The sequence below is a fragment of the Plodia interpunctella genome, chromosome 18 (assembly GCF_027563975.2).
Source record: "Plodia interpunctella isolate USDA-ARS_2022_Savannah chromosome 18, ilPloInte3.2, whole genome shotgun sequence".
NCBI lineage: Eukaryota > Metazoa > Arthropoda > Insecta > Lepidoptera > Pyralidae > Plodia > Plodia interpunctella.
This window is the reverse complement of record NC_071311.1, coordinates 5708923-6285638: the sequence shown is the minus strand read 5'-3', so window position 1 is coordinate 6285638 and position 576716 is coordinate 5708923. Positions and strand designations below refer to the sequence as shown.

The window sequence follows — 576716 nt, the reverse complement described above, 5'->3', positions numbered from 1 at the left end:
ATAAAAATATTTTTTATCTAAAAGGACTAGAAGTGTGTCATTGTTAAACATACATTACATTACATACATATGTATGTATATACATTAAGTATATATCATGTATCGTAATGTATCATGAACTTTGGTACCTGATACCTGGTATTTCATATATTTTTAGCAATTATGCTGCGTGGAGAAACGAATAAGTATGCTTTTCGAAATAAACAAAAACACTTAACCAATAAAATAAAACTATTTGAAATTTAAATTATATTTCTATTATTGATATAGAAATCATCGAATGGATAAGGAACCTAAAGTATTTTTATACTTTAGGTTCCTTATCCATTACAGTACATTTTGGCATTACTGATTGAGGAGAGGAGAATGTAAAAACTGATCAAGGAATCAGGTGTGGAATCGGAAATGGTAGGGGATCGATTCTAAATGTATGAATTAATCAGCCATTTGTTACTGTTACAGAACCCCCTTTATCAGTAAGACACATCCTGTAAGAAGTATTATGTTCAGAGCTACAATTCGAATAGTTCCGCCACTTTGAGCAACGTTAAAAATTTTTATTTTATTTTTCGTGTGAAAGGTGCTCCAAGTGGAATAGTTTGGTGCGGAATAGAAGCTTTGAAATAGGTGTTCTGAGTAGAACTCGAAACAATAGAGGAGTAGAATGTTCTATTTTGTATATATTCCATCTAGTCATATTCTATGTCTATGGTATATCTACCCTATTTCTTTCGCATGGAGTGAAAATTGTGAAAAAGTAAGACGTATTGTTTATTTACGTGTCCGTTTTTTCTTCATGGACTCCTTGTTATTATTTTTTAGGTCCGATTGTCTTTTATTTAGGTCGTAATGATAAAAAGTTCATGTTCCTCACATAAACAATGTTATCTTCATGCACTACTGACCAGTGCATGAAGTGCATAACAAGGACATTACGTGTTGCCCTTATTGTTGTGCTTATGGTATTTAATTAACAAATGCTGTTTTTTATTTGTTCCAATGATATTAATTACCTTTTTCATCTAGTTTTTAATTTGCTCTGTGGATTCGGAAATGTTTCAGTATTTCCATTAAATAGTTTTTCAGATACTTAGCATTTATTTGCTGATTTATTTTATTGGATATTTTGACTATCCTTCTGCTTTGTAAATGTATATCTCAAAATGGTTGGGACCTAATGGTAAGTGGTAAATTGGTTTACTACCAATATGTATAAATTAATGATTTTTCAAAAAGTTGGTATACATTCGGTTTCTAATAATCAAAAATTATTAACGTTACGTTCCCTTATGTTTCCAGGTACTAATTCCGCTTATCCAACGCAATCTGTTCCCGTGGCTACAATATGTTAGAATAGACTTCGATCACGCTGCCAAGTCACGTCTAAGGGAAAACAATTGCTAAGGCGTTCGGTTCGATTCCGTACTTTACGCGAGTCAGCGGATACATAGTTAATACTGCTTATTGTATCGCCATCTGAGTAATAAAGTTAATCCAGGTCTCGTGTAGTAATATCTGGCGGGGTGAAGCATGAGGGAAGAAACCGGCCGGCGTTGGCCACCTGTTATCCGAGCGGTGGTGGCGCGCGCGTGCCCCCCCTCGCCGCGCCGACCCTCCTCGCCCCCTCCCCCCCGCCCCGCAGTCGCCGGCACCCTCGGCTCCGTGCGCGCGCTGCACCCGTCCCACCACTCATTCGTTCCGCGACGCGTCATCTTACCGGCCGGCTTCACCCGGGCTCATTCTCACCGCGTCAGTTAACCGCATCGCACCCGACGATTTCAACATGACGGAAAGCACAGAAACCCCCGCGGCTGCAGCCCCAGAAAAGACTCCCACTGAAAATGGAACCACCGATACCCCCCCGGAGGAAGCTCCAGAGAAGGCTACCGAGGAGAAGGAAAAGGAAGCTGTTCCTCCGCCCAAAGAGATGCGCGCCGTGGTGCTCACCGGCTACGGAGGCTTGAAGACTGTCAAAATCCTTAAAAAGCCAGAACCCACTGTTGGAGAAGGCGAGGTGCTCATTCGTGTTAAAGCTTGGTGAGTCCTTTCTGTTTTTAATTTTAAAAATCTACCCTCATTTTAATGAAATTCATGAAATTGTGTGCAATTAGAACTGTTGAATATTTTTTTTATTTAAAATTCTCGATTATTCTTGTTATATTGTGTCAGTAATTATGAAATTTATAAATTAAGACACCAACAATGTCAATTGAGAAAGTGTTCACCGGTGAATCGTGATGGGTACGCTGCATATTTCGCGTGTAGGGTGTACCTAATTTAGCCGGTATCAGGGACTTATCCAGTTTCACTGGGTGGGTTTCGTTTGCCTCATTAACATCTCCGCCGCACCTCGCCCAGCATGCACCCGAGACCCGGCCGATTGAAAATTTCTGCACGCACACGCATCCACTGCGCGGCGACACGCCCTGCAACGGATTTACACTTCGACAGCCGCCGACACAACATTGCTGAGACTCCACCAGGTTCATTCGAACTCTCGCAAATGTCGTGTTCGATTGTCGATTTCGCCAGATTGTTGTTTATTCAAAGGAATATGGAAAACTTATTATCGGCGCTCGGTTAAGTTGCGTTCGCGCACGCATGTGAGCATCGAAGCGCGCAGTTACGCAGCGCTCGATGGCTATAACAAATTGATGTTATTTTGTCATATGAAACCGAGTCGAGTTCGTGCGAAAGGGAGTTCAGCACTGACATTGTTCTTTGTTCGTTTTATCGCTCCAATGCTTCAGATAATGCGGAGCCGAGTCAACACCGCGACACATGAGTTATCTGCCACTTTTCTTGTTAACTTAACTACAGCTCGTTGCAGCCTTAACTGTGAAAGATTTGTTTCGTTACCCTATTATGGTTACAATGAGGACGTTTACAAACTGTTCGACTAACTGCTTTATTGTTAAAGTGGCTGCCAGTGACTTGGACATGTTTGATTTTGTTTCATAGGTTTTCTTAAAGACGTTTCGCCAGAAATTTCTAATTGGCATTCATTTTCTTTCAATCCATTTAATGTTACATATATTTGGGCTTTATAATCCTATATCAAGATATAGGATTTTTTGTGCTTTATAATCTTGGTGCCTTTAAAATATAGATTTACTGATTAGCCCTGTCTAAATGGAAGTAATTTCGCATACAATCACATTTATATTACAATATAATATAATACGCACGCTCCTGGATTCAAATGTTTCCTTAACTAACACGCCAATACTTTGGACTTTCTGTTCTGTTTCTGAAAGAAGACGTAGGAGGAACCTGTAAACACTGCTTGCGAATTCTATTCGTGAAATAGACAATGGCCACTTCATCGTAACATGAAAATTAACTCTGATTTACGTTTAAATTTCTTTATACGTCAGGTGGATCTGAAATTTGTTGTAATTTTAATCGTACATCAATTGTGCAATATATACATTTAAAAAACTTAATTAGAGATAAACTTAAAGTAGATCATGTTCGGAGTTTGTGTGCGGCATCACAGGAAACTGTTAGTTTATATTTGCGTAAAGTTATCGAAACTTACAGAAAACAATCGGCATGGAAGCAAGCTAGTGCGGGAGGTGCGCAGGCGCATCCCGCTGCGCTAAATATAGCGTGCTTATCGCCAGCTTACTATGTAAATGACCGAGACATATCCCCAGCTGCTGCGAAATTATGAACCGGCTGTTCTGGTACAATCAACAGCACGTTAAGCTCAAATTCATCGCTATTACCTCCACATAGAGGTCCATGCAGGTGAACAAAATGCGGCCGGTACCATTACGGGTTTGAGGGGCTCTCGGCCGCGCAAAAACGTGTGAGTTCCGCCCACAGATGTTGGTCTATCTATTGCTATCAGGAATTCTTGAGGCAATATTATTCCTTCAAACATGTGTGCTTGGAATCGTTGCAGCAAATTAGAATGTCTATGAAAAATATCTGTGTTACATTTGGATTTCATCTATATTCATGATCATTAAAATTTAAGACCTAGGTTTTTGTGAGTTCCTTGCATTTTTCCCTACGTTGCTAATTGTTTTACTTTTTGATTTTTATCAAGAAGAAAGATATACTTAGTTATTGCTATTATGTTATTATAATAGTAGTAGTTTCATCTTTAACATTTCAGCCAGACGCCATTATGTTCTTTTTGTTTAACACCCAAAAGCAAATTGTCGTAATTTTTCTCACGATCTGAGTGTTATAAATTGTCGTAATTGTATCAAGTTCAAGGATAAACCGCCCAGTTTCAACCGTTGGATTGGGTAGATATCATAGAGCCAGGGTTCGTTGACCCACAATTAAATAATCATTATGTAAGGCCGCCCAATGTTTGAAATAATACGCGCCTAGCTAGCGCGTCAATCATAACACGTCACTACTCACTATGATTATGTATAGAACGACCATGGGTTTTTTCTTAAAATGGGACATACAAAAATAATAAAATCAATCATTCACAAAAAAAAACATAAATTGTCAAATATTTTCTAAATAAATTCAGAACAAGCGTGTGTATTTATATCGAAAAAATATAAACAAATAAGTCAACGACGCCTCTTATGTTATAGCGTGCACAACAGTTCTTTGTTTAATAGCGCTATTAATTTAATGATATGGAACAGTTACAGAACGAATCCTTCCCATTTCCGAAGCGTGGATCAGTTCATCCGAGGGTCATCTGCCCTATCATGTTTTTGTTTCGTCGAAGGGATCGGACCAGTGAATAACGCGCCATTATTTTCAATTAGGTCAAGTCAGTGTCGGCATGAGACTTCTTCCGAGAACAATCGGAGTACTCACGCCTTCTATAAGTGGCTTTCTTTTTTCCGAGAGTACTTAATTACATGTGGAGATGAACATTGGATACGAAATGGGATGGTGGGGAATTTTTCGTAAACTATTTATACTTAATGACGAACTTAAAATTTTAGTTTTAGATCTGAGATTACTAACTTTGATATATTAAAGGAAGCAAAACCGCAAGCTTGGTGGTAGATTGCGTGGTCTAAATTACCACTTCTTCAGGTTTCACAGAAACACATTCGTCTTCCGTGACATAATTCGCTCTCATTTCTCGTATCGAAATGTTAGCGTTAATTGCTTACATCCTTTCCTTTGTTGGCGTATCAATTTAAAACCTAAAAATAGCGACGCCCCTCGTGCACTGAGACCAGGCTCTCTATGGTATAAAGTGCAGTATTGTGCATTTTAATGGGCTTCGAAGCCACATAAGATGGGAGAGATGAATTTGTTTATTACCCTCTTCCTTATTGAGAGCGTCTGCATGAGATAGGTCTCTTCCTATGAGTCACTAGAAAGTTATGTTCTTGAGCTTACTCGATTCGAATACTCGCTCCGTTGGTGTACCTGACTACGACTGAGTGGGTGAACTCGCCTGCAATATTGTGCAGTCTACGAAGATATACGTCTATATCGCTGTCCAACGTGCGACTTTCCGTATATCTGTACCAATAACGCTAGATGTGGAAATCTGGTATCGTATAAGATAGAATGATTAATATAGTTATTAAAGAAACTTTCTTTTATATTATTCCCTACACGTTAAATGATATATTAAAGGTCAATTGACTTTCTATTGGATACCCCTATCTTTACACCAGCACAATGAGATGATAAATAAGTGGCATTAGTTTCGAATCGTTACGGGTGAATACTTCACAAAGTGATGCTTAGGTACAGTAGTTTTCGAAATATAACCAGCGTCGAGTCTATTGAGCTATAATTTGTATTTACTATTTAACGTGTCAGACAAGTAAAGTGTAACAACGGAGCATATTATGTTTTTATAATAATATGTTATCGTTAGCATGACCTGTGGGATGCAGTCCATCATCCATCAATCAACCATGATGGCGGCTCATGCGAGCATTCGAGTCTTCAACAATAAAAATATCGTATGTTTATTTGAATTAGGATGATTTGATTGTAATTTAAAAACAATTAATGTTGTAGAGTTATGCGTCACGATTTTGTCTTCATAAGTTTTTGGTAAACGAATCTTTGATGAGTAAGCCAAGTTATCTGTTAACCTCTCTGACTCACTATTGAACTGAAATACAATGGTATCAGTAGCCGGTAGCATGCAATTTGTGCACTCATTGTATCTGTAAAGTGGACCCCTGCAGAGTGGGGAGAGTTATTTTGATAATGATTGACCTTCGTTACGACTATTGACTCTATCTATATATATCGCTATATCTTACTACTGTTCATCATGTATTACTAAAAATGTTTAGCTCTCTTGAGTATAGATTGTGGTTTATTAATTAGCATTATCGAAACCAGCTACCATCAAAGCGTAGTGAAAGCGATAACATATGCAAATATTTGTTCTAGTGAGTGAGTCATGTCGAATCTCTTAATCTCCTTATTAATGGTTACACGACAGCCCGAGTGATGCATAAAGGAATGAATTTATAAAAATCTTGCTTATTGCGTTTTTGTACAATGACTGCTTCTTCATAGGAAGTTGGAACATTGTTATGGAGTCTATAAAATCCTTCATCAGACGGCAGATGCGGCAGGCGGGGTCTCGTCGCCCGATAGCCGCCCGCGGGCGCACATTGTTCGCAAAGTCAATGAACTTGCCAAAATGTTCCTTCGCTTATTGTGACCATAATCGAATCGGCTCGCTACTCTATATGGTAGTAAACATGTCGCATTCTTTTAACTTTTTTGACAAATAAAAGCAGCATGACAAACCACAAATCTCCAGAATGTTCACCGCCAACTTCTTGAAACATGAATATTGCATCCGGCCCTTTATTTAGCGCACACGTTTATCGTTCTGCTATTACATTTTATATCGGGTCTGGACAAGATTATCATTTCAGCGCGAGATCGGCAACCTACTGAGATCGTTTTATATTTCTGAGTTCATGTTATCGTTACTTTAGGTTCGCTATTGGTTCTGGATAGCTGAGTAAATTGAATTGGAAAATCCCGTGACTCGTTCCTCGCATGAAAAAGGGGTGTGGTTGCGTTAGTGCTGGGCGCCGGCTAGGTGGTGTGCGTCGGGGGTGAGGGTTGAGAGTGCTCCTGTAATGTCTGGCGGGGGAGGGGCGCGCGGGCGCGGCGGGTGGCAGATCAATACGCCGCGTCCCACCACCCGCGCGTCGCTCCGACCGCCTGTCCAATCTCCGCAGGCCCTACGTCTTTCGACGCCAATGCTTGTTTTTTTTACAGCTCCCATTAAACATGTTCTTCGATAAATGAATAAAAGCATGTGTTAGTGTTTTTATACCATGCTTGCAGAACAGTTATGTTTCCTAATATTTAATTTGAAGTCCTTTAAAAGAAGTATTGTAAAATGTGTGTATTCTATCATAATGTATTTTTCGCCCCCATTTTGGGCCGATATTTTTCAACAATACACATTCTTACGACAATTTTTTGTGCTGATGTTGGGATTTCACTAATCCAGCTATTTTGTGGAGACAAAATGATCTTACTACCATACCAGTTGAATGTTTAGTAATGTGATCTGTGTCAGTTGTTTGGGATCGGTTTTAAATACGAAAATCCGTTGGTGTCACGGTCGTGCGAGGGAATTTCAATGATTGCATTAAAATTAAACCATCTTAAGATTAAATCTACCTAGACGTCACAAATTTCTAGTGTCTTTTGCAGAAAATCGCTACTTATCGTGTAAATTATAATGATAAAGAAATCCAATAGAATGTTAATATAAAAATGATCATGAAATTCCTTCCGCCACGACGCGTCGTAACATTGTGTATTCCTATGATTTATCCAAAGGGGTTCACAGTTGCATACGCGAAATGTCCCGTAAATCATGAACGTGTGGAATTCCTACTTCGCATATAAATTGTGAAAGTTTTCAAAAGGTTTTCGATATTGAATATTTGCAATTTTTCTTAGTTAAATTTGGCACATTAAAAAAATTCGATCGAATGGTTTTATTAGATCCATGTATCGTACATTAAAATTGATTAGGTAGGACTACTGATGGTTTTATAATTAAAAGTAACAAGGCGGGCTGAGCCACTAATTGTTGGTTCAAAAATAGTTCGAAGATCTCGTCATAATTTACAATTACTTCCACACTTCAAATATAGCCACAGAGTACTTTGTTATAGGCTAATAAAGCCAAGGAATTTCATCATTTGATACAGTGTGTAACTAACAAATTCAAATCATTTATTCAGAAATTAGACCTTCACAGGCACTTTTTCTCGTCAATTTTTATATTTATAGTTATTTCTCACAAGCTACAAACTACATAAAAGTGTAGACATTGTTTTCTGTAGAAGTAGTATATCTATATGTTTTTATTTTCCTGACGAAAAAATTGGATTTTCAAAAATAAGTCGCAGAAATTAAAACAAAATTAATTCCTGCAAAATCATTCTGCAATCGAGTGTCACAAACGCAAAGACGTGTCACACAAAGCAAAATTAATATGAGCAGTAACGAAATAAAAGCACAAGTCTCAACTATAATTAATAACAACGTCAAGTCATTCCGATTTGATCACGCGGCCCAAGTGGGTGAAAAATTAACACATGGCTTAGTAACTGCTCTTTCAAAGTCGTGATCCGCGAATATTGCTGGCAGCCACGTACGTGCTTAGGGTTCATATTGCCGGGGAAACGTAAATCTATATTTAGTTAGGTAGGAAAGGCCACCCTTCATTCCGACGCCCTAATATGCCCAAAGTTCCGACACCTTTTTGCCTCAATGTCTCCGCATCGCTATGACGCAGTAACGTCTTTTGATATTAGGTTTTGTATCGATAAAATTATAATTATTAGAAATGGCAACTGCTAAAATAAGGCTCGTTTTCAGAAATTACAACGGCCAGCAGGTTCTTCTCGACAAATAGCAAAGGTTAACCGTTTTTGTCCCTATTGATCGGAAACACCCTAAATACTTTGGGGAATGAAAACAAGAAAACAGTTCTATCGCCTTCGAGTCAATATTTACGCTCTTCATTTTGAAAATAGGGTACAGGGTCAACATCGTGTTTTCCTTATAGGGGTTTTATTTCTTTAAACAATGTTATTCAGCGATATTTTTGTTTGACTAAATATAGTTAGTTCTGCTATTCCGTCCGTCTATACTTATTTTACATTTTTGCCTTAAAATCTAGATTAGGTTACACAAATAAATTCAGTCATCACAATCCCGAGCATTGAATGCCATTTACAGTTTCGCACATTTATCTTTAAACCATAATCGTCTATTGGTCTTACTTGTTCACGGACATATCATCGACAGTTCTATAATAATCCATGTTCTTTAGTATCGATAAGAACAGTAATCGGCCATCACTATGCATGTGATGTTCCGTTTATGAGAGAATGGGAGTGGGTCGGATTCGGAATGCTGCATGTTTTTTGTCGCCGGCATGTGTAGAGGGTCGACTACTGTTCTAATACCCTACACCGCTGTAACAGTACCCTTCGAAATCACACCTTTTAATATCCTCACATGTTTTGGTCTCAAGTGGTACAAAAATATATTTTTCATTAGCGGTAGATATCGTACCATATCTTTGTTATTTTTCTTTCTTTCGATACGTAGTACTGATTTTGAAAATGTGTATAATCTAATCGTTCTAAACAGTCTAAACTTCATTTCCTAAAATCTAAATAGCTACAGTGTAGAATTAGGTGATATATTTTCGTATAGTGTAAATACTACAATAGGTAATCTAAACTAGACTACTTATTTATGTTTAATTGAGTCATCAGAAGTTAGTTATGTATTTTAGTACACCTTCATCGGTGTCAACTATTTTATCCTTAGCAGAGCATGTATTGTCTTGTCCTGGGGGCTTAAACTGAACTGCATCTTCGTACTATCGACTTAATATTTAGCATGGATGGATGAGATTCATTTTAGGTTCCTAAATTGAACAGAGTTGCATTGGAATCGAAAAGATGGCAGGTTTGCAGAACTCGTATTCCCTATTAATAAAACCGTGTTCCTTAGTATCCTAGTATCTGTTCCTCGCTTCTTATGCAAATTATACAAACTTCGTTACAAGTTGGGAATTACAAAGTTGTCGAAATGGAATTTTCGTTGATCAAAAACATGATTATAAGGGCTCACCACTCAACGTAGCGATGGCTTAAAGGCGAGTAATTTACTGAATTATTAGATTAATTAATGATTTTTCTTTTCGAAAGAGGAGCATACCATGTCGCATCTGTTTTTTTGAGGCATCAATGATTGACTTTGAAGCGGTTTTCTTTATTTGCTTAGTTAAGTTACATGCGCTGGTCATGAGTAATTTATGCTAATTGAAAAGATAGATGAATTAAAGAAACCAGTGAATCTGTACTTGCATTGGGACCATACACTATTTTGTTCCTTAATAAAGTGTCCTGAAAAGAGAATCCATATTCTAGGGTCTGTCGAACCATTCACCTTGTTACAAAGATACCTTAACACATACTAATATTATAAATGCGAAAGTTTAACTATTCTGCTTTCACGGCTAAACATCTGGACCGATTTTGATGACATTTGATATGCATGTAGTTAAATAACCCCGATGACTATAAATTGAGGTGAAAGTTGTATGAAAATCGTTTCATACAAACTTTCGACCGTTTTGCAGAGAGATTCATGCGGGTGAAGTGGCAAGAAAAAGATAGTTTTAATATAATATTAGAAACTACAAGCATTTATAGTTATAAGCAAAGGGCGACGCGTTGATATCTTTTTGTTAAACATCTCGTGACGAATTTCTATATTGTCTATTATTGCTCTGCATGTTTAGACTACACGTATCATCCCCTATTTATTTTCTTTATCTATACTCCGATAGCAAGCGTTGAAAAAACGAGATAAAATGTGACGATAATAAAAGCTTTTTCGAACGGACGTCTTAACTTTCGACAGGTTATTTTCGTCGTATTTAAGACAAAACTTAATATTCGCCAGAAGTGGTCCCTGAGGCGAAATTTGGCAAATTGTGTTTTCGTATATATTAAGTTGAATTTCGAGCTTCAAAAACAGGGATTTATAATTCAGGATTCGTTATCGCAGACAACATCGATATTTTTAAATTTGTTCGAAGCAGTGTTAGCAATAGCACACTCTATAAAAAAAGAATTTGAACTTGAAGCTATATAATAGATTTTAGAATGGCCTTTTTTGTGACCGAAATAATTTCGACACTTCAATGTAAAAAATATAACTCATAATCAAATCATAAAAAATGAGATGTAAAAGCTTTCGCTTCAACTTACAAATGGGTTTGATGAGAGGTTTCTTTGAAATCTCTGAACCAGTGAGCTATCGGCAATCGGCCTTTCAGATACTGTTGCTCTCTCCGGTTATCAATCGATTTCTTATCTGTGAGTGTATTTGTATATTGCATATACCAAGTCTTTGTGTTCATAAATTTATAGCCAGATTTATTTATATCTTCGATTGCGAAGAAATTCTTGTCTGTTATTCAGAATTGAGACTGTACATTTTTATCAATTCTTCTTTGTAGATTCTTACTTCTATAATCAGATTTGAAATTTTTTATTGGTCATTACGTGAAATTGAATACACACTAATTTATGAAGTAATAATAATTAATTTAAATAATTTTTTTTGGCAATTTTAATAGAGAGTACTTTGCTATTTCCCAATTTTATATAATTCTCAGATAAATCATAAACTAGACGGGTCTAAAGTATTAAATGGAGTAAAAAAAAAATAGAAACTCTAGTTTTATCAACACATTTTGTGTCGCTGATGCCGGATAGTAAGTAACTAAGTTTATCATCACTGTTTCGCTTTATTAAAGCCGTGTCACCCCAAACTTAGCCATCTGCCTCTTCGGAGCGCAGTCTCATTTCCTGTACAATTAAACTGGATGACGCTGGTGACATGACGTGATGATTGTTATCAATAGGCGCCATCTACATTGACTAATTAAAACTTTATAGGTCCTGCTAATGTGTGATAGTTTTTCCGTTTTGATCGTTATGTAAAATGCGCGCGTTAACCTAGATAACTTGTCGCTGTAAACACTTCCAGTTCAATTAAATTTAAATAATATATAGTATACCTTCTAAAGTTATGCGGTTAAGTAAGTTATTATTAAGGTAAGTTATTATTAAAAAAACAAAAGTTGGTATGTCGTACACAAGAAAATTTTTCGAACATTTCCACTAAGTTTCATGGTGGAGCCTTATTCATCAATCAAACTCGAGCAGCGTTGTCAACACATCAAACGTCACGTCAGTTCTCGTCATTTATTACACTTAATTATACAGTAAAGCTACGGTCACACACGGCGATCCGCTATGGCTCAGCACTGGACGGTCAGATAGGAAGCAGATAGTCGACGTATTGTGTCCTGGTACCGCTAGCCGGAAATTAACGCGTTTTTAGAAAGCACCTGCATTGTTGCTCCCGAGTCAGTCTATCGGAAGTACCTAGTTCGTAGTAGATTCCCCATTTAGTTTGTAGTTTGGTTGAAGATTTATAGCGAAAGTAATATTAGCTCGGGAATGTAAACTCGGGGAGTTGTACAAGTTGTCATCACCTAGTATCCACATTGTTGCTTTATTGTCGACGTTTACGTCATTTTCTTTAAGTTCCTATGTTTTATCTGTAGTTAAAAGCATTTTGCCTTCACGTTTATTACTGCTTACTATTAGTGCTACTTTCTCGTTGGAGATTTTATCATCTTTCACTACTCCATCACCATTACATTCATTATCTATTTATATAAATAGGTATGTCTTGCTCTCAGTCCTTGATTTCTTCATTTTTTAATTCTCAGGGTTGATATTTACGTCATGTTTGGCCTATTTTATGAGCAGTAAATAATGTAGCTCATTGTGATGTGACTGTGGTCACGCCATTCGTTTAACATACTGGCACAATTCCTTTCTCCACGCGACATTTTTTTGTGAGTACCACGTTAATGGGTGTTGATGTTTGCAGACTATTAAACACAAATACTTTTTAATGTATGTTCTGAACACGATAAGCTAGAAGTCGCAATGAACATGGAATGTGCAACAAATGATTCACTAAATATCCTAATACAAAATGATGCATCAACGTTAATAAATTAATAAGTCATACTTCCTGCGTCCTGTGCCTACGTAATAGTTGCAAATCAAATAATATTGCTAGTACATGAATACGCGGCTCGTGTCAATAGTGAATACAAATGATTCATGTATTACGCGGACGAGGAAATTCCATTCGACGGGTGTACTCTGCGCATGGACTCAAATATAAATGATATCTACTGGAACTACCGTGTACTTGCGGTACTTAAGAGAAACATAGCTTCCACGGATGAGTCATGTGGAATGCTAGCATGCTAATTAAAATCTAACAAATTAATGTCTGTAATACAACTGGGCTTCAGTAACTAAGTGAAATCGACCAACTCGCAGACATAATAAATTTAAACCCACTAACGTTTGTTCTATTTTCTATTCGTGTTTCACTTTGCCGAAACTAGACATAATGTGACATTTTATAGTTTTGTTTAAATCATCCTGCACGCTTCCCGGTGAGACACCATTAGTTTCCAACTGGAATGGAAGGAATGCTAACTTGTTAAGTGCCGTAACGTATAACTTTTAATTGTAGAAACTTTATTTCTTAAAAACTAAAACTTTCTCAAGAAAGAACAATGGGAACCTTCCCCTCTTTAAGAATTGCTGCAGGACATGGGAACGTTTTGTCAAGCGACACAAAAATAACTGTCATTAATTTTTTCATGCACTGTTTATTTCGAACTCAAAATGAAGTCATACTTGACATATTTCCCAGTTCAGTTTTACTTTATCTTGAACAAGCGCGTCGCTGATTTCAACTGAGTTCCAAGGCCTTTTCATTAACTTTGACGCCTAATTGGACCCAATTAGTGAGGATTACGAATGTTTCAGAAATTCATTTCAGCATGGCCCTCTCCTTAAATTACATTGGCATCGTTATTACGGGCTTTCAATAAGCCGGAGCACTTATTGATATTTTAGGAGTGTTTACGCAAATCCGGAAGCGCTGTCCTAAACAGATAGCTGTAATAGACTGCGTTTGCTGAATATCAAGTGAGGCGGTTTAGTGACTTTTTATTATTGATGATAAGAACAGTTCATACAATTACTGTCACAGTTTTAGTATTGAAAGCGATGGCTCAGACAGATATTTAAACCAGACGACTCGAACATGAAACAGGACCCGAAGAAACGGAAGAAGAGCTTTAAAGTTATATTGTGGAACACTCGCTGCATTACAATCGACTTCGTACAGACGCAGTCCTGCACGAGAATAGATAAATTTCTCTAAGTTTCTACGACGTACTCTAAATTGTTTTTGTTAGTATAACATTATTCCTTTTATTTGCTACTTGACAGGGAGTGTTCACTTTCCACAAAGAAAGCAAAATCATTGATTACATTTCTCCCTTTTTTGTTTTCTACTTTTATGGAATAATTTCTCTAGGTTAAGCATTAATTAATAGTACAATATCAGCATTTAATTAGCTATTAACTTCAAATGTACGATATTATGGCAGATAGGTACGGTAAGTGTCCTACTACCTACATTAGGTATCTTGAACATGTAGTAAACATGTTCATGAAAACATCCTACCTTTCCATCATGAACTAAACACTAATAAACCTTAACCTTTCAAGACCTATATTTATGTTGATGAAAGCGTAATATCTACACAGTACATTTGAGTAATGTTTGTAAGAAAGGTGTCTTCGCGCAGTTGATGATTTCGTTGAAACGCACTGGAACGTGACGCCCGGCAACTTGTGCAAGTTCCTTGACAGAGCTCAACGCGGCACGAATTTTTGCGGCAAGTAAACAAAATGACAAACCATTGCGCCACTGTTTATGGCCAGTAATGTCTAGTTGCTATAAAAAAATGTCGTGTAGCTTCCGGCGATTTTTATCGACGATCGGTTGCCGCCTAGTCTGATGGCTCACCTCGGTGTTTGAACCATAACTAGGCGTTAACCCCGGGTGCACCCGCCTAGAGCCGCGTCACCGACGTCGCGACGCCGCGCCGCCATGACGCGCCGTTCGAACCCCGCGGCAATTTAAAATTACCCCGAACCGGGGTGTTCATAATTCAAATGCCATTTTAAATGTCCAACACAAATTGTCAATACGCACGTAAGGGTTACCATTGTGATATGCATTACCGAGAATAATTTATTCCAAATTTATTTTCTCCGCACATTCGTCTGCTGCCTGTTATACCGGAAAGTTATTTGGATAGCGTGAACAGAAATTGTACTTAATAGGTACATACCGTGTTAATCGAATCAGAGTACGTGAGGGTGCGTATTGTCAACCCTACCGAATTAAATTAAGATATAAATAAATTACGCGGCCCTTCTTTATGATATAGCAGCATTTTATCAGCGTAAAAAAGAAACTACTCTCTACGATTTGTAGCCATTTCATTTGATATCATAAAAATATGGAATGTTAGCGTTAAGTAGAAGTTAATTTTGTGGTGTGGTGTTGGTGATGCTCTTATCGGACGGTTCATGAAAATGGTGGGGTAATTAAGATAGTCGAAGGAGGGCAGGGTTGTCGACTTATTCGAGCTCAACTTGGTGGCCTTAACAACCAGTCGGCTTATCGATTGAAACAGGCTTTGTTTTCAATGCTCAACATTCAGATGCAACCACGCAACTTCCGCTACAATTTCTCCCCAAGGATTAAGTCATTCCAAATTTTTATAGTTTTAATCGGTTTATATGATTTATTCTTATACAGGTTATTACAACATAACAATGCGGCGATTTCACGGTTTAATAACAAAAATACGTTACCTGCTCAGGACGTGCGCGTAACGAACTATTGTTGAAGGAAGCCATTCAAGTCAGTTGAATAATCAGTCAGGTAGCGTGCGTAAAATTCGATACGAGGGGCCGGAGATTATCACGGATTAACATTCCTGCCGGCCATACTATACGGACCCAGCTCCTCGATAATGTAGGACAAAGCTTTTTTCATAATAAAACGATAGCGCCCGCGCCCAATTTATCCAATAAAACGTATGCGGGCGTCGGGGACAGTGGCGTGGCTGCTCCCGCTCCCATGTTGTAATTATTCAGAATTACAGCTCGGGTAGTATTAAATATCGACGTTGACATCGCCAGACCCCTCGCCACAGCTACTACCCCTCCTGTATTAGCACAATAATTTACAAATACGTAAACAATTCACATACAATATAACAGACGTGATTCACTCATTGTAACTTTATGTGCGGAAGTCAATGTATAAATTAGTCTGCAAATAAGCAGAGCATTCGGATCTGATTCACGCTTCTTACGAATACTTTGGTATTTCACAGGAATGTGTGTACGTCTATGAATAAAGGGCCCTAGTTGCGTAACGCACATGCAAATTGCCGCTAAATACACTGTGATTATTTTCGTCTGAAGTGTTTGAACTAAAGCATTGTTTGTATGGATTAAAACAGATTTCCCCATTAGTGTCGATTCGTGATTTAATCGTAAACATAAATTAATTTAGGTCGACTTCGCCTTTGCAGTGGGTAACGACATTTCCTGAAAATAAAAATAACAGACAGACCTATTTAGTTACTCGTTTGTTTTAATTCTCCTTCTGAATTTTAGTTTCCTTCGGAATTTGAATCAAAACCCTAACTTCAATTAGGAAATCTAATATCACAGATTTCCATACTGTCTAGAAGAAAATATACATTATATCCATAATAATTAAGAAATCTTGCATCACAAATTTTAATACTAATGAACCTTGAATTTTATCATTCCGGCATAGGTATAGGTACACGCAGCCGAAACAGCGGGTAAGACCTATTAGATGTTAACCACCACGTAGAGTTCAGACTTCCGTACTTATAGCTAGCAACATGAAACTCAATAGCTTGCAAAACTTGCAATATGTTTCGTTGTGTTTGTTGCATTAAGGTACGGGTATTTTCGGCGTTGTTGTAGCTAAGCTGATGGAGTTTCCGCATTGACTTGGCTATTGGCATGCTGGAATATCCGCCATGGCACCTGCACCATACACTCGCGGTTAGCCATGCTAGCTGCATAGGTAATGAATACGAAAACTTGCTTGCCTATATTTAGAGGGATAAGCAAATCGCAAATAGCTTGTATTTACGAAAATCAAACTGGCTATTTTCTAGCAAAAATATCTGTACATATTTCTTCATAGTAGTAGCCAGTATGAAGTACCTATTTAAATTTGTATACTTACCTATATTCTTCAAAAATATCCGTCTAGTGCGTAAACTGCACGGTGGACGATTTCCACAATCACAATCGGATGAAGATGAATTTCTTATTTTTATACTACTTACGTATTTATTCCGTCTTTTATAGAGTGTATTTTACTTTGACTAAGGGATATATCAGTTCATTTGGGGTAGTGTACAATAGAATAAGAGAATATTACCATTAATCACAGTCCGAAATGCTTACTATAATAAATCATGGGTGTCTGATAAAAGTTTTCTCCAATCCAATGCAATTATGCACCCTATATATTTTAATATGCGATATAACTTAGGTATATAGGGTGGTAAAATTATATTGTTTGGGTAACGGTAAACTGATGGATGAGATTGGCACAGAGCAGTAGGGAAATGTGCGAAGAAAAGATCATTACAAGTTGTCTTAACATATCTACTTAAATCATGACCCAAACATTAAGTTATGTATGGGTAAAGATTTTAGGCTATTTTTAATTCTATCCGTATTAAACTTAAGTCAAGAGGACAAATAAGTGTGGCCATTATTGTGATACGGCTAAGGGAGACAATCGCAAAATATCGATTACATGGGTGGACGGCCCCCGCGCGGGCGGTTGGTAACTTGTGCACGTACTAATTTACATCACTCGCACATACTATACCTACCTAATTACATGACTACCTGTTCTTCACGTCCCTATAGTAAGTCCCTTATGGTAAATATGACTAATATTTCATTTGTAGTCTTATCATTTGGTAAAAGAAACTATCTTCAGTCCTAGTCATTTTACTTGGTTATTTTACTGCGTCTATTCCCTGCGCACCATACCAAACGTCAGACCTTGCCGATCATAAAATAGAGAATTACAATGTTAGCACCTCTAGATTAGAAATACAACGTTTTAGATCCAACTAAACGAGAGGAAATGATGTTTTAAATAATGGGACCAAGTCTATCAAATTGTGAATCATCCGATCTCATGAAGGTGAATGAAAGGTGAGACCTACATCTTTAGGTCTACCTGTCTGTTTGGAAATAATTCATGGGTTTATAACAGTATGGAAAACTTAAATAATTCTTGGTTCTTCTTCCACCAACTACGTCTATGCCACTAGAATTTCAGTGAATGATGTCGTAAATGTTTGAGGTTGTAAGTACGGGATCTGTTCTTTCATGTTCCCATCGCTTCTATCTTTATGGCTCATTTCATTGAATATTCATATCGATTCGTCCAGATGGGCAGCGGAGACCTCGTAAAATTCAGCCTTTTAATGCCAAATAAAAACTGAATCGTCTTGGGAACATATGGCTCCAAATAAAGATTCACTTGTGCTTGTGTTGTTTCATGCCAATTTGTGTAGTTTTCTAGAACGACCTTTGGAAATAACATAGTTGTATTTTATAGGTCCAAATTATTCCCTTGTACTGCTTATATCACATGCACTTGCTAAAAATATGTTATTTTCTTGTTATTAAAGAAAGTAGTAGTGATTGTATATTATGTAACGTAATTATTATTTACGGATGGTGAACGACGGGGCCAAAAATGAATTGACTAATGTTTCCAATTAACCCACATTGCCAAACCCTTTTTCAGTATGCCCAGGGCATACACATACATTCAATACCACATCAACATACACGTATACGTAGTACAACACACGCAAATTCGCCTCTATTACTGCTGTATAGACGATACTGTGGGTAGTTTCACTGTACGAGTACGAGCATATCACGAACAAACTGACACCATACGTAATGTTGATTGGTACATGATTTGATGTAGGTACCTAGTTTAAATATTTAAATAGGAGGTTCTTTATGCTGTTCATGCGTCCATACAACGCGTCAAACAAATGACTGCCGCATTCCTAGCCCCACCATGATAATTACGCATCTAGTATAACACACTAATCGAATTGACTTGACTAATCGAGTTGAAGGATCGTAGCGATTAATAAAATATAGCAGGAGGAAGGCTAGTTTTTATAACGAAGATATATGACTTAGTAGCTTTCGTCGCGAACTATAATCGTACCGCTAAGTAAGATTCGATAGACCAATCGATTCGTCATGAGTAATTTGATGGAGCACTGATTGATATATTGTGGTCGGTCCTGGTTACCTAACGAACTTTTACATTTCAATAAAATCTAATCAACTTTAAACAATTTTGCTTTTGGTTTCTCATAGTGCATTGGTCTCTTAGGCACATGCATGAATAGTTTAATAACTAATTTCTATTGTTACAGCGGACTGAACTTCCAAGACTTGATCGTGCGACAGGGTGCCATCGACTCCCCTCCCAAGACCCCCTTCATCCTCGGCTTCGAATGCGCTGGCGAGATCGAACAAGTCGGCGAAGGTGTCACCAACTTCAAAGTAAGATATACATTTTCGCTATCTCTCAAACTGGTAAAAAAAGCTAATTTAGAATACATATCACGGTACCTAATACACCTGAGCAGCGCAGAAAGAGAAGCAAGAACGGCAGGAAACTCTGGAACCCCGGGAACATAGCATTGGCATTTGACAGATGTTTGATATTGACGTTCACAATAAAGAGAAACTTTATCAATATCTTTAAATCATTTGGTGCGAGGGCGTGCCATCTTCAATCGCAAGATTTAAATATTATTAGTCTTCATTTATAATAAGCCTATGAGATTTATTAATGTCTTTAATTATCACGAAACGCAATAGACGTTACGTGTGTTAACAAAGTTGAAAGTGTAGTAATGTACACTACTATCTGCAGAATGCAATACAGTTTAAAATTTATATTTATTTAGCTTTAATTTTGTGGCATGATTTTTATGTAATGTTATATGACTTAATTTGACCTCTTGATGGGTCTGAGTCTTGGGCCATCAGCCATTATGAAGCAAGACGGGAATTTTATCGTACGATTAAGTTAGCCTACCGCTAGTCACGACTTCAGTTTCAGTTCTGTTCTGGCGCACCTTAACTGGCTCACAATCATAATTGTATCTTAATAATTTTGTAAGAAAGAGACCGAGCAATTCTTTAACTTAAGATCGAAATCTTTATAATTATCTAATTATACAAAGTGGTAGTTAGACATGTTTATTTATAGAGGGTGTAGGTAGGTATGTAAATCTATTTGAGCTTCATGGTACTTTTAAGTATTGTACCTATATTGTATGTTATTAACGTGAACCTTTGTCAGGCTGTCGTCAGAGGTCTCTGAAACCAACACTCATCGTTTAACTCGGAACCCATTTTACAAAAAGTGAGTAGACTGGAGTGGAGTGAGTGAAATGGACTGGAAACCTATGTGTACTCAAAACTTCCGTACCTTCAATAAGATTCATGGACATCTGGTGTAGGTGTGGCAAACCAGAGACATACCATTGCCTTCATTGGATATTCATACATAAATTCCTTTATCATTTGTAATGTATGATATGTCTAAGTAAAGGTCCAAGATGGCAAAGTTTTTAATTAAAACGCCCTGTGACACTTCTGGGATCTTCGTTTAAAACTTTTGTCTAAAAATACTCCTTTTAGATGTTACACAAAATGGACTGGTTTTACAAGCTTTTTATACGATGGGTACGCATAAAATAGTATACAAAAAATTCTTAGGCACTCCAATTTCCTCTGTTTGTCGCAAGAACTCGTAAAAAGCTATGAAAAACATCGAAAGGGAGTTAACTGAATTGTTATTTACGGTCCACTCGTAGCGTGCTTTTTATTTTTAGGAAACATATTTATTTTAACTGTACTGTATGCGGATTTTTTGCCAAACATATTTATAGGGATGCAGGTGTACTATTGTAAAAACTGATTTAAAAAAATGTTAATATCAAAACTACAAATACGAAAGCAAATTCTTTCGTATTTGTGGTTTTGTTAACATTTTTTAAATCAGTTTTTTGTCACTTAAAAATGACATATTCTGCTTTACTAGATCATGAGAACCATGACTTCTTTCCTTATTATGATCAATCACCTGTATTCACTGGCTCAATCTATCATTGTTAAGTAATACAACAATAAGGCTAGTCTGTAGTGCCTACTTTTTAATTTTTAAAGCTAAGAAATACTACGGATTAACGACTGCTAAAGTAATAATTCAAAACATCAATTCGTTCGGGCAAAACCGTACAAAAATCAGTCCGGTTGTTTTTGAGGTTATTGCGTACAGACAGACAGATGCGATGGGGGGACTTCTTTTTATAATACCTAAGGAGCTAAGTCTATCAGCTCTCAAGGCTTTGATCCCTTAGTCGCCTCCTACGATATCCACAGGAAGATGTGGAGTGATCTTAAACGGTAACCACACGCCGCACAAAACCAGTTCGAGCATTGCGAATAGTTTTTGTTCCGGCAACGGTAATATTAACATTTCCTTCGTTAGAGATTTAATTGAAAATTTTACTTCCTTTGGAGATAATTATTGTTAGTGATGAATGGGCTTCGGAATTTGCAATCAGTGCAATTACTGCTTATTAGGTAGGTACTAATAAATATCTAGGATATCTAGGATTTGAACTATTGGAAGATCTGTTTTGAAGTTATATAACCATATTTCGATCCAGTTAATCTTTATTTAAAAATACATTTCTTTAATAATAGGAAATTATATTCATGAGAAAGATCCATAAGGAATCCTGCAATTCTAGGGAGTGAACCTGCGGGGAACAGCTCGAGGATATTAAGCTATTCTATGTTGGCATATTTGGTCAGAATATGTTGCAATAAACAATCTAACTTTCGCATTATAAAATATCAACATAATCTCACTTTAGCATATTGTTATGTGGTTTACGAATTCACGCCTGAGCAGAATTCTACAAATTGATAAATATGAGTAATACAACTGAGACGATTAATTCACGAATATTCGTTTTTGTACAAATACCATTACGTCTTTATACCTCACGGGGTAAACAGAGCCAAGAGTTGTGAAACTCGAAGGACGTTTAGCTATATGGTGAGCTTCTAGACTTGTAGTAGAATATCCAATTTGTAGCACTTTCCCTTGATTTTTACAATCCGCGCGGGAACACAAGTAACTGTCCCAATCAATGTCTTTATTGGCTCGAATACTTCATTTTATTTATAAAGATTATCTCTTCATAGGTTGGCGACCAAGTGGTGGCTCTCCCGGAATACAAAGCCTGGGCTGAGCTGGTCTCCGTGCCAGCGCAGTACGTGTACGCGCTACCCAACGGCATGTCTGCTCTGGACGCGGTCGCTGTCACCACTAACTACCTGGTGGCTTATCTGCTCCTCTTCGAAATGGCCAACCTGAGCCCTGGCAAGAGCTTGCTGGTCCACTCCGCTGGTGGCGGCGTGGTAAGTTTTTTTTTTCATTTTTCATTTTTCCGTCCAGTACTTATCGTGGGATTTTCAACAGCTGTGGACAGAATTATATTTAAATTTGAAATCAGACATTTTGCTATAATACGCTGTAGCCCAAATTCGATATTCATTTAGGTCTTGTACCTAACTCTTAACATATAGGGATTTTAGCCCTGATCAAAACTACGTAACATAATTTTACTGGTGTATTTTGAACAAAAAGGAATGATTAGTATCAAAATAACCAATTTCAACATTGCAGCTTAATGCGTGTCGTGCAAAAATAATCACTATGATTGGCTAAGCAAGTATCCAGTGTTTCTAAATCCAAATAAAATAATGAGCTGTAATGTAGGTATTCGTAAGTAATTACAAAACAAAAACATAATTTGAACTAAACCATGTTGTAGAGATGAGCTCATTCCAATTTCGTAAAATTAAAATAATACGGCGGATTACAAGCAAAAACAATATATACCAACAGGAAGACAATAATATAAGAATGACAAACATTTTTGCCTTTCCAAAGTATTTTAGGGCGCTTGTTAGTTTTCTGTAATCGAAAAAGTTTTAATGCATTGTTTATATATGGTTAACATAATATTTGGTAAAGTCTTCAACGAATTAGGTACCACATAAACACTATATTCACGATCGTATGGTACGAATAATCTGAATGAAAATCAGCTAATTGAAACATTTTCATAACCTTAGTCCTTTTTTGTCCACTATTGACTATAGGCCTCTCTTGTACTATACTTTTAATTTTAAAGCATAAATCTAAATATGTAATGCTAAAAATACAAGAAGCATTGACCCTACAAAGGGTTAGAGAGAGCGCGTCTTCAATTGTTTCTGTGTTGATAGTGTAATAGCGACGCAAACAACGTAATGAGCTGTCTAATTGTCCCGCTAAATTGGGCTACACGATAATGGACACCCTTCTTTCATTCCTACGAAAATACGGGAAAGGGTTTTTATAGGTCCTGTTTTGTCATATGTAGAATCCAGTGAACGTTTTAAAACTTCTGTTTTCGTCATGTGCCGTTATATTCTTATTTCAGTTCTTGCGTCAATTACGCCACTGAATAGTCGTTTCTGAATAAAAATGGGAATTAAAGAAACTGGCGTGGTCCATCCAATTACATCTAGAGGCTTGCAAACAAGCTGATCGATAATTAATTTGATGGTAGCCTATAGACATTCATTAGTCTGTCTCCGGCAGAACATTTTAATTTGATCCTTCCGATTAATTCTTTGATTAATAACTTCAACAATTTGTCCGAAAGTTTTAAGAGATATTAGATTTTATAGTTAACGTATGTCTTTTTCATTATCATCCATTTTTCAGTCAGTTAATTCCATGTCTTCTTTCAGCCCACTACCCACTACCACCTAACCATATGACTGATAGACCTTGGCATTTATTATATTTTACTGCTTTTAAATTTATCTATTAGTTTTATGCCCCATAACACTTGACCAAGTCCATTTAAATGACAATGAGCATCATAATTAATGAAGCTAATGAACAAGAATGTCAAGCAGGTGTACTCGCAGTGTCAGGGCTAATCATCAACATTAAGATGTCATCTCAACTCGACGTTCCCGGAATTAATCTGGCAGTTACTCATTAAGATTTCGATCGCGTTCGGAATGACACTTCTGTAATATTTAATCTATGTCCAGGGTCAGGCTGTGGCGCAGCTGGCGAAGACTGTGGAGAACGTGACCGTGTTCGGAGTCTGCTCAAAGAGTAAACACGAGGCTTTGAAGGCAAACAACAACAATATCGATCATCTGCTGGAGAGGGGCAGCGATTACACCAGTGAAGTCAGGAAGTAAGTTAAATATAAATATATATATATTAGAACAAATCATATAGATTGAGGTAGCCCCAAAGTAAGTTCCGAGACTTGTGTTATGGGATACTAACTCAACGATACTATTTTATAACAAATACATATAAACATCTAAGACCCGGGCCAATCAGAAAAAGATCATTTTCCATCATGACCCGACCGGGGATCGAACCCGGGACCTCTCGGTTCAGTGGCAAGAATTTTACCACTGCGTTTACATTGATACTGAATACTGATAGTTCAAGCGTTTTTCAAGGATATACACATTATATTTTGTTAATACGACCACATTTAACTCTGAATCTGGCTGAAGCTAAAAACCACTCCTGTTTCCATTTTACCGCTTTGCAGGTTTTAGTATGATGATGTAAATTCGTCCTCTTAATTTTTAATATATGTATAAGACCTATATTTGTTAATTGACGTCCTTGGAGAAAAGGCTGCGGTGAAGTTTGTTGCGCCGCTTCTTCTTCACCTGCACTTTGGAAGCCGGCAGTAGACTTAGTTTAAGTAATTTTTTGACGTCAATAAGTGATGTATAGCATCCTAAATTGAATAAAGTATTTTGAATTTGAATATGGTTAGCAGTTTCTTTGCAGTTGCACATGTCCTGATATTTTTTTAGCAGATTTTTTGCTTTGCGTAAAGGAATTTATAAAATTTTACAGCATTAAAGGTACAAATGTAAAAGAATAAATATCATCCTCAATGTGAATGCATCTTTGCAAAATACCTCTTGTTACTACAACACATTATTTTATTACACAAATAAGTTATAGTATACATAAGTACAAAATGTATGGCTTAAAATAAATTGCCCAAAAGATTACTTTTATCAACTTGTTCATTCAATCTTAAACGTTCGGTCAGTGTATAAACTGAACATAAATTATGCCTCTTTATCTTAATTCTTATCTTACTTCATTGCTACCTAATAATAGGTTCACATTGCCATTTTTTTCACAAGTGTAAAAAATATATAGGAAGCATCTTGCAGCTTTTAATTTTTTGTGAGTGGTAATAATACTTACCTTGTGGTTAAAAATGTTAATTCACGGCTCTGGCCGCAATAGAATTCCAAAAGAGGATTGAGGTCAGGAAGCAAGGCTCGTACGATATTCACGAGAGGTTATCGAATGGTCCTATCCTAAGGCGGGAACCACACACCGCACATTTAAGTACACACAGTTTATTAGGCGTAGATTAACAGCTGCACATACTTAGTTAAGTGTTTGTTATACAAATGATGTTGACCAAATATTGGTCTACTTTGTTGATCCAGAATTGGTGCTAAACGATCTATAAATATGATTTGAGCACTTGTATGTACACATAAATAATAGCGTTAATAGACGTTCAAAAGTACCTGCAACGATTACATATCGGGCAAGTATGTTAATATATGCTTTAACTGATGTGTTGTTAATACACTTTATTGTATTTTAATATACTTTATTAGGTACTAAAAAGAAAACAATATAAAATACATTACGAAAGTAAATAGATACAAAACGAGATGATTTCGATGGTAACGCCGACCCAGATTCTTAAAAGCGTTTTCCCCAAAAAAATCACATTACCGTGCCAAGTGGCTTTTGACATTATGTTTTATTTTAATATTTTTCCTTGATAAGCAAAATATCAAATCATCGAATGCTTACAATTGGGTAAATACTCTCGTTTCGATCATTTAAATTCCTATAAAAGAAGGGATGAAATCATAATGAGGAATGTGGCGCTAAAAATACACCGCCCACTCGTCCCTTTGCCGCTAATATATCTGTTTATGTTTCACACGCTTCATCAGAATTCCACAATTTTATATCGGCTGCTTTTTATAATTGGCTATCGGATATTTTGTTCACCTGTTCTGCCTGATCGGGCTCTCATCTAAAACCTACGCAAAATTGGAAAATTTTGTACATGATAAATTCCTTTTCTGATATTTTTTCTGAATCTTATTTGGCAAGGACAAATAGAACTCTGAAATAGGCAGGACTAGGTACTTAGTATTATCACTTTGAGAAACCTAGACGGTAATACAGATTTTGTTACCTGGCTGGTTCGCTGACTGGAGTTTATAAATAGACGAAGGATAAACCCGCAACCTGTTATTGAAATTTATCGTAGCTCGTAGTAAGGAAACGAATAGTCAAGCGATAAATTTGGTCGTAGAAGAGACTCGGGCGCAGCACGCGAATGCCGCTCCCTTACAAATTAATAAAACTATCTTGATGCACGCCGCACTCCCGTTTCTCAACGAATAAACCAAGTTATTCCCGATCCCAAGCTTTGTTAATTGCTAGTTATTACAGTTACATATTTCAGTGTCAGCTCGGTTCGCTTGATACTTATATGACCAGCGCAACGTGATCTTCCTCTTCCTACATCGCTTCCGTTACTCAAGCGCATAGACCCAACTTAAGGGCTCCCATTAAATGGGCGCGGAGCGCGTTAATTGTTCGCTTTATAACCCGCTCCCTGGGGCAGCTGGTTCGTAACAGCCATAGCATTTAATTCTTGTAAATAGACAAAGATATTTTTATATCTGGTGAGCTCTTCGGCGCGTAAACAGCGGAGCCACACAAGTTCAACGTAAATAAACACCGACAGATATGTACTATCGGTGGAAAGAATATAGAATTGCTTTGTTGTACGCGATGTTATGCTCGTATTATTTATTACAATGGATACTTTGTTACGAATGTAATGGAGCAGCCAGGGAATAAAATGGAATTTATTTTGGGATACAAAAATGCTTTGAAGTGATTCACGAAGGGTACGGTCCCTAGTATAATGGTTTCGCCTATAACTATAAAACTTGCGGTTATGCATAGGAATGTCTGTCGCGCCGTATCGTATGCTTTCCATGTGTCGGCGGCTGGGTCTGTTTTTATGGCCCGAGCAGATGAAATTGTTTCTCTATGAGCCGTAATGTGAGCTTAGGAGATGTTCAAGACATGTACCATAGAAAGTAGAACATTTAGGTATGTTGAGATTACTGTGTTACTACATGAAGTAGGTACTTTTTGATTTTATCCAATAACAAAATATAAAACTAGCGGCCCGTCCCGGCTGCGCTCGGGTAAAACCAACTTTAACAAATCGGAAAGTATCGTAGTCCACTTGGTTTCCTGATTGGCTGTTTATTGATGGATGTCCTTCTTCACCAGAGTGTCCCCCGACGGCCTGGACATCGTGCTGGACTGCCTCTGCGGCGAGGAATGCAACCGCGGGTACTCTCTCCTCAAGCCCATGGGCCGGTACATCCTTTATGGTAAGTATATAATTTACTAGCGGCCCGTCCCAGCTTCGCTCGGGTAAAACCATCATACATATATTTATTAACTTTTCTCTTTAATCGTTCTATCTATTTAAAAAAACTCTCGTCGAAATCGGTTGCGTAGTTTTAAAGATCTAAACATACATAGGGACAGACAGACCGGGAAATGACTTTAGCTGTATGGTGGGGTTATTGGTGGAAATTAGATTACTAAATTGTGAGAGGTTGATAGCAATGAAGACAAGAATCTCAAATGTATAGCCCTTTCCCTTGATAGACTTTTACAATCTGCGCGGGAGAAGCGGAAAGTGAGTAAGTATGAATAGAAAGGGAGTGTAATGGCAAGTAAAGAACATCAATGGTTGCAGTTGACTTGCTATGCTGACCCTACATAGTAGGGATCTGAGCCTGAGTGTAATTAATGAAAAGATCATAAGTATTTATTGTGTAAGAATAATGCTAATTTAAGAATCTAATCTTATTTAGCTAAGAATATTCCTCCTTGTTGGTTAGTGTAGGAAATTATTAACACCTTGCTGGAATTTATATTTCGACTGTAGGAGCCAGGAGAAAGAAATTATGTCAGTTTTTGTTAGTAAACTTTATTTCTATGGAATCGATAGAACGCCGCCAGGCGGCAAACAGACGGAGTTGCTTCAATCCCATAGAAAAATACCGGCTAAGGCGATTTTTCTTTGCGGTAAAAAGAGGTTACATACAAACAACGCCATTCGCATCGCAATTCGACAATGTATAGTCGACATTTGCCACAGTAACGGACGGGACCTCGCTCGTCGGTGGCGCCAACTAGTGGGCGAAACGACAACTCATTATAATTTCCCATTTCCCGCAGGATCGTCAAACATCGTGGCCGGTGAAACCAAGAGCTTTATAAGTGCTGCTCGCACAGTAAGTATAATAAACATAAAAATAATAAGCATCTATTTTATCCTTCAACTACCCGTGTCCCGGGGCTTCACTCACGTGGGAATTTCGGGACAAAAAGTATCCTATGTGTTATTCCAGGTTATATTCTACCCTTGGACCAAATTTCATAATAATCTGAATTATTTTTAAATATACAATGTTCCTACCCCATAAGAGTCTGAATTTCAATTTTTATAAAAATCTGTGCAGATTTAAAGATACATACAAACTTTCACCCCTTCAGGGTTAATAGGTGGGTGTTCGCATTATGAAAATAAATATCTATCCAAATTTCACATTTCTACTAAGACCAGCGGTAACGGCTGTGCGAAGCTGAACCTAGAACCTGGGACCTTTCGATCCACAGACGGGTAACTTAACCCTCATGTGATTTACACCATTACCGCTTCGTACATGTTTTACCAAGCGTTAATTACTGTAATAGCTCGTTCATTTTAAAATTTATCTTTAAACGGGCTTTTGAAATTTTTATGGCTCATTTGTGGCTTCTAGACCTACTTAAAACGCTGTGTTTATGTTTGCAAAATATTAATAATATGGTATATATATTATAGTTCGTAATATCTCCGAGAAAGTAAATTGCATTTCTACTTTTAAGTTTCAAATATATTTTTTTCTTCACTTTATGGAAGATTTTAAATTTCAATCAATTACATAATCTTCAAATTTTTTTTTACCAGTGGTGGCAAGTGGACAAGGTGTCGCCGATCAAGTTGTTCGACGAGAACAAGAGCCTGGCGGGTTTGAACTTGCGACACCTGCTATTCCAGCACGGACGCACCGACTACGTCCGCCGCGCCGTCGAGAATGTCTTCTCTCTATGGGGAGAGGGAAAGGTCAAGCCTCTGGTCGACTCCACGTGGGCGCTAGAAGACGTTAGTATATCTATCTTTGTCACTCATTTGTTAAAGACTAGTTATTACAGAATTCTAGCACGGATGGTCGAAATCGTGTATGCTGCCTTATCTTACGTTGCGTAAACGGCAAAGCCACACGTTTGGTACCTACGTAATTTAGCAGTCGTATTAATATGACAGCATTGTGTATGTACCTACTTGGAAAATGCAACACTGTCTCCAGTAAAGTTTTGTCTTTATTTCTGCCAATTCTTATAAAAAATCAACTCAATGATCTTTGAGAGTACGTTTAGGTATCTTCAGAACAAAGAACCTCTTTACAACCATTATCTGGATGCAAAAGGTATGCAACATTGTCATGTAGATTTGAAAATGAAAGCTTTATCATCTTGAATAGTTCCTTTATAAATAAGTATGATTGTACATTCTGATAGTACATGTTCTCACAGTTTTTATCAAGCGAGTGGCGTGGCGTACAGACTACTGCCTGGGCGATTCCAAAAATCTTATGTCCCTTATTTAAACAAACTTGTGTAATATGTTAATTTCCTGCAATTCGAATTACATCGTCCAACCATCTCATACAAGACCCATACATTGAGGTGTGGGTCTCGTTGTCTCACAATGCCGCTGTGATTGGGTGGCTGCATTCTGCGTTTTAGCCGGTGTGATTCGAATTGAAATATATCACGTACATATTTAATAAGTCTGAGCTCCACTTTCGCATTCTAAGGCCTCAGAGAATCTCAAACGAGTCCTGATTTATGACATAATTTATAATATTGTTTTCTATTAGGTTGGTGAAGCGATGCAGAAGATGCACGACCGCAAGAACATCGGCAAACTCGTGCTTGACCCGTCCCTAGAGCCGAAACCCAAGCCCGCCACCCCTGCCAAGGGCAAAGCCGGCAAGGAGAAGAAACCCGCCAAAGAGAGCTCGGAGGAGAAGAAAGATAAGGACGCCAAGGAGGAGGAGAAGAAAGAGAACGGTGAGAAGAATGGTGAAGAACCGCTCACTAACGGTAACAGCGACGAAGGTGAGATCCGAAATAGACCGAGCGTCGGCATGCGTAGACGCGTAGATGCTTCCGTTATGAGTACGTATACTGTAGGGTTGCCATTCATAAAGTAGGTGTATTTATTTTAGATAGAATATAATAAATGCATGTGCATTTTTCAGAGCGGTTGCCAAAATTTTTACATAATATTCTATAACAATCTTAAAAGTTTATTTTTAAGGGGTCATAACGATGGGACAACGGGTAAAACCTACTGAATCTTTAATCAAAGGTGCCTACTACCCTCGAATAATACCTACTCAATGATATCCATAGTTTCTAATTTATTTGTGTTAGTACCTATTTTAGATATTAGATTAGTTGAATTTGATAAGACGAGACGTATAAAAATATAAAAATGTTTATTTTTCGAAAGTGGCAACTCGGACAAATATTTTAACTTATATTTTGCTTTGATTTTTGATTTGATTAACTACGCACGCACACGCATAAGGCTAAACGCATAGTGAAGGCTTCAGTCGAACAGCGGCTTGTATTTTGAAATAAGTATTATGCTTTGTTTGAAGAGTTTTTGCTTTTTTTATTATTGCCTGGTATTTATATTTTTTATCATTACCTATGTATGACTAGGTACCTATTTAATTATAGGAGGAAATAAGCGAATGTAAAGGAAAATTGAATATAGCCAGACTTATATTAAGAGCTGCTAGAAAATTATATTCCTTTTTTAAAATTTTATCTGTATATTCTTAGAATTTTCTTACTTTTTATGAGTATTAAAATAGAGTACTCACATGAATCTGTTTTAAATAACCTTTACATTTTAGCCACTTCTACAACTTCTTCAATTTGTCAGTCTGTCATGATGCCATCACATATACGTTTAGCCAGTTTGGTCAATAAACTTCGGGTTTCAGTTTCTAGCAGCTGACCGTATTTTTAAATAACTATCTAATAGGATAGCTACTATTCTATTAGATAAATAGTTATGATATGAATGCGAATTACATATGAATGAATATGTAAATGTAAATGCCATATGCTTTTATAAAATTTTTTAGAACTGCAATGAACTAGAGTACCACACCACGAAATAAGTCCCGCAGATTCCCGCGGTTCCACATATTTATGTGGAGCCATCACTAACAGATCGACCACGTTGTTGTTGTCAGCGACTTCTTTCGTGGCGTGGAATTTAAATGAATCATATTCAATGATTTATCAATAATTGAACGGAATTCTTCTTTTTGAGCTAACTTATTTATCGTGGCATGATTTCTTATACTACAATGCAAGTATATTTATTTATACAGCATGATATTATTGACACATAATTGAATAATCATGCAATGTGACATCCATGAAAGCCACTTCTGATGTCGGTTATCTTCCAAAGTTAAGTATTATACAAGTTCGTCTCGTTTGCCTGAAACCTCTGGGAAAAGGGACGAAAGTTTATAACAGGAAGGTGCGCTCTATTGATTTGTGATTGAAACTTGTCACGTGTTTCATGCGCTGAAAGACATACTAGTTTTTTTTTTAAATCAAAATTCAAATATTTTTTTCTAAACTAAATACTTGAAAATGCATTGTATTTTTTATTATAATACATTCAATTATTTATTACAGAGTCCAAGGATAAGGAGAAAGAGTCAAGCTGAATTGTTTCCCGCGAGGACTGAACAAGACAAACCACCGCCAATTGTTTATTTTAGAGTTCGAAGCCGCTCGTCCTACGCCGCTGGCTGCGCATGCGCGCGGCAACTCATTACGTTGCACGATGTTCTTTACGTCTAATTCATAAGTCTGATCACAACATTGTTCGATCTCAACACTACCAACATCACAATTTATCTACTTATATGCATAATGCCCCTTATGAACCACAGATAAGGCAAAAAAACTGCCAAACAAACAACATGTTTTTCTCAGTCGCTCGCGATTTCGTAAACTACCAGTGTATGTAATCACATTGTTAAATAAAATTCAACTGTGGGAACGATACGGTAGTCATTGTTCATCTGCATTTTTCAATAGCGAGTGACAGATGAGTTAGTTTGTTTTTTTATTGGCTCTTAGGTTGGCAGTAGCATTACCAACTTAAGGATCGAACAGTGTTGACTAGTTTTATTTGTCTGACACATTATTTTATTCGTTAAACAACATGTGTTTAAAAGATGAAATTCGATAAGCGACAGCGAAATTACAATGAATTTATATTTTACTCATTTCTTCATTGCATTAATTTGGCCTAAGTTAGGAATTGTTTCTAAACTTACGAGTCTTATTATAGTTTAAGATTTTATTTTTAAGATGAGATATTTTAATCTGCAGTTATTTTGAATGGCTATTATATATCTAAGGTGCAGAGATGCTTAATCTTTATGTATGTTAAGCTTTAATATTTTATTAGTAAATGTTTAAAATTGGCCCCGCGGCCGAGCGCTCGCTCGTCTCCCTCACCGATACTCCGACTCAACTTGAACGAAGAAACCTTGCGTGTGATATTTTGTAGTAGGTATGCTAGATGTTTTGCGGTAGGTATTTTATGCAGCCTATACATGACATGTTATTTTTTTTAATTTTGAGCTTAAATATACAATTATTTTATATTTTTTATACTTAGAAGTTTTGTAAATTATTTTCTAGTTAGGAAGAGAGTTGTCGAAATTAATTTAGCCATCAGTTGCGTGACACGGCACGTCGCCTCGCTCTCGCCTCAACTGGACGAGCTTATGTGGAAATTGTGAAATATTTTTGTGGCTAAAATAGACTCGATGTCACCTACGATGTAATAAGTCATATTTTTGTAAAACAATCGACTGTAAACGGTCTCATATACTTATAGCTTTTTATGTATCTTTACACAAATATCACATATCTAATCAAACTTTCACACGATGTGTATTAGGAGTAATATTTTGATACCAATATTCACTGCATTTCTTTTATACCTAGCATATATTTGTCTACTATTATTTTCGTAAGGTTGTAAGTAACGTTTACCGCCATAATGTACATGGTTTAGGTATATGTACCCAGTACTCTAAATGTTTTATCTATATAACACATATCAAGCGGATATAGTAAAGTGATCCTGGAGCTGCTCAAGCGGGCGCGCGCGCAGGCCCGTTCCGCAGGCCTCACTTATTTGACTCTTTACAATTTTTATAAACTTTTTACCCTTTTGGAACGTTTTTGTTGAGCGCGTCCTGCGCACGGGCTCCACAACGACCCCACAGCCGTAGTTAGCTTTTGTACCAGTGTTGTAGCTAGGACCGGAAGATGGCGCCACACGCGCCCTTCTCGTACGGTGGCTTGCTGCTCTCTATCGCGTACGCGGAACAACTCGCTTCAGCGTCTCGGACCAATATCTTAAAGCTACTTTAGTCTTCTTATAACGATATCCTTCGCTTTGTGTGTCAAATATGTGCGAATTTCTTGTAATGTAAACATTATAATATAAAATCTTGTGTATATCGACCTGTATAATGGTTTAGAATATCTCTGACTTTTCTTCTATAAGGATATTTGAGAAATTCAATAGTAATTCGGAGGGCTGGCGTGACCGCGCTGACGCGTGTCCAAATTGTTGTAGGTTAGTATCCGAATGATGCCAATATTTTATATCGATGTCCAGAATCCGCGCCGTCACGCCGGCCGCCGCCAGACTGGGTCGTTATTGTATTACACATTTATTTTTATAAGGGCGGGCCAGTGTGATATCTATACTATGAAATGGATAAATAAATATGTATGATCTGTAAAAATGCTTATGATTGTGTATTATTCATTATCACTCATCGTTACCTTATACTGACTGACAGACGACGCACAGCCGATCCGACTGGGCGTAGAAAGCTGTAATTTGGTGTGTAGGTTCCTAGGACAGTTAGGGGAGCACTAAGGATTACCTGGAATTTTATTCACATACGAAATTGTGGGCAAAGTCGTGGGCTAGTCAACCATGAAACTATTTGTAAATTTTTTTATAATTTTGTACAATAAAGTTTTAATAATTTAGCTACTTGTCCATTTTGCCATCAATATTTATAACTAAATGTTGCCCGGGGCTTCGCTCCCGTGGGAATCTTGAGATAAAGTATTGCCTAGCAATCTTGGATAATGTACAGTCAACAGCACATCAACTGCATGAACCTCCATGGCGCGGTGATAGCGGCGAGTTTGCAATGCATTTGGGTAGGTTTATGTGCTGTTGACTGTACCTTTCTAATGGTAAAAGAAATCGGTTCGGTAGGTCAAACAGACAAAGCCACAAACTCACAAAGGCTTACCTCTTTATATTAATACTATATAGATAGAGCGACGAGAGCGGAACAGATACGCGCCTTGCTTACTTACTACACCGATACACGCTAGGAACGTTTTCTTATAGTGAACTTTTGTTAGTACACGTCGAATAATCATTATATAGATGCTGGGCAATGTCTAAAAATAAAGTAAATAACAATCAAGTCAATTTATTAAAACAAATCTAATCTAAATAGACACCATAAGCTGTTACGTTGGCGAAGATGTGTGGGTTTTCATAGTTGTAGAAGGCAAAACCGTCGCGCTCGTGGTCCCACAAGAACGAGTGGAATATCTGCACTGATTGCTGCCTTCTCTGGCCGATGGTCACCGTCACCAGTATCCTATACCTGCAAAGGAAAAAAGGTGGTTTTCATTTGCCGCAAATTCATGTCCCAACAACTGGGGCACTGGCCATATCAATGAATAAGGAGGATTAACAATGATCCATCACGCGGGCCCAATGTGGATTTAGCGGCTTAATGCACCACCACGCTAGGGCAGACTTTCCTTCTTACGATCAACTAACACGACGCGTGTCATTTGCACAACACCAATATGATTAAATAATGAATGTCTTTGCTGGTTTCAATTCTTAATGACGTTACTACACTACAATGATACGTTTCTGAACAATGAACTTTGGCGTTTTAACAATAAAGGGTTATCTCTTTAGCTCTTTGTGTTTATAAAAGCTGGATTTTATTACTATAAAGATGTAGATCTGTATACCTACCTATAGGCCTTGCGACATATAAGCGTAGGAGTACACAATTTATCGCTTAAAACAAAAGTAATACGTCGCCATTCCAGCCAAGAATGGCAGTAACGATATATATTCTATCATTTTTACATTTAGATTAGGTATTCTAAAAAAAATTTGAAACGGTTATTTCATTAACAACTTTTTTTGCAGCAACAGAAACATAAAATTGGCATAGTTATAAATCCAGCGATAAATGGAAGGATGTAAAACATCCTTGTGATATAATTGGCATTTTAATGAAACACGAAGTCAAACATTATTTTTAAATTAAATTAGAAATTGTGCTTGATAAAATCACAGTGAAGAAATAAATCAATGTCATTTAGACATATTTCTTTGAAACCTGAAACTGTTTCAGGGCAAAGAGTCCTGCAGAGGTTATAACAGCTACTCTTTGACGAATGTATGGTATACGACTGGCTGGTTGGTACACACATGTATTCATAGCATGGAACACGGAATAATAAACATAATTATAAAGATAGGTACATCTGTAACTGGATGTATGCGCCAGCCAATAACACCATCGCGTAGATCAATTGCATAAAAAATGCAGAACAAACTTCACTGAATCAACAATAAAAGCCTAAATATAAGGTTACAAAAACATCTAAGACATAGAACATCGTACCCTTACACGACAATTTAATCAAAGTAATCACCAATCACATACTCTTTTCGTACCTTCGTACGTAGTACCTACGTACCTACTTAGATTAGATAAAGTTCTTCCAGAATTAAAACTTATTTTTTTTGCCAAATTTAGTCAACAGCAGCGACGTCGTTTTTTGGGCCCTATATGATCTATGTATTATGTATTACCTGTTATAGTTTTCATCTTTGATGGCATTGCGAATGGTTTCAGCCAGGCCAAGGATCAGCTCAGGTAACTCCTTTTCACTGTACTCGACCTCCTCCAGTTCTGCGTCGACAATTCTTTTCAATATCTTCTTGACATCATCTTCTTGAAAACGCCTTTTTGAGTTCAGTTGGTAAGTCGGCTGGTAGGTTCGTACCTTTAACATGATAAATGAAATGACGATACTCCACGGTCTTCATTACATAGCTAAATTAGGATTGTTGTTGCATACAAACTCTGCAATAGCTGTGTATTTAGTACCTATACCTGGGTAGGTACGACGTGGTAAATAGGTTCTATAAAAGTGTAGATACATCGTGATCTCAATCAGATAGGTTTAACGTACTCTTGTAACTTTTAGTTTCAATGAGATATACCTATGATAAAGGTGATGTGTGTGTTAAAATAAAATAAAACCAATCAAGTGTGTGTCGGACTCGCGTAGACCATTGTCTATAAAACTGCAATAATGACGTTTGTTGTATGGGAGCCTCCATATTTATTTTATGTTTTTAGTTAATATTCGTTGTTAAAACGACAAGAGAAATATACATTATCTGTGAAAATATCAACTGGATACTTTACGTACATAGTCAGTATATTTCACCATCATATTTTACCTGCTTTACTGGACGAGGTGGTAGAAGTTTGATTTCTGTCATCATCATACTTGATAACGCTGAGCTATTCTTCGTTCAAATTTGTTTGATCAATATCAATCAAGTACCAGATTAGTAGTAAATACTAACATATATTGTAAAAAAACAATGTAGAAAAATCTTTTAAAAAATCTAGTAGTTAGTATTTTACATACCAGTTTTGGTTTAATAATGCTACTTTTTCTTCTTCCAATATCCAGACTCATTGAAGATTTATTGATATCTTTGGACATTTTATCATAAATTTTATTCGTTTACAATGGCCTAACGATTTGGCCGCCTAGATTACAGGCAGAACCAGATTATTATAACATTTGAGTGATATATATTTAGGTATATATATTTAGATAAATATTTAGGTCGCTCTTGCCAGTAAGTTTAAAAAAATGTGACGTTGTCTTATCTTTTTAAGAAGCTGTCACTGTCATTCATTTCATGTGTAGGTATTCGTTCTTTTCTTTACTTTATTTTGAAGATTTTTGTATTTTGAAAATTAGGTACCTAGGTACCTACATTGGTGAAATTTATTAATACGTTCGGGGTTTTTAAGAAATAAAGTCAGTTTAGTTTTATTACAATTAAGAATACTGCAATTATGAGCCGGCAAGCAACTCTAGATACGTATTTCAAAACAAAGCACAAGAAAAGCAATTGTTCGCAAAGTATGACTGATTCAAAGAAAAAACGAGGTAAAACTGCTTCTAATAAGAAGTTTAACTTAAGTTTGGCTAAATCCCCAACATCTACGAAGTCATCAAAGTTAATTAAGGAAAGTGGAAAAGAGGTTATACACTTGACCAGTGATGATGAAGATTTTTGTTCTCCAATGCCAACGAATGTTAGAGAACCTGATTTGGATTTATCCGAAAATGATGCTAACTCTGATTCATCGCAAGATACTATACCATATTCATTGATTCCTGAGAAGAGTGCACCTGCGTTCACAACTCCTGAGCAGAAAGCACCAACCATTTCAACGCCTATGAAGACACCAAACCCTTGTTTTACTCCTAAGTCTAGTCCAGGTTCGAAAACTACATTTTATTCTCCTATCAAGAAGAGAATTGTGATGAAAAGGACTCCTGTGAAAAGAAAATTAGATGCAGACTTTACAGAAACAAAGTTTCCACTAAATGAAACCAATGATTATGCTAAGGATGACAAAAGTAAGTGAACATTCGATTTTGTTCTTCTCACCATATTATTTTATTGGCTGATTAATATGAGTGGTCACTCACTTTGTTCTACAACTATAGTGGGACAATGCTACATGGTTAATATTCTCTTACTCTTACCTTGAATCATATAAAACTGCTACATTTCACAAATCACAACAAGCACATTTAAAATGTTTGTTTCTTCTTTAGCTATTATACCCAATACTGTTTTTAACTACTCTAGGCAAATAAAGATGTTAATTTAAAATAATTGTCCTAATCCTTACTAATTATATAAAAACAAAAGAATGTTAACTCTGGTGAAGGAAAATATTGTGAGGAAATCTACATTTAGTTGATGATCAGCTAGTGTGTGAAGTGGACATATAGGTAATGTTGCCAATAAAGTTGTGTGTGTTTCATCACATGATCACAACCTGCAACCATTAGGAATTTAACTATTAATAGATGTGATGTCAGCAAATAACACATCATCAACAATGTTCGTTGATTTTAGCTAAACTGTTAATAAATACAATAAGAAAATGTCTAGAAAATGAGTCTTTAAAGAACTTATTATCAGAAGACAGTCAAATGCTGTTAAGTAGATGCTTATCGGTGGTGACACCAGGCATAAGAGTGGTTTGCCGTCTATACTGGCGAAAAGTTGGGTGGTACAAGACTGACCAGGTGAAAGCTATGCTGACCGATGATACCCAGGTGGATGACTCAACCTTCCAAGTGATGCTGGATTCCTTGATCACTAATGGTTTGGTAGTGAGAGGGTCTGTGGAGGATGGTAAGCATTTTCATCTCACATAACTGCTATTGTTATAACTATGTACAACCATGTATATATACTGTTAGGAAATATTTGTTGTAATAATTGGATTTTTTTAAATGTAATTTATCTATTTATTTTATTGTCAAATTATTATCAATTTTATCTTGATCTAGTCTAGATTAATATGTATACATATGCCTGCACCTTGTTTGTTTAGGTACATTAAAATGTAATAGATATTGCTTTGTCTTTTTATGAGTATACATAAGTATAATAAAATCAATATTTTTTTCAAGTGTGCAAATATGTATGTTTTTAAAAACACAACTATTGGTTCTGCAAAAAGTAAATAAATAAAAATTGTTTGCCTTAATTAAAACACCTAAACAAAAAAAAACAGTTCTTAATTCTTACCTCAGAAAATATATTCAATATGTTCCAGGAAACCTGAGTTTTGATGACCTAGTCGCAATACTGAAGGCTGATGAACTAAAGCAGATATGCAAAGACTTGAAGCTGAAGATCCGATCAAAACAAGGTGCTATAGGAGCACTGCGGAGCTACTGTCGTATGTCTTCCATTGGAAACTATTTCATTGGCAGCTCACAGAGCAACACCGACAGAGTGCTAAGAATGTAAGTGGATGCAGAAGTAAGAAAGACTTAAAACACAGTTGTATCGCACTGCACCCACTCAGGGAATATGACTTCATTTAAAAATAAGCTTCACAACTTCCTCTTTGGATATACATATATATTGATAACAAATTGGTGGACTGCTCACTGTCAGCTCTCGTTTTATCAATTTAAAGAGCAGAGGATTTAAAGCTTACTTTTCACTGAAGTAATCTTGTGTGGTGTTACAAGTTACATATGTGCTATGACTTTGCCTGACCCTTGTCAGCGCGGACCGGGTAAATCCTCAAAAGAGACGCAATAGTACCTATTTGGATGTCGGGCGAGGCAGCTAAGGAATATAAAGCAGCTGATGAGTATTGAAAACATTCAATTTTGAAAGCACTTGAATGAAAAAAAATGTTCAAAGAAAAAAAGGTTAAAGTTATAGAAGATTCAGGATCTGGATCCTAGATATTGAGAATGGCTTCAACCAATGGGGAGGCTTAACCTAGTCTTGACAAAATCTGCTAAAAGTCATCTAAGATACTAAGACTGAATGCTTATATTGTGACATCATAAACATAGTCTGAACTTTAATACGAAAGTGTCTCTTTTCAGAATGACGCGACAGGCGGGCCCCTGTTTCAAACTATCAGTCGCTGCACGGAACACTCTTGAAAAGTTGTACTTGCTTATGTACTTAGGTATCAACTATGAAATCATTAGAGAGAAGAGACTGGAAGTGACTATTTTGTATGACAAAGTTGGATTAGAGGCCTACCCGATTGACAAAAACATGGAGTTAGATGATGCCAGTATTGTCTTTGATAATAGGGAACAATTTGACAGGTAATTTTATAGCAACTATATTCAAATTCTCTCGCTAGAATGGTACCACACCATACCCTACAGTGGATGTAAATACTGAAAATCTGACAGGCACCAACACAATCCCATATAGGGTTGATGGCAGGCGGCCGGTCGTAAAACCACAGTTGAATTTTAAAATTTCATCAGTATTTTTAATATGTTCTGAAACAGTATAGCTTTAAGTTGTATTCTGAAAGTGAAGAAAATACAAATATTTGTCATAGAGTGAATAATGGGATATCCTGTTATTATTACATTTATTGATATATAATTAAATTGAATATAATGAATAGCTGTGCCAAGTTGTTGCCTCAAGTGGTAATTTCGGAGTGAAATGTACCATGGTTGAAATCCAGGTTATATTCTACGCATTTACCAAATTTCATAAAAATACTAATACTTAATCTAGATTTTATTTATCTAACCTATTATTAAGATACTATTAACTTCATATTAAAAAAGAAACTTTTTTTCAGATACTTTTCCGCTCACCGTATTTATGAAGATTACTTAGAAAAAACAGACTTAAACGAAAAATGTAATATTGTCAAAAAAGTGTACTCTATGTACAAAGATATGTCTGAAGGGGAAATGTTATGGTGAGTTTAAATAAGTAGAGCAACCATAAAAGAAAATTTAAACGTTGTTGTAAGTAGTTAGTCCCTATGTATAGTAGTTATATGTGGAACACAAAATGTGACGTATTACGGGCGAAGGAACATTGTGGTCAGTAATCTGTAAAGGTACAGAGTACCTAATAATTCCATGGTAGAGATTAAAAAAACCGTTCATTCCTTAACCCATGGAATGTCACAAATGTACATTCTATAAACTTTTGTTTATGAAATGTTCATTTATCAAATCTTTTGTCGCTTACAAAATAAATGTGTGACGCCACTTTTACAGTAACTCGCACGGGAGCTTTCAGCAAGCATTAACATTATTTATTTTATGATAATAAAAATCGACGAAATGTAACATTATTAATTTTATTTGGGAAATGAACAGGTACATATAAATACAAGAATAATTAACTTAAATATTACACAATCCAATGAAGATTCCACTATATGTACCCCGCAGGCCAGCACGAGCTATATCAAACTCGAACATTCTAATAGACAGTGTCAATTTTTTATATATATTATATCATCGTCTCTCTCGCTCATTCGAGCGTTTTCCCAACATTCATACTTATTTTTAGCTACAAAGCCCTGCCTATATGGCTCCGTCGCTACACTCCCGCGCACATCTACGTTAAAATCCTAGAAGTCGGCGTTGTGGAACTGAAGAAGCACAAGACAAAAGAGCAGTACACACTGGCCGTAGATATCCTCACGTCGCTCATCAACCAGGTCTGGTTCCGGCAGCACAAGAAGTCGGATTGGTATTCTGAGAAAGCATTGATATTGTATAACCTGGAGTTGTATGATGAGGTGACTACAGTTTTTTTTAAATGTATTTTTGTAGCTATTTAAGTCTCGTCCCCTAATGTCTTCCACGCATTTCTGTCTTATAATATGTTTTTTTAGTTTAATAAAATTATAACAGAGTTTGGTGTGGATATTTTATGGATTGTTGATAACTGGAGATTATTGTCATATTCGCTTTTCACGACATAAAAATTCTGTGTTCTTCCTGTTTCCATGGGAATTTTAGAAAATCCTTTATTGTGCGCAAAGAACTTATAATATACCTAATTTTTATATTATGATTTATATTTTTTTATAAATAAATAGTCAACACTCAACGGTCAACTCTAAGCACTAAGTTCGTATCCCGGGTCCGATGGACACAAACACAGAGACAGACACAACAGACCTAGAACCATAGACAAATATTTGCACACACTGGGAATCGAACCCGGGGCCTCTAAATAGCGGATAGGTTCGCCAAGAAGGTCGTCATAATATAATGTCCAAGGCTCCAAAAGTCAAAAGCATCCACACTGCAGGCAGCGATGGTACTCCTGGAAGGCGTGCACTCGCTGCCCGACGCAGCCGCGCGCACACTGCGCATGCGCGCGCGCCGCGTGACGTCACGCGCCAGCGCCGTTCTGCGCGCGCGCCTGCTGCTGCTGCACCGAGAGGAGGACGCTCTGCCCGCCAAACATGTCTACAAACACCCTATGGAGTGAGACTCATTATTTTTTTTATGTCATAAGAATAATGATGAGAACCAAACTGAAAGTTATGATAGCAAACATTACAGGTGTTTAAGTAATTTTCTAAATTGTATATTAAGAGAATTTTTCACTAACTCAATCCCAACTAATATTATTAATGCGAAAGTAAATTTGTTTATCTACTGGACCGATTGTTATAAAATTTGGTGCACGGCTAGAAAATATCCTGGAATGTGAATGTGTTAAAATATTCCCACGGGAGCGAAACCCCGGGGCGCAGCTAGTTAATATATAAATCAATGCCCCGGACTGTGACTGCGCCACTGACTACAAATATGCCCGCAGCCGCAGCAACCCGCGCGGCAAACTGATGTTCGAGACGCGGCAGGGGGCGGAGCGCCAGATACAGGACGCGGAGCACTACTGTATCTCACACTACTTGCAGGAGGAGGACTTCACGCACGGTTAAGTCGACCATTTATTCAGTAACTATAGCTATTACCCGCGGCTTCGTCCGCGTGATTTTCCACGGGAACATTTATTTTTCCGGAATGCAAGGTAGACCTTTCATCCTGGAAATCCCTCCATATTTCAAATTATATCTATGCAAAATTTTAAAAAGATTAAGAGTATCAGTCTGTCTATAAAGAGTAGAAAATAATCGAGGGCGCTATATCCTCTTGTCTGGCAACACTGTGTGTTGCTGGGATGGGTCAACCAATTTTGACCGTGAATACGGTATTGCAATGACAAAAAATTATGTCGATAAAAATCCTCTTGTATGTCAGCTATATGTTGTCATTGTAAAGTATACCTATTGTCGACGCTTTAAAGTTCACTTTCCATATCAGTCATTTTTGGGGCGGTGTGTTATGCTATTTATAAATCTGTCTGTACGTTAATCTTTTACAATATATTTTTTTACCTTATATATTTTTCTAGTAATAATATAACAATGTAGTTGTCTAATATAAAATTCTGCCACTATTACACTATACTGCTGGATGTAAATATTTAACTAATAACAAAATGATGTATGTATTTTATATTTTTCTAGCGGCCCATCCCGGCTTCGCTTGGGTAAAACCTATAAATTATACACTCAGGAATCACATTGAAAACAAAACTACATGAAGATACGTGCAGTAGTAGTTATTAAACATTTCTCAATTCCAGGTTACCACTGGGAGGGCAGCATAATAACCACGATGTTCTTCCTATTATTCTGGGACGTGATCTACAAGAAGCCCCGTGGAGTTCGGGGTATCTTCCTCACCCCGTACCAGAGGTACCCGCTGGACATGTTCTGCGAGAGCTTCTACACGAACAGACAGACGGACATAGAGGAGAGACTGGCGTTTATAGAGATGTGTACGACGGAGGAGATGCTGGACATCATGAGCAGGCAGTGGAACAGCAGGTCGCCAGGTTACTTGTTTTATATTATTATTTACTCTCTCTCTCTCAACTCGGCATGTTCCCGGTTGCGTTCGGGGTTGTGATGTCGCGAAGCCCGGGGTCAGTGGGTCTTGAGCACTTTGACCGCTTTCATTACTTCAATTTTTAACAAAGACAAAATTCAGTTTACTATCATTAATACATATATTAATAAAGTAAAATTTAGTGTTTGTTTGGATGAAGTGCTCTTTGATTTCAAAATTTGTGACGTCACTTTGTGAGGACGACTCACTGTCATAAGTCTCATATATACTAGCTGCGTCCCAGGGCTTCGCCTCTGTGAGAATTTCGGGATAAAAGGTACCCTGTGTTATTTCATGTTATATTCTACCCGTGTACCAAATTTCATAACAATCAGTAGATTTTGCGTAAAAGAGTAACAAACATACATACACACATCCTCACAAAATTTGCGTTTATAAATGATTATTTCCTCGAGAAAATCGACGGATCAATCGATACCTCCCATATTTATTTTTGAAAAACTATCTAATGTTAACTCGATGGTAACGGCCGTAATCCAGGTGTGTTGTCGGGCGTGCGATGGCCGCAGCTGTCGGCGGCCGCGCGCTGCGTGTCGCCGCCGCGCGCGGCCGCGCTCAGCCGCCGCCTCGCGACCGACTACCGCTACTCGAGCTGCGGGTTCCCTGACCTCACTCTGTGGAATATTCACACAGGGAAGGTACTCTGTTTCAACGTTGTGTTTATTCATTGATTACTAGCTATCCGGATTCGCTCGGAGGTCAATTTCACGAGCGTTTAAACGCGGCGTGTAGCGTTTCATTAGTGTCGCACATTTTATTTGAATAAAAAATTGTTTTTTTTTTTTTAATTAAACATTTGTAAAATTAACATCGTACCAATATTTTATTTATTTATAAAATAGGATAATTAAATTGATCACTGTGTTTGGTACTATTTAATAAACACCAATGACAGCACGCGGCGGAGTTCAAAACGCTCGTGAAATTCACCCTCGGGTAGCCACCCTTATCGCTTCTTCTTAGTAGTCATCATATTTCCTCATGATCCAGGGTCGTGGTCATTACGTGGAGTGAAACACACACAACAATTTTCTTGACAATATTAATGGACTGGTATGCCCATTGCCATCACCGCATTTCACACGCAAATTATCCTCATCACTTAGTTATATAAAAATAGATATAAACCTAATATCAGAACTACTGAATATACATATAATTTTTTATCAAATTGTCACTATCGCACTTTATGATATTTTCTATCAACATTTCTGTTGATAGAAAATATCATAAAGTGTGTTGTCTCTTTCGAGACAAAGCATATTATTATATACTGTAATTTACAGTATGTTGAAACATACTGTATTTTACGAATTACAGGGTAATAATATATTGCTTATTTACTATTGACATTGACAGATAAAATTCGTGGAAGTGAAGACGGACTCGGATAAGCCGTCGATAAAGCAGATCCAGTGGCTGCAGTTCCTGCGGGAGATCGGGTTCGAGGCGGAGTTCTGCTGCGTGGGCGCGCGGCGCAAGGAGCCAGGGGGGGCTGCGGCGGAGCCGGGGGGGGCATCCGCCGTAGCTCCCCCTGGGATGGGTCTAACCACTTAAAATTAAGTACATGTTTGTAAAATATTTTAAGAAGTCTAGTGAAAACAACGCAAATTGTAAACTAACGCATATTTTTCTGCAAAATACAATGTTTAATGAGCTGAACTGTGATTGAATCAATGATTATGTTATGTGCAATCTGAAAACAAAATATCACTCTTTTATAAATAGATAGAATTATAATCTTTTAAGAAAAATTACTAAAACGAATTTTGACCAGTGCTCAAAAGTAGTTGCGTCATTGCTCTACGTTACTATATTATTTTATATGACTGTTAATTAATTACTTTTTTTACTTTAAGTTTACTTCTAAAATATGTAGGAAGTACAAATTTACTGGAACTTTATTTCTTTATTTAATTCGTTGGATATTCATATTAGATTTACGCTAAGAGGCTGTATGTTTGTATAATGAGGTTATGTTAATCTACATTGACTGTTGTATTAAATAAATCATATATTTTTATAATATGTTGTTTAATTTATAAACACCGTGTGCGGGTAGCGTATGAATGCTAACAATAACCCCGTTAGGTGGCACCGGGTTGGAGCTCTAACCCCAAAATTAATTTCCCAGAATATGGTCGCAAAATGTTGGTTATTTTCTCGTACAAATCTCTACTCTTACATATAGTATTAAACTACACTCTTACAATAATTATATTACTAAGAAACTTCTTAATTATATTCCTAGTAAGATAGTAATTAATCACTTTCTTATAACTATGTTAGGGCATATAATTATACTACCAATATTACAGCTTTATCTATGTATCTTACTGCGACATATCTACCTTTTCGTACATAGACACATTTCTCAGTACTGGCGTATCAATGTGTGTGTAAATTGATAAGACTCGGGCACACCGCACACACGAGCGTCACTATTACCTTGTTTATCTTTTATTTATCAGCGAAAACTAAAAAAGTGGTACATTAGGTAGGTACATTAGATAATAGATTTTAATATAAAAAGTTTTACATATTTTTCTATTGACTGTTACCAAAATATACCTTGGCCATCAAAACCCTTGGCGTAAATGGGCTAAGTACATTTTTTATAATAAAAAACTATGAGTCTAATAAAATCATTTAGGAGCAGCATAATCTGTGTTCTTTTATTTTTAGTGGCGCTAGTGAGCCGGGGGCGATGGGTGAAGCCTATTCTCAAGAATATGGAGTCGCTTTAATGTTGTACAAGTCGACTAAAGGAGCACATACCGTAGGAAGCAAATAGGCAACAAACAGGTTATTCACGGACGGATGGACTTGACGGCGTCATAGCCCCGAACGCAACCGGAAACTTGCTGAGATGAGAGCGATATTTTAAACTAAAAGTTAACGTGGTGGTGATATAACATAAAACAAACCATTATGATGCTAGCAACTTGGTCTTGTAAGGTCGCTTACTCCCGGTGAAGGAAGGAAAAGGTACTTCCATGGAAAATCATTTCCATAGGTTGTTTTTTTCAAATAAATATGACCTGTTTAATCGTATGCTTTTTGTATTATATTATCTGTGCAATTACCGCAAGGAAACTTTTAAGACGCAGTACACGATGTCATTTTTGATACATTTCATCTAGCAGGACAAGTCAATCTAGCAAAAAATCAGAGAAAATGTTTTCAATTTATATCCCTCTGCTGGCGATGTCCGCTGTGTCGGCCGTGTCCGTGGTGTACCTGTACTGCGCCAGCCGCATGAACAGAAGGAAAGGCTACATGGACGTCACTGAGAAACCTTCAGCCCCCGCTATACCAAAGTAGCAATGAATATGACCGAAGATACTGATAATTTTCTTGTGTTCCTCTCGCTGTGTCCTCTTCGGATAAAAGCTATGATTTGTGTAAGCAACTATATTTTAGTGTATTTTGACTAGGGCGTATGCAGTAGTTTCGTAAATAAAAGTACAACATTTGTGTAACAGATTATTTATTAAAATATATTCTACTAAAAAATCATAACATAGTATGTACATTCAACAATACACCAACCTACAAATTGTAGGGAAATAAGGCACCTATTTTATATATTTATAATTACAACACAGGTTTCAAGACTATGTTGGTAATCCCTACTTTCACCGCAAAAAATTCATCAAACAAGCAAAAGGGTTGAGCATTTTGTTAATTTAAACATCTCCATTATTAAAACTAAATAATCTACAAAATGCATATTTTTATGCACCACAAGACTTAGCTGTGCCAATAATAATATTTATTTAATAAAAAAAATGTATTTTGCTCCTGATACAAAAATTAATAAAAATACAAAAACAATTTTAACAATAGGATAACCGACCCCTATTTTTCTATTGGTAACTAACTCTTACAATGGATAGCCTATCTTTTCCTTTTAAAAATACCTCACCGTGTGTACAGCTTAGGGAACTATAAAATACCTTGATGGTATATATATATAAAACATTTATAAAAATATCTATATACTAATTCAGATAATTTAGTTTTAAAGGAAATCAAATACATTTTTACGTCGTCTAAATTGATATGTTATCTAAACATACTTTACACAGCCGAGGGAAGTGATTGCACTTATAAAAAATCCAATACCTACATCTAAGATTGTATAAATAACTCGGAAATTGGCAGAAATACACCTACACCTATATATTTAATGTAAATATTTCCTCACTAAATTACAGGCACCACAGTCGATATAATCTACAAATTATAATCAATCATGCAACCACATTATTCAAGGTCGCCTTATATTTGGCAAACACAAAAAATATAAACAAAGTCTTAATTTCTATGCGATATTTGAGTACATACAACACTCAAATATAAATAAAATACATTGAAAGCATAGATAAATGAAAGTCGTCGCCAGCTCATACTGATTAACTTCACAATTATTTCGCGTGATGAAGCATTTTGATGTATGGTGTACTCCAAAATCGAATAACTATTTTCTGTCTCATTTTCACATACGACGTTATCTGAAGCTTATGCAGTCCTTCAGAATACCTGCTACTAGTGAATAGGTCATGGGGGTAAGTATAAAAGGGCCAAATGTTCGACGTGCGAACACAATGGACCCCATAATAATAAGAACAGACGACGATCTTCATTGATCTATTGAAACATAATTACGATTACACTTGACATTGGTCGTCGCAAGGTCCACTATAACAACGTAATGTCCGCGCTCCTGACCGGCGACGCTTGCGCCGGACTCCTGGTCACAAACAACGCAATCGTTACTATTGGCTACAAACCCAGGACCAACACCACAATTACAAACCAATCAAATGTATACATAAATATTTATATACATATATAATAGGAAAAAAGTTTAATTTAGCTGTCATTTTAACACATGCAAAGATGTAGTCAAATTTGTGAGATTTGTCAATTCACAGGAAGAGTCTACATGAAATACATATAATATAAAAATTAGCTGAACATAACATTTTATAGAAAATAGTTAATATACCAATATTACCCAAAAATTTGACTACAAATTGATCTTATACCTGTATAACCGATATTGAGTATTTAGCATGATTGGTGTTAGTTTGTGTGCTTACAAAGCGTGATTTAATTAGAAAATTACATCCAGTATTAATTCAGTTATTACTACTAAACAATTATATTATGCATTGATTAAATATTTGATCTACGACAAATTGTTACAACGGAATATACAGAACAGTTATACCATAAATGAGATCTCTAAATGTGATATATGTTTGATTGTCATTTTAACTGAACATAACTTTTATAAAAATACTCTTAAGTAAAAGTATATATTTCTGGCTGGCATGGGCCGAGTAAGGCACTTTCAAATGAAGTAAGGCAACATGATTAAGAATAAATTTAATTGAAGATTGTACAAGCGGCCAGAAGAAACAAAAAAGCATAGTGCTAGATTTAGATAATTGTCATAAATGTAGCTAGCTATACGTTTTAAAGATACCGTGTATACCATAACCAAAAGTAAATATTTATTGGCAGATTGCTGTAAATTTTGCATTACAGAAATTTACCTCACATCTTTGACAGACAATTGTGAGTTTAGTTTCATTTAAATATTATTGTATCATTAGACAAAATCGAATATAATTAAAAAGAAATCTATCAAAATGGTTTTACAAATCGGCAGTGTTATCTTAAATATATCCAGACGATTATTTCTCAAAATGATTTGAATCTTTCCCTTTTCATTTTATATCATTTAATATTTCTGTTTCACTATGTCATAATCGCTGGGAACTCATAATGTGTGTATACAATAATACCTCAGAAGCAGTGCACAAGCGGGTATATGAAAATACTCATTAGAGACAGTTTCGAGTGACAATATTGCTTTTTTTTTTTACAAAAATGTGTTCTAATCGAAGACAGAGAAAACTAGAGACTTCGTCGTATCTTTCGCTTCGATTGAAAAACACGAGAAGAAAATGCGACAGAGTGAATATCATTTATTGCTCATCGTGTGTTCGGTTTTACAACGCCCAATCTGCCGCTTTGTATGAAATGGGCTTCTCTCTTCTCTGTCATTTGGGTACGCTCGTATAGTCTCAAATTTTCTTTATCTCCGGTTCTAATACCGGCTACACATTATCGCCGAACAGTCAGCCAAATTATGGCGTATTCTGCATACATTGCCGATTCATCATTGAGATAAATAAAATCGCTTAGACTGCGCAATGTTTATCAGCATCTGTTCGAGTTCGAGCGACAGTGCGTACCCGGCATGACAATGTGGCGTGTGCAAGGTGTCTCACATGTTGGGCTCCTGCTTGAAGCGGTCGTGGAGGAAGGGCTCGGGCGCGGACGCGGACGCGGGCGCGGACAGCTGCGGCACGAGCGCGGGCGCCGGCGCCGCGTCCGCCGCCGTCTCCGTCTCCGTCTCCATGCCGCTCTCTGTCGACGCTCCTATACAAAATATTCACTTTTACACATTGTTTCACGCACTAATAATATTTCTTTAATCTTTAGACCTTCAAAGATACTTTTCCAAGTCAATTTTTAAATTTTGTAGTATTCTTCAAAAAGCTACAAAGTACTGGCAAAATTAAAAACACAATAGAAAAATTATGATACCTAAAAAAATATTTTAAAAATCCTGAACATGGCCATACCAAAGGAAAGGCTTGAACAATGAATAGGGCAAAAACAGCAAATGGAGGATTAACGTCAGGGAGGCGAATCTTAAAATTTCAAAGTTATGAATGCAATCTCCAAAGCTCAGATGACAGAGAATGAAAGAGAGAAACTCACCCCCAAGCAACATCTCCTGCAACAAGCTGTCCACATGGGCGACTCCGAACAGCTTCGCGAACTGGATCTGCTCGATCATCTGCCACGTGATGGACTGCAGCGGCGGCAGACACAGCAACAGCTCGCCGAAGCGGCCGCGCCCGTCGTACTGCCTATCGCTGATGTAGTCTTCCAGGTTGATCTGGATCTGATAGCGGAGTTGCTTGATCTTCTGCGGCTGGGACAGCCCTTTGGCATCTAGAAAGGTTAAAAATCAGCTATTAGCAGGAAGATATTGGACGCGAGGTCCTTTCGATTGATCTTTGCGGAACTCTTTGAGGCCTATTGCAATGGTCCAGCAATGGACTTCTTGTGGCTGGGGTGATGATGGCGCGATGGCTATTAAGGCCATTATATACGAGCAAGTATAATGGATACGCAGCTGGCATGTGTATCGTTCTATGATTTTCACATTGACGTGACACTTGGATCAAGTAGCACGTGGATGTTCCGGTTTGAAGAGTGAGAGAAGCAGTGTAGCAATAGATTACTGTGGCAAAAGACCCAAGAGCAAAAAGTCACTAACGCGCCTGTGGCACTCCTGTTGTATGGCTAAATTATCTATCTATGTATGGCTATATTATAATATATATTATATATGGCTACTTTTAAAGCTTTGTCGTTAGCCTCTGAAGATCCGGGATAGTCTGGCGTGCCACGACTATTGTCAAGATGTCATGTCAAGATATGGTGCTGTCATGGACTGGACAGCACCACAGTCACAAAAATTGTGGCTAAAGAAGACTTCTCCCGGTTTTCTTCGCATCTCCCAACCCGGATATACTTACTCGGGTCGAAGAAGACGATGGCCTTGAGACACGCGAACTCAGTGTCATCGATGTCGATCTCCCTCAACGGCCGCACGATCTCGTCCATCACTCTGATGCCGATCATGCTGATATCTATATCCATGCGCCCATCTGCAAACATAACAATATTTTGCTTTTTCTACTATGACTGGCTGGATCTGACAGCGTTTCCATCGCCTTCATATATACTGTGGTAGATTGAAATTCACATTTCATAAGTCATGTCAGGAGACTTGATTATAATCTGACACCAGTGTTAGCAATAAATAACACAATTTGACAAAAAGAACGATTAACAAGAAAGAACCATCTCTTCAACTGTTCTCTCATTGATCTGTACCTTTTTACATACTATTCTATTTAATTTTTCTTTTTTATTTCATATCTTTTTCTTTTAAGTACAAAGATACTACTTCACATAGAAATTTCTTCCAGTAGGCCCGTGAAAAATAAACAGAAAAAAGAAAAAAAGAGGCATTGGCATATGATACGATAAAACTAAATATTAAACTGCATAACACTTGTTACTGACTACAAAATCTGTTCAATAAATTAAGTATTAGGACATACCAATATTGTGTTTGGCGATGATGCAGTTGTTGCCCAAGAGTAGCACGTCCTTGAGGTGCAGCGAGCGGCGCGCGCAGCCCAGCAGCAGGTGCTCGCCTGCGTGCGCGCGCAGCAGCGCCACCTGGCGGCAACGAACGGTGTCTACATTGATATGTGCATGTATATGGAGGTAATGGAAAGATTTGTATTTTACTCTCTTGGTAACACAAGTAAGCTTTCGGGCTTCGTGGATAGCCTCGACTGAAATTGGGTTAACGCGAGGATGAGACGGAGATTAATACGTGCTTTTTAAGGACGCAATCATACGCGCTCAATGGCGCCACCATCACATTTTTATTTTATTTCTTAGCGAACAATAAAAGATGATTAACAAAATTGTTATTGTATTGTAATCGTATTGTAATCTTGAAAACAAGGGGAAGAGAAAATATCCGTAACCGTAATTATACTCGTAAGCCGTCCTAACACGTATGCCTGATTTTTTCAGTCAAAACTGGTTGTATCCGGTTATGGTTTCAAATGTAACTTACACAATTTAGTAACATTATCTTAATAAAAACAAAAGATAGCGAAATGATAACGTTACACAGTTTCGTATATCGTATCCTGGTCGATAGGCTAAGCTTCACTTTATCTGTCACGATTATAGGATACAAAACTTATGCAGTAGTGATAAAATCCTTTTTGTTATATAGATATCCATATTTTTACAACACATTTGTCACGTAATCAACGAGATAAATTAATAAAAAGAAAACTATATCGTATTTGCGTTGATAGATTGGTTACAGTAATACGGGTAACTAAAAACAATACATTTATCTAATGATAAAATAATATGACTATAGATATATTTGCAGCAGATATATTTACTATATCATCCGACACGTGGTCAAAAAAATAAATAAAAATAGACAAAAAGGTAAATAAAGACAAATGAAAACAGAAAATGATAAACATTCGACTGTTCAAATTCCAAGGCGCGTACAATCAACACTAAGTTCTATGCGATGGAAATAGCGGAGAATCTGGATTGCAACACACCTCGATCCGGCGATCGAAGTTTTTTTTAAAACGCACTGTACGCGACTTCAGGCTACAAGGTGACTAAAATTGAGAACAATTTTGAAATCAAACGTAATTCGACAGTAGCGACTCCACGTGACAAGACTTGGCAATATGTTTATGTAAGTACACCTTTCTTAATCCAGAGCTGAACTCTGGCGTGATATCACCGTAATATATACCTTATTGGGGTAGGTTGATATGATGTTGAATATACCAAATGCCGCTATCAGAATCAAGTAACCTGCAGGTCAATGCAACGATGCGCGTGTCATACTTATTTATGCATACGACCATGTTTAAATTGGTGTAAGACCTATACTGTTTCGTCATTTTATTTCGTCTTTTAAACTGCGACGTGGAATATTCACATCAGACATCATACCAGACCTGTTCCATAATATAGGTAACACATATTAATAGGTACCTTCACAATTTCAACAATGAGTTCCACTTAAGCTACATTGTGAATATTTTGTATTTCGCGAAACAGGTCAAGGTTGAGCAAATTTTCGAAAATTTTTTTCAGATTTAATAATTTTAAACCTTTAAAAGTTGCGTCATTGGTACGTGTACACACGTGTAACTTATATAATGATGCCTATTTCTTGAAATAAAAATTGTTTGTATATTGTTTTTTAGATCATTAAAAAAACAAGATTTTGGAACCTTCTTCTGAATGATAAATTATCATACGTTCGTTGGCATTTCAATATCTGTTTTCATTTTCAAAATATTAGCTGGTCATAAGTAGTCAGTGAGAGAGCTGACAGCGAGAACTTTTTATGACTTTTATCTCGATAAGCGGGAGAGTTTTGATACTACACCAACTGTCAAAAGGCCAGTTATCTGAACGTCCTGGGTTCGAGTCCCAGCGCGGGCAAATATTTGTACCTATGACCGAAAATATAGTATGCCCTTCCGTGTTTGTGTCCTTCGGACCCGAGATAGATAGATGAACTCATTATTGCACCATTTACAAAGTAGACATAAGTTATAATAAGATATTTAACTGAGACTTATCACTAATGCAAACAAGCTTAGTGCTTCGTGTGGGCCGTTGAGTGTTGTTCATAAATTTATGTTACCTGGTCATCGAGGTGTAGCTCAGTGAAGGCGGGTATGTACTTGGCCCACTCGACCAGGATGAGGAGCTGCTGTTTGATGGAGTCGCACACGTCGTTGATCTTTGCCAGCTTCCGGTTGTTGATCTCCGCGTCGCTCACGTTGATTGTCTGCGAGATTTCATCGATTATGATGACATTTCATCGAAATAGGTGATGTTGGCTGATTCTGAATCAATACTAATATTATTATTACTATTTCACACTATCTATATAAACATTTTCATACTAATACTATAAATGCGAAAGTCTGTCTGTCATGCTTTCACGGCTAAACTGTTGGGCCGATGTTGATGATATTTGGAATAGATAATTAATGTCACGGGACTACCGCGGGCGAAGCTGCGTGCAACAGCCAACATGAAAATAATGCGAAAATTGTAATCGAAATGAAAGTCAGACAAAAAGCTGTTAAGTCTTAGAACCTACCGAGATATATATCGGTATATTATGTGAATTTTAGTAAGGAAGAAATAAAGTCACAGTCTGTGGTTCTATTGCATAAATCAATGTATGCGTCATTGCATAAATAAATTTATTTAAAACGCTGATGACTAATTTGCATTTTGTACATATATATATATACTTGTATTTCGAGGAATTAATATAATAAGTGGCTTTAGAGAGACAACAACGCTAGAATGACTCATCAGTCTGTAGGGACACTAGAGTTGAGTCTAGCATTAACAATGTAACTAAAATTCTTTTTCATATTTATTTTTCTCTATAGATGTTTGTCTTCACTTTGCCCCACGCCATGGCAATCTAGATTCTGAGATTTGTGTACATATTTAGTAATCACACTAGTGAGCTAAATTGCTTAACCAGGTGGAAGTCTATAAAAATGAGTCAGATTGAACCAGGGACCTTTAGGTAACAGGCCCACTACCACTACCAGGGTACCACTGGACTACCACCGCAAGTTAAACTATAACTTGTCGAATTTAATTACTGACAGACAGATCTTTCTCATACATTCCGCCATTCCATATCCTGCCGTGGATATCATACGTAGAAGGGACACATAGCTTATGTAACAGTAACATTCTCAAGGAGGGTAGATGTTAGGCGTTTTTCAAACTTGACGTATATTTTACGCTGACCACGGGTTTCGCAGCGTCACAGCTCCAAACGCAACAGGGAAATGCGAAGTTGAGATATGAGTAAGCAGAGAAATTAAAAGTACTACGCACGCATTTAAATGTTTTACACAATGTATAAACCAACTTTTTAAAAATATTAAAATTCTGAAGGTGACATACTATACAGCCGTCACACCCTAAATTTGTTTACTACTTACTACACACGCCCTGACCTGCACACACTAGCTCAACCACGGTTGGTCTACCTTTTAAATAGCAACATTTTATTTAATATGTTATTCACCTGACGATTAAATTATAATTCTGACGACCTAAATGGCGCAGTGGTAAAGTGCTTGCCTCTGAACCGAGAGGTCCCGGGTTCGATCCCCGGTCGGGTCATGATGGAAAATGATCTTTTTCTGATTGGCCCGGCTCTTGGATGTTTATGTATATATGTATTTGTTATAAAATATAGTATCGTTGTGTTAATATCCCATAACACAAGTTTCGAACTTACTTTGGGGCTCCTAGCTCAATCTGTGTGATTTGTCCTAATATATTTATATATATTCATAATTAATATCAATATTTTACCGAGGCACATGTAATATATGCAAGTGACATAACGCAACTTTGGTCTCGTTCATATACAATACTGATACTGAGTACCTACTGAGCGAGAAAGAGCTATTCGACACGATTATAGATTTCTTCCAAAACAGATATACTTTTTCTTTCATTCTCTATTCTTGAAAAATTAGTGTAATATTGCTAACATTGGTATCAAATTTATTCAAGCAGTCTAAAGGTTTCTGACAGAATTAAAAAAAGAGATATTCCGTAATGCAATGCTGTATTATATATACATACATCGATATATATGATAACTAACCTCATCAATGACCTTTCTGCTTAAAAGCTCAGCATTTAGTAAGGACACCACTGACAGCCCGTTGGCTTGTGTGGGTTCCTCGTACGAGGGTCGCCTGCAGTTTATCCTGTCTCTTTCGTTCTGTACAGCTGTGAACAAGACAATATTATATTGAACTGGTGTTTCAAAAACGGAACCTTCACATTTCCAATCATGACTATTTGTTTTTCATTACTATTTTTAGCCAGTATTTTTGCCAAAGCTCTCCATCTCAGAGAGAGAAGACTAATAATTAATGTGAACGCAGCTTGAACAGTCCATTGAATTTGTGACTGATTTTCAAAATAAAATTACTTTCTACTAAAAAAAACCAAATTCATGCTATGCTATATGAGAGAAACGTTATAATTTTTCATATTTATCAGAGAATAGAAGTGAAATATTTTTATATTCTTTTAGGTTAGTTTTTATGAAAAAATATATTACTTTTAATTTTTACATTAGCGCTATATGATATTTTTACAATGATGCAATTGCATGTTGTTGTTGCATTGTTGGGTCAAGATGCAGGTGATATGCACTGATAGCAGTGATATGTCATGGACCTGTTATGACTAATATATTTTAATTATGCCTACCGCCACACTGGGCAGGCTTCAGTACCTTTCGGCGTATCTTAAAATATGATAACATACATCTCAAATAAGATAAGTGTAAGGGACCGTTCAGACGAGTTCAAAATCGATCAGCTAATTTTATTTTCGACATTATTGTTTTCACAATTTAGAGCTCTATTCTATATGTATGAGTGTAAAGTTATTTTCTATCATTAGCTAATATGATAACTAAGTAGCCTAATCTAGAATGTTTGTAAGAATGAATGGTGGATACGCAAAACTAACAAACAAACAAAATTGTCGTTCTGAAAACGACAAACTAATTTGTTACAAATGCCAGTATCCTTGTATGGCTAAACATCACCGTTTAGTTACATTATATGAATTTTGCACAAAACATACGTATATATGATCGTTACGTATTAAATAACCAAAACAAATGCCTAATTCAATGTACCATTTTGCATGGTCAATTACATCACTTAACTATTAGGAACATTTATGTTTAATTTATGGAAATCAACGTTAAAAGATCGACGGGTATTTTTAACAATTTGCCGTTTGTTGTTGTTTATTAAATAGGTAGTATATAAAAATAGAATCAAAGGGTTTTTTTTGGATACATTACAAGTTCCACAAGATTTTTGTTTCAACGATTTACTTCATTTACTTTTCTCCAATTTAGTACACAAGGAAAGCAAGGTTCCAGCGCTTCTGCCGTGAAGAAACCGGGTAAACGCTCAGACGGGAGAGAGAGAGACAGTATTAAGTCGATTAGGATTTTCAAATATAATCACTAATTTTTTATTCCAGGCAAAACATTCTTTAAAAATTACTGCGCCATTTAGAATAAGCATCAAAACTTTCATATACAATATTACATAGAATGTATATAGCACGCGCAAAGGGCCATTGCTCCTGTGATAGCACAAAATTTGTACGATACGCTAATTGGGTGTTGACAGCAAATAAGGAATAGGTACTTCTCGCGATAAACATAATGCCTCGTTAACTTAAGGTCGTTACTGAGATAAAACGGAAAATGCCACGTCTGGAAGTTACTCATTCTAGGAAAGTGTAATTTTAATTACATTTACTTATTAATGTGTAATTTTGTTTTAGGAAAGCGTAATTTTATTTTTATTTGATTTTTGGGCTCTGGGTACATGTGCATTTGTAGGACGCAGGAGTTGATCAGGAAAGCTAATTTTATTTAACAAATATTACATACATTTTAAATACTTGCTATTTGCTTTCAATAGGTGGACAAGTTATTGAGTCTAACATTTTATTTTTATTTACTAAAATATAAAAATGTCTTTCTTTGAAAACATAAAATGTGGTGGTATTTTAAGCTCTTGTTGATTGCTGCCAACATTTACTTGGATACAAATTTTTAGCAATGTCATTGTGATTACACATCGTGGTAGCAGAGTATGTAATTTATGTACAATAGAATTTTAAAATTGAACCATCATAGTGATGTAATAGATACGTAAAGGCATGAATTAGTCTATTTTCGGACGATTTTTTGTGACTTGTACGACTTGTAGTGAATGTTGTTTTACCTACACGTGATCTAACTAAATTATGCCCCTGTGACTGTCTATCCTAACTAGTATTATAAGTGCGAAAGTAAGGTATTTTGTCACCTTTTTACGATCTTTCTACTAGACTAATCTTCTTAAAATTTTGTATTTATGTGGTTTGAAGTGTGGAGAAGGACATAGAGACATTCATTCCCGAAAAATAACTGGTTCCGTGAGAAATTTACGTGGGCGAAGCTGCGGGAAAAAGCTAGTAATAAATACTAATCTACTTTTAAGTAGATAGTTTTAAAATGATTCTTGGGTAATTTATAATTCCATAATGGTTGTGTAAGCAATAACCGTTTTTTTTACAGGCAGGCAAACATGCATGCGGCCCACCTGATGTTAAGTGGTCACCAAAGCCTATCAACGCCTGGAATACCAGGGATACCACATGAGCGTTACCTACTTTATGACCTGGGATCCTTTGCCACAGTATACTCGCCTCTGTCACCCTTCAAACCGGAACACAATTTTACAATTAAATCTATGTTTTGGGTAGACAGTACTATATGATTGATCGATCAATTTATTTATATGTAAAAGTTGTTATTGCAAATTTAAGTTTGTTTTATCGGTATTATAAAAGTATTATATTAGAATAATATATCTTACGAGCACTATGAATAAGATTCGGTGTCATATAAATAATAAAAGCTATAAATGAAAATAAGAGAATTCTTGACCTAACCGAAAAAATCCAGTCCTTGAAGATACAACCAATATTTCGCCTATTTAGTATTTTTTTAGCATATCTTGTTGCTATATTAATATATATATATTTAGACATGATATCATGTTTTATGAAAGTATTTCATACAAACAAAACAAGTGGGTTTTTAAGTAGTTCGTGGGGGAGATTAGATTGTATTATAATCTTCTGATGATAGTAGACATACAAAATTTTGAAATATTATCTACAATTATTTACACGTATTATAAATCATGTAACAAGTATACATTCTGCAGTAAGATAAGCATTATTTAAATATGTTACAGTCAAAACTACTTTTGACAAAAGTGGTGTGACGAAAGACGTTTAAAGTAAAGGCCATCAGTAAAAACAATGTAATTGCATGATTTTTCCAGACAAAAGCAGTATTGGCCAGTTATTAATTATGACTGAATTTTTATATACTTATATCGCGAAATAATGAGAAGTTAGTAACAGAGTCGTAAGAAACTAGTGTCAAGGATATACGGCGGGGTTATGTAAATGACGTCTACTATGTATTTAAGCACTTACGGCTGTATAGCATTAGGTATAATAAAATGTATTGACCTCTCTATCGACAGCGAATCGTTACGAGAGACAGTAGGTATTATACCTATGTGTACTTGTCAAATATTATTTTTGTGATTGGATACAACTTCAGTTTATACTATAATGTATTATTTTCCTGCGATTTTATTTATAAAGTTTGTAGATAATATTTTTTAGTTGTTGAAATTTTAACGCAGCTTGTTCCGGATTTTTTTGTTTCTCTCCATATATTGTACTTATTTGTGAGTTTTATATTTACACTGTCATTTTGTGTAGTACATAAATATATAAACTAGATAGTATTTATCTATTTTATAATTACTATGCGTAATAAATTGCCGAATCTATTCTATGCGATTGGGAAGCGATTGGCGCGTCTTACTAATACATGTAATTAAATGTATAACACACCTTCTTTTTTCATGCCAGCCTTGAAGCATTTCCTTAGCCTACAGTATCTACATTGATTTCTTTTGTCTTTGTCTACCACACAATTTCTGCTGAACCTGAAACAAAATAAAAATAATATTAACAAACCAAAATTTTGAGCTACTTTCTTAATCTGGTCTAAACTCTAATATTCCAAAAATGTTGCTAGCATTAAAACGTTCATACAGATTCATACATACATACATTTTGACGACCTCGGTGGCGCAGTGGTAAGGTTCTTGCCACTGAACCGAGAGGTCCCGGGTTCGATCCCCGGTCGGGTCATGATGGAAAATGATCTTTTCCTGATTGGCCCGGGTCTTGGATGTTTATCTATATATGTATTTGTTATAAAATATAGTATCGTTGAGTTAGTATCCCATAACACAAGTCTCGAACTTACTTTGGGGCTAGCTCAATCTGTGTGATTTGTCCTAATATATTTATTTATTTAGATTTTATTGGGAGTCATCTGAAGGCATCTGACATAACAGAATATCCGCCATCTAGTAGCAGTAGTCTCACACTAGTGAATTTTACAGACTAACAGTATGCAGGTTTTCCATAACCTTGTGAAGGTCTATTTTACATTCAGACTACACAAGTTTTCGTTTTTTTTCTTAAGTCTGGAATATTTGTTTCAAACTGCGTAGGTTGTAAATTTTTAACCATCCGAGGTAAATGGCACTTTACAGACAGGTGTCAATTAATATCTTTAAACACAGGTAATATTAGCCCAGAAGCATGAATTGGCATTTAGCATACAGGATTATTTGATTTTGTTGAAATTTCCTCAACTAATCGCCATAGCAGAAAATATATCGCCTAGCTTTATGAGAGAATGTGTATGTACCCTGTACCCTACTCTACACGGGGGACGGTACAAGCTGTCAGTTTTCTCCTGTTTTTCCTACTCTGAACGCCACTCTTCTTTTTGAAGAAACCAAAGCAAATAAAGATAACGAGCGAGCGTAACCAAATGCGATAGAACACTTGCATACAATTTCCAGTCTATCTCATATAAAAGGGCAAGATAGGCGTTGTAAAACTGGGCACATTAGCAAATTAGCACTGTCCCATACATTGTCGAATATTTCTAATACCCACGCGTTTCTCTATATGAGCGAAATAATAGATATCTATAGTTTCCTCAGTCCATGGAGGAAGCCTTCACGCCCCTCCCAGGACGAAGCCCCGTAGTGCTTCCCAGTGATGGCAGACGCCGCAGGTGACACAATGATGTAACAATCATTACCTGCACGTGTAGAGGTGGTTCTTTCTGACGCTTCTTCTGAAGAAGCCTTTGCATCCGTCGCAGGACGAGGCTCCATAGTGTTTCCCTGTGGCGCGGTCGCCGCAGATGGCGCAATGCTGCGAAAGGGCTGTGGAACTGGCGGCGCTCGCTTCGCTGCTACTCGTCTCCAACTGAATATCACTGTCTGGAACAAGACAACAAAAACTGTTAATTGTATAATAAATTAAATTTCCCTTCAGTAAAAATGTGTCATATCAGAAAGACTATAGGACAATGGTCTGATTAGAAGTCATTTTTTTATAAGTCTATTTTCTTTGTCTATGTATAATTTGTGTACTTGTCTTCATGTGTTTAGGAAAAAAATTTTTGGATATAAAATATTTTTCATATCTTAAGGTCGATAAATAGTCTTTGCAACAAAGTAAAAAGTTTGAAGTTTGATTTAATGGAATTGTTGTTGTTATTTCATGAATGATATATAAATAGTACATCGTGTAACCGATTGACATATAAACGATTTATACATATAAAGATGATACGGACAATTCACTTTACATGCCTTATCTAAAAGTACTTGTCAAATATTCAAGATCACCATGAACAATTGAACAAAATGTTATTATTTTGACTAATTTAATTTTACATTATATAATTTAATTAATCTATGTTTACGCAGATATTGAATTGTATTTTATATTAATACATTTATTTTACATTTTAGATTTATACTTAATTTTAAATCTAGACATGGAGATTAGTTTTAACTTCAGCACATAAAAAATGCTTGTAATGAACAAAGCTTTCGATACTAAGATACCTCAACATTGCAATGTTGCACCGTATCATGATTCCTGTGTTTACGTTATAGTGTTTTATAGTAAAATATGTATGGTAGCTATAATGGTGTTAATTAATGGTTTTTGTCAAATGCGGATGTAAAGACTAAACCAAGTTGGAGGTTTAACAAGCTTACGTTTGTACATTGTGTTAACATGTGAATAGGTTATGAGATTGTAAGGTCATTTGAAATGCAATAAAGATTGAAAAGACTGGAAACTAGCGACCCGAGCCGGCTTCGCAAAACCATAATAAAATATACACCTCACCCTTCCTAAGGAATCACAGTATTTATTGGTGAAAGCCGTACAAAAATTCGTCTGTTAGTTTTTTGTTGTGTGTAGGGATTACTGTTTTGATTTCAACAATGTCATCCATTCACTAATATTAGAAAATGAGAGAAGTCTGCCTGTCTCGTTTTCACGGCTAAAACGCTGGGCCGATTTCAATTGAAATTTGGAATAGATATACTCGAGCTGCGGACAACAGCTAGATCAAAATTATACGAACAATATTTTCTTAAAATTTTTCCAAATTTTCAAAACATGCCTGCAACATAATACGTAACATTGGCTTCGCAAGTTCATTTTTCGTCTTTGAAACTCATTATCAGCAAAGCCGTATCATGCAAAGTTTCTTGACCTAATAAAGTATACAATAGTTTGATAATACTTGTTTGCCATATGTAGGAAAGTAAACAAACATACATTATAGCAGTAACATGATTTTAAAAAGCCTTATATTCAAATTTATCAATAAAGTAAAAACATTCTACACGACTCTTTACCAAAAAAAGATAATTCGGAAAGTATTTATCAACATTGTTGAGTATGCGCGATACGACACTGAGTCGGACGAAAACATTAATGATGATTTCATTACCTTATTAAAATATTACGAAACAAAATCGTCAAATTAAGTGATACGTAAGCGAAATAGTAGAAAGACCACGGCCAACATGTTGGTTCATTGTCAATAAAAGGTACCTTCTCCAGCGTATGTCATGTTGACGTCCAGGCTGGTGTCCTGGTGATTCCTGTGGACGAACGAGGGGTACGAGGTCTCCGACGGCTTGTCCCATACGTGGGGCTGCGAGCCCATCATGTAATCCGGCGCCCCAGCGTATCCCATCAGACACATCTCCTGAGACGACATTTTTTCGTAGCCGCACACCGGCATTTTCCAATTTAACGCGCGGTGATATGAAACCACCGCTTATTGACTACTGAACCACGCGACTCGATTTGTTGATATCGCCGTCGATATCCCTTTACAACAGGTGACTCGATTCGTCCAAAATAATGTAACAACACTTCTTATCTATAACCGCGTCTCTGGCGTCTTCGAATCACAGTAAATATTTAGCTGGTAACGAGTTCCGATGGCATAGTTTCCGGGTAATGTTTTCGTTTTTATCACTAATTGTTGGCGATAGCGGTGTTTGTTCAGATCACGTCGAGCTCGGGTGTCGAGACGTAAGAGCAGCGCGGCGTGTGAAGCGACTTTCCGCGCGGGCGCTGTGATTCCGACTGCGCTAGAATGTTGTCCACAATGGGTAACAACATCCGCTTCAGTGACAATCCGCTGAGTGCGCGATTAATGGTATGAATGACCCGCAACACGCGGGATCAGCTAGCGATGGGACCGTCTGACTCACCCTTATCGGAAGCGACGGATGCGTTGTGCCGGCGACTCATGCAGCTGACCAGCTTTTACCATAAACTGCACAACAATACGTAAACAAAAGTTGATGCGTGAGTAATTGACTGTCACTCGCACCCGCTTTGTCCCTTTGTTTCGCATCGTCGCTGTTATCGGAGTTGTGAATACGAGCTCCTAGTTACTGCAGTACATAATCATGATACACGATATGCAAGTGAAAGCATAATTGTACTTTAGTTCCATTTTGTTTATCATAGTGATTCTACAAAAATTAAAAATTAAAGGTAACGGTGACATTTCTTTCGCCAAAAACATCTTCGCGATGCGAGTGACCTAACAGAAGACTTGCCCGCTGCTGGTTTGTCTCCATATGTTACATGAGTTTAAGCACAAATAGAAATAACAAAACAACAAGCAATGGAGAGGGACAATGGAAGAAATCCCATCGCTCAAGAGTCTAGCTCTTACATTTGATGACTATGAGTGGCAGTCACAGAGGCAGTAGAGGCATGTACACCTAGTGAACTAGTCACAATACTGTAGTACTGATGTAATTGCCTATTCTGTGTTAAAAACTGAGTAGTAGTATCGACCATGGTGACTAATGACGTGACTAGACAACTAAGGGCCGTGCAAAGCGGAGAAGAAAAAGTAGGAAAGCGGCCCATGGGCATCAATGCTATGGTGACCGATGCAACCGCGAAAACGAGAGAGAGAGAGAGAGAGAAAAACCGAGCCATGAACTAAAGTCATCTGAACTAGCCTAAAAATTCAGATTGAACAAAAATTATATTTGTGTTATCGTCAAAATTATTTTGCCGTTTATACTAAGGAATGTATTTAATAGTTTCCACCCACACGTTTAATATAAACAAGACGATAAGCGTGTAGATAGATACATATGTGCTATCGGCCGGGGGCAGGCCGGGTCATCCCTATCTGATGCTGCCTCGTCTGCCACCCCCTTTTCCACTCCAGTTGTAACTCTGATAACAATCCAAATTAAACTAATTTGAGTCAGTGATGTCATGCTTTACTTTGCGAACATACACTTGACTTTCATATTTAGGTCATTGAAGAACAATAAAAAAATCTCTATTTCAAGTCATGTCATCCAGATTAGGTCATCATTAAAACCAAAGAAAAACTAGATCATAAATCAGTTCGTTTGTTTGTGTGGTACGATTGAATAAATAAACATGCAGACACGTAAAACTGATAACATCCCGTAAATGTTCATGAATCCGGGTGGTATAAAAATTATATCGATAAAATTTGAATTAAACAAATGCCAGAAGCTATTGTCAGACAAAGAGATTTTGTTTCATTTAACACGTGACAAAAAATCATGTCCGAGCAGTGCGCCGTGCGGTAAACCGTTGAGGAGTTCTCTCATTAGGACCCGATCTTGGGTGCACCATCACCATGGCCATGCTTATCATATAATGCATTGTCATGGAGACTAAAGCGAGGTGGAAAACTCTAGGACGAGCAGAAATTTAACTAGCAAGATTTGATTAAGGATAAACAAATATCGGCACAGGTGGAACCATGGATATTGCAGAACAAACATTTCTATTTGTCCCACTATTAGTTAAGTACAGAAATTGTTACATAAAGCCACAAGAACTACAAATACTAGCACTACAAATAATAAGAATGATTATATAAGTATATTGAAATAGATATTTCTCAGGATTTATTATTGTTTTAATGTACTATTTGTTATGAAGTATTTGCGTGAGTTAATATTTTACACAGGCAAGGACAGTCAATAATGACATAGTCTTGTTAGTCACTTATTGGCTGGTTCTCCAATTTAACTCCTGTGGGAGTTTTGGGAACCCTATTCCTTATTCTAGTCCCATCCACTATGACAAAATGTATAACTCCCAAGTATGTAATATTATAAATATCACGTGTGGTTCCCACCCTATCATAAAACCACTCATATCGAAAACAACAGCTGCAACAGAGGCAAAAATTGCATTCCCAAAGAGGGCTGACGTCAGGCACGCGACTGGATATGTATCCTATATTAAAAATAAATACAATTTATTTTTAAAGTGCACCCTGGTCTTTGAAGAATGATCCGGGAAATATGCTCTGATGAAAAAAATATGTATTACTTAAATGTGTTCATTGTAAATATAAATAATTATTATATAATAAATAATTATTTTTAATGCTTTATCCATTCAACAGATATTTAAATTTTGTAGGCTATCTTTCATTCAAGTACTGTTCCCCTGTTCCCAAAGAAAATTCACGTGGGCCGCGGGCCAAAGCTAGTTTCAACATAGCTTAAGTTCGCAAACGCTACATGTTTTCACTTATCTAAATACCTATGGCATCATATCTTATCCAAGCACTCCCATATATTTATTATTCGTCATATCTGCGTAATTACAATGATATTATTATTTGTTATGCTGCTATCCAGGGGACTGTGTTATGTAATACTTCAAATCCTAACTTACATAAGTACTAATATTATAAAGAGAAAAGATTTGTATTTTTGTTTGTAATGACCAATATTGATGAAATTCAGCACAGTTTTATTACGTAATTTTATTCGTTCTAGTTTTAGTGTGACGTGTGGTCCCGCCCTAGATTAGAACAACTCCATATCCTCCTGGATATCGTACACGGGGACCAAGGGGACAGATACATAGCCGTGGAGCTGATAGCCGACAATAGCATTCCCAATAGGATGGAGTTGACGTCAGACGGCCGATTGTAAAATCAGAGAAGAATTTTCAAAATTTTTAGGTTTATTTTTTTATGCCCGAGGGTTCGCGGTGTCACAATCCCAGACAGTTTATATCTTTGATACTTAAGGCATTTGGGACTAGATAGTGAAGTAAATACGCAGTGCCGGTGCCGGCAGAACATAATGCAATATCTTGTGTGGTTTCGTCAAGGAAAATCCCGCGAAGACCGGTTTCCTAAACTTGTCGGCGAATGCTGTGCATGAGTTAGCACTTTTGGCTTCACATAAACATTACTTAAGCTTCACATGTGTGCGCGAATTTACGCAACACGCAGTCAATTTTATTTCCAATTCAAGTCAATTTATTTAGTCGATTTCAATTTATTTAAATTGGATTAGGGTTCCGTACTTCGTAGAGTAAAATCTCTCAACTTGCCTACGGCTGGGTTTTTTTTTAAATTAGGCAAGTGTAAATCCTAATAAGTATGTTTAGAAATTAAGATGTATGCTTAAGAAAATACGGTCTAGTAACTACACATATAGTTTTAATTTAATTCAAAGTCACCGCTTTGACAAGCAGGAAATACGATATTCAAAACAAATATACCTTTAAATAATTAACAGTAATTTCAAGGCAGCATGCTATGACTACACAGCTATATTAGAATATTTTCTTAAGGCGCTTCCTCAACGAGAAAATTGTGATTTTGTAAAAGTGACAGTGCGCGTTATTAAAAAAATCTAATCAAAGCTAAACTTTGCTGCATGGATTAATTAAGTAAATTATAAGTGTTTTAATTTAGATTTTATTTATTGACTAATAACTAAAGAAAATTACACGTCTAACTACACACTGTACAGTATGGAATTTATACTACATAAATAATCCGACAAAAGTGTTGATATGCGCAGGCATTTTGCTGACTATTATTGACAGCGATAATGGAAAAGTAAGTAAACGTACGGAAGCACTCGAAATCCGCTTAGATTAGAGTTTCTGGAAGGGCTATAATAATATAATATGTCCCAAGATCATAACACCAGTTTCACAATTTAACAAAAACAAGGAAAACCATCAACATATACGTCTCTCAGGTTATCATGGAAGAGATCTAGACAAAATTATAGTGCACTAGGCACAATAATAATTGGTATGAAAAAAATTACACGTGAAACCATGACAGTACAGATGTTATTTACAATCTATCTAATCTATGTATAGTATAATTCGCAATTTTGCAAAATATGCAATACTAGTGCACAATGGGCAGCGACTTTGCTCATCTTCCTAATATACATGGTCTTCGGGTAATTTTCGAGGGCCAGCCGTATGATTATGATAAGCACGGTGCACCCAGGATCGGCTCCCGACGAGAGAAGTACTTAAACTTACAAGATTGATTTTTTCACAGCTTCAAGGGACCATTGACCCAGATATTTCATGTAAAGTTCAAGTTGATATGTGTACGCATTCCTGAGAAAGCCTTGACAGACGGACAGACGGACAACAAAGTGATCCTATAAGGGTTCCGTTCTTTCCTTATGAGATAGGAAACCCTCAAAAATAGAATCGGGTGAAGAACGAAAATTCAGAGATACAAGTGGAAAATTGTACAATAGATATGGTTAAGTTAATGATTTACATTACTTTCTGGCGCCCCAAAACGGGCCACTTTTGTGAAATGTTTTGTTCACCAAGATCGGCGAGTGCTTCCGTTATCGAATAATGACATTTTATAAATAGCTACACTGTACATAAGGAAAAGTTAACAGCAGCCGTATAAAAACACATGTTCTACAAAAACAGAAGTCTCAGACGGATCTCCTTCTTCTTCTATAACATGTTCCACAGACTATCATGATACAAGTGCTTGTACAGGAGTGGGTAATGGACTACCACCTATGACATGACCAGGTAAGGGCGTCATTACAATTGAAACTTTACAAGAAAATGTCTTAAAATGGCGAGTTTCTCATAATTTGATGGTGCGATGTCGAGAGGTGGCGGAATGACGTCAGACACATAGATAACTTGCTCATATAATTAATGTATGGCCATGACGTTGTCGCGGCCTAGACCTTGACTTTGAGGCTCAGGGAAAACTGGTTGCTTTGCTATATAGTAAACGAAACAAATGCTCTATTTTGGGCGTTCGTTAATTCATATAGCGCCAGACAGGGCGCAAGCTGCTTTCATTCGGTCTAGCTCCATCGAATATCTCAATGACAGACGCATATAATAGGCCTAGTCCATATTCTCCTATGCTTGTCATTATCACAGCTGATAGACAGCAGCATTCTCAAAGAACATGATGTCTGGAACAGGCGAGTTCGAGAGACAAGAGTGGCGTCACAACATTTAGTTTTGAAACACCAGAGATTTTAGGAGACCTGTGACTAGCAGTGGACTTGCTTGTGGCTTAGATAATGATGGCGCCATGACGAAAGGTAAATTGGTAAATTTTTGTCGTTGATGAAGATCAACAGTTCAGTCCATTTATTATGATGTATATCTTGGCAGCCAGTCATAAAACTTAACTCAAGTTTAAAAGCAGTTGCAAACTTGGACAGAAAACCTACGGAGCTCCAAAGCTTTATTTTCTCATCTTTCTTGAGAGACAAGACACGTTTTTAAACCTATCATAAAACTAACTAATATATATCCAAAAACGAAGGTGCCTTTACACCCAACGGGAAACAAAATCCCTTTAGAAAGACGTTTGTCTTTCTAAAGGGATTTTGTTTCCCCTCTCTAGAACCGGTTAAGTAAGTAGAATTATGGGAAGTATACCTCTATATATTAATATTTTGTTCACGTGCGTCATTCGTGGTAAGCATATCGTCAATAATCCTAATTGGGCGGACGATAAGAAAGAAAAAATAAGGCACATATTTATCTACTAATGTGTAAATGAGGAGCAAACAAAATTATATAATGTATCGGTCATAACAGGAAAATTAATGCAAAGACTCTGTGTAGATTACAGAATACAGACTTTTAGAGCTTTTTCAAAACAGTACAGCTGTGAAGCAATAGAAGAAGTTAGAATGAAATCGGGTGAACAATGATCCTTTTTTCCCAAATAGCGTCTGTGCATTGTCCGAAGTTTGACCTAATAAAGTTATAGTCGACTTTCGATTTCTGAATCTGAACACAGACAACCCTGACCACGGACAATCAGACTTGTATTACGGTCTCCAAATACTGAACTTTGATCGTATCGTCTTGATCGTCAGACTATAAACAAAACAATCTCAGTATACAAAGTTCATAACCAACTCGTCAATAAATACCGCATTGACCTGCTGCTAGTAAGCACTAAGGTTGGAAACGTTCAACGCTGCACACCCAGAACCGCAAACAAATATTTGAGGAATTACATACCGTATCACATATTTATCCCTTACGGGTTTGACATGTTTGTAGTTTGAGAATTTCAAATATGGTGTGAAAACTGTGGCAGTTTTTCAATTTTCAGTTCTTTGAAGGCAAAAATGCTTTCACGTTGACAGCGAAGGCCACATTTGTCTGCATAGCATATTTAGTGGAATTTAAATGCTAAAAAAGAGGTAATTAGCCCATTGAATAAAGAAGAATCTCCAGCTCTTTTCTGAGATTGACTTCAATCATCTGCGCTGGAAAGTAAACGCTTTTCGCTTCCAAATAGCATCGAAGCTGCGGATTAGAAGAGAATTTGATCCCATATGACGTAAAAAGGGCGAAGGGGCTTTGCAATTGTTCACAATTCGTTTTTCGCCTCACAGACCACATGCACATCAAATCTACCTACAAATACAGCAACATCTACTTATCAGAAATTCAAATTCGAATTAGGATAATAAAAGCTTATCAGCCTCATATAAAAATAAAATATGATCCAAAGAATGTTAGGGTCGTATGCTTAAAATAGTCCTGGTCTTCAATTCAGATCGTAAACAAAAAATGAGTTGACGTCATCTGAGTTTGGCGCACGAACTCGATCACAATAATAAATATTTTGCGGTTACAAAAACTTCGGAGGTTACGCAAATCCATGCTTGTATTACCTTAACCGGTTACGTATTACGTGGACACTAAATGGACTTCGGCCAATTAATGATCAAAGTCCAACATTAGCCTTAAGGAAGTGGTTAAGGAAAAAACATTTCATGAGAATCTGTCTGGGTAATTTTCAAACTGGACCAATGTTTTATAAATAACTATGGACAATTATTGAAGTCTACTATTATGAACTTGTTAGCCGAGACGAGTCGGTACAAAGTCCGACTTTGTTAGATAATAATACAGCCAATCAAAGTGGACTTTGACCTCAATCGCAGATTGTTGTATATAATAGCCACTGGCGATGTACAAATGTACAGATTTATTGTGTAAGTAATAAATTGAGGGCAGGAGTATAGTATGTCAAACTAATTACACGGAGAATAAACATAATTTTGCGAAAGTACATTTTGTAAATATTTAAAATAAATAAGTTTATAGCAGAAATATCTTAATCCACACTTCCATACTATTTCATAAAAGCGAAAGTCTGTACGTCTGTCTCTGTTACGCTTTCATGGCTAAACTGCTGGACCGATTTAGATGTTTGCTGTAGATGTATATGAAGAATATGAAGCCAGTGGAGACACTGAGCTACAAAACTAAATTCTTTACATAAACACATTAACTAGTGAAATCGAGATTTCAAATATCAAGATAAGAAATATTTTATGTTAGGTACTGACTTCTTATCGTATAGTATATAATTAATTATGTTTTTAATCGAAACTACATAGCCTTTGATTTATTCTACATGTACAGGTTGTTGCAAAATATTTATAAAAATATGAATTGGTAAGATAGGGTACCTTGGGTAGTTCTAAAAAGTAGTCGTTAGTCCATGCTATTCACTGTAACGATTACAAAACCTCCTTACGAGCACCCCCTTTAGAAGTGTTAATGTTCATCATCAACAATTAATTTAAGAACTTTGTTCTTGTCGATGGAGCATTTTCCATCTAATTCTGTCCTCGGCCATCGATTTCACCGCCCTATACGACACGACCTCTGCCTTCTCTTTTATTTCATCTAGGAATGCCCTTCTTGGCTGTCCTTTTCCTCTTCTTGCTTCGATTTTTCCTTCAATCAGATATTTCATAAAGTTGTCGTCTCGTCTAATAATATTAATATTCACAAGAAACTAATTTCCCCAAAATGTATATTACCGTATCTTCGCATGTATATAGGTATTTTTTATATTTTATATTACGATATTGATCTAGTTTTTTTTATTTTATTTAAAACAATTTAATACGAGTAATTCGCGCATCTTCCCACAACTTTAGAGAAGCGCCAATAAGGTCGTCATCTCTTTGTTTTTGCTTCGTGTGCATAACTCTAAACTTTAAGCAACAGGCAATAACTGCCAATTTTCAATGATTTTAGTGCTATCCTAGCTTGGTGTGCTGTTAACTTTGCCTAGTACACTAAATAAAATCCATTTATTTTAAGTACGTACTATGAATATGCCTTCATTTTCCTTAAACTTTTGACTAAAGGTTGAATTTGTTTTCTCGTCAAAATTGTTCTTCCGTCACGAGCCCTGAGTCCACTCTATCCCTTAGGCAATAAAAGCGTGTTATACGAATTAAGTGCACCATATAAACCGCATGATGACTTCCGCCATCAGTTCTTGGTAGATGTAAGGGCGTACCATACGCCAGCAGTGTGAAAACCCTGACATATAATATTTACATTTCGATGACGTGCGCAGGAACCGGTTCGGTACTCGTTTCTGTTTCGATTCATGACATATTTGATTTGTCTTTCTCCGGAATTAAAAAAAAACAACGAAATAACGAACTACGTACGTGGCCCAGGCGTACGGGCGTTGTCCTTTTTGATCAGAAGTTTATGGGTCCGAAGGAGGCGAGTCATAGAAAAGGATCACTGTATTTGTATATCCTTCAAGTAGGTACGGAGTAAGGAGTCGGCGATAAGAAACCCTGACAGCTGATAGGAAACAACGGCATTGCAAAAGACCGTAAATAATATTAAGTTACAACAAAATCTTCAACATTGCAATGTTATTTAATACCTAGACCCTTTGAGGCGTCACTGCCAAGAAATAATAAGAATGCAACCAGGGCCACGTGACGATGAGAAAGTGACAATTATTAGCCCAAATCCCATGGAGAAGTATTGTTTTTTCAGATTTGCAGGTCAGTATGCAAACCATAAAGTGGTAATGGAATGATAATCCAAGGTGTGAAACAACCAAAAATATTCAAATATTTTACTAAGACTTTAATTCATCATCAAACCAGTTTGAGTTGAACTATATCGAATAAATCTTTTTATTATGGTAAACAAAACATTACACCTAATTTTGTGAATGTGAACTAAGAATCTATCATAAATGACTACAAGTGTAAATATGTAATGCATGCATATGTAACATCACATGTAAGAACATATGGGGCAAATAAATAGGCACGGCTCAATTGTTTGCCACAACTAGAATACAATTGAACCTAATTGTGTACTTATGTGACTTGCTGGCCAGCACTTTAAAGTATCAAATATCGACAATACATAGGGTACCTCTCATTCCAGAAAAATAACTGTTCCCGTAGGAAATACACGTGGGCGAAGCAACAGGCAAAAGTTCGTAATATTTTTTCCATTATTTTTAATTTTCTCTTCCATTTAATTTGGAAAAACAATAACTAATGAGTGTGGTTGCTTTTAAAAAATATAATTTTGATTTAATAAATAACAGGCATATGATGTTTACATAAGACCTTATGTAAATAGTGGAAATTATAAATACAAATAAATATATATTATGATTATTAATCTGTTATATTCCTAAGATATTGTTATGATATTTGATAATGTTGGTGTAAGAATGTTGTCAATAGGAATACTAGTTGCTATGTGCTATTTGGGTCTAGTAGTTAAGACCATCCACTTGTAATCAGGTTCGAATCCTACTTTTGCCACTGCCACCAATGAGTTGATATACCTACTCATAGTAGTTTTTATAGACCACCATTTGCTTTCTGTAAAATAAAATATTGAAGTTGACAGTTTAATTCACTAGTGTGTATGTGACCACTTGCCACTAGGTAGTTGTTACAAGTAATGTCAGATGCATTTGGGAGACTTGAATAAAATCTGACACCAGTGTTAGCAATAACACATTCGATAAGAAAGAAGCTGCTATATAACGACCCACATTGCCCAGACAGATAGATAACCCCTAAATTATTAACACTGTAAATACAAGGAGGTCAAACTCGTTTGTTAGTTCCGCGATCATCGCATAAAAGGGAGATAAGTGGTAAAGCAAATACATTTAACTGAGCATACAGAAAACATCTACCAATATTATTTGTTATTGTCACTCTAAATGTAGAGAACTAGGCACTACGTACTTCTCAATATACGTAAGTAAAAAACATTCTACCCTATAAAAAAAATGTTGACATAGAAACGAAATGAGGATTGCCTTTTACTGATAAAAGAAACAAGATGATTATGATAAATGGAAGTCCATGGCAGAGTTAGACGTAGTTAATTAGTTTGTTTACTGCATGTTATATTGATGTGTAATCAATGATATAAGCAAAACTCAAACTCTCTTACCTTCATCACACAGACCCATTACTTTGGAAGTCACTTTCCAAGGAAATTTTAACAAAAATAACTGTAAATTTCTTAAAATTTATAAAAAATATGTAAAATCGAGAAATTAGATTGACATTTGACATTTCTAATTTGACAAATCACCGGAAGAACGAATGAATGAAAACATGTGACGTCATTCAAAATTATTGGTGTTGCCAGTTAAAAAATATTGTATCATGTCCAAACAGCGCCATCTGCTGAGACATATACAAAACAAAAGTACGAATAGTTTTTATATATGCATGGTAGATGTCATTAGCTACGATTTAAAACTTTGGCGCCTTCTCACACAACTTGGCAAAATCATAGTTTTCGCGAACTGGAGTCTTAACCACAAGAAAATAAAAAGAAGATGGCTTTTATACTATGTAAGTATTCCTTTCTTCTGTTTGTTTCTGATCCAAAGCTGTCTTTTGAAGAACTTGAGTCATTAAATTAACTTCTAACAGTGTTTTGTGTCAAATTTTTTTTTTGCATTGCACGTCGAAACCGCCAAGTTCAGCGAATTGTTTGCGATAGTCTATTGCCGACATTAGAAAATACTTGTGAAAAGCAGATACAAGATACTTTTTTTCACGTACCGATGTCAGATTTATAAGAGTGTGTGACAACAGGTGTCGATTAAATAATCGAGTACATACATGGTCATAGATCAACATTTAAAAAACTCTGAACTTGGTAGATCGATTGTCACGTGTGAAGGAAAAACGTGATGTCCATTATTCTGCCGCTGTATACAAATAATTGCGCCCATTATGTTTCCCAGTTTTTTTAAATTGCGTTTTCAATGAATATTAATAGTTTAAAACTTATAAGTATTTACGATGGATCTGAAAGGCCAAAATGTAGTTAGTAATATGAGTATATGCGAGAACGTAGGTTTCGCGAACAATCGTATCGACAACATCAAAAGTGTAAAGTAAACGTTTTGACGACCTCGGTGGCGCAGTGGTAAGGTTCTTGCCACTGAACCGAGAGGTCCCGGGTTCGAACCCCGGTCGGGTCATGATGGAAAATGATCTTTTTCTGATTGGCCCGGGTCTTGGATGTTTATCTATATATGTATTTGTTATAAAATATAGTATCGTTGAGTTAGTATCCCATAACACAAGTCTCGAACTTACTTTGGGGCTGGCTCAATCTGTGTGATTTGTCCTAATATATTTATTTATTTATTTAAACAAAAGAAAAGAAAAACCTATTTACTCAAATCAAGTTTTTCAAACAACGTAAATCAAATTCAATGCGCCATGTAAATGTGGTTCCTACCTATTTACGCAAATAAGATTCGATTGAGTATTGTAATTTGTAATGTATAAGGTTAGAAGGGTGCACCGCACCGGACGCACCGAAATACATGTCAACGACTGCGGCCGCTAAATATTTCTTAATAATAGAAACCTAATTACTTATACAATACAGGTGAATAAATTGTCTAAAATTATTTAGGTCCAACACCTTCAATGTCAAATTTTGATTTGACAGGTGTAATGTACATGTGTTACGGTAAATATATGGTAGTAGTCATTTCGACATGCGGTCAACTGTACCTAACATAAATAATCACTTTTTACCGTTCTCTGCACAGAAATTGGATATTTTTGTTACTAAAACTTCCATGCCGAATAATTAGAATAAACACCCGACCTCCATTAGAAAATATATGTCATCTTTTAAAATTTAAATAGCTAAATAAATGTCTGTCCCCCCCTATCTGACAACATCTTCAGTTCGTTAAAAGGAAATAAAAAAATTTAAAAAATCGAAGAAGTAAATAAAATAAATCAAACGACGTAAATACGAACTGGAAATATCTGGTATCGTCTCGATATATTTAGACAGAACCGTCTATTCCTAGTGCCATTTCGAACATATGTATTTTTGTGGAACTCGAACGAACGTATGAGTAAATAACAACAAATATATACTACTAATATAATAATACTAGATAGTAATACCTATCTATTTACAATTCTTCAAATGTGGGTCAAGAGCACTATGGTTTTCCTTAGAGACAACAACATACAGTTCTTTAAAAAAGGCGTCAATAAATTAATTCAGGGCCGATAAAGCGCGAGCGTAAACCCTTGTGTTGCAGGCGTATACAGGCTGCGGTGACCACTTCCCATCAGGTGGGCCGCACACCGACGCCCTACTACTACTACTTACCATACTACTTCTTTTTTCGGTTTTCTAAAAAACCAGCTTTTCCTGCATTCGCCCACAAAATTTCAAGAAGATTGGTCGAGTAGATAATGTGTAAGGGGGTAACAAACAAACTTAATTTCACATTTATAATATAAGTTGGGCTGTTAGCACGATAGAAAAGAAAAGATATCCGCCGCACCAAAGACAGTTTGCAAAGGTTATTTACTTGTCTAACATTGCAGTAGTGAAAGGTTTCGGGTTCGAATCCTACTAATGTCATGGAGATTTGAAAGACCACCACCTGCTGCCGGAGAAGGCAAACATCGAGTGGAATCCAGCAGAGGTTACGTCATAGGTAATATGCATGCAATGCTCTACTCGTGTTAAATAGGTAACTTTACCTGAGTAACCTTATCTAGTAATTATATTATACTTTCTTTAACATTTAGAGGTGAAGATAAAGTAAGTAATAAATAAATATGATAAGATTATTAAGTGCATTTGGGTCTTGGTAACTAGTTGATAAGAAAATATATAATATAATAGGTATATCTATCTTGTGTATGATAGTTTCCACGCATGAGGAGTTGGTTATTCGTATAGCTGTCATCATCTCATAAATATAATAAAACAGGTTTAGGTGGGTAAAGACCTTTTTTGATACTAGAGCCATGGTTACGACAACAGCATTATAGGTATGTACGATCAATATAGGTACCTAAGTACTTTTCAGTAACTTATTACCAGACATTACATGCCCAGCAGAAATTACTGGGCGTAGAATGCTTGTCTTTAAAGAATGAAATAATAATAATTTTCAATGACAAGTACAGCTGTTTTCGGGCTTATTTGATGGCAGCTTCTAACTGCTGAATACATTCCGTGATCAAGGCTGAGGGCATACCAAATTGCAACGCATCAGGCGGCTGGTGCATGCAAGCGTGCCTACTGTCACTGCCCTAACTCAACCTTTACAATCTTACCATTATGCAACCGATTCATATGGATCTATATATCGTGACGTCACGGATTGGCAGATCACGGAGATCTCTTGTTGGCACGGGCCGTGGATGCAGCGGGTCGTTCAATGACACGGTTCGTTTATAACAGCGTTGTCAGTATGACGCGATCCATTCATACCGATGCCACTAAAGGCCTGTTCAAGCATTGGTATCAAATCATGAATACTCAATTTGAGTATCTACTTTACTCACCTATATTTTTTAATTTCTTGGCTTACTGGTAAAAATAGCCTCAGGTTCGAACTCCGCCTTTTGCATGTTTAAAGTTGCATATAAATTGTTATTCCTTTCAGAAATAATTCTTATAACTAATACAAATAAAGTATGATGCAGTCTGAGGATGCAGTGAGGTTTTAAGTTAAATGTTTTCCGAATTGGATCATGGTTGGACAAATTAGACGAAGGCCTTTAGTTGAACTGGTTAGACTGAACAGTTGGACCACTGTTAATTTTTGAAAAGATTTTTATAAGATTTGGAAGCTTTAAACGGAAAAAGGAGGCCTGCTGTAAATCTTCAGATCTAAATCTAGATAAGCAAGTAGAACCTATCTAAATTGCCAATTGAGAGCGGTAAGTATAAGTACTAAGTGCTTGAAATCATAAGAAATTACACAGTTGAAAACTTTGTAGCAGCGTAAAACTAACTTTAAAAATTAAACACTTAGGTCGTTTTTAGGTTATGTTGAAAAGGCGACCGTCGGTCCACATGATGCTGAGACAGAAGCCACAACGCTGATTTTTAGCTAGAACCATGAGGCATAGGAGGTAAGGTGGCTTGTGATGTGAAAAAAAGCAAATAAGTAAGTACATACCTACATTGTTTCCTTGTGTTTGTCTATGGTTGACAAGACTTCAAGGCGATCCACTGTGGAAGTCACAAGTCAGACATAATTACTTATTATTTAACATCTAACTAGTAGATTTCATTGCATAATTAATTAATCAACGTATGCCAAGATTGCCAAGTCACTCAGTACCTACGAGTACCGACCTCTTTTAAGTATTTTAAATTTAGTTCAAAACAATTAATATTGTTAATAAATGATATTGTTTTAAATAAGTATTACATACAATAAATATTTATTATACTTACTTATTTATTACACTTATAATTATTAGACTTGATTATCATTTAAAATGATTGAGATATCTCGACGTACAATTGAATTTAAAATTTAATGTCAAGTTTCGGCACAAATGTATGAGTGAAACCTGTGCCATACCATAGCGCACCGTACAGTCAACCTACTTGGTACATACAGTCTGTTAACAACATCTTTACGTGGGGCAATCGTGGGGTTTGAGAGGTGCGGGGAGGAGCGGGTTTCTAGTTTCTTGTGGTAACTTAGTGGCATAGCAATCGTATTCAATGTAGAAAGAGAACGCTATAGACCCCGTCATATTTTGCAAAAAGGTGTGCCTATTAGAATCTAGCTTTTGCTCACGGCTTCGCCCGCGTGGAATTCCCACGAGAAAATATATTTCGTCATTATCAAGTCCGTTGAACAACTGTATGGATTTATTAAACTGTGCCTGGGCTATGATGACAAAGCAGATTTTAACAATGAGATGTATGTAAGTAGTAATTTTCAGAGTTTTGACTTAATAGGGGTCAGGTAAAGTCATCACAAATCATTGCCAGGCACGTGTTTCATAGGAAAAGGGATTTCAAACACCGAATTACAAACATGGGAAATTATACATTTTGTCGATTCAAAACGCGAAGATTCCTCGTTGTTTTTTGCACTATTATAACTCGAATAATGATGATGACAATGACAAAGATGGTGCGGGCGCCATTTTTGTATTAGTGTAATTAAATGACAATAAATTTTATGAATTACCTAAATGAGCAAATAAATAACTTTATGTAGTAGATTAAAAAAAAAAGCAATGCAATAAAAAAACAATGATGCTAAAATACAAGATTACGTTTTTTTTTAATTAGACGGAGTGTGAAATATCCTGTCATGTAAGTAGATATTTATTCTATAATCTAAGTTATTAATTAATCCAGTCTCTTGGTCTCAAATAAACAGGAAACCTTAGGAATTTATTGTTTGTCTTATTTAGACAATTAATGCATATGACACAACATGCGTAATTCGTCATTACGATCATTAATATGGCGGTTATTTAAATTATTCCAATTCAAATAAAGATTGTTCACATAATGTCCATTAGCCGATGGATCGTAAACAAATGGCAGAGTAAGCTCAAGTATTGTTGCTTTATCATTGACGCACATACATGCACATCATTATGACATATATCTGTGATTATAATACTAGGAAGGAAGGGCCAACAAGTTATGAACATTGTTAAAACGTGCAATATTACGCTAGAATACAGCATAAAGATTACAGCACAGAATTTTTATTAACGTCATATTTTTTATATATTTGCATTTAGGCACCTGCCAGTTGAAAATCAGTGCTGTGGCTTCCAGTCATGGCACAAAACTGAACTGGGATCATTTTTGGCATATACCCCGTTAGTATGTAGCAAATGTAAAAACTGTAATTTATTTCTTCCCAAATAAAGTATTTCTTACTTAATTTACGTAAAGTATTTCTTACTTAATTTGACGACCTCGATGGCGAAGTGGTAAAGTGTGGTCCCGGGTTCGATCCCCGGTCGGGTCATGATGGAAAATTATCTTTTTCTGATTGGCCCGGGTCTTGGATGTTTATCTATATCACATATATATATAAACATCCATCTATATCACATATGTTATAAAATATAGTATCGTTGAGTTAGTATCCCATAACACAAGTATAGAACTTACTTTGGGGCTAGCTCAATTTGTGTCATTTGTCCTAATATATTTATTTATTTATTTTACGTACATAGGTATCTATGGCGCGCCAGTGCATAAATAAAACTAAGAAATTTTGCAGTGCAGCAAACACCATTTCGGCTATTGGCATGTGGCACTTATTTATTTCATAACTAGCGATCCACTCATGTAAAACCACAATACCTTTCTCAGGTATCAGACTATATATTGACGAAAACAGTACAAAAATCCGTCTGGTAGTTTTTGAGTTTATCACGTTCATACAGACAAACGCGTTAGAAGGACTTCTTTTTATGTAAGGATAATATAGTCAGGCTCACAGACTTTTATATGTATATTGTGGTCAAGCCATACTTATAAGAGCTCATTAACTCTGCAGGTTGCCGAATTTTAAGGTTGCTTGCTTGGCAGGGCTAGGTGAAAGCAGAAATCTCGAATTTCCAGTTTTTACGAGAACGTCATTATGGCAAAATGTATAACACTATTTGGTTTTGTCAAGTTATATACTGACGCACGTCAGTTGAGTTTACCTTAGTTTTGCGTTCGTGGGTGGTGGTTCTTGAATTATTTTGTTGCTAAGGAGGTACTCACCTCCCTACGGTACCTACAGAGGTACTTTATTTGAATTGGAATTAATAGCTTCTCTCCCATGGGAATTTACAATAAACCTTTCTGTCCTGGGTCACTTAAGTAATCACTAGATAAATATATTATCAATATTTTAATCCCCTCCGTACTCCCCTTCACTTCCCAAGAAACCTAAATAGCTACACCTAGAGCTTCGGCTGGGCGTAGTCTATTAGCTAGCTAAATGAAACATATTGAATGATCGATATTTTTTCTAATATTTATTAGCCCTATGACCATTTTAAAAGTTACTATTAGAAGAATACATAAGAATTTAGTACACACACAAACACAATACATACAAAATAAAATTATTATAATCCATCTTTATGTCCGCAGCCATGATATCGTAAATAAGATTTTTTCATCGCAGAACGCGGTATAAATTGTTTTAAAAATTTGTTTGTAAAAATTCTAGGGTGGGCATGGCCCGCTTCTGACGCGATGATGTATCTATCTAGAGATCATCGTAACAAATGTGAACACAATCGAGTGTAACTGATCTCGTTATCAATCGTTATCAGCAGGTCGATGTCAACGACCGTGCAATGTCATTCTTCGCTTACCAACAATTCTCATTGTTCCCCTCTTTCATTCATTATGATAGTTATTATTTAAAAAATAATAAGTAATGTAAGTCAACATACCTACATCTGTCCACTGCTGAGCATAGGCCTCACTTCTTTCAAAGTTGCAGTTCGCACATGGATCAGATTAGTGGAGTTTTTCTTAACTTTCCACAGTATAGGGTAGGTAGGCGTAAAATAAATTCAAATTCAAATCATTCAGAAATTAGACCTTCACAAGCACTTTTTCTCGTCAATTTTTATATTTATAGTTATTTCTTACAAGCTACAAACTACTGGCATTTCGGCACGACCACTGCTGAGAAGAAACTGAGAAGAGACCGGATTGATGTCATGCAAAATCAAAAATATACGTGCCGGCCGTGCCGGGTCAGAGAAGTGGAGAAATGAATATACGTTCAGGAGAGAGAGAGAGAGAGAGATACACCGAATCCCGCAGAAGAAGGTAGACAGATGACAGTAGAAGGTAGAGGATTAGAGGATGTCCATTTGCTACGCTACGATCTTGATGATGATTCTCACCTTGAGGTTAGCTTTAGGTTAGATTATAGGTTCTTATGAAGATAAGATAGAAACAACGAAAGAAATGTAAATTAACAAAAACAATACTATTTGATATTAAGAAAACCTCACAGAAAGTATTATATAAAAAAGATAGTTGAGAAACATGTTAGCTGATGCTTGTGCTATGAAGAATTTGCAGATTGCGCTTGTGATTTGATAGTGTTGGTTTATGTTTGGTAGCTATAATTGCTAAAACATCCTTAGGTCTCAAGGGACGATAGATAGATGTTGGATGTTTTACTACTGGTTATAGGGTAAATATATAATCATGCAGTGTCCTCAAGTAAGGATTTTTTCTATCTTTTTTGAGAATAAATTTCTTTAAACCTATATCGAATCCCGAAATTCTCAGATGAGTGAAGCCGTGAAGCACGGCTAGTATTTTGGTACACTGTAACAGAATGATGACAAGTGGTAAATAAATTACTACTTATTTACATTTTGAAGTGCTGCTCAAAGTCGATAACATCACCGATAAACGCACAGTGACCCGGATTGTATTTGCAAGATATGGGGGACCTATATATTTTTTTAATAATGGAATAATATCAATGGGTTAGATTTTATTACACTATTATTACCCGATATGTATCACTAAGAACATTTTACATGTCATCATAAAGGTTGATGTTTTGACTGGGTATTGATAGGATAGGCAATCAAGTCAAGACAAACAATTTTTTGTGGGCCTGCCTTTTTATCTTTATGACTTAAAGATTTAGTAGTCGGGTATTGAATCCTATTGCATGAAGGACATATTTATGTATATATATGTATGTATATATATATATATCCAACCTTAGAAAGTTTGTGCGTATGTTTGTTGATTCTTCAGGCACAAAGAGCTGGGCCAATTTAAAAAAAAATCTGTATTGGTAGCTGATACACATAGAGTAGGTACCTATTTTTTATCCCAAAAGGTCTGATATTCAGTGGCGCTTTATAAAGTAGATGGCGGTACTGTGCATAAAAACGTATTTGTTTAATAATTACGCGGGTAACACCGCTAGGTGCAGCTAGTACAATAATCAAGATAAGTTGGTGTTATTATGATTGATGTGACACGGCCATGTAGGTCCTCACTGGGCTACCTTGATGGAACAGATTCGGGGGTCAGTCACGTAGGTACAGTCGCAATCTAGTAAGCATTACTGTCATTAAGTTCATTTTCAGTGATCAAAGGCCGCTTATATCCGGCATCAATAAATATAATAACAGAACAGGTCGTTTTTTATGACATTCATAAAAGTTGTAAAATTGTTGTCGTGATTTTTTTATTTTAAATTTTACAGCTCTCTTCATAAACAGATAGTACGGAAGTAAATAATTGGTAGTTGAATTGTAATTAAGAAAAGGGGTGTGCTTGTGCCTACATCTATTTTTGATAGCAAAAAGGATTCACTCTCAGAAAAAGTAATGCTTGCATGCATTTATTTCCTTTACAATACAATATATAAAAAAAACTATGGAAAGAAAAATTAAAATATTAAATAATCCTCTAATTAGTTATGGCCCCTTTCTGGATATAGGATAATCTCCATGTTGATTCTATCTACGGCTTTCTTCTTCCAGTTCCTTTCCGGATTTTTTTTAATATCATTCACTGTCATCGCCACTTTATTTACATATCAATTAACTCTAAATATATTTGCTGACTTTTTCATTTAGACCGCAAACTATTCAGATGTTTTAAAGGTATTACAGATTACTTAGTAGTTATTACTTAAATGTTAATACCTCATTCGTTTTCCGATCATGGATTTTTATTGAGTGTCCGTAAAAATGCTGAATACAGTGCAGAACTCTTCGGAACCAGGGCCTCCAACTTCCAAATGACGTTTAACCAATAGACAATCCACGCAAGTTATAAAATGATGGGATATGTTAGCATAGCAGCTATTGAACACGCAAATAATGCACGTAAATAGATTGCAATTATTGTGGCAACAACTGCAGACACGCGAGTGTGAGATAATTTATGTACTGACAACAGTTTGTCCATGATTCAGATTTAGTTAGGAACTGGCTACTGGTACTAACTACTGGTGTCGCGTACTGAGGTGAAGTCACCTATTTTTTTAGGACTAACGAGCATGGGGTTGATTAGTGGTAAGTTTAAACTAAACACCGCTGTCATAAGGTAGAACAAGCAATCCAATAAGAGTCACTGATGCGATACCAATTTTTTTTTTAAATAGTTTACTTTAGTTTACTTAAATAAACATGGATTTGAGGTAGACTGAACGGTCGACAGCACATCAAGCTACTTCGGTTCATTCAAGCTAAATTCAAGAAAAATTCTTCGCATTATCCGTACAGGGTAACTTAACGATATACAATTTTACTCATTTCTTCTAAAAGCGCTTTATTCTAAAGTACAGCCAAACTAAAAGCAAGCAACAACCCTTTAAAACCAAGCAATGGAATAAAATTGAGGTGGTAGGCAATGGTCATACATTGCTTATCCATCCATAACTGATGATGAAAATTTATGTTTCTGTCTGATTAATGTCTGAGTCGATGTTTAAGTATTTAAAGTTCAGACACGGATACAGATTGTAAAGTCTGGGCAAGTTAGATAAATAAATAGGATGTTGATTTAATCGCTCGGCTCTTAGTGATAACGTTGAGTCACTGTCTACTGTTATGCTAGTTGTTCGCCGCGAACTTAGACCTCGCGAACACAATAAATTTTGATTAATTTTTACAAATTTGAGAATATTTCAAAAATGACTTAATCGATTTTGATGCCCCACGAACTTAAAAATTCTATTGACAGATCCTACGTACCTTTCAAATTTTATCAAAATCAGACCAACGGTTCGAAAGTTATCGCGTTACGTTTGTAACGTACCATTTATAACATACATACAAAAATGTATTTTTTCCCCAAGTTGACTAATATGAGTTTGCAAATGTTAACTTCTTTTATCATCAAGTAAGCAGGTTTGCACTGTTAGGTCTGGACTTTTATTTACATAGGTATATAATTTTATAACATAATTTTGTTCAATTTAAAGGTTGCAGCCTGAAAGTGCAATATGTTGAAATTCTTATTCATTTATCGATCCTTTGTATGTATAATATTCTGCATATATACTATAATATTCATATAGTACTGAACTAAAACACAGATTTTGTACTAAATGTTTTTGACTTTGATGTCGTGAGCTAAATGGTCTGGCACGTTTGGAGGTGGGGAATGAAGTCACTGACCTATCTACTCGCAGAGTGTGAGCTTGCCTACTTTGTAATAAATTCTGCAATGTCAAAGCCTTGGGATGGGACATTTGACTTCTCCATGTATCTTCTATTAAGCAAACAATAGTTAATTGTTCATTAATAAGTAGTCAGGTATATCATGGCAATCATTTTTGTTGGTTCTAATTTAGTTTAAAGCTAATAGACTAGTTCACTGGGCAAAAAATTTATAATAAAGGTATTTAAATAACCAAACACAATAATTGTCCCTTTAATTGATCAGTTTTATTAATTACGTAATCTAGGTACTATTTTTTCTTCTCATATGTAGTAGGTACCTATATGGAATGTATTTTGACACCAAAAATTGTGATGTCATAGAACATCATTGTTCCATATTTTTTTTTATTTCTGACCTTTTTGACATTAGAAAAAAGTAGGTATCTAATTTGACTAGTTAGACGTTAAACTATGCGCATCGCTTTTATTGTAGTAGATATTATAATTTTTAAATGCAAAAATATTTAGGCCATGTCGATTACAAAAGTAAACCAAGGGAAAAGGTCATAAACTTTTGATTTATCCGATAGGATAGGCGTTTTTTAACGAAAGCGAAGGTTTTTCATTATTATAATTCAACTAGCGGCCTCCGTCACAGCTTCGCACGGACGGTAAAACCATAATAAATTACACCTAAACTTTCCTCAGAAATCACACTATCTATTAAAAAAATTCGCATCAAAATCCGTAAATACCTAGAACGGACAGCGGGAAGCGACTTTGTTTTATACTGTGTATGTAGGTAGGTACTTAGTGATAAAATAGAATGAATAAATAATGTTATAATAACCGTGTTGCTAACGAAAACTAATAACTATCCTGATAAACTACAACAATTTAAAAACAACTCTGCAATAATTTAAAAGTAATAAAAAATTGAGAGAGTGGAAATATTATTTAATACGCTTAGTAACTAACCAATTAATTAGGTACAATAATATTGTACCCAATTGACTGTTTTTTTACAAAGTTAATCATATATTATAAAGTCGATAAACATTAAACCATCAACATGTTAATATTTGTATCTTGTTGTTATTATATTACTACTGTATGAAAACGAAACAGATATATATTTAAGTATAATTTATTATTTTTAACGCCAGCGAAGCCAGTATAGGCCGCTAGTTAAATTATATTTAAATAAAATTTTGTCACAGCCAGCGAATTAGATCACATTAGTGAAAAAGAACATAATAAATTTTGCTCTTATTTCAAATCACATTTTTTAATAAGCCTACTTCGTGTCCCATTGCTTCAAATCACAAAATGAGCAGTAATATTGTAGAAACGGTTTCTTGTGCATCCACCGAAACACTGTGCTCATTATCTCGAGGCTCCCGGACCATGAATTTCGTGTCTGCGAAGCTAAAATAATGATGAGCATGAACACCCAAATTGTGTATCACTGTTGTAACATTTTTATTTCATAAATTACTATATTGTATTTCATTACACATAAATGGGATGAAATTTAAAAAATTACAAAAATCAAAATTATGTGAAATTATAAATAAATTAAATTAAAAAATATATGAAGTAAAACATATCCATACATTACGACAAAAATAACATTTTAAAAGTTCTTTGTTTTTGTTGATGACTACCTACATAATGAAGTTTAGTTCCTTTAAATTCCTTTGATTCGTAATAAAATATTTTAAATAGATTGTTTACCATGATGACACAATTATTGCTGTAATTATTATTACCATATCATACATTCACCTTAGTTCTTCATATAAAAAAAAATCAAATATATATTTCTTCATTCAGAAATGTAGTCATATATTAAATTAAACCAACCTTTTTAAGCAAAGGCTTCAAAAGGATGGTTTAAATATGTGTAAGTAAGTAGGTGCACTTTGTCTGAATTTTTATGTGATTGAAGGTCGAAAAAGAACTTGTAAACTTGGAAATGAGGGGCGGGGCCTTATATAAATAGCATATCTCCATTAGCATAGCAGTATTCACTATTAACGAAGATATTTGATTGATGTCGATAGATTTTTGTCATTTCAAAGTAAAAGTATTTTTTTTATCTTTATCACTAGATGTAAGTTTTTTTAGACTGACGCGATTGGTAAGTAAAAGTATAATAAAATAAAGTTTTAGATAACATTTGATAACGCAGCAGGATTATTTCGGCACTGATACCCAATTAAATCTTACCAAATGGAATAGCCCAATACATGCACACGTTTAATGTCGATGCACAGGTAGGGATGCACCTAATATGCGGCACCCAGGTGACAACCTAAGCGCACTTTAACTCTTAGTTTAACTTGTCGGCCTAAATGTGGTATAAAATAATTAATAAGTTCGAAATACCAGCATGATATCTATTTATCAAATTGTTATGATAAACCATGCTATGGTTTATCATATATTTTAAACAATGATAAACCAAGCTATGGTTTATCATTGTTTAAATATAAACTAGATCAGTCGTGGAGGAAAAAAAATTAAACAACACAACAGTAGATCAGCCACCCAATTAAAGCTGTCGTTCTTGGACACTCCAAGACAAAGCAAAAGCTAGATGTAACTATGCACGCATAGACCACTCAACCAATCAGTGGGAGGAGAGTAACTCACTATATGACAAACTAAAAAAATGTTTCTATCCCTTCTTAATTCATTGAGCAATGTAGGGCATTGCAAATGAAAAATTTTCTGCAAAAAGGTAAAGGAATGTTGGTTGTTTACTGTCTGCAACTTCTCTATTTATACAAGTGTTATAATATTTAGTCTGTGATCCACTCACCTAGTATCTGCAGAAAGCTGTCCTCCAATCTCATCGTGGACGAGAGGAGGTAGTCTGTCCCCTCCAGCTCGCTCGGTGCCAACATATCGCTCCTCATTTTCACACTTACTATCACACAAATTAAGTCCAATTTACAACATCCGCTATCCAAATCCCATAGAGCACTTAACACGCGGTGAAAATGTTACATCACAAACTAAACAAACACAATTTTTGCGTATTGATCACTTGTTTTTAAATACTAACGTGCGATGTAGTTGAGAATTATACAGCCGGCAGAATTCACGTGTGGTTATTTGGTATGATAAGACAGAATGCGCGACAGTCGGCCGCGCTTCGCCACTACCGTTCCGCCGCTCCTCCGCCACACAGCTGATTCGCCCACTATAAATAATACGAAAATATTTGGATGCAGTTAAGCGGGATTGAAACCGGTCGGATGGAATTGACTTCGAAAGATATTAGCATGTTAAATTAGCGAATTGTGACATAGAGATGTTTTGATTGATTCTCGTCGATATGTAGGTATATTCAGGTGATTGATATGAATAATAAACATGCAGCCATGTTTTTTTTACGAGGGCTGCTATTTATGTATCCGGAACTGGCCAATAATTCTAGAATATTTAAAAAGTAATTACAACATTTGAAAATAGAACTCTTCGGCTAGAGAATAAATATTTTTCATGTCCCTGTCATTTGTTTTTTTCAATTGGCGCCAATTTTGAAAATAGCTTGTCTTCATTGCCATGGATTTAACTCGTGAACATTTTCGCGCGATGATTTATTATAATTTTCGGCGTGGATTAACTCAAAAACAGTGCATCGAACAACTGATTTTAACTTTTGGAGATGAAGCACCATCGAAAACCACTGTGTATTATTGGTTTAAGGAATTTCAACGTGGACGGTCTATGCTCACGGATGAAATTAAGGAGGGTCGTCCTAAATCGGTAGTGGTACAACAAAATATTGATGCTGTGCGACAATTAGTAATGCAAGATCGTCATGTTACATACCGCGAGATAGAGGCGTCTCTGGGCATTAGTATGACGAGTATACACGCGATATTACACGAACATTTAATTGTTAAAAAAATTTGTTCGCGTTGGATTCCGCACAACTTGAGCGTAGATCAAAAACAGGCTCGTGTCGACTGGTGTAAGAAAATGATAAAAAAATACAACCGTGGCACGTCAAAAGCTGTTTATAATATCTACACAGGTGACGAAACCTGGATCTATGCTTATGACCCTGAAACTAAACAGCAGTCAACGGTGTGGGTCTTTCAAGATGAACCGAATCCAACAAAAGTTGTTCATGCGAGAAGCACTTTAAAGCAAATGGTCGCTTGTTTTTTTGGTATCAACGGACATGTAGCTACAATGCCACTAGAGAATAGTAGGACGGTTAATTCTGAATGGTACACCACCATTTGTTTGCCAGAAGTCTTTGAAAAAATACGAAAGAACAACCCACAACGCAGAATCATACTTCATCACGACAATGCTAGCTGCCACAAGTCGGCTGAAACAAATAATTTTTTGGAGGGTCAAAAGATTGAATTGACGGGTCATCCGCCGTACAGCCCCGACCTGGCACCCAATGATTTTTATTTATTTCCAAACATTAAAAATAAATTACGTGGTCAACGTTTTTCGAGCCGCGAAGAGGCCGCTGATGCGTTCAAAACACACGTTTTGGACATACCTCAATCAGAATGGAAAAAGTGCTTTGAAAATTGGTTTCATCGTATGCAGAAGTGCATAGATCATCGCGGAGAATACTTCGAGAAACAATAAAACCATATGTAATAATATATGTTTGTTTAATTTTGTTATTCCGGATACATAAATAGCAGCCCTCGTATAATATGACAACCACTGATAATATCAACAATTAAAATAAGAAGTTATTGTTATTATGACTGAAAACATAAAAAAAACTGTTCAAAATTTGTGTTTTCATAGAAAATTTTAGTAGATACTCTTATTGATTAAGTAAATTTTAGTAGATAATTATTGTTTTTACTTCACAACAGGTTAAACTCTTAGATTTAGAAAGGTGTGTGATCGTAAGTTTTATTTATCAGTCCTGAAATTCGGTCGGGTCGTTACCCTGGGGCGACTGAATTTAACTAATTTACTGAATCAATCGAAGCGCGCCGAATGACGGATGGATATGAGATAGGTATGTTCTATGTACAAATCTACAACTACAGGCAAAAACAGCCGCAGGTTCGCGTTGTCTTGATGGGTCCTCCTCATGCCTCACGCCCCTCAGCCTTGTATGTTCCTATTCTAACCTAACTATTTAATCAGTCAAGCCAAAAGTTCTCTAACTTGTCGACTAAAACCAAGTAGTAAAGGGACAGAAATCCCAATCCCAAGTAATAATATTATTGCGAAAGTAAGTTTGGTAGTTAGTTTGTTACCTTTTCACGCATAATCTACTGGACCGATTGTTATAAAATTTGGTACACGGGTAGAATATAACCTGGAATGACATATAGGGTACTTTTTATCCCGAAATTCTCACGGTAGCGAAGCCCCTGGGCGCAGCTAGTACCTAATAAATTATGGTGCATATGCTTGCATTGTAAGGCATAAAACAGTAACATACAATTGATCTCAGGGACGGCATGCATTAGACACAACATCGCACTGCATTCAACAATCAATTAATCATGTGATTCATATTTCAATTTAAAATTAAAAGTTTGTTTATGTGTCAACTTGCGTCCTCTTAGGTATCTAATGTGGGATCGAAAGTCACCATATTGGAAAAGAGAGAGTTATCTGAAATCATATAATAGCTAATACATATCCTCACTAGCTGTTACATACGACCTATATGCTCTTCCAACGTTCGCGAAAGGAATATTAAAAACTCTTTGCGTGGTGGAAAATTCTCCGAATTAAACTTCATCATGGAGCCGATATTACATGCTTAAAGTGCTCAAACTCTTCTATTCAACACAGGATCACATTAGTTAATCACATGATCACATCACTTAGCAACCAATGCGATTTGTATCCAAACGTGTCTTTTTTACATAACAGCGGATACTTTACAAGGAAAAATTTAATTTTAATAATCTCAATAATAAATGTAAGCCAAGGTCTCTCCATTTGCATCTTCGTCGTCCTTTTAAGTCCGTAATATGATTATGTGAAACGGAATTAATAGACTAACGAGATAACTCACACCACGTGTAAGACTAGCCAGTTATACTACAGATTACATAACATTTCCAGTAGGACATACAGTATGGTTGCAAATAAGTGGTGTAGAATGTCTATTAATCCACATTCCCGCACTCGTTCACCTACCTTTTTTACTCTAAACGTTTTGACTAGAAAGAACTTCATCAATGAAATCTAAAACTCCCGTTCTCGAATCCATTTTTCCATAGGAGCAAATACATTCATATATTTGTATTTTTGCTTGTAACGAATAAAATCAAAAATTACTGGATCGATTGGACAAAATTTGACGGAAAGTTTTCAGGAAAGACGTGGACATGTAATATTGATGTCATTTTTCCGTAACTGATATGAGTAGATCTTATAAAACGACCGCGAAGGAGATGGCGGGATGATATCAATATTTTCTGCGTGGGTGGGAACATGCAGCACTCGATTAGAGAGTTGTGGAAAAATGTTTCTTTGCCCAGCAGCAGGATATAACAGCTGGCTAATAAAGAAGCTTAAGTATGGTAGGTGTATGTATGACTTGCAAAAAGAAATCTGATTTATCGACTATGTTTAAACCTCCGTCTCTTATCATATTGAGGCGAAATAAATTATAGGATAGGTACACACGTATCTAATTCGAATAAGCCGAAATATGTACATTATATACTGTATAAACGTTACATAACTAAAACTTATCTGTTTTTCTCGAGATAGGCGCGTCGTCGGTGTGGTTACTGATAGTGTTTATAAATCCTATAGCAGATAGCGAAGCATTGATAGCAGTTATATGCGGATATGTTTATCTACAAACAATATTAGGTACTTATACCGATTGTCAGAGTCTACCTTACATTTTTAAAAACATGTTTACCTAAATAGTATTCTTTGTTTTCGAAGAGGGCGTGGTTGAACGGTCTTTTGGTTAGGAAAATAACATATATCATACTATGTCGTAGTTAATAACACTCCGTTAGGACGACTTAAAAATGCACTTTCCTGTGATCAATCAATACATATAATAAAACAGTAGAAAAAAAAATCTGTACATTGAACAAATTTACATAAAAACAAAATTAGGCGATAGAGACATAGTAACAAAGCAAGAATTAAAAAAAAAATCTGTCTGTTTTTATGTCAGTATGTGTTTGTTCACGCTAATCTTCGGAACTACTGGACGGATTTGAATGAAACTTTTTTGTTACATAGCTATTAAGCCTGGGCAACATATAGGATATAAATGATTTTGAAAACTGATGGAGAACGTATGATGGTACAGTTGAACTATAGGAAATAAAGTTGTTCAGTGTGATGAGCATTTTCTGTTGAGGTATAAAAATCGAAGACACCTGATGCAGACTCATGATGGTCCAACTACACTATAGGAAATACAGAAATGGCGCCTTAACAAAAGTGGTTCAGCCTGATGCATAAAATTCTAATGTCTGGAACACCTGGAACAGAGTCAGAACGGCCGAGTTAAATTATACGAAATATAGTTTTTCAGTCTGATGGGCACCTTCTGTATGTATAGGTATCCTTACGCTTTGTCTGTAGGTACAATTAAATTTCTCTAATATTTTTGACTCCTTACCAAAAAATGTTCGGCCACGTGAACGAAGTCGTGGACATCAGCTAGTATACAATAAGAAAAGACGAACATTTGCCATGCCATGGTCAATGTTATCTATACATATAAAAAGACTGTAGTGTTAAGAGTGATTGTTTATTCGCGCATAACGTTAAAACCACTGAAATTTGATGCGATTTTCACTGTTGTATAGCGAATAGTCTAACTTAAAATTTGGTATAGGTATAGAGAATACACACACAGACACAGAGTACAAGAATATACGTTGCTTAGAAAGCGACATATTGACATTAATAATTTATAAGCGGACGCATGAAATAAACGCGGGCGAAGCCGCGGTCAAATGCTAGTCTTTAATAAATCTACTCAACATTTAGAAAGAAATGATCTATTGCTCAAATAGATCAAGAATATCGTTAAACTAGTTTAAGAAAACATTTTCCTAGGAAAATGTTAATATTTATATCTGTCTAAGCTAAAGCAATGTTTTCTTTAAGTGAATATATTCATAAGAGTCAACACGCTGGCCCATATGACCCTACATTATGTATGTTAAAATATAGATATGTTCATTCAACATAGAATTATGTGGATATTGCTAAAGTAAGGATCATAATTTTATAATATGGTCCACGTTTTAGCAATATCTTAATTTATATTTACACCGTTAGTAATATTAACCAACAAAAAGATAACGATCACATATGTATAAGAAACATATGTGCTAAACATATACTATTTACTTAATTATATTATAATACCACACAAGTTTGTTCTGGTTATTTATGCTTACTAACATAATAATAATAAAATTTGTATAAAATACCTAAATGTTTGTTTATTTAAAAGTCGAAATTGTAGCGTGAAATTTTTGAAAGTGGTAATCACCATAACAAATATAGGAAATATTTGTAGTTTTGTTTGTGTCGAATACACTCAAAAATTACTGCATCGATTTGACGAAATTTGACGGAGAGGTAAACGATTCACACAGACTATGTTTTATCGCGAAAAATGCAGGTGAAGTCGCTGGCGACCGATAGTGTGATTGTTAGAAATAAATTAGATAAATAAATGGCATACTTCCCTTTTAAATTTCAATGAATTTTCGAAGTCGATGGCAGTAACGATCGCAACAGGTCAAAATAAAATTAAAATATAAATATTAATGAACAATCTCATTAGAATGCTAAGCAGTTCAGTTACATGTTACTCGTACACCCAGAATAATGGGCATGTCGACAAAAACATTGCCTTGCCATATTCTCCTGCATACTTTAAGAAATTTACCGTGAATTAAGCTTTAAAAATAAAATAACCGAATTGTACAACGATACAATTTATTACATTATAAAAATTACAATAGTGTAAACAATATCAAAAATATCCTTAACAACTACTACGTCTCAGATCTGTGACTACGCGTTATAAAAAGCTTATTATAATTAATAAATAAGGCACATTTTATGAAAATAATATAAAAGTCGTGTACATATACAACTTATAATATACATTTCAATTAAATTTGACAAATTTAATGCTTGACAAAGGCGTAGGTCATGTTGGCGTAGCACATAGTGCAAAGACAAAGAAAACTAAAGTTTGAATTAACGCCCTGTCCCTTTTCATCTTATGTATTTCCAATACTCATTTCTCTTTCTTGAATTAGCGAAATCAAATATTGACAAAGTTTACAACATGGTGTTTCTCATTGTTGACATGTGATAAGATATGACCTTCATTAAATAATGTTGCGCAAATCATTCTATCTCAGTCAGACGAATTTATGATGAGTAAGACAGCACATTTATCTCGCTCATTTAAAAAATATACCGCCTAAACTGTTTTAATCGAATGATTTATAATAATGATAGTGCGAATTAAAGAATTTATATAAAATTATTAAATGCTTTAGATTATTTTGCTGTAATAATGGACCTTAGAGGTTATGCGACGAACGGTCAACGACCCGTGATATTTTTCTCTGTTACACTTATAACGCTACGTGCACACTTAGCCAACGAAGTTTATTCAGCTTATACTTTTTCCGTCATGGGTATTTACGTCACGGTATGCTAAAAATTTGTTGGTTCGTTGTGTACGCAGCATTATTAGCTGTCTTAGGCGTCGTCCACAGAACATCAGGCATTGACCAAGCGCTAGTAGCACAGACCCCTTAGCTAAATGGTCTGTGGCTAGTAGGAATGAGGTCTAATGAAATAGTTCTATGGTATGGGAACCATTTAGGTCCCAATTTTCATTATAGCCTCGTTGGTGTTTTATCCACCTAGGGATCAATGAACTCACTGATGAGGGTTGTGGTCCAGTATAATAAAGAGTATTTAACACCGGTTTTTATTACAAATCCTTTAAGTAAACAATATTAGCATGTGTTTTTATTATTTTATTATGATTTTACAGCGACATGAACTAAAACGGACCTTTTAGCAAATAACTTGAATGTATAGGTTTGAGCTTATATTTTGATTTATTTTCAACAAATTTCAACAATACTGTGAAGATTGTTTACATGTTGGGCTCATAAGAAACAACGTAGTATACATATTTGTGGTTTGACAGGCGGAGTTATATATCACGTCGCTGACCGTCTATGGTCAGCGACGTGATATACCCCCGCCTGCCTCAGAATGACATCTTTGGACCTACACAGGCACAACATGGGCGGGCATAATTTTTTATCAATATATTTTGGCACTGTGGAGATTTCGTGAAACAATTTAAATTAAAAATATATATACACTAGATTACAACTACTGTAGGCGAAATATAATCTCAATAACATAATACCAATTTGTAAGGACGGACAGATTACACATAGATTAATTTCGTAATAAAAATAACCCAATTTATAATGGGGGTATCAGAGATAAAAAACTATCAGTGACTTAACTATTCGATGTATATTTAGACAGCGATGATAAATAATATTTATCAAACTTTTTTTAAATAATATAATAAAATAATATAATAAAAGCGTTTTATTTCTGACGATGTTGTAGTTGACACGTTAAAAACTTAACCACATAAAAAGATCTTAAAAAAATATTTCCCAAACCTGATATGGTTAAATTTACTGTCCCGTAACTATATGAAGCTATACATAGTACTGAAGAAAACACTTTTGAGAAAATATTATATATTACATTATACCTATGATAGATATATGTATACATATATCTATCATCAAGCAAGGTATACTTTGAAGCCTACTTTAGCTAAGCCAAGGCATTGCTTGGTAAGTTAACAGGCTATGCCAATATATGTATAGGCCTCGCCCTCGCAGTATAAAAATTGTTAGCAGAATTTTCTCCAGAGTTATTTATAACTTCATAGTCACTATAGTTTTTAATTGTTGATCTATTAATTGATTATTTAAGGGTCTTTCTTTACATATAAATGCTGTATGTATTGAATTAACATTGTGACTCTTTTCATGTATCTTTTGATACATGGTTTTGAAAATTAAGCTAATTCGTCATTTCGGCTTTGGAAATAATTCTTATTTTCAATTGTAATTACTGTTACTTTTACCATTGCCGTTCTTAAAATATTTGTTCACCTGGGTGTCACTTCAGTAGACAGCCGAAGTATACTAAGCTAGTGCCATCTATTGGAGAATGAAGAGCGGCCGAAACTACACGAAGTGCTATAATATTGATGGCGTATTTTATGTCGGCTACACACATTGCGTAATTTGTGTGAGTGTATTTTTTACCGAAGTGAAAACTCAGCAATGTATGCCGAATCTGCCATGTTGGGCGAACTGAACCGCGATATTGCGTAGTTAGTATGAGAGATTTTATTTACCGCAATGAAAATCCATCAAACTATACCAAATCTGCCTTCGGCAAACTGTATCGAGGCAATGTATAGCCGGCATAAATTTATACATTCTCTCATCTACACTATTTAGAAGTATACAATAGATAACTGTTACAAATACTTAATCTACACCTATATACCTACCTATTTTAATCTACAAATACAAAATATGGCTATTAATTTGTGGCTAAGGACACACTGATCAGTATCATTTTGCATAGAAAAGGAGCACAAATTTGTTTATTAGAATCTGATTATAATAACGATGGGTTATAAAGTCAAAATACTTGACTATTTTGAGTAGGTATATTACGCGCCACGAAAGATGAGACCTGATTTCCTATGGTTTGGGGAGTAGAGAATTTCGCTCTCCTGCTCAGTAAAAATTGAAGAATTTTAAATTATTTTGCGTGCGCAAAAGCAATATACATATAAAAGTGAAAAACATTTACTCACTAGTTAGAGTGAGTTAGAAAATGTTAAGGCCAATTAAGATGAAATTTGGCAGGAAGGTAGGTAGAATGTGACTAAGACGTGTAACGTCTACCTTATGTTTAGAAGCTCCTTTGAAAATTTCATCCCTAAGGGTGAACGCGGGCGAAGTTGCGGGCAAAATAGTCTACTGCGCAGGCAAACCATAGTTACGTCAGGTTTCATCTCTTGTGGAGCGCTTTGTATTATTATCTTATTAAATTGATTACAAAACAATTTTTCTTTTTTGCCATTGTTGCTGGGATGCCAACGACTACACAATAAGTAATACATATGCAAAAACATACTGGACTGTGTGTCTTGCAAAGCGTATAACTAACTCTACATAGGCATTTTTTCAACTACAAGTGACCGGCAATAAATAAATACACCACATGATAGCGACACGCAAAAACTAGATTCATATAATAAAACTGAAGGAAACAATTGCCCATTGAGTATTTTTTTGAAATTCTTGCTGGAATTGTATAAACATATATTGGATATATTATATAACATATATTGGATATAGAATAAACCAACATATTTATACAAGGAGCACACATTTCGAAAAATCTCACGTTGAATTGAGTGGACAGAATCTCAGATGTTATCAGAGAGCCAGAAATTTAAAAATTCTCAATTAACAAACACTTGTTCGCGGTTTAATGTTCCTAATCTTGTTATTATCAATTTTTTTATCGTAAGTCCTAGTTTTCCAAATAATTAAATATCATATACGTTCTACAAATTCAAATCAACTAATCTATATCTGAAATATGGTGTATAATTTACCACCAACCTAGAACATTGTCAAACAAATTACCTGAATCGAAGCGTCACATTTCTATGATTCTGTCTGTATGTACATTCTAATGTTACATCTACACTGACTGCGTGTCCACTTCCTCTCCATAGTCCAGCTCGTCGTAAGACAGGTCGTCGTCCACGATCACGGGCGAACCCTTGCCGCTCGGGCAGGCCAGGCATCTAAAAATCAATTAAATATATGATTTACTAGCTGCGCCCCGGGGTTTCGCTCTCGTGGGAGTTTCGCGATAAAAAGTACCCTATGTGTTATTCCAGGTTATGTTCTACCCATGTACCAAATTTCATTATAATCGGTTCAGTAGATAATGCGTGAAGAGGTAACAAACAAATATACTTTCGCATTAGTTGGGATTCTTTACTAGCGTCCTGTCCCGACTTCGCTCGGGTAAAAATATAGGCAATACATTATACATCTAAACCTTCCTATATATATACATATATATACATATTGTATATATAGGAAATAGGAAAATAACTATATTGAGTCAAAGTCGCATATTAATATGGTCATGACGTCAGAATATTCATTATGTCTACCACCGGTCGGTTATTTGATATCTATGATAACATTTATATATGCAAATATAAGACATGCGCAGGTGCGACCATTCAACAAAGATGTATCATATTTTCTATGAATATATAAGTATTACTCCTATATTGATAGTATTATGACTATACATCTAGTCATGATGATGATGTCGATACCTATAAAAGGCTTTATTTCCCTTGGAAATACGGACCCTGGGCTCTGATGCTTAAAGTCTGAGGTAGAAACAGAGAAAACGCCTATATGAGAGATAGATATAGCTTTATATCCCTTGATCACTTCATACGACATCCATGGGAGGTTATGGAGTGGTCCAGTCCTTATTTATACATATTATAAAACAAAGTCTTAAGGCACGTCTGTCTGCCAGCTATAAACTCAAAAACTACTGCACGAATTTTCATACGGTTTCAGTGTAGGTGAATAATTTCTATAAGTATGTTTTAACTTCGAACTTTCGCTCTCCAAATTATGAAAAACATTGTTAAATTTAATAAAAAAAATGAGCTAGATCGTTTATGTAATTCGTAAAAGTAATATGGAAAATCTCCATATATAGGTATATTTTCCTATTTAAATTATTTATTCCAACTTAAATATGTATTGATTGAACATTCAGATGTATGTAGGCCGCAAATTGTTTATATTTGAACAAATTGAAGACAAAACAGATGTTAGGCATCCCAAATCCGAACGATATTTTAGGCGCGTTGTTTTGATTATACGGTACGCAACGCAATACGCAATCTATAATATTTCTGTACATAAATTATTCGAAGTGCGTTGTTTTCTTAGTTTACATGTGTGTATGCGACTATTGTGTCCTAGTAGTGGTCAAAGTGGTATAAAGGTTTGATTTTGATTTTGGTACCTACATTATGGTAGATTTTTAGTTTCGCATTTTTCTGTAATGTGTGCTACTCATAAACTACCTATTCAGATCAAAAACAAAAATACATATTAAAAAACCCGTCCATAAGGTACCTATACCTGTAGAACGGTAGAACGTCACATAACATGTATGTGACGTAACTAAACGTTGGCATTACTTTTATTTGTCCATTTTGCAGAACTCTCATTAATATGAATAAAAAATGTTATTGTTTATTAACCTATATGATTATAAAAAAAATACTTTTATAGCGAAATTGTGGTATATTACTGGACATTTTCCAACTTACCTGCTTTCATTGATCCCATAGTATAAACATTTTTCGCCAACGCATTCGCAGCATCCGTCGTGGAACCACCTGAAATATTTGAAACGTGAAACTTTTAAATATTGTTTCGAAAAAATTTAACAGCTGGTTCATTCGTTGTTAATTTATAGCTATAAGTTATAGCTATACTTGTTATAGCCTATAACAAGTATAGATTTCCTCAGTTTCATTCGAAATGTAACTGAAGTTTCAGATCTACCAGAAACTATTAAGGTAGGTAGATACTTTATGTGCGAGATAAAAAGAGCAAGTTAGTGATACGGTGAATAGTGGTTTTAGCGAATAACCGATACCGACCGACTTGGCACGTGGACGTGGGACTCATTTGCTTGGGATTTTTTAGACGAAATGGGAGATGACAAAACGAAGAGCGCGTAGCCAAGCAAATAGAAACATTCAAGCCGAATATATTCGGCCGTATACGAAACGACGGCGCATCTAGTAAGGATAGATAAACAGGACATAGTAATAAAAGTGCATTAGTTGCGTGTACTTTTATTATTACTATGTCCTGTTTACTGAAACATATTATAATTATATTTTTGGCGCGGACTATATTTTATGCCGGCTATACACTTTCGTTGAATAATTCGAAAATATGGCGGTATCATTTGACGTACATTGCTGGTTTTTCTTTGCGTTTAAAAAGCTCACATACCCTACACATGTGTTTTTGTATGTATACCTAAGATAACGTGTCATAAAGATTGTTATATTGTACAGTATGGAGGCGTTATATGATGCAGAGGTAAACTCACCGTAGACTATTGGCGCCCATGGAGCGACAAGACGCGCGACATTTGTCGCTCGACATGCACTGCGACAAATACGCAACAGTGCAATTCAGGGTTATTATATCACGGCTTACTGGCTCCGCCTCCTGTTCGATACTCTCTGTAACAGTTAGTTGAAAACATTTATTATAAATAGGTAAATAAAACGTGGACCCTTTGCAGGAAGCAACCGAGAAAAAACGTAAAATGAGAGAATAATAATAATAAAAAAATATATCACGAAATAGTAAAAACAAAATTTTCTCCCGCTGTCTGTTCCTATGTATGCTTAGTACTTATTAGATCTTTAAAACTACGCAACGGATTTAGATGTGGTTTTTTTAATAGGTGATTCTTGAGCAAGGTAAGTACGTAATACGTATAAATTATTATGATTTGACCCGAACGAAGTCGAGCCGGGTTGAGAGTTTATATATATGAGATGAATAGTATTAGTCATGCGTTTGTCTAGTAAGACTACGTGGCTTGCCTATTACAATATAAATATAGACAGATTACAGAAATATTCATATGTTTATTAAAACTTTTCATAGAAACTATACAAAGGATATATATAGGTACATGGACGTATAAAAAATTATACGTCCATGTATAGGTAATTATCCTTTTCAATTGGCGCGGCGCCATTAGTCGCTGTTTCATAGAAAGTACCCACAAAGTTCCATTTATAAAGGTATACAACAATTCCTAGTAATGATGACTTTCTGTGGTACAACATAGATAACATTAATTATGTCTGTAAAGTTAACAATGGATGTATAAAACAACCAGTTTGAAGTGCCACAAATTGAGACCTCACAGGTGGCACCTGGCTCCCTGCTGTGACTCATTGATTTGGAATGTCATTTACCTGCTCAGGGAGTGTTCTAGTCTACAGATCAAAAATGTATTTAAGCTGTTACCTTGATGGAAACTGAGCTGAGTTTATCTGAAGTTGTCATTGTGGTTTTATAATTAGATATTATTAATTACTTACATTATTTTTTTATGATTTTAATATATATAACCATATTCATGATTAAAATTCGGAATTCATTCAAATAACATTTTTTCAGTAGCCCCTTTTTACACTGGTCTTTTGACACAATACTGCCATAGCAGTTTTCTGTATGACAGATGTTAGAATATTATTGTTTCTTAAGAACAATTTAAAAAATACACAAGATTAGCAACTTACGTAAATGATACACCACTTGCTTTTCAGATGCTGGCATGTACTTGGACAGGTCGAAATCAACAGGGTATGTAATTGACAGCCATCTCTCTCGTGGATCAGCCTCACTCGTCAGAGCGGAGAATAGACCAGGAACACCATCAACTAACTCTTCTACATATGAGGACTTTGACAACTCTGTATGTGTGTCATTGGGTTTTGGACACATGTCTGTAAAAATAAATGAAGACAATATATGTAATATGCCACATAAAAAGATACCTTAAGGAGAGAAGTGACTTAAGACATTTCACTTGCTTCCTTTTTATTATAGATGCACATAATGCATTGGCAAGTGACTGCAGTAAATATAGAACCTTGTCTCATAGAAAGTAACATGCTGTCAAATACATGGATATTATTGTGTTGAAAATTATAACATACAACATTCATTCATTCATTCATTATTGGTCTTATGAATTTAATGATTGTCAGAAAACCTGTTTCTAATTTTATTTTATTTTCCTAATGAATTGGATGTTAACATCAGTTTAAATAATAATTGTTTTTTTTATTATGAGGCATTAACAACTGAGGAATAAACTGGAAAATCTCTCAGATGAATTTTGTTCCTGTGACCAAAATTTGAAACTTTAAAATGTCATATTTTGAATGTCATCCTTACAATCACTATATAATATAAAGCAAAGTGGCTTCACGCTATCTGTCCCTATGTATGCTTATATCTTTAAAACTATGCAACAGATTTTCATGCAGGTTTTTTTAATGTGATTCCTGAGGTTTATGTGTATAATTTACAATGGTTCAACCCGAGTGAAGCCAGGCCGGGCCGCTTGTATTTTATTTTAAAAAATCCCTGTCTTATCTGTCTGTCGGGTAGGGTAGGCTTCATTTGGCAGTCCTTCATCAAGCTACATAAAATAAAGGCCTGGCTAACTATGTAGTTGTCAATGATTGACAAATTATTCCAGAATTAGCAAGCATTCCAGGGCCTTCATTGAAGAAAACAATGTTAGATAATATATGTAAAATTTTACAATTATGTGAAACAAATCCCAAATATTAATGATCAATAAGCATATTCTTAACATTGAAGACCTTAGATAGATAGGTAACAAAAATACTGAAAGTTTGACATTGAATGTATTAGAAGACTAAATTCATGAATAAGTGAAACAACTGATCGGTCTACTAATAGCTAATAGAAAGAAAATAAATTTCCTTACCCACACAACTGCAGCATTCGTCGTAAAGGTAGCTGAGGCAGTTGAAGCAGTCTTTACAACAAGAACAGTCCTTCAAATCACATTTACATGACTGAGTAAGCATGCACTTGGACACCACACTGGCACATATAGCTTCATTACAGGCGTAAATTATGGGCACCACACAGATTAACGCCACGACGAAGTAAAATTTACCAGCCATAGCGAGTAACAACGCAGATCACTAGTAAACACGAGTGTGGAATTTGAGCTAAGAAAAATAAACAACAGCTCACGAGATAGGTACTTCGGTTGTTTTCAAAGCAAGCCCAATGGTAAATGACTCTACTTCTAAATATCACTCGCGTGTAAGAACACGGAATACAGTATAAAGTACTAACAATTCAATCGTTTCCATTAATAAATCTTAGTTTCAAAGTACAAAATGCTACTTTGCTTGCCACTTGTTGACCCTTTCTACGAAAAGTTCGTTGAATGAATTGAATGAATGAAAAGTCAAAAGAATGGATGGAGAGGGTGAATGAGAAATCTAGATACCGGAAGTGTGTCAAAAAGTTGCCAGTATAATATAATAATTGATATTATAAATAATTTCTGAAAATATTTTAATTATATATGTACTTGAATTACATACATAATAAGTTTTTATAAACATCATATCAAATGTCACTTATTTTTTATGATGTTTATAAAATATGATGATTTGATATGATGTTTTTATAAACATACAACCTTATTATGTATGTAATTAAAGTACACTAATAAAATATACCTATATTTTATAAGTTCGTATGTACGTAAATACATAAAAGTATTTATCATAGTAAAACTATTATAAGTAGGTACTTAAAAAAAAGTTTTACTATGATAAATACTTTTATCATAGGAATCTTATCAAACTCGAAATGTCTCCATACTTTATACAGTGGGACGGTGTACAGACCTACACGTGGTAAAAGAATTACCATATCTGAATCGCAGGATTAGTATGTAATGATAAAAGACCTATCAAACGTTTGGACGGCAGAATATCCGTTGGTGGTAACAATAATCATCAATTTCAAATTATCTGATAATGTAGTAAATCCGATCAGAAATCGGATAGTCTGATTATAATAATCAAAAACCAAGATATAAACAGGACATAACAGAAAGATCAATTTCAGCGGCCACAACCACAACGATGGTTAGTTTTTTTTAAATATTTAAAGTTAACTAGTAATATATTATTTAGATCTTTCCGTCAGATTTTTATTATAAAAAGATACTAATCTACAAACTTGCTCTTCATCATCGTCACGCTTCTATGACCGGCTGGAAAATATTGCAAGTATTTTTTGCCGGATAAGTTTTATTTTTATTTTATTATTCTAGCGGCCAGCTTCGGCTATTTTACTATGCTTGATAGCCGCAGCATCGGCTTACAAGAATCCGTACTATGCTCCTGGGAGATCAGTGAATGTGCACCTCTTCGAGTGGAAATGGGACGATATTGCGGACGAGTGTGAACGATTCCTGGGCCCGCGAGGCTATGGCGGGATACAGGTGGGTCACAAACACGCGCTATAAAAATAACAAAATAGTACCGGTTTTATTCCTGGATAAGATTATACGGTCCCTATATGAAAAAACGAATATTAGTTTTGATGATAGATTTTGATGATAGTTGTCATAATAGCGGTGCCTCAAGGGTCAGTACTTGGACCGCCATTAATAATCTTATGCATAGCTCGCTAGTTAATAAATACTGAATAAGCACTTGCTTACAGATTTCTCCCCCCAATGAGAATATAGTCCTGTGGACATACAACAGACCATGGTGGGAGAGGTACCAGCCAATGTCCTACAAGTTGGTGACGCGGTCTGGCGACGAGCAACAGTTTGCGAACATGTTGAGGAGGTGTAATGACGTCGGAGTCAGGTAAAAATTAAAAATGAAAGACAGACATAAATACAAGACGAGACTAAAAAAAGAACCACTCATATGAAGTCAGTCAATCGCAAAAAGTACCTACTATGCTAAAATTTACTATAATATAAAAAATATATATTTTCTTCACTTCACAAAATAAAAGTTAAGTAACTAAAATAATATGGATGGATAGACGGAAGGTCAAATCTCACTCCGCAATGATTTCCAGGATATATGTGGACGCAGTAATCAACCACATGACGGGAGAGCCTCCAGAAAACTTGGGAACTGCCGGTAGTACTGCGGTTTTCAACCAATGGTACTACCCTGCTGTGCCATACACCCAGGCCGACTTCAACTGGCCTCCCTGCGGCATAAATGGCATGGACTATGTCAATAACGCCTGGAGGGTAAGTATAAGCAATTGTTTCTTTGGTAGAATTCGCATTTCGTTTTTACGTCATAACTTTGCTCCGTGAAACAAAAGAGGAAACAAATAATCTCTTCTATGTTTTTGATTCGTGACGCATATATTTTTTTATCAATGATTTTGCTACACCAGAGCCGTAGCTACCCTTTTGGGAATCTGGGACCATTGCGTCTTCAGGACGCCTTCGTCTTGCGTCTTGAGAAAAAAATGGTCACATCTCAGATCACCACATCACTTACTCACGTCAATCTATCTGGTAACCAATGTCGGTGTGCGCTTTTCGATTAGGATCCATATATACCTTAAATACGTAGCTGTAATAATTGGGAGCATCCATCAGTTAATAAAGTACCCAAGTACGATAATTAAGCAAACGTTTTATTATAATTTTAGGTACGAAATTGCGAGTTGGTTGGACTGAAGGATTTGGACCAATCTTTGGAGCATGTCAGGGAAAAGATCGTCGACTTTATGAATGATCTCATCGACTTGGGTGTTGCTGGTTTCAGGTGAAAACTTAAATATTACAAGTCTCGCTTTGAAAGAACTTGCTCACTTTACTAATCTCTTACATGTAGGAATACTTAGCAGCCATTTAAATATCCAAGTTAAAATAAAAAAAGAACCGACGATAACGGTATATATCCACAACCTTTATTTTTCAACCAGAATCGACGCAGCCAAGCACATGTGGCCTGAAGACCTTCGCATCATATACGACCGCCTCCACAACCTGAACACAGCTCACGGCTTCCCGGCCAACGCCCGTCCTTACATCTACCAAGAAGTCATTGACTACGGCGGCGAAGCCGTCACCAGGGAGGAATACACTCCTATTGGAGCCGTCACAGAGTTCAGAGTCGGCATGGAGTTAAGCAATGCTTTCAGAGGGAACAACCAATTGAGATGGTTGACCTCTTGGGGCCCTGATTGGGGTCTATTAGCCCATAGTGATGCCTTAACTTTCATTGATAATCACGATAATGAAAGAGGACATGGCGGAGGCGGTTGGATGCTGACGTATAAGGAACCCAGACCGTACAAAGGTGCAATAGCGTTCTTATTGGCGCATCCTTACGGAGAACCACAGATCATGAGTAGCTACGACTTCTTGGATTCGGAAGTTGGCCCGCCGATGAATAGCCAAGGTCATATCATTTCTCCTTCTATTAATTCGGTTAGTTTGCAGTACTTGACATTTATTTAGATATTTACCACTAAAACCATAGATAAAAGAAATATGTGAAACAATACCTACAAATAATTGTGATTTGTGATGCCCGTCTTAGAATAAGAGCATTTCATATCCTCCATGTTGTATGAGGCGATTGAACGGACTAAAATTCTTTAAACCTTATAGAAAAGTACATAATCTCCCAAGTGGATAATCTCAGCTGAATTTTCATTCAAAAGTTTATTTATTCAAGTTTATTTTTTATGCAAATTCCTTGAGTTCGGGACGACACAACAGGTTGGTTGCACACATCTTAGTTACGAAGTGTCGTATCTGATATTACACAGTTTACTTTTCTATTTTCAAGGACGGCACATGCGGCAACGGTTGGATTTGCCAGCACCGCTGGCGGCAGATCTACGCGATGGTAGCCTTCAGAAATGCCGCAGCCGACGCCGGCATCAACTACTGGTGGGACAACGGCAGCAACCAGATAGCTTTCTGCAGAGGCGGCAATGCTTTCATCGCTTTCAATAACGATTATTGGAACCTGAATCAGAATTTGCAAGTATGATGAACATTGTTCATTACACCCTTTAATATTGTTAGAGTTTTATTTCGGAGTTTTTATCAAAATCCGAACCGTTTTCAAGAAAACACGAAACATGTCTTGTGTTCCATATGCTTGCTATAAATAAAAGCTATAATAGAAGTGTAATAAAAAAAAACTGTCACTACATACAGCAGAATGAATTTTATTATTCGAACGTGTTTTTCGTCAACCACCGAACCACTATGATATCTGAAGTAAAATATTAGTTTTGAAGTTATCTGGTGGAAACACCCATTTGATTACTGATGTAAAAATATAACTACAATTTAAGTCTTATTTATAAGCGCGTATCGGACTATAATGAAACCATAGATAAAAGAAATATATGAATAAAACCCACTATGGGTCGTAATTTAAATCAAATTGTTGTTTTCAGACCTGTCTACCAGCAGGCAACTACTGCGATGTGATCTCGGGCAACAAAGTGGGCAACTCCTGTCAAGGCAAAACCGTGACAGTTGGCAATGATGGGCGAGCGATTATCAACGTCGGTGCGAACGACTACGACATGATGCTGGCCATCCATGTTGGTCCCGAGGTGAGATGACAACAGTCTCTTCCATCATGTGTTCCTGTTTGGTCTGTAACGCCGACCTGCCCAGGGACAGTATAAAAAATAAGAAAAAGTATTTTAGCCGGCTCTGGGCTAATCTTTTTAACAGCTAAGGAAGAAACCGGGAAAACGCTCTGAAGAGAGAGAGAAAAGTTGTTGAAAATTGTTATTTAAAATAATTATTTTCGGAAAATCTCTATTCAAGGTTTTATAAAAAATATGTGTCACATATGTTAAAACGCTACAAATGCTTTTATCTAGATTAGCTGTAAACTGAAGGCGGGGCCACTCGCCTATGTTAGCTTTAAATTACATACATATTTAGAACTGTTTGCATAAAATTTATCAACTATACTAACCTAATACGCTATTCTATCAAAGCGGATAATGTATGTAATGCCCCTGCATATATGAAATGGAAATTTTCCTAGCTTTACTATTTGATAGACATAAATTATGTCACAAATTCACTATAACAATTTTACTGATTTTTTTTCAGAGCCGCCTGTAATGTTTTGCCGATGATCCGACTGAGACACAAGAGCAATAAATGCAATAAATTCGAAATAAAATAATATCTTTTATGTTACCACCTTTTCACTAGCATTAAAAAAATACAATTACACTACGTTCTTATAACTATCTCGCATTAATCAAAGAATTGTAGGAATAAATCACGCACGAAATATAGGTAGGTCCAAAGATAATTTTCAAATCGACAAAAAATAATATTATGTTAAAATCACAGGTTTTATATAATCTGTAATTTTTTATAACTTGTCTCAAAAGTTCTCCAAAAACGGAGATTGCAGCTCGTGCAGTTAGAATGCTACTGCCAAAATGTTTTCGATTATTTTATCTGTCTCACTTTCATGAACTTTCTCGTTTTCTAGAACTAACGCACGCAAGCAAACGCTTAATCCTTCGAAATGTTAGTATTATTATACCCATGTAATTATTATAGCATAATTAATCTTATAACACACGAGGGGTGTTCGTGATCGCAAGCCTTTTTGGACTTTTAATATAATGGTTAAAACCGGTTGGTTTTGGCTACAAAAGTTTTGGCGAGTCGTGAACTGTATCGACGCGGTGTGGACGTACCTGCGATATCGGAATGCACAAATTTGTTTCTTTTAAAACATATTCTCCTGAATGATATTTTTATAAAAAGTAGCCTTAACAGATACTTTATTTTGACTGTGATATTGTAATTTAACTTTAATATTGTTGAATTGGGAAATCGCAAAATCATGGCTGAAGATTTCAGGTGTGTATTTGTCAACATTTTTATTTATTCAAAAGAAGTTTTATTAAAAAAACATCACTATTATATTTCTTTGCAAGTTATTCACCTATATGTTTGCTTTAGGAATTTAGTACATACGTAGGTATTTCACTGTTATTAGGTTAATGAAGCAGCCGCTCCCGTAATCAACTACATTGCTTGTTATCAAAATAGGTACTATACTGGTATTGTCATAGTAATAGTGACACTTATTCATTATGACACACAAAAGCTATATATAAACAACATTTGCTGCCATTTACCTAAAACCCAAACGATGAATAAAACAAAAGCTCATCGACAAAAATAACTAAGTACCTTAGTATTTTATTTTTTACAGTGTGGATCAGATCAAACAAGTCATATTTAGTCTTATGTGTTTTACGATAGCTTATGCGGACCCTGTTCACAAACGCGGCTAAGAAAGATTTTAACTTATTCGTGAATTCACTGGGTGAAATGGTCCCAATATGGGAGTACTGATCACCCGTCTGGTGCTCGCAGTGCTCACACAGGTGTTCCCAAAAAGCAATAACTAATAATACTCGTGAATTCACTTCATAAGCCAGATTTTCAAATCTTTTATGATATTTAATAGTTTTAAGAAACATTAATATTCACTTGAAACTTTGCATAAAGTTAAAAATCCATAGTATCGTGTCTTTCATAACACCCTGTATATATTTTTTATCCCAGTCACGTGTCGCCGAAGAGCTACCACATGGGCGACTACAACAAGACGGAGAAGAAGCTGCGCCTCCAGGAGTTGGAGCCGGTGAAGACGAAGAAGTCGCCGCGGCCGTTCCGGGACAACTTCCGGGAGTACATGTCCAGTACTACCCTACATGGATTCCGATATATCGCTGATGGAGGCATCACTTGGGTGGAAAGGTAATTATAGCTACAATATCATCTATCATATCAACAATGCTTTGGCAGTGGCGAGGTATTGGTCCTTACAAAGAATGAACGAAGAAGAATAAACCAGAATCGACTCGCTAAGAAGAAGAATACATTAAATAATAATGAGTTACCTACATAATGTTAATTCAGCGATGTTGAAAAATGGGCGCGTTGATCGTAGCTTCGTAGCTGTTCGTAGCCACGTAGCGCTACGTAGCACAAAGCACCCATTGTGCTTATGAAGCTCATAAATTTCCATCTCTACAATGTTGTGTAGCAATATTTTATGAATCGTGTATTTCAGGATATGGTGGCTGATAATGGTGATATGCAGCATCGTAGTGTGCGGTTACCTGATCCTCCAGGTGTGGAACAAGTGGGATGAGTCCCCGGTCATCGTCAGTTTTGCTGACACTTCCAATTCTGTCTGGCATGTAAGTACTACTTACTACTAAGTAGGAATCACCAGGGTCTATTTACCCTTGGCGCGAGGATCAGGGAGCGCTGAGATCGTACATTCATATGCACTATCTATATATATAAAACTCTTCCGTTACTGAGTGACTGACTGACTGACCGACTGACAGACGACGTACACCCGAAATTGCTGGGCGTAAGAAGCTCAAATTTGGCATGTAGGTTCCTTGGGGAGTGTGGGTGAGGTGAGCACTAAGAGAGTATTTTTTGGGCGAAAGGGTTGAAGTTAGTGACTTGAAAATTTGGATTTTAGTTATGTACAACAAATTAATGAATACGTGTTTCAGATTTTTCTGAAAATTAACCCTCAACCCCTTCAAAAGGGGGGTGAAAGACTGTATGGAAAGAACTTAATACAATTTTGTAAACATAATCTTCATCATTTTTCTTAAAGAATGACTGAGATTTTACTATGAAATTCACGCGGTCGAAGCCGCGGTCTAAAGCTAGTTAACCTATATAATATTTCAAATAGGCAGACAAAACAAAATGGAACTAAATAAATAAATGATTCGTCCACACACGGATTCATTCAAATTCAAAATTCTTTATTAAACTTAGGACATATATACCATCAATTTTTAATTATGCTAAAAAATAAAATTATTGATAATAAATAATAAAATTATTGATAATAAATAATAAAATTATTGATAATTAATAATAAAATTATTGATAATTAATAATAAAAAATAAATATTGATAATATGTACTACAAACATAAAAAATCGAAATCCAAAATGTATCCAAAAGAATCTATAATAATTGGTTATCATACTTAGAGTGACCTGACTACCAAGCTTCATAGTAAAGGTAGGTTCACTGGTTCAGTGCAGCGGTTCACACAAAGTCGTATTTCATAGATAAATTCTGGCAATTCTTTTTTATTTTTTGTCTATACACGCGAGAGCGAGAGAACACGATAAACTATGAATTGGAATAATTGGAGTTTCAAACTACTTCCATAAATTCATTGTTAATCTGGGATAAACGCAAACCTCAATAACTTTGGTGATAAACGATAATATTAAATTTTGACCACTCACATGTATTAATAGGGCCTTTAATTTTTTTTTGCATAATCAAAAATGTATGGTGTATACATCATTATACATTACTTAAATGATGTCAAAAATCACTTGTCTACTGTTATAATTATACAAGTAGTTGTCTTAACCGCTATTATTGAAATTCTAGATCCCGTTTCCAGCTGTTACGATATGCACAGAAACAAAACCAAGGAAGCGAGTGTTCAACTTCACTAGAGCTAACGCTGAAAGGTGGAGCAAACCGCCCACCATTAGTCCTGAAGAGTGTGTATATTTTTTATTATCGTACTACTACTCCTCGAAGAATTATATAATCTGTGGTACTATTAAGTACATTTTATGCTAAGGGGTGTTAAAGAAATTTTAGTTTGTAAAATCGACTTTGATCTTGTTCGAACGATTTTAACGTCAAATCCGAGAACTTTTCCTGTTCTTCTGCGACTATGGAACATTGGAGCCTAGGGTTGGCTTTCTTACTTTTACTCGTGTTGTTGTATGACGTAAGTCTCTTACGTGTTTTGCACCTGTTACAGCCTGAAGACCTTCCAAGACATGTTGCTGTTATGTAACTACGCATCAGACCCTGACAACGGTCCCATATTTGCTAATAAGAGCTCTGTTGAAACTATATTGCGGGTAAGTTCAATATTGAACAAAAAAACTGTTGTGTTTTTTATTTTATTGACCTCTCCTCTTAGTTTTTGTGTCTCGTGTCAGATGATGAATAGAAAAGGGGGCAGGGGGGCCGTACTGTAGGATAGCGTTCACATATGTGACAGCAGTGTGGATTTCATTGCCCGTATATTTTCAGTCTAGGTACTTATTAATTCATGATGTCATGTCACATCATTATTCGAATGATGTAATTAATAATCAGACTAAAAATTTTCTCTGGCTTTGTCATGGAACGGGGTACCTACTAATTCCATTAGTTTAGTTTACTTAGTTTCTTTTTTCAAAATATTAATCGAAGAAGGAACCAAACCTTTCGGTCACCTATTTTATTTGTGGTGGGCACCTCGGTAGGTGAGACGATAGACGATAGTAACATTTACGTCATAATGCGGAATTCTATGCAAACAGTATCAGTCAAGGCCTCCCAATATGTTTTATAGTTTGGCGAAGTGAAGATCTTCCATGCGTTATCTAAGTATAATGTCAAGGTCACCTGCTTTGCATTTTTTTTTGTCTAATTCCTTTTCAACCTTGCTTTTATAACCGGTCACTGGTTTATTTTTGTATTTTCTGTGAAGGCAGAAATAAAGTTTTAGATTCAAAGAAACCAAACCTGAAGTCAAAGTTTATTATTACGTTTTTAGGTAAATTTATAGTTACCTTATACAATTTCCCAACTACCTCTGAATTGATGCGTATACAGTATCATGCCGTCTTTATCCATGACGATCCTAAAAACTATAACGCAAGTTATTTTTTATGGCAAATGGTCCCAGTATGTGAGGGGAGGACTGATCACGATCACCCGCCAGGTGACTTGCACTGGCGTCTCCAACTAGAAAATAATATATCTATGGTTTAGACACTACTACCCACTGACTTTTCTTTCAGTTAGCACCGACTATGGATGATGTGTTCTTGGACTGCCTGTGGGACGACCTGACATGCAGTCAGATGTTCTACCACACCTTGACCAAGGATGGTTTCTGTTACACCTTCAACATGCTCTCTGCTGAGGAGATGTTCCGGATGGAAAAGTAAGTTTACGTGTTTAAGTTTCAGCCATTGTTCAAGAACAGTGTGGCAAAAAATGGCTTCAAATTTATAGTTTCCCTAGCGGCTCGTCTCGACTCCGCTCGGGTAAAACCATAAATAAATAAATATACCAAAACCTTCTTCAGAAATCACACTATCTATTGATGAAAAGCTGCTTTTGAGATTATCCCGTTCATACAGACGGACATTCGTGTCACTTCTTTTTATAATATCTAAGAATAAATATAGATTTACAATATACCTAATTGCCAACCCACAGGCTTATCGAGAATACCTCCCAAATGAGTCATATTTAATAAAGCAACTAATGTAGTTTACCTTGGGAGATGCTGCGTTGCGTAGTGATAGAGACGGCTAAGATAGTAACAATTTTATGCTATAGATTTTTATTTCTAGTTATTTATTTTTTATAAAAATCATGTTGTTTTCAGCCTACACTCTGAATATTACCATGTAGCGGGTCATAACAAGAGTGCCTGGACTTTAGGGAAGGGATATCCACCAGGAGAAACCATAAAGACGTATCCGAGACGTGGCCCTGTAAGTACCTGACTTCACAACATTAAAATTTTTAAAGATGAACTATTTAATATGACTTGAATACTATATCGCCGTCGTAACGAGGATCGAAGCAGATAGGTAGACGAATAGGCCAGACGAATTGGCTAGAAGTGAAGAAGATCCATAGACCAAAGCAGAGGCAGAGTGGTGGCCGAGACAGGGAGAGAGACCGGTTGGTAAACTACCAGCCAGGCAACGGGAAAGCGATGGATTAGACTGGTCGATTTCTGTGCCTAAAATAATGATGAGTGATGATAAACTTCAACTAGTCATGTCATGCAAGTCTTGTATCAGAGTTTCGTCGTTTTTTTTTCAGAGTTATGGAGGCGTGGAGTTTGAAGTAATCCTGCTGACGGATGTCCGGGACCAAGACCTTGATTGTCGAGGACCTGTCCAAGGATTCAAGGTCATATTAAGTTTGTTTTTACAGCTTTTTAAGTTCATCTTTGACTCTTTATTTTATACCTAACTCATATAATTAACTACTGAATAATAAAATATCCATATTTTTTCACTGTTTTCTTTTGACAGGCATTTAGTATAAGGTATTGAAATTAATGATTGCGCAGTGTTTAAAAAAATGCCTTGTATTACAGATCTGGCTGCACAGTCCAGCGGAGCTACCGAACATGGGCCAGAACTTCTTCAGGTTGCCTATTAAGTACCAGTCCGCCGCTGCGGTCACTCCGAGAGTCACTGACACCTCTGAGGGCCTGCGGCCTTACCCGCCTCATAAGTAAGATATTATTTGGTTGTTTATTTATATTCTGCTTTCGGTGAGTCTCTTCTGTATACTTATGTAGATCATGTAAGGTATGTAATCGTTTTCACAGTGGTCTATGAAAACGGGTTTGAAGCTTTACGACTACTAACTTCACATTAAGATCTAGGTAGACAAATAGACAACCTTACATACGAGCTATTCAAGTGAAGTGGTCATCGTGAGTATACCAGCACATTATATGATTATAGTTAGTGTGTTAGTCGGTTAACAATGCTACAAGGTGATAGTCGTAAAACCATGCTAGTTCGATGTCTTCTGGCGACTTGAAAAAAATTAAAAAGTTTTGGAAAGTTTGCTATTAACATTATTTAGAAAATTGTTACTGCTACTGGGTAATTTTAAATATAATTTACACACTTACATTGACTCTGTATAAATCAATAAGTACCTGCCTAGTAAGTAAGTAATTTGTTTTCTTTGTCTTGGGTTTCAATACTTTTTCACATAAGGTGCTTCACTCTGTAATCGATAATTAATATTTTCCTAGTAAAAATCTAGCGTTGATTGCCTGTAATCTTCCTAATCTAAGTCTAAAACATGGAAAAAATATAAATCCATTAAAAATGACGTCAAAGGTCATGTCAGTCATAATAAATGTGTTAGCTTGCTAAAATTGATGAGTTATTAAATAAATTATATCCTCTTTTTGTTTTGTTTTTCGCTAGTTGTTAGACCCTAACGTTTTATAAAATGTCAGATTGACATTCTCGTGGCGGATCCAAATTATAATTAGGTACATTACTCGGTGACCTAGACCTTGAATATTATAAAATGTTTTTTAAAGAAAAAAATGTGATAGGTAACTACAAAGCTAAAAAGTCCGTCAGAGTTATCTATCACTGTTCTCCATAACATAATATTGCATTTTTGCTATACTAAACGATTTGTTTAAAAAAATTGGTATAGACCTAAGTTAAGTTAAGTAATAGATAATTAATGTAACTCTGAATACGTTAAAATCATTAATAACCTTTTAGAACCAATGTTTTGCTACACTATCGGGGAAATTGCCGAAATTGGCGGATGAGGCATACATTGCTGATTTTTCATAGTGATAAATACGCAATGTTCATGAATTTGTGTCGGCATCTGTTCGAGTTCGGCGATAGTGTGGAACCGGTATAACATTAAAAGAATGTACCAGCAAGTCTGCAATGTTAATGTTACTTTTAATTTTTAACCGACTACAAAAAAGAGGTTTTGTAATGTTTATCTTCCAGACGCAATTGCTTCTTCCCAGAAGAGCGATATCTTCGATTCTTCCGCATCTACACGCAGAGAAATTGTGAACTGGAGTGCGCTTCCAACCACACCGCTTTCCGATGCGACTGTGTGCCCTTGTACATGCCTCGTAAGTTTCTACACAATCTTCTTCTCCAAGCTCGGGCTACTTATATCTTTCTTCTAGTGTTGCCGTTCGACAGTCAACTATCGATTGCGTTTCGATTGACTATCGATAGTTTGAGGAAAAACAATACTACCGATAGTTATCGATAGTCTTGCTCTGCGATATTAGATATCTATAATCGATCATCGATACTATCGAATATCTAATAATCATCACGAGTCGATACTATTGACAGTATTGTTCTTTATCAATAGTCTAGCTCTATCGTTAGTATGACCTTATTCGATTGAATAAGCTATCGATTGTAAAACTATCGATAGTTCGGCAATACTATTTTTTTCTCATACGCAGAAAAGTTGAGTGCGGTTCCAACCACAACCGATATGTACCTATGTTTGATGATGCTAACCCAGACATTGATTGTGAGTTGTGATCGAACTTATGAGTTTAAGGATTTATTTCACTTTGATGCTATTGCCTGTAATTATTTTTCTGATAGCGACTTCTTCTAATAGATTACACACTTGTTCGCTTCTCCATAAGACGTTCGGAACTTTAATTACTAAGTGCATATATTTTTAAAAATGCAAATTGATAAAATGATCTGTAATTTCAGATGGACCAGAGACGAAAATATGTGGTGCTGGAAGCAGAAGTTGCGTCACTGCAGCTCTAGGTAAGCTATGTTATGTTACGAAACTTAAGGTAAAGTAGTTTTTTTACTCACACCTCATACATATAAGGAGACAATTCGAACGCATATGTTACAGAGGAGCTGTCCCTGTCGAAGTCGTCTCTAGACCCGAAGGCCGCCCGGGAGACCACGAAGTGCGACTGTCTCCAAGCCTGCACTGAGCTGAAGTACGACGCGGAAGTGTCCCAGGCCGTCTACGACCTGACCAACTACCACAAGAACCCTAACCCGGACATTGCCAACGAGTTGTGAGTTGATGATTTTCTTTTCACTTCCGTATGATATATACTTTTGGAATACCTACCAAGTTTTAATTGAAAGTCATGAATGTAAACAAGAAAATAAAAATAGGATCAAATGATCATATTTTGTATTGAGCCTTTTTAATATGAGATTATCTTTGAGGTTATCAACTTTTATTTACATCGAAATTACTGCTTGTTGATTTGTTCCTACCAACAGGTTAAAAAATAATGTGAAGTTTAAAACAATGTGCTGTTTAGTTATCATTTCCAGTCAAATAAGATTTTTTGATTGAATGAATTTTTTTAAATGGGAATTCTCGTCCCTCATCTCTTGTCTTAAGCGTATAATTTTTTATTGTGTGTGTTACGTTATTTTTAATAATACAATCGTAATATTATTTTTGTGCAACAGGGATTCATCGAGGTCAGTCGTGTACATTTTATATTGCAGTGACATCCAATATCACCCAATATCGTAATTCAGTGTCACAATTTTCATCTATAATAATAGTTTTGTGTCCATCACTTCCTAGAATCCCAAAAAACCAAATTTATGATATAATCTGAATAATCTTGTTCAAGCCATACCTAAAAATTAAGCCTCTGTATTATCATAAGGTTGAACATTGGTTGTACTAGTTTATTATGTGTAGTTACTAGTTTACTTAGTGAAGCTAGTGTTTAGACACCTAACGGTTAGCTGGAAGAAATGCATTTGCGATTAGTTCGCCCCTACCTAGTTGTAAAGAACTAATGATTCTTCTGTGATAAATATTTAATCTACATATTTACTATTCAGGGTACACAACTAATTCTGCAAGGTAGTCTATCATTATCTTGACGCCAGTTCAGGTTTTTATTTCTATCACAAGTTACTTTAACTTATACTAGATGTTGCCCGGGGCTACGCTCCCGTGCGAATTTTGAGATAAAACATAGCCTATAGCAATGTTGGATAATGTACCTTTCTAACGGTGAAATAATTTTTGAAATCGGTTTGATAGTTTCGGAGATTACCCACCTCAAACATACAAACTCACAAACGCTTACCTCTTTATAAAAATAGTAAGTATATAGATTAGATTACACAACTCACATGAATTTGTCATAGTCTCAAAATTATAAACCTAAATACCAATGTTTCGCAGGCGTCTGCCATCGGGTCTCGTCGTATACTTCGCTGAAGAACTGTTCACATCGCTACGTCGCTCTGAGCTGTACGGCGGGGTCGACTTCGTCGCCAACTGCGGCGGCATCATGGGGCTCTTCATGGGCTTCTCCTTCCTCAGTCTCGTAGAGATTGTTTACTACTTCACCATGAGGTTTGATATTTTAGCAGTCAGACTCCAAGTATTGAATTACTATTTATATCGATCTCTACCTGTTGTCTATCCATATCAAATAGTTGAAACGGATCTATTGAAAAACCTTAACCTTTGGATGCCAAAACCATATTATTATACTCGTGTGGTGCACCCAGGTTTGGCTCCAGTCGAGGTTATTCCTCAACGTTTAACAACACGGTCATGAAATGTTACACGTGGCTTCATTTACTTCCAATCGGCAATGCATAATTATGATAAGCCATTTCCACATAGGTAGACTAGGATCGGCGGATCTTTCTGACCGACGACAATAAAAAGCTTGATTTTCTATGATTCACTTCTTCATCTTTTCAAAACAATATTTTCTTTAGCGTCTACTACCAACATAATTCCAACTAATTTGATATTTGTATCAGTGCTTTTTATATTTTCAGGTTATGGTGTCAAATCCGGAGATCATCAAGAGTCGTAGCAGAATAATTTAAGTGATATTAATATTTAAGTAATTTTTGTAATACTTAAGTAACTACTAACATTATTTGTCTCAATAGTGCCATTAACTGAATCTCATAGTGCTACTAGAATTCTAAATGATGAATTAATTAAGGAAATAAATAAATAAATACTATATTATTTATTGTATTTATTATTTATGTTCGGTTTGTGTTCGGTTGTTTTGTTACCTTTGTTCGAAATTTCAATAATACCCACCGAGGTACTTAATACATCTTGAAAACTTAGATTAATAAAGACTCGTGCTTGAAAATAAGTATAAGTTGTGTTCGGGATTGTGAAGCCGCGAAGCCCGGGGTCAGCGTAAAAAACCTTCAAATTTTGAATATTTGGCTGTGAGCCTGTGTTTTTGCAACCGGCCGCTTGCTTGACGTCAACAGTCCTTTGGAATGCTAATGTTGCCTATCAGCTGCCTAGGCTGTGTCCCTTAGTCGCCTCGTACGATATCCACGGGAGGATATGTAGTTGTCCTATTCTAGGGCGGAATCACACGCGAAATATATTGCTTACTATAGTGACTGTAATTGGGCAACACAGAAAAGAATGTAAGTACCTATTCGTGTTGAGAGCAATGGTTGATTTTTCGTTATATTTCAGAAGACAGCAGTTATTTTCACAAAAATTACCTGCTCGAAACTATTTTTTCACTTAACTAGCAGGTACTTACTATTAGTCAACCTACGTCTTCTCATTAAATGCAGCTTCATTTTCCTTATGTTTTACATTTACTTTGTTCAACTAGGTCAGTGGTATTATGATTACTCGAGTAATAAATGCAAATACTTTACCATCTGTATTTTGCATTATTTAGATAGAGAAAATAAAGTGTCTTTTATCGATACATGGTGAAGACACTTGAACACTCATAATATAAAATACAACAATAGTCAAACACGTGACTCTATGCGAATGTTATGCGAATACAGGTGATGCAGGTGTGAAACGAATTGTACAACTAGGTCGTTATAATAAGTAACTGACTTCTTCTTATTTTAGAGCTATGCTTTTGTCGGTGGAGTATACGCCATATCTCTCTATCCTCGGCTTTGCTTTTAAGGCCTCGACACGACCTATATGCCTTCTCTTTCAGTTGGCTTGCATAACTCTTCCTCGGTCTCCCTGGACCTCTTCTTCCTTTTACCTTTCCTTCAAAAATAGTTTTAAACAAGGCTTCGTGTCGTATCAAGTGACCAAACATTCTTCGCCTCCTATTTTCTATTTTTGTCAGCAGTCTTAGTAAGTAACTGGCTACAATTATACTTTAACTATATAGAAATTACATGACCTTATTTTTGACCTGTCTATAGTCTATACCTAGACTGGATGAACTTCAGCACAAAACACACACAAACCACCAATGAAGTAGGTGAATAGTGAGATAACATACGTCCTAACTAGACATGCGCTTCAAAATATGATTATGTAACATACAACCAAATGTTGTTATCCAAATAATGTGTGAACGAAAATCGAAACCTGTATGACTGGTGTACAAAACAAGTGGCGGTCGCGCCGACCGCGCCTCCGCCGCGCGCACCGCCCATTCCACGCCATGGCGCTCCGCACTCAACTCCTGCGCATCGGTAAAGTTGTCCTCATTTCACATAAACAATACAATTTTAAACTCGACCACAACAATTTTTAAACATGCCAGTGGTAATTTAAAACGTTTGTAAATTTAAATAAATAGTGATATTTTCCGTGCGCGAAGATTACTTAGCTGTTTGTTTATAAAGATTATTATTCCGTTTTTATCAGACGCCGCGCCGGTATAGGCTTACGGCAGTAGAAGTGAAGCCTTGAGTTTGTGATTTGGAGGTCCTTCGAAAGTGATAGTGTTGGGAATGACCTGGGTCATGGACCATGGTTTCGGAAGTGTCGGTGCAGTAGTGTGGCTATCTGAACTCTGAAATGTGTTTTGAATTTATGAAATACTAGCGGCTCGCCCCGGCTTCGCTCGGGTAAAACTATAATAAAAAAAGCTTCTGAAGGTATCTATTACAAACAAAAAAAAAAAACAATATTTTCTCTTTATAATATTAGTATGGATATATGTAGAGTAATGAAAGACGTCTAGATAAATATAATATTAACCTTTGCCTTATGGCCAAAATCTTTGGTCAGCAATAAATAAAACTATGTAGAGGTAAATGAAATTATATTGACTTTTCCAAATTAACAATGAATTTATCAAATATCACATACAAGCAATCGGCGGGAATATTTGTATCTGTCATTATGTGAAAAAATATTTAAATCAAGAATAAAACAATTCTTTTTTTTATCGGTGGCCAGTAAAACATTAATCCTGGACACCTTACTAGAGTGTCCATCTTGCTTAGAAGAATGGCACAAAAGTGGTTAAATTTTATTCTAAAATACTTAATTTAACTTTGTATTGCAATTAGAATGGTCGACTCGATTAAGAAGAAGATTCTAGCTTTAGCTAGAGCGGGAAAGCTACTCTATATTTAGATCCTAAGTTAAATTTTGATTACCATATTTACTCGTGATATGACCGGCATTTAAACATTACAGGAACTGCAAAAACTGCAACTAAAAAAAAACTACATTTAAATTCTTATTATTTTCTTTTAATGTAACTGTTTTCTTAAATAACTGTTAGTTTTCCAAATAAACAAATAAAATGATTAAGTATTCACAAATATTTGAAGTCGTATTTTCCAAAACATGTCTCATTCTTGTGATAAATAATGTACATAAGTACATAAGTATTGACTTTACCTGTTACCAAGCAGTATGTAACTAGTTGTTATTCAAAAGTTTACCATTGACATTATCATAGGTCTACCTAATGATAACAAAACTTCAAGCTACCTAAATTAATTGCAAATTAGACGGTATAACCACGGCATAAGTCTATACAACGCAGCAATAATTCACGTGTTGTTGAGTGTGCATAAAAAATTAAATAATACGTAATTTTATCTATACTAACCATAAAATTACGTATTATTTTTAGTAGATTGAAGTGTTGTTGACTGTATTAAGAACGCAGTCATCAGACATAGGTAAATTTATTCTAGAACTCTCCCTACATCACGAACACAATGGACAATCACGAATATTATGTTTGAGACAAAGTTGACGTTTTCATAATCGAATGTTCGCCGAACTTCATGCTACCACGGCAATGATATTTTTTAATGCAACTAACATAAAAATACGTAGTTAAGAAAATCTAAGTGAACAGTCCATTTGGATCTCAATTATTGTTACAAACTAGTTCGATAGCTAAAATCACCTCCTGGTGCCCAGTTGGTGCTCACCTTTTTAGGACGCATCTCCACTTTTCAAGTACTTTGTCCATTATCACTGCTATTCTTTCATATTGCGTGACACATGAAAGAATATTGGACAAATAATTTTTATAAGTGAAATGGCGTCCGCATGCCAGTTTTACTTGCTTGTTAGGTAACACTATACATATATACTAGGTAGTATAACATAAATATGAAAATCTCAAATTAATAACTAATTTAGTTTACTTTACATTTGTATAATTTGATTCAGCATAATGATAAGTCTATCAATCTATCTGTAGGTTACAATGGTTTGCAAGTTCGTCAGCTGAGCGAGTTTAGGCCCAAGGAGCGTGCGGGCGTGGCCAGCCTGCGGGAAATTCTGGAAGACAGACTCCAGGAGATCAAGAAGGCAAAGACCTGGAAACATGAACGAGTGCTAACTTCCCCACAAGATACTAAGGTTATTATTATTTTTTTAATATTTGATCACTTTTGTCTTGATCAATTTGAACTACTCAAATTGGAAACGAAACTCTAAGTACGAGTGTGTCTATGTTTCAGGTGACTGTAAAAGGAGCCAAGGGAGATTTCCTCAATTTCTGCGCTAACAATTATTTAGGTCTATCTGTAAGTATAGTTGTTTAGTCATTTTAAATATAACTCTAAAGTGCTAATAGGAATAGAACTGAAAGTATTTTGGTTTTTACAGAGCCACCCAGAAGTGGTAGAAGCAGCTAGAGAAGGCCTAAGCAAATATGGAGCTGGCCTTAGTTCTGTCCGATTTATTTGTGGAACGCAGTCCATACATAAGGTAATTATGTAGCTCTTTTTAAGAATATCGCCAGCTGATGGACCTGGGGTTGAAAACTGATAAAAAATGAGACAAGTAACAATTGTATACAAAGTATTGCTTCAAACATAATTTTCCTTGAGTATTAAGACATACTAAATTATAGGGAAAAATTGAAAAAGCAAGCAGGTTAAGAGAGAGAGAGATTATAAAATCAATACCAAAAATACATTATCGATTCAGAAATTTGGTAAATCAAGAAAAAAATGCGGTTAGCCTGTTGAACAGTTTTTATTTCGCGTGAAATAAAACCAATTATACTGGATTGCGAATTTCGTTAAATTTTCCTCAATCGAAGCAAATAAATTCAAAATTGCATTATTTGCGGCAGTGTAATGAGGCGTGGACTAGACTTATAAAGAAAGTCACATAGAATTGAATATTTTTCAATGTTCTACGCACGTTATTATCAAACTGTTTCGACCCACACTGGGCAAAGATGGGAATGGGCTGCTCTTAATTTTCAACATTATTTTCAGGAACTGGAAGAAAGACTGTCGAACTTCCACGGCCGAGAAGACACCATCCTCTACGGCTCGTGCTTCGACGCTAACGCTGGTCTGTTCGAGAGCATGCTGACTCCTGAAGATGCGGTATTCTCAGACGCACTGAACCACGCCTCCATCATTGATGGCATCAGGTTGTGCAAGGCGCAAAAATACCGATATCCTCATAGGGATCTCAATGGTGAGAGCTGTTGATGTTTCTTCTCCATTTCGCGAAATATAGTGACCAGTGGATTTAAGGGCATGCCCCCTTCAAACGATTTACACCTAGATCCTGGTGAGAATGGTAAAATTATTAACGATAATTTAGTTTACTAACACAAAAGTCACTAACCAAACCATGAAACTAGCTAAAGTATAATAAAAGCGGGTCCTTCCTGAAATATGTTGGTGCAGTTTTTAGAATACTTACCACTTAATTGCAGAATTGGAGCACCTATTAGCACACAGCGAAGCCCGAATCAAGCTGATTGTGACGGATGGAGTGTTCTCCATGGACGGCAACGTAGCGCCGATCAAAGGACTGCGGGATCTAGCTGATAAATACAGAGCCTTGTTAGTAGTTGATGATAGTCATGCTACAGGCTTCTTTGGAGAAACCGGACGGTAGGTGGATTCTCGACCATAATTCGCTTTAGATTTTTGTTTTTTTTCTTCTCCCTTCGGCTGGAGATTGTAACACGTTGCTGAACGTTTAGATTTTCTTATCAACTGAGGTATCTGACAGGACTTTTCGGACTATCTACTAGTCCTACTACTATTTAGTGGCAAGTTGTCAACATACACACTAGTGAACTAAATGATCAACCAGATACAGGTTTCTTCAGGCTGTTTGCTTTCACTGAAAGCCATATGAAACGACATAAAGTCAGATTGGGACGCTAACTCATGTGGCATGTGGCGAGTAGCATCCAAAGCTCACAGGCGGACGTTTTAAACTTTGGACCACCACCACCGTATAATAAATTTACATTGTTTATGTTTTATGACAAAATATATGAAAGATCCTACCTTAATGTTACCTTTAATTTCCAGAGGAACAGAGGAATACTGCGGCGCGCCAGGCGCGGCAGACATAATTTGCTCGACTCTGGGTAAAGCGGTCAGCGGAGCCGCGGGGGGGTACACCACTGGACCTAAAGAGCTGATCACACTGTTGAGAAATGTCTCCCGTCCGTACCTATTCTCCAATGCTCCTCCGCCGCCTGTTGTGTGTGCTTCATTGAAAGTGAGTTTACGCGATACTCTTTTTGAAAACTCACTTTTTAGTTCGTTCGAACCTCGTTATAGCCTCGGAGAAAAACAAATTAGTTTTAATTTCAGAGGGGACTGGTGACTTAAGTCTTTGCATTTGGGTCATAATCTAAGATGATATCGAAATAGTAAATCTTTACTTTTAGGATAATGTAAGGTTCTTGGTTGCCGATGTTAGGGAATTTAACGACCAACCCAATTACAAAGTTCACATGTAGGTATAATAGAATGCTCAATCATCATGTCATCTGTGTCCTAATCCTAAGTATCTTAAGAGATAGGTCGTCTATTTATGTAAGATATTCCAAATGAAGGTTATTGACGTCAGTCAGGCAGCCGGTCATAAAAAAGATTTTTTACGTGACACAAGGGTTTGGCTTTCTTTTGTTTGCAACTGGAAACAAACGATGATGAGAAAGATACTAGATGATATGCGCCTGCGCCTATGTAACATTGGACGTTAAAGCTCTTGAACATTTTCAGGCGCTAGATCTAGTAGAAAACAGCAGCGAGTTGAGGCAAAGACTGAAGGAGAACACGCGAAGTTTCCGCTCAGGTGTGAAAGCGGCGGGTTTGACGGTGGCTGGAGACGACCACCCCATATGTCCTGTCATGATCGGGGACGCCGCCAAGGCTGGGGACCTCGCCAGCGGCATGTTACGTGAGTCTTCAATTAAAAACACCGTATTATATATTCTGATATATACAAACCACTAGATAAATCTGCATGATTTGCTATCCTACACTTGTGAAAATCTCTTCTATATGTTACATAACGCTATCAGATACTTTAGCAGCAAGCGGTGAAACAGATCTTAAGCACCAGAATTTTTCTGTTGTAAATCCTATCCTAATACCTACTCAAGTTTGCAGACTCTTGTTTTTATTGCCGCGTCCCTCCTTCAGTCAGTGTACGGCAGGGATTGGGTAGATTCGTCGCTTGCCTGTTTCCTGATTGAAATAAAAATGTTTCAGAGCGCGGCATCTACGTGGTAGCATTCAGTTACCCGGTGGTCCCCAAGGGCGCAGCACGTGTGCGTGTGCAGCTAAGCGCGGCCCATTCTCCTCTCGACGTCAAGCGAGCGGTGGAAGCGTTCGCAGAAGTCGCCAGTAATGTTGGCATTGTCAATAAATAGACGGCGAAATTATAGAAATTCCAACCATATAATTATAGGTGCAAAGTATTAAATTTAACGAAGGTTCTGCCATAATATTTGGTATATTTGCGTTTATTATATATTACTTTGTGTTTTGAAAGGTTCTTGGCAGATATTTAAATAATTTCCTTCTGTATTGAAGTATGTTCATCATAAAACTACTTTTATAATAACTATTATATACCTGGGCCAATATGTAATATGTAATTATTACATAAAATGATGCATCATCGATGTAAAATTATATAAAAATGTATTATCTTTAAATTAGAAAGTTATAATTGCATTGCGCAACTCAAGTCACTACATTTGACTGAACAAATAAATATTATTGTTAAAAAGGTTGTTTCAATTAAAAAACAGGTTGTGTAATAATTATATCTATTAACAATTACTTATGACAAGTAATAAAACACTCAGCTCAAACTCGTAGTGCGGTCGACGCTACTCACTTAGTAACTATAAATAAATTATTTACAATTATATATTATAACATTGATTGGAAAGGGAATCATGGAATATACTGTACTTATTAAAATGTACCATTTTTAGGGGATAGAAATCGAACAAAACATTACAGGACAGTATGTTAGAAGCGCGCAATTGTTAATCATCATTTATTTATGTAAATTTTATTGCACAAAAGACAATGATAAAATAACAAGAGGCGTAACGAATGACCAACATAGCACACTTATAATGTACATGTACGTGTTTTATGTACGTATTTTTGCGTATTAATAAATAATTTTCTCCCATGCATCCTTTCCAATGAACGTTACACATTCAAATCTTCTTTGCACGCCATTTTGTGTTGGCAAGCTTTTTCTGTGTGAATGTATTTGTAATTTTAGTCTATGGAACTGGATGAATTGAGTTTATTTATATTAGCTATATTCTTTGCGCAAATTGTCCATTTTGAATCCTCCCTGAACAAGGGAATATATTGTCTAATTTAAAATTACAGGAGCCGCTGTCGCATTCGTTAAGCTATATGTAATACTGAAGACAGAACTACCGATAACTTTATGATGCATGTTACATATATTGCTATCTCTTTCATCAGTGACAAGAAAGAGAGGGCGGCTCTTTCTTATGTATTACGAGATGTAACGTGTATTTTATACCTTACGTCGCGCAAGAGAGATGAAGCCCCTTATGCTATATAGCAATCTAGGAATATTGCTTCAAAAATGAGTAGTGATGCTCCAGGATTAGAATAAAATAGATTATGATATATGAGTTTATCGCGAACAGAAAAAACGCGGCAGATTACTTTGTTTATAATATGTAAGGATATAAGCTCTCACACACATGACATGAAAAGCCGATTTGAAAATATACCGGGATAACATCTCACTTCATATTTATTGCGATTTATCAGGGTGTTACACGAATAACTCACCCGTTTTTATAAAACAGTATTGTTTTACTTGTTATTGCTAACCGCAATGTAAAAGTAGAAATGACTTCATAGATTATTATTTCAATAGATCAATCTCAAGATCAATTGGTCAAATCTGAAAAAACATCAATTCATTTAGGGTTACTTTTAAAACACCAGGTAACTGACCACAAAGCTGACATCATATACAATTTATTTTTCAAGTTTTTACTTCTTTAATCATATGGCGTTTCAATTCATACAACATACATCATAATTATATAATATAGTATCAGTGATAATCTATAGATCGACATACAGATTGACCAACCAAGGTTTTGTTCTCTTCTTCTGACAACCGCCAATTATTGTCTATATATACATACATACTGAAATAGGGGAATTATATAAACATTTATTTTTTTATGTAAAATTTTACAAATTACATAAATCTGTACATCAGATGTTGTTGTTTTCGAGTCTGCCGGTGTTATAAAAGTAACCCCGATAGAAGAAATGAAACAAACTTACATTGATAGTTCATAATTGACAATAAAACACGAAATCACAGCATGAAAAAAAACAGACCAATCTTCGTCCAAGACAGGTGATAAAATATAAGCTAATAATACTACATTTATACAACACAATCTATGAACTTAAAATAATAGGACATATAATGTTGTTCATTATATTACATTGAGTTTGTGGTGTAACACACTTTTTGCTCCACTCTCACTTGACACGTTTCGACAACTACCTTACATTTCGACAACGTAACTAAATAAGGCAAACTATCCGACTTTGCAGAAAACGACATAATGCAGTTGTGCATTTGCACAAAAATTAAATTAAAATACACGTCTTTTTAAAATTTTGCCTACAACTCATAGAAGTATGTTATTATTAGCTTACAAATTATATACTAAAATATATCGATTAAAATAATATTGTCCGAAATTATTTCGATAGGAATTAATTTAGTCACATAATTATTTAAATACATAAAACATAACAGTAGAAATCTACATATATTCGTTTTCTACGGAGCCAATTTACATTTGGGGCTATGCATATAAAAATATCCGCCATTTTAATTTGCGGCGCAAAATGGCGTAGTTTGTATTTTCGTATTCCGCGGACACCCCAATAGTAAAGTCCAAAATACCTTATCAATCTAATATGGCCGAACACCATTAACCGTCGTTTTCAACTATCACCTTCCTTTTCACACATATCTATATAAAAATGACAATTGAAACGTAACGCCTTCGAAATAAGTAAAAATATCGAGTCACTAACCAAAGGAGCTTCGAATTCCAAATGGAGTTTACACTGTCAAAATTCATGAGAAATAATGTATGTATTCTCCATTTTTAAATAGAGCTCCTTGCTAATCCTTATAATATTGTGGAGGGTATCATTCCTTAGAGCTCTCGATTCTATCGTATATGTCTTCTGGACGTTCGAGACCGAGACATGTGAATGAGCAAACTTCCTTCCGTGGGTTTTGCGGTGAAATGTATGTGTTTCTTCATTGCAGCACATTCGGCTTTGCTGGTGGTCCTAAAACAATTGTTTTTATATATTCTACTACAAAATGTTCGTCAATATGATGATGATGATTATGATGTCCGACCGATTTCGGCCATCGCGACAACTTCAACGTTTTTGAACTCTCTGGTGTGTTCAATCTCATTGTGTGCGCATGTGAGCGCACCGTTATTGCAGTTATATTGAATTAGCGCATGTTGGCGGTCATTATATACTTACTTTAAACAAAGTCAAGGTATCGATGTATTTTAAGTCAGTTAAGTCACTAAATACGGTCGCCACCGCAATCTGTAGTCAAATGTCACCACATTGTATACGATGTATATAGTTTTATATAATATTATATAAAACTATACTTTCTAATACTTATTAGTGTGGATATCATTTGACAAGATAATTTTTTCGCTAAGAGTGTGGTCCCGCTCTAGAATAGTCAGTCAAAACCTCGCGTGGATGTCGCACGACGCGACTAAGGGACACAAGCCATAACTGCTGATAGGCAACAATAGCATCTAAAGAGGGTTTACGTCAGGCAGGTGACCGGTTTTAAAAGCATAGCCAAATCTTCAAAATTCAATGGTTGATTTTCTTACGCGAACCCTAGGCTTCGGGGCGCCACAGCTCCGAATATAGCCGGGAGCACGCGAGGTTGTGAGAGATTTTTCTCGCTAAGAAATAAAATTAATTGATAAAATTGTGTTGGTGGCGCTAGTGTTGATAGGGCTATAAACTACACTACTCACCGGGTGGCGGTGCAGTAGTTGTCGTGGTGGTGGTGGTTGAGGAGGTAGTGGTTGACGCAGGCGTCGGCGCAGCCGTCGCGCTTAACTTCTGAAATTATATCGAGTTCGGATTATAATTTATTATTTTACCAAAATTCAAAATGTCACGTAGAATATGCACACTATCCTAATCCGAACTAATATTATAAATGCGAAAGTAAGTTTGTTTGTTACCTCTTCACGCTCAATCTACTCAACCAATCTTCTCGAAATTTTGCATACATGCAGTTTGAATTATGGAGAAGGACATATAAAAATAACTGTGTCCATGGACAAAAGCGTATGTATAAAAATGACTATGTTTAATTGAGTGGAATCTTGCAACTCAATTTTGAAGCAGATATATTCAACCGGTTGAGCTGATATTGTGTATATATATGTATAGTCATTATAGGGTGGTGAACCCAGGATCCCAACGAAGGAGCCCCACCACGGTTGCACCACGCACATGATTTTTTTGGTCACGTGTTGAATGCAATAAGATCTCTAAAGACAATAAAAGCATGTATCAAAAATGACATTGTTGTAAAAAAATATTTCCATTAATAGTTCAACAGAGGTTCACAAGTACATCTTAAGTAAGGTAAGAAATCAATGCGATAAAGTGCCACACTCACTTGTAGCTCATCAACTTTGCTCTGCAAAGCGTCAACCCTAGCGGCGAGCGTGCTATTCAGCGCCGCGAGCTGCGCGCGCAACTCCTCACTGTCCTTCCTACTGGCCGACACGCTGGCCAGCGTCTCGTTGTTTTTCGCGTGCAGCTTGTCCAGCAACGCCTTTATGTCGTCGACGCCGGCCGCGGCCGTGGCGGCTTGAGATCGAGCCGTGTTGATACCCGAGTCGAAGCCTTGGATCTGGAAGCGAGATGAGAATATTTGAGACACTCAATTTAACAGTTATAATTTCCATTTTGTATTATCCTTGATGACTGAAGAATATTTCTGTTCCAACGTTACTTTTCATTTGTGTAAAAATGCTACTTCTTTCGTCTATCGGCGATTTCCCGATTGTTACAGTAGCCGATATGCGAAGGCATAGTCCCTTGACTCCGAGGCATGGCAGATGTGCTATGCCTCTTCATTGGTATCCATATCATCACTGCAAAGCGCAACTTTAACGACGGAATCCATTAAGCCACTCTTTATTAACATCACTGTATAATATACGAGGATGAAATTTGACTTTAAAAAGTGCCTGTCAATGTCTAATTTCTAAATAGTCACTTTGATAGACCAGAAGTCTGAATGACTTCTGATTAGAAAAAAACTTGTGACTCAATAAGGGTTTCACTTCAGTCTTCTGTAAAAAAAATCTGGTCGTGAACAGGTCCAGATGCTTCACCAACTCCCAAACATTGCAAACTAAAGCACTAATAATATTAGCGGGGTTTAACAAACCTGTGACCCAAAATGTGCTACAGTCTTCTCCAACTGCGCTAATCTCGTCGGCATCTGGCCCAACGTCGGAGCCGCGGCCAATTTGTCTGTGATAGCTGCTAACTCTGCCTTGGATAAGTCCACTTGCTTCACCAACTCCATGTGGTCCTGCTCCAACTTGATCAGCCGTTGGCTTAGGTCAGTGACATTTTCTTTGAGGACCTTGGACGATGTGTGGCAGACTTGCAAGGCGTCACCTACGCCTTCGCTGCTCGTTGATACTGTGGACAATGGATAATGGACTTTATGTAATGGTGTCAATATTTGTATTGAGTCGTCGACGTATCCAGACAGTTCCATTGTTGACGATTCAGTCTTATTTGGATACCTATCCATTTAAATATACGTGTCATGAGCTCACGCACGCATAGTGGTTAGTGAGGTAGTCCTCTATCGAATGCTTTGTCCAATATTATGCAATTTCTTTCGTATATGTTACCATCTACATAGGTATATGTATTATAATATACAACATATAGCTCAGCTTTTGTTTAGTGGCATCAGAATAGTAATCCTTCTATGGATGTCGTACGAGGCAGATAAGGGATAAAAAAACCTTGACAGCTGATAGGCAACCATAACATTCTCAAAGAGGTTTGACGTCAGGCAGGTGTCTGGTCTTAAAATCACATACCAATGTTAAAATGTAAATAAATTACGGATAATTCCGCCTTTGTAAGCATCGTGGTTAAATGGTTCGTTTGTATGTGTTTTATTTGTGACTGTGATTTGGGCAATAAAGTGTTTACAAGCCTTCGATCGTGGAGATAATAAAAAACAATTGAACAATAACAGGATCGCGCCAGATCGGCCCGCGAGGCAATTTATAGGTTAAATGAGATTGACTTTTTTTAAATTCTATTTGTTATTATTATTATTTGACATAAGTATTGATCTTGATCTTGAATTTGTATATGGCTCTAGCTAGTAACCTAAAACAAATTTATTTTATTTTATTTTATATTGACTTAAGGCAAGCTTGGTATTAATAATATTTAAACAGGACACTTAATTACATGGCCGGCGGAAGTCATTCCGCTTGTCATTACACGGATGTCCTTACCGGCCGTTCCAATTTACGCTGAACACTCGAGCGAGGCCAAGACTATATACCATTTACGGTATAATCGATTTTGTTTATTTCAATATCGATAAAATTTACATTTTAAACAGTAATGTGCACAGTGTTAGCTGTTTATATAGTGGTCCTCTCGGCTGTCGGAAATTTTGGATGAAATCATCGATATAATTTTAATCGTTTTAGGGTTCCGTACCCAAAGGTAAAACGGGACTTGTTTTACAGATAATGACACGGAACCTTTCATGTGCGAGTCCAACTCGCATTTGGACGGTTTTTATTATGAGATAGCGACACTGGTATGCTTGTCGATATGTCTACTACACAAATGTAACGGGATACAAAGTGAGTCCATCCAATGATACACAACAGCAAAACATTGACGAAATGTAAATGGAACAGCTATTTGAATACTAATTGAAGACTAGCTAGACACCATACACGGAAACTGCATGACCTAGTGTGGCCAATGAAATATATCTAAATAGAAATATCTGTAATTTATTCATTTATATGTCATATGCGGAATCGTGGGCCTTCGGAGACCCTTGACCGTTGATCAAGGCAACGGTCACGAATGGGCTTTAAAATCAATATCGATTTAATAATATAAAGATCTGGGTGTCGATTCTACTAACGAAGTCGTTATCGTGTCTCAATAGTAGTTCTTATTGCATGTTAATAGCTTACAATTGTAACGCAGTTTTGGCAGAATTGACGCCCTCGTGAGTTGCTTTAGGCTGCTGTAAAGATTTTTTGTATAAGGTTGCCGAAAACCGTGCGAAGTGGAGGAGAAAAAGTAGGAAAGCGGACCTGTACGCTCTATAACTGAGGAAGTAACCGGGAAAACGATATGACAGAGACTTATTTTCGTTGTGGAGTAAATAAATATACGTATTTTTATATACTTGACTAGCGGCCCATCCCGGCTTCGCTCGGGTAAAGCCATAATAAATTATACACATAAATCTTCTTCAGGAATCACTTCTATCTTATTCAAAACAATCTATTTAAAAACCTAAGCATACATAGGGACAGAGCGGGATTATTTATTTTGTTGTCTGAACAAAGCCTGTAGTTTGGTTTATATTTATGATAAGAAGATTCTAGTAGAAATCACGATATCAGATATGGTTTACAACCTAAATGTACTGTGATAGTGAAGTACCTATGTACTATATACTCTTTATTATAATGCGGTAAAGGTATTCACCAAATAGTTAAAATAATGGCCATTAAGATACACAATCAAGTTCAGTAATTATTTTAAGCAGGTTGAATAATTTCTAACATCTAATTAGAACCGCTGTCAACAAGTTCTGTGTACACTAATCTAGTGTCGACATTTACTTAGTGTTTGAAAAGCACTATCTTCGATTTCTATTTTTCCATATATATTTTTTATTTTTTGCATTAAAACATTATAAAAAACTTCTAGATTCGTTAATTTCATCATCTTGTTCATTCAGCCATTAAATAAATCTCGTTAAGTCTACGATTCCATTTATATTCGATACTAAAATTTCTACGGTCTCTCTTATTTTCACATGTTCCCTTTCATTCACGGCTGTAACGCCTCAAAATCCAAGGCCGCGTAAAAAATAAAAACGTGAACCCACTTCAAACGTCAAGCTTCTTCTCCCATAGTACGACATCCGTGGGAGGATATGAAGTGGTCCATTTTAGGGCGGGAACCACAGGTATGAAATGTTTAACCTATACCTCAACCAAGTATTGCGCATGATCTTGATGTGAGCGCCTGATCTTGATGTCGGAATCAAAAATGAATAGCAAACAAGTCACGTGGCTACGACGATTCTGTTTATCATAATCCACTATATATCATTACCATTGAGCGGTAATAACATACGGCCACTCCTGAATTAATACAATTAACATGGAACGAATACTGCGTTTGACGTAAATACTGACGTGTTTGTTGTACAGTCACCCACAAATCAAGCTGCCACAACGCCCCTTGCGCGACGGTGATAGTGGTTATGAAATTCAATGTCGTGTGATGTGCCCTTGAATGTACAGACAACAGCAGATCATACTATCCGAATTCATTGTAATATCGCCGCTTTACCGCGGCATAAAGATCAAGGCAGGGTGCAACTTGATATGTGGTTGACTGTACACTGTAAACATTTTTTTCAGGTGGCCAATTATGTAAGTAGTACCATTTCTTTTTATTGTCGATCTCTTTACTACAGGTAAATAAATACTTCACATACTTTTCAGCTAAACAATTTTTTTAGCTAATTCTATGACCTGAAGTTAGATGAAAGTAGGTACAATTTGGTATCAAAAAATTAGAATAAGATACGATTCGTTCAGTTTTATTCCGTGAATTTCGTATTTAAATCGGTTCTGTCATTTTCAGATTTCATTCAAGTCGTCTAAATTATCTGAAATGACTTTTACGACTACTGTCGATTTAGCAGCATTAGTCACAAGTGTGACAAGTTTATCAACTTCACAATCGCATGTTTTTACATGTTTTAACATTTTGAAATAAATCTCTTGTAAGTACTTACCTACCTACTACCTACTTATTTTATTGTATAATTTTTTCTGTAATTTTTATGTACATACATAAACCTATTAATAAATAAATATGTGAGTCAGGTCGGTATACGCACACTCATGTGGCACGAGTAGGATCCGAACCTGGGACACACTCGCATCGGAACCTCTGGAGTACTACCGCCTTAATGTCAGCATAATAAGGTATATGAGGCATTCCTGAGTCTATGTGGAGCAGACAATTTCACTTTCCACCATGACAGATTGGCATTCGATTACATTGTAACCGACGACTAGTCATATTTTCACGTGGGAGTACGAATCTAATCGCAAAGCGTCAACATTGCTACAGACAATCGATTCCCCAGATACGAATTCAACCTACGCAGTGAATTTTAAATTAAATTTTACTTGCAAATGTTATTATAATACATGCTTTTAATGAACTAGTATGTACTACTTGTAATGTTCTTCATTTGTTTCTGCTATCATATATTCGCAAAAAAATAAAATTTGAAAAAATATGTAAAGAGAAAAAACTTTCGGTTATACAGAATGGAAATATCATAATTCCTGACTCTCTTCCTGTTACCCGTCTCTGTCCTGTGCTTCTCGTATAGTTGTAAAATGTGTGGTCGCACCTTGAATGTGTTTACTGTTATTTTTGTAAAAACTTAAGCTTCGAACAGACACTGATCGGTGGCTGTTCGAAGTTGAAGTTTTTGAAAAATATGATATGAATCCTGCAATTACCTTTTTAATTTAAACGGCCCATCTTGTCTTTAAAAGGATTGTCTGGCATTGCAGGTAAATTGCTTTCACCCTGAGATTCAGTAAAAGGTAAATCAAGTATTGCTTGTTTATAAATTGGCAAAAAAAGACACCTTGACGATTAATCTAGGCCACGAATGTAAGTTCCCAACTCGATTTATGAAGGTCTCACTCTCGTTTTTCTCAGTTGCTTCCTTAACAGAATGTTAAGCACCGGAGCCCAGGGTCAGCTTTCTTACTTTTTCTTCTATACTTCGCACTGTCTTTGGCATTCTTAGTTTCTTTGGGTTTGCCCTTTCTGCCATGTTCTTATGACGAAGGAACGTATATCTATATCTTGTTATTATTTATGTAGAGATTAGAATTAGCTGGCAACTTAGATTACTGAGAATTGAACTTAAGCGTTCAGTAGGATATTCATATTGTCGACTTTTTCTGCCAAAGAAGTACATTAAATGTCTGCATACTTGTCAACATAACAGTACAATAGTGAACGCATGACTTTGAATATGTAACTGCGACATTGACTCTAGCCGAAAACGACCTTAGGACCCTAGCAAATGGCACTTAATCAACAAACCTCTGTCCATTTCGTTCCTGAGGGATACAATTTGCCGGCGGACATCCACGAAGAGCCACAACACAGTTGCCGCAGAGACCACGCACACACATAGTGCTAAAGCGGCAGCGAGGCGGACGAAAGGGCGGGAGCGGCGGCGGCGACTGGTGCGGCGTCCCCAGGGCTCCCCTTCGTCACTTGACGCGGAGAGCAGTCTGCCGCCTCGGGACCCCGCGCCTCCTACCAACGCATCCAGCTCTCGCCGCTTCCTCATCTTCTTCCCGACCCTCAGCGGCACCGCCGCATGCACTGCGCTCTCCATACCGCAAGACTGCTACCTCACACGCATCCGCACCGCACTGTACACTTTCACTTCACAACACGTGCGCACCGTATCGCGTCAGTATCGCGAATGAGCAATACAAACAATGTATAAACTGAGCAGATAAGGTCGCTAGATATCTTAACAGGCGATATAAGTATGATTACAATTATTTACGTAGACACAATTTGTCGGAAAATGTACTACAGTTTCTTTTCAAATTGCTGTGAGTATTTAGCAATGAAAGCGTGTTTTCCGCGAAGTGCTAGGCTCAGCTAGGCTTCAGAGCAATGCCACAAGAGAATGGAGTGATGAAATAGATAACTTTATGAGGTTGAGGAATATTTCAGTTCTGGTAATTAAGCATTATAAACAATTAAAACTATTAGAAAGTCGCAGGTAAAATTGAGATGTTCTGACATATAAACTAAAGAAAACTCTGAGGTAAAATAGAAAATGCTGAATAAAATACATAAATAAAAATGCCTATGAGTTTTTATTAAACTGAAGGAGAATTCAAAGCTTCATTACTTACCTATCGCATTTTTATACTTTATAATGGATATAAAAGCTAATAAATAAACCATTTTGGATGAAAATGAGTACAACCACATATTATATTAGTGTTAGGTAGAGCATTAGTTAATTTAATTGTTATGAAAGTATACACTTTGGATACCCAAGGCCATCTAAAAATACCAGTTCCGGGACAGCATAACAATATCGGCAGTTTCAATATATAACGGAGCCAAAATCGATATATATTTTTTAAAAGAACAGAAATATTACATGTCCTATATTTTTATGACTAATAGACATAAAGTTATTATCGATAAATGATTACTATAGTAAATTAGTTACATTAGCAAATTACGTCATGTCAGACATAGTTTGGCTATCGCTTGAGTTGTTCCGAAGATTACCTCTTAGACACAAACATACAAACACTGCCTTTTTATAATAATAAAATTGTATAATATCCAAAAAAGTTTGTATGGACACAGCAGAAAATGACTGCCAGGGCTGGCAGAAGAACCGAATATTTACTGGTTCAGGGCTGGCCACCGTATCCACATAATCTTCCTAGTACTCTCTCTCTCTTTCTCTCATGGCTGAGGGTCGTAGTTATTGCGTGTAACACACAACAACTTTCTTGGCATTATTTATAGAGTAGTTTGCCATAGGCATACATTTCCCACACAAGAACTTCACTGAAAGCAGGGGGTCTTCACTGAAAGTCTATGAAAACTAGTATAAATGAGTCAGATTGTTATACAAACTCATGTGGTGCGAGTAGGAATCGATCCTGGGACCTTTCGATCAACAGGCGGGCGCGTTAACCACACCACCACAGCTACAAGTAGCCAATAGTAACATACATTAAGATATTTCAATGTGAAACAAAGGTAACGTGACAAACCGATGGCACTTTAGTAGCGAATTATTATATTCATGACCACCCGATGTTTACAACACACTCATGTTGTATTTTATAGTATCTATTATTATTTATAGTACTATTATATATTACGCTTACAGTAGTGGACTCTAAAAAACATGTACGGATCATTACATACTCTGCTTTGTTATTGCGCCCCGCTTCGCGTCCCGCGTTATAGAAACATTTAATAAAAAGTGTAAAACTTTATACTGATAATAATTTATTGGCATATAATAGCCTCAATCAATAATATTAATTACCATTGGCAGACTTCAGTTCTACTAGTCATCCTTGATACTTCAAAGTGTATGCAATAAATGCAATTAAAAAATTATCAATTAGAGATCGATCAATGATCAATGGTCGCAGTCTAGAAAAACTTACTTTGCATACATTTGACAACCTCTTTGGCGCAGTGGTAAGGTTCTTGCCACTGAACCGAGAGGTCCCGGGTTCGATCCCCGGTCGGGTCATAATGGAAAATGATCTTTTTCTGATTGGCCCGGGTCTTGGATGTTTATTTATATATGTATTTATTATATAAATATAGTATCGTTGAGTTAGTATCCCATAATACAAGTCTCGAACTTACTTTGGGGCTAGCTCAATCTGTGTGATTCGTCTCAATATATTTATTTATTATTATTTATTATACAAATTCTACTAATACTTATTAGATGAGGTGATGATGTTTAAGAAATTACTCAATTTCACGCAAAATATACACGATGGAAATTTAGTTTACGTGTAGAATAAATCATAGAATAGCAAATAAGATACAATTTACTCAAATATTACTTATTTTTATTATTATTTATTGCGAGCCGTGAAGTGTCCCACTGCTGGGCAAAGGCGTCCTTCTATCCACCTCCTCTAGAAATTACTAGGAGGGCAAATCCGAGGGCGCAACACTCTCACTCATGTTCCCCATTGCGTTCAGGGCTTTGAAGCCGCGAAGCCCTGTATCAGCGTAAATAATATGCTGTGATTTTACCCGCCTGCCTGACGTCTAACCTCCTTGGGAATGCTATTGTGCCCTATCAGCTGTCTGAGCTATGTGTTCCTTAGTCGCCTAGTATGACATTCAGGGAAGGATACAGAGTGGTCCTATTCTAAGGCTACTACTATTTCTACTGATTACAGAAAGAAAGTACTGCAAAGCATGATAACCCATTTACCATTAAATTTACGATATACCTACCTACTCGTAGGTAGGTACTGTGGAACCGTTTGTCTCGTCTCGTGATATACAATAATACCTACTCGGAAAAGGAGTCTTGATTTGACTTCGTATTTTTTCATTGTTTTGTATTTCCCTTTCTGTTAATCTTGGATCAAAGAAAACATTTTCCATACGGATAGGAGTTTGGAAAAATTAATTCAGAAAGGTTTATTAAGAATTTCTTAGCAAGATTGGTAATTTGTTTTAATGTTTTTTATTGTTTCCTTTAGAAAGGTTTACCTATAAGTTCTATTAAATTATGTGATGTAATAAAATAAGTATAAAAAAGGTACATAACAGCTCTCAAAACTGACGTAATTTATTTGGTTATTATGTTTGTTTGTTTTGAATTATAATTATGTTCCATTTCAAATTAACATTATTTTAATTATTACTCCACATCTCAGACACACTTATATATTGTCAGCAAGTAAACGTACGTATATTGGTGTGGCGTTTGTCACAGACAAAGAAAGTACCTCATATCAGATAGAAACTTTCACAGACTAAGTAATAAAATATTTGCTATGGGTATTATCGACCTACGACATGGGCGCAGTGAATGAAAATGACGCATGCGCAATAGTGGGTATGCGACGAAACCCCACGTACACTACTTGAGACTCACTACACTACTTCAAACAAAAACACTAGAATATTTTGTTCTAAATAAGAATACAGCTAGGATTTTCTTTCATCCATACTTGGTATAGTATCGGAAAATGAATTTAAAATATTGTGGCACCGCACTGAAGTATTAATCACATAAATCCGATAAGATAAGCGCTGACGAATGGTGTCTACTAATACGAATATAAACTAAAAATCGATGGAAAACTTTAACGCGATATTTTTAAACAACTCACTAATGGACCAAAATTGGAAATGTTGTGTTCCTTTGTAAAAAATATTAGTAAAACATTGAGCACAAGGGTCTCGTAGGATGTCACGGAAAGTACTAGTGATGACGTCACCGAGGCGCGGCGACGCATGCGCGGCACCACCACTGGGGTGTTAGAGTTTCTGGAAGAGGCTTTCGATACGACGTTTATGTGAAAAGTTACCAATTGTAAAATATCTAGTGAACAGAGCGCGTCCTAATACCAATTTAATAGAAGGAAAGGTGTATAAAAAATGTAATAAGAATGTTTAATAACCCTGGGCCATGCGCTTAGCGGCAGTGAGATAAGTAACTGAGAAAGCTCTGATGAGAGAGAGACCATAGGTGAGACTCAAACTGAATGAATGATTCATAAATAACATATTAAACTTGTTGAAATAATTACATATTTAATACCCTTCCAATATAAAAAGCATAGAAAAACTAACTATAATTTACCAGATATAATTTATAATTTACCACATAAAACTGCTAGATGGATTTCTAAGTATTCACCAATTGAAAGTGGAAGATTTTGGTACATAATTTATTATGGTTTTACCTGAGCTTTACTAGTATTGTATAAATTAGTTTATTTACCTTATTTTTATTTTATCTGTTTAATAAATGGTTATGCTCTTAAGACAAAATAAAATTGCTACACAGATGATTGCTATGCTATACATAGCGTAGCAACGTCTGTGCCTGCTGGCTCAGGCATGCTTTAGCTCAAAAGGAGGTTTCATATTTACAACAAGAGTCAACATTTAGCATTAAAATTTACTCAATAAACAATTTTTATTTTTTATTTCATTTGTTGCAATTTGGTTAAACTTTTACAATATATATTAAATGTTAGTACTCTAGTACTTTAATAAAAATATTGTAGACTGTTTAAAGTTAAAATATAAAAAAATATTGACTCATAATAGTGACATAACATGTGAAGCCATTCTACAGTAAATAAAATATACATTTGTATTGTCATATTGCATAATCATTTTCCAGATGTTTCAGTTTTGATAACAGATATATTATGGTCAGGTGTTGAATGATTTAAAAACAAACTTTTAAGAATTGACTATTATGAATTACCAAGTCTGTACCCTGTTAAATGTGTATTTAAATGTATGCTGTGGCTTTTGTTTTCTGAATAAATGCATTTACTTTGGCTGTGAAGATACCAGAACAAAAATAAGTAAGTCTTACCTTTGTCTATCTCTATTCTCATTACAGACACCTGATCGTACAGCGCGGCACATATCCAAGTCAGCATCAGCAGCCATAGTATGAGAGTACCACGCACTGCCCATCGAAGTGCACAGCGGACTTCTGTACCGATGTTAGGCTCCTGTGCCTTAATGGGGCCTCCCCGATTACGATCTCGTCTGCAATATTTGATAAATGTTAAAACTTTTTTTTAACAATTCTTTTCTTTAATAATAGAACCATCTATAGCTATCATCGACTTTATGAACCATTATTTTGTTCAAAGATTTGTCAATAAAATACATTTTTACCTGGTGATTTTCTTTTTTCTGTTGGGGATTATTTCTAAATGCAAATCTTCTGACTCTTCGTCGCTAGATAAGTCCAAAAGACGAAAGTTTTCTTTGTTGACTTTTGACGGTAGAGACATGTTCTGCTTGGATTTATTAACATACTATGAATATCAAAGGACACTGATAAAGTAGAAAATTTATGTGAATCAAAATACTAACAAACCAAAATTGTTTAGGTTATATAGCAATGTTTATTATTGCGCGACACTATCATTCGATAATATTTATTTTACAAGATGTTTATATTAGATTTATATGATGTGATATTCCATGGAAATACATGAAGAATAAAGTTCAAGAAGAGAAAAATAACTAAAAATAGGATACGAATATCAATGAACGTTCATATTTATTAGATTATTTTAACTTTTTGACATTTATTTATTTGATATTCCAATGACAATGTCAATAAAGTGTCATTCATGAGTAGTGATGAGCCGTTCCGTTCAGGGAATAGGGCACTATAGGGCATAAACACAAAAACCGCCTATTGTGAAAATATACAACAATGTAGCATATTCGGGTGCCGAATATTGGGAAATATTGTTTTCCATAAGATAAAAACTTCGAAAAGTATGGGATACGCCTCACGCTGTAAAATTTTCGAGCCACTAAACGGTCGAAAAAAAGCTCGGAACACTTTTCACGTGAAGACTTATTAAAATATGGGCTTCATACAAGTGAGATCTTTAGTCAAAATCAAGTTTATATCAGTTTATGACCACAGTTGACCAAATAATACAGAACATAACCTAAAATAGTGTTATTATTTTCAGGATAATCCACTAAACCTTTCCTTTTTCCTTTAAACTCGCACCACGATTGCGTAGAAGGTATTTTTGGTCGTAAATCTGCAACAATATTTAAGATTGGCGCTTTTTGCCTCCATTGGCAATGTTTGTGTACCTTACTTGTAGCAATAGTTCCATCTGCGCTGAGCTTTGCAGCAAACTGTGCATGGTAAATACATAAATGTTCCATCTAGAGAAACAGAATAGAATTTAAAAAAGGCGTTATTGCTGTTGTCAGTGTCAATTATAGATGTGTCAATCAAGTGTCAATCAATTCGATTCGATGAGAAAGAAAAAGATGAAAAACCTGCTGGTGTGTGTAGGTCTGTTTCATTGCGGTTAATTTGTTTCCATAATTTTAGGTGTTTCTTTTTGGGAGTTTATTTAAGACATAACTAAATGTTCACTTAAATTATTCAGTTTTTGTTACTACTATGAAAGAAAAATGGAATTATGTCATATATCTCTTATGGTTTTCGTATTTGGTGTTATCAGCCGTCTTGATGTTCGGTCATGGATTTTTGCTTTCTCGTAAAACGTTGAGCGACGTTTCTGAATGTGTGTCTCTGAAAAACTTCGGGTGTGATGGCCGTGTGAACTTGGAATCGACAGAAACGTGTACCGAAGATGAGAAAATTCGCAGGATCCTATCTAATCCTGCAGCAGAATTGGTTTGCACATCTACTCGGTTCAGGGTTGTGTTTATGCTCGTAGATGCACTTAGATATGACTTCACGGAGTATGACCCTGGGCTCCAGGATCCCCTGCCTTATCAGAATTGTCTCCCAGTGATAAGTGAAACGTTAGAAAAGTTTCCAAAGCATTCCAGGCTGTTCCGTTTCATGGCAGACCCACCCACCACAACTCTCCAAAGGGTCAAAGCACTAGTTACTGGTTCTTTACCAACATTCATTGATGCAAGCTCCAACTTTGCTGCAACAGAATTACGAGAAGACAACACAATTGACCAAGTATGCATCTATATTTCTTTATTTCTGTGGTTGATTTGTGTTCTGAAATGGAACAATAGCTTTGTACTTATGTTTCCTGTATGTAAGTTTTACATTTACACTGGTATATTGTGTATATAAATAAATTCTTCATAATTACAATTAATTACTACTACATAAGTTACCTAAAAATTTAATAATTTTTCAGGTTGCTATGGATGGTGGTAAAATAGTTTTGCTTGGTGATGACACATGGGCTCGACTGATTCCAGGGAAATATACCCGTTCTCATGTCATGTATTCTTTCCACACATGGGATCTAGACACTGTTGATTCTGGTAATAACTGAATCCTTATTTAAGAATTTAAAAATTTAAATTCTCTGATGAAAATAAGGCAGTCACAATGCATGTGTTATTCTTACTCTGTGTGTATATGGATCTATAAAACAAAAGCCAGTATTTTAACAAATACAAATATTGTTGGTATATTATCTAACTAGTACTAAAGCCAAACTTTATTATGCATTTAGTAGAGGTGTAAACATTAATATAAAACCTAAAAAAAAAGATTAAAAAGTGTAAAAGGTACTCACAATTTTTCATAATATTTCCAGAGGTTGATACAAAAATATATGATGAACTGCAAAAAGATGACTGGAATCTCCTTATAGCCCACTATTTAGGAGTAGATCACGCAGGTCATAGGTATGGACCGAACCACCGGGAAATGACGAGGAAGCTTAATGAAACCAATATTCGCTTGAAGAAGATGATTGAGATTCTACCACCAGATGTGTTGTTGATTGTAGTCGGAGACCATGGCATGACTGAGACAGGTAATGAAAAGGAAAGAACAAAATTTTAATAATAATAAATATTAGTTAGCCTTCTTTCTTTCTTCAAATTTGAGCTGCGGCATAAGTCATTATAAATAAAATTTTCTAAATTCATCAGCAAACTTAAAAATGTTTTTTCATGTTAAAAATTTCATAACCTATTTCATAATGTACAAGGAAAGGTATTTTTTTATGAGGGCACATACCCACACTAGCGCCATCATCACACCTTCATAAAAAGAAACTGATAAAAATATGATGCTGGCGCTAGACAACGCGTTCGCAGAGCTTATATCAATCTTTTTGTCATTATATATTATGAAGTTATAGTAAAGTTAGATTTCATGTTGTTTTAGACTCACAAGAAGGATTTGATGATCAGGGTAGGTATATTAAATGACTTCTTGAAGAACAATAGTTGGCTTGTGATGTAGACAGACTAAATACAGGTATACCTTATAACTGGTCATTGCTGAGATAGAAATGTGGTATGGGAAGTGCGAATTAATCATAATCTCTTAAAATAATGCTTTAAACAATATTTAAAACTTCAATAAAGATGCTAGAACTAAAAGTTTCTGTGAATTTCACCAATATTTGAAAAAATATAAGAAATCGCAATCGCGATTTGGAAGAAATGGGAATCAATCGATTATGAACTTAATTATCACTGTGTCTTATATTTTTTTATTAAATTTTGAAATATATTCTATTCCTCCATGTTACTACCTCACAATTTGTTAATTGGTATATTTGTGTTATCATGTTTTATTTGTTATGTTTGCTAAATATGTGTGTGATTCTAAAGCATTGTTAAATATAGTAGTTACATTTTTATAGCTCGGTCTTCACATGCTAAAGATTAAGAATTAAAGTCCGTGTTACGAAAGCCATTAAAGTCAGGACCATATGCAAGTTTCGTTACATTATATTGCTATCTCCTTCATTCGATACCCTACCTCTCTTGCACGTTGTAAGATATAGCTATATGTTATCTGTATTTAAATCTCGCAATACATAAGAAAGAGAGGTTGCACTACGGATTAAGAGCTAGCAATATAGGTTGCATAATAGTTCTTAGAAGTGCGGGCGCCGGTTTCGTCGACGTAGTTGTTTTTGTCAGCGACAGTAACGCCGCCTACTTCGGGATTTTCGTGGCAAGGACTATGCTTTTGTAAGGATTGCGGTGATGGGAAATGATTTCTTTTTCATTTGCATTTTGTCAGGGCTATACTACAACATAATATCACAAGCTAATACATAGTTCATTAATAGTAAAGGTATTATGTAAACTCAATTTCAAAATATAATTATCACAATAAACTTTCTTCAGAACTACAGGATCAATAGCAAGTATTTCAAAATACATAGTAGCCACTTATATTCTTCTCAACCATTCTAACATTGTCTTAGACTAAACTTGTGCATGTCATTTAAACTGGTTATTTTTGCTTACAAGGGCTTAGTGCGCACAATCACTCACCGTAGAAAAAAAAAGCAAATAAATATCTATGGTGTACATTTTTATAGGAGACCATGGTGGAGAGAGTAGAGCAGAACGAACAGCAGCCTTATTCGCGTATAGAGGATCAGGTCTTAGCAGTAACGACTATGGGTTTTCGAATGGCAAAGAGGTGCAGCAGACGGAATTAGCCCCAACTATTAGCGCGGCTCTGGGGAGACCGCCGCCAGCGCCATCTCTTGGCAGCGTGTTGTTCCCAGTACTGCCAACTTTGACAATACCACAGACTCTGCTGCATATGAGTAATGGTATGAAGCAGGTTAGTATTTTGTTCCCTAATATTTTAACTATTCAATTGTTTGTTATTAAAATATTACAGAAATTTAATTTAAAAATTCTATTTTAAAATTAGAATATCTGTATTGGTTCCAACAATGGACTAAGACGCAAATCAGTGTACATACGTATTGCATAGTTTGAATATGAACTTTGTATTATCATACAGAAAAACTAGTATATGTAGATTCCGCTACAAATTGGCGAATCATTTGCCAAAAGTGTACATCTGCTAAGTTAGCTTGGTATGGAGTTTCATTTCGACTTAAAATTTACAAAAATACATTATTTAGGCCCAAGTAATACTAGTAATAGTTCTGAAAAACAATAACTGCAATGCATGGACGTTGCAATGTATAATTTTCTTTATCTTGATCAAATTTGACATATTATACATTACATTACTCTTAATATTAAGCAACTTATTATGCGAGTGAGGTTCAATTTTCATTGTCCCTAATGTTAATTTTTTTTTGTATATTTTAGCTAATTCTTTGTTCCAGGTAATGAAATACCTTGTGCGATATGGAGAAGAATCTCAACAAATACCACTTGACAGACTAGCGCAGTTTATTAACGCGACTAGAGAACAATTAGATAAAATTAACAAGGTCAACACGGAGGCAGAACTAGTCAAATATTTCGATGAAGTCAGGTGATTGTTCTATTTTGCATATATAGTATTAGGTCTTTATCTCTTAGATAGGGTGTTGCGTCCATGATTCGTTAAAATTCTAAAATTCCCACGGGAGAATAGCCATGCTGCACTGTTATAATAAATAAAAGATAAATAATCTGAAAATCATGTCTAAAACAAATTGTAGTATTGTGATAAAATATAAAAGACAATATAATGCCCTTTTATGATGTAGAAAATAAAACAATTTCTCTATAACTTAATTAAAACTAATTTTGTTACAGAGTGCTGATCGATAATATACGCGGCGGCTTCCGAGAAGTGTGGGTAGAATTCGACTCCTTATCCATGCTCAGAGCGCTTCTACTGCTCATTCTAGTCATATTCTTCAACTGCCTCGTGACCGAAGGGCTTCCAACCGACAGAATTCCAAGCATTTTCGCTAGCTCCTTTGTACCTACTGGTGTAATCGCTAATGCTGTCTGCATATCTTTGTGCTACACCATATTTTACTTCGAATTGTTGGAAGACCTTGAACATGCAATAATTTTGAGTACCGGTTTAATATCCGGAGCTATGTTATGCACGCTAGTCATTATGCACTGGGACGGCATTACTCAAAGATGGTACGAAAACAAAAATGTGTTTTACGAGCGATTCGCAAGAGCCGTATTATTCGGTTCAGCTGCAATTTTGTCTTCAAATAGTTTTATAATCGAAGAGGGCGCCAGTTTGTCATATCTGTCACTGTCAATTTTGGCGGCATTCGTGTGGAATGTCAAAACTCTAGAGGCAGTAACACTATGGGCTTTGTCTGGGATTATATTAGCGGTATCAAGGAGTTATAGAGGTTGTAGGGAAGAGCAGGGGGCGTGCTGGACTGAGGGGAAAGGAGTTCCAAGTGGCCAGCCATCTAGATTAGCATTGATATTAGCTTTAGGTTCAATTGCAGCTGTGTTGGCTATAACGAGGCGGCATATTGGATGGCGTGGCCATGGATTAGTGTTAGCTGGGTTATTTTCTTGTGCTCATTGGGCACTTGGGTGGAGGAGTTTAGGTTCTCCGAGTAGGTCAAGATTCTTAGCCCGTTGTGCTTGGTTGGTCCTTGCTGTAATGTTTCTGTTGCTATGGAAGAGGGAACGCGGAGGGGCAACCCTGGCCTTGATAATTTGCAGTCTGCTGATATATGTGGCCAATTGTTTGGTGCTCGGAGCTTCGTATGCACCATCGGCGGCTATAGGCTTGCTTTCAGGGTTCTTGGCACTTAATGTCGTTTCCATGATGAAGAGCGAGGGGTCTAATAAGTTTTGTAAGTATTATTATTTAGTAATTAATGTTTTATATTCTTGTCTAGCACTTAACGGTTTTTGTTAAACATACTATGTATGTATGTACAGTACATGTACAAAATTATGTGTGAATCATCATTCTATTTATTTTACTCATTCGATTATTTGTCCAATATTATTGCTATCTCTTTCGTACTAAGTATTACGTATCATAAGAGATAGCGATATTATTTGTACAAATTGATAAGCGCCTCAAACATATAAACTATAATTTCCAGCGATCTCAACCCGCACAAGCGCAAGCGTGGCTTGCATGTGGGCGTTGCTGGCCTCCTACCATTTCTATGGGACCGGCCACCACGCGACCCTCGGACATTTGAGGTGGGCGCCGGCCTTCCACGCGGGGGACCCCAACTACTTGAGCATCAGTCCTTTGATCATCGGATTCTTGGTGTCCCTCGAATTGTTCGGTAAGTCTCTCTTTCTTATCGAGTGTGTTATAGCCGACACTGATTTCAGATTTTTTATTCCAAGTCGCGTAGAGACTGCTGATTTGACTTTTAAAACTACCTAACCCCACCTAGTGGCAAGTAGTCGCATACTGACTAGTAAACTAAATAGTCACAGTTAAACTGAAATATTGCATTACTAGCTGTTGCCTGCTGATGCTTGCGGCTTCGCCTCGGCAAAAATTAGCCTATGACACTCTCCAACTATCTGATATAATACTTATAATATTAGTATGGACTAGACTTGCCCGGGGTTTTTTGAGAATTTTGAGATAACCTATAGCAATCTTGGATAATGTACCATTCTAATGGTGAATGAATTTTTGAAATCGGTTCAGTAGTTTCGGAGATTACCCGCCTCAAACATACAAACGCTTACGTCTTTACAATATTAAGTGTGGATATAGGTATGCCGCTGTTGTTCGGCGCAGCGGTGCCCCTCCTGGCGCTGTGGCCCCGCTCGGGCGCCGCGGCCGTCGGGCCTCGCACTCAGCTGGCGGCTGTCTTCACCCTGTGCCTTAAATTCGGCCTCTGCTTCGCCGTTAGAGTGAGTATTTGTGATGTATTTCCAGGTTTAGCACGTGTTCGTAGTGTCTCTCATCTTCTCTTTTCTCTAAACACATTGAATTGATATAAAATTCAGTCATTTAATGCCATATACACACAAGCCAAGCCAGTAATAGCACTGTGAAATCCTACAATGGAAATAGTATAACCGCTGAACAGTGGCGTGGGGTGTAAACAAAAGAACGGTAAAGCCGGACCAAAAAACGACTAACGCGTGAATAAGCAAAACGTCATATATAAACTTGTAAAAAAATATGTAATAAATTACATTACCTTATATTGCGATTCTTTATCCCTCGTTGGGCTGTACCCATGCAACATAACTAGTCTGCTTATTTTCATAGATACTGATTGGAACTAAATTCATTAATACTCCCTCATAAAAGATATTGAGTTGATATGTGCAATTTTTTAAAGTTTTGTATAAAATTGCTCAGTCTTGTTTTTTAAGAATATCTGCATTATCACATAAAATGAGTACTTATTCCTTTTAAAAGAATTATAGCAACATTTTCCTTTGCAGGTATTTGCGTCAGCCTTAGCGGCTACAGTCCACTGCCGCCACCTCATGATATGGGGCGTGTTCACACCGAAACTTTTGTTCGAGAGCGGCGCGTGCGCAGCGGCACTATTGGGCATGGTCATTGGCGCAACTCTCACCACGTGGCATCTGCCGACCAATCAGCGACAGAGTTGACGGAAGAAAAACAATTAGGCAATTATGAGCTTTGGAACAAGCTTTGTTAAGGTTTTAAATTAACCATAATACGATTTTATAACGATACGGGTTATTGTAATGTTTTGGTTTCGTTTTGTTGAGGATTTTAAAGGCGTTTGGTTTTTTGTTGTTAGTTTCGTGAGATTTGTTTGCTCTGTTGTTTTTATATGCAATGATTTATATTAGCCGAATTGTATCATATATGTCGAAAATGTTTAATAACATTAATAATAAAAGTGAAAAGGTGAAAGTACTAACGTTAATTTTGTTTTGTTTGAATGGTAAAAACAACGTGGCTTAAAATGACTATTCGGTAGAATTGCCGATTGAAAAAATGCCATTCGAAAAACGAGTGATATATTGTAAAGAAAAATAACCAAACTTAGTACATTATAAACATATTTTATAAACTTATGTATATCAATCGATCGTAGTTTGTGTATTAACTCAAAATATTCGTCGCATAACTGTCGTGGTGTTTGATATAATCTAAAATATACAAAAATATTAATTTAAGTAAGCAAGCTTGTTTCAGAGCTTCACTAAGGAGAATTAAGTTATTTCGAGCCATAAAGTTATATTAATGTCTGCTCATTCAACAGCAGCGACGCAGATAAGTTTGCCGATGACGAGATTTTACATTATTATGAATGCATTTGATCGCATTTTACTTTATTAATAGGGAATATTGCATACTTACTTTCCTTACTCCAATTAAATCTGCATAACTAAACATTTTTTTTTTAATTGAAGATAATCGAGATTTAAACAGATAAATCCGATATGGACTTTCAGATTTCTGATCGCAAAAGAAAGATGGATGTTAAAATTTAATAGCATATAAATTGTTCGTTCTATATTTCATATTCTATAACTTTTTATTTAAATATAGGTATTTTCGTACTATACTACGTTAGAAATAGTTTATATTTATATCATATTATTTCCTATTGAAAGTCACTAAATTATTTAATAATGGGAATGTTTTTTTTTAGCATTTGAATGGTTGTGTTAGTCTCCAAAGCGATAGTGTAAGAACGGAATAGATCATAATTAATACTAATTATTTCGGACTCTGTAAATAAATTTGAATTCAAAACTGTTTAAGTAACAAATTATTGGTTATATTTATATAAACTAATCTTTATAATATTTTTTTATGTATTTTGTATTTAATAGTGCTCACTCCAGTATTACATATTATATGGCTTCATGAGTAAGATTCCACTGGACTCGCTTTACAAAGAATGCAGTTTATGTAGATAGTTGCTATACTTATAGTATTGTAATATATACCTAACATAGAAACAGACACTGCTATAAAGGCTGAAAACATATGAAATTTGTTATTGTGGCAACTTTTTAATATTAATCCCTAAGGCCGCTTTTACACTAGTCAGTTAATACGTAAGTACAAGAACTCAGGGCTGTCAAATTTAGTGTGAAGTAATCAAGTTACTTTTACATAAGCTAGCTCATGGAGTTAAAACTTACGTAATAACTTACTAGTGTATAGGCGGCCTTAATATCTCTATGTACAAGACACAAAAAGATGTGGACTCTTTGTGGGTACATTGGTGGGATTGTTGTATTGAAGTACAAAAAGTTTTGGTTATACTGAAAGTTTTGTATTGAATTTATATTTAATATGCAAGTAAAGTTTAAGACAGTTATGTAAATTAGAATATATTTTGTTTTCGCAAATCACTTGTGTTCAGTATTAATTTGCAACTCAAACATAAATGCTTTTATGTTTTAGTTGTTGCATTTTTAATAGGTAGGTATCGATCTATCAGTACCGGTATAGACGAAAATTAAATTGCGAACTTTTAGAAATTTCTTGAGCATAAGTTTCGCATAAGATCTACAATGTACAGAAAAATTACAACTACAGTTTTGTAGGTAAATTATAAATTACAATATATTATCTCTATGAAGAATAGTTTCAAAATATTAATTATTTTTATGGATTTGAACAAAATTTAAATAAAAGTATTTATAGCACATTTTAAGGTTTTATTGGAACATCTGTTAGAGTTTTATTTTACATTTTACTGCATATTATACAAGGTTTTGCTAAGAATTCTCTTTAAATAAAAATAAATATCAATGTCGAACTGCTGAAGATAATCGAAAATGAATATAATTGAATGTGACCATTAGCACCTTTAGTAAAACCTTACAAGGAATTTACTAGACACAAATAACTTAAAAGCCCATATGTTGAGGCTTCATGTGGCTGGCGTTGGTGGAACGTAAGGTTTGACCAAATACTCTGAGAATGTATTTACGGCTTGAGCCCCTCGGACTTCTTTATCTAACAGAGGTAATTTAGTAACATGAAAGTCTTCATATAAGTCTGCAATCTGCTCCAAGTACTTTTCCTGGACCTTATGTCTTGCGGCACAGAGTTCACATGGAGCCGATGATCTTAACAGCAACTGGTTCACAATAATGTTGTGCGTATCAATGCCGCATCTCGTCAACTCCTGCACTAAGCGTTCTGTCTCGTACAAGGAGAGGAACTCCGCAATGCATACGCACACAAAAGTAGTCTGGTTGGGGTCCTTGAACTGTGTATTGACTTGTCTGATCACCGACAGCATTTCATCCATTTTGTTGCTGAACATGTCTGAATTGAATTCTGCTAGCCCAAAGAGAGTTGCCACTTGGTTGATGAATGGGGCCACCTGTAAAGATAGAACCTGTTATATGTTATATCATCATGGATTAAATTTAGGAATATTTTAGTACTTATATTAATTTGAAATTTAGCATAAAGTATCTACCCAAGGAATCTTATCTTACCACATTTGGTTACACCCTATATAATGATATAGTGACCCCAGGATTCGCAGCGTCAAATCCCGAAGGCAACCGTGAAAACGCGAAAATGAGAGAGTTAAAATGTATAGTGTTTGTCACCTTTGATTTTAATCGCATGAGCTTGCCAAGTCCCCTCTCTACAACTTGTGGGAAAGAGAGAAGACGAAGTGTGTGTCCCGTAGGTGCCGTGTCAAACACCACAGTACTGAAGTTCATGCCTTTCACCAGCTTCATCACCTGTGACAAATTAAACAATTCTGTAACAGCACCTTCATGAGAAAGGCCTAAATATACACCTGATTTCTATGGTTTCAGTACATCTTTATCCTACAACAATATTAAAACTGATATTGTGAGGCAATATTTAATTGATTTATTGAATTTATGTAGTTTGTAGTTAGTTGCTAGTTTAGTAGTTTGTAGCTTTGGTAAATATAATTTAATTTAGAATATGAATAATTTCTGAATAAATGATTTTATTTTGATTTTATGTACTAATACAAAAAATATGACCCAGTCCACAACTCCACCACCAGTTTGACCACTTGAGTGAGCATGACATACTTGATTGACTTTATTAGTAAAAATACAATCTATATATACTTTAAAAACAATCTTTATATAATCTATCATATAATGTATGGTTTTTATAGTGTTAAAAAATTAATTCATTTGTCAAAGATAATTAATTGCAATGCAAATAATCTGGGCAGGATTCTGTGAAGTAACTTGATGGGTAGACATTATATTATTAACATTATACCTCAGCATAGCTCATAGCCTCATCAATACCAGGGAAGGCTCCAACTATTTCCTGCATGACTCCCTTGCCGAGCCTCATGGCTTCAGTTTCGCCCTCAAAGTACTCCTCGGGTAACTCAGTCAGCCCCACATTAGGGTCAATCTCCATTGCAAATAAGTTGTCGAAGCCCTTCACTTTGGTTGGGACCTGTGAAATAGGAAAATATACTTTTTGTAAGTAATTCATAATACTTGGCATAAATGCTATGCAACAAAAATAAAGAAACAGATGATGAACAGACAATGAGACAGTTCAGTGGAAAACACTATTGAATTCATGTTGTTACTGTTGTTGGTTCGAATCCCGAACTTCAATTTTTTTATTTTTTTTAAATTTTTTTATTGTTTTTTATTGTTACATATTTTTCGAAATCTTCTTTTATTTTATTTTGTAAAGAAACATTTAAATTAATTAATTTTAATATGGGAGAAAAGAATAAAATACGGATTGAGATTTTTAACTACTTCTTAATGTTTTGAATTACATCTTTTCTTATGTTTTTTTTAATTTTGTATATAAACATTTGAATAAATCCATTTTCAACATAATTAATTCTTACTCTATTCGAATTACGAAATGGAATTAATATTGGACCATATTACTAGCATTAGTACATTATATCTTGATGGAAATTAGTCATTAAATCTGATTATATATATATATAGGTACGGTGATTTCTGAAACAAACCGGGATGGACTGCTAGTATAATATATATTTATTTAATGAACCAGAGAAGGTTAAAAAGATTAATAATATTAAGAAAATTTAAGATAAGTCCAAAAGTCCTTGGGAAATACTTTGGATACTATAGTGATTTATTCACTGATGAGTGTAAGGAAACAAATAATAATAATAAAAAATGGTCCGGTTGCCTATTATTCAATAACTATAGTGCCTGTCATTGTTATTGAGTTGTACAAAACATATTCATTTAAAAAATTATGTATTATGGACATATTGTATAGTTTCATCAGTAACAAAGAGTGTACGAAACACGGCAAATCACTTAGTGAAAGTATATTTAAATTACCTTTGAAAATTTTTGGTCAAACGCATCAGAAATGTTGTGAGCTGGATCAGTGGAGATTATCAACACCGACTCTCTTACTTTCGACAGTTGAACGGCCAGGCTGCAGCTAAAAATGGTAAATACATATAATTATTAATAAATAAAAGCAAAAAATTTCGTGGATAGCCATAATAACGATGAAATTGAAAGTCATTACCTGCAAGTGGTTTTTCCAACACCGCCTTTCCCTCCCACGAAAATCCATCGTAAAGATTTTTGCTCAATTACATTCCTGAGAGAAGGTTCCAAGACTTCAAAATCACGATTTTCTTCCTCCATATTTAGGAATTCCAAAATATAAATATATTTATTTTTCTAGAAACACGGAAAGAAAATCAAATCAAAATCCTGCAATTTTGTTTGATTTGATTGACATTGACAGAAGGATGATATATATATATATATACTCAAACGACGTGTTCACCCAATAAACATTTTAGAACCATGCACAGACCCCATGGTTCGAAAATGTTTATTGGGTGAACACCATACGTGATTCACACTGATTCGCATCACATGATGCTAAAAGTTCGTATGATGATGTTGATGCTTCCTACAACTACAACTGTCGCATATCGTTTCGTTTTCATTAAGTGAAGTCCGAAATTCCAGTAGTTTGTAGCTTATGTGAAATTACTATTTAACATGAAAATGTACGTGAAAAAGTGCCTGTGAAGGTCTAATTAATAAATGATTTGAATTATCTATCTTATCTCTTATTCCATTCATCATTGTCATATTTTATATGGACATTTCTACAAATATTTTCATACAGTCTTCTATGCCTTGAAGCCACTTATAAATTTTCAAAAGTACTTACATTTATTTTCAAAGTCACTTCGTGAATTGAACAAATGACATTCCAACCTTCACGAGACGAGAGACTAGACCCATCCCGAGCTTAGACGAATTGATCTTTTTCTCCAATTTTCTTACAGCATTAATTATTCATTTGTTTTGTGATGAATGAAATGACAGGAAACAATGTTCTATCGTTTGTGTCGTGGTCGTTTAAAATTCAAATTGTACGCACTTATAGTAATATTCGCTGTGATTTCAGCCTGCAGTTACCTATTCCCACAGTTTAGTTTTTATCCTATCGCGCCTGTGACACTACCACCAAATGCTTTGCACGGTCGCACATCTCGTCATTTATCAAAATTAATTACCGTGGTGTTCCGTCAGTTCGAAGATTTTGAGAACGATGTCGCAGATAGTGTCCAGTCATTCGTCTCGGCATTTCCGAATATGCCAGTACTTATCGTGTGCGAAAATACACCGTATCCCCCATTCCCGTTTTCAGCGACCAATGAGACTCTCCGTAATGTCAAAGTGCTGCCTTTGGAGTTAAAATTAGATGCTTCACCGCAGGATCTTAATCCTCTGTCACATATATTGACACAGTTTGTGTTGTTTGTGCCCGATTCTGTTAGAGTTTCTCGTAAAGTTTTGCAACAAGCGGCCACTGCAGCAGCAGCAGTTCCTTCTCAAGCTGTAGCTGTTGCTGTAGGTAGTGCTCACTTGATATGCCAGCAAGTGAAGTGGAACTATGTTGATTGGACTCTCCAGTACAACAAAGATGCAGGCAAGCTGTGTGATGCTGTGCATGGACCACATGCTTTGTTGATCAAGACATCTTTACTGCAAACATTGCCTCAACCTTTTACACAGCCATTTCCTGAGGCACTGTACTTGCAGACTACTGTGAAAAATGTGAAGGTAAAGAGTAATTGATTGTAAAAAAACTTAAATTTTTCAACTGCTGGGTAGAGTGAAGAAAAACTGTTCTATTTTGGACAAAAGCAAATATGATAAAAAAATAATTTTCTTGTTTGTGTAATCCATGAGTTTTAAAAATTGATATAACCCAATTTAACATTGTTTTGTCTTTAGTTTATCAATACTTATTGCTCTGTTCTCGATTTCCAGGTGCAAATTCTTGATGGAAAGCTGGCATCGGGGCGGAGTGTATTGAAGTCTCCTGGAGCCAAGCAGAGGGTAGCTCGGCGTGTAAGAGATTACAGAGTAGCGTTGTACAAGCAGCTTGGTGTGAAAGCATTGTTGAGGGAAGATGGAAGGGTCCAGTGGTTTGGGTGTAAGAGGGAAACACAGGTATGCTTTTCTATTTCTCGATTCACTTTCTCTCACATAAGTACTTATTTATCATGAAAAAATTTTTTGCAATAATGGACAGAGAAGAGCTATCACACACAAGCGTGACTATTACATTTTTATCGATTTCTTGTTACAAATGTAATGGTGGCGCTAGTGGCAGCTGTTTGCTCAATTCCAACTAACTAATAGACCTATGCTTTAAATGTGGTAACGTTTCCAGCGATGCTACCCATCAGTGCAAGGCACGCCGTCGTACGTATTATCGGGCCGCCACACGCCGCCGTGCTGCCGCCGCAACCTGCGCCGCGTGAGTGCGCACGTGCTGCGCGTGCTGCTGCAGGCTGGCGCGCGCTGCTGGCTCGAGACCACTTCCCTACTCGGCGCCGTTATGCGGTATGTCTACCGTAAATTGGCTACTTGACTGGGTTTAAAAATGCATAAGTATTTAAAATACAATAATTAAATGTCACATTTTAATTCGTCATTTTTATTTATTAGGACATTTACTATTTTTTCAGTATCAATAAAGTATATGAGTAATGCTTTTGACTCTAAAATCCATGACATCATTTTAGTTTTGACATAACAAAAAATTAGCTTTTAGGGCTGTGTGTAATAAAAGAACTCATAGTAACTCTTCACATTATCTTTTTTTTGTGATCACAAATTGTCATCAAATGAATAACTCCACAGCAACGACATCCTGCCCTGGTCAGAGTACATAGAAGTGGGCATCCAGGCGTCGGACGTGTCGCGGGTGTCGTGGCTGGGGCGCGGCGGCACCGACGCGGACGGCTTCGTGTGGGAGCGCGCCACCAGGGGGCACTACTATAGAGTCGCTTTCTCACCCGCCAATAGAGTTTACGTTTTGGTGTTGCCGTTCATTGCTAAAAATGGTACCATGTGGCCGGCGGATTGGGTTTTGTCACACCAAAAGGAATTCCCTGAAAGGCATTTGCACCCTCTTGCTCAGGTAATAATAGAAGTTATATTTTCACAGGTAATTAGTATAGCAATTACAATGTCATGACATGTCAATTTAATTTTTAATAATATTTTAATATAAATGCTGAAAAATCATATTTCAATAGGATACAGCTAGGATGGTTTAAAAAATCAAACTATACAAAGACTGCCAACGTCTAGACTTTTTCGGATTAGAAAGACGTTAAAAATGTATAGAACAATCTTTTCAAAAATAGTACTCAATCTGAACGAAGCCAATTTTAGGTAAAATAAAAATAAAATACAAATATTTGATTGTATAGACAAGATCATATTTTCATAGCATAAGGAAATGATTTTTTTTCCATTCCAGATACATTTCGCCGGCCACCAAGCACCGGCACCCAACGACGCCCGCGCGTTCTTGGACCACAAGTTGGGAGCCGGCGCCGTGGAAAGATGCAGCCATTTGGGACCCAAACTGTTGTACCCGTGAATCTCTTGTATATTTTCAAAATTTATAATACCTATTCACATTTGCGACGTTTCTCAAGAAAAGGAACCTTATGAAGAGCAGTCGCTTGCGACTTTTATTATGTACATCTATAATAAAAATGAGCAAATGAAACGTCTCAAGCAACTTCCTTATGGAGATAAGGCGTCTTATCTCGTGGAACGTCACATTTTAAACTAAGTATTTTAAAATGTGACGTCACTTCGGTATGGTGTGTACGAATTTCACAATAACTTATGAAATACTCTGGCAGTTGATGTAGTGTGTACAATTTGTTTGTAAGAAATATGGAAGGAGAAAATTATAAAATATATTTGAAAGAAAATTTCGATAAAAAGGAATTTTCCTTTTCTCTTTTATTAAGTATTAAGTCGTGAATTAACGATCACTTTTAGTTGTAATTGATTTTTAAGAACAAAATAATTTTTGTTAGGTCTACTTGTTATCACAACACTGCCACCTGTGGACTAGAACGATATTTTACATACTTAAATCTGAATTTAGTAATCACTATTGTTAACTTGTCACATTTTTATAATATTTGTATTTATAAATAGTATTTAGCTAATATAATAGCACCCCTATACTATAGCTAAACGTGTCCTTCGGGTTCCGCACCTGTGTGACACTGAAACTGTGACTTTGAAAAGTATTATGTATTTACTTATGAGATACTATATTTCGGCTTAGATACTATTTTGCGGATATATAGTCAACCTGTGTCTTATGTATTTTATGCAGGCTATGCACTATCGTTAAACAGTTCGCTGAATTTTGTGGTTTCGACGTACATTGCCGGTAATTCGCATACGTAAGGCACCTGTCAAAGTTCGTATATTAGTATAGTATGTAGGAATTATTATGTATTTGTACTTCATATTATTTTTTTATCGTCAAAAAGTCAGGAATCTATTTTGTAGTCTAGAGTAATATTATAATTAGAGTAATTTGGCGCTTGCTGTCTATGTGATTTTGAAATATATTTAGAAAAAAATCTGTTTATTGCAGACGTTACAAATTTTATTGTATTATAAAAAAGTTCAAATATAAACACGTTATTATAATTTCTATAGCAATCACTATGTTATTTCAGATCTCAAAGTATTTCTAGTCAATGTACGTAGCAATATGTAATTTTAGTCATGTAATGACTTAAAAATTGTTGAAAAATTAAGGATTTATTCGTATTAGTAGTATGTTTTATGTTAAGTAAAAATTTTTTCTAAGATTTGCACAAAATCTGATGTTTGTTTTCGTGATTAGTGTTAAATTATGGTTATTCATTTAAAGCTTATAAATAAAAAAATAAATACGATAATACTGTTTTAATATTAATTAATATGATAAAATAGAACATATTAATTATAATAATTATTTCTTAGTCATCATCGAACTTTTCATCGACAACCCCCGGCGTAAATGGTGGATCCCGTACGAGACTTAGCAATTTGTCCAATTTCATTATCTGTAAATTATTCAATAAATTGTTATATTATTCAATAAATAGTGTTATATGTGCGCTTATTCCCAGACGATCAAATAAAAGGGACTATATTAGTCCGACTAATGGACAAAGTCTTCAAATCTTTAAGTGCAGGTGATCGTCTTAGGGGATTTGTGGAATAAGCCAATGTTTGGTGGTTTCGGTGTAAGCTAAATGTAAGCATAATTTATCTGTGACACTGGTAAAAAAAAAATAAATAAATAATGTGCAAAAATGAAACAAACGCAACAAAATACCAACACCTCCACCACACCTTTTTCGACCAAAGTGTAAGCAAAAAAATGGCTACACAAACATATTGAAATGGATTTTTGTAAATTTTCTTTTACCAACACCCACGAATTTAATAACATACTATTACCATGAAAATAAAAATAAAACCTGCCTGTAATGTTCTCTGGTCAACATTTTGAGCCTTCTTGGGTGGCTTGACCATTACTCTCAGATTTGGAGATAATTTCAACACGTGACACGTTCCCCTGAAAATTGAGGAAATATAAATACATTAAAAATTTACAAAACAGTAAAAAAAGAACTTTCGAATAATGCCCCCAGAGAGATTTGAACTCTCGACCCCTGGTTTACAAGACCAGTGCTCTAACCCCTGAGCTATGGAGGCGATGAATGACTTGGCGAAATTACTGTTGACTTTCTTTTGGGCATTATTTGACGAACTTCACTTACATTCCAGGAACATTTACAAAATATTTTAATTTTAATTATTAAGTACGTAGGTAATTTATTTGGAACAAAGCGAGTATAGTTACATAAAATTTTAACAGATGGCGCCTCTATGATATTCGATTGGAATTAAGTTTGGCTATTCGAGTGCAAGTGATAATTTTCGACAATACAAGACTGAACTTAGTTTTTATTGTCAAAATGCCGATTGTGTCATAATGCCAAAATAGTAACCCTCGCGAATAACCACATTATAACATATGCCGCCTAAACACTAGCGGCAAACCGATTTTACGATGTTCACATGAATTACATCCAAATCCAATACCTAAATGCGAAAATTTGTACAAGTAATGTGAGGGAGGATATTTTTTTACTCAATCATACAAAATATAGAAGACGAATTTAGATGAAAATTGGCATACGGTTAGAAATCAGAATATAATTTGTATTAACACAGAGTTTTTAACCCAATATTTTCACAGGAGTGAAATCTATATGGCTTTTTAAGTGGCTATCATACACAAATTAAATAGAATTTGTATAGTCCACAGATTAGCGCATTCAAACAAATACTATGTTAAGTGGACGATAGAGCCGTAAGCGTAGCCACTTATAAAGATCGAAAATTATAATATTCCATTCCGACTCGACAAGAATAAGCAGACACAGCTGAGATGTGACGCTTAGATAAGTAAGATGGTAAGCTTATGATTCTATGGTGTAACGATAGCGTTTATAATGCCGGCTGCTTATTGTCGGCGAATTCTACATGACTGAACGTATATTACGTAGTTTGTATGATATCTTTTGTTTACTGCACGGATTAATCGGCAATGTACGTCGAAATCGAAACCGTCAATGTTTGGCGAACTGTTTGTCTGTTTGTCGGAAGTGTATAACTGGGTACTTACGGGTATACTTCCAGTAGAATGTTTTCTTACAAAAGGGCGTTGGGCGCGACCAGCGCTCAAACCTAGCTGGGAGATGGGTTTCCACTAGGCTGTTTGTGAACAAACTAGGAAATATGCTGGGTGCAAACCCATCTCTGGGGCCCTATATAGGTACCTATTTATGTATAGGATAGATAGTTAGGTACTTAGTATCCCCTGCGACGATGACCGGCAGACGGGAGTTGAAGTCCAGCCTAGTCAGTTTCTTGGTCTTCTTGGAGACCACGGCCTGTACACAGATGGGGCGGTACTTGTTCACGTTCAAGTCGTACACGTACACCTGGCAAATTTGTTAATTTTTAGTCGAGTGACCAAAAAAGGGGGATATTTTCGAGTTCATAAGTATTTTAAAAATGTACGAGGTAGAATCAGATCAGAGGTACCACAGACGGTAAATATAGCCTATAGCAATCTTGGATAATGTAACTTTTTAATGGCGAAAGAATTTTTGAAATCTGTTCGGAGACCCGCCTCAAACATACAAACTCACAAAGTCACATAGTCACAAACGCCTTTAATATTTTTTGTTACCTATTTATAATAATAGTATAGGTAGGTGTAGGCATAGATTTAAGTGCGTTTGATTTCTACCCAGTGTAAGGTAAGGTACTGTTATCCTTATTATGTAAATGGACTTGTTATACTAAGAATATGCCGTCACCTTTCCATCAGCAGTGCAGGCGGCGAAGACTGTGCTGGAATAAGGCGCCCACTTCACGTCCCCCACCGGCGACCCCAGCTCGAACATAAACAGGGGCTCGCTGGAATATCACACCATTGTGTAAAAATGAACAAAAATATAATAAAAAATAATATATGTTTTAAAGTTAATTGTATCTTACTTCCGACTGATATTATAATTGCATGGGAGCGAGAACATTTGTTCCTCCATCGCGCAAAATCAATGGACAGATTGAGATGAAATTGGTGCACGCGTAGAAAATAATGTGGAATGCCATATACTAGGTAAGTTAGGTACTTTTATCCTACCATATGTTTCTCCTACACCTCATTTTCAAGGTTAGTTTGTTAACATACTCGTATATTAAAAACTAGTTGCGCGTTACGTTTCGAGTTTTCACCTCCGTCTCTCGAAATCAATCCAGGATAGATTTTGCATTCACCATAGTAGGTACATTTTTCCATACATATTTGAATTCAATAGCGGGAAGTCACAATTTAAGTTTACAAAAACCTGTATCCTGTCGTCCCGTTGTTCAAAAACAATCACAAATGCAGGATAACTCAATCAATTAAAAGTCAATTAATACAAATGATTCTTACTCTCTCCCGTCCTCCCATATCTTGACCCTCCAGTCTCCAGAGCAAGACGCGTAGATGCTGTTATTGTACAAGTTGTAGTGGATCCTGTACACCGGCATATGGTGACCCTGGACTGAGCGCACGTAGTTCCGGTTGTACTTGAGGGAACAGGTGTGGATCATGCCGTCCTCGGTGCCGACCATGAAGATTTCTGGTCTCTCTGGGTGGAAACATATGCAGCTACCACAGCCTGTAAAAAAAGTTATGTTTAAAGAGATCTTAATTGACTCATAAAGAATTAAATTCACTTACAATGAGTCTTAAACTAATACAAATCATAGTAAATAAATAAACACACACTAAAACAGTATTCAAAACAGGCACAGTTGTCATATAAATAATTTTTCAAACTTAGTCATAAATATGTTTCTTCAATCTTTCTGTAAACAAAGGCAGGGATTTGCATTCTGAAATATTTTTTTGGTAGTTTGTTGTACAGTTTCTTGTTTGTTGCACTCTCGGTGTACGCTTTTTTCATTATACTTTTACGTACAATTTATAATACATTTTACGCTCAAATATCCGGAACTCGATTAACGTGGGAACGAAACGGGTTTTAAACTGTAGTATATTTATTATTTTTTTATTTGTTTAGTACTGTTTTTTTTAACATTTGTTATCCAAGGTTCGAAAATCAATTCGATTCCCACAGACTATCTGATTATCCAAGAAATTTAAGTTCCAAATATGGAACGGAATTTAGAAAAGGGATAAAGAACATGCGAGTTATCAGTGCAAACAGTCTTGCTGAAATTCACACTAGTTACCTAACACTAGTTCAGAAATTCACAAAAACACTTTATAAATATTTCTTTTTATTTTATTCCAGATTTTTTTCTTAATTCAGACGTTCGAGGTCGATCACCATACCAATGAATTCTATTTTTAAAATTTGTCGCGCTCTTGACCAGGTAATAACTATGAGTTTTCCTCCTTTTTCACGACTTCTGCAGGTGAGATTTATCGCATCTCTCATAGCATACACTTTTCGAGAATGAGAAATGAAATTATCTTAGATACTCTTTTTTCAAAAAACAAATAAGGTAGAGATGAGTACACCGGACTTGAGATTCCTTACTATTGACATTGACCATAGTGCCGTCTGGGCCCGGTATGGGCGGGACATTTGAGGACAGAGTAATAATTGTGGTGGCCTGCAACTCCCCAGGCATCACGGCCCACTGCACCACTCGCCCGTCTCCGGATATCGAGAAGAAAGATGCTTCACCATCGATTAGGCGAGGACCCCAGCGTATCTGCAAACATTATACTCTTGTAGTAGTAGCCTGCGATAGCCTGAGGTTAATGTACTGGCGGGTCGGCCAGGCCTTGCTCGGGTAAAACCATCATGTATTATACACCTAAACCTTCCACAAGAATTACACGATTTGACACGATCATATTTTTATAATATGTAAGGATGTTAATTGAATAAAGATTACATGGCGACCTTGCCAATATTCTTATGTTAAACTTAGTAGTAGCTAGTTTATGATAACTACACTTTTATGTTACTCTGCAGAACAAAATATGGAATTACGTAGGATTGATTAAAATTGAATACGAATTGAATTACTTATCTACCCAGCCGTTGTATTATATCCATCTTTAAATGTCATTAAAATTGTATGTCCATTTATTTGTATTAAATAAATAGAAATCGACGCACAATTACCTCCCAAACAATATTGCTGTGCTTGTCTCGTACAGAATCAGATTTGTACTGATATGAGGACTCTAGCGTCAACTGAGCATTGTAAACGCATACATTTCCGTCGTACAGCCCTGGCAAAAATATTGAACATCAATAGTAGAAGAGGTAGAAATAATAACGTTTTGAAAGGTTACATTAAGAAATAAAATATTATTATATGATTTGTTATACTGACTAGTTATTCGGTTTTAATATAAGCATGAAAAGAGTCATAATCTACAGTTACAAGACCAGCTAACGTTTTACAAAATGGGATTTGGCGCATTTAATTATTTATTCTTAGTGATAAACCTCAAATTGACAGTGAGCTTTGGAGTTCAATGTTGGCACTGGCCCAAAAATAACAAAAAAATGCAAAAAGAAAAGAAATGTTAACCCACCAACGCAGACGAGGTAAGGTATTTCATGGTAGACGTCGAGGCAGATGATGGGAGATTCTGTGATGACCGCGTATTCTGGGTACGCAGGATTCTTGATGCTGTACATGCAGAGGCAGCCCTCATTCTGCTGGTTCGTGAATTCCACTGTTGGAGGAAAAAGGGTTAACCCCAGTAGAAGTAACTTGTGACGATAGATATGTATCTTGTTCCACAACACCACGATTTTCACAAAGATTCAAAAAAACAGGTTCTTAAAAGGACACTATCTAGTACACGTGAACAGAGAAAGAAAAAAAAGAGTCGAGTCCTATTATTGACACAAGATTATTTATGAGAAGATAATGAAACATTAACGAATCTAAATGAAGTATTTTTTGCTACTATTAGCTATTGTACAGCGTCATCGAACCTTGAGTCTGCACAACTTACAGGATCCATAGGCAACAGCGAACAAGTCCTGATAGTGAGGATTCCACTGGAGGTCGCAGACTGAGTGGCTTCTCATAGGCTCGAACTGGAACTTCCACAGAGGCAATAGAGAGCCCATGCCTTCGCGGAATTCATCTGATGGGTCATCCCAATAGCGGTAGTCTTGAGCTAAGAAAAGCAATTCAGAAATATTTTAGTAAAGAAAAACCTTGCATTTGTTCAACCGTGGATGCACGGTTGAACAAACAAATGCCTATCAAAGCAAATATTAAGCAATTCGTTGTCGTATCCTTACCGACGTCATCGTAAATGTTTTGGTTGACCAGCCGCTCGAGGATGGCCCAAGCCTCCCGGATCCTCTGCGCCAGCTGCTCGTCGTGTATCTGCTGTGCTGACTTCGCGTGCTTCGCTGCTTTCTTGCGGAGCTGTTCACAAATTTGAACATTTGTCGTTTAGTTTAATCCGCCGTGTTAACAACAAAATTATTTTATATCTGATTTTTTTACTTCAATTATCTTATGACTGGTGGTAATTAGTATCTGCCGAATGGTTTAGTTCAATGTACATAGTTGTAGTTTAGGAATTAAGTTCAGCCTTCGCTATTGATAGATTTTTTTCGAAACCTACTCGTGTCACGTGAGTTTACATACCAATCTGACTCATTGTATGATTGAAAACAAGTTTGCTACTTTCTAATTCCTATATAATTTAGAATCCTTGAAATTAAGCAGATATATTACCCGTTTCGGTTTTTCGTCCTCCTTCTCTTTCATTTTCCTAGCGTAATCTTCTTGGTAGTAATCGAATATGATGCTCTGCAGGGCAGTGGATCCGAAATTCGCTCTCGGCGGCGGGATGGTCTGAGTATCTACGGACTAAATAACACCATTAAACGTTTTTGGTTTTTGATGAATTTCTATCTGATTTTGACGTTTTTGTCCGAATAAAGGACATATATTTAATCTTTATTTAGTGAACTAATATTACTTAATTATTTAATAAATATATATTTAAATCAAGAAACATCTTCGAATGTTCGAACCTTCAAAATAACTTTGATCGAGTTCTCAAAAACTGGTAATCTAACCAAGTTTTCAGTACTCTATTATGGATGAATAGTTGTTTAAAAAAATCTAAATACATACTCTCCTTGGGAAGTTATAGGTGAGAGCAGCACGTTCGCAGAAGTTAAATTGATTGGCGAGTTTCTTCACACGTGGCTTGATTTCAAACACTTCTTCAGCGGGACCTTCAGGTGCTCCACCACCTTCTTCCTCTGTGAACGTAAGAGTTAGATTACTAGTTAGATCAAATAATAAATAGTAAACTGAAACAGGGGTCGTAGCATTTTTTAAGTTGGTACAGAAATGATTGTATAAATGTCAACAATAAAAATAAATAAGTCTTCAACAATAAAAATATTTTTACTAATTTAAATAAATGTATGTAATAGGTAATGTAATTCAACTAATGTAATCAAAATAAGTCATAATCTTAATTAACACTTAATATCAAAGACAATTTCAATCGATGTTAAAAAGTGATAGAGAAAATTATGTCAAAAAATATTATACACCTAATTATGTTATCACAATACGATGTATTAAAAATATCTTACGTTCTTCAGGTTGTGCTTCTTCACCACCCTCGTCAGCCACTTCTTCTCCTTCAACTGCTTCCTTAGGAGCTTCACCACCCTCGCCCCCCTCAGCTGCCGTTGCAGGTTTTTCTTCTTCGGCCACCGCATCCTCTGTCAAATATTTCATGCCAAATAAACAATTCGATCATAGACGGCGGAGGCCTAACTGCAGATTGCCCTTGAAGGTTGGTCAAGAATTGGATCAACGAAATTCAGATCAATTTTTTTTTTATGTTCGCTCTCTCATTTCTTTAAATTTTTATAAAATAAAATATATTACTATGTAACAACTTTATTAACTTTACTAGTCTCTCAGTGCTCGGCAAAAGCTCCTATTTTCTTACTTGCAGAATTTAATAAATAGCTCTTAAAATTAAGGGAAATGTAAATTAAGGAGATAGATCATACGTGCCTTCCGGTTTGGCTTCTTCAACTGGCGGTGGAGGTTCCGGTTCTGGTTCTTCTTCGTCATCTAAATCAGCCCGTGACTTCTTCACCTTGGCTCGTTTTGGACCAGCCTCATCAAATCCGACGCTACCTGGATTGGGCATTGGACAACAGATTGGGTTAATAATCAAGGTTGTTATAATATCACAGTAAATAGTTATTATATGAGACCATTTTGTCTGGGTCTTTTTTTATGTTGCATGTTGTATGTAGCGAACGGGGATCTTTGCCCATTGCTGGGCAAAGATTCCCATTTGTTACGAACTAGTTTTCGACGAATCTGGAAAGCATCGAGCGATACCATCGCGGCATCTCTTCTTTGGTATTTATTAGTCTTTTTGCTATTTTTTTATGACAAATCTTTTTTACGTATTCACATCTGGCTCTTATTATTAATCGTAATAGTTAATGTAATACATTTTCTTACCATATCCAGAGGCGATCTGAGCTTTTGCCTCTTCGGAATCCTTGCGTATAGCAGTGCCCTGATAAACGTATAATGGGTATGACTTTCCGAAGGTTGGTTTTGGCTTGACCACAAACATGTGTCTACCATAATGATAGGCCACCTCATCAGCCACCCACTGAGGATTGATCGTCGTCAAAATACGACCCACATCTTCTTCAAGATCCTGAAAAGTAAAGGATATGTTTGAACGCCGCAATAACCGCAATAACTATTCTACAGTTTAGTGCATTGCAATGAGGAAATAATTTGAGTGATATCGTGAACCTCTCGATGCGCCTCTTTCATGTTGCGAACCCCAAAGAACCCGGATTCGGATTTTCTCGGAACCTACAATCTGGGTATCTTCAAGACAAGGAGTATATACAATTTTCGAGCTAGCGTGTACCACATGTTAATAAAAGTCAGTTGCTTCCCAACATGCTAGATGGAGGTCAAATGTACTCAAAACTATAGCTAATTAAAAAAAACTGTGATAAAGCGCCCATCATTTCTGATAGAGGTATAAATATTATAATTGCTTACAGCATCTGGAACTTCTTCTTGATCGTCAGGTTTGATTAGGGTGCGTGGTTTGAGCCAGTCCAAACCTTCGTCTTCCGCTAGATTCCCTCGTGACTTAGTTGCTCCTCCTTCTTTCTGCCAATCAGTTTTTAATTCAATATAATTTTAGTTCATCTATACATAATTATATGAAGGTGCTGAAGTGTTGAAAATAAAATATGCATAAAAGAATGCAATATTGATAGCATAAACGTTTGGTGGACACAAAAGACGAGGACATATAACAACAGTATAAGCACAAATATACATTCAGTAAAGTATAATGTTTAGGTATATTTACATATCGTTTTAAATGAAAACCATTTGCATTATAACTAAGTAACTAAAAATATTGATCACAATTAGATATCCAAGATTCATGTCAAATGCATATCAAATAAAAAATTTGAATAATATACAATTGTTAAAAAGGTACAATATTACCCATATCAGTTTTCAAAATCATTCAATAAATATAGTGAAAAACTGGTGAGAAATGTGATTAATAAACATAACTGACAGACACAGATAAGTATTCAAATTATTTATGGTGTTAGTAATGCACGGATATTAAACAAAACATTTAAAAAATGTCTGCTTCTAAAGCATGTAATGATGAATTTTAACGATAATTTAAAATTTCATTCACTCAGCAAGACCACAAGCACATACATCGAAACTCTGTAACGTTTTAGCCAGGAGTACAGTCTCATCGTCGGTCTGCAAAGCGCGCTTGATCAAAGCTTTCAACATTTTACAGTTTACGAAATCCAAATCGGAAACCGAAACCCAACACGCAAACCTTGGTCGGCACCAAATGAAGAACTGGCATACTGTGGACTTTACGAGCAAAATATCCAAAAACATTTGCATACTGCTACGTCTTTATAGCTCAGGATCATGTAATACAAATATAAATAATTGTTGGCGCTTTAAAGGAAGCTTTTATAAATGATAAAATTCGGGTCATTGCGTGCTCGATGCTTGTACGATCAACATTTTTAATTTCTGCTAAACGTTAACTTTGATCACGGAAGTTACTCACGTCATCATCGGAGTCGGTAGCCGACAAAACAATATCTTCGTTACTGACAGTTTTGACTGAAGACATGATTTGAATTAAACATTGTAGAATTAGAATTCTCTTTATTTTTTTTGTAATATAAACAGGAAATGAGTTCCAAGTTATAGTGAAGTAATACTGGCTGCAGTGCCAGACTGCCGCGGTGCTAATGCCTAGCAAATTATAATAAGGGGTGTTGTGTAAACTGCATTGCATAGATTATAGCCGGTAATGTAGATTGGTAGCGACTTATGAAAAGTTAATCTCTTTGTATTAATTTTACTTTATCTTTTTAATGAAGAAGCCGAATTTACTGGGCCAGATTTCAATGCATATGATTGATATATCAATCAAAATAATTAGCAGTGACGAGAAAATATCCAATAGGCGATAAAAATATACTTATAAGACATGAGTTTTAATAATCAGTGGTCATCACAAACTATTTGACTAACTGAAAATCGTAACTATATGAAATGCGTGTAAAACGCAAAACTTATAAAGAGTATGTTAGTAAGAGTATGTTTAGATGTTGCAGACCACAGTATAGTCTTCTGTGTCTAATAGATGCAGTTTGTAAATCTAATATTGCTTTCTACAGATGCCGAACTTTTTATAGGAGAATTTAATCTTTCTTTTTACGAGTGTGTTATTGCTCAGTTTTAGCAATGTCAGTATCAGATTTTATTCAAATGACCTAAAGGCATCTGACATGACTTTTACGATTACCTATTTTTGTAAATGCTATACCTACGGAGATTGAATTGAATTAAACGCTGTAAACGTTGTAAATTTCTTAACTTTAATTCAATTTACGTTTACGGGAATTTTGTCACCATAAGAATTGTATTGGGTAGTTGAATAAATGGCTATTGAATTGAATTTAATTGGGAGAATTTAATAATTTTGAAAGACAGATATACTACTTGCAATCAACCTATTTAATTCCTGTAATTTACTTTTAGTTTGTTGACAATTATCATTTAGTACGTACTAGATAGTTACAATGGCTCAGGAAGTACAAGAGAGTTACAGTAATCATACGTAAAAACAGCATACGCATCGCATTTGCGTTTACTACACAACACATGTCTTGGTGCTACAATCGCTGAACTCTGGCGTCACGCATGGTCTCAACGGTCAAAGTTTCATCTTAGATTCTAGATTTTTTTTCTGACCGTAGTAAATTATTGGCCAGGGTTGGGCGTGCCTCCAAATTCTAATTAGACGGTGTCTGGTGTAAGCTAGCACAGGATAGCTCGTGCCAGTACATTAAGTCCTTTGTTGTAATGTTCGTCATCGCGATGTAGCATTTGACCTGCAAATGCTTCTTGAGCAAGACGTTTCTGTGAAAGCGGACTTTGAGTGACGCGCGAAATGTGTGAGTTGTTTTTTTTTTATTTTCATGCCAATTGTGACGTTTTGGTTTGTGTGTTATCTGTCTGACTACCTGTAACTTCTTATACGAAAATACTTATCCCGATTTTTCCCGTTGACGTAGTTATTTTCTCCGAATTTTAGCTTTTTTTTAGTTCAATCATTGAAACCATTTCAAAACTTATTGTGTTCCACTAATTGATAAGGAACTTAGATATTCTGATTATTGATACCGTGTATACAGATTTAACTCTAATAACGAAGTTAAATTAAAAGCCGACCTTCTACATTCTAAGTCGAAATTGATTTTAGTGTATTAAAACGAAGAATGGTTTTATGATATTATAATATCTAAAAACTTAGTTGCAAAAAATCTAAATTTATATATAATAACTTCATTGTACGAAAATAAGTACATAGATTAAAATAAATAGGTACTTGCTATTAAAATAATTTTAATTTTATATAACCGTCACCTTACTCAATTTAAGAACTTTTGGCACGCGACATGTTTCTGTCCAAAAATAGCGTTTTGTGTAAAACACGAGTACTCGGCGGCATAAAATTGATACGGGCATAAATTTGGGCATAAATGTTTTATGACTCGGTGGTATTTTGGCCACGTTGCGTGTCGGTTCAAATAATAAATCGTTTCAGTCGATACTGATACCATTATCTTGATAATAATCGGCTTAATAATGATTACTTGAACTTTCATTAATTTCAGTGATTTACTTTTGTAGATTACGATTTGATGATGTCATGAACTATATTATCTATGAATTTGATTAAAATTGTACGTTTAGACATGTTTGTGAAAAGAAAATAGGTTTTTTAGGATTTCAGATCAGAAATTAAATACAAATATGGGCAGTCATGTACAAAATTTTTAATTCATTTGAACGGAAGGTGTGTGTGAAGCTGTAAGCAGATATAAAATAAAATATATTTAATAAAATATATCCAATCTGAGAAGTAGGCAATAAGGTCAAATTAATATAATAATAAAAATGCCATATTGGTTATTTTTTTGATATATCTTATATCTGTTTACAGGTCTATTCAGACCTTATTGTATTATATAATTATTTACAGAGATTATTGTATTATATAATTATTACAACACATGTGGCAAAGAAAAAATTGCAAGTAGTTGCCCAGGTAACACTATCAGAGCTAAATTGATTGAAAGCAGTGACGTTAGTGTTGGAATGTACGAGAAAAAACATAATTTACATTTTACCTAATTAAAATTTGTATCTATATAGTTCGGGTTTGGTTTGCACAAGTAGGTACCTAATTTGGTTACTTAATATAATTGGAGGAACTTGAATTATATAATAGTTACTTATTTAAAAATTGAGAAATAAAATTTGTGGTGGTTTTATCTGAGGTTTCGGCATCTGAATTATTCTATCCAATGCACAGAATCTGTGTATTCAATCATATACACAGATCCAATGTATTTAATGCTGGTAGTAAAATTTCATGATGATTTTTTTTTACATATACCCATGGAATTAGTAGATACTTCGTACAATAGTACCTACTAATTCTATGCGTATAGGTACCTAGATGTTATCTTATGGACGTCGACATTACGACACTTGGTAAATTATGTAACTCGGTGAATAGGTACTTGACAGTTGATTCCGTTATTCCGATATCCATTGACGTCAGCTTATTTTTAGCTATCCATACCTTCGTAATTCACTTACCTAAGTAGCTACAATTTCTCTAAAAACAGACACAGGTCACAGTGCGTGCAGCGAAACTGAATGAGACAAAACTTTCGTAAATTAAAAAAACAACAAATAAGACACGTAAGAGCACACATATTTACATGGCTGTAGACACGAATGACGTCACAAAGCGTGTTGGTTCGATCATACCGCGTTAAAAGAAAATCGGTAAAGTTTGCACTAACCGCCAAACATTGGACAAAACATGTGGCAAGACGCGCACAAACGGCAGACCAAAACAGACACAATCACAAGGTGGTAGAGTCGTATTTACAATGAGCCGTTGCCATGCCAAGCCCTAATGATGGTACTCACTCGTATCCTTTTTAGCAGGAGCCCTAGGGATTTCTCAGAAGCCTTATTTCGCCAAATATCTGGCAATTTCAAAGCCGTATTGATCCCTTGCGGGCTAGGTAGCTAAATCAAGTTGTTAATGTTAGTCTCGTATTATGTAATTTGCATTTTTGTAAGTTAATTTTAACTCTGTATAATTTGACAACCGTATATTTATTTACTTAACAAAGAATGTGTAAATTATTCTCAATTTTAGACATAGGCCTCAATAACTCGATAAGAAGTTTGTATAAAAGCACAGCGATGTTTTCTTTCCAACATGTTTTAATAGATATAAGTAAGTAGTCCTTTTCTGAGTGATACGTGGAATAGAATTCAATTCCTGAAGGAATTGTCCGTATTTGCAAGGCTCAGAAAAGGAATATAGCCGATGTTCCATAATATCCTATTTCAGCTAAACGGCCCTTGACTTACTTTAAAACAGTTGAAAATTGAAATCCGTGACTAGCAAGAGTTAACATTAAACCATTCGGCTAAAAATAAATTTAGTCGAAAGTTACTAGTGGCGTAGCTACCAAAGAGTTAGACCTCCATGGGCCTCCATGTTCAGGGGCCCTCTCCAACCGACGACTTTTTGATCTCGTTGCCACAAAAAAATACTGGAAAGAGTTATGTATCGGGTGTATATCTTGTATGTATGTAATATTCACGCCTGGGTGGATTTCTATGTATAATGATACATATATTATATATACTATAATATATGTATCATTAGAATCATCCAAAATAGAAAAATCTCTTTTCAATCGACACGCAGGCGGATTTTTTAAATTTAAATTCATACCTTGATTGCGTCATAATTCAGTTGGCCCCCTGATCTTTTTATATCAGGGCCTACGCTACGCCACTGGTCTACCTATTCACATTGTAATCAAGTGTATATTTCTGATTTACATCACAAAGGAGATTGATAATATAGTTTGCATAGTTATCAGTTCGGCAAAATACTAAGACATACTTTTCAATGTCTAGTATTTATTGTTGAGTCTAAATAGACTTTGAATAGCTGGTTGTGTTTTTTATAACAATTTAGTAGGTACTGTTTAGTCCATAGACATTGACTAAATGTGTGGTTTAGTCATATTTTGTATTTTACATATTTTATTAGATCATTGCAGTAACTATGTTAAATTTATTTTTGTGAGATTGTGTTTAAGTTTTGACAAACGATTAACGTTGAGAGTGTGGAACCTCAGACAGAAACACTGTTAACTGAACGCACGTTTCGCCGATTTTTTTTTTATATCTTAAGGTAATAATACTTAAGGTTTATTCATAAACATGTTCTATCCTAACCTTATTGTGTCAATAAGCAGAACTGAATTTCTTCTCCATATCATATAATTCCTCATGGCTGTGGGTCGTGGTTACGTGGAATGAAACACACACAACAACTTTCTTGGCATTATTAATGGAGTGGTTTGCCATTGCCTTCTCCATTTCACACACAAGTTAATAAGAATCAACCAGTGTGCAGGTTTCCTCACGATGTTTTCCTTCACCGGAAGCAAGTGGTGGCCGATGAAAGCTACTTATACATGAGACAGATTGGTGGACCATAGATAAAAGAAATATTTAATTTTATCTATGTGGTGGACGATGAAAACTAGTATGTGAGTCAGATTGGTATACAAACTCATGTGGCACGAGTAGGATTCAAACCTGGCACCTTTCGATCCACAGGCGGGCGTCTTAACCATTACACCACCACCGTTTCTGAACATAATTTACCGATTGTTTTAAATTTATATAGACTTTGATAATAACATTTTCAGCTAATACGTGCTTTCGGTGAAAAGTATTTCTGTGAATCTTAGACACCCCCATTTACGAGCATCTCTTTGGTGGAAAAATACTTAGGAAATTTTCATTATTTTCAATATTCTCATTAGTTTGTGTGTACTACATGTAGAGTATTATGTTAGTGGTAACTTATGTGGTGACTTATGTGTAAACTTAAAAATACGTAGGTAGGTATTGTAATGTCTCTCATAGCGAGAAATTTAAGTTGTGTAAAGTAGCTAACGTTTTGTTTGATCAATAAAGTAGTTGTTAGTTGGAAAATGTTGAATTTGTCACATCGAACATCAAAGAATCGGGTCTTTTTCATAATATACCCTGTAATTTTTACTTTTACTCATTACAGTTGCAAATAATTGAATATAAATTTAACATTGTAAAAAATATTATGAAAGAATTTGTTACTTGTAAATTTCGAAATATAATTTCATTTACTTCTTGAAGTCATAATTAGTATTAAATTCTTACCTTTTTAGGAGCCATATCTCTATACTATAAATGTTATTAACATGTTAAAGAAAACGTATTTTGAAAATAAACTTGACAGGGAAAGTTGTGAGAATTCGTAAATAAATTTGACAGCAGTTTATTAGGGATTTAACTGCGCGCGCAGGGTTTGGTATCCATGGTTACGCGGGTGAAAAGGGGGTGAGGGGTGATCGAATCTGTGAAGGTCTGAAGACATTTACCAGCCAGCCGGTCCGTAGGTAGTAGACAAAAGGGGCATTATATCCAATTTATGGAGCAATCCAATTCGTAGTGATTTTGTGCGGAATAATATTTACTCGGAAGAGTGTCGTGACGTTGCTCAAACCAGCAGCAGGTAAGTATGTTATAATTACTAAAAACTTGAGCTCAATATAGCTCAGCTATAGTTGCCAAGTACCTCCACGTGTATTAATTAACTGCACATCAATAAAATCCATGATTTATTAGCCTGCTGTTGTGTTCTTTGTTTGGCTAAGATCTAAAGTTCTTTGCTCTACATATCTCAGTGGAATGCCACCATGCTGTAGGTACCCCTTAATAATAATGGACATATGGACACAAATTTTTGGTGTCGTAGACGAGAAACACCAACTTTGATCTGAAAAAATCTATTTTTTTACCTGTATTTGTCATTTACGTTGGTAAAAGATGAATATGTATACATAATTACTAGCTTTTGCCCGAGGCTTCGCCCGCGTGATTTCCCTGGGGAACAGTTCTTTTTTCGGGATGAAAGGTACCCTACCTATGTCCTTCTCCTTACTTCAAACTATATGTATGCAAAATTTCAAGAAGATTGGTTGAATAGATAGAGCTTGAAGGGATAACAAACGAACTTACTTTCGCATTTATAATATTAGTTAGGATTTTTGACGCCATTTGTACCATATTTTATTTGGATAAAGAATTATATTCTATTGCACCAAAACACCGGAGGGAAAATCTAATATAGAAAATTGCAAAATTTTCAGGAGTGTTCGTGAGTGTAAGTGAAACAAACCAGCAAACTGGCGGCGGAGGCGGAGATCGGGGACGAGCTGATCCGTCTGTTCTCCGAGGCGGAGGACAGCGGCATCGACAGCGACGACGCGAGCCGGAGGAGGGCGGAGCGTCAAGTGAGTATACCTGGGTATAGCACAGGTGCCGAGGAATAGTCAGTGGCAAGAAGTGAGAGACATTGAAACTAACAAACAAACTGGCATATATAGTACTGGGATATATATCCCTAGCTGTTGTAGCTCGCGTGTTTTCATTCAAGGAAAGCAAGATCATAGATAAAAGAAATATTTAATTTTATCTATGTGACGATGAAAACTAGTATGTGAGTCAGATTGGTATACAAACTCATGTGACACGTGTAGGATTCGATTCGACCTTTCGGTTCACAGACGTCACAGTCTTAAACACAGTCTTAAACCGCGACACTTCCACTGGCCAAATCTGACACCAGTATTAGCAATTAACACACTCTATAAGAAAGAATGAGACATATATATTATTTGTATTTACAGAGTGATGGGAGTAGTAGCGATGACGATAATATGAGCAGGCCGTGGTGGCAGAATGCGAGGAATGAGCCACCGGTGAGTACAGTTTGTTATTTATTTATTGAATACTAGCTTCGCCCCGGGGCTACGCTCCTGTGGGAATTTTGGAATAAAAAGCACCCTATGTGTTATTCCAGTCTAACAAATTTCATAACAATCCATCCATTTTGGGTGAAAGAGTAACAAACATACATATATACATACATCTTAACAAACTTTCGTATTTATAATATTAATAGCATGACTTAGCTCATAAGGTGAAAGGCGACACAAAAAACAAATATAAAAGTCCGTGTTTAGACAACATGGACTTATGTCTGTTTTCCAGGTTTCTAGATTTTATATTTATAAAACATATTTTCGTTTGATAAAATACATTGAAGTTCGAAATAAACGCTGACGAAGCCGCGGGCAAAAGCTAGTTGGTAAATAAAGTTTGAATAAATAAATATTTTTTTTAACCCCCGACGCAAAAATAGGGGGTTTTAACCGCTAACTGTGTCTGTCTGTTTAAGTAGCACCTTAACTCATCAACGGGTTAACCGATTTGGATGAGATTTTTTTATTTGATAGCCATTTTTTATGCAGCGGTTCTTAGATGTGATTGATCAAAATCGGTTCAGGTCAGAATATTGAAAGTCGTGGGTTTTGCCTAACAAATAAACGTGTTAATTTCCAGAAAGCCGTGAAGAGGTGTCAATTATCCATCAACATAGGCGCATGGCCTAACAAGAATCCCGATCTGGACCGCTCATCGCCCCCGCTGTACGAGGTGGAACTGACGGCTTCGGACGAAGAAGATGACGCGTCAGTCCTGGAGCTGGTCATTCCGATGTCATCGTCGAGGTACAAGAGAGTACCCGTGTCGTCGCCGAAGAAGGCTAAACCAAAGTCTCATCGGTTTTTACGCATGTTCTGTTGTCTTCTTAAAAAATAAAATATACATATGTATTTAAAAACAAAACATGATAATTTTAGTTCACCTTGATTGATTATTGCGTGATTATATATTTTTGTTATGATTCAAGTATGTTAGGAATTTTTTTTACTCTGAAATAGTGACGCTACTCCGACATACTGTTATAAGTACAAATATTATAAAAACTATATTATTTTAGAGTGAAAAACGTTCTTAGAAATAGTTTTGATTTCGTAACTCTAAATGGATTGAATGATAATACACATACATAGTATATCTAAGTAATATATAAAAAAGTTAAACTGTACTTCATGATCATTTCACGTTTTATGATGCCTACATAAAAATACTAATGAATGAAAAGCCTACTGTAATCAACAAGTGTTATGGTATTATAATCTAATCATTTACTTCTTAGCATGTATGTACTATTGCAAAAGGTCTTGTAATTTTTATTATGTGTGAAATAACGATGCCCTTTTTCAACTGTTAATTTTTAAAATAAAAAAGACAAATTGTTTTTCGTAATGCCAATCAAAAGAGTGAGAATATAATTTTACTCTTAGCTACATTAAAAAAAAATGTATTTATCCTCATATGTATAGGTAGGAAGACAGAGGCACTACCAGTAGTGTCTTGGTAGTGCGATGGGTCTGAAGGGAGACATACGACTAAACGATTCTATTTTTCTATAATGGTGTTAGATAGATACTCTTATTTAATTTTGTAGAACATTTTTTTTTTATATTTATCCTGTACAAAGACTGATTTCTTTTAACATTTGGCCTAATTGAAAGCAGGTGCAATTAAAACTTCAATTTCATAGTTTAAAAAACCATTTTGACCTAATATTACATCTAATTAAAATAAGGATTACTGTGGGAGCTTATTTATCATATCAGGTGTATTACGTATCTTAATCTTAACTAATATTATAAATGCGAAAGTAAATTTATGTCTTTGTTTGTTATTGTCTCAAATCTCAAACATTCTTTTTGAAATTTTGCTTACATAAAATCTGTGCGAAAAATAGAACTGTTATATTATTCCATGCTTTTTAGAAATTTCGCATAAATACGAGTATAATAAGAAAGAGTACCCGTGAGAAATTTATGCGGACGAAGTCTCGGATGAAACTACAATAATAGCTACAATAATTTAATCGTTTGTGTTTTTATCAGGGTTTAAATCTTGTAAGGGCTGTTGTATATTATATATGTATGTAAGTACGTACTTATGTACGTACGTTCTATATGTCAACAATATCAACTTGTGAATGTTAAAATGTAAGATGTTTTCTCTATGTAATAAAGTTATTCTTCCTATAATAAAAGGTTGTATAAGCAAAGTATATGTGATTTCATTTAAATATATTTATTTAGTATAGATAGTTGGGAGACATCTGGTCCCCGCCCTAGAATACATCTTACCGCCCTCTTTACACTTCAATGTACATTAAAATTTTAATCCTAAGTTATGCAAGGGTTTTTGAATTATCAAGATTAGCCTACCAAAGCTTTTAAGATCGCTGTCATTCAACGTATACTTATTGTTAAGTTTTAAGGTGAGCTTTGAGAAACCAAGACATGTGAAGAAGGGCGGTTTCGACGTACCAAGCTGTTTTCCGGTTACCACCGGAAGCTCTACAATACAAACTAAGCAATGTATGTACCATTCGCGTCGTCATCTGTCTGAGTTCGCCAATTGTGGAGTCATGAAATTACGCAAAGATGGAGCCTGATTTTCTTTTTTTAAAGTGGCTAGTTCTGCTACTCGATACTAGATGTCGCTGCCATGAACTCCGAAGAGCTTTGGCCTTTCCAAATATGGATTTTGTTACATAATACCAGAGCTTGAATAACAAAATCTAGTCTGCCAGTTTTCTTCGGTGTTCTCGTATAAAAATAGAATTAGGTACCTACTAACTAAACATATCTATAGTCAATAGTTTTTTTCAATTTAAGTTAAGGTTTGAATTAGCCACTTTTCTTCGAATATAAAACAATGATGAAAAACAGATACAATTATTTTTTTCAGTTTTTGGATTTGCTTTCATGTGCAGACAGATAGGCGCGCCTAGAGGATTTTAAAGAATTTATTAAAAATACACACATCCTGTGTTGTTAAATTTAGTTTTTCAAGTCTTTTACTTAATTGAACTAGGTATAAAAGATGCATATAAAAATTAAAATGCAAAATTAATCGAAGTGCTTGTCTAAGCTAGCGCCGCGCCGCCGCGCCGCCTTGATTTTATGATGAGTCTCGCTCTCATCTAAGCGTTTTTCCGGTTACTTCCTCGGCTGTTACGTACCAAAGATCTTATGATAGAGTGTATGTTTACTCAAATTAACTTTGTTATAATATAATGGAGCCCTTAAGCTAGAGCCATTAAAACTAGGTTCTTATTTTATAATGTAGTCTAAAACTTTATGAGCTTTATTTGTGAGTGTGGTGAATGAAAATCTGTCGGAAAATGTTCCATAAAAATGTGTACTTACATCTTCATGAAAGGAAATAGATTCCCTATATTATAATTCTTAATAAGCTATCACCGTTGGTATGGGTATTTATTATCTGTGAATGTGTGACTACGACATGGATTGAGTAAGTACTTCGTACAGGACTACCTACTATTTCCATGGACTACGATTAAAAATATTAGTTTATTTTTGTCGTCAAAACTACGCGATCATATAATAATGTATTGTTTGTTGTTGTTATTTAAAAATGTATTGTGGGTATATATTTTATTCATAACCATTACCATGATAGATTTTGCTTCGCTTAGCAAAAAATAATTATATTAGCGGCCTGTCCCGGCTTCGCTCAGGTAAATATATAATAAATTGTACACCTAAATTTTCCTCAGGAATCACACTATCTATTAGTGAAAACCGCATGAAAATCTGTGCTGTAGTTTTTGAGTTTATCGCGAACTGACAGACAGACAGAGGGCTTTGTTTTATAATATGTAAGGATTATTTCCTATAAAGTGAGAATAATCTCAACTACAGATGACATAAAAGTAATGTAATAGTACCAACACAATTACAGAGTAAGATGTATGGAATGGACCAAAATGAATACATACATAAATAATTTTGATCCGTTTCATGCGTTTTCATAACACCCCCGTGTTCGAATTGGATAATTTAAAGAAAACAACCCTTCGCATTCTAAAATTAGAATCCAGAGCATCATCATCCATAATCGAGTGTTGAATCAGCTAATCCTTGTGTTGGAGTAAAGGTTTATTAGCCCGAGCACACGTGAAGGCTCCGCTGGACGGCGGGGCGCTCCGCGTGGTTCAATTGACGCGGGGCGGCGCCAGAGCCTCCAGTCGCGTTCCATGCCCCGTAGGGCTCACACGTCTGTCTCCCGTCGCGGACTTATGTAACCAGTGAGTCTCCAGCCTCCAACCCACCCCACATCGACCCCGCGAGCCGGCGTGTACATCGACTTATATCGAATCAGTGCAATAATTGTCAGCTGAGAATCGATGCAGAAATCGGTGAGCGAATTTGGAATGCAGGTGTATTATATAACGGGATTCAGGATTGACCATGATGTTTCGCGACATGCTTCCACCATGCCTTTTTGTTCATCGCGTGTGTGTCAATTATGACACGGCTAACTTTATCTTAACATTTTAAAGCGACGTTCGTTCATATTATTTTGTTATTGAACACGTAAACTTTGATATTTATTTATAACTTAATCGATGTATGATGTCAGTTATATGAAAAGGATATTCGGTAAAGACGTTATGTAGGATTTAAATTTGACTATTTCTCATAACAAATTATTTTACAACAATATTAAATTGGTGAAATAAATGTTATCTAACCTATTATTATATATTAAACTATTAACCTCTGGAGCTTAATAAGTTAAGCAAAATGGACCTGGGGTATAATAGACCTGGGTCTAAGGTTTAAATCTCGTTGACATGTCTCTATACGACCTAGAGCCGATAACATCTACTTGAAATTCTAAGCCTTGCACGAAACGTGAAAAAACTTTTTTTTTTACTTACTATAGGTATTTCATATAATTGGAATATATCCATTTATGTATAAAATAAATTCGTATTTTGGGGTACTATTTCCTGATATTTATAGATATCGATAACACATAGGAGAAAGTAGATGACATTTATAGATTTTGGATCTTTGGATACACATATCAGCTCATTGGGATAATAAGGAAAGGAGATAATGCCTAATTGATTTGTAGCTTCTCCATAAGATATTTTCCGAGAGGAAATCCGCGAGACTCCCGGATGCTCGAAAATATATTTAATACTGGTGTACGTCTCTGAGAGTGTACTAGCGATGGATTTGCAATGAAATTGGGTAGCTTGATGTGTTGTTGGCTGTAGATAAATTAGTGACAACCATTTCTTCCGAGTCAGAATATAATTCTGACAAAAAGTTTTTTGTCAGAATTATATTTATAACATTATTTTTTGTTTTGTTAGTTTTGAGCGAACGACGTGGATGAGCAATTTACTTGTTGGTATTATCGTAGAACGTGTAGTATTTTTTAAAGTATTTTACTTTGTGGCGACTTACTAATTGGAGTATTGAGAAACTATAGCAGTTTTGACTAGTTAGTACTCGTCTAGCGAGCACGTGTCTGGGCGGAATGGGCAGTTGAGATGATTTTATTCAATGTAAGATGGAAAAATATTCGGGCTCTGAACATAACTAGTTTTCATTCCATTGTATATTCGAGTACCTATAGAGTCTTTATTTGTCGTGATTTGTGGAAAAAGTATTCGTTTTACAGAGTAAGTGGTATCCAAGTTATTGGTTGTAGTTGGATTCCGAGCGATCTCCCAGAATGCCGTTCTATCTTTCGGATTTCTCCCGACAATTGAACTTTTAATAAAACATATAGATTTATTCCCAGAACAAATATCCTAACTAATATTATGAATAAGAAAGTAACTTTATTTGTTTGTTGTGACCTCACGATTTATCTACTCAAAAAATCTTCTTGAAATTGTGTGTCCTCATATGAAAAAGTTCCCCATTACCCAGGGTGTGAGAACATGCGTTTTTGTCGTTTCCTCCATAAAGATGTACCACCTACACAAGGAACACGATCAGTATTTGCATACAATAAGACCGTACGAGCGTTCATTTTATTACAGCATTAAAACTTTACTAACCACATCTGCTATAAATAACGAAATTTCGACGTCTTAAAGAGTTTACGAGAAATCGCTGCGAAATGGATTTTCGAAGACTTTGTCTTTAGGTAAAAACTTGACTGCCGACGACGTCGTCGAGTGACGTCACTTACAGTGATTGGCTCTTCAAGGTGCGTTGCCAGTATTTTTTATAACACTAAGAAAAAAGTCATTGTTGTCTTCAATTTTTTCACGATGACACACGCTGTATGATAATGATTTTGGACATAAAAAAATTGGAATGTCATCATCAGATTCCATCTATTTAGATACAGTTTAGATTAGATATAGTCGCTGCCGTAAATATACGTTTTTTAATATGTTTTTTATATCGTTGAATTCAGCGTTGAGAAAGGATTGACCAATTCGGATAATTTTTATCCGAAAATGTAATTGTAAATAGTATATTGTATATGGAGTGTTGTACATAAAGTGTAATGATTACAATTCTTATAATTTGATTTTTTTTAATTCAGGAGTAATTAAAATTTTATTTTTGTAATTATGTCTCATGAACTGAAACCGGTGAATTCATTACAAATGATAAGGATCATATGTGCCACGATAATTTCGTCATTGTTTAATAAGTTTCTCGAAAATACATTTTACAACATTTAGTTGTTGAACAGAATAACATAACGTCTGTCTGGAAATGATCGTTTCAGAAAATACATAATAATGAAAATCTGCAGTATTATCTTTAATAGGAAATCCGTGTCTTAGTGTAAACCTTTTAAAGAATAAAATTATTTATTGCTGTAACTACTTTTTAAAACTATTTGACAAAAAAAATATTGAACACAAATTACAAAATAGGCTATGGTAATATTGTATGCTTCTTAAAAATAAAATATATTTACGAACGCGTCGCATCGAGGCAATGTGTCCAGAATGCTGGCAGCATTTCCCCTCTGAACTGCCAGACTTATACGCTGAGCAAAGTGAGCACTCGCTCTTGGAAGTCTAATTTTCTAGATACTGAGACTGATAAAAACGCATGGATCCTCCCGACAACTTTGCCACTCCACACATGATCCTAATTTTTATTTTACTGTTTTTATTTTATTTTTTATTTATAATTTTTATTTTTATTATAATAATTCATATGTGACATTTAAGTTTTATTTGTAAAACATGTACGTTTGTACGATTACGTGAGTACGATTTGTGATCTTCAAGTGTCTGAATTATACTATACTATTTTTTTTACTTAAGATTTGTAATTATGAAGTCATGGGAATCGAGTGTATCATGCTCACTTAAATGGTCAATCTGGTAGTGTCGTCGTGGGCCGGGTCGTGAGGTTCCCTCTATTATGGTTGAGCTACGCGATGGCTGACCCATGCGTCAACTCATGAACGGGTGCTGCCAGAGGGAACTGGTCATCTCGTTTCTTTTGATATACCTTTTGACTATGTACATGATGTACTTTTATATATTATTAGAAACAAAACATTGTAAGAAACAATAATGGTAAGCCCTTATGGCATGTTAGGGACCAACACTGTTCAAATGAGTTTCTTTCGGCATTTCTTCTCAGCAGTGGTCGTTCCGAAATGCCAGTAGTTTGTATCTTGTGAGAAATTTCTGAATAAATGATTTGAATTTGATAAGACACGCTGAGATTTCCATCAAAAAACAATTTTCTTCCGGCCTCAGGGACCCACCGTTTCCACTGCGAAGGGTGCAAAATTGTGCATGTCAGCCAGACATGCTATATTACTTTTACTTACTACCTTAGCACAGACAGCTGCTTCTGTATTCTGAGGTGGAAGACAAGTGTGAGGGTGCTAAAGTATCCACGCACTTATCTTCCCACACAAGACACTTGCCCAAGTTTCACAGTACTAATGATAGACCAACCGGGCATTTGCCGTCAATGCGGATCATTCTGTTTGGTTCTGTTTGAATCATGGATTCCAAATCTTCTTTTGATGTTCTTGTTTGTGAAATATCGCAATTAAACTTGCCGTTGTCTTTTAAGTATAAGTAACAAATGCGGCAGTCTTATTGAAATAGTTAAGAGAAACATTCAATCGGCTTTCCTTTTATCGCTTGATGTGTGGTAGTACAGCCACGAGCAAACATAGTCTACAAGGATTTCCACGCAGGCGGTAACAGCGGCGAGTTGGAACGAATGTGGGCGTGTCGATGTGCAGGTGGCCGTACTGGCGGCAATTACCGCGGGTTATTTGTCCGTAAACACGGTGGGTGCCCACCTTTGTTTTGGATTTATCGTCGGAATTGTTCCTTTTTTATTGTTTTCTCTTTACAGCATGGGGTCAAGATGATTTCGTTCTGTTTTTTGAAACGTACCTATATGTGCTTTGAAGTCCAAGTAGGCACATACATCACACATCAGTCTAAGTAGGCACATATTTTTTGCATCATTGTTTATAGTCTTGTAACGTATAGTTTTTACTTTCCCGTTTATTTAGAAAAATGTTATTTCACCATTTGGATTATTATGTATACAGTAAATGGCGTCTATCAACAGGACATAAACTGATGCAAAATCATTAAAATTTCGCTGCATTTTTCGTGGCATAGATGTCTATGCAATATGAATAACATTGTATTTTATATTTTGTCTACGACCAAAAATAATTGTTATGAGGGCGATGACTTTGAATTGTTTTTCTCAAGGTTAAGCATTAGCTCATCACTGAGTGGTAATTCAGTAAATTATATTTCAAAATATCCATAACAGAAACGAATAATTTGAATAAATTTAAAAATCAAAATATTTTTTTTACTCAGCATAGACACAGGCCAGAAAAGTTAATATGCTAGTGAACGCACAAGCAATTTGAAAAACTGTTTTTTCTGACTTTGGCTACGAACTAGCCCACTGGGTCCGACCTAAATGTCTATTGGTCAGTTTTCTCGACATTTTACATCTGTTTTTGACGTGTAACACGCGATAATCTGATAGACCCCTGTACAAGTATTTTCCTAACAGTTCTAGGAAATGTAAGCAGTTTCAGGCTATTTTACTCTACGAACTAGATCTCCTTTATATTTAAAATTGTTCGCATTTTTCCGGGTTTCTTTCCGGTTCATAAACTTTTAGTTTTTGTTTGGTTGGTTGGTTTTGTTTTAATTTTTGGTTTTAGGTAGGTAAATTTTGTTGTTATCGATGTGGACGTAAATGGATTTATAATTTTTAAGAAGTATGTAATAAATTGTGTTAAGTATATTTATAGTAGCACAATCTTAATGAAAATAATTTATCACACATGGTAAAGTTTTAAAATAATTAATAATAATTCATATTAGGTACTTACCTACTATACTGTAGAAGCTAATTAGTATATATATTGCTCCAGCTTGCTATTTCTGTCCAAAACAAGACCACCTACAAAACTATTAATTTTTAATTGCCCTTGATATTAATTAAACTTATGTTATTTATAACTGTTATTACCATAAAACAAGTGTTTCTGCTACATAAGGATTTTTTAATTCTTTTAAATTTTTTTTTTGCCTCAAAGTATAGATACATATATAGATAGACATCCAAGACTCGGGCCAATCAGAAAAAGAACATTTTCCATCATGACCCGACCGGGGATCGAACCCGGGACCTCTCGCCTATCGCTTCAGAGGCAAGCACTTTACCACTGTGCCACCGAGGTCGTCGTATTGTATCAAGGATTATAGTAATTAAGTCTATTTATGTCAATTACGTTTAACACTTTTTATATTCGTATACAAAAATGCTTGCAAAAAGCAGACTTAATTTTATTTCGACTCGCCTCAGCGACTTTATAACTCCTGTAAGTATAATAATTAATATCTTCTTCATTGTGAGTTTTTTACTAGATTTTTTCCACGAATTTATTAATTAGGCATACATAGTAACTTTTTAAATAGATAAGTATTATAGAAAATGACTTTTGATTCATACGTCCATTCTAATATTATAAATAAAAATATCTGTCTTTTTGTTATCTTTTTTCGGCCAAATCACTGAAATGAACGAGTTTTCAAAAATTTAGTTCAGTTTATCATGTATCTGATGTATTATATTTATGTATCTCTATGTCATACTTGATTACCATACATACAATTTTCTTATACATGAGATTTCCCGGTTTCTTTCGCAGCAGTTAAATGTCGTCCAAGTTACAGTCACCCAAACACATTTGTTTTACTGCAATGTGTCTGGGCACGTTTATCATTTATTATTTTCACGGTATATTTCCTCACGGGTTTAGTCATCAGTCTTTCTGTTTTTGGCTGCTAGTATTGTGAACATTTACATAAATTAACTCATTGTGCGCATCTCATCTTTATTAATATAAAAATAATGTAGATAGCGTTACGCTCATCGGCAGATACTATTTTTATTGCAATAAATTTTCTAATTTTTTTCGTAAATTCATGTACTTATTTTGTGAATAATTGTAAACACAGTTATAGTAAGTAAGTACATAATGAAATCTCCACGAATCGCATTGTTTTATGTTTTAACCAATTAAATGACACTAGCTTAATCCCGCGTCTTCGCCCGCGTGTATTTCTTTGCGTAAGCGAAACAGATTTTCATATAAACTTTCACCCTCCATTATAGTCATTTGGGGGTTAATTTATGAAAGTAGCCTGTGTTTGAATGGGAGTCTTTAACTACATGCATACCAAATTTCATCAAAATCGGTCGAGCGGTTTTAGCTGCGAAAGTGGAACAGACAGACAGACAATAATATTAGTATGGATGGTTTATGGCGTTGCGTTTACGGTATTTGAATTTTTTTTACTTCAGTCTTAATATCAAATTAAACATTTGGTTTCTCAGCTGCTTTTTTTGCACTTTATCCAAATAAAAATACAGCACGGTTTCTTATTAACGCGCCTTAATCTTTAAATCATTACTTATCATTTACCATACAATTTTTTCCCGTTCTCGTCCTTTCTCCTTTACAAATAGACAACGTAATTAAAGGTAGATCAAGAAAAATGAAGCCTTAGAAAACAAATAAGACATGCTAATACCCTTCTTATAATGCGAAATACCTAATTTACTGGTTGGCAAACTTCTAAATTAGCCGTTTATTTAACAATTAATAATGATTATCCATGTAACATTTATCTGATTTAAAACCTTTTAACGTTACATTTAAAAATATATATTAAGGATTAGCTATAAATTCGAATAGTTACATCCTGTTCTTTACAATATCGAGTGAAAATTTAATAAAAATTAAACGATTTTTTGCGTACACATAATTCCATGCGCCCTTGAGAAAAAAAATGGAAAAGCCTCGCACGTAAAATGCAAAACAGCACATAAAGTTACCCTACATGAATCTCGGAGTTTGCAATGAATTTGGGTAGGTTGATGTGCTGTTAACTGTACTAATAAATTTTGAATGATGTTTTCGCAAATATCTGGCTCTACCAAAAACTGTAGTCTTAGACGTCAAATAGTTTAATAAATCTATCACGGTGGAATAAAAATATGAAATATCGCAATTTGAATGAAAATTTATTTATTGATACACGAGCAATCGTCGTATATCATAATTCAGGCATTTGCCAGAGTTGTCAGTGTGAATGGGTCTTTGTATGTCTTTGTATTCGATACCGGCGGCGATGGCGTGTTGGGCTCGGATGATTTATTACGTCTGTTCAATGACAGCGTGTGACAACCGCGAATCAAACCCTACATATGTACCTAGCTTTTAACTTGTTCGACAAATTATGCAATCTATCTTCTTGGAAAATTGAATGAATATATTTTCGCTATATGGATTTTTGAGGTCAAAGAAGGAAGGTTGAGCGATGTCTATGAGTGTGTTTATGTCTGAAAATGTACATGGACAAATGCAATTCATATGTGTCGTTAGATATTTTTAACATTACTGGAAAAAATGAACAAATTTATCGAAGTTTTACCGCCTCAAACCAGCTCAAAAACTTGATTAGCTTTAATAAAAAATCATAATTTACACATTTAAAAATTAGTTCTCTTGTTTGTCTGTGCCAGGGGCCTATAAACTTATTTAATTCGCTCTAGTTACTCCTATCTTATCGAGTGTTGTTGCTAACATTGGTGTAAGATTTTATTTGTAAGATTTTATTTAACTTGCCTAAAAGCCTCTGTCATGATTTTAACGATCTATTCTAGGAATATATATCTGTTCAGGATCTGTTCTAGGAATATAATTTTCAAGAAGAAAGTTGAGCACGTTAAAGTTAACGTCAAAGTAGACTTGTGACCCACTCTTAGTAAATAATGTCTCATTACTCGAAATTAAATTTTATTATAATTTGAACAAAATAGAGAATGGTTCGTAATGAGATCGAAACTAATGAACTGGTGAAAATCGATGAGTTACCGCGCTTTTAGAAATTTAATTCTAACTCGACCTTGATCGGTGCACAAGTTTTATCGAAAATTCATATTTTTCCACGTTTTCTTGGATCCTGTTACGAATAGATTCAAACGTAGCATTGTATCAATATATCCTATTGGAACAAACGGTAGTCAAAGAGCTTTTATTTGTTGAAATATATATTTTTGTTTCTTTCTGAAAAGCTACTACTTTCTGTCAAGACTTACAGATATTGCCAGCGGTAACAATCCGCACAATACAAATTTTATAAATGGATGTAGTGTGCATATATGTTTGTTACTATTTCAGGCAAAATCTACTGGACAGATTATTATGAAATTTGGGACACGGGTACCGGGAATAATACATAGGGTAATTTTTATCCCGAAATTAATAAAACAAATTAAGAAATTAAGAGATATGGAAATCTTAGATATCAACAACTGCCATTATTGCCATATTTGGTTTCATAAAACTTTGATAATAAATCAAACTTTACAAAACTGGACATGAATGTGCCTCCCGCTATCGTCGTTCGAAACGTGACCTTTTGCCGAATATGTTTACAAAGCCCGGATATCGCTCCAGCTGAATTTGCAAGAATAATAAACATGTGTATGTAGGCCGCGGGCATAAATTATAAAAATACTGAATGTTATTTATATATTCAGTATAAAACAGATAACAAATTTACAATTTAAGGCGCTGTTAGCCCCGGTGCGCTGGTTAAAGTCAACGTCATACTTGGCTAGTGAAACTCACCGTTAAAATAATAGTTTGTAATTTTACGACCGGCTGCATGCCTGTTAACCCTCCTTGGGAATGCCATTGTTGCCTATCACCTGCCTACGCTTCCTTAGTCTTCTCGTACGAGTGGTCCTATTCTAGGGCGGAAGCACAAGATGTACGGAAAAAGTACAACTGACGCGGGAGTGGCTCTTGTCACTCATATTTACAATGCGTGGGAGAACTCACAGGATGCTTTCGGAGTATTTTGTGACCTTTCTAAAGCTTTTGATTGTGTCGATCATGAAACACTTTTGCGAAAGCTTATTCAGTACGGTTTTGGTTCTAAATCAATTGAGCCTAAAAATCTATTTATAAGATAAATCAAATGGATGAAATGTAAAAATTGGCGTCCCACAAGGCTCAATTCTAGGACCCTTTAACTTCTTAGTTTACTATGTAGCAACTACCTATGTATTTTGGCATGTAAATATGCAAATGTGATTACTAGATTGACAACGCTAGTTTGAGCCTGAATAATGATTGCTGTAGCATGCCGACTAATCACTACATCAATATTTTGGCCCTCCTGTTGTATGTGGAGCTGTTTTGTGATTCAATTCTGGATTTAATATCCTTATACATATTATAAAATTAAGTTCTCTGCCGCGTCTGACCGTTTGCAAGGATTTTCTTGCGATTATCATCAATTATTACAATAAAACTAATTATTACAATAAATCCATCAGAAATCATACATCAGAAAATGGCTTATTTCAGACAAAGTGTCCTAGTTAGTATTAAATGCGAAAGTGAGTTTGTTTGTTCGTTACCTCTTCACGCTCTATCTACTAAATCAATCTTCTTGAAATTTTGCATACATGTAGTTTGAAGTACGGAGAAGGATAAGGTACCTTTCATCCTGGAACTGAACGGAACTGTTCCCGTGGGAAATTTACGCAGGCGAAGCCGCGGGCAAAAGCTAGTGATGACATTCCCTTGAAATTAAACTTAAATTGACAAGTTTGAAATTGAAATATGGTTTCTTAGCTATGTTTTGAAAATGTATGTGGGACAATCTCAAATTAATTATCTATCAAACAATAAAAAAAAGAATCGGTACAGCCGTTTAGCTGTTATGATGCCACGGCCAGACATACAGATACACAGACACGTTACTTATAACTCCTTCATTCGTCGAGGGTTAAAAACTATCTTGTATGACGTTTGAGTCCACTACTTCCGAGAGTCCACTTGGGAAGGGTACAACGATGATATATTCAGTGTAGTACATTTGCAGAAATCGGTATCATATATCTATTCGTATCTAGTGGTTTCAATAGTGTAGATCCCCGTACAGTCAACAGCACACGAACTTATACAAGTTTATTGCAAATTCACCACTATTTCTGTGGCATGCAAGGTTATTTGACATGCTATTACAGTATACACACTTAGGGTGAGTTGCAGTAGTCAACTTCGACGTTGACTATAACCTGCACGCCCCTGACGTTTAGACAAACTAGCGTACTTGGCGTTTTTCTGCGCAGGTTGAAGTTAACGTCAACGTTGAGTGGTGCAACCCACTCTTACAAGTGGGAAAAATCAATCCACGTCAGACCCGCACCGCCCACCACTAAGTGGCTTCATTCCCAACCAACTTTTTTCTGGACAAGGCCGTATCCTGGCCTAGACCGAATTATTCTTTTCATTAGATTGTAGCGTTCTTATTGGTACATCGTTTGTGGCAAGAGTTTGTTTAGTTTTTGTTTTATATAATGCAGATTATTACATTTTGATTACACATCATAGTTTAAGAGCGAGGCTCTTGTCGGTGGAGTTCCTTCTATTGTTTTCTCTCCATAGCGAATTCCTTCATTTCATACGACACGACGCCCACTTCTTCTTACATTTGCTTGGTGTAACTATCTCGGTCTTCCTGGGCCCCTTATAGCATCTGATAATTACCATGGTTACGGAATTTTTGACGGGCAACGAGATAAATGCACGAATAGGCATGTTTTCCTCTACCTTATATTTATAAGGTAGAGGAAAACAGACAGACACATTTGTGTCTGTTTCCGGTATTTTACAGTACACATGTAACTGTATGAAAATGACGCATCAAGTGTGGAGATCGCGTAGTGATTTTGTTTATCCCAACAACTTCCTAACGAGAGGGGAGGCGCGCTACGCCCTTCAATTTGTTACTTTACGGTCATAAAGTATCGACAGTACGGATCACGACCTATATTTTTACACTGACGAGATTTTCTTTTTACTTAAGAGAATATTTCTCTTGTCGATCATCAGTTTCTTTCACTATATTACGATTTTGTTTTTGCGATAGTATAATCTTAAATATATACAACAAGTCTTAAATAGCTGACTGATTTAAAGAAAGTCTTTTCCTCACGAGGAAAAATTCAAGTCAGTTGGGAGTAAACAAATTATATTCTCATACATATAAGTTACTGTCCTTGCAAACATAGAAACTGTGTTTTGATTTCTAGATAAAAATGTATATTAAAAATCCAGTTTCCCCAATCTACAACGTAACAAACTCATGAGTAACCAAGTAAAATGGCGATCGATCTGTAACAACTTAAATTTTGTCTACGTCTACAGTGTTATTATATAACATATTGTTCGTATGAGCATAATTAGTTGAAATACTGTTATTGTCTATTAAGGGGTGTAACTAATATGTATAATCTGTCATTGAAAACGGGAACCAAGAACTTCACATTGAATTGCCAATGAAATTGAAAGCAATGGTTAGTGGTCATTAAATACATATTTTATCACCATGAATTATAATTTTTACAAGTGTGAGTCAAATCTTTCAAGTTAAAGACGTACTTTCCGTTGTTTAATTAAGCTGCATTAATTAAATTACTTTATTACTTACAATAAGCATGGTCATATTGCACCCAGGATCGTACGGATCCCTGACGACATGTGCCACTGATCTGACAACTAGGGATATATATACGATAGTCGACGAACGTGTAGGTGCATACTCTCTCATCTGCGCGGGCAGCAATGCAAAAAGTATTAATTGTGTTAGTATAACCTTTTTTGTTTTTTTTCCTACTGACTGAAGGCTGACGAAATCCATCTACAAGGTAAATTTGCATATTTCTTTTTTGTTCTGGATCAAGAACACTATTTGGACCGGGAAACGATAGAATTTGATGGCGCCTCTCGGCGGGACCATTTTAGGCTTTAAATTGCTGAATATCAAGCTTGAGACACAAGGATTAGAAACATTTTTTTTAGAATAAGACCACTCCAAATGACAAGGGACACATGCCTTATGTTGAAGTCAGATTTTTCACCCTGAGATATATATATATTAATAACACATTGGACAGGGTTGGAATGTTGAATTGCGAAGCTTTAGGGAGAAATGGATTTAGCATCGGATAGAACAGATTGAAAGGAGTTGGGGAAGATATTTGCCCAGCAGTAGGACAGTATAGATAAAAAAAATCTAAAGAAAGACTTTTTTTATTTTAGGTAGCTATGTTAATATAAACATGGAGAATATTGCTAATTTGTGGATTAATATCCATAATTACTATTTCCGTTGTTATAACGAAATACCGTAATTTTAATTCCGGTCATTACTTGTGTGGTTAGTGATGATACACATAAAGAGACCGCTCTCATTTTCAGGTTTACGAGCGGTTTAGAACACACATCTCTAATTGCCATAAGCTGCTATGGTGTTCATTTCGAATTTACAAGAGAATCCTAAATACCTCCATAGTTATATCCACTTATCCAGGAATCCTTCGATTGAAGCCGTATGAAGTTGAGGAGAAAAAGCAAGATAGCGAGTCCTTGGCTTTAACTATCCATGGTAAGGTCAGAAACCCAGATGAGTGGGAGAGGTAAGAGATGATATTTCCTTCTCAAACAAAAAATATAACCCTCAAGTAAATACTTTATATTACAAATTATACCATCTCTCGTTTCTGTGATACAAATGTAAAAAGTTTGCTCTCTAGAGAGATATCTTCCCCTAGCAACAGCATGATTATTCTCCAGCAACAGCCCGTTGAATAATTGAAAACCGTCTACTTTTCTCATAATATTTTCTAGTAAAATGTCTCGATTTCGATAACTCGGCAACTTGAGCGAAAAATGCGGCATTGTAGCGTAACACGGCGCGATGTGTCAAATAAATATATACTCGTATACTCGAACTTGTAGCCAGTTGTCATTGTACCATGCTTGCAACGCGTCGTGCTGCTTTACGTCGCTCATCTAATGCCGATAATATGTTATTGGCGAACTCATACAGAATGAGCTTACATTATATATTACTTACAAGGAAAATCTACCAACGTACACAGAAATCGCCCAGTTCAGTGAATTGTTTGCCGATAGTATAGAGCCGGCATAACCCTAACACGTCCTCATTGAATGAAATGCTTTAGATATGAATAAACTTAATAAATTATTAATCGTACTCGTAAATACACATACGTTTGATACCTAATGCCTCATCGCGTTGCGTCGTGCAGCATTTATAGCTCAGCTAGGCCGGGGGAGCGAATTTTTTTTGCTAAGTACCGACGAACGATATTCAGTGCTGGCGAATCACGTAGTTCCCCATATCGATCTGGCCGGCTGCCGACTCGTCTGGGATGTTGGAAGCAATTTGACTTTCTAGGAAGCCTACAGCGTCATCATATTATTATCAATCTGGTAGAGCAAGCTAAAAGTACAAATTTAAAAATATATATTTTTGAATTACAATGAATGATAAACCGCGGAGTGTAGCTGGATATGCTGGAACACAAAATTGGAATAATACTTGTTTTTTGTTATTTTGTTCTTTGCGTTTCGATGGCAAATCTATAAAAGCTACGCGTGTATATTAAAAATCATAGATATAGGTCGCACCCATATTTCTTTTATCTATGTTCGCACCCATAGATTTATACTATGTTTTAAAATTAATTAATGTAAACCTTGTATGTCGTCGCAGGGAACCAGATTTTCAGATGGCACTGATGTACTCGTAGCTTTTATATAGACTTCTAAAACCACGCAAAATTTTCTAGAAGTTTTGTAAATGAGGTACGCCTATTACATAGTGAAAATTCAGAAGTATTTCATACAAAATTCGTCAGTTATCAATGGCTATATGAAACATAGACCTTGACATTCATTTGTTGACGATACCACTATGACCTACAGCGACCTTAACCAGTCTGCGTGTCTGAATGCCTTACCTGGGGTTTGTTTACCGTCCTATAGGTTTAGTTTACTAAATATAAGATGTACATTCAAACCCGAGTCAAGTGGAGCATGGTACAGTTACCGAACTACCGATAGTTGCAATCGAAAAAGGCCATTCGAACGATCGACTATTGATAGTATCGATAGTATTGATATTATCAAACTATCGATGGTAGTAACAACTTGTAGATTTCCAGATAATTAAAAATAATAGTTGAGTAGAGAAAATCGATTTGTGGCGTGTGGTTTCGATCTAGAATAGGTCCGCACCATATCCTCCTATGGGTGGCGTTTTCACCAAAACTGTTATGAAATAGCAGGACTCTCTGACAAGCATTTGCTTACTAGATAGTAATATATAGTATAGTAGATAGTTAAAGAAATAACCGAATATATTATACAATAAATCGGCTTGACAGACGAACAAATATTAATCCTACAAGGGTTCCATTATTACCTTTTTAGATCCCTAAAAACGTATTCCGCAATCGACATTTGTTTTTGTAATAACTCCGCCACCGCACAATTTGTGAAACGGTGCCCGCGAGCCTTACAGGCACTGTCGTTATCGCCAAATGTGCTGTAAATAACGCTTTCGGCGACACGAAACTGGCATGGCCGCGGAAGGAGTCGCCATTAAAAGGTCGTTAATATTAAACATTTTTATTATTGAATTTTGTACGCTCATTGGCATTTTTGTAGAAAGTACAGTCCGCTATTATTTGGACAGTCCGCGCCCATAGCGTTTTCTTTATATAAGTGTATATTGCTGTGTCTGCTCATAATAAACACTATTCTATTTTTATAGCAAAAATGTGTTTCATTAAGTGTCAGTGACAGTAGTAAACATAATCTTGTATGTAATATATTTTTTGTTACTATTTTAACGCTGATATAGCCAAGTATTCTGAATATCAAAATCAAGTGTTATAATATAAATTGCTTCTTTAATAGATATCAATACAATTAATTAAAAAATGTGTTTGCATTATCCAATAGAGAAAAAACTTCAAAGAGAAAAATGATGCAAATTAGTGGAACAAAACCCCGTTTCAATTTATAGTTAATCGCTCGGAAAGTAGCCTTTAATCGCGGCACATAAAGAAAAAAAAAGAAAATTTAAGCCAACAAGAAGCACACATTTTTTTTCGAGTTATTCTTTTTTCGTCGCGTTTCACAGACAAAATCATGACAAAATGTTGCAAACTTCCACGCTGCCGACCAATCTCGAAGTGTCAAAGTTTTAGTTCATTCATGTTCATAACGTCTTTTGCATTGGTTGGGAAAGAAGTTTACAGATTTCACAATGTTGTGCAGATTTCAAAAGAATATATTAAAAAAATCTGTTTAACACTATTAATTTTGTTTGTTTTGCATTTTTGTGGTTTTAACAGAATCTTAATATACATATCGTGGCATAGACATGCGTGATTGAAGTTCTTATTCACTTGCGTACTTAGAATACTTCATAGTAAACCTTTGCTCTAAATATTTAGATAGAACTAAATAAATTTCATAAAACACATTTTCCATTTCGAAAATTTTTATATCATTATTATTTTTAACTAGTCTTACCCATGATAATGTAACGATTAAACCTACCTATATGAAAATATCTTACGTAGCCTATGCAAGAGGGAGAAACGTTCATGTGTCCTCTCTATCGGAAAGGCAGCTAATTATAGGTTATTCAAGGACTCCTACACCACGCTGTCTTATTATATTATATATGTATATCTTATTGTATTATTTTTATAAAGCACTTTTTGTGTAATTGCACACATGTAATTTTTATTTAAGTAATAGCTATTATTCGATAAAATTAAAAGAATAAATTTGAGCTGAAAAACATGCCTGACAAACATTATGATAGGAGAGGCCAGATTGGTACTTTTTTTTTATAAATAAAAATTACTATTTTATGTTGAACGGAAGTAAAATAACGCTCACAGTAAATGTTGTTGTTTTTAACATATTATAATATTTCTCAAAAAAGAAAACATTTTTCGGCATTATTTACTAAAACGCCGCAGTTTTTTCGGTATTTAGTTTTTGCGTTCTCCAAGGATATATTTACAAAAAGCCTATATTTGTTCACAACATTCAAACATTCATACAGCATATGGGATAAATGACCGCGGTATATACGTAACTTTTTTTTTTAATATTTATTTTCGTGCAAACAAACAAACATTTTTTTTGTTATTCAAAGGTGAAGTATTATTTTATCTGTGCTCGCGAGATTAATGAGTGGGCGTACCGTCCCTTTGAACGAGTGTCCACAGTGATATCGGACGAGCCCTTTGTGGAACAACTTATTGGCTAGTTCCTGCCAAGGGCCACTCGAGATGTTTTGCTAATAAACGTTGTCAACAAATACTGTTGTTATTAATTGTTGCAGCTTATATCGAGTAATTTATTTAAATTATTATTTAGGTGTTTTGTTGTTGTAAATAGAGTTGCAAATCGGTTTAGATCTTAGCATTTCTGTTGTCATTTTCATTAAGTGGGTGATGCACATGCAGCTAAAGCGGAATGAATGGAGTAATGTAGTATTTGTTGAAATATTACTATTGTATGTTAAATCTATTGAAATATATATAAAAATATGATTTTTTATTAACTAAGATGTCCGCCTGGGTGCCGTCTGGCCTCCATTGGCGTCAAATATATTATTAAAATCTCTATATATAAATATATATAATATTATTGAAGCGCTATGAGAATTTACGGATAATTATTACATATGTAATAATTATGAGATGATGGTAAGCCCCCAGTACTGATTTTTATTGCATTTTTACACAGACAATAAAACCAATAAAACGCTAGTTTCTTTTAATATAATTATATTAAAAGGAACTAGCGTTTTATATAATTATATTAAAAGGACTTTCTTACATTTGGCTGCAACAATTTTTACTTTATGAATATATTTTTTTAATGAATTTCATTCACTCCTTACGATTCAAATGAGACTTTGTTAAGATAAGTTGGTGGTACCAAATAACGCGTGGTAGGCGCCCTGATACAAATAATATTAGTATACCTACAAAGAGCACAACGAGAGCTTATCACAAAATCATGTAAAATGTGTACTTAAAGCCTTGAGCCTTTTTCTACCAATCCTAACCAATATGCGATGTAGAAGGAAAAGAACATGGGTTGGGATGGGACCCTGGCGTGCCTAGCACTCGCTTGCGCAATAGCAAAATGGCGGAGGAAATGTCTTATTGACCATAGACACGTCAGATCCCGTAATGTTCCCGTAACTGGTAAAGCTCTATGGGTATACACGTAATTAGTGAATCTCACTAGATTTTTTTCATGGAAACAAAATCTTCATACAAAGGCTAGTTAAAGCCCATAATAAGTTAATAACACAGCTTGTCAGGGCAAAAAGGTACTCTTGGTTTTGACATGAAGAGGGCACAAAACAGACATATTTTATGTGTGAAATGGGGAGGCATAATAGGCGGAATCATTTGGTGGAATTGCGTCGTAACTGTTATTTTTCCGTGTCTTATAAAGCGGATCTTGTTTATTATATATATTTGTATTTAACTACTTACATGTCCATTATTGTCCATAATTGATTATCCTATCATTATGTCCTTTATAATCATTATCATATCCTAGAAATTAAGTATAAAATGTCCTTTATCACTACATAGTATAAAACAAAGTCGCTCTTGTCTATTTCCAAGCTTTCATCTTTACACCACGGATTTTTATACAGTTTCCACTGTTGTTTAGACAATTTATTAACGAATTATGCATACAAAACAGTCTACAAGACCATGCGTATTAAGCCGGGCAGGGGGCTGTTTGTGAATATGTAATCTATAATAATTATTATTATTATAAAGAAATAAGCGTTTGTGAGTTTGTATGTTTGAGGCGAGTAATCTCCTAAACTACTGTTAAATTTAAAAATTTCTTTCATCATTAGAAAGTTACATTATCCAAGATTGCTTAAAGCTATATTTTACCTCAAAATTCCCACGGGAGCGAAGCCCCGGGCAACATCTATTATTATTATAAGGAGGTAAGCGTTTGTGAGTTTGAGTCTGGTAATCTCGGTAACTACCGAATCGATTTCAAAAATTCTTTCACCATTAGAAAGGTACATTATCCAAGATTGCTCTAGGCTATATTTTATCTCAAAATTCTCACGGGAGCGAAGCCCCGGGTAACATCTAGTATTAAATAAATATTTTAAGCACTATTTACAATTTTTAATGAAATATAACGGTCAATACTCGTGTGGCACTGCTATACAAAATACAGCTAATATTACGTATATATATGTAATTATTATCGTATGTCGTGTGGATGTGGAAGATTAATGGCTATGCTCGCATCCTGTCGTGCGGGGAAAATAACACCGCATTCCTGACAACAAGTCGAAGCTTGTAGGTACTTAATTTTTAACTACCGCCCCGCCCTGGCTTCGAACCTGTTAATTTTGAACCTCAAACTATGTGAAGAGACTTTTATAATGTATTAAAATTGTATTGTTTCAGGATACATACATAGTATTTAATTTATTTCTGGAAAAGTTCATCAAAAATTTAGTATAATTTAGAATTGGCTGGCTCAATTCGATCGCTGTAAAGTTTAGACAAGTTTGTAGAAAATTTAAACGTTGCATTGTAGGTCAATCAAACGAAATCGGTACTGCGTTATTTATTTCTCCGTGAAAATGTGATTACACGAATAGACGTATCGACACGGATAAAGCGCCGGGAAAGTTAGGAATGGAAATTAAAAATGTTGGAAAATATGCACAGTTCGAATGAATATTACAGTGGAAGTGAAAAGTGAGTTCATTTGGCTACACTTTAAAGTGTGCTTGCAGGAGGCAAAGCGTCGATAAAGTGAAGAACACTTCTTGTGTTGTGCTTTTCAATTTTATTTAGTATGTGTAAGTTTGATATTGGGACGTGTCTCCATAGCACTCGAAGCGTGTGAGCGAATTTCGGTTGTCAGACGATATAACTTTTCGATTTGGAATATTATGCAAATAAGGAAAAAGTGTTACCCTCGAAAAAAAATCGAGTTTAGCATTTTTTTACGAATGTGAACTTGTTGCGATTGAACAAGAATCGTGCCCCTGGAAGGTGTTCGAAAAAGGACTTTAGTTTACCTAGTCATTTTTCTCGTTCAGCATCATACATCATCGTCATCATATTATGGTTCGACCTTCGTCATTGATCTAGCACATCTAAATTTTATCTTTTGTTGTTGTTCATTCTGCGGTTCTTTCGATATGGATATCCGGTAAGCTCGATCTGGTGTACTGTGATCGAAAAAGGAAAAGTTTTCGAAAGAAGTAACCTTTTTTAAGTAAGTAGTATCCAAAGAGTAACTCATATAGTAAATTTAATTAATTTTTGAAATGTGATATGAAATCTAATCTCTAATCCATAATATTATTAAATAATTTCCCAATGTTGCAATAACAAAATATACTTATCGATGTCAGTAAACAGTAAACATTTTTTCAAAAACATTAATTGTTATCGGTTGTATATTTCACCCAGTGTGCAACCATCCTAATATCGCAAATCTCGTTAGCAGTAATGCCGATACCGCCAAATTAAGTTGCGGTGAGTACGAGCGTGTGTGTAGAGAGATGGAAACATGCTACCTCTCTTTCTCATTTGAGCGTTTTCTTGGTAATTTCCGTAGCCATTGAGCACCGGAGGCCAGGGTCCACTTTCCAATTGTACAATCAAAAGTACTATTTATAGTTGATGTTTTATTTAGACTTGAATTGTCGCCTCTAACAGCTAGCAACAGATAATCAAAATGCCACTTTACCTTCATACCTTCGTAGAATGTCGAGCAATTTGCCAGAGTGCAAGTGTAGTGAGGTGAACTCCACAATGGTTGGTTGGCACGGCGCCGGTGTCATCGAAAAGCGACGAATCTTCACACAATGCCTCGTATTTAGGACGACACTCGAGTGCTGCCGAAATAGACTTGAAGAAAAATCGATGAGAAGGTGCCGAGCCCCGTTTAAAACTGTGTCAAGATTTGGCACTTCCACCCTTGTGTAAGGTTACATTTCTCAGTCTACGAGATGTCTTGAATTTTATTTTATGGTGGAAACATTATTTTGTTATTTGTAAAAATACTATTAAGATCCAAGATATGAAGGTTATAAAATAATTCATATAAAACTTACTAAAATTAAAACCAAGGAAGTAGAAGGAGGTAGTTACACATATAAGACCGAAAATCGAAAACTATCCATGAAAAAGTTAATATCTAGATTATTTGATTTTCAATATTAGCTTTATGGTTATAGAGATAAATACCAAATCCCTATAAATAATTAACCACAAATATGCCTAAAAATATTGCTACTTATGATCCCATTACTATAGCTAAATTATTCAGTTTATCTAAAGATTTTACACGATCCGTTTCAAGTAACAGTAATGTATCTGCCGTGTCCCATGGGTAAAACGCGTATAAGTACACCTCGCTATGACTGATATATAGCCTCAGTACGCCATGTTTACCTGAAAAAGAAATCCTGCTATAAGAACCGCCCCAGGGGCATCGTTTTGTTTATATAGAACGCTCGGTATTGGTTTTGATCGAGTATTTTGCTGGTATAGTGAATAGATTGAGTAATAATCTGTATAACTAATAGGATTCTTTGGGGACCGTCGCGTGGAGAATATGTATTTTTCAGTTGCTAGGCGGGATTGAGATAGTCATAGTCATCAGACATGTAAGTATATATTATTGAATCTGATATTAGTATCGCACGTGCCGTATTTAGTAAAAATACTTACCGTTCCTAAAATTAAGTACTCGTGAAAGAATTTTAGAACTTTGTTTAGTTCTATTTCATCTAGTTATTGTTATCTAATATTAGTGTAGATATTAGTGCATACTATTTACAAAAATTAATTGCCTTTTTAGGTAATTCCTGATTCTCACGCTATTACATTGTCTAGCTAAATTAGGAAAAGCAAATTTTAAAATTAACGTAATTAACGTAATCATCATATTAGCGGCCCGTCCCGCCCGGCTTCTCTCGGGTTAAAACATAATAAATTGTAGTCTTAAACCTTCCTCAGGATAACACTGTCCATTGGTGGAAACCACATGAAAATCCGTACTGTCCGCATTTGAGTTTATGGCGAACCGACAGAAAGATAATATAGAAAGACAATAAGGTATATCTTGCGATCTTAAACGTCAAAAAGTGTTAAAAGTATTAACCTAAGCAAAAAAACAAGCAAAACATGTTAGCTTAGCAAATTGCACGTCAGACAGTAAATCAGGACTAAGCTCTGAATGATTGATCCTTTTGATGATTGACGAAACACGATCTTGATGCCGGCTCTGCACTAGCGGCGAACTCAGACAGATGCCGACGAATAAATGTACATTGCTTCGTTTTATTGTGAACTTTTTTAGCGATTAGATTCATTTTTGATAAAGAAAATTAATTATAAAACGTAATGTTTCCTATAAAAACATTAACAAAACATGTATAAAATGATTTGCGCCTTTTGCTGTGGAGACCCTTGAACCTTGGAGTGCGAATGCAAAAACCTTTTGCGAATAAATTTCCGCACGCCTGGTCGATATCTCTAGGGACAGAAGGGCTGGTGGCTATTTTGGTTGAGCTTGGCCATACAAAGTGGGAATGTCGCCAGCCTTCTTAACTTTACCGCACAACGATGGCAATGTAGGATAATTTTTTAAATTAAATTAATTTAATATTTATACTTTAGGTTTAATTTTATGTCAATTTAGTTGTTCTATAATTGTATAATTTTTATGTACCCAATTTTAGTTTACTATATACAATTTATAGGTTATTATATACAATTTATAGGTTTATTTAATTAATAAAAGTTTATTAGCAAAAACATGTTATTACGATTTGGTAAAAACTTAATGATGGTTTAAAATTAATTAAACCGTGCTTACGTTATACGTGATATTTCACGCACGGTGTATAGGCTGAGCTCTGGCTTATGGGATCGTATAATTTTGAATAAGATTTATAATTGGGATTAGTACATTTTCTATGTGTTATATATTATTTTTCTAGCTGTTGATATCCCACTGCTGGGCAATAGCATTCCCCGATTATTATGGAAAATGTTATGTGCAAAAATGGATTCAACGTTTTGGGATTTATTTAGTTTTTTATTATTTATTTAGTTTTCTCTCCTAACACAGGTAATTATTTAATATGCTCATGTAAACCATGGTACGGAAATAAAGATTTTGATTTTTTGATTTTTAGTTGACACTGTAGATTTTTGAAATCTGTGACTAAATGAAAATAATGTAAGTTAAGGATAACACATTAAGCGAACATAACGGTGTGTCCTTTTATGATAAATTGCATTAACATAGCTCCAATACATAGTACCTCTATTAACAGCTATGATATCCTACACCAGGCAGTCAAAAGTATACACATGTTAAACTTATAATACCCCTCATTTACGTAAAGGGTAAAATGTATCAAAATGAAAGCACGTCTCTGGGTTACCAAATAATATTTTCCATATTTTCTTATGGAAAGGATAACATTTAGCATTGTGTATGACATTTATTGTATTGCTTTCTCAGCCCTTCCTTGCATGAAATACTCATAAATCTTCCACAGATGTTAACAAAAATTTATTAAACGCTGGTTAATGATCCGATTTATCGTGGGATCTCATTTTATATTATAACGTTCCTCCGTTTAGCGTTTATAAACTGACGAAACGGCTATAAACTTGAATACTTAGCAATCAACACGAGGAGGAAAAGATTTATTTTTTGTTTTAGCACCCAAAAATAAAATAAAATATGCGCTAAATTAAACGAAATTAATTAATAAAACAAAATAATTACGTAATAAATACGTACGTCTAAACTGATGCTGATTGTTGGACAAAACTAGAATATACTTTTCTATATTCGAGTATTATTTAAAAATTTAAGCTAAGCACAAATTCATAATGTTTTTTTGATTTCGTTAAAACAGCTAAAAGGTGCATTTAATGTACAGCTAGCACATCAATCTACTCAAATTTATTTCAGATTCGCCTTTTATACCGTGACATAAAGATCCGTACATGGTAACTATTGGCCATAGTCGACTGTACATAGATATACACACACAGGCCATGTGTGTAAATGTATGTACTATGGGTTGAATATGTTTCAAAGTCGCCAGGTCACGATATAGAGGAGATATTTAAATAAGGTAGCATAAAGTGATATTTTTTCTTTTCCATTCAAATTGACCATCAGCTGATCGCACTTTCATCTAGTTTAAAATTGGTGTTCTTATTTGACTTGAATTCCGAAATGCCAATAGTTTGTAGCTTGTGAGAAATTACTATTTAATATAAAATTTGACGTGAAAAAGTACCTGTGAAGGTCTAATTTCTGCAACCTATCAAGCACTGTATCCCATATTAGATTATATTTAGATTAGGTGTGTACTAATTGGTTTTCCACCACCTGACCAACTTCAGCCAATCAACGTAGAATGGTCTCACAGGGATCATTTTTCGGTTCAAATTAAACTGGACATATTAAAAGGCCGCACTTTTCGTCTGGCGATTTTAATATTTTGCAATGAAACCCTCTCATTTTCATTTTTATATTCGAACGGGAAACGGCGGAATAGGCCGTGAAATGAAACTTGTGTTGTTTCCAGCGTAATTCGCGGTAAAATCGCTTCTGCTTAATGATAAATATTTGAGATTTTATTTTTACATTTTGATTTTTGGGCGAATTCAGTTGCAAATTGCATTTTTATAAGCCGCCTATTTAAGAGCCGTGCCGTGGCCGTGCCCGTACACCGAATGCGTATCCGCTATGGTCGTGACAGTAAAATTGTTGAAATTTTAACGGACGTGTTCACGCTTGTATACACGCATGGTTTACAGTTCTATACAACCATGCAGCTAAAGTGTTGTACAGCAATTCAATGTGCACAAACCTTTAATTTCAGAGAGGCAAGAGCTATGTGTATCTTGTAGGTTTTGTACCGGGCGCTTTTGCACCTAAGTGGCTTTTAAAATCCGTCGGGCGGTAACTTTATTTTTTAGTCGTGAGTGAGTTTATTTAAAATAGCCTTATATCACTGCATGCCTTATATCATAGATGCGGCAATTTGAACATATTGTTTGTGGATTTTATTAGTGGGTTAGTTTTGTAAAAAACAGGTATATACTGTCTAAGTATTGGCACAATTGAAATTATAATGAATCGGTTAGTTTGCGACATTAAACTTCATTCAAACTTTAGATTTAATAACCTGGATAAAAGATAGCCTGGACTGTGAACGAGATACAAACAAGTTATCCAACTTTTGTTAATTTCGTTTGAACAACCGTCTCACACTACTTGGAATGTTTTATACTTTTTGACGTAATTACATCTTTCGACGTAATATCTATGTATTTAATTAGTTCTGTGTATTTTTCTAAGAGGGGAAGTTTTATGGAAACGGTCAGTTGGATCGTGAGATAATCCTTTGAGAGCCTCTAATCCCACACTTCGTGTGGACGACTTAGCTTGTTGCGAGTTACAAAATAGGTCACTGTGTTTGGGAACTCGACTTATGGATGTTATAATTTGAGTGTACTTACGTGCTATATATGTTTATGCTCTGCAAAGACGGGTTTAGTCATAGATTGATATGTATTTAAACTGAACTTCGCAATCGCGTTTGTTAATATTACATAATCCGAATATGTTTGGATTATGGTTTTTTAAATAATTAATAATATAAAAAATTGTACAATAAATTTGCTGCTTGCAAGCGTAAACAAAATTATTTAATTATAATGAAGCTTTGGTTTATTTATGATTTCACATAGTATTCGATAATCATGCGATGCACTTCTTTAATGGATTGTATTTTTACATCATAATCAAGGAAAACACGAGCAAAATAAATTTACGTAGGAAAAGAAAGACGAGCACTTTCAAACAGTTTCATGTCCCGTGCAGTATCCACTAACTTCACATTTTCTTTTATCCCAGAAAAGACAAGATTTTGTTTCAATTTCGCCAAAGAAAATCGCCTTGGAAAACAGATACAGTTACTACGCAGCACGCTAGAGTGCAGCACTAAAATAAGAGAAGTAAAGAACATAATTTGACGTTGACAATGACAAAGTTTCCAGCCATGATAAATGCATGGAATTAATAGATAGGTATCGGAGTATCTACTAATACCATGGATAAATGATATTGACTTTGTGCCGATGGTACCGCCATTTAAGATTTACAATATCTCTTTGTAAATATAGTTTTAATAAGTTTTCTAATAAGTACGGCCACCAAATTAGCTATCACTGGACAATTGTTTACCAAATTAATTTCCACGCTTCTAATTCGATCATAGCCGGGTCGATCAATTCCAATTTCCTTCCAATTCATTCGCTCCCGGTGAAACGAGCCGATGATCTAATTATAGATTCTAATTTGTTTCAGATATACCAGCACGAAGCTAACCTCAAACAATAATTAGTCAAAACAAATCGAGCAACCGACGAAGCGCCTTCATAAATAAATCAATTATAATAATAGTTAGTTAATATTAGTGTAACAACAAGTGCCAAGAAGTGTGCGTCGCGATCGAATTCACATCGCGCGTGTGATAATTGCATAAGGATTTTGATGCGAGCGTTTTTTTGCCGCTCACAACATTTCGAGCGCGACGGGCAGCAAGATTGAGGTGGTGGGGGGGTGCGGGTGGGGGAGGCGCGCGCGCGTGAGGCCGCTGCACGCGCTAGGCCGCGCGGCCGGCATGTTGGCCTCGCAGCGGTCGCAGTCCTGCAACGAGGAGGGCGCGTTCTTCGGCGCGCGCGCACTGCGCCGGCCGCGCGGCAAAGGCAGCGGCAGCCCGCCCTGCTAGGGGTACGCCATGTCGCTGCGCAGCCTGCACCGGCGGCTCTCGTCTGCTAACAACACGTAAGTTTTTGGTATATTTATTATATGTAATTCAGATAGGTCTTCTGCAAAAACAAATACTAAACTTTTGTCAATTCGTCGAGTACAGGAGGATATAAGTGTATGCTTACATAACGTCCTGCAAACATACCCTATTAGGTACAGCAGGACAGTCCAGTCACATCCTTCAAGGAGTTATGCAGGATTGCTACGAGCTGCATTGCCCATTGCATTAACGGTGGTCAATGAATTAATGTGGCTATGACTATAGCACTCGTGAAGCCTGAATAATGTTATAATAGTAACTATTTGTATATTTATATAGATATAGCCGACCAAATGAGTTACATCCAGTAGCGCACAGCGGGGAACTATAATAGGCTGTAATGAATGAGGATCTTGGGTATTTGAACTCCCAATAGTAAACAAAATACAGGGTGACTTTTTATACATTGGCAATATTTCGTTTATATGCTCAGTTCATGATTCTAAACAACTTTTCGTATGGGAGTAACTCCAAAATTGCGACAATAAAACAGCTGTTCTATACAAAATTAAATACCTAAGTTAGGAAAAATGCGAAATTTTTCGCGATTTCAAGGTTGCTTTCATACGAAAAGTTATTCAGTACCATCGACTGAGAAAAAACTGACGTAGATAAAATAATGCCAATGTAAGAAATCACACAGTATACTAGTAATATTAATATGACGTATATCAATTTCGCTTTTACCATAAGATATAGGTGCCAGGCATGCCCGTATCTCTTGTGTGCACGAACGTAAAACAATATTACGTATTGTGTATAACTAACGTAAGGAACGAACGTAAAAAAATATTACGTATCTTTCAATTTTTCAATTATGTTTGAGTTTGAATTCAACTAAGCAACGTACAGCTGTATAATTGATTTTGGATGCACACGAGTCTCTCGCATACTAATTTGGATACATAGACATTAATTAACATACATTAAACCACTACGCTCTGACCCAATACTCTCCAAAAGCAGAATTATAAGTATTTTATTCGGTTCGCTTTTTAAAATTAGAATTATTTATTTCATTTTTGATCGAATTAAAATTATTATGTAATACACTTCACTAAATTACAGAACTGTACCTAGTTCTGTGAATTAAACTTTAACGATTGGTGATATTAATTATGCATAAACTAATTCAACACAATTATTACCTCTATAATCTAATGTACAGACGACCTCATGTTAGTTGCATGGCCATTTAAGTCACGGTAATAAGAACGAATTTTCATTGAATTTGGGTAACTTTATGTAATGTAGACTGTACGATTCATTTTCAGTGCGCAGCAGTTCCAATAAACGTAATGGCCGAAAACTAAAACTAACTAATAGGAGTTGAGCGGTCCGCGGGTCCACCGATCAGAGCGTGGTTTAGATCAAAGATTCGTTAGTGACGTCACTAGTTTAGCTGGAATCGCATTCATTACCATACATACATAGTATTATAGGATTTGCAATACAGCTACAACTTCTATGAAATATTTTTTATGAAACATATTTTATTATTTCAATATAGGTACATATTCTGTAGAGAGCTAAGATTTATGGTGACTTCCTCATACCAAGCTTGTATCGAGGAAGTCTAATTGACAATTATTTACTTGAATTTATTTTTGTCCTAGATGGAAAATGTCCAAATACAGTAGATAGTAAGTAATAAAGATAAATAATTCAGAAGAATTCTCCTGTTATCAATTACTTTGAATATAATTACTAAAATCGATATTCATTACTTTGTTTTATGACAAATTTTCAACCATTATTATGAATAAACACACAATAGTTATAAATATGCCGCCACTAAGCAATATGAAACACTTACAGACAAGAGATTCGTAGCACTGCCTACGCCGAAGCAACTTTTATCAAATCAAATCAAATTATTTATTGCAAATGTAAGTAACACGGTGATTTTATATAGATAGAAATAGTACCGCTACATTTTACCTTTCGGCATGCAATACTGAGATACAATTTTAATAAAAAATTAAATTAAAATTTTAAGTGTAAGATAATAAGTCAAGTAATGTGCACATTCCATTTCAATTCAGTTATACAATTCAATATAATAATTTTATATCAATTTCAAATATATAAAAATAATAATAAAAAATACCAATTTATAAAATGTCAGAGAGATATTCGTCAATACTATAATATACCTTTTTTAGCAAATTAAGGACACAACGTTTGAACTGTACATAACTTAACGACAGTATGTTATTTGGTAATCTTGGTGCCTGAAATACGCAGTTGTTATGGAAATATCCAGATGTACTTATTGGACAACATACTTTGTCAGGATATCTACTACTATTACGTTTTGTGTACAAATGAATATTCCTTTTTACAAATGTTACACATGCAAATATGTATAAACATGGGACTGTAAGTATTCCTAAAGTATTTAATTTAGCAAAATCTTGATATAAAAAAAACCTGGTATTAAGTCAACGTCGTAACACTTTGCTGCGACGTAGACAGTGCTACGACCTTGACTAATACTGTTTTTTTTTTCGTTAGTTTTTTGTTGTCTTAGACATGAAGATTTTGCTAAATAAAATTTGTATACCGTATAAACCTGATATAATTTTCTGATTTTTATACATGTATCATATATCTATTTATTCAAGGCTGTGATAAAATATGCAGTCTGTTCTATATCTAATAATGGCTTGTTGGAATTGTAATCCTCGTTGTTATTATCCACATTTGTATAATCAACTCGAAAAGTGTATTAAGTTACATGTGAAATAACAAACATTAAAGTACCTATTCAAAGTATTCGTATAATATCATATGCACGTGTTGAAAACGGAGACTATGCAGATCCGTAGCGCGCCTACGCCGTAGCTCAAGGGTAGCTACGAATCATTATTCCTATTCAAATTCAAACTGTATTCTGACGGATTTAAAGACGACTTTCATTAAACAAAGCTGGCTTAGTCCAAGCATGGGTCATACCACAAAGTGGATTTGAAACCGCGTAGGATGTACTTCCTGAACATACAAACTATGAGGCATTGAGTTTAACCTACTTTGAGGTTATTAAAAGTTTTATTGTGTTTGTGGGACATTTGAAATGTGTGCAGTGCAGTCGGGAACTTATTTGCATCAAAGCTGACTCCAATAGCCGATATAACCTTATAATATAGATCCTATAATATATCTCCCTCTAATGGTCGCATGTACCCGGTTTCATTCGCGGCTGTGACGCCTTGAAGCCCGGGGTTAACAAGAAACCTTACAAATTTGATCGATCGACTGCTCGTCAAGGTTTTCGATATATATTTGGCGTTAGTTGCCAGTCCATGGGTGCACATGAAATGCCTCTATTCTAGGGCGCGAAACACACACCGCTTACAGACACCGCTTGACAGATTTAACGTTTCTAAGAATGCGCGTTATTATTATATTTTAGAGGATACTGGGCTCTGACGCTCAAAGGCTGTGTGAAAACCTGTGAAAACGCTCAGATGATAGAGATAATGTGTTTGTTACTTTTTAGCTTAAAGTGAGGTTTTCTATGTTTTTATATTTTCATCTTTGGCAAAAATCAAAATATTTGCTCTGAATTTTAATTTTGATGACATTTATAAAAAATAAATGTGAATACCGCTTTTGAGAAGCTGAAAAAACATTTTTAATATCGTATCATAATGACGTTGCTTTTATCTGAAACTGTTCGTTTTTTAAAATTATTTCAAATTTCAGTTCTGTTCCATGAAATCATTAAACTATGACGATTAAATTATCAGACAGCTTTAGAGTGAGTTGCAACATTAATCTTTGCCGCTGATTTAACCTGCGCGCCGCCAACGTTTAGACAAAATGGCGCACTTTGCGTTTTTCTGCGCATATTGAAGTTAACGTCAAAGTTAATTGATGCAATGTCTCATCAGTCGCATTGAAAATAAATAAATAAATAAATAAATAAATAAATGAGGACAAAAATTATTGAGGACAAAAATAAATGAGGACAAAAAAAATTAAGTATGAATAGAATAATGTACCAGACATTAGTCATGTTACATTAATCACCCACCAAATTCGAATATCCAGGAAATTTTTGGTTTGAGTTAACCCACATTGATGAGTCAGTTTTATATGTCATCTTTGTTCCACCTGTGGCGTGGTAGATCCACGCCACAAAACCATAAAAACCATGGAGCTCATTATACAACCTCTGAGTACTTACGTGGTAGCAAGTCCTTTTAGAGCGCACGATAAGCGACATTTTGTTCGCCAAAGTGTGACGATGTTGACATTTGTATTACACTTATACATTAAATCCACATCCACTTATACATTGGCAACGATTACAGTTTTAGTGGCACTTACTCGAAATTCAATTACACGTATTCACCATTCAGTTGGAATTAATTGTTATTAACTCCATACAATCACATACAAACGACTGAACAAATAATAACAACCTGCGACATGCAAATGTATGTGATATTATATTAAGGCAATTTTACATTGATGTGATTGTTTATAATAACCATCCTAATTTCCTAACTAATATTATACATGTGAGTTTGTTATTTCTTCACGATTTATATGATAGTTCAATCCAAGAACATTAGCTAACTTTAATATATAAAAATGCATTTATTGTTTTACTAGCTTTTGACCGCGGCTTCACCCACGTTAATTTCGTGCGTCCGGTAACAACTAATTATTGTCAATATCTCGAGTTCTAAGCCTCGTATCGCGATGTAACCCATACCAGATTTTAAGTTAGACTATCCTCTATACAGCTGTGAGTCTGCATCAAATACCACAGTAGTAGTTTTTACGTGATGCGCGTACAAACATACAAACAGACAGAAAAACAGCCAAAGATTTAATAAAAAATGTTTTGGTTTCTATCCCATCTAAATCCCCCATAATTATTTTTCATTAATATCTTCTATGTACAGACACAGATACAGTAGGATACAGACTAACCTAACCTACTTACAGTTTTACTATATGTATAGATAGATATAGATGTTGATTTATACATATATGTTGCCCAGTCTTAATAGTTATACAACGAAAAGTCTCATTATAATGTTTAAGTATATATACAAAATCAGAACAGCATCTTACAAGGCACAATAGCCCAGGCGCTATTGTACAAAAATAGCAACATTATTGGCTCCCTGAAACGGGCTTAACTACGTCAAAATACAGTACGTGAGTTGAATGGGACAGGATACTAGGCCTTTCTTATTTCTGCCCTTAATTTGACATCAAATCCGATAGTATCTATGTATACATTTGTATGTGTATCATCGTGTTTGTATCACATAACACAAGTCTAGAACTTACTTTGGTGCTCCCTCAATATGTGTGATTTGTCCATATAAATTATGATACAGGCACCGATAAGCCACTTAATATATTTAAAGCCATATAAAGTCATTCGGTTAAGGTAAATAAAAGAATAACGTTGATAAAAGAGTTAATACACTTGTTGTAAAAGTATGTACAGTTCTTAGATTGTATTTATTTTAAATATTAATGACTATTATCGGCGCCTGTTCTAATTATAAGTACCTTTCTCTTTAATTATAAGTACAAATATCCTCTTACCATGGCTTTTAATTATGTATTTATTTATTAAACTTTATTATTCCAATTATAACACTTATAAATAAACCGCGAACTTAATGCTAAAACCATTCTCTCCCTGCAGACCAGCTTTCTTGGGAAGATATCGTCCATTTTGTAGTATCACTGGCAGAAGCCTTAATTTTGGTTGTTTTTGTTCAAAATAGTGATTTTAGGGAAATTATACTTGATTACATACAAATAACGGAACAGATGAAACTAAACAAAAGTAAAAAGTACTGAAACGGACGTTGGTAGAATTGACACCAGGTTTCATGTTTATAATCTACGTTACGTTAACTGCAAGATGATAAGTTAGCTTAACTCATGTCATCGGATCCTCTTCAGAATTAATGGATGTAATATCATAACACTTAACGTTACTGATAAACGCAATTTTCTATTACCTACGAATTTATCAATGTTGATAATAATAAATTTAATGGATCATAGGCTAAGCCCTATGTGATCATGATAAAATTGAACTAGATTCATATGATATGATTTGACATACATTGTTGGTTTTTCATTGCGACAAATAAAATCACTCATATAAACTACGCAATGCATGAGCATTGCATAGGAATGGTGATCCGATTTCGTTGATAGTGTGTACTCGGCATGGTTTAAAATATTGGGAACAAAAGCAAACTACATAGATTTGTTCATACATTTTCATACATCTTATACAAAGGTAAGGTAGCAAATCCTAATTATTTAGGAACATGTTCACTCGAAATAGAATTCCATGAACGTTAAGACGTTTCATTCAATCTAGATTCACAGAGGTGGGTTTAAGTGATAAGTTACGAAGTGTTCTGAGTTAGCGACAAAAGCGGCAAGGCGTAACTTTGCTGCTTTTGTCGCTAACGGTAACGATGCCTTATAATATCAGAAATATATTTGTGTTTTACTAGATAGGAATATGTTTGTGTTTTACTTGTGGTGTATGTAGTCGCTGTAATCTTAAGAGATTATAACACTGTCACATCGCGTCTTGTACTATTCTATCGCTTATCTAGTATGTATGTTAAGCGAGTGCTTGTATAACTGATTAAAGTGACAAAGAGGGTACACAATACAAGTAAATACATTCATGTAGTCGATATTGACACATCGCACCACGTCGCGTTGTTTTCCTGCGTTTGTCGCTCACCGAGGGCACGTTAGGTAAGAATAGCGAAAACCTGGTGACGTCATCGCTGGTGACGTCATGACCTTGGCACTCGCTCAGCAAGAATGAGACTGTTATTTCACAACTGAAATACAGTTTGCGAAGTGAAGTGACAGCATACGAAATATCTCGCCGTTTCGTAGAGAATTTGTAGGAAAATATGAGTTTGTTATGAAATTTCAAATTGTTTAAAAGGAAAAAAATATTACATTTCCTAGCAAAACTCTGTAAATTTAAATAACTATAAATATGTGATTAGCTTGTTTGAATGAGCTTAATAGAAAAATATTTCTGTGTTTAATAGCCACGTTCATAAGAATGTAATAGCGATATAAGGAATAAATCAGTCGTAATATATACCTAGGGATATACGAGTATAATTAGTGCAGTGTAGTTTTAATTTCACGTTCCATTATGTCGTAAAGCGCAGTGATAACGACTTAATGGACATATCAGTAGCTTCGCTGCTGGCCTATTTTCTAGGACTCGTGAGTGCAATGACGTATATTTTTTCTTGTATTAGAAAAAAAATAAAAATGCCACCGGAACACACGCGTCGAATCGCCTCGTGTAGTGTTCCGCAGTCCATCTAGGACACCGGGTAAGACGCGTTTGAAGTATACGCCTGTACATGAGAATTACGCTGTCATTGATCTATACTGCACGAGAATCCATGTTTTGGTAGGTCAAGGCACTTTATATATAAATGTCCTTAGCCTTTATGCAGTTTGATATTTAAATTTTAATGGCTGTTGATTTAGCAGTGACCCGTCGTGTTCGTACGAGTGTTCATGTCATTTTCATTTCGTTAATGAAGCAGGATCACCATAAAACGTGCGTGTATGCTATTAACTTTTGCGAGCGGTCGGCGACCGTGCACCCACCTAAATTTATCGCTTTCATTCTGTCACAATGTATTATTTGTTTACGTTTAGGACCTCTCGGTTCTTGCTAATGAAACTTAAAACATTAGTTGAATGAAAAATTATTTCTAATTATGCCATGTTGTTTTAGTTTCCATGATAATGCATTAATATGATAAGCATGACCTGATTGGGCAACCAGTATCGGCTCCCAACGAGGGAACTCATCAACGGTTTACTCCACGGGCATAATTTTTTGTCACGTATTGGATACAATAACATATTTGGAATAAAAAATTCCCATGCTAATTTGGGGTGATATACGTAGTATTTATACGTGAACCAAACTTACCGTCGACAGAGATAGCGATATTATCTCACTAATTTTGGCATTTACCTCGGTTGTAAATTAAGCAAAGCTTTTTTTTAATAAGTATAACTAAATAAAATAATAAAAACTAAAACTAATTGCTTAACTTGTGATACACATCCACTGTTTTCTGTCCTGTAGGACTCAGCATAAGTATAAGTGGGTAATAAAGGATGTATCCTTTATTACCCACTTATACTTATGCTGCGCTCAAATATGTATTTTGAAACTTCACGTCCTAAGAAACCAGTTATAGTTATGTTTTCACTTCTGATATTATAATAATGAATTTAACTAGAGCAGACACATTCCTTGTAATGAGCTTATAATGAGGACTTAAACGGAAATATGCTAAATACAGGGTAATATAATAAGCATGTTGTTTGAAAAGCAAAGTATTATTTTGTACTTCAGGCTGGGACTTTTCTAGTGCAGTTTCGAACAACTAAAATTCGTTTTATATTTAATACACGCATAGCGTTGCACTACGTTGTGTATCATAATTAGGACGCCAGTTTACGTTGTAATAATTATTATGTGTACATTTTAGTCCAATCCCTATTGAAATTGACATTATTGAAAAAAATTTAAGCCAAACATTATTTTCTAAAAAAACATCCTGATACCATAAAACGGCACTTATCAAGGTCCCTATATTCATTAGTCTGTAGTCAAGGTATCCGTTGCTGTCAGTTATACAAGTGTAATGTGGCCAATTTACATTTGCCTAATAGGTTCATTCGGCGACTGTCGTTGGATGGACGCCAAAATTGCATAATTTAATCAATACGCCCACGTCATGAAATATGTATTACGTGACCAGTGGCTAGAAACCTAGCTCTGAATTTGACTGAGTTATTCACATTTGGTATCTGACAACTACGGATACCGAAGATCGTGCGAAGTGCAAAAGTAAATGTAGGGAAGCGTACACTGGGCTCCGACGCTCAATGGCTGCGGAAACAGCCAGGAAAACGGGTAGATTGGAGAGAGTGATTTGGTATTATTGTTATAGAAAAACTCTGTTAGTATTGCAAAGAAGAATAAGATTCGAAATTTATTTTCTTACTAGCCTTTGCCCACGGCTTTGCCCACATGAATTTTTCTTCCAAGAAAATAATTGAAGTAAAATCTCCATTTCTCCACAAAATTTATTTCTATGGATTTCTTTCATTCTCTGTTCAGAAGTTACAGGTGGTATCTGCATAAATATCTTTCAGTAGTAATTCTTAATAATAGTAAAACAAATTTATTGATTGACCGATTCAAGCACTGCAAAAAATCTGGAAGTAGGTATAGCTTTTTGAATTTTTTAGACTATATATTTAAATTTTGTAAAATAGTTGTACCTAAGTAGTGTATTATAAGTATGGTATGAGGTCAAACACGAGGCAAGTACAAAACGGAGACGCAGTTATTTGATAATACGTATAGCTGAGGCAGAAAAGTTGAAGCGTTTCCGCCATGGTCCAGTCCTGTACTTAACAAAAAACGAAAATAACTTTCCCTTCTAACTTGACGTCTGTACGCCTTTTATTGTAGCTGTGCTAAATGACATGGTGTGTATAAGACCTACATTTGTTAATTGACGTCCTTGGTTTGAAACGGTGAAGTTTGTTGCGCCGCTTCTTCTTCACCTGCGCTTTGGAAGTCGGCAGTAGACTTAGTTTAAGTAATTTTTTGACTTCAATAAATGATGTATATTATCCTAAATTGAATAATGAATTTTGAATTTGTTAGAGGAACCATCATATTTGTTGGGTCAAAAACACTGACACCACCGAACCACGCTGATAAAACGTGAGAAACACAAAAGGCCAAAAGCAATGTTGAGGCTGATATAGCGAGACAGCTGTTATCAAACCGGCGCCAAGCCTCAGTTTATTACCAAATGATGTAAAAAACAATAAACTTGAAACATTTGAAATACAACGGGCTATCGTATGACCCAGATGTCAACTGGCACCCCGCCAAGACAGGTTATCTGGCTGCTACGGAGTAAAATGCTGGCCGCTTCCAATTTTCACTTTTTAATTATCAACTTCGGGAATTTGATGGTTGGTAACAACTGCATTCTGCTTATTAAAATTCTGTAGCTGTTACATAGGAGTATACCTAGTTTATGCAAGCTTTGTTGTGTTCACATTAAGAAGGCTTATCGCTTTTATAAGTTTATTTTAAGTTAACATCTTATGTTTGTCCAATAACAAGTTGTATACTCCAGATGACCATAATTTATGTCTGTTACATATAAAATTTATTTGGAATTTAAAATTAAGGACTGAATTTTGATGAAGAGTCTTCTTGAGAATGATTTTCTAAAACTATTAATTAATATCTTGATAGATATCAGTAAAAAATAGATTTTTATCTGCTCGCCTCTCCTGAGTGCCCTAACACCTACTCGGGTTGATTTGAATTGAATTTCAGGTAGCTTCTGATGAAGCCCTCGAAGTGGTTATGGCAAGAAAGAATTTAGTATCCAATGGTGTAGCGTTTATGGATTGGAAATCTAAACTAAAAGAAGAAGTTTAAAGTCGATAATAATGTTAAGAGGAATGTCTACCGGCCATTTATCGCCCATATAGGAAGATAAACCATTTTCCCCCCTAAATATTGTTCTATATCGATGTTTTTTTGTACATGCTGAAAAGATTTAAAGTTTTTCCTTTTTTAAAATTTCAAGATACATTCTTGCATTGAACTTTTAAAACTCAAATGTAACGAATCGCAATATACTGCACGTCTGGATACGAGCAAATAAACATCGTATCTCAAAGAATTGAACTTTACCTCCAATTTAGCTAAATTTCGTGTCCCGCATACATGGAGCAGCGCGTTTGGAACAAAGAGTGGATTTCCCCTTGTTTTAATGCACGTCTGATTGAAACAAAAAAGCGTGGAGCCGCTCTATTAGGATTAAACAGCGGCTTTGTTAACTTTGAATAGTTCGTCTGATTGTATTTTGCTTTGAGTGTTTTTTTATTCTAGATTAATTTTACAAGTGAAGAATTATGCAATACAATACTATACTATAGCATATAAAATACATATGCTACAGTTATCATTATTCATTTTTTTTTCTATTTCTATGACAGTTTATATGCAAGGTAGAATTTTGATATACCTCTACCGTTTGCATATTTCTTACAATTGTATTAATTTTATTTCAGTAAGGAAGGTTAGTAACCTCCCATAATGAAAAGCGTGTGGTATGAGGGCCCACTTCTTGAAATCTATGAACTGTATGTAAATGAGACAGCGTATAATAGCTCGTTTTAGTTGAAGGATACGAATTTTTGTGTCAAAACACCCTTCTTTCGATGTCACTTGTTTATTTGTTCATTACGAACGGATTTATCTATAAAATAAACAGAAATTCAAAATTTCTGTTCAATAATCGAAAAGCTATTGTGAAATAAAGAAATTCACATTTCCACATACACACTGAAGCTTGAAATATTACCCTCCTTTTTAGAGTACTCGTGTAATAAAGAAGGCCTTCTGACTATAAAGCCACATTTTATTAGTCCCATCAGAAACAGGCATGTGAATGGGAAAACTACATATGCAGTTTGACATTCTGAACATCGGCCAAATTTTCAGAGCAGAGTTTATAAAACTAAGCGAAATAAATCTATTAACATTAACAAACATTTTAATAAAATATTGTTTTCGGAAATTGATTTGCTAATTCTCTATATTTATAAGTTTCTACAAGTCTAATCTCAGAGGTATAATGGAAATAGAGGCGCTAGACACCGTGTCGTCGACATCGATTCTAAAATAAACGATAGTACAAGCTTTGTATTACGATGTGTGAGTTTGTTTTGATGTTTTGAGCATTACATCGAAACTTATCGAAAGTCGTTTACATATCATTTAAGACTTCCCAGGTGATTGTTTTCAAATAATCTAGTGTAAATCATCTAGTGAATTACCCTCACCAGACGATCGAAGCGATTGAATGTTGCAAGAGCGGCGGTTTGCGATGCTATTCGTGTTCAAGTGAGGCGAAACAGAGGTCACAAAGCAAAATATACAAAGATATTTACATACGTTTTGCTCACTTGATATTCTTTACTGTTTTTACCTCTAATTTCATGATACTCGAATTAATTCGCGTAACTAATAATATTGTAACTTTGACGTAACGTATCTAAATAAATTTCTTATGTCACATGGCGGGACATAGATAAGCTCATTCTTTTGTGTAACATCTACATACCTGTGAACGCGGATTTGATTTGAACAAAAAATCACATTTGATAGGTGTAGTAAAAACATTCACTATTTTTCTTGTTCTAACTACTCTGAAATATTAAAATTCATAAGCTTCTAGTTTAAATTAAAAATGTTGCTTGTGAAAGTGAGCCTATAATACAAAGTTCCTCAAAGTTTGTATAATAATGGCCATACCGCCGCAACTCGCCAGCGTTCCGCTTGGATCCACGCCAGACAGATATTTCTATATAGCGAACATCGAACTAGTTTACCTGATGTGTTCTCCTTGGCCTTTGTTTTGTTCCTCTACATTCACTCACTTTCTACTCATGCCATGCCAATACAAAAGCGATTAACTATTTTCTTTCTATAATTTTAATAACTACCATTATACATTTATATTAAAATTGTTGTAACTACAAACTATTTGGAAGTACAGGATGACAGTTTGCTGAAAAGAAACGCCGAAAGAACTATTTCTCAACAGTATTGTTTTATTTAATTGATATAGGTAATTATTACAACAGTATTTAATTGATATAGGTAAATACCATAATTTAATGTCATGTTATGATCTGTGAGTAAATAAAGGATTTAGCTTTTTTTACATTTCCTTTTTTATCATATTTTCTTAGACTGTTATAATTAATTTGTTTTTAAAATACATTAATTCATACTAAACCATCTCTGATTTATTTCAAATACTTACATAAATTTTATAGCTAGATATTATAAGTTTTAGAAACACACAAGCTTCATTTCCAGTCATTATCAAAGTAGGTATATAGTGTTGTTAACATTTGGAAAATATCAGATTTGAATTGTAGGGAAATAACTGAATTAAGGATGTCAGTCAGGTCAGACTATAGGTATATCCACTAAGCTTGTTTGCATAATTATAGATTTATGCTGTTAGATTCAAAGAGATTAAACCAGTTTACAGGCTTTGAGAACTTTAGACTAGATGTCGTATATCGACCGAGCTTACACAATCACCACATGTTACAGGTCACACATTGTCAATATTTGGACAATTTGGACATTCATATAAAATTCGTATTATATATAAGTAGCTGTTTACCCGCGACTTAACCAGCGTAGAATAGTTATTTTCATGTTACTTCTGAATGCATAATTATATTTTTTGTGATTACAATGATGAGGCCAATGTTTGATCGAGGGTCTTTGATTACGCGTATATAAAATTTTATCAAAATTAGTCCAGCTGTTTAGGCGTTAAAGCGGAACTGACAGACTGTCTTTCGCTTTATGATATTAGGTATGGATGTAGTGAGGATGATAAACGTGCCAATGGTTTGATAGCTAAAGATACCGAATACGAAGGAGAAAAACTATAAAAGCGGTCCCTTGACTCCGACGCTTTGATGAGAATGAAACCTACGTAACGCTTAGATGAGAAAGAAAGAGAGAGACTGTACCGTCTAGTATAGCATTTAAATATAGCCAATGAACAAAGAATGGCACTTTTCTCGTGGTAATAGTTGATCATTGTGTACCGTATAAAACCGAGACGAATAGTTAGTGATATAATAAACAACTTAGCATAATATTTCTTAGCGCTCTATTTCACAAAGTTATAGCTTTTACTAGGTTAACGAGAGAATTTGAGTTACGAGGGGACTTGTCGAACGGAGTCGCAAGAGACATTTAGAATATAAAAGACGTTGTTATAAAAGAGGAAATATATATTACTAACTGCGCCCCGGGGTTTCGCTCCCGTGGGAATTTCTGGATAAAAAGTATCTGTGTTATTCCAGGTACCTACCCGTGTACCAAATTTCATAACAATCCGTCCATTGTACACACACATCCTCACAAAATTTCACATTTATATTGTTAGTGGGACAAGATCTTTTGCTTTGGTTTCATCGACTATGAAATTTAGATAGTATTAAAGTCATCAAATACTTTTTTAAGTCTAAGGGTCATAGCACACATCCGCGACCGGCTTCTACTTCGGCAAGCTTAAGGTAGTTTCTCAGCCGATGCGGTGTGTACCAGCCGTCCCTACGGAACGATCGGTCTATTTTCCCGATCAGTATACTTGTACAAACCGTAGACAGAGAAAGCTATAGATCCCGTCATATCTTCCATTTCGCTCATATGAGAAAGAGATGGGCATATGAAATACTTAAGAAAAAACGAGCCCGGTCCAATCTGCCACTTTGTATGAGTTTAACCGAGTTGGTCCGGGATATACTATGTACGTCTTCTATTTCATTTGATTACACTCGCCCGTCGTTTATGTACTTTGATCGTTGGTACCAGTCTATCTCTTGTGGCAGTGTTATACATGGCTTTTCTAATAAAAAAAAAACACTTTTTGTTTGACATTTTATCTATAAAAAAACATAAAACTAAATAATTAAAATTAAAACTATAAAAATCAAGTCTAACTTTGTTCTCGTACCTACCTACTTGTATAAGTTAAATTACTTCCTTGACTTTATTGCAAGAATCTGTACCTCATTCTATTTTGCCGTTCCGTTCTGTGTGCTCACAGAACGTCAATCGCTCTCTTCTTGCAAACTTTCTATACAAGTTGGCAGTGGCGTAGGTACTGGAGGGAAAATGGTGCAGTGCATCGGGGTCCTAAGGGGCCAGCGACTTTTTCAACGCGGACTCATTTTATGTAATAAAACAAAAACTAATTTTTGGTGGGACTGCAGACATACGAGGTGTGTTCAAAAAGTAAGGTGACTTTGTATTTTTAAGAAAAAATATTTATTTATTTATCAATATTTATGTTGTCCCCTTCAAAGTAATCCCCCTCAGATACAATACACTTATGCCAACGGTTTTTCCAATCGTCAAAGCACTTCTCATAAGCACTTTTCGGTATAGCCTTGAGCTCTTCCAGCGATGCAGTCTTTATCTCTTCAATCGTTGCAAATCTCCGTCCTTTCATAGGTCTCTTTAGTTTTGGGAACAAGAAAAAGTCATACCCATGATTCGTCACCAGTTATGACCCTTTTGAGTAAATCTGGGTCGTCGTTGACGTCATTCAATAGTTCTTGAGCGATGCTCATGCGACGGTTCTTTTGGTCAAAATTTAGCAATTTCGGAACAAACTTCGCTGACACACGTCTCATGCCCAAAACGTTAGAAAAAATTTCATGGCACGAGCCAAGCGATATACCAACATCCTCAGCAACTTCTCTGATAGTGATTCGACGATTTTCCAGAACAATTTTCTTCACTGCTTGAACGTTTTCATCAGTTGTTAACGTGCTTGGGCGTCCAGAGCGAGGCTCGTCATTGGCATCTTCCCGGCCATCTTGGAAGAGTTTGTACCACTTGTAAACATTTTTTTTACTCAGAACAGTTTCACCGTATGCCACTATCAACATTTTAAGTGTTTCGGAGCACTTTATTTTATTTTTTACACAAAATTTGATGCAAATCCTTTGATCCATATTTTTCGATAGCAAGAAATCGCCGAGCACGCAAAACACTTATAACCTTTACGCCTCTCCCAACCAAACAAAAAATGCTATACACTTGAAACTTGGTACAGATGTTCGGGAAGAGTGTACCAACATAACAAAATAAAAAAATCGATAATCGAAAGTACGTTGCCCGCCAAATTTGAAAAGTCACCTTACTTTTTGAACACACCTCGTACATTGGAGTTTATTCTGAATTTAATTGTAATTTTGAAGTCCTTATTCGCCTTCAAATATTTGATTTTAGATAGATTTTTGTTCTAAAATCAAACATGATAAAAATTAACACTAAGTCCAGCACAAAATATTATTTATAAAGGGTATAGGGGAAAATTGTTTCTTGCCCTTGTTAAAATTTGAAGGATGGTAATAACATATACCTAACGGTGCGCAGAGTTCGAAGCGCCCTGAGATCTACCTCTATACTTACTAATTTAATCTCTTTTGTAGGGCTCCAAATCTATTTTGCCCCAGGGCACAAGGTCATTAGCTATGCCACTACAAGTTGGTCTCCATTTCTAATGCAGTTCGTTGTGGGAAACGAGAACGGGGACCTTTGTGTAGCTATCGGATTGGAAAAGATATGAAATCGTTGATATAACAACATGTCTACACAATATATAACTATATTGAACGACAACAAGAAAAACATGTCTACAATGTTTTTCTTTAACTCGTCAACTGCAGACCAGATATTATGTTCGGTGATATTTTATGATACGTATTTGTTATAGTATTTTTTTATCCTGCTGATAATGTTTATGTCCAGTTTATGTTTGTGGCCAGTGCTAAATTACAATAGCAAACATAATAAACCAGAAAATTATTTCTGAAAGACCATAAATAAAAAATACAAAAAACATTTTTCCCGTCAATTATTTTTAATTTGAAATCCGTTTGTTGAATTAGAGGTATTGTAAAAGCTTTTGGGACAATCTAAGTACAATATAACTCGATTATCAACCGAGGGAGAAATGACGATCATTATGTACGCTTGAGCGGAGATGACGGCAGAAATATTGGCTATAGTCGAGTAAAATTACTTGGACAATAAAACCTTATAAAACATGAGTATATGGAGGGACAAATCAGAGTGAACTTACTTTGGGAATGTATTATGGGATACCTCCATGTAGGTACTTTCCTTTAATAAAGTTAATTGCTTTTTTATTCCATATGACCAGCTAACTATTTAACTATCTAGATACAGCCTTAACTCAGTACAAGTGGTACTTAAGTCACAACCCAAGTGGTACATACCTAAACGCTTGAAACGCCACATATGTATACATAAGAAGTGGTTAGACACGGTACCTTACTCTCCCCAACACACACATGTCATGCTGCCTAGGATACTGCTAGGACATGTAGGGCAAGGGCCCTACGTGCCCTACCGCGTGAACTGCGCGCTGAAGGATTTGTATAACGCCACAGATACTGGTGCTGGAACATTTCATGCAAATAAATATACTGATTGATTGAACATCTATCGGATTTGAACCGTATATGGGTGATTTTCACGACTGTTTGAACGCGGCGTGTAGCATTTCATTAGTGTCGCACATTTTTTTTGAAAACACAATAATTTTTTTAAAATTAAACATTTATAAAATGACGATTGTACCAGTACTTTACTTATTTAAAAAATAGGATAATTAAATTGATTACTGTGTATGGTACAATTTAATAAACACTAATGCCAGCCCCCGGGGCGTTCAGTTCAATCAAAATTATGGTTTCTGCGCGAAGTCGCAGACAAAGCTAGTCTTCATAGAAAACACGAGGAATGTCAGTTATGTTTTGCTTTATTATTCCAAAATGAGTTCCCTTATATCGAATCGAGGCTTACGTCACCGAGTTTGGTAAATGAAGGGCCCATTCACAGCGATTTATAGGGCGTAACTCGTAAGTCGTTATTAGTCATAATATCATAACAGTGGCTGAGCTGACAAGCTATTAATCAATTATTTCACTTCATTAAGCGTTAACTCGTCGCAGAAAACAGACGCGTCTCATCCACTCACTGTAAGTGGCTTAAATTATGATTTTGTAAGGAATCTACGAGTATATACTTAAAATATTATATAGCTATACTCGTATTTAATAACATGGGATGAGGTATTATAGTCCTTATTTTATGGCGTAATTGTGTGTATTTGTGAAACCCATAATATACTAGATGTTGTCCGGGGCTTTGCTCCCGTGGGAATTTTGAGATAAAATATAGCATATAGCAATCTTGGATAATGTGCTTTTCTAATGGTGAAATATTTTTTAAAATCGGTTCAGTAGTTTCGGAGATTACCCGCCTCAAATATACAAACTCACAAACGCTTACTTCTTTATTGTAATAATAGATATGTACGAAGGTCTGCCTTACTACCTTAGAGATGCTTTATGTAAAAATGACGGAATGTTCTCTCTAGAAAGTCTGGTTATACTCCAATTATCACTCGTTGTATAAACAGCCCGGTCCAGCAATATTTTATTTATATTTTTCATAAAAGAAAAATAAAAGTTTAACTGTTGCCTGATCCCAGAATTGTATTTTTACATTGAAAGGAAAATGATGCCGTGACCACTCGTTATTTACCTATTTTGATCATGATACTGCCACAATAAATCGTGGGAAAAGCCTATTCAGCATAAACCATGCATGAACTATCCTGCAGCCGCGCGAAGCATCCCTGAATTTTTCAAACAATTCCGTCTCTTTCTAACTTCGGACTGGGTCACGTGTGGAAAAAAGAAAAACATTTTCACACCCGGCGGGTTAATAAAGTTTTAAATTGAGCAGCGGCCTTGTTAGAACGAATCGCAACGAATTAATTTTATAGAGCGGTGAGAATTTTTTTGTTTGTCAGTAGTCTAAAGACTATTAAGTATTTGTATGTAAAATGTTATTTTTTACTTGATCGACTTAAAGATCGTTTGTATTAATCTCATTTATTTTTATTTGTATGTAGTTTATCTTCGCATATTATGTTGCATACCGCCGGTGACGACGGTCCGAAGTCTGGGGTCAGTTTAAAAAATAAGTTTTAAAATGTTGAAGATGTGGCTGTGATTTTACAACCGGCCGCCTGTCTAACGACAACTCTCCTTAAGAATTGCTATTAAACACATGTAAACACAAAATCATTCTCTAATATATACTGAGTCGCTAATAGAAAAAGTCCAAAGGAAGCTGCTGTAAACTGGAGATTATTTTCTTAAGTTTTGCAACCAGCCAGTACTTATTTGAGAACTAAAGGATTGGCTATGGTTACCGTAACCGTATCAGTAAGTACCTATGTCAGTCTGTTTGTGTTTGCACAGGTAATACGCACACAGCAGAACTTGCGAAACGTGCAAACTACAAGGCAGAGTTGTTTGACCCATTTAGCCACTTTCATCTACCTCCGTCTTTACCCTTACAATGGATATTAAGTTAGAATTAATACGCTTGTATGATTGTAAAATTCTATTGGCATATCATTCAACAAAATCGGACTAACGGTTCAAAACTATCCCGTTACAAACAAACATACATACATCATACAAACCTACATATCAAAAATATCAAAACTAAGTTGGCTTTATAAGTTTACGAGTAATAATAGTCGACCTATTCTACTATAAATCTTCGAACAACTGGTGGCATGGTACGAAACTTACGGTCAGTGGATCCGATTCGCACTTGTATAATTTGTAAATGTATTTTTCCCCATGCAAGTAGAATGTTAGACCGCGCTCGTTTCGCTCGGTCAATTGTATTTGTAGTCACACCGTATAATTCGACTTGGTGAAGCATGACACATGTCAACGAAGGATACATTTAGTAGTTGAAATTTTTATTATAAAATTTTAGGAAGTCGATATTTTATATAGTAACAGATTTCTTGCCCTATTTCAAGGAAGTCACTTCACACAGTTCCGCACATAAATAAGGTCTTTAAAAATCACTGTTAAATAGATGATTAAGAGACACCAATTAAAATTCGAAGGAGTAAAAGAAGAATTACATTCTCATCAAAAAATACATAAAGACGAATTTTACTATTATTTTGCTTCTTTTACTTTTATTTATTGATAATATAATTATTTGCCACCGAAACTAAGTTAAACAAGGAAGCCACAAATATTTTACCGGTAAGAATACCATATGAAATCCCAAATAGTTCTGATTTCCTCACCATACGGTGAGGAGTAACGTGGACCCTCATCAAACATATAACGAAAGTATGATATTACAGAGTAGCAAACATAAAGGTGACCAAACAAACAAACTAATAAGATAGAAGTTGAGCCGAACACAAACCTTATTACACTGTGTCTGGGTAAGTTTCAAAGGTGACGCAACTATCTCAGGTGACACAAATTTAAATAGACATTTTCGTCGGATAGACAATAAGGGTGGGTTGCAAGTCAATTTTGACGTTAAGTTTAACCAGCACATCGCCGTCGTTTAGATAAAATGGCGTATTCAGCGTTTTTTGGTGCAGATTAAAGTTAACGTCAAAGTTGAATGGTGCAATTCACACTTAATCTGATATTCTCGTAGTATATTTAGCGAGTCAGCGGATTTTTTTTACAGCAGCCCAAATGCAGCAATTTTGTAAATCCATCAGAAAATATAGTTAAGTACGTCTTTCACTCATCCCCGCGTGCTCTGTGACGCAATTTTGAATTCAATCAATTTTGAAGATTTGGCTAGGATTTTTACAACCGGCTGCCTGCCTGACGTCAACCCTCTTTGGGCATGTTATTATTGCCTATTAGCTGGTAAGGCCTGTGTCCCTTAGTCGCCTTGTACGACAACCACGGGAGGATTTGGAGTGGTCCTATTTTAGGCACCACACACCGCAAGCATCAAACTCGGTGAAAATGATCAAAGTCATAGTGTTTTCGCTATTTCCAAGGGGGATCCTTGAAAAATATGTTTGCCGGTCTTGTCGATATTCCAAAGCGGCTGCTAAGGTAATGACTGATCACTTTTTGCTCGGCTGCATAATATTCGTGATGAAAAATTCATCGCGCATACCTACTTAGTATAATAAAAAAAAATTTTTCTTTATTCATCATTCGAGTGTGTTGTTGCTAACACTGGTATCAGATTTTATTCAAGTCGCCTAAAGCCATCTGACATGACTTTTACAACTACTTACCTCCATATAGAGACAGGTAGTCGCATACACACTGGGGAATTAAACTGTCAACCAGTACGCAGGTTTCCCCACGATGTTTTCCTTCACCGGAAGCAAGTGGTGGTCGATGAAAACTACTATATATGAGTCAGATTGGACGTATACAAACTCATATGGCACGAGTAGGATACGAACCTGAGGCCTTTAGTTTACATTTATTTATTTTGTCATTATACATTATCGTTCATTACAAGACTTAACACACTTATTGACGTCAAACCCTCTACCAATGAAACGGTTATTGTTAGGAATTCAAATGTTACGGAATTATCCTACTAATATTATAAATACGAAAGTTTGTGAGGATATGTGTGTTTATACGTGTGTGTATGATTGTTACTATTGGACCGAATGTTATGAAATTTGGTACACTGGTAGAATATAACCTGGTATAAAACATAGGGTACTTTTTATCCCGAAATTCCCACGAGAGCGAACCCACGGGGCGTAGCTAGTGGAATATAAAAATCTATCGATATTCTGTATGATTCTCAAGACCATCTTAAAAATAATTTGTACGCCACATATTTTAACTAGAGTTGAAGAAGTTAGAGCTTTTAGAGTTAGGGCATATAGAATAAGGGTATGTAGAATTATTATATTAATTGTAGAGTTACAACGTGCAAAATTAGATCATGAAGAGGTTAGAATCTTGTCTTTACATAAGATTCGATAGCATAATACAGTACAAGCCGTGTGCACTCGACTTGGTAACATTTTACGTACAAAATTTTTTGGTGGGATTAATTTTTCGTACACACAATAGTACACTTAAGGCCACATAGGTACTGGTAATTAACGTGGCAGATTTAGCGGAAATACTACGTGGGCAGAAACCCACACGAAAGACGATATCCTTAGCGGATCGACATGCTACTACTGGAACGGATAATTACACAGACGTTTTATGCATAGAATCGATATATCAAGGAACAAATACTATCCTAATACACTTTTTCGTTATGTAGTTATTTTAAACGCAATTATACATCGCCTTATTTATCAATTAAAAAATGAAAAATTGATCAATTGAAATTGATCAATCTGGTCTATGATCCACGACGAAACTAAAGTCACAAACACAAATAAAACAATGACAAACCACTGCAATAGTTTTGACAAGTAAATCGTTGTGTTTTTCTGTATTGAAGTATTTCATTTCTTACCACACCATCACAAACAAATAAATTTTATCTCAATAATTATTATAGTACAGCATATTACCTCCATTAAAATTCACTTGCTTTGAATTCACCACGAATGCATATCGTAGTATTATTAATTTTACTGTATCTGTAAAAATTTCGTCTATAATAATTTTAATTTTCACCTCATAAAATATCTTTGAAAATCATTATCTCCAAGAATATTCCTACAAGAATTTTGTAATTCTTGTAGGAATATTCTTTATTATTTAATTAATTATGCGTTATTCAATTAATATTATCCTATACTTGTGTATAGGATAATATTAATTGAATAACATGTCTGTTCTATACATAAACCTCATTGCTTAATTATGGCGGAGGGGAAGAAATGGATGGCCTCCGGTTCCGACCCTTAAGTTCGGTAATTTCAGTTAGCAGTAAATGTGGGTTGGACGTGCTTAATCTGGTGGTGGAGACCGACCTGGTCAGAAGGCCGTCGGTATCTGTCCATTTTATCTGTACTTCAGGATTTTTTTATTTGAATATTCTCGATACGCCCCCGGTAGGTGGGAATGTTGGTTCAAACATCTTGTTTCTAATTTGTTTCGTTCTTGGGAATTTTGCGTGCACATACTACTTCTGTAATATTACAAACTTTTATTTTTGTAATAAAGGTCATATTTAAAAGTGAGTTTATTATAATGCAAGATTAGAAAACTATGATGAATTGTGTGTCACACAATTGAATTATAATGGAATCCTGTGCGTTTGTTAATTAATGATAATGAAAGAAATAGAAGATCAAGCTAGTTGTGATAATTAATGCAAAATAAGTAGGTTTTTATGATATCAATTTACTTTATTAATTAACAGACAAAACTTAAAAATGTTTCCGAAATAACTTGATGTTTCAAAGAAGATGTCATGAAACCTTTTCCTGAGTTTTGTTCAACGGGAAATAATATATTTTTTACGCCCAAGGGCCTAAACTCATTTACCCGGCAACAACGGGGCTCGATCATTTAATTATAAATGTCTTACACAAATTGTGATTAAATTAAATATGCCAAGCTTGTTTTAAACAATATTTTCATCGTGTTTCGTACTTAATTGTTCTCTTTTTTTTCATGAAACTCGTCAACAATAAAAATATTATGTTTTTTTTATTCACATTTTATTTACTAAGTGGGTACAAAGGGCGGTATTTTGGACCAGTTAACCTTTCGAACAAACTGACAGATAATTTATAGCGATAGGTTTATGAGTAAATAAAAAATAAATCAATTACTAAGTGTAGGGCTAAACAGTAAGTAATTTTGTATGTACTTTTGATTTATGTATTATATTACAATACAACGACAGAAATGCATACAAACAAAACAATATTTTTATAACATGCAGTAGTTTCATTCGATCCATAATATTGCAAAGAAATATCTATAATTGTTTTATATCATTACATTATTGAATAATCCTGCTTTATTAACATTTGTTTTTTTAATTATTATTAAGGAAGCAAGAATGCATGTGGCCTACCTGATGGGAAGTGGTTACCGCAGCCTATAGACTCGTGTAATACCAGGGGTGTCACACGCGCGTTGCCGACCCTGAATAAATTTACACGCCCTATTTGAGGAACTCTCTAGGGAAAACCACGACATTGAGCTCCCACAGAGTACCCAAGAGGAACTCCTATGTGCATTTGAATTCGAATTTCGATATATTTATTGTAATTTTGACTAGTATTCTGAAATTTTGAATGTATTTTTCTATATTACACTATTATTATAAAGAAGTAAGCGATTGTATTAGACTCTATTGTACCGATTTCAAAATTCTTTCACCATTAGAAAGGTACATTATCCAAGATTGCTATAGGCTATATTTTATCTCAAAATTCCCACGAAAGCTAAGCCCCGGCAACACCTAGTTGTTTATAAATCTGTATGTGTAAATAAATATCAGAAATTATCTAGCATAACATAAAATGAATCCTAAAACCTTTAAAAATGTCACGTGAATATATTTTCCAAAAATGGCTATTCCATACAAAAATCGTTAAAATCAATGCAAAAACATGCGACGTGAATTTTCGAATTGGAATATAAACGATGCATTTCCGGAAGATATGTCGCGAGGCCAATTTGTTAGTGGTAACACGCCATGAATGTTTCAGTAGACAATTCGGAGCTTTTTAGGGCTATATTTTATAACTCATGGCTTTCTCTGCGGTGATTTACCTGAAAATGTATGTAAAGAGGTTCGTCTGAGGGGTGAATTTTTGCTTGACCTTTCACGGGATTGTTAATTGTTTTGTATTAGGATGTTAATAGATTAGTTTTTTCATGTAAAAACTAATTGTGAAAACAAGCTTGCCTTGCCGTGGAATTATGAAGTCTTTTTGGTTTACAGTAATAAGATTCAGACAACTTTTACATAAATATAGATACTATTGGTATTTTTAAACATGCCTACGCTCAGTAGTAAAATAAAAACAAAAAATTTTCAAAACATGACACATTTTTTACTTTGTTCTCGCAATTTTGTGTGTTGGAAGTCGGTAAAAGTTTTTTTTTCTAAACTTATTTATTAGTGATGTTTTCTACTTCGCCGTACATAATAATATATTAACTGAACAATGGTGTTTGTTATATTACCAGTTACGGTATAATTTTCCTGAAATTAATTTAAAGCATGAATATTAATTTCAAATTATATCGCAGCGTTGCATGTGACGGTATTAGCTTGCACATATTAATTACCTGGGATCTAAATGCCAAGGTTTGTGTGTTGACGTTAATTTTACGTTAAATCTATTTCTCTGTACTAATAATAGTGGTGATGATTTTAAAGCAAGGGTGACGGAGGGAACATACTAAGGGATACGTGGCATAAATTTGGGATGACTTTTGCCCAGCAGTGGGAAATCAATTCAAATTCAAAACGCCGTAACTTTAACTTTAAAAATACACATCCGTTATTGACGTCAAAAATTACTTAAAACAAAGTCTACTGCCGACTTTCAAACAACAGATGAAGAACAAGAATAAACAGCTACTTAGTTAAAATAATTCATAGTAATCCGATTGAACTTAAAATCTTTGTATCTATTATTGGTGTTTAACATGTCACTTCATTTAAATTGTGCCTTGAGCTCCGAAAGCTAATATACCTATCAATAAGCTAATATACCTATAATAAAAATGGCGAAAAATAAAGTGATCGCACAAAATGTTCGGCAAACTCGTGAGGCCGAGTGAAAATCAGTTTAGGCGCTAGTGAAGATGAATTACAAATTATTTCTTTAGGTAGATTATAATTTTAGCAGAATTATCTCAATCAAAAATCCTCCTTCGATTCATACCAACTCTTATTTTGAATGTTTTTTTTAATAATTACTGAAAATGTAATAGAATTGAGCCTTTTCCAGAAAGAACTGCAGTATAAAAATAGCTACGTATAAACAGAATGCTTCTTCTTACTTAAGTGTCATGTCCAAGATGCCAGCACGGTCATCAGTCAATGTCGGGTGCTAACACCTGAAAACTCCTAATCGTTTAGGTAAGAGGAAAAGAGACGGAACGAAATAATTGTAAAGAGTCAGAAGAGTATTTGGATCGCCTTCGCTCGGGTAAAACCATGTTACAGATGGATTTGTATAACTACGTATGTGAAAAATTTCGTCAAAATTGGCGAGACAAACAAAAATACAAATCTTTTCCAAAAATCCAAACTTCCTTCGCCGTAACTTGATATGTGCTGACTGTACGGAATATCGCACTACAAAATTTGGCTATGACAGAAAGATATTCTTTTTTAAATAACCAAGAAATAATACACAGCATACATGATCAAGAACTATAGATTACACCATATCCATAAATACTTTGATATTATAAATGTGAAAGCGTGTTTGTTTTATTTGTCAGCTACTTATTTATCGATAAGTAAAGCTTTAAATTATTAAAATAAGACTATTAGGCGCCTCTGGTCTTGGCCCCTGTATGGTAACCGGGATAAAAGTATCATATAAGCTATTTCTAGGTACTTATTACCCATATTCCAAATTTATCCGTCCATTACAAATTGAGTGGTCGAGTAAAAAACACCCTCACAAACATTCACATTTCAAATAGTAAGACTCTAGTGACTGCGACTATACAAAAAAACATATAAACCCTAGTCCACACTGCAGTATTTTACAGCAACTGCTCGAAAGAATTGCACTATTTAACCTACATCCCTATTGTGAGGTTGTGGCTTTCACGACTACAGAGGGCGCTGTTTGCGACCAAAACGGTAAAAAACTAAAGAAGCGAGCACCACTTCCTTTGTCGCTTTGTTTTGTCGGATTTTGCCACGGTTTCGGCATATTTCAGAGGAAATTTCGAAATTGGGTATAGTTTATCTACGTAAATATAAACGAATATATATTATGATCAATATGTACCTAAATTCCAACCGAAAAATGTATGTGTTTAAACCACATAAATAAGAATACTCCAGAAACAATCAACTCGCGTTCACGCTACGCAGTCAAACCACACAGATTAGATTCTGCCACATGACTTGGTCACTGGTCAATGGCTTTGTTAACACGTCGGACAATAACCAATTAAATGCAGTGTTTCTAGATAGTGAATAAGCCATTGTAGAGATTAAGAATTCTGCATACTGTCTTCCAATAAACAAAATAATATCTAGGTACCTAAAGTACCTATGTCAAGAAAGTGAAGAATACGGATTTTTGACGAAATACTTTTTTTTGCCATTGAATACCAAATATATCAAGATTGGTTGATAAACATCCAGCAAATAGGAGACAGCGCCCTTATTTAATTTTTTTACTTTTTTGACAGACTCTAAGTATCTACGTTATTTTTTATTTCTTAATAATTAATTAAATTTACCCTTACGAAGCTAACAATCTACTAACAATGGTAATTCATCATGCGAAGCAAGCCTGTCACAAACTTCTGTAAATACCAAGTAAAGGTTACATTGAAACCCAAGGGAGTAAGTTTTTACGAGAAACTTACCTAAATTATTCCTTTATTCCCCATTTTATTACACTAAGCACGCTTGACACACTTTCCCGCCCTGGTTTGTACGTGTTTGAATTTCTGAATTTATTAAAAGTTTTGCTAGTGAGGCTTGTATCGAACATTTGTGTTGAAAATAAATAACTTTAGTGTTAGAATGTTGTACGCGTCTCGCAAGTCTGTAAGTTTTTGTTGTTACTTAATCATAATAATTAATTGCCAGTGCTGCTTAATATCTAATATGCCTCACGTATTCACGATGCCTACTTGCATTTTCCTACAATTTCGTAACTTTTGACAAACGTAATTCAAAGTTTGGTCGAAACTTAGCTTCAGTTAGCAGAACAGCACAGCTTCTGTCAAGTCCGGACCTAGCGCATGTAGATGCCGGAGGATCGTCTGAGATCTGTCATCTGAACGGAGTTCATGGAGAAATGTTCATAGTACCTAGACGTAAAGCCCGCTTCTTGGGTTATAATAAAATTTCTTTTAACTAATATATATAGTTTATAAGTATATCGCCAATTTTGCACATTTATATATGTAACAGTATATAATACTCCGCCTAGCTCATAACAGATATATATTTTTATCAGGAATTTCCCTATATCCTTTGTGTATGTGAAAAGATAAAATTAGCGAGCTCAACAGCTGTCGCCATTTTATATGCAAAGTTGTTAGAATGAAAACGTGAACAGAAGTCTATTAAAAAGCTACTTACTTTATTTTTATGATGGAAAATAAACTTGAGGCGACAACTCAGATTAAAAGTAAGGGTTTCAGAATAAAAGTAAGGGTGCGCCATATGTCTAAATGACAACGGTGCCTAAGTTAAAATTAATGTTAAAATTTTACTGTTATTACCAAAAAACGAATCAATTTTTATTCTATTCTAGTGAAATTCTATTATGTGCCTACTTATATTCGTTATTCTAAACACTTGTGCCACCGTATCACTACTACATGCTGCAGTTCAATTCTTTTATTTCACAAGCGGTAGCTATTTACCCTAAAAATATAACAATACATTTATATCGCCGCCTATTACCTTCCTTTATTTCCTTCAACAACCCTCTTTCACAAATTAACGAGATCACAGATGATATCTATTTATACTGTGACAATGACATAACATATTAGCTATTAAAGATATAACAAAAATAAAATCACACATTTTTGGACTCGTCCAAATGCTCTATACCTACTAGGTAAATGATACTCTAAAATGAGGTCACGGATGAGTAATATGCAAACGGACTTTTTTTCTTGCTAAATAAATCTTAATAACCATAATTTAATTTTGTGAATGAAGGCTTAAAAACCAAATGGAGAATGAAATTTGTATTTTTTCTGTTTTTTTTTGGAGGAAAATAAAAAGAAATGGGAAAAGTCTGGGGTATTTAATCCTCCGGGTAGGCATCTCTGGTCGGAAGTCGAGATTGAAAATGATGAAAACTCCGAAACCATATATAAATCATATTGTCATGATATTATAGATTTCTAAGATTTTCTTCAAATAGTATAAGACACTATTTGCGCTCGTAATGTGATGTAAAAATATATGCTATATGTACATTCCACTACGAGCGCAAAATATAATGTGTTACATATTTTTAATTTCCATAATTTGTTACTTATGTAGTTATGTCATAATGGAGGCCCTCGGCCGCGTTTAAGAAAATTGCCCATGTTATAGCACTATGTGATGTCATAGATATGCAGCGCATTTGCAGCACATTGCTTGGTCAATCAATTGTTATCAAAAACCATGTGCATTAATGGAGGTACAGAACACTATACTTCATCCGCGGGCATGTTTTAATCAATATGTGTTCCAAATTTTATAAAGATCGGCCCAGCTGCATGTAAAAACTGTAATATCAGATTGAAGTCTGACGAAGATACTGACAGACTTTCATATTTATAATACTAGTCTGGATATAGCATATTGATCAGACACCCGAATATTAAAAACATAATATATAAAATCTAAACTTATACATTTAAGAAACCCCCTCCGACAATACTGGTTAGAAAAAACTGACGATTCCCAAACGGCTTAACGCATATTTTAGATTAAATTCTCTTTCAAAAAAAAAAACACTAGATAAAAATCGGTTCTGCCGTTCAACTGCTGATACACAGACCCGTCGAACTTAAACTTCTGTCGACGGGGGAAAAAGAATTATACCTAAAGCTAGACATGCTCTTTCTAGACAGCCTGTGTGAATAATCTCTGAACAACACTGTTACATATTATGTGTTTAAATTCGTGAATGATTGTTACTCAATTACTTTATATGACGTGGGGTGGTTTTATCCAGTATTAACGGACAGCCTCTCTTGAACCATATATTGGAGATACATTACAATATAATTATTACCAGTATCCAGCCAGACTTGCCTCCTTCGTCCTGTATTATGTAAAACCATCCAAGTGAGATACATTTGACATGAGGTTGGCATTATCCCTGATTTAATGACCCGGATTCTAATTCTGGCTGGGAAAGCCGGAATCACAGGTCGGATCTACACTAATATAAGAAAGATAATGTTTGTTTTAGTATTTAGTTTCACCTGCCCAGATATCTGTCTGTCTGCATGTAAACAAATCTTGCAAATTAAATTTCACCTACTTCCGCTTGTTTTATAGAGTTCACATTTTCCACGTTGCTTCAGATTCCACAACAATGCATAAGCATGGCCAGGTGCATCCAAGACTATACTAAAAGCTTGTGGCATAAATGACATTTTTGTGAAAAACATGTTTTAAAAATGTTTAATCTCTAGTGGGTGAATTTGATTTGGTTTGAATTCTATGTGAATTTTATTTGGATTAATATTACTATCCTATAACATTGACGAAATTCGACGAAACGCCGAAGTATAATTATATGTTAAACAAAAATATTTACCTACTTTATGTCATAAGCTGTTTCCTGCAACTCCGCTCGCGATTAAATATTATGTTTTATTTTTTCACAAATGAAAAAGGAGTGATTTCTGAATATGGCTGCGTTTTAAATTTCTACGTTCACGCGATAAATTAGGTTTTTGGTTGGTTGGTTGGCCTGCTTTAAATGTTTTTACGAATGAAAATAATTACTCGGGTTTTGAAAGACAAAATTTCTATTGTTATCACAGAGCTGCGGGCCGGAACAGGATGCATTCCATCTTGTCGCGCGACGTTTTGCGATTACGGACAACCCTACTAACTTAATACTGATAACTCACTCGCTACTCACTTTTACTTTATGAAATTGAGCTGTAATTTATGGTTACGGTCACTAGGTATATATATATATGTATAGATTTATTTTGGAAATAAGTATTAAAATACAAATACATCATTTATTTTTCAACTAAGCATACCTCTAATAAAGAACAAAATATATATTCCAAAATACAAAAATACAATTACTACAACAAAAACATTTATGTTTGTTTTTCGCATCAAACGACACGAAGACACTTTTAAAATTCACGCGAAAAATTCTCGTCACCGCAATATTTATATCAATTTCTAAAGGAAACATTATTTTCCTCCCAAGATAATTTGATTGCGAGTTTTGTACCGGTGGTATCTCGGAGGACAAAGTTGTTAATTTCATTTGGAAAGAAGACCTAATTGATAAAGCAGATATAACTAATTCCTGACTGTCACGTCTCGATATTAAAACATATAATATACAGTATTGCATCACGTCTCTACTCCTTTCGGGGTAGACAGGGTTTCTCCTATTTGGGAACGTCTTTCTGTTCATAAGAATCCGCAATCTGATCGCATTTAAATACACAATAATTTACTCAAAAATGATCTGTTGACCAGATTCATTTAGCGTTTCTAATTGGATGTAAAGTCTAGTTTCTTGTTTCCCACGCAATAAATCGTAGGGACCCTGCGACCCGCCCCCAATAGGTTCAGACCGTACACACTAAGGTTTTATGAGTAGAGCGCGCAGAATTTTATGACTTGCCTAACGATGAAAATATGCCTACTTATTATGTCTTCTTACACGATTGGCGAACTCCAACAGATGTCAACCCGAATAAAGTTATATATTGCATAGTTTGTATTTTAACTTTTTTACCGCAAAGAAAATGCCACAAAAACTCCGCTGAGGTTCAGAAAATTGTTTGTATTATATTCTATAGGTAATATTAGTATATAACCGGCATTATGTAAATATTTGTTATGCCGGTTATTGTGCTCCGTACACGGGAACATAACGGGACTTATTTTTTGCTATATTAGCCAAGGCATTTGGTAATAATATAGTTTGTTAGTCAACAAATTGTGTTTTCCGAATAACACAACAAAATTTACTAATGTTTATGTATAGATTGTATAAAACGAGTTAAGTGCCATTTTCTTAAGCGTTCTCATTAATACATTTTTTATTTATTTAGTTATTATAATGAATGAAGGTAGCAAGACCAGCTTCTTTTCTTACTAAACTATTAATCATTCCAAAGCGCGCTCTATCTATTTATTCGTGCTCAAAGTCTAGTCCGTTTCGCTACAAAACATGTTTTTAATTGCTCAACTAATATTATTTTTTTATATACTTTAATTCACTTCGTGTAACTTACCGCACTTACAAAAAGTCAAGAGCAGACATAAAGAAGATTTTCAATTAAAAGTTTTTAACCGTATTTTTATAAGTCGATTATGGACTTTTATGTAAAATGATTGCCTGCCTTTGGCGGTTCTGATCAAGAGCTTAAATGTTTTGCTATAAAATTGCCATAACTTTTATTGCCAGCCGAGTTCCTAATCGCTTCTTTGATACGTCAAAGAAGCGATTCTATCTAAATCTAATAAAGCTCTAAAGCTTGACACTGATAACTCAACTAGATAATTCAGTTGTTTCAAACCAAATTTCACAAAAGATTTAGATATTAGATCCCTATCGTTCAGATTGTAAAGTATTGTAAAGTACAATACAAGCCCATATCCGTAGGTATATATAATTACCGTATGCTATCGCGTATGTAGTTATTTGTTTGTATGTGTCTGAATTTCACCGTTCCTTGTTTGCGAATTTAATATTACCTTAGAGTATTAGCTAAAATATGGGTTTAACTAAGACTTGCCAAGGGATTTTCGACTAAAACTGTTTAATGCGTTGCATTGGCCTCTTTAATGAGGTCGTGGAGCATCGTTAGCCGGGACTATTATGTAGCGACGTCGCTCAATATCGATGACTCTAGCTAAGCTCGGCTTTCTGCGCTCATTATTCTTTTCGAGGGTTTCATCGCAGAATATATAGAGGATAGAAGGATAGGTAGCTAGATGGCAATATTTATGCGCGTAAAAATTAATAAAAAAATTTCGAAATATTTAGAGATGTCCCGTGTTAAGTTTAGTTCTAAATAGTTATATATACGTTAATTAATAATATAGTTATAGTTATTTTTAGTACTATGGCGAATTTTTATTCATTCATACGATACTGTTTCTATTAAATTGCATTATAATTAAGGTTACAGTATAATTGTTCTTTTTTTAAATTCCTATTAAAAAAATATTTGGTGTATCATAGCCGCCACTTCTTATTTCAAAAATCTGAAAAATAGTGCCGTTTCTTGTATCATCAATTTTATTTATTATTGTTAATTCTTTGTGTTGTTTATTGTATGTATCAATTCTTTGTAATATTTATTTTGTGATACCTTGAAAATAACGATACGCTCGTCCATGCTATGGCCATCGATTTTCTCGCGTCTGGATAATGTTAACATTTCTTTTGTTGTTTTCAGGTAAGTCCGCTTTGTTCGCCGGCAGCGACGGTAATTGTTTGCACCTTAGATTTACTTTTAAAAAATAGAATGTTCCATATTTAGTTTTTAAAAGATTACGATGAAGTATTCTTTCAAATTACTTCTCGAGATTATTTGCGCGCGATGTTCGAAAATTATGATGTCCTACTTCATTAATTAATTATCCATTTGAAATTTTATTGTCATACTTGTCTGTACATTATGAATAGGTACACTAGCTGGCGCTCAGTGGTTTCCCTACTATATTCAATTGATATTATGTTATTTTAGGTTATATTCTTTAATAAGAGAGAGAACAGTTAATGTTTAGTAGACTTAATAAAAAATTATCAATTAATTTTGTGAAAAAATATCAAATACACGTACACCCAGACATCCTCACAAACTTTACACTTAGAATATCAATAATATTTATTATATATTTTAAAAAAAATATCGTTAATCAATGATTGTATTTTTAATTTTTGATCAAGATGTTAGAAGCTAAAAAACAAACTTGCAAATTCACCACAATAGAATATCGATGGCACTTCAGGCGGTCGACATCAGCCAGCAATTATGCACCTCAGTTGCAGCGATGTAGCGGCCAATTTGGCGACATTCCAACACTTCGAAAACTGAATGCAGCTGGACAGTATGCTTGGTTTAGGCTATCCGCGAAACATGTAGCCATTTTTATAGACTTTATTTAGGCCACGGAAATTTAAATGACATCTGCTGTATTCTTTGACAATGATGTCAATCCAAGCGAGGGGTTTAATGGCACAGTGATAGTCGCTCAGCCTGTGATAGTCGCCTCGGCCTCAGTCGTTGTATAGGTGACCGTGCTTCGGAAGGCACGTAAAACCGTTTGTCCCGGTTTTATTGTCGTTAAAACCCGCCAATCCGCAATGGGCCCGCATGTTGAGTCATGGCCCAAAGCCTTTATCCATCCATAAGGAAGGCCAGTGCCCCAGCAATGGGGTCGTTTAAACGGCTGTTGATGATGATTAATGTCATTCCAATGAAAATTAGGTACGCAAATTAATTTATATGTATTAAATTAATTTTAATTACATACAATCGTGCAGCATTTTATAACTGCTACACAGGAATTGGGTGTGCACAGGCCTTTATTAGTAATGTGTGTGTAAAAATATTATTTCTGTTACGATGTAAATAACTTAACGTTAACGTTGGATATTGTTGACGAGTAATTTTTTATTAAGAGTTTTTACTTTCTCTTTCCTTTTCATTTACACCTACTGATAACATATCAATCACATTGATTTATAGCTCTGCTACTGCCATACAATGCCAATGTACATATAGGTAACTGAATTGTATAGTTACTTAGATTTTATTGCGACTCACCTATATCAAACAAAACATTTAAATTTAGAGTTTCTTTCGTGATTCGTGTAACTTTAAAAAATGTTTCTCCACTATGTTTAAGAATATAAATTTTAACTGTAATATATATTATGCTCTTTATAAATAAATATAACCTCTCCCGTTGTAAAATGAAAGGTGTTTCTATAGACAGTTTCTGCTATTGATCACGTTGTTCTCTGAACGGGTGCTAATTGTGATTTGTTACCGACACTAACTAGACTTTACGTTTACCATTGAATTGAGAATTTTACGTGTTTGTTGTTCCGCAAAAGTCTTGCATATTTTTCACATAGACTTCCATCTACTATTTGGCTTGTGTGGTGGAATTTCCAAAACTCCTTCATAATGGTCATTGTCAATAATCTCTAAAAATGTTCACAGGTGTGTGGTCCATCCTTAGAATAGTACCACTCCATATCGAGGATGTCTTACGAGGCGACTAAGGGTCAAATAGTCTTAATAACTCATGGGCAACAATAGAATTTCCAAAGAGGGTTAACGTTAGACTGGCGGTCGGTTATAAAATCATTGCCAAATCTTTAAAAAATCCTGGGTTTTAGGCGTCACAGCTTCAAATGAAACCGGGAACACGAAAAAATGACAATGAGATAATTATGTATAGTTAGATAAATATATATACTGTATATTATGTAAGTAAGAAGTACATATTTATTTCAAAATAAAAGGAAAGAAAGAAATTAAAAAACGTTTATTTAGTATAAAAGATATAAGACTTATATAACACTGGATATAGAATAGTATTAAATATTGAACTAAAATGGAAAAATAACTTAATGTTGATAAAAATACAATATGCAATGAAAGTTTGTATTTAATGACAATAATTAATGACATTTGCATAAATTATAAGCCAATACAAAATTGAAATTAACTTTATAATTTACATAACATAAAATTTATGTCATGATAAATTAGTCCGCCACAATTCATGTCCGTAAATAAATTGCATAAATTAATGTCCCGTAGAAATGCATTCGGCTGCATTTCCAAGAGTAACAGCGGTGAGTTACGACCAATTGCAGTTAATTCGATGTGATCCCTCTGGATCTTCAAGATCTGACCCAAAAGCTAAAAGTACTGACAAAAACAATTTTTTTAGAAAATTTGTCTGTATGTTTGTTCCCCCATCACGCAAAAACTACTGAACAGAATTTGATGCGGTTTTACACTTAGTGTATATAGTGGAAGGTCTAACTTAAAATCTGGTATATGTTTCATCGCGCTACGTAGCTTAGATCCCGACATTTCGATAATAATAAGTATGAGCAGACGCACGAAATAAACGCGGAATTGAAATTGAAAAGTTCTTCAAATGAATTTGCGGGCAAAAATAGTTTTACATATATTTTAGAGTTATATTTTACATGTTATATTTGCTCCACAAACAAACCAACTGAAAATATTATAATATTAATGTAACAACAATTGAATCATAAAAAAGCAAATACAGCATCCAAATTCATTCATATAGATTTCCAAATTCACCCAATGAATTTTGATTAGAGTCCATTTTACGCCGTGTTTAGAAACATTCTAGTTTCGTCAAAATTCGTCAATAAATTTTCGGGAAATTTAAAAGCACACTCTGCTGGAGTGACCTAAACCAATATGTCGTATTTTTTACAAACATAAAGTCTATTGATTTTTTGTTTGTAAAAATACGACAATTATGATGAAACGAGAATGTTTCTAAACACGGCTAAAAATGGAGAAAGTATTGATTGATTGCTCGAAACCTATCTTCAGTTAGCACACGGGGCTTACCATCATCTCTTAATGCGATCCACTTTACGACCTAAACTGAACTGCATCGCAAATTCGTACCATCGACTTAATTTTTAGTATGAATGCGATTCATTTTAGGTGCCTAAATTGAACTGAGTTGCATTGGAATCGTTCTGTAAAAGTTGATGGTAGGCCTTGCAGCACATTCTTAGCGCAGCATTTTCTCTTCGGTCCATAGTTTGTGACACATGGTTGGGTGGACCGGCGACTTTATTAATACCTGTCTTTCAATATACTTTTTCCTTTTGCTAGGTATATTTTAATATCACCATTGCCATATGCATATGGTCCCCTGCACGAGTGGGGTTCTCAAAATGTCAAAATATTTTCTACTGATATTATTAATATCGGATAGCCTTGGAGTAATGTATGTAATGGTAATTATATTTATATTTAAGCATATGTCATTAATGAACTCCTATTAATGCCACGTCGAATGTATAGAAAAATATCGCATTATTGTACCTATTTTTCGTAGGTATAGAAAGTTATCACAAACTCGCTAGTTTACTGTCAGCTCTGCGTGTGCTCGCTAGTTTAGTGTAAACGGGCCGCTGCCCGTCCTGACTTCACTCGAGTAAAATCATAATAAAAAAGTAGCTTATGTTGCTTTTGACTGTTTCGTCTATCTCTTTGCAAAATTTCAATTTGAGTTTATTCATTAAGGCAGAACATTGTTCAATAACATAATTTTATCGTTGTAATGTATGTTTTTGAACAAATGTTTTGTTCAAAATATGGCACAACGGACCCGGCTTTACAAACAAACAAAAACACAAATCTTTTCTTTTTTCAATATTAGTATGGACAAAGAATATACACAACAGTGATAAAATCCTTTATTGTTTTCAGTAGGGTCCTGTCCCATATAGAATGCGTGGTGGCTCAACTCTCTATCTCCACCAGTGATGGGCTCACGAAGACTCTCAAGTACTGATGTCCCTACCGTAATGGGTCAATGGAGTATACGAAATTTATTGGTAGTGCAGGCGTTTTTTTTATACCGCTGGGCAAAGAGGCATGCGGCCCACCTGATGGTAAGTGGTCACCGCAGCTTATGTAACACCAAGCTGTTACACACGTGATAATGCGATTTACTTGTAAAGAATTGACGTTTTGCTCGTGCTTAAGGTACCTATAAATCGTAGCATGTCCTCGATTGGTCATCGCTTACATCTCTATGTCAGCATAAACTTCTCTGTGCTTTCAGATGCACATTAATCCAATGGTTCCGACTGCTAACGTTCGAATGCAGTCGTTATGCTAAGTCAGACGTAGGTAGCTTAAAGGAATAGTATAAGTCTAGCTGTTGCCCGTGACACCGCATATATATGGAAAGCATATATATATATCGATGTGAAACACAATTAACTTACATGAAAATATATGAGAAACGAGATGACCAGTTCCCTTTGGCAGCACCCGTTCCCGTCCCGTATATTATAATCTGCACTCGGATCACAATCATAACCTGTTTTGATATACCTTCTGACTATGTACATTGTGTACTTTTAAATATTATTAGAAAAAATAAACATTGTAAGAAACAATAATGGTAAGCCGATCTGGCATGATAGGGACCAACACTGTTCAAATGAGTTTCTATCGGCATTTCTTCTCAGCAGTGGTCGTTGCCAGTAGTTTGTAGCTTGTGAGAAATAACTATAAATATAAAAATTGACGAGAAAAAGTGCCTGTGAAGGTCTAATTTCTGAATAAATGATTTGAATTTGAATTAATTTGCTTTAAATCGAGCAGAATAAATCGAGCTACATAATATCAGTAATAAATCCCATGCAACAATCCCATTCTCGGAAATAACCCAGTATTAATTTAAGCAGTTCATAATGCAGCATAATTCAGTGCGTCATCAACAGGAGACAAAGCATTCGTCTCGACGAGGGTAGTTGTATCGCATAATAGGGCTCCGACCAAGGAGCCTTTAACATAATGGAATTTTTGCTGTGAACGAATGGTTGAAATTGACCGAGACCGAGACAAATTTGTTTAACTGTGAAGAGATTTGAGGAAGAAATAGATGTATCTAGCAGTTTTCTTGCCGGTGTACCAAGATGTTCGACGGTTATTATGCTCAGCTACGCATCCTCATAAACACAAAAGACCGAATTATATTCCAACCTATTATAAACTATTATTACTTTCTTACGATAGATTCAGCTAAAGTTGGACACTAATGAAATTGATATAACATATTGTTATTATGCATAAAATTAATACTCTATTCGGTTCACGGTTCTTGGACTGCTAATAGGGCTCAGGATCGCAAAAATTCGTCTCATTGTTGAGAAATGACAGCTCAGCTATTGGATATTAATTGTGCTAATGTTGCACTTCATAATGAGTTTACTTTATCATTCTGATTGTTCGGCAAGTTAACAGTAAAAACTTTTAGGAGAGGAGAAAGGTGTTATTTGTATTAATAGATAGATAGTATATAGGTAGATAGATTCACATCCTGTATTTTATGCACCACTGCTGGGCAAAGACCTCTCCTGTCTTCCAAAGGTCTCTATCCTGAGCCATTTGTTGCCTATTACCAAAAAAAAAAACAGAAATATGTACACATAAGTATACAGAGTAACGCTGTAGCAATAAAAAAACCACAACTCCGTGGTTGTTTTGCTCGGTGAGCAATCACTGATTTTCAGTATATTTGAGTGTTCTGTTTGTGGAGCCAGGCAGGCGTGTTCGTGGGCCGGGTCGTGAGGTTTCCTCTATTATGGTTGAGCTAAGTGATGGCTGTCCCATGCGTCAACTCGTGAACGGGTGCTGCCAGAGGGAACTGTTCATCTCGTTTCTCAGATATTTTTATGTAAGTTAATCACATATATATATATATATATATATATATATATATATACGTGTACTATGTACATTGTGTACTTTTATATATTATTAGAAAAAAAAACATTGTAAGAAACAATAATGGTAAGCCGATCTGTAGCGAGTGGAGTCGGAGCGAGTACATCGTTGAGATCGTTAAAGGTTAAACCGATAAGCAGCGCAAGTAATATAGTTACTACACTCTAAGTGCTAAATCACTAATGCCTTGATTCGATTCCCGGTAGAAGAAACTTTATAAGATTTTCTCGCATCCAGTCTCACGTTGTAAAGATTCATCCCACTCTTGTAGTTCAATAAAATAGCAGTTTTATTTCCCAACTTTCCTTAGTTTTCTGCTTCGAGTCTGAAGTTTCATTCCAGTTAAAAATATAACAGTTTCGATTTTAAACTACTTTAATCTTGGCTGTTTTGTTGGACAACGATATGCTTTTGAGATTTTTGTGAATACCAAATGTAGCATTTAAGTATGTGCGTTTTATCTGAAGACGTTGATAAAAGAAAAATACTAACAAATTTCTGATAAATTATTTAATGTGGACAAGCAGTTACTTTAATTTTGAAATGTTAGTAAAGTATAATTTTGTGACATTACAAATTTGTGTCAGGAATGATTTCTTATAAAAGAAAATCAGTGCAACACGATGATAATATAATTTTAATTCCGTTTTTTATTACAAAGCAACGAATTATATATGCAAATCTCATGGGGAGTTATGCCGGACCTGTTGTGTTTGTGAAAATGAAACGTGAAAGCTCCGTAACATTGACGCCATAACGTGAACGTAAACAACGTGGATGTCACGCGACGACCAGAAATTAAAGATAGTTACGGATGTATTATTGGGCTCCATCAGAGGTTTGCATTTCACTTCTCACTATCTGGTCGATTCCAAGTGAGACACAGCGAACCAATCACATTGTGGTGTGGTTGTCGTTGCGTCACAATGGCGCACTATGATTGGTTAGCTGCGTCTCACTGCAAATCTATTCGATTACGAGGTAAATAGCAAAGTCACATACGCAGAGACCAAAGTGAAAGTGTAAATATTTGACAAAATAACTTATTGCAACAAAAGTAAATATTGAAACGCAGAAATGGGTTACCTACAGAACCAAATATTGAAAAAAATGTATAGAATAAATAAATATGTCTCCGAAAACAATTTTCAGTAATTTTCCGCACAGGGAATCGAAATACTGATCTGAAATCGGCGGTAAACCTAAAAATTGAACAAATTTAAACGGATAAAATTGTATGAGTACATGATACTATACAATAGTTTTTGTACTGCACAGAATACTTTTTCGTTAAACATTTGAATAAATTTAAAACCGATTTGCCTTTCTGTAATCATATTATTTTGTGGGTAGAGGTTGAGCTCTGTGATACTTGACACGCGAGTACCTGAATTGTTCATGAACAACACGCAGTATGCACGTACTCTTTAAACTAAGTATTGCTATGTCGTTTTGAGGAATGCTAAACTAAGATAAGTATCTACTTATATAATAAGTAGGTATCTACTTATTATCGTTTAGATCGTGTTTTTTCACACCGATGAAATTCGGGAAAACCGTTACTCATTTCTACAGATTGCAATTTTTTTCAGAAATAACTTATTTTTCGAATTTATCATAATGTATCTATTACCTCTAAATATTCGAATCAAAGGCATGTCGGCGACTATACTCTATGTTACGGTAACAACGATGAATTCGCATTTAATTTGTAAATGTTTATCTGCTGTTAACCGTGTTGTAAATTGTAACCTCTGTTGTGAGTATAAATACTCTTTTTCTTATTCTCTTAAGAAAAAAATAAATAATAAAGAGCTACAAGACGTTATCAGCACGAACGTAAAGGAAATTTATAAATATTTCTTTTCAATTACGTGACATTATAAATAGAAGAAGAATGTCACGTGAAAGTGGAGATGCTATGAGCACAGCGAAGTCTACTTCGTTTCTGCCATCCCTTTGTTTGAAAAACAAAGATGGGTATCCCATCTGGAAGTTTAAAATGAGAAACTATTTAATGCATGAGGATTTGTGGGTGACAATAGATGGATATCCGACGGGTGACCAGACCCCTGCCTCAGCGAAAGCAAGAAATGATTCAAAAGCTTTAGCAAAGATTTGCTTAACAGTAGACGGTGCAGCTGTCACTCACGTCAGATGTGCGAAAACTGCTGCCGAAGCGTGGAATTCCTTGCAGAAAGCTTATGAAGATAAGGGAATGGGACGAAGATTAGCTCTAGAACGGAAACTGTACAGATTAAGTCTATCAGACTTTAGTAATTTGGAACTGTACATTAATGCAGTAATGTCAACTGCTCAGGATCTGGCGGATATTGATAAAGTCATAGAGGACACGTCGATAGCAGCTATTCTTTTAGGGGGTCTCACGCCAAAATACGAACCCCTCATTATGGCTCTCGAAAATAGTAATGTCGAAGTTACAACTGACTTAGTGAAGACAAAACTGCTGAATGAAATGTCAAAGGATGCAGCTACCTCTGTAGACTCCGTATTTCATGCCAAGAAGGTGAAGCCTAAGTCTAAGAAAAAGGAAGTTATATGTTACGACTGCAAAGTACCTGGACATAAACGGCCAGACTGTCCGATGAGAAATAAGAAGATAAAAAGCAATGCGGTGAATATTAGTGACACCACATTTACAGCCCTCAACTCTACTTCTAATTACTCAATTACGGACAAATGGTATGTAGATTCAGGATGTTCTAGACATATGACCTCTAGACGTAACTGGTTTACAAATTTAAAGATCTTGGATAATGGTAGTGTTACTGTCGCAAATGGAGAACAGATCAAATGCTGTGGCATTGGAGATATTTCCATAAAAACACCTGGAAACATGGTCAATCGGATCAGTGATGTTGCTTTTGTACCAGACTTAAAAGCAAATTTACTTTCTGTGAAAAAGGCTATTGATAAAGGTTTTACTTGTGTTTTTGATAATAATGGATGTACTTTTTATAAATCTAAAACTTTTCGTTTTACAGGTGATTCTGTTATTCATGCGTCGCCCTGTGGTGGACTATACGTTTTAGATGGCATGGTAAATGTTCCCAAAAATTTGGCAGACAATAATTTAACACAAGATGTACACTCTGACTGTCAGAATACGAGTAGTTTTAAACTCTGGCACAAGAGGTTAGGACACTTGTGTCGCATAGGCATGAACCAACTGAAAAATCACGAGGTAGGCGTAAAGTTTACATTAGTAGATAAAAATAGTTGCATCGCTTGCGTGGAAGGAAAACAGGCTAGAAAACCTTTCAAGAAAGTAGCTAAGAATAGAGCTACTTCTCCTCTAGACTTGGTACATATGGACCTTTTAGGTCCTGTGTCTACCACCTCTTTTCAAGGAAATAGGTATATGTTAACAATAGTAGATGATTATACTAGAAAGGTATTTGTGTTTTTCACTTCTTCCAAGACTGAGATTAAAAATAAGTTTATGTTATTTCAAACCTTTGTTGAAAATCAATTAGATAAGAAAATTAAAGCTGTTAGGACGGACGGTGGTAAGGAGTTCGTGAATAAGGAGTTTGTTGATTATCTTGCTTCGAAAGGTATACAAATTCAAACATCGGCTCCATATAGCCCTCAAGAACTTGGCGTAGCTGAACGAACACATCGCTCAATAACTGAAAAGGCGAGGACGTTGTTAGCTGAGAGCTCACTACCTAAAGTATACTGGGAAGATGCTTTCCAAGTGGCCGTTTACTTGAAAAATAGGTCCCCTCATCGAGCCTTAGGTGGACAAATTCCCTATGAGAAATGGTGTGGTCATAAAAGTGATTTAACTCATCTAAGAGTATTTGGATGTAGAGCACTTGTCCACATTCCACCGTGTCAAAGGAAGAAACTAGACGTAAAGGCAAAGGAAGCTATATTTGTTGGTTATTCTGAAAATCCCAATACTTATATCTTTAGGGATCCAGCTAACCCACGAAAAGTGATTACGTCCAGAGATGCAAATTTTTTCGAAGATTGTTTTACAGGGTTGAAGCAGAGGCAAGCTGACCCTGTGCTGGAACCTACCGAATCCATATTACTTTTTGAGGAAAAGGAAGCTGAGCGTGAAGACTGCCAATTCTTTGATTGTGTCGAAAGTACTGAACCTACGGCTGGCCCATCTTCAGGAATAAATCTAGAAAGCGCTGAAGAGTCAGAAACTTTGAAAGAGCAGCAGAGACTTTCTAGTGCTAATGAAGAGTCAGCAACATTGGAGCAAGAAGAGTTAATCTCTGAGCAGCGGTACCCGTCACGAAATAGGAAACCACCTGATTTCTTATCCTACAATGTATCATCGGTTGATACTAATGAACCTGTGACATATTATGAAGCTACTCAATCGGATGACGCCAATAAATGGCATCATGCAATGGCTGATGAGTATGAATCTTTAATTAAACTTCACACGTGGGATTTAGTCGATAGGCCTAATCAAAGGGTAATACCATGTAAATGGGTTTATAAGATCAAGAAGGATGCTCATGGAAATATCACAAAGTACAAAGCTAGACTGGTCGTTAAAGGTTTTCATCAAGTAAAAGGTGTAAACTATGACGAAACGTTTGCGCCAGTAATTCGTCATTCTTCTCTCCGCACCTTATTTGCATTAGCTGCGGAAATGGGATTGAGGATGAAGCATTTAGACGTGGATACAGCATTCCTAAACGGAGATCTCGAAGAGGAGGTTTTTATGGAACAACCTCTTGGTTTCTTAGAAGAAGGTAAAGAAAACAAGGTTTGTTTGTTGAGAAAATCTCTTTACGGCCTTAAACAGGCACCACGAGCATGGAACAAAAAGTTAAACGACACACTTGTAAAAATTGGTTTTATAGGAACTCCTTCAGAACCATGCGTGTTCAAAAAACTTTTTGGACAAGAAGTTGTCATTCTTGGTATATTTGTTGATGATATTATAGTTTTTTATGATTCAGAATTGACATTTGACATTGTCAAGAAAGATCTATCAAGATATTTTTCACTAAAAGATCTCGGATTTTTAAAATATTACTTAGGATTAGAAGTTAAATATGAGTCCGAGGGTATAAAAATTAATCAAAGCCATTACATATCATCCCTTCTTGAAAAATTTAATATGAGCCAGTGTAAAGCAGTAGATACTCCATTAGTAAAGAAGGATATGAAACAGAGAACTGATGATAATATTGGTGAGTCTTATCCATATCAAAATCTAATAGGTTGCCTTATGTTTTTGATGGTCAACTCACGACCTGACATAGCGTATGCTACAAGTTATTTAAGTCAGTTCAATACATGTTATACTAAAGAACACTGGATTGCTGCAAAGAGGGTCCTACAGTACCTGAAGGGTACTATAAATCATTCTTTGATCTATAGAAAAACTGGAAAGCCATTAAAAGGATTCTGTGATGCTGACTGGGCGAACTGTCCAATCGACAGAAAATCTTATACTGGGTACATTTTTCAGTTAAGTGGAAGTCCTGTATCCTGGGAGTCGAAGAAGCAACCTACAGTTGCCCTTTCATCGACCGAAGCAGAATACATGGCACTAACGTCAGCTACAAAGGAAGCATGTTATTTACGCCGTTTTATTTATGAAATAACAGGTAAATATTCTTCAGTTGTCCTCAGTTCTGACAGTCAGAGTGCCATGAATTTAGTTAAGAACCCCGTACACCACAAAAGGACGAAACATATAGACACTAAATTTCATTTTATTAGAGAAAAGGTGTCTAATAATATTGTAAATTTAAACTACATCAAAAGTAGTGAATTGGCTGCAGATGTCCTTACAAAGCCCTTAGGGCCTATTGCACACAAACGGTGCACAGTCTGGTTAGGACTTGGAAGTTAATTATTATTATTTATTTTTTGTATACAACTTCGATTAAGTGAGGGTGTTGTAAATTGTAACCTCTGTTGTGAGTATAAATACTCTTTTTCTTATTCTCTTAAGAAAAATAAATAATAAAGAAAAATTTTGTCTGAGCTACAAGAAACCGTTCCCATTATGATTGCTGTATATGAACAATATAAGCTTCAAGACGCACCCAATTAGAATAAACTCGCGATTTAAACTTCTTGACAAATTTAACATCGTTATTTTCCATAACATACTGTGTACATAAATTAACAATCTTCGCACGATTGCTACTTAAATCAAATAAGTTTCCACATGTGGTTTCGCCCTAGAATAAGACCACTTTGAGAACCACAGCCAAATCTTCAAAATTGTTTTCTCAAAATTTAAAGATTCATTGTTCATGCCCAAAATGCAACAAATACATAATGAATACAATATGACGACGGACTATATTTTCACTAGATTTAGTAGTCAACATTTATTTAGAAATTAAACCTTCACTTTTTGACATCAAATTTTAAATTACATAGCGTTTTTAAAGTACCTACAAACTACTGGCTAATAGTAATTATAATTTTGAAGTTTGTTGTTTGATTAATGGTATGGCATTACCATTAATCAAACAACAAACTTCGAAAGATATCAATAGGGCAACGGACTATAGAGTAATAGAGACTATAGAGTAATTGAATACATAAATTTAAGAAATGGCACAGTTTAGGCTCTTAACGAGGAATTTTCGTTATATGTGACCGGTGGCTGGTTCGTTTTGTAGGTCAAAGATACTGCCGATTTTGACACAAATTATACAGAAACATTTTCTACTGTGACGTAGCGGACCCTGGGCCCCGATGCACGCTGCGCGGTGGTAGTAACCGTGGACAAGCCAGGTGAAACAGGAGGAGAGGGTTAATATGCAATACTGAGCAATACTGGGCTCCAAGCTCCAAAAGTTGCCTCTTAACGGATGAAGAAGGAAACCGGAAAACACCCGAATGAATGAGTTTCAGCCGCCCTTTCACGGTTGAATAAATACATTATTTTTAATGAAAATCCATTGTTCAAAATTTTTGTGCGCAAAGCAATTTATTTAAAGTATTTATTTTTCACTAACGCTGTGTTACTACCCCAATACATGAATATTTTATAGTTGTGTGTGACACAATGGCTACCGCCCACGACATTCGCGTGTTTAATATTAGCCGGGGCCGAGACAATCCAGTTTTGCAGACATTGGAACGCGTAGGCGACCATTAAAGAGCGAAGGACCTTTTATTTTTCACTGGTTTTAGGAAGGAAGGAATTTCTTTCTACTAACTTAAGTACATTTAACTTAAGTTAGTAGAAATAAATTCTTGAATATTGGAGGTTGTAGAAAATACTCGGAAACAAATAAATGTTTATCTTTTTTAAGTTCTTGGTCAATAATTAAATACATAGTAATCACACCGATATCTCTTGATTTTCAGAATTAGATATTCCGTTTGATGAGCAGAACACATACACATTATTTAAATAAAGGATAAAAATTTAATAACAATGTGTAGCTTAATTAAAAAAATATATTTATTTTATTAGATTTTTAGAGTAAATATCATACAGGCAGGATATTAGATAACAATGTCTCAGCATAAGTAAAGAGAGCGGAAATAAGATAAAAATCAAGGTAAAAAGCTCCAATGTTTAAGAACATTCAAATACCATGCTACTTATTTATTTATAAGCGTACGTCTCAAACCAAAAGGTTCCGAGATGGATGGGACGCGACCTTTTTATTTGCTAAATTATTATCATGTTTCGAACAACCCAAATCTGTTGACGACTTTACCGAATGTAGCAAAAGTTATTTCACACTTTTTCACGGCTGTCCAAAAAAAAGGTGTCTTACGTTTTGATAGTTGATGTAGATTTGTATTAGTATGGGAGTTTCTTTATTGCTAAATAATTTTGGCGAAATTCCTAAACGCCTTATCATATAACGTTGTGTTGTATGAGGCTATGTGACGCAATTATAAAATCAATATGGCGAGTTATAAATTTCAAGTAGAAAAACAAAATTTTGATCAATGTAATCGAGTGTAACATAATAGAAGGTGATCGCATAAATCATAGTACTTCAAGCTGCGGCAGTAATATTGTATATTTTCGTAATAAAGTAAAAATGGAACGTATGATTTTTCTTCTTTTTTATATAAGTAAGTATCATCACTTAATTTTTTTTGGCCAGCTCACGCACAATGCGGTCACAGCCCAAAAGGTTTTCATAACATGCGTCTTTCAAAAAGATATAATCTCGTATCTGATCTCCCCCCCCCACACCGCGCCCCCTCCAGGCGTCGTCAATCATATTGTCTGAGATAGCCAGTCTTTTTGCCAGCTATTGTTTCGCCCGCCGGCCAAATTGATGGCGTTTACTAAAAAAGAAAGGGTTCCTTTGTTAGTCCTTCTTTCGAATCAGCGCGGCGGTTTTTGTGAAAATGATCACTACCTGAAAAAGCTAGAGTACATTGTGTAATATACAGGAATACTAAAAGATTTACAAGTTGCGTGTGGTTCCACCCTAACATAGGACCATTTGATATGGTTCCGTGGATCCTCCAGCTGATAATGTTGGAAGACAAGGGGAATGTTGATAGTTAATGTTGGCTTCTTTGGACAACCAAAGGAGAATATGGAGTTGCCCTATCCTAAGACAGGGCCACACTACATACTAAATCCGATTATGGAACTACTTAAAACAGACTATCCACAGACCTTCCATCCTAAGGTGATTAAGCCTTCATATACTTGATAGATATAATTATAAAGGGATTCCCGCCTCTTTCCGGCCTGAATAAATAACGAAGCGACGCCTTAAGCGACGAATTAAAATGAGATTATTTCGACGGTGTGCACCCGCCCTGACACCTAGGGTAACGCGCTACTCTACGTCGATATAGATTAGTGAAGAGCAGCTATATAAATTAGTGAATTTTAGGATGTTAATCTTTTGACAAGATAAAGCCGTATGCACACTACACGAATATTTTTCTGCTGGATACTTTTCTTTCTCTCATCTGAACGTTTTCCCGCGGTTTCTTCCAGCTTGCAGCTGTCGAGCGTCGGAGAACTTTACTCGCTTACCTACTTTTTCATTCCTCGGGCTGCTTTTTATTCTCATGTTGTAAACACGAATTAATACTGATCAATCATTAATCACTCACTACCAATATTAACAATTAACAAAACTGTTTTTCCTACCATGGAATCGGTAACCTCGTTTGTCAGGAAATTGGTACACATTGTTATTGTAAGTTACAATGGCTGTTGCTTGATATATTCTCTTAGAGAAGTTCCGGAGAAACAAATGTAACAGTGTCTAAAGAGCGCCAAAACTCGTTAGATACATAATTAAGCGGACAAGAGGAGGGAATTACTCTCAAGAGGTCAATGGCTATCCTCGCTCATAGCTCGCTCGTTACCCACGGACGAACAGGGAGTATGCGTTTCAGATGAGGGGTTTGTCAAATCTGACGTCAAAATCTGACGTTGCCGTTTATCAAGATAATTTGAACATTATTTGATTGATTAAGTTTTTATCATCATGTTGTTATCAAAAACTTGTCTGTCGAAATACAATTGATTTTAAATTCGTATATTATGAAACAAAATCCGTATTAAATAGGTATATTAATATACATTGAGTTAAAAAAACTTTCTTACTAATGTTTCATTTTGACACATGTTTTTTAATAGTCTATTTAAATTTCTCACTGCTGGATTTTTCTTCGGTGTTTCTTGTTGAAAGTATAGCATATAGTGTAAAGTGAAAAGTGAAAGTATAGAGATTTATATATTAGTAATTCACTAATAGTGTGTAATTCCTGCATTTCTCAATCTTTGGAAATTTTCTACCAAAAATATCGAAAATTTTCTTGGTCATTCGTTTTCTTATTTTTATTGTCGACTACTTAATCTATGATAAGGAGAAAATTAATCCCAACCTTGTTCCACCAATTTAAATAACTCCAGACAACCTAAGGTCACATGCACACTGCATATTTTATAATGATTTAACATCAAACTCAGGAAAGTAGGTCAAATTTCCTCGAACGAAACACCTTGGGAGCGTTTAGCGAAGTATTCGGGCTTCACATTTTTAATTATCTCTTTTTAAAAAGAAATTTCAAGTTTAAATGCTCTTTAAATTAATTGAGTTCCATCTCGTTATAATATTCTGAGCGCTTTATATCCAATGGAAATTGGATAATTTTTCTTTTCTCGGTTTCGTGCTTGCCAGAGATGACTCTTGCAGATTTAATTATTTTGTTTTCAAACTCCATAATTGATTCTTATTTTACCAATACAATAGAAAAGCAATCAATCATTTACATTTTAACTAATGATATAAACTGCAACCTGTGTAAATTCGCACAGTGTCACCATCATCACTCAACGCGATTCACTTTACGACCTAAACTGAACTGCATCGCAAATTCGTACCATTGACTTAATTTTTAGTATGAATGCGATTCATTTTAGGTTCCTAAATTGAATTGCATAGTAATCGTTTTGTAAAAATTGATGGTAGGCCTGCAGTTCGCGATCAATTTCAGAGATTATGTTGTATACCATAAATGTTCGCGCTTTTCAGTAGGTACTAAGTTTGGACAATCACATAAACCGTCAACAAATAGTATACCAAGTCCAATACCTACTTAATACATAGTGAAGTTTTATTTAGATGGTTGTTTTTAATCAAATCATACAAACGAATTTCCTTCAGTAGATATAAAATTTTTCATATTAATTAAACATGAATTTTGCATTTATTTAATCAACTTAAACCGATGACAAAAATATCTGGCTATGTCGCTCCCGCCTGGCCCTGGCAGAAGGGGCAAATCCAACATGCTGGCTTGATGATCTGTGACACCCGTCTTAATGTCAGATATCGATATCGGCGAAAAATTCGAGGATTTTCCTTGCGTTGTTGACATAAAGGTCACGTACTATAATTAATGTTCGCATCGTCTGATTTAACTGAAGGTGTAGCAGCCAGAAAATCTCTACATTTCCCACCATTCAAAGATGTTTAAAAAAACAATTGTTCAGTATATGCAATCATAACAATTTTATTTTTATGTATTTTCTGCCACAAGCTTTTATCGTCATGAGAAATATCTTGTTGCAATCAACGCGTGAAAAAAAAATCATGTCCGTACAGTAAACCGTTGAGGAGTACGCCATCAGGACATGCTTTTCATAATAATGCATTATCATGGAAACTGAAGCGACGTTCAACTCTGTAAAACAAGCGGAAGTAGGTGAAATTCAACTTGCAAGATTTAATTACACACAAATAAACATCGGAATATGTGAAGCTAAATAAAAGTTTGAAAATATTCGCAATTTTTTTCTGAATAAACATCCAAAACGCGGTACATTTAACATGATAATGACTACACTGCATGTAGACGCGAATGTAAATGAAGAGACGAGGGAGTGTCGCGGAGCACTCACAGAGGGCTCTCGCGTCGAGGACCCCGTCTAATTAGAGAGGGACGCGAGAGAAGTCTTTCCAATCATTTAATGTAAGTATTTTTTTTTATATTCACATACATTACCAACTAAGTGTACAATGATATATTCTCATGAGTTGCCGTTTAGTAATGGGCTTCAATTGTGCAATATGTTTTATTTATGTTCACAACATAATAATGTAAATATAAAACTCACAAATAAGAAACTAAGTAGGTAAGTATAAAGGTCTTACTCTCATATATGGCAACAAAATTCGCTGACAAGTGAAAATTCAAGACCATTTTACGATCGTACACTATGTGGAGCGTCTAAAACTATTGAAAGTAAACTAATTATCTGTGACTCGTTTCACCTCGCGGACTTGGGCTCAAGTACCTAGGTAGGTAAGTACTTATTTAAAAATTTAAAGTTTGCTCTTTCGAACTCCAATATGAGTTTGGCTTTGTTTCTGATATATAAAGTTTAAGGAAGAAGTTCTTCTTTTATTGAGTCAAAGATTTATTTAATTTTCAGCTGCTGCCTGAGGCTTTACTTTGTTAATCTTTTAAGATTAAAAAAATATCGTGAGTCTCTCTTTCTTCATTAAACCTTTGCCTACTTGAGTTAAATTTTTGTTTAATAAAATTATTGCTGTATTTTATCACATATTTACTAGTGAGTAAGTAAGTGTAGTAGTGTAGTAAGTGCGTAATAAACAGCCCAAAGCGAGTACCCGTATTTTATAGATAAATGCATTTGTTTATTTGAAGCGCTACTATGTATGTATACCGTATATCATTATGATATGAATTTAGACGGGGTATATAATTTCAAACAATTTTCGGTTAAAATACGGTTAAAATAATTGTGTAGATTTCAAGAAGATATTCTCTGGACTCTAAACGCGCACAGGGCAACAATATACATTATTACCCCAAAAGTGGTCACGCTCCGAGCGAATATTGTATTTGTGCCCAGGGACTCACTACACTGGCTCTAACGTAATGCAAGCTGCAATTGTAACAATGTTGTATATATATGTTTATTGAATACTTATTTGTGTTATTTTTATATGCTATATAATATAAGCTATATAAAAATAATTAGGTTTTGTCCACGGCTTCGTATCGTCAGCAACGTATCGCTATATGAAACCTATTACCAGATTTTAGGTTGACAATCCGTTATACAACTGTGAAATTCCATCGAATTTTTGCGTGATACGCGAATGAACATACAACATAAAAAAATATTTGGCTTCTATTAGTCTTATGAAGACCCCTATAATTACTTTTCTTTAATTTATCCTATGTACACAAGTTTTTAAACCTGTACACGAGTGCACCAGGACGACTACAAGCAGGGAGAGATGGCGGGACATCGTACGGCGAGCTACACCTGCCTCCCAGAATCAAAAACCATGTTGACCATGACCACTCTGTCAATAGTGATACGAATAAGATGATGATGTACAGATGTAGCCCATTTACAATTTTATTATATGTATAGATTTTATATGTAGACTCAAAATGCCACACCTAGAAAATTACAGCCTTCGTCTTGTTTGCGTTTACTAGTTAATGATACAATTTTATCTGAACATTGTCCGAAGGCGACAACCGCGATAGTGGAGATTGTCCTCTAATTGGCCATTACATAAAAATTACCCAATCTCTAGTAGAATATAAGTACTAACACAATTTGTTTTTAAGATTACTAACACAATGGATTCATATTGTCTGAAAATAAATATTTTTATTTTTATTTATTCTTATTTTTTTATTGTACGTCATGCTAAAATCACTTAAACAATTTGATGCAGCAATCTAAAGTTTGGTTATTCAAAGTTAACAGATTTGGAAATGCAACCGCTGACGATTGTGCGGTTAGACTTTGTGGCGAACGTAGTATGCACCATTTAAACGAGGATAAAATTATATTAGACTAGCTTTTGCCCGCGGCTTCGCCCGCGTGAATTTAATAGCAAAATCTCAGTAATTTTTTTATCGGTAAAACAAAACATATATGATTCAAATTCGCATATTTTCTCATCTTTAGTTCAATTCTTCCTGCTATGTAATGTAGATATCCCGTACCGTGTCCTACATATTATGTGCCATCATGTTTTTCGCAATGTGTCCCGTCCCGTTTCCCACTACGTGTCTCCTTCCCATTTCCCACTCCCGCTTTCTGCAACGCGTGCCGTCCCATTATCAATAACGTTTTACGTCCCGGTTTTTTATTAATCATAAACATAAATTATTATTTTTTTATTTACTATTACTGTTATTTACTACAAAAAGTAAGTATGCCAATTTTCAGCTTTTTATCTTGAAAATTGTATTAAGTCCCATACAATCTTCACCCCCCTTTTGAAGGGGTTGAGGGTTTAATTTTCAGAAAAATCTGAAACACGTTTGCATTACTTTGTCGTAAACAACCAAAATCCAAATTTTCAAGTTACTAACTTTAACGGTCACGAACATATTTACAGTTCTTCACCCCTTTCACCCCCTTTCTTAGTGCTCACCTACATGCCAAATTTCAGCTTCCCGCCCAGCAGTTTCGGGTGTACGTTGTTTGTCAGTCTGTCAGTCAGTCAGTCACTCAGTAACGGAAGAGTTTTATATATTTATATATTGATACATACTGCGCCCACTCTCTTCTGCTATCCTCTCTCACTACCCAAAGGCTGGCTGGAAGAGATCGCTTAGCAACCACTTACCCCACCATTGTCCCATATGTATGCACAATTGTATTATTTTGTACTAATATTGTTTTTATGGGCAATAAGTACATTTTGTATTATGTTGTAAATTTAGTTTTAATAAAGAATTAAAGAAAGTAGACAGAGAAAGTGATAACAATTTTTGTATGAATACAACGAAAAGAAATAAAATTAACTTGTGCACGACATAAGTAACAAGTGAAATTCTTACGATTTCGTCGCGGGCTATGACCGCGCTCTGCGTTACACCGTGAGCCGCCGTCGCTGCGTGCCGTGTTCAGCAATATAAAAGTATCTAGGTACCTACTTCAAATAATTCGGCGTGCGTATTTTTTAATTTTACGATATTCCAGAATAAAATATCTTCATGAAATTCACGAAAATAAAAATTATCTTCGTGAAATTCTCTTGATGATGAAATAACCTAAATACTTACTTTACCTTTAATCATAAGGATTATTATGCTTGATAATAATTGTAAAAATGCACCTTTTAATTTACAATATATTTTTACATATAAAATGCCTTATAGATACTTAATTATAAAAGATAGTATTGTGTCGCTGACATTTTTATGGATCTACTAAAAACCTAAAATTTCTGAAGTACAATATAACATTTTGTCTGAGCGAAACCATAGCGCGTTTTAAATGTCTTGGTGGCGCCATCTTTATGTTCAAAACTAAAATATAACAAAATTAAATTGAAAATTGATGAATTTTCCTCATTTTCCGGGATGAAATGTCTATAAGATGTGTTAACCCGGGATTCCGAGGAATTTTTTATTCATATCATAATAAGTTTTTCATTTATCCTACGGGAACCTGACCATTTATCGGGATGAAATGTATCTAATTTTCTCACAGGACCCTCCTCATTTTCCAGGATGAAATGTCTATAAGATGTTATCCCGGGATTCCGAGGCATTTTTGATTCATAATTACTTTTTCAATTATCCTACGGGAACTTGACCATTTACCGGGATGAAATGTATCTAAGATGTTAACCCGGTATTTAAGGTACCTACATACCATATTTCAAGTAAATCGGTCCAGCAGATTTCGAGTGATGCGCGTTCAGACAGACAGACAAAAATTTCCAAAACTATATTCGTTATTTATATCAGTAACTAAGTATATTCCATGAAGAATTTAAAAAATATATCCAATATACAAATTTGGCCTTTCTTCAATTTTATTATTTGTATTGATATTGATTTATACCACAAATTCAATCCTTATCCTTTTTTTTAGTAGGTAGTTTATTTTAATTAGTTTTAATACGTTTTTTCTTTTAATTGTAGAATAATGTAAAAAAAATATTAAGTATATCAAGATTGTTGTGTACATAAATCAAATTTACCACAAAGACTATCTTTATGGCCTCTTTCACCTCTTACTGAAAAAGTATCTGATACGCTACATGACAAATATCGAATAGTTTAAAAATTATGTTCCACATTTGGTACAGCCAGCTGGTCAATCACATCAGGCAGATTTATATAGCAGGTTAAATTATATGTCAAATTACAATAGGATCGGTATATTAGAAAGTGGTAAAACTGGCCCCTAAAATATTTCCGTCTCGGTATTAGTTACCTACTTCACCTATCCTGAACGGAACGAGTTGTATGTTTTCGGTTATTTCCAAAGTTACTGGCTACAAAGAAAATGAGTTTGTAAAAAGAAACATCAAAATACCTAATTTAATGAATGAATTCATTTATTTGAATAACAGGGGCTCTTAATTTGTTAGTTGTTTAGTTTTATTATATATTATTAGTTATATATTGTTTAGTTTTATTGGATTTTATGATTATATTACCTGTGCCCCGAAGCTTTACTTCCGTTAGTATTTCATGATTGAACCCTAGATGTCAAGCTATTACATAATACTTATATATTTTCGTGTTTCAAATGTCTATCACATATATAATCATATATCTATCGATTAAGTTACAAATAACCTCACAAAACATATCCGATCGTTTTATAATATTAGTATTAATTATCTGTCTCTTGAATCCCTGTCTATAAATAAACATGTTCATACAAAGAATTCGATTTTGCTTTTTAGGTGTGAGTAAATTAAATTTCACGTTAAATCTCTTTACTATATACTCCAGGCTTTGCCTTAGTGTGAAAAGGGTTGATTAACTATAGAATGGAGCTATTAATTGCGGCGCGCCCCCAACTCGCTTGACGTCCTACCCACTCACCTTACTCCATCACCTGCACCATTTATATATTAGAGATTGATTCTGGGCGCGTCATCTTGTAGGTACATTTATTTGACATTAAAAGAAAGAAAATGGCGTGCTTTTGCGCTTTTCTGCGCAGGTTGAAGTTAATGTCAAACTTGAGTGGCTCCACTCGCTCTAAGAAGAGTCTGTAAAATCCGTGGCTTTAAAATATATAAAGATCTATTTTGGACATAATGTGATGTAAAATCCCTGGCATTCAAACGTGAACACCAGGTACAGTCGATTTCACATCAAGCTACTTCAATTCATTGAAAATTCGTCGCTATTACTGCCGTTATTATCCATGCGAGAGGATTGTACGTGCAGTTTCCTGTACACTCCACAACTGTAGTTTAACGGCAGATAAATTTTACGAGATCACCTTTCATATCTTGCACCTGCAACATTTTACGATTGTATAGACATCTCATCTTCTAGTAAAACTTTGATTTACGTAGTCGACCAGCTGTTGTCCGCAGCTCCGTTCACGGGACACAGTAGTCTATGTCACTCTCTCACATATGGGCGTTTTCCCAGTTTCTTACTCAGCTGTTGAGCATCGGAGCCGTAGGGTTCGCTTTATCACTCTCCAGTGCTCCCTTATGTCTCTCTTTAGATCTTCAACTAACACTGCATCAAAATCACCTTAATCCTTACCTCCAATGTATCTTGAAAAATGACAAAAATATACATGCACGGGAAAATATGTAGTTCTCTTCTAGGGCGGAACCACACGCCACTCGTCTAGTCGGAAAATTCCATTTCTTCGATTTGACGGATTCGTGCTGCAGTTTCTATATTTAGCGACATAAATTCGCGGACCCTTGTGATTTAGACCATTCAAAAACTTCCAGTTTTATGTTGTTTGTTTGCGTAACAGAATATACTTAAAGTAAAATACGACATATTTCATATCTTCAATACGATCTTATACTACGTTCAATAATCTTTTGTTTATAAATCCGCAATGTTGGAGGCATGCATGGTGTGTTTTTAATATTTTAAGTTCGATCACATTTTTATTGCCGTCATAGAAATAAGCACTATTTCGCTAGCGCCATCTGTTGACAAGTAGTCTTTTAATATAAAGTACAGTACGTTACACCATTCTACATACCTTGTTTAGTCAAATGAATAAAATATAATAAAGATCATTTAATCAATACATATAATAAAATAGTAAAAAAGTTGTGTCTGTAAGTACATTTAATATAGGTAATTCCAAAAAAATAATTTAGGGCGATGTAGAAACAGTAGTTGAATAAAAATTTTGAAAAAATGTCTGTTTGTACACGCTAATCTTCCGAACTACTGGACGGATTTGAATGAAACTTTTTTGTTATATAGCTATTAAGCCTGGGCAACATATAGTGTTTATTGGCCTTTATTTTTATGTTTAGGGTGCTTGACATGAAGTTTAGGAGTAGCAATTATTAAAATGAATTCCCAATCAGGGTTTTGTTAGTCATAATATCTAATAAAATCCTAAAAGCTGCCACAAGGCCAAAAGCTGTTTCATAGGGACCAAAAACAAATCAAAAATACAAGCGATGCAAAAAGCGTTCAGGGAAAAAATCTAAATGTAGAATTTCGTACTGGTTTTTATGGGCCAATTTGTAAAATAATATATTGATATCAGAATAAAGAACGCGCAAGACAACATGTGAGTGTTACTAGATAATCTTCTCGGGTTCTCCCTAAATCTTCCCCAAAATCGACCCAAGGTTTTTGAAGAAAAGTTGTAGTGTTCCTAACCTCAATATCACAAACTACAACACGATAACACCACAGTCATTATCACTGCAAAACCTTGTACAAGATGTCCTCGACAGTTAAAAAACTATGTAACATCAATTGTTACCTATACGTAGCAACAAAGGCGCTTTCTTTTGTGTCAGCCACAAAGGGCAGTGTTCAAGGACGATCCGCCCTTTCATCGAGGGCTGTTTGTATAGTCGCCGATATTGCGGATTAGCTACTTGCTCACCTGAAGTAGATAGATACACTTTTAATAATGGCTAGTTGGCGGAGAGCAACGAGTGAGTTCCCCTATTCGCCGCTAGATGGCGATAGAATTATTAATTTAAAAAACTACTAATGCGAACGTGAATGTTTGAATGTCTGTGAATATGTTTCTTAATGACTTTTTAACCCAGAATGGAATTTCCGGCTAAAAAGTTCCGAGGGCCTGTGTAATGTGTGAAAAAGGCTAAAATTTAATGTACGTTTTGGTTAAAAAAAAATATCCATTCATTTATTTATTTATTCATATTCAAAATTCCTTAATCATCTTAGAATAATATAGATTACTTATTGCCCTTAATAATTTATTTGAAATCAAATCAACTATCCTTACAGTTATTATTACTTCTTCTATGTACAAGAACATAAAGAAGACTCAAAATATAAATATATATATACATACATTGACAAACATTTATGCGTCAGAATTCGCGAGTCCGCACTTGTCATTATCTTTATGTGCCAAATCGTGCTTCGGAATATTGCCTTTTTTGCTACTCCCATTTGTTGCGGTTATTGTGCCCTAATACACAGCTATTATGCGTGTGTTAGTATTATTAATACATGCTCTTTGCTTGATCCTGTTTGTTATGGACCAGTAGATTACTACATTTTCTACGTATTACGTTCACCATTTGTCCACATTTGCAATTTTTCATTTAGAAATAAGACTACAATATTTATATATTTTCTGAGGTTTTATAGGGATAGCTGATTTCAGTAGAATTACTAAGTGGACGAGGTTTTAATAATAATCCATCTTATATCTGAAACCTGCGAATATCGATTTTCCACTGCCAATTTTCTAAAAAAATAAAGTTACTGATTTATTATGCTGCCAGTATTCTGAAGTAAAAAAAAGACAATTAACAATCAAAATAGTTTTGCTTCTGATCAAAATTGAATACACACACCCAATAAATATTTTACATACACGAACTTAACACAAAATACACTGGTGTGTATTACACGCGGTGGAGCTCAGTGTTACGCTGAACAAAATGCCCAGCACTGATTTCAGCCTAATGCGACATCACTTATAGGTATATAATAAATTCGAAAACACATGCAACTTTACGTGTTGATGTAACAACATGGACAAGGCGGAGTGCAGGCTAGTTGCATTCGGTAATAAGCCGGAGATAAGTGCACAAATGTCAGATCCTACGAGGTAAGGGTCCCAATGTCGACGGGTAGTCATAAGCTTTCTTTATTTGTTATTGTCAGAGTCAAATAAATAATTCAGAAATAAAATCTTCACAGACACTTTTTCGTGTATATTTTTTAAGTAAATAGACTCATAGCTAAAAACTTCTAGCATTTTGGGACGATCAGTACGTGGTGAAATGCCAAAAGAAACTCATAAAGGCTGTGTTGTGCCAGGTACCATTATTTTTGTTGATTTTGACGAAATAACATTATTTTATGCTACCAATTCAACTATACTCGTATATGAGTCAAATTGGGTCATGACGACATGGGTCGTTGACTTTAACCGGCGCCTTGCTGACGTTTAGGCAAAATGACGTACTTACTTTGCAATTTTCTGCGCACATTAAAGTAAAGGTCAAAGTTAACTATCTAATTACCCTAATATAATTGTAAATAATGTCAAAAAGTAGCAAAGACTGAAAAAAATATCGAGAAACTCGTAATGATTAGAAATGGAACATAATAGGATGAAATCTTTTTTCGAAACATTTCTTACATTTTTCGTTTCAAGCTACACCAATGTTTATAACCTATTGCTTGAAACAGAACGGTTTCAATACCAGTTGCTTGGTGTATCGCGAGTATTGGGCCCACGGCCGCAGAGTCACGTCTTGCAGGCGGGGTACGGCGCGCAGGGAGGGGCACAGCCAGCCAGTGCTCGTCCGGCCCCCTACCCGCGCGCATGTCTGGCGTCACAGACCCTTCCTTCCAATTCCCACAAACGCGGCTCCGTTACATAACCCCTCAGGGCACATTAAACCTCATAGTTAAGGCTTTTTTCTGTGATCAATAAATTTTTGCACGTTTTACACGCGTTAGATAAGTTAGCGTTACGTAAGCCGCCGTCCACGAAGCTTCGCTTGCAAACTGCTTATTGTGATAATCGGTTGTGATACTCGTCGTAGGCTAGCTTTCGCGTTAGATTAGTCATAGAAACAACGGAGTCGTAGTCTTAGCCGCCGAGACTTTGTGGGGTCCTTGTCCGACACTTGTTGATCCTCTTCCTTTGTCCTCGTATCTGGTGAGCACTTCGCGGTTACCGGGTAGTTGTCGCGTCGTGACTTGTTGAGCGCAAAGAGATGTGCGCTTAGCGCTCGAGAGAGTGGCTCGACACGGCTTCGCTCGGCTGGTGGCGGCGCGCCACGCCATCTGGCGGCTGCGGCGCTCCGTCTCACAACCTCAAGACAACAACGACAGCGAACAAAACAACCATCTGTATGTCTATCTCTGTCTTCTCTGTCTGCTTCTATCTGTGTCTCATCTTCACCCTCATTATCAGTTGTAAACATTAATGGTGTCTTAAGTCATACTGTGTAGATTTATTTTGCAGTAACTGTACTGTTCAAATCATGGCGTGTTTTATCTAACAAGTATGATAAGGCTGCTTATTTAATGTTTTGCATCGTGAATGAAAATGCTGCCGTTTATGTCTTTGAAGCCACAGAAATTCTTGTAAAAATGTGAAGCAAAAGCACTGCACAAAAGTCATCAGACTGCAAAGAAATTAGCTGTAAAAGAGAGAGCACTTAATAAGTCTATGTAAAAGCATCTCGCATGAAAAGCAAAAACTGTGGAATCGCATTTCCTACAAAAAGCCGCAAATGTCGCGCTTTATGAAAGACAAAGCACACAAAGTGGCTAGAAAAGCTCAAGGGGCGCCACAGAGAGTCCAGCCGAATCTATTTTAGTACTCTTTCATACTTTTAATGTTTATTTCCCTCTGCAATCTGCTCGCTTGACATTTCGCTTTCCGTATTTCCTCCTAAAGCCGTCGTTACGAATGTGCCCGCTAAAATAAATGTTGATCCAGAAATGTTGTTTTATTTTGCGCTTACCACCCGAAAGTTTGAGCTCAAAATGTCCAATTTAATTCTTAAATTGAATTTAATATTTTTTTTTATAACTGGACATTTTGAGCTTGATAAGTAATTAATGTGAATCGATAGCTTGTATTCGTGCTTATGGCGATAAATCGATGTTAGATAGTATCGAAGTCGTAGGTATGATCATATTGTCATCAATAACAAGGAATCAATACACATATAACGTTAGTCACTTTTCGTTTGTAAGTACTAGTACAGTTACACACATTTATATAAGCACCAATTTTCACTAGTGTGCTGTTTTTGACAATAATGTACCAAAGTTTAAAGCTTTATATACACAGACACAAAATAAGCTTGCCCACATACGCAGATATATGTTATTAAAATCGAAATAAAATAAGAAATTAGTTCAGAAATTCGTCCTACATATGCATTTTTTGCAAGTTGAATTCGAAATTAATTAATAATAAACTTAAATTACATAGTGCTGCTTCCGCTGTTAAATCGAACTTCATGACAGCGCAGGATCATGATTGTCCCTACTTCACCATGGTGTAATGGAGACACTACTGGAGCTTTAATCTACGTTTCTATCAACGCAGGGATAAATCAGCAATATATTTCGAATCACCATTACAGCTGTGAAGGGTTTTGATCATAATGTATCTATTTCACATTAATAATTTCGATAAATAAATAATTTTGTTGAGAAAACTTTCAAAGAAATACTAAGTACAAAAAAAGCTGCAATACTAATTTGAAACGCCAGTAATCGTAACGTAACAAATCACCATATCTTGATGAATAGCTTGACTTTCATTTATGTAAATGCCAATAACCCCTTCTAGAACCCACTCTATTCGTCCAATAACTTTGAAATATTTATACACGTGCCCATTTGGGTCAAACATTACAATGATACCTGCCTATTCATGTCAATCAAATAGAGTAATTTGTTAATATAGGTACTACCTATATACAAGCTTCTCGAACCATAAACTAGTGAATATTATTTTCATTAAATATACTTTTGTTAGGAGTACGTAAAAAGATATTTCATCCTAGAAAAAGTACCTAATTTTTGTACATTCCTACGGTAAGGTTACAAACAAGGAGTTATGGACGACAAACTACTTTTCTCTTTTTTCACTGGACGTCGCGACTTCGTTTTCCATGTTAAGTGAATATTGCATGACTTTTTACATTTTAGGCGTCTTTGGTTTGCAAGCAAAACAAAGTATTATTTTTTTGTAAGAGAAAAAATCAAACAAGAATGTTTTTTTATTCATACACTTTAGTGGCCGTGTAATTAATACAATAATGTCGTTTCGATAAATACCTATTTACAAAATCAATCAAAACGTTAGTAGGAGAGTGTCATACCTTTTTGTTCTTTGCATTTTTTTCCAGTAGATTTATTTATTTATTTCTTAAGGTGTGCAAAACAGTTTTCAGCCATTACATTACACAAAACAAAGCATTATAATTAAGAACTGGGTTGTAGCTGGAAATATAGGTAAACACACACAGAAAGATTATAATTAAGAAACGTAGAGAAGGAAGTACATTATTACAAATTACCTTATAATAATAAAGCTAATTAGGATCAATTTTAGAAATGCTAAGCTAGAAATGTATGCCTGTTAGTATTATGGCAATAAAGAACATAGAACTCTCTTGTTTAATATACATCAGAAGCCTAGCTGTTTGATGTATGAGTGATAAAAATACAATTAGCGTCGCCTTAGCAAGGCTCCAGAGCGAGGCCAGGGCTTCTCTGACAGTACTTTCGGGATAAATATTTTCAGTCATTTTCGTAGAATATTGCTTACACTTCTTCATTAACATCTCCTTAATTTTTTTTACAATATATCTTTAACAAATGGCTATAAAAATAAACAGAGTATCTTATTATTTTATTTCATACTAGCTCCGTTCTTAGGCTTCGCTTTCGTAGGAATTTGGGAATAAAAAGTACTCTGTGCAAGTATTTGTCGAAATTTTATTGCACAACTTAAGATTTGCTATATACATTCTGTCGTACTCGTATCCCAACTTTCGCATTTATAATATTAGTAAGTAGAATTATATATTAAAATGTTATATCTTAAACTGTTCTCAAAGTGTTGTTGCTATCTTCAAAATAACTTGACATCAGTAAGACTGGAGCTTACTTAACATGAAAAGAACGCTCACGTTTACGACTTTCATATAAACACGAATCGCAAATAAATTAGCCTCAGAATAATGACATTGAGCCTTCTGTCAGGACAATGCGGAAGCGGCTATCAAGCGACTGACACATTCATCTTAGCGTGTTCCCAGTTGCATTCGAAGCTATGACGCCGCGAAACCTAACTTTAAAATATAACCTTACAATTTTGAAGATATAGCTATGATTTTAGAACCGGCCGCCTGCCTGACGTTAACCCTTGGGAATGCTATTGTTGCCTATCAGTTGCCAAGGCTTTGTGTCCCTTAGTCGCTTCGTACGACAACCATGTGAGGATATGGAGTGGTCGTATTCTAGGGCGGAACCACACGCTATCTATGTCAAGACTGACAACTGTACACAATGGTCACATGGAAAACCAAATTATGAACTTTTAGTAAATTACCACAACCTTTAACAAACTCGATGGAAAAAGATTTCCTTTTAAGTTAGAATTTTTTTACGAAGACTGATATTTTTTTGAAAAGCCGTTAACAGGCTTGAAGCTAAGGGAATATAGAGATATGTTATTCATTCTAACCTTCTCACGTTCGCGTCGCCTTCGTCGGGTAGGAAGCCGTTAGCAACTAATTTTATATATAAGTATTAGCTTGTGCCCTTGGGTTGCGCGATTTTCGTTTTTACATAATACTATGCTAAACCTTTATGTCAGATGTGCTAAATTTATTTTTAAAATACGTACCAAATTATATTGTTTTGTTCAATACACGCAAGGTATTTTTTGAATGTCTGCAATATTTGGCAGACATTAAAAAAAATACCTTGCGTGTATTTGCGTTAATGTAATACAACAATTTTCACTATAAATTTGTTGTAACATTAAATAATAGTTTGTAGTTTTGATGAAAATTATTTAATTTAGAATATGGCTTTAAAAGTGCCTGAGAAAATCTAATTCTTAAATTTCTTTTGACCAGAACTTTCTTCGCCTGATCGCCAATTTATATAGGAGAAAAAAATAACTTTTTTTACATTTTGTTATTTGGAATCTGACGTAGTTTCATTTCCCAAAACGTGTAATAGTGGGACTTAAATAATGACAATAGTATTAAAATAGTAATGTTAACGAAAAAATAAAAACTTCTTTATACAATCATAGAATGGTGTAGCACAAATTGATTTTATGCTTCTCGTAGCACGTCGTAGCACCGTAGCGCGTAGGCAGCTCACGTAGCACGCCTACGAGCTTCGGAGCGAAATGGAACTTCTTTATATAGTTGGATGCTTAGAATATCTGAACATTGATAGAATATTGGAATTAAAACTTAACAACTAGGTATTAATGTTTCTTTTAGAATAAAAAAGAGTAAAATAAAAAAAAATATTTAAACGTTGCTGAATTTTTTTTTTCAATATAAATTTTTGGGTGTTAGACTACTATCTGGCCAGACAGGAATTCGAAATGCAATTTAATAAATATTTTTATTTTATTGTCCATCTGTTATATTTTAAAAGAACATTTTACGTTATTTTCAATTTAGAACTCGATTCAGCGTTTCAATTTTTGAATAAATTCATTTGTCTACTTGTTTATTTAGCAGTTTATATACACAGAGATACAAAAGGTTACATTATTCAAGAAAGTAAGTATAAGGGTGCCACTTAGCGCCTATAATCTTTGTTATAGCTATAAAGTCCAACTTTACATTGAAACCTAATAGAAAATGAGTTTTAAAGGAGTATTTTGCATGTCATCATCGCCGTCGCATACAGACTTGGCCTCAAACTTATCGATTGGAAAGTTCAAAGCTCTGTGAGTGGAACGCACCATGTTAATAAAAGTGAGAATGGAAATACGATACCCAATTCAATGGCGAAAATAAAATATTTTATTTGGAAAAAATTAGTAGAAAAATAAAGCCTCTTTTAATCATTCCCTTTTTTATTTCCGAATCTTTAATTAATCCTTCAGATTTGTTTTTAAACCCCCGATGGCAAAAGAATGGGAGTTGTAAGCTAAACGTGTCTATGTATCTGTATATCTATCTGTGGTATAGTGGCAACCAAACGGCTGAACCGACTTTGATCTAGTTTTTTTTAATTTGTAAGAGAATTTAATTAAGAATGTTTTTAGCTATATTTGAAAAATGTGTTCAGTTCTGGCAGGAGCAGCGATAAAGCAACGGAATGGTGGTTTCTTAAATATTTAATTTAATTTTTATTAAATTAATAATTCAACTGCAACTGTGACATCTGAAGCTAAGAGTTTGCGTAAAATAACCTTCTAATTTTGAAGATTCGAGTTTCTGTGCTTTTACGACAGTATCCCGTCCTGTCTGACATCAACTGTCTTTGGGAATGCCGCTGTTGTTATAAATTGTATTACTATTATTACTTTTTGTAATGAAATAAATATATAATATCTATAAAAACATTATATTAAACAATTATATGGAGTTTATTTTTATACCATATGTAATAAACCAATTATCATAATTTTAAAACTTTGTTACATTTATTATCATATGACGCAATTCACGGACAATAGCACAAATAAACTTTAATTACGAACTCATCGAAAGTTCCCCGATTTCGTTTTCACCTTCAAATCTCGCGTGCTAGCTTTGGGGTAATCACTAAATCAATATTACTAAACAGAACACCTACAATGGAAGTTAGTACACTATCCTACCGACTTAGAAAGGGAAAACTTAGCCTCTGTAGTGCAGTGATTAATGGCCTCCGAACCACAGTATCCCAGATTCAATTTTCAAAAATTATCTTTTGCAGATTTTCAGATATATTGGGTATAATAAAAACAGATCGAATTTCATTTGTCATAAATAAATCATGCTGAAAACCAAATCCTAACTAATATTTTAAATGCGGAAGTAAGTTTATTTGTTACCTCTACACGCTGTATCCATTCAATCAATATTTTTCGAATATAAGATACGTCTAGCTTATAAAAATATAATTCTAATTCCAGTTAATGTAAAGGACAATCTATAAATTACGTCATACAAATTTCATGATTTTTTTACCTCTTCCTCCCCTTGTCACAGTTAATAGTCTCCCCCTTCCCTGGTGTGACTGCATTAAAATTATATTGACGTTAACTATAACCTGAAAGCAACAACGCAAAGTAAGTCATTATTTAATCGGTAGCTCGTAGGTTAAAGTTAACATCACAGTTGATTAGTGCAACTAAAAAAAAATATCTAAAGATTATTTGGGTAGAACAAGGTTCATGTTTAGTACTTGACGGGTTAAACGAAATGGTGTTTCGAAGTTAAGGTCCGTCCTCCCACCACCTTGTAGTCAAATGCTTTTAATTTTCTTTCTTCATAATGTACGTGTAAAATTGAGTCAAAACAAACAAGTTGGACTTATTAAGGTAATTACTTAACTACTTAGTTGTTTGAGCTGAACTTCCGACTGACTTTAGGTAGAATAAATTATAACTTTTCATTTGAACGCAGGAGAATTGAATACATTCATCCAAGCTTGTCTAATGATACCATTACACTAAATATGAACTCACAAACTAAACTTGGAAAGCTAACATTGAAAAACTCAAACTTATTGCATTTCATATGTTCATGTAGCTTGTACATACTTTACATAATAGTGTTAAAGATACATTTAGGTCAGACATGGACCCATTGAGGTTAATATTATTTTGTTTTACTATTACAACAAAATAATATTAACGTCGTATTTACACAAATAAATTAATTAATAGGCTATTATTTATGTAAATGACACGGTATCCAAAGGCACCGAACTAAATCGATTGTTTACAGGGACAAAAATCTATTTTAATAAATTTTGTTCGAAGAGTCGTTTGCAAAAACGAGTATTGAAATATAGAACAAAAAATGCATTGAGTTTTGTCAACATTTACACAGTCGCACTCGAGAATGGTAGACACACCGGCAGTCACCGTATTGTATTGACCCGCCTATATTTAGACCGAGACGCGCTTACGAGCCTGGGGGAGTTTCGCAATTCGTGTTCTTTTTGTGACCTAAAACTTTTAACGTGAGTTAATTTCGTAAATTACATGGACCCGCTAAAATGGTAATTTTTTTTGTTAGATATAACTGATGATCCAACCATATTTAGTAAGAAAATTTGGGAAATTAGTTCTCCAAGGTATTTCATCTTTCTTAGTCCATCATGCTGAAAACATTATCTTAAAAGCAGTAGGTACATATTAATTATTATAAATGCAAAAGTGGGTTTATTTATTATATTTTTTACCCTTTTTCACGCTTTATCTGTTAACCAATCGTCTTGAAATTTCACAAACATAGTTCGGAGAACGGAGAAGGTTCAGTTTTTGTTTTTATCTTATATTGTTTCGTTAGCGTGGGTTGAACCCATCAAATTTAACATTAACACGTTTAGCTGAAATGGCATACTTTGCGTATTTCAGCGCTGGTTAAAGTTAACATCAAATTTCACTAATGCAAATATTTTAGTACATATAAAAAATATATATTCTAAAAATAAATAAACAAATTCCTAAAAATATATATTTGAAAAACATTTTATAAAAATAATTATATCTTCGTGACATCACGCACGTGTAACCGAAAACACGCGACGATAAGAGATAGATAGAGACGATTATTATTATAGGTGTATTTGACGTCATAAGCAGCCTGTAGTTCGATTAATGTCGCGTAAAAACATGTAAAAGGCAATATTAAGCCCCATTTGTTACGGGCTTCCTAGGCCCGAAGCAGACGGGTTGTCGCCCACAAGATATTGACCCGACTATTTTTGGAACAGGATGTAGTTCCGGGAAGTTGATAGGCTAGACAAAGGTGTTTTGGTTCAGCATTGCACTGTTTAACTTTTATGAAAGAAATAAGTAACCATGATACTAAAAATAAAACAAAAAGAAAAACAAACTGATGACATCGCCTTTTAACTCATGACATAATTCATATATTACTAATTCATTGTTAGACTAGGACTGTAACTAACCCCCCGACGGGTTCCCATCTTGTCGCGATGGTGGGGCTTAGTAACCGAGGGAACTGGTCTGACACAACCAGCCACCCCGGTGAACCAAGAGGAACCAAAGGCCCAGAGACTTTGGTGGGTGCTCTGGGCCTGGTGGACGATCCCCTCAGTAGTACTGCCATTGGCTGGTGACCCGCCACCAGCCTTTGGATGTGGAAACTAGAGGGGACCAGAGGTGGGGTCGCGGGGGTTTGTCCTCCGCGACCACAGCGCGGCCGTGGCGCTGAACACGGTGCGGTGGGGCCGCAGGGGAAGAAGAGAGTCGGTATGTCTCTCGACGATCCCCCTGTCCTCTGCGGCCGAAGGGTGGCTGCCTCTGTATCGGGTGCAATGTGTGGGTGTCACCTGCCTATCACCTCTTGCGCCCGTACAGAGGCAGACTTGGGTACCCTGTGGCACCCAAGATTTTGTGTGTGTTGTGATCGCTGGTCCCTTCAGGACCAGCGGTCGGTGATGCCCGCTCCCCCCGTCAGCTTTTTGACTGGTGTGCGGAGTGGGCTTGATGGTCCGCGCCACGCTCGCGTGGCGTAAGGGGCGGGTGGTTAGCACTTGTGCTTGCTGCCCGCCCAGGTCGGAGCCGAAAGGCCGGCCGGGGGGGCGTCGCGGTCGAATGCCTAGCGACCCCGTAACGTCCCCCATAACGGCAGCGTGAACACGCCCCAGGGGTTTAGTGGGTAGGCTGGGCCGACTAGCGGCCCAGGAGTCCCACACTCAGTGCGTAACAAGCATTCCCCTGGGTAAACAAAAAAAAAAAAGGACTGTAACTAAAATTTTAAATGATCAATCATGGCTACTCTATTCAAGCAAATCTTTTATTTTTTTAAGTAAGATTTCATTATTAACACTTCAGAACGTAGAAGGTTCTGTTCGCGATAAACTCAAAAAGTACTGCACGGATTTTCATGCAGTTTTCACCAATAGATAGAGTGATTCCTGAGGAAGGTTTAGGGGTATAATTTATCACGTTTTTACCCGAGCGAAGCTGGGATGGGCCACTAGTTCCTTTTTATTTGAACATACACATAGTATGAATAATAAAATGTTGAACAAAAAGACCTGTCAGTTTGCGAAGCAGTGGTATACGGCCGTAGTAATTGGAAGGGTTGTTGATATCCACACAGTTTACGATCCCTTTACGGCAGTCTTTCAGCCTGTGCTTATTTAGAACCTTACATTATGTTTTTTTTTTATTTTTTCGTACATATTCATGGCCGAAATTTATTATCTGCACATATATAATAACCTAGCACTATGTTAGCGACTTGCAAAATGTATGTATGACAATGTTACTCCTAAAGATATATTCTATCTCTATACCACATTTCAAAATCGGTCCAGTGGTATATGAGTTTATTGGTAAAAACAAAAAAAAACTTTCCTCTTTATAATACCTAAAAATATGAATGACCATAGCTGTGAAAATCAGCCTATATAAACACTGATACTTTTGGAACAGATAATTTACAAAATTATATTTTAAATACAGTATTTATTTAAAACTTTTGAAATCCTAATCCTAACTAATAGTAGAAATGCGAAATTAAGTTTGTAACCTCTTCACGCTCTATCTACTTAACCAATCTTCATGAAATTTTGTCAAAGTATGTATGGTAAGGTAATGGTGTAAGAAAGTATGGACAAGGACAGGGTACCAGGGAATTAATTCCAGAAAAATAACAGTTCCCGTGGCAATTTTACGCGGACGAAGCCGTGGAAAAAAGATTATTATTCTTTAAAAGATTAAGTTCTACTAATTGCATGCAGACGAAGTTACGGTCACTGGATCTTTAACTATGTAAATTGGCCTATCTTATTAAAATATCTTGGCCCGAGAGCTTGTTATAACTAAAAGGCACTAGCTTTAATGAGGGTTCTTTGGTCGCGGTTTCATAAATTTGCATAAATTTGTCAAAACATTCAACATTATTATAGTGGACAGAATATGAAAAAGTAACTATAAAGTAATAAGTATCTTCTTCGTTATCCATTATCCCATTTCACTTGCGGTCCAGCGGTTTAGCCGTGAAAGCTGTACAGACAGACAGAGTTTCGCATTTATAATATTAGTATGGTTAATTTTACTTATAGACCTCCACAGGTCTATTTTCTTAATAAAAGACTTCGACTTAAAAACAATCATTGTAGGGTTAGCACCACTTTTTGTGAGCACGTAGTTTTAACGCTATTGACAATTAATGTTGTCAGCTCGATTAGGGTAGCTAGTACATAGGTATCCTGTTTATTATATTTTTTAAATTAACCAGAACATCCATATTTAAATAGTTATTCTACAACGAGTTTTAATGTCACATGAAATAAGTTGAGAGTACTTGTATTTATTTGCATTAGAATTAATTTTGTGTTTTTTTTTGTAAGTCCGTATTATTTACGGTGTAAAGATATTTTCCCTACAATTTGTGATGCGAGCATCGCAGCGCCAAATCCTGAAAACTGAAACAGTTTATCATACCGGGAGAGGGCGCGTGAACATGGTTCCCCTACTCGCTACTAGATGGCGTACTTTGCAAACGCAAATTGTTGCACAGTTTATAGCGGCGGTAAATGTAATTCATAAATTTCGTGTCCTTTAAAGTATATATTCAATTAATTTGACGTTTTAAAATTTATAATATATAGGAAATTTTTAAATGTATCTACACTTTTTCGCTCGTTTGTCTAGATATTTGATAGAAGTATTTACTGAAAATAAATTTTCATATTTTTCTTTTTGTGTAAGATTACATCGCTGATAAGAAGGACATGTAAGTTTCTGTACTCATAATTGCATATCTTATAATAATTATGACACCTATAAGTATTTACTTTTCAATACTGATAAAATTTAAATATTAGTTCAACTCAGAAATTTTTCAATATATATATTTTTGACAAGATTCATTTTCTAATTCCCCAATTTCTAACTGACTAACTACAGTCTACCAAAATAGTTCATAGCAAATAGCAATTAAGTAATATGTTTTTCAACCATATACAAGTACCTAAGGAAACAAAACTCCCTAAGGTAAAACAGCCCTAGTGACGTAACCATGTTTGCGAAAGTCATCGATATCAAGACATCGACAAAGAACGTCCCTGACCCCTCCTCGATGCCTCCACGCGAGGTCGCATGTCCAGGGTTGTCAGTTGCCAGGTAGCTTATGTAAGTGCTTTGTGTGGCGCCCCTGGAGCTTCAACTGTCGAAATATTGGATGACTAGATTACCCTAATCAGTGGTTGTTTCTTAAACTATACAACATACAACTTAGTTACTAATAGTCCTTACTACTCTGTTATCCATATACTGTACGTGTGCGACTGATATCATACATATCATTGATGGAATTTAAAACAAAAATCTAACCTTATTCATGAACATACTGCTGTAAAACCTCTTCTGACCAAGTTGGGTATGTACAGTGGACCACAAGTCAGTCTACCCAAGTCAAAGCATGGCAACTTGATGTGTGGTCAAATTTAGGTATCTAGCTAATCTTATGTTAAATAACACTCCAAAGGAATTAAACCCCAGCAAAGATTAACGGCAGTTGGCAAAGCCCCAGACGGTTTTTGTGAAACATTTCATCAAACAAGCTAGACAAAAGTGAACCTTATTATTACCTAGTGAACATGACGTATAGGATTTGGCATTAGCTGCCTGTACGTAAACATGTTGTTGACCTTCTGATTACACGATCCTCCCTGGCGACCAGCAATTTTTGGATTTGTCCCTTCTACCAAAATTTATTTGACGAACTTTTTTACCCGAGCTAAGCCGGAATGCGCCACTATAGTTTTGACTAAAATGAACCTGAGTGCCCGAATAGTTTATTTTCTTTTTATAGGTATTCTTTAATATAGGTCGGTAGGTACCTACCTATATTTTTATTATGTATGTACCTATACAGTCACAATGAAAATAAAATAATACGCGCAAAAGCTATTAAAAGGCCTTATCACCGTATTATTATAATTAATTATAATTATAGATATTATTGTAAAAAATCCATTGTGGAAAGTCCAAAATTTACGGTCTATTTATTTACATGTTTTTTACTACTCCTTATTCATAAACTAAGCGAACATATGAAAATTCGGCCACCCTGCAAATATGACCTCGGATAACATGTATATCGATTCCGGAGCGCAGACCGGGGCGCAAATAAATTAGTCTAGCAAATCTTGTTACATAAGTAGGTCACCGATTAATATCAAAACACGTAATCGAATCTTCATGTTAAATGCAAATGATAGGGCTGTCGTTGGCTCAATTTCCGATCATATAAGTAGCTATCTTTTGTTCGTGGCTTCGCCCACATGAATTTCTCTGCGAAAACGAAACAGGCATGATTTTCATACAAATTTTCACCCTCCATTTGTAGTCATTTGATTTTTGAAAAAAATAGTAGCCTATGTTTGAACTATATGTATACCAAATTTCATCAAAATCCATAGCGGAACAGACAGACTTTCGCAATAATAATATTAGTTTGGATAATGATTAGTTTCATTAGTAACATGAAAGTATGTTACTAATGAAACCTAATGCTAATGTGGATTTGTCGATATAATTTCATTGCAATTTTATCCAAAATATGTATACTCAAAGCGCGATGTGATTCAAAATATGCAAATGTTGTCTTACGTCTCTCCCTTTCTCTCATCTCAGGGTTTTCCCGGTTTCTTCCTTAGTCGTTGTCTTCGGAGCCAAGGGTACGCTTTCCTACTTCTTCTCACTCGTTACAAAGTCTTCATCCTTACCTATGGGAATAGCTATTAACTCGCTATATTAGGCTAGGGAAATTTAAAAGTTATCTCTTTCTAAACTGAGTGTTTACGCGGTTTCTTCCTCAGCCATAGACTTAGGCTTTCCAACTCTCCAACTTTCTACTGTGAAAACAAAGTAAAAAAAAAAGTAAAAATTGATTATTTTATTAAAAGTAGCAAAGGCTACTTCACCATGAAACCCGTCCGTTTTCTTTCTTCATTTCGTATCCGTCGCATCCAGATCGTCCGTTATTGGTTGTAAAAAAGATTATACAATTTATTTTCTTCTTAGTTCTTGTATCAGGTACTGTGGTAACGAAGGGAATTATATGCCAGCAAATCCATAGGCAGAAAGCAAATATATTCCATTTATTACCCAAACGAGATCGATCACAATTAGGTGCCGCTTAGTCTGTCAAAGAACTTAGCTCTAGGGACCGCTAGACTGGTTTATGTTATTGATAGATAACTGGGCTTCTGGAGTTTGGTTACTGCGGTTAATCAGGTTAAATTCGCAGAAGGATTATTTATAGGGCCGCTTATGACCGCGACTTTGTTCGTGTGGAAATTGTGCTGGAAACAAAATGTATCCCATATAAGAGTATACAAAAAATCATATTAATCACTTACACTTTAACATTACTCATATTAAGAATGGAAGTATGCACCTAATATTTATTGGCATTTCATGTAGTCACTTGTTGTGTTTTTAGACTTTATTTTAACTAGCTGCGCCCCGGGACTTCGCTCCCGTGGAAATTTCGAGATAAATAGTACACTGTGTTATTCCAGGTTGTATTCTAACCCTGTACCAAATTTCATAACAAACGGTCCAGTAGATTTTGCGTGAAAGAGTAAAAAACATACTTACACACATACATCCTCACAACTGACGCATTTATAATAAGTATTAGTTCCTACTAATACTTATTAAAAATGTAGGATGGACAATTCTCAACCCATGCCTCACATACCCAAGTCTAAACAATTTTCGGCAGAAATTGATAGAAACTCCTATTTCAATGTCGTTATATTTCCCGATTCGCATTTTCCATTGTGCGAATAGCTAATCAAGCGTAGCTTTCATCAGTTTTGACAATTCAAACACGAGGACTCATCGACCATTACATCACAATAGCTATGAATATAATAATTTGGGTACTCTTAGAGATACTCCACTTTCGGGTGTTGAACAACGGTGAACCGTAAATGATCAGTTTTGACCTTTTTGTAGTCAATGTACTGTCAACGGTAAGTCAAGATACCCCGTATGAATTTTATATGACGGTAAGACGAGGACTCTCAACAATATTTATAAACTTATGAGTAGTTTAAGTAATTAGCTCTAAGTTATCACTCAAGGAAGTAAGAACTATATCTTTCTCATCTGAGCGTTACCCCGGTTCATCCGCGCTTCTAAACGTTGAAGCCCAAGGTCCGCTTTCCTACATTTTCGAATGAAAATGTTTTTAAATTTTATTTATCTATTACTTTAAGTACTTTTTCAATAAACAACATTAGAACTAATTTCAGTAACATTTTCAATCAAATTTTAAAAATATAATTAAGATATATATTATTAAGAATATTTTTCAGAGTATTTTTAATATAGTCAAGCTACATGGATTTTAGCTATGGTTATCTGCCAGCACGTAGCAATGTATTGTAAGTAGGTTAATTTCAAAGTTTAATTATTATTTCTAATACAGCGCATGTTTAAAGTTATACCTACGTCAAAAAAATACATAAACAGAACAAACGCAAAATTACCAAAACAAAAGCCGGCGCTAACCACACCGTTTTCAATTAGCTCGTACAACAGTCAAGGCAATAAAATAAAAATACCGCTATTGGAGCCTGTACCTACAGTTTTGTAAACGGTCATTTGTACAGCCAGTTACACAAGAGCTCCTGTGTCACCTTTTTTACATAACTACTAGGTATTTTCCTCAATTTTCTATAAACGAAAATGATGCAGAAAAATATAAAATAAATTTGGAATTGAACTTGAAATTTGAGCGATTAGAGTGTTCAAACTTTATTCTTCTCAATATAGTAAGTAAAAAGTCACTTATTTTTTATAGAATACAACTTGTGGATATATTATTTTCATTGTCTTTTTTTTGCATTTTCCGTTGCGAAACCATATGTCACATATCCAAATCTTAATAACATACAACTTTGTTTTTCAAATCAGATCATATAGAAACAACAAAAAGAAAAAACAAATCGTACCAATATTTTTTCAAATCATGTTGCTAATAAATAAAATTTTCATTTAAATTCGATTATTCATATATGCAATATGGTCTAGTATAATTGTCAGAGAATTCGCGTGGAAGTGGTACGTCACTCGTACCTCCAGGGAGGAAGGAGAAGGCCTTGAGCTGAGCGCCTCTGCAGATATTCACGCTTCGAGGTCGGCTCCTCGGGGACTCATTGAACATTTATATGTTCCAACAAGTTTGCCTCTGCATGCACGTTGGATTTCTAAACTTCCAACTGCTTTTTAGGTTGGCATTTATCAGTTGTCATTAATTACAGTCGTTTTTAGATAAATCATAATATATAATAAGTAGGTATTTATTTCTTTATTTTAAAATACACAAATTTTGTAACAACTTTTATTAAGAAGTTATCACCATAAACGGAATAAATTTAATGAAACTGTCGAACAAACTTAGCTTTCTTTGCGATCATTTTAGCAAGTTGTGACGTCAGTCCTACGTGTCATTTAGTATAGCGTGAATGAGTCCAAAAATCTCTTTGAAAGCATTGACATTATAACAGTAATTTTTTCACTAGTGTTTCTATTATTATAAGGACATTTAAATAGTCATGAAAGCAAAAAAAAATGTTAACTAGCATAATACAATGTTTATTTTTAAAATTAACCATAGTTATTCACAATACAAAAATTATGAGAGAAAAGTTGGATAACATTAAAGTTTTAAGACTGTCAACATTTTAACATTATCAAAATAAACGTCGTACCCTACTTGCCATTCATCCAGTCCCACGGAACTCTGCTGTATTCAATAATTTCCTCTAATTTTTTGGAGTCTAAGTGTAATGTAAATCAAGTGTTCGATATACCCAATGGTTCAAGTTTTGCCGATACTTCCAGGAAAGAATATGGCTATAAAACATATATTTTTGTTAATGATTCGCATAGTACAAATAATGCTGAATTCTTTTAAATGTTTTTAATGTCCTGTAATCATCTCCAGACTATTGCGGCAGGTGGTTCCACCCTAGTATAGGATAAGTTCATATCCTCTTATATATTGTAAGAGGCGCCTAAAGGATCGTAGGAAATTATGTTAAACAAGATAAAGGATTTTATTAGATCGTTTTATAGTTTTCCATTATACAAAAATTGTCACAAAATACGACAAGGATTTTGGTGGTCATCGTTTATTTTATTTATTTTTATATGTACACAACATTTCATTACATTTTTAGTAAATGGTGGTTACTGCATGTGCCCAATATAAAACTATAATATTATTTTACCTAATAAAATCAATTATCTAGTGAAGCTTATTACGTAGTATCACCTTTTTAGATTTCTCTAATAGATAAAAGAAATAGATAAAATTTCTTGACCGAAACATGCCTCTGGTAATTTATTAGCAAATTCTATGAAAACATTATGTGCTCCTCGCTTTACTGAATTAGATGTAGCATCATCAGACATTTTTAATGTTATTGCTACGTTTCTCCTCGTGGATGAATGCATGTGGAAAATGGGCCATTATTTGCCATGAACCACCAAGCCCAAAAAAACGGATTTGTTTAACAACTGGTAATTCAGCCCGGACCAATGGTTTAGCATACTTTCCGTAACAAACTCGATATTTCATTTGTGGTCACCCATCCTGCGACCGACCATTGGGTAAGTTGCTTAACTTAGAATATCGCAGGCCGAGTGGTGGTAGTACTGCGCCACAAGTTCTTCACTTTAGTTCTCTAACCTACGACATTCGTTTCAACCGTCAGGCAGCGCTTTCTCGATTTTTATAAGACTCGGCCGTTCCGGTGAAATATGAACGAAAGAGATTTATGGCCGGGGCGGAGGTGGAAATTTGATTTTGTTAGATAAATCCTGAATGACCCTCTGTTTTTGCTGGTTTACAAGCTATTGAGAACTCTTCTTACTTCTTGCTAATACTAGTTCCATGCCAAAGTTTTTAATACCTATTAGATTGTTTTCTTTGACACATAATTCTAAGTACAATCAATAGCACATCGAGTTACCCTGAATGGACTGGACATGCAGCGGTGATAACAGTGAATTTGGATTTGGGTGGCTTGATCTGTTATTAAATGTTGATAAATCGACAATGCTGCTAAAAGGCACACTTCACCATTCTGTCAGTTTCCTTCCTAGTGATAGACACAACATAATGTTCATATTGGAAAGATTATATCCTAAAGTATTACCAAATAAATTAAGACATAAAAAGACGGTTTAGTTATATGAGGTACGAGATCCTAAAGCGTAAAAGGCTATAAACGAGACGGTAAAACGGCCAAAGCAGAAAAAAATCTGATCACACTTAAGACAGTCTATTTTAAGAGCTTTGTATAACGACCGCAAACGGAAATTCTGATATAAAACATTTATTTCTACCGTTTTACTGAGAAACGTTCAGGCATTTTATTACACAACACAGTATTGCGTTTCTGCGTTACAAAGTATAATTTTGTAAGCACTAAACACTAATATCGAAATGTTAATCTAGAAATATATTAGGTTTTTAAACTATAGTAATTATAACTCGCTCATTTAACTTTCACAAAATCTAATTCCGACTCCCACAGTTATTTTCGAATGTTTATTGAATAACAAACAACAAAGTTTTTTCACTGCATTATAATAATTATTATTATTTAATATCTAGGAGTTATTCAACGATCGTGACTCGGCACTTCGACATAGGTCCAACTTGAAAAGGCCAATCGTTTGTTCTATGGGGCACGATCCAGAACATGGCTGCAAGCTCATAATTCCGAACATTTCTAAGAAAATTGAAAAATGTTATCCAAATAATTCAGTTCTGTTAACCCTTCCAAAAGTAGTTCCGTTAGTGTCAGTGACCGTTTAGAGGAGGCTGACATCCTTACCTAACTAACCTTAATAATGTCGTCTAGAACTCTAAATGACTTGCTGATACGTGCCTGCCATTTTAAAATCTTTAACAACCGCTAAAGAATTGTAGGTGCGAGTGCGACCAAACATGGCATTACGTTGTCTCATATTGTTCGGAGTGTCAGATTAAATGTAGCTACTAGCGTTCATAGTTAGATAACTAATTCAATTCAAAATACGAGATTATCACATTAACTTGACTTTTGTAGTTCTGTGTTTTCAGTTCAGTTAGCGAAAGATGAATGAACCGAATGAACGATAGCCTGATTCAAATCTTGTTCGTCACATTCTCAATAAATATAATAGCCCTAGCGACACGACCACACGGCGCGCCGCGCTTTGTGATCGTGTCGCGTGAGATTATTTAATAAAAAAGTATTTAAGTTTGTTAGTAGTACCTTTTAAGAATATATTGAAGTGGCTATGAGGCCAGGTAGATTGGACATCATCCCAGAAACTCATAGAGTCTGCCATATTATTCTGATTAATGATTAATTTACTCGGCAGGTCCCTTTCTATTTCTCTCTCTATATCCGACATCTCATATAATTAGTTGATTACATGGTCTACTTCGTAGTTTTCTTATCTGCGGAATAGATATGTAACATTTCACATCTATACCACACGACACTGTAAATACCGCCTCTGGACGTTAAACCCAACAGTTTCATCTTTCAGCTCAATATATAGGAGCATAGCTCAAGTATATGAATATATGGAAGCAGGGACCTAGGCTTTGACGTAAACCTACCAGATTCCTGTAGAAAATACTTAAAGAACATGTGTTTCAGATGCGACGATGGTGGAGGCGGCGCGGCGACAGGCACGGGCGGGCGGACGGCGTCGCTGCGGCTCGCGAACGGGCGCGTCGCGGCGCAGTCGGCGGAACATCTGCCACACTCGCCCGCCGACTGCGCCTCTGTGCGGATTTCCATCGACAACACTAACACCTGCTGCACTGACTCGCTCGTCACCGCTCTCGACGACGAGACCTTACTACTCGGTGAGTTAAATTTATTTTTATGTTTTAGTGACCAGAGTCGACGTAAACTTAGTCAGCAACGCTTACTTGGTGAATTTTCTTTCTTCTTTCCCTTCTGTGTTACTGGCCAGCTTTGATAGGACAACTCCCGCGGTTGTCCAACGACTGCACCTCTGTGCATTCCATATATAACACCTCAGCTACTGTGGAGCTGACTCCTTCGTCATGCGGTCCTCGACGAAGAGACCTTACCACTCAGTGAGATACTTATTTTTTTGTATTACTGGTAAAATTAGAAAGACACTCTTGGCTAGCGTATCTCTTGTTTTTTTGTGGATTTCCATCGACAACACTGCATCTGGTCCATTAACTAGCTCGCCCTTGACGACGAGACCTTATCACTGGGTAAAAAGTTTGTCATGCCAGTGTCACGTAGTAACTAATATTATATTTAAACCAAATAATCACTAATGAATTTATAATGTAGGTACATATTTATTTTTACTCTACTCATTTCCTATCGTACTTATATTCTGTACATCTACTACCTAGTATAGTCTATATAACTACTACCTAGTTTAATGTTCTGATTAAGTTTGTACTACTTCAGTTAGCAACATATAAAACATACAAAATCGTTCTTATCAAGAATAAAAAAGGCTCTTCTCAAAATAGCCTTTTTCAAGTAAACAGTTACAAGTACGTAAAAATATATACGTCATGTGAAAAAATACGAGCAAACATTTTTGTGTTTTGGAATTTTCTCTTCTTGAGAAAAGCTCCCTCAGAAAGTATTTTAAAACATATATTCATTTCGTCAAGTACTATTCTCGTCCTGCTCTTATGTGAAACGGGCTTTATTCTGTTTACGAAGTAATATACTGGTTTTGAAATTCCATCTTCCAAACATTTTTATTTCCGAATAATTGGGCAGAGATATGAGCTTTATATAAAAAAGGGAACAAATTAGCAATGTACTTACGTCGATTACAACCAAACCACCTATGTGTAAAGCAAGCATAATAGAACAGCCGTTAATGAGCATCATCTGAAACCCTCCATGACCCACTGCTCAGTATAGGCCTACTTCCGTCTTCGCCAACCTTCACTTAACATATTACCATTTAGGACAACAACATAAAGTTATATAAACACTAGCTACGCCCCGGCGCTTCGTCCCCGTGGGAATTTCGGGATACAAATTACCCTGTGTATTATTCCAGGTTATATTCTACCCGTGTACCAAATTTCATAACAATCCGTCTGTACATTTTGCGTAAAAGAGTAACAAACATACATGTTCACAAACTTTTGCATTTATAATATTAGTAGGATAGAAATATTTTATAGCATGGTTGTGTTTCTGAAGTTTTAAAAGCATTAGAACAAACTAGCCGCCCGTCCCGGCTTTACTCGGGTAAAACCAAAATAAATTATACACGTAAATGACGTTGCTCTATACTAAGTAGTTTATCTCCAATGATACTTAAGACAATCGTGATCTCTTTTATCTTCACTATTGTTGTGTTGCTCGTTATGAAATGTTTGGTTAATTTTCAAAGCAAAATTAGTAATGTTATAAATGCGAAAGTTTGTGAGGATTTATGTGTGTATGTATGTTTGTTACTCTTTCACGCAAAATCTACTAGATCGATTGTTATGACATTTGGTACACAGGTAGAATATAACCTGGAATAACACATAGGATACATTTTATCCCGAAATTCCTATGGGAGCGAAGCCCCGGGGCATAGCTAGTATTTTATAACTAAATATTTCATTAAATACCAAGGTATAATGTCATCAACATATTAGTCTTGCCTAAAAACATATGGAACATTGATGTTTGTTTGATTTGTAAGAATCCTGTTTAATAATTGTTTGTTTGATAAGTATGTGAAATTCTTACGTATCGAACAAACAACAACATTCAATCATTTTCTCGAGAATTATTGACAAGACTAAAAATAACAACGAAAATAAATTTACTTACAGTACCCACCAGTAGTGGGTTACACCAGTCAACTTTAACGTTAACTTTAACCTGCGCAGAAAAACGTACACGTACACCATTTTGACTAGAAAACGTCGTCGGCGGCGCGCAGTTAAAATCAACGTCAAAGTTGACTGGTGCAACTCACATTTAGTTAAAATTCCCTCAAAAGCAGCGGCCTCTTAGTTATATAAATGAAAAACATAACTATTTTTAACGTATATAATTTTATTTCCAACCAACACGAAACTTACCCAAAGACACATTTAAAATGTTTTCTCAAAGGAAACTTTGACCATGAATTTAGAAGATGCGACTCATAAAAAATGTAAGGCCGTTTTAACTTTTGACGCATGATTCATTTTTCCAATGGCACATTACACGGTACTTATCCAAAACTAAATTTTAGACGTATCTACATCATATCCAAAAGTTAATTTTGACCATGAATGAAAAGATGCCATCTCATAAAAAAATCTAAGGCCGTTTGAAACTTTTGATGCATGATTCATTTTTCCAATGGCACATAATACAAGACTTAAATTAAAATACATTTAAAAGGTGTACCCCAAAGTTAACTTTGACCATGAATTTAGTAGAAGCGACGCGCATGGCACTGCCTTTTCTGTGTGCAGTCTTTCTCCGACCGGCGACCTGACATGCCGACCGCTCCCGCGAGCGCTCCAACCCGACCTAGCGAGCGACAACGCGAGTGAAGTATACTCTAGTCTATCTCTTCTTTACTCTTCGTTCCTGAAAAGATGACAATCTCCTCCAGTCATGTTCGTACAAACCTTACGGTGTCCACGCTTCACTAAATGTTGTCTTGTTTGTTGTGAAAAGTTTGTGTCTACTATGCTAGTGTTTTAGGGGAACATTAATAGGTAATTAACTTAAATTTGAAACGCTTATGCATGTTTTACTAATCGGGTAATATGGGTTATGTAGAAGTTAATGTGATGCCAAATGGCGCCTTTGGAAACTGCTTTGGTGCCAACATAAACTAGAGCTTTAAGAATTCGAGCATGATGCAGTTTTTAAGATAAATAATGTGTATTGTTGAGAGACATCAATGCGTCAAAAACCAAGGTTACTTGCTAATTTCGCCAGAAGATAATTTAATTAAAATATATATTCCAAAAATATTTCACTGACTACAGCAGACATTATATATATTACATAAACATATACAATATTATTAATATTAATTATTATTTTGCTATTAACTTCGCCAAAGTCATCATAATAATGCAATTTTAATTGGTAATTAGTGTATTAATCGGTGTAAGTGATTATAAAACCTAATTCACACATACATACGGTTATTGATAAATCGATGAAATCATCATTTGACGTAGGTAAATTTATTTATCATAATAATGTAAATGTTTTTTACATTTATAATTAATGTCGTTTTTAATTACACCCAATTTATTTAAAATGAAAATCTGAGCAATATGCTCACTTTCAACTGAATTCCCGAATTCAGAATACTAACACAAATACCTCAGAGATACCTATCAACTAAATTGCTGTCTTCTAAAATTCTAATTTAATACAACAGTTGAATAAGATACCTGAAACATAAAGCTCTTCAAAAGCTCGACACGACAAGCTCTGCGCATTCAAAGTATGACGAAACAATTTAAAATCCGGATGCAAATCTATAAATATTTGTATAAAAGTAGGTCGGCTCAGGCACGTCATTAATAACTCGGCAATGACTGGACCGATTTTCATGATCTTTGATTTATTGTTTCTCGAAATAGCATTGATTTATTGTCTCCGAATAAGTTTAGAATGACAATTCAATTAGCACATTTGTTCCAGGAGATAATAATATCTGGCGGCGCGAATTTCGAAAGATCCGCTAAGAACTTAGAATATGAAAAAGAGAAATTATGTAAAATAGCCATGTAGTTTGACTAAATGAATATTTTAAATAATTACAACGAAATCTTTAGAAAGAGACACGCAAAGCTGGATTCAGATGGCAGCATCAATACAAAGACTGTCATTGTCAATGTCAAAATATGCTGTTTTGTGTTATATATGTAACTATTTATTTTTGTATTGCTGTGGTGTAGGCAGGTGCCGTTCTCGAAATTTTGGAGATTGCACGGAAACGGTCAGGTCATATTCTCAGAAATGTCCAAGGGTTTGAAACTGTTGTCTTCATTTGTTTATAAACGGTAATAAAATAATGTGTAACATTTTGTAGCAAAAGCGCATGCTGATTCAGATCAAAAATGATAAAGTAAAATACGAACAGGCAAAAATTTGTTTTTTCAAAATATAGTAACCACCTGGCAGAATTATAAAAATCTTTTTGAGGAAAAAAACATCCGCCATATACCATCGAGTTATTTCCCATGAATCATTGAGATTTCTTTAAATTTTTACTTTGGTTTTACGGTTGATTACGGGGAATATTAGAAATCAATTTTTATTGACTTTAATTTCCTTTTAAAGTTTTTCCGCTTTAGGATTGATATTGAAGACATTTACTAATTAAACTTTATTTAATTTAGTTTATTAGCCCAACCCAAAAGTTTATTATTACATTTTTTGACAGGATATTTACTCATTCAGTTGTTAGATTATAATTTTGTTTCAAATCATCTGAGTGCATTCCCGGTTTCTTCATTAATCGTAAAGCCCAAAGTCCGATTTATTGCGCCTACATTTTCTTCAGAACTTTGCTCATAATAGATTCTCATCAAAATCAATAATTAAAATGATAATAGCGCACTAAGATAAGTCAAGCATAAATTAACGTTATCCACCGTCGTATTGGTTACAACCACTTGATTCTTGACATCTTGCATTATTTACTATTCCCGTCACGTGGCCGTATGTACCAGTTGATTAATTCATGTTTATTAAACGAATTAACTATACAAGTGTAGCATTAGATACGCAACAACTAATTGTCACACCAGTGACGTCCGTAAAATGTGAAAATGACGATATTTTTGTTATACCGTGACGTTCGTTTAAAATTTGTATCAACAAAAGATCGCTCGGCAGTCTCGAAGGCATTTCAAAGCACTAATTCAAAGACAAAAGTAACGCGAATATAATAGAATTGGAAAATGAGCAAGTTGTGTGATTTGCTGACAGCACGAGCCTTGAGTCTCGCTTATTTTGACGCCGTGTTTGTCCACTAGCTGGCCGAACTATTTGCTTATTTCATGGCTTTTTATAATCAAGTTTTCAGATATTGTTTCGGTTAATCACGAATTCACAATCATAATCGTACGAAATTCACGTTGGATAGCATAACAGTAAGAGTTAATTATACCAGAAAACATTTGGCATACAAAATTTATGTAAGTGCAATTGTTAGTGTAAATTAAAAATACCTAAGTAGGTATCTCTTGTAATTGATAAAAATATATATTTGTCTTTTTTCTATGTTAAACATTTAGAATTGCGCAAAATTTGCAGGTCAGCTTTATGAGTTTATAAAAATTGAATAAACTGTTGAAAATAATTTGAATAAGCTATTGAAAATATCCTATAGTATGCGCCTGAGTTTGGCACTTCTCTACAAAACTTTCTTCTTCTCTAATCAAAATAAAATAGTTTGTTCTTACAATACATACGGCTGACTTTGCCGAAGTTAATTACTTTCAGGTGCTATTAAATTGAATACATTGAAATTCTGAAAAGAGGTGTAAATCTGTGAACTTCAATCTTTATTAGTCTCAATAAATATTCGAGATACATTTAGTGGTTGAAAAACGTTTTCTCTTTTTATATGGCCGTATGGCATGTATACGTTCGTTTCAACCCCAGTTTCAGTTTCAGATACATGTGTTGCCATTAATGACAGACATCCTCCAATCACAACCCGCATATTATTCAGCTCAATACAGGTGATTTGCCAAATTGGCCTTATCTCTATTAAACGTGTCCGTAACTCGATTATTAGTCTGCATCATTCGATTCGATTGCAGTTGAAAATTACCACTCATTTGTACTCGCAAAACTAGCTAACCATAACTCTGATGGTGCGTTGCATCAGTCAACTTTGACGTTAACTTTAACGTTAACCTTCGTAGAAAAACGCAAAGCCCGTTTTATCTAAACGACGGCGGCGCTCAAAGTTAACGTCAAAGTGCAACACACTCTGAAAATGCGAAAGTATGAATTTTTTGTCACGATATTTGTAAAAAAAAAAACCCAATTTCGAATTTATTTTCTTATTTTTTTCTATAAATACTTTTAAAGTATAAAAACATAAAAATACACACAATAGGATGTTCTCCCCTAGTTTAGGACCACTCCATGATCTCTCCTGGATGTCGTATGTGGCGGCTAAACCCTTGATAGCTGATAGGCTTCAACAAAATGTAAACTGTGAAGACCACAAACATTTTTACAATGTGTAATACATAAAAATGTATAATGTAAAACGTAATAAAAGTAACACCATATCGTAAAACAAAGCTTACTTTGTATTGTACCAATATATGAAATGTCACGTGATACAGCTGATATTATATACCTGACTGATGTAATGAACATTCGTACAACATGCCCAGTGTTTGGAATATTATAATGTAAAAAGGAGTGACATAAACGTATTATTTTGTCGTCAACGATTCGACCGATTTTCCATGTCACATATGTATAACTAAGGCGTAAAGCTTCTTTTTAACACACATACTCAATAAAATTGAAGTTTTTTTCAATAATGGCGCAGGCCTACGTTTGTGGTAGTAGTACTACTTTTGCAATTGGCGATCGTTGGATCAAAAACTGGTGATCGAAAAGTATATTTATATATACACATACATAAAAGAACAAGCGTTTTTTATTAATCAACGCCCAACCTAAACCATGGAAGCTATAAAGGCGAAATTTGAGCAGTAGGTTTAGGTTATTACGTAGTGCTCAGATAAGAAAGGAATTTTTAAAATTTTACACCTATAGGGGGTAAATATATATATAATAATATATAGACCCCTATAAGGCCTAAAAATTGAGGGTAAAGTTTGTATGAAAAATAACAAAAATCTAAAAAGCAACAAAAATAATGAAAAATTTCTTAAAATTTAAACTTTAGGGTAGTTAAATGAGGGTGAAAAGAAATAACGAATAATCCCATTCAAAATTTCGTAAACTAAAGATATGAGTAGACAGCTCAGCGGTAAACACCTTTGTTACTGTTACACCTTACACCTTTGTTACCATTCACGTTGTTACTGTTGATGGTTCGAATCCTGAACTTCAATTATTTTGAATTAAATCTGATTATCTATATAGGATGATTTCTGAGAAAGTTTTATTATGGTTTTACCCCAGCGAAGCCGGGACGGGCTGCTAGTTATATATACGGAGAAATTACAGAATTTCTCCGTCTCCGTGTTTCAGAAGGCACGTTAAGTCGCTGGTCCCGGCTGTATTTGCAGTTGTTAACACCCGCCAAACCGCATTGGGTGGTAGGTCCATTCTCCTTATCCATCCATAAGGAAGACCAGTGCACCAAAAGTGGCGACATTACAATGGTTGATGATGATGATGATTTCTTAACATGAAGGAATTAATCTCTATCTAACTTTCAACTATCACAATAATCGTGTAACTAGATTGTGCTATATCGATATCTGTTGATGTAAACCCAGCAAGAGTTAGCACTTCTTAGAACTTCGCTATTTGGTCGTTATCTACCAAACAGCTTTCATTGGCTTTAAGTTTAGCCTCAGACATCGTAGCGTCCATGTACAAGTTGATGTTTGTGTTTAGTAATATGATTTCGGCAAGATGTGCTCTCGCGGCAGTAAAATTTGCTGTGACATTGATATTTTCAGTGCTCGGATGGTCATTACTATAACATTTATGTAGTTTTTTTTTAAATTTAACTCTTAAGTTTAGACGACCTAAATCAGAAATTAATATAAATTTTTATTTAGTAATATTTACTGTGTAAGTTTAGTTTGTAATAAAAGATCGTAATGAGTTGAGAACTTCCGCCTTTTTTTGAAGCCGGTTAAAAACCAGTGTGCGGCCTATAGATAAAAGAAATATACTTATTCGACCCAAAAAAATGAAAATAATAGAACAACAAAAGAAAAAAATCTAATAAAATATACAATATTTCGTTACAATTTTTTTAATATTCATTATTTTCTTTGCTTTATTCTATTGTTTTATTGTCTGCCCGACTAACATAGATTTTACTTCATTACCTTCTAATTTTTTGTCCTATGGCAATCCAACCCTAGAAAATAAGGTTGACAGTACCCACCTATCGTAGAGAGAGAGAGAGAGAACATAGGTACATTAATCACAACTTCATTAAAACAATTTACATAAATCTCCGTAATATTTTTTAAAACACTGTGTACATTTTGTGCAAGTATCGATAAAAGATCGAGCCTCAAGACCTCGGTTGGTATCGAAATGTATCTGCACCAGTTCAGGCACGATGAAATGGATCGCGTGACCCACCGTTGAAACACGGGCCAAGGTCACTGGGGTTATCGCTAATCTATATATTTATAGAACTAAGTTTTAATTATATCTCTTCAGTTTTTCTGTTCGTAGCCGAATTTGCGTATTTTTGTATTTTTGGCGGACCTATTCTATTGTTTGACGTAAAAGTAAAATATAAAAATATTTACAGAAACACGTAACCTTTTATTATTGTTTATATTATACTATTGTATGCGACCGTAAAATTACACCATTAGGAAATAACCTAACTCGCGAGTTTGTAAACTGTCGAGAAAATTTCATTTACCATTTTAATTAACATTAATCACTGCGTTATTGAGCTTCGTACTTATTGTAATATAATTACCTAATCACAATAATTTACTCAGTAAAGCAAAGTAAATGGTATTAAGTAAACAGAAGCGGATAACCTTCTATGTACGTCGGAATATAGGTTTTACTTTTTGTTCTTTGAACTCAGCAATAAAAAAATATATCTATTAATAATATTATTTCGTAAATTGCCTCTACCCCTTCAAATCATTCCAATATACAAATATTTGATTCTGGTCTTTGTTTTTATTTTGTTATTTTGATTTGTTATTTTGTTATAGTATGAGAATATCAGAGGCAACAATAGCATTCCCAAAATGGGTTCAGGTCAAGCAAGAGGCTGGTCGTGAAACCAAAGCCAAATCTTCAAAATTTAATGGTAATTTTCTCAACAAGTCACGTAAGATATATTTTTCTTAAATTCAAAAATTCATCGAACATATACAATAAGATTGCACAATTTTAACAAACATATATATATATATATATATATATGTGTGTGTGTGTGTTGGAACGTATATATGTATATGGTCAAAGAACAGGAAGTTTGAAAGTAAATATACAACTTTCTTGTCTTTGAAACTTTCCACATGTCGTCGCCACGAATAAAATAAACAAAAAAACTCACCCACACAGTCGGAGCAATGCGTCACTAATGCATTTACCAATCACTATATTCTCGTCCATGTATCAAACACATGTTTTCACATTTGTAATGGTACTTTACACGGTTCAAGTAACTAACGCTTGTGGATATTTATTAGCAAAGACAATATACGTAAATACATGCGATTTACTTGTCTTTTTGCTGAATAGTTTTAATACAATTAGTTACACCAGTATTAGTGTCGATTATACTTATTTATGAAACCATAGTGAAAGACAATTTGAAAACGAAATTTCTATAATATCGTTAAAACATTTTCGGAGAAACCAATTAGGTACAAACATACATATAGTAAGTAGTAGGCATATGGTTTAGGCTTATGATATATGTCAAGTTAATACGAATTGATCGTGTAAATAAATCACAGATATATATCATAGATATATTAATATACTTAAGTGTACTTTGCGTTAAATTTACATGAATTTAGTAGTTACTAGCGTAGTGTATTAGCTCCTTTAAGCATATTCTTTGATGAATAAATTAAAAACTAAATTAATTCCTTATGGTATTCAGTATCAAACCAACTTTAAAAGAAGCATGACGTGTGATTATGTCAAATGTTGTTCTATAGTTCGGTGTTTTTTTAAACGGAAAACTTGATTAGTATGAAGATTGGTGCTTCCTCTAATATGAAGTTTAGACGTATTGTCTCTAAAGCTTTTGGTGCGAGTGTGGCTGGTTATTCTCCAAGTAAGACATATTTAATATTTAAATTAATAGATGCCTACTTAATAAATTTACAGGGTCATCTGACCGTGATATTTGGTATCCGAGTTTGTTGACATTGACATTAAGTAATCCTTGCAATAATTACACAGGATGTAACAAGATAATTTCTCGAGTGACATGCCGTAAATCAAATTTTATAGTCTTATTGAAGTAAAGAATGAAGAAGAATTGAAGTATTGAAGTAATTAAGTGATTTGCGAAATTCGTGTAAGAAAATCAAGAAAGAAAATTTAACTTTGTAGATACCTTATGGTACACAAAAGAAAGATAATCATTTTATAATTATTATTATATAGATTACAAACAGTCGTTATTTCCTTGGCGTTTTTTTCGCGATCAAATTTAGCCTAAATTGCTTCTAAAGATATTGTTTAACTGTGTACTAATTTTCATCAAAATCGGTCCAGTATTTTATTAGTTTATGCTTTACAAACATATAATCTAACAATATCAGTGTAAAAACCGAAGAATGCATAAAATACTATAAATCGAAAACAAAAAATAACGTCCGTTGTAAAGTTTCACTTCACATGTGTCACAAATGTTAAACTTTCTTTGACCATGTGCTATCGGTTGTTTAAAAAAATGGAGTTGTTGAAATCCCTTGCGACGACGCCATTTCTATAGAAATTCTTTAACAAATGAGGCCCCGCTGCCATTAACCACACAAGAGGTAGGGTCGCAACATGCAAATAGGATTGGCAAAAAATATTTTTTGGCAATATGTTTTTGTGAATGACAAGGGAAAAGGGCAATGTTAATTTTTTTTTCAGTTTTATTTTGCGATACCTACGCTAGTTTTCTATCTCTGGTGGAAGATGTTGACACTTTTAATCTTTGTACACTAAACGTGTTAACATAGAAGCATATGGCAATTTTAAACGGTATTTGAATAACTCATAATAAATTACCATTGATGAGTAATAATTCACGTAAATAATATTCAATAATGTATATACGTATTGATTGTAATTTGAATAAATGTATCTCTCTCATCATCCTCCCTTGTTACTACTACTTACTAAAAAAATACATTTTGAAGATTCGCCTGCCACATATGACCAGCTACTTGTCTGACGTCAACCTTTTTTGCTGCAGCTGTTGTCGTCCATCAGCATCCACGTGAAGATAGATATGGTGTCTTCATATTCCCTAGGGTTAAATAAACACGAACGCTCAAACGACTCGTCTTAAATAAACTGTAAATAAATAATAATTAATAATATTCTGCCAATAAATAAAAAACAATTTGTGATTAAAAGTATGTAGGTACCTAAATAGTAATATCGCATCGGTCTTTCTACTAAATAAGTAGAACAGAGAGCTTAGTGCTGGTTTGCGTTAAACTTCTCCGTATCGAGTCGATTCGAAGTAAGACGCAGCGTCATCACATTGCTTTGTGGTTGTCGTTGCGTCACAATGGCGCAATGTGATTGGCTCACTGCGTTTTATTTCGAATCGACTCGATGGTGACATATAAACAGCAAAATCGCACTACACATATGGTTGAAATAGTAAACCAAAATCAAGCTATATCAAAACAAGTAACATTGTACTAAAATTGATCGTTTTACAATAGCATTAGTATGCACGATCCACCGCGACACAATCGTTTTTCGATAGACTGAGCGATGTAGAGCGAGCGAGTTGCGGTACAATATATTAGTACATATCGTTACAGCAGAATTGTAAAGTAGAATGTGCAATAGAATTTAGATTTACGCATTATAATTTTCAGAATTTACCAATACTCTTGTCTGAGCATTTTCCTGGTTACCTCCAGAGCCGCTGAGCGTCGGAGCCCAGGGTCCGCTCCGGTACCTATAGGTACTATAAGCACCTCGTGAAACTCGAATAATTTTCAGCTTTAAACATTTCATTAATAGCGCATACTATTAAAGAATGAAAGAGATAGCATCGTCAATTTGTCAGGATCGTACCCAACTCAAGTCGTGAATCAGGCGGTTCATGCAAAACAAACAGGATTACCGTGTCAAATCCAGTCCTGAACCTCAGGGTCATAATAATGAGATTGGTTCAGACCAATCTCATTATTAACCACGAACCTAAAAAAACACTTTTTTCTTTTAGAATAAATAAGTTAATGACCCGAGGTCAAACATAGGCTACCGCGGGCGAAGCTGCGGACAATATCTAGTTGATAATGTTGTTGCGCCGTTTCTTCATCCGGAGCTAGTCGGCAGTAGACTTAAGTAAATTTTTGACGTCAATTTATGTGATGTGTAGGTATATCGTCCAAAGTTGAATAAATTTAGAATTAAATAAAAATTATGTTCAATCCCACATTCGAAAGTTCAGTGCGTTCCTATTCATCGATTCAGTAACTAACAACAAGTTAATTTAGTTTGGCTTAATGGCAGCTTCCAATGATGCCATCGAAGGGGCTCGCTTCTTGCAATAATATATTTTAACACCCAATAGAGCTTTTTAGATTTGCCATCAACACGCAATAATGAAGAAAAAGTTTGACTAACGGGAGAAAATTTTCCAAACGTAATAAAATGCCTAAAAATACATTTTATATGTGCTATTATGCTTAACGAAATTAGCATACCGTTAAACAACAAAGACTAAATTCATTCAACATCACTGACATTGAAAATACAGAGCATTTTCTGTTGTTACTCGAAATAACATCAAACCTAAACAAGAGTCTGCAATAAGGATTCTGATTTAAAAAAAACCGTAATTTTTTTTTAAGATACTACTGTGATTTTACGACCGGCCTAACGTCATCCCTCTATGGGTATACTGTTGTTGCCCTATCAGCTTTACTTAGTTGGTCAAATGTAAACAGAACTAGCATTATTTTCCTTCAAAAGGCTTGCACGGCTATATTTATAATTGCGCATTGGACCTTTGTGGTGAATCGTATATGCCCACTAAAATGGTCTCTGTATATGCTCCATCTTCCTCATTCATAAGGATAATGCCCCAACAATGAAAGTCTTAATGACCGATGACTCTTTTTCTAAATTTCTTTCAATCGAATCTATTATATATTTACCAAATAAAAGGCGTATAAGTTAGGCTTTCGAATTGGTCTTTATGAGATACATTTCTAATGATAATTATGTTGATTGGTAAAGTAATGGTAGATTGATAAGCTGTGTCAGGGTTAACACGTGGTGAGTGTCGCCACTTGCACTCTTATCTTTGAGGTCGTATACGTGAATGACCTGTTTACTCTGTTCGTGTTGTATGCAATGAGGAAGAAAATAACCTTGCGGAGGACATACGAGTAGTATAACACTGTAAACACTAAAATTAATTTAAAAAGTAAGTACATACTTAATTTATTACAAAACAACTTCTTGGGATTTAGTAATCCGTAGTATCCGTCCTGGTTAAATAAATAAATAATAAATATATTAGGACAAATCACATAGATTGAGCTGGCTCCAAAGTAAGTTCGAGAATTGTGTTATGGGATACTAACTCAACGATACTATATTTTATAACAAATACATATATATATATATATATATAAACATCCAATACCCGGGTCAATCAGAAAAGATCATTTTCCATCATGACCCGACCGGGGATCGAACCCGGGACCTATCGGTTCAGTGGCAAGAACTTTACGGTACAGCGATTCTCCTACCGAATACAAATGTATGTGTAACTAGCTGCGTCCCGCTGGGCGCAGATTGAGTTAGCCCCAAAGACAGTTCGACACTTGTGTTATGGGATACAAACTCAACGGTACTATTTTCTATAACACGTACATATAAACGTCCAATAATAATAAACATAAAACAATAGTCACTAAAAATAAATGAATTTTAACTAAAATATTTTTTCCGTTTCAATTAAATTCGGAATTCGGAAGCGATAAGTAAATAAATCGCTCGGATGTATTGTTATGATCTCGAAAACCCTGGAATTAAATTCAGTCACCAATACACTTTGTATGAATATATTCTGTAATAATATATTATGTTTTAAGTTTTTTATCTCGCCTGTGGATATGGGACACCTAGGACACTCCACTGTTGGGAAAAGGCCTCCCCCCTTTTTTACACTCGTCTCTTTCTATTGTAAACTTAGACCATTTGGTAGAAACAGATTCCATATATAATAAAATACCTAACCTAAGAAAAATGTTTTAAACAACTGATTTTTTCGCGATTTTGGGATTGCTTCCATACGAATATTTGTTCAGTATTAGGGACGTGCATGTGATCTAAAAGTCATCGTGTATAGGTAGGTATGTATGTCACAAAAATCCGTCCAGAAATATTCACTGTTATAAATTAAGTTAGTACCTAGGATATTTTATTTCACAGTATTGTAACTGCTAGCCGCAGCTCGCGGTCATAACTTTGCAATTTGTAACAACTTATTTTGTTTACTTAGGACTTACTTATAAGGTCAAGCTTGTAAGTTTCCGGTGCAAAGTTCCAAGCTAAAATGATACCTTGGAAGCCAAAGCTTCCAAGGTATCATTAAGTAAACAATGTTTAATTGAATTATATGTCTGAGATGGATTCATAATGCTGTAAGTGGGTTGTTAAAGTTCTTATTCAAAGACTCCAAACAGATCACCTTATCACTTCACTCCATTACCGTAACATCGTAACTCACATCGTTCATAAATCCGAACGCAGGTGTGAGAAACATTTTATGAGTCAATAACTGCCGTATGCCAGTTCAAATATTCAGGACAAGAACAGGGTCACTTTGAGCTGCTCTGTGCAAGCTGGATGCCAGTTTACCCATTGTACTGCATATTATTCACAAGCTGCTTCGCTGAATCAACATTGGCAAGCTTTTGACTAATTGGATCGGTACTTGGATTTCATAAAAGTAAAAGTTAATTGTTCGGAGCAAATCTAATAGATAATTTAGCAATTTTTTTAAATTCAATTAGATTTCGCATAAATGAAAGATCAATTATTTTGCAATCGATTTTATTTAATTTCTTTTTTTTAAATAATTTAATTTAGTTAATTTAGTTTTCTTGTAGATCTAATCACCTTATCGAATGGTGATAACCATAGATACAATTATATTTCTTTTATCTATGGTGATAACCTTATTTTCAAGTTTAAAGTTCAAGAAGCTGACGCCTGATTAGTGTTCGTTTATAACATATGCTCACAGTACTTATTTAATTATATACATTTAAAACATATACATAAATACTTGTCTATTTTACGTGATTGTGAAATAGACAAAGATTTGAATGTTTTGTCTCCTAGTTCCTTGGTCTATGCACCAGATAATTCTGCCAAGGAGTGAAGAACCCGCTTATCAGATTTAGGATATTAGTTTGATATTCTACATTTCTCCTTCTTCTGAAAGCTTCAGTCAGCTTGATTTTCAAAACAAAACCTGAAAAAAATCGCGTTTTGTATTCTTAAATAGAAGTATCCAACACAAAAGCTAATGTAAACGTGAAAAAAGAAATATTTAGAATACCGGTTGGCCTTCAAATAAAATCTGTTTCTGATTGACGATTGAATCAAAAATAGCGGGAACAGTAGCCATTATGGTCTAAAATAGTCTGCCGGGAATTCTTTTCATGGATGATTGATTCCAGTTGCCATTCAAGCTAGGAAATTACCGCAGTGAAACATTTCAAATGATTTATATAATGAATCTAAGCTAAGTATTTCTTCCTACTCGTCTCATACGCGGTCTATTTATACAAACAAAAACTATAGTTATTTATCGATTTGTAGAGTTTCCATTTCAGAGAATTTAGAATTATTATCATCTCAGTCACAAGAAGTCCACTGCTGGACATGTTAATATATCATATAAATGTATCTATATCAGATAAAATAAACCCAATTAATCAATTAAACAAAAAGCACATTATACAGTATATACTGGGTACATTGTTTAAAACATAATGTACACTTACGGAAGTGTTTAATATTATGTAGGTACGGTTAGATCTTGAAAAGAGAAAGTTAAAAAACCCAAAGATGATTGGCAATCTCTGAGCTCTCGGAATCTACTCGTAAAATAATGAACCACAGAGCTTATCCTCATCGACTTGCGTGTTAAAATTATTGAAAGGAATTTGTATCTGATGGAAAATATACTCATTTATTAAATCTATAAAAAATATTATCAAATATACACAATTTTTACAATAAACACGGTCATATGAAATTATTTTCTTTAATTTAATCCTTGCTACTTTTCCGTAAAACTCTTTGGTAAATTCCTTTTTTTTGAGTCGATGGGAATTACCGCAATATTTTTTTGTAAACCGCAAACGGTCAGTTTATTCGATATAATTACATTTTTAATTATAAAAATATTTTATACAAATCGTATTAATTCGCAAAATTTACCCCAAAAAGAGTATAATCTACGAGGCATCGACGTGCGAGTACGTTCATCAGTCAAATATAAATGATGGCGCTGATGGCCAAGGGTGAGCAGTCACGGCCAAGGGTGAGCGGCCACGGGTCGCCGCCCTTTTATCTCGGGCTCACTGACTAATTGACCGGAAGAATTTTGGGGTTTCAGTACAAATTTATTATTCAATGAAAACAACAAAAACAAGGATACAAGGATAAATTAATTTAAAATGACTTCTTGGTTTCTGGGAAAATTAAAAAATATATTAATTATTTAGTAAAGAAATAATTCATAAACCGTAATAAATCATACACCTAAACTAACTTTTCAAAAGATCCACATCAAAATCCGTTGTGTGTTAAAGATCTAAGCGTACATAGGGACCGATAGACAGAGGGAAGCGAGTTTGTTATACTATGTATGTAGTGATTTTTCCACGATAAACTCTTAAAATTTATGCACTATAAGTACTTGTGTAATTAGGTCTTGAAAGATAGGCTAGCTTTTATCCAGAAATTTTGATTTAGCTGGAGCGTGCCCCAACACTTTTCAGGTATTTTAGAAATATCAAAAAATAAACACGAAACTTGTAGACAGAGAAAATTCTAATCGAATAAATTACGACCACTGAACTTGAACTTCCACACAATGGCGTGATTCAGTACCATAGCTGATAGTTGTATAATTGTCGCAATTTGCACATAGTGGAGAGGTATTGTATTTACCTACATTTATCGGTCAATCAACTCTATCCTTATTCCGGAAACTACTATACAAAAATTTTACCATGAAAACCGCATACAATTCCATCCAGTTTTTGCGTGATGCGCGAACAAACAAGACACACAGGCAAATAATCTAAAAAAATGTTTTGGCTTCTATTAGTCCCATAAAACCAATCATTATTTTTCTTTAATATTTGCTATAGCTCACTTTATTATTGTAGATATTGATAAGATATATGTTTCGCAATCAACGTCTATGGAATCAAGGTATATTACATTCTTCACTATTGGACACGTATGGACACATATTGGACAAAAATTATAGTTGCTAGTTGAACAATACCATCCAATTGATCTTCGTCTTCTACACTATCGATTTCCTGAGTTGTCCATCGCTATTATAGGTGATTGGTTGATGTAATGAAAGATTAACAAATAAACAATTATAATTAAGCAGCTTTGCGAGATGTTGGAAGTAGTATGTTACATTGTTGCAAAGTTGCCTTGAAGATGCCCGCATTTTCACTAAGCCTTCCTCAGCCGTCGTAAGATGTCCAAACTCATTATATATAATTAAATAAAATAAAGTAAAATGGAAAAATCATTTTCTCAAAATTAAAAATTCGACTGAATTCAGAACAAATTTGTCTAAATTTGTGTGAGTTGAGCTATATTTGGATTAAACTTATAATTATATTCTTGTTATTAGCTTTATTAATTCCAATGAAATAAAAAACAAGTTTACTTCACTTTAGTTGCACTAGTTTGTGAATTGAGAAATTATTTATCGAAAGCGCTTTAAATGAAAATTTAAAAAAATGTTTCTTTATAAATTTTTGTGACGAGTAATTTTCCACGTACCTACTTACCTAATTCAAGTAGGTACCTACTTACAAAAAATAATGAGTAATAATTATGTTTATGACATGTTAGTAAGTAGTAGCCAGGTATCATTAGCATTACAAATATGGTAAACACTATAAAATCTTAGTTAAAATCGACGTCAAATTCGTTAAATGCGTCTTCACATAACGCCTTTGCCACTTTACATATTTACAGGTAGGTATTCTCGTAGTTCGCCAACCTATCACTATTGAAACTCAATTCTACCAACAAACCCGCGGAATGGGGCCTTCGAGTTTCGCCTTGGCTCTGTCTACTCCGTAAATAATGAAGACGCGATACTGTATGAACAGTATTCTAAGCACATACTGTAGTAGTAGGTACGTTGAAAACAAATTAGGTACACACTTATGTGTATTTTCTTAATAAACGTAAAACGAATTCTAAGCCAATATTTAAACCATATTTAATTACAATGACACAGTCTATGTAAACATTCCGTACATTTAGTTAAAGTTAATTATAATTTTATGTGTGTGCTACTACTTTGCGAGACAAATATTTCAAGTTTTTTTTTACTTGACGGATAAAGACTTTGACGTGGACTTCGACCTTCGCGTCGTTGACGTTTAGACAAAATGGAGTACTTTCCGTTTTTCTTGTGCAGAATGTCGAAATGTTAATTCAAACCCATGGAATTAGTAGGTAGTTGTACGGAGTACCTACTAATTCTATGTTCAAACCAATTTCAGTAATAAAATGCCTTACTAATATGTGCTATTTATTGACGATTTTAAAAAATTGAATCGATATTCAATTTCGGTACGCAGGCTGCCGACACTGTGGTCAGATTTAAATAGCCAGCGCAGCCATTCTGACACCGCCGATAAAACGGTGGATAGTTTTGAGGGGTTTCTGGCAAAATTTTATCACTTGATTGGTATAAGGTCGATTAATTTGTTTTTTTTTTTAATTGAAATAATAAATTATATGTACTTTAGAACCGGTTTAACCTTTAAAAAATCATTTAATAAATTTGTCGAATTTTCAAGATAAACTCATTCATATTCAATATTCTTTATTCAATTTAGGATGATATATACATCACTTATTGACGTCAAAATTCGTCAGTAAATAATCGTATACCCGATTTTTGTTATCGATTTTCTAACAATCGACCTGTACATCCAGGAGCCAGATTTGCTTATTCATCAAACTAGTGGCTTCCTTATCAGTAGCTTTAATTGGATTATAAAAAAGTCGGTAGTTATTATCTGATATTTATAAGCTTGGTCGTTGCGCAAAAACTTTCAACAATTCAGTCATTGTAAGAGTGCAAATAATGCATATTTTATTTAAATTCACAGCACTATTACTTGATTCTAATGGTAGACTTAAGTAATAAAGTAAATGCCTTGATTAAAAATATTTAATGTTCCGGTGAAAGATATCGTCACGAGCAAACCTATACTCTAGTTGATGACTTATCGGCTAAGGTGTAAATTGCTTTGGTGCAAATTGGGAAATGCCGAGAAAATAGACTTTCTCGACGAATGTTTTGATCATACTGTGCCTTCTACTCCATAAAAAACCATAATGAGGCCAATGACAACCCAATTGCTGTGGCTACTTACTGATTTATACTAATTAAATGTTGCAGACGGATATAGCAATTATTGTCTAAACTGGACGTTAATTTTCGACCAACATAATACATTTAGCTTTATAAATGGACAGTGAAGGAAAGTGACGGAATCTTGAAACCACAAAGAGCAGACAAAAAATAATAAAATTATAGAGTTAAAACTTTGTAAACCGTGTTAAATTCTTGGCGAGTTTGTGGCATAAGATGTTTCCTGTAGGTACATAGTAACCTGTAATTAAAATGCCTCTCTAACCCTGCAAACTGGAACACAATGCAAGCACTGCTGTTTGGCGGCTGAAATAGATGAGAGCGAGGCACCCATGCAGACAACCTTTATACCAAGGTCTACCTTTTCGAAATACAACTGCTTTATGCCGGCTCCACACTAACAAACTTTGGCGGATTCGGTATACATTGCTGGTTGGTTCATTACAACAAATAATAGCACTCATACTAATTACGCAATGCTCACGCAATCGCGCTGGCAATAGCTTAATTGCGGTGTTGTCTTCTGTTTTTAGTTTAAGATGAATTGAAAAAATATTAATTTTGTATGCTATAACAATAGATAGCAAGAAGAGGAAAAGGAAAGCCAAGAAGGGCATTCCTAGATGAAATAAAAGAGAAGGCAGAGCTCGTGTCGTATAGGGAGGTGAAATCGATGGCTGAGGACAGATTAAGATAAATTAAATTAATTGATGATGAACAATAAGACATACCTGCAAATTAATTTGTACAGCGTTATAGATCTGTATTTTCTTTACTCTGTGTCAGAATTGACATATTCATGAGAACCAGTGACTAAAGTGACTACTTACAGAGCCAGTGGGTTACTATGCAAATGTCATTCTTATGAATACATTTGGGTTGTTGAAGATATTCACCGTATTCGTAGCTCGTATCCTTTGCCCGTGTTCCACTTTTTTTTAATTACTCAATAAAATGTTTTTATTTTTGCATTTTTCTTTTTTAAGTACTGGTTTACTTGTCATTTTATTTGAGCCTGCTTTCCTAGTCGTTATAACTGGCAATATAAATCCTACCATACTATACTAATCCCACATATTGCTATTTATACTTTATCTTCACACATCTTTCACGGCATTTGAGTAAATGCTGAAGAAGTACATTATCGCAGTATTTCTACTTTTATGTACACAAATGTATATACACTAATTGAACTCAAAATCCTCCTCAATAAACTATTAAGCATTTTATTACCTAATCTTGGTACTATTAGCGAAAGGTGGACAAAATTCGTGATCCAAAATGTTATGTAAAAAACAATAAAGCTACATAACCAAAAATTATATGCAGAAGATTTGAAAGTCGTTATATCACGTTTTGGTAGGTAATAACGGAAGCTACATAAATTACTAGCTTTTGCCCATGGTTACGCCCGCGTGATATTTCTTTCCAAAAAATAATCTAAATAAAAAACAGCCATTCTTTAGTAGTAGTATATAGTATAGTATAGCCAGTAGTAATATAATTTATTACAATTTATGAGCACTAACCATAGGTGTCTACAAAGTATACGTATCCTAGGGATAAGCACTATAAAATACTGCATCTTATTATTAAATAATTGCCTTGCCAAATGACATCACAATGTCGACGTTATTGTAATAAACTGAGCTAGTTAGTATTGGGATTAAAGGGAATAAAAAGTCCTGTATCAGCCCCCGAGATTGGAAAAAGAAGAAACTTTTCTTGTAGACGATTGGCTGGCGTTTGTATTGGGAATTTCTTCGATTTATTAATATATAAATTAAACCTTATCATTAGGCTGCTTCTAAGCTATTTAGGAGGTAGGTATATCTGTACATAAAATTCAATTTTAGTTCTTGTTCCGTCACATGTTTAAACTTGATGAGAAAAACGACATTGACAATATTACTAATTATTATCGCCGCAAGAATCCAGTATATCTGCCACAACGTAACAGAAGGACAAATATAGCGTATAGTCTAGATGATAATCAATGAGAAGTTTGTAATTTTAGAACTTTTGAACCTCGTATATTGTCCCACTATAAGCAAAGATCTCGATCGCATTTTAAATTTTCTCTATTCAAAAAGATAACTTTGAATGAAAAGAATTGGAATATTCCAACTAACCATAATATTGGAATTTTCCAAGTCTTTACCAATTTATCGATCTCAATGCTTAGGTAAGTTAAAAAAAAAACACTGCTATGGTAAATTAAGCAGGTTAGGTAGTTAACTACTGAATTACATAAACTATAGTGTCTAGTGCGTACACGACTTTATTGCTCCAATCACATAGGTAGTTCTTTACTGCCATAATGACATAAAGAGAACCATAACGCGATGGCATAAAACCCCGTACAATGTCGTAAATTAGCAATTATTGACTGAGAAAAACATCTGATCTGCTTCGGTTTCGTCAGTCATTGGCATTAATTGCTGTATGCGTGGTAAAAAATATCAGTGAGTAGCAGGATGTCGGTCTGACCGGTCGTGGTGCGGGTTGATATTGCGGTCCAGAGGCCGCGTGTGAAGCCAGTCAATTGTGGTGCGCTATGAACGGGGTTCGGTTGTGTTACAATCGCCTGCGCAGCATTCTCGCCGCAAGAATGTCTCTGCCTCCCGTCCTGCTTTGACTTACAAATACAATGTCGTGTTCGAGATTCAGTAGTTCCATTTTCCGAAGTGTTGTGAAGTACACATGTGGGCTAGCCAGTCGAGAGAGTAAGTAGTTATTAGTAATTGCGCAAGCTCTTTGTCGGACACCGCGGATACAGCGCTATTTCTGTTCAATAACTTCGCTCCTACCTATTTACCCGATTACTGATGTACTTTATAATATCCACATTTTTTCTATGAGTAGTACTCGCTCCGATACCATAGCTAAATATATACGGTCACACTAAGCTTATTCAACAGATAATGGTTTCGTTTGGTTCAATATGTGGCTAATTACCAAAACAATGTCAAAATTATTGCTTGGTCGTGTAAATTTGTTGCGGTTGTGAATGGGTCCGTGAAGAATTTTGAGATGGACATGAAATATTAATTGAATAGTGTAGCTATAAGCCATTGAAGCAATTACGCAAACATTCATTTTTGTCATTGATATAGTTCTTGCAATTAATTATTAATTAGTCTGCAATACACTCAATAAGCTAGGATACAAACTGTAATAACATAAGGTACAGCTACTCGTATTCAATAAACATATTCGAGTTGATTCGTAAGATATAAATGTTAATGCTCTGCTCGCGGTAGCATACCTATTTTTGATTTAGAATCATTAACTATATATATATATATATTCAAAATTTTATCAAAACCGATTCAGCGGTTAAGCCGTGAAAGATTGACAGACCGACGAGACTTTCGCCTTTGTAATATAAGTATGAATAATAATAATAAAGCTTATCGTATAAGGACGACTGATAGCAATACATATTTTACCTTCACTTTTAGCCAGTCCTGATTATTCGATCATTGGTATACAAAAAAACATTTAAAACAACTTCAAAAATCACATGATTGGTCATATAGTAACTAGCTAACGTAACTAATTATTTATTATTTTTCAAGTCAATGTAAAATTATCATAAACTAACCGAAAATGTTCAAATACTTCGCACTGATAAAGATCATCTGTTCAAAATGCCGACATCACGATGATACTGTAACTTATGTACATATGTACCTATTTAAAATTACAAGGAATGATTGACTAACTTAATTACTTAACATTACCCACCCATGCCATGTTATTATACCTACGAAATGCAATGTTTTACATATTTCTTATCATCGTTATGGTATAATACCGCTTTATTTCCATAACTTATTGGACGAATACAAATTCATATTTTATAAACAGTATCGTATGTTTTGCAAATAAATGGCTATTACAATAACACGTGCACATACTATATTTCTATTGGTACCCTAATACCATTCAAAGTATAGAAAAATCGAGAACTTAATGTTACTATACTGTTAAGATTAAATAAATCGTAGAAACCTAAAAAGGGCTAAAAATGAAATCTAGATAGGAATCATATGGTTCTAGATTGAAATAAAATTGTATGTCATTGTACAGGCGGACGCAGATAAACCTGACCCCCTGTGGTAGTAAGCTGGTTAGGTAAGGGGTTAGGTATATCTGCCTCCGACTGTACTGTACATCGTGTGAGATCATGTGACGTTCCACGAATCTGCTACTAAATAACTATCCAGATCAAATAAAAACCCATACTAAAAACCGTCCACAACATATTTTACTAAAAACTCGGAAAGCATTTCGGAACTTACAGTAACTAATGCTCTTGCACTAATTAATGCTATTGTTACCAAGGTGATAAGATGCCGAGCCTATATATCCCTCCGTCACCTTATACTCGTACGACATCCATGGGAACATTGGTTCTATTCTATAGTAAAACCAGATCTCACATTTCTTCTTTTTACTACGTGCACATGCAAAGATTTTCATGTCGTTTCTTTGTCATTCGCTTTCTCTGTTTTCTCAGAGTTTTCACGAATTTGGGGTGCAGTTATTAACAAGTATGTTCTGGGAAAACAGGCCGATCAGTCAATTGATCCATTCACAAACATATTCTGGGAAGAATCAGTTGCAGTCAATTACCCGTGCCGAGAATGGTCCGTGCACTCCATTTAGCTGGTACGTGGCTGGTACGCTATTGACCAGACGGGGGCTCAATAAAACCTATACAATGACTTCAGTTGTAACCGTTTACTGGACTGAAGTGTTTGCTGTTTCATTTCTTTTTATTCACTTTGTTTAATCAGAAAAAAAAAAAACAAAAATTTAATCTTTGTTTTTTCGATGCTACCGATCCAGGTACTTAGGTAACCGCTACCGGGTAATAGCTACGTCATGACAACTATGAAAAGTAGTGTTGACATGTTTTAAACTTTCGCGTTGCATAATTATATACTCATAATAACTGTCGTTTAATATATAACTATGATAACTTTGTGAATAAAATATAACATTATACCATTCATTAAAGTTACCGTTTAGTAAATTTATTAAATTTACAAGCGGCCCGTCTCGGCTTCGCTCCAGTAAAACCATAAAAAACCTATAGTCAAATAGTTTTTGATTTTATTTATTACCTTCATACAAAAATACAAGTTTTTTCTCTTTATAATATTAGTATGTTCGTAGATTTAGTTGTTATATGTACATATGTTTGTAGTCAAATTTATAGTTCTTATATTGTGAATTATATGTATACCTTCGATATAATGTTCTTTTACAAGAAACCTTCTTAGATTAAAAAGAATATCTAATCTATATTCTACTATGAAAACGTGTAAACCTCTTCCAGAATAACGGTCATGAAAAGTTTATTGAAATTATTTAAATCTTTTGCAATCCAGTATAATTTTGTGATGGAAGTCTATGTGGCTATTCATGCCATACTGTGTACGATTTCAATAGCCATTTATGTAGCATTCCTAAGTGCTATAGGTCGTACAACATACTGGGAAAAGTCATTACGTATAAAGCATATTTTCAATAAGGCATAAACTTCCTTTCATTGAAGAGCACTACTTTCTATTCTAATGCTCTCTTTTAGTTGACATTAAAAAAATAACTTTATGGCGACCTTTGTGGCGTAGTGGTGTTCTTTGTCTGGCGGTTTTGTCCTGGGTTGGATCCCAGAGCAGGCAAATATTTGTTCTTGTGTTCACAGATATTTGTCTGCGATTCTGGGTAAGTTGTGCTCGTTTCTGTGTTTCTGTCCATCGGACACAAGATACAAGCTTAGTGCTTCGTGGGAACCGTTGAATGTTTTCCTTTTGTTATGCCTATTTTTTATGTTACCTGCTGGTCGTTATATTGTCTCCCAATGTTGGGCAAAGGCTTCTTCTTTCCACACTACACTGTCTATTGTTAAGTAGTGTTTTCTCTCTCCTTCTTTTTTCTTCTCAGTCTATCTCTTTTTTTACCTGGCAGCCAATTATGACAAGCCCGTTTCACTCAGACCAACTCTAACCTGAGTGTATAGGTGCAAAACACCTATATCTGTCACAGTAAAAATATATAAGACTAGCTGCGCCCCGGAGCACTCCCGTAGGATTTTCGGAATAAAAGTACCCTATAAGTATTTGTTGTTGCTTTAATAAAAAACTTAACTTTAAAATCGACTATTACTAGGGGCTATTTTATGATATCTAAGGAATTTTTTTTTTCATTATAATATATAGTTAATATCTACAAACCTATATAGCAATAAGTTTTGTTATTTTGAGTAATAATTTAGATTATTCACGATCCACTGAAGTGGCAAATTATTTGCATTCGTTATCGACTCGACTTACCGATTTTTCAATCATGCAGAAAAAGAGATTAATTACTTACATCGAAATTAGCGAATAATCAGGCAAGCTATGACTCGATGTAAGAATATTTTTTAATTTCGATGTATTTTTTATAGCAACCAATAGGTAGTTGTGGTGTGGTGTGGTGGAAGGATTTTATATTAGATACTCAAGGGTGGGTTGCACCGTCAACTGTGACGTTAACTATAACGCGCGTGTGAAAAACTTAAACTACCTACGCCATTTTGTCTTAAACATCAGCGGCGCGCTGGTTAAAATCAACTTCAAATTTGACGGTGAAACTCACCCTTAATATCTTTTGATTGAATACTTTAAGTCAAAAAAATTAAGTCTAGACAACAAACTAGAAACAAAAAACACTTATTGTTAGTAGTATAATACCTATGTAGACAATCAGGAAAACCTGTAATCTTTTTGTGTTGTCATTGTAAAAGTTAAATGATCCTTGACAATGAAAGGTCGCAAATTCACAACCAAATCTACGATAATTTAAGCTTTACTTCTAAATGACATCGGGACCACGGACATCATAAGATATGACAGAGAAATAGAGAGAGATGAGAATAAAAAGGTCATCATCAAACGTCTTCACTGAGGTTAATACATAAGTCTGTGGTCTTCACTAACAATACCTATCTAAAGAATGCCTATGGCAGTAATTTTATACCAAGTGCATTTATAAACAACTGCGTAATACGTCTCAGTAAATCATAGGCCCATGAATCATTGTCGTTATTGACTTATATTGGTACGAGAGTCGTAAACAAACATGCACTCAGATGCATGTTCAGAAAAAAAATATATTCAGGACTTGATTTTCGTCGTGTGTTATTTTTTAACATTGCGTCTAGAAACTCTCGAACGATTACATAATTCACTAGCGGCCCCTCTCAGCTTCGCTTGTGTAAAACTATAATAAATTGTACACTTAAACCTTCCTCAGATATCACATTATCTATAAAAAAAAACCGCATCAAAATCCGTTGGGTAATTTTAAAGATCTAAGCATACATAGTATTACATAGGGACAGACAGCGGGAAGCGACTTTATTTTATACTATATAGTAAACAAGTAATAAAACAAGTGGCCCGTATTTGTGAAACAGCACCGTTCGGTATTTTTCCAGTTAGGTGTTGCGATAATATCTTACTATTATTATGTGCCCTGGAATGGCAGAGGCAATTTCAATTCCTACTGTATTCTAAAAATTCGTTACTCAATGTATGTAATGCAAAGTAAACTGACTTTAATTTATGATACTAACAACGTCCCACTCGTGTACATCCAAAACCTAACTAATCGACCTGTTTAGTTTTACAATAGAAAATTGCACAATTCAGTTCGATATAAATCTCATAAAATGTATTCGATTTCGATGAGATTCGTTAAACAATAAAAATAAATTTAATAAATCTAGCGTGTCAATTTTTATTTCCAATTGAAAGAATCAAGCTAACCTTGACATGCGGCCAAACATTATCCTTTTGTTTCAATTGCTATAATTGACGGACGTCTTGTGCTATTCTCAGACACAATTTGCACTTGTATTGTCAAATTGCACCTTAACTGGTCACAGAGGGATAAACTCACTTATACACTATGGCCTGACATCATACATCTACAGCACAACTCAAATTCGTCTTTAATCTGCCTTTTTATGTTTTTATTTAATTTGATAAATAGCTAAATTTGGAGTTCGTCTTCGTTGCTTTTCGCTTTTTTTACCCCGCATGAGAAAGAAATATATGAAGTATATGAAGAAGATAAAGTGTATCTATATTTTGTGTTAAATAAAATACATGTTTCCTACTCAACAATAACACTTGCATTTAAACCTAACGACTAAATTAAAAACTTTGAAAACTCTTCATGCGCCATTTTAAATTTGTCCCTTAAAGGCATGGACTCAGTTGAAAGTTTATTGGGCCGCAATATAAATGCACTTCTTCAAGTAAATGTTCATTATTGCAACTACTTAGTACTGTCATCTTGTCGAAGTCATTACTAACATCATTCCAATTTATATCTCAGGCTTCACTGTCAGTGGACAATTCGAAATAAAGGATGTTGCGGCCTGCGCAGGCGCCAAGAGATAGATTATACCAAGTAGATAATGTATACCATTTTAGATTCAATCAGCTCTACAAGACATTTGAGTTGATTCATTCAATAAAATCTGCATTGATATTTTTCAATTTACATACAACAAAACAATAGAGTATTATATTTAAATATCTAGTCAGTGAATAATACAGCGATTTTTATGAGATAACTAGCCGCTTGATTTTAATCGAACATTTGTATAGTGTATAAAAATTAAAATTGGTACCAGACCTCATGACAATCACATCATGCACGGGGTGTAAAGTTAGATTCATGCATGGTAGGTACTCCGTACGTACTGACTAAATCCATGGATTAATGTCATTATGCACAAGCCGTAGCATTCTTCTAATATTGTCTCTATCAAAAGAGTATTTATAAGTATTTAAGATCTAACTATTCTAAATATTTGAGACCATTTTTCTTCGCACCAAAACACTACAAGAAAAATATAACAACAAAACGAAGCTAGTTATTACAAAATAGTCTTCCACTTATTTTGCTCTTTGCCTTAAGTAATAAATTGTCCAAAAGCCGTCAAAACACTCATTTTATTTGGAAAACGATACTGCTTATACAACAAATTTATTTTTGATAAATGAATCGGTATTATTCGTTAAGCCAGATCCTTTCTCAAAGTTGTAATTAATTACAGACGGTAAACTTGTTCGATTGGTTTATTATTCCGTTGATATCTACTTTTTTTTCATATTAGAAAGAAAGGGTAGGCAAGACAGACTACATAGGAGTGAAATCTTGATGACATCTCGATAGATTATGAATTATGAATAAAAATAATGCTTATCGCATTATATTGTTTGTTAATGGTTTTGACAATTCAATTTTCTCGATAATTTTCAAAGTGGTGTAAACAAGGAAGGCACGGACACATACTTTTACTTTAAATTGTTGGGCCAATAGGAAAAGAGCATACAACACGTAATTTCTGAATGTCAACATCGAGGTTGCATCGTCAAGTAAATCGGCGCTAATATTTTGGCTGTAAGGAAGTCGTATGTACTACCTATTAATAACCGTACACAAGCGCTACCCTTTTTATAAATTTCTCGTATTTATAAAAAAGCGATATAAAAAAAAAACAATCTTAACAGACTATGCCGCACTAGATAATGAATCAACTTATATGCAATTATTTAATAGGTGTTAAACCATAGACTCGTTGCCAACAACGATGACCACAATTCAAAAGTAATTTGAGTAATGACGTTCTTATCGCGCAGATGTAAGCATTTCTGTTACTGTCATTAGGAGCACTGGATGCATACATTATGAACACATGAATGACATCATACTGAGTGCCTACTTGTACATCATACACTATTAAAATACTTATCAAATGGGAATAAATAAATGATAGTAGCTTTTACCCGCGGCTTCGCCCGCGTGAATTTCTCTGCAAAAGCGGAACAGACGTGATTTTCATACAAACTTTCACACCCCATTTGGGGGTTTATTTTAAAAACATGTAGCCTATATTTTAATGGGAGTCTTTAACTATAAGAAAACCATATTTCACCAAAGTCGGTCCAGCGGTTTAGTCAACATCTCAATAAAAATAGCTTTATCCTGTGTAATATTATAGAAGTCTTATCATTTATATCGACGGTAATTTACAGTTTACATATTTAAGTAAAACTAACAAAATTATGTACAGTTGAAAGCATATAAACTTATACAATTAATTGCAACAATTAATTGACATAACATTAATCTGGGTAACTTAACATGAGATTGATTGTACTTAGTCCTAAGCATATAGACAAACAGTTGCAATGTCACAATACAGTACCTATTTCCGATTGTACAGACACAATGTTCCACAAGTTTACTTGACGTTTAATTAAAGTTCCCGACAGACAAATTAATATCTCAAACCATTTGAATTCGGAACAGCCGAAACAGTATTCCAAGATGGTTTCTTTATTGAAGTGATTGAAGTATTCTTGTAATTAAAAAATTTTAATTGGTAAAACAGAAACCAGGAGAGTTAATTTTATTTGATTTTGGAGTTTATATTGATCGTAATATTACCGATACATTTTATAATTAATTCAAGTAAGTAATGATTTTATTCCTTCATAGTAACATCTACCCACTGAGGAAAAGAATATGAAATGTTAGATTTTTTTTCAGTACGGTTTGACAAGTAAAACCTAACTTAAAGTCCATTTTATTTAGGTATTGCCACTGCGGTCTGTTCATATTAGGTAGGTATATCCTAATGATATTCTTATCTATTGGGTATATTAATGTATACGGGATAACTACAATATTTGAATGTCCATTCTTCTTCTTATATATTTTGTATATCTGCTTACTTACCTATACAAATTACTGGAATCATCTCTTATTTTACCAACAATCATTATTTGCAACAATCACTCGTTTAATCCCAAAGCGAAGAAAATATAGAATAGAATATACAGCTTTTGGATTACGAAAACAATTAAGACATGGCCTTGAGACCGATATACCATAGTAATTTTATAAAGAAAACAAAAGTATTTTGTTTGTAATAAATAAACTCAAAAATTTTACATAGGCTACTTTTTATCATGATTTTACCTGAGCGAAGCCGGGGCAGGCCGCTAGTGCTAAATATAATTACATCATTTAATAGTTAAATATGATATTACGTATCTGTTGACATGACTCATACCAATCGTATAGCATAATCTAAAATAGCGTACCCAAGTGACCACAAGTCCACTTGTATCGCTAACTTAAAGTTGATGCGTGGCAAGAAAACGAACTAATTTTAGGGGTATTATAATTTGTATTTTCAAGACAAAGTGGCGCCCCCACTAACGCGCCGTATCATCTCGACTGGCTGATTGGTGGGCTACGGTTACCGACGCCACTTGAATCAATGAAATGCTATTGGTTGATTATTTAATCATCTGTTTTATCAGCTGGTTGGTCGTTCATGGCTCGGTCTTAACGGGACTCTTATTGCACCAAATCAGCTGACATTTAATGTTTTTTTTTGCTATCTAAACGTTTAACCCAAGCTTTTCTTAAATTAAATAAAAAATATATTAATTTAATTCTTTAAAACCCTAACCTAAAACCACTGGGTTTCTAAGGATTTCTCAAATAAATTAATTTTGCCGACTGCTACTTTAGCTACTTTGAATGAACGAGTATGAAAGCTTTTAAATATTGTATTTAAATTGTGATATTTCCTGAATTTCTGTTCACTTGTAAATCATCACAAACCTGTGACATATTAGGCACTTATAATTTAAACTTATTACTCATAAGGCTGTCACTTCACTTGTTTTATAGGTACTTGAAAAGGAGGATTCAGCCACTAATGTTACCACACTGTAGTTAATGAATAAATATTTTTGCTATACTTACCGTCATAATTTTCACCTGTGTGCACAAAAAAACCAACGAAAAAATGTACCTATTCTGAAATGCTTAAACACTGCGATAGTAAAGAATGAAAATAGTCCAAGAAACAGGCTAAGAGCAAGGTTACAACACACACACATACATATTTCAAGACATTGTTCTCTGTTTTGGTCCAGATGATGTTACACGTCACGTGTTCTGTAAATAGGATTACCATAACTTCTAATCTATCTTCTAATCACCAATTTTATAGAATGACTTCATTTAGGTCTCATAGCACATTTGCTCAAAGGCTGGTTAGTTTTTGCGAAACAGCTTTTTTATGGGACGTGTACATGGAAGAATACTATAATAGTCCCTAATATACGAAACAATAAAAAACTTAATATACGAAACGTATGGCAACCCTAATTGTAGCTATAAACGGTGATTGATTGAGAAGAGGGATCAGTCACGTGTGTTCATACAAGAGAATGAAGAGGAATTATATTTGTCTCCCTTCCTTTATTTGCTTGTAATCTAAATTTGGCCCTGGATTAGGGAATATATTTATACTTCAATATGCTTTGATTTAATTTATAATAAATAACATATATGTGTAATACAAGTTTTAAAAAGTTTTTAATAGAATGAGCATTTCTCGTCTCCGCACAACTCCTGTGGAAACTTAGATTATTGGCCATAAATTAGATAATAAAGCTATGACAGAGATTAAAACCTAGTAGGCTTTAAAATCGATTCGTCAAAGTTTACTGTTTCTACCGTTCTAACAAGATTTATTTACAGGCGTGCGATATCTTGTGCAATATCGGATATAGAAAATTTGCTTGAAGTATATTGATGATCTAAATAAAGACTGCAAGTTCCGGTTGTCTGTCCAAGGTTTAACCTTTGCCAGATGCAACATATATATCATATCTATAGCCATATGTCATATGCCACTACAGATTATCTTTGACCCTGGTTCAATCTCAGCTTTTAATTATTGCGTTTGGAAACATATAACTCGTGTTTATTCAGATGTAAAAAGTGCATTAATCTATATCGATATGCTTTTTATGAAAATGTCCTATAAAAAATTAGGGAAATTAGAACGTTTCTCGGTCGGAATAGTATGTTTTCGTCATCTTATGAATTAGTCTAGTTTCTTGTCGAAACGACCTTCAAGTTACTTCCTTGTCTGTTAATTATTGGAGCCCAGGGACCACTTTCCTACTTTTCATTCTCCAATTCACTGTCAAAATCTTCAAAGTCAGACCATTGTAACTTATATCCTTCTTGATCACATCATGCCAGCACTTATTTATTTATCAATTTATGTACACAAGAAACTTAATATATAGATTACATTATAAAACTGAGTGACATTAGTTCTGTGTGTAATTTACCGGTTTGATTGATGTGGGTTAAATATCAAACTGTAACACAGATTTAGTAATAGGTAAGTAGTAATATAGTCAATATTATATTGCCAATTGCTGGGTTTTCCTTCCTTTGATAAAAAGCTCACATTAAAATATTATTTAAGAAAGTTAATGTACTGTCGATGAAACAAGAGTGGGTTGCCCCCGTCAACTTTAACGTTAACTTTAACCTGCTCTCTATTAGACAATACCTCTGTCTAATTTGTGCCTGCAAATTACGCCATAATGGTTAAAGTCAACGTCAACGTTGACTGGTGCAACTCACCTTCATAATACGACCGTCATGTGACATTCGGATTAAATTTATGTGTTCATCAATAAAGTCTTTTATATAATCTGCAGTGGATGCGCTGGCCCAATAACATTATCGTTAATTTATATAAATTACTCATTTTGTTGGAATGACTACCGATCATTCACGGCTAAGGATAATTCAAATATTTTTTACAATTCAAAGTGAGACAATAACAAACCAAAAATATTGTAGGTATACCTAGTATTCTGAAATTGTAAGAATTTAAAACATTTACCTTTGGGTGGATTAAGACCGTTAAATAGAATTTCATTTATTTTTTGATTATCTTTACAATGAATTGTAAAGATTATCAAAAAAATCTCTTTGTCTTCTTTTACTGCACTATATTAATCTTAATGCTACGCCTGATAAAACAAAGTTCTCTGCCGCATCTGTCTGTCAGTTCGCGTTGAACTCAAAAACTACTCTTTTACCAAGTTTTCGCCAATAGATAGTCTGATTGGTGTGGAAGGTTTACATGTATAGTTTATTACGTTTTCGCCGCTAGTTTACGATAAACTAGATATCGAAGTCCTCCTATATAGGCAGCGCAAAAGGATAAGCAACGCATACTTAAATTCATGGAAACTTCTTCCATAAATATAAGTGTGATTTGTCAATAAATAACTAAAAAACAAATTACACAGATTAAGTTCTAAACCCCAAAGCCCCAGACTTGTGTCATAGGATTCTGGACGGTATGTCGCCTTCGGTTCGTCTAAGTCGGACTTTTGAATTACTATAAAATATTGAATATAAAATATTGAATGAATGAATTTATTTGTTAGCAAACACGGTAGAATAAATGTTAGGACAACGTCAACGTTAAGTCTAGATCCAACGGATCAAGCGTGTTGCACCAACAGTTGGCTTACAAATGTTAATAGTTAAACAAATATTATGAATTCAAGTTCTTTTGACAAATGAGAGTACCAATTCAGAAACTGTTCATTCCGTGTTCCATAAACTCGAATGCGCTACATAATAGGCGGCAATAACATTCACTCTGATCGCCTGAATCCCAGCCATTGTGCGAAGTGGCGTAGCTACCGGTGCACTAGACAGTGCACACACGGGGGCCTTCGGACTCTGACTAACGACTAACAACCATTTTATCGTCATAAACATCAGTTAAAATTTGAATACATAGACACAAAGCTAAATCAAAGAGGAGACGCTTTATTACCATTTATCAAACAAAAGCAGTTTCATTAATGTCTACGCCTCTTTCTGTATGTACTATAAAGGTTGTGTTAGTTTAATTTTTATTCCCATATTCCTAAGGGAGCAAAGCCTCAAATAAAAATTCAGAGCTCAGTTGGGCTGAGGCTCCAGTCCTTTTTTGCACCAGGGCCTAATGATGTCTAGCTACGCCACCGCATTGTACAGGCCGCCTATTGATTTTGATACAATGCAGCTCCAAACTGTGACCCTGGTTGTTCAGAGGCCGAAACACGTTGCCGTTCTCACGTCAGCAAGCCGATTACATTAAACCCATGCTTTAGGAAAAGGTTCTAATAAATCTTTTTCTATTGAACGCGTTTTGATATAATCAGGCGAGACTTGGAAAAATGCGTTTAGAATATTTTTATACTACTTATTTCCTGGTTGGGGACGCCAACGCAAGCACCAGGCGGGTAACCAGTTATTCCATTTCCCCTTTTACCTAATTCTACTTACTAAGCAAGCAGACACGCGGCCCAACTTAATGGGAAATGGTCAACCCAGGCAGCCTTTGGTGAGAGGTGTCCAAGTGCCTGAATGAATATTTTCACGCCTTTTTTTAAAAACTCCATTTTGTAGTCTCTAATTTATGCAAATTCCTAGCTACCACCTCCGCATAGTGAGCTATACAGGCTAACTGGACGTTGACTGTAGTTTCGTATATATTTAAATCTGTATTTCGTATACATTTTAATCTGTGCATGTTTGTCAACAGGCGACGCGGACATGTCGCTGAAGCAAGGCAGTGGCACCGGCAAAGTCCACTTCGGTGGATTGGACGATGTGTCTTTGTACGGGACGCCAGTGGAGCCCGCGCCCCCGGCGCCCGACGCCAAGCAGGGCTTCCTCCGCAACCAGCTGCAGGCCCTCTTCCAACCCACCGACAACAAGCTGGCCATGAAACTCTTCGGCTCCAAGAAGGCATTGATGAAGGAGAGGATCCGGCAGAAAGCGGCGGGACACTGGGTCATACATCCTTGCAGTAGTTTCAGGTTAGTTTTTACACGAAATGGAGACGCCTTTTTATCATTTCTATAACAAAAGTTGTATATATTTCTATGTATTATTCATTCTTATTTTCACGTGATGATCTGACTATGTTGGATCCATCCAATCGAGTCGATTAAAACTCAATTTATTTAATGATTCATTTACGAGGTTAGTACCTTTTTTACGATCAAAGTAAATTAATAAATAGGCACTAAACATAATTTAATAATATTTTAATGAGTCGATAACTTCCAGCTATAATTTTTTCACGTCTAATAAATATTTTATTCTAAAGATTGATTAATTTTATACTGCAGGTTAAACTAAATACCTGTCTAAATTTTCTTACTTGCAAATAGCGGCCATGATAGGTACTATTATAACAGCCATATTTTTTTTATTTCGCATCACTATACGTATATTTTGTTCGAATGGTTTATCATGTGAAATATTTATTCGAGTGAATCGTATGGTTTGTCATGAATATGTCATCCAACTGAATATTCACTGATTTTAATAATACGTCCGGTAGCGTTTAGTTAAGTCGGTAAAAATGGTACAAATACTCATAATGACTCAATTTCGTGTTATTCATACGATGTCCTATCGTAGTTTTTTTATTTATATAATAGACTATTTTTTAAACCACTCACCATCGAATACCTAGCGTTATTACAGATTATATCATTCTTGTTAAAGATCTAGATTTAGGATTTTTACGGTTATAAATGTGACTTGATATTTATTTGTTGCTTTCATAAAAGTTGTAGTTTTAGGAAGAAAATTCATACTTAACCAAGATAAAACTAAATATACCAAATTCAATTGTAATGTTGGTTAAATTTCATTCAATATTCCACAACATAATAATTCCATTCCAAAATATTTTTTTCATACAATGTCGACAGAATATTAAGAAAGAAATACACGAACTGAGACGGAAACGCAGCTGCATTCGAATCTCGAGGGATTATGAAACAATGGCCACATCTTCAGATCTGTGGACCGATGCAGAAACGGACGGGTTGACTTCTGAATGGAAAATGTCGCAACACACATGTGTTACAAGAAAAATGCGGAAGTCTCGTAGTCGCCACTATCCAGTTGAATTTTTTCTGGGATTTAGATTGGTTTTCATTTAGAAACTAGTCAAGTCTAATATAAAAACGTATTGTGTCTTTTCCCTTTATATTTAACTAGCGGTCAGTCAGTAACATCTAAACCTTCTTCAGGAATCACAATATCTATTGGTGAAAACCGCACGAAAATGAACGCTGTCATCACGATCCGTTAATTTTCTTGAGAAAAGAATCATTTCCAAAATCGATCATTCATCAAGTTGACGTTACCATATTACAAATTAATTATTTTAAAGTCATATAGCAAAACTAATTCTTGTATTTGTTAAAATTTGAAAATACGACTCTTTCATATAATATTCTACATAATAAAGATGTTAGATTTATTTTCTAGCTCAACATTCCGAGTTTTAAATCCATAGACTATCATCACAATGTAAGGCTAGGGATCGACAATGCGTTATCATAGGCTAATTACACACCTCGACACTTTTGCCCGGCCGCGGTCCGCTGAACAAAATGGCCAGCAAATCATTAACAGCAACAGTTTGTGAACAATAATAGCGCTATATGTCATCGTGTGATATGTGAATCATCAGATCTAAGCGGAGCTTGGACTGTATAGCTGTGAAGCAATAGGGAAAGCGCTCTGAAGAGAGTGTATAAAACTAACAACTTTGTACCTACGCGTCTCTTTTCTTACAAACAAATAAATTATTTGCTTAAACTATGTACTTTATTTGGTTATTCTACACAGCCTAGGTCGCGAAAATCAGAGGGCGCGGAAATCGAAATGGAAATGTTTGTGAGTCCTTTATATAAGGACTTAAGGCGGTTTAAACTCTTGATTAGTCGCTGATCCCATACGAATATAAATATAGTTGCAAACTGAAACAACTTAATAAATCCTCACACTACTCTTACGCGAATAGAGCCGCGATTCGACACAATAGTTCGACAAAAAATTTCATTAAAAATAATCTTGCAAGACTGATTTTAATGAAATTTTGCACAAAGGTAGAGTAGACCTTCAGGAGTGACAGAGATTATAAAACTATGGAGAAATCGTAAATAATTTCTTTACATTCATGATACAATGTTCTTTAAAATGAGGGGAAGCTCCATTAAGCCGAACTGAAATTTTAATGGCCGTCTGCGTTGTTGTGCCCCAGAATCACAAAGGCTGAGCCGCTTATTCTGCCTAAATAGTAATTAGCCAACAACAACTGTAACTCAATGTTTACACTTGTACATTTGTGTCCGCATAGAATCTGCAAAGCGCAAGAAATATAAACTAAATTGATCCAAGTAAAAACTTTTAAAAGTTTTTCTTATAAATAAACAAAGCTCATATCCCCAGCTGGGGGTATAAGTTATATATTATAACTTATACCCCCAGCTAAGTATTTGAAAAAAAAATTAATAATTCACTATTGCAGTGTAAAATTTTATAAAATCATCGAAAAAATATTGGTACAATTTGATCGCAGGAGATCTGTTCCCGCCCACTATGTGTCATACTGCAATCTAACATTTAACACACATAATAATATTACAAGTCTGTTAGGTGTACGTTTACATCTGCTTCACAAATATTATTTCGATCTCGAGGTACGCTGAGCCGATTGAGAAACGCACGTGCCACACTGAGCGTTTATAGGCACCGCAAATTCAAGCTATACCAGTAAAAGGTGGCTAAGTTATAAGCCCTCTTGTAATTTTTTTGACACCTGTGTAATACTTGGTTGGCGAATAAATACGAGTATGAAAGTGGCAGGCTGCTAATTTTAGTATTTAGGTAACACGTAAAAAATAAACTAACAAATAACACTTCATGCGCCATAAAAAAAACTGATAAGTAAGTACCTCTATTTAATTAAGTATTCCAAAACAATATCTGATATTTTATATAAATATCTTTTATTCCCTTCAAAAAATATCTCATTCGTTTTATCATCCTTCATTCCTGAAGGATGATAATTTCAATCTTTCCAGATTGAAACCCAATCTATGTAAAATATAACCTAAGTGCCTCGACTTCTCGCTCGCCAGTTTACTCGCCTATTCTATTGGCCTAGTGTGAATAGGGTCAGGACGGTAAAATCTTGTTAGCCTCCGCACAGCAATTAAACCCCCTAACGAGCTTCGTAAATAATTTAACAGGCCACTAAGAGCAAACCAAGACGTTTTGATGAATATCTTATTGATTGTCCGAAAATAGACCTTGATCGACGAATCTTTTAAATAAGCATCAAATAAATTGTAGGGGGAAAACAAATATGTCAATTTGGATACAAATTCAGACGGCACAAAAATATTTTTTCGTATGTATTGCCTACTTATACACCCCAATAGTGGGTCACGAGGCTGCAGGTGATGGTAATGATCATGTATTGCCTAAAGACTAACATTTATTTGTCAATAGAATAATTATTTATACTAATTTTTTGTCATTCGGTCTTCTTCCCATCCATACCTCATTCTTTCCTATTTTGTTATTTAGTGAGAAAATAAATAAAAAAATCCCTTGAGAACCTCTTCTTTGGGGATTCTTGTTTCTCGCAATAACCGCCTATTTTCAGTACTTAAGTCATGTCAGAAGATTTTAGGCGATTTGAATAAAATCAGATACCAGTGTTAGCAATAACACACTGGAAAAGGAGAAGTACCTTTATAAAACGTTGCGATTAATAACTTTTGATTGTAGGTAGGTAAGTTGCGCTCTTGCTGCAACCGGCAATCGTACACCAACGCGCATCGAGTAATTGTATTGTCTTACTATCATCATTTACTTCCTTATGCAAATAATATTGACATGTATAAGCCATAAGGTGATGAATTAAGGGCAATAAATAGCTGCTCAAATTGCTTGTAACGAGGAATACAAAAGGCAATAAGGAACCGGAATATTGTTACCTACGTGTGTCATATAGAGGTACAGTCAACAGCACCTCAACCAACCCAAATTGATAGCATTATGGCCTCTATTACCGCGACATAGAGATACAAGCAAGATAACATGATATGCGACGGACTGTACGTGCTATTAGTTAAACTTAGGTATAACTATTAGGTAGAAGTATTTAAGCATGTTGAAACTTTTTTCCATGTATAGGAAAAAACTGCTCGAAATTGATAAGGTACTAGACGAAGAGATTGTTTTATAAATACCCCACAGCTTTTCCCTTACATAAAAAAACACAAACGTAGGTCTTATGGCTAACATATGAAATCTATATTATGCTATCCCCCCTATATATTTTTTGTTATATCTTTATAGAATACATTGCAAACTCACTCAACCAGCTGAAGATAATAAAAAGATGCATTGTTCACTTTTATTGTCTTTATTATAATATTATTATTATTACATTTTTATTCATAATTACTATTGTTATTACGATATAAATCATTATGAATAATCTGTGGTACAATCGACAGCAAGTTTGCTTGTTTATCGGCGAGTGTAGTTCGAGTGACAGCTTCCGCTCGAGTTGCCGTAGCGATTAGATACAATCGATTGAGTCGCTGCCATCGATTCACTACACAGATTATTAATATCTGAATTTCCTGAGGAAATATCTTCCATTCAATTAACTAAAGAGATTTTTAGGTACCAGTTGTAGCTTCGTCATTATAATCTTTATCATAATAAGCATATAGTTAGTAAATTTTTTATATATTCTTATAGCTTTACGGCTTTTATTTATTTTATTGACTGACTGCTCGTAGCAGCTTTAGAGCAAAGCCTGTTTATGTGTTATTGATGTATAAATTTATAAAAATTAATTGCCGACAGGAAGTACCCAATCGTGTCTAAAATGTCAAAGTTTATAATGCAAAATTGATAGTTCCTTTTACATGCGATAGACCCGGTTCTAATTTTTTGGTCATAGTCATGTTATGTTTGTTATTTAGAAGGAAATACATGTCTGAGTTAGTTTGCATACGCTTAACAAGTTAATTCATTAATTTATTTCGGTTTTATGTCGTATTCGTAGTCGTATCTAACCGAAGCGAGGTCTATTAATGAAATCAAAAATGTAACAATGTACATCAGCCACTGTTATTGGAGAACAATAGCATCCCCGTTCCCGGCAAATGGCGTAATGACCGCTCAATGGCGATGTATGACGTCATGTTGTCGTTCGTGTGGTAGCCGGTAGCGATTTTTCAATTTCGTTATTTTGCTGCGTGGGAAAGTGGGCACTTTCCCACTACTGCCAAAACAAAAGTATCTGAAGAATAATTTTAGTTTAAAAAACTACACGTAATAGGAATAACTGGTAGGGCTAAGTTAAAAGTCTCTTCGGGGAAAGTGTCTATGGGGAATAAAGCACAGATACATTTGTCTTAAATCTGGCTAAACGTTTTCTGTCCGGTTACACCGACCAATAACTCTACCCATCCAAATCTTATAAATACAGCATAAGTAAACTTGAGTGCATCACTTATGTTAATTTAAAAGAATACATCAAAGGATATTGCCAACTTCACCGAGCACACAATCCATGTCGATATTGATTATTCATTGTTTGTCGCTGCTTAATGATCCAGAAAATTTGAGTGTTTCATTCTGAATTGACGACCTCTGACTTAATGGTCATAATCCCAGATCGCCATACCTGAGGTCCTGAGTTCCTTCACCGGTCACCTATCATGACTTGACGGGATTCGAACCTGGGACCTCTGATGTAGCAATCTGGCATGATAACTATTAAGCACAGAGGTTATCGTCCCATCCTTATACCTTTCAGTTAAATTCTTAACATTGTAATAAAATCACCAATTTGTTCCAAGTAAATTGCTAGAGACAATCGATTTGTATCGTACCTACAATATAAAAAACAATCGATTGATTATATCGATTGTAGCAGGCACACAAAGGCAACTAACCAAGGAATTGCTTATCAATGTTTCAAACGGGAAGCGTGTTTTATAAACATTGACGATCGAGTCATAATGAGGATTTATTCGCATGAAATTTTTCTAATTGTTTTATCATTATCGAGTGGTCTGCTGGTGTCTATCAGTACCTACTGCCTACCCTGTAAAAGTATTTGTGTTTATTCAAGTAATTCATATTATTTATACTAGGTAATTTAAAAATATGAACAAACTTTATATGCCGTAATTGAAAAATAATCACTACAAAAATCATACCAAAATCATGCCCCATTTGTATATTTTTTTATAAAAATGCATGTAAAGATTTTTTTTAACCTCCAATGTACCAACTTTTAAGTATCTATTCAAACGCACAATCACACAGGCTAGGCCTAGATGCAGTCGGTCGCAGAAGTCGATTGAATGTAGATTATTAGTTCTAGTGCCGTAACATATTAGTCGTAAAATATACAGAAAACTTGCTTTTAATTTAAAGGTGATTAAGATAACCTATACGTCTTAATCACGAAATCAAGGACGATAGACTTTAATTATAAAATAACTAATTGGAGGTATGTGCTACAAGAAAAACCGTCAAAAGTGAGAAATTTTGCAAAGATTTGCACTCCTACTTCGCCATAAGCTGTAATACAGCGGCTGTATTTTTATTATAATATCCTGTGAATGTTTCATCTGAGCAGAAAACATGGCTGCTTCACAATGCAAGCACGTTCATATTTTATATGCAGATCAGTTGCAGGCGAATTTCTCCAGCTTAACATATTCGATTCGTCTTCTTGCTAAATCCTACTTATCTTGTGTTCCTGACTTTTCTTGTGTATTGTTATTACTAACAATATACTTATATCGATCTGAGAAACTGTATTTTTGGCCAAGGGTAGGGAAAAGATGCCAAGTTTGGTTCCGAATTTGTTTTTGAATTATATTATTCGAGCATATAAAACATGATAGGTGACTTAAAGGGACATGACATTCTGACAACTAAAGATGCCAAAGACTATGCGAAGTGGAGGAAAAAACATAGAAGTTGGACCCTGCGGGCTCCGCTCTATAGCAGTGGAAGCAACCGGGAACACTAATAAGAGAGAGAAAGAGATTGAAAATATTTTCGTTAGGTTATTTGCCTCTACTTATACTGAACTAGCGGCCCGACCCGGTTTAGCTCGGGTAAAACCATAATACAGCGAAACCTTCCTATTAAATTATTGTATCTATCTATTTAAAAAACCCACATCAACACACAGCGGATAGTGACTTTGTTTTATACAATACTTATTGTGATTTTGCTACTTTCCAACACTCATATTTCGCTAAATGGATGTTATTTCGTAAGTCAGTGTCCTCTAAATATGTTATCTTCAACTAACTTCTGACGGCTATTAGCCATCGGAACATAAATATACTTGTAGCAACACACCGGTACGGGCCGCCGCCGTCTTAATAAGGGAGGACACTGGGAAAGTTTTAATTAAAGGCGTCCATTGCCACTACAGATTGTTATCTTTGTAGTTTCTTGGAGCGAGACCCTCGATGAAAGATATCTCGAACGTTCTGATTAACTTGCAACTTCATTGTTTTGTGCTAATTTAATTTTGTGTTTAATGCAAAACTTGGCGCTGCAATTAACTTTACTAATGATAATGTTTTCTTGCTTTTGCTGAAAGTAAACGCTAATCTCTGGAATTATTCGTCTTAGAATTTCTTTATCTCTTTCATGGTTATCTGTGTGTTTACGATTATATTCTGATGAACTCATTATGTACAAAATTAGACCTTACCGAGGATCGAACCCGGGACCTCCAATGTAGCAGTCCGGCATGAGCCACACATATTAGGCTACTTTTTGCATTGACAACATCGCGTCATATCTCAATCATGCAAATGGTCTTACCAATAGTCAATCTCACGGTAATTCTGATGTATAGCCCAAATGCCATGATTGATAGAAGCGCAATAAAATCGCGATATATATCAATAAATCTAATCCCCAACATCCTGAATGAAACATGAGGGGTCTGAGGTTACTGCCTCTGGAGGCCTTGAGGCCAAGACTCAGGTGGCATAGATATTTAAATATTGACATCTCAATCTGGTACCAGGCCATTTACTTATACGAATGCAAGATTCGTGATTCGCGACAATTTGTACTAAGGAATAGAGGCAAAACGTGTGATTCCCAAGAATAGAATTACTCCATATCTTCCCGTGGATGTCATACTAGGCGACTAGTTTTGAGAGCTTATTAGCAACATTCCCAAAGAGAGTCGAAGAAAGGCAGGTGACCTGTCCTAAAATCACATCCGAATGCTTAAAATATGTTTTACATAAACATTGGTATTCTGTACGGCACAGCTGGATGAGAGAGATGGAGAGAGGTGTGAACAGAGAAACTAAGTTTAGTCTAATGAGAGTCAGCAGCTGTTCCATAAATTTGACAAAAAAAAAGTCCAAAAACAGAAAACCGAAAATACTATCCGATTTTGGTAAAATCCATGTTGTTCTTCACAACCGTTTCAGCTTAAAGTTGTACATTGCACACAGCCGGTTTTCTTAGAGTTTATAACTATAACATACATGAATGAGGATACAGAAGGTTAGCCTGAAACGATTAACTCGTTTCAATTTAACGTCTTTGGAATACACTAAAAATTAGAAGATTCAAAAATTTACTTTATTACACAAAACAATTCCAAACATAACAATACACTTTCGACACTGGAATTAAATTCATATAACATGATTCAATATTGAATTGAATAAATTAATTGATTTAATAAATCAATCCCAGTCATCATGATTTCGTTTCGATTCTTATGCCTTTGTGGGACGAACTCCATGATATCATCAACAATAGATTTAGAATATAGTATCGACATAAATAATATTGCAGTTAAGCAAAAGTGGTAATAGTAATCGTTACCTGGCCTGCCAAAATTATAAAAAAGAGCCCATCACACAACAAGATCCTCACGCATATTTAATCTCATGCAAATAACGGGTCACATGTCATTACAACAAGCGCACAATCGTAAATCGGTCATAAATTATGTTGTTGGTTATATTTTTGCGATTACTAACTACGCTAAACCATATTCTATCATCCCGTTAACAGAGATATGCTATTTCGCGTGATTCATGAATCTTGTTGTTCTTCACCTCTGTTTTAATCTACGGACAATCAGCTGGGTGTCGTGCGACCCTTATTTCCTCCGATTTCATTTTGTCCAAAACATCTTGCATCTCGGGCCAAGGGTCGTACCTTTGGGTAATGACAAACATCTTCAGTACTCTGGGGTTTCGGAGGTCCATAGTCCTTGAGTTATTTGAGCGACTACGTGTCGAGAACACGACGTCCGCCTGAAACAGAGACAGATCAACGTTGTAATGATAACGAATATTAGGATTATAGACATAAATAGATATATAATATCATCTTATTAAAAACGTAGGAATCTCAAAGTTCAAGACATTATTTAAGGCATTTTTAGAGTGCTTTTAGGGGATACTTTTAGCCTTTCCAGGTATAGATTTCCGTTATGAATTTTACGAGAAACGGAAGGATATGATATTCCAAATATGGTTTATTCAACAGCACGTCAATCCACACAAACGGATGCAAATTCATCGCTATTATGAAAGCATAAAAGTCAATGCAGATTAAACTAGATTAAATTTGCATATCGAGTTAGATATGTAGTTCACTGCATATGAAAGTAACTAGTATATAATAACTGTAATAAACAAAACTACTTAAATAAATCATCATCATTATGTTATAGCACAAGCACAAAACACACAAGCAGTTCTTTGCTGGACATAGGGATCTTTCTGTATATATAATAACATAATAAAATAATATAATAACAACAATAATAATAACTCATATAATACCTTATTGGCACAAGCGTTGTAGATCGAAATAAACAGAATTAACAAAGCAAATGCGGTACAAGCAAATAGAGGTATTGTCTCCCAATAGTTTACAACGACGTAGAAGAACTTCATTCGTTTGGGCCATGGCATGTCGTACTGACTGGGAGGGATCAAGTGAGACATCACTCGGACAGAGTTTATTTGAGGCGCAGCCTTCTGCCAATTGTACAATAAAGGCGGAGGCACTGCCTTCTTAAAATGATTCTTTGAAGGCGGACATCTTGCCGCCAAATTCAAAAATTTTGAAAGCATTTAGATAATATAAAAAACTTAAAATAATATTAAAACAATTTGGAGAGTTGGAGTTTGATTTGCTACTGTGTATTTAGAATTTTTGACAATCCAGTCTGGCATCGTTGACTTTTATCGGAATAAAACAAGAAGGTTTTTTTCTTACAATTTTTTCTATATGCAAGGATAGTATTCCTACAGCCATATAATATGTTGCTTCAATGTTTTTAACATGAAATTAGTAGGTACTCCGTACAATGTACTTACTAAATCCATAGGTTAAATTAATAAAATTAATTATAACTTAATAAAATTAAAAATGATAAAAAGCCTAACTGAAAAAACACCACAGTTTAACAAAAAAAGAAAAAATAAATGAAAAAAAATCTGATGAATGAAAATTTTATCAAAGCGAAGTTGAACTTTACTCGAATTAACACTACATAATATTCTAGAAGCTTCAAAAATAAATTATACTCTATATTCTCTTTATTTTGAAGCTCGGGGTTGAAAGAGGCACCTGTGTGTTGGAAACTCAAGCAAACATTTGGATATCGTACATGTTCCCAGGCACCTGGGACAGTCGGCCTTTTAACAATTAAAAACAGGCAAATATTTCTCTTTCCTGTTCCACTTTTGTTCTTGACGTCAGAAGTGAATTTATATGTTTTAAGTGTACACTGTTTTACAGCGCACGCGAAAGGTTAATCATTTTTGAAAATGACCTAAGGTATTGAAGTTGAAAATTTGAAGACTGACAATGGCTGGTAAAATGGAAAACCTCACCTCTTCAACCTCACACACACTTAGTCGCATTCCGCTAGAAGCCTAATATAAAATACTAGATATTAGCCCAGTTCATCTCATCTCTACGTGGTTGGTTTCCCGGTTTCTTTTGGGGTACGCGAAGTCCGGGTCAGCACAAAAAAGCCCTTAATTTTTAAAGATTTGGCTGTGACTTAAACCAACGGGCTGCCTGACGTCAACACTCGTTGAATGCTATAGTTGCCTATCAGCTGCCTAGGCTGTGTGTCCCTTAGTCGCCTCATACGATATCCTCGGGAGGGTATGGGGTGATCCTATTCTACCGAACCACACGCCATAGTATATTAGCCCAGCTTATTGGAGACTAATAGCATCATATCAAACGCTCTAATTTGCGATATGTACACTATAATTTTCATAGCAAAAGCAGATTAATTCAGCTCAAATGATAATCACCAAGCCTTCCCTGCTTATCGCTAATCCTCTTAAATTTCAATGGCCAGAACATGTATTGGGAATGTGCCTGTTGTTTGAATTTTGTTTACGGAGTGTAAAGTCTTTGGAACTTATTGTTTGGAAGACTGTCGAAAGGTGACTATATGACGAGAGTGCTCTGAATCATGACTCCAAGAAACTTATCGGCGTTTGAAGAGAACAGTTTGAAGATTATCTTTATAAGATCAAAGAAAACATTACAAGTTAACTGTACCTAGACTTGGTACCAGCCGGTACTCGGAAGCAGACCCAATAAATTAACTAAAAGTAACATCGAAACACGTAAATAGCTATAAGAAACTGCGACAATACACGTAGGTACCTAATATTTCAGAGAACCTTATGACATTACGCCATGAATTATAGTCTTTACCAGAGATTATAATCTTAATTCTCGTTTTTATCAAATTTTAATCTTAACAATATTTTGATTTAAAAGTGTTAACAACATATAAAACTGTAACTGTTAATGTTAGACATTTTGTCGTCTTAGTTTGTATCATTTGCACCCATTTGCTCTTCAAGTACTCCTACTCGTATTAGTTGCGCTTGTATTCTAACAACAAAATTTAGGCAAACTTATTTTAATCTCTTCCACAAGATTCATAATAAGTTGCTGATACTACGATTTTTTTATTCCAGTATTCCATTTCTTTCTTTTTTAGCCTGCATCATAGAATTCGTACAAATCCCTAAAGGACATGGCTTATTCTATAATAATATTATTTTAAGCAGTCCATGCATTCAAATATAACCGCATGCTGACAAATTATAAACAGAATTCAATTTTCATCGGCGCTCGAGTGAATTTTTAAGTAAACAGCTTTAAATCAGGCCGACCCAGCGAGCCGGAACAACTTATCATTGCCGAAGAACCGTGCCAACGCCAAATATGAATTCGATTTTACATATGTTAAATTTTCTACTTGCATCGCCTGATTTCTATGTATGTGTATATTTATATTTACTTACATTACAGCTTCTTCTTTTTACTTTTCCTTAATAATTTGGGTGTAAGGAAGACGCAAATCTCGGTATTATCTCTTCATCCAGTCGCCGCCTTGTAGTTTATTTTTAAGGGAGAAATCACACAGATTGAGTAAGCCCCGAGGTGAATTTGAGACGTGTGATATAATGGGATACTAACTCAACGATGATACTTTGCAAAGGTTGAAAGCTAACGTTTAGCTGTAAGTCAAGGTTAATTGAGGATAAATAGTGAGAGGCTGATAGCTAATCATCTATGAAAAGATTGTTAGGTATATTTTACAACTTAGTATAACATTATTAATTTTAACAGGGAAAATCTTTGAATATGAAGCACAAAATCTTTATGCTTTCAATTGACAGCCATAACATGGAAGGCGTATCGTGAGTGGGTGTAACAAATGGAGTTTTGGGTGCTTTATACGACGATAAGCAAGAATAATGATGCAAGCTGGAGCAAGGTCAGGTTGCGTGAAAAATTACTCAGTCTTAATTGTAAAGTTTTATCTACATTTTATTCTCGTAGACAAATAAGTTTGGCAGATTTCTACAAGTAATATTACCACTGAACGCAGATCTGTACAATGTAGCTTATCTTTTATTATCTTCTGACTTCAACTTTTTATTGTCGTCATTAGCCATTTCATTCAAGCTAGCTTTAGCGGTTAAGATTGTATCTTATTCCATAACTTCTCTTTCTTCTGGCCATCTATTACTATTTCTGAACCATTCTTCTATTGTCATTCATTTTCAGAGAAATTGTTTCGTCTTCTGAGAGATTGCTACTAAAGTTCAATAAAATTATATTCATGATTTATTTATTGTTATTATTGAATTTATGTACACCACTGTCTTGATTACTTTCCATTATTTGTGAGTTTCGTTCTTTTAGAAAAATGTCTGTGAATGTGCTAGTCTGGTATAAATTTAATTTGATGACGCAAAAATGGAGTTTTCTTTAGTTTCATTGAACTACGCCATGCGCACTTATCTGGTTTAAATATTATTGTGACCTACAAAAATATTTGTTTATTAACTTTACCTAAACATACAATAAGCTGTAAAAAATCTGTTAAATTCCCTTGGAATAATGACTGTAAAAAGATTGACAAACTGATCAGGTTCTTAGCAAGTGGTTAATAATACTGAAGTCACGATTCATGTGACAAAACGACAATAATCAGAATGAGGACGTAGAATTGTAACCATTTTGAGTTAACAGCAGAGTTTTATTTAATCAATCTTTGGAATATTCGTTTCAAATATTATTTGTAAATACTTGTTCATTAGGATTAAGTATCAAGTTTTATGTAAACCAGACAGACAAAAATAGACGTCCTGTTTTTAAAAAATATATCAATTGCGTCATAAATTATAACAGCAATTAGATTTCCGAAAGTTTGTGGCATGGGCATGTCCTTTGGTTTACTTCAAAAAATAAGCACTTGGAAATACCTGAAATAAATGTGTAGGTACTAATATATGCAGCAATATAACTATTTATTATTATGATGGAATACGAAGTAAAATTTTTCCTGTTATTCGTAAAATTTAATGAACATAACTAATTATACTATATACTATATAGTGTATATCAGTAGAATGTCACGTGTGTAGCTATTTTTATGTCTATGAAACTAATATAAGAAACCAACGTTCGATATGTGAATTTTTGCGGTTTTAATATGGGTTCATATCAAATGCACTTAAAATGTATACTTTTATGTTTGAACAAAGATCTAGAAAATTGGGTTTTCTGAGAAAAGACAGGAGAACACGTACAGGTAGCTCGGCTAACTCGAGGACCGCCCTCGAACACCCCACTTCTGTCTTCAAGCCCCCTTAAAGACCCCAACTCGAAATTCCCAATACTTTATACAACGTTTTACACGTCGAACGAACTTGAATCAGTTTAAAAATTCAATCCAAACTTGTTAGTCTGGTAAATGTAGTTTAGAAGTGCAAATGTATTTTCGCATTAGGTATATTCTGCTTTGGTTTCTTGTCAACGTTTTCCTTATTTTGCATATTGTTTATTTAAGCCTTATTGTACAAAAATCATCGATACAAAATGCATGCACCATTCCAGTCAAGAAACGCGTATTACGCGTTCAGTTTGCCCCGGCCTTAATTTCGCGTCTTAATGGTATAATAATTACTGAAGGCCTAATATAAGCTAGCATAAATATGCTGAATCTACACTCGGCTAGGTCAAAATGAATTCTCTTACTCTCATCTCTACATGTTCCAGGTTTCATTTAGGGTTGAGAAGCCGCATCGCCCGGGGTTATGTAAAAAAACCCTTAAAAATCTGAAGATTCGTCTGTGATTTTACAACCGTTCACCTGCCTGACATCAACCCTCCTTGAGAATGCTATTGTTGCCTATGAGCTGCCTAGGGAGGACATGCAGTGGTCCTATTCTAGAGCATAACGACACGCCTCAGATCAAAACGGATTATTATTTACAATTCCGAATTCCTGTGGATATCGATTGTTAATACGATAAACATACTCCGACACGAGCTATGATGCCTCAAACAGACACAAAGATAAACTAAACAGATAAACAATGATTAGGGTTCTATAGCTGAAATGGATTCCGACATATGTCTAGATAGGTAGTAAATAGTTTTAAGCTCAAATGTGCAATACCTATGTATAATTATGTGGAATAAATTAATGTGAATGCAATAAACAGAAACCTTATAGATCGGTCTTATCTGTTTGTCTAAATACATATATTAATAGAAACTCTATGACTGCGCAAGTGCAATGAGTAGAAACTGGCCACTTTTTCATCTTGTCGTGAAAAAATACCTATAACATCTCTCTTTGGGGACAAGTTCACGTCAAATTTTATACTGCATTGTAATTTCGCAAAAGCTACAAACTACTCATTTCGAAACTACCTTTACTAAGAAGAAATTCCGAAAGAAACTCATTGGATCAGAAGGGTATTTGTCTGTATTTTTCCACCAAGGTCAAAGGCTGGGCTATGCAAATAAGATCGTGAATAAAATAGCAAGGACCAACTAAATAATCTAAAAGGGCCGAGGCCCTGCAATCCCCTAGTTGACGCCAATTTTATGAATAGAGCTTACAAAACGCCTAGCAAGATTCATTGCATAAACTAACCCTCTATTCATAAAAAAGTTAAAGAATACTTTTTGCTTCGTAACTATAAAGTATTGTTTCGTAATTATGGCACTTTACAATATTTGACGTTGACAGAACGAGAAGATTAGTAGGTTGTAAGGCATCAATTGCAGCCCGAGATATTTAGAATAGATAGTTCGAGGGTGTAATTGATGCTTACACCCGAGATAACTAAGAGTAGTTAGCTGCTTAACATCTCGATTGTGAGGTAGGTAGAAAAAAATAATTATTATAAAGTAATTATAAAAAAAAAACAAAACAAACAATATTTAAAGTAAAAGTTTTCTATTCCCGCCTTTTTTCATTAAAAAGAACCAAGTAACAAGAATTTTTTAAATTTTTTTTTCAAAGAACGAAATTGAGCTTCGCCGTTCGATACCTATTTGAAATTGATAACTATTATATTTATACGAAGACAAGGCTGAATAGCGAAGGCACCTCTTTAGTCATTGGCTGAATGCATGATGTCTATTGCCAGTATGATGGTTAGATGTACCTACGCGAACTTTTTGAAAGAGTGAAGTGGTTTTTTTTAATTACTTACCGCCCTAGGGCTTTTCTAGCTACATTATTACCCTAGAGCGGTAATTGGTTACCTACAATCCCCATTTGGGTGTAATAAGGACCTACTTACGATGACATTACTATGAGAGATGTATATTATGAATCCTACCATCCTACAATTGTTTTAAGTCCTACCAGGATGGTAGGACTTAACAGTTTTAGAATTTAGTGCAAAGTCCGCATTAAATATTTTTGTTCAATTTTACAGTTACAATAGGACAAATTACAATAGGGTAATTTCTACATTCTTCTCACGTTAATAAAGAACATACCTATCCAGAATCAACTGTCCTTAAGTCTTAACCTCAACTAGTCCAACCTGATTCATCAATGCCAAGCGTAAACCCTTGGATTTAAAGCTGAAATGGTCCCCTTTTGTACACAGGGTGTATGTAAATGAAAGGATTTCCTAAATTCTTATGGGAGCAAGGTGGATTCCATTTAAATCCCTAGTCTTTGAGTAAGTAATTCCAATGGAATATTTAAATTACTGAATGGAACCGAAAGTATACCAAATATGAGGCTCAGTAGTTCTTTTTTTTGTTTCTCAATTTATATATTCCAATCAATTTTAATCCATTTTAATAGTTGTAAATGCAAGGATAAGAAATAGTGTAATAAAAAACCATAATTAAAATAATGTTAAAATATATTTTGATAATGATTACTTTATGCCGCGAGCAGTAGCAAGTCAATTAAATCTAATTCATACTTTTCCTACTTGGGTAATACAGAATTCAAAGTGCTTAGCTAATCCGATCTCCGACAGGTACAAAACATACTGGTGTTTTGTTACTGTATGCACTAACAACGTTAGCAAACCTGACATGAATCCACTAATACTAACTGGAAACACGGGAACTAGTTTCGATTTTGATCTTTACTACCTTGGAATACGTTTGCATTTTAATTGCAAATTCTGCAAATCTGGAATACAAAGGAGCATTATCTTGATTTTTGTTCGTGTAGCCCCGTACTGGGGATAACCCGGCAAACAAGAATTGTATGTGTTACTTTTGTTTGTTATACTGTTGAAACATAGTTATTCGGTTCATTTTGCAATTTGTAGGAAAATACTGCAATCTATTCACCTATTCCTCACATCCAAGCAATAAGGTTGCTTGGATGAAATTACTTGCAATAATAAGAAATGCTTAGTTTTTGTCATATATGTTCTGTATAATATAAATGATTAGTTGATAATTGGTGCTGTCAAAGAAGATATACGTGCTAATAGTCTGCCCACTAAGGATGTTGAAGACTGTGTGAAGTAGAGTAGTAGTAGAAGAAAAAAAACGGGAAAACGCTGAGATAAAGAGTATGCTTTTTCGATTGCATTGAAAGCACTGTATTATAATGGCCAAAATCATTCAAATGAATTTTCATTGGAATGAACACTTTCCCAAACAAAAATATAAGCACAATAAAATCCTCTTGAGTTTAATTAAAAGCTATTTTAGTTGTAAAGAGATTAACACAAGTTGATGTAAACTTAACTTGCGTTTCACGTGACCCGGCTTATTCGTATAGTTTCTCTAAGTACCGACTATTTTTAGGAACCGTCGTAAGCATCCGCTCGATTACAAATTGTTCTCCGGTGAATTTTCAGCCAAAGTCCCTCGCGATAGGTCAAAATCCTGACATTTTGTTCAAATATGAAGGACGACTGACGTTGACTGACGTTGCGAGGTAAACATATGAATATGTAATTATTACTCTAAAGACTAATGATGAACGAAAATTACTACTTTATTTAAAGACTTTATGTCTTATATAAAATCAAAGAAAAAATGAGGAAATATTTGGAAATGAATTTGAATGATTAAATTATTAAAAAAGCAAGTCAACGCTGAGATGTACCTTATTCTGAATTACTTTTGGCATCACGATTAGTTCATTTACAAACGTTTTCCCAATGCCCATCAAAAATGGCCCAACAGTCATAAAAAAACCCCGAGATCCACATAGGTAGATTTGTCCAGTGAACCAAATTTTATATTCGCATGATTTTATATTCGATTGAGACAAATTCTTATCTAAAACCTCGTGTAAATTCGTTCTTTATTGCTAATATAGACTATACTGTAGCTAATACTTCTGTGTGTGTATGTGTAGTAGACATAATTGGTCGCTATAAAAGCACATCTTAGTTTGAAAGAATAGATTATTCATACTTTTTTTCTATCAAGTTTGTATTTTTTTCCCGCAAATACTTGTCGATTTTCAGTGAAATTTCATGCTCGGGTAAAATATAACCTGAAAGACCACATAGTGTTTTTATTGCAAAATACCCACGGGAGCAAAACCCCTGGGCGGATCGCAACTGACCTATATTTCCATCTGCAATCGGAACAACTGAAATAGTAGGTTCGTGACGTCACTTAGCTGTCTAACTGTACCACTACACTCCTGGGAGTTGATATCTGCCGTCAAGTTTGTCGAATTCAGAGCAAACTGGCGCCACAGTCCCCGTCCAACTCTCGTATTTGATGTCTGTAGATGTCGTGCACTTTGTAGTTATTATTTATCTATCAACTACACCCCAAAGCTCCATTACTGAGAAAATTTTGGGGTAAAACCATAAGATCTACTGGACGAGGTCACTTTAGCGATAAGTCTGCATTGTGCGTTGTCATTTGATTATGATCCAGGCACTCATGTAATCATACCATATTATAAGGACAAAGTCCTCTGTCTGTTCACGCTAAACTTAAAAGCTATACAGCACGGATTTTCATAAGGTTTTCACCAATAGATAGTGTGATTCCTGAGGAAGGTTTAGGAGTATAATTTATTATGTTTTACCCGAGCGAAGCCGGGACGGGCCGCTAGTATCGGTATTTTGCCATGTGTACTAGAAACTTAAATACCACAGTTAAATACCGTGTTAGCACTGCTAGTAGTACAAATCTACGAATACACTAGGCAAAATTTGACGGGCAACATATCACAACATCTCACGCATTACTATTGAGTGAAATTGAAATAGCACAAAGTCTATCTCACTCATGCAAATTGTAATGAAAAGAAAACGATATGTTGCGCGTCAAATGTTCCCTAGTGCAGTCGTGGTTTAACGGATGACAAAGATACTTATTCTGTTCTCAAACTATATTTTTTATTAGCTTGTGCTGTCCCAATGCTGTGTGCTTAGCTTTTATTATTTAGATTAGCTATTAGAAATTCTTGGAGCCATTAAGTACTTTTTTGTCTTTTTTTAAAGAACAAACTATGTCTTCAATAACAAACTTCTCTCATTACTCGTCAGTTTTAAATAAATAGAACTCATGTTGATTATTGCTTTATTACGAACATTGCGCTATCATCAGAGGCCCTTATAGAATTTACATACAAATTATTCAGTAATTCAGCAGTTCATGTATAATCTTAACCGAATTCTAACGAGTTTAGAGACATGTGACATCACAAGTTAAATTATTAGTTGTGTGGAGACATAATAATCCAGTAAATGTCTTTGTTCTATAAATTATGCATATGTCAACACTTTACCTAAATTCATAAAGTACTTATATATAAGTTCGAGTTGGGGTATTACGTCTTTCGGAATTTTCAATTTATCTGTGTTGTAAGCCCCATACTTCTTGCCAAATTTTATTATTTGTTATTGGTATAGGTTTCTATAGGATTTGGTTATTTTGTATAATATGTGATATTGACAGATTAAGTACCATAGGTCATCTTTAGATCGAGTTGACTTGAAATAGTTAAGATGATGAAATAGACCGTAGACCGTAATGTTGAATACACGGGTGCATTCGATATAATTTTCAACTTTACTCATATCTCTTACGTTCTAAAGAAAAACCGTCTTGAAATCTTGTTAGATCTACAGACAAACGAACGGACATACGCACAGCAAAGCGATCCGATAAAGATTTTACTTTTTGAAGTACAAAACTCCAAACAATGGTAAAATTACGTTTTGTCAACCCTGTTAAACTCCACACTTAGATGCACTTTTTACTAAGAAGAGCTTGAACAAACAATCCGTGGAGAGTCGAATGAAATCCCAAGTGGTCTAGACGGAACGTGAGTCATGCGGGTCATGCCATCCGAGCGTTTCTCGGTAACGTATCCGATACGAAGAAGAAACTAAATGACTTGTGAAACTCTTTTATTGCTTAATTGTTGTATTGAGAACCATTGTGTAAGGCTTTCTATTTTTACGCGACTGCACATGTCATATATCTAAAAATCAAGGCTGGTATTTCCTGTAGTATTGCAGTGAATATTGAATCTCTTCTTCTTTTCTTACCGAGTGTCTATGTCTACCGAGTGTATTGCTCACATTGGTGTTAGATTTTCAAGTCGCGTATAATAGGCATCTGACACGATTTTTACGTAGTAAGTAGTGCCATACACACTAGTAAACTAAACCATCAACCAGCGTGCAGTTTCTTTCATATTTTCTTCACCAGAACTAAGTGGTGATTTATCTAAACTACGGTACATAATACTGTAACCCCCAGCTAGTCACAATCACAATTCGTCGTATTTTCAGACATTGGAGTTACTAGAGCATTATAACGCTAACACATGAAGTTGTCACACAAGCTGCATCAGACAGAAGCGTTACAAATGATGAATGACGTTCAGACGTATTAAGTTGCATAGTTAGAGCATCGGACAATGCATGGGACGTTATACAAAGCAGCGCATTATCTATGTTTACCGTAGTTGTGCATTATGCTCTAATATCAGTCGTTTGCTGCATTATGACATGTATTTCATGGTATCAATAAGCTTTAACACGTGAGAAAAAATGTTAAATACAAATCGTGGATGGAAATATAAATTAGTCTGTCATCAAATAAGATAGACTGTTGATTTGGATCTGGTTGTCTGAAAAGGAAAGTGGAAAGATCATGATTCCGAATCGAAAGTTTATTTTACGTTTTTAGTCACAAGGCCGTATCGTAGTTCAAAAATTCTGATCTACAACAAAACATTTTATAAAAGATGGCTAATTAAGGAAATGTAATCTCAGGTGAAATGAAAAACGCATTACTAAACTTGTTTAGTAAATAAATTACTTATAGATACTTTAGTCTTATATTTTATGCATTTTAGAAAATTCAATCACGTATCTAATAAATTAACTATATAAAACTAGCATCTTTAATGTGACATACAGTGAATTAATGTATTTCGTTATTTCAGTGTTATTTTTTAAATCAAGACAATATTTCTATTCACGACACGTTCTGAATTTTCAAATGTCTTCTGTCTGTTTAGCTTTAGGCATACTACGTAAGGTGAATGTAGCTCAATTAATGAAGCAGCCAAGCAAATGCTTATGCAATATTTGCTAGAAAGCGCATCGAGCCTTTGGTAAATACGGCCATTTCTATTGACTGCTATCTAAGCGGCCTATTTCACCTACAATAAAAATCTACCGTAAGTACTAAATTGTTAACCGTAATTTTTAAACTGTAGACAGGTAGACAGACAATGCTATAGACCAAGTCATATCCTCCATGTTGCTCATACAGGGTGTGCTTATTAGAAATACATGAGATGATCCAACTTTCACAATTCTTTCGGAATGTTAACTAAATCCCATGTATATTTTCATAGAATTTCAAGAAATGGGCCCTCAGACCACTAGCAATTGAAACGAGAATTGACATCTTTCGTCCCTAGTCACGTGTCCATCTTAATCGGATTGAGCCAGGAAGTTGTATGAAAATCTTCTATATCATTTGATTATACTCGTCCGTCGTCTAGGCATAATAATAAAATACGCTATGAAAATGACAATTTCTCCTTGTGGCACAAATCTTTTTTTTACTTAATTTAATTTATCTTTCTTTTAGAATGTAAAATAGTCTCCTGCAATATACAATACGCTTACTCAAGGATTACGTAGTGATGTTACCATCGTATCTAATTTTGTGGAACTTTATTTAAATTTTCCACCCAAACAAAGCTTCATTATAAGTCAACACACGTTGAGCAGTAAATATTGATATCATCAGTACTCGATATGTACATTGTTGCAATACAAAGTGATTAGGTGACTAGATTGATGGTATTTTATAGTTTTCCTCATATGGAAGTTAGCCAAAATAAGATCGCGTCATATTTTTCCAATATTTTTTCCTCCTTTTTTGATTGTAAGGTAAAGTAACTGAAAAAAATGGTCACAATACGTATGAATAGGTACTTATTGCTTAGTTCCAACACTTAAAGGCTGGGGAAGAAATCAAACGGATACAATTATATAAATATCTCTTATATAATGTTGGCAATATCTAGGTCAACATGTAATTAATCACGCGTTTGTACACTATCACACTACAACTATCAGGATTAAAATATAAGTTTGTTACTTACCTCTCGCATTTTTAAGAGTACGGAATAGGACACAGGGTGGGTGGAGAATTTATGCAGGCGAAGCCGCAGGCAAAAGCTAGCATTGCCATATAAAGCACAAAGAAATATTGTCTATTTTTACTCTACTTCGTCATTAAAACATTCAGCAGAAAGCCTGGTGAGAACATCCTGTAAACACGCATTCCCAAAAACCAAATGGCAACATTTTATGAGCATATCAACGACGGAATTACCAATCACGTTTAAATGGCGGCCATGATGAACCATTCAATATAACGGGCGCTAAAACAGTAGGCCTTCTTAAATTTTCCTCGTTATACCAGCCATCAGCGCTAATGCACTGATTAAAGCTTGACGTGACTTTTTTATGCCTATGCTTGAAGTTTAACTTTCTTTTATTTTACTTACTACTACCTACGGCACAGCGAGTCAAACTGGGTCTTGGCTTCTGACACTAGTTGACGCCATTTCTTGCGGTCTTGTACCAGTTGTTCTCACCAATCGTTAAATAGAAATGACTCCTTTCCTCTGTAGCTCCCTAAGAACTCGGGTTCTTAGGGTTCTTTTAACGATACCTTTTACAAAGATATTATTTTACAAGGTCATGATAATTTTATTTAAAAATAGGCAATATTTTTTCGTTTCGCTTTCTTCTTTTTCTTCTTCACTTTGCTTCATCCTTCAGTCTTTCATGTCATCAAGCCAGTATTTCTTGGGTTTGTCTCTTCTGCCAAGGCAGGCAGAAGCTACATTACCCTACAGTTTTGCTTGAAGACCATGTATATCTTAGGACTCCCAGTCGGTAGTCTAAGTAAATAGAATAAAATTAAATAAACATAAGTGGTTATGACTACACTAGTTATTTAAATGCTTCAACTAAATCCCCGTCACACGTGATTGCACTCGGTGCAACACAATAAGTGCATCGAATTAGGGTTAATTAAAGCAATTTACATTTGCTTCGTCAAATGCAGGCACATGGAAAATTGAACTCTATTGCTTTATAAATAATGCATTCTGTCAATCGATTTCATTTACAATCTCTAAAATGGCATTCCTAAAATATTGACCTTTGCTATTGAAGAAATTCCTTCCTATTTATGAAACCTTAAGTTTGAGCTAACCTTAAGTTTAAAGTTTTGAATCTTGAACTTAAATGACATAAGTACTTTTGCCTTTGATTTTTATCCTACTTCCAAATTAGGATTCTCATTTTAATGGACATAAGGTTACCTAACTATTCTAAGAAGGAATCTCACGAACTCGCGATGAGACTTTGTTTATAATGTTACACCTATGAAATATGAAAATTATATTGAAATAGGAACTGCAGTCTTCATGAAGCATGTAAGTTTGTACGAGTACAATATTTGAATACTTATATCAATGAAATCAACGCAGTAAAAAAAAAACAAATTCGGTTGTTTAATATTTCCATTCGTAGGTACTAGTTAATTATTATTTTATCTCAACATTCCCACTCCAGTAAACCCTGGGGAAACAGCTAATTATTAGGAATAGATAACTTAGTTACAAACATTACAGCTAATTATTAGGGTTTATAATAGGTAACTTAGTTCCAAACAATATTAATGGCAACCTAAGTGCCTTCCATTAAAACATCCCTATAGAATCCGTCGCCATAACTCCTACCAAACTTTACGAGAGGAGATGGCCGGTTTTACTGCCACTATTTGTACAGCACAATGGAAACATTGACATTCCTCCCAAACAATGTAGGTACGGACACGGGAACATTGCTATAAATATTTTATTAGTGTACACTTTTCAAAAGGGTCACGGAGAAATGGGGATAGTAGAGTAAGTAACATCCATATAAAATACTTCCTGTAAAGTGAGTGATTATGTACTTGGGCCGACTCTCTGTCACAGTAATGACACTTTTTTTTCTTCACAGTGACACTAATTTGACACAAAATAGCGTAATGCAAAGATAAAGTTTAATTTGCAAGGATATTATGCTTTTCTCTTTTTTTCATGAACCCTAGTCAAATAAATAAGTTCGATTCGGGAGGAAAAATCTACAAGTCCCCGGTACCTGTTTTTTTAATATCCCTTAATTTATACAATCCTAACCAACGGTAATCCTAGTTTTCGAAGCTGCTGCACGTCCAAGACTCTTCAGTGAAGGGGTTTTCCTAAACTATACTTTGTAATATGTAACTTGAGTCCCATAACAGATGTCACATAGTAAGAAAATAATACTTCTGTCTCTGTCGCTCTCATTTCGAATGTATCGATTCATCCTGCTATCATAGGACTCAAGTTATATATCTTACAAAGTACACTGACTATAAATCTAGTATGCTAATTATTCTTCATATTATTAAAAACTTAACTTACTCATTTTTGCATCGAAAGTACAGAAAATTCGTAATGCAACAAAAAAGAAGAAATTCCATTTCTTTTCTGCAACTGTGCAGATAAAAATCTCATTAAGTATAGCAATAAAGTGGCAGATGCTGGGAAAGGAGTGCACAAAATAAAGATATCAAAGATGGTGTCTTTTTTGTCCAGTAGAGTTCCTTCTGAATCCTTTTTTCCTTCGATAGTACTAATACCAAATAAAAAATCGTGAAAAATGCCATATGTATGAACATTATACCAATTTTAAAAAATACTCTAAGACTTTTGAGCACAGATTTAATAAAACTAAATATCAATCACGTCAATATTTACCAATATTGTAACTACGTAATTGCAGCAGTGTATAACATATTTTTCTAATCAAATAACGGTTAACTTCTGTATATATTTTAATTTGTGGGCTTCCGCTCCGTAGTCGTTAAAAATGCGCGAGTCCGCGCCAAAATTGAGCCTTGTGTCTGACAGAGCAGTAAACTAGCATATTTTATTTGTAAGTAAAATATTACAATGACAAATTAAGAAATATGCACACCGCCGTGAATTATTACAACTGTTTCAAATGCGGAATGTCACGTTTTTTAATCAACTTTGTTTATTTTCATTACGAATTAATAAAAGATTATTTAAGTAGTACCTACATAGAAACTACACTGAATGCTTTCACAAATTCGAAGAACATGTTATTGTAAATTTATTACTTAATACGAAATGAATAGAATGTTTGCATTCATAATCCCAGTTTTCATGTGTAATTCAGTTCACCTGACCTTTGCCGTTTCGGCTGCATTATTTAAATTTCATTGCGCTGGGAACGGTCATAGGAAAACAGGCTTATTGTAGCAGCAAGGGAATATTATTTGTTAATAAGTACGATTGACAAAATAAAGACAGGTGCCATTTTTTTAGGTTGTAATTTCCTCAGAATGTTTTCGTCTTAATGTTTTTCTTGTTTCACGTCTCGTTGTAGTTTACTAGTTTCAGATTGATGATTTTTATTTCGTTTTATTAATTAAATGTTACACATATACATTAGCTATAATATAAACTATAAATAAAAGTTATAATCCGCCATTTTATCAATTTACTTTCATATAATGGCGGTATCGAAAATCTGACAATTCTGCTTTGTTCATAAAAAGAACGAGATAATAATATCACATAGTTTTTATACGGTTAAGTAGCTAACATATAAGCACTTTTGTCGTTCTGTTAATGTCAGATATTGTAAAGTACGATAGTGATAAAATATATGTTAGCTTAAAGTATGCTTTAACTTTTTTATGATTAACAGGCTAACAGGTAAGTTTTTTATGATAAACAGTAAGTGGTAATAATGTTGACATAATTATCACAGATCAATTATAAAATTTTTCATTGTATTCATTGACAATACGAATATTTCATATTCTATGAAACAAAACATTTGTTTTACATAATATCAGCCTGTATATAGGTACCAGAAATCGTTTTTTAGATATTGCCTTGTCGCCTGTGAGTGTTTTTGTTTACCTAAACTTACTTAGATGCCAGCATGTTGGTCAAATACTTGGGCGGTATTGGATTTTGGATGAAATTGCGCTGACTGAGTAAACATGTAGAAGAAACATTGAATCTATCTTATGTAACACATCTTAACTTTAGTAGGAACACTAGTAAAATATGACTTTAACTATACGGATATATACTTCACATTTTTTTTAATGGATGCGTAAGTAACGAAAATTATTTCGTTCTGTGTCATTAAATAAATAAATCATAGATTTGATATTGCACTGGCAACCAACAAAAAATAAAGTAGGTACCTAATGTATTCCATAATTTAAAATATTTTTCACGTAAAAAGAATGAATGATGTGAACCAAAAAATTATACCCACCGATTTGTGTTAACTTGTATAAAGTTTTTATTTCATTAACAAGTTGTAATTTAGTTTAACTACCACTACATGTTAGTTTACACAGCCCAGAGTATGATTACACAACCCAACAGTGGCTAAGTTTGGGAAAGGTTTGTATTATTGATCCTGTAGTTGTAGATTTTCCTGATTATTATGTTTTTACACTGTAATAAATATCATAAATAAATTATAAGAACTTTTTCATCTCATAAAAGTAAGTACTTACTACTACCTACTATTATGTCCGTACATGGGTAGCTTGTTTTCAATACCTACTTAACTTGTAAAATAGGACGTTAGTGCCAAGACGAAACATGTAATCAAATCCGTTATCGATATTGCAATCCATTTCATAATAGGAATGTAGGTTAGGTATGACCTATTTCCAGAAGCTTGATTCATACTGGCACGGACCTAATCGATATCGGTTTTCTTTTTTCATAATTTAGTGTAACAATTAATTGTAAATATCTACAATACAATTTGGTACAGAAATGGTTTGATATAGAATGGACTGTATTTAATATTCTCAATGGTTTATAATGTGCACCATTATGAAACAAGCCTTATCAAATACTTTGCGAAACACCACGTGACGCTTATTAGTAACAACGTGAATTCTTAACATATTATACATATTTATGACGGATTAATTTAAATGGTTAGCGTTCTAACAATCCATCCATACCGACGGCTACATGCGACTTATTGTAGACATTTTTCTGGTTACTATTGTACGAAATTGCCGCCATTGCTTTAAGTATTTCAGCCATATTGTGGTAAGTCCGGAAATGGAATTCTTTTTATAGAGTTTACCGGCTTCGAGCTGCTAACTTTTATGAAGTCTAAACTCCGGTTTCGACTTTATTAGCTCTTTATTTTTTAAATTCTGCCCTTGGCTTAGTTTCCGTACAACTTTGTGGCTTTGGTTAAAAATGTATTCCATAACTAGTTTTGCTCGCAGTTCCATTTTTTATGTAATTAAGTACAATGAAGTTTCAAATCCATTTAACCAAAAAAGGTTGGTTGAAATCACAAATTTTATAGAACTGAAGACGCATAAGTTCAGAAACACAAAAGCAATTCAATTACATAACTCACAAGAGAGCTATAATAAGCTGAGATTATTTAATCTTAGGTACAAACCACATAATAGATTTTAAAATACGATACAAAGTAGAAAAATAATATCGTAGCAAGTAAAAGTACTTTAAAATATTAAAGTTCTCGATGTAAGTTAGTATTTTGACTGCTTAAATACTCACTTCTTATAAAACGATTGGAATCATGAACAATATTACATGGTGACTAAAGAATAGGTTAGGTAAATCCACATAAAGAGTTTATCCTGCTGATTCGACTTAATGTTGAAGTCATTTAGTATCAATCCAACACAATTACCCAATGAAGATATGATGCTTTACAAAGTACGCGAATTATGTCATATTGTGGAAGTACATATATACTTCCATAATGTGAGATTCGCGCACTAGATGTACAGAAATCTGGATTTGGGTAGGATGACAATGTAGTTTATTGCAATTCGTAATATGCAAAATTACTCTTTATAATGTTTTACGCCCATTTCAAAAATCAGTACAGTCTGTCATCCCTGCAAGGAACTTGCCATTTTTTCATCTTCTTTCTTCTCCTACCTCTACGTCCTTGTGTCACCCCTAGGTATAGCCAGTCGGGCCCATCACTCTGAACAGAGAATAGAGCCCTTTTTTACTCGGTCAACAAAAATCTAAGAGATGGATTGCGGTGAAATTGGGTAGAATATAATCTGAATGAGCTTTTGCAGCATATTTTTGTTATGTATCTACGAGTATGTTAAAAACGTATAATTTTTCAAATAAAACAGTAGCAGTAAATAAATGTGTTTCTTGATAGTACCTAACTCATTTGAAAACTTAATTGTTCTTTCTACAAAGGATTCTGAAACTATTTCATTCGTTACTTTCCGCTCATTAACTCGTGAAAATTTATTAAAGGCTTTACACCTGAAAAGTTTTAAAATAAAGCAACTTTTATACAGATTTAGCTTAGACATTATAAAAAGATAATAGTGTTTTAATGTTAGATAAATAAAATAAACTAATTAGGTACAAAATTAAAACTAGCTAAAATGTTTGGAGGACCTTTATAGGGAAGAAAGGCAAAGGATAGAAGAAGGATTTAGAAGACTCCTATGTGTCCCATGACACGAAAAATAAATAAAAGTATGTAATTTTTGTTTTGGCACTCAAAGTTAAACAACTGTTTGTTGCCATAACAAAAATAAAAGAAAAATATAATACGGAATTAATTATCCTTATAACAACTCAATTCAGGTCGGTATGCAAGTACATAAAAGACTTTACTTTTTTACTTGTCCCCTACATAAACGGAACAATACCGAATCTTCTATAACCACAGTCAGTAGGTACGACAGGAAAACTTTCCACACAGGTAAATAAACCGCTATTCGTATTGCGTGTGAAATAGCACATGCCTTTGTACGATTTCAACCGACCATTTGATATGCAAGCGATCCAGCCTATAATGTCTTTAATCACATCGCTCCACTTCCATGGGCGTGTAGTTTGTAGCCTTTAATAGCTTTTCCAGGAAGCTATAAAAACTTCATTAGGAACGCCATGCTAACAAATGCTCTGGAAGTTTTGAACTTTCTGATTGAACAAGTTTATGAATAATTTTTTCTGCTAACATGAAAAACAAATAGGTACTAATGAAATGTGTTCTGCGCACGTCAAAAAAATATGCTGCGCGGTCGACTCGTCTAGCTAGGAACCCGTTCCGGCCTTAAAAACATTTTTATTTTACTTTTGTTTTGACAGAAGGGTAAGAATAACGTTTGATTTTGGTATGGGTTGCAGCCTCGTTCAATTTCCCTTCTTCCGCCAACCTTTGTTCGTGTTGAACGAATAGAAGCTTATGAGTAAATATCAATACAATAGTGTTGCTCGCAGAATCTAAGCAGCCTGCCTACGTCCACTTAAGAATACTGGCAGCACATTATCATGTAACCCACATCAATCGTATGTAACACTCTTCTCTCTTTTTCCAGGTTCTACTGGGACCTGTGTATGTTACTACTGCTGGTCGCGAATCTCATCATCCTGCCCGTCGCCATCTCCTTCTTCAACGATGACCTGAGCACGCGCTGGATCGCCTTCAACTGTCTCTCTGACACTATATTCCTTATAGATATCGTTGTTAATTTTAGAACAGGTAAATAGCAAGCTTTATATATATATATATATATATATATATATATATATATATATATATATATCAATTAAAATTTCACCCATTTCCGCTTGTCTTACAGACATGACATTTTCCAAGTCTCTTTGATTTCTATGTCAATGCGTTGTTAAAATAAACATGACCTAATTGTGCACCCAGTATCGGTTACGAACGATGGGAACCTTTCAATGGTTGAATACAACAAAGCTTCTCAGAAAACAATAAAAAACAAACATTTTTTGTCAGTTTCAAAGTAAAAAATACATTTTTATAAAAAGCTTATTTTACTTGTTAGCTTCTATTACATACAAGCTGTACCCTCTGGCTTCGCTTCGCTTCGAATTTCGAGGCTGTTATAGCATTAATAACAATTCAAAAAACATAGTTATTATCATACTGACTCCACCTAAAGATTAAATGGCATTCAAATAATAAAAAATCACATCTACCATTAAATGCCACATTATAATAGTGTTCTGTCCTAATTTCTATAATTTTCCAGGTGAATTAAATGAACGATAATTCCTTTTCATGTATTCATGACATAATGTATCTTGATTATATCCATGCATGTGAAGCATTTGTGGGAAAATCAATTATACCTGATATTAAAGCAATACAAGTTGTTATTCACCGCTATAATTCCGAAATATCTGTTGTTGAGGTTTATTTAAATTAAGTATTTTGTGCTAAATTGAATTAATATGCAAAACATGATTCAGCACGTGATCAATAACAAAACTGCCACGTTCATTCAAATGCAGGTTTCATCCATCACAATTTTAATTTTGAAATTGTCTCGTTTTCAGGAATAATGCAGCAGGATAATGCAGAACAAGTGATATTAGATCCCAAGTTAATAGCGAAGCACTATCTGAGGACTTGGTTCTTCCTTGACCTCATCTCTAGTATACCACTAGATTATATATTTTTGATCTTCAACCAGGTAAACGTACGTTGCAATTTGGTTGTGTTGTTCTATTACTAGTTTTAAACCTGTCTTTTATGTTATGGATTCTGTTTCAGCTTGGGATTTAATTTGTTTATTAGGCAGTATTAAGTTGTCGTTTTCGTTTTTTTTTATCGTTCCGTTTCTCATTGTGAACTTTCACCAACTGCCACGAGTACCTACGACATCGTGTGTTCGGTTATATCTCGTTTTTAAGGGTCTAAGAGAACATGTAAAGGTTTGATTCAAGCACACTTGTTTTTATTCTTCATCAAAATTCTTTCCTATTATTTTGATATTAACAATTTTTGGCACATTCTCTGTCTTTATGCACGTTTCAGTAACCCATATGATTCTTCTATTGTTACAATACCTACTATTCTTGTTGTAATCGACTCATTTGATGTTGCAAATTGTATGGGATACTTTCCTTTCTTAATATGTTTATGCTTATAAGCACACATTTGTACTTTTGGCACTATCTGCTCTTCTTGGCATTATCCTTCAGTCGCACTCCAATTCCTAGTTCTGATGGTTGTTTTTACCTCTTCAATCTTTATGTTTTTATCAACCGACCTAATTAATAGTTATTTTATAGTTACAATTTCATAGCATGATATCCTTTTATGCTTTCCCTGTGACATAATGATTTTTTCGAGTTCGAGTATTAATACACTTCTTGAGATTCTGTTTTAACAACACGACCAAATTGCATTTTTCTTTATTTCAAACAAAAACACTTACAAAAACGCAACTGTTTATATATTTAATGCATCGACAAAGAAGCTTTAGTACCTATCACAGGCATCGAATGCCTTATAAATACAGTATGAAGCTTCCACATTGTTTATATCTCCCACTAATATTTAAGAGATATGAAACACATTAAAGAAGAAAACATAATTATAACATGTTTATGGTTATGCTTCAGCACTTTTCTTTGGCTGATAATTAAATCTTTCAAATCAGCAAGTCTGCATGTACACTTCAACTGTATAAATGCTATGTTCAGCGCTCTCTTCTCTTTAGGCTACGTCAGTGTTAATTTTGTATATTAATTGAGATTTTATATTGACAGGACTTTAGCGAGAGTTTTCAAATCCTTCACGCGGGTCGTGCTTTAAGGATACTGCGGTTAGCGAAGCTTCTCTCCCTGGTGCGGCTGCTGCGGTTGTCCCGGCTCGTCCGATATGTGTCCCAGTGGGAGGAAGTATATGTAAGCCATCATCTCTTCTAACCCAACTCTTTGGGTTGCCCTTAACTACTTACCCACTAACACTGCTCTAACACCATTACGCTCACATCTACTAACACAATGACTAAAACGCTACTAAAACTTATTTATATCATTGGATTTATTAAACTAAATAAGATGCAGCATAAATTAGAAGATGAAATGAGCAATAATGAAGATGTATAATGTGATTTGGAACTGTTCTAGCGAGTAGTGAACCTAAGACGTAAATGGAGTTTGTTGTAATCCTGTATTATACCATTGTTCCCGCCCCCACTGTATGTGAGCCCACGTCCCGCTCTGCACTTCTCTACTGCTTCTCTGCAAGCTTCTTTCTGCCTGAGCACGCTCTTCCGCGACGTCTTCTTTCTGGCCCCGCGCGCGCGCCGCGCCGCGACCGACACCGCCGCCGCGACCCGACCCGTCCTACACCGCCAACGACTATTATTTGCGATATTGTATTATTTTGCCGCTTTTTCGAAGCCTTAGATGATGCGCTGACGCCGAATGACGCAAACCGTGTTAGCAAAACCGAGCTTGACAAATTGCGCGATTAAAAACACATTTAAAACTCCCAAAGCTCAAAGATATACAAAGACGGACACGGAATTTCATAAGCTACTTATTAGGAACCTAAAATAAAAATTGCTCATATATTTCATCATTACCAGTTCACTAAATCATACATAATAAATAGTACTGTCAATCTCAATCATTAAATCGAAATATCAAATAGTTAAAAATCAACTCAACTACCAAATGAAAAAAGACGTAAGAGGCATATAGATAGAAGACAGAAATTAACCAAGAGCCAAAATGAAAGCGGAGAGTCAGTGAGAAGTGGAGCACGGGGAGGGTGGTGGCGACACCACACCGCAGTGACGGCGTTGTGTGCAGATGAGCCCCGGGCCGCAGCCGAGCGCACCCCCCGCGCCCGCCGGCGGGGGCTCCCGCGACCTCGCCTCCCAGGTGCCGCATGCCGCGTCCGGCGCTAGTGTAGGGGCCTAGCCCGCGCCTAGTCCCGCTCGGTGTTAGTGCATCCTGTGTGTCCGCACGCGCCCGCCCCCGACCCCCACCCCGCGACGACCTTCGCCCGCCGATCCCGTCCGCGCTCCGGGCGCGCCTGGCTCTCTTCCTACTATCTCGTGTTTCTCGCTTGTTTTCTAGATCTTGCAGAATCTTCAAAAAAAGCGCACAGAGCGGAGGGGACGCCTCAGCTCCGACGTTGCCAAAAAGAAGGGCGACACCAAAAGCAATCTGATCTTCAAGGTAACCAGGGTCGGCACGAGCCGGCGCGCATGTGCTCGTTCGCCCGCTTAGCATGTTGCCGGTGTCGCCGGCGTCCTTAGACCGCTGCGTTCGCTTCGCTTCCTCTGTTTCTTTCTTTGGCGTTTCTGTTTCCGACCCTCGTCCCGCCGGCGGCCGCGCGGATGACGCGCGAGGCGGCGGCTCGCACGACCGCGCGGCGGCCGCGATCGTGCGACTCGCGCTGCGCCATCACCTCGCATGCTCGCTCGACTCGTCTCACGCGTTCATATTTTATTTCTCACTAACTTCAATGAATCCATCGGTAGAGAATCATCGCGATGCTTGAACTCGAGCGTCCTTGTCGCGCGCAGTCCGCACGGCTTCCTTTAGAGGCGACTCTGCGTTGTGATCCGGCCGTAATCAACATTTCATCTGTTCACAGTTCCTCAATATGGCGTCAGTGTTCATGCGGATATTCAACTTGATCTGCATGATGTTGTTGATCGGACACTGGTCCGGTTGTCTTCAGTTCCTCGTACCCATGCTACAAGGTTTCCCACCAAACTCATGGGTTGCGATAAATGAACTTCAGGTTTGTGCTACTTACTTGATCTTATCGCAACAAATATTTGGAAACATCTGAAATCATCTAATACAATAAAGATGCAAGAGTTAGTCTTTATAAATATAATCTTTAGGTGAATTAATATTGGTATTTGATTTGTATAATGACAAGTAAATACAATAGCTGAAAATTCAATTCCAGGAGGCCTTCTGGTTGGAGCAGTACTCATGGGCGTTATTCAAGGCGATGTCTCATATGCTGTGCATTGGATATGGTCGGTTTCCCCCTCAGTCCCTCACAGACATGTGGCTGACAATGTTGTCTATGATCTCCGGAGCCACCTGCTACGCCCTTTTCCTCGGTCACGCCACCAACCTCATTCAGAGTCTTGACTCCTCGCGCAGACAGTACCGTGAAAAGGTAAAACCCAACGGATCTCACCAAGACTTATTACTTGGAGCTAAACTAGCTTTAAAGGTTTACCCTTAGGTACGCATGGATTGAAAGAATTCTGGCCTTCCATTCTGGGACCAACAAAAGTATAATATTTATTCCGTAAACCGTTATGAACACCTGCATTAAATGGATGTAAACCATTATGATTAGCTTCAAGACATTATCAGTAGACATGATCATTATCTAAACTTCCATTAAATTAGCATGTACCTAATTCATATACATAGTCATGGACAATCACTAAAAGCTTAATTACCTGTTTCAGAGATTAGACGTGAGTACAGAAAGAATGCGTGTCAGTGTGTCACTGTTGTGCTGAAATCATTAAATCATTGCCATCGCACCGAACATTATCACGGAATTTAACGGGTGTTCATAACAGTTTTGCTCATCAGTCGCACTAACAATCATTATTTGTTCCTATAAGTGCTGATTCCTGAGATAAAAGAAAATTCTGCCTTTATCTCCGAAGATTCTGATTTCATTAATCCTTACATTTCGTGTCCTTGTAGGAATCTAACCTTATAGAAACAAATGCTATCATTCAGTAGCGGGATAGATTTTGGTATCAACTGTGTATTCCAGAGTGTACGCAAATTTAAATTGGGTTATAATACATGTAACAACTTGCATGACTTTATGCTTTAAGATCTATTATCTACTTTGAAGCCTTGTAATGGAGTATATATCTTATAATATGTTTCATGAATGAATGCCATCCTTTTAATATTAAATTCTGAAAAAATAACTAAATTAATCAGCTAAATTGTATAGGAAAATATAAAAATAAGTCAACTATAGATTAAAAATTAAATATTGGAAGGATCACACTCGAAAACCATGTTAAGAGCACAACCACAACCACGCTGAGACGCTGAGAGGCTATGAAAAATTTTTACGAAAATTTAACAGAAACAATTGATAGTATGTAACAATATTGGGTAGCTCAGGTTCGTGGTGGTGGCTGATAGTTTGACTGGTTGGTTATCTAATCCCATATTGTCAACTCTATTTAAACTGAAACATATCCCAATTCCAGGTGAAACAAGTAGAAGAATACATGGCATACAGAAAACTACCTCGGGAAATGCGGCAACGTATCACCGAGTATTTCGAGCACCGGTATCAAGGGAAGTTCTTTGACGAGGAGCTGATCTTGGGAGAACTGAGCGAGAAGCTTCGAGAAGATGTTATCAACTACAACTGCCGGTCGCTCGTCGCCTCCGTGCCTTTCTTCGCCAATGCCGACTCCAACTTTGTCTCTGATGTTGTTACTAAACTGCGTTATGAAGTCTTCCAGCCTGGTAAGTAATTTAATGACAAGTGCTCGTATAGTTGTCTTAACTACTGTATATTTACTGTATTCTATGTATTGTGTATGTATATAAATACACAATAATGATTGTTTATTTTACGTTCCGTTAAATCAACAATCATTAGATTTAATTTTATTATATCAAACCATTTAAATTAAAGCTTATAGCAGATCAACCGTTTGTTGTACCTGTCAACAGTTCATTAGGTCAAAAGATTACTTTGCAATAAATGTGAAATAAATTAAAAATTACCCATTTTCCCTGCAAATTTCCAGGTGACATCATTATAAAAGAAGGAACGATCGGAAACAAGATGTATTTCATCCAAGAAGGCATTGTGGACATCGTGATGGCTAACGGCGAAGTCGCAACCAGTCTATCAGACGGGTCCTACTTCGGTGAGATCTGTCTGCTGACCAACGCGCGCCGCGTCGCATCCGTCCGAGCCGAGACATACTGCAATTTGTTCTCTCTCTCCGTGGACCACTTCAACGCTGTGCTCGACCAGTATCCTCTGATGCGGCGCACAATGGAGAGCGTCGCCGCCGAACGGCTCAACAAGATCGGGAAGAACCCCAACTTGGTGGCGCACAGGGAAGACGATACCACGTCGGAAGGGAACACCATCAACGCCGTAGTGAACGCGCTGGCCGCGGAGGCGGAGCACGTGAGCCTGTCGGACGACAGCGTGGCGCGGCTGTCGGAGCGGTCGCTGGGGCTGGCGCTGCAGCCGCTGCAGGCGGCCTCGTGCCGCATGGCGGGCGTGGCGCTGCCGGGGCTGGGCGTGGCGGCGGCGCTGCCGCGGCCCAAGTCCGAGCACGACTTCAGCTCGGCGCAGACGCCGCACCCGCCGCTGTCGGCCGCCGGCGCCGCCTTCCACAAGTCGGACGCCGGCATCGCGCCCTGACGCCGCTCCGTGAGCTAGGCCGAGCGCCGCGAGATAGCAATACTAGGCTTAGAGCGGGCCGCGGCAGCGCCGCCGCCGCGCCGCCGCCGCCTCGCTAGTTGTAGCGTAGACACGAGTATTATAGCTGCGACTTCGCCGGGCACGCACCGCGCCCGCTGAATCTCATTTTGTGATCTTATACTTAATTCTCCTGTGTTATAATTTAGGTTAAATTTTATATCATTGACGCTGTGAGGGATCGACGAATACGCGACGTATTTCGATTGTATAGATATACCTGTTATATATTGAGAATGATACTATTGAGTCTTTATAGAGATACCTTGCCATTAAAAGAGAAAATAATTATATAGACTAGACTGATATGTAAAGATATCACTATTTTATGCTTTGTTGGCGTATGACATAGACCACTATTGTTGAATTGGAATATTCGATCGCGAGATTACGACGTTCGAAGTGTATAAACCTTCCTGATAATCACGATACGGATATTATATATGAAGTTTATAAAATGTTTAGACGTTGAAGCGTGGGGAGTGTAATACGCGGGTGTGCGGGGCTGGGTGCGCGACGTAAATATTTCATTTAATTATTTAGGTATAGCTTGTGGTAAGGAGATTATCTGCATCACGATATATAGAGATCTTAAACGCGCAAATCTCTTAATTAGCATAAGAATCTACTAGCTATATCTTACCCCGGCTCCGCGACAAGGGATTGAGTTCCCGCGCCCAGCGCCGCCAGCCCGCGCTCCGTTGACTGCACAAGCGACGCACAAGAGAACGAGCCACACGCGATTCCAATAGCACAGGGTTACTCAAAGGTAGGGGTCGCTGAAACTTTACAACATGGCATGGCGCCTGGTTTCTTCAATCAAGTCCAAACTGCACATTGCGCATACTCATTAAAATAGATATGCACAAGAAATTTACTTCATTATTTCAATATATATAAACTGTTGTAGGTATATAAGCTAGACCAAAAGGAGTAGGTTTAAAAAAGGAAGTGGAAGAAGCTATGTTGAGTAACCCTGCCACAGCACACAGTTGCTTTCAATCTTTTTAATTATAAGTAGTCATATCTACAGATATTCGACATAGTTAGCGCAAAATTCTCTCGGTTTCTCATGTAGGGATCAGTAGCGCTTCGAATCTTGAGGATTTCTTTGTAAATATTGTATTATTATCGAGGATTCGCCAAGCGCTCGTCGGATTGAGGGTTTGGTCCCATCCAACTCAGTGACAGGACCTGGATGAAGTACCTACCTAATCATTATTTATTCATTTCATGCTATTACCGGATCCTGACTGCTCGGGCAAGGCAATGCCTTTGATTGCCTCGGGCGAGGCACGTCCTGACCAGCCGAGGCGAATGCCTCGTGCGACTGCCTTGCGAGCCTGCTCGCTCAGTCAGGATATTTACATTAGGATTAATTTAGTCTATAGAGATAGGTAATACCTACATCCGAATTTAATTGTTTCAGCTTCAAATAAATATAATGACAGTTGTAAATAAGGGAAAATACTCAACAACAACATAGGTAGATATTATTAAATCAAGAAATAACTCACGCTCCAGATGATCTGATTTAGATTTACATTTTACTGTAACTATCACGAGCAACGCCTTAGCCTCAACGTGCCTTCTCAAGCACGGAGGAACTTAAACATGATACCTTATAAAATCATTATTAATAGCAATTTGGGATAGATGCTTTGGTTACTAGAATGAATAACCGCTATTATCTACGTACAAAATAGATATAAGTCCTAGACCAGTAAAGGCCTAACAAATTTTTGTTGAAAGCAACTCCAGACCACGGTTGGAAGAAACCATTATACTTATAGTCATTTTAAAATAATAGGTAAATGGTGAAATATGAATTCCGAGAATAGCTCCCGTTCTTAAACACCCTCGCTAACAATAAAAAATCTTCCTCTCGATGCGCGAGTATCTTGGCCGAAGCCGTATAAGAACGAGAGTAAAATGACCGATCCCGAAATACGATTGATAAATCTGTAGCAAGGACCACCAGAGTGGATGGGACCACTAGGGTGGAGTGTGTGTCGCCTGGCACCGCGAGCGTCGACCGGTCCAGTCAATTATTCCGTGCGCTCGCTAGGGGGCCACGACTCTCGATGCACCTTACACTTCATACCTTGTTTTAATTGTAGGTGAAAATAATTTATTGTCGATAGTGATCATTTCGTAGAAATAAGTAGGCCGGAGCGTTAACAAATTCGGACGAATTACGTTATGTGATAGAGCAGCGTCGGCTGCGCGGCCACGGCCCGGCTCTCCGACCCCCACCACGTAGTCACAGTAGATGGACTGCCATAAAGTATACTCGCTTCTAAACTCTGATTTGGTCTATCTTTTCCTTCTACAATAGTTCGGCTTAGTTTCTCCGAAATGGCTTCACGCAAACGCTTACATTCTAATTTTAAGTTAGAAATTAGGTACTTTAACTAAGTATAACATATCCTATAGTGAGTTTTGGGGAGAGTCGGCGAGCCGATCGCCGCTGGCTGCCGTCTTGGCACGATCATCGTTGACTATTTCTTATAGTGTCATGACAATTTGTAAAGATGGTTTTGCAAATGTTGACTTTTTAGCCAAAATATAGTTAAAGAATGACGAACCAATACGCGGTAGCTTACTAGTAGATGAATGCAGCCTAGTTCTGTTTGGCGACTAACACCAATAGTTCTTTATACTGGTAAGATATTTATATACAATTGGTCTTAGCAGAGTGACTGTCTGTCAATTTATCTACAAAGAGAAAATATATTTGCGTTTAAACCCGAAAGCATTTATTTACCATTGTTTTAACTACCTACCTAACATTACAGCTTTTGTAAATTATATAAATTTTATAGAAGAGATCTATTTTTATTGTGAAGTTAAAACTACTGGATGTAAGCGAAAACCTATACGAAATCAAGTTTTTTTAGATCTGGATTGTTAATTATTAAATATTTTACTGATTTCTGGTATCTATTTTCACCAAAAGTGCTCATCGCTGTCAAGAAAATTAGAGAAAAATGCATTAAAGAATGAAGAAAACTGTTGCGTTGTTTGACTTATGTTATTGATCAAACTCCTCTAACGACCTGCTTCTACGCCGCCATATCGCCTCATTATTTTTACGAACTCTCGGTGCGTAAGTCCAACTCGCACGTGACCAATTTTCTTGCTTAACAGACCTACAAAACAGGATCTTTGGACTGGTATGTACCTACCTAGGATCTTTATTTTTTGCTTTTTGTTGACATATGATCTAGTACCATTAAGTGCTGCCAGGATTCTTAAGGACCTTCTATTATACTAGTATTGATGATGAATTGCGAGTCGGACCCGCGCGCGCGGCCCTTCTAAATTTATAAGAACGAAGGTAATAGAATTAGTAGGTATCCCCATGGATTTAGTAAGTACTACGAAGTACGTACTAATTTCATGGGTACCCCTTCTAAATCTATGGTTCTTATATCTGTGGATAACACAAGAGCATGGATTTAATGTACTTCGTGAAGTACCTACTATTTCCATGCACAAGAGTCTACCTACCTAGGCGGCATAGAAAGCTTGCATAGGCTGGATACTGGATGGACGTTACTTTGGCAGCTACTTACGTACTGTCAAATTGACTCACTGTCAGTGTCAATGTCATATTTTGCGCTGCTCATGGATTTAGTACCCATGGAAATAGTAAGAGTACGTGCTAAATCCATGGGAGTACCTACTAATTCCATGGCGCTGCAATATTTACCTATAGACGTACTGCACCTGGTACTAACAAAAAAATCTAACTAAGTACAGAATGTTTGACTATAGTATCGATGTTTTGGAATAATAATTTCGGTTGATCAATAATATTTCTTTGCAATTTTCACATACGTATTGATACTATCGACTGTTTTGAACAATGACATTATGATAAATGCATATAAATGAAACCAATACTATCTAATAATGGTCGATCGCCTACGTAAATCAATACTATCGATAGTATTATAGTGCATCATGCCGGCTATCGATAATAGTGTTTTTTTTTTCTTCAAACTATTGGTAGGTACGGTAGTCCAAGGAAAGGAGGCAACACTACTTCAGTAAGATAGACAGACTGACTGACCTGACTTGTCATTGTCAATTGTTAGACAGGACACTTGCTGACAGGCAGACTTGTTTGTGCAGCAGCTAGTGTATAATGTTAGATCAACTTTTACCTGCTTTGCGAAATTTTGTGCGTTTAATGTACAGGAAATGAGAAACTCACATTACCTTTCATTCTAATACCTCTACGTATTTAATGAGTATTTGTGCTAATTAATACCACGTCGTGAAACTTCCACGATGTCGACGCGAAGAGCGAGAATAAAAGCTGTTACCTCGTTACCTCCTCGAAGGAAGAATACTGATAAACCAACTACATCAAAGAATGATGTCGAAAAAGCGCTAAAAAGCCCCAAAACACCTCGATCCCATGTCAAAGGCGATGGCGCTAGTGAAAAACCATCTCCTGCGCCCAAACCACCACCTGGTCTATTACCTTTACGTTCAGCATCACCCATGACACCTAAAGCACCCTTTACTCAGGAAAAAGTACCTATACCAAGAGAAAACCGTCCAGCTACACCGAAAGTCTCTGAAAATATTTCAGTAATAACGTCGGTCAGTAAAACCAGTGTATTTGCTTCTCCACAACTAAGACGAGACAGCCCAGATATGAGGAGAATAACGTCTCCTATTACACCTAGATTAAGCAAAAATGTTGTCAAATATACCCCACCATCAATGAAAGTGTTTGACGGCCAGAAAGAGAACAAAACTGTAAATACTGAGGCTAATAAAAGTGATATTATAGATGGTAAGTGCTGTTTCATTGCTATTGTTTTACTATTGCATACACACATCATAGCAATGCTATTTTTTTACTATTGCATACACACATCATAGCCAGAAAGACAAAATTACATATTATTATATTAATCCCAAAACATTCCAAACATAATTGACTAAGAAACACTTATTCTTTTCTCATCTTTTATTCACAATCTAAAACTCTAGAATTATGAATAATTTAATGTTATATGCCTGTTGCTGAAAAATTTAACAATATCCCTTTTCACAGATTATAACAATGTGCCTAGTGTACCAGAAAGTGTTTCCGAAGATGGAATGGATGGTATCATACCACTTCAACCTACCATTTCTGCTCCGAAACCCATAGATCAGTTGAAGAATGAAATTATTTCTGAAAATGCTGAAGTACTCTTTGATCCGATTGTTCCATTGCCTTCACCGAGTAAGGTTCGGCCTAAACTACGACCCGCACCACGGTTAGGCCCACATCGGAGAAACAGTATACAGGTAACATTAAGTTAGGAAATGCATAAAAGCCTCCAGGAGAATATTATTAGGCATTAGATTAGATAATTTATAATAATAATAAAATTTTTACAAAAAATACAAATCTCTTTTATCTAAATTGTTAACATAAAATGTCATAAAAGGCAAACTTACTGCTAAATGCAGTAAAGTGATATTCAGGAAGGTTTCGCGTTTCTGACCATGTCAGTTATTTACTAAAACTATATTTCTATGTATGTATAGGGTAGTGCTAGTGAATCAGAGGATGAAAGTCGACGAGCGCTTCTCAATGCCGGGTCAACGACCCCAGCACCACCTAGACAGCGACATGATTCGCATACGTCGTCGCTTAGCACACTAATATCGGCACCAGCCAGGTAAATCATCTCTAATTTTTTAAATAAGTCAAAATGTTTCCTGAAAGAACGACCAAGGTTATGCTGAAGGAACAACCTTGATAAGTTCAATAAAGGGTGGTGCAATGTTCCAAAATTTGACTGTGACATTAAAAACTGGGGGACTATTTTGTGGCGCTGACTCTACTTACTATACTGAATAATGACAATCCTGACAAACTCGTAACTACATAAAATGTTTGAATTGAAATGTAAATATGTTCAATGCCTGAGGAAAGCAAAACAAGCCATCAAGCCAGCATTTCTTAGCCCACCTGACACGTTCTGCTAGGGTCAGGCGGGAGCTGCATAGCCAGACATTTGTCATATTTTCATATAAATTTTTAATTTTCGAACACAATCGTTACAGGGAAATGAACCGCATCCGAAACGACTCTGTGTGCTCAGGTGTGAGCCAGCTGACCTCGCAGCCGCCCGCGACCTCGCCCATCAAGGAACAGAAACACGTGTCCAGGTGTATTATTCATTTTCTAATCCATACTAATATCATAAATGCGATAGTCTATCTGTCACGCTTTCATGGGTAAACCGCTGTGCCGATTTTGATAAAATTTGGAGGAAACTTATGACCTATATAAACTTAAGCTACCGCGGGCGGATTTGCGGGCAACAGTTAGCATTCATAAAAATATTGAGCTAAACATTACAAATTGTAAATATTTTTGTTCTTTATTTTGATACCCCACTCGATTGATAAAAAATGAATTGATTGTTTAGGATGTCAACTAGCACCACCATCATATTTTTATAATTTTTTTTTACTTTGAAACAAGAATTTAAATAAATACCACAGGAGATTATGCTATATTAGATAAAGGATTTTATCAATTTCTATTTTACAAATTTTAGCCACAATTTACGACACAATCCACCCTGTTTTATTAGGCAAATTCTGTGGCAAAAAAATATAATATTTTCGAATCGAATCAGTTATCTAGTATAAGATTATTTGTAGTACCACGCTAAAATAGAAATAAATATTCATATATTTTTTATATACATATATTTATTTAATATATATATATATATATAATATTTATTTATTTATAACCTAACCACTAGCGCTACAAATTTGTGGCGCTAGTGGTGCCAGTGTGCAGCCGTCTTAAACGAGACTAAATTTAATAAAGTAACATTGTTATAAATTAATATACAATACCTTTATGATTTAGGTCTCGTCGCCAAGAAATGAGCCGTCGGATGTCGGCGATGCGCCGCCGACATGAGAACGTACAAAAGGAGAAACTTACCATGTATGACCTAATATTCTACAACCCTACCACGAACCCCATTGTGTAAGTATCAGCTACTTTAATTAAACTAAGGGCCTGTTTCGTCGCTTGTTGATAAAGTAGCTTATGTGATGGCATGGTCTCGATAGCTCAGTGGTCAAGAGCACTGTCCCGGATAGACAGGGGCGCGGGTTCAATTACCGCTCGATTCCAGAATTTTTTTATCTCATTATAATTTTCAAAAATATATGATAGCTTACGTAACATATCGAATGACGCTAAAATTTGTGTTTCATTAGTATTGAATAGAGCTAACTGTACACATCTTTAATTTATCTGTCAGATTACATTATCAGAAAGTGGTGAAGCAGGCCCTAATTAGAGATTTCACAACTATTTGTAAGATCACACATTTTTAGAAATACATTTAAAATAATTACTTTGATGAAGTCAATACTTTCAAAGTCAAACACAGTCACACATTTTTCAACTCGCCCAAGCCAATTTTTCACGGCGAAAGTCACGCGTTTATAAGAAACAGTATCCATGTTTATTAAACATTTAACTTTCCTTTCTCCAGTCAGACAGAAGACGAGATAATAGCTAAAGAGGCCAACCAGAAGGAGGCTGTGAGGCAAGCTCGGGAGAGTGATGAGAAGGTCGATGACCCCCCTGAGACTGAGGACGCGGCGCCCGTGCCACAGATTAAACTCGGTCCTAATGGAGAGATTGTCATCGATGAACAAAGTTTGGTGAGAATCTAACACTAAAATATTCATAAAAAAATAAGCATACTTTAAGGTAACCTATGTTTCTATCACTGTCTAATATTGTAAAGTATAATTGTAGTTTCCTCCTTACATAATATATTAACGCTGACGGTTCAATGCTCTTGCAGTCAATGTGGTCGTTTTATTAGTAAAGCCCAATAGGGTCTGGGTAAAATGTATAATCCATAAAGGTAATTATTTATAATCAAACACCATAATTAAATGTCAGTTAAATTACTTGATTTACCTACTATGTTTTTTAGGTCTGATTAAAATATATTAAGAATGCCGTTTGACTTCAAAATTATAATGTCACAGACAATTTCATACAAACTCCATGTAATTTTTTGATTTTGACACTTGAAAAAAGTACCCGATTGTTTGGAAAATTGCGGTGTGGTTGTCGTTGCGTCACAATGGCGCAATGTGATCCGTTCGATAGTGATAATACGAAATACCACAGGTGATAAAACGAACAGAGTCGCAACGCAAACTGTCGTCGGTGGTGCACGAGGGCGCGTGGAGCGGCGGCAGCGGACGCTACACGCGCGCGCCGCGCACCGGCGACTGGAGCGCGGCCGAGACTGTGCGCTTCTACCGCGCGCTCGCCGCGCTCGGCACTGACTTCACTCTCATGGCGCAGCTCTTCCCCGACCGGAAGCGGAAGGACATGTATCTCAAGGTCGGGAATTGCTGATATTCGAATTTCAAGTCTCATCAGTTTCATTTCGAACAACTAAATGTCACGATAGTTAGAAACCGCCGCCACTGTAATACATTGGACATTTAATCAATTTCATCTCGACCAGCATGCCTACCATCGACTTTTACGGAACGATTCCAATGCAACACAGTTCAATTTAGGAATCAAAAATTCGAATTGCATTCATACTAAAAATTTAGTTGATGGTATGAATTTGCGATGCAGTTCAGCTTAGGTCGAAATGGATCGAGTTAAGAGATGATGGTAAGCCCTCTGATTATTTTTTTTACTGGTTTAGAAGATATTTTGATTCCTAAGGTGAGTACAATTTAACTTTTCCAAATCAAATTTCGAACATTATTGAAACTAAGTGCTATGGTAGTTAGAAAACGCCAATGAAATGAAGCGGAGACGATAAAGAAAAAAAAAGGCACACTATGCTTGTAAATAAGTAAAACAATTATTATTTCCAGTTCAAAAAGGAAGAGAAAATAAACGGCGCGCAAGTGGACAAAGCCCTACGGTCAGTGACTCGATGGGACGTGGCGCGGCTCACGGAGGAGTTCGCGCACGAGCGGGCGGACGAGGCGCGGCGAGCGCAGCGGCTGCGCGAGGTCAAGGCGGCCGAGCGGGAGCGGGTGAAGAAGGCCAACCAGTGGCTGCAGAGGCAGAGTGAGTGACCACATTTTAGAGGCTTTATTCTGACAGATCGCGCGGGCGGCGGAGCGGCTGAAGGAGATAAAAGACATTGACAAAGACAGAGCGAAACATTGACGTTTTCTGTCATTTTGCAATTATGCATTTAGAATGCGAATCTGGCATTTTGATATTCTTCACATCTGACATTATGAGAATCTGACATTTCGTGATTCTGATATAGAAACTTTGGATAATTTTGAATGCAAAACAACATGCAACATTTTACAGGTCGTAGCGTGAAAGCGCTGGAGTCTTCTGTAGTCCCACACGACGACAACAGCAACGTGATAGACGATCTGGTAGAACGAGCGCTCAACAACAACAAGCGAGGCAGGAGGCGGAAGACTACTGACCAAACTGGTAATTATGGCTGGTTTACACGTATCAAGTTGTTAAATAGAATTTTAAGTTCACAATCAGTCCATAAGCCAACTGAATTGTAACTTACCACTTAAATAATTGTTTATTTACATGTACCGAACGACTAAAAAGAATAGTTAACAATTTAACATATTTAAACCGGGTTACAGAGTTCATAAATTTGAACAATCAAGCAACTACAATGTGTTTGAAGTTACTTAACATAGTAAAAAATACCGTTTTAAAGTATTATTGCTTTATCTCCACAGGCGCCGACAAAAGAAAACCTTCAGAAACAGAATCAACCTCATCGACACCCAAATCAAATATGGCCACACTGACGCTCATAAATAGCGCAAAGCGGTCACAGAGCAAACAAGGTTCAGACCTAACAATATCCAGAATAAACCCGCACGCAGGAAAAGTGCCAATCAGTTCCCAGCCGAATTCCACATCCATACCTGCAAATATACAAGCTGGTTCTTTAGTCGTACTTCAAGTCAACGATCCAAATTCTCCAACGAAGAAAATGTTACAAACATATATTTCAAAAGGGCCAGGTCAATTGACGCCTGTGGCGTTACCTCCCACCTTTTTGAACTCTGTTATTGGTTATATGAAAAAGGGGAAGGATGGGTCGTCCCCGCAACTAACGTCGCCATCTAGTGTCGGGAGCCAAGATAGTAGAACTAGTACCCCGAGTGTGATACAAACTAATCCAAGCCCGGCAGCGAAAAGACAGCGAATTGGTTCATACAATATTACGTCACTTTAGCGTGTTTTAAATGTGGGTACTGTTTTTGCTCATTAAATAACGCCACTGTCGAGCGAAGACCCACTTTTGTGCTGTCAGTTACGTCTAGACACTCTTCGTTTATCAAGTTTATGTCAAAAACATTGATTCCAGGGTGATGTTATCGAATAGGTTCACTCTGGAGACCGCGCCCACACTATTACCACACACACACCCACATTATTAGTGTAAAGGAGGCATAAGATTAAATTTTTATTTCGCTTGCATGTGTAACCGGTAATATTATAGCACCTGAAGGTATTTTTTGGAATAACATATTAACAACACGTATTAATTTTAAGAAAAAATCGTTCTATTTTAAAATCTGCACTCAAGACTGATTTTGTCGTATAAATCCATACCCAAATCAAAACGCTTGTATAGATCTTTGCTGTGCCTATAGCATATGTAATTATGTAAATTATTCAAATTGCCCTTAAGAATATGTGTAAATACTAAATAATCGTTGTTAAAGTGTCGACGTATTGTTCGTCGGCGCCTTACGTGATGTAATAAGTTTTATAGGAGTATGTAGTTCCCAGATTGAGTTGACATCTGTTTATCAATTAAGTTTTTTTTAAATATAGGTATTATTGTTATACAGAACTTGTTTGGTATTTTATTTTAATATAATCAAATAAAATGGCAAAGGCGTTAGTCGCCGACTGACATAAACCTGAGAAGACCATGTTTGACAAACTGTAATTATTGAATGGGGGCTAAGAATCCGCGTTGGCTAATTTCAACTTTGCTTGTAATAACTTTATTGTACGAAAAATAAGTACATACATTTATTTGTGTGCATTTTTCGATATAATTTATTAGCTATTTTAAACATATTATATGTAAAGCTTGTTCGTTGTAAATTTGATGTCTGTATTGAACGTATGATATGCGCGCGCACAATCGTCAAAATTTTATTAGTAACCTTTCACAACACCAGCGCTCCAAGCGGAGAATCCGCTGACATTAGCCTCCATTCCGCGGAAAGAGAACAAAGTAGGTAAAAAAGTATTTACATAGGTAGTATCGTAATACCACGTTTATAAGTTACCTCGGCATTGTTCGACGGCGCAGAATAGCACAACCGACCGCCGACTCTGGCCGAATGAAAACATTACTGAAATAACAAACTTATTGCTACTACATAAGATTTTAAAACCAAAAACAACAGGAGTCGTGCTATCTCGCTCATAACAATTGTACGATCGCGTCGGGGCGTGGCGCTTCCGCGAACTCCAGACATGGCGCATACGCACGCATTAGCCAATAGCGCGCATTAGCCAATAGCGCGTATTAGCCAATAGCGAACGGTTTTGTTGGCGCGTCCAAATAGCGCGCTATGATTGGCGCAGATATTTTCGCACCATGCAAAAAATTGATTTCTGCGTAGGTACATCGGTGTAACTTATAAAAGTGGTACTACCTAGTATTTGTAAGTACATTTGTTTTCATCCAAATTATATCTGACTGAAGGGTGTAAAAATATGAGACAGGAAATACTACAGCTCAGCTTATAAAAATATTTATTCCTATATTTACACAATGCAATCATAAATAGAAATCATATATAACTATTCAAAGTCTAGTGTACTTCGACACCTTCATGTGGGAACCAGTGTGACGACTCCAAGCTGTCCCATAGCCCTAACTCGGTGTCCAAAAACTCTTGGTTCTGCTGCTCTACGTCTATAGACTTCTTGTGCTCTGAAACATAAAACAACCAAAATTTTAGAAAGGTATCATTTTTGATAAAGTTTTTATAATAGTCAGGGCGATATGTGCGATGTAGAAGAGAAAAAGTAGATAAGTGAACCATTGGTTGGATCCGGCGCAGATGTACCTACCTACTACTAGGCCTAGTACCGACGAGCGTGCAAAGCGAGCCCTGAACTTGAAAACGACTTACCAACGAGGGATAGCTCTTCCATCTGCGTCTTGGTCTGCTGCGGCTGCTGCAGCTCGGGCGCGGCGGGCTGCGGCGCGGCCTGCGGCGCCGCCTCGCCCTGCCCATAGTAACCCGACCACGCTGAGTAATTTTGCCAATAGGCTGACGGATCATAATATTGGTTGTACTCCTATAATCATAACTGCTCGTCAGTATTCACCCGCCTTTTCAAGCTATTTTTTCAATATGAGCGCTAATGGCAAGCTTATCTCGCGAGCATTTGCTTTAAGCTTCGACACGTGCAGGAAAGTGCAAACTGTAGCTTTTTGGACTAATATACGCAAAAATTTCGATCACACTACTGAGAAATTTGTCGATATTGATCATTCATAGCAAATTTATTTTAGATACTTCTAGAACTCGTAGCAAAATGACAGTTTATAAGCGATATTCTGAGGCCGTTAACAGGCAGATAATTCGAGATTTCAATAAAATCGCATTGGCAAGCGTGGGCTTCAAAATCATGGTTGATACAGTATTTCGATTTTGAACAAAAAAATTAAATTTATTTACATCCTAATATATTTGAAACAATTTTAACTATGTTTTTTTAGCAGATGTATGTATTATTTCACTTGCATGTTCCACCATGATGCAACCATGATTTTTAATCAAAAATGCTTCAAAGCTATACAAGAGCCATTACAATTTGCTGAAACTATGCATATAGGTATGTATATTACGAGTACCTGGGTGTTATCGCGAAGTTGCAATGTGTGTGGCCATGACTTCGACGAATTATTGCTATCTCTTTCGCTAGTCATAAAAACTAAACGATACTCAAAAGTTCGTAGTAAGCTACGTTCGTAGTAATGCTGCGTCCACACTTATCGCGGAGCCTATCGTGACAGCCTTCGCGAGTGTGGACGCAGCATTAATATCTTTACAATCCATAACTAATCATGTACTTATATAATCTTAAGTATAAAGCTTAAGTTTCACCAAATTTTCGTGGCTCTTATATATTGCTAATAAACACCATACCGTCCCGCTGTTATATGAAGCATTCCCAGCTGCTCCCTGATTCTGCTGCATCATGGCTCCTTTTGGCTTTGGCACTGCAGTACATATCTTTATAGGCTTCGTACCTAAGCCTGTGTATCCATTCATAGCATATAAAGCATTCCGCTGTTCTTCTTCGTTGCCAAACCTAACAAAACCATAGCCTTTTGTGTACCCACCATTATCTAGTATTACTGAAAAATAATATAGAATGTCACAAGTTTGTTAATTTTGAAGAACATATGTATTTTAGTTTTTTCATTTGTAATGAATAAACTCAAAAACTACTGGGATGATTTTGCACAGATAAAATATGGCACAAAGATAGAAAAAATCTTCAGGAGTAACATAGGCTACTTTTTCATTAAGGTTTTACAAGAGCCATATAAGGCAGAAGCGCTGCTAGTTTGATATATTATGATATGAGTATAGGGACTTATTAAGAGTTTCAGAAATTTCTGGATACAATATAAAGTGTAGTTAGTACATCTCCAATTTACCACTATTCCATTATTATGTAGCAACATTTCAGCACACTAATTGTCACGTTGTTTTGGTTTAATGTTATACACAGACAAGACACAGTCCATTCATTTTGTTTTTGGACTTTCCTTTATTGTTTGTCTAATTTTAATTTACATGTAATGACCATATGTATAGACCATTGTAAAATTGTAGCCAATTATTTTTGCCATAACAATTGATTTTCCAGATATAAGCAAGACATAACATACCTTTAGCTGTTTTAATGGAATTGTATTTAGCAGCAAAAACTCTATACAAAGAGTAGTCATCAACCTCGGGACTAAGGTCACCAACCCATACAGAGTACTCTCTCTCCTGTTGCATGTTAGATCGAGCTTCCCGAGACGCTGTGTTAAGTCTGAACCGTACCACTGGGAATGTGCCAGGAATTGGTTTCCCATTTAACTTATGCATGGAGTCAATAGCTTCTTCATCAGTCTGGAATTTATAAAGGCACAAAAATAGGTAATTTTTGCTTCTATAAAGCCCCATTCAAATTTTGATAGGTGCCGAGGTGAAAGTTTTTAAGTACACAGTTTAGACACAAGCACTGATTATTGCGAGTCCAAATATTTCTACTTAACAGTCGCACATACACTAATCACAATGTAGTTTTAAAAATATAAGCATACATAGGGACAGACAGATGTCTGTCTGTCGCTATGTATGCTTAGATTTTTGTTACAATACAAAGTTTCTGCCCAAGTGGGCAGCAACTTTGTTTTATACTATGTAGTGAAAAGCTTAAACTGATCTACTTTTGCTAATATCCAGTGTAAGTCTAATGTATGACATCATGCATGTGTAAGTTATCATATCACTCAATCTTACCTGAAAATGCACAAAAGCATAACCTGCCGGTTCTCCAGTAAACTTATTCCTCATCACCTTCACAGCAAGTGGTCGCTGCCCCATGCGGTGGAAGGCGGCCATTATGAAGCTCTCTGTCATGTTGGGCTCCAACTACAACACAGTTTGTCCAGATACAATATAATTTAAGGTACCTACATGACCAAAGTGTATCTGCAACCTCAGACCACCAAAAAAGATCCGTATTAAAAGGTAGATAAAACTGTAATATATTCATGCAAAAACAAAATACTGGATATTGCATGAATACTGACCGACTGACAAATGAATACTGCAGAGACTTCATAATAAGGGTAGGATCATAGATAGGATGAAACTTTACATTGAAAGTAAGTTTGTTTTGTTTGTTACCTCTTCACGCTTTGCCTGCTCAACAAATCTTGAAATTTTGCATACACGTAGTTAGAAGTACGGAGGACATAGGGCACTTTTTGTCCCGAACTTCCCAGGGGCGCCGCTAGTTACATATAAGGTACAGATCATCCTAAAATACACAAAAGACCGAAGATCGGGAAAGTAATTAGTTTTATGCATCAACCTCATGTAGAAAATGGTTTGTGTGCGTTTTGTTGTAACCTTTCCACTACACATCTAAACAAATAGGGACGTAGGTATGTAATGAATTAAGGCATTATGGTTTAATTTTATCTTACACTGCCCATCCATAGTTGACACTGCATGGCCATTTTCAGTTGAAATAATCAAGCCGGTACGTGCTATATCGACGACCAACCAAGTCACTCGCAGTTCAAATTCAAAGACTTGTTCTTATAAAAAAAATTGTTGCAAACGGAATCAAATCAATTTTGTTTTTATAAACCTTACTACATGCAATGCAATGCAATAAAATAACCACACCACTGTCGACAGTGGCGACGAAAACAAACAATCACATCACACACACCATGTATGTAGATAGAATGAATGAATGAACGAACGAATGTCAAAAGCAGACAATCAAAAACAACCACAGATTATAGAATTATGAATGAATATCATTGTTGTAACTAAAAAGTACCATTATAAATTAAATAGATTTTATTTTTTTAAATCGATTCTTATTGAAATTATTTAACTTGAGTGATTTTGCATTATTATTGAGTTAGGTACGAGTAATCTGAGGTATATATGTCTAAAAAGTTTTCATAGGACGAACACCTTTTAAACATCCAAAACGATTTATGATTTAATGAATAATCAGATTTATAATTATGGCAATTCAACTTAATGACTAATCATCCAATCCAAGCAACAACCTATCTATCCGTCTGTGTGGCAATGGCAACATCCGTCAGGTCGGTCAGGCTCAGACAGCTCAATCAGTCATGACGTAGCGGTTGTGTACTTTTACTTTTTGTGTATTTTTTTTTTATTAAAATTTGCTAACAATTCATGTCGATAGTATAAAACAAAGTTTACATTTTGTGTTAAGCAAAGAAAACGTCAAGCCTACAAACCCTTCAAGACATTTTGTGAGTAATACCTTTGAGTCATAAAATATTATCAGGTCAAGAGCGGTTGTCAGAAAATGTCACGACCAGATAATGCAGAGGCTTTAGAAAAGCAATTAGCCAACCTACAAATGAGTAAAGAATCGAGTGCCTTAGGCAAAGTTAAGAAGATACCACCTGCTGTGCCACCTAAAAAGAAGGCACAACCTCAAGTTCCACACAGTGCCGTTGTCAACACACTTCGGGAGCCTTCGTATTCTACAAAAATATCTCCAGTTTTAAACAATAACCATCACACCTTTAATAACACTATCCCTCCGCATCAAAATTACAAAGATTATGTAAATGTTAACAATGCCACTGGACTTCCCAGTAATTCAGCCAGACAAAACTTGGTGACACCGTCAAAGACTTATGCCACATATAGTAACATACCACCATATAGGAGTAACAACAGCATTGTACCACCACCACCGCCTCCTCCACCACCTCCACATACACTTCAAAGTTTGCAGCCTAAATCTTTTACTGATAATGAAGAATATCCACCGCCACCTTCACCAGTAAGCTCGAATTATAGTGAATTAGCCAGAGCCACGGCTAATATTAATTACAACCAAGACAGATTGTTTCAGCAAGGAAGACCTTATGCACATATTTACCAAAATGAATACCCAGAATATGAAGTTTCTCAAGGTTCTACATATGAGTCAATCTATGAACCTATAAATCCACGTCCTCAAAGCACTTTATCAGCTTCACATAATCAAGGATATCATAATAATTTGTCAACCACAAACAAATCTCCATTGCCCAAGGAAGAAGAGGTTGATGCACTTACAAATCTTCTAGTTAAATCAATAGCAGATAGTCAAGATTTGGATGTGTTTGGGATTTGCATCAAATGTAATGACAAAGTTATCGGTGAAAGTTCAGGTTGCACAGCAATGGGTAATATGTACCATGTACAATGTTTTTCTTGTTATCATTGTAACACAAATTTACAAGGCAAACCTTTTTATGCTGTTGAGGGGCAACCTTACTGTGAATCTGATTATTACGAAACATTAGAAAAATGTTCCGTATGTTACAAGCCAATTTTGGATCGAATTTTAAGAGCTACTGGTAAACCCTACCACCCTGGTTGTTTTACTTGTGTTGTTTGTGGTAAGAGCCTAGATGGTATACCATTTACTGTTGATGCAATGAACCAAATTCATTGCATTGATGATTTTCATAAGAAATTTGCTCCACGCTGTTGCGTTTGTGAACTTCCTATAATGCCTGAAGAAGGCGAGGAAGAAACAGTACGAGTGGTTGCCTTAGATCGTAGTTTTCATGTGCGGTGCTACCGCTGTGAAGATTGTAGTCTTCTGTTATCATCGGAAGCTGCAGGTCGAGGATGTTATCCACTTGATGGTCGTATTCTTTGCAAAAATTGCAACGCTCATCAAATTCGTCTGCTTACTAATGTCATGACGACTGATTTATAAAAGTATGTATAAAGTATAATTCAATATAAACATACATAATCATATGTTTTAAGATAAGTTATGTTAATATTGGTGACTATAAATGTTATAAAAAGAAATTAACAATTATTATACTAATTTATTAGCTTATAAAAATAATAAACGTGATCAGCCGTCCTATATCTACAAACGATTTGACTGTTTACAGAAACAGATGTTGAAAATCATTTATATTTCTTAACTGAATTCTAATTTATTAAAAATTTTCCTTTTCTTGCATTTATGGAAATTTTGGTGATATAAATAATGAAATACTTTGTAAAGACTGACAATTGGAAAATAAGCTGTATAAAAGCAATAAAATTATGGATAATAAAACACAAGGTGATCGTTTATGTGTAAAGTATATTTATTAAAATAGAATGTGATAGTCTTTTGTCACTACTACCAACAAAACCTATTTATAAGAAGTTGCATTATAAATGCTATAAAATTAGGCAAATAAAACGAAACTGTTTCAAAGTTATATTTTGAATATTTACGAAATAATTATGACATGTGAAAACAATTATACTAATTATGGCAAATATTTACTAGCAATTAAGCTTAATTATATTTATTATAGTTGTATTTTATTATTTTTTCTTTTATTTAAAATCTACTTTCTTCCTGCAGTAAAATTATTCTTGCACAATTTTTAAAATAATTTTTCATCATAGCTGTACTACTGAGAAATTTTCAGCTGCTTTGAATTGAATATTTCCGAAAATTTTATAATGAAATTCTCACTGGAGATCGGGCTGGCCCTAACCAAATTATTATTCAAATATTTTCGTAACATCACTGAGTTAAACGAATCCAAATTGTCTAATTGTCTAAAAATACTGGCAATTAGAGTTAACGAAAGGCACAAACATCACAGATTTTCATGATTAAATACTACTTAATATTTTTTTATACATAGTTCTTTGCTAAATCTTATTAAAATATTATTCAAAGACTTACAAAAATAAAATTATAAGAGTAGAAGCTATATAGCTGTATACTATACCTATATTCACCATACGTCACGTCATTGAGCATTCTTTTTCTACTTTTATATTGTTTAATGACTACATAAGTCGTGAGATCTTTGTTTTTTTTTTACTCATACTTTTTTCATGAAGAGGAATCTTACATTTTATGTCTTAATTTTGTATTGAATTTCGGTGGGCTTAACACCTGTTTCATAAACAGGGACCTCTTTTCTTTAATACTTTTAGTAGACATGGAATCAACAGTTTGAGAGTTAGTTTTCATGTCTACCCGGGATTTGTCATTACGGTCACGGTCCAAATCATTTTTCACGTTAACAATGTTCGTGTCCGCAGAATAAGATAAAGTTTCTGTACCGAGACAAAGAACTTCCTTATCAGAATGTAAATTAATTTTTGGTTCAAATCTTTCTCTCAAAATTGAAAATTTTCGCCTTGGTTTACTTCTGACACTTTTTTTTATATTTGTTATTTTAGGTGCTATTGGCGTCACAGATGAGTCTTTTTGTATTAATGACTGCAATGAAGTTGATATTCGATTTGATGTTAGGTCTTCAACTGAACTATGTGGTAATGAATTTACAGACACAAGTTGCCATAGCATATCTATATCTTTGTTTGAAAGATCTTGAAGATGTTCTGTCCTATTATTTATCTTCTTATTTTGCAGTTTTATATTGCATTCATTTAATTTCACCCGTCTCTTGGAATCGTGATTGCCAATCGGATCATTACCTGGATAAAATAAATCTATTGGAGGCGCAATTCCTAACTTGGTTGTTACTTTATTTGTATCGTATTTATAGCCATGGGACATGTTGCAGATATTTTCTTTTTCTGGCAATGAATCCATTATATTGCTAGAATCAAATTTGGAAGGCTCCTTCCACAGAGCTTGCTTTAATGTATTTTCGATTGTTACTGACGTACTTGAATGAGGGGAATCCCATACATGATCTCGCCTGTGATATATGTGTTTAGGTGAATTGGTAACAAAAGCTTTCCTAATTTCATCTATAGTAGCTACTAAAGAGCTTTCAGAATTCAACCTTTTCTTAGTTGGAGAATCTATGTCACATAGATCATCTAATTCTTCTAATATTGGTTCAAGATGATTAGGATCTTTATTTACATCTAGAACACATGGCTTCGCTAGGAATGTTTCATCTGTTGACTGACAAATTGTTGAATCTGCATAGTCTTCTTGATTACTTCTATCGAATTTCATTGATATATTAGAATAGGTAGGTGTTCTTTTGGAAAATGGTGGTGCAGATAAAATTGCATTTTTTAATTCCTGAGATAAGCAACTACTAATTTCAGAACTTTCGGATGTAAACGTATCCGTCCTTCTATCTCTAACTACGCTTCCATCATGTTGCCAATTTTCAATATCTGAATAACCGTTCCAAGATCGTAAACCCCAAGCTTCCCTTGCAATATTAACTGCGCAGATATTTTCATAATCATGAACTGATAACATTTCTGTCGGAGTGTCTAAGTCACGATTCTTTACACTTGAAGTATCTTTTGCGATTCTACTTTTGCTTTTGTCCTTTTTTGTATACATTTCTTTTAAAATATCCAATGCTATACGTTGTATATTTTCAATATCAGCATCCTGATTCCCTACTTTAATGTTTTTTAATGCGCTCAAACACAATTTTTGTACAATATTCTCATTAAAAGTATTTATATCGGAACTGTTAATATCACTAAAACTTAAATCTAAGTCCATATCTATGGAATCTGAAGAAGTCTTCTTATTGGAACCATCGGTATCGTGACTTATTTCTGAACTACGATCTGTTTTCAAGGATTTCATAAAAGCTTCGTTCACAATGTCCATATTTATATTTATTAATTCATCCCTTAATTCATCTGAAGAACAAATACCTCTTCTTTTCTGTATGTTTATATTGTTTGAAGTTATTTCATCAATCGAGCTTTCAATATTTTCAATTGCAGATAATTTCAACATCAATTCCGTTGGTGAGCATACAGTTTTGTATTTTTTCATTATTCTGTTATTGCTTCTATTATATTTAAGTTCGTCTCGTTGTACGGAAAAAGTCTGTGGGGTGTTTTCTACCGTATAAACTTCAATGTTTGAAATATCCATGCTCGTGTTGGTCGCAGGTGTAGTAGGAAAAGTAGGAGTTTTGGATGCACCTATCCAATGTTCCAATAAGAATTTTTTATCTGGGTTTTGCATCTCATTTAAAGGTAGTGACTGCATAGGTGTTACTTTTTTTGTGTTTCTCTTTTTCCTGTGTCTTTTAGACCTGAAATTTGTGGTAAATAAGGTAAGTAATTTTGATGAAACTAACTTTTATAAACAGATAAAAAACTTAGTTATCTTAAAATTACCTTGCATTGGGTTCTGATACATTGGATTCCTGAATGGGTTTTGCTTGCTTGGAAATATCATGACTAACAGTATCCTTATTTTTCTTATTGTTCAACTCAATGTCATCGATGGAGTTTTCTTCGTCTTCCTTTAATTCTTTTAAAGAATAACAGCGATAGTACGTAATAAATGCAACGACGCCTAAAATAAAAAATACAGCGTAAATTTATACCTATCTGTGACTTTATCGAATTAAACATTATATTATCATTTTTGTAACCATGTATACCTGCTATTTAAACTATTCTTACCAATTATAGTCCCAACTAAAATGCAGATCGTAGAACCAATAAACCATGTCTTTACCAGCTCAATCGAATCAGATATTGAGACATATAAGAGCAGAGTGCCAAAATTTTGAGTTAATATGAGTGTATAAAACATCATTAATCTGTATCTTGTATTCCCTTCAGCCAAATCGATATAACAAAAACAGTAAACAAATCCTATTACAAGATTATACAGCGTTTTCTCGAATTTATTCGAACAAAATGTCGTTTTTTGTAGAATAATCCAAAAACTCATTGCCATCCAGTGTAAACCTGTAAAATAAATTTGATGATATTCAATATTTAAAATTTATAAAGATAATTAATCTCCACTAAACAACAAGAACATTTCAACGTACCTAAAGGAATTAGCGTCCAAATTCCAAATATTATAGAAAATATCAATATGCTTGGTATTCGACTAAGTAATACACCAAAATTCCAAACTACTTTTAGTAAAAATGTTGTCCATTTTTTCATTTCATTTGAATTCACTGCTTTATTATAAATATAAGTAGTACAGCTCCATGTAACTGATGCTATTGATGCACTTAGTGCGAATACTGAAATGTAAAAAAAAAATATTTGATCTAAAAGCATCTAGGTATTTGGCATCGCAAATACTATAATGGTGTATTAACTATGTATTTGAAATAATTACGTACAGTAAATCCCTAATAAAAAAAACTTACCTTTCGTGTAAAAAATCCCATCTAAAATCACGATAGCATAAGAATGCAAAATAATCTGTGGAATAGTTCCCGAAAATACATACAAAAAGTGTAATAATGATAGGTCATTTCTTTGTTCAACATATTTTTTCGTCTTGATTGCCTCTATATTTTTACATGCAAAAACTTTGTAGATGAATATAAAATACCTGAAAAAAGCAGCATACGTTGTTGAGTTGGTACTTACTTAGATAGGTATATATTTATTTATCAACAAAAATATATAAATTACATTTATCAACATATATAAATAAGAACATTACTTAAATTCAAAAATATAGAAGTAAAGATTTAATATTAACATATTTTTAAATTTACCTTTCTATAAAGCCCACAAGTAACCCATGTGTGATCCAATGATGAAGATTGAATTTTTGATCATTTATGTACCATCGTAACGAAAAAGTATTTACCACAAAGTTGGGTAATAAAATAAGTAAAATAGTGGCTAAACCCCAATATAATTGACCACCATGGCAATATTCGGCAAATACAAGAATATCTGTAATATATAGAAAATGTCACATAAACATGATGTAAATAAAACTGAAAGTAAGTTTTGATACCTTATTCCATAACTTAAATTATAATTTAACTAATGATTAACAACAAACAAGTTTTACTCACCTGTTGTTAAGTCAGCAAGTATTGTTACGAGAGAAATAAACACACACAAAACATTCAATATGCAAAAATTTTCATCCTGATTAGTTGTTTCTCTATTGGTTTTATTATTCAAACTGTACCGATAGGCTTCTGCCATTTTATTACTTAAATAAACTCATTTCTCATTAAAAGTTCTTTAAATAGTCATTGTTTCTTTTAGCCATAAGCAATATCTTAAAACTAATGAACCTGTTATAAGACTGGGTTCGTTCAGGTAGATAAATGATACCTCAAACCGCCTCAAACGCTATAATGAGGGCTAGCAAAGCAACCAATCAGGTTTCAGAATTTAGCGGCGGCAGCGCAGGCGCATGCCGAGCAGAGCCAGGTAGTTATACATCGGTACCTACATATTCTACAGATGTACAGAAACTTTTGAAAAAAGTAGAAGATTGAACAACACAATGGTGCATTTCTTTGTCTTTGGTGCACCATTCGATTATTCGTTCATAGCAGTTTAATTTATTCTTGTGGAATCTCAATGTGTGGAAAGCCTGCCCATGCAGCATAAAAACTGACTATTTAGTGCAAATCTATAATATCTGCCAAACTTATTAAGGACAAACCCTGGGGTTTGTCCTTATGCTATGCTTGAACTTATAATATTGTCCTGTACTTGTACTTGTCCTGTAATTGTCCTTGAACTTATAATTAAATCTGGGTGTTAAATAAATATAAAAAAATACAGTCATATCCAGACCATAGAAAAAATTTTACATTTTTAAGGAATATTCATTCAGTATGTTCATTAAAAATTTGTTATTTTTTAGAGTTTCATAGTCCTACAGACAAGGAATCCTTAGTTTCGCTATATCCGTCGGTCCGTTCATCCGCAGGATAGCTAGGTACCTAACTATTAGTTAAGAAAATAAAATTTTAACTATCAACTTATAACCTCATTCACACTTTATTCATTTATTATTTATTAAAACTTTATAACATTAATGACACTAAAGCAATGTTATAGGTATATATAATGGGTATTACATAAAATATGTAGGTATATAAACAAGTAAGATACATTTAATATGATTCCAAGTATTTCCGAACGACAAACATGATTTTTGATAGGCTATGTATTAAAGACATCTGCTTCATTAGCTACAGCGTTAACAATCCTTATGGCTCGTGACAAGGGAGCAAACTTAAGTAAATTGGTTCTAGCAACTGGAACGTCAAACAGAGCGGGCTGGCGCCGCGCGAACACATACTCTTTATATTATGACCATAAAAGCTTGTCACGAAGTTTACCTAAGTACCTATTATTAACACAAGTATGCGTCAAGCCATATAAAATTTGAAAGGATTTTTTTTTTCTTTTTGGAGCATTAAAATAAAAGCTTTTTTAAAGTTTTTTTCTTTTAATTTGTTAAATCAAAATTTTACTGGTTTTCAACATACTCTTTGATTTTCAACAATGTTGGAATGTGAAGTAATCCATGGAACAGTTTTTTTTATTATTTTAATACTAAGATTTGTGCCGTTTATTATTGTATGGTGGCACTGGGGTGTACAATACTATTTTGTCAGTCAAAATGCTTACTGGGTCGTGACACGTGATTACAAAAGAAATGACTTTGACATAATTTGACTGTAAGGAATTGTTTGACACAGGCGTTTGTTTTTGTTTATGTACCTCCTCTTCTACCTACCTACTATATTGTTTGTTTCTTTTGAATTTAATTAATATAGATATTTAATTTCTCAGCCAGTTCACTCAGCCGAGCGATTATAACCTGAGGTAGAACATTAAATTCTATCAAATGTTTATTTCACGCGATTTCCGTGAGTACCGTAATACTTTACGATGTTTTTTATTTCAGGGAAAAACAATATTTATTTATTGCAAGAACATATCTCAGTAGATCTACAAAGAGATTTAAACTAAAATGATCCATGATGCCTTACTTGTTCTCTGGGATTGCTCCCAGGCCACTGAGGAGTCCAAACATGTATGTAATTTATTTTTAAAAAGTCTTAATAATACAGGGTTAGTCCATCTAGTTATACCTACTAGGTATGTTATAACAGAATAATCCAATACTGGGAACAATAATATAATTTATAACATATTTGCTTGTAAAGGGTATATTGGTACCATATTTCATCAATTTCAATATCACGCACTTGTGCGTTATTGTATTGTAAAACATACAAGTTTTTTTAATAAAGTAAAACCACAGTTCAGTAAGATAGACTAAAAACGAATATACTTTTTGAAGAGTTTTTATGTCAAAAAAGTGGTCAATATTTTATGAATAAAATTAACTTTAGGATATAAAATAAAATTTATTTGTTTTCCGACTTTTGTTTAATTCCTCGCAAATATGTTATATCATTATTTTATCTCATTTAATTATTTTTATAAAAGTCATATCACATATGTGCACTTTGAAAATCACAGCATCTGCTTTCTTGTAACAATAACTCACCGCACTTATATAATAATGTACTATTCTAGAATTTAAAATAACAGGTAAAATATCAATTTTAAACAAAATTGATGATGAATAGAAATTCAACACTATCTATAGTAAAATATCCTATTGGCACATGATAAATGTATTATAATATGTTATAAAATTTACAGGGGAATTTCAAAAAATATGTTGAAGAGGGTGACGCAGAAATATATCAAAGGATATGTGATGTTGCAAAGAGCCACCATAAAATCCAGAATTTTGTTGCAGAAAGTGGCTTTCACGCTAGGAAAAGTAATTTGGGTAATATTTTTGTATGCTAGAGAATTGCATTTCATAATCATTGACAATGAATGACTTTATTAATTACACACACACTTTTTACAGAAATGTATACTATTTTATTCGTATCAATGAATCATAACGTCCGAAACACATCTCATAATATTGACAGCCTTGGTGGCACAGTGGGGAAGTGCTTGCCTCTGAAACGAGAGGTGTCAAGATCGATCCCGGTCATGATGGATCTTTTTCTGATTGACCTGAGTATTGGATGTTCATCTATATATGTATTTGTTATTACATATAGTATTGTTGAGTTAGTATCCCAAAACATAAGTTTCGAACTTACTTTGGGGCTAGCTTAATCTGTGTGATTGGTCCTCATATATTTATATTTATTTTAATTTTGATATTATTCCAGAAGGAAGAACTTTTCTAGATATATTTAAAAATAACTCCCTCGTGATCTTAAATATTATCAAATAATTGTATCAAATTAGTATATTTTATCAAATCTGTGGAATATTTGTGGATAATCCTGCCTTATTGACTCCACTATTTGGGAAGAGAGTCGTATGAAAACTCCTCTTTTACATTTTTATTGTTGCACCTAGACCATTACCTGTCTTATCTTCTAAAGAATTATATAAAGAACAAGCTGTGCCCCAGGGCTTCGGGATTTCGGCATAAAAAGTACCCTATGTTCCAGTTTATATTCAATCCGTGTACCAAATATAATAACAATCCATCCAGTGATTTTGAGCAAAAGATAACAAACAAAATCCTTAGGAGAATATTTTTTATTTCAGTAACTGTCCACAAAATATCTGGCTTATACTTGCAAGCTCTAAGCGAAGGCATTACAGAGGTACTGCAATCTTACAAGAAGACCCTCCTCGAAGTTGAGAGCTTAGTTATTGGGAACCATAATTTAACACTCTCATTTGTGTACAGTTATGTAGAAAAGTTCTGTGGTCTGTTCAATTCTTTGAACAAAATAATTTGTACAGTAAAGGAACGGAGGCTTGTGGGTTGTCAAATCTTGAGTTTGACTCATCAGTACATACTGAATGGAAATGAAATGGTACACGCATCTATTGTGAAGTAAGTGCTGAAACAAGTTGTACTCGTTAGTTTAATTTTCGTTAAAGCTTTCGTACATCTGTAAAAAACTTAGAATAAGCATAAACTTAACACATACACATAACATTTGTCTGTCCAGCAAATGATTAAGCTATAAGCAGTCATTTGGTTTTGTTTAAAATTAAAAAAATAATTATAAATAATGGAAATGGAATTTTTTTAAAAGTATTATCCCTGATTTTTTTATGCTAGTGATGTGATCCTCTGCATCAGAAAATTTATATTAAAATCTGTGATGTCTACTTTGAAAAATATTATTTTGAGGCGGAAATTTTTAATTTCAGAATATTTACAAACATAAACAAGGTATTTATAAACCAGCTATGCACTTGGCTGCTATATGGCGAACTGAGGGATCCATATCAGGAGTTTTTTATTTGCCGCAATAATGAAGGAGATTCAGACACATTCCTGTCATCGCCTTCCACGAATACTTGTGATAAATCTCTAGTTTCCACTGTAAGTATAATTCACGTGTGACTTTCCTTAGCGTGTTATACGTTTTTGAAGTTTGTACTTACAATAGTTTATGTCATTTTGTTTAAAGCTTTTTTATTTCTGGCTATGGCGGTGCGTGGCGGTCAACATTTTAAAGATATAAGATTTTTTTTGTAATTTTCTCAAATTAAGCTACAGTAGCGATGCCGTAAATTGGTTCTTCTGTAGGTACGCATTCTGCAGCAACTATGTAAACTCCGTTTTTTCTTACAATTATTATTTTAGAAACCATGTCCTGTTATTAAATTAAAATTAACTTTAAAATTCAACAATAAGTACGTTATCCATGTTTTAAACTAAACTAAACGTAAGAGAAAACGAGTGTAGGTACAACATTTTTATATGATATACTTTTTTTTATCTTCTATGCTGGTTTGGGAGCGAAATAAATATTGTTCCACCATCTTCTCTAATCTCAGTTCCATCAATAACCCCGCTACATGGCTAAACTTGGCTAAAGTTTCGCAACCCGTGGCTCTGTCTACCCCGCATACCTGTACCTGTACATACTTTTTTTTACAACTTCAGCTTCAAGACACAACGTTAGACTGTGGCTACATGTTGAACGCAAACATGATACCCTACTTCGTGCCCCTGTCATTAGCCCAAGAAATACTGTTCATTGGTAAAACTGTAATACTTTTTGGTTTCGATCCTCGCAAGGTGAAGAGGCACAGCTTCATGAACAACAGGACGATGTTACCGTTGCAGAGGTGTAGTGCAGATGCTAGAAGGTATCTTATATTATACATATCTTTGAATCTTAAGTCATATTATAAATGCGAAAGTAAGTTTGTATTTCTTTTTCACGCTGTATCTACTGGACCAATCTTCTTGAAGTTTTGCAGTTTACATCCCTCCCGGAAAAAATGTTGTTCGCAAGGAAAATTACGCGGGCAAAAAATTAGTATCATATATTGACGTTACAGATACAATATGATAATATCTTGGGTTGTTCCATTTTCGTGAAATGTTGTCTCATCCAATTCAATATTTTTTCTATCAATATTTTTTAAAATACATGTTTGACCACGGGTTTTAAATGATTTTATCAAAATCGGTCCTGTGATTTATTTGTGAAAGCGTAACAGACCAACCAACGATCATAATTTAGTGTTAAAACTTTTTTAATTTCAGATTTACTATTTGGGAGGAAAAGGAGGCAGAGTTCCATGAGAAACTGCAAAAACTGAAGGATCCCGAAGTGTTTGAGTTCTGTAACTTCAGGGGAGTGATCAGAGATATAAAGGAGTGTGTAACTAAAGTATGCTGATAATTTCATTATCATATAGTAGATCCTCAAGCCCCCATTATGTGGAATTAAAAACACAACGACTTTTTTTTGCCAATGTAATGGAGTGGTTTTCCTTCTCCATTTCTTTCTCTACACTAGCTGTTATCAGCTAGTGTCATCAATAAGAGTTCAGGTTTCCTCGCGATATTCCTTCAATGGAAGCTAATTTTGGTCGATGCAAATTGTAGTTTTCATCGACCTCTATAGCTTGCAGTGAATGAGTCAGATTAGTATAAACTCATATGGCACAACTGGGATTCGAACCTAAGACCTTTTTAACGTACATAATTGATAAATACCGATGTTATATTTAATCCTTTTCAGCATCTATGGTCCGTAGCAGTTGAAGAGGCACAATTGTTGCATGAACTGAACCTCATGAAGGACTTCTACTTGCTTGGGAGAGGGGAACTGTTCCTGGAATTGCTCAGATTAACCGCACACATGCTTGACAAGCCCACAACGAGGACATCTACTAGAGGTAATAAATATATTCTGACACACAGATTGAGCTAGCCCCATAATAAGTTCGAGACTTGAACAAATACATATATAGATAAACATCCAAGACCCGGGACCTCTCGGTTCTGAGGCAAGCACTTTACCACTGCGCCACCGAGGTCGTCTGGTAGGGTAGGTATAGGGTCAGGTGGGGTAATCCTACTTTACAATTGGTGTACGAAAGTAAGTTTGTTTATGTATTTGTTACTTCTTTACGCTTTAACATCTTCACTAATCTTCTTGAAAATGTTCATACATGGACATAGGGTAATTATCATCTCGGAGTGGGAGAAGCCGCGGACAAAAGCTAGTCTATATTATTTGCAGACATGAACCACGCGTTCCAGTTGGCTGCCAGGGCGGTGTTTCTGAGCAACAGCGCAGATATCGAGAAGTTCAGCTTCGAACTGCCATATGTGAAGCCCAATTTGTCCAACAACTCCTTTGATGATGACAGTTGTACAGGTATATTATGGAAATAATTTATTTTCATTTCTCATATCTACTTGGTGTGTATACATAAGTAGTGTATGTTTGATTAGATTAGCAGATGTATATTTTAGTAAAGTTATAAATTCGAAATAGTGTTTGGCACAATTGAATGTATATCTAATGTATACTCTATATAATCTAAATACTTCGTGTTGGTGTGGGAGCCAGCGAATTCGAGATTAGGCACGCAAATTTTATGAAGGAAATTAAACGTATAACGCCGGCTGTAAATTATAGCGAAACAGTTTGACGGACTTTGGCATACATTTCTGGTTTTTCATTGCGGTAAATATAAGTTCTCATACGAACTACGCCATATTTCATTCGCATCAGCATCTCGAGTTCGACGATATTGTATCTTCCCGACACTAACACTGGTGACAAGGGAAATAAATGGGAATTAATAAATAAAAATATTACCAGTTTAAAGTATCCCAGTCATATTGCAGTAGCCTTACACGTGTGCTCCTAGTTACAATATTAAGAAATGGGTGGTCAATTTAAAGTTTCTTTTTTTTATAGTGGCCGACGGCTGGTCCACCATAATCTTGAAGTACGACTTCAAGTGGCCGTTGCACCTGCTGTTCACGCCGGAGGTGCTGGCGCGGTACAACGATGTGTTCCGGCTGCTGCTGAGGATCAAGCTCACGCAGCATCAGCTGCACGAGCTCTGGAAGACTTACAAGCATTCCACCAGGTTATGATATATATGTCATATTCTACTACAGGTGGTACTAATATGGTACTTGATAAAACGAAGTCTCAAGTGTATATTGACACTTCTAGAAAGTAGTCGTTGGTCGCGTCCACCGTAACGTTACGAAATTCGCCTTACGAACTTATTCAGCTTTAAATTTGGCATTTTCTTTTTTTGTTTCAAAATGTTTGATATTCTCTTTTTCCCAGTTTCTCAATGTGCCGCTTTTTTTTAAATTTTAAGTAAAATATTTTCTTTGTCCAGCTTTTCAACGTGACCAGTAAACAACAAGCAATTTTTTTTTTAAATTTTGAATCGACTTTCCTATACCTAGCTTCTCGATGTGCCAGTTGCACAACAAGCTGATGTTCCTGATGGACAACCTGCAGCACTACCTGCAGGCGGACGTGCTGGAGAGCAACTTCTCCAGGCTGCAGGCGGCGGCCGCGCGCGCCCGCGACTTCGAGCGGCTGAAGCTGGCGCACGCCGCCTTCCTCGCGGACGTGCTCAGCCAGTCCTTCCTCACCGTCACCACGGTGCATATTGTTTATTTATACCACACATGCTCGGCTTGCCAATAATCACATTCCATGTTCAAAATGTCAAAGTACGTAGTTTCAAAAAGGCGGGAAAAAATTATATAAATATTCGTTATTTCTGTGAGAATAAATTATGATCTTTTCAGATGCCAAGCATGTATAATTTAATTTAATATGTAACTGGTAGATTATAATTGTTTTTTGTTTATTTAATCATTCCAGTCGTCGGACAGCGATTGCTCGGGCGACACCACAGACTACATAAACAACCCGGTGTTCTGCAACATCATGGAGCTGCTCAAGCTGTGCCACTCCTTCTGCAGCATCACGGACGTGGGCGACCGGGACTACCACCTGAGGGGGTACTCTGACAGGTAAGATACATATCCTTACATATTATAAAAAAAGGTAGGCTTTTTTCGCGTCTGTATGAACCACTAGATGGATTTTTGTATGGTCTTCATCAATACAGAGCATAATTAATTATGGCTATCGGGATGGACCGCTAGTATATTTATATTATATTCCATTCTGTGTTTTATCTTTTCCTTTCTATCTCTCTATCTTCAAAACTTAAATAATATATTTTAAATACACAGTTGTCCTTTAGTGGCAACTTTTTGTTTATTAATAATTTAATTAAACTGTGAATAACGTTGTGTGTTACATAATTATCTACACATACATATTTAATTTGTATTTTAATTTTTTGAATTAAATTAAATAAAAAAAAATATATTGTGTGGTTAATCGTGTTTTAGTAGCTGTTGGTAAAGTGGTCTATGCCACTCTCCAGCACTCCAAATATCTTCACACCAAATATCACCTCAATGCGGTGAAAGATGGCAAACAGACTTTCTTTTTATATTAGCCACTTTCAATAAAAAAAAATTGTGAAATGTTAATTTTCAGATTCAACAAGCTGGTGAAGCAACTGATGCAATTATTAGTTTCGCTCCGCGACCGGCCGTGCGGAGTATTCCTCGCGCGGCTGCTCATGCGGCTGGACTACAACCGCTGGCTCAGCGGAGAGGCCCGGCTCACTCAGTCTGTCACTAACATGCTCAGATACTGACCATATACTCTTTGAGCGATCTAGTGACACCTAAAGAAGGTTAAATATGGTGATGAATAGCGATGATACTAGTATGGTTAATATTTAGGGCGTCATTGATTTTGGTCATGTTGACTTCTAGAAGGTCGGAACTAAAATTGATGGTATTACTAAATGGGCTAAAATGTCAATGATTATTGAGCGACGAAATGACATTTGTATGTTGAGCATAATGAGACTTATAGAAGGTCGTAAATCGCTAACATGCTAAAGTATTTAACCAAATAATTAATTATTCAGCGATGAAATCCTCTATAACTGTTTATGTGGGAGTTATCAACATGCTAAAATATTGAGCACTATGATCATTGAACGATAAAATTAAACTTAATGAAGGGCGAAGTTAAACTTGAACATCGCCACATTAATATCCTCAGAAAGTGGTAAAACTATACTTTCGATGACATCAATCGAACAATGAGATCTGAATATGTATGATGATGAAACAAAACATACTGTGATAAAACTTATTAAAACATGAAATGAACTCACACGTAATCCGACTTTAATTCAGTACCTACTCAATGTATAATAATGTATTAATGCATTATCATAATAAAATTTATACAACAATAACACTGGTTTCAACATTCAATCATTTTCATCTGGCTCTTCTTCGATATTGTCGTCTTGCATGAGAGCTTTAAAAAAGCTGCCGTCCATGTAAGTCTTTATAAGTATACATTTTAATGTCCGACAACAACACGGCACAGGGTGTTCTGTTGTTTCAGGGTCTAATAAGTCCACTTCTATAATATACCTGAAATCATAAAAAAAAATTTTTTTTTTCACTTTTGTCAAAATGTACGTTATCTTCAAAGATATCTTCAAATATACCCGTGCAGTAAACCGTTATGGAGTTCCCGCCAGATACAGCGGTCAGGTGCACCAACAGATAAGCATATCATTATAACTTTTCATAGGAACTGAAGCGTAGAAAGTTTTTTTAATTCCTCCTGGGTCCCGATTCTCGAAAGCAAGTTCATTTTATTTTCTTCAATTTTTTACGAAGGTTTTAAGCAAATTCACAATAAAAAACTTTTTCATTAATGCGTTTGAATGTGATTTTCTACAAAATGCAGAAACTGTTGAACATTGAAAACATTGGTGAAAAGAACTATGGTAGTATGAGAATTGGGCTCCCGGGCAAAATTCTCACCTCCTATCATGTATTTGATCTCTAGATATTTCCATTTTAAATGCAATAGGTTCGTCTTCTTCTATCTCCTGTTCTTCAGGCAACACTATGACTGCTTGCTTCCAATGTGTTGGTGGGCTGTTCGGACTGGTATCCAATTTCACTGGAGCACCTTCGCCAGTTGTGTTAGGAAACACACAATCAAACCAAATACAAAGACCTTGGTACAGCCCTTCCCTTTTTGCTGCTGTGGATTGTAAACGTTTTTGATAAATTAAATTGAGTCTTGAAAATGTTTATTTAAATTAACTGCGCCTTTTGTCTCGCGTATGTTCAAATAGCCTATAGCCTCTCCCTAACCTCCCTATCTATCACGCATATTTTTTCAAATCGGACCAGTACATTATATCTATTCAAACATCAAACAACTAGTATAAATAAATAAAGATTGGCTAAAATTATAGGCTTTTTCTGATATTTTTATCATACAGAGTGCTAAAAATGCATTTTAAATGAAGATTAATTATATATATTCCTCTAGTATTGGAGTAAATAATAAATAATTACCAGTAACATGTTGTGAACTAAATTTGTCCAAGCTTTCCAATTTATCCTCCTTAAGGTTGATTGTACAAAGAGTCACAGTATCAGCTAAAATGTCTTCTTCGTCCAATGTCATAATTTCCGGCTTGTTTCCTTTACTTGTCCTTAATTGTTTAGCGAAGGTAGCCATGGACACTCCATGCACGTCGTCCCACTGTGTGTATAAAGATGGAAGGCTAAAAGTTAGGATACTTTTAATAAAATCAATTTATGTCATGAGATGAGGCTACATATGCTGCTCCAGCGCTAATTGGTGGCAAAAGGAACTGGGAAAACGTTAAGATGACAGAGTTAATAAAAGACTATGTGAACTTAGTAATATAGCAATTTCCATATAATTAGCTTCTAGCTTGAATTTGGGAAAAGCAAATACCTGCTATGCACTTTCCATTACTGGCTGGTAATATATTAGCCTTGTATCGACGCAAGGAAAAACCACAAATATATATTGAATTGACAGAGAGCTGACTTTTATAATCAGTTATCTCACCTACATGGCGCCACATAAATAGTAGCACTCTCGGGGAAGATATGACCTCCTTCATTGAGGAACTTGTCCCTGGCCACCAGCACAGAGTTCAGCATACCTTCGTGCAACAAATAGAACCCCATCCATTCTGATACTATAGCATCCACTTTGGTGTCTTCTGGCAAAACTACATCCTCCACTTTACTATGAATGACCTGAAATACCATGATGCCCACAACTTCATTTGCGTTATGACTTCACTGAATTATAAAAATGCGAAAGAGAGGATGATTGTTACTTAGTGTAGTTAGTTTGCCAAACCAGCTGGACAGATTTTGTCAAAGATTATATGATCCCTCGTTATAGAGAATTAGGCCTAACTGTTACCACCTTCACCATGTGGAGGAACTCCCAGCTTTTGTTAATGTGTAGGTATCATAAATCATAATCATGAATTATAAAATAGGTAAAATTACTTTTTAAACATCTTTTGCAGTTATATTGTAGCTGGTTTGTTTGAATTCCACACGAAAAAGATCTAGTTGTGTAAAGATCTTCGATTTTTATACCTATCCAGTAAATGTTCATCAGACTGAACAAGTTTTGCTAAGATGTCATTTCCCACGGGAGCAGAGCTCAATGGTGAAGCTAGTGAAATATGGAAGTCAGTAAACAATACAAATTCTATTTCTCAGGAATCACAAGGTTAGTGGTTTATTTTCAGTTGCTATTGCACAATACTGAATAGTTATTTTTGGATAGATATCAGATTGGCATCTGATAACTAGCCAGGTAGGTAGTTACAGTAGATACAAATATGATATTGTAACTCTCGTGCCACCTTTGTTGTGAACTTAGATAACTGACAGATAATGCATATATATGTAGTAAAGATGTTTTGTTGCTATGCCCAAATGTATTTAAAAATTCTTATATTTGTAAAACCAAAACCATTAAATGATTTTGTTATACATGTCACACACATTTTATATTTAATTTTGAAAATAATAATGAAATGAAAAAATTCCTGCTCGATTCCAGAATTTTTTTTATTTTTAAAAACATACCTCAATAATGTCTTCAAATTTGTTCTCTTTAATAATTTCCTTAGCCAAATTTGCTAAATTACTAGCTTCAACAGCATAAACCTTCTTGGCTCCAGCTTGTGCACAAAATATAGACAAAATGCCAGTACCACAACCAACATCCATTACAACTTTGTCTTTGAAAAAGTCTTTGTTTTCTGATATAGCTTCCTTGTAAGCTTCAGTTCTTGGGCTGTCTTCAATCATCAGCTTATGCACCTGTAGAAAATAAAGATAAAATTAAAAATTTGTTGACAACAATGAAATTTGATTTATAAACTTACTGTTCTTTTTAGTGTAATTGAATTTCTTTACAGGTACTTGGCCAGAAATGAAAGATATATAATGTTCATATTATGTACTATGAAATCTCTGGAATGTCTGGAGAATAATATTGTGCAATAGTTATTTTATTATGGAATATTATTATTTTTATTATTTTTTTCTAATGGTTCAGCACATAGATGACTAAATAGTTCATAATTATAAATATGTAAGTATAATAATATTAAACTAAAGTTCAAATATGAATTAAACTGCATCTTGAATTAGGTAGGTACCTACCTAGACTATGATATTGTTCTCTGATAGTAAGGATGCCACAACTCTGATTGGGTTATAGGACCTTTTAGTACGAAAATACCAGAGGATTATGATCCTTCAGGATCTAACTAACTAACTAAGGACTAAAGTTTTGGTAAATTTTTGAATAGGGGTTGACTAAAGTGAAACATTAATTTTGGATATATGGTGGATAGGATCTACTAAGCTTTTATCTAGTTTTGATTCATAGACAAAAATATATAATAATAAAAAACCACTTATCACCTCCAAGTCTTCATAGCTGGTAAAATAATCATTTTGAATAGTTGATTCCATAGCTTACTCTTGTTTATCAAGAATTAAAACACCACTTTAATGAGAAAAATAACTTATAGAACTTAATGTGTTCTTTGAGAATTATAACTACCTATATACCGTATGAAACAATTTGGTGACTGCTTTGTATTATCAAACTTTTTATCTTAAAAATAACCTCACTCAAACCACTTAGTGAAATAAATAGAACTTGGATGGAATAAGAAAAGAAAACCCATAGTATACCAGACCATACACTACTACTGGATTGCGCGTATTTGACGGTGGTGCCGGGTCCTATAAGTGGTGTCGTACGAATGACGCCGAAGCGACGCATGTTGTGACGAAAATATTTATCGTGGTACACTGGGGTGAAACCTTACTGAAACAACACCCATCCCACTAAGTTGAATGCCACCATAGCGACGTAGGTTGTAGCGAAAATTTTTTTTATTACAACATAATGCTAGCCTCATAGGTACTTTGCCTCTTGAACTTCTCAGTGGCTAGTGCTGTGCTTTACATTGACTGTTTAAGGCGTTAGTTTTGCTTTTCTATCTTTCTAAAAAAGAGTTTTCGAATCCTAAAGGTGTAACATATCTCACACTCGAAAAAAATGTAATATTTATTTTGTGTTTGTTTTTATTCATTTATTTTTATTAACGTATAATTTTAGTTTTCATTTTCGTATTACATATTATTACGGTACTTGTTGTCCAAGGCCAGCGTCGTGGTTACCTAAAACCGTGACATTATGCTGAGCGGGAACCAACCATACCTTTTAGCTTTATGTTAGCGTTCTATCTTGTACAGGGATCAATTTGAATTTCGATGTGTACAATATTTTCTTTTTTTTTTAAGATAAATCTGTCACTGTCGGAAGTCTTATGTCGTTGTCATTTACAATTCACCAATCACAATCGCTCAGTTATTTTTTTTTATTTTATTTTGGCGAATGAAGTAAATATCCTTTTGGGTGATTGGTCAAAATTGATAGTCAAACAAGAAATACACCAATCATATCACAATGGCTTTTAACATTTTTTTTGGCGGACGTTGCCCGTCTTTGTCCGTGCGTCTTTAGTGTATTTTGCGTGTTTTCGCATTTATTTTGTGAGAGATGAGAATATATTAAATTGAAAAGGAATTTCTAAAGAGTAAAATGGCAAAAGAAGGAGACATGTCTCTGTTCAATGATGTTTTAGAACCTTTCAGGAGGGTTATAAATACCGATCCTCCTAAGGACAAGTTGTCGGCGTCTACAAGATTAAACTTTTCTGATAGTAATCAATCCTTGAAAGAAGGTAAAGTAAAGCTAAAATGTTATAAAGACTAATAGTTAGAATAATTGTCTATCCTAGTTAGATGTTAAGCGAAATGTATTTGGAAATTTGTGCAGGTCTATCGAACATGTTGTCGTTTGGCAAAAGAAAGTCCAGCATTGGAGCTGTAGATGGAGCGACTCCAGAAAAACGGTTGCGCAGTGAATCTACGTCTAATTCGGTGTCTACTGCTCCTTCTCCTTGGGAAGCAAAACGGATGAAGATAGATTTGATAGCTGCTAAAGCACAGGTAATTTATAGTACTTTTAGTGTTTAGTACTTAGAATCGCATTTTGAAACTAATTCCTTCAACTGCTTGAATCATTCAGACATCTAAGCCCCAGACCACAAGAAGGTACTGACAAGACACACACATTTGTAATGTTTGTTATTAATAAATCTTATTGAAATGTAGAAGATAATATCAATGTAAATATAGTCTTTTTACACATTATATTTATGACATAAAAATATTCTATTATAGATTACAAAACTAGAAGCTAGGGTGGCACATCAGCACACCATACGTAAGGAAATGCAAATCTTATTTGAAGAAGAGAAAGCTTCTTTAGAGGAACAACACAAGCGGGATGAGCGAGCACTTTCAGACATGGAAGACAGACTACAGGTTATACGTAGGCGGGAACAGGAACTTAAAGATGAACTGGTTCAGGTAATATTATTTGAATGACTTGACTTTATTTGAATTTACAATTTTATAAGAAAATAATATATTTTTATAGCAATGTGTCTCAGACAAATTATCATCTCACCCATTTTCTATCCACTTGTCCTTCTCTATTTTGTGCTAGTACTGTCTGCAACTTTGATGATATCATTTGCTCATCTCTTTGCTGACCTGCTGATACTTCTTTCCTTTATTGTCAGAGTCAGATAAAATATGGGAAACATGTATTAACTGCTAAAAAGTTATTTATAACATGGATAAATTAAATTTATTTTAGGTGCAGAAAGATTACCAGGAAAGCAAAGAAAATTGGGACAAAGAGAAGGCAGAGTTGCAAAAGCAAATAGCTGACTTGAAAGACCAGTTGTTAGAGGCAGAAGTTCAAAGTAAAGGACAGGCATCTGAAATGAAGAAAGATATGAATGAATTGCAACAGGTAATATAAGATTACAAATAATTATTTAAGATTCAACTTCTTGCTACTGTAATAGATTTTTGCAATAGCAAAAAAAAATGTTAATTTAAAATCCTTTTTTTTCACTTGCTTGACAGACTGTATGGTCCAGTTAAAACATTAGATTACTTTTGATAATTTGCCACATCATCCCAAACATCTACAATGAGACTTCAAAAATGAAATCTTAATTGAAACTTAACCTTATTAATTGTCTTTAATAACTGTAGAAGAAGTATTAAGTTGTATAAAGAATTTAATATAAACCATACTACTTCACTACACAATGTACAAATGCACCACTATTTAAGGTTAAGACAATAATATAACTGTAAATCTTGTGTTTGAACCAGTTATTGAAATAAGCTTTGTTATTACCTTAATTTCAATTTTATTTTGAGTGAATCTACCAACGGGTTGGAACATAGATTTTGACTGAGAAGGTCCATCCAGAAACTTGTATTTAAAATAAAAAAAACAACCAGAGATTTTAACTAATAAAACCCAATAGGCAATAGAAAGTTACCAGTCAGAAGTGGAAATCCTAAAGAAGGAGGTAGCCAAGCAGACGACCAGAGCTGAACAGTGCACATCACTACGGACACAACTTGAAAAGCAGACCTTTGAACTGCAGCAGGTCACGAGCAAGCTGAAGGAGTTGGAGTATGAAAGAGATTCTTATAAAGACTGGCAGCAACAGGCAAAGGTATAACAAATTTATTTTAAAAAAATACCATGACAGCTGATACACAATAGTAGCATTCCCAAAGATGATTACTGACTGATGACTTTAGGAAGGAACCTTTTTTTTACTATGTTGTCTACTTTCAAGGCTACAAATTATTGGCTTTTTTTCTAAAACTATCTTTTTTTTTGCCTATACATGCACATTGCAGCACAGCTAATTCATTCATTTATGTTTGAAAACCTTGTTAAAACTTATGACTTCTTCATGAATGGTGTAATAAGCAGTTCATCTATTATTCAATTAAATTTTATTTTGATCCACAGACAGCCCAAAAGCGGTTGTCCAATATGGCTGAACTAGAAAAGGAAGTGATCAGACTACGTGCCAACGAGAGAGGTTTGCGTGATGCAGTGTGCAACAAGTTGCTGCTGGAGGAACAGGTCCATGTGCTCACCAACAGGGTGGAGGCTTTGCAGCCTGTGCAACAAGAACTGCATAAGGCCAAGGTGAATTTATATTTTAGTAGAAAATCTTAAATAATTTGACCTTTAAGGGTACTTTTTCACATCCAATTTTATATTATACTAGCGGCTCGTCCCGGCTTCGCTCGGGTAAAAACATTGATAAGGACACATCAGATGCAAAAATCTGGATGTGTTGAAAGTTCTATATAATATAGTAAATAAATTTTAAAAAATTTATATTTTGACAAAAAATAACATATATCCAGGTGAAAATAGCAGCCTTAGAGGCGTCCTTAGAAGAATGGAAGTCTGCCGCGCGGGGACACGGAGTGGAGAACGCGAGAGCGCTGTCAGCTGCTCTCGACACCGCTCTCACTGGACAGCTCAGCTCTACCGAGGACGGCTGTCAGGCGCAGTCCCAGCTCGTGAGAACCAATGAGGTGAGTGTCAGCCGCACTTGACACCGCTCTTACTGGACAGCTCAGCTCTACCGAGGACGGCTGTGAGGCGCAGTCCCAGCTCGTGAGGATCAATGAAGTGAGTGTCAGCCGCTTTCGACACCGATCTCACTGGACAGCTTAGCTCCCCCGAGGAGGGTGGAGTTCTTTTATAGTTTGTTTTATAGCTATTAAAGTTTTTATGTATGGACAGTTTTTCCTGTATTTTTATTTTTATTCACCAACATAGCATTCTCTGTATGAATAATGGTTGACTGTTATAATATAATGTATAGTAATGCCATGATTTCAGATGTAATGTGAGAAAATATTGCAGGAATTAGCTACGATGAAGTTCGAGCGAGACAGGGCCACATCGAAGCTAGAAGATCTGATGACTGTGAAGAAGAACCAGGAGACACATATACACAGGTTGCAGAAGAGGCTACTGCTTGTTACCAGGGAAAGAGATAGTTATAGGTATTTTGTATTTTCTTCCTTATAGTCGTATTCTTCTTGGACGAGGGTCGTGGTTCGTGGTGATGAAACACACTCTAACGACATTCTTGGCAATATTAATGAAGCTGAAAAATTATTAACTAGAGCGCATGTTTCCTTCGCCGGAAGTAAGAGATCGTCGATGAAAACTACATAAAACATGAATCAGATTATATACGAACTCACGTGTACGATTCGAAACATGGACCTTTAGGTCCACACACGTCTTAGCCATTTAACCACCGTTGTTTCTTCTTTACTATACTTAGATTTACAGTATTTTTTATTAGGTTTTTATTATTATTATTACAGTGAATTATTCAATGCATCACAGGATTTTACAAAAACATCTATGTGTTTTCCCGTATACGTACGTTACGTAGTAATTTCGGGATTATGGAATAGTCTTCATTAAGTTTAACAGTAGGTAAAGTTACTACTACTATAACTACAGAGTTATCATACACAAACATAAGAAAAATTTAGCTTATTTTTAAAAAGCAAAGTATAATCCAGACAACAGCTAGACTGCTACGAGAAAGAGTTGACGGTGACGATGTCCGGGGAAGCCGGAACCGATAGAGCTGCGTTGTTGTCGGCGCGAGTGGCGCAGCTGGAGAAGTCGCTGCAGTCCTACCGCGACCTGATGGCCTCGCACGACGCGCAGGGTCATGCCAAGAGTGAGTGTGTTATCATCTATTTTCTTCTCTTTCTTGCTCCTTATCAAATCCCATTTTGTTAATGTTTGACATTACATTTTGATGTAATTTGCCTAAAATTCGATTTTTGAGTAATCAAACTTTACAAGAGTAAAGTTTGGTATTATGATTTGAATCTTATTTTATGCAGCTTACTCTTAATTAACTAGAACCCTCTATTAATATAGTTGTCAATTTCCTCCCAATGGAAGTGGAAACCAGAATATATATCTAGATTGTAAATCGTCATTTTTCCCTCGGCGTAACTATCCATAATCACGCCTCGATTAAAACACTTCCGATTTACGATGTCGATGATCTAATATTTTAATAATTCGTCATACTAGGCGTAACTCTGTGACTAAGCTGTATGTGTATATTTATTTTTTCGTTGCCTGGGTAGCGGTGGAGAGTCTTCGCTCGGAGGTGACGAAATGGCGCGAAGAAGCGGAGTCGCTGCGCTGTGACGTCAGCAAGCTGCGCGCGCAGCGGGACTCCTTGCAAACGCATTTTGAGAAGATCGCTTCACACACACAAACCAAGGCATGTATTATATTGATGACTAGCGGCCCGTCCCAGCTTCGCTCGGTAAAAAAAAAAAATAGAATATCCAGAAGCCGACGCAAATTAACGTTGCGTACTTTCTATGTGAGATTTTTTTTACCGTAACTGTTAGCTGACATAACTATGTTCTGCACTAGAACATTTAGATAGAAAAATAGGGTACAGCCATTTTAGGGTATCAAGACATTTATATTCGAAAGTTCGTCTACACTTAGGTTTAACCGGCTAGTACTGGGTGCAGCCGGTTTCAGTTGGCTACACCGAGATGTAGCGTGCTTATGATCGGCTAGACCTAGGTTTAGCCTTTATCATTTCGGCTGGACCTAAGTGTAGCCGGTCTTCGACGGTTGCACCTATGTTTATCGTGATTAATCTCAGCGAGACCCAGGTTTAGCCTTTAGGGTTTCTGTTTAATTATGTAACTTTTAATTTCAGGTGCTCCATTTGACGGACAACCCTGCTGCGGCTGCACAAAAACAGTTCCAATTAGACTTAGAAAATGCACAAGAAGAGGTAAGGAAAAAATTATCCCTTTTCAGTATTTGTTGTCTGATTATAAAGTGTAGAAAACGGATTTTTACCGAACTACATTTTTTATTATTATAATACCAAAGAGAATGGTCAAGCTTGGTCGGTAAACACCCAGTGTTGTCAGTCAAGAAAACATAAAATAAATGAGGGTCATTTATTTTCTACTTTTTATAGACAGACTGTATTTTTATTCATAAATTACGTAATCGGTAAATGGTTCGTTATAGATCAAAAGGCTGAAGGGGCTGCTGCGGTCGGGTGGGTCGCAGGCCGACGAGGACATACAGCAAGTGAAGCAACAATTAGAGAACAGTAGGATCAAGCTCAAGAGGTGACCGACTTGTTTTACTAGCTTTGTACCCGGTTTTACTTACACTTTACCCTTGACTACGGAAATATAATAAATTTTACATAGTTGGCCGGTTATAGAAGTGCTCGTTTTAAGCTTTTTTCATAACGATCTAGAGACATTGGAATTCGACAATCAAGAAAAAGATCAAATCAAGAAAAACTAGGAAACCGGACTTCTGGGTTCCGATACTTTGATGATGAGGAAGTAACCGGGAACCCGTTCAAATGAGAGAGGGAGGGAAATTACGGCCGTACTTTTTAATTTTTTAGTCTGAAACATATTTAACTAAATGGTTTTATTTTTTATTCCAGAATGAAAGAAGAGTTCACATCATCAGCACAAGAATACAGAAACGTAGTATACATGCTATTAGGTTATAAAATTGATAGGACTGGCCACAAAAACTATAGGTAAGATAAATTTTCATTTTATAACCGTCATAATTTTTTATTTGACGTCATATCCTCACGAAGTCCACAAGTGGACATTGACTACTTATTTAGTTTTAATATACGTAAAACTAGCGCCCTGGGGCTTCGCTCCCGTGGGAATTTTGTGATAAAAAGTACCCTATGTGTTATTCTTTTCTTATTCCAGGTTATATTCTACCCGTGTACCAAATTTCATAACAATCCGTCCAGTAGATTTTTCGTGAAAGAGTAACAAACATACAAACATAGGATATATGGACAAATCATACAAAATGAGTTAGCGCCAAAGTAACTTATGTTATGGGATATGAACTCAACGATTATATTTTATAACATAGACACATATAGCTATACACATCCAAGACCCATTAATCTGAAAAATATCATTTTGCACTATGATCTGACCATTGTACTAGTCTTCCATGATAACAATTAGGCTACAGAGGAATTTTGAAATACTCAATTTCAATATATTACTTTAAAATTCCCAGAATATCGAACATGTACGCAGAATCGTCAGAGGAGTACCTGTCGTTCACTCTCTGCGACGACGACATCGAGATGGTGCACACGGAGTACTCCGGCAGCCTCGGCGACCTGGTGCAGCTGCATCTGCTGCAGCAGCGCTCTATCCCCGTGTTCCTCAGCGCACTCACCATGGAGCTCTTCAACAGGACCACTATGCAGCAAGAGGTGCAGTAATCGCTCTATACGAGTTATATAAAGTAGGTTGTTCTTATATGCTAATTTAAATGGCAAGTTCTGTCCGCGGAGTGAGGGCGTTTTGGATTTTTCCCCACCTGATTGCGCTAGTGTGACTAGTTCTCAGTTACATTCGAGGTTGTGATACCGCTAAGCCCGGTATCAGCTAAAAAATAAATCATTTTTTTAAAGATTCCGCTGTGATTTTACAAATTCGTCTATGTGATGTCAACCCTCTATAGGAATGCTTTGGTTGCCTATGAATTGCCAAGGCTGTGTCCCTTAGCCGCCTCATACGACACTCACAAGAGGATAAGCAGAACGGAACCACGCATTGCGCTAGTGTGGTCCAAACAACTGTCAGAGCCACCCTGTCATTTGAATTTGACACCTCGCCGTATGTGTCAACGACTATATTATACAATGAACGCACTAGACCGCTGATAGTACTGAAAAACCGTGATGCGTTGGTGCACGAATTTTGACAGGCAGTGAACGTTTTGCCAGGCCCATAACTAGTGATGTAGTAATGTAAACTTAGTGTAAATCAATTGTACTCTGAATTTTCTATTTAATAAGCTAAATGATAAATAACATAATTTGAACAAATTTGTATTTTTGTTTTATGAATTTAATTTTTCTCAAAATTTTGTTTCCATGTAGCAAACATTATTGAAGTAAGTTTTGTTTTGACTTCTGGAATGTGAAATGTTTTAATTATTTCAGTGCGTAAATTAATCGTGTAACATCTGCCTTGTTTACTAAAACATCTATAGTTTATGGAATAGGTCAAAAAAGTGCTCACATCAAGTTGTATGGAATGAATAGGATAGGAGGGCACCTGGTGCGCGCGATGTTAAGTCTCTTTAAAGGTCAAAGTCAAAGGCAAAATATTTTTTAAAAGTTGACTTATATCAATTTGAATAATATTGCGCACGAAGGATTATGCAAAATATTTTCAATTCTAAGGTAGGAACTTGCTGAACGAAAATTTAAAAAATATCCAGTCTAAATATAAATTAAGATATCTAAGATTGTTGCTATATGTAGCCAATATTTGATCTTTATAAGCAAATTCTTAGTGGTACTACGTAATTATGCTTATTATGTACGAAATTAGTTTAATTTATTTTACGTTAGATCATTTTGTTTCACATATGAACAAATTTTGTGATGCATTACTATTTAATTGGATCAGTCAAAAATAATTATTCTGTCAAATACATATATGTGAATGTGTAAAAATTGTTTTGAAAATTAAATATTTATAGCTACATAATAAGATGAAGAACGAATAAAATAGTATAAATAAAAGTGAATTCGTTTTATACTTTTCCTAATAGATATAAAATAAGGAGAGATGTTTTTAAAACATTCCAAAAATATAAAAATGTTTCGTCAATGCCTACAGTAATGACCAGTATTTTTTATGTAAACATGAAAACTATAAATAAGTAAGTAATTCGATAATAGGGACAGACATTTTTCCATTTAATTATTTGTATGTGAATTTTGTATCATGAATTCAATGATCCGCTGACTAAAATTGTAAAAAGAATAAAATGCTAAAGTCTGCTGTGATTGTTTTGTTCAACTTTTCATTATTTTGCTGATATTACTTATAAATGGGGTAGTGGTAGTAAGGAGTTTTGGTTTCTTCCCCGCTAGAGTGCGCCAGTGAAACGTGTGGCGCAGACTACTATCAGATAGCGTAAAGCCAGAATAAGGATTTTTTTCAGATTTATTTATTCACATTGTTAACATCTATAATTACAGATCCTTATTTATCCTAATGCTATAGAATAATCTCAATGCAGTCTGTACCAGATATAATTCAACAAAACCTTTACGCAAAAATAGTTTCTGTACGCATTCCTGCTTGCATCAACATTGTTTTCCATGCCTAGTGGAAACCACCAAGGAACCACCTTCCGGCAATGTGCTGTCTTATGCGCCATTATGCTCGCTAGAGAAACTGGGGTGTATTTTATTTATGTAACACATAAATAAAACAAAAAAAAATCAGTGTAAAATATTTATGAAGAAACAAAGACAATATATTATACATCTAGGTTTGCAATGAGTTCAACTACAACAATTTAGTATTATTATAGTCAGATACAATACAGTTAACAACTTGATTAGCACTAAGAAGTAATTGACAGGAGCCAGACGTCCATACAAAATTAAATAAAACTATCCACTTTTATAACATCAAGTTTTTAGGCCGTTTTGGTACCATGTAATAAGAATAAAATGTTACATACATGACTTTCAATTTGTTCGCATAATCACAAAAAAGCTGTGTGTATAAACTTAATTTTGCGTTGCTCTCCTAAATCGAGAAGGTGAAAAGAGTTTTGCCTCTCACTCGCACAATAATTAAATATCACCCAGTTATAGTTGTAGGCTCGTTCATTGACAGAGCAACGACTGACTACGAATACCAAATACGGCCTCTATAAACTAAAAACACGCTTCATATTTTGGCTTCACGTACGTATCTGCAATTTTAGAATCTTTGGACTTTATTACAAATAGTAACTTGTCATGAAATTAAAATAAGCGAGGTTCATTCATAACTTCCTTGGCTTGGCAAACAGTAAAGGCATGTAACTTTTGCATGTTAAAAATTAGGAAATAATAAAATTTAAGACAAAACACAGTCTACAGTTAATTTGTAAGTCAATCGATAATAGGTTGAGTCACTCAAGAGTGCATGAAAACAATTTAGAAGTGGTCTACACCTTATTGATTTAATTAGGAACAAAACAATGAGTAAAGTCATCATTGAGTCACAACGCGATTTGTAACCTTACTATATATTTTTTCTCCCGATGTGTAGCAGGGCTACAAATCGCGGTGTGATTCAATGGGAACAAACCGATTCGGGCAAACGGAAGAAGAACGACCTTATGATTGTATAAGTTGTTTTCTAAACAATATTATTACACTTCCTAGCTAGACTATGTCTGAAGATTGAAACATGTTAACAATTAAGTATTCAAAGAAATATAAGTACAGACGAATGAAACATGTTAAATATTTAATTAAAGCTAAGAAGGACGCCAAGAAATCTACATCACCACACAAATGTAAACTCACATACAAATAATATTGGAAAACATTTTGGAAATGATTTATAAGTAACAATAAATTACTTTTATCTACAGTCTATAAAGATCACTTAATTTCCAATGTAAAATGTTTCGAAAATAAAGATATTCTAAAATCTTACACACACGTAATACTGAAAACGTATCCGATAACACTCTTCATAATTCCGAATTAAATTTGACTTATGCGAAACTCGATTCAATTTTAAACAAACAAAACAAAACATGTAACATAAATTTCATACAATTTTCAATAAAATTATTGCACTAAACTTCATATTTGTAACTTAATAATAATAAATATTGCATTAAGCGTTATCCACGTTCCGTGAAGTAAAATTAAGTCTTAAAGTACTAGAGTTAATCAAATTTTAAGAACAACGTCAGTCCGATGAAATTGTTAATCCATTTTCATCAATTATAAGCTTCCGAGTGTCAGAATGACAACTAGAAATTAGAATTTTATTAAATATTCTAAGGTTCCAAATATTGTGCTAACTACAAAGTCCCTAGAAATATTTTGACTAAATATTAAGTACGATTTGGTGCTCAAATTTAATAATGTAAGTGTTAATAATTATTAAAAAACTATTATAGAATTATTATTTATCTACAAAGTTTGAAAAACGTGCATCTCAATAGATTGATCTAAATCTACGTTAACTAAGAAATGTTTGAATTGTTTCGGTTAACCTGGCACGAGAATGACTGCGCGGCGGTCTTCATTCTGATAGATGCCACTTATGTATTGAGTCGTGGATGGATAACTTTGTCAAAAAAAAAAACAATTTTCTACAGATTTTTTTACCAAATATCCAGGATGCAATATTAAACTCTATGTAACGACAATATCGGCGAATTTGTGATAATTTTAGATAGCTTAATATACTACCTCAAAGGCAAAGAAAACCAGAAGATGACGAGTTAGCGAAGCCAAATACGAGTAGGATAGAATTATTCAATACAACTTCCCGGCTCATCTCATGCAAAGCGGCAGATTGGGCGTTATAAAACCGTGTACATGAGAAGAGGCCCAAAAGTTATTATCGCTCTGCCTCGTTTCTTCTCGTGTATTTGTAATAGGCATATGACGAAGTGTTTGTCTGTCTACGGTTGAAATATATTTATCCGGCACAGAGTGACCGCCGCGTGCCGAACCTACAAAGCTAAACTGCGCTAAATCTATGTCTATGACTATAGGACGCGTGTGTCGATGTCGTCCTTGCGTCGCTCACGGGCCACGCTGTTGTCCGTTATGTTTTTAGTGCCTGGAATGGAAATAAGTTTAAAAAAAAATGACATTTTTGACGATTAGTTCAGTTCTGTTGCATTTGAGGCATGACAAAAAAATCATGTCGGTGCTGTAAACAGTTGAGGAATCCGAACCTAGGTGCACTATTAGGTTATGGTTTTCATAATAATGCATTGTCACGGGAACTGAAATGATGTGAATTTCAACTCTGTAGGATATTTTTTCTGAGATGTGACCCATTCGAACAGGAAATGTTAAATAAAAGCTTGTAAATATTGAATATTATGCCGGCTACCTTAGATTCTTGGCTACACACTACCGATCTGACAGATGCCGACGCGAATGAACGAACATTGCGTAGCTTCTATGAGAGCTTTTATTTACGACAATAACAATCATTCCGAATCCGCCAAAGATTTTGGCGATAATGTATAAACGGCTTCACAAGGTTAACTTTTAGAATGTTCCACCAACCTTTGCAAGGCCCAGGATGCAGAGGGTCCACAACCCTGCCGGCGTGGCAGGCGGCCCTCTGCAGCCGGCACCAGGACGAGTAGGTCCTGGCGTCAGTCCCGCACAGCTGCCGCCGCGCGCCGCCCCCGCACGACCCGCACGACACGCACCGCGCCCCGCTTGCCCCCCCCTCCACGCAGCGTTGACCCGCGCCGCATGATATTGATGCGCATGTCGCGTTCGCTGCCGAAAAGAGAAACAAATTATCAAAAAATATTCCCGATATTATATGTTCCCGACTCACTAGTCATCACTATCACATTTTTATCGTTTTTTTTGGATTCATAGCAAAACCTATATAGATAGGTATGTACCTACTCTCTAGTAAATTAGTTGTTATCTAGCGTATTATTATTTGTAGTACCACTTTTTTTGTTTCGTAAATAAATTGTTACATGTGTGACGGTGGCGCTAGCGTGTGCGTGTGCGTCTTAATTGAACAGCCTATGCGGTCCAATAGTGCTCATATAGCTATAGATTTTTCCTCAGACACTTCGAAGCACGCGTCTTAACAGCAACCTTACTCTAAACAGCAAGAAATTAGCCGTCAATCGATTATTAAACTAGGTACCTCCTACCTAGATACTCACCTATGCAAGATCCTCTGTAGGCGAGCGGCAGCGCCCTGCCGCGTTCGCAAGCCGCCTTCCGCAATGCGCACGCGCCGGCGTACGTCTTGCCGTCGATAGCGCACACCGGCGCGCCCGCGACGTTGCAAGTGCCGCAACGCACACAGTGCGCGCCCAACTCGGCGTCCAAAACGCAGCGTTTGTCGCCGCCGCACCGGACTAGGTCGCAGCTACCCTCTGGTAGAAAATGTATTACTTAAAAATGTTGATCTAAAACATTTCATGGAATGGTTTGTATCAACACGTATAGCTATTAATACTGGAATCCGCATTTCAGTATATCTATACCTTCAGAGTCTAGCTGATATAGTCTGTCTATAAAGAGTTAGAAATGAAGAAGGGCGCCAATCTTGACCTTTTTATTTGGTATTGAAATGAAAAATTAGTACTTCGTTGAATACTATTTTCTACTCTTTATGACAATTGTAGTTTATTGATTCTACAAGAACGATAAGGATAACGATGGATGGACGGTATACTTAGCAAATAAGAAACAAAAACTACAAATTAGAAACTCTAGATTAAACTGATTACAGATCAATCAATAGATAACGCAATAAAATTATGTTAGATACGGATAAATTTATTAGATATAAGTACGAGTAACTGAGACTAGATTTCATATTAGCGGCTTGGTCATTAGTTAAAATTTATGAGAACTAGCTATGCCCTGTAGCTTGAATATTGGAATGTCCGATACTAAATATGGAGCCGCGACTAATTTCATAGGATTAACTGCTAATTAACTGTAACAATCGCTGTACGATAAGATATAATGTTAATCCGCTTGGTAATACCTTTTTATTTGCCAATAGATAGTTGGGCGTGTGAAAGAGCACTTAGTAACAGACAAAGGTTTAAAGTCGCTATAAAGTTACCGTAACGCCTATAATAACGATAATAGCTGGTCCTTCGAGCCAGATAAAAAGTTTACTGACACGGCGCGGCTGTAAAATAGGAAATACGAGGCCTAATGTAACATAATAACGGAGTAGAAATCAGACAAACAAGCACTGGTGTAGTCTATAGAGAGCACGGAAATGGCACGATAAGTATCACATCACGCAAATAAACATGCTAAACTTTACTGGTTATTACTGATCCCATCATAATCCCATTTGTACAGTAATTAAAATGTTTTCTTTTTGAATGACCTGTAAGTTACATTCAAAAACCCGAATTATTTTAGTTAATAGCGAAAACAAAAATAAATACACAGGAGCTACGTTAATTAATTTATTTTGTTAAAATCTATTGAAGTTTATTAGAGTTACAAGTTAATTAAAAGTGAATTTATATAAAATACCTAAATGTTTTACAATGTTTTAGCAATAACCCACACTGCTGCGGTCTCTGACGGTATAACTTGGGTTACTCTTCTATAGCCTAATGCTTGTGAGCAGCGAAGCTTATAAATATCCAACGCTTTTCCCGATTGTATCGCATTGCGGTTTTAAAGAGCTACGTTAGTCAAGTCCAGTCTGGACAGCGATCGAGGGCTACGTTTAGGTTTAGATTACTTGGATTTATCACGTCTAATCGAAGCCGCAGGGCCCCTTATTTATACATATTGTTTCCCTCATAGAAAAGGTTTCCCTTTAGAGAGAAATTGACAGGGTGACAACGGGACCGAGTAGGTAGGTAATGAGAAAAAGTTATTATTGGTTCCATGGAATTAATTACTGATGGAACTAGTGACAATACATACAAGTTCTTGCAAAAGTTTTACTTTATTATTTTTATTTTTGTAATTTTATTTGGCTTATTAACAACAACAAAATCTGCAATAAGTACATATGTAAAGATTTATTTTTTGTTTTTATTTTGTATGGATCGAGTGTCTGAAATAAATGAATTGTATTTTTTATTTAAACAATTTGGAAAATTTGCCGTAAAATTCTTTGTGGCCAGTGCCTTTACATTCGACATTCTAACCAAATATTCGTGACATGATACTTTGCAAAGCAAGAACCGCTCGTGTAGTTAACTAAAAATAAATACGACATACCTACTTAAGTACTTACTTGAAAGTTCAAGGTTCAAGATAATTAAGTAGATGTAACAACCATATAAACTAAGTAACCATTCAGTCTACTTATAATTTAAAATTCTGCGTACATTTTAATTTGTATTACATTTAGTTACCTAAGTACTTACATATAGTTACTATGATCGATTAATAAATATGTTATTAATAAATACTTACCTAACATGACAACATGTATATAATAACATAATGTTAGATATAGAAAATCAATTTAAACTAAAAAAACAATTGAACCGTGGCCACCAATGTCAAAACACCAACAAAAAACTCCTAGATAACTAGATCAAAAGATATTAGCAATCCTATCCCGTTTCATCTCGTGTATTCACAAAACGCATTTCTCTTTCTTGAGTGAGCGAAACGAAAGATATCAAGAAGTATATAGTTTCTATGTCTAGAGTAAAAGCATTTTTGACGAATTTTTAGTTTTTTTTGGCATGAAAAAGTATTCGCATCATCTCTCCGTCCCTGGGCTACCTTGGTATCTCGATGCTTATTCATAACATGCAACGAGAAGCCTGGACGAATGCAGATATGATACCTTCCTATAAGATTAGAATAGAACAGATGCCACATTTACATATCCGAGGAATAATTTAGATAGCGACGACTGGCTAATAACATAATCTCATGAAATTACGACTAGGCCCTCATTCGGTATGAAGATTTGCAATCTAGGTACAGTTTATGCCGTACTAAAGTATATGGTGCTATAGTCTACGATGCATTTAGTGAGACTTCATTAGTATTATTGTTGGTTTCAGACATAGACATTTTAGAAGTTCTTGTTTATGGTTTCAGACTTGTTTTTGATTATTATCGATAATATCCAATAGCAGCTATAGATTCCACTATTTATTTTCCATCTATATGCATTCCCGTGCTAAGGCAATGGATTGTATGAAGCTTAGATGAATACAATATCACAATTTTGGGCAAATAGGCAGCGTTTTGGCCAGTCCAAGTCTTCAAGAGCAGCTTATGGTGCGGTTACTATGATGATTCTGTATCAAGCCAAAGGTAAAAAAAACCTCTTAATGATTTTTGGTAAATCAATTTAAGTAGTCTTCTTTTCGAGTGTGTTAATTTATCAATTAACACACATCATCACATCTGTGTTATCACACAGGTGTCAGATATTATTCAAGTCGTCTAAACGCGTCGTGACACGTCTTAAATAATTTCAATTAAATCACTGTTTGGCAAAATTAATGCAAAAGGCAAATGGCAAACCACTCAATTAATAGTGCCCAGAAAGATGTGTGTGTTTCATTCCACGTAATGACCACGACCCCCAACCATGAGGAATACACCTACCTTGTGTTTATTGATGATTGATCGTATATAGCGTATATTCGTGACTGACCATCGACAACCATAAATTGTCTAAGTTATAGTAGAGTAGATAAGGTACATAGTAATTTTCTTAAGTTATTGCAAATGAACTGAGACACAGACAAAAGATAAAAAATATCATTCTTCAATGTAACTTGTAATGCAAAACGTTTTCTTATCAATTAATAATGTGTCAATAATGAAGCCGGTGAAGTTATGTACTTGTATGATAAATCTTCTAGTTACCCTAATATACTTTTTTAGAAAAATTCCTTACAAACTTTAGGAGCAGGAAGTTGAAAACCCATAGTTGTAATCCAAAAATACAAATATCTCACTCGAGCCAGTATTTTTATACAAATTTTTATTCTATCTAATAAAATCAATTATCTAGTAGCATAATCTGTGGTATTTTCTTAGTTTTTGCTATATAAAAAATGTTTGGCGCTAGCGTACCAACAACACACGTTACGATACAAGTTGGTAACATAACACAAGAGGCAAACCTTGAATTTTTTGGAGAAAGAGTGTCGTGTCTGAAAAGGGTAGTGACTTTTACTCGCAACATGTTCCCATTGACTCGGGCGCACGTCGCTGGCCGGTTTTGCCTCCTCCGTAATTGCAGTCACAGTCACCGATGACATCCTGCACGCTTACCAAGGGTTCTCGAACTTAAACGAGTTTTGGAAGTTATGACGCCACACTATCGTTTTAACTGACGCAATATCGCTCTGAATTGACGGCTTTTAATTAAAATATTCATGTGCACTTGCGGTTTGCAGTTTGAATTACGGTGCGGACGGATGAGACTAGGAATTATTAGATTAATATTTAAAAAATGATGGACCAATTACCATCCAATTTGGCTATTCATATTTGGTTATTGGATTTGGATAGTATTTTCCGTCAGATTTTCATGAAAATCTGAATGGTTAGGTACTTACTGTATTTATAATATTGTGAAAATGACAGTATAAAACTTTCACAATCATATCTGCTGGAAATTTCTGACCGTTGATTGCCGGAAATTTCCGAAAAATTGTTAGCATTACCATTTATTTGTTCCAATATTCTCAACAGTGATGCTTTTTCGTAACTACCACGAGATCTTTCAATAAATAGAATAAAAATGGGTAAGTAGAGTACGTGTACCTATCCCTGAACTAATCAGACGACTGTCGACTGCCCTCATGCTGGAAGATCCATCTAAAGTTCTTTTAAATTGACATCTTTTTCAGATATTTGTTAAATCCAAGACCAGTAGTTACCAAGAGTAGCAGTACATCGACCACTCAACTGTATGGCCACCCAGGCACCGCACCCGGCTAGGCATAAAATATTAGGCCCAAGTGATACGTGCGAGGAATGGAATATCATATTCTACCGACAGGAACGCCGCGCCGGTGACGCCTGTTCCCATTTGTTATTTAAATGCACAATTAATATGAATGCATCCGCTGCCAGTAAGTACACCCATAAATACGCATTATCTCTATTATTTCCTTATGCTTTCGACTTTTCAAAAAGGCAGTTAAGATAGCATTCGAAAACTTATGGTAATGGTTTCATTCACATGCGAGCGCTCGAGGCGAGACGCGGCTGGACTAGGGTTGCCAGGTGAGATGACCCGTGGCAAAATATCTAGGCGAAATGCCAAAAAGTCGGGATTTTGGGACCATAGTCGGTACAAATTATATTATATGTGATATATTTTTTTAAAGTATTAGGTACAACAAATTCGTTTTTTTAAATCAATTATCTTAGTACATGTATTTGTTCAATCGAATAAGCGAAGTGAAGTTTTGAACCGCGTAATCATAAAAAAAAATTAACTTTATTATGGTTTCGTGATTTGTTGTGGACACTGCATTTTGTCCGGACTCATAAGACATGTTGGGATAATCGTGACCAATGGTCGGCACCATTTGGCAACCCTAGGTTGGACGTATCGGGCATCGCAATGAGCCATTACAGAGTTGATCCCAATAGAGATGTAGCGAGCGAGCCACGAAGCTGTAGTAGGGGAGTGGCCAGTCATTAAGGCATTTACAACAGAGTATATAATCACTATGGCTTCTACGATTAATGCCCCATGGAAAACAAAGGTAGAGTGGGAATGGCAGGTGTGGATACTGTGTGGTTAGCACTCGGTCACGAACGATGGAAGTCTATTACCTAGACCCTACGCTAGAATATACAATTTAAATAAAGAAATATACAAACTACTAACTATCATTTCGAGGCTAGGATTGGACTTCGTTATCATCACCAACCAAACCGTGTATAGGTAGTCAAAACATTTAGAAGATGATTTCTGGATTCATGCACATCTAAATAAATGGATTTCTATTAACATAATGATATCAAATGTTGTAGATATTTCATAGTTATTTATTTACTATATATCTTTCTTTTGACTTGGACCTAGTCCGTCCAAGATACAAATATTGCATGTAAGTACCTATTTTTCAAATATCCTAACTCGATACGATGACGTCGCGTGGTTTGAGTTTGAACCAACGTTCAGTGAGAGCCCGAGACCGAGGTCAAGAAACTGGTGTTCCAGTTAGGAAGGGTAGTAAAGTAGGTAAGCTAAACTTGCTTTCCGTCGTCACGACTATCAACATTCAACACTTTGTTCCCTCTCTCTTGTTAGCTCTTGGAAATGTATAGACACTTCATTTAGGTCTTGAGGGAAACGTCATGGAAATTATGAAAAACGTTAGCTGTACATACTCCCGTGGTAAAAACAATTGGCCCAGCCGTTTGAGCATAAAGAAGAAACAAACATACTCACAAACTTTCGCACATAATATTAGTGGGATGGGATTAAACACAAAAATAGTGTAGGTATAAAAGAAAATTGGTGGGTATAATTTTGGAATTGGAAAAATAAGTTACAAAAAATAAGTTTTATTAAATCGTATTTTGAAATACAAAAAAATATTATCACAATAACCTACTAGGTCTTGGGAAGTTCGGAGAAAAGGAATAGAATAGAATAATGCGGGAAAAAATGTGCATAAACATGTGAATAAAGTACGTGAAAATGAAAATGGCGCCATTATGTGCACATGCGCAGACGGCAGGCCAGACGGCGGCAGCGATAGTGCAATCGCTGTAGGCGCGACGTGACGATTTCCATGGTATGCATTGCCTATGTCTATATGTAATAACAAATTTACATATTTGAAGCTGTACTCACCGATTAATTAATCTGTGAAACAATCTATATTGGATGCATAACTATTGTCGCTGATTGATTGGGATAGTCGAGCTGATCCGTTGAGCGTAGCAACTTCAATGATTTTAAAATGTTGCAGATAGGTACATAGGTACACCTACTTAAGTTTTTTTGTAAGTAATTTTAGAAATTCTACCGCAAAGGGAGTGAAAAGCGAAATACTTTTGAAGAAGAGCTATTGACAACAGCTCCTAGGTTGGCTTCAAATAACTAATTGATAAGTAGCGAGCGTCTACCTATTTTCTGATATCAATCTTACGAAGCCCTCAAGGGCTCTCAGCCCAACGACTATCCAACATACCCATGCATAATATTTTAAAAGCATTTAGTATTCGTATATATACATATATGTCTTAATTTATAATCTGAATTTGTGCAATAATAAGCGAGAACATTCGCTCGGCTAGTTCAAACTACGGCGTATGCTATACTAAATTAACAGTACTGACCGTCTAAAATTTACAAGAATTAGCTTATATAAAATTCCGACTTGTTAAGGTGAATGATTCATGTCGGTAAATAAAAATCACGCCATTTATTATGTGTACGCGGCTACGCGCATGTGTGTATGCGCAGACGCTTGACCAGACGGGGCAGGCGAGAGTGCAGTCACAGTCAATCGTGACTTGGCCATTACCATAGACAACGAATCATTGCTAGTACATACGGGGCTCAAGAGGTCATGCATCTCCAGCAAGCTGAACATTTTTGAGGGACAATATTTCGAGAAGTTTTCAAAGAGAGACATTTATTTACACTGCAGGTGTAAAGTAAGCCTGGCTTGCTTTCTGTACAGGACCTCACTCGCCAGTGGCACTAACTTTTGAGCGAAAAACATAACATAATAATAAAGTACTACTAGTAGTATACTAAAGGTACCTGAACGTATGCGTATGCGGTTTTCTAATTAAACAGAATAGCCCTAGACAGACATCTGACTAAGATTCTATGTATCTAGAATATACTATATAAGTATATAAATATACATAATATTATGAATATAAATAAACAGTTACATAATTATACGTAAGTCCTACATAGGTATGTAAATGTTGATTTATATTCCAAAGTGTATTGTAGAATTGGCACTGGCACCGTTCTCTCCCAAATGTCTTTGAAACACCATAATTTCAATAAATGGTTGAACCAATTAAATTTTATATACATATTTGGTTCAAACATGTTAACATTACAACAACTTACTATGTGTATGTCTCATAGCCTGTCCTACTCTCAAACTAGTAAGTAAGGAATATTGAGATCAACACCTCTTGGATTATTTTGTTGGATTCGTTTGTTGTTCACGGAATATCTACGGTCAGATTCCAATAAAATATAGAACATGGATGTAGAGGATAGTATACAATAGAAGAAGACTTGGAATTAAGTAATCCTACTTTTTTATTTAGAAATTAGTTGTTGCTTGCGGCCAAAAGTCTACCTATTCCACTAATATCTAGCTTTTCAACTATACATATCCACGCCTATAATCACCTCAATCCTATGTGTTTCGACAAGGACAAACAAACAAACTCGCTTTTAAATTTATAATATTAGATTATAGATTTCCATGGAAGTATAGCTGCATAGTTATTATAGTGCAAATAATACTTGAAAAAATTCGACTAACAATCGTCTAAGAAACGCAGTGAAGCACGAACAGGCCGTAATGAGCCTGTAAAGTTTGATGAGCTTCAAACAGCCGAGTGAGGAACCGGTACTTTCCTCAATATTTTTGTCCCATGGGACGAAAGTGACAAAACGGATTCTTTGAAATAAAATTATTAGTTTCGAGTTTCGAGCCAAACTCATTTTTTGTGTAATTGAAGTGATATAAGTAATTTTATTTCATTTTTATAACAATGGCAACTCAATACACTTTCACAATATGGCTTATAGCGAATAAGCGATATTAATCAATTTCATAATATTAATAGGACTTAGCTGTTAAATAAAGTTAATTATTTATTCAGAGTAGGAGTTTCGTTTTATGGGACGAAACTGACGAGGGACGAAATGCGTACCTATTCGGTAGGCCCCGCTGTTGCTAGCTCGTGTTGCTAGGCGAGTGCTGAATCATTCAGATATAGACAAACTATAGTCTAGACTGGACGACTATCTTGTCAATCATCAAATGCTTTGGGCTTCGTTATAGCGGTGCAAATGACTCGTCTATAACATCAAAGATATTCACATAATACATTTTCGAGAATAAGTAACTAAGTACTCTTAAAATAAAATAGCATAAAATGTTAAACAAATCTAGCCCTGAAATTTATTTGAAATTGAAATGTCGTATGGAATAATCACATGATGATTAAGATTATTAACAACGTAAGAGAAAAAATAATGTTTTAATTTCCACATAATACAAAGTAAAGATATCAACGCGTAGGTAAAGTACCTGTGGGTACTAATTGCAGTGACAAAATTTGAAAATGTACGTAAATAATAAATATAAATAATTTGGTCTTTACGGATCAGGAGGTATAGATATAAGAGTAACTTTTGTACTTTTTGAAATACGGGACCTTAAATCCTCTTAAAATTAGGTAATAAAAAGGAAGCAAGAGTATTATCGAATATGCATAATGACAAGTTTAAATTTACAAGTCATTGTCTACTTATATTAGATACTGTAATAACATACAAAGATCGGCTAATGCATCTTTAATGACGCGATGAAAAACGATGATCGCCAATAATGAAGATATGAAAATAATTATCTGACCATCGTTCCATTCGTGACGTTTTAGGTGGTTCGCAGAGCGTTTCGACCGCTGCGGCTGCGCGGTCATTACAATCCGTCAATTTTCTTGAGGTAGGAATCATTGCCAAAATCAATCATTCATAAAATTGACATTACTACAGTACAGAGTAAGTAATGTAAAGTCATAGAGTAAAACTCATTCTTGTCTTTGTTAAAATTTTAAAAATTGTAATGACAGCGCGACCACAGTGGTCGAAACGTCTTGCGAACCAGCCTTTAAAAATATTTATTTGTCTTTAATCTATCGACCTCCTCTACAAATTTTTATGTACCAAATAAGCTTCAAGTTTTATTTTATGGAATTTAAGAATAATATTGCATTACAGCCATTGTTTTTTCTTCTTATGTACTGAATAAACGTAATACCTACGTATTACAATACGTCATACCGTAGGTAAGCAATTTTACCCATGGTACTGAAGTTGGTCAATAAGTGTAGTGTTTTTTTAAGTTTCCGATAGGTAGACACCATCCGAAGTCAAGTTTAAAAGTTAGCAGACGTATGCAGTAAAAGGTAGCAGGCTGTCAATAGTGCAATCAAATCGAATCAGTTTGGATAGAAAACTCTTACCATCATTTGTCACTGACCTACTCACCAGATTTAACAGCAGGCAAATCGCGATGACGACAAACTTAACTAAAAAAAGCTCCAAAATCTCTAAATACCTTGACAAGGTCCAGGGTAGTCCATGCTGAGATGCTTAGCTGGCCTGCGGCATGCGCGTCGCCGCAGCCGACACAGTGAAGGATAGGTCTTTCCGTCTGTGCCGCAGACGGAGCCCACGCGGCGGCAAGCGGCTGCGCACACGCAGCGCGCTCGTCCACCGCGAACCACGCAACGCCGACCCGAGCCGCAAGACACACCGGCACATGATTCTGTATAGAAATCATTAGGAAATTAATAAAGATTAAGCTTCAACATAGTCAAAAAAGTGGCCATTTTGTGTTCAAAGTACCTATGAAGATTAATTCGCGAAGCAATAAAGTAAACGTTAAGACCATGTTAAGACGGTAGTCCACCAGACGGTAGACCACGGTTCCATCTTTTCAGCAACAAATAAAAGTGTTACTGGCAATATTTGTGGGTTACAAAATTACAATTACAGACATACTCACGTTCAAAATTATACAAATTACTTTTTTTTATATCTCTAATAACAATTCCAAATTCACAATTTTGCGGTTTTCCCAATACGATGCGTAGTCACAGCATTTCGGAAATTCATTCATGCATACACACTGTTTATTTATGCGCGGCCATCGCATCATCCCACGTAGAATCCATTCCAATTTACGTTACATTTTCGTTGCCCGATGCATCTTGGCACGCAACTCTGTTGCTTCAGGTAAATACGATACGGATTTTCCTTTTGACGCAAACACAGATTGCCACATTTCAGTTTAAGAATAGGTTTTCTCCTCCTACGTACAGAGAAGCTTGATCTCAAAGTGTATTCATACAGATACAGTAGCACGTCGTTATCGGGGTAGCCAGAGCCAAGAAACTTAAGGCCACGTTTAGCTGAAAGCTTATTGGTGGAATTTATATGAAACAGGTTGCTATTGCTAGCCTATGAGAATCTCCATAACCATTTCTTTTGATTGGCTTTTACAATATCGCGGGATGAGAAGCCGCTGGCACATTCCGTGTTTCTCTTTGCTTCTTCCCCAGACCAGCACGGAAGTGTATTTATGAACTGATTCTTATCTCTAATGGAAAGGACTTCTCGACGTTTGTTGTATGGTGGTAATGGAAGTATTGTAGTTATGTTGTAAGGTGGTAGTATCTATTTTGAATGTAAAACTTAAAATGTTCGTGAATTGTTTCAGAGAGTTTTATGTTACTTTTATTCGCGTTTTTGTAGATTTTAATTTAACTTTCTTTAGCCCTTCGAAATTCCAGGAATTTAATTAAGTAAGTACTTATATACTTAACTGTTGCAATTAGAATGGGCGATTCTACGGAGAAGAAGGTATATTTAGAATAACTGGACTGGTAAGTAAACTTTATTCTACTTGTAAGTTTATTTGTTAAGTGTAAGTTTAGTGTACCTATATGAGATTTGCTCTTCCATTTACTTATTTATAATATTTTTATTTAGTCTATTAGATTTGTTTAGAAAGTGGAACTGTGAAAAAGTTCTTTTACACTTTAAATATTCTTCTTCTTCTTAGTGTATGTCTCGGCAAAATTTGTGAGGACCAATACAACGGCACTTTTTAATATATCGGTCTCTCTCATATAAACATGATATAAGCTGTTAAATTTTCACATGGGCAAAACAATTTGAATTAAATAATAATTAAAACAAACACATGCATTTATGTAAGAATAAAAATTGTCTAAGAATACATTTGTAGGTGTATAAAATCACATTTTTGTCAGAGTGCCAAAACATTTCTCTTGATTTCGCCCGTTCATTTATCGGACGATGCACCCGGCCGATTGTTGGAACTATTTATCAGTTTGTCTAACACTAGTTGATTTATACAAGGATCATATTGTCTATTCTATTTGTATAACTTCCTTGTGTAATTGTGCTTCTTATTTTGATAACCTATTTAGTAACGGTCTGAGTATTAAACTCAGGTATATTTATATGTATTAAGTACTAGCGACTTGGCCTGGCTTCACACGGGGGTATTTGGGAAGGCTGTATGCATTCCCGTAGATAATACATACAGTACCTTCGGGAATAAATTGTCTAAATGGTGAAATCCGCATCAAAGTCGCATTTAAAAGAAGAATACTTAGAAAATGTGTGACGTCTAGTTTGTGGATGGACTGCAGGGGATCGTAGGAGGTGGAGTGATAGGAATTTCTCTACTGAATTGTAAATAAGTTGTAGTACGAATTGTAGTTACCAGCGCAAGCAGTGCAAGGCACGCCTCCAGAGAGGGCCTTGTAAAAGAAGATCTCGCCGCTGTCGAGGTCCCGCGGGCTCCAGGCGGCGGGCGAGCGCGCGGCGCCCGCGCAGCACTCCGCTCGGCCCACGCGCAGCGCCACCACCGAGCTGCAGCGCCCGCCGCGCTCCATCCCCGACCAGCAGATCCCGGCTGTAACGACAATATTTACTTATTACTACTATTTAGGAAGCTAAAAAACAAAGGTAAATGAAAGTATGAAATAGAGAGCTTATGTAATAGAGAGATTATCCACAGGTAAAGAAACATAAGAAAGTCACAAAAATAAGAAATTGGCAAATCTTGAGTTTATTCATATAACATCACAAATTGCTTCAGTATCCGTTGGCTTAGTTAAAACGAACAACCCTCGAGATTAAAATAAAAATTCAATGAATCTAATACAATACGGGATGCGACATAATTCTTAGTTACAAAATAATTCAGAATGTTGTGTTCCTGTAGAATCGATGTCGTGTTAGGGAAGAGTGATGTGACGTTGAAATGAAACGATTTTTACCGTGACTCACGTCGAGAGATTATATTTACGTTAGTAGCGAGGTAGAAACACTCAATCACCTGTGAGAAATAATAAATATACTGTTTGCCTCAAAACCCATCACAGAAAGCGGAACTTTCGATATATGTAATAAAATGTTCTCTCGTAGACTAAACATTGGATGGAGCAGATGCGCCCGCACAGATGGTATCATCGACATGAAAGTTACAAAAACAAAGTGCACATTTCGTTACCTGTAAAATTATGTGTTTCAAAAAATATTGCAAAAGTGGTATCTGTTCGAAGCAGTCAGAACAGAGAGCCATCTGTGCTATTATGATACGATATGGGTATAAATGCAGTACTTCCTAACTGTATATAGGCGTTGTACAATTAGAAATTGTTGTTTGACTTCTGCCAGTGATTGTACCAGACCCGTATTCGGTCGAATTCCTGCGCATGAGTCACGAGTGGCCGGAGCGAGCTAGACGACCAGCAGACGCTGCCCATGCGCCGGAGTCTGCGAACCACGACCAAAAATGGACGTCTCAATTTTTGCCGATTGAATTTTCTTGCCCATCGAGAGTTTTAAACGAATTTTAGGCTACGCAAGTCCACACAAACTAACCGGTTGACCGTTGGATGCGTGGAATTTTTATCCGTTATTTTTTTCGTCTAAATTTGAACTTATTTGTGAGTTCATATTTATAAATCTCGTATTTCACTAGAGTTCCGGGTCGGCTTGTTTAAGTCAAGTAAGTGTTGGTCGGCCGGGTTGCCAAGATATAAATTAGCACCAGTTTTCAAAATTTAACAGTGGTGTGTTGGAATGTGCGTAGTAGTGGCAGCAATCGTTTTCCTATAAAAATGCATGTAGGTACATGTATAGGCCCAAGTAATAATTATCTAAACGAGTATTGTTGTAAAATAAGTATATGCAAAATAAAACTCTAATAGGTACATAAAAATAGGTACATCATTGTGAAAAATATTTTCGTCAACAAAATAAATCAATTTAGGTCTAATGGTACTTACAAAAAGAAATAATAGGTAACCACTACAGTTGACTATTAGGCACATAAATTAAATTTATTCTTTCACATCTCCGCATGTTCCCGGTAGCATTCGGGGTTGTGATGCCGCGAAGCCCGGGGTTAGCGTAAAAAAAACTGTAAAATTTTGAAGATTATTCGGCTATGATTTTACAACCAGCCGCTTGCCTGTCGTCAACCTTCCTTGGGAATGCTATTGTTGCTTATAAGCTGCCTAGGCTGTGTGTCCTTTAGTCGCCTCGTACAACATCCACAGGAGGATATGGAGTGGTCCTATTTTAGGGCGGAACCACACGCCACACTAAAATGAAATGTATTAATTTAACTTAATTACTTTTAACTAAACTACTGATAAAATGAAGCTACAACAACCAAGTTTGTCCGATTTTTTTTTGCTGTAATATCGGTATAAAATCCAGTGGTAGAAATGCAAATAATGCTGAATATGATTTAAGTGGGGACCGGAGTGGCGGTTGTTGACCCTATCAGACATACATACATTCGTGTATCTTTGTAAATCATCAAAATAATTATAATATTATCGCGTCACGTGCGCGTGGCTTCGGCATTTGGCGCCAATAAACTATGTTGACATATCACTGCATAGTTTAAAACAAAGTCGCTTCCTGTGATCTGTCTGTCCCTAGGTATGTATGCTTAGATCTGTTTTCATAATAAGTTTAGGTGTATAATTAATTACGGGTTTACCCGCGCGAAACCGGGACGGTTTGCTAGTTAACATTATAATAAAGAGAAGTACCCAAAATAAAAAAATAAATAAAAAAGTAAAATAATTACGAAATATAAAGTTCCAAAAATTAGCAATAAAACTCTTAATTTCACACAGAAGATTTTGCCGATTGAAACTGTATATGTGATATATGTAATGAACTTCTATACCATTTGAAAAATCCACGCCATTATGTCAAATACTTGAACTCATAAGGGATATACGAGTATAAACAGTACAAAAATCCTCGACTCAATTATAAAAAGTAAAAAATAGCAATACTGAGTTTCAAACGGCTTAAAATAAAGTGTCCCAAAAAACAAAATACAAAAAAAATATAAATTTTGGTTAGCAAATGTTATATGATTGTCCGAACTATTAGCGCTTTGTGAAACAAACGTTCGAGTTAAGAGCACAGAGTTTATGCGAGAAATCGTATCTCCATCCACAAAAAATAAAATAGGCGCCTCTATCACAACGTAAAAGGAACTATTGGTTTTTCAACTGTTTATTAATAACAATAATAAACCTTTTTCGAAATTGCTACAATGATCAACAAATCTTCACTAAACTGCCTAATTAGGTAGTTTAGTTTCACATATAAGTAACATATAAGGTTACCAGCGTACTTCATTTATTTATTACAATCTTGCAAATATTCGTTCATATGCAATTTTTTCTGGGCCCATAGCGGAAGATAAACATAGGAAGACCCAGCTTCCTCTTGCACAGATTAAAAAAGTCAATCAAGGGAAAGGGCTGCCTCTATTAGTTTCGGGCTCCCTGGGCTCTGCCTCTCTGCTGTCTACTCAGCCTAATGGTTACTGTCCTGCCCTGCTCGGTGACAAGAATAGTAGGCTAAATTTGCTAGGCTAATTATAAAAATCTATTTTAATTTGTGAGAAAACAATCTTCTTTGATCGCACGCATCATTGAATAACAAAACTATTTTTCGCGAAAGATTTTAGGAATAAATAACGAGTGGATTTACGACGAACATATTTCACATTTATTTATAAACGAAACCAGGATATCCTTTCACCTGTTTTTTCGAATTGAAATTTAAAGAGATTTACAGTTTCATCTTTGCATGTGTGAGAAGATAAAAGAAAGTGTTATGAAAAATCGAAAGATGTTTTTTTATTAAACTACCTTTTAGTTATAACTACTTATCACAAAAATATAAAGTTTCCTCTTCAGGACAAAACTATAATAGCTATTGATAAAAATAGATACACAAGACGATCTCTGTTACAATACAACTACACAAAAATATCGCACTAGCCTAGTTTTTATTGGCATTCTTGCGTTAGGTACGTGTTATCAAAATAAAATCATTGTTTTTGTTTGCGTCTGTGACTCTCAATTAAATTTTATTGTCGCTAAAGTAGCGTATTATATACATTTAAATTTTAAATAAACTTTATACAGTGTTGTTAACGTTTTTCGGAATGGTCCTTATTTTCAAAAGCCTTATTTAAAATGTTGATTGTCTGGCAGCCTTCAGCCGACCCAGATTTGGTATTAGGGCGAAGGACGGACTCAAGTAAGGTGTCTGGACATTTTGCATAATATTCTAATCTCCGTCTAGCCACTTTATTACTAAGGTCATTCCGGTGAAATGCGTCAAGTTTTCATGCATTTTAGAGAGCGCGCATTATATTTGGGACTTTTTTATTGTTACCTAAGTATTAAAAATAAAACTTCTTTTGTGTATGAGTGTGTGGGTGTAATATAAATCTATATAAATAAAACAAAAATTAACTAATAAATTACATTTCTGTAAATCAATGAAGTCAAAACATAACGAAAAAAGGTTGTTTTGACACTGTTTATTTTTTCCGGCGCCAACACAATCGCAAAATGACTACAACTAATATTATTGGCACCTTGTTATTTCAATTTCTCTATTTTTAATGCAAAATAAAAATTCACAGACAATATAAATAGTACTTTTCATGGCAAAATTTCCTATAATCTTTATTAAACTCGATATAGTTTCCTTTCATGAATTCAAATTAAATTAGAAATAATTTATTCAGAAATAGACCTTCACACTTTTTCTCGTCAAATTTTATACTATGTAGTCTTTTCGTAAGCTACAAACTACTGGTATATAATGACCAATTCAACCGCTCGTCAGGTAAACGTGGTCTTCGGGTTACGAGGCTCTTCTTTCGCTCTGTCTATTCCGTTAGGGATAAAGACGTAACACACTGCATCTGTATGTCAGTTTCGACAACGAGGATATTCATACTTTCATATTGATATTATAAATGTAAAAGGTATTTGCTTTTTTTCTTTCACCTCAATAACAGGCCAAGTGCGTGTCGTACCAACCACAGTATAGGGTTCCTAGTTACCTACAACAACCAAACAAGTGCGAGTCGGATTCACTGATCAAGACTTTCGTACCACGCTATATATAAAGGGTATTTTTATATACGAGTACACCAGCCAAATTAATATATTAGATAATATAGGTAAATACTAAATAAGAAAATCCATACAATTAAGTAAAGCTAATTTGAGTGTGGAGATAGTTGGAGACAACTTTTTGCAGCGGACAGATCCGTGGGTAACTTCTAGTGATATAGGTATGCAATAATATTGCGTAGCTATATTTTTATGAGACGATATCATTGCTGTCAAATAAACGTTTTTCTTTCTGTCATTTTCCAGTCGGAAACATTTAGCTTCGTTTCATCTCATCCTCATCTCCAATTCCATTTAGTTTTTTGCCAATATTGGAAATACACAGTGTATATTTAAGCTGGAGAAAATCATCAAAGAACGGATATAAGGTGCGCCAGGAATATCAATTGATATTTCCTATAATTTCTATAACGCGATCACACATTCTATGGGAATCTTATGAATATATTTTGCAAAGCTGAATTATGATCGCAAAAATAATATTTTTTGTTGTGCTATTTATAGTATAGATTATGCACTAATTGCCTTCAGTTTTGATGTAACTCTTGGCATGGCCTCAAACGCAGATTTCACGCGTTTCTGTCAATTCAAATCCAAATACCGCAACCACCTACTGACGCGAGCTGACATCTCAGAATTAGATATTTTAGCGGTTTTCTTACTATAGGAACATGTTGTTAACTTAAGAAATAGCTAGAAACACAGCTGAGAAGTGTTTTTTAATAGAAAATTAATTTTAGGGATTCCACTATAGGTAACACAGGTTGGGAAATCATTTAATGTATATATCTAACATCTATTTGGGATTATATAGATAAAACTATGAATAAAAATTACTTTTCTGACGATATCTTTGTGTTTTTTGTGGATACCAAAGTTATCTGATTGAACAGAATACATAATGCAATTTGTTAGTTTCGTATTGAGAGCCGGTGAGTGGTCCGCGATGCGATGAACGCAGCGGTGCAACTCATGCAACTCGTGCATTTGTGCTAGTGATGAGGTGCTGGCTTATGTCGATGTTATTTCAACTATTTTGAGATTTGATTGGACAAGACATGGAAATTTGATTTTAATTTTTAATACGAAATTTTGAATAAATTCGCTCACAACCCGTATAAACTATATAACCAAATGTACAAGGTGAGAAAAAAATTGTAACTAAGAGAAAATTTGTGAAACGATGACCTTCATAGTTAAGATATGTTATTATTTATCGGCATTTCAAACGTCTAACAAACGAAATTCACGGAAACATTTGTATGTGAAGAGGCGGGACTCACATAAATTTCGCTCGGCGATTCAATACAGACGCGTGTAAGCGCGTACGCATATTTCAACGGGCGATCGCCAGAATCTCTGTTTGGCATGCAGACGGCCTCCTTCATTCTAAAGCAATAAACCCGTTAGAGGCGACGTAATGTGCATATTGGAGGACTGCACGCTCTTCGCTATACAATCAGTCGTATAGTGCTTAATTGTGCTTGGAATTCCCAAATATGGACTTTTTAAATTTAACAATCGTAAACAAAACACAAAAGAATAAAAAAACGATAGCTGAATGGTAAAGTTTATTTTTAAAGTAATCACCGCTGGTGTGCCTACCTACTCTGAATTTACAACCGTTATTGAATGAAACTGATTAATTTTTTGTTATTCTTGTAACATTTATTTCATATTAATTAGCTAAGTACGGACATAATGAATCCTGCAAGGATAAAACCCTCAATTAAGAATTACTGGCCTCTAGGGAAAGCTAGTAAATTATCGGAATATATCAAAATCTAAATGACTTTCAATCTCGCTGTCAGAATTTATATTAATATTAACATTTTTTTTTCATTCTTTTGCTAATGAAGGATAGCTTTATACTTATCGATATCGATGTAAAATATCCCAGTTTCCCAGCTCTACCTGCAGGTGCCCGTTGGTCGCGGCGGCGGAGCCCAGACCAGACAGAGCATCTCTATAATATTTATTTACACATAGTACAAATTTTGCCGGCGGTAGCTATTACATCAGTATATCTTTGATTCATTTTGTGAAATATTTCCGGATATGAATTGACTTTTGATCTTTGTCTACATTTTCTATATTTATAGATAGATATTAATAAATTAAGAAGTAAAAATTATACCTAAATTTTTACTTGTTCGAAACGTTACGAAAAATGTTAAAAAACATAGGAAACGTTTAAAAATGGCAATTACAAAAATAAATATGTTAATGTCTTGAAAATTTCTGTCCTATGGTTAGGTTATTGTCTAGTGATACATTTTGTATAAGTTTCCTCGCAAAAATTTTCCTTTTTTTTTTTCTTGAAAAATTTTTTCTAATTTTTTTTCTAGTCAATTTTTATTGCAGGATACATTGAAAAAATAAAGTCGGTGTTCAAAAAATAAAATGTGTAATTCTCTTGCTTTTTCGACGAAATAACAAACTGAATAGTAGAGTGAACTCAGAGTACCTACTCGTGAATTCATGAAGAACAAACACTAATATACAGCTACGTGTAATATAACAGCAAAATCTTTAAAATTTAAAGATTTCTTTTTTACACAGCTGAGAGAGAGTAAAGGTAATATCCACAGAATGCTTTCTTTTTTGTAAAAAAAAACACTTTAAAGTTTTGAGGTTGAACGTTACGCCATGTAAAAAGGTTTATTTAATTATTGTTGCGAGCAATTATCAGGTGGCCGACCGCAACGCGGCCAACAGCGGATGTTTCCGAGACAGAAATATTATGTTCCAGTACGTGGGAATTGATGCGGTGGTAGTGGTTTAAACCGCCTGTGGATCGAAAGGTCCCAGGTTCAAATCCTACTCGTGCCACATGAGTTTGCCAGTCTGTTTCCTCGTGGATGAAGGTCGTGGTCAAACATACACAACAAATTTCTTGGCACTATTAATGGAGTGTTTGCTACAGCCTTCTCTATTTCACACACAAGTTAACAATCAACCAGTGTGCAGGTTTCCTCACGATATTTTCCTTCACCGAAAGCAAGCAAACTACTATAGGTACATGTGTCAGACATGGGTATATGAGGTGGCACGAACAGGATCTTTCGATCCACCGGCGGTGTTAACCATTACTCCACCACGGCTTCTAGCAATCATAGATTCGGTCATAATGGTTGAGATGAATTTTAAAAGTACATTGCGAGTCAATTAACTCGAAAAACCTCATAATACCTTTTTGGTTTTATAAAAATCTGGGAAATAAAATAGTAACTAGTCAAATGTTTTCCGGTGTTTCAAAAATCCTTAGTATAGGGTTCCGGTTTTAACATGGTTACCGTTTATTGTTTATAAATTGATTTTTAGAAATATTATCACATGGATATTTCCATAAGAATTCAAATAATTTCTAAAAAGGGATACACGTTTAAAAGTTCTTTAGTCGACGTAAATTTAATAGGTTGTTTAAATTAGTAGTTTCTTGTTTACGATTAAAATGCCTTCTCATGATTTAATAATAAATAACTTTATATTGTTATACCTAGTATTACATAGTTCAACAACTATACATATAATAAAACTTTAAGTGGACTATGTCTGTTCGTAGGAGATATGAAAAATTTAAATTTGGAGTTTATTTGACTTTAATATAAAAGTAAAACTTTTTAAAATTTTTGTCTGTATAAATGTTTATTCACTAATCACGCAAAAACTACTAGATGGATTTTGATGCGGTTTTGTAGCGGATCTAACTTAACATCTGTCTAACTTAAAATCTGTCGCGATACGTTGCTTAGATCCCGAGATGTTGAAAAACATGAGTTATGAGCGTACCTACATACGAAATGAACAATACCAATAGCTAGTATTATAATATTTATTTCATTGCAAGATATATAATTAGCAATAAGAAGATGAGAAGAAAGTAATATCTCTGCTTCTGTTATTCCCAACAGTGATTTGTTGGAGATAACTCTGATTTTCAGACACTTCCACCAACACAAAATCACAGGGAGAGAGGTTCCTTAGATTTTGTGCGTGAGTTAATGTGGAACGAGGGCTAAAATACTGATAAAATAATTAAAAAAAAACTGATGTAACAATAAGCAAAGGTTGGATTGAGGCACAAAACCGGCTCGCTGTGGCCGCGGAGTCATCCGGAACTATGTCATTAGAAAATTCTTAGAGAATGAATCTATCTGGAATTAAAATAACTCTTAACTTTTTTGTGAAAAGTGCCTTACATTTTTTACTGGTCTTCGTCATCGCACATTCTATTCGTTTATACTGTTTGTGTGTTATTCTAAAATTTTCATAGTTCTGACCAGAAAATTAACGTCTTATATGACATACTCGTATATTAGCCATCTGTGACCATTTTCACCTAGATGTAGGCGAAATAATAAAGGGATAAGCACAATAAAGGGAAAAGCACGGCACACCTAGTGTACCGTGCTTATCCTTTTATTGTAACGATCCCGAGTAACTGTCGTCGTTGTAGTAGTTGTTGTCGTATTTCGGGGTTCAGCTGTAACATATACATTTGTAATTTAATTTTCCACCATGAAGATTAAGATTGTAGGCTTAGTGGTTTCCATTTCTCTAGGTTTTTAGGGACCACGTACTTAGTTTCATACAATTTTTATACGTGCATAATCAGCGTCACGTAACACGAACAGATTTTTTATTGTGATTGGGGTAAAATGCATTTAATTTATAAGAACATAATTGCTAGTCAATTTTCGTTACTTTTAAATTAGCTAAATAATAAAAAATCGCGTAAGTAAAACCTGAATATCTCTACGAAATACGAATATCAATTCATTATATATTCTAACAAATAAGAATACAAATTTAAAATGACCTGAGAATTTAGACACTGTTTAATTGAGTTTTTTTCGACTTTTTTTTCCGAATGTAGCGTTTCGAAAAATACTACTTTCTACTAATATTATAAATGCGAAAGTTTTTAAGGATGTATGTATGTTTATTACTCTTTAACGCAAAATCGACTGGACGGAAATAACCCGGAATAACACATAGGGTAATTTTTTATGACGAAATTCCCACGTAAGCGAAGTCCCGGTGCAGCTTATATAATTTAAAATTTTGCATAAAAATGGTTTGTGAAGGTCTAATTTCTGAACATGTGGTGCAGTTATTTCGAACAGAAAATAAAAATTTCCTGACATAAAGCGGCTCAGACAAGTTCGAATACGGTCGTATTGAAATTGGCGGGATTTTCACTGCAACTTTGCTGCGCTCAGAGTGCAACGCTTTAAATTCATGTATTCCACCTGGATGACTGCTCCACTCATCGTGACCGTACCTCGCCGTGCTTTTTACGTGTTTTCCAAATGGATTCAATCGCGAAACTTAACTAGTTACCTCAACTCTCGTGCTCTTAGTTCCCTATATTTTGTTTCTTTTCCAGTAGATTTTATTTCATTTCCAATAGGTATCTACATTATGGTATTTTGTGGGTGTTATATATTTCACATTTTAAAATTATTACGATGAGATTTTTTATCGTGGAAAATACTATCCAAAGCTTGTGAAAACACAATTAATAAAGGAATCGTAAAATTTGCAACTTTGCGTGCTTTTATAGAGAGTTAATTCTTTTATCTGTTGCCATACAAGGAAAAAGTAAAACTTTCGAGTGTACGTATGGCCATTCGCATATTTATTTGCATCCATAATCGAATTTAACGGTATTACTGGGACAGTTATTTAACAAACAAAAATCAGAAATTCAAATTCGGACTGATATTTTCTGTTTCGAATGCAGGTTATCGCGGGTTCGCAGTGGTGAAAATTTACGCATATCATAGGACCAGCACGGGAAGCAGATCCTATTGAAACTAGATTTGGAAATTATTCGATTGGAATTTCAAGTTTTCATGGGATTATCGAGACGAACGGTACTGGAAGCAGAGGCACAAAGAATATATAAATCTGACCTGCCGCCGGGCGAGCGAGAACGAGGACCAAGAGAGGCAGCAGCGGCAGCCGCATGCTCCCCCTAGAGGCGCATGCCGGCGCGTGCACGCGCACGTGCTCGCCCCACGTGCAACAAGTCCGCGCTGCAGCGGCCGCGCGACACATCCGACGCCGGCGCGGTGTTGCGCGGGCGAGTGGTCGCGGCGTACTGGCGGCGACTGGCGCGGTCAGCCGCGCCGGCCGGGGCGAGCCGACTGCAACTGCAGCGGCGGAGCGTGTCGACGACCGCGCCGGGCGCCGCCCGCGCCGCCACACACCCGTCGCCGTCTGCCCCCCATGTGCCAACCTTTGCACTCATCACATCTGCTCTAGGTGCCATCACCTGATTTTACACATTCCTGACTGACCAAAAATTTGTAATTTCCGTAAGCTTCACTATGCCATCAAACAAAAATACGCAAATATCATCAATTTTTATCTTTATGACATGCTTTTATTCTGTCGAAGCATCAAACGACCGTAGTTTTCAGTAAATGCCAGTTTTCCGTAGGAAAAATTACATTGAACAAACTTCCACATAGCGCATCTAGTTTCATGTCGCATCTATGAAAGTAAGATTATAAGTTTTTCGTTCATCATTGAATGAAAAATCAAAACAAATGAGTAGGTCAAGAAAACGTAAAGTAGGCGAAACCCAAAAGCGGTGTTCTAAATATATTACATAATGAATTACTTAAGATTACCTTATGTAAGAATATTGTGAATTAATCAGATTAAATCACGAACTTAATAATGGCATTGGATCAACGAACTTGATGTTGGTTAAGCGTTGAAGTCTTTTCAAGGGCGCTTATTACATGCCATTCGTAAAAAAACAAGTGGTCTCCTGTACAGCTAAACACATAGTTATATTTGAAATGTGAACAATTTGCGACTCTATTCCTTCAACAATTAGGATGAAATTATATATATGTAGTTTCGAGTAATGATAATGACGTTGATTATTATAAAATTGGAGATTTTTGGTAGGTTTCTGGAAAGTGTCCCCTGTGCAGTAATGATTTCAATGGAGACACAAGGCTATAATTAGCAGTAATGGTTGGAGGAATTCTCAGTGATTGTAAAATGTTTGGCACAAGATTCTGTGACACATATGTTTGCTACATTTTACAATTTCGACGGGGGTTTGCAGATTGCACCGGCAGATATAGCTGAAAAAATATAATTTCATTTGTTTTTTTAATGAAAATTTCAATCTTTCCTTAATTAATAAAAGTTGACGTAGCGATGACGACATACTGTTCGACAAAATAGGTGTAACTATATACTTTATGTGAAAATATCTGAGCAGTATTTATATTTAATATTATTTGGTGCAATGTTTCGACCAAAACTCAACTACTGTTAAAGTGATTTTTGCAAGCACCAGACCGTAACGTCTGACTTAGACTTTGATGCATTCTATCAAGTTCACTCTGGAACTTACTAAGGAATCTATATAACTACTGGTAATTAACCTAGTAATTATACAATTATTATAATTTCATAAAACACAACGGTAAATATTCGATAAATTTGTATTTTTGGTCAGAACCTTATCAGCATTGAATGCTCTTAATGTTAGAGATAAATTAAATAAAAAATCAGAGTCCACAGGAATCGAACCTACACGGCTTTGCCATTCCAGGGGAGCGGCTGCTCCAACTGAGCTACCGTGCGTGAGTATGTGTGACAGTAGGTATAAAAATTAACATGAATAAAAACATCAGTTAGTAAAATATGTATAGTTATTCTGAAAAAGGTTGTATTATATTTTCCTCGCGAGCTATAATCATAACAATCATCGAGTACATATTTAGAATCGATTTTGCAAACACAGTAGGTCAGGAGAAGGTCGATTTTATATCGAATCAGTTGGATTTGATCGATGTCTACCATTTTTTTGCGCCGCAGACACAGTCATTTGTAAGCACTAACTGATTGCACAAAATCTGAAACTTGACAATATTAAATGGATATTCCAAAGTCTACACCTGATTTAAGTCCGTCTAATTTTTTAATTAACAATAACTGTTGAAAAAATATAGCTCTTTATGAGTGTACCTCAGCCGTAAGGCGTTGGAACCCAAAGCAATCTTATTTTCGTAAAACTACTTATAAGTACTTATTTCATTGGTTCATTTTAATCTTAACATTCCAGTCTCGATTACTTTAATAAAAAGTTTTATAGTAAAATGTTTACTATTATAAAAATTAGTTACTTTCGTAAGAGAATTAGTAGAAATGGCAGTTTTTCCAAGTAGCTAAATCGAATCAGTCAAAAGTTTATTACACTCATACACATTACGAGCCTAACATTTCACAAACTTTGACCTATATTTTATCAGGAACTACGATTTGTCAAACAAATGGACACGATATTCTACTACTTCGATCAAACTTTGTATTGCAAACCCCCTAACCACAAGGATAACTATTCCGATGACTTAAATGGCGACCTTACCGTATTCAAAGTCATTTTTTGTCTACGAAACAGTCACAAAGTGGTGGGCACGTGGGTTCAAGTAGAAGATAAATGGTAACAACTGTTTTTATCCCAGTCGTTGAGTATAATGATGACATGAGCCTAAAATAACACGCGATAAGTATCAGATTGTAAGAATAATATTTGTTCACTTGATGGTCATCAAGAAGATTATTATATTTTACTGTCTGCCATTTAGGACTCTGGGGCGCAATGGTAAAGCAAGTGCCACTGAACTTCGAGGTCCTGGGTTCAAATTAATTGCGAACCAAAATAATTCGAATAATAAATAAACCGTTGCCCGCTGTTTCCCTTCCGTTCCGCACTTCTCTATATCTACTAAATTTATTTATAATTGGCCCAGCCGTGAAAATGTAACGGACAGTCAATCGCATTTATAACATATGGATGGATACGTTTGTCTGGAAATATCCGCGGACTTATGCGAAAAATTATTTGGAAAATGAATTATATGATAAAGAAAAAGAAAAAAATACCCGTGTTCTTAACGCTCTTATTCCAATATATCACACTACTTTATAGACATCATCTGTGTCTTATTTTCCTTTGCCAACAGAGGGACAGATGAATTTTCCCCTTAACTAATTCTTAAGCTTACAAAGAAAGGTGATCGGAATACTCATTCATAAAAAAACATAATTGTGAAAAATAGACTAAATTTACTTAAATTCACTCGCGAGAACCCATAATGACAACATGTACTAAATAATGCGAAAAAATTTATCTAATACTATTGGCCCGCCCCAGCTTCGCTCGGGTAAACCCATATTTTAAAAATAGCCTATGTTACTACTGGATAGTTTCGTCTATCCATGTGGTAAAATTTCATCAAAATTGGTCCAGTAGTTTTTGAGTTTATTTACAAATAAAAATACAAATCTTTTCTCTTTATAATGTTAATATGGATAACTAAATAGTAAACGGCATCGTGTGCGAATGTAAGAGTTTAATTCAATGGATCCAGAAGTGGACACAGGACGTTAAAATCTGGGACAAGTGGCCGCTTTTATGTTTTCCTAGTGTTACCAGCGCTAAGTGCTTTACACTGCAAGAATATTTCTTAGTGATGACCACTTTACCAGTTTTATATTTAACATTATTTTAGCAGTAAAGTATTATAAGTAATGATTTTCATAATATCGAATAAACGGAAAATGTAGCTGTTAGATCTTTGATGAGGTTTTTACAGTTGTAAAATCAGGTATAGGTTTCAACGCAATACGTTGCTTAGAACCTGAGATTTGTTTTTGTTCTCAATATTTTCCTCTCCACTGGCTTCGCCTCCTAAATTGCCAGATCGTCGCATCTTCCTTGGTGACATAAAGCTACCACTCACTTCTGACAGGACCCAGTAGAAGCAGCTTATATAAGTGTTCTCACTGATAATAATGAATTAAGGGCGGACGCGCGAAATAAACGCAGGCGAAGACGCGGCCAAAAGCTAGTATGGCGGGAAAAAATACTTAATTGTAAAGTTAGTATAGCTTAAGTAGCTATAATAACTTTCTTAGAAGATTCTGTCTTGATTTTCATATGGGTGCTTAATATTTAATATTTCAAATCAAATTTTCCCGAAAATAAAAGATTCCACTACATAAATACGCATCTTTATGTTTATAGTTAGGTGATTCTTACTGTATTCTAACCGGACATACACACTACAACATTAATAACATAAACAAGTACTTAAAGCTTAGTTTAAATCTAGATTTAGGGTGCAAGTTAATCGCTGGAAAATTTATGAAACATGACGTTTTGGTGAATTTATAACCCGTGCCCGCGCAATATTTTATTTTTAATGGTTAATGCTCAAACAGAATGATGAACTGGACTAAATGAAGAAGAAAAGTAGGAACATTCTATGGCGAAGGAACCGGGAAATCTGCTGCCATTCAATCTCTTTCGGCTGTTTAGTTATTTATATAACTGAATAACGTTACAATTGGTACTATACATTATTTTCCTATATTCTACCTGAACTCAACTTCAAATGAGAAAGTAACCATTTTTTACACCATAAGTAACGTAAGTATGCAGATACTAGTTAAATTCCTCGGGATTTACTTAACTAGCAGAGAAATGTAGCATTCATTTACATGGCTCACTGCTGACTGGTATGCCTTAGCGGGCGGCTAGAGTGTTGCCGTGAAAAGTATTATGTACTTTATATAAGGTCTTGTGTACACAGTACACCTATGTGATTTGTAATTCTACTATATTCTATTACAAACTCGTGAGAGCCCAAATTACAAGCTTTTATTTATCTTGCAATGTATGTAAGGTCAGGTGAAATATTTTCAACCGATTTAGCTGAAATTCGTACGCACACGTTTGACAATACATTATTTGTACATGACCTGATCTGAAAGTCTCCCGACGAGGGAATTCAAATACATTTTGTAAACCCAATAACAACAGAAACAGATTTCAAATTATTATAAATATAAAATATCAATACAGAATTTTGAGTAACAATAAGAAAATCTCTCCTAGTGTCAGCTAGGCCTAACTTGAGTATTCCCCGCGAGGCCGGCGCGCCCGTTCACTATTGCCACCAGCACTCAATACCGTCATTAACAAATTCCGAGACTGGACACGCCATGCCAAGAATTTGGTCACAGACACAGTACTACGTACTACTTGTTTGCCTCGCTGCTTGCTACGCTGCTATACAATTTAAGACTACACTATAGCACCGTCTTTAGGCTTCGCTCCTAAACATAAAAGTCCAGCAATAGAATAACAAAGATTCGTCCAAACATTTCACAATTTTTTTACACGTTTATAAGTACAGTTTGAATAAAATAAACTTTTGAATTTAAAAATTTGTACAGTCCATCATAGAATACTCATCAAGCTAGCATACTCAGGGAATTATTATTACTAAGGCGGATTTAAAGTGTTTTTAACTTAGTGTAGAACAAGTGTGAGGGCAATTTAATTTAAGTGATACAGAGAGAAATGTATCATGGTCAGTATCAACGTAACGTTAACGAGATGTTATCAAACAACTATGTGTACGTATTTGTAAAGTAACGTGTGTAGAAAATAAATCATGAAATGTTATTCCACTATTACATTATCGAGTAAGCAAGTAGCCCATATGATTAATAATCTACCAATCCACATTGCGTATGGTGGGTCATCGCCATCCTCCTTATCCATCGATAAGGAACTCCAATGCCCCAACTGAGGGAATAGAAAACTAGTTAACTTAGTTGGTGAGTTGAAAACTGCTTTAAATGTCACTTATAAAACGCTTATTTGGCAAAGATCATCTAGCCAAATTTAAGCATAAAAAGTTCCGCACGGGAGGGAGTAGGCAAAATGATGCAACAAAGATTTGTGTTTGTTCTCAATAGTTCTTTACTTTTCTTCTCGCTGGCTTCGCCTCCTAAACTGCCAGATCGTCGCATCTTCCTTGGTGACATAAAGCCACCACTAACTTCTGACAGGACCAGGTAGAAGCAGCTTGTATATGTGGAAACTCAATTTGCTGTGTTAACTAATTTGTTTCTGTACTTTCTGTATTTTGCGCCATATCTCTGCTATGCAAACTGACATCCAATTAACTACGAGCGATGATATTCATATAAAGTTGATATATTGCTCCGTCGCTACAGTTATCACGGCTTCCGTGCTACATTATTAATTAATAAGGACTTGACATCAGGCAGATATTCCATCTATCAGATAAAGATCGTCTGGACGAACAGGAACAGTAGCTTAGGTAGGTGCCTGCCTAACCTGTGTGACTGGCTGGTTCATCCGTACGCATCTTTTTCAATATACTCATGCATGACTTAAGTTTTTTTTACATGTTGTGATATTGTTCCCCGTGCATTAGGCCCTAATTAAGTTTAGCAGGTAGTTTTCAGGCGCATTCATTACGAATGCGGCTGAAACTATGAGTTGTTATTAGAAATCCATACGAACTACTAAAACAAATTAGTATAAATGTGAAATGTACATGTAACCCACTTAAAATGTATTTGTCTTTCTGTGACTATATGTGATATTTCATTATTTCACAATTAAATTTGATTGATAAACATTTGATATATGACCAGCACACGTATCAAGATGAGGATTATGATTTGTCGAGACTCTTGTCATTTAAATCCTTGAAATAATTGCAGCTTTCACGACTTTTCTTTCGAAAGTGGCCCTCGGTCTCTCCTGGCATCGTTGACAACAAATTTTGTAAATTGCAGCCAATGCAATGTAAACAGCTTTCTACCACAGCCATCTAGTATTACTAGGTGCTTAGCCTGTCTAGAAACTTAACATCTAAGATAAGGATAAAATAAAAACTCATTTTCGAACTCATGGGAAAACATTATTTTCAACACTATCTATTCTGTATGAAAATCTGTCAGTACGTCAAAGGAGATAGTAATATACTTCAAAGTGTGTTTGTTTGTTCTAACGATACTTATATTTTCAATAATTTTGACTAAGTTAATAACATGGATTAAGAACATTTTGGATACATTTTTAACAACGTGACGAAACAAGCAATATCAATAAAAATTTATTTACTTATTAAATAAATAAACTGGCCTCCTAATTTTGTAAATAACAATATTCAACTTAACAACAGAAATGAATTTTCGTAGTTTGAGAACAATTGCAAAAATTTACTGTTTGAAAACATTTCCATACAACATGTACTCGCTAATAGAAAGTATGACATGGCATCTAAAACCGTCTGTCTGTCTGTGCTCGATGTGTTAGCGCGTGTAGGAGCAGACGCGGCACAGACGAGCGTTATGTCATCAGTCTAGACGAGACGAGCAAACAGACCGACCGATGTTTATCAACTAAGACCAACGGCCAAGCGGGCTTCATATGCAATGTTGATGAATAATGCTTAAATAACAAAAGACTCAACTATTTTCAATTGAAAATTGCAAGTGGCGTTTAGAATCGGTAATTTTTTTTACAAAGTCATATTGCATTCAATACCTGAAAAAAAAATTCCGTGCAGTAAACCGTTGAGGAGTTCTCTCGTCAGAAGCCGTTCCTGAGAGTAACGTTTATCAATGTATGCATTGTCATCCAAACTAAAAAAGTGTACAAAATATTTCAGATCAAAATATGTTGAAGAAATCTTCTTCAAAATAGAGTTACAAAATTCCATCTGAACACGAACATATATCATTGCAAATTAAATAAAAGCTTGTAATAAAAATATTACACATATATTTTTTGTTATGTTTATCAATGTTGGATATCGTTGTAAATACATAGGAATTTGTTTTTAAAAACCGAACACTAGTGTAGTGAATGAATTTTTAACTATAAGTGCACCAGTATAACACTTTATTTTTGTCTTTGTTAAAAAAAATCGTTTATTCTTTACCTCAACAGTACAAGTGCAAGAGACGTAGGTACTTACGTACATCGCAAAGTCAGCATTTTCATTATGGGAACAACTAGGTAAATTCGTTCTAGCCAGTCGTAATTAAAATTCGTATCACTTAACCTATTTTAGTTTCATAGTTTCCTACCAGTCAATGAATAGTGTCTAATCTTATAACATTCATTATTTGATAACATCGTCTTAACTAATTTCCAAGGTGTTCAGTCCCGGACTGTACAACAAGCAAGCGATCAAGATTTTGATTCGGTAATCCTTATCTTAAATCTAGATGGGTACGGCTAGTCTAGACCTAAGTATTTAATGTCAATTAATCTGAGGTCTGACTCACTGTCTGTGAAATTTAAACCTAGACACAGTTTTTGCCTGTTTTCATGGCTACATGCAGGCGTGAATATGATTTTTGGATTTATGGTTTAGTGCAGCCAATTTATTCGAACAGTAAAACCGTACGATTCGCTATTTAAATTGCGTACGGTGACGCAGTGTTTTTCACACTGCGATATTTTCGTGCAATGGTCGATCACATGCAGGTATTAAGCTGCTCTTTCGTGCTTCTGAAGCTTAAATTCGAAATCCACACAGGAGCCGTGCGGTGGTTACTTTACTTATGGCCCATTCTCGTTAACCGAATATACAAGAAAACCCGTGAACAACAGTCAGCCAAATTAGCCAGGTTGATGATATCGTAATAGTTAATCGAAAGATAAATAGAGCGAATGGTATATCGATTTATATTGATTTTTTTAAACAAATTAATATAGAAATTTTCTTACAATGATTTATCTACCACATTCAGGACAATATAGTTAAAAAAGTTCTAGATACAAAATTGCTGTACCCTAAAAATATTCACCAGGATAAATATCTCGATTATTATGTAAACGTCCGTTTTTTGCGGCCATAACTCAGCAAAATTGCAGCCTACATCGATTTAGAAGCCAATAAATAACGAAAATTAACAAATAGATTACACGTCGCGAACAAAAAACAATGTTTGTTATAATTTATGACCAGAATAATCACACGTTTGATGTGTTATGCCGAATATTTCCCCGTAAAGTTGCGAGTACACGGCGAGTCTTGTCTATCGTATTTTTAGATGTTTATTTGATTACATTTCATTGTCTATTACAACATTCATTTACTGTTCATCATGTTTGCGTGTATGTTGTTTATCAACCTTACAACCTGCGGAAGATAAAAAAATCTCATCAAATCAAACACATACACTACACAAAACCACCGTTTGTTTCGGATTTTGTTTCCTCGGGATAAATAAAAGTGTTTGCCAATTTATTTATGCAAGTATCCTGATTAAATAATGAATGCTAGGGCAGTTTGACCCCAATCCTCACAACTCCTTTTCTTCCATTTCTTCGGGATCCGTCAAGATCAAGATGATGGTAAACAGTCTACCGTTAGATAGCCCAGGCAGTTTGGACGAGCTGGATAGACAGACAACGGTAACAGATGCTCTGCATTCCGCACAGAGCTAATAGTGTTATGAATGTCCTTCTTTTATTGTTAAACCGCATTTTCTACACATAATTTTATATGTATGTATATATAATTATACTTAGTATATGTAATACCTATGTAAATCCTTGTATAGAAGCTAGCTTCGCCTGTATTTCTCACTAGAATAGTACTGTTTTCGGGATGAAAGGTGGTCTATCTTTTTTCGATATCCTTACGAAGCGTGAAGAGGTAACAAACAATTTAGTTTTTCCACAAAGTTTTTTCGTTTAGGAAATGATGTAGTCCCGAATCTCCCATTCTCCCACCATACTCTTACACTACCCTTGATTATAGTCTCCATGTAATTAACTTACATACTACTATTCCAAATTACAACTTTCTTTGCCCAGTAATTTTGACTGTGTTTGACTGTCAGTCATAAGAGTTTACCTATGTAAAGATATCTAACTCTATAAATTGATTTCTAAATTCATCAATTTATCTTAGTAAGTACCTATATAATTAATGCTGAAGACAAGAGTTTCCGAGAAACAAACAAAACGAAAACAAACCACAACAAATGACCTATGTACTCGACGTCAGAAGAAAGCGCCGGTTTAAACTAATATAAACCGCCACGATGTCTATTTATAAAACAATGGATTGTGAGAAACACATAACAAAAGAGGAAATTTTGTAAATAAAGCTCCGCAGACGGATTTCCACGATTCTCGGATTCACAGAATGGACAAAGAAAACATATCGTGTGACATGGTCGTAGGGAACTGCACGTGTCTCTTTGAGAACTCGATTTGTTCAAGACTGCCAGAGAATGCTAGCAGGAGACCAGGAAGCCGCCTCAATAGTGCCTCAGGGAATTAAGGATGACTGTAAAACAAATTAATATTGAAAACAAAAACGGAAATAACACATAAATCTGAGATTACGTCAGTTTTCTCCAATTTATTTCTGAAGGAAGATCGATTTTGGAAGAAAATAGGTGTAATGAAAATTTGAAATGTGACTTTTTAACTTTAAAATGTTCGAAATTATTTATATATGTATTTTTTACGTTAATTATTTTGATTATTTCTATTTCTCTCCCTCGACAACAATTCCAAGGCAAGGATGACAATTCAAATGAATTGTCATCTGAATGCCCCTAACGTCTTTCTGTCATAGATGACCAAAAGCAACCGGAATTATGATAATGATTTTGAAGAATTTGAACTTAAACCAAAACACACGAAGTGTGTCTCCAGATCAAAGTTTGCGGTTTTTGCTTATGCACCTTGAATAGCTTTACTCTTACCTAAAAAAATATACATATAAACAAACAGCGGGTCGAAGCTTCATCGCAGTCATAGGATGTAATATGACATTATTTTCCCGTCTAGACATAAAGTAATCAAAATTTTTTTGAGTAAAAAAACGTCGTTATCGTAATTTGTAGTGGCACGGCTATTGTCTAGTCATTACTATGTCTGGCCGGAGCAATCAGTCTCTTTGTCTAGGCCTAATGCTTGGGTCTAGTTAAACTACGTATGTACTTTGTAATTTGAGATCACATCCGTCCTGCGGATGTACGAAGAATTCACACGGTTGATGCGATAAAAGATCAAAATTTAATTAAAGGTAAAAATTTGAAATGGAAATGTAAGACTGAACATGACGATTTCGTAATTTTACTTAACAAACTTGACATATTTTAACACTTGCGTTTTCTATAATTTATCTTTTGCTTATTGATTCCGAGCGTTCTTCTCATCACTTTGTGCTACGTCTACGAATGTAGAAAAGTTTATGTACCTTTGCATGCTGATTGTCAATCGCTCGCAGTCACAGTTTGAGCATTTGAAAGTACTAAGGCGAGTTGAGTGTTATTGTTCAGAATGTCATAAAATGTAGGTATTGAGTGTCATTTAATTGCAAATAGCCTCAAAATGTCTGATAGTTTTTATTCCATATTAGGCCTTTCCCGGCTTCGCTCGGGTAAATCATAACACTATTTATTGGGAAAAACCGTACAATCCGTCCGGTAGTTTTTGAGTTTATTGCGTTAATACAGACAGACAGACAATCGCGACATAGGGACTTCTTTTTATAATCTCTAAGGACGTCAGCGCTGTTAAACCTATACAGTTTGTAGCTATAAAGGAAAAGCCACATTCGGTGTTCGTGGATCTGTCACGGCAGAGTCGGGCAGACGTGCATTCACCACGATCGGCGGGCCGCAACGTGATCCCGCCAATCTGAATGGGCTGTCTAGACGGTAGACCAGTCTAGCCTAAATAGATCCTCCACCAATTATCTACCGGCACACATGGTATCCAGTGGTAGCCGTTTCAGCTTGCTTGATTTTGGATTGTTATATGGTTTATTGAGCCATATTTCGATATTCACAATGTCCGTTTATAATGGACACTTAAATGTGAAATAACAACTAAAGCAAGACTATTTCTCATGCAACAGTACATTAAAAGTAAATCAGATTCTTGTATAATTCCATATCCAATTAATTAAATACGTAATTGCGCATTTACTTTTTATTACAAAAAACCTAAGTTTTAGCAGTCTAGCTGTAAATCAGACAGAATACATATGTGTTTTGCATTAATTACGAGATATCAATCCAAACTTAGCTAAACACATTGCACTAAAACAATGGTAATTTTATGTATTAGTATATTAGTATGAAAGTGTATCTAAATCGTGACTTCACCAAATCGTGACGTCACAATCCTCGTTTTGTTTAGACGGTAGAAATGATTACAACCTCCGACAATTGGGAGTTTTTGGATATTACTTACTTCCCGCAAAATTCTATGTATAAAACCTAGATCCAACTACTTCCACAAGACCCAATTTTACGCCCAATCTGATTAGATTGACAATCAAATTGGGTCGTGTGGACAGAACATGAAATTCAAGGCCATTGGGTGGTCAGTATCGTCCGATTTGGAATTGCTCAATCAAATACTGAAATTTGCGATTTAGTTGTATAATGTGGACGGACGATCTGATTGAACCCAATTCAATCGTCTATCAAATTGGACAATCAGATTGTATCGTGTGGAAGGGGTTTTAAAGTACTCATTCTCCCAGAAGAACGTACCTATCTGGTATACCCGTGGTCATAATTTTGATTCAAATATAGGACTTGTTAGGATAGGACTTTTAAATAAAAAGAGCGCGTATTCTCGTCCATTTAGTTCCTTGTTGCGTAGCAGAGGTCGTCACAGTGCAAACAGTTGGAGGTGGCAGACGGTCAGCCAAGGCTGCAGAAAAAGTGGCGGACGCACTGACAGGAAAAAACTTGCGCCGACGCGGATGTGCGCAGGCGCAGGCGAAAAAAACTAGTCTCATCCACCGGGTCCCACTGCAATGGCCGGTTACGCATTGCCAGATACTATTACAGATATGTATGTTATACTTACACCGCATAAAGAAATCCTCGTTTGTTTTAGAATTGATTTCGTTAGACAACTCATTGTAGGTCTCTGCTGAAATAATATTTAGTTATATTACTACCTAGACAACAGAGTCTGGTAAAGTCAACAAAGGGGATTACATGTCATGTAAGTACCTTCGCCCGATAGCTATTATAATCTTTGACAATAGCTTACTTAGTAACATTTGAAAATCAGTCACTAAATAGGCAGTAGGTATAAAACAAAATCGCCCTCCGCCTCCTTTTGAACCACGCAACGGATTTTGATGCAGTTTTCACTGCATCAAAATGCAGTTATTTATACAATTTATCCCGAAAGTACATGACATAGGTACATGAAATTAAATTACCCCGCGCAAAGCATAATAAATTTAATTAGCAATTTCTTTCCCAAACAGCAATATGTATTTTTTGAGCTAGACTTGTGAATAGAGGGTTGCAATCCGAAGGTCGCCTGGCCCGAAGGACCGTGCCGTCTGCGAAGCGACCTTGCCGCGCACCTGTTGGCTCCAGCCTGGATGCCAAGGGCGTAGCTATAATCCACAAGCCCTGATGCAAACAAGATTTGGGGTCCCATCTCAATTAACTTTTAAAATAAGAAGGAGTAGATAAGGAGTAGGTCGTGGAGCGAAATTGATTCATTTGATATACCACAGGTATTGCAAGCGTCCATAGACCCCAATCCTATTAGTCCCCAATCAAGTCAGGGGAACCCCTAACTTCAAGCTGCGTGCTCGGCACATACTAGCTCACCGAATGGCTACGCCATTCTTTAAAGGTTACCTTATAGAGTACACACCTGACTTAGTTTTTTGTAGGTTTGCAAGATTTGTGACGTCTAGCACGTAGCAACCGACTGGTTAAAAGGGCAGCCAGTTGAATGGGTATGCGCATTGAGGGAATTCACTATGTGGAAAAATATTGTAGGTACAGTCAACAGCACATTAACCTACTCAAATTAATTGCAAACTCGCCGCTATTACATTTCATGTAGGGTAACTTGATGTGATGTTGACTAGCTAGTAGGCATGCGAAACCAAATGTTCTATTTTTGATCTAACGTCATAATTTACCAAAATGTTCAAAAAAATTGTCAAAGCAGCTGGCAGTTCTCAAGCAATTTGCTTCTCCTCATTCTCGGATGATAGTTGCACATTTTTATTACATTCATTTTTATTCAAAATCAAAGACTATTTAATATCCGTCTAGAGAATAAGGATGCATGTCTCAACATTGACCTGGTTTAATTATAAGCCTTTTGGAAAGAACCAGGAAAGATTATTTTATACTTAACCTTTAAAGTTCATTTCGTAATTAACATTTTAAAACCATTAACAATATCATCTTTTTAGCGGATATTTTAAGCTTAATATTCCCATTGAAACAATTTCGTACAAACTTTTAAGACTGTCAAAACATGAACGCTTTAAATAACTAACAATGCCTGAGGTAAAGTGAGAGAATGATGTGTGAGAAAACAATGTTTTACAAGATACAAATATAATGTTGACTCTGCCTCGTGCTTACTCTGTGCAGGAATCATCCGCAATTAGAAGTAAACAGAGGTCAACACCGTTAAACTTTTTTTGGGGCTAAAATTAGACTATTTAGTTGGTTTAAATTATTTTGGGAGACACAAAACTTTTTTACAGCCAATGAAAATGCAGGTAAGCATATTTTAGCAAAGATTTTTTTACAGCAGCGCGGAGTTTATTTATTTATTACTACGAGTAGCTTTTGCCAGCGGCTTCGCCCGCGTGTTATTCGTGCGTCCGCTCATACCTTATTATTTTCAATATCACGGGTCCTAAATAACAGATTTTAAATTAGATCATCCGCTATACAACTGTGAAAACCTCTCGCGTGATGCGCGAACAAGCATATATACAGAGAGACGGTTTTTAATATAAAATGATCATTCCATAATTTATTTTATATCAAAGGTTAAAGAGAGGTTTGGAATTAAAGCAAAGCTTTTACAGTCTACGAAACACCAGACAGACGGCCTCGATTTAAAATTCGTACATTGTAAAGTAAATTAGTAAACAGATGTAATGCCCTAGAGTCAAGCCTACCGGCGCGGCACAATGTTCATGCAGAAGATAAGCAACGGTGCGTAGGTCTGTACGAGTAAGGAGTTTAGATTTGACATAAGCATGCATATTATGCATATGCAGCTTGTCTTCTTCATAGCTCTATGAAAAAACTTATTCGCAGTGATGAAATTGGTGGTAATACTTAATAAAATATAAATAAACAAAATGTACAATTTACGTTAGTGTGCAGCCGGTCTAATAAATTGAAGCTTAGATACCATCAACATTCTGTATAGTTTGGGTTTACCATACTAACCCTCGAGAAATAGGCAGGCGGACTCATTTTTAATTAGATGCCTCTTTGATGCACCACACAAATATAGAAGATTTTCATTCATTTTATTTCATTAGTGATTAGTGAAAAATAACTTTGTTATCCAAAGGATTTCTCAAGTATAAAAAAAAGAATTCACATCTTTTTTACCCCTTACCCCCATACTAATTGTACCTATGTTGTAAAGTTCGATCTCTCATAAAGTTTGATCTCTTATAAATTAACTCAGTAGTACAAACTCAAAGTGAAAAGTAACATGATACGTATTTTACCATATTATTGTAAATTTTTGACAATTAACATACCTACCTTAACCGGTCCTCTATTCAGGCCATGTATTGGAACCTGGAACGCCATAGTTTGAAGCTTACTCTCTACACCTCGTATAGTTTGCGTTCCGAGTTGGTCAGGAAGCCGGGCAGACGGCGCGCTGCATGGGTAACGAGGCGCCACCTGGCGGTCGCCGCGACCTTCATCCATACTAACCCTCTGCGAAATTCAGTCTAGAAAAGCTGGAAAGTCGCCTAATTTAATCCCCACTGGATGGAAAGATTGTGACAAATTAGCCTACACTTAGCCAAGCAGGACAGTGACTTAATATCCTACAAAACTGTTTAATATTTTTAAATATAGTATTGTTTACTACAAAACAATTTTATCTCTCATCACTCTATAACTTATCTTGATTTCACATTACAAAAGTTATGCATCATGGAAATCCAAAAATGGAAAAGCCAAAGCAAGTTCTTCGAAATTAATCATTTTTTTAACATTTTACGGTCATTTTATCATGAATGAGGTGTTGAAACTTAAATTATGCTGGTCATTTAGCTATATGAGTAACAAGGATCCTTCCTCGAAGACATTTGTTCAGACTCTGTAGCATTTTACGAGATAAGTATTTTTATAAAAGGAATGACTCATGCCAACAGTCAATCGATTTCGTATATAAAAATCATTGTGTATTGGCACTTCTGATAGGACCCAAGGTCCCGGTGTTGATAAGGTTTATATTATATATACAACAACAAGCATTATATTTCGGAAAGTCCTTTCATGACACACTGGTGGAGCCACTGCAGACATCGAATAAACCGCGACAAACATTACTTTTTCCTTCATGCCGTCCTTTGTTTTTGTTGTTATAATAATAGTTACCTAGTTGTTTTAAAGCGGACCCTGGGCTTAACGGCTAAAGAAGGAACCGGGAAACGCCTAAATGAGAGTGATCTAATATAGGAAGAAACCGGTGAAAACACTCAGAAAGAAAGAGAGAGTATTAATAGAAAAATAGCGAATGTAGGCACGCTTTTTAAAATGTCGTGTCGGTCAGAATTCTAGTAAATCCTGTCATTTGGTCGGCTGCAGTTTTGCTGCATGCGCGGCGAAGTGGCAGCGTTTCCGTCGGCGAACGGCGAGCGGTAATGCCGTAATCACGAGCCTCGAAAGTGCGGCTTATTGCACGGGACATGCGAGGCTCAGCCACGTCCCGTCTGGGGGACAGGGTCTAAACTAACCGAAAGTATTTGACACAAGTCCCCGTGATTACATGTGGGAGTAAACAAATGTGTTACAGGCAATACTGATTGTAACTTTATAATATATCGCTGATAACTTTATTTAAGGCTAACACATTCGAAAAGAATAAGACTAAGGGACAATTAGCCATTTCAGCTGATAGGCAACAATAACATTCCCAAAGATGGTGGTGATGTCAGGCGGCTGGTTGTGAAATCACAGCTGACATCGAACTTCGGGGACTTACCGCTTTGGTTAGTTTCTTTTCATATACAAATACCGTACCGTTCCATCTCTGGAGTAATAAAGCATGTCAAAGGCTCGAATTTAATTGATTTTTTTACCGAGAAAACGGGAGAAACGTACCGGAAACCTCACCGTGCAATCACACAAGATAATTTCTGGAAACAGTGACCGATGATTGCAAAAACATCCCATTCGAAAGCCTGCATAGTATTTAGTTCTCGAGACGACCGCAGAGTAAGGGCACAATCCCACCATCTTGTTGTGCGACACTCGGAACATCTTCGGTTAACAGGGGTTTTGTCTAGTTTTATAGCATCACATAGTGTTGACTCAAATCTTGTAAATTAAATTACTCTTTATTTGTTGTTGTTGTTATTTTTTTTTCTCTTTGGTTCAATTTCCATATGATCTTCTTCTTCTTCTTATTTAAGAGATACTTGGCTTTGCTTTTATGTTACGATACGACACAACGCCTGCCTTCTCTTTCAGATGCCTTGCATAACTCTTCCTCGGTCTCCCTGGACCTCTTCTTCCTTTCACCTTTCTTTCAAAAATAGTTTTAAATAAGGCGTCGTGTCGTATCAAGTGGCCAATCATTCTTCCCCTTCTATTTTCTATTTCTGTCAGCAGTCTTCTGTTTCGTTTACTATTTTCAGCACTTCTTCATTGCTTTTTCTCTTTGTCCAGCTTAATTTTTCCATCCTTCTCCAGCACCACATTTCAAAGGCTAATCTGTCGGTATCCTTTTTGGTGAGTGTCCATGTTTCGCATCCATATAATGCTATGCTCCATATATATGTCTTAATTAAGCGTTTTCTGATTGATTTTTATATTTTTGAGGTAAAAAGTTTCTTCTTTGTATTATAAATTTTTTTGGCTATTGCGATTCTGGTTTTTAGTACAGTTGAATTTCTTGAGTTATCTTTTAAAATACTACCTAAATATTTATATCCTTATGGATATCTAAATTATCATAGGTATCTAAATTATTGCAATAAGCGCGACACCAAGATCGACTTGACAACCTTGACTTGACGACATACAAAAATCTCTTTGCACGGACATAGATTTCTCTGATGACGTGAGTTTTGTTCAATTCAATGAACACATTGATCGCTGTAATTTAAAAAAAAATTGCAGAATCGACACTGAGGACAGGAGAATAGGTGTGTGAGAAAAAACTAGACAATGAGCGGAAAAGTGTAAAACATAAAAATTTATACAAACTCACATAACTGAAAGGACAATGGAACACTGTTGAGGGAAATTTATTTTTAAATTTAGTGAATTTCGGCAATCCTAGTCTACTGTACGGTTTTCGCGATCATCCACAGCACGAATCCATAGTACGTAGAACACATTTACAGAGCATAGCCACATCTATATTATCTTTTCTTATAAAAACATAGCTTAATAGAAACCCGTCTCCACTGGTGCCCTAGCAACGTAGCACATGTTCGGTGGAGCAGCACCATAAAGCGGGAGTTTAGTTGGGAGGTGCGGTTAATTTCTCCCGTTTACATATGTGTGTGTGTTTTCATATGTGTCATCTAGCTAAATTATTGTAACTAGGTGACCTTTTTTTCAAAATAGTATTTAGAATTTTCCAAGTATTTATAAACTGTCATGTATCTAAATAAACATTTTTCTCCTCAGCTCCATCTAGTTCAATTCATCACCAATTTGGCCTTAAACGTACAGCAGTGGTTGCGCAAAGTAGTGGATTGGTGCCTTTAGGAGACAAGGCACACATTTGCATTTCCTGCGCCAGCTCTGGGTAATTATTCATAAGAACACATTACTACTGAATGCTGTCTGATTGAATACGTGCTTTTATTGACAGACAGGGCTGGCCGGCTATGGTTTGTGTATTTTTCTAACTAAGTATAACGTCGATTCATATTATTTAAAAAAAATACAGGTATTTTTGTATTGCTTCGTTATCATGTTTTTTCCTCCGTATAAAACGGACGGATTATTAGTATCGTGGGCCGGGTCGTGAGGTTTCCTCTATAACGGTTGAGCTACGCGATGGCTATCCCACGCGTCAACTCGTGAACGGGTGCTGCCAGAGGGAACTGGTCATCTCGTTTCTTATATATTTTCATTTAAGTTAATTGTGTTTCACATCGACCGATTATAATCAGCACTCAGATCACAATCATAACCTGTTTTGATATACCTTCTGACTATGTACATTGTGTACTTTTAAATATTATTAGAAAAAATAAACATTGTATGAAACAATAATGGTAAGCCGATCTGGCATGATAGGGACCAACACTGTTCAAATGAGTTTCTTTCGGCATTTCTTCTCAGCAGTGGTCGTTCCGATATGCCAGTAGTTTGTAGCTTGTGAGAAATAACTATAAATATAAAAATTGACGAGAAAAAGTGCCTGTGAAGGTCTAATTTCTGAATAAATGATTTGAATTTGTATTTACGTTTTTTTTATACAATTATTTAGAGTTTAATTTGTACTATATAATACTAGCTTTTGGCCGCGATTTCGACCGCGTGTTTTTCCTACGGTAACAGTTATTTTTCCGGGATGAAAGGTACTATATGTCGGGCGGGCATTGCGAAACGAATTTAATTTATATGACAAGAATATAACTAATTCCATTTATATGCATGTTTGCTTGCTCAGTAGCATAAAAAATAATTTAAAGAAATATTTACATTATTGTGCGTGCCAATTTAATGTTAGATCGTGGAACTTGAAATTTCAATCCCAACTTCTTCATCAATCTTCATCAATCATTCAGTTGCTAGCCCTGCCAGACACTAGGCAAAAGGCGGGAACGCGCCGCCGGCAGCAATGCCTTCCGAGAAGCAAACCCAGGTGTGTGTCATTTGTAGGCTAGCTTAGATTAATGGCTGGCTCGCGGCTCGACGTAATACTGACTCATTACTGCTGCAGCTTTGTATGCTGTTGTTTTTATGCACTACTTTATCAGCATATGGGAAAAGTGAGTTCGCCTGCGGCTTTGCCCGTTGATTGCTTTCTTGTGGGAGCTATATCCTTCGTCGAATATAGGAAAAGTCCTTTTTTACAGTAAGTTAAAATTATTTACTCCTAATTTCCTTTTTATTTTTTACTTTTTTTACACAAAGTATGTGCGCATAATATTTGCATTAACAAAATGAAAGATTTTATGATTTTTTTGTATAATATAATCTGTTAAAGATTACAATAAATAATAAAACTGTGGAAAATGTTAGCAACAATAAAATTACTTTTCAGTAACAGTTTTTCAGTAACATGAATACTTTGGAAAATAAAATTACGAGTAGCTATAGTATTGTCAAACATGCGTTGTTCATGATTTACTTAATATTTTTATTCATTACAAATCAAGTTCGGACTATCAACATTTTTGAAAAATGCGCTCAAATAATTAATTTACAATCTTTCGTAACGTACCTATATTTACAAAGTATTTACACTTACATGCAAACTTCATCAAGACACTATATGAACGAACTTTTCCGTTCACATTAAGCAGGCACTACGCCATTGGACGAGGTACATTGCTTGTTTAAAAATCTAAGCAATGTACAGTATCACCTCACATCAACTTATGCAAATTCACTGCAAACTCGTCCCTATTATCGTAGCGCAAAGGTCCACTTGACATGCTGTTGACTGCTTCGCCGATTTATTCCTCATCGGATTCTTCCTGATTTTGAAAAGCCTTTGCAGGTTTAAGCAGTTTGCTCCGGCTGGCGAGGTGTATGGTCGCTTTGCCCAGGGCATTGTACTTCTTGGGCGCTGGCGCCGGGGCAGTAGGCGCACCGAGGCCTGTTTTACCCTCGTTGTTGACTAGTGGTATCTGAAACAAATGATTAGATAATATATGTATTTTCTGAGACAGACAGTCAATAAAATATTTGAGTTGCAGATTACGGGGGTAAATTGTGTCTTGTAAATATTATATAGCTATTGTGTTTACAATTTTGTGTAGCTATAAAAAGTGAAACCTACATTTTTGCTTTGTTACTTTTGATAGCCGAATGCTCATTATAAATAACTATACTAAGATTTAATTGTGTTATCTCAGTAAGTGAAATACCATTGTAATTTTTATGACCAATAAAGATCTTTAAACCTTTGAATCCTCGAAATGGAGACATAACATAGAAAGAGTTTGTAAAGTACAGAACATCGGCATGTTGAATTTTCATCAATGAAGGTGATATAATACTCCGTAATAAATAATTATTTCTATCAATTTGCTAGTCGTGATCCTTACATTACAGAGCTTCCACTGACGCACAATCACGCATCTTCTATAGTAAATATTTGTTTTTTTTTTATATTTTTCCTCTTCGACTTGTGATAGAAATTAAGTAAACAAGGAAAATGATGAGAAGCGTTCAGCGCAAAATCAACAGATTTATTTCAACATTCGTAGAAACACGACAATTTACAAAAAATAAGTTATAAATTTGAAATAGAGTTAAAGCCTCAGCCTGTCGTCTTTTTTACGTTAATAACAAATAACAAAAAATAAAGAAAGATAAACTTTTAATATGATTTCATGTAAAATATGAAAGTTTTAATTTACTAAAGATATAAAAGAGAATATTAACAAAATACACGCTATGTCGGATGGAATTGTTATGAAACTTTACGTCGCAGTTTTAAAATAAGCGCGTGCGCATCTGGACAGGCACTGAAATGATTAAGCCAGACGATACGAGTACATTACACAGTAGCTCTGGTAGATATTCTGCGTCTAGTCCCCTCTCGTCACCGTCTAAGAATTCTAACAAAAACACCACCCAATTTGTAGCACATACGCGTACATGTAAACAGTGCATTGCCAGTGGACCATAAATGGCGTCTAAGGTGTGTTCCTGTTGTATCCCCGAGTCTAAACCTTCACAAGAAGAACAAGTAAAGAATTGCATGCACGCTTTACTGAATGATGGAATGAAAAAAAAAAATAAAATCGAAAAGAATGCACGAAGTAGTCAGTTCCTGTTCAAGTTCCCTGTCCAAAGCTGTTAGAAAGAAATAATGCTTTGGTCCAATAACATGTTTTTCTTATTTAGCTAAATATGCTAAGCTAAATAGCTTTGTAGCACAAAACAAAGAAGGAAACAAAGAAGTGTACAAAGAAGGAAAATTTCTTCATTTTCCTAACCCGTTGTTCATAACCAGCTACGAAAAAGCATATTGTATCAATACGTCAAAACTTGCGATTTTTTGGGAAAGTTTAGTTTTAATATGCATTTAAATAACATTTTCTTAGAAGTTGCCGAGGAATTGCAGTAAGGAGTTCAAATGGGAATGGACCATCGCAGCAGCTACGCACCCATTACTTTTAACGACAGACGGACAGTATTTTATTAGCGATTCATTGTCTAGGGTTAACATCCTAGACGGCGGAAGTCAAGATTTCCTGTCCTATACTATGGCGCGAAATCGTAGACTGGGTAAAAACAACTCCTTCTATGGTCTTGTTTTTTGGGGACAAAGTATGACAGCATGCATTACATGCATGTAATAAAGTACCTATGTGCTTCACATAGTAAACTTAATTTGGACAATTAGAGGTTCGTAAAGTGTGTTGAAACCTATGTCCGGCAGGTGATTTTTCGTGATATGATGATGAGTCGATAGGATGGGATTGTTTATTTGAAAACTATTTAAATGAAAAGTCCTGCTCCTGAAACTTGACTGAGCAATTCAACGCATACACAGGTTTTAAAGTAATTGCAAACTAAGGACAAATAAATATAATAAATTATTTATAAATCTAAGACCTAGGTGGACGTGTGTATCACATTTGCATCCAACAATAGAAGAGGTACTGGAAGAGGCAATCCAAAGTCCTGGCCTTAGGTTACCAATGATATGGGTGCCTATGAACAACCAAGGACATCGAAAACCGTGTGAAGTGGGGGAGAAAAAGGACCCTCTGCTCCAACGTTCTATATAGGAAGAAACCGGAAAAACCGCGAGCCACTATGATCGCAGAGGTGTGCATCGGCCTTCAGGGCAATATTTTGAGATATAATCCGAGCGCCACAGTAATTCTAAGTTCCGTCTGAGTCACCGTGATTTTTTTGCCAGATTATGCATAATTAATTGAGTCTTATACCTGTCATTTGACATGACAACACCGCATGAATAATTTGTTGGCCAAAACGAACAATAGCTACGTCGATCAAAATTGTAAGTACCTTGTTTATGAATAACATTTATTAAAATTGCATAAAACTGTTTTATAATAGGGTTCGTTGACTAGAATAGGTCGTCAATATCTAGGCTGTTGCTATGAGTTGTGAACATAAAAAAATAAATTATTTGTCGTGAAGTTTGACGACTGAATGCAGATCGTTTGTATTCTCTCTTGGATCACATCTGCATATAATTTTCTGTTTGCGGTTATTGGTGTCATATTATCGTTACATAATCGGTTCGGTTTCTTAGGATTTTTTTATAGTATCATGTCTTTTATCAGACATATGGTAGACAGTACCACGACCGCCAGGAGTAACGAAACTCCGAATAAAATGGCGCCTATGTGTGGCCCTAAACGACGAGCAAGAGCCGTGGTAGCCGGATGCGTAAGTACTCAGCTTCCTGACAACTATAGGAGCCATGGCCTCGGATCACAACTTCTGCAGAGCAGATTAACGCTACTGCAAATTCTAGGAAAATCTTGTATACAGTGTACGGGTTATTCTATTATTTTATGTATTTCTACTCTTAACACAATAATCCTACTAATATTATAAATGCGAAAGTTGGGGGAATGGGAAAATGGGAGGATGTATGTGTGTATGTATGTTTGTTTGTTTGTTACGCACATAAAATCTATTGGACGGATTATTATGAAATTCGGAACACGGGTAGAATATCACCTGGAATAATACATAAAGTACTTTTTATCCCGAAATTCCCACGGGAGCGAAACCCCGGGCGCGCAGCTACTTTATTAGACAAATATTAAAAACAGATTAACATTAACATTATAACATTAACAGATAATCTAATAAGCGACGCTTGTATACTTTTCATGGTAGGTACGTGGGAAAATTCCAGACAATATCAATATTAATCACTGGGTTTTCCTACTAATTCATCAACAGCATCTGGGTTCTAAAACTTTTGAAATTAATAATTACTTTTTCTGATTAGTGGACGTTTTGATTAATTTATAACATGATATAGCTAATACATTAGTACACAGTCTTATTACAAATTTTAAATAATCCCGCATAAACTGATGTAAAATGAGCCTTTTCGTGGTTATCATGAAAGTACGAATACAAATATTTTAATATAAACAAGCAAAAATCTCACCCGTCATTATCGTGTTTCACTAAGTTCGGGACTATAGGCGCGTTTACCCGGTTACTTCCACAGCCATAAGCGTCAAAGCACAAGGTCCGCTTTTATACTTTTTCTTCTTCACAGTCTACATACTACTACTACACACGGCATACTTAGTATAAATAATTTGATTACTAACATCTCAGGTTATTCCAGAGATGTTAATAACCAAATTCTTTGAACGAATTTGAACCCATATTTTTTGATAACGTAATGATTAAGGATTATTATATATTATACTTACCCGTACAGACTTAAATTCGCTCGGGTAAAACTAGAATAAAAAAGTATCCTATGTTACTAAGGTACGTCTGTCTCTGTCAGAGTTCATCAAAATCGGCCGGCCCAGTAGTTTTTAAGTTTATTCATTACAAAATACAAATCTTTTATTTCTCTTTACAATATTAGTATGGATAAAAATCTAAATTTCCACAGTAGCGGATCTCCGGAGCACCACTAATACCTACTTGCTTAGAAGTTGAGCATACGGAACTAAATATCTTAAAAAATAGGATTTACCCACAAAAAATCCGTCACGGAACAGATTTCAGAAAGTAAAAACTCGTATATAGGTACTTATTCATTCTTATGATGCGATGTTGATTCATTCCGATCTGTTACCACCCAAAATAATATTAAGTAGTCGAAATATATTGACAGGTGTTTTATTTATAAATAAATATATTGAATAGTAGAAGAAAGTAAAGCACCTATTTGTATAAGCCACTTCAACTGGAGATCAGACTACATAAATCCATAATGAAGTCAATATAAATTATTTGACAGACAACTGCCACTAAAAAAGAAAGGATACAAAAATATCGTCCTACGTTACTCAGTGTTTTTGAGTCATACACAAAGTAAACCACGCTGCAAATAAAACTTTGTAATAATCTGTATCTTAATATGGACATAAAACACAATAAAGACAAGGCGGGCGCGCTTGCAAGCCGACTCGATGCACTTAGATAGAGGATGGAAGTACTTGAGCAGACCACACGTCCCAAATATGTTTATCAACACTGCAATTTAAATTATACGCAAAACGCATATTCATTATTATATGCATTTTATTGTATACTAGTTGTGCCCCGGGGCTTCGCTTCTGTGGGAATTTAGGGATAAAAAGTACCTTATGTGTTATTCCAGGTTATATTCAAGTCAGTTAAATGTGATAAATTGATGTTTAGTTAGTTGAAACAAAATACACTAAATAAGTCAGAAAATAAAATGGCAGAAATATTGTAAGATTTAGCAGCAATTCCCAGACGTCTCGCCTTACAAGCCTTGGGCTTCCAACCGCAGTTCACGCGGAGAACGAGCACGTCCACTACTAAAGCCAAAACTATTATATGCATTTATTGAAATTTATTTAAATATATAAAAGTAGGTACCTACACACATACACATACATAAAATTTGACGCTGACTGACTGATTGGAAAATAGTAACGCAGTTACGAAACTACTCGTAGAATTGTGAAATTTTACAGATTCTTTGGTAAGTAAATTTGGGAATTCCATAGGTGAAATGTGAAATGAGTGGATACTGATGTATCAGGTATCCAGAATGGATGGATGGATCAGGTATCCAGAGAGTGGATACTGGTGTATCAGAAATGCAGGTATCCAGCCTGTTACAAATCACTTTTTATATTTTATATTATTCATAGTTTATATTGTGTTATTATTGTCACAACTTCTAACTGCCAAAGATATTACCGATAAACTCGAATCGCAACAAAATCACATTCCCAAACAAATTAGAGAGACTCATATGCACCGCAGACTGTATGCGTAGCTACGTTCACCTTATAAGCGTAAAACCAAAACATTATCATGTCCCATTATCAGTTTAGTACTGGTGTATTTTATATTGTAATCTGTAATATCACTCGGGCGAGACGATTCCGACGGTCCTTTAGGCCATTCTCGGGCGAAGGCCACGCTGCCAGCCGTCTGAAACGTTCTCAACGTAGGCCCCGGTCATTTAAATCGAAAGTTTACGGCCATATTTATACGCACGAGTCCCCTTAAGTGAGTAAACACGCCGATATGTGGCCTGAAATATCCGTTACTGGCGGCTCATGAGGTTTATCTAGCTTTTTACTGTTTCGTCTGTACATTTTTTATGTGTCGACTGTTGTAGTAATGGGAACATTAGCGTCGCCTGTGTGAAAATAGTGGAATGAGTTCTGCTCGTGTTTGCCAGTAATCGGCGGGTTGCAGAATATTTGCATGTTCGTCAGCGGGGGCATGCATTTGTGCACCGGTCATAAACCGTGCAATTTGTATGCTGATGGGGACACGCGAGCGGCCAACTGTTTCTGTTTTGCTATTAAGTACCAATCGTCTGAGGCTTATCTCTTGGCAAGGACTCGGGGCTTCAAGGAAACCTAAGGCTTTTCATAATATTACTGTACCTACAAATTGCTCGTACATTTCAAACATGGTACAGCTTAATGTAATGGTAATATTTAAATTTATTTTTGTCTGCTAGACTAAAACTTAAGTACAAAATAATTTCACTGTACTTCAACCTCACCCATTACGAAGGTTATCAAGAACATCTTCATATTATCATGACCTTCTTTGACTGTTAAAAACATCTTAAAAGTATTTTTGGTTACGAAATATCTTGCTACATAAAAAGTTTACAGTGTTGCCCGAAAGCGATATACTAAAATGTGAAATTGCCTAACTTAACATTTTATGGAACTTAAAATCCTGAGGTCTGGTAGTTTGTTTATAAAATTTTATGTATATTTTAATGTATCCATAATACCTGTACTTAAATAATACATACTTAAACTTCAAATTAATCGTTTCAAAATAGTTAATTAGTAATCATTAAATAATAATTATGTTGACAAATGGGAAACACGATTGTCGACTCTATTTGAAAAAAAAAGACAGTATACATAGAAGTATTGTATCTAACAAATATACAGATAAATGGAGAAATACCTAGGCAGTTTTTAGACTCAAATTATGTCTGCCGTGTGGTCAAATAAAATAAATTCATCGCTAAATACCACTATGTATAGGTAAGTTCGAATTAAGAGTACTTTAATCCCTAATTTACTCAAACGTTACCATCACTGTAAGTATCTAACTAATAGAATAGCCAACATTATATTCTGGATGTCGTACGAGGCTACTATGTGACGAGAAGCCTTATCGGTTAGGATACGACAGCATAAAACCATAGCCAAATGTTCTAAATTTAAAGGATTATTGAAGCGGTCCCTGGGGTTCGGGGTGTCAAAGCCGCGAATGAAATATACAGTTTTTATGTTATGCCTTATATGAGACAAACTGCACTGCAGAAATCTAAATACTTTCTATCTTATAGCAACACAAAACAACTTAGAATGCTAACTTCAATTGTGCTGTCACTTCATTATATGAGCAGTCAACCCCATGTCAAGTTACCCTGCCTACACGGATCTATATGGAGTGGTAATAGCGACGTATGTGCTAATTTGGATAGGTTGATGTGCTGTCGACTGTACTTGTCACAATGTTCAGTCCATGTGCTCGCCAGCACGGACGTGGCAGCGCCAAGGGCGACTGTGGTATCTCCTTTATAAAGGATTCCTTGCGTTTCACTTTAGTAGGCGTGCGCTAGCAAATCGACCATACAATGTTGCTGAGCTGGGTCACAGCTCAACTTCGGAAATAGATAACTAAATTGGCCTAACTAATATAATTACAAACTTTTTACAATTACAAAACCTATTGCAACGTATTTTTTAACCTTTTATAAAAGAACGACTATCATTGCTAGTCAATAGAGCACAGAAAAATAGAGTTATAACAATGACAAAACATATGTTTTAGATATGCGCGATGTTAAACTTCTAGTTTTTGATTTGACTTTTCAAAAGAAATAATTTAATTACTAATTTAATAGTTAGGTAAGTTTTCTGATTCCATTTTGTTTTTGGTTCTTGACAAAAAAATACAGATTCACATTTATTAAATTATTAGGCAAGTGTGTATTTAAGACATTGTATCCGTATCTATTTATATCCATGTCAAGGAAAAACTCTATGTCATTAATTTTATACCATTATACATATTTTGATCCTGTCTGTCGGGTCCTCGGATTGCAGGGTGTGGGCTGTTTAAGAAATTACCAGTAATGTGTAACTATTGCATTGAAAATCGCTGCATTTCGAAACAAATATGGCTAAAGGCTGAAAGGTAAGTAAATCTAGTTTTTAGTCTAGGTATACATACTGTGTTAAAATACTTAAGGCGGAGTTCAGACAACATTAGTGCTCTCATGAAGCGTTAAATGAAGAAGGTTTATTGATGAAAAGTAAAATAAGATATAAATTAGGTATTACAAAGGAGAAAGAGAAATGGAGGGAGAACCCACTCGAGATTGCTCCTTACTCTGATTATGAGTATTAAAAACAATTTCGAAATGTAATTTATCTGAGCTGGCGTATGGAGAGTAAGTAATTATTTTAATAAGTTTTCAAATCGACGTAAGCCACGAGCAACATTGTTGCGCCCGCGTCGTATTCAATGCTACAAAGGGAATATCACAATCTACCCGCAAATCAACCGCGACAATGATGAGATCGATGAGATTATGTATGTATGTGGCATGTCGATGCGCTGATTTGGACCCCATAAATTTAACAAAGTTATTTTTATTTTTAATTAATCAATTAAAATGTCAACTTATTAAAAAATCTGACTATTTTTTATCTCTTTCAGAGATTTCAAAGGGTCGCAGAGTTATAAAAATAGATGATTTTTAAAATAATGTTCACACTTACTAGGACTGCACACACATTATCTATGCTGAATTACTTTTACATAAGTATTCGAATTAAATATGTTAAATTTCAAACGACTTGACCTATGCGGCCGCGGTAAATTACCCATTTATTAAAATCGTCCGGCTACTGTGCTACCGGCCACCATCAAGATTTAAAAAAAAATGTCGACCAAAAAATATAATTTAAACCTGTTGTCGGAAAATAAAAATGCGCCCAGACGCTCTTCGAGATTGATGTTAACGTTTACTCAAATGTTTTTTTTTTTCATCTCCGACCGGTTAAAAGGCTATTTCAGTGAGAATACGAAAAGGGTGGATTTTTAAGACTTCGCGTTTTGCTAAGACCAAAAATAAAGTTTATAGTGAGCGTGGGCCGAGGCGGGTGTTGAAAAATACAAACTTCCCGTTCGTTTCATGTACTCATTTAAAGTCGACGGAATAAGGTATAAAATTTAATACGTAAAGCGACATGCACACAAAATGAAATATCATAACATTTTGCAACATTGTATCAAATTCTTAATATTTTTTCTTGGTATTCGTGTCGCTCATCTTGACTGATTATAAATGGTAACAAAAAACTGCAACTTGATAAAGAAGAAGAGACAAGCTGTCATATTTCAATTTATATATTAAGAGTTGTAAAAAGAACTAAATGCGACTTTGATGGCTGTAGTCGAAATGAATAGTAGTAATTGTTTAATTTAGAAAAAAATGGGTTTAAACTACCGTACTTTAAAAGATAACAAGATTATCTTACAGGTTCATTCGTTGTCTGTGCGTCTACAACAAGATCCACTGCTGGGCAAAGGCCTCTTCTACGCTCTTTCCATGTATCCCTGCTACTACTATCATAACTACAACTGTGACCATATATTTTGTCCCGTGTTGAATTGTTGACATTGACACAACACTCTGCGTGTTTGGTTGGTGAGATGCGTCGACACGCGCATGCTAGTGGAAATGCACGACGGCCAACACCACTATTGAAATGAATGCGTTTACATGCGGTATACCTATAATAAAAATAATGTGAATCAATGTTAATTATGTTTTTTCTCATTTTTATACTACTAAATACTAAATAGTTTTGGCTTTGCTATTTGTGTCTGTCTGTTGAGTTTTACATATTTTGGATTTTTAAACCTGTTCCTAGACATTTTTATGGCCTAGAATAAGTACTTATTTTTTTATTAGTACTTATTTTAACTATTGCAGCAATTTTGTTTCGTTTTGATGAAAATCCTGATGATGAAGTTCTTGATAGAGTGAAAATTTAGAGTATGCATTGTCTTAACATTATAATTGTAATCGGTCTTAACATTTTTTGTTTCAAAACTGAAACGAAGGTAAATATATTATTTTGCTCGACATCGAGCAAAATAATATATTACTTTCACATGAAAGCACCACAAATCCACGACTGTAGTTTTCCTGACTGACACCAGTGTTTGCATTTTGTTTAAATAACACTAGAACTTTGCAGCTCTCAAGTGAAAATCCATATTTAGAGAAACTCAACTCATACAACTACGCTGTTAAATGTTTATGCAGAGTCATTTTTAGGATCCTTTTAGCATTGGAATCGAGAATATAGTACAATTAAATAGTAAATAATATACCTATTTCCCTGCTACAGAATTTTTTGTCTCTACTAAGAAATCCATACCTTTTAAGCTAATTTTTAAAATGGTTTCTTTCTTTGATTTAGTTAATCTGCATCAGTAATGGCTTACCTAATGAATGAACAAAATTTAAGTAAGCAAAAAAAAGTGTCAACAATGTAATAAATTTAAATACCGCTAATCTCAGTATAATAACTAGCAAATTTTCCGGCAGTTCATCAAAAGGCAAGCGCAATAAACTCATTACACGGCCAATCATTTGTTACTGCGGGCCCGGGTGTGCCGGGGCCGTATTAAGGAGTAATGATGAAAAGAGTCTGGACTTAATAGCCTCCCAGCATATTACCGGTATTAGTTCCAAGGTAATTTAGTCATTTATCGAGTGTCAGCCCCGCCGAGCAATGCTGTGGCTTGCGAGTCCGCGTCAGGAGACCACACTACAGACAGAAATTCTTATGTCTATATTTTTATGTAGGGTGTATATTACTACATATTATAATACATAGCGCCAATACATAGCGTGATTCCTGAGGAAGGTTTAGGTTTATAATTTATGTTTTATGACTGGCCGCTAGTAATATATAATTCCACTGGCGGCCCAAAGTTTCCCGTGAAAATTTCACCCTTATGTTGATAGTTATAAAAGTAAAACACTCGACTGATAAAAAAGGATGAAAATGACGAATGAATGATAAAAAAGATCGCATATGATTTCAGCGTTCGCGGGCAAACTTCTCGTTCATTGCGACTGTTTTTAAATTCAAATAGGTATTTTAAGCAACTTTCAAAAGCCGTCATGGACACATGGTCAAATTTTATGAAGTGCCTATTGAATACGCAATGCAAAAAAAATTGTGATAATAATAAAAAATTATAAAAAAAAAAGTAGAGCCGCGGATGGAGTCCCTAGCCGCAGTTTGCAACAATGTTGCGCCGGCTGTATTTTGCACATCATATTTTACCGGACAACGAGCGGTGTGTGTAGGATGGTATTATGTGTCATTACGGTGCTCGCCGGTGTGTGAGCTTATCTCAGCTTGTATCGCATTATTGATTTTAATCGGTGCTACTAGTCTACGTGATTTATGCTCTCGTACGGTAGTGAGTAACGGGTATGGGGAATTTAAATTGTTTTCATGCGGCGTTGGATTATCTTCATTAACAACGTGACTGCATGGCTCGGCCTGTCTGAAATGTCTGGAGGTGTGAATTCTTTCTTAGAAACAATACAATAATGACATATATGTCATTATGTATTATTCGGTATATAAAAATATATCTTTTACTATCATATTTTGTAAACAACAGCACATCAACCTTCCCAAAATTATTGAAAATTCGCCGTTATTACCGCAGCATAGAAGTCCAAGCAAAGTAACTTCAAATATTGACTGTATAAAGGCCGATGTAAACATTTGGCAGTCGAATCAGAATGGGTAGGTATGCAAATTGTTTTCCTCTTTTAGTTTTCAGCGCACATCGCTCTCGTCCATCCAGTCTCGATCTGATTAGCAATTTTGTTGTGACAGCATAAATAACAAACAAAAGGGAATGCTTCACAGTTATACTACGAAGGATTTATTTCCAAATATGTATTCAATGTACAGTCGCAGTGATATTTTCCGCAGCGCGTTGCCGGTTTTCAATTTTAAAAGGAATAAAGCATAAAAGAATAGTATAAATTTAGTATTCTATATTTATAATGCTCAAATTGCATTTGCTCTAGTAAAATATGGTTCTAACTGCCAATTAGCTGTTTCTTTCTATATTCAATTAGGAATAGTATGTAGTAGGTAATCAATCTTTTATATAGTTACCTCCTCATAAACTGTCGCATTTATAATATCAGTAGCAATATTATAGAAACACAAAGTATTCTTATTTTCTCTTATCTGAAGTAAAATGAGAGTGTGGTGTGTTCTTTCTAAAATAAATTATTAACGCAATTAGAACAAAATATCAATATTTCAAATACCTGTTTTTAATGAAATAAAAAATTACAATAAATACTTACGTAGTAAACACGTCGCTTCTCACTGTCCCTATGTATTAGATCTTTAAAATTATGCGACTTGGATGCGGGTTTATTTAATAGATAGAGTGATTCAGGAGGAAGGTTTAAATGTATGCATGATTTGCACCCCTGCGAAGGCGGGGCGGGTCGCTAATGAATCAAACTTGAAATATAGAATTACATCGTACGTTAGAAATGATACTACTATTTACACAAACTGTACCGGAATGTACCTCATGCATTAACTATATGCAACGATTGTGCCTCGACGTATGAATGCAAAAGATCTTATTAAGCAAAATCCTTGTACAAGATGATTGATGACACGCGTCCCGAGGTAAATACCTATAGTCCAGTGAAGCAGCGTACAAAACATTAAGAGTAACTATAACCTAGAGAAGATGCGCATATGTTTACCAACGAACTACTATTATACTATAAGTAGTTTGCTGCGGAGAAAATATTATTTTTATGTATTATGTATCTAAAAGATTTGATACAAAAAACACAAATTATAACTATTGAATTAATGTTAAATATTTAAATAAAAAAGAGCGCTGTGTAACTAAGGATTATTTTTGTGTCAAATTAAAATGTCATCAAGGATAAAGAAGATATAATTCTTAAAAATCTTAGCTGCGGTAAGGACCTTATTTTTTTCCTATTCAAAATTTAAACTGTTTAATTTTCATTACGATACTAGTGCGTGGAAATAGTTTCCTGAAAATTATTTCACGTGTAAACGTGAAATTTATTTTCCTCGCCCCCACTAAAAATAAATATGAGGATGAGGGTTGGGGCGAACAAGTAACATAAATGTTACTTGTTGTTAAGAATACATTCTTATAACCAAAATTTTTGACGAACGAAACTATTTTGATGTTATGAAAATTATACTCTATTTATGCTTTCTTTAATGCTCTGCTCACGCTCTATTGTAGAAACAAAATATTATACAATCTCTATGGTCGTAACACATTGACTCAAATACGTAGCTGTCTGCTTTGAAAATACATTTGTAAAGACGACAAATGACTGATTATTCTTGCATTTTATTAAATTTGGGCAACTTTATGATGTTTGTCTTTGATATTTATGTTTTTTGTGTAAAGTGCTGTGCATACAAAAAGGTTGGAAGACGTATAAAAGATTTAATGTCTAACTTAAGTTGTGGGTTGACGATTTGTTATTTCATTTGGACAATAACTTAAGAAAGGACAGGCGTTTTATTACTTTAAGAGATATTTTTTCTTTATTTCTTGGTAAAATTTTACGATGTTATACGTACCCTAATTGCTAAAGGTACATTTTGAGTGATTTTAATAATAATTATGGTTGAAGAAAGATGATAATAATGTTTAAGCATTCGATTCGCAGCATATTTTCATGACTCAGCAAACTTAATTGCCTCCATCAAGCTGAACCAAATTAACGGAGAGTGTGCACCTTTTATTTTTTTTTTACCTTTCCAAATAAAAACAGATATTTATAAATTTGCCCAATTTGCTTTATTTTTTAATGGAGTAGTTTTATTTTTAAACGTTAAATTGGTGAATCAGAAATCAACTAGGAACAAAGGTATACTTTATATCTACTTACAAGTATTGGTCTTTTTTTCCCTATGGCACCTAATAGTAATGGCGATATCTATGTTGTACTCGAAATACAAAAAATAAAAGTATTATTGCCATTTCTCTTTTTGTGTGACGATACGCGGGGTTGAGGCAGACAAGTGGGGTAAGCTGTTCCGAACAAATCTTTTATGTTTTGCAAAATGCCGATATAAACGCATTTAAACAATGGTTTTCCCGATAATGCCAGAAGTGCTATTTTTGTTTTTTATAAAGTCGTGATACCGAATCTGTATTTCTGAATTATAATATTGAAGCTGTATTTCTGAATTATATTATCTAATATTGAAGCTTCAATGTGCACACTGCCGAATTCGTCTGGGCAGTAATGGCGGTCTAACGCGGGCGACCGAAAAAGAAAGAGTGAGCAAATTGTTTTAAATGAGCAGGTAAGGCCGCGTGACCTACAGACCGGCTGATGATGCAAATAAAGGAGTGCTGTTATTATGCATCATATCTTGATCAATTTGTAAGCTTTTTTGTGCACACGTGACGAAATATTGCCATTCTGAGCGATGTTTAGATAATGGTCTGGGGAATTGAGATTGGAAATATTGCCTCGAAGATATTAAAGTTTCATCGGAAATTAGTGCACTTATTGAAATATTTTTGTGTGTAAATTTTAACATACTACACTACTAATTAATCCCCATTCGTTCGCCGATCTGATCTCCTGTTGCATTTTGCATTTTCTTGCTGTTATCAACAATATATGTGTACATATTGCTGAAAACAGCAAGAAAGTGCAAAGGATGATTCTGAGATAACTATTGAGTAAATACTATTCTTATTTTTTCTGAGTTTCGTTCCGTGAATCCATTCCCGTCATATTACCATTCTTAAATACTCAGTTTTAACCGTGTAGTTCCCGCCATGGAATAGCACCACTTCGTATCTTGCCATGAATGTCATACTAGGCGAGAATGTCTAAAGGACATAAAGCCTTGACAGCTAATAGAAGTCAAAGAGGGTTGTTGTCAGGCCGTTTAAATAATAAGCGCTGAATCTTTCAAATTTAAAGGCTTTTACACGGACCCCAGTTTTCTTCTGTCAAAGCTGAAAATGCGACTAAAATCAAGAGAAATAGATAGAGTGAGATACATATTCAGAAAATGACTCCACTTATAACTAGTAAGTACTCACCGGCTCGACGTCTCCTTGTCCGTCCTTGCCGAGGCCCTCGCCTTTGGACCAACCCATTTTCTGCAGCAGCTTGAACCCTTTGTTCTCGGCCGGTATAAACCTGTCCCGAAAAAGAACACGTCAATTACTTTTTAACACTTTACAGCCCAACCCTGACAGGACATTGCTCACTGAGTCAAATTTTAACGGAACGCGCTCCTCATAGTTTTGCATTCCTGAAAGTATGAGTATATTCTCTACTATACCTAAGCTTTTATTTAGTTTCACCTGACCCGATGTACGTAATCAAATCTGGCAAGTTAAATTTTACCTACTTCCGCTTGTCCTACTGAGTTAAAGTTTCTCGTCAATTCAGTTCCTAGGATCGGCTCTCAACGACGAAAATCCTCAACGGTTTACTTGAATGAAACAATATATCTGTGACAAAAATAAAATCTTGAGGCTAAAATTACTTTTTTATAATAAACTTGTTTATTACGAATATATAAACAGTAACTAAAGCATACATTAGCAAGAGTTCATGGGTAAAGAATGTGCGCTTTATAGTCAATTCTCACTCTAAGTCTTCGCTAATGTTTCACGTTTTTATTTCGTCTGGACACGGCTCTTTTTCCTTTTGCGGGTTTTTATCTTTGGAATATGATTTTGAGATTTTGGTGAGCAATCGAATCGTTCCTGTTTATTGTATGCAAAATTCTGAATTTGAATTTGTAATTTTTCACACTCTTTTGTTATCTTTTTGTGGGTGTGAAAAAATATTCAAATATAAAATGGGTTTTTGCATAAAATACAAAGATTTCGTTTGTGAAAAAATATTCTATAATGCTTTTTGAAATTACACATAGGTACATAGTAAAGAGTATACCTTTCATCCCGGGAAAATGTGGTGTTGTAATAAAATTCTATATATGTAAATCGTATAGTAAAATATAATATCGTGTCGAATTGTGTTTTCAAGTTTTTTTATTTGTAACTAGGTACTAGAGGACCAAAATGAAACGAAAACGAAAAACCGACTACCGTTTGTCGCGAGAAAACTATGTACCACTAGCTAAGTCTAGCTGGATATTACAAAAGCATATTTGTTGACATTGACAAAGCCTACCCTATAAACATGCAAGTGGGCTTATATTTACCCCATAAACATGCAAGCGGGCCTTGGTGTCCACCAAATAATCACTATCACTTTTTTTTCTAGCTAACAGCACGTCCCACTGTTGGGCAAAAGCCTCCCCATTCTCTTTCCACGTGTATCTGTTCAGTTCATCCAACCATCTAAGCTTAGGCCTGCATCGTTTTCTGTGCCCGTCCGAAGGTATCCGTAAGAATGTGAGATGTGGACCACTATCACTACATAGTATAAAACAAAGTCGCCCTCCGCATCTGTCTGTCTCTAAGCTTTTTTCTTTTGAACCACTTTGATTTTGATGAAGTCTGCACTGTTATTTATACAATTTGTTTCAGACATATAAAAATGATCCGTGTGAAGCCAGATCAGAGGGCATAGTGCGCGTTTGCACTTCTCACTGTCGTATCGACCCGAAGCGACACGCAGCGAACCAATCAAATTGCAGTGTGTCACAATGGCGCACTGTGATTGGTTATGTAGTACGTCTCACTGCGAATCGACTGGTGAGATTTAAATAGCGAAAGTTACACTATACATAGGTCGCTAGTTGATAATGAAATACTAACGTATCAAGATTGCTGCTCATGGTCTTCTCGGAGTGATGCGACGAGCCCACAGTTTCCCTCCGCACCTGCGCCCTGTCGTTGTATTCCGTCTCCTCTATGGCGAGCAGCGGTTTTGGCGCGTATTTGTTTTTGAGTCGCGCCAGTTCCAGTTGGTGTTGTTTCTGTACACTACAGGTGCGAGTGTACGCGGCGGCTTTTTCTTTCTCGTGACCTAAAAATGGGGGTGGAGTTGTTTTGAGGGGCGATAATGTGTATATATAGATATATAGATAAAACCAATTCTTCTATTTCTCATCGCTACTTATTGCAAATAAAGTTTAGGAGCTATAATTTCGTAAATAAATAAATATGTCTATGAAAAGCATGTCATGAACTCTTTGATAAATTTAAAAAAGCCTTTGTAAGTATCTTTTTATTCGTAGTATGTCTTCCCATTTTCTTTGTGTATTAAAAAAATTACAAACAAGATATGAAACAAAACAAAACTCACTCTCCATGATAAGTCCCGGCTCGCAGTGGCCGCAGGTGTCGCTGCCGGGATGAATGTGGCACAGCAACTTGGTCTCTCCCAACTCTATGGTGCTGCCGTGCATTACCTAATAACATTTACTTCTGTCACTATTTTATACATCTCTATTCCACCTATCTGTATTAACATTTTCAAAAATAATAATAATATATGTTAAATTTTATTAGTTTGCGACCCCTCCTGTCACCTATCTTCAAATCCTGGCTTCGGTTTTTAGCATGGGCATAAAATAAAACAAAGACATTTTCCGTTGTCTTTATGCGATTCGATTTTATTCGAGATATTCGATTTGATGTGAACAGATTTTGATGCGGGTTTTTAGTAGATAATGTGATGAAGGGTTGAAGCCAAAATCGTACGTAATTAAATACATAGAAATAATAACCGATTTGAGAATTAAATAAATACTAACATCTAAAGGCTGGCTGATGATTTGGCTCTCTGACATGCGTGTTCCGTTGAGTATTGTCCCGTTCTTGGAGCCCAAGTCTGTGGCCACGTAAGTATTCCTCTTGGCATCGTATTTGATGTCTAAATGATTCTGGAACAAAAGAGTATTTAAAAATCGAATCACAGCAAGTTCAATCAAAAAATATATTTTTTTTGTTGATACCAGGTTTCGGCGTCACAGTTGCAAATCCAATTTGAAAGTTTCAGATGGGATAAACATATGTGAGGTTAGTACAGCATGTCAGTCTCCTCCACTTCTCTTTGTCTGATGTTAACCGAACATATTAACGAAGTAAATATTTTTATGCTTTAATACCTTTTTGGCCAAATCATGCCTTACATACTCCATTCATCTCTTCTTCGGCCTTTTCTTCTCCTTAAATAACTTAAGTTTTTTTAAAATCCATACTTCCATATCAATCCACGCACACATAAGCATGCCGAGCCGATTTTTATGAAATTTGGAATATATATAGTTCATAACCCTGGGTCAGAAACAAAGTAAATCTTTACCCGAGAAACATTAGTATCTCTAATGACAATGGTGTGGTGGTCGCCCTCCCTGCCGACGGTGCCGCCATCTTTGGTCACCAGGAACAGACTGCCGACTTTCAGCTTCGGCAGGCTGGTCTCTCGGACGATCACGCGCATGCAAGGCGGATGGTGCTTTGCCACAGATTCTGAAATGAGAAGAACCTAATATGTACGAAACGAAATATGTACCTGAATAAAAAGAATATAAACGTCAAAAAGAATGTAAATTTAAATTAAGTTACAAAATGCATTACATACCAAGAAGTGTGTAGTGCATATTATATAGTCAGAAATTTAAGTAAATAGCTATCCATTGATCTCAATACAAAAATTAAACCTGTTTGCCTCTAATAACCAAATTTACCATCATCAGTAGCAGTTGCAGTGCTGGCATCCGATTCTTCGGCTTTCTCAGAATTGTTGTCTTCTTCTTCACTATCTGTGTCACTGCATTCCCCATCTTCCAACTGTTCTTTGCTAATAGAATTCTTTATTGATTCTCCATTTTCAGCTTTAGATGTCCCATCTTCTTTCTTAGTACCGGTTTCATCATTAAAGATATTAACCTTCTGAGATATAGTATCAACATTTTCAGATTTCACCTCTTTTTCATCAGTATTTTTCAAATCTTTCAACTCATTGTCAACCTTGTCGCCTTTGACAGAAGATTCAGTTTGCTTCTTCTTGGAAATCTTCCGACGTTTATGCTTGCCTTGCCCCTCTTCTTTGTCCTGTAAAGTAATAGTTGGTGTTGGTATTGAGGAGAGACTGGTAGCATTTTATTTACCTAAGGCAACTTGGCCACGGAGTGAAACCTGAGATAAAGTTTTCGTCAGGCTTTCAATGTCTTCTTTCTTCATTTCCTGAAAATTAATGCAATTTATTTTTCTTTACTATCCTTAACTATTTAGCAAATTTGGAAAAGCCAGTGGGGAATATAGTAGTTGATTAATATTTTACTCATAAAAACATATCCATATTAATATTATAAATGTGAATGTGAAAATCTTCGTTCACATCAAAACAGAGCATTGTATTGAGGTGATTTTTGCTGCGGGCGGAATCACTAGCTTACCATAAAGTATGTTATGCAAATAAAAGAACTCACTCTCCTCTGTTTCCTGGCTTTCCTTCTCTCATGAGCTTCAAAGGCAGCACTTGTACCTGTCTTACTTCTGTCTGGGTATGAGTGGAAGACAAAGGTCTGCTTCTCATCAGAATAGTAATAATAGCAATTAGTGTCTGTGTGGTAGTACAGGCCTAGCTCCTGAAAATATTATCATATCATCAAATTTTTAAAATATTTAAAAAAATATTTGTTGATTAACTGTTTGTATATGGTTCATTAACTGTTTGTGGTGCTTTTGTATCTAAATAAATATCTGTCAAGCCTAAAATACGCTGATTAAATTTTTTCGTTATTTAAATTTAATTTAGTTATTATTTTATGCTTATACTCTCTTAAGATTTTAGAAAAGATATTTTTTTAAAGAATTTAAATATTTTGTTTCAAATGTTTGCAACTGCTATAACAATGATATTAAAACATAATTTTACACAAATATAGTAAGTACCTACATATATAATGGAGGATTTAAAAACTCACTGAATTATAATAGTAGCCAGTCTTGTAGTCATAGTACATGCCTGCAGATTCCACATAAACCATTCCAGTCTGCTGCAGGGCACTTTGAGCAACTTCTTTTACTTGATCCTCTATGCTCTTCTCATTCTCTCCACTGTTTTCTAAACTCCATGCCTTTACCTCGTTTTCTTCTACAATTGAACTGACTTTTACAGATTCGTCAGATTTAGCTTCATCATTTGTAACTGAATTTTCATTATTTAAGTTTGTTTGTGTTGTCGAATCACTCTGGACAGCTTGAGATTTAATCTGAAATCATTGTAATATACCAGTTTAATTCTTATAAATTATGCAATAATTAATATTCTATACGAGGACAATTTGTTTGTTAACATAGCCATTAAATAAATAAGCTGATCACTTTAGGTTTTGTCTAAATTTCAACCTGTATTAATTTGGATTAGGTTGGGTACATTAAAAAAGTACCTTTCCTTCTGTAGGGTTTAAGAATAGATTAGAGATCTCTCATTTTCATTCTCTGCTAACTAATAATGCAAATGATAAGTCAATGAAAGTGAGTTTTTGTTTACCAATAATTTGAGTTGAGACTTAAGTTGTGATATCAACATCTTTTTCTTGTGAATAGTTTTTTTCATTTTCAGAACTAGTTTCAGTACATCTGGCCTATATTTCAATGACAAGCGGATTCTTTTCCAGTTTATTTTAATCTTTTTATTTATTCTTCTGTTTTCTTGATGTTTATTTGTTTCTGTTTCTTCTTGCATCTTTTAGATGTGTAACTTCGTTAACTTCCAAAGTGAATTCAGTGTTTGTTTATCACAATGAAAAAAAAGGACTGCAAAATAAATAACTTGTAGGAGTTTATAGGTTAGGTTATGGTTATGAGAACTGTCACAGTCCACAGTCACACATTTTATAAGTTTTGTAATTTGTGCCTTAGAAAAATTTATAGAAAGATAATTTGAAATAAACCTTTGTCATTTACAAACATCACAGAAAGAAAACTGAATATCTGAATTGAACTAAACACTGTACTACCTACCTACCTAATTCTTTATTTACTTTCTGTGATGTATTGACATGACGTATGGTTTAGTTAGATTGACATTGGCAACCTTAAACAATGAAGCACTTGCATTACTACTAGACCTTTTATGAGCTTTATTTTATCTATAATTTTCTTCTGTATAACAAACATTGGATAGGAGTACTCTGTATAAACAAACTATTCCCATTATTTATAAAAAAAGTTAAAACATACTTTAAGCTAAAATATGTTTTGTCACTATCGCACGAGACAAAACATTTTATCTTAAAGTAAGTTCTTTTAAGTACATAAGTTATTTATGAATAACAGGGTATGTTGGTAAATATGGCGTCTTTATAACGTTACCATATGCACACTGTATGTAACACTAAATATTGTTACCTATATTATATCCGTAAAATTAATATGAAAGATGTAGACAGAGAAAACTATAGACTTCGTCATCATCTTTTTTTCCGCTCATATATAAATATAAATAAAGATAAAAACGGTACAGAGTGCTAATACATTTTATACCTCAGTATACCCCATGGATTTAGTAGGAACTTCGTTGTACGGAGTAAAAATAAATAATGAGATTTCATTTCGTACGCAAGTCTATATTGTTTTTGTTTTGTCTTTGCTCCAACTCTATCATCGTAACCTTTCTCTTTTTCGTCAGCTTCAGCATGCTAGAAACATGGAATTAGTAGGTACTTTGTACGCAGTACTTTTTACATCCATGGCTAGAATATTTGATGGCAATATAAAAAATGTCGCCCACATTTTCTTTGTAATATTATATTACTAATTTGTTGTAAAAATAAAACTCAGTAATCACTAGACCATTTTATTTATTTAAAAATAAAAAGCTCAATAATTACATAAATTATGTGCGTATTTAATGAGACGTGTACAAAGTAACTTTGCCAAAATACACATCGTTCAATGAAAATGGTTCGGCATAAATGGACATTTTAAGTACACCCTTACAAAACACAAATAAAGAAAGAAAAAAGATTATACAACAGATTAAAAAGACTTCTGTATATTTGTATAAGTATCCATAGTACTAAAAGATCTATAAATGCAAACTCCAACGAGTATACAGTAGAAAAAAATACATCCAAAGAAAAGTTATAGCTCGATTCGTTCATAATCACCTAGTACACAACTTGTTAACCTTACGCCTATGGTAATTAGACAAGTACAAAATGATATTTCATCCTTATAAATATCTATTCATAGACTATAATCTAGAGTCAGTTGTATAATTCATTACCATATAAGTTAATTGTATTGTATAGTTCACACCACCTAGTGTTTCGAGTAATCCATGCATTTGAACAGCGATTCGTCTTAATTTCGATACAAATGGCTTCAAACGCTAAAACAACATAATGTTCACAAGTGATTATAACTGTAATTTATTTTAAGTTGTGACTTATTCATGCATAAGTTACAATTATATTAGTAAAATAATCTTTACTAAAGGCCGTTATCTGTTCACGTTAAAATTACACCTTGATACCATTTTGTTTTACTCAAAGTATTCACGATGTAATCTGTCCTGCTTAAAGGAACGCAGGTACGCGTAAGAAAGAGATCTATTGTATATGAATATGAGCATCTCTTTCCAACAACAGATTGCACACGCGAGGGAAATTGGTTGGACAAGACATTGAAGTACACAAAAGTATTGATATAACTGCCATAGCTGTCCTGTGTCCGCGGATCTTTGCGGCGACATTTTTGTTTGAGTTGTTTCAGCATTATCTCTCTATTATTATAAAAGTACATTCTAGACGCCATATCGCAACGTTTACTCACTCACTACGTATCGTACAATGTGGAAGATCTATGCTAAAGGCTAAAACGTTACACTTCGATATGTTTCATAAAATTACATTAAATAACAACGTTCGAAACAATGGCACACGCTCAGCCAATCACCTGTTTCTGTTGGTCTTAATATTTACAATAATTCGTGCATATGTGTAGGTAATAAGAGAATTTGTGACCAAATGGAACTTTAAAAAGTTCAAGATATGTGCCGAATTATAAGTACTTAAATTTTCAATTATAGCTTGATGATTTATACAAACTAAGACCTATTCGGTCCTGCCGTCTCAAATGTTGTGGTGGGATACGAAACTCTCATCGACTTAATCCGACTGGCTAGTTGCAAAACATGGATTTTATCACGCATACCTACTATGTATAACTCACCTTACCCTATAAGCTAATATAACATCTCTACTTCAACAATAACACTAATCCATTACAGTATTATGTGAAGTCTCCAGTTATATAATTGAAATCGGCAACACATATACCTGCTATTCGACGGTACATAGCTACCTAAGTATGTATATTGTATAAGAAATTCGTAGTCACAATATACTGTGAACAATTCCTTGTTTTTCGAGGTTACCTTAACAATTACATTTCGTAGTAAATGCATTTTAATTTTTATAAATAATTCAGTTAAATGCTTTCCAATAATTTAATAAGACAAGATTTTTGTGAGTTCAGGCCAAAATAAATAGATTTTAGTGTTGCAAAGTCGACTAGTTACTCGGGATTTAGAAGTATTAAAAATCTATGTTAACCGGTTTCTTAAAGGGCGGTTATGCGATCACAAAAAATGAATAAAAAGAAGCATATTTTTGAACAATTTATAGGTTTTGTAGTCGATCGCAAGAAATACGCGAAAAGGTTCGATGACACGTACATATTTCATCCCGAAAATATCTAGATGGTATATTCTGCACTACACTTTATATTGCGTCAATGCCAAGTCGGCAGCTTATAAAAATAAGCATACTACAAGCGCTAGGCTTACATAGTGCAGAAGAGATGTTTGTACGAGATACCTTTGAAACTCGGTTGTTTACTAGTAGCTTAAATTTAGTGAGGCAGTGACTTAAGGCGGGACGTACGGGGGAGGTTTCCTGTAGGTGGGGGTGGCCTTGGGCCTAGGGGGGGTGCGGGACGCGGGGAAGGGCGGCGGGGGGCGGTAGGGCACGTCGTCGCCGGCGCGGTAGTCGGGCGCGGGCGGCAGCAGCGGCGGCTTCTCTTCGCGCATTATCACCGGGCTCTTGTGCACCGGCTCCGAGTCCCCTCTCTCCTCGAGCTCGTCTTGGAAGATGACAGGAATCCCCTTGGAACGGAACGCTTGTCGCTCTTCTTCGTCGCCGACGCTCATTTTACCTGGAATTATTTATGGCTAATTATATTTGTAAAAAAAATTAAAATGGATACGTAGTACCAAAATCGGACTGAAAAGTTTATAAACAGTCGAATTTTGATACCACAACTAACGTTTATAGACCAATGAAAGCGTCTACTCGCGTTGCAATCTCTCGCTGCAAGAGTAGGATGAACGAATGTAAAAGAAAATGAAGTCCTTTACTACTTCTCTTTCTTTCGTAAACCTGAATCTCGTTGGATGCAGGATCCCCTTGTTTAGACGCTTTTAGAATGACTCACCGACATATAAACACTTATAGAGTGTTATATATATAATATATAAGTACATTAATATGTACTCAAAATGTAAATGAATCATAATCCACAATACCTAACGTGTATGTACAAGTCATTTGCTTGAATAGCGGTGTGTAGGATGAACAGCAATATAAAATTGCACAATTAACATTGCAATAGGCAACATGTTATGCGCTTCAAATAACTTATTAATTTCCGATTGATGACCGCAAATCAGCGTAAGCAGATGATTGGTCCTTCTATTATTTCGTTATTTCGCGACAACTTCCTTCTAATGTGTGTCATATTTATACTCTCCACAAGTTCCTTCGAAGAATTAATTTAGTTGTCTATTAGTTTTGTCATTGAAGACTCTGCCGACTGTCGGTAAGATGTGCTTTGGGGTTAACTCTGTGGTTTATGTTTCATTTGATTCTGATTATTTATACAATGCAATAAAGTTGTCGCTAAATGCAATGTTGTTCAATGCAATTGTTGACAGTATTAGTGTTATTTGATACGCATAGTAATGTTTACATTACATAAGGCCATAGAAAATATACTGATGGATCTTTCGCAAAGTGGTCGTGATGTGCCTAAAGCTAATTGGACTTGCTATGACCTTAGTGAATGATTTGCACAAACATATTTTAAAGTTAATGACTAAGGGCCCAGCTCCTTTGTTCCGTTGTCTGACGTTGCGTCAACGCAGCGCAGTATTGCTCCGTTATTTTACATAGGTACTGACAATGCCATGTGTCGACATACATCTACGCACTACACCTGCGTATTGCTCACCGTTGATCCGTCCACGGAGGACGACGGTACAAAATGGCCGGGCCCCACAGTGCCGTGCTGTTGATCTAAAAGAACGTTGATATTTTGCCACTATGATTTTATCGCTTCTGCCATTAACTTCAATACATTTGTTCTAATCATAAGTGGTAGAAGCTAAACTAAACCAAATTATTTTAACAGTGATAACTAGCATGATGTATTGAGTCACCTTTCGATTCAAGCATGCGCACCGCCTATACAAGTAAAACCTATTAATTTTCAAAATTTTACCGACATAATTATTGTACACAAAATCGTAATTACAGGTTGAACAGATTATTCAAAAATGGAAAACAGGTTTTCATTATTACAGTTTCTAGAATATCAGTGACCTATTAGTGGGGTTATATCATTTCTTAGTCAATTAAGAAGAATCATCCACAATACTATTTATCACATTAATCCGTAACAAAATCGAGGAAAATACAATTTTAATTAAATTCGCCTAATCGATTTGATTGAGATTTTCTGCGTATTTACCATTAAATAAATTCAACCTTAAAATAAATATACATAAAAACTTACCCGTCCGCCGCCGCCTGTACAGCACACATGCGATAATCCCGGCCACAAGAATCATACAAACAATAACAACCGCCGGTATTATAAACGTCACTAAATAAGATGAATCCACCGCATCCGCTTTAGTATTCAACAAGTTAGTAGACCCAGGGTGCACTTGTATCGTGGTCTTAGGCACTTTGGTGTTCTGTTCGGCGCAAAGACCTAGAGGTATTAATCTTATGGACATGACTTTCAGGTCTTTGTCGAACACTTGGTCGACGTTATCTTTGAGCGCCGCGCTGCCGGCAGAGCCTCGGTCGTCTATGATTATTTTTCGTAGATCTTCTATCTCTTTCTTGGGACACCTGTCCATTGGGAGGCTGGTGTTGTACCTGAAAAAAGAGAATGTATTTCAATTAAAAAACCGTAATTTTAATTTTCCTAACTTATTTTTATAAGTGATAGTTTAAATGCTGTCAATTTATGATTTTACATAACGAAAACAAAGAAAACCATAGGAATCGTCATATCTTCCATTTCGGTCATACAAGAAATAAAAAAAGCGAATTAGAAATACATGAGGAAAAATGGGACAGAATGCGATATCTATTGTCTCTCGTCATGTACCTGCTACACTAAGCCCGTGTTTAATATTTTATTTGTCTTTGTTGTATACATAATATCTATTTATTACTCTTGTTTGTCATGGGGGTTGGCAAAGACTACAAATTTCATATAGTTTACTTATTGTTTAAATTGACGAGAAAATGTATCATTCTAAAAGAAACTTACCAAATAATAGTTGTTGGATTATTCGTAATGCTCTGAATTCTGATATTAGCCGTCTCTTTCTGTCCGAACAACGCTGCCAGTTTCTCGACCACCTTCCTCTTATTGTTGGCATCGTAGGCCAGCTGTGGGAACGGGGAGTCCATGGTCATCTGGAATTCGACTGTGGGTCTGATGGTCGGCGATTTGACCACTTCTACAATGAGACTGTCGTATGCACTCTTCTTGGTGGAATCTTCAGCGATCTGAAATGAGGAATTTATATTTACAATTTACAAGACGTAACAAAATACCTAGGTATATATATATATATATATATATATATATATATATATATATATATATATATATATATATATATATATATATATATATATATTTGAAGTGATAATATTTGGTAGCTTGGTTGGATAAATTCTTTATGCATAGTTTTAGGTTAATTTAAACACTTCTAAAAAGATGGATAAAGAGAGAGAAAGAGAAATGTATTCCAAATTTCACCAAAATCGGCCCAGCGGTTTAGCCGTGAAATCTTGACAGACATACTTTCTAATTTATAATATAGTTATCTTATAATATAGTTTCTAATTATATATAATTATAATTATATATAATATTTATAATATAGTTTCTAATTTATAATTAAGTTATCTATATTTTTATTATACTACAGAGGGAGTAAACATGCATTCGGCTCACGTGAAGATCACCGCAGCCTATAGACGTCTGCAACACTAGGTGTGTCACACGCGTTGTCAGCCGGCACATTAGCATGGAAGTATGGATATTATTGTAGGATAACAATATTTACCAGTTGATAATGCACACTGCCCGCATCTTCCGGGGCAGGTAGGCCGTAGAACTCCTGGTTCTTGTCGTCGAATTGCAGCCAGTGGCCGGGCGGCAGCTCCGAGCGGTCGCTGTAGCGTAGCGACAGCGCCAGGTTGCGGGTGCTGCCGTCCTCCGGGTCGAAGAACGTATCCTGACGGGCAATTTTATTTCACAATTTCATTGCATAAATGACACGTCCCACGGGTTATTCCCAAGGTGTGTTGACGTCAGGCAGGCAAGCGCAAATAACAGCTGAATTCAACATTTTAAGGTGTTTTGTGCTATTGGCTGACGCATACGCGCCATGTTGGGAGTCCGCGCCGTCGCGTACGAAGTAATATGGTCGTTATTTTATTGAGTTTGTATTCGGTTTGATTCGGCGGTAGGACGCGCTATTCTGCGCCGTTGAATATTGCCGATGTAATTTATAAACGTGATAGTACTGTAGTTGAAGTACGTAGAAGAAAAAGTAGCCCATACATTTCATCCCGGTAAACCGTCCGCTCGAAGCCGCACGAACAAGCAGTGGCAGGTAGGACTCACCTCGGGCACCTTGTAGACCAGCAGATGTCCGACGGTGGCGGTGACGTGGTCGACCTGGTTCCTGGTGACGGGCGGGTAGGTGTCGGGCGCGCGCGTGGCGGGCGCGGGCGCGCGCGCACAGCGGCCGAGCCCGCGCCAGCGCACGCCGCGCGCGCTCAGCTGCGGCGACATGTCCCGCGTCAGGTTGGCCGACGGCTTGCCCGGCTCTGTGTCCGATTCCATTATCTGTCAACAAATCCATACTTCTTTACGTTTTATAAAACGAAGTCCCCAGCCTAGTCTGTCTGTTCGCGATAAACTCAAAAACGACGGCATAGATTTTCATGCGGTTCTCACCAATAAATAGTGTGATTCCAAAGGAAGGCCTATAATTATTATGTTTTTACACGTGCAAACCCGGGACGGGCCGCTATTATATCACAAATTTTAAAGTGTGTTTGTTTCACGTCAAAACAGATAAGTGATTTTTGGTGTGAAGAGAGAGAGAGAGAATGGCTTAACTTATTATCTTAATTATTTGTCCAGAAAGTAATTAGTAAAAGAAAATAATTGTAAATATTACACTAACCTTCATCAACCTATTTATGTCATCCATAGGACACACGGGATCCTTAGGTAGCGTATCATTGGTCCACACGAATTCACACAAATCGCCATTTTGCGTCGCGTTCAAGACAGTCAGATGATGCATATCAGTGTCTCTAAACAAATTGACTATTCCTTCCAACGCCCTGATTTGCCAATCTATGACGTTGTTGTATTGCTTTAAGAGCTTGAATTGCATGACGAACTGGTGGTTGATGGTGCGTCCGCTCTTGTGCTGTTGTACGGTGATGTCTAGAGGTCCTCTGGCTATTAAACCCTCGCTGTCCTGAGCTTCTACTATGAAGTTCCATCGGGACACGTGGCGTTCTAGCGGTCTGCAAACGAAATAATTATAAAATACATTATTAGTAATATTAATTTATGCAATTTCATTAAAGTTGAAATTATTTATAGCTACAAGTCTATTGCCGAATTGCGCAGTAAATAGACGCAGCATAACCACTTCACCGTACCTTTCAATAGAAAATTCGACAGGGTTATTTATGCTGCGTGGAACACTATGCAACGATAATAGGGATGAAAATGCCGTGATTCGGTTAGGTTCTTGTGCTGTTGACTATTTTAATTTAAATTGGCGAAAAAACTGTACTGTACTCACAGGCCGTAGACCTCCCGTCCAGAGGGTATGAACTGTATCCAGGAATCTTTACTGAGCGGCACGTTCTCAGCCTCGTACATGGTGAACGTCAGGTTGCTGCCGTCCTCGGGGTCCGTGAACAGGTCCGCTGGGATTATGTATCTGTAACAAGTTGCCATTTTTCTAAGTCAATTGACTTTGTAATGACAGCGAAGCAAAAACCTTAGGTGACTTGTATAAAATTTGAGACCAATAACACTCGTAAAGAAGAAAATACAAAGAGTTGTGTGATGATACGCGGGGCTGGGGCAGACGAGTGGGATATACGGCTCAGCCATATCACGGCGAAGCGTTTCACTGTTGCTGTGCATGTCATGTGATTATAGCTATGATCCATCTAGGCTAGTAACAAACCTGAAGGCTTTGCCAGCGATGATGGCCAACTTCTTCATGTGATGCTTTAAGGTTGGCGGCTGGTTGACGGGCATCGCGAATGTTACCGTCTCCGTGGTTCGCCCAATTATTGTGCTCGACCGTTCTGACGAACTATATTCCTGGAACTGCGTAGATGATTTTTTTTAATAAAACAAGCTCATTTTATTAATCTAACTTAAAATGTCTTCAGTCAGTCACGGTGCTTCAGAACAAAATCCATAAATAATCAATCTTTATTGAGTTTGTGCTATAAACCTACAGAGAGACTAATAGTTCCATAGTACAACATAGGCTAGCAGTAAATAATGCTTTAAGGGTTTAGAATAAAAAGGCAGCTCATTCAGTGAAATGTCCTAACTATGAGTATTGCTAAGGCTAGTTTTTTCTCGTATGCTCCATGCTTTCCTTCACCTTATAGGAAGTACTTTTGTACAAAGTTATATATAGAAAAGAAAGTTTCCTCATTATGTAAGATATAGAAATAATTTTGTAATATGAACAGTATAGTTAATAATTTTTGGAATCATTTCGTGGGATAATTTAGAATTTTGTTAAAGTTAATTTTGAAACAAATGCCGAATGGAATGTTAGAGTTAGTTCAGTGTTTTATGAGTTAAATAAACACAGCCGTACTTACATTTAGCTTCTAAAGTTTTAAGGTTATGCACTTCGGTAAACTTAGCTTTCAATGGTTTTTATTTGTAAAGGAATATTTTCCTGATACGTCACCACTTTGATTATGAGAATACACATAACGTAGCAAACACTATTAAACATTATTTTTAATCATTTTTTTTAATGTAGTATGTATATTGTATGCTATTACCGTAGATTTTCTGAAGGGCATAACTTAAAGTTCTTTGAAACGGACCTTAGTGACTTCCAGCGTGGTAGATTCAGGCTCTTCCGTTGTTGTTGACAAAACTGAGGTGAGTACTGTGGAGGTTGATGGCGTGGTACTCGGCGATACAGTTGTATTGGGTGACACTGACGTGGGCACGACCGCCGGCGGCAACGGCAGCGGCATCTCCGTCGTTGTCGACGTCGATGTCGTCGACAACGGCGTCGGCGACGGCAAAGACGTCGGCTCCGACGACGAGATGGGGAGTTCCGACTCGCGAATTATTACAGTTTGCTGAAAGTGCCATGCGACTCACACAGTGTTCGAGACGAGAAGACAACTAGTGAGGTTCTTTGGGAAAGGGCACATGCCGTGCGTTACGGATTTTATGTACAGGGTGACTGGGTATATAGCACCTTGAAGAGATTGATCAAGTCATAAGAGACAGATTTTGCTATGTCTAGTAATCAGAAGTCAAAATGTACATAATATTATACTATTATAATATTATACATGGTTTTGTACAATAGAAAGTGCTTTGTAGCAGAAGTAGTGTAGAGCGTGGTGAAGAGAGGACTTTATTAGGGCAGCTGTACATTTTATGGGACGACTTCTATGTGAGAATAAGTCTTTTGAAAGAACTGACATGTCAATTCAAATTTCGAAAATCGGTAATATCGTCATACTTACTGGTCTGATTACATATTTTCGAGTACATTTTGTAAGTGCTACGATCTATAAAAACGTAGCGACATGGATGGAAGTGGCCAGATATTTTTTAATTATAATGGATGATTGAAAACACCAATGAAATGAACCCAGATCAAGTTAGATAGATCCCACGTCGTTGTCTTTACGTCGTTACGTTATTAGTAAATACTATAAATTAATGCTAAAATAAATGCCTGCAATTCTTTTTACTCTATCATGATCTTAATCAAAAAGATAATAACTGTACTGTACAAAAAATAAATTTTGTACATAGAATAGTTTTATATAGCCAAACGAGGGCTTAGTTGTACGATATGATAGGACATTATGATTTTTAAAAGAAAATACTGTTATGCATGCCAAGAATTTAATGATTTAGTCACTGAACTCAGAGTCGACTTTTAATAATTTTAATATGTAAGAAATGCAGGCAAATTTTCGATTAAGTATTTAATCTATGTAAACTAATCCTATGACAAATGGGGAGTGATATTAGAAAAATCCACTATTCTACCCCGTGTTATTTGAACCACACTATTAGTTGTATATCTACAGGATGAGAGACAGAGACAGCATGATGTTTACCAGTTCAGCTTCAGTAGTGCTCGGGAGCGGAGGTTCCGTAGCGTTTTGTATCGGCAATTCGGCGAAAGCTGATCCAATTCTTCTTGGTGTGAATGGTATTTCTTGAGTGATATTCAGGTTGGTAGTATCTGACGTGGAGTCGTAAGGCGTGATTTTTACGTCCTCCTGCGGATTAAGTTGTACTATGTATTAAACAGGGATTATATTTCGAGGAGTAGATTGAAACCATGCTAGATTTCATGCGGAAACTACCACCAAATAACATGTTATGCTGAATATTGATATGATCTCACGTATCATAAAATTTATGGTCACTTGACGAGGATTTTAACGTCCTGGATCATTATTTTTTATAATATGTTATTCGTTTTTTTTAATCCTAAAAAACAGACTAAAATGTAATAATATTAGTATTTGACATCTAACATTTGTTCTAATATACACAAACTACTGGTAATATTACAAATCTTTAATAAACAACACAAAAACTATGTGAAATTTTAGAAATAACATAAGTTAAATATAATTATAATAGTAATAACGGTCTATGAATTCATAATTGAAATAATTATTTACAAGTAAAAAAAAATAGTCTCTAAAAATCACTAGGTAACAGAGAATATACTCGAAAACCTTGTATTCACTATGTTTGAGCTAAATTGCTGATATAAATATCTAATGTTTTCTTAGTGAATTGCCTAAATTATAAGATTAATCTTAAGATATTGGTAATATTTGTGTATTGAATTCGTAGCATGCAGAAATCTTGGTATTCTGATCAAAATCAGAAAAAATAATAACGTATCTATGACACATGAATAGTGAATCCACGGCTTTAAGATCGATTACAAAGGTAGAAGACATATCTGTAATTTTTTCAAGCTCTTAAAATATTAACACGAACACGCCACTCTAGACATGCGACAGAAAACATGCAAGCGCTAGGCGGTTACGACAAACCTCCGTGGCATATGTATTAGTAGTGGCGGGCGCAGGAGTGGTCTCCTCCAGTGTGGTGTATTCCTCGGTGGTTTCGTGGGTTGTTAGGGGGGTAGGGGGTTCGGTTGTAAGGGTGGGGGGCGGGAGGGGTGTCGAAGTCTCGGCAGTCTCGGTCTGAAACGTGTCGGTGGTGGAGTGTGGCGCGTCGTAGTCGCCGTGGTGGTGGCGGTGGGGGTGCGGGGAGAGCGGGGCCACCTGCGCGCGCCCGTCAACTGGAGTTAGTACCCGGTACCCGTGCCCGAGCCGTGCGTGGTTACTGAACGAGCGATAGACTAATCCTTCTACTTACTTTGCGATCCTAACATTTTTGGGTTTAAGTCTGCACTTTCGCATTCAGTGTAAACCATGTAAGTAATAAATAAATTATAAACGCCAGTTCTATTTAAATGACGAACAAATTTGCGAGATGGTCTTATTTTCGACTGCATTTGCGTGCAGTGCACATTACACAACTTCGCGAGTAATATATAAAAACATGATGATGTGCAAACATTTTCCTGGACTCGTTTTAAAACTAAAGGTGCAACTGTCCAAAAATTCAACATCCATTAAATAAATGTACTAGATATGTGTTTATTATTAACATCAATGTAAATAAACAATAATATAAGTAGTGTAAACAATAATATAAGTAGTGTTATTTATTAACAGCGACGTGAAATAAATAATAATATAAATATGCTATAGTAAAGGAGATTTTAACAATTTTGGTATTTTATTTCTGCAAAACTTTCATTAATTTTCCATACATTAACTCGCATAAAATGACACACATGGATCACACAATTTCAGAATATTTACAGTGATGATAAGCAAATGTCAAGCGTTAGTTGAATAACCACACACAAAGCTCACAATTTATATATTTCATAGTATTATTTAGCGGCCAATGATCTCCTTATAAATGAGAATAATGATTCATGTATGAACGATGATTTATTTAATTGTAATTAAATTTGATTTATGAAATGAGACCCAAGATAGAGACCCAGTGTTTTCATTAATTAAATATTTAATTTCGAACCAATTAAAAAATAATTAATAGCATTATTATTTTCCTTGTAGTAATATATATATTTATCAGTAGTCGTAGGTACCGCTCTAACGAGGAAAGATTATTAACATTAAAATGTGTACTTTATAGCGTCGACAGTAAACGTACTTTAAATTATTAACAAATTTTCGGACTGCCCGGTTCGCTGTCAGCTTATATATCTCTTGTTAATGTAAAGTATACTACAGAATCACTGTAAAGCCCACATTTCAATGGACATCATTTTGAACAGTTTTGTCGAATACTGTGTAACTTAAGACCCTCGTATATTAGAGTATAGAAAAGTACCATTCACATTCGTCATGCTCGGGTCCCCATAATGCTATGAGATGAGGTGACACTGAGTGCGAGGAATGCATTCCATGTATGGTGACTAGACATGACATGACACGTTATTTGCTGGAAACAGTAGACAGTTTTCGGTATAGTTATCAACTTTATATTATGTTCGTAACGATATACGTCACGATATCAAAATCAGTACTTAATTTTCACAATCTTACTAGTCATTAGTTAGATTCTTAGACCATAAAGTTACAATAGTCAAACGATACTGTTCCCAACAAATAGCCAAATGATGCATAGATATACTATTTAACGTTGCATGTAAATAAATAACAAGTCTTATAATATATTATGTCATGAAATAAACATAAACATGGCTATATTTGACGCACAATATTAATTTTGAACAAGACTTTCCCTTATTTCTTAAGCAGTTATTGTTAAGAAGCATTACAATATTTACCATCTACATCCATCAGTCCAAATTTAAGGTATTTGGGAGAAAATATCAATGTAATGATAGTTTAGTGGCATGGTATTTTAACTTTCAATTCGACGACGAAATTACCTTTTAATAATAATCACGCTCATGGAAAAAGCCGACATAGTCAGTAGAAACTGCACATATAAAAACTATTCCTACAGAGATAACCTTCCCTCTGAATTTCAAGCTTGTATTGTTTCACCACTGTCAATGTAAGCACATTAGTCAGTTTCTCACCGTGTTATCAGGCAGTGGTCCGCCAGCTATGTCGCGGTAGTTGTCGTCTTGGTCGTCATCGTAGCCGCTGTAGTCGCCGTCCGCGGGGTCGTCCTCGTTGTCGTAGTCGTCGTACGGGCCCGAACCTTCGTACACCGACTGGGGACATCATATTCAATTAGAATGAATGAATATAAAGCTTTTTTATAAAAATAATATTTTTGAAACATAGGTACTTCCTTTTATTCAAATCATAGAAATCCTGTTTCATTCAACGCGAGACAATAAAAATGTCCGTGCAGTAAACCGTTGAGGGGTTCCCTCGTTGGAGCCGATCCAGTTCCACGTTCAGGTTATGCTTATTACATGCATTGCCATAAAAAAGAAACCTAGGTGTACATTTTCATAGCCAAGCTGTAAACCGTAATGTATACCCGTCGTTAGGACGGTCCTGGGCCATGCAAATCATAATAATGAATTGTCATTCAAGCTAAAGTTCAAATTTTGAATTTTGAATTTGAATTTTCAACCTTATCACTTGATTATTGCAGCCCACCTGTCGCTTGTGTCTCTCAGCAGCTGTGACCGCCACGAGCCGCCAGCCCAGCACGGGCAGCCGCAGCACGGTCGCCAGGCTGCCGTCCCGAGCCTGCTCCCGCAGCCCGCCCACCAGCACCTTGTGCCGGGGCCACAGCTTGTCGCCGCAGCCCACCTGTATTCAAATGGATGACTTTATTGCTATAAACATTGTAGAGGTGTCACAATGAGGAAATGGTCATGGAAACACATGTTTGTTGACGTGCAACAGGCAACATTATTAAGTTATATTTGGTTAAATTCATTTAGGAAATATTATAACTTGTGCGATAAAGTTTAAGTAAATGAAAGTACTCACATTCAAATAGATGGCAGTAGTGGCCTCGCTGCGTCTACGCTGAGTGGTGCCCGGCCCGCTCATCAGAACAGTTTGCTTTCGCGAACCCTCATTCTTGTATGGCTCCATCCAAAATTCGTCCTGAAATAATATTAGGTCATTTTAATCAAACCGCAAATAAAATTTCGTCTTGTAAGTGGTTTCATTAACAAAAATTAAGCAAAATATATAGAAAATTTGATATTGTGTATAAACAAACATAGAGGCGACTGCTGAATGCTGAGCCAATTTCTAATTGTTACTTTATAACGCGAGTGAGAGAGCAACAAGAAAGTAATTTTAGTTCTAAGGGTCATTAGTATCTTCACGAGGACAAAAACCGTGCCTGATTAAAAATAAATCGAAAGCAGCGGATTTTACTTCGCAGTCATAAAATATAAGTTAAAAAAAAATGACTAAAAGTTAAAGTCCTTAAGTCTATTATTATGATAAAAGCAACATAAACCACAAATTGCAGTAGTTTCACTTTCCTTCAGTGAACACGAACGCACCCATTAATGATTGATTAGGGTAATTATATTATGGCTGTAATGCGCGGTTAATGACTTCACACTAGGTTCCGTAGCTACTATTAATAACAAAGTTTGCCACCTTTTACATTAGCACTTTAAATAATAAACGAATTACATTGACATTATAAAACAGTGGGCTAGACTTTTGGAAGGAATAATTTAACGCACATATTTCTCTTGCAATGTATTATTTGTATGTAATCCTGCAAGCCGAATTAGAATAATTTTATTTTATAAAACGAGATAATTTTACTGTTGATTCTATTACTATGAGAATATATTTTTTTTTGCAAAAAATGCAAGCCAGTTATAAAAATATGCATTCATGTATTTTTGTAAAATATTATCTTACGTAACCCACGTGTACACAAATTAATGATAATCCACGGACTCACCCCGTCTATAGCCATGAAGTTGGCGAGCTCCATCAACGCCCGTATCCTCTGCCGCGGAGCTATGTGTTGGAACTGCCCGTCTATCAGTATAACCAGCATTAATCTCTTCTCCGTTCTGATGCAAGAGCCGTACTTAGAATGGGGCTTCTCTTCGGCTTTCTTAACCTGGGAAATAAAAAAGTTTGACGATTATTTTCACTACACTGACCACGTGGTGGGCTAGGTCAAGTGAAAGAAGTGTTGGACGACCTGTGGTGTGATGGACGGATGGATGATGAATGGATGTAAAGGAATTCGAAGGTCGTACACGCATAAGTGGTGGTGTACGCGAAGAGTGGTCTATGCTTAGCAATGGGCAGAAAAAGGATGATGGTGATTGATGATTATCGGCTTGAAAAAGAGTTTGTCTGCTCTCTGTATTGGATGGAACTGGCAAGTTATATAGGAGGTTGCAGATCGAAAGATGTCTTTGTTCAGCTTTTTTTTCTTCTCTTCTCTCACAATCCTAATGCCCCGTGTCCTTTGGGTGTGGTAACTACATTACATCAAATAACCTGCCCTGCCCTGCTTGTTTGTCAATTTCGTAGGACAATCGAACGTAATTTGAATAAATTGTAATACGTTTAACAACTGTTTAACATAACACAAGCGAAATTTTTGTGGTAAATATGTATACGAAATCTATTCGACATTGACCCTAGCTATTTAGCAAGAAGATATTGTAGTCATTATAAACCATCATTATAAATCGAGTTGAGTAGTTCATTAACTAAGTATTCAGTTTGTTCAGTACTAATATAAAATGTAAACGAACATTTACATTAGTACTGAAGTAAAATTATTACTTTTTAATATTAAAAAATATTATTAGTTATAGTGAATGCGGAGCTTTGGAAACTATGTTCTAACTTAAACATATCACCCAGCACATATCAGGAATTAAAAGAGAATCATTGTGGTTGCAGCCATTTCTGAGGTAGTTTCTGTGGCTAATTGTTTGGTCAAAAATCATCTCATTTTACTGCGATATTGCATTGATCGTGATATCTGCGTTCATATTTCTTGGAAGTTGAAAAACTTTAGTGTCATTTTCAATTATTGTGCCTTTGCGTGTATCCTTTCTAGGTTTACAACTAATGCTCGAATAAATGACCATAAAATGGTACACTATTCGTTTAGTTAGCAAGCTCAAAGCGGTATCAGGCGACTTACTAAAGCATTTTAGTGTCGTCCGTGAGACGCAAATTCTTGACCTATTTGTAAACTGTTTATTACAAAAAATACAAACATACAGAGAAAGCAACATACTTATTAAATTTTGCAATATATATCGAGGCAGAAGTCTACATTATTATTACCTCGATAGTAAAGGAGTCAGTGGCGGTGAGACCCCGGGTGCGGCCGTGCGCGGTCACTGTGAACGTGTGCGAGCCCAGGTCCACGTGCTGCGGCAGCCCGCTGATCAGGCCATGCTTGGAGTCCACGGCCAGCCAGCTGGGCAAGCGACGACCGTCTTCTCTTCGAACCTGACAAACATGTTCTATTAAAATACAATACAAAAGTATCTTTATTGCCCATAAAAACAACAGTTTAATAGAATACAATGTGACCAATAGCTGGTTTATTGCTAAGCAATATCTATTAGTAGGTACAACGCTGTTTAAATGTTTCCTTTGGCATTTCTTTTGAGCCGTGTTGTTGGTAGTTCTATAAAACTAGTGTAGCTTTGACTAACACAATATGATACAAAATTTAACGTGAAATAATGACAGCGAAGATATAATCTGATTAAATGCTTTGACTTTGACAAATCTAGCAATAAGTTCATTCATCATTTTTCGTGCAGCATTACTACTTTTGATTTATTGGTAAGTTAGAAGTAATTGTCCATTACATTCAATGTTGAATCCCAGAAATGTGGATTTTATGCAAGATTTCGTGACATTATTAATTCTAATGTTAAGGCAATGAACATTTGCATAATGATTTCAGACCTTTACAAGGAGTTGTATAACTTTTAAATTAATGGTGTTGCTATTACTATTACATAATCTGATTTATACCTTATACGCTTGAACTTCTCCAGTAAATGCTTCTTTGGGTATTTCCATGCGGAAAAGGTGTCCAACATAGGCCGATGTATCAGGGACACCCCATAACCGCTTTAGGCCATTTTTTGTGATTTCAGAGTGATTCGCCGTTAATTCAACCTGAAAAGGAGGACAACATCTTTAATAGCACTTATATCATTAATCAGGTTAAAAAAATTTCTCATCCTAGAATAGAACCAATCCATATCATCCCGTATATCAGTCAGGCTAGGCGGCCGATCGTAAGACATAGCCGAATCTCCAAACATTCAGTTCACAAGCTGACCCTCGGAATTGAGGAGTCACAATTGAGAATCTTAAGATGAGAAGGAATGGAACAGGACAATTAGATATTTATAGATCGAGATAAGTCATTTAACATTTGAAGGACACATACATAGATTAGGTAATCGTAGTTTGTACGTAATTCTATCCTTGATATGAAGGCATGCATAACACGCTCCCTTTGACACATACACTGCGACACAGATTCGTTATCAGTGCTTGTTAAAATATATTCATGGGTACATACAGATAGGTGTACTGTACACACCATGAATGTCCTCAATTTTAATTGCGTAAAATTTGACAAACATAATCGTAATTTTTAACGTAGAGATTTTTTGATAGCGCGTGCGTGGCCGAATTAGAAGAAACCATTTCCACCCTTTTTACGAGTTCATTTATTATCTAACATTTACCGGGTCGTTTACAAGGATTTAGTATGGAGATTTGTTTTCTGCTGAAACTATGGCTGTTTTAGGAACAAAATTACTTTGACATTGTGGGATCGTGCTCCGACCTTATAACTTTATTTGAACAATGAGTTGAAATCTTTCAAATGCTTACTCCAGTGAATAGGTTACAGTTTCATTGTTATTATTATACAAACAGATTTAGCTGCTTACGTAACCTTAGAATAATATTTCTTTCGTCATTATGCAGAATAAGGACTTGCCTGGAACTCTTCACTATTGTCGAATGCGAAGTCGTCGTCGTGCCGGCTAAGTGCTAACGGACACAGCATGAGAAGCGTGCACGCAATGTACCGCACGCGCTCCATCTTCCTCCCGCTGGCTGCTTGGAGTTGAGATGATCTCATAAACGCATGTTGATCATCTGTTGACAATAACATCATTTAGGTTAATATAGGAAGAAATTGTTTAGCAATAAACCCTCCATTGGTTCATATAGGTATGCATTGTTGCATTTTTGTATGTTGCTGTGTTTATGGCAAATAAAGATAAGATTTTGAAGTATATAGGCAATATATGCTGCAAGGTGGGTGAAAGCTACTGATAACCAGTGTTTTAATTAATTGATACATATTATTGAAATAGCAGGCAGGCAGCAGGCTTTTTAGTCTGAAGTCACCAATTTCTGTTATATCGTCAGAATTCGTATCATAAAAAATTGTTTATGTCGAACATAGCAATCTTAAATTAACTAGAATCAAGTTTCTAAAATTGATAATCAACTCTCAAGATCGAAACAGTGATGTAGCTTATAAAACATACAAATTTGGTCGAATGTCTACAAATGCTCATGAAGAGAAGGGCGTCGAAACGGAAACGGGTACTGTTACACAGTTACAGGCGCGTGCTGGCGCATAATGATTGGACACAAATAGAATACAGCTTTGAGCGCCTTCCTTAGCATGCTGTCGCGAAACCACTTCAGGGAATACTTTTACATTCCTTTTAGAATAATAGCGCGGTTTAATAGCCACTTCAGGGGTTTCATGAGAAGATTTTACTCGCACTATAAATAGAGGCTATAAATTGTTTTCAATCATTAAAAAATAATAAATAATAAATAAATATATTAGTATAAATCACACAGATTGAGCTAGCCCCAAAGTAAGTTCGAGACTTGTGTTATGGAATACTATCTCAACGATACTATATTTTATAACATATACATATATAGATAAACATCCAAGTAACAAGTAAAATCGAAGTGAAAATTGATTAATAATAAAAGTTACATAGGTACTGCGAGGAAAATATCTCGATGTGTGTTACACTAAGAAACATGAACGCCGCCAAGTAAACTCTATGGTAATGGGAACAATGTACAGGTTACGTCACCCTAGGATTTCAGGCGGGAAGCGGAAGGCATTACTCTACTCGAAAGGACAAACCCGAGAATTATTACATCATAAACTAATCATGAGTTATTATTTCAATGAGTAAAATTCAAGAGTTTAAATATATGTATTGAGAAGCAAATGAATCCAAATGACCAGAAATTAAGTTACGGGCGTCAAACTCTAGATGGAAGTATAGGTCGATATCCATTATAAAAAAACTGAAGAACCTCTTCAGGAGGCAAACAATTTCATTAGAATTAATGGTTTCAGTAATTACAAAAATTCTAGTCATAGCTCAGCCACTCCAATTATTTTCAAGACGAAGGACTACGTGGGAGTATTTCCAACTGGATCGTGCTCTGTAATAAACGGTCAAGGGTGAGAGCGAGTTTTATTTCTACTTGGGAATTTGCGTGTCTTCTAACGCCGGAACGCAGTAAAGCCTCTACTTCTAAAGAGCTCTCCCGAGGTCTGGGGTGGGTACTTTTATAGGCGCGCCGTAATTAGGAATTTGTCTGCGCAAAATTTTATTTTAGAAGAAAATCTTAAAATATTACACTGAAATAAACGGAACTAAAAGAAACGTCAGCTTAAACGCTGTGACCTAACATTTTATAGCGAAAAGTACTGTAAACATTGGAAAGTTTCCAGTAACCACAGCTATCGCAAAGTTTCGCGGCCATTAGGGATGTTGGAGAAGCAAATAAACGAAACAGATTTGAAATTCTGTTTCGTGAATATGACTAAAATTTAGAAGCATTAAAATTTTCAATAAAACTTTGCCACCGAATGTGAAATTTAACAATTTGAATATCGCCCATGCACAAATCATTGATATAGATTGTGAAGTTTCTCGGCGCTGCATGGTTCAAAAATTAATAAGAAGCTCAGTTACTTAGAATATGAAATGAACTCTTTATTTGGCATATTATATGGATCAACTCATCACACATCATCAATATTTGTGATATTTGGAGCTATGATAACTGAAGAAGCAAATGTAATACCAGAGTACTGAAAGTGTAAGAAATAATTACAGTACAGAGAATCGCGAATTTGCGTGTGTCTTACGTGCAAGTTACAAGTATACAAGAAGATTGTGTGAGAATCGATAACGATAAAAACTCATAACAAATATTTGAAGGACAAACAACGATACTTGTTATGGATGAGGAAGTTTCTTCAAAGCCCTTGGTACACGTTAGCAATACGTGAATTTCATCATAGGTACATAGCACACAGAGTGTATAACAAGCAAGATTACTATCAGAGAGATAAATCAATATGATTTAAATGTTTAGACGACTGAATCAAAGTATACTTTTAAAAAGTATCCTAAATTCAAAATCGAATAATATTAAAGCTTGCCGGGGGATTGCGGTGAAAGGCATCATGGCATGTTATAGAGGGTTGGCGGTTTCGGCTCTAGATCAAATTCGGATTAGCGGTCCCGACGCATCTCGTTTATGAATTGTTAATTGAAGACGTGGTTTCCGTGAATTGTGGGAAGAGATTGCTGTTGGATTAATCCTCTAGCGGATTAAAGAGACTAACTTAAGGATTTGCTCGACAGCAAAAAGGTAGATCCCTGTGGTAGTAAATAATAACTGTCGCTCGTGTATCCGATTTTCAAGTTATCTTGACAATCCAGCATTTAGTATTAGCCCTACAAAGACCTTCTATGTCTATATTAACCATCACAGTTGTACCTGGTATGAGTTATATTTTAATGTCACGAACCATTTTGTAAAGACATCAAGACTGTCGTTTACGGTGGCAGAGGCCTATACACATAAGGCAACTCTTTATAAAATACTCACAACAGGCAAACGTAAAAGGAAATATACATTTATTTTAGAGAGCGCTTGACGAAATCTTTTCGGATGTAGCGAAATTATGCTGGCAGTGGGGTTAGTGCTTGTGTTTCTAGCCAATTTTCGGGTCACGTTTTGACAAAGTCCGGAAAGCCTTAACTTTTCTATGTTTACATATGATTTTAGATAACAAATACATCTTTAGCAATATCTCAATAGAATATGAATTTATTTCTTATTTAGTTTACTTATTGCATGTATATGCCACCAATCTAACAAACAAGAAGCGATATAGAAAATGAACCGATATTGGCAACTGCAGATGATGTTAGTAGCTACTAAAATTATGTTATACCTAAATACACGTGTTTCGCGACAGTAGCTACGACAGTGGCTGTTGAAAAAACTGTCATGATAACATGAATAAAAATTCTAAAACAAATTATATTATTACAACAACAATGTTGAAAATAATAGTACATCAAAGGCAGCGTTTACAGAAATATGACTTGACAAACAAAATATTGCTCCAAAGTTTATTCAATATAAAGTTATGTTAAATGTAGGCACTTAGCCCGGAGTTTGTAAGCGAGTTAGAGTGGAACCCGCGACTGGCTTTACCCTTGGGGCGAACAAAGAGGGTATAAGCACAATAGAAGTTGAGGAACCCTCACATAGAAATATTACACACCTACCAATACTATAATGTAGACACGAGGGAGTTTAGTGGATGCTATTACTTTATGTGACCTTGATAAGTAATTTTATACGGGAAATAAAATTATTACTCTTGAAAAAAAATGCTGGAATAAAAAAAATACAAATAAGTAGATGGTTGATCGAATATCGATCAATCAAGTTCTGAAGAGCAATTTTTGTTTATCATAGTAATAGATTGTTAATATTAAATGTTTGTCGAGAGAGAAAATTCGTAGGATCAAGGTTAGGGGAGGATAAATCTGTTCAAAGAAAATGTGCTCCCCTCATATTGGGGGAGCGACCGCGATCCATTGAAAGTGCGAAAGTAATTTTAGTCTAGAATTTGAAACGAAATCCATTGCCAATGCAATGATGTAGTACTAAAATGTATTGACATTTTAGTTGTTATTCGAATTTCTCTATGGTGAACAGAAACTCAATTCAATATACTATTTTGCTGACACGAAAAATGTTTTTAGCAAACAGATCGGACATTTTTGCTGACTTGCCGTGCATAAAACAAGATGAATAATGGTCGTCCCGACATTCCATTTGTATGTTGTAAATGGGAATATGACAGTTTTTGGACATGATGGCTAAAGATAGAAAATGTGTAGCAAGTATGTATTACTCCACACAGTACTGGCAAGGACAAAAAGCCTATCTTTAATAGAAGAACGGATGATTATAATTTAGTAAACGTATTCTAATGCATTAATGGCTGAATAATATGGCGTAAATAATTATATAGCTCTAACTCCGCTGCCGTTGATTGCTTCAGAAATTCAACTAATGTTACTCGAGTAATCAGCCGTTCTACGCTACATAAATGAGAAAACATCTAATCCCTTGTGGAAAACAGAGACGTCGAAGAACCTTGAAAGACTTAATGAGTTCTTGTAATCGTAAAATATTATCAATATTGTTAGCGAGCTGTTCTAAGACAAATACCTTATGAGGTGATTAGCTTTTCATGAGACAGATTTGCCTAAGAATGCGGCTTAGCGAGTCACTGTCGAATACCGAGCTCTTAGTAATTAAGGTCAGCAGTATAATCAGGAACGTCAGCAGTATAATCAGGAACGTAATATCTGATTGAAATTGTTCAGACTTCTGACGCACTTCGCGTGACATACATCCATTTATGGAGGTAGTTTAAACTCTTTACGATGCTAGAAATCTCATAGTCAAGTTTATTGAAACGAAAGTGGAAACTGAATGTTTATTTGCTGCGGACGTTTTATCTGAATTGAACAGCGCTCCCTAAAGCGAGAAACTTTGATGCAGCTGAACGAATCTTTGAGCGGCCAAATCCTTTGCATGCAGGAAAATTTATTACAGCATTTGGTCGAGATATTGTAATACAACAACAAATAAGTGAAATAAAATTGTAAAACTGGTGGTATTACAACGAAAAATAAGTAAATAGGTATATCTAAACAAAATTAAAAACTAGCCATAATATTAGTAAGTGGGTAACTAAGATAAGCAAAAATATGTTTTTGTAACCAGAATTTCAATTAAAATGTGGTACAAATACAGATGTCAATATAATGGCGCTATCACATGTCATTAGACACCGGCATGCAAAATACATTTCTAATTACAAAAAAATAAAAAAAAGTACAAAAACCATATTATAAAAAACCTTGCATCAATCAAAGTTCGAGGCACAGTAGAAGCGATCTATTTCGACAACGGAAGTCACGTGCCAGTGTGCATCTGAATGTCATACTTCTCGGTACTGAGGTGCTATAAATATGCACCGACTGCTTCTGAAATCTTACAGGTAGAGCTACAGTTCGATAAACATATGTTTGGAGCAATATTGAAATTGGTGACACATTACGTGAATTTGTAAAATTTGGTGTTTCTGTTGAGTGAGACCTTTGTATCGGTTGAGCGTGCGCTGCATATTACGAGAAAAATAATCCGGGTATTACCAGTACTCTTACCAAGTGGTTTTACTAGTTGAACTCAATAGTTCCTTGGAGTAACAACCTAAATTGTGTCAGTTGTTCCTCTGAAGGAAATACTATGAACGACGGTATTAAAAGATATTTCATTTGTCTCCTCGTCATCATTGTAGCGTTCTCTTACACTTTGTCGCATGGAGTCTTGACTTACTTTCGTAAACAATCACTATTGTTTTGCGCCAAAATTACCAGCACGGTATTCTTCTATTTTTGGAGTGAGCGAAGTAAAATCGTTGTAAGTCAGACTGCCGCTTTACTATGGCTATCGAAGCAGCCCACCCAAGCGGCTATTGTGCGTGATCCCAAAGCCAATAGAGCATTGTTTCATAAGGGTAGCACGTGATATATTATCCTCTACTATATATCTCTAACGGGAATTTATTCCCTTAGATCGTTATTTTTATTTCAGCTTTTGTGTAGAGTACCGTAATTATGTGAGACTATATTTTTGTGTACCGATTTATAAGCAAAACTATACAGTTTTGCTATACAAATGGGTTGGTATTGGTATACACCAATACCAACCCATTTGTTTTAATGTCTACCAGTATACAATACTTTAGTCTATAAAATTAAAATGCAAGGATTACTGTTTGTGAAAAAGTAAAAATCTAATTTGCTAACCGAATATGGACTTAGTCTGAAATAAAAATCTTTCATTTCATTATGTAGATACCTATATAGTTCATAAATGTTGTCATTCAGAAACCCTGATAAGAAAATAATAATTCTTGATAAATTTTTGCATTTGTAAATACATAGGTATTTTGTTTTGCACAAATGCGCGGGTTTGATAGCTCAAAGGGCGAACTAATTTGTCGGTCCCATCCTAAGTTCTCGTTAGTAATTAGGGCGTGACAGTGGAACAAAATTATGTTACAACAAACTCTGTAACATCGCTTTGAATCGAAGTTTACTAGTTAATTAAATTTACCTTTATCTTATTTTTTATAATAGTTTTATTGTGTAGTTTAATTATTAACATGTAAGTAATTGTAAATAACACTATAACTATTTTATAGTAGTGACTATATCATTCGATTTTCTATTTATCTTCAAGGTTTATTTCACTTATAATAAGAACAGAATAAATTATATTATCAATTCAATTTTAATAAGAGCCCATTAAGTTTTAGAACACCATTCACTTCTATTGGAATGGCTTAACGTGTCTAGACTTCAGTAGTAAAACAGATCGTGGGGGAAAGCAATATATTTTATGCCCTAGGCTTTTACTATCGCTAGTATTTCTATAATTGATGTAAAAAGTAAAAATAATTATTTTCAATGTTTATTCTGAATTTGTTTATTTGCCATCTGAGAAAAATTGTTCATTTGGTACAAACACGTTCATATCACCATCTTGCGCGTAAACGTATGTTTCATTTTCCAAATATTTTTCCGCATCATCTTATGATAACATTGATTTTGTATGGGTGAATCACGAAATATGTTTACATATTTGGTTTACATAATATTTTTTGAGGAAACCGACGTTCGCCTTACGAATATTCCGTTCCTGGTAATAATACGTTATTCAAACATCTTATCCATTATTTTTACATAGTTTTAAATCACTGAGCAATATTGCAACGATAACAATAAATTCCTATTACTTTCGTGCATTTCAAGGAAGATTTCGTTTCAGGCTAAGCTTGTCTTCACTAGATACCAGTACAGACACAAAGTTACAGGGTAACGACGGAAGTATTTTTGGCTTTACTATCCGAACCGAATAGACAAAAGGGTGGTTCTCAAAGCGTTTCAACCGCTGCGGCCGCGCTGTCATTACGATCCGTCAAATTTCTTGAGGTAATATCATTTCCTAAATCAATCGTTCATAAATAAAAATAAGACATTACTACGATACAGATTATTTATTTTAAAATCAAATAGTAAAACAAATTCTTATCTTTGTTAAAATTTTAAAAATTGTAATGGCAGCGCAGCCGCAGAAAAATGCGTTTGAGAAACAGAAATTAAAAACAAACCAAAAACACTTCCGTGTGGCCAAATTCAAGCTTTCTGATAGATGCAAAATATATAGTACTAGCTGTCACCAGGGGCTTCGCTCCCGTGGATATTTTCGGGATAAAAAGTACGGGTTATATTATATCCGTGTACCAAATTTCATAACAATCCGTCTAGTAGATATTGCATGAGAGAGTAACAAACATAGATATGTACACTTGTACACACATACATTCTCAAAAACTTTCGCATTTATAATATTAGTAGAATTAGTAGAATTTTAATCATAAAAAATATTTCTGGCAACAGTGCGCTATGGCTGCAGGAAATCGAAATGCAAAAAAGCAAAAGCAAATATCCCCAACGCTGTCATGCTGCAGGTACAGACAACTACAGGTCAAGTTACCCTGAATGGACCACTAAGCCGCGGCAATAGGGAAGAATTTGCAATGAATTTGGGTAGGTTGGTGCAGTTGACTGTCCAGTTTAGTCCACACCGGAAAGGACCGGCTTATTATAGGTAGACAGAAACCGATGGCGCGAGTCAGAAGATGTTCTTGTTAAGCATTGTACAGCCTAAACATTAACTTTTTTTCCTGAACACTAATGCATTGCAAACACATACAAAATGATATGATGACAAATAAACATGTCGTTTAATGATTATAAAAAATAAAAGCTAGGCACTCATAAGTAGAAGCTATATTCCCTTTGCATTGTCAATTGTTTCACTTCTTGATACGACAACAGGATGCGCACTTTTTCCTATATGTATAGACCCCATAGTCGTTATTTAAATTAGCTCTTGGTATGAAGATTAAAATATTGATATAGATTAAATGTTTTCAATATGTATGTAGATGCGTCAATGAATTTGTTCAGAAAATTTGAATTTCACAGGCACTTTTTCATGTTGTATTCTGTAGTTTTACAGTAAGCTATGCTGTAAAACAATTTAAACTTATTATCTTCCACAAAATAAATGTCCATCAAAACAACCTGTACTATGCAATTTAGTAATAGTCCGATGTAAAAGAATATTGTCCATTAGGCAACAAGGTATGATTTCATCGTGCGCGAACGATAAATTAATTACTATATGATAATAAATGAAAAAGAAATGTAATATTTTCTGCGTGATAATTCTAATTATAATTTGTCATGCACATTACTTTTTATATATTTTTTAATAATTTGCTAACTGCTTGGCCGCTCTTGCGGAAAAGTAGGTACTATTCCAAGTTATTTATTTTGCTTGTAAAGGAGTGATAAACATCTATCCACACCACACAAACCTATCTCAACTTTCTTTACACATGTCTATGTTGACAATTTGGACATCCCGATCCCCTCCCCCTTATTTTGTGATTTTGTTTTCCTCCGTCCTTGATTTGTGAAATTGGTATGTCATATTCATATTCGTTGCATCAATACGAGTAAATAGTACTTAATAAAGGGTATTTACTTAATACCTTTTTATATTAGTAACTACTACGATACTATTTAAATTGCTGCAAATCAATATTAATTTTTATGAATAATAATTTTTAAATATATTTTTTACCCATATCCCAGTATATTGTACGGAAATCAGACCATAAAGCATACCATTTACATTTCGTGTTATACAATACCAGGTGCAAGGTTGTTTTGTATTGAGAGCACAGCTGAGGGCTCCAGACGTTTAGTAAATTGTCCAAGCCTGACAACTAGAGCCTCTTTAACTTAGATTAATGAATACTTTAGTGTGCAGTTTTGTTCAATTTATATAGAATTTACAAAGTGAAATATTTTTATTTTCAGTTAAATACAAATAAGTGCTTTTTATCTAAAGGCGTTGCACTTACTTGATAACGAAATATAAATAATAACACGTAAATAACAAAAAAAAATTAAACACATAATAATAAGAAACAGTTAAAACCCGAGAAATGCCAACGACTTACCTAACTATGAGAAGATATAAAAAAGATAGGACGTGCTTGGAATCGATGTTACTAAACGAGCTTTAGATCGACTTGAGATTGTATCTGTAATGTTCTTTATAATTGGAATAATTTTGTTCCCACTACATTAGTTAGTAAGCTGCTACATAATATTTATGACCGTACTTTAGAAGCACCGTAATAAAATAAATACACCACTTGAATTATTACACCCAATCAAATTAAAATTGAGGGGTAAGACCATTGACCACATGTGCATTGTGCAATGGACGACAAAACGCAGCATTAAATAAGACAAATAGATTTCTATAAATCAACAGTGTCAATCAGCAGCGGTATTTGCAATAGAAAATTGAAGTACAGTCGACTGCATGTAAGTTACCCTTCATGAATCTTGGAGCAGCGGTGATAGGGGCAAATTTGAATTAATTTGGGTAGTTTAACGTGCTGTTGACGGTACATGATTTATTAAAAATTCAGCAATATTCATGCCGATCTCTTCTCGTTTAATCCCTCTGCCTCCAAATATTGCATCGATATCAACAGACACCAAGGGTTGTCTCTCGAAAAATTTTAAACTATTTTAAATAAGTAAAATAGTTATTTTACTTATCCAAAATATTAAAAAACAGAATTATTGAAAAATATTTATGTAGGAATGAACAATCAGTACCTAACACTTACTTAATAAACATTATTACCACTGATAGGTCTACTCCAACGTAAATAGGTACTTAATGAATCTTTTGTTTCTGTGGATCACATGTTAATAAATGATAGTACGAGTACATTATAAAGTTACTACTTCCTACCATGATTAAGAGTTTTTCTTTTCAGACAAATGTAAAGGTTTAGACGACACAACACAAGACTCTGTGAGCCAGCCCTGTTGAGGGCGAGGCGAGTCGAACGGCTGCAACTGTGATTTACATGACACCGGCCCCAACACCCTATACGGCAGACGCATTACTGCCAGATGCAATTTATTCCGAGCTCCTTTGTGCCATTACTGCATGTCTTAAAATACTGGCAATTCCTACGAAAATTCGAAACATGTTTAAAACTCCAGCTATTGTACAAGCATGTACTGAAATAAATAAAAAAGGAATATCGCACAACATAGGAACCTAACATAAAGAAGACAAATGGATCCAGCGGGCAAAACTAAATTGAATATTTATAGCGACAAAATATAAAAGCGCTGAGATTATTTCTCTACAACGGTCACATTTACAAGAATTTAATGGCATTGTCCGGAAGCCAGCCGGAATGTGCTGAAAGGAGTTATGATTTACTATGAAAGTCCCGGTGTCTAGACGGGTCACCAACCCAGACTTGCGACCCCAGATTTGCATATTCAGCACCCAACGGAATTTGGCTCTCGTAGGAGCCAAATTCCTTCGCTTATTAGTTTTTATTTTTTGCCACACGGTAGAGGAGGGTGGGATAATGGAAACTATTTCCAATTTTCTCAGTACGGTCTTCTTTGCATCAAAATTGATAAGGAACGAAGTATCGATCGGTCTTCCGGCGTTGTTGGAATTTAAGTGAAAAGGAAATTTGTAAAAGAAAGAGATGCGAAACAGTAACATTAAAAAGATAAACTAAAAAAGTTAGAATTTCACGAAGTACTTTATCTTCTGGACGTGCCAGCGGTAAAAGCATTTTCACGTGTTATTCGGGTGAGAGCTTAGAGAGACACCGATACTTCACACAAGAACATCTTATCCGGAAATGGATAAAGAATAAAGTTTTTCACAAGTAAATTCACAAATGGTTTCGCCGAATACGGGGAAGTGTGGACTTCAGATAAAGTTGGAAAAAAATAAATATTGAGCTAGCAAATAGCATCAGCTTCTAGGAATTCTTATGATCAGAACTTGGCGTTCATTCAATTCCGGCAGGTGATATCGCTGGTGCAATAGAATAGCACGTTACGACCGATATTGTTCTGATGTTGGACGTTACATATCCAGAAATGATTTAAGAATGTATGAGATTTCAAGCACATTTTAGGACGTGTCTAATATATGTAATAGTGCAAGAGAATTTTATATTTTAATAATTTATCAAAATAGATCGGATTTTTATGTCAAAACTTATAGAAAACAACGGAGCATAACGTAGTTACGACATCCTGCGTCGTCGCAACAGAGCACGACTGATCAATGGGACATTTAACTTACTTGTTTAGGATTAAGCCGCGATGGACGGCGCTACAGGAACTTTGACCTGAAACAATTAACGAACGTTTGTAGTGAACAGTTTTATTACAGCGTTAACCCGCACCACCCATTAATCATTTCACGAATTATCGCCTCCAATTTCACTTAATCATCTTAATTAATAGTGAAATCATATTAATCACTACGTGTCAGTTCACAGTTTTCAATTTAGTACACCACGGAAATGGATATATAATATTGATTACAAAGTAAGCAGCGTGTCGAATTTACTTTAAAACAATATAGTTTTAAAGTGAACACCCATAATATTATAGGTATTCACTGAATTATCTTAAGAATAACTTGACAACAGCTTTGTGCTGAATTAAGATATTAATCTTGTAAATTAAACACTAAGTACCAAGAATGCATTTACAGATTTAATAAATATGTGAAGTGAATACATCAATTGTGTGCCAGCTGGAATTGGCATAAATCAGGCATCATCGAAAGCGACCACAGAGATGCAGCGGTTGACAATTTTAGATACGGAAGACGCGGGTTTAGCGACTAAAGTTTGCAGTCGCTCATTTCACGCATCGCTTAGGTGTTGAGCATGCTAATTTTAATATGAATATGCAATTTCAGATTGTATAATTCTATATGCATACGAGAACTCAAATACACTAATATCTATTATTTTATAATAAAATATGAAATACCTGTCAGTGCAATTTATTTTCTTATTCGTAAAGAAGTTTCTTGCAATGTAACTTTCCAACTAGCATCATAATAATGCAAAGGGCGACGAAACTGATAAGAAGAAACTAGAAAATAGACAGGAAAGAAAAAGAGTGACTTACATAATCTAAGTTCGTCTTCAGGCAGTAGAAAACTATGTATGATAGAAGTTACTATAGACAAGTGGTATAGATACAAAAACGCACAACTTGCTATAGACACAATCAACAAATATTGTTTGTTAAGTATACAGTAAAACATAGACAACATAAAGCTACCCAGCAAAAACAGCTTAACTCATAATAACATTATCCACAGCTATTCGGTATTGTTTCCATTGGGAACAACAGTGGGTTTATTACAAGTTTGTTGGACACGGGACTTCGACATCCGTTGCCAAGTTCATCCCAGACTGACCCACTTACAGTTCAGCCAGGATTACGGGATAAATGTTTACAATAGTGCAAGAGAACATCTACATGAGAACAGTGCTTTTGTTCCAACACTTTTGGAATATTTATGAATCCAACAATGGGCATATGGCGATAGGGTGATCAAACAAATTGTATATTTTATCAATAAATTTTCACACATAATGAAATATACATGGGTCTATCTGAACTTTGGGGTGCCGTTGCCAAATAGGAAAAACGGAACCCTTATATATATATATAAGTCTGTCTGTTCGTCTTTCTGTATATCACAGTCATTTTAATTGGAATACTATACTATTAATACTATAAGGTTGAAAAGAAAGAATTCAATAAAAACTTCAAACGAAATTGGTTTGAACAAAATGCATCTACTAGATCGAACAAAATAGATCTACTTGATCGATTTATCGAAATATGAAGTAATTTCGATATTTACATATACTACTTAAGAATGTGTACAAAACGTTTCAAATATTGAATTAAACTTCAACCTTTAACATTAGGGCCTATGATTATGCATACCTATTAATATAATTAGCATATATTTAGTTAACACAAACCTATATGGACAGCACGCATATAATACATGCAAAACAAGTTTTTTGTTGCTACTGAACCCTTTGTTTAAGTCCGACTTACTGTTGTCCGGTTTTTAGAATCATATTTTGAATATAGAATAAAATCTGGAGAACATAATTTCCTTTTCGAAGCTTTAAAAGAAACTACTTCACGTTCAAGAGTTACCAACAGAATTATCATAATATATATCCTTCTCCAAGTATCCGCCCTGGTTATCCAAGTCTGAGAGATCAGTTAGTTGTAATGTAACCGCTATCGTTCGTGCCAACCGTTTAAAAGCTTTTCGCATATTCGTTCTGAACTTTCGCAATTCCCTTTTAGTTTGCTGCTACGTGAAATTTATGTTAAGCGGTTTACACTTTCTGCAATATTTTTTGTTTCCATGGTGATTTCAAGAAAATTTTCAGGACTCGATAGTCATAATTAAAATACATATCAATATCCATAAAAAAAAATAATTAAAAAATAAGGAAATATAGTATAATAACATCGGTTTAAGGAACAATAGGATTAAAATATGGTTAACATTGGGATCAGGCCGCAAGAGAGTTATAAATAGAAGCGTGTTGGAAATCTTGTGGCACATGTGAAATTTATATTGGGCAATTAATAGATTTGGAAAAACCAGCACTAAAATAACAGGTAGTTAATTATTTTATATCAAGAAAATATAGATTACTATACTGCAACTCGTTGCTTCGTTTAATAATTTGCATAATTTACACCATCACCAGTGATTGTACCATTTAATGGTTGTAAGTACATGTGTAAGCTGACAAGACTCTAATTTGGTAAGTTATCTAATTTAATCAAATAATTCACATCAAAATGAGGCGTTAAGACAACTCTCTGTAGTTTTTTGAAGGAAGAGAATAATATTAACATTTTACCACTTTTTCGTATACAATTATCATAATTGTACACGAATTTACGGTATTAATTTTGTAGTACGGTACACGTAGCTTGGTTGTATGATGCAGTCCTAAAACGCTTGATTGGACCGTAAACTGATAGCAGCTGTTACCAAATTAATTTAACAGGCAATTTAAAAGAAATTGGGAGCAGGGGTGGTTATTGATATGTGTAGCGGTGCTTTGACGACCGTTTTATTGATACTTGACAATTATAGGCTAGTAACTGAATTAATGCTTTGAGACAACTAATTAAGCATTCTAAAGATATGTTGGAATCTTATAAATTTTTTGGTAAATCAAGCTGAATAAATTAATTTCGTGGATACGTGATCAAGAACAGAAATCTGTAAAGTGATGAAAATTATTTCAGTAACTGTATAAAATAAATTGGATAAGGATCTACAACATCGCGATATGTCTGAGGTTGAAGTTTTTTAAATAGAAGCTGGTAAGTACTACAACATTAAGTCATCCAAAGATGCAATCATTGCTATTTTTACGATGTCGACTTCTATGGCGACACCTACAAATCAATGGGGGACCCGTATATAGGCGTAGCACTATCGAATTTGACGTCGACATCGAAGTTGGAGCCGGTGATGTCATCTGGGCCAGCTCAATTGTCGCCGCTACTTGCGCAACGCTCACTACGGTCCAGATGTAAATAGCTTTCTCACTTGTTGTCAGGGTATTTGGTTACGTGTTTTTAAATTTTATACAGTACAAGGACAACTATAAATTTTTCATGTTGCTGTAAGTTGAGCTTGCTAAAAAAAAACGCGATATGGAATCCTAAAAGAAAGGAGGAATTCAGTGCTTAGTAGAAGAATTCAATTAAATAAATAAATAAAATAAAGAATTTGTCATGCCTTTATAACAACACGAAACATTAAAGATGTAAAGAAAGATTGCAGATCAGATCCTCATTCTAGAAATAAACCTAGCACGGTAGGATAGGATCCAATAAATACATACATATAAATGCCTCATAATATTCCTGTATAACTAATTGAATAATTTCTTTTACAACGATGTCGATAGAATCGAATACCGTTGGCAGTATAAATAAATTATCATGTATTTAGTAAAGTGTCATATTATTTAGGCCGGTCGTAGGCACGTATTCGACTTTGATATTTGAGAATTTCTACAATGTCACTGTTGCGAAGGTGTTGATTAAAGGAAATCTGAACTCAGAGTTAAATTTAACGCTCCGATTAGCACACATTGATTGACACAATGAGAGTGAATTGGGCAAATATAAAAAAATATATTGACAGCGTTTTTTTTTAAATTCAGATCCGTATTTATTTTAATATCATCCCATTTTTACAATATATACGAAAACCGTCATGTTTTTTTCTTATAATTGCTGTAAATTATAATAATAAAAACATTAGTTTTCGTGGAGTCAGTGAAGAGAACACCAGGGTTTTGATAAAGGTTCGCATTTCCTTCCTATAAAGCTTTTTGGTAAGAACGTTGGCACGATAGTAAATATACAAAATTTCATTTTATGAAGTAAGCTGTTACCAAAGCATATACCTCTACAAATAAGTATATTTTTTACGTCTAATATCTGTGTCGATGTTTTGGATGACCAAATCCCATGACCATCCTTTTTAGATTCAATTTATTGTTATTCCCAATTCTTTTCGCACTCATGGATAGGAAAAGGAAATTTACGATCTTTAAAAGGTTAAATATGACCCAGGCAGGGTGAACACGATTGTAATTTATTTGCCCGAAGCCCTTCTTCCACGAATCACAATGTCGATGGCGGCTGCATGCAGAACGCCCGTCCTTTTATACGACTGTTAATTTTATGATGTAAAAGTACTGATACTACATAACATATAAAAATTATCAAGTTCACGCTCAGGAGATAAACCTAATCAAAATAACAAAATTATCATACTTGTATACTTATTATGCATTCATTATTAATGTTGATCGTCAACTAGTTGTTACTGTTTTGTCTCTCATCCACTCTCCTGATGTTATTGAGCAAAGACATTTTGAAAATTATTAACATTACTTTCACAAAACGTTGTTGTTGTTATGGGAGAACTACAGCCCCATATTTGTAAACGTAAAAAACAAATCAATATGAGTCACCGAATACCGAGGAAAAATCTAAAAATAAAAATAATAATCTAAATTCAGCGACCACAGCAAATGAGCATGAGATACACATAAAATTAATGTCACAGTACCAGAGTTAATCTGTCCAAGAGGGCGCGCCGTCACGCGTCGCTAAATGTGTGTTGGCCAGTCAACTTAGGACGCTTCATACAGACAGATGGACAAATCTTGCAAGACACGAAGTTTCTACTCCAGTTAGGCTTTGAAAGCGTTGGTTCTAAGTAGTCAATCGCTGTCAATAAGCATAATAGCGATGAATATTCACTTCACTTAGTGTAACTCGTAAGTGAACAATATATTTTGTCTGTTTACTATACAGACAATATTTTAAGTGTATTGTATCATGGAAACAAAAAGTAACAGGTTATTCCTACACATGTGGTAGTATTATTCCCGCCCTTCCGTTTATATATTTTTACCAAAAATAATGTACAAAATATAGATAGATAAGGATTCAGATTAGAAGCGCATTTTTGACAGTTCAACTACGTCCAGAATATAGGTAGACAATCATACAGTCACGCGCATTTCGCAAGTACAGCTAGGAAAGATTAAAATAACGGTGTCAGACATATTCGTCAATATCCTACTATTGTCACGATAACTACTTCCTGTGGGTATAAAGAGGACTTCGCCGGTGTGTCTGAACTGGCTTGCACTCAGTACGGATGGCAATTCGTCATATATAATGCATTAAACCGTCCCATAGACGTTAACCCCGTTTTAGGTGCGTTCTTGTCCTTTGTCGGTGATGGTTGTGGCTTGATTAATGTTTCCTGGTTATCTTTATTAAGATACGAATTCAAAACATAAGGGTTATTTATTTTTCTAATTTTCCGTTTCTTTTTTTTCTATCAATCAAATGTAAAATATGTGTGTAAATTTATACTTGCTTTATTAGTGAAGAGAGAAAACATTTTTATTGTTATCCTTACTTATTTACACAAATAATATTGATGGTGCTTGATAAGTATATAATAATAAATGTTATGCTGACACCTAAATACCAGTAGATATGTATTCAGGGGTTTACAAGTCTCTTTTGGATGGAACTTTCAATTACTTTACCTTCTTTAACCTCTTTAATATTCAATACCAAAATAAGTTACGGTAAATTTGAGGGGTGTTAACTTCATCAGCTTTCAGTGTATCGCAAACCCTTAGGTATCAATAAAATCATATTATTCAGACCAAATTTTAGAAGATACCATAACATTGTATTAATTGCTATAATTTGGAGCAGTCATTTATATATTAATGATACTGATTCATAGTGAGCGTGTTAATATGTGAATGAAGATGCAGGCAACGCTATAGTAAGAAAACCGGTTGCCATGTCAAATTAGAATATATCTGACATTATGTCACGGTATCATAGATGTTAGAACCGTTATTAAGTAATAAATAATGTGAAGTTCCGTCAAGACAGGCCGAATGTGATGGCTGTAAAGTATCTTCAGGTATATCATTCAAATAAAATGAGATTCAAAGATTGATGATGAACGATATCATTTGCAATCACAATAAGTTGATTAGTTCAAACGGATTTCATATCGAAAAATTCTAACGTCTACAGCCCAGGTGAATTGACCGATTTGTCTGAATCTGTCCAGTCTATTGCATAACATAACATTATACTTACTTCCATTTGGAATAATTTGTTTTAAGCAGTTAATAAATACAATTTTAAAGGCGAAATACAGTGATTAATATGTAACAATATCACTAAGTTTATTAATATTACTACAATTAATAAACAAACTTGAATGATATATAAACAATGTGGTATGATCCATCATTACATAATTACTCAGGAATTCTGGATTCCTTTGTGGAGAACATGTTTCTTAACTCTATCGTTAATAATTTGTAAGCTGACAAGCTCATTACTACTAATGCTTGTTGGGACTTTGCAACTATGAGTGAAACTACACTTGCCAAGTAATCCTGTTAGCCCGACATTAGCCGGCTTGCAACTTGCAAGTCATTCGCTTTCGGCTTACACTATGTGTTTACAAATATTAAGGTGTTTGATAGTAATAATTATATGTTCGGGTGGTATACCCTGTTATTCATAAAAAAGATAGCATAATTTAAGCTAAAGTATGTATCGTCACTATTTCGCTTTACAAAATTGGGCATTAACAGAACGAGATATATTTTAGTATATTTTTTATGAATACCAGGTTTAGTCTTTGTAAGTCAATTATTTTTTATTAAAATCAATGAGGACACAAAAAGAATTTACACGTGATATGTTAACAATGAAATCAATTGAAATCCCAAGAGCTGGCTTCGGAAAAGCGTTAAATTTCTCGAAGGAAATTGTTTATGTAACCATTCCTGATCTTAGAGGAGAAATGAAAATGCCTTGGGGAGTCTGGCCTCGGCTTTGAACAACAGTAGATTTTCCGCTAGTGGTTAATTCAGACACCGATAAAAAGTTCTGCAATAAATTCATTCGTTTTACACTTTCAGAGCGTTAACAAAGTGAGCAATTAAAAACTGTGCCGGTCCAATTTGCTGCAAACTCTTTGATAAGTTAATAACAATATTTAAATTGGTAATTTTTATAGAGAAATTTTTACGGCTACGAAAATTAAATAAATTGGCGTATATCGAAATCTGTTAATGAACAATGGTTATCATATTGTTTATCATGTGTTCGTTTAGATAGATTAATAGACCAGTTAGGAACCTAACTGGTTTATTAATTTCGAAATAATGTGAAAGAATTTTCATAATACTTCTCGTATTTTTCTTATTCAAATGTCACTCGCAGTTTAATCCAATAATCTGACTACCAACCCTCTAAAACGAAGGAAAACATTGTGAAAAGTCTAATCCCGGACATTTGCGATGACATTTCCAAATCCGTTCTTGTATAAATACGGGATATGGTTAGAACGAGTCATTGGAAATATTATTAAGTCAGCATTACACGTAGAAAAAGAAATAAATAATAAGTTCCTTTGTGTAAAAGGAACAATAATTATAACAAAAGTAGACGTAAGTCTGAAAAAAGAATTATTATTATTTATAAACTATGTAAAGGATAACAAGGGAAATAAATAAACTCGAAGCGGGAACTCACAAAAATAACAGCAAGTAAATAAGAAGTTAAGATCTTGTTGTTGATGACGACCTCGGTGGCGCAGTGGTAAAGTCAGCAGGATCCGGGACCGAGAGGTCCCGGGTTCGATCCCCGGTCGGATCATGATGGAAAATGATCTTTTTCTGATTGGCCCGGGTCATGGATGTTTATCTATATATGTAAGTATTTGTTATAAAATATGGTATCGTTGAGTTTTGGTTTTGGTCACTTGGGGCTAGCTCAATCTGTGTGATTTGTCTTAATATTTATTTATTTATTTAATATTTGTGAAGAAAACGATTCATAATTTTGCCACCTAGAATAAAACAACTAACAAACAGTACAAAGGAATCAACTGAAGGAAAAATAAACCTTTTCAAACTTAACTAGAGAGGACGACAACTAGCGATGGAATATATCAAGGCAAACACCGAAAGTTATAAAAAGATCCAATTTGAAAATTTTACCAAAAGTAAAGTGTTTAATGTCTATTGAATAGCTTACAAAATATACTTCAGTAGCTTCAGTTTTTTAGAAGAAACAAATAGAATATCAGCTCCAGAGGTCAATAAATGTTGTATAGTTATTTAAATAGTACGAAATCGATATTTACTTTTCACATTTTCTTGTATTTACATTCAAATACAAATATATAAATACGATAAACGAAAATTTTCACTCCGTAATGAGATCGAGGATAATGTTTGTTATTGTAACAAAAATTGATCAAAGAGTTTTTCTTTTCAATACGTATACAGAGGGCGGCACGCCTCAGGAGGTTTTGTTGAAATTGGATAACATGCTTTGTCTTCAGAAGGGTAGAAAATTTTGGCATTTATTATACAAAATCAAATAATGTCTTAACCAAAAGATAACGGGAAGCAACTAGTATAAGTATAATGGGTATTAAAATAATTCTTGGATGATTATAAATGTCAACAAACGCTTCCTAGCGTACACATGATATATTGATATGTATTTATAAGAATTAATCACTACAAAAATATAGTTTCTGAATTAGAATTTAGATCTATAAAAATCACAATTGAAATATAGCGTACAGAAATTGATTATATTGATATAATGTAGTCAGCTAGACGATGGCCTACTTTGATGTATTTTCAGCATCACTAAGTCATAAAATTAACCAGGTGGCTAAAATGATACGCTGCCAAGAATATAGAAATGCAACTGTAACTATATCGATGACGTTTACTGCGCTGCGCATTAGTGAAACGTGTAGAAGCAATTATTTTTTTGCTAATTTAACGTTATTCAATATAAACCTCTATGTAGCATTAATAGTGGTGAAACTGGAATAATTTTAGGTAGGTTGGTGAGTGCAAGAATCTATTTTAATGAATTTGCAGCAGTTAATCAGCATCTTGATGAAGTAATCATAACATTGATTTTAAGTCTCCAAAAACGAATTAAACAACTTTAAATAAACCCAAACAACAAAATTAAAACTTGAGCTTGATGAGATTAAACTTAGTTAAATTTGGAATAAATATAGAATTGACAAAAGAATTAATCAAAGAAAATATCTGTTGAAGAACATAATTTTTGATAAGCCACACCGACCGTCCCTTACGAAGTATGTTTATTAACGTCGGGTTTTGGTTTGATCTCGGCAAATATTTGTTTATGCGAGGCAAGTATTTGAACGAGGGCACTCTTGACGTCTGGATTGCGTGATTCTGACATATACTTGTATTCTTAAAGTACTATTATTGCACTGTTTCATTTGAAGAGGATGTGCACAAAGCTAATTCCAAAATTAAACAACTGCAAGGAAAAACCAGCAATATGAGGTACATAACTGCCAAGACTGGCGAACTGTTTGCAGATAGCACTTTACAGGTTAATCTGTCAATAGTGAATCTTGACAAATTATAATAATAATGTGTCCAATTTGCAGCAGATTATTCAGCGCATTTCAATGAAACGAACAAAATACTATTTAGCTTTTAATACAAAGAATACGTAAGTAAAAGTACTTAATATACAGACATCATGTATCGTGTTGTTAGCTAAATTATATACTGGTGGAATTCAGAAACTAATTTTAACACCCGCTACGGAAGAATGTCAATTCGGCATAATAAGAGCATTTGTGTCAAGATTAGCAAGAATTGTGCGAGCATCGTTGCATGACTAGCTTGCGTGCCTCTTTATGAGTACGTTGTTATGATGGCAACATAGTTTTCTATGCGGTTGTGTTCTCCGGACAGACACGTTTTGGGGCTGACGACCTGACGTGACGATTCCTGTAATCTCTATTAATAAAAATTAATCTTCTCTCCTTCCTTATTTTAATGTGGTAAGTTTATTATGCAAGATTTTTTACCTATAATAATATTGCTAATTTAAGTGCGTTCGCCGTTTAACATTGTGAGGTTTGTGAAGAAAAATCTAGATTCAATATGAACAATATGCGGGATATGGTACTGAAAAATTCATGCAATAAAATTTCTTTTTGGCAAACATCTTCAACAGTCACAAGAATTTGCACAAAATGTTGATTAAGGATTTTAAACTGAATAGTGACATTTGGGCAAATCGTTAAGCCGGCCGGTTATACATATAAGCAGGATGGGATTTGGACTACGGCCAGCAAAATTCCAGGCACATATTGTTTGTCAGCTTTGGATTCCAAATGATTCTTTTAAAATTTTTGCAGATTTTTAGTGTTGTAAGATTTACTTTAACGCTAAGTTTAGAAACAATCTTATGATTTATTTTTGCAAAAAATACTTAATAGATATATCAATCGCGTGCAGTTTAGTATAAATTAATTCGAAGCGCGCACATTACGTTTTTCTGACAATTTTTGACGGGTATAATGTGCGAAACTTTTACGTCAAGTTGTTATGTTGACAAGCGTAGTAAAAACTAAGCGTTTAGCATTACAAAATGTGTCTATTGCTTCGGATGCAACAATGCTTTCAGAAGGAGATAGTTTGTAGAAAATATATACATATAAATTACAAATTAGTCTCATCAGTTTGTCTGTGTGATTTCTACAACTTAAGGTATTTTATCTATCGAGTGATCCAATACTCAAAGTTACAGTATTTTTAAACTGACTGGTTTATATAGCGACTGCTAGGTGCTGACAGGAATCTATATGATAGTCTATAAAAATATTTTATAAAACCACTTATTGCTCTAAAAGAGTTACGTTCTTTTGACGATCAAGTTCCAAATCTAGAACGTTTAGGACGTTCTAGATAAAGTAACAAGTTACTAATTATTTTCGTACATACTGACTACTAAAAAGGTCAAGGTGAGTGATAATAAAATATTCGCGGTTTGTGAGTTTTCGGATAGAGACGTAATACGAAACGGGTAACAACGAGGTCTGATCCCTCGTCTACCTGATTTAGGCCATCGTCATAATGTAAAAGTTTAATTCTGTTTGGATTTTGATTTAAATCTGTACTTTACCAAACATCATATTTTTTATTATCCCACAAATATTTTTTTTATTTAGATAAATCGCAGTACTCGATATTAAACCAGTTATAATTTTCTATAGATAACTGTTGATTACAGAAGTAGCGTATAATATTATTTTTATAGGTACTGAATGAATGTAGATATCGGTTATATTATCTCTAATAGATCGGAAGATAGTTATAGACCTATTTTGAAATCCACAACGATGAAATCGTTCTCCCAATGGTATTTTTATGTCATGATAAAAACGTGAATTCGTTTAATTTAATAACAATTTTATGAAAAGCTAAAAGATTGTAATAAAGTTTCGTTTCATCTAACAATAGAATTTTATGTCGATCGTACGTTACAGTTGGATAAACATTTTTTTTAATGTTTAGTTGTGGGCTGTGCTGTGGCTCCGTGTTTTTATAGTCATTTCGTGATACTTGTAGACGGGAGTTTTTTTTCTTCAATCTTTTGTATTGTAGAAACTTACATATTCAGTTCCTCGTTTACATTAACTATGTATTTTGATCGGTGTCTATAGACTAGATAATGGAATCGCCTCATGGTTTATAGACCACCGAAAGTATCGTTATTGAAAACTCAATTCTCGTTCTCGAAAACAGAGTTCTTCTAATATTAATGTGTATTTGTATGGAAAAGACTAAATTAAACCGAGAAAATAAATCAATATTGGTAAAAGCTCGTAGGTACATAACGCGAGATCTTTTTTAAATTACATCCCTGAGTTTGACTGATCTTCATTCAAAAGACGACCCCAAGGCGAATTCCGACCCCTCAATATATGAAATGGGGCACCTACTACGCGAATTTTATTAGGGTAACGAATCAATAGCGAAACTAACATATTTCAACCCCTTTGTAGTTTTTGTTGATGACAATGAAAATAAAGTGGCCACTGATCGACTATATCCATTGTATTGAATGTTCCATTCCTTTGTAATAATACCAGTAAACAACCGGCTTGATAAATATAAACAGACCACACTAATTTACCTTTTAATGTGAATTAAGAATATCTTCCAAATGAGAATAACCACTAATCACACTTACTGTTAACGTCAATTACGATATGTACAAGAGCACTGATTGTCACTACACCGGTTTAGGTCCAAAGGCACGAGAAAGCGCGACTGGCTCTGACGTCGCGCGGTGACAGACTGCAGGCGAAGCGATCAGCGGCTGTCATCCCCTCTCCCCTCACGTTTAGAATTACACCATGATCAGCTGAGTAACAAGTCTGAAGTTCCCCATGGGCCATGGGACGGTCGATATTTATGATGTAATGGCGACCGCGAATGGAATGAGTCTGGATTCGGGAGCTTGGAGAAAATAGATCTTTATTTTGTAAACCGTGATTGCTTCATGAATGTGTTATAGCGAGCGGTAATATTGACATATTCTCTGAGGTACACTCGCGGTAACTGATCTCCGAGTCTCCGACCATGTTAATTCGACTTTGACAAGGACTATGAATCTGTGCCTGTGCATATTATTTATTATTTGACGCGTGTGTGAACATTCGTCTTTTTCATTATTCAGCATCGGAAGGCAGAGACGAATGTTTCACACACGCGTCAAAAGGAATTTCAGAAAGTAATGAGAGCTATCTTTTTATCTCTATTATGCACGATTATTCAGTGACATTTAATTGACAGTGAAATTAATATCTGTGTTTACTTTATTCGTAATTCTATTTATTATAAACAAGCGGTCCATCTCGGTTTCGCACAGATAGAACCATAATAAATTATACCTTCATCAGGAATTATTTATTTAAAAAACCGGCATATAAATCCGTTGCGTGGTTGAAGTAGTTAGTTACGTAGTTAAATCTAAGTTTATATAGGAGCAGACAGACAGCGGGAGCGACGTGTTTATGTAGCCAAATGTCTAACCTTTTACATCGTGAGTCTCCTAGCCTTACCTTACCTAACAGAATTCAAGTTAAATTAGAAAGTAATTAGCCCAAAACTATAAGTCTGGTCGCAAGCTAATTACGTTATTTTGTTAGCACTAGTACTTATTAGTGCGAATGCGAAGTCACGCGATATCATATTCTGTTGGACATCTAAATTGGTATAATATTCACATATATGATTTTAGCCACCTGCAAGTCTTTGTGGTCTATATCCCATAGATTGTAACCTTCTTGCCTGCGATATGAGTCAGCCTTTGAAACATGCTCTTTGAATACACGTGCTTGATTTCAGATTTGATTATTGGGTCTAAATATTATTGACTGACTATCGGTGCTAGTTATAAATCTACTACATCCGGGCTTTCTTTACATAGTGGTATCTATTGATACCACTAATTGATTTTGTCATCCAACCACTGACAATGTAAATAAAGATACATGCTCATATTGTCGCGTCTAAACAAGCTCCATACACAAATATTACTCACGTCTGTGCTGGGGCCTGAAGACAATAGATTGATATACCCAACAAGGCTAGATATATAAACATTTACAATAAGTATGATAATAATATCTACCTTGGGACACCACTGCGACCAACATTGAGCGAATGTAATTTGTTTACTGAATAAACGTTAACACAACTGTTGCTTTGACAAAAGAGTTCTCTATAATGAGTTCCGCTTACAATGAACAGATTTTGTGCTTTTTACTTTTTTTTGTCACGGGACAAAATGTTCCGGCCAGTTTTAGGTCGGTTCTTTGGAATGTCATCAATCACCGTCAATAGAATGAACTAAATTGGTCGACGCCTTAAAATGGAGTCCCAACGGATTGTTCTTTATTTGAAAGTCATTAATTAAATGCAAAATATTAAATATTTTTATATTATTAATGTTTATATACTCACTAGCTAGATAGATATGAGCTTTATTCAGTTTCCAAAAATATGACTTAATTGTGGGTACTTTTCATTATTCATTTTCTTACAAAAAGACATACTACATATACATCATATGCTACACATAGGTATATAATATCCGCACATTCTTTTACTTCACTACATACAAACAAAACAAAAGATACATATTAGTATAATAACACATTAATTAATGAAAAAAATAGAAAATATGAGGTAAACTAAACTATATATATGTAGTATTTATAGGGCTATAACGTTCGGCATTTTGACAAGGGTGTGTCATTCCACAAAGAATTTTACAAAATTAAATTTTAAAAAATCTGTAAATCTGTGGGCACGGCAGTGCCCCTGTAAGTCGAGAAAAAAAAGGCACGGTCGTACCATCCTATTCTCGAAGCAATTCAGACCAATTTCGAACCCCAATAACTTAGTTGTGGATAAAACAGGAAGCCTGCATTTTCAGTAACTAAGCAGGTATTGTATAAACACTGTAAATTTCAAATTTTATTCAATTTGAACCAGTAGTTTAAGAATTTTAACTTGTTAAAGTGTCTTGAATTGTCACTCACTCACTCACCGATCCTCAAATCATCAAAAGTCTAAGGCACTTCTAGCAGACATACGAGGGAGGGTTTTTATATTCGCGGAAAGGGGGTTATAGGGGGTTTTCAATATATTCACCTGCAAGACGGATACATTTTCAGATCTTTCAATTAATTTATTTATACCCTCATAAAAAAATGTTTAGTCTTTGTCTTCAAAATACGACGAAACTGCCTCCTTGACTTCATCATCGGTTGAAAATTTCTTACCCCGCAGCTCTTTTTTCATTTTGGGAAACAGGTAATACAGGTCTGGACTGTAGGGTGGGTGTTCCAAAATATCGAAGCCAACCTTATGCAGGGCAGCCGCAATGCGGCTCTTGTGAACGGGTGCGTTGTCGTGTAAAAGCAGCACACCTCTTGTCAATTTTCTCCGTCTTTTCTCTTTAATAGCTTCTTTTAATCGCTCTAATATTGAAGCGCAGTTTTCTCCGGTTATAGAAACACCTTTATCTTTATAATCGATTAATAATATTCCTTCCGAGTCCCAAAAGACCGTTGCCATGAGTTTCCCAGCTGACTGTGAGACCTTAAATTTCTTGGGAGGTTCTATGCCCTTTTTATGCCACTGCATGGAATCTTGTTTCGACTCAGGCTCATAATGATGAACCCAAGTTTCATCTCCAGTAACAATTCGGCTCAATACTCCATCCTTGTCCTCATTGCAGAGGTCCAAAAATGCACGTGAACACTCTACGCGCTGTTATTTTTGCGGCGGCGTGAGCATTCTCGGCCACCCATCTTGCGCTGACCTTAGTCATGCCAAGATGATCATGCAGGATTTTAAAAATGGTTGTATCGGATACTCCAACCATTTCTTTTTTAGTCGAGCATTCTCGACAACGAAACAATTGTTTGTTTCAATGTTCTGGATAAGTTCTGGCGTGGTCACTTCGATGCTTCTGCCCGGCCTCGGGTCGTCTTCAAGTGATTCCCTTCCCTGTTTAAATAAACTGTGCCACTTGTACACCATGGTTTTTCCTGGGCAAGAGTCGCCATAAACCGATGACATCTCATCCAGTATGGTAGGAACTGATTTTCCTTGCTTGGTGAGGAACTTTATCACGGCATGATATTCGATTTTCTCCATACTTCACTTTTCACTCCCGATTATGTTGCTTGATTGACGATAGCTCAGAGACGAATTATCTAACAACAATAAAACCTCGTATTGAAACTAATTATGAGTCACTGAACACGTTACGACCCTAATGAGCATAATCACCTCTCTCCTACCCCCTCATAGAAGCTTCAAATGTAGAATACAATTAGTGTTTAGTGTCTAAATCAAGGGAAAACTTAAATATTTTGAAAATTAGGTCCAGTTTATACACCAACTGCATTAATAACTCTGTAATCCCATATAAATATAAAAAATTACATTACTTTTATTAAGGCGTAATTTCTGTATTTCCTATAATTTTGCTGTACCCTAATTGATCTCCTTCAGGTGTTTCAGTTTTCAAAATCATTTACACCCTATATATTGCCCAGGCTTAATAGCTATATAATAAGTTTCATTCAAATCCGTCCAGTAGTTCCGAATATTATCGTGTACAGATAAACAGACAGTTTTTTTTTCAAATTATTTGGTCTGTTACTATGACTCTATCGCCTAATTTTGTTTTTATGTAAATACATATATTCAATGTACAGGATTTTTTTCTACTGTTTTTTTATATGTATTGATTTTCCGTGAAACATCTGCAAAACTTTTCTATAATAATTTTTAGCGCATATTATTTTTTAATATTAATCAACGGTTTTATGCACGATAACCAATCCAATATAATAATTTTCTTCATTATAAATACTAGAATAGTTTTTGCTTAGAACACTTGTGTTACTTCACTTACCGACTTATATTGACTGTCTTAGCACAAATGATTTCGTACATACCTGTAAAAACATAAGACGTGGATAAATAAACCTAATGACTCACTTTATTCTCTCGATTCAGAAAGCTTACAGACAACATTTTCCATGTTTTGTAATAAAATTAAGTAAATAAACATTTACAACTAGACTCTATTTACTTAATTCTATAGTATAACTCTAGTAACACGAGATAGCTCCTAATAAACTTTTCATAGAAGTAATGATATTTAGAACACTTAATATTGAAAAAGCAACACTTACAAAAGAAATAAATTCCAACAATTGAGGCAGTAATGAAGTACAAACCGTGTAAATAGAAAACTATAAAAAGAGGAATTAAAGTCCAGGAGACGTTCATACAAGGATTGGCGCTAATATATGACGCTCGATGATTACAGAAAATAAAATACGGCCCTCGGCTTTGAAGTCTAATTACACGCGGAGCGGGCTTTTTCATTATCAACTTGGAAATTTAGGCCAGGAGAGGCAGAGCAAACATGCTGATACCTCTTTTGAAAGGCTGGTCGAGATTGTGATCAACTGTAGTTTTGAGAATGTAAAATTAGTTCTCTAATGTAAGATTTTTTAGTTCCGATTTTAACGGACTTTCTTGTACACCCAAAATTAAAGGTGAACTGAACTTTGATGATTTCGATTTTTTGATTCCTCCAAAACCGTGCTAAATAAACGTGTTGTACAGGAAGACGAATAACTAACGGAATTCAGTATAAAGTTATTTGTGGAGAAATGCAATAGGTCGTAAATGTTGTGGTTTCGGCTCAAATTACAGGCTTTGTGTTGTTAATACGAAAACTAATAGTTTGGTTAAGCTAGCTCTCATGGCAGTATTACACTAGCATCAATGAATAGTGTTTAAACTTAATTAAGTGGAGCTTTGTTAAGAGCAAGTTGGAAAATAGCAGAAACAATTAAAAACCTAAAAATGTTATGCTTATTTTATTGTTTTAATTTTATAACTACTAAAGATAAAGATATCGCTTCAGATGTACTATTTCACGTGTTGCGTGAAAAAGTTAGTTTTCATAATCTTTTATTTCAATAATCTTTTTTACAAAAATGACATTTTTGACACAAGCTTTTATTGTTCCATAGAGATTATTGCATTCAACGTGTACAGTAAATCGATGAGGACATCACCATCAGGCTTATCATAACAATGTATTGTCATCTAAACTAAACGTGTGTATAAAATTTCAGCTCATTCGGTTGAAGTTATCAAAATATTCCAACCGAATAGACATACAAAGTTACGCTGCAAGTTAAATAAAAGCTTGTAATTATCTATGCTTGGTTATGGCAGGAGGCATATAATGTTTTGTTCTAGTCACTGGCTGGTGATTCAACACCATATTGTCTACATAAACCGCAGAACGAAATCCAGCACCTGTCTACATGTTGTGCAACGCACTATGCAATTTGTAACACGAGAACTAATAGATCTAAAGGTGTCTGGATAAAATAAGTGCCAAATAAAGGCTCTTTCCTAAATCACAATTTACTTTTTCATTCCTTTGTAAAAGGATGGACTGGATTTCTGCAAGAGCAGCATCCAATTTCGTTGATGTTGACCCATAATCATGTCACGTGCGACCACTGTTTAAGTTAAGAACGAGCGACAAGACGTTTTTTAAATTGATATATTGAATAAGTAGTAATATAATCCCCACATATAACACTATATCAACTTTGTGGAGGCAATAAAGTATTGAGTAATCGTTCATTCTCATAAGAATCGATATCTTCCCATATATTGCGATTTTTATAAAAAGGACTGCGAAAAGGTTGACTCGTGGATATTATTGCTTAGCAATATACTTTTCATATAATTCTGTACCCTGTACCCAATTTCCATCGAGTAACCCGCAGTGATTCAGATTGATTCAGACAAATAGATGAATATCAGGAAATTTCTGGAAATTCAGTTGCAAAGTTTACTGTTGAAATTAAATGAAGTGCTTGTTTGTAGAAGTCGGGGAGCCGAGAGAGTATTCTTAACTTCAAACAATGAAATCCAATTAACAGAATAATATTCGGGTTGACGGTCAAATTAGAATTGAAATAGATTGTGTCATACATAATCATAGAACGCAAAGTATGGATGTAAAATCATATCTCAGATATTCAAAGTTTGAAACCATCTTTGGCTATTATCTGAAATCATCTAGGCACCAATTTTATGTGCATTCAGATTTGTATGATCCGAAAAAAAATCCTTTTTATTACAAATAATATTATTATATTGAAACAACTAACGTTGCACAGCAGATGCACGTAAATGTAACAGAAATACATGGGTATATAAACATAATTGTTTCTTGTTACTGCACAGAATCGAAGCTAATCGTTTTTTTACAATAAGTAGTAAAATTTCTGCGGAAACAGATTGTTTTCAATTTAAAATATTTCATTTATTTTTCAATGTAATTAATTAATTTTTAACCAAACAACGTAACGTGCGATGATTATGTAAGCACTAGTAATATTTGTGCACTAGTAATAATGGTAAATGTAAGTGGTTACCTAATGAAATTGTTTAGGATAACATAGATGTAAGCAAACAAATTTACAAAAAAACAAATACATAACAATATTCATCCTTATTAATTTTGGAACATTTGGGATAATACTAAAAAACTTCTTCACCTCGGGGAGAATCAATGCTGGCGCAGCAACCCAAATGAGGTTTAGAGTACATCCCAACCCATATAACTTTGTTTTGCAGGTTATAAGTAAAACGACAATTTTAAGGTATATGAAATAGATCATAATGGATCTTATGAATGAAAAAATATGGAAGGCGTGGACGCCATAAATACCGCACAAACAATTGCAGATGGAGCATATTGTCCTCAGACAATAGATACACGGGATCCAACCGGCGACCCTTGACGGTAGGGAATGAGACTCTTTGTACCTAAACAAAGTTGTAACATATTAAGAGCGCATAACAACTACGCCTCCGGCGCAGTTTGATCTATTTCCGTAAAATACATTTTTTTTTTTTTTTTTTTTTCCTCTTTATTTTTTTTTTTACAGGGCTTTTTCCTTAATGGCATGTCAGCCCTATCGTACCCTAATTAAGAGATCTACTTCTGAGAAAATATAAACACAAACTCGTAAAATTTTCTTGCAACTATCGAGTTAGGTTTTGACAATATTGACTGGGCAAGTCCCACATCATTGTAGTTTAACATTAATTCTCTCACTAGTTGATCCCTTTCACACTTATATTTAATACAATCAATGAGTATATGTTGTACATCTTCTAAAACACCACATCTTTCACAGTTAGGAGTATCTGATTTTTTCATCATAAATTTAAACTTATTACATAAATAATGACCAGAACGAAGTCTAAATGCTACTTTAATTAAATTTCTACTAAGTTTTACATTACTAAACCAAGGCACTTGAGGAGGTTGACTCTGTAGCGTTTTATACCAAATTCCTTTCTCCAATGATCTACGGTTAAAATATTCTTTCCATAAATTGTAGGTAATATTTTTGAATTTAGAAAACTTTTCTACATAATCCGGTGAAATAGTAGTGCTAGAACCACTGGTCCTTGCTTCTTTTGCTAATGAGTCAACCTTCTCATTGCCCACCAAACCTATATGAGATGGAACCCATTGCAATCTTAACTCAACATCGGTTTGAACTACTTCATACAAAAGTGCCAAAATATCGTAGGCTATCGATATACCTCTGCTATTTCCAGAGGCGCATCGAGCCAGGTGTTGAAGCGCACTTTTGCTATCAGTGAAGATGACACATCTTTGTATACCCAGCCCTCTTATGTACGATACTGCCTTTAAAATTGCAATGAGTTCAACGGACATTATAGACAGACAGGGATCGACCTTAAAACCTTCAGAGAAATTGGTGGTGCAGTCGTAAAAAGCCGCACCTGCCCCTTCATCACTTTTCGACCCGTCAGTGAACAACATGTGCCATCCACAATATTTCTCTTGGATTTCATTCATTATTTCAAACTTGAGGACACTCGCGTCGTAAGACGCTTTTGCCTGTTTGACGGCTTTTAAATTAATCTCAATCTTGTACTCTATGCTTGAGACCCAAATATTCAAAGTAAACATTTCCAGAGGAGCAGATGAATGGATAATCTCATGTTTGGTTTTTTCATAACATTCTACTAGCAGTGGTTTCTTTTTTTTCTTCCAGTATTTAAATTGACACAGAGTACTTAACTTATCAAGAAGGTTTACACTTTCGTTTTCTGAAATTGATTGAAATTTCAAACAATGTTTGTATGTCAACTGAACTCTTCTTATATACAGGGGAGGTATACTTAATTCACTCTCCATCACATGTATGGGCGTGCTCTTAAGGAAACCTCCTATGATTCTTAAAGCCTGATTTTGAACCTTGTCTAATTTTTTTAAATGTGTTTGAGCACTATTTCCAAACAAGCCACTTCCATAGTCCAGTCTGCTTCTAATAAGTGATAAATATAATTTTCGCATATGATTAGGATGTACTCCCCAAGATGACCCTGTTAGTACTTTTAAAATGTTCAAAAATTTTAAACATTTTTCGCTTACTTCATTGATATGCTTGCTCCACAGTAGTTTTTTGTCCAACCATAGTCCCAAATATTTTATACACTCGCTGGAAGATAATGTCACCGAATTTATTTTAACATTGGGTACCAGCTGCCTACGACCTCTACTGAATACACATAGTTTTGTCTTACTTGAAGATAGCTCCAATCCCAAATCATTTAAAAGAGATACGGTTACATCCAAAGCGGCTTGAATTTCATCCTCACAACAACTGAAATCCTTATGACTGAAATACAATACAAAATCATCTGCATACTGACCAACAATAACATTTTGTATTTGCTGACAAATTTTATAAGTGGCCAAATTAAATAAAAGAGGAGACAAAGGGTCACCTTGCGCTAAGCCTCTATTAGTCCATCTGGTAACCATTTTATCCTTATTTTCATTTGGCACCGACAGGTGTCTCTCGGTAAGAAACGACCACAGATAATTACAAATATTAGCCCCAATATTAAGTTCATCAAGCAAATTAATAAGCTTTCCTATTAATATATTATTGTAGGCATTTTCTACATCAAGGAAACAAGCTAGTGTTGGTTGACTTTTAGCAAATCCTATTTGAATATAAGTGACAAGTCGTGAAAGGCAGTCTAAACAAGAATGTCCACGTCTGAATCCTACTGTATTTACGGATAGTATCGATTTTTTCTCACTGAACCATTCGAGTCTTCTTGAAATCATGGCGTGGAAAATCTTACAGATACATGAAATCAAAGATATTGGTCTTAACTTTGGATTTTCTGTCACTACACTACCTTGTTTGGGGATAGGAATTATATTAATATCCCGCCATTGACGGGGTACATGACCAGTACAGAAAATGTCATTAAAAATATTCAATAAAAACAACTTCGCATTATCAGGCATGTGAAAAATCATGGAATATGTTATTCCATCGTCGCCGGGAGCTGTATCTTTTCTTTTCAAGCAGTTTTTAAACTCACTCAACGTAAATTTAGAGTCTAACTGTGTATTATTACTCGTAATAGTAGGTTTACTTAAATATTCTCTATTAGCTACGAAATCAGGTGTAAGAGAGCATAATAACTTCTCCTTATTTTCGTCAGATATATTTGATCTTTGGTTTTGATATCCCTTAATCCAACGCATTTGCCTCCACATTTCCTGAGGAGACGTTTGCCCATCTAAATTGTCACAGAATTTCTGGTAACATCTGAACTTAGCATTTTGAATACACTTTCTGCTTTCAATTATTTTATTTTCCAATAGTGAAAGATTCGAAGGAGTAGGATTACGCCGAAATTCTTTTAGCGCTAATCTACGTTGGGCAATAACTTTAGAGAGATCAGAGTTCCAGTAGTCCCTTGGCTTAAATTTAGACTTGGGATCTGTACATACCTTCTTAAAGGGAATATGCTTATTGACGGATTCGTTGACCTTCTCAAGAAAATAATCATATTTTTCTTGAATATTTTCGAAATTGAGGTGAGGTATACAGAAAGTATCTTTTAAATGGTCCCTATAAGCCTCCCAGTTAGCACTCTTGTAATTCCTACTTTTAACAAAATGAATATGATCCTGATAACTCAAAGAAGCTTTTACAACAATATGATCACTACCTAGATTTTCGTTGCTTACTTGCCATGTATTATTAAGTGCAATGTCTGAAGAAATAAATGTTATGTCGGGTGACGATTTTTGGAGGATCCCGTTGACGAGTTTAATCCTTGTTGGACTTCCATCATTTACAGATATAAACCCGTTCTCTAGTGATGAGTCCAGAAGTTGATTTCCCCTTGTATCAGTCTTATATGACCAATTAGTATGATGGCCGTTAAAGTCCCCAGCGATTATAGTTTTCTTTGAATACAAAGAGAATATACTATCCCAATCGGAAGGGCCAGTAGCGACAGTTTGCGGGCAGTAGATAGAAAACACATTTTCCAAAGAACTACAGTTAAGAATTTTGATATGCAAAATTTCTATGTCCGAGTTAGTTAAGTTCAAAGGACATACCTGTACTGAAATCGATTTGTGAACTATGATGGCAACTCCTCCATAGGTATCAGGCCGATCCCTTCTGTAAATATTATATCCGTGGATCTTCAAACAGGCTTCAGGCTCTAACCATGTTTCACTCAAAATGGCTATGTGTATTTTTTCTTGTTGCAATAATGTTTCAAAACTTGCCAATTTGGGTCTGAGGCTTTGTGCATTCCACTGTAATATATTAATAGTAAAATTTTTAATAGGTCTATCCATTAAAAAGTTTAAAAATTTTGCCTAACATCTCTCCATCGGTAAACATATCCTTTAAAACAACTTTACATTGTTCAACAATCAACTGAAGCAACAAAAAAATTTTTTCTCCCACCGAAACATTAGACAATAATATATCTTTAAAACGTTCAAAAATTATTCTAAACTTTGATCTTCTTTCTTGCTGAGTTGCTCGTTGTGATTCCTGTTTTTTATTATTACCCATTTCGACTTCCTCGAATTCCATAGAACATTTTTCCGTGTTGCAAAGATTTCCCTTCGTTTCTTCCTTTTTTTTATTCTTTTTGTCGTTTTTCTTCTTATTATATGAGGCAGGAGTTTCTTCACTATCTAGTCGCGTTTGCTGGACCATTGTTTTAGCCCCTACAACATTGCTATAAGTATTTTGAGAAGTACCGGAAATTGGGACAGAGGCAGGCTGTGAGGCGCTGGTGTCCATACCAGTTGCTTGTGCAGGGGTCGGTTCCATTTCCCAGTTTATGATCTCAGACTCCGACTCTTCTTTCTCCGCCATCTCTTCTTTATAAATAAGTAATGCCTTTCTATACGTGGTATTATTCTTACTCATAATAGAGCGAATCAATTTCTCTTTTTGGTAAATGGGGCATATTTTGTCTAGGGCCAAGTGGGAACCTTTACAATTGGCACATGAAAATTCTTTAATTTCACAATTTTCATGGTTCTCTCCACATTTAGGGCAAACAATTTTCTTCGTGGGACAGAACTTGACTACATGTCCAAATTTCCAGCACCCGGAACATTGAGTTACAGGGAATATATAGGTATCAACCTTGAATCTACATCCATATGCTGTTATATATGGGGGTAAAATGGTTCCTTTAAAACATAGTCTTATTGTTTCACTCGGTACCCATTTTCCATCTGCGTCAATGCGATTTAAACGTTTAATTGAGACAACTTCTGCTGAAGATTCTACAACATCCACTAAATCTTTTTCTGTCATATCTAAATCAACATTTTTCACAATACCATAACAAAAACTGGTTTCCGTAGTCATCTGACATCTACATCCCATATTAAGTATTTTTTGACAACCTAACAGTTTTTCTGCCGTCTCTTCGTCTTCTACTTGAATGAGAACCTTATAGGGGCTTTTATATTTTATTCTCAAAATATTTGAAATATTCTCACCTCTCAGCAACTTTGCCATAGCCATTTGCTTAGGTAAAATCTCCAAAGAAGTAATACATACTTCATATCTTTCAATATATTGCGATTCTCCTCTTGATGGTTCAACTTGGCCCTTGTGGGAGTTACTCCTCAGTAAACGCTTCGCTGCCCTCTTTCTGCGGGTAACAGTTTGGAAACCTTCCTCACTATTACTTTCATCTTCCCTAGTCTTCCTTTTCTCAGTATTCCTGAAGTTTGAGTCATCCCATTCTATCTCTTCAACAACATCACTTTCCTGCCTGCTCGTTTTTTCTTGAACTTCCAAACTTCTATTCAATTGTATGTCGCCGTCACTATTATTTTCCATAGCTGAAGGTAGTTTTATATTACGCCACAAAAACGATAACAGACCCGATGTACGTGCACACTCAACGCAGCGCTGAGCGCAACTGAAAATACATTTTTAAAATGAAACCTTTAGAAGTCTAAAAGGAAATTGGATGAAAGCTACTAATAAATCTTTAAGAAGCGATGATGCAGCTCTAACTGATGCAAAGATTGTAGCAGGTCAACGTCTTTAGCCAGAAATAGTAATGCCGCCCCTGGCCTATGTCTTTCGACGACTGCCGCTTAGTAATTCGTTCCGACATCTCATTAATATGTCAACGAGGTTATCGGTACAATATCTTGACTCCCTCTGCTGCTGTTTACATTACATAATTTTTCATAATTTAAGTTACTAGCTAGCTTACAGTATAGGTCGTCGACCGCGCGAGGGCGACCTATTTTTATAAATTAAATGGGCACTAACAATCGACTCGTCAACCCATTTGCCGCCACAATATCAGTCCACATTCCTTTCAAACTACGTTCGTTTGTAAAGTGCAGTTTAATAATGGGTTTAATTTCTAGTCAAGATGTGTTATCAAAGGATAGCGCTCTTGCTTTTTATTTATATTTAATATTAAATTCATTACATAGGTGCTCCTTTACGAAATAAATTACTATGTGAAAATAACCAAGTTTGTTATAAAACCAGACCAGATATAAAAATTTTATTAAAAATAAAATAAAATGTAGATTGCATTGAGAATTAATTCATTATCAAAGAAAAGTGATGGTAAAAGTAAAAGTAAGAAGAAAAATTGTGAGCAATGGAATCGCTAAAATTGCAAATTACTTGGGCCAATTGCAATGACGTGAGTCATGAGATATTAAGATTAATTGTGCCACTTTATACAAAATGAGCAACAACATTGCACACTTTGAGGTTGCGTACAGGTCACAAATGTTACATGAGTTTTGAGGATATTTTTATAATTTCTATAGTAGGCATTTTTATATTGTTTCGATAGCTTGGGAAAGGATACAGATTCCCAATTGGGTCTTGGACTTTTATCGTCAATCGATTTCCCAGGCGGGCTAGGCGCTGCTCTTGGGAAACCAATTCCACTTAGCGCAGTAGAGCGAAGTATTTTACAAATTTTGTACAATGTATTTATAAAGTTATAATTTCACCTAAATTGATTTAAGTTTCAATTTTATAAATTAATCCTGAACTTTAAAAATCATTATAGAAGACAAACGAAAATAAAGAATAGGATTTACTATGCAAAGTTCCAACAATATTTTCCCAAATGAAAATTTCACCATTATCATCAGACATGATGACTGCATAAAAATAAAGTAGAGAAAAGATATGGATTATATTAAGATATAGATTGTATGTGCATAGTACGTACTTATATCCCTTTACAAGGTAGAATCGAATTTAGCTTAGGGATTCCGTAAAAGATTGACCATTTTCAACCTTTTAACTCAACCGTAACTTATCTTTTACTAGACGTTTATTTTTCCTCTATTCTATTTTTTTTGTCGTAGAAGTACTCAGCATACCTACATATGATTGCGCAATTTTGATAGACTCGGTCAGATTTGAATACTGTAATGTATCAGATTCATTACAGTATTATTTCCAATGAGTTTATCTATCGCAAGACCACGAATAACGAATTTGGGATTTTAGTTAACTTACAGATCACACTTTATTATAAGTTAACGAATTGTCATTGCAGATAGCATGCACTCACGTAACTAGCAAAAGTAATGAAACAAGGCCTACAGGGACTACCTGGAATTCGTATTCGAGCCATGACCCATATTTGCGAGATGAGTGTCGAGGCGAGGTGTCCTTCGTCCATAATCAAGAGTGCTCTAATTTCTACACTGTGTAAACTGAGCAATAAATTAGCCTTATCTAGACAGTTTGACTATGTATGTAGTGCCGATTCATCACTGTCACACACAGGGCGTTTGCACGCATTAGCAAAAGTGAATGGCTCCGATACAATTATAATGGTCCAACGATTAGCGTTTAATTGGTAGCTCGATTAAAATATTGCAGTTCAGTGTCTCCGAATACTATATCTTCCAGTTATTTATCATTACCACCGGTCGTGTGTGGCGATGTTTGCTTGTGTCTTCACAATTTTTCACACTAGCTGATAAATCAACAAGTTATGACATATTTACAACTACAAGTATGAGGATAACGTTTAAAAACAAAAAGAAGTTTAAACATATTGAAATAATTTCTATAAATGCTACATAATTATAACAAATAGGAGTAGGTGATTTTCAATACAGATAATTCTTAACAAAAGCGTGCTGGTTGACGAATATCAAACAAAACAAACGCAATTGACTGTTCAGACAGCGGATTGACGGGATTTCCTTGGAGACAGCTCCTCTGCCAAATCTTGCTTAGATTCACAATGATTTTTTGGGTGAGAAAAAACAATAAAGGCGTGTCTCTCTGTATGTTACTAAACAATAGGATATTCTGCTCAGTAAAAGCTGTCAATGTACGAAAACATCGATTTCTTGGTGATGATAATAAGGGTTTAAATCTTTGAAAAAATTTGTGAGATCAAGTAAAATCTGGTATGGAGCTAAAAGTAAGAAGAAGAATCAGTAGTAATTGATAATAAGTACGCATGCTTTTTGGTGCGTTTGAAATTGTTGCAAGGACGTTTACAATTTCGTGATTTTCAAGGCTGTTTATAAATAATCTTACAGTTACATATTCATGAACAAACACCGCGAAGTGACTGAAATTAAGCACACTCTCAAAGTTTACAGTTCTGTGAAAACGGAATTAAAATCGAAATTGCTGGATTGTTTATTAACTCTGTTTAAAACTCTCTTGCAATCGCAATAACTTCAGCTTTACGTTCGAGTGAGCACAAAATTACGATTGTTTTATTAGTATGGAATCACGCCGTATGGCGTGAACTCTGGATGTAACATGAGAGAGGGCCATATGTTTGTGGTACCGTGTAGCTGTGTTACAATTTTGTGTTTCATTTATTGTGGTCACACGATAAATCATAGCACGTTTTGAAAATACGAACTAATTACAATTTGTCGTCATTCCTATATTCCTCCACACTTTTATCATAAAGAACATACAAAAATCCTATATTTTAAAAGAGTCAAATTTTGTAACGTGTAACGTGTAATGAAGCTACCTTTATTTATTTTGTACTAGCTGCGTCCCCAGGCTTTGCTCCCGTGGGGATTTCGGGATAAAAAGTACCTACCCTACCCAAATTTCATCACAATCGATCTAGTAGATAATGCGTGAAGAGGAAATAAACAAACAAACTTACTTTCGCATTTATAATATTAGTTGGGACTTTAATTTGTTGATAGGTCTTAGGGTCTCATACTGCGCCTTTTGTTTTCATTACTTCGAATAAAACGGTTCCTTCCGCTGCAGGCCATATGTAAGAGAGGGCACGATGTGTGGGAAATTGTCACGTGACTTCAAAGTTAATCTCGCAACTCGGCCGACCACGTCCCTGCCATCACAACCGGTTATTGTATGCAAATTATGTCGGTACCATAGTTACAGTATTTCATTTGTCATACAATAAATATAACAATAAAAAGTTTAATAATTATAATATCACAGTATCAACTGTGACCGGTGACCGAATGTCAAGTTACCCTGCGTGGATCTTTATACCGCAGTAATAGGTGCAAATTCACAATAAATTTGGATAGGTTGATGTGCTGTTGACTACACATATTAAAATGGCGTAGTAACAATATTATGGTTTAGTATAATGTAATATGGGCACGAAATTTACTAAAAATGCCGCAAATATGAAATGCCAGATTGCCCTGGCAGACAATAGGCTAGCGTGCTTTCTGATCCGGGCGCGATCGACCCAAATACCAAGCACGCTATCCATTATATTCGGAAGGAGTATTTGCATCGGACTTCAGATTGACATAAAGCACGCAGATGATGACTCAAAAACTTCACGGACTTTCATGCGGTTCACCAATAGATAATGTGATTCCTGAGGAAGATTTAGGAGTATAGTTTAATATGTTTTTACCCGAGCAAAGCCGGGACGGGCCGCTCTATTAGTACTATATTCTCCTAGTCTACCCAACTATAATAAAAAGCAGCTGCTTGGGAAGTTAAATCAAATTCATCAGAACGCGTAGCTTATGTCTATGATCATCCATCAAATTGATCCAAGTAGGTCGAACTGACGCTAATTCCAATTGCTAAAGCTAATTAGTATAAACCGTAACGTATTCGTTTACGATGCACGTTAAGGCCAGCTTCAAGTAAGCTTAGAACCACAGCTTAGTATAGGAATGAAATGTATCAGCTTCAATCTCCCACACATCCTAATACATATTCTATCCTTCTTGATTCTGATCTTCGGTAAACAAAATTATTGTATGTTGTTATTATAATTCGATCAATGTGTTTATCTCAGTAACTTGCTTCAAGTCTTCGTTGGACACCTCGCTGATTTAGTTTCTTTCTCTCTGATTTGCAACGTAATCATAAGTGCTACAATTAAAATTTGAAAGTAATATTTAGAAATTATACTAAAATAAATATTTTACTACATTAAAAAATATTCTGAAGAGATAAAAATATTCAAAACGGAACAATAAAATTAGCACATTCAGTCAAATGTCTAGAAGACGTTGCCTCCTATTTATTAACTATTGCTAATAGCTTCTAAGCTGTACTAAACGTAGCATGGCAAGACAAGTCAACGACCTATGAAGTGCGATCAATTGATGAAGCGATGTTATGATACTGTTCAGCCATGCTCTTTCATTGAATTAATTGGCGCAGTACTTTTTCGTTGTCAGACATACAATGTTGTAGTTTTCAGTAGTAATTTTTCTGTTTCGTCTCGGAATATACCCGGCATTTGTTTTTTGTGAATTTTATTCGGCTTCATGTTTATTTCCAATTTCAACAGATTTCTTTTAGCAACATTGCTACCGTGTTTTTTATGAAATCAAAGGAGATTGCCGTTAGGGATAATTATTATTTCTCATATTTTCTTCCATCTTTGCAGCTTTTCATTCCTTACATACTTATACGTACTCATACCCTTTTCAATAACCATCTAGGTAATATATATATTTTGGTCAGTCCTTGCAGATAGTTTCTCTTATTATCCTTGAGATAACTGTACCAACTTCGAAGATTCTCAATGCATCGCTGAGCGCACAGAGCACACCAGTGAAACGTCCAAGGAGCCGAAAATATACCGTGAATCACATAGCGGATTGGTTTGGAAATAACTGCAAGTACTGGTAAACGCATTGTTAAGTTTAAAATAGACGTTAGTCATCGATTAAGTCATTTCAGGTTCTCACAGGAAGACGATGCAACGTGCATACATTAATAATGTCGTATCAGCACTAAAATGCAAAGAATAATAATTGAATTGGTTCTTAATAAAAATGAAGAAAAGTGGCTTCAATTTTTTTATCGATTAACTAAAACCCGTTTTTGATTTAGCAGCAGCGGCCAAGATGAAATCTATAAACCCTGATCCCATTATCGCCAAAAAAACAAAATGCATGTATGTGTTCTCATACCAAAATACATCGTTTTAGTACATATAATAGTTTGAGTTAGACCGCTGACGTTTGAGAAATGATTGATGAAAACCGAGATGAGATTTCTATAAAACACATCTCAGTAAAAACACAGTACCTACAAAGTTGTACAAATGGTTTAAAACAATCATAAAGTTCAACAGGAATAAGTCTAGACCAGCGGAACGGGATTCCATATTTGGCGCCTTTGCCATAGATGGAAAGCTTACTAACGAGCTGGGTAAAGACCTAACCCTATAAAAGAACTTCAGCTATCTCTCTCTTTCCCACGATATATCGCTAAGGTCCGTCAACGGTTTCGCACGCTCTTCATATATTAGTGATGAGACGTAAAGTTTACCCGGGTAAAAGATACAATATAATCATTATTATATTGTATCTTTTACCCGATACAATATAGATACAATATAGAAGATACAATATAGTCATGGTACTAACATTTCTATGGATTTACTGGTGATCCGAAATAAACGAATTTTATTTTTTATTTATTTATTATTACGAGAGTGCATTTGGGGTAACGAATTTCACTTCACGTTGATGCTGCTCAAGGTACTAGAAAAAAGTAGATAGTAATAGTAGTAGGTAAGTATAAAGAGAAACTATACAATTACCAGATGGAACGACCAAAGCTTACACGCTAACTAAGTGACCTTAAGTAATGAGAGCAGGTTTGAGTAATGAAGACAATATAACTTTGATAACGATATTCACAGACATTTAACTTAGTAGGCGAGCACTTACCAAACTTTAGTCAGTGTAAACAAATATTGTCCTACATAACATGAGAAATAGCGATAAGGTAGCAGACAGTAGATAAGCATGGTTGTATCAAGATTAAAATCTTAAGTTTAGTAACTAATCATAAAATTAGTATCAATAAAATTAGCATGAGATTATGTTTATGTCCTTTCAGCGAAGAATAAGGCAAATCAAGACATTATTTATTTTTTCGGGTAATCGCTAAATGTTATTTACAATTTTTTGTAACAACCTATATCCGCGAAATGAGACACTTTTTCTATTTCCTCAATATGCCAATTTTGCACAAGCTAATTTAGGATATCACTGGATTGATAGAAGAGGAAATATGTTACAGTATGCTGTAGTACATCTGTCAATTCAAAGTAACCGAATAAACGAAGGGAAATCACTATTTTCTACGAACGTGGTTGACTTGACATTGATAGCGAGCCGGCTCCCGATAAGGCAACGGTGCGTGCCATTCTGCTATAAATAAATAAGACAATCTACAGCCTGCTTTTAATTGCGATGCCGCGGTATTTAAGGCTGTCGACCAGCGGCGGTGGCATCTAAGTATCTACGTACTTTTTGCCTTTGTTTTACAGGTACTTACTGTATTTGACTTGTAGAATTCACAATGTTGATATTGGCAGATAATTACACACTTGGAAAAATCTTAACCTTAAATTAAGTATTTTAGTTTTCTTTGGACGCTTTCATAATTACAATTTATATTAGAGCGAGCTGATATGTATGAAAATTCATAATAGTGAAATTGATTGACGTTTGCGGATAGCAAAAGCAAGCGATACGGGCATCCTGTCTACGGCCGGATGCCGTCGAATGCTCTGCGACTCGGACGCACGTATAGCACAAGAAACTGCTTCACGCCGTATCCGTATTGTATTTATTTATACCCGGGGCCGTGATTCACACAACTCGAGTTGAAGAGACGATCGCGGTATCTGGAATTACAAATTTGAAAGTATTGGTTACCAAAAAAAGCGGATTATAAACTGCAATATTTCTAACATGTAAATAACTTCATACGACAATAAAAATCGTAACTAAGTGAAAATGTTACGAAACGGCAAAGTCCATTATCCGCCTCCTGCAAAAATGTAGGGGCATTTAGGAAATTCGCTTTTCGCGGTCCATTAGACACTTAAATGTAATCTCAAGTTTGCCCTGCGTATAGATCTACAGTACCATAGATTTGGCAAGTTTTCTTTAAACTTCTAGCCAAGTCGTGAAATTTTAAGTAGGATGTTTCTTCATCTGAATGTATATTATACTTAATTCTGATGAATTAGGATTGAGTTATAAATATAATAAAGGTAGGTATGATGTAGAAGACAACTCCGATATCATAACACTTTACTCCTTGTAAAGTAAATATAAATGTTTTATATGTGAAGTGTGAGATGAATAAGTACTTAGCATAAGAACAAAGGCTGTCTTACATGAATACACATTGGCTGGAGATTTTAGCGGCATTTCGCTAAAGCGGGTAATGCAGAACTGCGAATCTTTCCAAGGCCACATTAGGGATCATAAAACGTTAATGAACATTTCAGAGAACTGAAATCGTGTGATGTTTTGCAGGGCTATTGCCATTATGATATTGCTAAGTACTATCTGTATTACTTAGTTCATTTCTACCATACATTGCTATGTTACTGTCTGGAAACTGATCATAATTTCAGGTGGATTTCTTATGTTGTTGTTTGTGATAATAATAACAATTTATTTTCAGACCAGGTATATGCAGTTAAAGACGATACAGTACGCGATAGCTACCCCATTTGTATTAATGCTATTACCTCGGCACGACCAATATACCTATTACATTCTCGTCGTTCGAAAGCGAAGGCAATAAATATTTTAATAAACGAGAAAGAAAAAGCTAATACTGACCATTTTTCTATGCGGTTCACCCAGTTGTGGGTTGTGCTCTAATTTTTTCACCAATTATTTGCTTTTAAGTTTTCATGCCTTCAAATGGATTGTTTGTTGCATATTTATTACTCATTGTTCATATAGTTGGATCAAAACATCTACATTTACATGTCAAACAACTGCATGTTTGCGGGCATGGGAAAGCAATCTATGGACCTGATGCAGCTCATCTTGCCTTGATTAAAAAACATTGGTTTGACAGAATAGTTTACTTAACGCAGACTGTTGCATTACTTTAACTTTGTGCATCACCAGTAAAATATACAATAAAACTTTTCGAAAACCTTAAGACAGTAAAATAATAAATGGAATAGGACCAATATTTGTGATGTTTTCTAAATTTAGATCATAGAAAATAAAAATCCAAGTACCTACGCATTTATCTTTATTAGATTTTAAGACATTTTTTTTATAACAGCATTTGCAGATACTTGACGGTTCATTTTTATTATACAACTTTCATAACATATTTATTACAGACTCAAAGAAAAAGGAAAGAGAAGTTTCGCGAAAATTTCGAGCATTAAATCAGGGTAATTACCATATAAAACTTGCTTTCATGTGCTTTGTTATGAAAAAAACATGCAAATAATAATTATATTTTCACGTAATCTTGTACTGTTTAACATACGAGTACATTACATCCTTAACCCTGACGGGGTAGATAGAGCCACGAGTTGCCAATGGCCACGTTACATACATACATCAACTTAACAAATGTTTGATTTATTTGTAGTTGCGAGCAAACAGGCTTAAATTTACTGAAAGTTGAAAGAAAAACATCACACTATATTATAAATGAATGCTAATAAGGTTGGATTGTTTGTTACTCTTTACTGGACGAATTTTGATGAAATTTGGTAGATACATAAACAAAATTTATAAGTTTATTTGCATCAACTGAGACACATACAAAAACGGTGATATATAATCATGGGAATAATCTGGAATATCATAGTAAAGCTAATGCCGATAGTTCCACAGGCGCAAAGCCCGATAAAGAACGATATGATGTAAAAATATTAATATTATTATATCGGCTTTCCGTACAGTTAGTTACTTACCTTAGTATAAGTCGTTATTGCATCTGATCTTTTAAATATAATTGACCTAAAACAAACGACAAACACTTATTACTGAACAGTGTCATTGCAATATCACCATAAAGAAAACAAAACTGATTCCTCGACGTTTGTTACACTGAAACTAATAACTACACTCAATAGGAAATAGATATTACGGTCCTACAACACCACAATTATAAATGTTAGCACCACGTCCCGGCCGTACCGTTGTTCGAGCCATTTTAATCAAACAAACCCAGGGAATTTCATTACAGGCCTTTGTAAAGTAATCGTCAACATTTATTACTCTTTCAGAGTTCTCTTGTTTACACAGTGGTGGATAAAATCACTGAGGAAAATGTTGCTAATCAGCGATACTAATTAAAGGGACAAATCACTTTCCCGAAAATCCCTTACCTAATACGGTTATTACGGTATATTATGTGCCGGGAAAACCTTTAGTTCACACGATTCAATCCACGCGCGTGAACATGGCTCCCGATTAAATTTATATATCGAATAGGTCCGATTCTGCAATGTTGATAAATTCAATTACGAAGCGCATTTCATAGAATTTCCTAAGTTAATTTTCTAGAGTTTCTATATGTAGATGAAATTACCCATTGCTAGAAAAGGTCGCATTTATATTACAAGAAAAAGATTTGCGAATGTCTGATTTCAAAGAGGCGCAGTACAAAAGCCTCTTGCGAAAATGTTTTCCTCCACTTTTCTTGTATCAAGTCGAGTGCTAGGCGAGGTGTGAAGTGTTCGCTAGAGTTATGATTATAAATGAGGCAGAGGGTTGACGTAAAGAAAGCAAGATGCTTTAGGATGCTCAGAAAATTGAGACGCGCTTGGCCTAGAAACTGCTAGAATAATCCAGGGTATTACTGTGAGATCCGTTGAATATTTGAGCCGGGATGCGTGACTAGAATTGCGGATCGCAATAGCATTTAGTACAAAGGAGTTTATTAAAGAGAAGAAGAGAATAATATCTTTAATCTTCATTAAAGATATTATTTGAAATAATGTAAATTTTAAGTTCGCTCTAATTACAGATGTAATTCTGATCTCCATTAAGGATAAGAGGCCGGAGATCATAATTGCGCCCTTCATTAGTCGAGAGCGCTGCGAAATTAGATTTTATTTTTGACAGAATACCTGAACGCCGAGTACGGTCAACAACACACCCAAAATTATTGCAAAAACGCCATCATAATCGCCATATAGAGGTCCATAAAGATCAATTTGACGTGTAGTTGACTGTGCTATTTAGAGCATATTTCTCTAAGTGAAGAAATTTACACGGATGGTAATTGTTTTTTTATCAATATACCCGGTGTGACATGTTCAATGATGGATGAGCCTCGCTCGATACTCATAATGAAGACGAAGCGCTATTTAAATTCGAGTCTGTTTCAACAACTATATAGTGTGCTTGCAGGAAGATAGCTTCAGGGATCAAGACTTATTTTTTGACCACTTAGCATTTTGTCACATTCCTAATCATGACGAATACGGTTTTGTGGTCATTCACTATTATTTTGTTGAATAAACAATGTCAATAATATTTGAATTTACGGGGACACAAATGAACAACAGGATATAAATATAAAATATTACTATATTATATTATACAAAGAAAATAAATATTTTTTATAAATAGTATTCAGATATCAGAATCAATGATTCATCGATCGAATTTCCATTTTGCCTTCATGCCTACAGCAGAATAATATATTGCAAAAATATATTTTGAGCAAGTTCGCATGTCGATTGGAGCAAGTTCGCATGTCGACTAATCAAGAAAGTTCCTGACGGGCCAATATAGTTCAGCGGTTAAACTCCTGCCAACAAACTGAGGTGACCGCCTGGCACGCCAGCTCCTAAACGTACGAGTTATATAGGTAAAACTAGGCACAATTTTCACAGAAAATATAAACGATGTAATGACACTTTTCTAGTCGTATTCCTTATGACTGAGGGTCGTGGTCATTACATGGAATGAATCACACGTAACAACTTTCTTGGCATTATTAATGAAGTGGTTTGCCATTGCCTTCTCCATTTCACACACAAGTTAATATAATCAACAAGTGTGCAAGTTTCCTCACGATGTTTTTCCTTCACCGGAAGCAAGTGGTGGTCGATGAAAACTACTATACATGGGTCAGATTGGTATACAAACTCATGTGGCACGAGTAGGATTCGAACCTGGGACCTTTCGATCCACAGGCGGTGGTCTTAGCCATTACACCACCACCGCTTGTAATGACACAATCTGACCCTATTTCAGACCACGGTTTGATAGAACTTTTATAGAATTATCAAAACTTAATGTGGCTATTGCCAAACTGAATATTCTGGATACATAGACACAGAAAGAGACAGTAGGGAGGACAAGGAGCATTAAAAGGTTAATTGGGAAAAGATGCGAGGTAGATTAGATGAGACTGGCAAGAAGTGGAGATGCGATATTAAAGTTGTTCTGACTCGTTACAAAAATTCAAAAAGTGGAAACTATAATGTGTGCAGCAATCAATCCAGACTTGACTCATGCGCAAACAATACGTGGTGGTCTCACCACACTTGTTTATTTATAGCTTTAATACCTCTACGCAACGCCAAACTTCGAGTTGTATGCTTCGTGCTGATGCAACTCAATGATATAATTGGTGGATATATGGCATTAAAGATTTCTCCAGATGTTGGCAGTATCGGTAATCAGTATATATATATAATACAACAGTAGAAAAAAAATCCAGTACATTGAATAAATTTACATAAAAATAAAATTAGGCGATAGAGTCACAGCAATAGAGTAAGAATTTGAAAAAAAAATGTCTGTTTGTACACGCTAATCTTCGGAAGTACTGGACGGATTTGAATAGAACTTTTTTTGTTATATAGCTATTAAGCCTGGGCAACATATAGGGTATAAATTATTTTGAAAACTGGAACACCTGACGGATGGTGGTTACAAAGAGGGTACAGCTAAACTATAGGAAATATTGTAATGACGCCTTAACAAAAGTTATTCAGCCTATTCATTGATGAGCGTTTTCTGTTGAGATATAAAAATCGAAGATCTGGAACACCTGATGTAGACCCATGATAGTGCAGCTAAACTATAGGGAATTAGAAATGACGACTTACCAAAAATTGTTCAGTCTGATGAGCATTTTCTGTTGAGATATAAAAATAAAGATTTGGAACACCTGAGGTAGACCTATGATGGTACAGCTAAACTATAGGGAATATAGAAATGACGACTTAACGAAAATTGTTCAGTCTGATGAGAATTTTCTGCAGAGGTATAAAAATCGAAGATCTGGAATACCTGATGTAAACCTATGATGATACAGCTAAACTATAGGGAATATAGAAATGACGACTTAACGAAAATTGTTCAGTCTGATGAGAATTTTCTGCAGAGGTATAAAAATCGAAGATCTGGAATACCTGATGTAAACCTATGATGGTACAGTTAAACTATAGGAAACAGAAATGACGCTCTAATAAAAGTTGTTCAGTCTGATAAGCATTTTCTGTTGAGATATAAAAATCGAAAATCTGGAACACCTGAAGAAGAGCCATAATAGTTCAGCTAAACTATAGAAAGTATACTTTTTCAGTCTGATTAGCATGGTTTGTATCGTTACATTTGTCTATAGAATTAAATTTCTCTAATAATCTTGACTCCAATCTAATCTTGAAAAATTGTTCGGCTACGCGAACGAAGTTGCAGGCATCAGCTAGTGTTATATAATTTTTAATGTTCAGGAACACAGGATAAAATTCACACGCAAACAAATGAAGTACACAAAGTATGTCTTATTAAAAAGGCAAATCCTATGATTAAAAATACACAACAAAAGTTTTTCTCACTTCAAAATCAAATTACAGAATTTTTCTGCAAGGTTTACTTTTGTAGCCTGTTTATGTATCTTACAACCCAACGTATCTCATAGCATAAATGAGACATAGTATTCTCATAAGTTTAGTAATTGCGTGCATTACATTAGAAAGTTGAAACCTCCCTACTGGGCAAGAAATAAACTATCTACCCACTTCATATTTATTATTATTATGAAAGTCTCATTATAACAGAAAACGTCCTACAGAATAATATTAATAACTTTCTTCATTCATTTCTATGTCATAAAATTCAAGAAACGGTTGATATTACAATAATTATTCCATTAATGATAAGATCCATCGTCATTTCGTCATAAAACGTACAAATTTATTACAAAATATACTAGAGTTATATTTCTAAGAATAGCGATTCTTAGACCTTTTTTTAAGATCCCTTTGGAACGTTAACCATTTGACGGAGCCCTAAATTGAAACTATGTTTACATTTATGGTAATGTAGAAAATGTCGAAATGACAGCATTACATTAATTCCATTGGCCTATTCAAGTTTGACCTGACGAAAGATGAGCTGTGGATTGAATTGTTTTATTAGTCGAAAATCCGCAGTGTAATTGGCATCTCCCAACACCAGCCCTGAGTCTGTTCAGAGATTTCCAAACTGTCCAGGACAGGGGAGATCACCATGCGATGGGATATTCTCAGTCGATGAAAGATTAAGGAATAACATTTAACAGAGATATAAAAAGAGAGGAAGATCTTATCTTTAAATAATAACTAAATTGTTGAAGAAAAGCTCCATCTTTCAGTAACAAACATCATGCCAGTGGAAGTTTGACAAGCTGAAATGGATACATTTATTAATTAACAAGACATGTGTGGGATATAATCCTGTAATTAATGACAATGAATCCCCAACATATGTTAGTCAACTGTGAAATCATCGTTGTGAAAAACGATTTTGTGGGGATGAACTGTCAAAAGAATGGATTATTCCTTTATAGTGTCATAAAAACTTGTATGAAGTGGTGTACTAGTTTATATATCGTTCATGATTTTAAATATGTCATTTCAATTGAAACTAAACCAACGAGAGGAGACGTAGATTGTTCATTAGTTAAGTCATGTGGCATAGATGAACGATTTGAGAAAATCTGGCACTCATATGATTTCTTTTGTGTTAACACAAAAGAAATCATATTTCGATCAACATGTGGCATTATATACACAGTCTGTGTTACAATATACTTCCACTTACCTCTGTATTCCAATAGCTGATAAGAACATGGGATGCCGGGGAGTAGACGCGAAACGTCTTATCGGTGAATTAGGTTATTCGGTAGCTGTTGTCTATGGTTGGTAGGAATGGTGACTATTTGTGACCTCCACAACCGGTAGTACCTGGTGCAAAGAATGGCTATCCCAATTTTAAATATTAGATACCATTGCACCAGATACCTTACGGGATAATGTATAAATCTTATGTGATTGCGAAATATGTAACAATTTTATATGACTTTTGTTATATGTAATAATGGAAATGAATATAATAATTTATTTATAATTTCTACAGAGTTTAGCTCTAAGGTTGGGTTTATATTATCTTCAGCCAGCTGCCAACTTTTCGATCTTCTAGTCATGAATCGGGTTTTGCATAAAAACTGCACGAAATTTACATAACATTAATTGTAATTAATTTAGGTTCTACGTAGATTTTAACAATTTCAGATGTGTGAAAATTGTGAAGACCGATTAGACAATATTTTCTCCTAACTAAGGAAATCGATCAAAATATACTTTTGAAACATGAATTAATTGAACTTGAATCGAAAAAAATGGGTAGTCATTTTGGTGGTATTGTGGTACAAAATGATACAGTTCAGGTAGGTATTGTGAACTAAGTGTAACTAAATAAAACAAAAAGTTTTAAAATTAGATATTATTCTCAGATTTTAGCAAAACTATAGGTAAACCTGTTATTTGAATGTTAGAGAATCAGTTCGTATCGAGATATCCATCATTACAAATATCTTTCTCCCATTTAATAATAATAAAATATGCACATTAATATGGACTGCATCCCGACCAACTCGTATTGATTTCCCGCATACGCATTCTACGCGTTTTATTAAAGTGACCCCCTTTGTAAACGGGTTAAGCTTCTATGAAATAGTCGTTGATGTTAGACGGACATAGTAAAATTAGAAATATATGAGCGTTCCTGTGTCAATTATGTAAACATATCAGTTTTCGAAATCGATAACATGTTACAAGCAGATAATATAGATGTTTTGATACGTAGTGAACCCTACTGATAGATGATAGCTAAAACATCGAAATTATGTAGCTAATCAAAAATTCAAATAAAAAATGATGGATGTAAGAGGGAGAACAATAAAGATAAATTGATTCTGTCAAAAAAACGAGAAGGGTGAATCAGATGAGATGATGCATGATAGTGAAGGCTGAAAGAGACAGGTGTTCGTGTTCATCGCAAATGTTGGTAAGGTGGAAGCACCTTTTGCAATGCGGAATTTTTCCGACACTGGATTGTAGTCCTTAAATGAAAAATAAGAAATAAATCGGATATGGATACGGTCTCGACAGCGTGTAAATATTTTTCATTTGTGGGAACGGGTCTTAGGTATAATCAAAATTGTAAAGATATGTCTATGATCTCCGATAAATCTTTGTACCACATGTACTTTTACTTTGATACAAGATAATGCGGAAATGTGTTGGCTGGAAATCAGGTAGGCGTGGGCGGGTGACGCAGTGGGCACAACTGGTCATAGAACATACGACTTAGTATAGAAACAGTTGAAGAAACCTTTTGCAATTTGTTGAGCTTTCCTCGACATAAGATTTGCATGTTAAATGCAATGTTAAAAAGTTCATGATGAAAATCGATAATGTAAGTCAATTTTCCAAAGTTTCCAAAGTTAAGATCTAATAATTTCAAAAAATCCAATACAGGTTAACAGAAAATAGACTATAAATATGAATTTATAATTTAATTTCATCATCATTAAAAAAGGGCTGCTAGAAGGGAGCATATAGTTCTATCTCTCCTAACTTTTTTAAAATCTAGCTAAATCAATAGCCACCCCTTTTTGTTTCCCGACTAGTATCCCTCGCCAGTTGTTGCCGTTCCATTTCGAAGGCCAAAAACAGTTCTTCGGACCATCTCATCTTCGGCTAGCCTTGCGATCATTCGCCATCAGTTGGGTGACCCATGTAGTCGCTCTTTCGGCGCATCTTTCCGCAGTCATACTTACATTACATATCACTTCAAAATTGTAGAAGTTCTGTATCTACATATATTACTCTATGACAGTCGCAAGCGCACAGCTTATCCAGGCCCTTACAGAGGTCGTTGCACTCGATGTCACTAAGAAGATAACTTAATGTGAGAAAATACACATTCCTCGAACAGTTATGATAATATTTAGTCTTGTATCCTAATGAATACATTATTGAAGTTTGTTTGTAAACTTTTTGACACTGATACTCCGCGGAGAAAGTTCTGACCGAAATGGTCCGAGATTAGGGTGTAATATTTATTATTATTAGGAATCAGAATATCAAATGAGTAAGAGGAAGGGGCGTTGATGATTTTCTATTGAATATTTAAAGATGAAATTTTTGAGATCAAAATAAATAAACTGACAGTATCATTTGTGCACAAGGTTGATTCCTTAATATCATCAAGTGTATTCTGGAATATCATTGAAATGAAAAGGTATGGAAGCAATCATAAACGATATTGTGGATAAGTGTGTAACTATGAAGAAGAATACGAACAATTATTGATACCAATAAGTTAAAAAAAAATTAAGTAAGCAAACTTTAAAGAGCTTAAGACTTATATTACTTATAGAGGTTCTAACTCCGAGGTTGTTAAATGTTTTTACAATTTTACTGTAACTTTACCATGTTAATGTCAAAAAGCCAACTTAACCTCCGAATTATAACTAATTAAACATATTATAACGCACAAGATGCCAAACACAGAAGACATTCAGAGCCATCTTGCATGTGTCTACATCAAGCATGGTACTTTGTGGCACGAGCTAAAAGCAAGATAAACAACTTAGCACTTTGACAAAAAGAGCGTGCTTATTCTGCTATTCAAACTTCTTTTGCTTTTATTTTCATCTTATTTTCATGAAAAACCCAATGACCATTCCGATCAGGTATAAATACCACGAATAATGTCTGTCGTCACAAAATTAGGATTAAACTACTTGAGATCCCTACGAAACGATAAGCCAGCATACTGTTTAAATATTATGTACACATTTAAAATATTTAGTCTGACTCAAACTGTACACCTGTCTACTTCTGTTACTTTACTCATCAGTATAAACGTCTAATCAGAAAAGTAGACCATAATATCTTCTTTTCTGATTGGTCTAATATCGTTGTCCCTTTGATCATCTACCCTAATAAAACAATCGTCACATCTCTATTCATAATGTGCGTGATCAATGACTTGTATAACAATAAAAGACATTTGGAGCGTCCAACCACCCATAAAGTAGCCAATCCGTTAACCAATTGTCCATAGAGTACAACAACAGATGTTGATGCAACTGCGATGGCCCTAATTCGGAATGGATCGGCGCGGGCACATCTATGGCCTGAATTAAATCACTTTAATGGTCACCACGACCACAGGCGTAGGGTTACCATGTTGTGTTGGAAAATTTAACTTTTCCACCTGTACAAAACTAAAACTTTTTTAAAATCTGCAGTGCTGTTATGATAATTCCATCATTGTGTTTAGTAGTATGCATTAACCGTAAATTTACCGTTATACCGTTTACTTTACGTAAAAGTAACAAACTCCATCCACTCAAACATTCTCACTTTTCATGTGAGTGACATTTTCCATTTCCGATGCGAACGTATTAAATATCTATATTTAATACGTGAATGAATCAAAATTCGTTACCTAGATATTATATGTCTGTATGAACGCGACAAACTCAAAAGCTATCGGATGGATTTTCACCAATATATAGTGTGATTTTTAGGTATAGATAAATAATTTATTTAGGTTTTACCCGAACGCAGCCAGGACGGGCCGCTAGAATGCGGTTGCATTGCATGTGGAGTTATAACAGTTACATTAGAGACACGAAATAGTACGAAGTTTTTTTAAATGTGTTTACGTTCGATCAAAAATGGTTGAAGTGTCTGCACTTAGTATTTGTTATTATCCAATATAATGCAGTGATGCAAAACCAATACAATTTCTTTAAATTATAGCGAACGTGAATGACAAATAAATCGGAAAATTCTCGATCGAATTGCGGTGTGTTGGTCCTACACGCGTCCTACATAATGATGATAAAATATCAATGAGTAGGTAGTATGGATACAGGATCGAATGATCGTTTCAACTGGAGCGTTTTTATTGATCACACTTACAATCACTAGCGAAAGATATTCGTAGGTAAGCATGGAATCAAGAACGTGAAATAGCTTCGGAAGGATTTACTAATCGCAGTAATTCCGAGGTCTATCGAGGATATCACGTTCTTCATCTCCATACGTTGAATATGCATGGAATGTATCATTTCTTAATGTGATACATATATGATAAATATTTTAGGTGGATGATTTAACCTCAGATTTTTCTTGATTTTAACTTTGACGGCAGGTTTTAATTTTACTACGATCTAGGACAAATTTAATGTTTCATTGTTGGCATGCATACTTTGTCAGCTGTGAACGGGTGGTCCGTTTATTTTATTGATATACTGGCACATCGAGTTCAATGCATTTTGTTCAGTGCACTGTTAGTTTCCAAGAAGTTTTGATTACGAATTGGAACTGCAAATAAACGCTTGTTTTCTTAGCAGGCGCTAAGAAGTCAGGGTGTTACGTCAACGTTTGGTCTAAGGTCCAAGGCTAATGAAACAAGAGACAAGCGAATATTCTATTAACGACAGTAGTCACAGTTTGGCGAAAAATACAAAACAAATGATTCTTTTTTTATTTTGCTGCTTTGACTGCTAACTACTTATCCAATCAATATGACGTTAGATTACATGGATATATCTCTATCTCTTTTAGGCAATCACACTGTTTCCCATTTATAATAGAATACATGAATGAAACATTCACTTAGTACGTTATCATTATATCAGGAGCTTGATAGCCGCTCTTCACCAACTATCCGTCAATATTGCAGTAACACGTCATAGCTGGCGCCAGTTTGACCTCGGCTCAGGGCGACTGCACAGGCAGTCTTTGTGGCCGTATGTGGGTTAGTTTGTTTAGTTTTAGTCTGAATGCAACTCATTCGCAGCTTGCAAAAATACTGTCATCATCATCGAGATTTTATGTGGGTAATATATTTCGATGGCTGTGATAAATGACGATTCTACATGAATAGTTCTAATATGTAATGTATCTAATGTAGTTCATTACAATAATTTGTAGAAAAATATCGCATTGCGGACAGGACCTTAGACCGTAGACCTACTTTCTAGTATTTTTCATTTTGTAAATGTGTTTTTTTCTGAATAAAATGATCATTCATTAATGACTGGTCAATGTACGAATACGTCATGTCTCATCTTTCGTGGCGCGTATTATAGATACACGGGCGCCCGGACTCGGGCCGCGCCTCCATCCGCTACCAACCTCTAGACAAAAAAACAACCGCTACAGAGTGCAAAAAACGGGTGACCTAATAACTATTTATCAATAAAAACTTTTACTTATTCAAAATTGGAATTATGTGTAAAAGTCTGTCGTTTTCATTCTAAACCCTTGGACCGTTTGACCTTAAATTCGACCAAATATATTTTTTTGTTTTGTAAATTGTTGAAACTGTCTCTAATAGAAAACTATCTTACTAAGTACTATACTTAAGTCACTATACTTAAGTCACCGTGTGTGATAAAGAAATACTTATTACCAATCATATAAACCCATAAACTGCAATGGTATAATTATTAATAAATTTTCTCTTTGTGGCCTTTGGATGGGTTGATAAGACTGCTTTCTCTCTCGCTACAACTGACCACCAGAAGCATTAGCCTTGTTTGATGCACATTAATTTCTTCTTAATTAGCGTCTTTTGATGTATTTTATAATAATGGATGGATGTGAACACAAGATGGATCATATTTTTTTGTCACCACCTAGTGAAACCAAGTGAATGCACTATTTATCAATATTGATCAAATTAAAGATAAATTATTATTTTATGCCCGACAGATCTACATGACAGAGCTATTACTTAGGCACTCAATTTAACATATCACAGAGTGATGTTAGCTGCAACTAAATGGGTAGTAGGTAGTTAAAACTATTATATAGGTGGCAAACTTGAGTTATTTTGTGGATGAGCTAGCAATAAAATATAATTTTAATGTACACAACACCCTTTTTATTTCATTTACCTACTTGACATGCACTCCAATAAACAACCAATACTTAGCTTCAGAAAAATTTTGGTTGTACCTACATAAAGTTAGATAAAGAAAAATGTAAGATTTAGGTTCAGATTTTTACCTTTTGTAAATAATTCAACACTACATATTCACTTTACCACCATGACTAGTTTATAAACTAATAGCTGTCCTGGCTTTGCTTGGGTAAAACCATAACAAATCATACATAAATCTTTCTCAGGAATCACACTATCTACTATTTAATAAAACCAAATGAAAACCTGTTGGATAGTTTAAAAGATCTAAGCATAAATAGGGACAGACAGAAAATGGAAAGCGACTTTGTTTTATACTATGTAATGAAGTAGGTCTAGGTTGAAACTATTTTTATTGGATTTATTCATGTATATTAGTAAGTTAGTACTTACTCATAACAAGGTTAGTACCTAATTATAGAAATTACATTATAAGAGATTATGTAGACCACAGTTGAGATATGGAATTAGACAAAATTAATTTCTTTAGCATATCCTTCATAAGGTCTTGAGTTAATGATGCATGTGAAAATTTAATAAAGCCTTATTATTTGTATATATTGGGTTATGTAGGAATCCCTGAATATATGTGGTAAGGTCTATAGGTAAAGTTCATTTAGTAAGTATTATTTAAACATATTATGGTCCATACTAAAACTTACATACCATTAGCCTAATCTGTGACAAGTACTAGCAAGATATATGAGAGGTATCTAGCTGATTACCTATAAATTCAGTTTTACCATTTTGTTTTAATAAAATGTAGTATACTTATCATGAAGTAATGACTAAAGTTACAGCACTAACCAGTGTCACTAGGAATGCAAACATTATGCTTAATACATAAATATTATTATGTTTACATAGTTGATGTGGTCCGAAAGTATCCGATGATATCAGATGTTAATGACCTCATTTTCTTGCTAATGACCACGGTATTTCAAACCATCGTATATTGCATGCGACATAACGTATTTTTATGTAAATTGTGGATGAAATGGAGTAAGATTTTAGTTTTAATAATCACCATGAACTAGGTATATTCATGTGAAAATAATTAATGAAATAATCAACATATCTCCTTACCTTATTGTCTGTTTGTTGTAAAGTATTCGTGAAGGAAAAAAAGGAAATAGTTTTAATTCATAAATAAACAAACCACTGCACTAATAATCACAAATACTGTTCCGACTGGAACAAGAGTCGGGATCACCGAACCAGCGGACCACGACACCGAGCGGCTGGGAGAGGAGCGATTGCAGCGCCTCTTGCCGAAACGCCGGAAGGTCTAGCCACTCCCTGACATATTATTTTACCTGGCAACATTAATCGCAACCAACGCCATCTAGCGTCTATCAAAGCGAACTGAATTTGAAAGCGACATCTATTGTTGAAAAGTAAATTTAAATAAATGTTCTGTTTCAAATAATGCCATCTAGCGTTGAATAGAAAAGTTAAAACGTAACTTGCAGAATTTTTTTTAGTTCTGAACACTGTATAAAGATGTCACTACTGACCACAATTGCCAGCTACACACTCGCTAAACCCAGAGACAAATAACAGTTACAGCAGCAGATGCGAATGAATGAGTATGAACATAGTATAGTGTGTGCAATGAAAAACCATTTTGCCACTAATTTATACCGAATCAGCCAAAGTTTAGCAAACTGTATCACGATAATGTATAGCCGGAATAAGGATATTTCATACTGGCTACTCACTATCGCTGAACTCATACAGATGCCGATGCGAATAAACTCACATTGCGTACCTACTTGCATGAAAGCTTTTATTTACCGCAATGAAAAACCAGCAATGTATGCCGAATTCACGAAAGTTTGGAGAACTTTTCAGCGCTAGTATATAGCCGGCATTAGCCAATTGTAATGGAAAGAGTGTTATATTATATTCGCTCATTTCATAAGTACCTAGTACATTACAAAATAAAACATTTATCTACTGTGTCTGAAGACAAATCGTCTACGATTTGTCTTCAGACACAAATCAAAATGTGCATGGTGCAGATAAAAAATTCACTTGGTGCTACGTCTGTCGAAATTTCGATGCCTAGCGTTAAAGTATCTAAATATCACTTCAGTCGACATATTAATCAGCGAATGACTAGTAAATAATCAACTGACAATATATAAGAACCTAATAGGTACCTAAGTACTAAAAATATTCGCGTTATCTTCCATCTGTCATAATGGGGTTGTTTCACTTTTTGATAAGAGAGCCCTTCAGCTAACACATGGCGATTCCCAAGGTGCTCCCGCATGGCTTGCGGCCATAACGAACTGTCAGCAGACGTCAAGTAAAACGTCAGACGACGTTTATCTTCATGTTCCATCATTTCGTTGGAACACTTGTTGTTTTTCGTTTCGTGATTTCAATCGTAACTGTCATTATTTAGAGGGAAAATGATTTCGTAGTATAGTATTCGAAATAGTTGATTAAATAATTAGAAATTGATTTGATTAATTTGATTGTGACGGGGCTATGCTCCCGTGGGAATTTCGTTATAAAAAGTACCTACTAAATTACAAAAGTACCCGAGTACCTATGTCATAACAATCCGTCCAGAGTAGATTTTGCATGAAATAGCAACAAACAAACGTATACATACATCATTATGGGCATACATCTTCACAAACATTCACATTTATAATATTCATAGGATGTAAGCCATTTTTATCATAAATTCTCACAAAAGTGGAGGTTGGATGGACATAGCTCGAACAGTTTTTTTCCCAACTGTATTCTTAAACTCTTTGTTAAAATCTGGGGTGAGTTGAGTTGTAAGTTTAGTTAAATGAAACATGTCCAAGGATTTAATCGTCAATTTCGTAATTGCAAGGTTATTCCAATTTCCGCTTACACGTGACGGAAACACGTGCAGCGCTGCGGTCCACGACAACGACAATAGAAAATATGAGTACCTCGTTTGTATGGGTGCATAAAAGGTAAACAACTTTGGCATATTTTTTTATCAGGTAAGTTCAACGTTGAATATAATTATCTAATTAACTTCTAAAATTATTAATTTATAAGATGATAAGTATGTTTAAAAGATTTTTTTACATATTTTTACCGATGTATACTAATATTATAAAGAGAAAATATTTGTATTTTTGTAATGGATAAACTCAAAACTACTGAGCGATTTTGATGAATTTGGCACATAGATAGAAACCTTATCACTCCATCACTCCTATCACTCCAGTTTAATAAGAGTTATTGTATTTTTATTTGAAACTAGAGAACTTCAAATAAAAATACAAGCCAAGATCGTCTATATAGGTACTATAATAACTAAATAAACAAGAGTTTATATTCACTAGTTAATTGAAAACTATTTTATATGTCTCAAAAACAATCCAGTAAAAACAAGAAAATTGCGCGCAAATAAATAAACATCCATGACTTTCTGAATTAACCGATTTGACAAGCTTATAGTTACATTTGCACGCCATCGCGGACGCAGCGAGGCAGAAAACTTACAATTAATATTAAAACATGCGCAATAAAATAAAGCCAAATAGTCGGAAAGTATCCCCGTCACTTCGTACTGCTCCTGACACCGCCATTATTTCCCGTTAGTTACGCAAAGATGTAACTTAAAATATACCTGCAAGCTATTATCTCCCATGATTCCTAAGAAATTAGGACCGTTTTCTGATAGCAACTAATGAGGAGTCCGATTTCTGTGATGAAAGCTGCGCCTGTCAGCTGTGAAATGCAAATATGAATAGAGAGTAGTTCTCAATATTGTTTTACAAAATATATGTTTCGGTTGTCTCGACGACGGCATAGTGACTAAAATGTTAACTTAATCTGATGATTCTAAATGAGATTGTCGTGTTTATTTTTTCACTACACTTATTTAGGTACATATTACATTTACGTTGGTGAATAAGTAGTGCAGTGCGTCAAATTCCAATATTTTTTACTCGCTTTTCTCTCGTAAGAGAATCCAACTCTTACTAATATGCAAATGTTTGTAAAGATGGATGTAAGTTTGTTGATCTTTCAAAAAACCGACTAGACAGGTGCATTAGTTTTGAACCCGAGATATTGACAATAAGTTATGAGCGGACAAATAAAGTAAACGCGGGTGACGCCGCGGGCAAAAGTACTGAAATACATTCAGTATATTTGAATGCAACACATTGAATTCGTTTAAAAGCCACAAGGGTCGAATAAAGTGATCCTCCGACGTCTGGGCAAAGTTTCTCATCTACTACTTTGCCTCGTGTCATGGAATATCGGAGAGTGGTCATGGACCTTCGGTCCACAGCAATCAGTAAAAGTGCATGTGGATATGTAAATGCACTCGCCCCGGAGTGAGATTTCTAATGTAATTGACGGAAAATGAGATTGTTTCGATCGTCTTACATGTTAAAAGCAATCACTAGAACGGGGCAAAAAGCTGTTTTTATAAAAAAGCACCTTATTGATTCTCAGCGGTTATAACCACGGGGAATCAACAAGGTGGTTATATATGTGTTTATATCATTTATTATACTGAAATCAATCAAAGCCGGGGTCAACGTAAAATAAACATCTTTTAGCTGTGATTTTACGTCCACCGACCTGGCGTCAATCTTCTTAGTGAATGTTATTGTCGTCTATCAACTGTCAAGGCTTTCTGCAAGGTGAACAATATTTAATAGGAAGTAAAAAAATGGGTTTTAAATTGTTATTTAAATTAATAATTTACCCTACGATAAATAGAACAACTGACACCTCCTCCAACTTACTAGATAAGTATAGTCAAATGGCGATCTAGTCTATTTGTCTATACCTACTTAGTCTTAATGAGATGTAATCGTAAACAACGAATGATGTCAAAGACCTTGCGAAGTGGAAAAGAAGTAGCAAAGCGGACCATTGGCTGCGACTTTTCTTTTATCTATGGCTCCGACGCTCTCGTAAAAAAATGTTATTTACGTAAATTCAAACATAGAATACTAGAACATAGAGTACTTAAATAAAAGTTTTTTTTTCTAAATGAGAAACAAAAAGCAATAAACCAGCCAGCCTTTTCTCGATTATTTTAAACCTGCTGAATCCCAGCGATTCAATACATCGGAGTGGCGAGTGGCGACGCACGTCCTCCCGAGATTTAGGTCCATTTCGCAGTATTAGCAGATTGGACGGTCGTCAGGGAGACCATAAACGGCTGGAATACTCCACATCACTTCATTGAACAGCTTTTATGGTTTACTCAGCTCAGCTGTGATCTGTGCTGTAATGCTGATTGATTTCAAAAGGAAATCTGTTTTTATATCTACAACATAGTAAGTGGAATATAATTTAGTACTAAGTATAAAACAGTCTACGTAAACGTATAACAATAGTATATAAACCGTTTAGATCATATTTCTGGACTACTAAAACCTTCGTCCAGTAGAAAATACTTACGTTGTGGATAAAATGAAGATATGAATTGAAATTAAAACGAATAGGAGTAGGCCAGGCAGGTTGTGACGCTTTCCATACTGTGACAAAAAATATAGCTACGTAATGATTATATTACTGTCATAAAATAACTAAACCAAATATAGGTTTAAATACGTAATTTTAATAGGTATTAATACAATTTTAAATATTTTTTGTAGGCGTATTTAATTTTTTTTAAATTTATTTACCAATCAAAAGTACAAATATGTATTCTAATTTCTAATAACATATATATACCATGAGATTTGTCCCTATGATTACATATTACAAACGAAGTTCATAAAGTTTTCACCTAATGACATCGATGTGAACACCATAACCTTAGGGAGGGGCTCAGTGCCGGGTTTCGCGCCATAAGCCCCCCGAGTGAAATTTCTACGGTGCGCCCTAAAAAACTATAAGTGATTGGCATTTGTATTATTCCACAAACGCTACCTATCAGTATTCGGTGCACAAAGTGACATACCTACATCAAACCTACATAGTGCAAGTTGCACTTCACATGGAATAAACTCCCTAGAATAAAAGATGTAGGTATGTCACTTTGTGCACCGAATACTGATAGGTAGCGTTTGTGGAATAAACTCTCTAGAATACAGCACATTCATACATACATACATACATACATAAAAACAGCATATTTCTAACGCGCGTCCTTTTCTACATGGGTGTCTACACGCCACAAAAAGGAGGTGTAAGCGTAACCAACACTTCGGTTAAAATGAGTCCATAGCGCATATTGTGCCCTACACAATCAACAAACAAATAACATCATTCAAAAAAATCACTTACACAAAAAATATTGTTTAACTAGACATTTTGCTTGCATCAACAATTATTTACCAGGAAGACAGAAAAATTGTAAACATGTTTTAATTTAATTTATAAAAAAAAAATTTCACTGCGTGAAAATGTAAAGCTGGGTTACCTTTTCACATTCTTTTCGCTAACGTGGGGCGGCTTTTAGTACCGAGTACCCTTTTCCGTCGCTCGGCCTCGCCCACCGCCGCGATGGGAGGGACTACATGTTCATGTTCTTATCGCACATCGGCCGAAGTTAACACGTTTATCGAATCGCCCTTTTTGTCCGTTGTTTGGTTAGTAATCGCATAAGTAATCCTGATTGATTGAAACTACCAGTTTACATCAATTATGTATGTATGTATATTTACTATTTTGTTCAAAGAATATATTTTTTACTTAGCAGACATTAAAATGGCTGCCAATGATTATTATGTAGGTAATAATTAACAACATATTACTAAAAGTATTAAAAATCAACGTAATATACCTACTCACTTGCAAGTTACTACGTCTTAAAATTGCCAAGACGAGATTAAATATATTCAAATTGGGATTTGGCGCACTCCCACTACGAACAGACAGAAGGGTGAACTCCACTTACTTTATTACAGCAATGACCCGACATTTATTATCAGTTATGAAAATAAATTCTTCCTTGTGAAATAAAGGGGAAAAAAGAATTAAACCCAGTGTGCTGCGCGTTGACTTAATTGTGTAATATATTTGGGCTGTTTGTTGCTATTATCGTCAAATAAAACCTTTTCTACTAAATTGTAGGTTTGTTCAATTAGGGTGAGTTGCACCGTTAACTTTGACGTCGACTTTAACCTGCGCGCCGCTGATATTTAGGCGTAGTTTCGCGTTTTTCTGCACAGGTTAAAGTTCACGTCAAATTTCGATGCAGGCAACTCAATCTTAAATCAAATATTTGAATTATTTCTATTAGTACTTAGTAAGTACATTATGCACAAGCGATACAATATCATTTTCTATTTCTCTGTTTTGTTTATGAGAAAAGTAACAGTTCCACCATTGTGAACATATTTTGAAATATGAATATTATTGAATCTAGCCAACTTAAAAAATATATATTTTCATCACTAATTTAGTTTTCCCCTTGAATTTCTACTCGAAAGTCGGGGTGAATAGCTAGTAAATAATAACTGTGTCAATGCCCTCGTGTTTATGAGGAGTGCCCTTCAGTTCGGAGTTAATGATTTATTTTATTGTTAGAGGGATTTGATGTCTAATGCTTGGGTAGTTTGTCGTAAGCGGCTGTTATGTCGTAACGTGACGTCACTTCGATATTTAGGGGACTGGAAATAGGGGTTTTAAGCTTAAGGTTCATCTTTTAACTCATTAGTGCTCATATTTCCTTAAAGTTTATGAAAAAACATGGTGTCGTTGAAGGAAGTTTAGTTTTTTATACAAAGCGTGAGTGAATTGCTCCATCGAAAATCACACGGTTTTCTCCGTCTTAATTCGAAAATATTTACTGTGTACTGTTTACAGCTTTAATATAAAAAATATAGTTCTTCAGTTTTCCTATTTACCAATTCACACTATTTATTAAAAATACCGCAGCAAAATCTGTTCTGTAGTTTTAAAGATCTTAGTAGGTATTCTTTGGTGACAGATAGCGGAAAGCGACTTTGTTTTATAATTATGTAGTGATAATATTAGAAGGAAACATAATGTTGGCAAGCTGAATCATGCGATTTCCTTTATAATTATCACCCAATACAATATTATCATAAATGACACTGGATTTATAATATTATTTTAGCACATGCACTAATAAAAATGTAGTTTAATTTTAAACTGGTCAAATACCAGCGTGCACGGCGTGCGTGACCGCAACACGTAGTCAGGTTTTAGCACATTGTAAATCTTGGCATAAAAAATACAATGTAGCTAGCCTGTTTGTGCGCCCCCTAAATCATTGACTACGTCATAATTAGATGAGATGTTGCGATAATTGGACCCTGGGCTTCGACGCTCAACGGCTGCGGAAGAAACCGGGAATACGCTCATTTGAGAGATAGATTTATTACGATACGTACGACGTTAAAATTTGGAATCAAAAAATTTTAATTATTTACTATTGTTTTTTCAGCCGTATTACCATTATTTTTGTATTTTTAATATTTTATGATAGCAATAATTATATATTTTTTATTAGCGTTTCATATCATACCGTACAGAAAGCTAATTTCATTTAAATTTAAGTACTTAATTAAAAAAATATCTAAAAAGTTATTCTTAAATAGGTCTTGTATGTATCATATGATTCAGATCATTTAATTAAAATTTGGAATACCTATGTGTTTTGTCTATTTCGATAGCTTGTCTGTGAAATCTCAACATACAAGCCTTTTTGGTCCGATTTAAATTAACACTTTTTATAGCCTGCCAGTTTTCTTTTATTAAGTGGATTTATTTTTATTTATTTTGTAAGCTGAGAAAGTACATTACAAGCTTTTTCTTTTTCCTTTATTATACTTACACTGTGTAATATTTTACTAATGACGATTAAAATGCGAGATAATAGTTATAAAAAACGTAAAAAGAATATTTGGAAAAACTTCTTTCGAACAGAGATTGCTTCACGTCCTGGGCAAAAAATAAGCCCACATCCCCTTATTTATCTATGTGTGCAATCAGGCCGACTTATAATTTTAATCTTGTAAAAATAAATGATACCATTGGTTTCTATGCTTATTAATCGCCTACTAGTTTTTGTTTACGCCTTCGCCCGCGTGACTTTCCCAAGACTGGATCGGGATGAACAGTATCCTATGTTCTCATTCGTATTTTTAACAATGTAAGTGGATTTCAAGAAGTTTATTTGCGTAGGTACATAAAGCTTCAGGATGTGCAAAAGAACACAATTTGTCGTTGGTACAAATAAAAATATATCACAGTACTTCTCGATCGTTGTATAAATCGTAACTTAATACTTTTTGATTTGTTTCATGTTTTATGCGTTTTTATTATGAAACAATTGACTTGAGAAGTGTTTTAAAATTTTCTAGTTCGGAATGCAAATAAATTTAGAGAAAGTTATGTTTTTAAAATCATTTGTGATAAGTGTGATTTGTTTGGAAGTGAATTGTGGTTGGTAGACATAAGTTTATATTTTTATAGAGTAAAATAAAGTTAACTATAACGTAAACAATAGAACTTATATCTAACAATTGATGTGCCTTATAGATTTTTTTTACTAAGAATTTATAATTCTCAATTTTAGTCGATGGTGATGACATTTACGAGCTGGATACTTGGTAAGCCATCACGTTAAAAGATATCTACTTGAAACATAAAACCGTATTTCTATTTGTTTTGCAATATATGCCCTAGGTAGAACCTTGACTAAATTTAATATCTTAACGACTAACGTGTTCCTGAGAAAAAAGATCTTGACAGACAAACCGACAGAATATACAGCTATAAACCATATGGCGGTCGATTAGTACTCAAGAAATTTAGTACGGAACCCTCGTTGTTTATTATTAAATTGACGAACAATTCGTGAATGAATTAAATTATATTTTATTGTTCTTTGATGCACGGTTACACATGTGTTAGTAAATAAAATATTTTATAGGGTATCAACATCGAAACCTGACCTACGATTTGATCGAAAAAACGTACACGCAACTAAATCCTTCTGGACATTCAGCATTAAGTAAGTTACACTATTGGCTCAATGTTAGCGGATCCTGAACTCTGGCGGTCAACGGCTGAGGTAGCAACCGGGGATATGCTCAAATGACAGAGAGCAAGCACGGCTTCGCCTGCGTAAATTTTCCACGGGAACATTTATTTTTCTGGGATAAATAAAAGGTACCTTATGTCCTTTTCCAGATTTCAAATTAGATGTATACAAAATGTCAATAAGATTGATAGAGTAGATAGAGCGTGAAGAGGTAACAAACACTTCTTTATTTTTACATTTCTTTTTATATGATGATTGTGATTAATAAGTCTATTGTTTTCAATACTATATAGAGTCTACGACGATCGCAATAATAGAGCATTATTGCCTAAGAATCCAGAGGACTTGCCTGTGTAAGTGTTAATCTAAATACATATCTACATACTAATATTATGGCTAAACTAATCCCTACTTCCATACTAATATTATAAAGAGATTTTTTTTTGTTTGTAATGAATAAACTGAGAAACTACCATAGCGCGCGGCGCCAGTCGCTGACAATAGCAACGGGGCCGGCCGATTGTTTCAAATCACACGTTAAGAAGGCCAATATAATGACTGTCATTAATTGTGTTGCAGATTACCATTGATATTGTCGCTCAGGAGGAAGCTGAATGTACTCTCAAATCATAGATTCGGGAATAGGTGAGTCTATATAAGTACGCACTATCATCCATCAATCATCAACAAAAAAGAGGAATGCAAATGTTGGTACAGAATAATTAATGTTACCATAACCCATTGAAGGACAGGTACCCCGAAGGTTCAAGGTTCGATTCCCGGTCATGAAGTAGAATGGTTTTCTGATTGACTTGGAACTTGATAGTTCTTCTATCTCATAACACTAGTCACGTACTTTGGGGCTAATTAAAATCTGTATGATTTGTCTTCATTTGTCCCTAATATTATTTGTCATTTATTTACTCTTGGCAAAAATAAAAATAGGTAGATGAATTTACCTTTGAAGTAACATAAGGTACCCAGTAATTATTTAGATGATTTTTTGGATACGGGAAGATGATCCTGGTAGAGCTAGTACCTAATAAATTAAAGATCAAAACATTCTGTTTTTCGAGTATGTTATCGCTAACACTGGTTTCAGGTTTTATTGAAGTTAAGTGTAGAATTTTACAATTACTTACAGACGTATAGTGATAGGTCGCATACACTATATTAGATAAAATATTGATTTGCAACTAATATCTACCACGTATGGATTGCAGACTGCCATTTACAAAGCCCACTAGGACTGGGCTGGATGGGTTCCACAATCGTAGACGGTGGTATGGGTAAGTCTATTCTTCATGCTTGACTGATTTCCAGTCTAAATATTGACTACGACATAATTTAGAAATAAAGGAAAATAATATTGACAATCACCGGATTAAAATCGAACGGGAATTTAATACATATCCCTATATATTCGGACAGTGAGCCACTAAGCTATCGAGACCATGCCGGTTCGGCCTAATTAATTAATATATTTACGTCTCATGCCGACGTAAATTCAATTTATTTCTATAGATGTATTTATTTTAGAACAATGTTTTTGACCCGTACGTGGAGTCCTTCATGTTCTTTGATTAGATCAGATAATAATGACCGTAAAATGCTATATTAGCAGCGTTAAAGTAAACTTTTCTTAAACACTCTTTTACACTTATATTTTATACATTATCTAGACTTATTTTTATAATTAGATTGACATAGGTATTTTGTAAAAAACGAAATTATAAATTGGGTGGCTCTGGGTAGAGGTTTAGACGCAGCTATCGGTGGTGGTCAGGGCTCCAGCAAGAGGAATCCATACCACGCAGGCCGGAGGTGTCAACGTGTCGAACATTAATTAGATATAAGTGAACTATCTTTTGGTCATGTATTAAAGCCAAAATCACAAAATTTTCTATACCAATAATAAGGAACACACTCCTTTGATCGTTAAATTGTAATCAGAACTCGTGATGCGTGAAGCTCATTATATACGTAGTTCATTTAGGTTTTTATTATTGAATTTTGATACAAAAATTTATTTGCATCAAAATTTTCTTGAAAATGCCAACTATTTAATTGCAACTATGTTTGTGAAACTGTTAGTTTTAGCTGTGTTTTGGCTTGAAGTAAATTTTGCAAAACCGGATTATGAAGTTCTAGTATTTAATTATAAGCCGTCTTTTCAATTAAAAAAGTTGGACAAGCCCATCGAACGCAAAAAGAAAGGTAAATATATGAATTTCACTTTTCCATTTTATCCCTAAATATTGTTACTGTCAAGTAGAAGTAAAAGTTTTTTTATACTAATCAAGCAAACAGACATGCGGTCCACCTGATGGGAAGTTACCGCAGCCTGGAAAATAAAATTGTGATAATTATATGGATAGTATAGAAAATTCGCTTCTCTATTTAAGATTTTCAAATTTTTAAAATAATTTATAATAGGATAAAAGATATTGTATCCCAGTCACATTTAAAGATATTATGTATAATCGTTTCGCACGCAATCTTAAACAAATGTTTACTCTGTGTGAATAATGAAAACAGCGTAATAATGTAATTGAAAATTATAATATAACGACTAAGTAATTACTCTACTTTCCTAGACTAACGGTGTATTATTTAATTTATATAAAAATACATTCGTTTATAAAGAAAACTAAATGAATATTTTTAAATTCAGTTTGTAGACTGGGACAAGAGCGATAAAACATTTCTCATAGTCAAATATTTATACAGGTTTCTTTATTTTTAATTTTAGATTCGGATGAAACAGACATATATGAATTGGAGTTTTGGTAAGTTGTTTTTGTTTATTTATCACTATCTTATGACGACTGTACTAATAAATAATGATGTGGGCTCATGGTGAATCAATATGTTTTGTTTTCGAGTTTAAACATATGACCATGACCACGCAAACAGCCCCGTGTGGTCTAAAAGCGAATAATAACGAATACACCATATATTTTACGATCGTCATCGTTGCGAGGGCAAATCAAAAATATTTGTTGCAGGACCCGGAAGCCGAGGTGCGACCCGAAATGCAACTCTAATAAAAAAAGGCCGAAATGCAAGCAAAAGTGTACGGAACCAAGTTATTAGACTACATAGCCTTGAATAAAACCATAATAATCATGTATCTACTTAATATATTAACGAACAGCTAAAATGTAATCATTTTTATATTTGTTTTCTATTTAATTTGTAAATTAGGACAAACATATTTCAATGGAAATATATCTTTAAATATATTAAAGTATTTTATTATTTTTATTTTAGGTAAGGACCAAGACATATATAAATTGGAGTTTTGGTAAACTGTTTTTATATACATAACTATAAATTGGACGCAAACTAATTATTTGACTTATGAAATCATTGAACGTAAAAACTTTACTAAGCAATTTAAAAAATCTGTTTTCTAAAAATTAATAACACACTCAAGGCGACGCGACGTTATAGGCTAGATTCTTCAAGATTTTAAGCCGTACATTCGTAACCTCTTTTTTCATAAATTAATAAATTGTTATCAAAATACACATTATATATATATTTTTTGATACTTTTACAGAAACAAGATATTTTAATCCTTCTTAATTAAATTTTTGGATTAAAAAAAATCCAACTTTATAAAAAAAAATGAATCTTGTAAATCTATACTATTATTATATAGAGGTAAGCGTTTGTGAGTTTGTATGTTTGAAACGGATAATCTCCGAAACTACCGAACCGATTTGAAAAATTATTTGACCATTAGAAAGGTACATTATCCAAGATTGCTATAGGCTATATTTTAATTCAAAATTCCCACGGCAGCGAAGCACCGGGTAACATTTAGTACTGTAATATTTTAATAGTGTAAAAGTTTAAAATATGTATAATGATAAAATATCGCAGTGAATATGTGTAACATTTATGATAAGATAAATCTTTCACGTTACTGTCAATGGGTTAGGTTGCACCACATTTAGATAAAATAACGTCCTTTGCGTTTTTGTGCGTACGTTAAAGTCAAAGTTTACAGGTGCAACGTACCCTATGTTTAAGATCACACGTGGCTAACAACATAAATGGTGAATTGATTAATAATATTTAATTTATTAATTGGTTAAATTAAAAACAAAACAAAAACAAACCACTTGTGGGCAACTTCGTGTGGTCTTATAGTGACTAACGCGTGTCAATTTAGCCTAGTTAATAGATACGTTAGGGGGTTTTTTTCACATAAATAACAATGTCAGGACCCGGCAGCCGCCATGCTCATCGTGTCATGCGTTGCGACAGCGAGCGAGCAGACCGCAGTCCAAGAATGTCATAAATTTTGGATGGCTGGGTGAAAAGTAAGTTAAGATTTTTGACTGACATTACCAGTTTTTTCACAATACCATCCTTTTGAAACAATTGCACAACGACATCTCGTGTTTCGTCACATTTTTGTTTGTTAATAATATATTAATATTAACGCAATGCATATTAAAAGCAGTAAAATAAAAGAGACGCGTACACAAAGGCGGACTTATCCCAAAAAGGGATTTCTTTTTTATTTGTAGTTTGTAACTGATATATCTTGTACGAAATGAATTGTAATTTTTTTGTTTATGTTGTTGTAAGTATTGTGTTTATATGCTGGGCTGGGAGCGAAAGGGAAACATAGGATGTACCAGGTGCTACTCCTCTTATGCCGATTATTAAGTCAATCGATGGAAAGGGCTTTAAACTGGAGTTTTTTCTCATAGGTGATAGGATAATCTGTCAGTATATAATCTCTATTCGAACAATAAACCCGCCAATGAGCTAACGTGCACTTCGAGTTTCACCTATGGCTCTGTCTAACCCGTTAGGGTTAGACGTGATAGTTTCTCTGTATCTGTAAATATTGTACTTTTCTTTTCAGAAAACGTCCACAACTTGAGGAAAAACGTAACGAAAGAAAAGATGAACTTAAGGCACCGTCGGAACGTCTTTCTGCATATTATATTAAATAAAAATAAATATTAATGTATACCTACCTAACTTGTTTCTCTTGCCTATAAAATTTATGAAGTTATGTACAATTTTGTGGTTTAGTTAAATACTTATTTTTTCTACAATTTACCATATCTCTGAGATAAGCCAAAATTTGGCAAATGAACAATAACATAAGTGCTTTCTGCATAAAAACGCCCATAAAAATAAGAAAAATATCATAACATTTTTTTCTGTCACCTCTACTGCGGAATACCTATCAAATATTATCAAATTGCATTACGCAAAAGAAAAACTATTGGTCAACCAAAAGGAAATCACTACATTTTCTATGCCAATAAAAATAGCACATTTCTAATATCAAACATCATATACTCGGTTTACGTTTTATGGGTTTTATAAAACTATGACACGGCAATTTATTTGAATTGAAAATTTCCACTAAATCTATATATTATTTTACTGTGAACTAAGTATGTTTTTAAAATTGTTAGTCATACATGTGATCTGTTTGATTTGGTTGGAAGTTAATTCTGGTCGGTATCAATTTTTTATCTCTTTCTAAAGTCTCCGTTGGCGACATCAAACCAGTACTTTCTGGGTCTGCCTCTTCTGCCTCGACCAGGCTGAAGCTGCATAGCCGTACATTTTTGTTCGTCACATAATCGTTTGTCTGCTATGTTACGGATAGAAAAGCAGCCGCCATTGTGGGTCTTTCACACAGACACAGTCGTGACCTGTGACATCCCACAACCAGCGCAGCATTGCCAAATCCGAGCCCCGCAACTCCATTTTCTGTCCTTTATATGCTCTAGTTTAGCTTCATACCGCTGATCTCCGCGCTCGTTGGGCCTGCTGCAATGCCTTACGGAGCACATTTTCATATATAAAAAACATGAAATGGAGAGGTTTATACATACTCCTGTATGAACCATGAAGTGAAATGGCACTATGTTTATTCTTAGGCCAAAAATAGGGCTTATAGTTCGTAAACTTGGGCGAAACGATATACTCTGAAGCACTGCTTTTCAGCTGGATTCCAGAGTCTTAGTCAAAAAGTTTCATGATGTGAGATATAACTAACGTTAGTTACTTTTGGACCGATTTGTGCCACTATGATCCTATGCCAGGATGTATGTATAATATAAACTTCTGCCCTTCATAGGATTTTAGTTTATCGTACAACGAATATACACAGCCTGGTCCTAGCGACTGCTTTCTTAGTGGCATGTTTTGCAACCCAATCTTCAGGAGATAAGGATGCTGCATTTCGTATTAAAAGGTGATCATTCCTTACCCCTATCTCCTTCTGAAGTGTTACAATCTCCACAGTCTCCTTGTCACATGTATCTTAACAGGCCAAGCATTGCTTTTGTGCCACCGTGACTGCAGCTTGGATCCTGTTCCAGTAAATAAAATATTAACACTAAAATAAAATCAAAACATTGTATGAGTATTATAAAACCCAAACGTGAGATAATATATTTACAAGTTGCTACCAAATTATTATTAAAATTTATTTATTCTTTGTCTCTTTTAAAAAAATAAAAATTAAAAAATAATAAAAATGGATATCTATCAGTTTCGGGGATAAGACCCGGAGTAGAAATGACGCTACCAGCAGTGAGCCGGGCTCCAGCGGATGCATTCTTGCCACAAAAGTCCCTGATGGGGACGCGGTCCACAAAACGCTTGGTGCGGCGGCCGCTAACACGGCGGCCTGGGGGTAAAATGCCCCCAGCCGGCAAGGGACCCCAAGCCGGCAAGGGACGCCAAACCGGCAAGGGACCCCTAGCCGGCAAGGGGGCCAATGGGAAACTCCGCAGGCCTTTAAAGTCACCCGCTATGGGAAAGGGAAACTTGGTTCGGCGGCCATTTAACAGAATGACGAAAACCTTAGGACCTTCTACCCGGCAACGGCGCCCTCGTGGACAACGTCCAAGTATTGGGACAGTTTCTCTTGGTCTTCCTTCAAAAGGTTCTCATTATGCGGATATAATCATTATGATTCGTTAATTTTAAAATAACAATATATATCTGTTTAGAAACTAGCCTCCCGCACCGGTTCGGTAAAATTAGCTTTAGTATTTTCTCTTATAAAAAATTTTCAGATTTATTCCTTAATATTTGCTGTAATACATAGTTAACTACTTGTTAAATTTCATCATTTCAATTCAATGGGAAGTAACTCTATAGGTTTTGATTCCCCAATGAAATCGGGTTCGGGTTGACTTGCAAGTTTGATTTTTTCACAGCTAAAAGAGATCGTAGACATATTTTATTACTTGCTACTGTTTAATACTTAAAAAAAAAAGTTTTTACAGAAGGATAACGAAATCCGTGCGTTGGACCCCAGATATCAGTGGTTGTTATCATGTTTATTATTTAAACTAGATATTTTATTATGGCGACAACATTTTAAAAAATCGTGTACAATGTGCACACTTTATTTGGAACATTTTTTTTTTCATAATTACTAAATTATTTATAATTTGTAGGTGGAGTTCAAAAGGACATATATGAATTGGAGTTTTGGTAAGATGTATAAATTACAATATATAGATACTTAACTAAGATTAGAGCCTACCTTTTAACGCTGACTCAACTTTACTGGTCAAAGTGTTTTTTGTATGTTGTTCAGTCGACCACACATCAGCTACCCATATATGAATCCCTGTGATTTGATAATAGTGATGAATTTAGGCAGTTGATGTAACCCTAAAAATGTTTAAATTCGAAAGTTTTGACTAAAGATGGCTGACATGGCTTTCTATTTTAGGCTTCAAAAAATGGAACCTTTATAAAATGTGTCTGCCTTTGCAATTTGTAATTTGGAGTGAACAATTACATACAGGCACATGCTCGACTTTTTGTTACAACTATTAAAAAATTCTTAAAATTCTCAAAACTTTTTTTTATTTCAGGACCAGGAAGCCACACATTAATAATAGAAAATCGTATCAGGCCGATGGACCACCTTTAAACAAGTATAGTATACTGAAGATCTACCACGTAATATAGAAACACGTTAATACTATACATATAATACACTATATATATAATACACGTTATATAATATAGTAACACGTTACTAACGTCCAAATGCTGTTTCTTTTTCCCGTACGCATTATGTAAAAAAGAGAACGTGTGGAGACAATAGCACTTTATTACAACGTGCTACGTGTTTTATATTACATAAATAAATAAATATATTAGGGCAAATCACACAGACTGAGCTAGCCTCAAAGTAAGTTCGAGACTTGTGTTATGGGATACTAACTCAACGATACTATATTTTATAACAAATATATATATAGAAAAATATCCAAGACCCGGGCCAATCAGAAAAATGAACATACAAATATGATTGAACATAATAGCCCCCCCTGATTTCACAACAGACGAGAATATCTGTTGGAGTTCCATGGAGTTCCGCCATACTCGGGACTGAGTTGAACTCACTAATGTGAAACCTGTCTAAAAAAGGAGTAAAAAAATACTTACCTTATTTAATTTTTCTTGTATTTCTATAAATTATACCCCAAATCTATGCACCAAATCGATAGCATCGATTCGAATTTATATCTTTATACTGTAATGAAACCAGTGACTGTGTTAATAATAATGTGGTAATAAATAAAATATCTTAAGGTATTTTATCTTACAGAGATCCCAAAGCTAACAGCGAAATATCAGTGACCGAAATTATAAATGACAAGTCCAAGTAAGCATCATATATTTATCAAACAGGCAAAACAATATAAATGAAACAAGTAAACGTATCTACTCACATTATGGAATACCCATATATATTCTTCATAGTCGTATTCCTCATGGCTGAGGGTCGTGGTCATTACGTGGAATGAAACACACACAATAACTTTCTTGGCATTATTAATGGAGTGGTTTGCCATTGCCTTCTCCATTTCACACACCCAGTAAAAGTAAAATCAACCAGTGTGCAGGTTTCCTCACGATGTTTTCCTTCACCGGAAGCAAGTGGTGGTCGATGAAAATTTACTATATATGAGTCAGATTTATATACAAACTCATGTGAACCTGGGAGCTTTCGATCCACACGTGGGCGTCTTAACCATTACACCACCACCGCTTCACTCATATATATACCTATATTTAATTTACGTTTTAATAAAATAATGAATGAAATCAAAGTACGAACAATTTACGGATATTGTCGTAAGATACACGACACTGGCTTATCAGCTATCACATATATATTTATTCCAAAATGATTAATGGATAATAAAAAAATACTTTTTCATTCATCATATGAATCACATCATATGAATATGAATGAATGAAAAAGTATTTTTTTTTCTAGTTTTACCGTTTAACCACACGCTTGGCTTGCTCTGTGTGCCTTTTTTTCTTTTTGTTGATCTATGCTGCATAGTTACCCAATTCACAGATTATACAACAACACTACTAGTATCCAAAATGCCATCTCCACACTATTGTCTAACGTGGACAGCCGACGCGATTGCATTAACATTGCGTGTTATATTATTTACAGCAATGTAGGTATACCGAATCCGCCAAAGTTTGGCATATAGTTTAGAGCCGGCTTGAGATTAAGTACGTTTTGAAACGGTCCGTACCGAATAATTATATCAAGAATATTTGAGCTTAAATCATGATGTATTTTCAGAAAACCAATACAAAAAGAAGAAACTCTCAAAGAAGAAATAAATGAACAGAAAAAAGCCCCTGAATATGTTACTGCATATTATATTAAATGATCATAAAAAATTACATTGATGAGATAGTATTTGTTTGAAATAAATTAAAAATAATACATATTGTATTTTTTTTATTCGTGTATCCTAGTCGCCGAGCGTCGGAGCCTAGAGTTTTTTACAGTATAGGGGGATAATAAGCATGCAGGGTGCCTTATGGTATGCAAACACCGCAGCTCATGGACATGAAAGTTTTTATGTCTTTCACGGCTTAAAAACACTGATTTTGATGAAATTTTAAATAAATATAGTTCAAGATATGCGAGGTCCAACATAGGCTACCGCATGTGGATTTGCGAGCAACAGTTAATATTATGTACCCAATTCTAGAGTTAACGAGTCAATATCACATGGTATTAATGTTTTTAAACGGTTTTAAAGGCATCTTGGGGTTTTTAGTTTTGCGACCAGAAGGTGCTAGTGCCCAGAAGTTGAAGCGGTGGTGGTGTAATGGTTAAGACCCCCGCCTGTGGATCGAAAGGTCCCAGGTTCGAATCTTACTCGTGCCACATGAGTTTGTATACCAATCCGACTCATGTATAGTAGTTTTCATCGATCACCACTTGCTTCCGGTGAAGGAAAAACATCGTAAGGAAACCTGCACACTTAGAGAAGGCAATGGCAAACCACTCCATTAATAATGCCAAGAAAGTTGTTACGTGTGTTTCCGTCCATGTAATGACCACGACCCTCAGCCATGAGGAATACGACTATGAAGAAGAAGAAGTGCCCAGAGGTTCTTACTACCAAAGGTCCAATTAACATTGTTCAGATGAAGATTGACTCCGACCTAACAGTTTTTTTGTGTAGGTGTAAATCTTAAAGAGTTTACGATTCTTTCTGTGTGGAGCAATATGGGAGGAAAAGCGTTTATAAAAAATGGATACCTTTGTATTTATCAGGTACATTAATCCGTCGAGCGCGGAGAATCGAGGCACAAGAGAGTTATTTATTAGTCGGTTACCGGCATCATAATTGTAATGGTAAATTGTAATAAATTTATTAATATAATAAATAAATTTATTAGATATTAACCTCGGGAAGCAGACATTCAAATAAGGATTTTTAGTTGGAATATTGCAATGTAGAATTAATAAAAAGTATGGCTTTACCAAAGATATGAATGCGTGGAAACTATTAAATGAGACTTTAGCTTAGCAGTGACTTGAATTGCTAGAAAAAGGGCTTTATCACTATCTGATTGTCATCGCTCTTCGCTTATTGGGCAACATGAGGTAGTTTAGGGCGTGAAGGGCCCTGTGACTTTATATAACGCTGCGCGCATTTGACTTAAGCCATAATATTGCAGTGCGGTAGATCTTTGCACAGTAAAACTTTTAGGGGACCATGAAATTTTTAATGTTTGGTCAAGATTTAGGATCTCGGTCAAAGGGCCATTTCTTTTATACATTGATTTCCTGTTTTTTTTAAGTAATAAAGCACTAGTATTTAAATTCCATAAAAAGAGGCTATATTAGCTTCTCAAAGAGCTTGTAAACAGTCTCTCTGTGTACACAAATTGTGAAATAAAGTTTGCACATAGGTATTAGGTAATTTCTTCTGTAAAACAAACTAAACTAAAAGACAAAATTAAGGTAATACTGTTTATGTCTACATCAGTTATTCATTTTTATTTAATTTCTGTAAGTAGTTAAATATTTGAATTTGTTTTGAATTTTGAAGTTTGTTGAAATGGTTCTATCATAAAATTCTATTCTACAAAAAATTTTACGTATTTTCAGTTCATGCATCATACATACAGATTTTTTTCATATATTATCAAGGTAAAAATAATAAAATGTTGTACCAATCAGTACAAAATGAAATCGCTACATTTTCTTTTTCTATACCAATAAAAATAAATATTTCTACGATCGTTAAATTATAGCCATAACTTCACATATTATTTAGTAGGTTTATGTTTGTATTTCTAAAATATGACAAGGGAATTTATTTAAATTGAAAACCAGGTCTAAATGGTTATAATATAATTGGAAGCTATGTTTTTAGAATTGTTAATGTTAAGTGTAATTTGGATAGAAGTAAATTTTGGTCAGTATTAATTTTATATTAATTTAAGAGGCTCTAAATTGAGTTTAATAAATAAGTTAATTCACCATTTTGGAAGTGTCTGTGTGTACCTATGCAATTAGGTTTTCATTACTTTATGGTTAAACTAGCGTTTGCCTGCGTCGTTGCTCTGTGAATTTCCCACGGGGGCAGTACTTTTTTCGGGAAGAAATGTACCCTATATCCATCTCCCTTTGCAGTACTGTCAACTAAGAATGCAGATACAAAGCAGTCTCGAACGCTCGACAAACCCAGGGCTCCAAAGCTTAACGCCGGAGAAAGAAACAGTTTCCCCTGTTTTTTTGAGACAGAGAGAGAGAGATGACGAGAGAAAAGGTAACAAATAAACTCACTTTTGCATTTGGGTAGCTATAACATTGGTTAATAACTTTAGTAAATGAAACATTTAAAAATATATTTTTGGTAAAATACTTTTTTTTAACTTTTAGCTGATGGTGAAATAAATAAAAAAGACATTTATGAATTGGACTATTGGTAAGCAATTTTAATGAAGTAATTAATATTCATGTAAGTTACTTCTTCTTGAAGGGCGTTGACTCCGAAAGGTATGCCCTGCCTTTTGGTGGACTGGGTTCGAATCCTACTCATGTCAAATGTTAATTGTATCTTAATGTCTTTAGAATGGCAGTTTTCATTAGTCATCGTTTGTGAAGGAAAACATCGTGAGTGAAACTGCACTATAATTGATGGTTTTTCAGCTACTATGATTTCTGTTTCTTAGGATAAAATAGTATCTTTATAGGTACCTATTTTGAGCAATTAAGAAAGTGCAAATTCATAGTTTTCACATTTTGATTTCTTTGATATTTTCCAGGTCCAGAATACCGAAATTCGAGAACAGAAGAAGTGCTAATAAACCCAATTTTAGGTATGTTACCTATAGCACGGTCTGTGGTATGACCATATTTCTTTTATCTATGGGTATGACTATGACTACTGGTGGGTTCGTGCCGCTTTCAGGCTGCCTGTTTCATTGAAAGTCACTTGCATAATAATGACCCGTTTTCTGATATGTACCTATACGTTATCACGTCTTTATTCCTTACGGGGGGACAGAGCAAAGTATTGCGGAAGTGAAGGCCCATTTAGCTGGCGGGCTTGTTGATGGAAATGCGATTCAATAATCACAGGTTGCTAGGAGAAGGTGAGAGCGAGCTGAAATTCGAACTTTACAGAATTGCAAGGCTGGTCATTTACTATTTGAGTTACTTACTACTTCTTTGATTATTAAGAGTATGGAATATGCAATAAAATCAAATATATTTAGTAGGTGTTGCGTCCTGGCCTTAAAGAATCTGTGCTTTTAGTACAAGTAAAGATGATGTACAGTACAAAAAAATGTGATATTTTTTCGGACAGAAATGGCGACTTGGGGCGCAGGATAAGGAAACCATTACGTGACAAGGGAGACGGAAAATTAAATGTGAAACAAAAGTAAGCATTACATAAATACTTCTGATACTATTATTTCTTTATTATGACCTATCCTAAAATATAGATATTAATATGTATACTATATATAGTAACTAGGAAATGAGAATAAAATCACTGGTCGCTAAAAACCATTGGCCCATTCAAAAATTATGTATTTATTCATCAAAATCGGGGTTTAACATCAATATGACAGGTGAACACGTGGACAGTCCTTATGACATGACAGGATTAAAAGCCTGCTAATAGGCAACATAAGTATTCCCTAGGGGGTTGACGTTAGGCAAGTGGCTAGTAGTAAAATTTCAATTTTTGACCACTCCATATCTTTCCGTGGATCTCTTACCAGACGACTTAGGACTGCAAAAAGCTGGTAACTGTTAATAATATGTATTATTACACGTCTTACTAGGTAATATAAGGTAGGCAATATAAATAATATGGGCTAAATGGTTTCCAGGGGGGGTTGGTGTTAAACGGGCGGTCGGTTTTAAAATCACAGCTGAACCTTCAATTCGTGTGTATAAATGTAGTGTAGTAAATTTTTATATTTTACTAGCGGCCCGTTCCTGCTTCGCTCGGGTAAAACATACTAAATAATAAACCTTCTTCAGGAATTAACAATATCCACTGGTCAAAACCGCATGAAAATCCGTGTAATAATTTTTGATTTTATCGCGAACAGACAGACTGACAGACGCGGAAGAGGACGAAATTCAATGAAACTTTTATTATATTACAGATCAACCAGAATAGACACACGTCAAGAAGACAAACATGACCCAACACATGTAACTAAGCCACAAGTATCAACGTAAGTGGACATCTTTTTTTTATTTCTTATTAGCCGATTGAGCCCCACTGCTGGGCAAAAGCCTCCCCTAACTTCTTCCACGCATTCCTCCTCCTTTGTGTTCTCTTGCCATTCTTTGTCGAACTTTTTGATGCCGACCATCTCAGTAACAGATCTAAGAATAATGTAATATAATTTTTATTATATTTATTAAGCACACAAACAGATTACAGACAATACAGTAAAATAATTTATTTCAATAGTTTTAAACTAATCTATAATCCAACTAGCTGTTGACCGCGGCCTAGCCCGCGTGATTTCCCACGGGCGCAGTTATTTTTCCGGGATGAAAGGTAGCCTATGTACGTACTTCAAACTATATGTATGCAAAATTTCAAGAAGATTGGTAGAGTAGATAGAGCGTAAAGAGGTAACAAACAAACCTACTTTCGCATTTATAATATTAGTTAGGAAACAGTGTTTTCATATGATAACAAAAAAAGTTTGATTGATTTTCAGTAAAATACGTACACCACCAGACGATGGTAGCAAAGAAGATGGGAGCGATTCCCTGGAATATCTTTCTGCATATTCTGTAAGTATTTATTTATCCGTAATTTATAAATTGCACAGTCAAAACATATATTCAGAAATTAAAAAGTACATATTTTTTTATCAATGCTAAAAATTAATTAAAATTAAAAGAAATAATGCTGGTCGTTATCATGCCATTATTGTTTTTTTAGTAATATAACATGGTCAAAAAGTATACGATCGTATGTAAAAAAACATAAAATAGGTATATAAAAAATATGAAAATAACTATTACATACATCCAGCTTACCAGTTCCCACGGCAGCATCCGTTCACGAGTTGACGCATGATCAGCCATCGAGAATCTCAACTTCGCGGCCTTTTTTATGTGAAATATTGTTTTATGTAAATGTATATTTCTAATTGTCAAAATGAGCTTGGCGCTCATTTAGATCGGTTGGATAATGACCACTAATTTCCGCCGTCAAACATCGACAAAGCTAGTGATTATATTATACTTGCTGCACCTCGCGGTGTTACCCGCGTAATTATTTAACAAAAACTTACGATTTTATACACAGTAGCGGCATCTACTTTATAAATCGCAATGGCTTTTATAAAGTAGATGGCGCTACTAAAAAGTGTGATACTCAATACTATCAGACTTTTTTGCCAAATTCACAGATATAAAAATATTATTGTTATTCTGTGACCAAATTCTACGCGACTCGCGTACTTTCAGGTTCAGGTTAACAAGTACCCTATGTGTTAATCTAAGGTATCAGCTACCCCAATACTAAGTTTCATAAAAATTGGCCCAGCCGTTTGAGCGTGAAGGAGTAACAAACTTTCGCCTTTATAATATTAGTGGGATTTTCATTTTAGCTGAAACAGAGCATGGAACAAATGTCTGAAACTCTTGGAAAAGAAACCAATATAACTATTGAAGTGATCGGGCGGACATTTGAATATAACGAAATATTGATTTTAAAAATGGCCGAAAAGGCAAGTGTTATAAGTAAATACTTCAGAGCCAATGAGGACAAGTACATAGATGAGGCACCGGAGAAAAGGATCATTTTTATAGTCCATGCTCTCACAACGAAGGGTATCCGACAGCTGCCATGCTTGACCCGTAATAAGAGATTCATGCAATTACTCAACTATTATTTAGACCACTTGGACCAGTTTGATATATACTTAATACCAGTGGCTAATCCAGATGGGTATACCGAAACATTTAATGTAAGTATTTATTTTATAATATATATTCATTCAATTTTGAGCCATCAAGTATCCCACTGCTGGGCTTTGAATTTATACGAGTACCAACTGGTTTTATTAACGTTATTGTGTCTAATACAAGAAGAATCTGGGTTTTGATCCCAAATTAGGAATATGGTCTTAAATTGAGCTGAAAATCATACATGTATTATCAGTTTTTCTTCTCAAAATTTTATGTCATTGGACTGGTTTTCAGATTTCGTCTTATTTTTACCTTATGTTTTTTGAATTTTGTATAAACTTGATATCAACAAAATGTATCTTCAGGACCCACACTGGATCAAAAATATGGCGCCACAAGGAACTTGCCACGGGGTAGCCCTTGACCGTAACTTTGACGTGGCTTGGGGAACGGTCCAAGTCACAGGGCCTTGCAGCTACAACTTCCCTGGACCCACGGCCTTCTCCGAGCCGGAGACCAGGGCCATCAGGGACGTCCTCCACCGGTACGGTCACAAGATCATCGCGTACATACACGTCCATGCTGGATCGTTTATACCAAAAACTTTTAGGGTTTGTATCATTAATTTTTAACTAGAGTCGAGCAAACTTAATGTAGTCGTCAGGGAGTCAATAATTGATTGTCAGCGACTGTAACGCCACGTCTGCGTGCATAGCGTATTGTCTTTCTTTCTCATTTCACTTAGGTATGTGAGGTCAATAAAGTGTGTGAATTCGATCCGTTTTATTCTGACTCGCAAATTCATCTGGCTCTCTCTTAAAACATTTCAGGGCGAAGCAGTATTGTACCCAAAAGGCTATACAGAGGCACAAACCGACGACGACAAATATATGGACATGAAAGGCGAGATTGACGAAGCTATGAGAAATGCTAGTTTCCAAAGGATGACAGTGACCACTGACACACTGTACCACTGGTACGGGAAGGTGGCCGGAACTAGCGTCGATTACGCTTCCACTGTATGTACCTTTTCATTCTTTCTTTCTCTCATTCACTTTCGGTCAGGGTCTTCTCGAAGATCTGTCTATTTTACGAACAGCCACCTGCTTGACGTCAACTCTTATTAGTAATGCTGTTTGCGACGTTCTAAAGCGGGAAGACATGCACTGTTTGTATTTTTGAAGCTTGCTGGTAAGAATTAAAATAATACCATTAAGAGAAAATTCAGCCCATGAACATTTTTCATAGGATTGGAATTTTTGTTATGTTTCGTAACGAACAAACAGTAATAAAACCATTTATGTAATAAATCCTCAGGATTAGTTCCTCGCCTAAATCCTTATTGACCTCAAGCCCGTGAAAAAAATGTACATTACGGCCTTACAAACGTGATTAACATTTTCAGGTATTTGGAATACCGTACGCAATGGAATTTGTGATGGAGACGTATGAGGAAAATGAACTTCAGAAGGCAGCCTTGAGTGCAATATGGAAGAGAGTCATCGACGCTGTTTTTAACTTCATACATAAAAGAGGAGACGGAGGAGAAGCTCAACAAAATTTATGAAAATTGCACAATTTTTGTATTTTTAATAGAGGTAGTTCATGCGAAGTAATTATTATAAACTTTTCCTATGAAAGCAGATGTAATGAAAATTTGTATTGTAGTAATATAATAATATAAGATACATTATATAATAGCATAAGATACATCATGTAATATAATTAATAAGTTCAATAAAGGAGTTTATCGCGGAGTCGTCTCAATCACTAGTCCCATACATTACATGGCAACCCTACACACACACACACAGAGTAAACACTATAAAGAGCCAATAAGCTTTTACTTCCACAGTTCTTACGATTGATAAATAAAACATCTATGTACTTACATCAGAGTTTTTAAAGAATTTAAAGTATATTATAGTATAGTGCAATAAAAAAAATTATAACGCAAGTATGGACTTGCGTTATATTTTTTTTTATTTCACTATACTAGAATAGAAAATTCGTTTAGTATGGACGAAACGGATTTTCTTCTATAGCTGGATTCCGATAAAACTGATGTGATTAGGTATTGTACAATTTATTAATCACGTCCAATCTTTAAAAATAATCTTAATAATTACTTATTCTACATTTTAACACAGACATGTGTCGATAGAACTTTCCCTATCCTTACGACGTGTTGGGTCACCGATTACTATCATAACACGCTATCTAAAACAATTAATTTTATTCATCCATTGCGCGATTTGTTTAACACTTAAATTAGTCGGATCGGTGTAAAAGCCCGATGGAGTTAAAATTTATAGATTCTGTCGTTGGACACGTGACCTATGCAAGTGTGTCATTCACGTTATGTTTGTAGGTGTTGACTGTGCATACAAAATAGTGTTAAAGAGAAAGAAAGTATATTGTTTTTGGAAATTTGGGACAAACCAGTGCAGATCACGTGCATTGTGTTCATGACTAAGTGATAGAAGACAGGTTAACAAACAACAAGTTTTGTTTGTGTACTGTTGCTTAGTTGGTTAATATTAATAAAAATGGTTTACTAATTCTAACTTTACGAAATTAAGATTCTAACTGCATGAAATAGAGATACCTACATTTTCTTTCCTATGTGAACAGGCCCAGCGGTTAGACAGATAGTCTTTCGCATTTATAATGTTAGTACGTGAGTCAGAAACGGAGGTAGATAAAGGAGCATTGACGCTAAAAAAAAGTTTATGATCAGGCGTAATGCGTTACTTACGCACCAGTCACCTAACATCAAATCAAACAATAAGCTATTTTTAAAAAACCCTGGGCAAAGAAAGCAGTTATCTTCAAACAATGTGTTGTCGTTCCGTTAAAATGCGTGGGCGACACCGGTACTGTCCATCAATCTCGACGGGGTTCATTAAACCCGAACCGCTTTTAATACCTCTATTTCTCTCTCATCTGAGCGTTTTCCCGGTTTCTTCATCAGCCATTGAGCGTTGGAGCCCATGCGGGGTCTGCTTTACTACTTTTTCGTCTCCATTTCACACGGTCGTCGCCATCCTTAGTTATGGTCTGGCCATGTCAACAGCTTTTAATACAATGTTGAAGGATCTTGGAAAAGTTCTACTTTTATTTTCTAGTGTGTCAATTGCTAATACCAGTGTCACCTAAAGGCACATGACACGACTACCTACCGCGTCTAGTGGTACGTAATAGGAAAGATAAAGCTAGATAATACGTTCCCCACGTTTTGGATAAAATATCGCATCTATTGCTAATGTTTTAGGTGTAATGAAATTAGGGTTGCTAAACTGAAGTATAATCATTATATAATAAATAAAGATAATTTATATATTACAATATAAATTCACTTAAAATAATCCTACTAATCCTACTCATATCATACACGTGAAAGTTTGTGAGGATTTATGTGTATATGTATATTATGTAGGTAGGTATGTTATTTATCTATGTAGGTATAGTCTGTTTCTATGTTTGTTACTCTTTCACGCAAAATCTACTAGACGGATTGTTATGAAATGTTGTACACGGGTAGAATATAACCGGGAATAATACATAGGGTTTTTATCGATCGATTTAGGGATCGAAGCCCCGGAGCGCAGTTAGTTATATCATATGACATGATTTTGCAGTCTAAATGTATCGGTAGACTTTATGCCATCACATATTATGACAACCTTTTTATCGTATAGAAGTTCAGTCGACTAATGAGAATTTAAGTGAAACCAATTAATTTATAACCAAAAGAACCGATAAATCGTTTTTGTTTCTTTCAACCGGTTGTGATTGTGGTTATTTAGTAGCACGATGCCTTCTATCGTCCTTCATTCACTTTAAAATAATTTCAAGCAATCGGTAGCTCCATGACAACATTTGGAGACTTTGAACATAAGATCGCTTTATGCCTACTTTTTTACTGCGTTGAGATTGGCTGAGTCATAAATTCGGCCCAAATTTAATCTTCTTTGTTTGGCTTTGGCAATAGTATTTACGGTACTCGACAAGGACTTTTTTTATAAGTTCGTCATGCAAACATTCACGCGGCCTACCTGATGGTAAGTGGTCACCGGTGCCTATGGACGTTTGCGATAGTGTCACAAGCAC

The 576716-nt window shown here is 35.3% G+C and overlaps 28 protein-coding genes, 3 long non-coding RNA genes and 1 other non-coding gene across 85 annotated transcripts; 18 read left to right on the top strand and 14 right to left on the bottom strand.

The window, feature by feature from the left end:
- Positions 1–1682: 1682 nt before the first annotated feature.
- LOC128677505 (synaptic vesicle membrane protein VAT-1 homolog-like) lies at positions 1683–34307 on the top strand. Of its 4 annotated transcripts, none has more exons than XM_053758407.2 (9): positions 1683–2037; positions 19484–19613; positions 22341–22556; positions 24252–24403; positions 27598–27701; positions 28561–28616; positions 29336–29530; positions 30309–30501; positions 32161–34307. In XM_053758407.2, the coding sequence occupies exons 1-9, from the start codon at positions 1784–1786 to the stop codon at positions 32190–32192; spliced, it is 1332 nt and encodes a 443-aa protein (XP_053614382.1). In that variant the 5' UTR covers positions 1683–1783; the 3' UTR covers positions 32193–34307. The 4 variants fall into 4 exon arrangements, with proteins under 4 accessions (XP_053614382.1, XP_053614380.1, XP_053614379.1 ...); XM_053758405.2 differs by having other exon boundaries at positions 30309–30513; XM_053758404.2 differs by having other exon boundaries at positions 30309–30534.
- Positions 34308–34996: 689 nt separating this feature from the next.
- LOC128677977 (dynein light chain Tctex-type 5-like) lies at positions 34997–38170 on the bottom strand. Of its 3 annotated transcripts, none has more exons than XM_053759186.1 (3): positions 38032–38170; positions 36431–36624; positions 34997–35192 (listed from the first exon to the last, which is right to left on the bottom strand). In XM_053759186.1, exons 1-3 carry the CDS (start codon positions 38038–38040, stop codon positions 35027–35029), a joined length of 369 nt encoding a protein of 122 aa, XP_053615161.1. In that variant the 5' UTR covers positions 38041–38170; the 3' UTR covers positions 34997–35026. The 3 variants fall into 3 exon arrangements, with proteins under 3 accessions (XP_053615161.1, XP_053615158.1, XP_053615160.1); XM_053759183.1 differs by lacking the exon at positions 38032–38170 and adding an exon at positions 37282–37440; XM_053759185.2 differs by lacking the exon at positions 38032–38170 and adding an exon at positions 37088–37242.
- LOC128677975 (fanconi-associated nuclease 1-like) lies at positions 37566–46207 on the top strand. 3 transcript variants are annotated; one of them, XM_053759177.1, is made up of 12 exons: positions 37566–38292; positions 38801–39082; positions 39510–39702; positions 40303–40533; positions 41031–41153; positions 41759–41990; positions 42509–42687; positions 43025–43143; positions 43856–44099; positions 44662–44688; positions 44735–44819; positions 45541–46207. In XM_053759177.1, exons 1-12 carry the CDS (start codon positions 37722–37724, stop codon positions 45736–45738), a joined length of 2484 nt encoding a protein of 827 aa, XP_053615152.1. In that variant the 5' UTR covers positions 37566–37721; the 3' UTR covers positions 45739–46207. The 3 variants fall into 3 exon arrangements, with proteins under 3 accessions (XP_053615152.1, XP_053615153.1, XP_053615151.1); XM_053759178.1 differs by having other exon boundaries at positions 43856–44107; positions 45541–45679; XM_053759176.1 differs by having other exon boundaries at positions 43856–44107; positions 44662–44819.
- Positions 46208–46607: 400 nt separating this feature from the next.
- LOC128677979 (uncharacterized) lies at positions 46608–48167 on the top strand. Of its 2 annotated transcripts, none has more exons than XR_008405588.1 (2): positions 46608–46678; positions 46867–48167. It is a non-coding gene; the product is annotated as an uncharacterized LOC128677979 (long non-coding RNA). The 2 variants fall into 2 exon arrangements; XR_008405589.1 differs by lacking the exon at positions 46608–46678 and adding an exon at positions 46726–46787.
- Positions 47655–88740, bottom strand: Hnf4 (Hepatocyte nuclear factor 4). 4 transcript variants are annotated; one of them, XM_053759180.2, is made up of 10 exons: positions 88369–88740; positions 61703–61886; positions 60430–60524; positions 56570–56697; positions 54557–54703; positions 52404–52524; positions 51813–51944; positions 50986–51222; positions 50490–50640; positions 47655–48937 (listed from the first exon to the last, which is right to left on the bottom strand). In XM_053759180.2, the coding sequence occupies exons 1-10, from the start codon at positions 88463–88465 to the stop codon at positions 48886–48888; spliced, it is 1344 nt and encodes a 447-aa protein (XP_053615155.1). In that variant the 5' UTR covers positions 88466–88740; the 3' UTR covers positions 47655–48885. The 4 variants fall into 4 exon arrangements, with proteins under 4 accessions (XP_053615155.1, XP_053615157.1, XP_053615156.1 ...); XM_053759182.1 differs by lacking the exon at positions 88369–88740 and adding an exon at positions 74548–74704; XM_053759181.1 differs by lacking the exon at positions 88369–88740 and adding an exon at positions 64197–64251.
- On the top strand, positions 74242–79028 carry LOC128677978 (uncharacterized). The gene is made up of 4 exons (XR_008405587.1): positions 74242–74348; positions 76980–77092; positions 78053–78329; positions 78436–79028. It is a non-coding gene; the product is annotated as an uncharacterized LOC128677978 (long non-coding RNA).
- Positions 88741–94476: 5736 nt separating the features above from the next.
- On the bottom strand, positions 94477–103736 carry cv (crossveinless). The gene is made up of 5 exons (XM_053758947.1): positions 103263–103736; positions 102040–102246; positions 100827–100962; positions 100030–100098; positions 94477–98457 (listed from the first exon to the last, which is right to left on the bottom strand). Exons 1-5 carry the CDS (start codon positions 103462–103464, stop codon positions 98352–98354), a joined length of 720 nt encoding a protein of 239 aa, XP_053614922.1. The 5' UTR covers positions 103465–103736; the 3' UTR covers positions 94477–98351.
- Positions 103737–104289: 553 nt separating this feature from the next.
- Positions 104290–108528, top strand: LOC128677820 (alpha-amylase 2-like). Its single transcript, XM_053758941.2, has 9 exons — positions 104290–104448; positions 104637–104807; positions 105032–105183; positions 105404–105584; positions 105998–106113; positions 106274–106781; positions 107146–107346; positions 107768–107929; positions 108444–108528. The coding sequence occupies exons 1-9, from the start codon at positions 104446–104448 to the stop codon at positions 108453–108455; spliced, it is 1506 nt and encodes a 501-aa protein (XP_053614916.1). The 5' UTR covers positions 104290–104445; the 3' UTR covers positions 108456–108528.
- A 447-nt stretch (positions 108529–108975) lies between these two features.
- Positions 108976–118982, top strand: LOC128677819 (pickpocket protein 28-like). Of its 2 annotated transcripts, none has more exons than XM_053758938.1 (14): positions 108976–109214; positions 109929–110123; positions 110440–110569; positions 111810–111925; positions 112195–112297; positions 113228–113373; positions 113824–113932; positions 114270–114359; positions 114550–114689; positions 115958–116088; positions 116702–116761; positions 116856–117027; positions 118173–118346; positions 118784–118982. In XM_053758938.1, the coding sequence occupies exons 1-14, from the start codon at positions 109198–109200 to the stop codon at positions 118827–118829; spliced, it is 1629 nt and encodes a 542-aa protein (XP_053614913.1). In that variant the 5' UTR covers positions 108976–109197; the 3' UTR covers positions 118830–118982. The 2 variants fall into 2 exon arrangements, with proteins under 2 accessions (XP_053614913.1, XP_053614914.1); XM_053758939.1 differs by lacking the exon at positions 108976–109214 and adding an exon at positions 109726–109747.
- A 1334-nt stretch (positions 118983–120316) lies between these two features.
- Gcat (Glycine C-acetyltransferase) lies at positions 120317–126236 on the top strand. The gene is made up of 9 exons (XM_053758942.2): positions 120317–120445; positions 122428–122588; positions 122690–122755; positions 122838–122939; positions 123458–123665; positions 123910–124090; positions 124520–124712; positions 125222–125399; positions 125714–126236. The coding sequence occupies exons 1-9, from the start codon at positions 120343–120345 to the stop codon at positions 125872–125874; spliced, it is 1353 nt and encodes a 450-aa protein (XP_053614917.1). The 5' UTR covers positions 120317–120342; the 3' UTR covers positions 125875–126236.
- Positions 126237–126259: 23 nt separating this feature from the next.
- LOC128677822 (uncharacterized protein) lies at positions 126260–141785 on the bottom strand. Of its 3 annotated transcripts, none has more exons than XM_053758946.1 (6): positions 141374–141785; positions 141063–141241; positions 131013–131272; positions 130233–130469; positions 129577–129664; positions 126260–128845 (listed from the first exon to the last, which is right to left on the bottom strand). In XM_053758946.1, exons 1-6 carry the CDS (start codon positions 141490–141492, stop codon positions 128814–128816), a joined length of 915 nt encoding a protein of 304 aa, XP_053614921.1. In that variant the 5' UTR covers positions 141493–141785; the 3' UTR covers positions 126260–128813. The 3 variants fall into 3 exon arrangements, with proteins under 3 accessions (XP_053614921.1, XP_053614918.1, XP_053614920.1); XM_053758943.1 differs by lacking the exons at positions 141063–141241; positions 141374–141785 and adding exons at positions 136010–136450; positions 139840–139986; XM_053758945.1 differs by lacking the exons at positions 141063–141241; positions 141374–141785 and adding an exon at positions 136010–136506.
- On the top strand, positions 134522–141380 carry LOC128677824 (uncharacterized). Of its 2 annotated transcripts, XR_008405569.1 has the most exons (3): positions 134522–134657; positions 135466–135498; positions 141090–141380. It is a non-coding gene; the product is annotated as an uncharacterized LOC128677824 (long non-coding RNA). The 2 variants fall into 2 exon arrangements; XR_008405570.1 differs by lacking the exons at positions 134522–134657; positions 135466–135498 and adding an exon at positions 140060–140198.
- Positions 141786–142468: 683 nt separating the features above from the next.
- On the top strand, positions 142469–151355 carry PIG-O (Phosphatidylinositol glycan anchor biosynthesis class O). Of its 2 annotated transcripts, XM_053758508.2 has the most exons (10): positions 142469–143177; positions 143365–143494; positions 143773–143994; positions 144351–144377; positions 145525–145775; positions 146296–146447; positions 146714–147738; positions 147997–148188; positions 148635–148774; positions 149318–151355. In XM_053758508.2, the coding sequence occupies exons 1-10, from the start codon at positions 142641–142643 to the stop codon at positions 149489–149491; spliced, it is 2850 nt and encodes a 949-aa protein (XP_053614483.1). In that variant the 5' UTR covers positions 142469–142640; the 3' UTR covers positions 149492–151355. The 2 variants fall into 2 exon arrangements, with proteins under 2 accessions (XP_053614483.1, XP_053614484.1); XM_053758509.2 differs by lacking the exon at positions 144351–144377.
- A 152-nt stretch (positions 151356–151507) lies between these two features.
- On the bottom strand, positions 151508–154589 carry LOC128677568 (uncharacterized protein). Its single transcript, XM_053758510.1, has 5 exons — positions 154368–154589; positions 154172–154277; positions 153102–153287; positions 152438–152575; positions 151508–152202 (listed from the first exon to the last, which is right to left on the bottom strand). Exons 1-5 carry the CDS (start codon positions 154487–154489, stop codon positions 151744–151746), a joined length of 1011 nt encoding a protein of 336 aa, XP_053614485.1. The 5' UTR covers positions 154490–154589; the 3' UTR covers positions 151508–151743.
- Positions 154590–155062: 473 nt separating this feature from the next.
- On the top strand, positions 155063–159076 carry LOC128677632 (uncharacterized protein). Its single transcript, XM_053758607.1, has 5 exons — positions 155063–155929; positions 156140–156322; positions 156546–156718; positions 157019–157298; positions 157644–159076. The coding sequence occupies exons 1-5, from the start codon at positions 155195–155197 to the stop codon at positions 157764–157766; spliced, it is 1494 nt and encodes a 497-aa protein (XP_053614582.1). The 5' UTR covers positions 155063–155194; the 3' UTR covers positions 157767–159076.
- Positions 159077–159101: 25 nt separating this feature from the next.
- On the bottom strand, positions 159102–174803 carry LOC128677631 (uncharacterized protein). The gene is made up of 17 exons (XM_053758606.1): positions 174668–174803; positions 167846–167959; positions 167282–167486; positions 166820–166945; positions 166387–166518; positions 165914–166044; positions 165509–165643; positions 165064–165193; positions 164769–164936; positions 164340–164483; positions 163921–164030; positions 163324–163501; positions 162207–162435; positions 161584–161683; positions 161069–161202; positions 159674–159767; positions 159102–159249 (listed from the first exon to the last, which is right to left on the bottom strand). Exons 1-17 carry the CDS (start codon positions 174680–174682, stop codon positions 159163–159165), a joined length of 2232 nt encoding a protein of 743 aa, XP_053614581.1. The 5' UTR covers positions 174683–174803; the 3' UTR covers positions 159102–159162.
- On the bottom strand, positions 159835–159907 carry TRNAT-UGU (transfer RNA threonine (anticodon UGU)). Its single transcript has one exon. It is a non-coding gene; the product is annotated as a tRNA-Thr (tRNA).
- A 5687-nt stretch (positions 174804–180490) lies between the features above and the next one.
- Positions 180491–360350, top strand: Ih (I[[h]] channel). 12 transcript variants are annotated; one of them, XM_053758179.2, is made up of 13 exons: positions 180491–180665; positions 206159–206638; positions 284898–285109; positions 320315–320591; positions 350422–350585; positions 351413–351555; positions 352631–352768; positions 353954–354055; positions 354477–354626; positions 354801–355019; positions 355321–355329; positions 356095–356359; positions 356647–360350. In XM_053758179.2, exons 2-13 carry the CDS (start codon positions 206592–206594, stop codon positions 357276–357278), a joined length of 2358 nt encoding a protein of 785 aa, XP_053614154.1. In that variant the 5' UTR covers positions 180491–180665; positions 206159–206591; the 3' UTR covers positions 357279–360350. The 12 variants fall into 12 exon arrangements, with proteins under 12 accessions (XP_053614154.1, XP_053614155.1, XP_053614157.1 ...); XM_053758180.2 differs by having other exon boundaries at positions 180492–180665; positions 351413–351549; XM_053758182.2 differs by lacking the exon at positions 355321–355329 and having other exon boundaries at positions 180493–180665; positions 351413–351549.
- A 1085-nt stretch (positions 360351–361435) lies between these two features.
- Positions 361436–368230, top strand: Bdp1 (B double prime 1). Its single transcript, XM_053758796.1, has 10 exons — positions 361436–362148; positions 362413–362651; positions 362895–363028; positions 363417–363521; positions 364240–364362; positions 364880–365051; positions 365533–365751; positions 366246–366444; positions 366700–366831; positions 367101–368230. Exons 1-10 carry the CDS (start codon positions 361635–361637, stop codon positions 367604–367606), a joined length of 2343 nt encoding a protein of 780 aa, XP_053614771.1. The 5' UTR covers positions 361436–361634; the 3' UTR covers positions 367607–368230.
- Positions 368231–369133: 903 nt separating this feature from the next.
- Secp43 (tRNA Selenocysteine associated protein) lies at positions 369134–372880 on the bottom strand. The gene is made up of 6 exons (XM_053758932.2): positions 372623–372880; positions 371931–372062; positions 371309–371537; positions 370557–370768; positions 369534–369702; positions 369134–369331 (listed from the first exon to the last, which is right to left on the bottom strand). Exons 1-6 carry the CDS (start codon positions 372653–372655, stop codon positions 369210–369212), a joined length of 897 nt encoding a protein of 298 aa, XP_053614907.1. The 5' UTR covers positions 372656–372880; the 3' UTR covers positions 369134–369209.
- A 258-nt stretch (positions 372881–373138) lies between these two features.
- Positions 373139–389558, top strand: Grip75. 4 transcript variants are annotated; one of them, XM_053758365.2, is made up of 13 exons: positions 373139–373441; positions 381826–381954; positions 382593–382725; positions 383514–383808; positions 384132–384306; positions 384874–385079; positions 385483–385609; positions 385964–386120; positions 386468–386605; positions 387155–387329; positions 387664–387865; positions 388091–388242; positions 388781–389558. In XM_053758365.2, exons 2-13 carry the CDS (start codon positions 381892–381894, stop codon positions 388941–388943), a joined length of 1986 nt encoding a protein of 661 aa, XP_053614340.1. In that variant the 5' UTR covers positions 373139–373441; positions 381826–381891; the 3' UTR covers positions 388944–389558. The 4 variants fall into 4 exon arrangements, with proteins under 4 accessions (XP_053614340.1, XP_053614341.1, XP_053614342.1 ...); XM_053758366.2 differs by lacking the exon at positions 373139–373441 and adding an exon at positions 381588–381743 and having other exon boundaries at positions 382593–382716; XM_053758367.2 differs by lacking the exon at positions 373139–373441 and adding an exon at positions 381588–381743 and having other exon boundaries at positions 385009–385079.
- LOC128677480 (lipoma-preferred partner homolog) lies at positions 373440–375530 on the top strand. The gene has a single exon (XM_053758368.2). The coding sequence runs from the start codon at positions 373498–373500 to the stop codon at positions 374911–374913; it is 1416 nt and encodes a 471-aa protein (XP_053614343.1). The 5' UTR covers positions 373440–373497; the 3' UTR covers positions 374914–375530.
- On the bottom strand, positions 375670–380475 carry LOC128677478 (uncharacterized). Its single transcript, XM_053758363.2, has 7 exons — positions 379964–380475; positions 379655–379838; positions 379298–379485; positions 378965–379168; positions 378588–378878; positions 378297–378477; positions 375670–378211 (listed from the first exon to the last, which is right to left on the bottom strand). Exons 1-7 carry the CDS (start codon positions 380097–380099, stop codon positions 376066–376068), a joined length of 3330 nt encoding a protein of 1109 aa, XP_053614338.1. The 5' UTR covers positions 380100–380475; the 3' UTR covers positions 375670–376065.
- Art8 (Arginine methyltransferase 8) lies at positions 389466–393541 on the bottom strand. Of its 2 annotated transcripts, XM_053758369.2 has the most exons (6): positions 393106–393532; positions 392260–392496; positions 391214–391407; positions 390688–390899; positions 390142–390367; positions 389466–389742 (listed from the first exon to the last, which is right to left on the bottom strand). In XM_053758369.2, the coding sequence occupies exons 1-6, from the start codon at positions 393154–393156 to the stop codon at positions 389574–389576; spliced, it is 1089 nt and encodes a 362-aa protein (XP_053614344.1). In that variant the 5' UTR covers positions 393157–393532; the 3' UTR covers positions 389466–389573. The 2 variants fall into 2 exon arrangements, with proteins under 2 accessions (XP_053614344.1, XP_053614345.1); XM_053758370.2 differs by lacking the exon at positions 391214–391407 and having other exon boundaries at positions 390688–390877; positions 393106–393541.
- A 627-nt stretch (positions 393542–394168) lies between these two features.
- Positions 394169–402540, top strand: Mad1 (Mitotic arrest-deficient 1). Its single transcript, XM_053758361.2, has 14 exons — positions 394169–394439; positions 394535–394707; positions 394942–395130; positions 395423–395581; positions 396111–396305; positions 396611–396793; positions 397018–397191; positions 397526–397668; positions 398203–398366; positions 398788–398927; positions 399384–399461; positions 399707–399810; positions 400143–400241; positions 400754–402540. Exons 1-14 carry the CDS (start codon positions 394298–394300, stop codon positions 400962–400964), a joined length of 2154 nt encoding a protein of 717 aa, XP_053614336.1. The 5' UTR covers positions 394169–394297; the 3' UTR covers positions 400965–402540.
- A 446-nt stretch (positions 402541–402986) lies between these two features.
- LOC128677477 (follistatin-A-like) lies at positions 402987–429718 on the bottom strand. The gene is made up of 6 exons (XM_053758362.1): positions 429413–429718; positions 418736–418927; positions 416537–416746; positions 406436–406651; positions 405807–406028; positions 402987–405348 (listed from the first exon to the last, which is right to left on the bottom strand). Exons 1-6 carry the CDS (start codon positions 429555–429557, stop codon positions 405275–405277), a joined length of 1059 nt encoding a protein of 352 aa, XP_053614337.1. The 5' UTR covers positions 429558–429718; the 3' UTR covers positions 402987–405274.
- A 19802-nt stretch (positions 429719–449520) lies between these two features.
- On the bottom strand, positions 449521–470823 carry LOC128677724 (angiogenic factor with G patch and FHA domains 1-like). Of its 4 annotated transcripts, XM_053758761.2 has the most exons (12): positions 470714–470823; positions 470311–470576; positions 469742–470029; positions 469244–469402; positions 468951–468998; positions 468500–468866; positions 468115–468281; positions 467564–467692; positions 467113–467218; positions 466623–466833; positions 464928–465027; positions 449521–450202 (listed from the first exon to the last, which is right to left on the bottom strand). In XM_053758761.2, the coding sequence occupies exons 2-12, from the start codon at positions 470503–470505 to the stop codon at positions 450029–450031; spliced, it is 1944 nt and encodes a 647-aa protein (XP_053614736.1). In that variant the 5' UTR covers positions 470506–470576; positions 470714–470823; the 3' UTR covers positions 449521–450028. The 4 variants fall into 4 exon arrangements, with proteins under 4 accessions (XP_053614736.1, XP_053614735.1, XP_053614739.1 ...); XM_053758760.2 differs by having other exon boundaries at positions 470311–470787; XM_053758764.2 differs by lacking the exon at positions 468500–468866 and having other exon boundaries at positions 468923–468998; positions 470311–470797.
- Positions 470824–471605: 782 nt separating this feature from the next.
- On the bottom strand, positions 471606–548126 carry Dg (Dystroglycan). Of its 8 annotated transcripts, XM_053758201.2 has the most exons (20): positions 547954–548126; positions 535545–535590; positions 501170–501215; positions 489444–489604; positions 488459–488605; positions 487754–487921; positions 486396–486560; positions 485450–485569; positions 485111–485266; positions 484576–484713; positions 481517–481681; positions 480251–480514; positions 479359–479504; positions 478966–479106; positions 478330–478681; positions 477762–477986; positions 477199–477369; positions 476391–476632; positions 475620–475990; positions 471606–473981 (listed from the first exon to the last, which is right to left on the bottom strand). In XM_053758201.2, the coding sequence occupies exons 4-20, from the start codon at positions 489585–489587 to the stop codon at positions 473695–473697; spliced, it is 3402 nt and encodes a 1133-aa protein (XP_053614176.1). In that variant the 5' UTR covers positions 489588–489604; positions 501170–501215; positions 535545–535590; positions 547954–548126; the 3' UTR covers positions 471606–473694. The 8 variants fall into 8 exon arrangements, with proteins under 8 accessions (XP_053614176.1, XP_064292601.1, XP_053614181.1 ...); XM_064436531.1 differs by lacking the exon at positions 480251–480514; XM_053758206.2 differs by lacking the exon at positions 501170–501215.
- Positions 522031–526270, bottom strand: LOC128677405 (uncharacterized). Its single transcript, XM_053758209.1, has 2 exons — positions 524431–526270; positions 522031–522676 (listed from the first exon to the last, which is right to left on the bottom strand). Exon 1 carries the CDS (start codon positions 526190–526192, stop codon positions 524669–524671), a length of 1524 nt encoding a protein of 507 aa, XP_053614184.1. The 5' UTR covers positions 526193–526270; the 3' UTR covers positions 522031–522676; positions 524431–524668.
- A 7941-nt stretch (positions 548127–556067) lies between the features above and the next one.
- Positions 556068–561851, top strand: LOC128677833 (uncharacterized). Of its 9 annotated transcripts, none has more exons than XR_008405571.1 (10): positions 556069–556251; positions 556385–556418; positions 556742–556822; positions 557146–557205; positions 557432–557497; positions 558076–558141; positions 559605–559641; positions 559861–559928; positions 560126–560159; positions 561088–561186. XR_008405571.1 is itself a non-coding variant. In XM_053758965.2 (9 exons), the coding sequence occupies exons 3-9, from the start codon at positions 557467–557469 to the stop codon at positions 561829–561831; spliced, it is 426 nt and encodes a 141-aa protein (XP_053614940.1). In that variant the 5' UTR covers positions 556385–556418; positions 556742–556822; positions 557432–557466; the 3' UTR covers positions 561832–561851. The 9 variants fall into 9 exon arrangements, 5 of the variants coding, with proteins under 5 accessions (XP_053614938.1, XP_053614942.1, XP_053614937.1 ...); XR_008405572.1 differs by having other exon boundaries at positions 559861–560016; XR_008405574.1 differs by lacking the exon at positions 559861–559928.
- A 240-nt stretch (positions 561852–562091) lies between these two features.
- Positions 562092–566634, top strand: LOC128677831 (uncharacterized). Of its 5 annotated transcripts, XM_053758957.2 has the most exons (7): positions 562099–562347; positions 562977–563093; positions 563394–563789; positions 564310–564346; positions 564736–564798; positions 565479–565535; positions 566481–566634. In XM_053758957.2, exons 2-7 carry the CDS (start codon positions 563072–563074, stop codon positions 566569–566571), a joined length of 666 nt encoding a protein of 221 aa, XP_053614932.1. In that variant the 5' UTR covers positions 562099–562347; positions 562977–563071; the 3' UTR covers positions 566572–566634. The 5 variants fall into 5 exon arrangements, with proteins under 5 accessions (XP_053614933.1, XP_053614932.1, XP_053614934.1 ...); XM_053758958.2 differs by lacking the exons at positions 562977–563093; positions 566481–566634 and adding an exon at positions 566346–566458 and having other exon boundaries at positions 562092–562347; XM_053758959.2 differs by lacking the exon at positions 562977–563093 and having other exon boundaries at positions 562100–562284.
- A 1791-nt stretch (positions 566635–568425) lies between these two features.
- On the top strand, positions 568426–574360 carry LOC128677684 (carboxypeptidase B1-like). Its single transcript, XM_053758698.2, has 10 exons — positions 568426–568620; positions 569088–569133; positions 569474–569527; positions 570019–570093; positions 570833–570904; positions 571403–571478; positions 572303–572662; positions 572969–573214; positions 573434–573622; positions 574009–574360. The coding sequence occupies exons 1-10, from the start codon at positions 568569–568571 to the stop codon at positions 574168–574170; spliced, it is 1332 nt and encodes a 443-aa protein (XP_053614673.1). The 5' UTR covers positions 568426–568568; the 3' UTR covers positions 574171–574360.
- The last annotated feature ends 2356 nt before the right edge of the window (positions 574361–576716 follow it).

What these genes read in the sequence shown, in the direction of transcription:
- LOC128677684 (XM_053758698.2), top strand. Translation starts at nt 568,569, where the DNA reads ATGTTTTTAGAATTGTTAATGTTAAGTGTAATTTGGATAGAAGTAAAT. An exon ending in ATTTATGAATTGGACTATTG is followed by an intron (nt 569,134 to 569,473) that starts GTAAGCAATTTT and finishes GATATTTTCCAG; the next exon opens with GTCCAGAATACCGAAATTCG. An exon ending in AAATTAAATGTGAAACAAAA is followed by an intron (nt 570,094 to 570,832) that starts GTAAGCATTACA and finishes ATTATATTACAG; the next exon opens with ATCAACCAGAATAGACACAC.
- LOC128677478 (XM_053758363.2), bottom strand. Translation starts at nt 380,099, where the DNA reads ATGGCAGAAGCCTATCGGTACAGTTTGAATAATAAAACCAATAGAGAA. An exon ending in ACTTGCTGACTTAACAACAG is followed by an intron (nt 379,839 to 379,963) that starts GTGAGTAAAACT and finishes TATATATTACAG; the next exon opens with ATATTCTTGTATTTGCCGAA. An exon ending in TTGGACGCTAATTCCTTTAG is followed by an intron (nt 378,879 to 378,964) that starts GTACGTTGAAAT and finishes TTTATTTTACAG; the next exon opens with GTTTACACTGGATGGCAATG.
- LOC128677975 (XM_053759176.1), top strand. Translation starts at nt 37,722, where the DNA reads ATGAGCCGGCAAGCAACTCTAGATACGTATTTCAAAACAAAGCACAAG. An exon ending in TTATGCTAAGGATGACAAAA is followed by an intron (nt 38,293 to 38,800) that starts GTAAGTGAACAT and finishes CGTTGATTTTAG; the next exon opens with CTAAACTGTTAATAAATACA. An exon ending in GTGGAACAGCAGGTCGCCAG is followed by an intron (nt 44,108 to 44,661) that starts GTTACTTGTTTT and finishes GCCGTAATCCAG; the next exon opens with GTGTGTTGTCGGGCGTGCGA.
- cv (XM_053758947.1), bottom strand. Translation starts at nt 103,464, where the DNA reads ATGGCTGGTAAATTTTACTTCGTCGTGGCGTTAATCTGTGTGGTGCCC. An exon ending in ATGGGCGCCAATAGTCTACG is followed by an intron (nt 100,099 to 100,826) that starts GTGAGTTTACCT and finishes CAAATATTTCAG; the next exon opens with GTGGTTCCACGACGGATGCT. An exon ending in TATGGGATCAATGAAAGCAG is followed by an intron (nt 98,458 to 100,029) that starts GTAAGTTGGAAA and finishes ATTGATTTTTAG; the next exon opens with ATGCCTGGCCTGCCCGAGCG.
- LOC128677568 (XM_053758510.1), bottom strand. Translation starts at nt 154,489, where the DNA reads ATGGAGGAAGAAAATCGTGATTTTGAAGTCTTGGAACCTTCTCTCAGG. An exon ending in TTGACCAAAAATTTTCAAAG is followed by an intron (nt 153,288 to 154,171) that starts GTAATTTAAATA and finishes CCTATTTCACAG; the next exon opens with GTCCCAACCAAAGTGAAGGG. An exon ending in TCATGCGATTAAAATCAAAG is followed by an intron (nt 152,203 to 152,437) that starts GTGACAAACACT and finishes CTATCTTTACAG; the next exon opens with GTGGCCCCATTCATCAACCA.
- LOC128677477 (XM_053758362.1), bottom strand. Translation starts at nt 429,557, where the DNA reads ATGTGTCGCGCGGCCGCTGCAGCGCGGACTTGTTGCACGTGGGGCGAG. An exon ending in TCTCGCTCGCCCGGCGGCAG is followed by an intron (nt 418,928 to 429,412) that starts GTCAGATTTATA and finishes TTGTCGTTACAG; the next exon opens with CCGGGATCTGCTGGTCGGGG. An exon ending in CTACAGAGGATCTTGCATAG is followed by an intron (nt 406,029 to 406,435) that starts GTGAGTATCTAG and finishes TCTTTTCGGCAG; the next exon opens with CGAACGCGACATGCGCATCA.
- LOC128677819 (XM_053758938.1), top strand. An exon ending in CCCACCATTAGTCCTGAAGA is followed by an intron (nt 111,926 to 112,194) that starts GTGTGTATATTT and finishes CACCTGTTACAG; the next exon opens with CCTGAAGACCTTCCAAGACA. An exon ending in TTGCGTCACTGCAGCTCTAG is followed by an intron (nt 116,762 to 116,855) that starts GTAAGCTATGTT and finishes CATATGTTACAG; the next exon opens with AGGAGCTGTCCCTGTCGAAG.
- Mad1 (XM_053758361.2), top strand. Translation starts at nt 394,298, where the DNA reads ATGGCAAAAGAAGGAGACATGTCTCTGTTCAATGATGTTTTAGAACCT. An exon ending in TTAAAGATGAACTGGTTCAG is followed by an intron (nt 395,131 to 395,422) that starts GTAATATTATTT and finishes AATTTATTTTAG; the next exon opens with GTGCAGAAAGATTACCAGGA. An exon ending in AGGGAAAGAGATAGTTATAG is followed by an intron (nt 397,669 to 398,202) that starts GTATTTTGTATT and finishes AGTATAATCCAG; the next exon opens with ACAACAGCTAGACTGCTACG.
- LOC128677632 (XM_053758607.1), top strand. Translation starts at nt 155,195, where the DNA reads ATGTTCTATCGTTTGTGTCGTGGTCGTTTAAAATTCAAATTGTACGCA. An exon ending in CTACTGTGAAAAATGTGAAG is followed by an intron (nt 155,930 to 156,139) that starts GTAAAGAGTAAT and finishes CTCGATTTCCAG; the next exon opens with GTGCAAATTCTTGATGGAAA. An exon ending in GGTGTAAGAGGGAAACACAG is followed by an intron (nt 156,323 to 156,545) that starts GTATGCTTTTCT and finishes TAACGTTTCCAG; the next exon opens with CGATGCTACCCATCAGTGCA.
- Hnf4 (XM_053759179.2), bottom strand. Translation starts at nt 63,718, where the DNA reads ATGCCGGTGTGCGGCTACGAAAAAATGTCGTCTCAGGAGATGTGTCTG. An exon ending in CATCGCCAAACACAATATTG is followed by an intron (nt 51,945 to 52,403) that starts GTATGTCCTAAT and finishes TTATGTTTGCAG; the next exon opens with ATGGGCGCATGGATATAGAT. An exon ending in TTCAAGCAGGAGCCCAACAT is followed by an intron (nt 48,938 to 50,489) that starts GTGAGACACCTT and finishes GTTTGTGACCAG; the next exon opens with GAGTCCGGCGCAAGCGTCGC.
- Art8 (XM_053758369.2), bottom strand. Translation starts at nt 393,156, where the DNA reads ATGGAATCAACTATTCAAAATGATTATTTTACCAGCTATGAAGACTTG. An exon ending in CCAGCTATGAAGACTTGGAG is followed by an intron (nt 392,497 to 393,105) that starts GTGATAAGTGGT and finishes TATTTTCTACAG; the next exon opens with GTGCATAAGCTGATGATTGA. An exon ending in GATCAAATACATGATAGGAG is followed by an intron (nt 389,743 to 390,141) that starts GTGAGAATTTTG and finishes TTATGATTTCAG; the next exon opens with GTATATTATAGAAGTGGACT.
- Dg (XM_053758201.2), bottom strand. Translation starts at nt 489,587, where the DNA reads ATGAGATCATCTCAACTCCAAGCAGCCAGCGGGAGGAAGATGGAGCGC. An exon ending in TGGTCTACAAGGTGCCCGAG is followed by an intron (nt 477,370 to 477,761) that starts GTGAGTCCTACC and finishes ATTGCCCGTCAG; the next exon opens with GATACGTTCTTCGACCCGGA. An exon ending in AATCCAACAACTATTATTTG is followed by an intron (nt 475,991 to 476,390) that starts GTAAGTTTCTTT and finishes CTCTTTTTTCAG; the next exon opens with GTACAACACCAGCCTCCCAA.
- LOC128677822 (XM_053758943.1), bottom strand. Translation starts at nt 136,310, where the DNA reads ATGGAGAGCGCAGTGCATGCGGCGGTGCCGCTGAGGGTCGGGAAGAAG. An exon ending in GCAAAGTTGATGAGCTACAA is followed by an intron (nt 129,665 to 130,232) that starts GTGAGTGTGGCA and finishes ATATAATTTCAG; the next exon opens with AAGTTAAGCGCGACGGCTGC. An exon ending in AACTACTGCACCGCCACCCG is followed by an intron (nt 128,846 to 129,576) that starts GTGAGTAGTGTA and finishes CAATTGTTTTAG; the next exon opens with GACCACCAGCAAAGCCGAAT.
- PIG-O (XM_053758508.2), top strand. Translation starts at nt 142,641, where the DNA reads ATGAAAGAAAAATGGAATTATGTCATATATCTCTTATGGTTTTCGTAT. An exon ending in AAATATTTCGATGAAGTCAG is followed by an intron (nt 146,448 to 146,713) that starts GTGATTGTTCTA and finishes ATTTTGTTACAG; the next exon opens with AGTGCTGATCGATAATATAC. An exon ending in GGTGTCCCTCGAATTGTTCG is followed by an intron (nt 148,189 to 148,634) that starts GTAAGTCTCTCT and finishes GTGTGGATATAG; the next exon opens with GTATGCCGCTGTTGTTCGGC.
- LOC128677505 (XM_053758403.2), top strand. Translation starts at nt 1,784, where the DNA reads ATGACGGAAAGCACAGAAACCCCCGCGGCTGCAGCCCCAGAAAAGACT. An exon ending in AAGGTGTCACCAACTTCAAA is followed by an intron (nt 19,614 to 22,340) that starts GTAAGATATACA and finishes ATCTCTTCATAG; the next exon opens with GTTGGCGACCAAGTGGTGGC. An exon ending in TACACCAGTGAAGTCAGGAA is followed by an intron (nt 24,404 to 27,597) that starts GTAAGTTAAATA and finishes CTTCTTCACCAG; the next exon opens with AGTGTCCCCCGACGGCCTGG.
- Gcat (XM_053758942.2), top strand. Translation starts at nt 120,343, where the DNA reads ATGACTGGTGTACAAAACAAGTGGCGGTCGCGCCGACCGCGCCTCCGC. An exon ending in CACTCAACTCCTGCGCATCG is followed by an intron (nt 120,446 to 122,427) that starts GTAAAGTTGTCC and finishes ATCTATCTGTAG; the next exon opens with GTTACAATGGTTTGCAAGTT. An exon ending in CCTCGCCAGCGGCATGTTAC is followed by an intron (nt 125,400 to 125,713) that starts GTGAGTCTTCAA and finishes AAAATGTTTCAG; the next exon opens with AGCGCGGCATCTACGTGGTA.
- LOC128677405 (XM_053758209.1), bottom strand. Translation starts at nt 526,192, where the DNA reads ATGGAAAATAATAGTGACGGCGACATACAATTGAATAGAAGTTTGGAA.
- Secp43 (XM_053758932.2), bottom strand. Translation starts at nt 372,655, where the DNA reads ATGGCCATGCAGTGTCAACTATGGATGGGCAGT. An exon ending in TTCCATTAAAACAGCTAAAG is followed by an intron (nt 370,769 to 371,308) that starts GTATGTTATGTC and finishes ATTATTTTTCAG; the next exon opens with TAATACTAGATAATGGTGGG. An exon ending in GGAAGAGCTATCCCTCGTTG is followed by an intron (nt 369,332 to 369,533) that starts GTAAGTCGTTTT and finishes TTTATGTTTCAG; the next exon opens with AGCACAAGAAGTCTATAGAC.
- Ih (XM_053758179.2), top strand. Translation starts at nt 206,592, where the DNA reads ATGTCGCTGCGCAGCCTGCACCGGCGGCTCTCGTCTGCTAACAACAC. An exon ending in CTCTCGTCTGCTAACAACAC is followed by an intron (nt 206,639 to 284,897) that starts GTAAGTTTTTGG and finishes CATGTGTTTCAG; the next exon opens with ATGCGACGATGGTGGAGGCG. An exon ending in TGATCTTCAACCAGGTAAAC is followed by an intron (nt 351,556 to 352,630) that starts GTACGTTGCAAT and finishes TTATATTGACAG; the next exon opens with GACTTTAGCGAGAGTTTTCA.
- LOC128677833 (XM_053758961.2), top strand. Translation starts at nt 558,814, where the DNA reads ATGCGTGAAGCTCATTATATACGTAGTTCATTTAGGTTTTTATTATTG. An exon ending in ATATATGAATTGGAGTTTTG is followed by an intron (nt 559,642 to 559,860) that starts GTAAGTTGTTTT and finishes TATTTGTTGCAG; the next exon opens with GACCCGGAAGCCGAGGTGCG. An exon ending in TTTGGATGGCTGGGTGAAAA is followed by an intron (nt 561,187 to 561,740) that starts GTAAGTTAAGAT and finishes TTTTCTTTTCAG; the next exon opens with AAAACGTCCACAACTTGAGG.
- Bdp1 (XM_053758796.1), top strand. Translation starts at nt 361,635, where the DNA reads ATGTCGACGCGAAGAGCGAGAATAAAAGCTGTTACCTCGTTACCTCCT. An exon ending in ATCGGAGAAACAGTATACAG is followed by an intron (nt 362,652 to 362,894) that starts GTAACATTAAGT and finishes ATGTATGTATAG; the next exon opens with GGTAGTGCTAGTGAATCAGA. An exon ending in GGAAGGACATGTATCTCAAG is followed by an intron (nt 365,752 to 366,245) that starts GTCGGGAATTGC and finishes TATTATTTCCAG; the next exon opens with TTCAAAAAGGAAGAGAAAAT.
- LOC128677480 (XM_053758368.2), top strand. Translation starts at nt 373,498, where the DNA reads ATGTCACGACCAGATAATGCAGAGGCTTTAGAAAAGCAATTAGCCAAC.
- LOC128677724 (XM_053758761.2), bottom strand. Translation starts at nt 470,505, where the DNA reads ATGCAAGAAGAAACAGAAACAAATAAACATCAAGAAAACAGAAGAATA. An exon ending in TGACGAAAACTTTATCTCAG is followed by an intron (nt 468,867 to 468,950) that starts GTTTCACTCCGT and finishes ATTACTTTACAG; the next exon opens with GACAAAGAAGAGGGGCAAGG. An exon ending in TCATCAGCCAGCCTTTAGAT is followed by an intron (nt 467,219 to 467,563) that starts GTTAGTATTTAT and finishes AAATGTTATTAG; the next exon opens with GTAATGCACGGCAGCACCAT.
- LOC128677631 (XM_053758606.1), bottom strand. An exon ending in ATATGGGAGGACGGGAGAGA is followed by an intron (nt 161,684 to 162,206) that starts GTAAGAATCATT and finishes GTGATATTCCAG; the next exon opens with CGAGCCCCTGTTTATGTTCG. An exon ending in ATCGTCGCAGGGGATACTAA is followed by an intron (nt 159,768 to 161,068) that starts GTACCTAACTAT and finishes CTCAATTTTCAG; the next exon opens with GGGAACGTGTCACGTGTTGA.
- LOC128677820 (XM_053758941.2), top strand. An exon ending in TGTAATGACGTCGGAGTCAG is followed by an intron (nt 105,184 to 105,403) that starts GTAAAAATTAAA and finishes AATGATTTCCAG; the next exon opens with GATATATGTGGACGCAGTAA. An exon ending in TTTCTCCTTCTATTAATTCG is followed by an intron (nt 106,782 to 107,145) that starts GTTAGTTTGCAG and finishes TCTATTTTCAAG; the next exon opens with GACGGCACATGCGGCAACGG.
- LOC128677831 (XM_053758956.2), top strand. Translation starts at nt 562,287, where the DNA reads ATGTTTTTAAAATTGTTAGTCATACATGTGATCTGTTTGATTTGGTTG. An exon ending in TTGGTTGGAAGTTAATTCTG is followed by an intron (nt 562,348 to 563,393) that starts GTCGGTATCAAT and finishes GATATCTATCAG; the next exon opens with TTTCGGGGATAAGACCCGGA. An exon ending in GATGGACCACCTTTAAACAA is followed by an intron (nt 564,799 to 565,478) that starts GTATAGTATACT and finishes TTTATCTTACAG; the next exon opens with AGATCCCAAAGCTAACAGCG.
- LOC128677977 (XM_053759183.1), bottom strand. Translation starts at nt 37,359, where the DNA reads ATGTCCAAAGATATCAATAAATCTTCAATGAGTCTGGATATTGGAAGA. An exon ending in GCATTATTAAACCAAAACTG is followed by an intron (nt 36,625 to 37,281) that starts GTATGTAAAATA and finishes ATCATGTTAAAG; the next exon opens with GTACGAACCTACCAGCCGAC. An exon ending in AAAGATGAAAACTATAACAG is followed by an intron (nt 35,193 to 36,430) that starts GTAATACATAAT and finishes TTTCCTTTGCAG; the next exon opens with GTATAGGATACTGGTGACGG.
- Grip75 (XM_053758365.2), top strand. Translation starts at nt 381,892, where the DNA reads ATGATCCATGATGCCTTACTTGTTCTCTGGGATTGCTCCCAGGCCACT. An exon ending in CCACTGAGGAGTCCAAACAT is followed by an intron (nt 381,955 to 382,592) that starts GTATGTAATTTA and finishes TAAAATTTACAG; the next exon opens with GGGAATTTCAAAAAATATGT. An exon ending in AACGAGGACATCTACTAGAG is followed by an intron (nt 386,121 to 386,467) that starts GTAATAAATATA and finishes TATTATTTGCAG; the next exon opens with ACATGAACCACGCGTTCCAG.